The following is a 576716-nucleotide window of genomic DNA, read 5'->3' as shown; positions in this document are numbered from 1 at the left end:
GATTTTAACAAGGTGTTTCAAGTAGATTGTGATGCTAGTGGTGTTGCAATAGGAGTTTTTTTGAGCCAAGAAGGTAGACCTATTTCTTATTTCAGTGAGAAATTGAATGATGCGAAAAGAAAATATTTTGTTTATGATCAGGAATTTTATGCTATAGTTCAGGAATTGAAGAAGTGAAGACATTATCTTCTTCCTAAGGAGTTTATTTTGTATACTGATCATCAAGCTTCGCAATATTTGAATAGTCAAGGAAAATTAAACCAAAGGCATTTGAAGTGGGTTGAGTTTTTGCAGAGTTATACATTTGTTTTGAAATACAGGAGTGAGAAGTCTAATAGAGTTGTAGATGCTCTTAATAGAAGGCACCTTTTACTAAAATATCCCTTTCTCTGATTTTACATGATATTTCAAGCCTCTAATTAGATCTTTAAGATCAAACAACCAATCTTTCAAAGATCCACCAATTTCTCAATAAACCCCAAGTCGGGTATGCCGAAAATAGTGCCAAAAACTTCACAGCTTCACATATTATTAGTAAATATGAAAGTAGAAATTTTTATAGAAATTTCAGCAGCATAATAGCCTACAAAATGACATATTCATATCTGTATAATATTTACACAACAGATCCCAAACGGAGGATAAAAACAATGCTCATTAGGCTCCCGAAAACAACATAGAATAGCCCAAAAACACCACAAAACACTAATAATCTATCACATAAGCATAATCATGACCAAATACATATATTTAGCTCTATTTTAACATCTAAAAGTCTGAAATACAACATCAACCCAAACTGATATGAAATACTCAACCGGAAACACCAAACTTTTACAAAAAAACACACCCAAAAAACCACAAATCTGTACTGTTCAGCACAAAGGCAAACTCTGCATGAGCATGCACATGGAATGGCTTCAAACTCCCATACTTAGTCTTCCTATAAACCTGAAAACTCCTGTTCTTGGGTCTCCTTCTCTACAGGTTTGGCAGCCTCTGAAGAATAACAAAGAAATGAGCAAAAATCAAGTTCTGGAATCAGCCCAAAATGCCTCCAAACCCCTTAAAAGAGGGGATGACCCTAACTCACATCCAAGAGGGGTTAATAAAACATATTTTAATAATAATCTTCATTTATTAGTCCATTAGCTTCCAAAGATTATCCCCTTTTTCCAAAACTTCACCTTTTTGGGCCTACCTGCTTTAGCAAAGATTATTATTTTTAATTATTTGAAAAGGGGACATGACAAGTCCTCCCCTCCCAAATATTGCTTGTCCTCAAGAAATGGTTGAACAATAAACCAATCAATCCATCTGGATCCCAAATGTAGTCATGAACTATACTACTGCCAATTAACACAAGCTCCTGCAATATCCTCTGCAATATGACCAAGAGGAATCCATAATCAAACTGACAATTACAGCTCAACTCGAAACTCCAAAATCACCACTGCCACAGTTAGAACCCCACAAGACACAAACTCTTAGAACATCAAAACCCAAGTAAAGTGGACAAATCAAACTACCAACACAGTAAATACCATCAACGCATTCCACTGGCCTATACGGAATGTACAATCCAACTCTGCAACAATGGTGAATGCTCTCGAATGAAACTATACCAAGTATGGAGAATCCACACAGTATACAACTCCTACAGTCAACACAACTCTGTAGATCACCGACCACTATCTCATAACCATAACTCCCATGCACCCCTGATGGTGAAAAGCCATCACAAGATAAATAGTAAGAATTGGAACCCAAACCAAATTTGCTTGCCATCAACTCCTCAACATAAGGATCAAATGCTAACTAATGTACATACCTTGCAATATAATATTGATAAAAAAAACCAACATCAGTCAACAGCTCACCATGAACAAGTGATACAACCCACTGTGACTGATCACCAGCTAAGTCAGGAGATGTCATAGCCAAAGGAGTAGAATCAATAACAACACCCATTGAAGCATCACTCTGAAACTCCTACTCTAAGTCATGTATTATCAAGTTGTCAACTGTAGAACCTATTGCCATGTCGTGCCCATCACAACTCTCATCTCAAGGCGTTAAACTATCCCATAACTAATGATAAGCACTAGGAACCAAAGTACATCTCTGTATCATCATCTCATCAACATGGTCATCAAAGGTACATTGATGAGCATACCTCACAATGTAATGCTGATAGAATGCGTCAATCTCAGTCAGTGGCTCAGACTGCAATCCAGATGTAACTAATTGCAATTGATCACTAACCAAGTTGGAACTGACTACTACCTCTAAAGACATCGCCAAGGGAGTAGTATTACTAGCAGGAACCATGCCAACTATCGGCTCACCAACATCACACATGGTCTTTGATATAGCATCTCTAGTCTTCGTGCCATTAGTGCTAGAGGTCACCACCATGTCAGGCATACCACAACAATCTGCTACAGCACCCAACTCAACTGAACTTGACTCTAGTGGGGATGAACCCGATATGCCAATGTTAGTATCAAAGATGGATGCATCCCCATCTCCACTATCTTTGACAATCTCGACCATGGACATCCTCAGATCATCAGACACCACAGCTTGTGACTGTACAGAATCTAGTAAAGATTGTAGTTGCTCTAATTCCATGGTGACCTTAGCCAAATGAAATTGTGACTCCTTGAAAGCCAACTGTGTACTATCAAGAATCTCAGAAGTCACCTCAAGCTGCTCAGTAAGCTCACTCACCTCATCTTCCTTGGCCAACAATGCATCATATGCTGTACTGCCCCACTCCATAAGATAATCTATGTCGGCTACCAACTACATATAATCCTGTCTCAGAATTTGGATAGCCTCCCATAAAGAGTGGAACTCTGTCAAGGAAAGATAACTACCTCCCTGCTCATCACTAGTAGGAGAACCCCATCCATAAACTGCTAACAATTGACGAGCAGCATCAAAATGTTGGCAAGTAATAGCAATGTCTCGCTCACTAACTCTCAACTGATTAGACACATGATGGCACTGGCTTGACTGTCTCCTACAAACCTCCTCTGATGCACTATCTAAAGGAGTGTCCTCAAAGTTACTAGTCTCTAGATTATTACCATCCATATCTTGTGAATCAACTCTAAAGCTCATATCAACAAACTAAGTATCAAAAATTGTAGCACTACTATCCAACTCCTTTGTACCCAAGGAAACTAAGTCTTCAAAACTGCCCACTGCATCCTCCTGGATGTCATTAATGCCAATATGATCTTAGGACTCATCTGTACACACTGCCAAATATGAAAGATCATCAACACATTCCAGCAAGTATGGTCAATTGGATATATGAACAAAGCCCAACACCAGTGTATAAAAAAAACTAATACCAACATCGCACAAGCTGCTAGCACAAGAAAAGACAACACCGTGCAATTTGCTAATCAAATCCATGATAGCACCCAAACAAACATTGCTACCAAAAAGTGTTAAAGATCTCCAGTCAACTGAATCCCAAATGCCAATATAACAATCTCGAGTCCATATCCATAAACTATAATCAGCTAGTAACTCAAGCAAACTCCTCACCTGAGTAATATGACCAATACCAACTAATTCCACATACCTGTCTGACATTGTCCCTATATCCTGGATGTGAATGCAAGATGAACTCGCAACATCATCAATGTCCACATATGATCTATCGTTCGTAGAAAGCTGAGTATTAGGAGTGCAAGATGAAACTAAACTCAATTCCATGCCATGATTATCCCCATGTCTCTCCCAGTCTTGTAATGCCAATGGAGTATTCACCAAAGAAGCTTGAGTGTCCTCAAGCTCGTGAGAAAGCTTGTCAACTTCCTCCTCCTTCCTCCTCAAGGCATCTGAATAGTCTCTGACAAGGCTAAGAAGATGATCATGATCTAATAGAAGATGTAAATAACTCAACTTCATCGTTCTCATTCCTTCCCTAATCTCTTGTAAGTCAACACAAGGAGACTTTGCCTAAACTCCCTTATGTCTACCCTGTAATTGAATCATCTGAATGTAATCCTCTATCATATCTCGCATCCTGTCATGATGAGATAATGAAGTCATAATACTATCTTTTTTCACCTTCAACTGGCGGACAAATCATGTGAAGTACTACCTACCTCAACCTCATGTGATGAAGCATCTAACTGTGCCTGGTACTCTTTCTCAACAAAGTCATGAATGCTCAATGTATGCTCATCTCTACTAGGTATCTCACCATCATGCACAACAACATCCTCATAATCATCATCTAAACCCAGTACCTCCTGTGGCAGAGTAGAATCTAAGACCTCTGCTTGGCTATAAGCTAGTTTCTCAAACTCCTCATGTAAGTTCTTGGTAATTGTGTCATCTGCCTTGTGAGAAAATTTTCCAAATAGAAATCCAAACAACTTATCCACCTTAGCTAGGTTGGAAAAAATGTCATTCATCATACAGTGGTGCTCAACCAACTATTCAGACATGTCATAGCTTATTTTCATAAGTTTATCTCGAATGTCTAAATAACCATCCTTTCTACTATTCTGACTCTGGATATCAATTGTCCAAGATCGTGTCCTCTGAGACTCTGTACTATACCTGTCCATTCTAGATAAAGTAGAGTGTAACCCCAATAGGTTATAACTTCTTCAAATACCAAGAACTAACATGAAATTGATTAGAAGTAGCATGCAACCATAGATTTTGGCATGCAGCTGATTAGAAGCAACATGCAACCACCAAATTCACCAAGAACTAACATGCAAATGATTAGAAGTAGCATGCAATCATAGATTTTGACATGCATCTGATTAGAAGAAACATGAAACCACCAAATTCACCAAGAACTAACATGCAAATGATTAGAAGTAGCATGCAACCATAAATTTTGATATGTAAGATTTGGGTAGTTGTCAAAATTGACATGCAAACTTCTACAAACCCTCAGGCTGGCAAGATCATAGCTCTGATACCACTAAAATGTCCCTTCCTCTAATTTTACATGATATTTCAAGCCTCTAATTAGATCTTTAAGATCAAACAACCAATCTTTCAAAGATCCACCAATTTCTCAATAAACCCCAAATCGGGTATGCCGAAAATAGTGCCAAAAACTTCACAGCTTCACATATTATTAGTAAATCTGAAAGTGGACATTTTTATAGAAATTTCAGCAGCATAAAAAGCTACAAAAAATTTTAGATCTGTATAACATTTACACAACAGCTCCCAAACGGAGGATAAAAACAATGCTCATTGGGCTCCCGAAAACAACATAAAATAGCCCGAAAACACCACAAAACACTAATAATCTATCATAGAAGTATAATCATGACCAAATGCATATATTCAGCTCTATTTTAACATCTAAAATTCTGAAATACAGCAGCAACCCAAACTGATATGAAATACTCAACTAGAAACACCAAACTCTTACAAAAAACACACCCGAAAAACCACAAATCTACACTGTTCAGCACAAAGGCAAACTCTACATGAGCATGCACATGGAATGGCTTCAAAATCTTGTCCTTAGCCTTCTTAGAAACCTACAAACTCCCGTTCTTGGGTCTCCTTCTCCACAGGTTTGGTAGCCTCTGAAGAATAACAAAGAAATGAGCAAAAATCAAGTTCTGGAATCAGCCCAAAATGCCTCCAAATCCCTTAAAAGAGGGCATAACCCTAACTCACATCCAAGAGGGGTTAATAAAACATATTTTAATAATAATCTTCATTTATTATTCCATTAGCTTCCAAATATTATCCCCTTTTTCCAAAACTTCACCTTTTTGGGCCTGCCTGCCTTAGCAAAGATTATTATTTTTAATTATTTGAAAAGGGGACATGAAATTTACTGATAGAGATATAGATTGAAGTGGTTGGGTTCAAGGAACTCGGTAATTTGTATAGCCATAGGATCCTAATTTTGGGGAAGCTTGGAAGGCTTGTACATAACCTATTACACTTGATAGGATGAAGTGGTTGGATTTTATAATCCAAGATGGTATGTTGTTTAAAGGAAACCAATTGTGCATTCCAAGAAGTTCAATGAGAGAGAATTTTATTAAGAAGAAGCATAACAGAGGATTGGCTAGAAATTTTGGTAGAGATAAAACCATTGCTTTGGTTGATGAGAACTATTATTGGCCACAGTTGCAATAAGATGTCAAGATGTTTGTGTAGAGTTGTAGAGAATGTCAAATGGAGAAAGGAGTGAAGCAGAAAATGAGGTTGTATTAGCCATTACCTGTACTAGAGAATTTGTGGGAGGATGAAAAAATGGATTTCATTCTTCGATCACCAAGGAGTCAGTGAGCGCATGATTCTATTTTTGTGATGGTTGACAAGTTTTCAAAGATGGCACATTTCATTCCCTGCAAGAAGACAAATGATGTTGTTCATGTGGCAAAGTTATTTTTCAGAGAAGTGGTGAGATTACATGGTCTACCAAAGAGTATAGTTTCATACCAAGATACAAAGTTTGTTGGGTATTTCTAGCATACATTGTAGAAGAAATGAAAGATAGATTTGAAGTTTGGTTCATCACACCATCCACAAACTAATGGATAGATAGAAGTTGTGAATCACAATTTGGGAAACTTGTTGAGATCTTTGGTTTGAGATAAACCAAAAGGATAGGATCTAATTTTACCATAGGAAGAATTTTCTATAATAATTTTGTCAATAGGAGTACTGGTAAGTCACTGTTCCATATCATATATGGGAGTAGTCCCAGAAATGCTTCTAAATTGAGGCAATTTGATAAAGGAGAGATAAGTAGTGTTCAAGCATAATAATTTTCTTAACATTTGAAGAATATCCGTGAGGAGGTGAGGAAGCACATTACAAAGATGAATACACAGTACAAGGCTAAGGCAAATGTGAAAAGGAGGTATAAGGAATTTCAGATTGGAGATGAAGTCATGGTTCATTTGAGAAAGGAGCATTTTTTAGTGGGTGCATATAATAAGTTGAAAATGAAGAAGTTAGGACTATGCAAGGTAGTGAAAAGGCATGATTCAAGAAATGCCTATGAAGTGGAGTTGCCTATTGATTTGAATATTTCACCAGTATTTAGTATTTTAGATTTGACATAGTCCCATGAAGGAGGTGATGGGGATGAAGTTACAGAAGTCCAGTGGAGTGTTCCAGCAGCTAGTTTAGCTACAAAAGAGATTGAGGAGATATTGGATAGTCGTGTTGGAAAAAGTACAAGGAACATAACTTATTAAGAATACTTGGTCAAATGAAAAGGGAGGCCAGTAGAAGATTCATCATGGTTGGAAAAGGAGGAGGTTAACCATCTTGGTTTTCCTCTTAATATTTGAGATGTGATGGGGTCACTTCTCAAATTACCCTAGGTGTCTAATGCAGGAGCATCCTGGGTGTAAAAGCAATCTTGCATCACCCAAAAATATTTCCTTTCAATTTTTTCAAAAAGGGTTGTCTTAATGCAAAGTTATTGTTTGTGGACGCTTGCTACTTAGTAAGTTAGTCATACTATCTTGGAATGTTCTAATTTCAGAGGTGAAGGTTCATTTTAGATATATCAATTTGTCAGTGGAGTTTTGTGGCCAGATTATATGTATTTTTGAAGTTATTGCAGATTTTTGGTGTGTAATTTTGGTATAAAAACTTCAGGCTCAATTTTGAAGGCATTAGAGGCCCGGGATGAGGCCTAAAAACTTGACGAATGGGTGTTTGCATGGATCTGACTTGTAGATCAGGAGCCGAGGTTTCCAAAAAATGGTTATAATAGCTAATCAAAGCAACGGTTCGAGAGTTATGGCCTTCCGAAGTTGGGCTACCCAATATTTCTCAGATAAATGTCAAAGGTGTATTTGGCTGACTCTATATGTATTTTTAGGGATTTTCGGTCCTAGGTATTAAGTTTGAGTGTCTAGAACCTTCCCAGATGGCATAAAATTGCCTATTTAAGAAAGGCTTGAATATTGTCTAGGACACCTCTGGGTGATAGTTTGCAACTTTGTCTTGTAGATTATTGTAATGAAGGTGTCCATGGGGGTTAGCGTATTGTAATTCTTAATTTTGTAATCTCACATTTGCGGTGATAATAAGATTCCCATATTTTGTTCTCACAAATAGTTGTTGTTTCTTTGTTTCTGTTATGTGTTTATGATATTAAGGGGGCATCCTTCATCAAAATTATAGTCTTCTCTACTAGGTCAAGTTCTATTTTAGTGCAGGTTCTTCAAATCAGCAGTTACTTTTTGGCAGAGCTTTGCAACTTCTACATGCTTCGATGATGTCCTACATAATCATGTCTTTTGTTTCTATCTTCTGGGACATTCTCTAGTTTGGAGGCTTCTTTAGTCCTTCACTAGTTCTTTCAAAATTCTTTCCATCTCTTTTTGGAGTAGGGTTTTTCCCATGAGGTTTTCTCTATTTCTCCTCTTTACATAGATTTGGTTGTGCTTAGGTACTTCATTAGGCCTGTGTTGTCAAGACCCAAATCTACTTCTAGTAATAGTTTCTAAGTTTTTAGCTACTCCCTAATTTTATTCTTTTGGGGGGGGTGTTAGAGTAATAAAGTGTTTCTTTATTAATTAAATCATGTTGATTTAATTATTAAGTTGCTTATTATCTCCAGTTTACTTAAGCTAAACTTTGGGCATATGATAATTAATTCTTTTATTAATTACTATCATGCAACCTAGGTTAGTTACCTTTTAGGGTTTTGATCTCCTTTTATAAGGATTTATCTCTCTTCATAATATTCATTCACACAATATATTTTTGTTTGATTCAATTGCAGCATCTCCTCTAAAGATTTGGGAATTCCAACCTCTATATCTTTTGCACCTCTCTTTCTATGATAGATGTTTGCATGCAATTGATTCTTGGGAGCCATGGGGTTCATCTTTCATTAACTTCAACAAAAAACTTTAGCCAATAGACCTAGAAAAGTTGTCACGAAGCTCATCTCAAAGGAACATAAAGGTTTTGTTCCTAATAGGTCAATTTTTTATGGTATTATTATTATTATTCAAGAATTAATTGATTTGACACAAATTAAAAAGGAATCATGCATGTTAATGAAATTAGACATTCAAAAGCCTATGATAAATTAGATTGGAGATTCCAATGCAAAACCCTCAAAGCTTTTGGATTCTCATGACAATGGATCAACTTAATATATAATTGTATTTTGACTTCAAAAATTTCCCTTGTTATAAATGGTACACCTAAAGGTTTCTTCAACATATCTAGAGGGATCAAATAAGGAGATCCTATTTCACCTTTCTTCTTCATTATTATGGAAAAAGCCTTAGAGTTATAACAAAGGTTGAAGCTAAAAGGAAGATTAGTAGAATCATAGTTACTGAAGAGGTACCTAAAGTAACACATCAACAATTTGCAGATAATACTATTCTACAAAGAGAAAGTACTTTGGAAGAAGCTCAAAACTTTAAGAAAATAATAAATAATTACATGGAAGCATCATACCAAAAGGTGAATGCTAATAAATTGGAGATCTTCTTTATTAATACCAAAGTTGAAGTGGAGAGGGACATATGTAGGATAATGGGATATAGAAAAGGAACCTTCCCATGAAAATATCTTGGTATCCAACTTGAAAAAGGATTTAGAGAAGGCAAAGCTTGGGACACAATTTTAGAAAAAATATATTTAAAAATGGGAAGTTGGAAAGGAAAATGATTAACTAAAGTAGGAAGGATGACTATGATCAAAGCAGTACTTTTAGCCATTACCACATATCATATGTCATGTCTTCCATTAACCAAAGGTGTAAAAAGGAAATTAGACTCTAAACTTAAAAGCTTTTTTTGGCAAAGAACTAGAGATAAGAAAAAACAAGATTTGATAAAATGGGAAAATATTTGTAGACCTAAAAAGTTTGGCGGTATAGGAATACAAAACTGGAGCTAGCAAATGAGGCACTAGGGGCAAAGCTTATATGTAGAATATTTAAAGAACATAATAGAAAATGGACCATAATTTTATATTATAAATATTTAAACAATAATAACCCTTTATCTTTGTTTAGAATAATAAATCTTCCAAAATATTCAAGAATTTGGAACTTTACATTGAATTGTCATGCATTAATAGTTAAAAATTTAACTTGGGATATCGATTTAGGGCACGATATTTTATTTTGAGAAGATTCTTGGGATGATTTTTTTTCTCCAATAGTGCAAATCTACCAAGAAACATAAAAAATACACTCACTACTTTGTGGGGTAAGTTTGTGAGTGATTATAAAATTAAAATTAACATTAATCAATATGGAGGATGGTAATGAAAAACCCTAGATGAAACACCACTTGTAGAATTGGAGACGTAGATTTTTTAAAATTTTTTAACTAGAAGACAAGAAGTTCATAAATATAAGAAATTTAAACTAATTTGGGGAACTTCAAAGCACAAAAATTATAGAGTCGCATTAGGGTATGAAAAGATAATAAAATTTCAACAATGGGATAAGATTAACATCCCTCTAAATCTATGTTGGTATTCGACAAGTCTTCCAAAAGCAGGTACCTTTATATGGGCAGTTCTTCAAAGAGAATTTTGATAGGATATAGGTTTTCTAAAATGGGTTTTGAAGGACCATTAAGATGTGCACTTTGCAAATAAGAATTTGAAACAACTAAACAGTTGTTTTTTTATTGTCCATTCACTAAGAATTGTTGGTATTGGTTATGTGAGAAATTAAATTGGAATATTTCACTCCTTGACAATATATTAAAAATTTTAAGGAGTTCGACGAAACATGGTTTATCTAACGTCTAGTAATTTGTGGAAATTATCCCCTCTATTCTTCTATAGGAAATATGGAAAGAAAGGAATAAAAGATTTTCAATGAAAAGATGGATCTAACTATTAGCAGGAATGCTTATGGTATTCCTTTGGGGGATTATCCTAAGCATTGGTGAGCATGCGGCAGTATTGACATGTTGCATTCATGATTGTGTTTGTCATTGATGTCAACATAGCAGCAAGTTTGTGAAGACTAGCAGAGTAGCGGACAATGATCAAGGTTGTATGAAAAGAAGTTTAATGTTCTAGTGATGTGTGGCTAAGGATATTTTCCAAACTATGTCCTAATGGTAAGGTTCAATGTTCATTAAGTAAGTCAAAGATGTACGAAAGATATGCCTGATTTACAAAGAGTAGTACAAAGACAGAGCAACTATTAAGCAGTTTTTGATGATTGTATTATATCTTCTAACAAATATATGATTTGGTGATGTGCAATTAGATAGTGAAAAATAAGAGTCTGATGGTGACATCAGTGAGTGCACAAGCCCTAGTATTGCATGTGTGAGAAGTTGTATAGACAGTGAGCTAACAGTGCTATTGTAATTGTGAATTAATTAAATATCATATTATAATTAATTGGGAAAGCCTCAAGGCCAACTCAAGGAATTATTTTGAAGATATGGTACAAAAGAAAGATATTTTCCTTATTTGTAATGGAAGTGATTAATGATTTGAATGTGAAGTAGTCAAGGAAGTGTGAAAAAGAGTGAAGTGTTTTGTGAATGCAAGTAAGCAATCCAAGTAATTATTGGATATGAGGTTTGTGATCTAGTAACAAGATCAGAAGGAGTAGAGGTCTAGTTAATAGGACACAGAAAGAGGAAGCAATACTGTACAATTTTATTATTCTACAAGGAATAATATAGAGATCATTTGGATAGTGGGTTCATTGGTCCTTCCCCTAAAGCTATTTGGACAGTGAGTCCATCTACCTTCCACAACTCCTAACAGGGTTGGCACAACTCTTATCATGGTTGGATTCTCCTAACAAAGATTCAAAGTCTCCTAACAAGGACTGATATGTACTGAATGTTGTTGTAGACTCCTAATAGGGTCCATCCTCTAACAAGGAATATTTATATTAGTACATCATCTTGTGAGTATCATCCCCTCTAGGGTTTTCCCTTTGATCAAGGGTTTCCCTAGTTAACATATCTGGTATTATTGTGTATGAGTATCTTATTGTGGTTTATGTTCATATGGTTAAAGTATAATTATGTTGATAATTGTGATAATAGTTGGATAACTGATTCACACCCCTCCCCCCCTCTCAGTTATATTGGTGGACTATATATTCTAACACAAACATCCTTCTTTAATAAATTAGAAGCATCTATTATTGAGGCACCTAACAATAATCCCATAAATAATGTTACAGTGGGGTTGTCATTGCACCAAAAGACCAATCTATTAATGCCTAATGCAACCACTCAACTTACATTACATTGGAGAAGGTTAAGTCCTTGTCACGAATTCTGAGGGGAGCACTGAACAAATTTCTAACAATCTCCCCCTCAACATTACCTGAGGGTTTGAGGATTCAAATCTATGACCAAGCTCTAATACCACTTGGTAGAGTGGAGTTGACGTTGCACCAAAAGATAGATGTATCAATGCTCGATTCAACAACTCAACTTACAATACACAAGAGGTTGTTAAGCCCTTGTCAAAAATCTTGAGGGGAGTGTTGAACAAATTTCTAACAAATATATATAAGGAGGAAGGATCATTTTCATATAAAGATGTATAAATGCGTAAAAACTAGTTTACCCTAATTAATCCACCAACGATCTGCACTAAATCTAATAAGAGTGCTAGGAAAGAATGTAAATGGAAACCTCCTCCTAAAGGATGGTAAGAATTAAATTTTGATGGGGACTCTAGGGGTAATATAGGATCAGTAGGATTCGGTTGTATAACTTTTTCTTTTTAAAGAATTGTACCTAAATAAATGTGCCAAACCCTTATGAATAATGTCTAATAGTTTAGTTAAATTAGAGGCCCCAATAGAAGGCTTAATTCTAAGTTGAGAGATGCGAATTAACAAATTAGTTATAGAAGGAGACTTCCAAATTATCTTAAACGCATTAAGAAAAAGAGTAACCCTTAATTGGATCCTTTATTCTAAACTTGAATATGCTCTATCCATAGTTGATAAATTCAAAGAGATTATTATAAATCATATCTATAGGGAAGGTAATAGAGAAACAAATAATCTTCTAACATGGGAGTAGATGGAGAAGAGATTATAATAAGATAAATCAATATGGTAAGCATAAGTTAGATACTTGCTCTTGGAAACATTTTGGGTTTAAACTTTTATTAGTTTATTAAGGACAAATATTTTAACAATTAAAATATATCTACTTTGAATATCCTTACTAAATCTAAAATCAAATGTTTATTGTTGAAAATGATTGAAAAGATCATGAATGAAGGATAATGGAACTGGTAAAGAATGTTTTCAATCATTGTTTTGTCATTGATGTCAAACTTGCTACTTGTAGGAATGACAATTGCTTTAGTGATCCAAATATTATTAATTGGTTGATTGACAAGGAGGTGGCAATCAATAAGATGTAACTAGAGTACCTAAAGAAAGGTTGAAGTTATGGTGTTGTAATGAAGTATAAGGATCAGCTAAGCCATTGATGAAATAGTGTATTGATGACATACTCTAATGGGATGGACACACTGAGATACATCAAAGATGTAAGGATTAACTAAGTTCATTAGAAAGAGCCAAGTAAGCTAGTTAGAGCCGAACAAATTCTCAGTTGAAGCTGAGCAAGTTCAACTTCAGTATAAGCCGAGTGATTACTCATATGCCAAGTAACACAAAATCTTTCAAGTGTCGAGTAGCAGAAAAAGATAATGGTTGTCGAGTAAGTTTTCAAGTGCCGAGCAAAGCCAAAATGCTTCAGGTGTCGAGCGCCAGTAAATAACATTAAGAAGTCAAGTAACACAGAAGGTGTTGAGCATCAGTAAACCAATAATGCTGAGTTGTTGCATTATTTGTTAAAGACAAGATTCACCAAATCAGAAGCGATAAGGTTGTTACATAAAATTTGTGAAGTAGTTGGAAGTTATGAATGATGAGTAGATGTCACAGAATTTTATGTAATCCATGCAAACCAATCCAAGGCAAATGCTAATGGATTTATCATGAAGTTTCTAGATAGAAACAAGATAGGAGGCAGATACATTGTATCCTACCTAATCCATTGAAACCCTAAAGTTGGAGAGGGAGATTTGAGCGGGAAATCAAGAACAGAACTTCTTTATAAGGAGTTACAGGTCAGAGATCAAATGCACATGCATGAGAGGGAGTTGGTCATAAGTGTAATCATGTGAAGAAGCCTAGAGGAGTAAGAATAGAGCATCAAGACTCTGAGTTGATCAAGTGACCAGAGATTGCATTGGCATAATGAGTGGAAGAACTCAAGGAGACAGATCTTGAAGGGTGAACAAGTTGTCAACACTGCAAAGAAGAGAAGCCAAGTAAAGAAAGGAATTGAAGAGTGATTTGAAATCTGCACAGTTAGGGTTGCAATCTGTATCAAGTCAAAACCCTTCTAATACTTTCTTACCATTGTATTAGATGTTGAAAACCCTACATTGCTAGGTTAGCTTAACAGCTAGGTGGATAAGCCTCAGGAAAAGAATAGAAGATCCCTAGGAGAAGGATAAAGAGATCCTCAAGAGAAGGATAAAGAGATCCTTAGGAGAAGGGATAGGAAATCCTTAGAGAGGGATGAAAGATTCTTTTGAGAAGGTGACTAAAAATCCCATGGACTTGGGTGAGTCTAACAACTCTATGTAAATCCTTTAACAGGGTGACATTCCAAGTTGAATGTTCTTAAATCCTTTAACAAGGTCACATTTAACAATGTGATGTAGCCTTTAATAGGGCAGGCCTTTGATAGGGCAAACCATCAGAAGTGGTTGAAATCAATTGTGCAGTTATTTTGTGGGTATCATCCCACTCCAGTTTTACCTTCTTATTCTTGGAGGGTTTCTGGGTTATCAAATCCTTAGTGTTATGGTGTGATGCATGTTTACTTTTCATGGTTGTTTAATGTTTAATTGCATGCATGATAATTTCAGTTATGTGCCATTAAGGATTTGTAGAAAGAAGTTTTATTGGACATCATTGGACCTTGGATAACTGATTCACCCCCCCTCTCAGTTATTCTAAATAATTCTAACAATTGGTATCAGAGTTGTTTGCTGACTTGTTTCAAGGTACTAGCAGCAGGAAGATCAAGATGTCCAAGAGAGAAGTTCCCAAGCTAAACAAAGACAACTTTGTTGCATGGCAAAGTCTGATGAAGCTACATCTCAGATCAATAGGTGACTATGCATAGACCTCAATCACAGTTGATCATGTAGACCCTGCAGGACCCCTCACTGCAGATGATATGAGCAAGAAGAAGGAGCACGATCAAGCAATGTTAGATATTGCTTCAACACTAAGCTATGCCGAGTATGATGACATCAAAGGATGTGATACTTCACATTAGATGTGGAATACATTATCAAGAATCTATGGAGGAGATGAAAATGTCAAGAGAGCCAAAAGAGAAAGCCTAAGAGGAAAATTTGATGATATGAAAATGGAAGAAGGAGAGAATGTTGCCCAATACGGTGCAAGGATGAAGGAAGTAGTCAGTGCCATAAGAAGCCTAGGATGACAGTTAGCAGAAGAAACAGTATGCAACAAATACTTGAGAACTTTGCTTCTCATCTATGCTATAAGAGTATCAGCCATCCAAGAGCTAAGGTGTGTACCACGCAACACAGTGACATTTGAAGGAATAATTGGAAGACTTACTGCCTTTGAGCTATCCAACTTTGACAACTACAAGCCAGAAAATTTTGAATCTGCATTCAAAGCTAAGATGAAAATAAAAGACAATGAGGAGGTGCAAACAAAGAAAAAGAGTGGAAAAGAAAAGTATGTATCTAGTGATAGCAGAACTGATGAAGATGATGTAGACGAATTGGAGGCATTACTAGCAAGAAGATTTCACAGAGGAAGAGGAAAATTCAAAGGTCAGCTACCAATCATTTGTTTCAATTGTAATGAAGTTGGTCACATTGCAACCAAATGCACACAAAAGAAAAATTACAAGGATGGAGGCAACTTCAAGAACAAGAAAGAGGAAAACAAGGACTACAAAGGTAAAGGCAAAAGATGCTACATTTTTGAAGAAGACTCTGACGAAAATGATGATGAAGTAGTCTATGTGGCTATGAAGGATGAATCAGATGAATAAGAAGCAACTGCCCTGGTAACCTGCATGAACAAGAATGATAGATGGATCATAGATAGCAAATGCTCTCATCACATGACTGGAGATAAAAGTAAGTTCATTTCCTTTACTCAATATGAAGGAAATAGTGTTAGATTTGGTAACAATGCACCATGTCAGATCAAAGGGAAAGGTAGTATTAAGCTTACTAAAAAGATATCATGTGATAATGCATACTATGTTGAAGGAATGAATTATAACTTGTTAAGTGTCTCATAGTTAGGCACCATAGGATGTAAGGTTGAATTTGAAAAAGGAATTGCTAAGATTTATGATTCTCATGGAAGTCTAATAGGAAAAGGTGATCAGACTAGGAGTAATTTGTTTTACCTTGACATGGAAGATGCTTCTTGTCTTATTGTTCAAACTGATGATGTATGGTTATGGCACAAGAGGCTATGCCATATAAATTTTGACAATCTGATAAGCATCAGCAAAATGAAGAAAGTCAGAGGACTACCAAAGTTGAAGAAACCTGATAACATCATGTGCAAACAATGCCAACTAGGGAAGATGACCAAGTCAACTTTCAAAAGCAAGACTTATACTTCTAATGAAGTATTAGAGCTAGTTCTTGTGTGGTCCTATTGAAGTACAAAGCTAAAAAGGTGATAGATACATAATGCTATTTGTAGATGACTATTCAAGGATGATGACAGTCATGTTCCTAAAACAAAAATCAGATGCATTCCAAATGTTCAAATGGTACTTGACTAGAGTTGAGAAAGAAACTAGAAAGAGCCTAAAATGTCTCAGATCTAATAGAGGAGGTGAATTCACATCAAGAGAATTTGAAGAGTTCTGCAATGAAAGAGGAATCAAAAGGTAGACATCAGTACCTAGGACTCCACCTCATAATAGTATAGTAGAGACAACGAATAGATCAGTTATTGACTGTGCCCGGACCTTAATGATGGAGAAAAATGTTGCACTCAAGTACTAGAGAGAAGCTGTAAGTACTGCAGTCTACACACTCAATAGAGTTCAAGTCAAGAAAGGTACAAATGCAACACCTTTTGAATTATGGTATGAGCATTCACCTAATGTAAAACATTTCAAAATATTTGGATGTAAATGCTATATATATAAAGAGTCTAAGAATGGAAAGTTTGATGCAAAGAGTGAGGAAGGCACATTTCTTGGTTATTCTACTAGAAGCAAAGCTTATAAGTGCTTGAATGGTAACACTAACAAAGTAGTAGAAAACACAAATGTGAAATTTGATGAGCTTGCAGAAGTTCAAAGTGTTGAGAACACCAAGAAAACAGAGGAATACAAGACCTTTGTATACTTTTATGAAGGTATACCTAATGATGGTGAAGTTGCAAGTTAGAATGATCATCAGCAACAAAATCTAGTATCTGTTGAGTCACAGACAATGAATGTCGAACAGCAGATACATTCAGAAGCCGAGCTGTAGAATACAAAAAATGTTCATTCAGACTCTGAGAATAGCCAACAAGAAGAAAATGAACAAATACCTGATGAAAATATGCATGAGGATACAAATTCTGAAAGAGACAATATGTAAACGAGGAAAGAACCTATATTGGCAAAGTATGTGAAAAGACATCATCCTGCAGATCAAATTATTGGAAACAAAGAGGCAGGACCAATGACAAGGAATAGACTCAAAAATAAAACATGTCTGCTCAGCAAAATGGAACCAAAAACATTGAGTGAAGCCATAATAGATGATGACTGGTATAATGCTATGAAAGAAGAAATAGAACAAATTGATAAAGAACAAGACATGGACCTTAGTCTCAAGACCAGCTAACAAGAATGTGATTGGAACCAAGTGGGTGTTCAGAAACAAGTTAGATGAAAATGGTGAAATCACAAGGAATAAGGCAAGACTAGTTTGTAAAGGGTATGCACAAGAAGAAGGACTAGATTATGGAGAAACTTTTGCTCCAGTTGCCAGAATGGAAGGAGTAAGGACCTTACTGGCATATGCAGCCTTCAAAGGATTTAAAGTCTATCAGATGGATGTAAAGTCTGCATTTCTGAATGGTATACTTGAAGAGGAAGTCTACATAGAGCAACCAAAAAGTTTTGTTGATGAAAAGAACAAAAATAAGGTATGTAAACTGCATAAGGCTCTATATTGATTAAAGCAAGCTCCTAGAGCTTGGTATGAGAGACTTCACAAGTATTTGGTGCAAATAGGATTTGAAAGAACTGATGACAACAACAACACGTACATCAAATCAGAAGAAGGTAAGGATATTCTTGTATCTAAAATATTTGTGGATGATATATTTTTGGAGGAAAGGAAGTATTATGCAAAAGTTTTGCTGACAAGATGAAACATGATTTAAATGTCTATGTTTGGAGAAATCAAATTCTTTGTAGGATTGCAAGTGCTTCAACTAAAACATGGTATATTTGTGACACAATCAAAATACATCGAGATACTCAAGAAGTTTGGATTAGAAGACTCCAAACCTATCAACACACCAATGGCAACAGGACATAAGCTATCTAAAAATGATGAATCAACTGAAGTCAATCAAACAATGTATAGATCCATGATTGGAAAACTACAATATGTTGTACATAGCAGACCAGACATAACACTAGCAGTTGGAATAGTGGCTAGATTCTCTGCCAATCCTAGAGAAAATCATTTCATGGCAGTAAAGAGGATAGTGAGGTATCTCAAAGGAACTGATGATTTTGGCCTATATTACAAAAAGAATGAGAAGTTTGAGTTCAATGCATACACAGACGCAGATTGGGGAGGAAACATTGATGACAAAAAAAGCACAAGTGGAGCAGAATTATTCTTAGGTAAAAGGCTACTTACTTGGACTAGTAAGAAACAAACATGCACATCTCAATCCACTACAGAAGCAGAATATGTGGCAGTAGCAGTCAATTGCACAAACATTGTGTGGCTGAAACGTATATTAAAAGGAATGAAAGAAGAGGTAACCAAACCTGTGATACTATATTGTGATAATACAAGTGCTATAAACATGTCCAAGAATCCAATAATGCATGCAAAAACCAAGCATATTGCAATCAAGTATCACTATGTTAGAGAATTGGTGGAAGACAAACAAGTGAAGATGGAGTACATTCACACAAAGGAACAAACTGTAGATATCTTCACCAAACCATTGCCCAAGGATGCTTATGAATATCTTAGAGGCAAGTTGGGGGTAATGCCCCTAACTCAAGCAATCTAAAGCAACATCAAAGTTGCCCTGCATCAACAGGAGTAGATCATTGAAATATCAGAAGTGTGATGCAGAGGATGACAATAGGAGCAAAAACTCTAGATCAATCACAAGCATGGTGACAGAGGGAGAAAAACATGAAGATACAAAGTCTCTATTTAGCAAGTTAAAAATGCTACATCTTTGGCATTTATGTCAAAGAGGGAGATATATGAGAAACTGATCAATATAAAGTAAGAGGGAGATATATATGGATCAATACAAAGTAAGAGGGAGATATATATGGAGATATATATATATATGAAGGATTAGGAATACAAAGTAAGGATGCAGCAGCCCAGAAGGAGAAGCAAAATAAAGGATTTAGATTTTGGTGGTAACTACGTTGATCAGCTTAATCATTTGATCAGTTTGGTTTGCCATCAATGCCAAAGAGGGAGATTGTTGAAAATGATTGAAAAGATCATGAATGAAGGATAATGGAACTGGTAAAGAATGTTTTCAATCATTGTTTTGTCATTGATGTCAAACTTTCTACTTGTAGGAATGACAATTGCTTTAGTGATCCAAATACTATTAATTGGTTGATTGACAAGGAGGTGTCAATCAATAAGATGTAACTAGAGTACCTAGAGAAAGGTTGAAGTTATGATGTTGTAATGAAGTATAAGGATCAACTAAGCCATTGATGAAATAGTGTATTGATGATATAATCTAAGAGGATGGACACACTGAGATACATCAAAGATGTAAGGATTAACTAAGTTCATTAGAAAGAGCCGAGCAAGCTAGTTTGAGCCAAACAGATTCTCAGTTGAAGCTGAGCAAGTTCAACTTCAGTATAAGCCGAGTGATTACTTAGATGCTAAGTAACATAGAATCCTTCAGGTGCCGAGTAGCAGAAAAAGATAATGGATGCCGAGTAAGTTTTCAAGTGCTGAGCAAAGCCAAAATGCTTCAGGTGTCGAGTGCCAGTAAATAACATTAAGAAGCCGAGTAACACAGAAGGTGTTGAGTATCAGTAAACCAATAATGTCAAGTTGCTGCATTATTTGTTAAAGACAAGATTCGCCAGATCAGTAGTGATAAGGTTGTTACATCAAATTTTGTGAAGTAGTTGGAAGTTATGAATGATGAGTAGATGTCACAGAATTCTATGTAATCCATGCAAACCAATCCAAAGTGAATGCTAATGGATTTATCATGAATTTTTTGGATAGAAACAAGATAGGAGGCAGATACATTGTATCCTACCTAATCCATTGAAACCTTAAAGTTGGAGAGGGAGATTTGGGCAGGAAATCAAGAACAGAACTTCTTTATAAGGAGTTACAGGTCAGAGATCAAATGCGCATGCATGAGAGGGAGTTGGTCATAAGTGTAATCATGCGAAGAAGCCTAGAGGAGTAGGAATAGAGCATCAAGACTCTGAGTTGATCAAGTGACCAGAGATTGCATTGGCATAACGAGTGGAAGAACTCAAGGAGACAGAGCTTGAAGGGTGAACAAGCTGTCAGCACTGCAAGGAAGAGAAGCCAAGCAAAGAAAGGAATTGAAGAGTGATTTGAAATCTACACAGTTGAGGTTGCAATCTGTATCAGGTAAAAACCCTTCTAATACTTTCTTACCATTATATTAGATATTGAAAACCCTACATTGCTAGGTTAGCTTAACAACTATGTGGATAAGCCTCAGGAAAAGAATAGAAGATCCCCAGGAGAAGGATAAAGAGATCCTCAGGAGAAGGATAAAGAGATCCTTAGGAGGAGGATAGGAAATCCTTAGAGAGGGATGAAATATTCTTTTGAGAAGGTGACTAAAAATCCCATGGACTTGGGTGAGTCTAACAGCTCTATGTAAATCCTTTAATAGGGTGACATTCCAAGTTGAATGTTCTTAAATCCTTTAACAAGGTCACATTTAACAATGTGATATAGCCTTTAACAGGGCAGGCCTTTAACAGGGTAGACCATCATAAGTGGTTGAAATCAATTGCGCAGTTATTTTGTGGGTATCATCCCCACTCCAGTTTTACCTTCTTATTCTTGGAGGATTTCTGGGTTATCAAATCCTTAGTGTTATGGTGTGATGCGTGTTTACTTTTCATGGTTGTTTAATGTTTAATTGCATGCATGATAATTTCAGTTATGTGCCATTAAGGATTTGTAGAAAGAAGTTTTATTGGACATCATTGGACCTTGGATAACTGATTCACCCCCCCTCTCAATTATTCTAAATAATTCTAACATTTATATTAACTATTAATGACCTTACTTGAACAAGATATGTTCTAAAGGTTGTACAACATGGAAATATTAACTACTATCTCTAATTAACATTTCACAATAGGTATCTTTTATCATTTAAAAGTTTTCATACATAAATATATGTCTAACAAAAAAGTAACAATATTTATACTTCATACATGGTTTCTCTAAAAATATTATTTTATATAAAATGAAATTTGATATGGTAGACTTAGACTATTTATAAGTATCATAAGGTACATCCTCTCAATTTTAAAGTAATAAAGCTATATGTGGTTGGTATGGTGATTGTGATCAGATAGGCAGTAGTTTTAATGATAAAGCAATGAAGGATTTAATCCCAATCTTTTCGAGCAAAATATATTGATTGTACCGATATGATGATATATCTCATTTATAGTCTACTAAAATGTTAGTAATACTACTATCTTTGCAATTGTATAAGTCAATTTGTATGTTTGAAGATTGAATGACCCATTAAGGACAAATTATTATATTAATATTATCAATTATAGATTACTTTCTTTCAATATAATCAGATAACGTTTTAGGTTCCATTATTACTTTCACTCATTTCTTCCATGTTTCATCCTATACTTAAATTTTAATAATTTTAGCTCGAAAATTGACTACTACGCATGAGTCGTATCATCATCATTATACAACAATGTCTGTTTGATAATTGAGGATTTGTTTTAATATAGTTTCTTGGCTTTTTCCACTCTTGTCATTAATTTATATTTCATGTTTATTATAGCATCTCTAAAGTATACCCCTCATTTGTGGAGGATCAATACATTTGTCTTATTTAAATTTAGCATTAGAATTTTAAGCCACATCACACCTCTTGTATGGCATTATGAATGCATAGCATTTATTAAACTTTCTTTTCAACTCTCCCATTCAATCTACATTTTAGGTGATCTATTTAAACCCCTCCTCCTTCAACTTTGTCTGGTTGTATCAAATTGATTATTGGTGTATACAATTTTAAAATAAGGGTTTAAAATTTTAAACAAAACAACTAAGTAGATATGAAAACTATTAAAGAACATCATTAAAGAGCTAATATTTGCAGATACTATTCTTTCTTTAAGTTTCTTATTCATATAAAGAAAATCAAGTAGTTAACAATAATATACACTTTTTGCAAATGGTCTATCCATTAAATATAATTTTACATTATAAATAAGATACTTTAGATAGAGTATTATCATTTAGAAACACTTTTGAATAACTTATAATGTTTTCTAACCTATTAGACCATGCTAGGTATGAAATAGGATAGGCAATATAAATAGGTAAGTAATATAGGACCAAATACATCTATTAACAAACAAAAATGGGTGGATTAATTAAATGTTTTGCATTGATATGAATATAAATTATGACATGTCTATAGATTTACTAATAAATTATCAAATTTGTGAGCATTCAAAGCATATAAGAATGATATTTTCAGCCATAATTCAAAATGAGAGATTGGAAATATCAATAATAAAGATGAAGAAAGGACAATTAATATCAATTTATTCTATAACAATTTTTATTCCAGTAAAGCAGGGAAATATAATAGGCTCTATTCAAATCGCATTTGTTTCCCTTATTGATCATTATTAAGTTAATTTTAGAAAGCATGACTTTAATTTTTAAAGACTGACTATCTCACTTGACCTAGATTTATCATTACTAAGAAGAATTTGTTTGATTATTAAGATCACGATCAGGACCACTCAACATATATCATTACTCAATCTCTTATATGGATCCCTTCATAATTAAGTGTATCTTTCATCATGAATGAATAGTATCCTTGTCTTAATAATACGCATTGCTAGACTATTATGGTAGTTCTAGCATATTCCTTAGGCTTTATGAATACTCAACATTTATTAAACCTCCTTTATAGCTTCCCAATATTATCTTCTTTGTAGGAGATCTCTTGTTTTTTAGCTTTCCTCTTTTCTACTTGTCCAACTTATCTTGTTTTTGTCTAGTTTTTAAGTAGTATTACTACTAGTGGGTTTAATTCTTAGACAATATTCTTCAAAATTGAGCATGGATACCACAATAGGCTTGTTTCATCAACATGAGAATCAAACCATGGTCTTTTTGGGATCGATGAAACTAGAAAGATGGGGAAGAATTCTTCAAGTTTTAGAGGATATGGTTTGGTTTGTAGTAGGAAGAGTGTTAGAGGAAAAGTATTTCAATTATGATAATACATGGAGAATGAATAGTGAAATTATAGGATGCTTCATTGTTGTTCTTCTAAGGGCAACAATAACACAATGGGATATGGTAAAGCTATGTAAATTTATTTTTGATCCAACATTCATGAAAGGTCTCCATCAGGCAGTCTACGATATCAATCACATAATAGAAATCCAATATGTAGAGGATTAAATGGATTGGCCAATAGGTAGCCTAAAATGGGAAAAAGTTCCTAAATGACCAATTTTGACAATTAGTGATCAGAAAAAATTTGATAAGGTGTCGCCTGAAATGGAATCCAAAGTTTATTTTCCCATGTGTTGATGTAATATAGTTAACGAAAGAAATAATCAATAGTTTCTCTCACTTTTCAAAAAATCAAGGATGAATCCCTCTCCTATATCTAGCAATGAAGATCATAATAATTTAAAGTTCATTCTACCAAGTTTGAAAAAATCAAGCAACCCCAAGAAGGCTAAAGATTCTACAATGAATTATATTGGAACCATGACAGATGAAGAAGATAGAGATGAAGAACTTATTGTTTACCGTCGTACAAATATGTGAAGAGTTTTTACAGAAAAGTTAGATGACATTTAGCCTATAGGGTTTTGTTATTATCTTACTCATTATTTGTAACACCTATTTAAAGTTATGGTTTTAATTTAGGTTCGATAATAGTAGTGTTTAAATGTTTTGGTAAGCAAAGTTACAAATTTGTATATATTTGTCTAATGCTTTTTGGTCTATAATATGTAATAGTTGTTACAATCTGGATTTCAAACTCTATTCCTAATATGTTAATATAAAACATATTACCAGATAGATTAAGCTCAATCTCTTATATTGAGTAAAAAATCTAGTATTTTCTAAGTATTCTATCTAGAAATAAAGTTAATTTTAGATTTTATTTATGGTCTTTGTACATTTATGAGATGGAATGTATAATGGTAATCCAAACCTTTTGAAATTAGCTAAACAATCTAAAGACATATTGGAAACATGATGGATTCATTGTTTCTACATGCCTTAGGAAATTTGTTGAGATAGTTAATTATTCTTAGATTACCTTTTCTATTGAGCTCGATATAATGTCATATTTAAAGTCAATGATTATAAATATACAAGTCCTTTGAAGGAAGAAAGAATTATCTTTCTAAAATCCATAATATTTGCATAGTTAGTCTTTAAATGGGGATAGGAGGAAGATTAAGATTGGAACCGTCGTAATTATAAAGTTCAACAAAGTAGTTTTAGGCTTTTTTAGTTGCTATAAATTATCCTCATTGATATCAAGTCATTGTTAAATCAATAAAAATCAAATGAAGTTCATAAGAGATTCGTCTTCTCAAATTATCAAAATGGTTGAATGGATGATCACTGATTTGTTTTTGTCTCTTAACTCACTTTCATCTTTTATATTTGAATCCTTGTATTTAAAATTATAATTATAATAAAAGGAGTGGATCTCTTAAAGATTGATTTTAGAATGGGTAATTCTAATTAATTATGGTCTTAATGTTTAAAAGGGATAGAATCTTTACAAGTGCTTTGCATATTCTCACTTTTTTCATCATTAAATCTCGAATAGGATTAAGTTTAACAATTTTTAGTTTTTTATGATGATGTGTGAAGGGAGTACCCAATCTTAGGTCTTTTAAGCTTATAAAAAAAAAAAAAAAAAAAATTTGAATATTATCTAATTTAAGCTATGTAGGAATTCATTTGTTTCTAATTTGTATATGTAGAATCTTGTTTTTTTACAGATGGAGAACAGTGCAAATTGGATAGGAAATCATCAAATGACCTGTTTCTAGAGATCTCCCACTTTTATAAAGATTTTTTATTTGAATGATTCCCTAAATATAGAAATTGGTTAAATAATGATTAATTTCTATTTTAGATTAATTACCTATAACAAATTCTAAACAAGTGGCTTAGGTATTTGAGTTTTAGTTTGCTTGTACCCACTTTTAGATTGGTTAAAATTAAAACCCTATTAAGTAGAGTTAGGGGTAAGTGTTTCAAGAGACATCGTATGTTCAAGAATGTTACTCTTGAACATCATAGTGTCTCAAGAAATATTTTCCCTTTTGATACATAATGAATTATATTATTTGAAGGCTTCATAGTGAGGATTGATTTAAATTTGTTTTTAAAATCATGTTTGCTTTAGATTGCAATAGTTCCAGGTTTGGATTGTTTAGTTTCTTAGGAATGTTTTTATTGAGATCCAACCTAATAGCTTGATGCTAATTTCATGAAGAAGACTATCGTGTTGATGATTCAAGATCTGCTAAGATCGTAGATGAGTATTAATAGATTTGAATGAGTGTCTTCTAGTAACAAAAATTACCCCTGTCAATTGGTATATCCTGAAGGAGAAACCCCTAGTATTCACCAGAATGAGAATGTCTCTTCTTCCATATTTTTATTCTAGCTTATTGTAATGCCCACCAATAGTTTTCTTTTATGTTTTGATTGCCAAACTCTTTTAGGCAGATTTTATGCATTGATTAGTTTTAGAGATGCTAGATTTACATTTTTATGATATTATTTCATGACTTGGACTAGTGATATATCAGTGATGATTACTTGGTTGACTATATTTCACGTGTTGTTTAATGATTGTGATTACTAGAGCATTAATGATGCTTTAATGAATTGTAGTTAATAAGTGAGATTTCTTTCATAACAATGTGAGATGATGTTTTTAATGATGACTATTTCATATTCATAATGATGCATTGGTATACCTAAGCATTTGATGTTTGACTAGTGATTATTATGATACTTACCCCATACTTGCATGTGTATGGTACACGTTTCTATTTTATCTTTCTGTCTAACATGTTTGATGTGGTTAAAGGAGGGAGTCGTAGTCACCTGCTAGTCGGGGTCTACACGATGTATCACTCCCTACCATTGCATGTTTTGTTTAGATTCATTATGTACATGAACATGCTCGTCTTTTATGTAGGATGTAGGTATCGGGCATTAACTTTCCTAAATTGCTAGGATAAGCATGTCCTATTTTCAAATACTCAAATGGTGAGAATGGGAAGATAGTGATTAGGTCCAATCCCCTCCATAGCCTAAATACTTGTCCTACAAGTAGGACTTGTAATTGATTGTCTACCCTTCTTAAAACTCGTGAGCCTTTTATGCGTATATGGTTTGATTCTTGCTTTGGTTGTTTTTCCTTTTGCATTTCTTGAGATTTGAGTTGGTGATTTGCCTGATAGATTAGTTATTTATGATTCTTGGATCGATCGTTGATATTGAATTATCAAATGTTATTTAATTTTTAAAAAATGAAAAAAAAATAAAATAGGATGATTTTACATTTATTGGAATTATTGAAACTATATGGATTTTTAGTTAAATTAAAAGATTTAATTTAAAGTCTTAATTTAGAAAACTATAATAAAAGGATTTTAAATTTAATATTAAATATTAAACTTTAGAAATTGTGTAGCATTATTATTTAATTAATAAATATTTAAAATTTAGTGGCATATAAATAATGCACTTAAGTTATCTTTATTAATTAAATAATAAATAAATATATTTTAATGAATTTGCTTTAAATGCAATGTGGAGAAATAAATAAAAGAATATTTTAATAAATAGATTAATTGTGCATGAAAAGACTAATAAATAAAATAATTACAATTTTAGGACCGGTGGAGACATAAACCCTAAAAGGTAATTAGAGTTGTATATTAGAGGGTTTTCAGGTCATTATTACACATAGGCTTTGGAGAGCAACTCTAGGGTTTGGAACATAACAGATTTTTTGTGGCTTGAAGGATTTTTGCTACAATAAGAATTTCACTAGTTGTCAAATGTTAGCATCAACATGAGGTAGGGTTTGAAATCCTGTGAATGCATTTTCAATTGGAAAAGAATAGTTTGCTTCGTGCTTGAAATTTTGTCTATCATCTTGATTATTTTCCAATTTTGATGAAATGAAATTAGTTTCTCATTGTTTTACAGAAGAAAATTTAAAGAGAAAATAAAATTGTGAGCTAGGGTTTAGTTGAAATATGATTGAACTGAATTCATAAATTAATTTAGAATTCTTCTTGTTTGTTTAAAGAAAATTACATAGATTTGATCAATAATTAGGTTGTAATATTCTTTTTTATATATAACATATATATTTGTTTTGATTAAGTAAAAACTAGTTTTAAAAGACCCGAAACCTTTTACAAAGTAACCAAAAGTCTAAAGAAAAAAGAATGAAGATACCATCTAAGTCTAAAAGCATAGTTCACTAAAAAATAGGCCTCTAGAAAGAGCATAGAAAAGTAGGAAAGCAGGAGACCAACCAAAAACAAAGCTGAAAAGACAGCAAAGGAACAACAAAAAACTAGAACTCAAATAGCTACATAGTCTTCAGCATGTCAGTAGCCTGGTCTATCAAGATGTGCATATTCTTCAAAGTGGCCTTCACCCCTTCCATCTTGTTCTTCTCGTCATTATTCTTAGAGTGAGATTGAGTGCGTTTACTAGGTCCCTAGTTCTCAGCAACAGTAGGGGAATCTTGTCCTTTATCTTGCTTACGCTTATTGAGGAGACTGCTCACATTATTTGACATATTCTTTAAAGCATTACTATTATTATCAATCATTTTCTTTATCATATTTTCCATATTATTCACCTTGGCCTCTAGGCTTGTCACCTTCTTCAGATTATCACTATTAGCCTTCTCCAACACCCTATTTTTGGCTTCAATCTATGAAATCTTTTTCATAAGGTCTTTAACCTCTTCAACATTTCCAATAACCTCTGAAAGCTTGTCAATATGTTGACCTAAAGTTCACTCCCCCCTAGCCAATTTACTGACCTACTCCACTTCCTTAGCAATAATTTGTATTTGCTACTTTAGATTTCTAACATCCTTCAGAATGGTCCCAGGGCTTCCTAAGGGTCCTTTAGTAATGTCAATCTCACCCTCCTCCTTGTCAAAATCCAAAATTTTCCCTTGATCCCCAAAATCCTCTTTTTCCAGCACTACCTTCTTCATATGATTCTCAACCCCCTCCTACTTAGACCTCATCGATTTTCTCTTCCTCTCCATTCTATGAGCAATAATTTCATCATCTGATGGGGTCAAAACCCTATCATCCTTGTGACCCTTAATATCCAACTCCTTTCCACTACTCCCCTTCTTTTGGAAACCTCTCCTCTTTTCCTCACCCAAGTCACTACCATAGTTAGAGTCACTTACCTCAGCTTTCCTCTTCTTCCTCTAAGAGTTGAGCTCAATACCCCCTTTCAAACTCCTATTTCTCCCCTCTGCTTCATCTTCAGTGTCCTTATCATAGCTTTTCTCTGAGATGTTGCCCTCTGTTTCATACTCCACCCCCTTCAAACTACCCCTAGGTTTTTTAGCCTTTTTAGATTTTAAAGCATTCATGATAAGAACCATAAGTCCCTCATGGCACACATGTTCCCCATTTAGGTCATTTTGAATTGCCTGAATAGAGAAATCCAATGACTGCCTCAAATAAAAGGGGAAATTGAATCTTATGCCATGCCTAAATTGATTAGCTAACATAAAGAGGTAACCATAAAGCTTTGTGAACCAGCCATCCAAAGTAAGGTATTCCATGATAACAAATAACACGAATCTCCAAGGTCGAGAAATAGAGGCAGGGTTGAAATGAGAGTTACCAATTTTCACCATTTGATTTTGCTCTTTTGTTGAACCTGCAAATTCATCAATAGCCCTATTGGATAGCTTCCAATCCTGATAGAAGTTGATGCCTTCCATATCCAACCCTGTCACTTCTACAATCACCTCTTACATTACCTCCATTCTCTGATTTTTGACAAGGATAGAGTCGTCCCTCCATGTTTTAATAAATTATTGTGTAATGATAGGATTATTACCTTTGAGCCTTTCCATGTAGCCCGTGAAATTCCCACTCATCAATATGTCCCATACTTCCTCTTTCTTCTTCCACTCCTTATAGCTTGCGGTTTCCACTCTCTTCCTTTTCCCTCCCATCTTCTTCCCTTCAATGTCGTCAAAAAGCTTTCTCAGAAAAACCCTATGCAAACTGTAAGCAAAATGAATTCCACAGTCAAAGTACAGAATGATATTGCCAACCCACAATTTGTGTGTAATAAAGTTGGGAGTTCTAAAAATCATCACCCGTCATTTCTCAAGTATTATCAAATCATAATTGCAAATCTTTGACATCATCATCATCATTAAAACATCTCTTCCTACACCTCACTTTATCATAATCAATAACTTGGTAACCTTATGCAATAAAAGGATTATTATAATCCCAAGTAACTTATAGATCACTTAAATAGGCCACGTTGGCTGCCCAATCAGCAACACGGTTTGCTTCCCTAAAGTTATGGGTAACAACACATTTATCATAAGAATATATAATGTTAATAGCCTGAAAAATAATATTACTAATAGTCCATGAAGGCTTAGTAATTTTATTAAGACAATTGATGGTATTAAGTGAGTCTCCTTCCACCCAAACCTTCCTCAAATTCAAATTCTTAGCATAGATAAGACCATGAAGGGTGGCACAAGCTTCAGTGACATGATTAGTTTGAGTGCCAATAGGTATAGCCATACATCCCACTTTCTCACCAAAGGAATTCCTGATAACTATACCACAACTAGCAATACCTGGGTTCCCTTTAGAGGCCTCGTCAAAATTTATCTTGTACCAATTCTCTGGTGGGCTATCCCATCTAGCATTATCCCTTAGATTAGGGCCTTGCTGGTCTTTACACAAGCTTCTTAAGGTTCCAATTTTGGATCACCCTATTATCCTACTCATTTTGAGGTTGCTATCCAGAACCATTGACTTTAATATTTTCTATAATTAAAGCCTTAACTTTATAAAAGACTTGATTAGCAGTAGACTCCACATCTCTAAAGATCTTATCATTATGCTCCTTCCATATCCCCCAACAAAGGTAAGGAAGAATAAAATCCCACGGTCTTATGATCAAAACATTCTTGGAAGGGGGAATCCAACCAGTGAAAAACATTTGGATAGTGGTAGGAAAGACCCAGACCATATTCAATAGGTTACACACCTTATTCCAGAGTCTTTTGGTAAAAGAGCAATGTAAAGTAATATGGTTGGCCGATTCACAATCATTCTTGCACAAAACACACCTATTAGTAATAATGAATCCTTTCTTCACTAAATTGTCTATAGTCAAGATCTTATCCTGCAAAAGAATCCAAAATAAAATATTGATTTTAGGTGTCATACCTTTCACCCAAGCCTTAGCCCAACATGGTTCATGGTCCACAGCAAAATAATTAGTATAGGCTAAAGAAACAAAGAACATTCCATTGGAATCAAACTGCCATATTAGATCATCCTCTTTTTTATTCAAAAAGACAACATTCAGACACTTGTTAAGGTCAACCAAATTGTCATTCATCCTTTTGAGGTCCATACACATATCATTCTTCTAATAATCCACCACAAAAATACCAATAAGATCCTTACATTGCTCCATAAAGTTGTTCCATCTTGGATCCACACAAAGTGGGTGATCCAAGATCCAAGTGTCTTCCCAAAAAAGAACTATCCTTCCATTGCCCACCTTCTATCTAACCCCTTTCTTTATTATGTGTTTATATTTCTGAACATTTTTCCACATCATGGATCCCCCTTGCACCATATCATTATGAAGGAATTGATTAAAATTATTATTCTCCCTGTTATATTTGTCAACCCAAATGTTCCTCCATTCCCCTTCCTCCTTATGCCATCTCCATATAAATTAGCCATTAAGAATTCATTCATAATTGTAACTCTTCATTGTAACTCTTCTCAATCCAAGTCCTCCCTTATTAAGGGACATGCAGACTTTCTCCCAAGAAATTAGAGGTAACCTTTTTTTAATCTTCATTCCTATCCATAAGAAGAGCTTCTAAATTTTTTCAATAGCAAGAGCAAACTTTCGAGGAATTTTGAATACACTCAAAGCATAAAGTGGAACACTCTGAAGGATAGATTTCAAAACAATAATCTTTCCAGCCTAACTAAGAAGGGAACCTTTCCACCCAGCAAGCTTCATGTGAATTTTATCAATCAGCGAACTCCAAAAATTTTCTGGGGGATCCAGACACAGAGGTAGTCCCAAATAAGAGCCCGGAAGAGAACCAATTTCACAGCCAATAATCCTTTCAATTTTATTTTGCCTTACCCCATTAACATTAATGAAATAAATCACACTATTATTCCAGTTAATAACTTGTCCTGAGGCTCGCACATAATCCTCCAAGGCAAATTTAATATTCCTTGCATTTATAAAAGAGGCCTCTCCCATCACAATAGAGTCATCAACAAATTGTTGATGAGAACAAATCATAGCAGTAGAGGATGGATTTAGGCCCACAAAGTCCCCCTTCCTCACCATATTTTCCACCAATCTCTCCAAGTATTTAGCTAAGAGAATAAAGAGAATAGGAGAGATCGGGTCCCCCTGTCTAAGACCTCTAGATGCCTTGAAGAAAGGGGTAGGAGATCCATTAACAAGTACTAAAAAAGAGGCAAAAGAAACCAACATAAAGATCAGATCTCTAAATCTCTTATTTAACCCAAATGCTTCATGACCTCAAAGAAGGAAAGTCCAATCCACTCTATCATATGCTTTAGAAAGGTCCAACTTAAGAAGAAACCCTTCTTTCTTAGACACCGAAAGAGAATGAATATTTTCATGAATTGTAATGATGGAATCCAAAATTTGTTTGCCAGGAACAAAACCATTTTGCTATCTAAAAATAACAAAAGGAAGAAGAGGCAGAATTCTAAGGGTTAGCACTTTAGATATAACCTTATAAAAGGAATTACAAAGGCTAATAGGTTGGAATTGATCCAAACTATTTGCTCTCAGCTTCTTTAGGATAAGAGAAATGAAGGTACCATTCACTTCTTTGAGAATATTTATAGATCCAAAGAACTCCTTAACCCAATTACAGACATCAAAACCAATGATATTTTAGTACTTGTGAAAAAACAAGAAAGGGAAGCCATCAAAAGAGAAGACAGCCTTAGACATCTCTTCATAAGAAGGGATGGAGGTAAGAGATTTATTCTGATCTTTAGAGATGCAATCAAGAATGCAATCAAGAAACAAATTCTACTTGCCACATCCAAATTGGGGTTGCCTTGAAGTAAATTACTAAAAAACTCTACTGCCTCCCTTTTAATAGTCTCCTCATTCTCAGTGAGTCCCTTAGCCATATTGAGTTTAGAAATTCTATTAGCCATCCTATGCTTCAAATTAGTCAAATGAAAATACTTAGTATTCCAATCTCCTTGCTTCAAAAAAATTTTCTAGATCACTACCTCCAATACATTTCCTCCTTGGTAATGATGTCACGAATCTCCACCAGTTTAACACTTTCCTCCTCCCTAGAGACAGCCTCATATCCATCAACTTGAATTCTATCTTGTATTTCTTCTAGTTCCTCCATAATCTTCCTTTTATTTTCAAAAATATTGCCAAAGGTTTCTTTATTCCATTTTTTAATGTTTTTCTTGACATTTTCAATTTAGTTACAACTTTGAACATAGTTGTAACTTCCACCGTTATACCCCACCACTCCTTAATGAGATTCTCCAGGTTCGGGTGAAGAGTCCACATTTTTTCAAATCTAAATGGGAAGTTTCGCTTATAGTTAAGCATATCAGCCACTAAGAAAATAGGATAATGGTCTGATCCCAATCAGACTTGAGCACTAAGAGAACATTTGTATTTTAGGAGCCAGTCATTGCTAATAAGTGCTCGGTCAAATTTGACCTATATAAGATCCTTTCCAATTCTTATGTTAGTCCAGGTATACTCAACCCCATGCAAATCAAGATCATGAAGAAGATGATTATCAATAAAGTCCATTAAATCTAATCTATTATCCAAATTTGTCAAACTGCCTCCCCATTTCTTAACTTCTTTTAAAAGAGTATTGAAATCCCCCATAACTATCCAACTCTCATCAGCAAAAAGCTTTCTCTGATTGGTAATATCTTCCCAAAGAGCCTTTCTCCCCCATTTGGTATGGGGGCATAAACATTAGCAAGAACCTACGAAAAGTCATCCTTAGAGTTAGAAAATCTAACATTCATCATGTTTCTATTCTAAGAAATAAGATCTCCTTGAATCCACTTATTATTCCAAAAAATAGCCATATCTCCTGAGGCTCCCTCGGAATCATTTCCGATGATCTTCCCACCCCTAAAAATTGGAAGACCTTCCACTTTTTCCTTCAACATCTTTGTTTCTTGAATAACAAAAATATCTGCCCTATTATACCTAATCATATTTTTTCAAAATGTCATGTTTGTGAGGATTATTTTACCCTCAAATATTCCATGAGATAATCTTCATCTTTTATGATTTTTTTTTGATTCAAGGATAGTCCTCTGACTAACATCTGCAATACTTCTATTAGCCTCAACAATTCTTTTCTGCATGTTGGAAGGTCTCCCCACTGGGGAAAGGGAAGAACCAACATCCCCATTCTTGAGGATCTTCCCAGGAGTTGAAGAAGGACCACAGTCTCTATCCTTTTTATTTTTAGATTCCCCCTCTTTTGAGACTGTATAAAAAGAAGCTCCAGAGATGTATCCTTTCTTATTCTTGGTTTTGGTTGCAACAGTCTCCACTTCCTTTTTGTGATTGGCTCCTCCTTTTTTCTTAGCTTTAGATGTTTTACCAACTAGGAAGTCAGCATCTGATGTCTCCTCCTCCAAAAACTCTTCCAAATGTTGAAATAATTATAATATCCTCCACTTCACCACTTACAAAGTTGACACACTTCCCTACCTTGAACCTTGTCAAGAAAATCACTGTTAGGATTTACCAGATTTGCCTGTAATCCAGCCTTAATCTCCATTCCCTTCTCATTATCTATTCCCAAACTAAGATGAGAAGCATCCACACTTGAGGGATTTACCATATTTTCCTATACTCCAGCCTCCTTTCCCATGCCCTTCTCCTTATCTATACCAAAATTAGAATGAGAAGCATCTACACCTGAGGACAAAGAATTCACACCCAAAAACCCACTTCCACCCTGTGAGATCTCAGTGTGATTGTTTTGTACTGGTAGGGGAGCATCCTCAATGAAAGAAACACTTCCTCTATTTGTAATCTATGCACTATTGATCTGTGCCTTTCTCATCCACACTTTCTTGACCTTCTTAGGTTCTCCCTTCAAAAAAGGACATTTTTTGGCCCAATGTCTAGATTTTTTACAATGAAAATAGGCGAAGGGAATAGATTCATACTCAATGTGTTGATTCCATATACCCAACTTAGATTTAAGCAAAATAGAATCAAGCATATCAGTGCCTTGGTAGACCCCAACACAAAATCTAGTAAAATTCAATCTTCTCTAAGATACAGTCACAGGATCCCGAGAAAGAAGCTCTCTAAAGGTGTTTGCAATATCCTAAAATAAACTCAAGTGGGAGGCCAATCAACCTAACCCAGACTAGGGCTTGAATAGTAGATGCATCCAAAGAGTAGAAATTTGGAGTCCATCTCTATAAAATTAGAGTGTGCTTTCCCAAAACCCAAGGACTACTACAAAGGATATCCCACTTTTCTTCATCACAGGAAAAGCTAAAAGAAAGACACCCTTTGGCCATCGCCGTAATATCAACCTAGCCTTTCAACTTCCATTTCTTACTCACAAAAGCCCTAACAACTTCAATCTTGGGTCTGGCCCCTAAAAACCTTCCAACCAAAGTCAAGTCCATAGAAGAAATATTCTTGTCAATGATTTGATCAGGGATTTCAATGAAATACATACCTTTATCCTTCGAAGAGGTGTCCTTGACTGATGGGAAGACAGATTTGCCAATTGGATGGATCCCAAACAAGTTGGACCATTTTTTATTTTCCTTGCCCCCCCTTCCCCCCCCCCCCCCCCCCCCCTCGTCCTCCAAAGACCCACCATCATCAGGATCACTAGTCTCAATAGGGGAATCATCTCCTACCTCTGATCGCACTCTAGAACCAGATGGTTTAGTCATGTTCCCACTTAAGGAATTTAAACCCAAATTCTCGCCCACTCCCTTCTCTACACCCTTGCATGCCATTACATTTCCATCTATACATATATATTTGTTTATAGATATTTATAAATTTGATATAAACAAAAAAAAAAAATGAGGTTGTTTGAAAGTTTTTTTACCAAACCTTACCTACATAGAAAAAAAAAATAATAATATTAGAAAGTCTTTTATAAAATAAATTTTAATAAATAAAATATAAATTAAATCCCACCAAAAATATACAAGTGGAGACAATGTCAAAAAATGTACCCCATATAATGGATGATAAACTTATGAAAGGGGGGTACTAACATTTGTTGGCTTTACTTTAAAAAATCAAACCTTATGTACTTCCTATTCCACTTAGGGCTCGTCTGGTTGTTGGAATATGATTCGAGAATTGGCATTCAGAAACCTTGATTTGGGATTCTGGTACTTGAAATCCAGATTATTATTTTGAGGATTTGATTAGGGACTATTTGGTTCACCAAGAATTCGTTATGAGAATACACATTTCTACCTTTTCGTTGCACATTTTTGGAATTGGAATACCGACTAGAATAAGCAATTTTTTTTTAATTTCTAAATTTCAACATAAATGAAGTATTTTTTAATCCATCACATTCAACACTCCACGCGGCTCTAAAAATAAAAACTAGTAACCTTCATTTCCCTAACTTGTCTTTCATCCTGTGGTATTGGAGTTCCATGGTGAAGTTACAAGTTAGGGTCATGACCTCATAGCAAAGCTGATACAATGGGTTTGTGTTCAGTCTGATGCAGTGGCATGTAGTTTGGAAAAATCAAATACAATGAAAAAAGAATGGAAACTTTAACTAATTGATTTCATTACATTAGTCCATAATACATTTTCCCTCACTGTGGCTCTGTCAATTAGGAACAAGTTGAATCAAAGATTCTTGATACTGTGTGAGTGCATTAGAACCTATAATAATATTGTCGAAATGACAAATGAGACTGCTACAACATAAAAGGAATTTTGTGCTACAAACTTCACAGATTACTATGCCATAGTTGCATCAAATGAAAGATTCACAACAGTTTATAAACTATTGCTTATTTGCCTTGGTAGCACATGATAAAAAGAAGTAAAACAACACAAAACATACTTAGAATCAATGGTTTTGTTTATTCACAGTTTGTGAATAAGAACCGAGCTTTTGAAGGACATTGTTTGAGCTGGCGGATATTAAAAAAAGTTTCTTTTCGTTAATTTGGAATGCTTGTTTTTCCAAAATTGGAATTCAAATAAGTATTTGAGCAACACCAACTATTTGGAAGGAAGACCAAATCCTTGAATTGGGGGATAAATGAGTATACGAAATTCTAATTTTCTTGAATTCCAATTCTCATTTCATCAACCCAAATAATGGATTACAATTTTTTTAGAATTGCAAATTCTAATTCCTGTTGATATCCACGAACCAAACAAGCCCTTGAGGTGAAAGGAGAAGTGGGTCCTTCCTTATTTACTTTTTTTGAAAAAGAAAAGAAAAGTAAGAAGACACCTTTTATAGTTTTAGTATTATTTAGTTTATTTAATTAATTTATGATTTAATTAGATTAAATTGACTTTTATAAAATTGGTTTAAAGTTGATTTAATTGAAATTTAGTTTATGTTGTTTCTATATTTAATTATAGTTTATTTAATCTATAGTTAATTTATGGTTTTAAATAGGTCTTATTTATAAATTATTTTTTTATAATTTGATATAATTTAAACAATAATTTATCTTGACTAAAATGAATTAAAATTATAATTACAATTAATTATATTAAATGGTTATTTTATTTTTGTTTACACAATCTTATGGCCAAAATAATTTGGTGAAAAAAAAAACAAATGAATTAAATCATATGAATGAAACCTATGGTTTTCTATATTTTCATTTTGGGTTTTTTTTTTGTGGTAATTATTTCCAAGATGATTTAGTATTTTATTATGATGGTTTTTCTTTGAGTTGTTTAGATGGCCAACTAGGACGTACGTCAGAGGTCATCTTTGTGATTTCTTTTATGATGTATATCTATCTTAGATATTATGATGAGCTTGTGTTTTAAATTGGAAGTTGTGTTTATTATTTTTGCTATGTAGTGCATTTATGTCTACTTAGGTTGGGAGAACCAACTTGTTTTCAGGTTGTGTGTTAAGGAAATGAGATTGATCATTATGGGTGTTGTGGTATGGGACACAACTGTGTTTTATATGCTTAGGAGAGGTTGTCTAGGTACATGTCTTTGGAAGTGGCTTGCAGTAGGGGTCTGGGACCCAAAGTGGCTAGTGCTAGGGTAACGTATTGTAAGTTATGAATAAGTGATAATCTAGTGATTAATATTTTAGGGAAATGCACTAAAAAGATAAGTTAGATATATTTTCCCTGCTCATGCCTTGAGTGCTTGTATAGACTAAGGATGGGAACAGGATGATACCTAGTGAAAGGTATGGTTGGTTTGCCTCATCTTCTTAAGAGGGTATTCTAGCTCTGCATGTGTCACGTTGAGGGTCTGGGGTTCAGAGTAACTAGTCTAAGATAACTCAACGCTTGAGGGTTTGAGATCTAATGAGAGACCAGTCTATGGTAACTCAAGTAGTTTGACCATGTGATAACACTCCCTAGCATGTAGCTTGAGTCTCCTCTATAGATTCGGTTTATACCTTTGGTGGTGTACTTATTTTCAAATGATCTTAATGAGATTATTTACTTTCATTGATCGTGATTGGTGATTCATGGATGATGTACTTTTGTTATGTGGTTCTTGACTTGAGGTGGATATCTTTCATTGACTTTTTCTCATGATTTTGGTGATTTGATCTATTCTTAGTATATGCATGATGTTTCATTATGTAGTGTTGGTGTTCGATTGAGTGCTCTTTCTTTTTGGACTATATTATCTTCTTGAGTAGTGTGTGTTACCTTTGAGGTAGTTTTGGCTATTAGGAATTCATTTCCTAGGAATATTTCATGATTGATTAGCTGTATGTGGATCGTTCATTATCTTCCTTGCACGGTGGGAGTGGAAGCCTCACTAGGTAACCACATAGTCGGAAGGTAGTTTCTTCTTACCATTTGGGTCCCCCTCACATTGCCATTTATTGGATGTTTGGTGATGCAATCATACCTTTATCATTCTTATTCTTATCTTAGAGACTTCTATTCAATTGATGTATAGATGTTATCATGTATTCTGATGTATTGTGTCTATGTTCTCATACCTTGTGACATGTGTAGTGGATGTTAGTTATTGGATGTACTTTCATTGTTTCAGTTGTATTTATACATTTTCTTATGAGATGATGTATACGTTATTCCATATGATCTCATTATATTTGAAACTTAAATTAATTAATATAACTTCTTAAATGCAACTCAATGCAAAGGAACCCTTGAGCAATGAAAATTGTATTGTAATTACTCATGTGTATTTGATGTGAATGTATGCTTCTACATTGTTATCTTGTGTTGTATAAACTTTTTTTTTTTAAATTGTTCAGTAAACTTAGTTACATGTTAGGTTTATATCTCTTGGGTTCCCAAGCGAGGTGTTACACTTATAGTCCTTTTCCTCTCAGATAATTTCTAAAATTGAAGTTTTGGTGTTAGTTCAACTTCTTTGGTTTACCATTGAATAACTATAAGTTGAATCTAGCCTCTTATTGATAGTGTTTCAATAGTAATATCATGAGAATTTCTGGAGTTTGATTGTGTCGTAATTTTTAAGCATCAATGTTTCGGATCATACACAGTGATCCATCATCAGGATGAGGAGTGCAAGTGTTTCAATAGGTTTATACATTGCAAACTTTTTGTGTAACCTTTGACCCTTCAAATAATAGATAATTTTTTTAACATAAATTTAGCTGCTTTCATGTTCTCATTTACCTGTCCCTTCATATTCCATACATTTTGGAATAGATTTCTATATATTGAGCAATCTAGATAGTAGCTTATTATAGGCTTAATTTTCATTAAGATTAAATATGGAGACCATCATTGAACTCTGAGGGCCTGCAATCCAAACATCCTTTGATGGACCAATAACATGAATCATCATCAAAGATATGTTGTTATCAACACATTTTCTGGTAATAAGAGTAGTCTATTGAATAATGGGAAAAGATAACATTTTCACTTTAGATAGATATAGAGTTCCCTCTGACGTTACCTCAATGTTCATTGCTATGGTTCATATGGTAGAAGCAAAAAATCATGAATAAACTCCTATGCAGAAGACTTTTCAAGAATATGTACCTATGTGATCTTGAAAAGGTATTGATAAATATAAATGAAATTTGCATGATTCCTAGGCCATGCAACTGCGATATCAATATGATGAGAAGGAATAGTGTCCCTACTTTTTTCCATTGTATTCACTCAAGACTGAAAGAAGTTTAATAAATGGAAATATGTCATTAATAGGAATATGGACTCTATGATGTATTTTTCTTCATGTCAGTTACCCACCTGGGCATGATTGGATCGATCAGTTTATGAAGGAGGATCAATTTAGTTTATGGAAGGATGTCAAAAACATCAATCTCAAATATATTAAACCAAATAATCCTTATGATGAAATATTTGATTCTGATACTATTTCTCAATAATCTCGCGTACAACCTTTTCGTATGTAAAGATAAGAAGAATGAATAAAAAATAATATTTTATAATTTTATGTACAAATTAAAAGGTTGAAAAAATTATTGGATTTCATTCATATTTTGAAAATATTATTGTCAAGTAGCAGTTTAAAATTTAATATGTATGAATTTCCTAATGCAAATTTGATTTTGAATATCAACAGGTAAGAGTTTAACTTCTTTGTAGTTTATAATATATTTCTCTCATTTCTAACATGATCTTAGCTTAGTTTGAATGGCAGATACTCTAACAAGGATATCTACAAAAATAGAACTACAAATATAGAAGTTAAAAGCTAGCACTAAATGATTAAATTATTATATAGAATAATGTAAAGATTAAACCAAGAATAAAGTTCCATATATGATCTTTGGTGTCTAGTTGAGATGGACATTTAATTTATTTTTAGACTTGGACCTCTTGGCCTTTTACCTATAAAAAAAAAATTAGCTAGGCTATCTGAGACAAGTTCATTAAAACTTTCTTATATAATTTGAAGTTAACCCCATGGAAATTCTTAATACTTATACACTTCAAAACTTTATATTATAATATTGCTTTCACTATAGCTAGGTCCATGTATCTCCTTGCAAAAAGGACATTTCCTACATATTGTACTTCCTTTCAAAAATAGGCACATGTTAATAAATTTTTGTACAATTTATGGTTTGAAAAACATTGAAGTACTATCTTCAAGTGTTGATAGTGTTCTTCCTCATTCTTAGAATTACATATCAGTATATTTTATAAGTAAACCTAAACAAGATTATTAAAATAGTCCCTCAATATGAGATTTAATAGATTACTCAAATCAATTTTGGTAGGTCCAAAAGGTAACACCATGAATTATTAATACCCTTACTAAGTTCATAAAGACATTTTGTGTATGGATTCTTGTTGATATCTACATTGCAAATCCATTTTAGAAAATGTCACTACTCATCTCATTTGATTGAATAGATCACTAATTGCAGGAAAGGGGCATTTATTTCTAATAATAACTTTGTTTAACATTTGGTAGTTAATGTAAAGGCTTGAGGTGTCATCCTTCCTCTTTACAAATCTTATTGGCGCTACCCAACAAGAGACAATTAGTCTAATCAATCCTTTTCTAAGTAGTTTCTTAAGTTGTGCCTATAAATCCATCAGCTCACTAGTGGAAATATTGTAAGGGGCCTTGGATATTGGTTATATTTCTAGCACTAGATTGATGAGAAAAGAAAACATTCTCTTCAGAAGAATTCTAAACAACTCTAGAAACACATCCTAGTATTCCCAAATGTGATAATAGTTTCCATCCAAGGCCTATACCCTTTTGTTAACTTCTTTTTCCACCCTTTTATAGGGTGAGGAAATTTCATAAATAATCATATCATCAAAATATGCTACCTCATTTGGATCTCTCACTTCATCCATTTAACTACAAATATTTGACATATTTTTCTTTTGTTTTTTTTAATCTACATCGCTAAAATTTGCCTCAAATGAATTTATCATTGTACCCCTTGGATTTAGACCTCATCTTGGGAATTTTCCTCTAAACACTTCATAATCTTAGAGTAGCAAAGTACTTTTTCCCTATGCTTCCATAACCATTTCTTGCCTAAGATAATTTCATAAAAGCCTAGAGTCCCACATGAAAATTAACCTTTTGTAGTGAACCTTGGAATCTCAACCTTGGATTCAAATGGATACTACTTTACTCTATCACTTGGTTGATTTCAATATCATTATAACTAGGAATTGGTCATAAAACTAGTTCTCTTGGGAATATTTCTCAATATTTTGGGAGATATAAAATTCACTAACTCTAGAATGTATTAGCACAACTATAGGGTTTTCATAATGTGTACCTACAACCTTAATTGGAGTGATTTGATATGCTTCTTGTTGATTGTCATTGTTTCATGAATCCTTTGTTTAAGTGTTGTTTATGAATGTGGTAGTGGGATCCTTTGTTATTTTCCCTCTTGGCATCTTTGTGGAATTTTGGTTTCATAGTGGCCTTTTCCAAAAGTGAAGCATTCTCTTACCATTCTTTTCTTTTCAATACCTTTTCTTATGTTGTTTCCTTCCTTCTTGAAATGATTGCATCCTTATTTGTCCTTTCTTCAATCTTCACTTTTATTTATACCTCTTTGTTTGAAATTTTGGGGGATTGCTTTTAATAAAATTTTATTTTCCATTTTATTGAATATATTTGGTGTTTATAGGGGTGGGGATGTGAATCAACGCATTAAAAGTTCAACAATATTGCCCTACGTATAAAATAATGGGTTTAATTAAGATAAACTAAATATTAAAGATATGGACAAAGACATGAACATCCAATTTACATGGGAACCCTAAGATAGCAAAAACCACAGTGAGAAATACATTTTTTGTATCCAAAAATCTTATTATAATTCTTAAGGGTAGGAAATGAGGAACTCATTGTCACTGTTGATTTAGGCATGCTACCAAGGAGTGCAATAACCCTCAATGAATATAAAAATAAATGAACTTGTGTGTTTATGAATTTAACTATGTCAATTTCATTTGCATCATTGTTTCAGATCATACTCAATGATCCATGATCAAGATGAAAAAGAGTTGTATGAAATAATTGAAGATTACAAACCCAAATGGTTATAAAAGAAGGGGGAAGGGGTCGAGTGCATAGATTATGAAGAAAGAAAAGAGAAAATAAATAAATAAATAAATAAAAACTAAAGGTCTTTCATCATTATTTATTACCTTTCATAGTTTTTAACTTTGGTCTCTTTTCATAATTTTGTTTTGGGATCCCTCTTTATCTTTATGGTTGGTCTTTTAAGTTTCTTTCTTGCCTTTTTAACTTTATTTTTGTTTTCAATTACTTTTGATTTCAGTTGACCTTGGATTTTAAACCACTCCTTAAGGTTTTATTTTTATTTTTATATTTCCTTTATCTTTTATATCTTCATAATATGTGCACTTTGTCCCTCCCCCCCTTATTTTATAACCATTTAAGTCTACAGTCTTCTTCAATTCTTTCATACAATTCTCCTTCATCCTGATGATGGATCGTTGACTATGATTTGAAATGTCGATGCAAATAAAATTAACATAGGTAAATCCTAAAACACACAACATAATTTTTATGGAATGTAGAAAGTTAATATCTACTATAGAAATGAACTTATTCAATAAAGATATAGCTAAAACTTTTGATCAATAATAATGACTTTTAGTTTGGTTCTTCAAACAACTTCTTGGTTATGCCTTGGTTGCATAGTCTTTCCATTACACTTAAGTCACACATTTTTTCAGTTATTATCACTCACACTTTCTTATCATTCACCTTCATTTCCATAAAAATATATAGTGAATTACCCATGAAAAAAACTAACAAGGTCAACTACAAGAAATATGAATTATTGATACAAAATACTCAATGTGGTCCACTCCAAGAAGTAGAGAGGATACAATTACATCCTAAGATATTTTTCAAATAATATAATTAACCCATAAGTAAAAAAACTACTTCCAAAAAGCAACCCAAAGGTAGCATGCAATAACACATTAAAATAGGTTTAAGTTAGCCCCAAAACATTCTTTAATTCATGAAATTCAATCCCGAGAAAAAACACCATAGAAAAAGAATCTTGAGCCTCGATAATATTTGGGATAAACCAAAATGTCATCAAAAACATTTGTGTTAGAAAGACAATAAAGATGAAAACATAATGTAACTAATGAAAAATATACTCTTGTAGAGAAATCCAACAAAACATATCCAAACTAAAATTCCACACAAACTATTTGACCAAGTCTGATAATTGTGTACCCCAAAATTCATTTATAAAGAAATGTGATTCTTTTTCTAAGCATGACCAAACTATTTTGATAATTTTCCTTATTGTTAATCAAATAGGAGATCAAATAGTCAGTCTAGAAACCTATCCACATGATAGTGTTCTATTTATGATGATCAATAATTAAGTCCTAAGGGAAAAGCATTCATCATTTCAAGATCTTTAAATAGTCTTCCCTACATATTCCATTCTTCTAGAAATGAATTTTTTTCTTAACCAATTTCATATCTCCAATAACTTCCTCAATCTTATTTTGAATTCTTCTTATTCAATCATAACCTTAGCAAGAAAATCCTTTGTAGAAAAGCATAAATGCCATACTAGAGATGGTTGACATTATTGACAACTCAAGTCATTAATATAACACATTTGTCCCTAGATGCATAGTACTTATTTTTTCCTATTCTAGTTGTCAAACCTACCACTCATAGGCCTTATCAATTGTCCAAGGAGATAACACATATATTGTTCCTTCCTTATGGTTGTTTAGCCCCATAATGATTTTTTTATAAATGAAAATAGTTTGTCAAGTCCATATTGAGGATTATGCTCAAGAAGTAAGTGAGCTTCTCCTAATGCTCATGCATTGATATATCACCTTGTTGTGGATTTCGAAAATTGTATAAGCTTTTGATCATAAAAAGGTTTTAGTAGCCATCTTTATACATGGAAATGTTTACAAATTTCTCCCATGCAACCTTAATTATTTTCAACTTAACTTCTATTTTTTCCCCACCAAATATATACATCTCTAGACAATTGATAATATTCCAAGATGCCTTATGATTTTCCAAATAGTTACTAATTTTGAAGTATTTCTTCATCAACAAATTTCATTTGCTAAATGATTTTTTTTTTTTTCATTTTTTTATCTTACTTCTTAGACAACCCTCTTTGTTACAAATTTAGAAGTATTTCTCCATCAACAAATTTCATTTGCTAAATGATTTTTTTTTTCATTTTTTATCTTACTTTTTAGACAACCCTCTTTGTTATTCACTTTGGCGAGTGCTCAATAATATGGGGGTCATGTCTAGGTTATGACTCATGCTCCTTTTTCAATTTTCTTAATAGTTCTTCAAGCTATATTTCTCGATTCAATATTTGGTTTTGGTTGTCACTCATTATCTTAAGGAGTTTTCCATTTTAGCTAAGGGATTGTTGATGATATCACATCCTTTGATGTTTTTCATTGAGTTATATGTCTTCAAAATAAATTACTTGAATACAGTTTTAATAGTTTTAAAATTAAATTACTCTTCAAATTATTTATAGGAAAAGTAAAGAGATATATTTCTCAAAAAAGACACAAAATTTATTCTTTATACTCAATCCAAAATTTTAAAGCTCTATTTAATAGAGATTTAAAAAAAAATTGTAAGTGTTTGCTTTACATGTCACTTTCATTAGTGATGGTCTCTTCCTACCCATCAAAGTTAGAAAGTATAAGATAATATCTAGGAGTGGAAGCATGATAGTTTACTAGCTTGTAAGATAAAACACTTCCAACAAGAGGTTCTCCAATTCTGTCAAATTTCTCAATACTTGGAGGGGTTCTAGTTTTTTTTTTTATCACAAGTGGTTATCTATGCCTCTTCTTGAACAAAAATGGTAGATTTACTCAACTAATATTCATTCCCCAGTGGTGAGAAAAATAAATAGCATACATCATATGATTCATCCAAAGGTGAAGAGGGGCTAAGTTTTTCACCAATTCGATTTGAAATCTAGGTACCATTAAATTCCAATTGATCCAATAGATGTGTGGAAGACTACTTTCAAAACCAAGGAAGGATTATTTGAATGGTTGGTGATGCATTTTAATAGTGTATGCTCTAACTACTTTCATGAGGTTAATGAATGATGTACTTAGGTCATTCATTGATTCCTTTGTAGTTGTGTATTTGAATGATATATAGTTCATCTTTATCAAAACTCGAGTAAAGCATCTACAGCATATGGAACAAGTATTATGAACCTTGCAAGATGATGGAATGTATAAAAACAAATAAAAGTATTTTTTGGTAAGCAAAGTATTATCTAGGACATGTCATTGATAATAATGATGGTCATGTTGATCCTTAAAATTAAAATATATAAGTGATTAAGGACCGGCCTCATCCAAGAAACTTTATAGATCTATGTAACTTCCTAGGGGAGACAAAAATTTATTGCAAATTTTTGTTTGGGATTTTAAATTTTGATTGGCATGTAATTAGTCTTTGTGAGGATAAGTGCAATAAAAAAAAATTGATAGACATGATTCTTAGCAACAATAATTTAAGGAGTAAGAAGATGGAGGTTAAGAAGAGGAATAATCTTGCTCTCGGGAGCTCGTCTGCAAAGAAAAGGAAGACTAAGGACGTGGATTCTGAGATGGACATGGATTATGAAAAGGAGCTGGAGGAATTTATAGGGAAGAAAACCACTAGTAATTCAGGTATTGCTACCAGAAATAAGGGGAAGAAAACTGACAGGGTTTCAAACATTCCCTCTAATGATGAACCTTTGATCAAGAGGATAGAGTGGAAAGGTAAGAATCTACTTTCTCAAAGGAGGGCTAATGACAAAGGTTTTAAGGAGGTAGATTCTAAAAGAGATAATATGGAAAGGGATGAGGATTACCTGGCTCATAACAAGGACTATGAGGAACAGGGGTATTAGAAGGGTATGATTGGTAATCCAAGATTGATGAAAAGGGATATCAGTAGAATGCAAAAGCAGATGTAAGAAATTAGAAGAGAGTTTGATTAGTTAAGTAGGACCACCAGAGGTGAAAAAACTCTTGGTCAGCATCTTGATAGACTTTCTGAGGTGATTGGTAATGTAGAAGGGCTTAAAAATATGATGAAGAGAATTCCACCCTTGAAGCCAATAGTAGAGCTATGGAATAGAAGATGAAAGATTTACATAAAAGGCTGGATGGCATGAATAACATAGTGGTCAACACTAAGAAGGAAATTAAGAAACTTGTTGATTAGAGTTGCTCCATCTTGAAGACTCTGGTGGACAAAATTAACACTCTGCTAGACAAAATGGAAATAGGGGAGAATCCAAAGTTTAAAGGACTTGAAAGAGGAACATGGCAGCAACAAATGTACTAGGGCTAATTCTAAGAAGAATGAGCTTATGGAAGCCAAAGAAATGAATGATTTGAAGGCCTCTTTGGTTAACATGAATATCCATGTAGATCAGGTTGCTGATGCACTGAAGACCCTATAGCTATTTTTTTATTGGCTTTTTACTTTCTTTCTGTTGTCTTTTCCTGTTGTTTGTATTAAGATTTATGGTCTTAGTTTTATTTTTTGGTGTTGATGCATAGTACTTTTGGGCTTCTTTACTCTTGTTGTTAACTACTTTGTAAAAGGTTTCAAGTCCTTTAAAACCTGTCTTTACTTAATCAAAATGAGAATTTAAGGGTTAGTACTAGTTCTATCTCTAGTAGATTTACAATTTTTTTTTGGAAATACAATTTGATGCATCAGAATATGCCCTTGAAGCAACTCTCATGCAACACAAACATGTAGTTGCATACCATACTAAAACTTTTTATGATACACTACATAGTCATGCCACCTATTACAAGGACCTACTTATTATTAATTAAGTCAGTAAGGAATTTTTTTTAAAAACTATATTTTGGGGAAGGATGTTAGATAACTAACAAGGTGGGGGCTAAATCAGCTACGTCTAATTATCCTACAGTCCCTTAAAAAATTTAAGTACCAAACAAACCTCACAAACATAAAAATCAAACACTCAATGATCTCATTCAACTTCACGATTAATACTTATAATCATTTTCCATCAAACTATTCATTCATTGTTTATGTTATTGCGAACTGAAAGTAATATAACTTAGTTATTAACAAATTATAATAAAATAAAAATAACATGTAAAACAACTTGCAACATAACAACATTGACACATTTGACACCAAAAATTTTAATGTGGAAACCTTGTAAAGGGAAAACCACCTGGGACTGGCAACCCAAATTTTTCATTGTTTTGAAGTGAGTTCTGCTAGGAGCCAACCTTGTTAAAATTTGTGATCTTGTTAGAGGATTTACACCAAAAGATCATCTAGACCTTATCACTCCTTGATCATGTTCAAATAGTGGCATGCTTTAAAGGACTTACAAACATCACTAGTCGATGTTACCATATAGGATTTCATAGACTTGTTAAGTCCACTTGGTTAACAAGATTTTTCTTTGACAATGATTAGAAAGAAATAGTATAATTTGATCTATTAGGTTTAACACTATCTTGCTTATTCAAATCTCCTTTCTACTCTCTCTACCTTTGATCTCTTTACTTGGTTGATTTAAACCTTCACTCTTTCAATCTTTCTCTTTAACTTTGCTCTGACTTTCCTCTTTCTCTATTTGGTTCTCTACACTCTTCTTTCTTATTCAACTTTGCACTTTTGTCTCCTTCTTAGAATTTGATCAGCAACATCATCAGTGATATTAGCAACCAAAAAACTTGCTCAACTACTCCTTAAATAGTAGTCTCGGTGCTTCCAGATTCTTCCAATTATTGCCACTTATTCACAATCATCGATCTCAAATTAATTACATGCAACCATTTAGAAAATATAACTTTCATAAAACTTTGTGCTCATCCTTATCCTTCTTCAACATCCATCATTAAATCTTCTTTTCATTTTCCTACTTGTTGATCTTGTAATAAAATTTGACTCTCGCCTTTGAACTTCTCGAACATTCTTTATTTACACCAAAAGTCGGCCTCAAATTCCATTTTTACAAACTTGTTATTCTTGTTGTTACTCAATAAACATAAAATTACACATACTAAACTCACACATGTAACATTGAATTTTCTCCTGCTTAGCCAAGTACTAGGTCAACATTGTAGTCATTCCATGAATATTGTTTTCCTTCTTTAACCTTGTGACTCAGTATAGCCTGTATAACTCACATTATAATATTTCATGATTGTAAAACAATCAAACCAACATTACATTATCAATGTCCAACTTATTCAAGTGCCCATTAAATACCATACTTATCAACTCTATCTTTTCATCAAATCCTCTTCATTAATCAAATTGATACGACACTCTACTAAATTAGCATAATATCTAATCAACTAATTCTTGACATCAATGCCAACATAACAATTGATATGATTGTTTTACATACATTCAAAGCATTCTCAATTGCATCATCAGTTGGGGCTAACAAAGGAAACTCTCATCCATAAAAATCATGAGCCTCTTAAAAAAATTATTATACAAGGAAAATTGTAGAATGATAGACATTAAAGATGGTCACCCTTTTACAAAATTATACTTTAACATTTTCCATAAGAAATTAAGTGCTAACAAATTAGGATATCTTTGAGCCTCCAATTATTATTATTATTATGGTGTTAGAATAGTGGGCTTATTTTTAATGTAATTGTTGAAGTTGATTAAAGCTCAACCTACAGCTCCAAGAAACACTACATGTAAACACTTGCCATAGAAAGAGAGTAGCAAACCTATGTAGGATGAAATTCTCAGATCCATAGAGGAAACATTCTTGATGAGCAAAAAGAGAAATTGTTATTAATCAAAAAGTGAATGAAATATATTACAAATAGATATCATCCTTATGGAGGAGATCAAAACCCTAAAAGGTAAAACCTAGATTGCATGATAATGATTTATTAAAAAAATAATTATTATATGTCAAAAGTTTGGCTTAAGTGATGAAGGGTGCTCTCCTTAATATCACAACAAACAACAAAAACAGAGAACAACACAAATTAAGAGAACAAATATGGGCTTCTTATTATCATCGCAAATGTCGTACTACAAAATTACAATATGAAAACCCACATGAGCACCTTCCTTACAATAGTTTGCATGAAAAAGTTGTCATTATCACGCAGAACTACCCTAGATAACCTACAAGTCTTCCTTATATAGGTACTTTTTACCACCTGAGAAGGTTCTAGGCACTAAGCCCTAAGCCTTGAGGCTGACCAACCTCAAATTATATTATTCATTACACTTTATTACATAAGATTGACTCAAGATAATTTGCAAATTATATTTTTGGATGGGTCCACTTTTGGAGATCATAACTAGTGAACCATTGACCTGAACAAAAATGGTAGATTTAGTCAACTAATATTCAATCCTTAGTGGTGAGAAAAATAAATATCGTACATCATATGATTCATCCAAAGGTGAAGAGGGGCTAAGTTTTTCAGCAAATCGATTTGAAATATGGGTGCCATTAAATTCCAATTGATCCAATAGATGTGTAGAAGGCTACTTTCAAATCCAAGGAAGGATTATTTGAATGGTTGGTGATGTCTTTTAATAATGAATTCTCTAACTACTTTCATGAGGTTAATGAAGGATGTACTTAGATCATTCATTTATTCCTTTGTAGTTGTGTATTTGAATGATATATAGTTCATCTTTATCAAAACTCAAGCAAAGCATATGCAGCATGTGAAACAAGTATTATCAACCTTACAAGATGATGGAATGTATGAAAACAAAGAAAAGTATTTTTTTGGTAGACAAAGTATTATCTAGGACATACCATTGATAATAACGATGGTAATATTGATCCTTAAAATATATAAGTGATTAAGGACTGGTCTTATCCAAGAAACCTTAAAGATCTATGTAACTTCCTAGGGAATACAAAATTTTATTGTAAATTTTTGTTCGGGATTTTAAATTTTGATTGGCCTTTAATTAGTATTTATGAGGATAAGTGCAATAAAAAAATTCAATAGACATGGTTCTTAGTAACAAGAATTCAAGGAGTTAAGATAGAGGTTATGTTTAGTACTAGTTCTATCTCTAGTAGACTTACAAAACTTTTTTGAAATACAACTTGATGCATCATAATATGCCCTTGAATAAACTCTTATGCAACACAAACATGTAGTTGCATACCATACTGAGACTTTTTATGATACACTGCAAAGGTATGCCACCTATGGCAATGAATTATCTATTATTAATTAAGTCAATAACGAATTTTAAAAATTATATTTTGGGAAAGGATGTTAGATAACTAACACTGGGGGGGGGATGAATCTGTTATGTCCAATTATCCTACAGTCCCGTCAAACATTTCAATACCAAACAAACCTCACAAACGTCAAAATAAAACACTCAGTGATCTCATTCAACTTCACAATTAATACTTTTAATCATTTTCCATCAAACTGTTCATTCATTTTTTATGTTATTACTGACTGATAGTAATATAACTTAGTTATTACCGATTTATAATAAAATAAAAATAACATGTAAAACAACTTGCAACATAACAAAATTCACACAATTGACACTAATTTTTTTAACGTGGAAACCCTATAAAGGGAAAAACCGCCTGGGACTAGCAACCCAAAATTTTCACTATTCTAAAGTGAGCTCTACTAGGAGCCAACCTTGTTAAAGGTTTGCATACTAATTGTTAATATGACCTTGTTAGAGGATTTATGTTGAATTTGATGAAAGATCAATCCCACAGCTCCCAAGAATCACCTGCATGCAAACACCTGTCACAGAAGAGAGAAGCAAAAAGCTATGGAAGCAAAAAATTGCCAGATCCATAGACATTCTTGATGAGCAAAAAGATAAATTGCTATTATCAGCAATGAATTAATCACTTAATAATTACAAAGAGATATCATCCTTATCAAGGAGATCGAAACCCTAAAAAAGGTCTTAACCTAGGTTGCATCATAATAATTAATTATTAGATGCCTGAAGTTTAGCTTAAGCAAACTAGATTTAATTAGGAAATAACAAATTACTCAAACCCTCTCCCCCTCCCCCCCCCCCCCCCCCCCCAAGATAAACTTACAGAGTAGCTTAAAACCTAGAAACTACTACAGAAAGTAAATTTGGGTCTTGACAACAAGGCCTAATGAGGTACCTAAGCACAAACGAATCTCTGAAAAGAGGAGAAATAGAGAAAACCACATGGGAAAAATCCTACTCCAAAAAGAGATGGAAAACATGATGAAAGAAACTAGTGAAGGACTTTAAGAAGCCTCCAAACAAGGGAATGTCTTGGAAGATAGGAATAAAAGATGATCATGAAGAACACCACTAGTGCATGTAGAAGTTGCAAAGCTCAGTCAAAAAATAACTGTTGATCTGAAGAGCCTCCATTGAAATAGAACCTGACCAGGTAGAGAAGACTATAATCTACATTGAATCACAAGGCACACAAAGGCAAACAACATAACTTGAAGATACATATGGTATAAAACACCAAATCTTGAAGAGTTGATCAATCGAACATGGAAGGCTACATCCAAAGTAGGAATGAAAAGAAGAGTGCCTATATGGTAAATGATCCATCTCGTCGAAATGCATAGGTACCCAACCACTGCATCCACCTAGTATATAGGAATAAATACTAAACACATAGCTCACTCCATTGAACCAAGGAAGCATGAGAAATAGCAAAAGAAACCCCCGCCCCCCCCAATGTCAACAAGGGTGAGGTGGCAAATAACTAAAAAGGTGGGCCAAAAGAACTACATGCCAAGGAACCACAATCAAGATGCACAAAAGAGTACACATGTGTGTGCTGAGGTGATCAATCTCAGACACGTCATGAGGATAATGTCATAAAAGGGAAGCTCACTGGACAAAGGAAGATGGAAAACAAAGTCAAAAACATCAACCCCCATGGCACTGTAATCACAAGTAGTGCCTATACAATAAGGCACAAGATATGGTGAATCCCAAGAATATAATAATTTGTACGAGTGTCCTACGATGACACTGCTCGAATCAGAAGGCAAAACAAGGTAAAACTACTGAAATGAAAATACAGATGCAATATGGCACTTTATGTCAGTGTGTTTGCAAGAATGCATACAAATGATGTCTAAATAGACCATAAGAGACATAAGACTAATACTATAGATAGTACAAGTCATGACGAATCATCTAAAGCAACAAAATTAATCCACAAACCTAAAACAACCAACATATCCACCAAAATGAAAAAATGTAAAAGATTGAATAGAACGTTCCTAGAGCAAAATCTTAAAAATAACCAAAATCATTGGAAAGAGCTCGGAAAGACCTTTCCAATGATATAAAGAATTCCCAAATCAGAGATCAGATGCAAAATTGTACCCCTGACTTTGACAGTAGAAAAAGCCATCACAACTGAAAACTAACTATACCACTCTAAGAGGCTCATAACCATCTTTCTGATGATATCTCATTTTTGGAAAATGGAGTTTGTATGCTTGAGATATGAGCAACAACGCGAAGGTAGGTCTAAACAATACCCGAAGAGGTGACAGACATGTTGATGCAATGTTGACATTGCACTAACATCAGCAAGTGATAAGCCCAAATTTGATTGTCAAAAGGTTGTCGAGGCAAAAAAAGTCATAAAATGACCCCTATTAGAAAAATAAATCTAGCTATAGGAAACAAGTTGAAAAACCAAGGGACAAAGCCGGACTAAAAAATTGGTGGTCAATATTTAAACATGTGGAGAAAAAACATGTGCATGTGTTCGAAAAAAAGTCCACTATCAATCCAATAAACTACTGTCATTGCCCATGGATATCCAAATAATTTCAATAGAATAAAAAAACTAATTGTCATTGCCTAAGAATAAAACTTGTTCAAAAAAATGTGAGTAGGGCCCACAAAGACCACCATTAAAATAGTAAAAAAAAGCCCAAAATAAAGGGACTCAAACTAGCCATAGTCCCAAAAAATGTAGGAATCAAAGGTCTTTCAAGGGTTATCATCAAGGCCAATAATAGTGGCGTGCATTTTTAAAAAAAAAATCCTAACTTGTCTATGTCAAAAAAGGGACCCGCATGGAGAGGAGATCAACAAAAAAACAAAGTCACCTTCCTCTCAAACCTCCAAGGAAACACACGAAGATCAAAGCAAAGATGTCAGTGGTTAAAAATCCAAGTGGCACCAAAAGCAAGCAGCCCTCGAGCCTCCAAAAATGGTGGCCAAACTCGCTGATGTGCCTTCCCATGCAAAGGAGTAGTGAAGAAAGTAGCACCAAAAATAAGGAAGCACTTTCCAACACACCTTCCAAGAATGTCGCAAATCAATTTCGGCCAAAAACCTGCCCATAAACTTATTAAACCCACCAATCAAACCAAAACCACTTATAAGGTGGGAAAACATCACAAAAAGGGCCCAAATCGCCTAGAATGTCACACCTAATCTACCCAAACAAAGCAAACACCCACCATTAGTGGTTTGATTATGTTGAGATGTTTCATGCCTATTTTAGAGCAGTTGGGTAGGGTCCAATAAAAATGCATGGTGTTGCCTGAAGACCACCAACAAGATCAACCCCACAAAACTATGACTCAACAGTTGCATGGAAAAAAAATTGCCAACCCACCAATGATCTGGGAAAGGATGAAATCAGCAGCCCAAACACATGGTGAAATTGGAAACCAATGCCCAATCTTGGGTTAAAAACCAAATATTGTAGTTTCATTGTGTAATTAGTGCCAAGAAAAGGCATGACTTGATGTTGAACGTAGAGATGACAATGGTCTGTGCATATCCCATAACACAAATCATAAATGACCAACTAGAGTCTAAGAAACTGCCAAATTAGCCCATAAAAAACACCAAGGATGTATTATAGGTGGTGTGTGGAGTATCATCCCAAAAATATCAATGGATCATGAATCCTCTTGTGAGTGGTGGGGTCAGGAGTGGAGCTCGAAGTCATAGCCGGTGATATTGCTCCAATAAAACCTTTACCCGGTGAAATCTTGGAAGACTAGCTCACACCATTGAGCAAGTACAAATTAAACCATGCCTGAATTTGCATGACATCCAACAAAAGCTCCTCAAAAAACAAAGGCTCCTCCACAAAAATTATTCCCACAGAAAGTATGCAACCACCCAATCACGTGGGTCTGAGGCACACAACAAACAAGCTTAATATGGTTTGTGCTTTGTAATTAAGAATGGGCTAAGAGAGGGGGGTCACCCAATCAAATGCAAACTGAGGTTAGATGTGAGAGGACCTGCTCAGTCAGAAAAAAACAAAACCATATATTGAAATCCAAGACTAAAGTGTGGTATTGCATGTGCTTCCATAGGCTCTAAAAGCTAACATAGCTCCAAACCAAGTCAAACACAAAAATGCCTCCACCAAAGATGCAAGAGAGGGTTGTGCAAAAATCCCAACAATGTGGTACTAAGAATGGGCAGAGTGCAGCCAACTCTTCAAATTATTTTTTTGGAAAAAATAAAATAATTGTTGCCTCGATTTGCATGTCCAAGTCACAACGGCCTAGGTACAATTTCTTTTTTGCCTCAGATTTCAACAAAGTCCAAATCAAACATATTTTATATAGAAATGGGGTTTTTAAGTGCTCTAAGCTCAACGATGATGTCTTTTTTTACTCAAAGTGCCTTGAGAATTAGTGACCCCTACCCCCTAGATCCAATAAAAAATTGTTGAAAGCTTAGATTTGAAAACTGATGCCAAATCACTCAAGAATTGAATAAGGCCTTGAAGATTTGGAGCTCTAGTACCATGTTGAAATTGATGAAAGATAAACCCCACAACTCCCAAGAATCACTTGCATGTAAACACTTGTCACAAAAGAGAGAAGCAAAAAGCTATGGAGGTTGAAATTGCTAGATCCATAGATGAGACGTTCTTGATGAGAAAAAAGATAAATCGCTATTATCAACAATGAATGGTTAATAATTACAAAAAGAGATTGTCCTTATAAAGGAGATCAAAACCCTAAAAAGGTCTTAACCTAAGTTACATCATAATAATTATTAAAAGAATTAATTATTAGATGTCTAAAGTTTAGCTTAAGAAAACTAGATTTAATTAGTAAATATTAATTACTCTAACAATTTACACCAAAAGATCATCTAGACCTTACCACTCCTTAATCTTGTTTAAAGAGTGACATGCTCTAAAGGACTTACAAATATCATTGGTCGATGTTACCATATAGGATTTCACAGACTTGTTAGGTCTACTTGGTTAACAAGTTTTTTCTACTACAATGATTAGAAAGCTACAATATGATTTGATCTATTAGGTTTAGAACTACTTTTCTTATTTAAATCTCCTTCCGATCTCTCTAAATTTGATCTCTTTACTTGGTTGATTCGCACCTTCACTCTTTCAATCTTTCTCTTTAACTTTGCTCTGACCTTCCTCTTTCTCTGCTTGGTTCTCTAGGCTCTTCTTTCTTCTTCAACTTCACACTTTTGTCTCCTTCTTAGAATTTGATAAACAACATCATCAACAATATTAACAACCAAAAAACCTTCTCAATTACTCCTTAAGTAGTAGTTTCAGTGCTTCCAGATTCTTCCAATTATTGCCAGTTAATCACAATCATCAATCTCAAATTCATTACATGTAACCATTTAGAAAATATAACTTTCATAGAACTTTGTGGTTGTCCTTATCCTTCTTCAATATCCATCATCAGATCTTCTTTTCATTTTTGCACTTGTTGATCTTGTAACAAAATTTGATTCCCACCTTTAAACTTCTCAAACATTCTTTATTTGCACAAAAAGTTGACCTCAGATTCCATTTTTACAAACTTGTTCTTCTTGTTGTTACTCGATGAACATAACATTTCACTTGAGTAAAATTTCACTCGGTTAATACCAAACTCACTCATGTAACATTGAATTTTCTCCTGGTTAACCAAGTACTAGGTGAGCATTGTAGTCATTCTATGAATATTGTCCTCCTTTAACCTTGTGACTCAGTATAGTTTGTATAACTCACATTTTAATATTTCATGATTGTAAAATAATCAAATCAACATTACATTATCAATGTCCAACTATAATGTCCCCATCTTTTTAGCATCTCTGTGGAGTACTTAGCTGTTACATTCTCCAAAGGCTAAGTGGAGAAACAAGGAGAAATTAATTAAATTAATTTCTTATAAAGTCATTAAATAAATTAAAATTAAAAAGTGACTTTATATTTAATTAATTCAATTAAAAGTCACTAAAGTTAAATAAATTAATTAAAAGAATCTTCTAGAAGGAGGAATTTAATATAATTTTATTTCTTCTAGAAGGAGGTCCATCTATTGGAGGAAAAGAATAAATAGGGAGGGGCAACCTCATTGTTAAGCATTGAATGTGTTGTCATCTACTCTTCTGAATAACTCATGGAGCGAAGGGTTTCTATAGTTGATACATTGATCATTGGGAACTAACACTCCCATTAATTTTCATAACTGAGGTGGTGAAATATCTTCTGAAGGGTTGTGACTATTGGAGAAGACAAATCGGTCTTTTCATTGTGCCAAATTTGTGGCCTAGGGCCAGATTTGTGGAGTAAGGGATAAGTTGGATATTGCTATGTTAACTTTGATACAATATCATTGCTATAGCAACACTGCTATAGTAACTTGCTATAGTACCGCTGCTATGATACTACTAATATAGTGATTTGCTACAAGAAAATTCATATTTTGGAGCGAATATAGGTTTTTATCTACTACATTTTGCATTTTTTGAGAGTAGATATTTAGGGCATTGGTAGGGTTTGTAAAATCTATTGTAATCTAATTTATATCATAATTTGTTTCCCTAATGTCTTATTGATGTAGATGCATATTTTCCTATTTGTAATCAGTGTTATACAAAAAGCAATTGCATCTTCATTGTTAGATGTTTGGTGTGTTCTTTGCAACAATATTTATTAAAATTTGGCATTTAGAAAGCAATCTAAATTTAGATATGCAATATATCTCTTGCTTGCAAAGTGTTTGATGAAATGCCAAACAATTGAACTAGAGAAGACTTTGGTGTTTGACAAAGTTATAACTAGCTTACTTAAGCCACTTCCAATTCGTAATAAGAAGTGGGAGTGTTTATCCATGGACTTCATCACAGGACTATCGAGAGCCTAAGGTAGAGAATATATATATTGTTGTTGATCAGCTTACAAAGTTTGCCCACTTCTTCCCAATCAATACTACATACACTGCTACATAGGTGGCATATTTATTCTTCAAAGAGGTATTTAGGTTGCATGGTTTACCTTGAAGCATTATTAGCAATAGGGATAGCAGGTATATGAGTCACTTCTAGCAGGAGTTGTTCAGATTATGTGGGATAGAGCTCACTTCGAGTACTAGCTATCACCTCCAGACATATGGTCAGACAGAGATAGTGAACAAATGGGTGGAGGGATACCCCAAGAATTACATAGCAGGGCAAAAAAAGGCTTGAGTTAAGTGGATATATCTATGTGAATATTATTATAATTCCACTTATCACATGTCTATCTAGATGTCACCATTCATGGCATTATATGGATATGAGGCACCCAGTTTCATGGATTTGTTGATATCATATAGTAGAGTGCCTAGTACTGGAGACTTATTACAGGAGAGCCAGGACACTGTGAAGGCTCTTAAGGATAATATCACTAAGGAATAGAATCAACAGAAGTAATATACTAATCAAAAGAGGACTGAGCGAACTTTTGAGGTAAGTGATATAGTATATTTGATGTTGCAGCCTTAACACCAGTCCACTCTCAAGAAGAGTGGTGCCAAAAAACTTAAGCCACATTATTATCGACCTTTTAAGGTGATTAAGAGAGTTGGAGAGATGGCTTACGAGTTGGATTTGCTAGTAGATAGAAAAGTCCATAATGTTTTTCATGTGTCATGTCTCAAAAAGGTGTTAGGACACTTGATTGTTCCTTCTACAGTGCTTCCACCCTTGGATGATGAGGGGAAATTGGTTTTAGTACCAGAGGCTACCATTGAGTTCAGAGAGAGGAATTTGAGGAGATGTACTATTAGGGAGTACTTGGTGAAGTGGAAGGACCTGCCAGTATAGGATGCCACTTGGGAGTGTGAAGAAATTTTACAGCATCTAGAGTTGAAATTGCTTGGGGACAAGCAATTTCAAGAGGGGTGAACTGTAATGTCCCCATCTTTTTAGCATCTTAGTAGAGTTCTTAGCCTTTACATTTTTTGAAGGCTAAGTGGAGAAATAAGGAGAAATTGATTAAATTAATTTCTTATAAAGTCATTAAATAAATTAAAATTAAAAGGTGACCTTATATTTAATTAATTTAATTAAAAGTAATAAAAATTAAATTAATTAAAAGAATCTTCTAGAAGGAGGAATTTAATATAATTTTATTTCTTCTAGAAGGAGGTCCATCTATTGGAGGAAAAGAATAAATAGGGAGGAAAACTTCATTGTTGGGCATCAAATATGTTGTCATCTACTCTTCTAGATATCTTGTGGAGCCAAGGGTTTCTATAGTTGTTACAGTGATAATTGGGAATAAACACTCCCATTGATTTGCATAACTGAGGTGGTGAAATATCTTTCGAAGGGTTGTGACTATTGGAAAAGACAAATCAATCTTTACATTGTGCCAGATTTGTGGCCTAAGGCTAGATTTGTGGAAAAGAAATAAGTTGGATATTGTTACATGAACTCTACTATAGTATTGTTGCTACAGTAACTTTGCTACAATACCTCTACTACAGTAACTTACTATACTGAAGCTACTACAATGTCATCACTACAGTAATTCGCTACAGTGTTATTGCTGCTACAAGAACTTGCTACAGAAAAAATCTAGATTCCCTTGAGCAGTTTTCCAAGTTCATATCTATTTCATTTGTAATGCATGGAGGTTAGATTTGAATATTTTAGGGCATGTTGAGATAATTTATAATCTAATTTATATCAGAATTTTACATCAGTATTGTTTCCCTAATGTCTTATTGATGTAGATGCATATTTTCTCATTTATAGTCAATGCTCTATGTTTCAAAAAAAATACAAAAACATCTGTTGTCAGTTGTTGGAGTTTTGCAAGCATATTAATTAAAGTTCGGCATTTAGAAAGAAATCAGACTTTAGAACTTCAATATATATATATCCCTTGTGTGCAAAATGTTTGACAAAATTCTCAAGTTAGCGATTAGGAAATAAAATTTAGAATTGTATAGGATTTTACAGTGGTATAAGAGCTTGCTTGCAAAGTGTTTGAAAAAATGTCAAACAATTGAATTTGAGAAGGATTTGGTGTTTCACAAAGTTATAACCAGTTGGGGTTATTGCATTTGTAATAACCCCAACTGGATATAACTTCTTCAAACACAAAATTCTTTTATACTTCAGTTGTTTGACATTTCATCAAACACTTTACAAGCCAACTCTAATACTACTATAATAACCCCAACCGGTTATAACTTTGTCAAACACCAAATTATTCTCTAGTTTAGTTGTTTGACATTTCGTCAAACACTTTGCAAGCAAGTTCTGATACCAATGTAATAACCCCAACTATTTATAACTTTGTGAAACACCAAATCCTTCTCAAATTCAATTGTTTTACATTTTGTCAAACACTTTGCAAGTAAGCTCTGATACCAGTGTAATAACCCCAACCAGTTATAACTTTGTCAAACACCAAATTCTTCTCTAGTTCAGTTGTTTGACATTTCATCAAACACTTTGTAAGCAAGCTCAAATACCATTGTAATATCCCTTGTCAATTTGAACCTCAACTTGTTGATTTGTAGGTCAAGGAAAATTGTCAAAAACTTCCAATACAATCTCTATGTTTCTTGTTTCTGAGTTTCAGATAGATTATGCTTGCTTGAATGATATCAAAGAGAATCTAAAATCCTAATAATAGTGATGCCCAAGGATGGAGATGAAAGTTGAAATAAAATTCAAGCATAAATACTATAGTGCAGGTACTATAGCATGACATTGTTTACACATACTATAACAACAAGAAAAAAATGATTACTAATGGCTGCCAAAGATAAATCTTCAGGTCTGTACTCAATGGTCCTTCAATATTCTTCAAACCCTTCGGTCATTCCTTAACTTTAAGCACAAATAGAACTCCAGAATGAAGCTCTCCTAAATGCCAAATTCAATGGATATGTCACCACCTCAAATGGTTGCAACACTGAAGAATTGATGTTCTCCAATGGCTAACTGAAACCAAAAACCCTTATTTTCTTCTCCAAAGTTTATATCAAATGCAATTGACAATAATCAGATGCTTAACAATGAAGCTTTTTCCTCTATTTATTCTTTTCCTTCACCCCTTCCAGAAGGAAATAAAATATTATTTAATTTCACTCTGTAGAAGCTTCCCCCTTTCCAATGCAATAATTAGTTGTATTTCTAGAAAAATGCACTATCTAGAAGCTTTCCCCTTCCCAATACAATAATTAGTTGTGCTTTTAGGAAATTAAATTAATTACATATAAAGCCACCTTTAGATTTATTTATTTATTGACTTTAATTTAATATTTTTCTCCTTATTTCTCCATTTAGCCTTTGGAGAATGAAAAACTAAGAACTCCATTAAGGGCCCAAAAGATGGGGAACATTACTTAAGTCAATCCAATACTAGAGGTGATCGGTGTTTGTTAACACTGCATCCTATCCACTTATTCATTGTAAGTTTGTTACTTTTGAATCAAGCATACTTAGGGAGATTGCCCCACCAAATCTTATGGTCCATGTTATTTGTATTGCACATGTTATGTTTTGATTTTAACTTGCATCCAAAATGGGAGATCTCATATATGTACTTAAGGCTTCTGCATAAGCATATATTGGGACAAGTGTAGTCTAATATTCTTTTATGTGAGCTCAGCTTGCATAATTCTGCAAGATATCTCTTGCTTGTAAAGTGTTTGACAAAATGTCAAACAAGTGAATTAGAGAAGACTTTGTGTTTGATGAAGATATAACTTGTTGGGGTTATTACATTGGTATCAGAGCTGGCTTGCAAAGTGTTTGATGAAATGTCAAACAATTGAAGTATAAAAGAATTTGGTGTTTGAAGAAGTTATAACTAGTTCGGGTTACTAAAATGGTAGCAGAGTTTTCTTGCAAAGTGTTTGACAAAATGTCAAACAATTGAATTTGAGAAGGATTTGGTGTTTCATGAAGTTATAAGGTTATTACATTGGCATCAGAGCGGTTTCTTGCCATCCTATGGGGTAGGAAATTTATATTATTGTCAAATTTGTTGTTGCATTTGGAGTGACCAATACTCTAGCATTTTCTAACCATGGATAGACATAGGAGGATTGGCGGTACTAGAAGTCAGTGGAGTAATGACAAAGTTAGCGCGAAGATGAATGCTTTGTAGGAGAGTATGGAGAGACTTAAGCTTCATCAATAGAGATTGACAGAGAGCCTATTGGATCTATAAACAATTGAAAGGGCAATGAGGTATATGGTTTGTACCTCTAGAAGTCTAAGATCGAGGTTATAGGGAAGGAAGCTTGAGTTTACCCTTACATGTGTCTATGATGCAGATGTACCTATATTTAGTACGATACCAACTAGTCCATCCACAGTGTTGATGATAGACTTATTTCACGAGGGCATGTGGATGTGTTAGTGTCATTGGTGGATAGGAACACTGAGTTTCAGTAGGTTGAGGCTTCCAAAATAGTTGCTACGGTTAGTTCAGAGGTAGTTGATGATGAAGTTGTCACTAACTATTTAGACTCTCCTAAGGAGGGAGTTGTTATTGAAGACTTATATGTCAGCTATTGTAGAGTTGCTCCAATGTAGGAGGCAATTGATTCCTTAGGTGTGACCAATGCATGTATGGAGTCACCCAATTGTGATATCGTTAATTTGGGTGTTACAACAGAGTCAATAGAGGTGGGTTCATGCTCTAGTATTATTTATTCACATCCTGGTGTAGAGTCATGTGTGTAGAGTTAGGAGTCTAAAATTGAGGCTTTGTCAATAGATGTCGATGTAGATAGTATGGACACATCTGATGATCTATTTGATGATACTATGAGATGCACTAGATATGACATCCCTTGTCAGAGTTTGGGTGATGACTTTGAGGAGGTTAAGGATGAGTCCCAAGATCAATGCTTACATGATCTCAATATTGAGGTGGAAGTTGAGACATGCGAGGAGATTGATATAGCAAGGGCTTCCATTCAGATGAGAAGTTATTTGATGTACATAATAGTTGTATCTTGGATGCAAAATTGTGCAAGGATGATAGCACGTGTATGAGTGATCTTGTACTAGATAGTTCTAATTCAGTTTCCTATCTTAGTGCAGTTAGTGAGACAAAGAGCTTGCATAGGAGTCAGGGATTATAAAGGCATCATGTGACTTGTCGGTTGAAGGTGAGTGATAGTGACATTTCTTCATCTCTTGATCATTATGATGTTATTCGTCATATGCTAGCTACATCTAGTTGGGGTGCTCCAATGTCAGATGAACACGATGATAGTAGTCTTTCCCTAGCAAAGGTTCATGCACTTCAAGAGGCTATTAAGATCTTGAAGCATAGTTACTCTCAGTTAGTTGCTAACAAAGATTACCTTCTGGAGTGGGGTAGCACCTGCTATGAGATGTTGTGAGGGAAAGAGAAGGAGGTGGTTGAGCTCACCCAGGAGCTTGAGGTGACTGTGGACTCTCTTCAATATACTTAGTTGGCTCTTCAAGAGTCACAGTCACAGCTGGATGAGGATACTGTGGAGTTAGAGTAGGTACAATCAACACTAGCCCTAGATCTTGTTTAGTTACATACTGTGGTTGGTGGTGAGTTTGCTTCTATGGTTGAGGATCAGGGACGTGATGATGTGGCAAACACATTCATCCAAGATATGAGTGTAGTATGCACAGAGGAGGTGAGAGCATTAGTGGAGATGGGCTTTCATGGTGATTTGCTTCTTTCTACTAGAAGTGAATCTATTTCTTCTTTTCATATGACAGGTAGCATTAGACAATTGGCATTGTCACATTTTTAGAGGGATCAATTGTGGATTGCAAGGGGGTAGATTGATGCTTCCACATATAATTTCTACTGTACTAACTCATTCATGGAGTATTTTCTTAAGAGCTTGGATTTGCAGGAGGTTTCATACATTATATCTGAGGGTACTGTCATTCGGAGCTCTCGTGCTATACAACGATTAGTGAGGAAGATTGTAGAGACCTTGGCTACAATACTTCCCAAAAGGGATTTTGTGGTTGGGTTTGTTGAGAGGGTTGCCTAGGATCCTACCCAACCAATAGTTCAGAGTCAAAGATTGGAGCCATCTTTTGATTCCTAGTTTGATGATGATGAGCCCTTGACAAAGATTGAAGGTTTTATCGACATTACATTGTGAAGAGTGCTCATCAAATTTTATTTTGACCCATAGGTAGAGGACCTAGTTTTCAACATTATGGATGGTGACAGAAGGTTTGGTATTCATTATACCTATAGAGGGTGTACTCCTCTGCCAAGGGATAGAGATTATGAGATACAGGATATTGTGAAACAGTTGAATGTGCTAGTGAATGAGATGAATCAAAATCATAAATGGATGACCCAACTGACTTCAACTCTAAGATTTGAGCAGAGCATGATATCACTTTTTTGAAGAGCAAAATGTGATGATATAGTTGCAGCTTCAAATCTATGGCACATTTCTTATGAGAAATTGCATGAGTTGGACACAATTGAGGTGGAATGTGATGAGAATTCATGTCAAGTTAGATGGTGTGACTATTGGAGTGATTTCCCAAGACCATGTATTTGATGGCGATGTAGCAATAGTGGGAGTAGGAGCATGCAAGGATACTATCATATTAGTAGTCACTTCAGTGTTAGTTGATCCATCCAACGAGGAGTTTAGCATATGCATGTTGTTGTAGATGTGTGCTCTGATGATAGTACACTAGTTATTGTTGATGAGGTGGGTGATATAGTGAAAGAGTCATATTATACTATTGATCAACAAAGCGTTGATGTTCAATTCATGGACAATCCTATGTTCGACATGGATGCAACATTGTCTTATGATAATCCACTATTTGAGGTTGATGTTGATCACTCACCTGAGTGGAGTTGGGCTCAGTTTTCACCATTTGTAATGATTCAATTTTGTGTTGCCGCAGTTGGTAATGTTCCTGTGTCCACAGATTTTGACATGGCTACACCTATTGTTGATACAGTTGGCATGAGTGCATATGGTTCTCCTATAGCTATGTCTCTTTAAGGGATTGTTGATCAAGATTCCAGTCTAATATATATTATATGGGTGGGGACTAGGATGAAGATATTTCTTGTGGGGTTTTCTTTCGGTGATATTTTAACTCCTACATTATTACCACAGGTTTTGAGTGCTATACTATAGGTTATGTTGCTCGTCCTAATGATGTTAGTGGTATGCAATTGGTTCAATTGGGATCTAGGTGGAGGTTGGAGTTCATTGTGTTGCTAGATTGCTTAAGGACAATCAATTTCAGGGAGAGCGGATTGTAATGTCCCCATTTTTTTAGCATCTTAGTGGAGTACTTAGTCGTTACATTCTTCAAAGGCTAAGTGGAGAAATAAGGAGAAATTGATTAAATTAGTTTCTTATGAAGTCATTAAATAAATTAGAAATAAAATGTGACTTTATATTTTATTAATTTACTTAAAAGTCACTAAAGTTGAATAAATTAATTAAAAGAATCTTCTATAAGGAGGAATTTAATATTATTTTATTTCTTCTAGAAGGAGGTCTATCTATTAGAGGAAAAGAATAACTAGGGAGGGGCAGCTTCATTATTGAGCATCGAATGTGTTGTCATCTACTCTTCCAGATAACTTATGGAGCCAACGGTTTTTGTAGTTGGTACATTGATCATTGGGAATAAACACTCCCATTAATTTGAATAACTATGGTGGTGAAATATTTTTCTAAGGGTTGCGACTGTTAGAGAAGACAAATCAGTCTTTTCATTGTGCCAAATTTGGGGCCTAGGGCCAAATTTGTGGAGTAAGGAATAAGTTGGATATTGCTACATTACTGCTGCTACAACAAGTTACTATTGTACCGTTGCTATAGTAACTGTTAGAGTAATAAGATATTGCCTTATTAATTAAATCATTTTGTAATTATTAAGTCACTGATTATCTCTAGCTTACTTAAGCTAAACTTTAGGCATATAATAATTAATTATTTTATTAATTATTATCATACAACCTAGGTTTACCTATTAGGGTTTTGATCTCCTTTATAAGGACAATCTCTCTTTGTTAATTTTTTTATCCATTTTTGATAACAACAATCTATTTTTTTTGTTCATAAAAAATGTCTCATCTATGGATCGAGGATTTCCAGCCTCCATAGCTTTTGCCTCTCTCTTTCTATGATAGGTATTTGCATGCAGGTGATTCTTGGGAGCTATGGGGTTGATCTTCAACAACTTCAACATGGTATTAGAGCTCCTGATCTTCATGCCCCTATTATGTTTATGAGAAGTTTGTCTTAACTTACAAATCTATGCTTTTTATTCAGAGGGTTTTATTTGTTATTTTCTTTTTGTATTGAATCTAGGGGGTCACTATTTTTTAGTGCACTTTGAGCCCAAACAGACATCATTGTTGAGCTCAAAGTACCCTAATATAAATTTTGTCCAATTTGGACACAGTTGGAATTAGAGGCTAAAAATTTTTGCTCCAAGATTGGGCACATTTTTTGATGCAATGATTTTTAGATTTTTTACACATTTCCTTAGGCAACAATTTTCTAATTTTTGGGCACGCAAATTGATATTTTTAGCACATTTCCTAAGGCAATGATTTTGTAGTTTTTGTACAAAAAATGAGGTTTTTTCATGCAAATCGAGATTTTGGGCACTCAAATTGAGACAATTTTGGTATGAAATTAGCACACTTCCTAGGGCAATTTTTGGCACTATTGGGCCCACTTTTCAAAGCATTTTGGAATGGATCTTGAGGGGAAAAAAATTCCCTAATTTTTCAACACTTTTTTGACCTACATGTGGTTTTTTAGCCATAACTTGCTCATCTGGAGTCCATTTTTCGATCTGAAAGAAGCATTAGAAAGTTAATTCTGAGCCCATCATGATGGTGTAGTTTTTTTGGTGGCTTTTTTTGGCTATCAAAGTCATAATTTCTATTTTTGCACTCTAATAGACATCTCTTGAGAAATTATATTTTCCAAAGTCTACTCCAGGCACATCCCATTAAGTTTTCGCTTTTTTGCATGTTGATGGATATCTTGCTTGTTTCAGGTATGGGGATCGATTTTATTTTTTCAGATAATTTTTCATGGGTTATACTATCTATTGTATCAGCCTTATGTCTGTTTTGATCTTTGTTGACATCCTTTTGTAGTATTTTTGCAAACGCATTAAGATAAAGTGTCACACTATTGCATTTCGAGATCTTGGACATCTTTGTGTTTTTTGTACTCACACTACATTATAAAGTGCCCTGGTGGGTTTTATGTTGGCCATATTCACCATCTTCCTTTATCAAGTGAGTGTTCCTTCCATGACATTAGCCTCATGATGTGTCGATGACACGTGCCAACATAGGTTTTTGTACTTCTTTTGCACTCTCGATGTTCCTAGTTCTTCTTTCTGCATGAGATATTACATTCAATTTTAGTGTTCGGGCATATGCACCGAGTTGTGGTGCCAAAAAGGTGACAATGAAATTTTTTTTCCTTATTTTATACAGCGTGTACGCGCTATAGTGCACACGCACTATAGCGCGCACGCGCTATGGCTCAACCCAAGCCATAGCGCGTGCGCGCTATAGTGCATCCGCGCTATAGCGCGTACGCGCTTTAAAAAAAATAAAAAGTATGTATGATGGGCTGCAAACCCGCAGCCCATCATTTTCATTACCATTTTCTTTTACTCCTACAGCGAGCAGCGCGTACGCGAGTTGAAGACTCAACATTTGCACCACCATTTGCCAAAATGCCTCCTCATTGACGAAATCCAAGACCACAAGCGCACCTACGACGACGCCGTAAGTGATATAAACCTAACTTTGCATTGTTTGATATATTTTTCATATTGTTTTGTAAGTTTTTTATATTCTTTTGTAGGGTTTTTACAAATTTCATTTAGATTTGTTTATTTATTTGGATTTCAATTGATTTTTTATCAGGAAATGTTCATAATCAACCAAAAAATCCACAAGAACATCAAAACCCTCAAGAACCCCAAAACCAAAACCCTCCTCAAGAAGAAGAACAAATTCCACAACCCGAACCAATTGCAAGACCTCCACCAGGCACACAAGAAAATCTAAGAAATGAAATAGAGAGAGGCAAAACTGAATTAGAAGGAATCATTGCTCGGTTGAAAGAATCCGGACAAACCAATCCAATGAGGGCTCAATTGGCATCATCCCTTGAATCCATTAACACTTAGATAGCCTCAGTTAGTGGTCAATTAGATATTTGGCGGGCTAAGAGGGATGAACAAAAAAGATTTTATGCAAATAAATTGTCATATGAAGATGTTAAAAAAAAGGAAATACCAAAAGGTAGTATATGTGCATTATTTAGAAAACCCGGTGAGCAAAATACTGTTAGAGAGGGTACTAAACGATTCCCCATCCATTGGTGCATACATGATGCTATTAGAAATAATTTTTGGGATAGATGGTGGATGGTTTTTGATGCCCCTCCTTGCAACAATCACGAGGTCCCCATGTATTTTTTGAAGAAATTATATTGTGAGTTTGTCCTTTGGGAGATCCCCAATTATTTTGATATGTTAGACTCCCAGGGTAGAGGTGGAAGGTCATCATTTGAGAGGCCCGGAGCACGTCGTGACCCTAATGTAGTTAGGGCACCCGTGGTCCATCCACAGCGTGAGCATGTGATTATTCCTTCAGTTGTGAAGGAACATGTAGAGGCCAGCACTCTAGGGACCATTAATGCTTTGACACAGACCCTCATCCATTCCATGAGCCCATTAGTTGAGGGGGAGCCTTCTATACGTCGTGGTCACATGTGCACTTCATGTGGATCCCTATGCACATTTGGCACTCATGTCGGAGATGGTGCAGAGGATGGGCTTGTCACCGATCAGTTCCTGAATGAGACATTTGGCATTGACACACAGGTAAATTACTAATTTGATCACATTTGATACGTATAGTGAATTATTAATTAATTAGGATTTATTGACATTGTTCAAAATTTAGGGTCAAAGTGTTCCTGGGCCTAGCAGTGATCCTCCAGGCCCATTTTTTGTCCCTTTGACGAGTCCTGAGATATGCATCAATTTAATCATTTTAATTAATACATATATTTATTACGTAATCATATTAAGGATTGACCAAAAAAAAATGCATGTGCATCAGTTCTCCACAGGACCCTCAACCTTTACCACAGACGCAGAGCAGAGACATCATACGAGCTTCACACAGGTACAGTTGTTTCATGTTAATTTAATTCATTTGATTATATTTATTCCATGTTTCATGTTAGATATAACGTGTATTGTATGACGTGCAGCTCATGATGTCGGACACACCTCCTCATCTGCGACAGTCTGTTGATAGTGGAGTGCCGCAGTTGTGGCTAGCTCATAGCCACTGACGGAGGTATGAAAAAATTTTCTTCGTTTTAGTTGTTGTTTATAATAGTTAATCTCAAAATTTCTAATGTTATTTATAAGTGATTATATTTATTGAATTGTTGTAGGGTCTTGTCACGCCTGATCGTCCACGAGCATTTGAGGTGGACTTACAGAGTGACTATTTGTTGGCGGCAAGAAAATAATTGATTTTGTGAGTACATATATTTGATTTCAACGTATAATAAATATTGATTCATATCTACTTTCTTTGTATTAGTTGGACCTAGAGAAGAGCCTCAACAAGAGGTCAAGTGAGCGTGTCAGGAAGGCCCCGTCATCTCCATTGTCTCCCTCCATACGATGGTAGAGGACGTCGAGAGACTTGTTTCCTTCCCCTCATGGGAAGGAAAAGAGGTAGTTGAGATATTTGATACATATATAGAGAGACTTGTTTCCTTCCCCATGTATATATATAGGCATCTGAGAGACATATTCGATACACATTTGATGTACATATGACATTCTATATTTGATGTATGACATTATTGGTTAATATATGATATGTTTGTTCATATACGACATTATTGGTTATCATAATATATTATGTGTTTGTTAATGTATATGACATTATTGGTTATCATTTTATATTATATGTTTGTTCATGTATGACGTTAAATTAGATATGTTCATGTATGACATTAAATTAGATATGTGCATGTATGAAATTAAATTCAATTGCTAGAGAGTTGCCATTATGTCTACCAACTAGTAGATGTTTTTTTTGCTTTATTAGTATTTCTCAAAAACTGCAAAGAAGTCGTTTCTGGTAGTATCTACTATAGTCCTACTCAAATATGTTTTCAAAAATACTTAGTATGGCAAAGAAATATCTATGGAAAGCTTGTCAAATAGGATATTAAAGAACTAAATGTGGATAGTCATTAGTACCCATCAATAAGAACACAGACATCTTTCTCAAGCAAGCCATATGACATTAGCAAGTAATTTATAAATTTCCTTTGCAAATAACTAGAAGATGCTATGAATCTTAATACAGAGTTAATCACGAACTCATTATTCCATCCAAGAAGCATATATCACCCTAAGCCAATTAACCGACAGGATAAAAATTAATTCAATTTCAACAAAATTTTGAGTATAACAAGCATCTTAGGGATTCTTACAAGAATTAACACGATGTTCACAAGAGCATTACAAGTTCTTGTAATGCTATTTCACATATTGTAATCATATTCAATTTTGAATGGCCATTTGTGTTACAAGCATAAATGTTCTTTAAGGTCTTTTAATTCTAGACATGAATTTTATTATGAAGCTTTTTTATGACAACCCACTCAATGCATATATTGTTGTTCCACATTATGCTAATTTGACTTTCATTGGTTGATTTGGGTCTAGACATGACGTTATTCACTACCTTTTTTATATATTATTTTTTTGTAGTGAGGTTCTGGCCTGAATGAATGTATTAATCATCGAAGTTGTGAACCTTGGTCGAGATCCTTACAAATATATTTTCAAATTGGACCTCAAATAGTTTTCTCAGTCACCCCCTATACATAGATACTGAAATTGTAGTTAATTACAAAATTAATACTGAATTAACACAAGTTTAATTGAGAAGTATTATGTACCTCAATAGGCTAGATTATTATTGACTGGGAAGCTTTATCTTAGAGCAGTTGGTTTCCTAAATCTTTAGCGCAATGAAAGTCTTATGGAATGTGGAATTAGGTCTGCTAGCTAACGAACATTCTTTAAAAGGTAGAGGAAACTCAAGACTCACATGTTTCCAATCAATATAAATGTTTAAATCGCTTCTCTAATTTTTTCTATTTATGATCTTCTTCAAACTTAACTTTCTAAATGCATTGATGGGGAAATAAAGATCTTCTAAGAACTAAAGGCTAATCATGTTTAATACTTACAATTCTCTGTTTTTATCTAATAATTTAAAAAAGATTGTACAAGTGTTTTCAAAGAGCAACACTTGTCACTAACATCATAAGAAGGAATATCCAAGGAGTCTTACCACTGATCCCCCACCACCAAATTCAAGAGAAAACAAAATTCCACTACTAAAGAGATAGTAACAATGATCATCCCTAGTCTCTCCCTTATCACAAAATGATTACCATCAAAATTTTCATTTCCAATTGCGTCATGTGTGTTGAAGTGATAGTAACATTTTCACTCTCTTACCTAATGTCTCCCATTTCTGAAACTCCTGGGGAAGGGCAAGGCCATCTTCTCAGTACTTCAAAATACAACGAGTTCCATTTTTTCACATATTGATAATCGTTGACTTAAAGTATAGTTGAAGTATTGACAGCCCATAGATATGCCCCGTCAAAGATCGCAACCCTGTGGCATTTAGTGACCCTTAAGGACATTTTGGTTCAGTGTGCCTGAGAACGTTCGAGCACTGAAGGGGACAGGAAGAGGTTGGGGATAGGGTTTACCTGGCCACCCGAAGCTAATGGAGCAGACAGTTTGATCCCATGATGAAAGATGAGAGAGATTTGGCAGTTGGCAACTTTGTACTGGCCAACACTACAAGTTTCAGCATCACTCGAGATGGCATTGTAGAATGAAAATGGAATGTGATCTCCAAAAAGCGAGAGAGGTTATTGTAGGTCTCTGCAACACAGTCCTGTAGGAATTGGAATCTCATCCATATCTTGCACGAGCTCCGAGATATGCCCCGTCAAAGATTGCAGCCCTGTGGCATTTAGTGACCCTTAGGGACATTCTGGTTCGGCGTGCCTGAGAACATTCAAGCATTGAAGGGGACAAGACAAGGTTGGGGATAGGGTTTACCCAGCCACCCAGAGCTAATGGAGCAGATAGTTTGATCCCACGACGAAAGATGAGAGAGATTTGGCAGTTGGCAACTTTGTACTGGCCAACACTACAAGTTTCAGCATCACCCGAGATGGTGTTGTAAAATGAAAATAGAATGTGATCTCCAAAAAGTGAGAGAGGTTATTGTAGGTCTCTGCAACACGGTCCTTTAGGAACTTGAATCACATCCATACCTTGCACGAGCTCTGAGATATGCCCCATCAAAGATCACAGCCCTATGGCATTTAGTGACCCTTGGGGACATTCCGGATTGGCGTGCCTGAGAACGTTCGAGCACTAAAGGGGATAGGATGAGGTTGGGGATAGGGTTTACCCGGCCACTCGGAGCTAACGGAGTAGACAGTTCGATCCCACGACGAAAGGTGAGAGAGATTTGGCAGTTGGCAACTTTGTACTGGCCCACACGGTAAGTTTCAGCATCACCCGAGATGGAATTGTAAAACAAAAATGAAGTGTGATCTCCAAAAAGTGAGAGAGGTTATTGTAAGTCTCTGCAACACGGTCCTATAGGAACTGGAATCGCATCCATACCTCGCACGAGCTCTGAGATATGCCCTGTCAAAGATCGCAGCCTTGTGGCATTTAGTGACCCTTAGGGACATTTTGGTTCAGCGTGCCTGAGAATGTTCGAGCACTGAAGGGGACAGGAAGAGGTAGGGGATAAGGTTTACTCGGCCACCCGGAGCTAATGGAGTAGACAGTTTGATCCCACGACGAAAGATGAGAGAGATTTGGCAGTTGGCAACTTTGTACTGGTCAACACTACAAGTTTCAGCATCACCCGAGATGGCATTGTAGAATGAAAACGGAATGTGATCTCCAAAAAGTGAGAGAGGTTATTATAGGTCTCTGCAACAAAATCTTGTAGGAATTGGAATCTCATCCATAACTTGCACGAGCTTCGAGATATGCCCTGTCAAAGATCGCAGCCCTGTGGCATTTAGTGACCCTTAGGGACATTCTAGTTCAGCATGCCTGAGAAAATTCAAGCATTGAAGGGGAAAAGACAAGGTTTGGGATAGGTTTTACCCGGCCACCCAGAGCTAATGGAGCAGACAGTTTGATCCCATGACGAAAGATGAGAGAGATTTGGCAGTTGGCAACTTTGTACTGGCCAACACTACAAGTTTCAGCATCAGCCGAGATGGTGTTGTAAAATGAAAAAATAATGTGATCTCTAAAAAGAGAGAGAGGTTATTGTAGGTCTCCGCAACACGGTCCTATAGGAACTAGAATCGCATCCATACCTTGCACGAGCTCCGAGATATGCCCCGTCAAAGATCGCAGCCCTATGGCATTTAGTGACCCTTGGGGACATTCCGGATTGGCGTGCCTAAGAACGTTCGAGCACTAAAGGAAAAGATTGGGGATAGGGTTTACCCGGCCACTCAGAGCTAACGGAGCAGACAGTTCGATCCCACGACGAAAGGTGAGAGAGATTTGGCAGTTGGCAACTTTGTACTAGCCCACACTGCAAGTTTCAGCATCACCCGAGATGGCGTTGTAAAACAAAAATGGAGTGTGATCTCCAAAAAGTGAGAGAGGTTATTGTAGGTCTCTGCAACATGGTCCTGTAGGAATTGGAATTACATCCATACCTCGCACGAGCTTTGAGATATGCCTCGTCAAAGATCGCAACCCTGTGGCATTTAGTGACCCTTAGGGACATTCTGGTTCAGCGTGCCTGAGAACGTTCAAGCACTGAAGGGGACAGGAAGAGATTGGGGATAAGGTTTACCCGGCCACTCGGAGCTAATGGAGGAGACAATTTGATCCCACGACAAAAGATGAGAGAGATTTGGCAGTTGGCAACTTTGTACTGGCCAACACTACAAGTTTCAGCATCACCCGAGATGGCGTTGTAAAATGAAAACAAAATGTGATCTCCAAAAAGTGAGAGAGGTTATTGTAGGTCTTTGAAACACGGTCATGTAGGAACTAGAATCCCATCCATACCTTGCACGAGCTCCGAGATATGCCCCGTCAAAGATCGCAGCCCTATGGTATTTAGTGACCCTTGGGGACATTTCGGATTGGCGTGCCTGAGAACGTTCGAGCACTGAAGGGGATAGGACGAGATTGGGGATAGGGTTTACCCGGCCACCCGGAGCTAACGGAGTAGACAGTTCGATCCCACGACAAAAGGTGAGAGAGATTTGGCAGTTGGCAACTTTGTACTGGCCCACACTGCAAGTTTCAGCATCACCCGCGATGGTGTTGTAAAAAAAAAATGGAGTGTGATCTTCAAAAAGTGAGAGAATTTATTGTAGTTCTTCGCAACACGGTCTTGTAGGAATTAGAATCGCATCCATACCTCACACGAGCTCCGAGATATGCCCCGTCAAAGATCGCAGCCCTATGGCATTTAGTGACCCTTGGGGACATTCTGGATTGGCGTGCCTGAGAACGTTCGAGCACTGAAGGGGATAGGACGAGGTTGGGGATAGGGTTTACCCGACCACACGGAGCTAACAGAGTAGATAGTTCGATCCCACAAGGAAAGGTGAGAGAGATTTGGCAGTTGGCAACTTTGTACTAGCCGACATTGCAAGTTTCAACATCACCCGAGATGGCGTCGTAAAATGAAAATGGAGTGTGATCTCCAAAAAGTGAGAGAGGTTATTGTAGGTCTCCAAAAAGAGTGTTTAAAAATGCAAAAATAGCGGGGGGTCCTTTGTATGGTTTGGGAGTTTGCCCATTAAAACTAGAAATTGTCCTAGTAGTTGCTTTGTAAAGGGATTGTGAGTTGCTTTGTAAATGGCCTCAAACTAGGCCTAGTTGGCAGACTGAAATAGCTAGTTTTGAGTGATATTATAGGAGATAAAACCTTGAGCATACAACAAACATTGATATTAGATTAAGCTTGCTAATGCAAGATTCACAACTAGATTGGTTGTAGGAGGTTGTCACAAACCTTGGGTAACCAAATACTTGTGGGGATGAAAATGTTTCCCTTTTAATTCCATCCCCACCACATGTTGACCCCAAGGACGTCATCTAATGCTTTGCAAATGGTGGCAACCATGATGAAATAAATAGTTAACAATTTTTTGATACCCAGGCCCAAAATGACTATGATGGAGATGATGATTTTATACATTACATGCCACTAGACAGAAAACAACATAGTGGTTTACCCAGTAGATTCCTATAGCTACCAAAGAAAAGGATACAAAATTCTAAGGAACAAGAGAGACTAAGAAGTTATTTGAGGCTAATGCACTTTACATGAAGGAGAAGATCAGGGATAGGAAAGATGGGAGAGAGGAAAAGATTGCAAGAAATGAGATCTTATATGCTATAGAGAGGGGAAAATGAGTTGCGGAGAAGGTTGCACTAAAGGAATAGAAGAGGAAAGAAAGAGAGGATAATCTAAATGTTTGAAAGAGATATAGACCAAATATTGGAGGTGCACCTTCAACAACTATAGAAATTATATTTACAACACTAGTGGAAGGAGATGTAATTGCACTAGCCCTAGAATCGATTAGTATGCCCAACATACCTCTTCTCCCATAGCATGAATCACATTTTGATATGTTCAATGCTCTAATCCCTAGATTAGGAAATATTCTTACTTAATAAGTGTAACCCCAAGCATTGTCACCATAGTTGGCAACAAATGGTGAGAGTCCCAATCAACTAGTGAAAAAAATGACTAAGTTGATGGAGCTGAATCCTACATTACACACATCTCCTAGTAGTGGACAGGAGGATGTTGGGATTGGGAGCATAGCACCTATTCCCTTTCCCAGTTTTATGGACAATTGATGGGAACTCAAGTAGATGGGAGAAATTCAAAATTTTTTGAAGCGATAAAGTTTTGTGATGTATTTAGAATATCTAAGATAGACTGATTTTTTATGTGAACTAAACCATTCTTACATTACTATTTAAATGTATTTGTATTGTTATAATAGTTTGATTGTTGGTCATGGCGTAAAATATGTAAAGTTTAGAAATATAAATAGTTCATCATAGAGATATTATAGAATTAATTTATTTTAAATAATAGAAATAATCATAACAAATAGATAGAAATAAAAAATAATAATTTTATACAAAAAGTTTTAATTTATTTTAAATAATTAAATAATAGAAACATCGTAGAATTAATAATTCAGTATAATCATAACAAATAGACACTAAACAATCCCAAATTCAAACATACGAAGGTCCAACTAGAATAATGACTTTAAATAACCAAATACCAAAGCCAAACAAAGGAAATGGGACTTTTACCTTAAATGAATAAATTACATGAAGAAGGGTGGCTGGCTGTTTGGAAATCTACTTATTTTTCTTCTCTCCCTCCTGTCATCCAAGAGAACATGCAATGAAAGAAAAATATAGTCACAATAAGAAAATATGAAAAATATTGTTCTAGCTTTAAAAAAATTGGAGACATCAAAACATAAAATCTATGATTTAAACTAAATCTCATCACTTACGCATCATAACAATACGGTCCACCTTATTCATGTGGACAGTCCTGGGGAAGAGGTTGCAACAATGTATTTGGATCCAGTTGATCACTCTTTCTCTCTCTCCCTCTCTCTGTATTCAATCTAATGAGCCAACTGGATCTGCTCGACATTTTAATGTCTCAAGTATTGCCTCGTGGTCTAACTTGCGAACTCTCCAAAGATTCTTATTATGTGGTTTTCCACCATATTTTATCAAGTGGACATTTGATGCGACAACAAGATTTGAATAATGAAGAATCTTCCTCTCTGTTTGCCAATCCTCGAATAACCACAAGTTAGGGTTCTTCATAGAATATCGTCTAAGCCATGTGCCGGTTACAACCACCGCACCGACATGGTACTCTAAACCTTCACCATCTATAACCGAGTGATCTAATTTTTGTTTGGCTTGAACACAACGACACAAATAATAATCTGTCCCTTCTTCATTGTCTTCAGGTGCAATAACAGCAAAAACATGGCCTACAGTGACAAATGTACAAAATGCGGTCATTAATTCAAAAGATACTTGCGTAAAAGTTATAAAGTTACATATTGAAATTACAAAGATATATAAATATATATATTACCAGGTTGCACTAGATCAGACAAGTGGTCAAAGTCAATAGACGATTCCATCTGTACCATTTCCAGTGCTTTTGGGGGACGATAGGTGTCAATTGGGTCCAAAATCCGTATATCCCATTTGTCCACCCATTCAGTCGACTCACAGTCATCCCAATTTTCCTCTGCACATGATGGACAATAGCATGCCATTTTTCATGTGTGGATACTCCATGAACCTGCATCAGAGCTTCTAAAAGAGTGCAACTCACTGGATCCTGTTAGTGTGCAACAATCCTGATATGGTGCAATGTTAGTATTATCTATCAACCAAAAAAATCTACGAACCGTAGACTCACCTTCCTTACCTGGACCCATTGTAGCGTTACACCACTGGACGATGGATTTTGCATCTGTCAATATTGCTCCATCTTTGTACTTTAGTTCTTCACGAGCTAAGGCTCTTTTGATGCATGCGCCTGCACCATCGTGCTCTCCCTTTCCATGACCAGCCTCTTTGAAATTCCACATGTATTGAATTCTACACAACTTGTGCATCCTGCTCAACCAATAGAACATCTGTGCATTCTTGAATTGAGATGCACAATTGTCTGACCAAATAATGTGTTGACGATATGTGATGCCCCTGTTAGCCAAATCTCCATAAAATAGTTGAAAACAACCATGTACGAACTCCGTAGAATGTGATCGATCATCGCTAATGTAAAAATGGTACTCCCTCAAAATCTTCCTGTCATCCTTTGTACTTGTAGGTGAATGCATGAATGTTATGTGAACAAATATGGAAACCTGTTGAGAAGTATAATACTTTGCTTGCACCTCATTTTGTGGTTGTAGTGTGTAGTTCTCTGCGAAATCTACAACCGAAACAATGGTAACCAGTGGAAACGTATCCTTGCACAACTTGAATTGCAAATCCAGCCATCGAGCTCTATGGCTGTGCCTTGCATACTCGTAAATAATGTTTTCACGAAAAATCTTCATGAACTCATACACTGGAATCTTTTCAATGACTAAATCACATCTTTCACCATGTTTCCCATCTTTTAGAGCATATGTCACTGTCTTAAATTTTCCATAATCTACTATTTCATTTCCAATTGCATGTGTACTATCCATATGTTGACAAGTTGATAAAAGTTGCAAAGAACCACAAAATAAGCACGTACCATCCAAGCATGATGTCTTGTAAAATTGTTGGCCATCCCTTATTTCACATAAAATGTTGGATATGAATTCCCTTGAAGATCTTGGTGGCTCATTTATGTCACAATCCTACAAAACAAATTGAGAAAATTCAATATGTATCCTACAACAACAAGTTGTGCGTGTGTGATTTATCTTCACATAAAAAGGTTTACCCATCTCAAAAAAATTTTGACTTATTCGAATTTGAGGATACATACCAATAAATTTTGCAAAAAATTGTGTCAGAGTTGTGTCCAAAAAATGTTTTGCATGTGGCTCGCAATTTTGGCTACCAATCCTCCTTCTTACAACATCTCTTTGATTAGGGGAAACACGTGTGTTATTTTTCCAAAAATCTTTGATCAATGATTTCAAGGCTTCACTAATTTCTTTATCCTTTTGCGGTAGTCTACCGCTAAATGTCCATAACTCATTTTTTGTTGGATCTTCCAATCTCTCACGCCTTAGCATGGCTCTCCTTAGAGTACCTCTACCAATTTTTTAATGTTTTGCTTGTCTTTCTCATGAGTCGAGCTTTCTTCATTTGGCTACTTACTATTGTCGATGTAAGTACTCGTCTTGTGATATTACTATCTTTGGTGCGTGATTTAGAACCCACTTTGTCATAAGCATTCATTAGATTCTTTACAATGTTTTTTTCATTTGAATCATCCATCGTTCTTAGCCCAAGAATCTTCATGATAGGCCTAAATTTTAAATTTCTCATCATTTCAACAAATAATTGGCATTGACCTGTAATGTTTAATTCATCAAAAAATAATCTCCACATACGATTAACTTTTCTTTGACAAGTACGCTTGCTAATCTTGTCAGGCATTGATTTCAAAATGTTACTATCAATATCAATCAAATATTTTGGTCTTCTAAAACGAATTCTAGAAGGTGTTATAATCTTTTCAATTCTCTCAACATTTTGAACATCAACATAAGGTTGAGTGTATTGCGTACCTTGAACTGAAGATGATGTGCCTTGGCAATAAGATGCAAAAGATGGAATATCACCTACTTGATGTGTTGATGTTGTGCCTTCAACATGACATGATGGAGTGTGTATATCGTCGAATCTACAAATTGGTGTCTCTTCAACATGAGAGGACGATATGACTTCAACATTGGAAGATGGTGTAGCGGACGATATGACTCCAACATTAGAAGATGGTGTAGCTTCACAATTCAGTTGTCTTCTTGAGCGTAACAGTCTCATTCATTCTCTTTGTCTTTCCAATTCTTCCTCTTTGTTTCTTGGTACCGGTGGTTCTTGATCCTCTTCGAAAGTCAATTCTTCATTATTGCTTTGCAATTTTCTTTGCTCACGTAGTAATTTCATTTTATCTCTTTTAATTGCCAAATCTCTCTCCCTATCTTCATTTGTTTGATTTTTTGGTTTCTTCCTTGGCATGATGATGATTTCTACATGTCAAATTATTCAAACATTTGAATTACTTAAAATGTGTAAATTACAAATTATTCAAATACATATAAAAATTATAATTATTTGAATGAATACACAATATACATATAAAACGACTTATCAAATTTCTAACCATTTCGAAATAACATTTCATTGAAAATACAAATTTCAATGAATTCACTATATATTAAACAACATGTCAAATTATAATCAAATTTGTATCTATATATCAACAAACAATATTTAAAATAGATTGCACTAACCTTTTCTATACAAGGAATATTCAAAAAGTCTTCAAATCGTGTATCCAATGATTGAATTTGGTGTTTGTTAGCTTCCAAAAGTGTTTGCCACCTTGAAAGTGTTTGTTAGCTTGAAATAGTGTTTGCCACTTTGAAAGAGTGTTTGTTGTGTTGAAACCCGCAATTTCTATCGGGATAACAGAGTGCAGAACAGAACAAAAGCAGAGAATGAATGAAACGGGCCCCAAAGTTGCTTTTTGACCGTTTTTAGGTGATTTCACATAGTGCGTAAGCGCTATAGCGCGTACGCACTATATTAGAACACATCACTCTCCACCCTCCTTACTCTCTCTCTCTCCCTACTCTCTCTCTCTCTTCCTACTCTCTCTCCCCTCTCCCATCCCCTACACTCTCTCTCTCTCCCCTCTCCCATCCTTTACTCTTTAGATCTCTCACACACACTCCCATCCTCCCTCTCCCACTTCTTACTCTCTCTCTCTCTGCCACCTCCTACTCTCTCTCACACTCTCTCCCATCCCCTACTCTCTCTTACACACACTTCCATCCGCTACTCTCTCTCTCCCCTCTCACATCCCCTAAACTCTCTCTTTTGCAGATACACACTCCCATCCCCCTCTCTCTCTCCCCTCTCCCATCCCTTACTCTCTAGATCGCTCACACGCACTCCCATCCTTCTCTCTCCTCCTCTCCCACTCCCTCTCCCACCACCTACTATCTCTCTCTCTCTCTCTCAAGTTCTCTCTCTCCCTCTCCACTCTCTCTCTCTCTCTCCCATCCCCTACTCTTGCTCTCTCTCTCTCTCTCCAATCCCCAACTCTCTCTCACACTCTCTCCCATCCCCTACTCTCTCTGACACTCTCTCTCATCCTTTCACTCTGTCTCTCTCATCTCGTACTCTCTCTCTCTCTATCACCTCCTACTCTCTCTCACACTCTTTCCCATCCTTTCACTCTGTCTCTCCCATCTCGTACTCTCTCTTTGCCACCCCCTACTCTCTCTCACACTCTCACACTCTCTCCTATCCCCTACTCTCTCTCTCTTTCACAGACACACACACACACTCACACTCCCATCCCCCCTCTCTCTTCTCTCCCATCCCCTACTCTCTAGATTTGTCACACGCACTCCCATCCCTCTCTCTCCTCCTCTCCCTCTCCCAGGTCACCTACTATTTCTCTCTCTCAAGTTCTCTCTCTCTCTCTACTCTCTCTCTCCCATCCCCTGCTCTTACTCTCTCTCTCTCTCTCCCATTCCCAACTCTCTCTCACACTCTCTCCCATCCCCTACTCTCTCTCACACTCTCTCCCATCCTTTCACTCTGTCTCTCCCATCTCGTACTCTCTCTTTGCCACCCCCTACTCTCTCTCACACTCTCACACTCTCTCCTATCCCCTACTCTCTCTCTTTCACAGACACACACACACACTCACACTCCCATACCCCCTCTCTCTTCTCTCCCATCCCCTACTCTCTAGATTTGTCACACGCACTCCCATCCCTCTCTCTCCTCCTCTCCCACTCCCTCTCCCAGGTCACCTACTATTTCTCTCTCTCAAGTTCTCTCTCTCCCTCTCTACTCTCTCTCTCCCATCCCCTACTCTTACTCTCTCTCTCTCTCCCATTCCCAACTCTCTCTCACACTCTCTCCCATCCCCTACTCTCTCTCACACTCTCTCCCATCCTTTTACTCTATCTCTCCCATCTCGTACTCTCTCTTTGCCACCCCCTACTCTCTCTCACACTCTCACACTCTTTCATATCCCCTACTCTCTCTCTTTCACAGACACACACACACACACTCACACTCCCATCCCCCTCTCTCTTCTCTCCCATCCCCTACTCTCTAGATTTGTCACACACACTCCCATCCCTCTCTCTCCTCCTCTCCCACTCCCTCTCCCAGGTCACCTACTATTTCTCTCTCTCAAGTTCTCTCTCTCCCTCTCTACTCTCTCTCTCCCATCCCCTACTCTTACTCTCTCTCTCTCCCATTCCCAACTCTCTCTCACACTCTCTCCCATCCCCTACTCTCTCTCACACTCTCTCCCATCCTTTCACTCTGTCTCTCCCATCCCATACTCTCTCTCTCTCTCTGCCGCCCCCTACTCTCTCTCTCACTCTCTCCCATCCTTTCACTCTATCTCTCCCATCCTTTCACTCTGTCTCTCCCATCTCGTACTCTCTCTGCCACCCCCTACTCTCTCTCACACTCTCACACTCTCTCCCATCCCCTACTCTCTCTCTTTCACAGACACACACACTCTTATCCCCCCACTCTCTTCTCTCCCATCCCTTACTCTCTACATCTGTCACGCACACTCCCATCCCCCCTATCTCTCTCCCTCTCCCTCTCCTACCGCCTACTAGATCTCTCTCTCTCAAGTTCTCTCTCTCCCTCTCTACTCTCTCTCTCTCTCCCATCCCATCCCTTACTCTCTCACTCTCTCTCTCTCTCCCATCCCCTACTCTCTCTCTCACACTCCCATCCCCTAATCTCACTCTCTCTCTCCCATCCCATACAAGCTCTCTCTGCCACCACCTACTCTCTCTCACACTCTCACACTCTCACACTCTCTCCCATCCCCTACTCTGTCTCTCTTACACACATTCCCATTCCCCCTCTCTCTCTCCCTCTCCCACTCCCTCTCCCCCATCCCCTACTCTCTCTCTCCCCTCTCCCATCCCCTACTCTCTCTCTTTCATAGACACGCACTCCCATCCCCCCCTCTCTCTCTCCTCTCCCATCCCCTACTCTCTAGATTTGTCACACACACTCCCATCCCCCCTCTCTCTCCCTCTACCACTCCCTCTTGCACCACCTACTATCTCTCTCTCTCTCAAGTACTCTCTTTCCCTCTTTACTTTCTCTCTCCCATCCCCTACTCTCACTCTCTCTCTTCCATCCCCTACTCTCTCTCATACTCTCTCTCTCTCACCCCCATCCTGTACAAGCTCTCTCTACCACCCCCTACTCTCTCTCAAACTCTCACACTCTCTCCCATCCCCTACTCTATCTCTCTTATACACATTCCCATTCCCCCCCCTCTCTCTCTCTCACTCCCTCTCCCATTGCCTACTCTCTCCCATCCCCAACTCTATCTCTCTTACACACTTCCATTCCCCCTCTCCCTCTCCCTCCCACTCCCTCTCCCATCGCCTACTATCTCTCTCTCTCTCTCTCTCTCTCTCTCTCTCTCTCTCTCTCTCCCTCTCTCTCCCATCCCCTACTCTCACTCTCTCTCTTTGCCACCCCTACTCTCTCTCACACTCTCTCCCATCCCCTACTTTCTCTCTTACACACACTTCCATCCCCCCTCTCTCTCCCTCTCCCACTCCCTCTACCATTGCCTAATCTCTTTCTCTTCCATCCACCCTCTCTCTCCCTCTCCCACTCCCTTTGCCATTGCCTACTCTCTTTCTATCCCATCCCCTACTCTCTCTATCTCTCTCTCCCCTCTCTCATTCCCTACTCTCTCTCTTTCACACACACCCATCCCCCCTCTCTCCTCTCCCATCCTCTACTTTTTCTCTCACTCGCTCTCCCTCTCCCACTGCCTACTCTCACTCTCTCTCTCACTCTCTCTCACTCTCTCTCCCTCTCTACTCTCTCTCTGCTACCCCCTACCCTCTCTCACATTTTCACACTCTCTCTCTGTCTCTCTTACACACATTTCCATCCCCCCTCTCTCTCTCTCCCTCTCCCACTCCCTCTCCCATCGCCTACTCTCTCTTCCATCCCCTACTCTCTCTTCCATCCCCTACTCTCTCTCAAGCTACTCTATCTTCCCCCTCTCCCATTCCCTACTCTCTCTCTTTCACACACATGCACTCCCATCCTCCTCTCTCTCGCTCTTCCTCTCCCACTCCGTCTCCCACCACCTACTCTCTCTCTCCCCCATCCCCTACTCTCAATCTCTCTCTCCCAACTTGTACTCTCTCTCACACTTCCTCTCTCTCCCATCCCCTACTTTCAATCTCTCTCCCCCATCCCATACTCTCTCTTTGCCACCTCTACTCTCTCTCTCACACTTCCTCTCTCTTGCATCTTGTACTCTCTTTGCCACCCCTACTCTCTCACATTTCCTCTATCTCCTATCCTATACTCTCTCTGCCACCCCTACTCTTTCTCACTTCCTCTCTCCCCTCTCCCATCCCCTACTTTCTCTCTATCTCTCTCACACACACAAATAGCCATTCCCTCGCCCCACCCCCCCAGCTCTCTCTTGGTTTTGGTTTGCAATTTAGGTCTCAATAGTGCGTGCGCACTACCTCGAATTCAATAGCATTTTAATAGGGCATGTGCGCTATAGGGCACACGCGCTATTCAAAGCTTTGCATTAAAACCAAGCCTAAGGCTTGGTTTTGCCTTGGAGATCCAACCCAAAGGTTTGGAGTTTATAAACAGGTCTGAGACATGTTTTCCAGCAAACATACAAAAAATGATTAATTTTTCTTGTGTGCTCCCCTTCAAGATTCTTCGTGGTTGGGTATCGATAAAATCAGGTTACATAACATTATAGGTCTCTGTGTTAGCTATCTAACCATATAATTTATTTTTAATTTGAACTATTTTAAGTCTTTCATCTATAATTTCTTTTGAATGTATGTTCATTTTTTGTCAAAAACCACCATGTACTAATTGGGCTGTAGATTTTAGCTCATTCATCAATTTTTGTAACAACTTAGTTTTTTAGAAACTAGACTCCATTCTACACACTTTGAAAAAAAGAAGTTTTGGTTTTAGATTAGTTTTCAATCATTTCTAGGGGGAGCACATAGATATTTCACGTTTTTAGGATGGGTCTAATTTAAAAATTCATTAAAAAAAAATACACATTATAAAATTACCCGAAAAATCTGGGATAAACTACATAGTGTTAGGTAACTTTTGACCAGAGCGATTAAAGAATTTCAAAAAAAAAGTTAAAATTTTAGGGGGGCCACACTTTGTACTATGTTATGTTTTTTTGGAATAAACAGTACCACTTTCTGTGGCCCCCTTTTTTGAGGACCTAAAACTAAACCATTTTGAAAAAAAATAGTAGTTTAGAAACTAGATTCAAAGGACTACGACTTTTGTTTTTGTCATATCTTAAAATTTTGAGCGTAACTATCTTCAAATTCTTGTTGAAGTCCATAATTTGCTGATTTCAAGAAAAAGGTGTCCACTTATACCCCCCTTTTGGCACCACAACTTTGTGCACTTACCCGTTCATGTCTTACCTCTCAAAATTAGAGGGGGATTATGATCTGATGAACGGATCTAGACTAATTGCAGTATTGAATGCTTAAATAAAATAAAATTTTAGCGGAAGTCTTATTACATGCATACATAAATGAAATTATGTATCAAAACTTAAGAATTTAAGGTAAAATCAACAGAATTGAGAGAGAAGAAGATAGAGAGTGCAAACAAAGTTTGATTTTAGAGTTCGCCACAAATGTGACTACGTCTCCGGGTCAGCTCCAATAGAGTACGACCAATCCAATTATTCTCCAAAATCAATTACAAATGCACCAAGACTTATTTCCTTAAACACATCAGCATAACATGCCCTCGACGTGTAGAATAGTCTTCAAAAATCTCTTAAACATTCTCCTGTTCTCACCACCCGAATGCTTTTCCAAAGCCTACTACCCCCATTTTATACATCAAATTTAGCCAAAAATGGGCTAAAACAATTAACAACATAATCCCCTATTTTGATTACATATTTTCGAATTTGCCCCTTTTACCATTATTTTGTTATGATCTCATACCAAAATTAAGGGTTTGTTTTCAAAAAATACCCTTATTTAGATAAGATTGGGCGGATCTGTTATGCATAGATAACAACTCTTCCCCTAATATTGCATGTACCATAAATAGCCCATTGGTTGGCCTTAATTTTTGGAGGCCAATGGTTAGGAGTTCAACTCCCATTATCTCATTCTTTTAATTCGAATTAAATAACCATTTTAATTTTAATTTGAATGTTTTCCTCTCTTTATGATTTTGTGATGTCATGATGACATCATCAAAATCCATACTTTTACCTGAATTTGAAACCATCATAACTTTTACATCCAATCTCCGTTCTTGATGAAATGAACGCCATTGGAAAGCTTTTGATGAGCTCTTTCATTTTAAATCCATGGTCAAATACTTTTGGGATGATTACTTTTTCACCCTTTTACGGCCTCTAGTCTTGATTTGACCAAACTTTGACCAAACATAACTTGCACGAATAGAATCCTTTTCACTCCGTTCAAGTTGCATTGGAAACAGGATGCTGAGATCTTTCTGATGGTGCAAAAAATTGGAGATTTGAAGACACTTCAATTTTCACTGAAAATATCCACCGGATTAGCCCTCCCAACTGAAGACCTTTTGGACCTCCAAAAGTGACATTTACTCTGACATAAAGTGAGGACTTGGCCTCCCCACTTGTCCTATATCATCTGTACATCTAAATACCTGGCTCACAAGCACAATAAAGACTACAACAACATTGTTGATCATAAACATTATTCTATCATTTCCATAAGAATCTACATCAATTGTCGTAGCCACTAACCAACAAGCATCGACTAGTATCAAGTTGAACAATAATGCAAAAATGAAAGAGAATAAGTCAACAACATATCGATCCTTAACAACAGGAACATTTTTACCCAAGGAACCATCAATGCTTTCAATCATCATTCCCTCATGTTGTTCTGCGGGTGCATCCTGTAACATCTGACCCTGGTTAGCTACTCCAAGTTCAAGTATAGAACCACCTGTACTAACAGACATGAGAGTTAACTCTTTACTTGCATTAATTACCCTCTTTAACTGCCCTATGTTTGCAAAAGAATGATCAGTCTTAATCCTGTGAGAATGTACAATATACTGAATGCCATCTTTAAATAAGTGATAATGATTCTTTTCCCTGTAGAAAATTGCTTTTCTGTCATAAAGATAAGGGCTACCAAGCACTATCCCACAGATATCTAGTGGAACCACATCAAATTGTACTTCATCCACAAATTTACTAGTGATTGTGAATCTTAAGGTGCATTGTCTTGTTACTTGCAACTTATCATTTTCACAAATCCAGCCTAGTGGATAAGGTTTCTTATGTAATGTGGTTTTCAATCCCAAGTTTCTTACAATACTTTCAAAAATCAAGTTCACTTGAGAACCACTATCTATGAGTGCATCAATTTTAGTGTTCTTAGCAACAACCCTTAAATGAAATAGCTCATTCCTTTTCTTATCTTCAGGGAAATCATTTACTGTAGAAGTAGAAGCACAACTAGCAACAGAAACACCAGAAATAGGAGCTTTACCTTTCAAACCCATGGCTGTTATCTTAGTCTCGTCATCTGAATCCGAACCAAGATCCATATCAACATTCATGACTTTCTCCTTACCCTTTTGTTTCTGATTCTATCTTTGAGCCCACTTAGGCTTCAATTCAGGATGCAACTGCCAACAATGCTCTTCATCATGACCCTTCCTGTCACAATGAGTGCAAGAAAGCTTCTCATCCTTCTTAACTGTAGTTGTCTTCTTTCCTTTCTCTGTCTCTGCATTCTTAGAATATTTCTTTACATCATTATAAAACTTATCAATAAAAGATCCTTTACCCCTTGACTCTAAGTGTGTAGCTTGAACAGACACTTCATCCAAATTACAAGGGTTCAATACCAAAATAGAATGTCTAAGGTAGGAATGAAGACCTCCTATGTACTTCAACAAAGTATCCTGCGTGTACAAAGGAACATTCAAAGCAATAGCCCTTTTCCTAAATTCATGGATGTATTCTTGGACAATTTGATCTTTCCCTTGCCTAAACATTTGCTAGTCCATCATTAACTATTGCATATGTCCTAGGGGATAAAACTGCTTCTTAAGAGCATTAAAAAACCCTGCCCAAGTTAAACTAACTTTACCATGTTGTGAAACTTCTGCCTTAGTCTTACTCTCCCACCAAGTTAAAGCTATACCCCCTAACCTAAGAGTAGCTAATTGAATCCTATCAACATCATCTAATAGGTTCTGGACTCTACAGTAGACTTCTACTTGCTGAATCGAATCATCCAATTTTTTAGCATTAAGCTCACCACAATACTTAGGTAAGTCAAATTTTACATCCAGTTTGATCTTAGGCTTATATCCACCCTTAAACAGATTAGAAGAAGTAGAACGAGGAGAAGATGGAGAAGAAGGAGAAGAGGGAGGAGAAGAAGAAGAGGGTGGATCTGGTTTCTTGTCACCATCTCCATGATGTTTCCCTTTCTTGTCTTCACGTTCTTTTCGCTCTTGTCTCTCTTGAAAAAGAATGTCCACCTTAGCCTTCATCTCGAGGAATGCTCTTCGGAATTCCTGCTCACTGATCTCATCAGGAACCTCCATTCCATAAATAGACATCTTTGGAAAAGTTCTTCGCTTCTCGATCTCAGGATTAAATTCTTCAAGCTTGCCTTCACCCTTCTGAATCCTAGACCTTGTTAGCATTCAAAAAAAACAACTGCAATAATAGTCAACTGGGCTCTGATACCACTTGATCTGATGAACGGATCTAGACTAATTGTAGTATTGAATGCTTAAATAAAATAAAATTTTAGCGGAAGTCTTATTACATGCATACATAAATGAAATTATGCATCAAAACTTAAGAATTTAAGGTAAAATCAACAGAATTGAGAGAGAAGAAGATAGAGAGTGCAAACAAAGTTTGATTTCAGAGTTCGCCACAAATGTGACTACATCTCCGGGTCGGCTCCAATAGAGTACGACTGATCCAATTATTCTCCAAAATCAATTACAAATGCACCAAGACTTATTCCCTTAAACACATCAGCATAACATGCCCTCGACGTGTAGAATAGTCTTCAAAAATCTCTTAAACATTCTCCTGTTCTCACCACCCGAATGCTTTTCCAAAGCCTACTACCCCCATTTTATACATCAAATTTAGCCAAAAATGGGCTAAAACAATTAACAACATAATCCCCTATTTTGATTACATATTTTTGAATTTGCCCCTTTTACCATTATTTTGTTATGATCTCATACCAAAATTAAGGGTTTGTTTTCAACAAATACCCTTATTTAGATAAGATTGGGCGGATCTGTTATGCATAGATAACAACTCTTCCCCTAATATTGCATGTACCATAAATAGCCCATTGGTTGGCCTTAATTTTTGGAGGCCAATGGTTAGGAGTTCAACTCCCATTATCTCATTCTTTTAATTCGAATTAAATAACCATTTTAATTTTAATTTGAATGTTTTCCCTCTCTTTATGATTTTGTGATGTCATGATGACATCATCAAAATCCATACTTTTACCTGAATTTGAAACCATCATAACTTTTACATCCAATCTCCGTTCTTAATGAAATGAACGCCATTGGAAAGCTTTTGATGAGCTCTTTCATTTGAAATCCATGGTCAAATACTTTTGAGATGATTACTTTTTCACCCTTTTACGGCTTCTAGTCTCGATTTGACCAAACTTTGACCAAACATAACTTGCACGAATAGAATCCTTTTCACTCTGTTCAAGTTGCGTTGGAAACAGGATGCTGAGATCTTTCTGATGGTGCAAAAAATTGGAGATTTCAAGACACTTCAATTTTCACTGAAAATATCCACCGGATCAGATTATGTTGGTTTTATTGCTTTCTTGGTTCAATGGAGTGAGCTATGTGTTTTGTATTTGATCCTATGTACTAGGCGATTGTAATGGCTAGATATACCTATGCATTTTGATGAGATAGATCATTTACCATGTAAACATTCTTTCATTCCTATTTTTGAAGGCCATGAAGATACCTTCCATCTTTGATTGATCAGCTCTTTAGACTTAGTCTTCTCTACCTGGTCATGTTCTATACAGTGGAGGTTCTTCAAATTAGCAATTTAGTAGTATTTGCAGTTTCATACTTCAGTGGTGTTCTTCATCATCATCTTTTGTTCCTATCTTCTGGAACATTTCTTTCCATCTCTTTTTGGAGTAGGGTTTTTCCAATGTGGTTTTCTTTATTTCTTCTCTTTACAGAGCTTTGGTTGTGCTTGGGTACTTCATCAAGCCTTTGTTGTTGGGACCCAAATTTGCTTGTAGCAGTAGTTTCTAGGTTTTTAGCTACTCCCTAAGTTTATCTTAAGTGGGGGGGGGGGGGGGTGTGTTAGAGTAATAAGATATTGCGTTATTAATTAAATCATTTTGATTTAATTATTAAGTCACTTATTATCTCTAGTTTACTTAAGCTAAACTTTAGGCATATAATAATTAATTATTATCATGCAACATAGGTTTTACTTGTTAGGGTTTTGATCTCCTTGATAAGGACAATCTCTCTTTGTAATATTTTTTTTCCACTTTTGATAATAGAAATCTTTTTTTTTTGCTCATCAAGAATGTCTCATCTGTGGATCTGGGAATTCCAGCCTCCATAGCTTTTGCTTCTCTCTTCCTGTGACAAGTGTTTGCATGCTGGTGATTCTTGGGAGTTGTGGGGTTGATCTTTCATCAACTTCAACATGTTTTGGTGACTTCTACACCTCCACCTCCTATTCAGATTCCATCTCTTGCACTGGATCACTCTTCAACATTGCCTACTATTGCAACTCTAGTCATCGAGTCACATACTGCAGTTGTTGAGGATATATCGGAGGATACACATCTCCTCTTAGATGATAGATTCAATACACCTTTTATTCCACCTCCATTGGAGATGTCATTTTAGGATTCTCATGTTTTCTCCTTTGAGCATCAACTAGGACTTCTAGCTACACCTTACATGCATGGGTTTTATCATCCTTGTCTATTGCCTTTGTTTCCTTCAGATTAGAGCCACATTGGTATGTTCATCGACACAAGAATTTTTCCATTTTGGGGGGGGCTATGAAGTCTCAAGCTTCTATCATGGAGGCTTTCATTGTACGTATGGTCTTGAGAGATTCTCTCAAGATGTTTCAATTGTGCATTCTTTTTTATCTCTTTTTTTGAAGTAGGGTTTTTCCCACTTGGTTTTCTCTATTTCTCCATTTCCTAGAGATTTGATTGTGATTGGGTACCTCATTAGGCCTTGTTGTCGGGACGCAAGTTTGTTTTCAACATTACATTATAATTTCCTTGCTCTTTCTGCATTGTTTGTAGCTGCATTATTGCTCATCTTAAGGGGGGGTGTTAGAGAAAAAGGTTAATTTTATTTTATTTATTAAATTAACTTTCTCCCTTCTTAAGATTTCACTTTATACACCTTTTGCATTCTCATTTAATAATTATTAAAAAACATTTACCTTTTAGGTTCCCCTTTTACCTTTTAGGTTACCTTTTTCAAGTTTCAATCTCCTTCTATAATGATAGATCATTTGCAATTATCTTACATCTTTTTCATTTCTGATAATACAATCTGCATATTTTCAGAGCAAACCCTTGCCTCTTCTTGTCTTTTTCTTCTCTGTGATAGGTTTTTACATGCAAGTATTCTTCGGGCTTTATGGATTTGTATTATGTATTGCTCAAATCGTTCAATAACTTTGCTATAGTAACACTGCTACAGTGTTGTCGCTATAGTGATTTGCTATAGGAAAATTCATATTTGGAGCAATTCCAGTTTTTTACCTACTACATTTCACATTGTTCGAGAGTAGATATTTAGGGCATTGGTAGGGTCTGTAAAATCTGTTGCAATCTGATTTATATCAGAGTTTTATATCAGAATTTGTTGCCCTAATGTCTAATTGATGTAGATGCATATTTTCCTATTTGTAATTAGTGTTATATAAAAAAAATTTGCATCTTCATTGTTAGATGTTTGGTATGTTCTTTGCAAGCATATTTATTAAAGTTTGGCATTTAGAAAGCAATCAGAGTTTAGATATGCAATATATCTCTTTCTTGCAAAGTGTTTGACAAAATGTCAAACAAGTGAATTAGAGAAGACTTTGTGTTTGACGAAGATATAACCTGTTGGGATTATTACATTGGTATTAGAGTTGGCTTGCAAAGTGTTTGATGAAATGTCAAACAAATGAAGTATAAAAAAAAATTGATGTTTGAAGAAGTTACAACAGGTTGGGGTCACTACAATGGTACTAGAGTTTTCTTGCAAAGTGTTTGACAAAATGTCAACCAATTGAATTTGAGAAGGATTTGGTGTTTCACAAAGTTATAACTGATTGGGTTATTACACCAACTCATTCAAGTGCCCATTGAATACCATACTTATCAACTCTATCTTCAACGTACTTTCTTCAAATCCTCTTCATTAATAAAATTGATATGACACTCTACTAAATTAGCATAATATCTAATCAACTAATACTTGACATCAATGCCAACATAAGAATTGATATGACTCTTTTACATACATTCAAAGCATTCTCAATTGCATCATCAATTGGGGCTAACAAATGAAACTTTAATCCATAAAAATTGTGAGCCTCTCAAATTTTTTATTATACAAGGAAAATTGTTGAATGATAGACATAAAAGATGGTCACTCTTACAAAATTATACTCTAACATTTTCCATAAGAAACTAAGTGCTAACAAAGTGGGATATCTTTAAGCCTCCAATTATTATTATTATTATCACGGTGTTAGAATAATGGGCTCATTTTTAATGTAATTGTTGAAATTGATGAAAGCTCAACCTATAGCTCCAAGAAACACTGCATGTAAACACTTGTCATAGAAAGAGAGTAGCAAAGCTATGGAGGATGATTGTCTGAGATCCATAGAGGAGACATTCTTGATGAGCAAAAAGATAAATTGTTATTAATCAAAAAGTGAATGAAATATATTACAAAGAGAGATCATCCTTATGAAGGAGATCAAAACCCTAAAAGGTAAAACCTAGGTTGCATGATAATAATTAGTAAAAGAATTGATTATTATATGTCAAAAGTTTAGCTTAAGTGATGAAGGGCGCTCTCCTTAATACCACAACAAACAATGGAAATAGAGAACAATACAAATCAAGAGAACAAAATATGGGCTTTTTATTATCATTGTAAATGCAGTATTACAAAATTACAATATGAAAACCCACACGGGCACCTTTCTTGCAATAGTTTGCAAGACAAAACTACAACTATTGCCTAGAACTACCCCAGGTAACCTATGGGTCTTCCTTATATAGGCACTTTTTACTGCCTAGGAAGGTTCTATGCACTAAGCCCTAACCCTTGAGACTGACCAACCTCATATTATATTATTCCATTAGACTTTATTACATAAGATCGACTCAAGATAATTTGCAAATTATATTTTTGGATGGGTCCACTTCTGGAGATCATAACTAGTGAACCATTGACCTAAACAAAAATGGTAGATTTACTCAACTAATATTCATTCCCCAGTAGTGAGAAAAATAAATATCATACATCATACAATTCATCCAAAGGCGAAGAGGGGCTAAGTTTTTCACCAAATCGATTTGAAATCTGGGTACCATTGAATTTCAATTGATCCAATAGATTTGTGGAAGGCCACTTTCAAACCCAGGTAAGGATTATTTGAATGGTTGGTGATGCCTTTTAATAATAAATGTTCTAACCGCTTTCACGAGGTTAATGAATGATGAACTTAGGTCATTCATTGATTCCTTTGTATCTATGTATTTGGATGATATGTAGTTCATCTTTATCAAAACTCAGGGAAATAATCTGCAACATGTGGAGCACGTATTATCAACCTTGCGAGATGATGGAATGTATGAAAACAAAGAAAACGTATTTTTTTGGTATGCAAAGTATTATCTAGGATATGCCATTAATAATAACGATGGTCATGCTAATTCTTAAAATGTATAATTGATTAAGGACTAACCTTATCCAAGAAACCTTGGAGATCTATGTAACTTCCTAGGGAAGACAAACTTTTATTGCAAATTTTTGTTTGGGATTTTAAATATTGATTATCCTTTAATTAGTCTTTGTAAGGATAAGTGCAATAAAAAAAATTCAATAGACTTGGTTCTTAGCAACAAGAATTCAAGGAGTTAAAAATAGAGGCTATGCTTAGTACTAGTTCTATCTCTGGTCGATTTACAAAACTTTTTTGATATACAATTTGATGCATCATAATATGCCCTTGAAGCAACTCTTATGCAATACAAACATGTAGTTGCATGCTATATAGAGACATTTTATGATACACTACATAGGTATGCCACCTATGACAAGGACTTATCTATTATTAGTTAAGTCAATAAGGAATAAACAACTATATTTACAATTTAGAAAAATACTTTGGAGGAATAACACTACAAGAATCTTTTCCACTCCTATAATTCACAGATATGGTCAACTCCCCTCATATTTTAAAGTATTTTCCCTTTTAGCTTATAAACCTGGAAAAAAGACATGGACTATTAATAAGAGGTTCCACTCTAATTTTCTATGCTTGCCCATTTATCCTCTGGGTGTGGAAAATTTTCAAGTCTAATTAGAACTATTAGATTGTGCACTTGGAGAACTCTGGGTGACATTATAATACTTTTGAGGGAAGGTTTGATTTCAATGACTGTGAAATAACAATAGTAACTAGCATAAAACACAAATTATAAGGACCATATGGTAGACAAGAAGTTGCTTTATCAAACAACTTTTGGTGGACACCATAGAGTGTAAGCTAAGGGACATTGGTTGCCACATGGTTCCTAGAATAAGCCAAAAATAATGATCAAGTGGGTGGTGTTTTGACAATACAATGTGTTTTCCAATTATGCTTGTATATAGAACATCAAATTCCCATAACCCTCTAGTACAAACTTCCTCAAACATTAGAACATTACACTATAAAGTCCATGGTCATCAATGATGTAGCTATAGTAACTTGCTCAGAACAATGTGCAACAAAGATTGAGGATATATTTACAAATTTATGAACAATGTGTTGATTAGATCCCAAGTATTCTTCATATTCTATTTGACCATTTTGTGCCAAGTTCAACATAACATGACCAATTATAGGGCTCATGTAAAGGCTATTTGTTAAATTGTGAAGTTGTCTTGACTATATATTTTGGTCAACTCTACTAGTTCTCTTGTTACTAGTCAAAAGTATGATGTCAATCTAAACAATTGTGGTTGAAATCACTTGTTAAAATATTGTGAAAATTTTCATATTTTCTAAATGGAGGTATAGTCTATGTCACAAGATTTGAGTTCGAATATAGCATTGATAAAATTTGAATGACCAAATATCCATTTATTTGTCTATAAATTAAAGATTTTTATACATTATTTTGATTAAAAAAATTAAAATTAAATTGTGCAATATAAATATATTATAATGGATTAATATTTTTAAATATTACATTTTAATTTATTTGATGAAAAACAAAACATATAAATATAAAACTGTAAATTTTATTTGAAAAATAAATTACGAATGCCAGTTTTATTTGAAAAGAGGAAAAGATCGAAATAAAAACAAACTCGAATGTAAGTTTTATTTGAACAAGGAAAAAGATAAAAATTTAAAGCAAAACCAATAGATGGACCTTTGGATATCATTAAAATTGCTCGCGCTGCTTGATTTACGAAAACCTGAAAACCTGCTGTACGCGCAACTATTTGTCACGATTTGTTCTATTTGTCAGTAATCTTGCTGCTTGACCTACGAAAACCCCAGAAAATGTGCGCTGCTTGACATACGAAATCCCCCGACACCATATCTTTTGAAACATATTCTGTAAAAAATACCTACGGTCTTTACCTCTCCGAATATTGGGCGAAGTTTAACGATTTTTCGTTCATGTTCTGAAGTTTGCCGAATTTCGAACTTTGTGGCTATAGTTGTTTTAAGTTTTGTGGGTGAGTTCTATTTTGAGATAATGACTTGGCCTGGTATTTCATGTATTTCCTTACAAATAACATTGAGCAATAGTTTGCAGTTTGCATCTTTATAGAGGTCTAATTATTCAGTTGCTGCATATGTTTATTTATCAGGTGTAACGAAATACTTTGGCTTGTGGGAAATCAAGGATGAGGATGATAATGGTTGGGTGCAGGAATAGGACGATGGTGGCATTCCCTCTAATTCCCTATTATTTCATCCCTTGCACTTCCTGATTTGCAAGTGCTAGTTTTATGCTATTTCAAGTAACATGCATCTACTTTTCATGTCATAGGCAGATATAACTTCACGTTTATGGCAAATGATCCATGATCATCCTCTGTCTTCAAGCATTATGTGAATTTTAAAACCACAGAAGGTACAAACTTTTCCAATTTCTTTCTCCTTTCTGGGGCTGATCTGAGCATTCTGGGAGGTGGGAGTGTAGAGAAATTAAAAAGAAGTAAAATATTTTTTTAGACAACCTGATCTTTTTGTTTCGCCTTCTTTGTAGACTTTGTTTCCTATTAAAGCTCCTGTGTGATGCTGTTTTTGCAGTGGTTTTGTATGTTGAGAAAATAGAAAGGTAAAAAAAGCAGGAAGTTTGTTTATGATTTGTAGAGTTGAAGAAGTATCGAATATGGAGACACCCCTGGCAACAATGCGTGCCACATACAAGACTAAAGTGAAGGACCCAGGCACTCGTGGTGTTTTGATTTTGGTATCTAACAGTTCCGGCTACATAAAAACTTTTTCCTTTCTCTCAAATGCATTTCAGGTTAATTTTATTTAGGGTTTTTCCTAAGTGGGTGAACTACAAACGAGAACTTTGCTTTAAAGAGGCAGACTCACTTATGAACATTCTGCAGTCTAACGTTCTGCTTTATGCAATTCAAATTTTGTATGTCATACCGTTTAAGAAATTAAAATAAAATGTATATATTGTAATTGTACACTAATAAGATTCAGAACTATATCAAATGGTTTCCTCAAGAGATAGAGATGGGTATACAGTTAACAAAAACATATCACACAGAGTCAAGAATTTAAGTTTGCAAATGACTAAAGAAGTTGGGCTGGAAATCAACAGGGTAAGATAATTGACACACTATAATAGTAGACTTAAAGAAGACAAAACATGCGTTAGTTTTTTCAAAAATCTTTCAAGTAAACATACATTTAATTTTTCTAATTAATTATTATATGTTATTTTAAGTAACACATTTTTTCTTTTCGTCTGACAGACAGAGAATAGGTTCACATTCACTCCAAATGATCCAAGGTCGTCTTCTGCTCTCAAGCTTGATGTGAATTTTAAAACCATAAAAGGTACATATTATTCCAGTTTCCCTCTCTTAGCTTGATGAATTCTTCTGTTTTATATTGTTTCAGCTAATGATGATTCCCTAAATGCTGAGGCCCTGAATAAAACACCTACGATCAATACCTTCTTGATGATTGCCTAAATTCTGATGCCCTAGATCTGGATTTGGATGCATTTGGAGATGGATGCTGATTTTGGTGCACCCGGAAGCTCACAGGGAGTATTACAGCCCCCCATGGATAGATGCAGATGCACATCCAGTGCACCGATGTGCATTCTCAAGGAGCTATAATGCTCCCTGTGAGCATCACTGAGCATCTGGGCGCCGAGGAACGGAAAAAACACCAAAAAGCAACTGAGAAATTAAACAAATCACTTAAAACATGGGCCAATTTCAGTTTATTATCAATATAATTTTTTGATGTTGAACTACCTTGGGAATCCACTAAACATGTTCTGAATTCACTTAAAAAATGGTGCACTAGTGCAGGTGTAACTGCTTTGGGTTCAAATGATCTTGAACTTGCAGCAGCTGAGGATGAATTTTTTGATAATCCCTATGATTCTGATTATTGAATTTTGATTGATGAACATTGAATTATGAACTACATTTTGATTTTGCAATTGTAATGTTTTTCTGTTTATGATTGGAATAATGAACATAGACCTACATGATATGGCTTATTTGAATATTTGTGAACTATCAATTAACATTTAATATTTATCTTGATCAATGATGAAGTATCATACTATCAATGATTTAATTCAGTATATTCTTGCATATGTATGTATGTAAGTAAGTAATATTTGTGAACTATCAATTCACATTTAATATTTATCTTGATCAATGATGAAGTATCATACTATCAATGATGAAGTATCATACTATCAATGATTTAATTCAGTATATTCTTGCATATGTATGTATGTATGTATGTACGTAAGTAATATTTGTGAACTATCAATTGACATTTAATATTTATCTTGATCAATGATGAAGTATCATACTATCAATGATTTAATTCTGTATATTCTTGCATATGTATGTACGTACGTACGTACGTATGTATGTGTGTGCGCGCGCGTGCGTATATATATATATATATATATATATATATATATATATATATGTATATATATATGTATATGTATATATATATATATATGTATATATATATATATATATGTATATATATATATATATATGTATATATATATATATATATATATATATAAACACATCCATAACCCCAGTAAATTATTTTTATGCATCCGCGCACCAGATCTCCTACCCGCATCTGCATCCTCACCCAAATTGGTGTAAAAACCCCTATCGGTTATGGCTCAAACAATCATCAATTTCCACACTAATTAGTGGTTTGACATTTTGTCAAACAATTGGTGAGCAATTCAGCTATCACTCTGCATATGATTTTTTAACTTTCTAGCACAATACTAGGATATGTAATGAGCTACTCATAATTACTAGATAAATCAAACATTGAAGACTCTTATATAAATGAATATCAAACAACTGATTTACAACTTCTTCCTTATTTGTTTGCATGCAATTCTGAAAGTGTTCTATAACCACTAATACTGAATGGAGAATGCAATAACTAGAACAATGAGACCAAATAATAATCATGTCATTATTAAGTTTCTATTGCATTTGAGAAAAATCACAATAACTTCTGAAACTTGTATGTAGGAGCAGATTTATTAACCCCAATGGCCAAATCGCTGCCAAAGTGTGAACAGCTATTCTCAAAAACCAGATTGCAGCCTGTAGGGTGATATGTATTTGCAAACATGCAAAACGCGGCCTCTTGGAGAAATGAAAGACTCTCAGCAGTCCACAAATATGCAGATTGACCTTCAATGATAATGCAATTAGATTCCAAACAATGACGTCTCCCAATAACAGAATGTACAGTAGGAAGACTCTAATTTTCAGACTTACAATTCTCATAATTGAACTCACTGCAATTCTCAGCCAAACCTTCTTCCAAAGCAACAGTAGCACAGAAATAGAAGATGCAAATAAATTCTCTTCTCAACCACAATAGATACAATAGAGAAATAATGACAATTTTGCTACACTTCAGCAACAAACTTGCAAATACAGCACTCATAAATGAGACCCTTATACCTCAGCAAGTGTGTAAAAAATCAGATCCTCAGAATATCACAAAGACAACAAAAGCAAATAATTATTCAAGCGTTTTTTGCCAATGACATGAGCTCCTTTCTATAATGCTTTGTTGGACAAAGTTTTATTAAATAACTCCACTTCAGAAATTATGGAAGCTTCCCAAAAGAACTCAAAAGAACTCAACACTTTAAACTTTCCAACGCACTTTTAGAAATATCTCTTAATTGTCATTCTTATAATAACATAAATATTATTATAATAATGCAACTTTAATAATTAACTAATAAGTAAGAGCTCATGCAATTATTAACCTCATCCACTGCAGGTGACGACCAACTACTAGAGCCACCCACTGCACTGCCAAAAATAGTAACTGTAAAAAATAGACTTACTAAAAATAGTAAGTCCACAAGTGGGACTCCCAAATCGCCTTGTCAGCTCATGAGGGTTTCTATGATGAGCTAACTCCATCAATTGCATAGTCTCACAAAAAACGGGGACATTACAATTAGTAACTTAGCCCATAACTTATAACCACCACTAGCATATACCAACAAGCCCAAAATATCTGAACAAAAAGAACTCAGTGCAACTATCTTAAACCAGGGGAAGTGAATCACAGCCAAATTTGCAATTCTACTCACAGGAAGAGCCATCAATTTAGTGGCTATGCACCATATTATAAGCACCATTGCTTTACAGTGCTTTTAACTCAACAAGGGGCACAAAATCCACTGCCACCTTGAAGTGTTAGAATTTGAAACCTTGAAATACCTCCACCCACTACATAGCTCACATCAAATGATCATTCTCTTGAAGGGGCATAGTATACCCAGTCATTAGCTCCATGATGCCTTTATGCTCTGTACCACTACGTGCTTAGTCACCATATGAAGATCGTGACATAAGTTTTCAATTTTGTGTATGTATGCTATTAAATCTTGCACAGTAAAATTTACAACTCTAATATTTATCTTTGGTATCATCATAGGCTCATTATTCTTACGATTATCTATTGGCACAGAGGGACTTGCTAGAAAATCCACATTCGCATCATTTTAAATCCATTTTTATTAGGGATTTCACTAGAAGTTATCATAAACTCTTTAACACTTTTTACTAATATCTACAACTGCCACACTCGATTGAATAATAAATATTCCTTTAGAGCATACTTTGCCATGCCTTCAATACCATCTGAACATAAGGGGGCTTTTAATATTTAGCTTCCCAACACTAATTTTTATTTGCCAATGAATTGTGCTTGTGGGGGTGGCTTCCATTTCCATTGATGTCAAGTTTCAAAAACATAGAGTATATTTTTGCTTGCTGTTATTGTTATAGCTTCAGTCGGATTGATTTAACCATGAGATACATTGGTATGACTGATTATTATGATTAATAATCATTAGACAATTAATGCGTGTGTGTAATCTTATAATAACTATTGTCTAATTATTAATCTTAAATATTAAATTAATGAATAGACATGTCCTTTAAAGGGACATGTCTCTTCTTGTCTTAAACCAGGTATAAATGCAGGAGGTCGCTGCACTTGAAAAACACATACCATAGAGGCAGTGTTATGACATTTGCAGTGATCCCGAAAAACTAACATTTGCAACAACTGGGCAAGGGGACATGTCTCTTCTTGTCTTAAACCATGGATAAATGCAAGAGGTTGCTGCATTTGAAAAACACATACCATAGAGGCAGTGCTATTACATTTGCAGTGATCCCGAAAAACTAACATTTGCAACAACTGGGCAAGGGGACATGTCTCTTCTTGTCTTAAACCATGGATAAATGCAAGAGGTTGCTGCATTTGAAAAACACATACCATAGAGGCAGTGCTATTACATTTGCAGCGATCTCGAAAAACTAACACTTGCAACCACTGGGCAAGCCCTATCAATATAAACTCCAATGATGGAATGCATCTACTGCTACTTGTTTAATATTAATACAAAGGAATTATCTCGCCTTTGCAAGTAAGTTGGGTGGGATTTTGGGGCTTGACGATATATTTGTAAACGTTATTTAATGGTGCATAACATCTCCAAAAACCCCCTTTGTTGAGGGAATTCAAACAATAAAACCCCTAAAACTGTCGTTTCTTAAGGGATTACGGGATTTTGGGGTTTGTCAACACATTAACCAATTTTGTGTTAGTTTTTTTCTCTTGAAATTGTGTCTCCTTAAGGAAATTCTATGCTTTTGAGCTATGCTTGTATATTCCATGCAAATGTGTATTTAATAGCTCAAGCTTCAAATCTTTTAAAAACTCATCAAAACCTTTGGATATAAATGCAAGAAACATAATGTGCAAATATTTTAATTTTGTTTGTGCATGGCCTCGCTATTCATAAATTGTCAAACTTTTGTTAAAGAAATGTATTCAACTTGCAATTTCTACAAATGCACTGTCTGTCATTGCCTCTTAAATACATTCTAGAACTTAATTCATGGTAGGAAGTCAAAATAGCACCGTGAAAGTTTTGTTGTGATGTTGGGGGGAACATGCACTTTATATAAACTTGTAATTATGCATGAAAACCCCAAATTTCTGCAAATTTATCCTTGATAAGTAGGAGATATTAGCCACAACAAGTCAAATTGTGATATTGCTACGAGGATTCAACTGTGTAGTTTTTTGAGTCAAACTCATTGACCCGTGTTTCATGAGTAGTGGTTCACACGAGCCCATCTCTTATGAGAATGAATGGAACACTTAACATTCAATGAGTTGCAAGCAGAGTGGGTTTAACCATGGAAGAAACTCTATTAGCGTACTTGAGCTGGAGTAGTACTAGGAAGGTTGACCTTCTAGGAAGTTCCGGGAGCATCACCTAGATGGAATGAGTGCTAAGTGTTTCCTTCAATCTCATGAGAGATGGGTTCGTGTGAACCATTACTTATAAAACATGAGTTAATGAGGCTAAAAAATCTACACAGTTAATCTTGATAGCAATATCACAATCTGACTTGTGAAAATTATCTCATACTTATCAATTGATGAGCTTAAGGGGCTTTGTAATGAAAGGTTCATAAGGCACAACACTTGCCAAAGGTTTTGCAAATGGGGTTGCAAGCAGAGTGGGTTTAACCATGTAGGAAACTTTGTAGTTAATCACACTCGAGTTGGAGTAGTACTTAGACGGGTAACCTCCTGGGAAGTCCCGATGCTTCACCTTTGGGAGCATCACCTAGATGCAATGCATGCAAAGTGTTCCATTCATTTTCATGAGAGATGGGTTTGTTTGAATTACTGCTCATGAAACATGGGTCAATGAGTTTGATTCAAAAAACTACATAGTTGAATTATGATAGCAATATCACAATTTGACTTGCTATGGAAAATATCTCCTACTTATGATTGATGAGCATTAGGGACTTTCTGATGAATATTGCATAAGGCACAACACTTGGTGAAGGTTTTGCAAATGAGGTTGCAAGTAGAATGGGTTTAACCATGGAGGAAGCTTTGCAATTAAGCACGCTTGAGCTGGATTAGTATTGGCATGGATGATCTCTCAGGAAATCCTGGTGCTTTACCTCTGTGAGAATCAACTAGATGCAATGAGTGCTAAGTGTTCCATTCATTCTAATGAGAGATGAGTTCGTGTGAACCACCACTCATGAGGCACGGTTCAATGCGTTTGACTCAGAAAACTACATAGTTGAATCTTGATAGCAATAGCATAACTTGCAGATCAATTGCAAATGTATTAAGACATGGAGATGCTCTGATGTAAACATAAATGAATTTTGAAAGCTTCCCTTTTAATATCTTTCAGATTTGCTGAGTTTTCTTGCAGTTTTGTGAGATTGTGAATTGAGAAAATGTAAACAATGGATATATTACTGCAGAGTGTGCAAACTCATTAAAGTGCACTGAAGTTTCCCTCTCTAGTCGTGGTGATTTTATTGAACCTTTAAATATCTCTGGAAGGACGAGGTTGCACAGCCTTACGATTTGACTTGAGTACTTTAATGAGATTTTAAGACAACCAAATACAATTCCGAATCACCTATGGCCAACACTGACAATTAATGATTTTGAACTTGATAAACCTGTAGTGATGATGATTTGAGGCATTCGAATGATTCCAGTTGACTGACTTGAATTTAGGACAAATCTTAAAATGGGAATGTTGAAAATTTGAGCATGACAAACTGCAAGAAAGGCATAAAGATGTTTTGTTTCTTTTTTTTTTTTTTCGGTTTTCAGTATGTTTCTTTTTTAAATAAGACGGAAATGACTGCAAATCAGCAAGGGTCTTTGTTGGGCAACAGAAGTGAATTGTTTTTAAAGGGTTATATAATTCACCTCTGTACAAGAATTCAGCTCGACTTTGAAAGGTCCTTTTTAAATATGAGGCAAAAGGGTTATATTAGGTGCCACATGGGAGTTGAATTTGACAAAAAAGCAGCCACATTGTTTGAAGTAGCAAGTTTAGTGGTCAACTACCGAAACATATTTGCTTATACTCTTATCAGAGAAGTGTTGTACCAATCAGTATGGCATGTATGGTGTATATGTGCACTTTAATTACCAAGTTGTAGAATCACCTGACTATCTTCTGACTCAATAAATGCAAGTCCTTTAGTCACTTATTGCTCATCAGCACTTTTAGCAGCATTAAATTGCTTGGAGCTCCATTGGTGTGCCATGTTAGTCTTTTCGCTTCCCATTTTCTTTGAAGTTTCTAAATTCATTTTTGTAACTTTTTTTTTTAATTTGATCTGAATGATAAGTTCTTGAGTTTCTACAATGATACAGAAGAATGATAAGATGAGACTTACCAGGAAATATTCCCCGCTCCAGATGGGCAAACATTATGAAAACCCTTGGGACATGTCCCTGGGGTACACTTAATGCAAACCCCTTTTTTTAAATGTAAAACTTTAGTTGAAACTTAACAATACATTATTTGGTTGCCATGCTGAAATACTTGGGCATCTTACTGAAATTTTGAGGTGTTACTGTAATGCTCACCAGTATGAAATTTATCCACGTACACTTATCCTGATAAACTTCGTATCAATTTGCACTTTCTCCCAGACTGCCTGAGCTATCTCCAATAGCAATAATGGATGGAATGTGAATTATCAGGCTCTGCAATAACCATAGAAGCATAAGTCATTTTGGGAATAATTTGACAAACCAAAAGGAGTAGGACTTCTTGAAAAAAATCAGGAAAAAATTGGATTAAAAAAAAATGAAAAAAAATGAAAAAAATGAAAAAAAATGAAGAGAAATAGTCTAAAACTACTTTGAAAAAAAACATTAAATGGTATTTCTACAGCATAGATATATTATAGCAAATCAAATATAGAGTTCAACCCATTATTGTAGAAAATAGATTTTCATTGTTTATTTTCATATCACTGATTACATTGCACAAAACATACCGCAATATCATAGATGGAGACAAATGTCAAAATGTCATTTACATTATAGTTTCTAACTTCTTACAAAATTAACTATAAACTAAGCATAGAGTTACAAAAAATCAAATGTAGCCAATAACATCCTAGGGGACATAAGGCCCTGATGATGCATCTCCTTGTAAAGTGTGTGCTCTAAGTCTTGCAACATATGAGTTGGAACACTAATTTGTTCCATGAGTTCCAAATCATCAAGCTCAATAACATAATTACACTATCATCATCAAAAGACACAATAATCCACTTAGAGTTTGGATCCGTCTCGTTAAGGTCAATTGGGGAGTCTTCCACAATATTTCTTGTTTCTGTCCACATAGAAATTATTCTTTGCCTACAAGTGAAAAGCACAATGAATACAACTTCAGATGAGTGCAAGTTATTAGAACTCCTACTGTGATCTTTCTTTAGCTTCAAGCGGAGGCTGTGATGTTCAAACACCAAGTCATTCATCTGTTTTTGTATTAAATGGTTGCATTTTTTGGAATCTCCATGTTAAAAAGGACTCCAATTATGCTCACAACCGGTTGCCTATGTGTGAGATCAAATACTAGCCAAGTATAGGAAGTACCTGAGATCAAAATGAATAGTAGAACATGGATATTTTCATATTGATGATTACATAGGCATATATCCTCTCAACTTTTTAAGAGGGCAGTCACCAAATAGCTATCTATGAAGTAATTGAGATAAAAAAACTATCAGACTTTTAAAGAGGGCAGTCATCAAATGGCTGTCCAAGTCCGAGATTAAGTACTGGCTAAGTCTATAAAGTAGAAACCATTTTGAAGTGTTTTAAGAATTTCATGGTGATTGAGGCAACGAGTTTTGTAGGGGTATTTTAATATTTGAGAAATCGTTTTTAAATCATATTTCACAATTCTAATACTTTACATGCCATAATGGCAATTGGCAAGTCCTTTATATGGGGTAGTTTCTAGGAAAGATATTTGTTTAGTTGAAGTAAAAGATTTGCAAGTCATTGGTTCTAGCAACCACTATTTTAATTGAAGTCCAATGTTAATGGTGAAATTGAATATACAAATTATAATTTACAAAATCATACATGTGTAAAAATTTGAATATTAAAAAAAAAATATACATATTATAAAATTCACATTATCTATAATTTATACTTGATTATATAGCTAAATATCAAGCATAGAATGGTAGCAAAGCGAGATGGTGAAGAGGCATCTGTTGCGAAGCTTCATGCAACATGAAGGAATACAATACGGAGGAGTTGCAGGCTTCAGATGGCCACTCAATAGGCATTTCAAAAGAGGTCAATACAATTTTTGAAGGTATCAATGTGAATGGACAGGCAAGGCTTTGATGAACCCTAATCACTAGAAAATTAATGATGATTCTATAGATAGGCTTCTTAGGGCATGAACAGGAATGGGGTTTGAACAACTTGTGGATTTTAAGATGGTGCACGACAAGTTTTGACATACAAAATCCTTTTTTCGAGGTTGCCAGGTCTCAGAGGTAAGCCCAAATTCTAGTTACAGTAGGGTCATTTCCCTTTTGATAGAAAATGAGGAATGGAGTGAGTCAGTCTGTTTCTCAAGGATAAGACATTTTTCAAGGTGGGGGGTGCATGGTCTGCATGAGCAATGGGATGAGGGTGTCAAGATCAAAAGGTTAGCAGATGGTTTCTATTTGGTTATATGTTCCATGACTCATGATAGAGACAAAATACTCAATAGTGGGCCTTAGTTTATGGAAGGGAAGGGGCAATACTTCAATCTCATAAAAGAATCATTTTGAGCACAAAGAGAGGGAATTGAATCATTTTGCGACAGAGACACCCAAGACCACAACTATGATGAACATGGGTAAGATGGAAACTATTATCGCCTGATCTATGTTTTAGTGGCATTGAGAAAAGGGGCATACAAGTTACAGAGATAGAGGAACATATATGCAAGGATTTCCAAAGCTCTCCCATTAGAACCTTGAGATCTCTTTTAGAGTGAAAGACAACAGTGGTAACTCCACAAACTCAGAAACTTAGGATGAATTATAAGAGTTTTGGATTTGGAGAATGATTTGGGAAGTTTGTCTTGCTTAGGAGTGGTTTTAAAAAGGTCTTTGGATCAAGCATCCTCCCTTCAAAATAGAGAAAAGGTGGGGAAGAAGAAGTAGTGGGACCCAAATCCAATAGGGTTAAGTTGGAAATGACAGGAAATGCTGTTGGCCTAAGTAATTTAAGATCAGGAAAAGGCCTGCCTTTTTCTAGAGGCAACAAGGACCCTAGTGGAATGTCAGCGGCTGCAATGCCCGTAACAAGATTCACAAACATTGCTTTACTTCAAGAGACAAAAAATAAGGTAGAAGATTTTGACTTTTTCTCAAGATGCTTTCAACAGTGGAGTTGCAAGTTAGTTGAGGCTCAGGGAGCCTCGGGAGGACTTGCTAGCCTATGGTGGAATTTTGTTATTGAGGCGCAAGTGGTAAGACAAGCCAAATGGTGGCAACTATTGAAATTCATTTTAAAACAGCCACACTTGTTAGTTAATGAGGCTCGGGGAACCTCGGGAGAACTTGCTGCCCTATGGCGCAATTTTTGTTGTTGAGGTAGAAGTGAAAAGACGAGACAAATGGTGGCAACTATTGAAAGTCAATTTAAAACAACCACACACCATTTTTTTGTCCTAAACATGTATGGCCCTATCAACCCAAATCTCAGGAAAGTATAGCGGCAAGATTTATCTAATATTTTGAAATAGGACATGAAAACTTGTACATTTTTGGGGGTAATTTCAATGCCTTCTATGCTCCTTTGATAAATTGGGGGAGTTGGATGGAATGGTCAAAGCCACAAATACTTCTTTGTCTTTGTGCTGGATAATGGTCTAATTGAACTACCTTTCAGATTGGGAGACTTTACATGGACCAATAGGAGGAGTGGACATTTAAATATTGTTGAGAGACCTGACCGCTTCTTTATTGTTGGGGATTGGTCTGAAATTTGTTGGATGTGTGTGGCTGAGATCTTACTGATTATTGGGTCTGATCACTATCCAATCTGTCTCAGGATTCAAGATGACACCCCAAAAAGATGCTCTTTCAAGTTTGAGGCTATGTAGTTGAGGGACAACAATTATAGATCTTTAGTGAAAAGTTGGTGGAGACACTCCAAAATTTATTGGTAATAAAGCTTTTAATTATTTTCAAAAAATTGCAATATTTAAAGCAGATTACATTGGAACATAGAGTCTTACAAGAACATATTCAATGAGAAATTAGGGATAAAAGGAGAGTTAAAAGAGCTGCATGAACAATTCATTACTCAGGGCATAGATGAAGATTCTTATATGAGAGAAAAATATTTACGTAAACAGTATGCAAAGGCCCTTGTGTTGCAGGAGCACCCACATAAAAATTATACATGTTGCCACATTTCAGACTCTACCGAGTTGCAAAAGTTACCGAGCACTAGAAATTGTTTAGGATAAGATCTTTTCTTGGGATTTTTTCAGACCATTGTGGGGTCATTCTTCCCTATTCTATAGTGATCTAGAATAGTCTGTAAGCCGTTTTGACAGGAAGTCTCTTTGGGTCAGTTTTCCTATTTTGTAATAATCTAGAATGTTTCGTAGACCGTCCTAGCAAGTATAAATAGAGTTTTTAGGTTTAGGTTTAGTCAAGTTTTTGGAATACGAAGTTATGGGGAGAAGAAATCTGTAGGAGAGCAAAGTGTATATACTGTTCATCTAATGAATCGATTAGAAGAATATTATTATCTATCTCTTTCTGGTGCTGGTTCATTTTGTTTTTGCTTCTGTTGAGTTTATCTCTGCATCATTTTTGGTATTAGAGCTTGGGGAAAGCTCCTGAGGCAATTGGATTTTATGTCTGGATCAGAGTTAGAAGTTGAAACATCAAACATGGTCACCAATGCTGAATTGGCAAAGAAGATGCAAGAACATGAGAAAACCAATAAGTGGTTATTGGATGAATTTGAGAAGCTGAAGGGTCGGATGGAAAAGAGAGCAAAGGTTTCCTCAGAGCAAGAGGAAGAAGGGGAAGAAGAGGATACCCCTGAGCAGGAGGTGGTTAACTTACCTGTAAACCAGAGATACTTGATAGAAGCCTTTGAAAGAGTAGGCAAGAAGGATGCCAAAGGTGACCTACCCATCTTCTCGGGAAAGATGGATGCTGATGCTGTTGTGGATTGGATAGAAGCCTTGAACGACCATTTTGAATGGGAAAATATAGTAGAAAAGGACAACGTAAAAATTGCCAAGTCAAAGTTGAAGGGACCAGCTCTCACTTGGTGGAATTTCACCCAAGGAGAAAGGGTCAAAGAAGGTAAGAACATGATAACTTAATGGGAAAGGATGTGTGCCAAGATGAGAGAAACATACTTACCTGAGGATTATGAAATCCAACTTCATCAAAGGAGACAAAGTTTAAGATAAAAGGAGCTAGATGTCATAGCCTATGCTGAAGAATTCCAAAAATTAAGCCTAAGGGCAAAGTAGAGTGAATGTGAAAGTGTAAAAGTTGCTAGATATCTCAATGGATTGAGGTTGAACATTCAAGAAGAACTTAATTTATTGTGTCCTGATACAGTACAAAAATGTTATCAACTAGCATTGAAGGTGGAAGCCAAATTGAAAAGAAGGCAAGTACAAAATAGCAGAGGAAGAGGAAGAAATCAAAGGGGAAGAGGAAATTTCCAAGGAAGAGGACAAAACCATGAAGATCATAAGGAGATAAAGCAAGAAACTAGTCCAAGCAAAGGAAATTTCAGAGGTAGAAGAGGCAATTCAAGAGGTGGATTTGGTGGTAGAGGGGCAAGTTAGATCATTTGTTTCAATTGCAATAAGGAGGGACATTATGCATCTAGGTGTCTGGATAGAGCTAGTTCAAGTTCACAAGGTGAAAGAAGAACACATTTGGTACAAGATGATGAATACCAAGAGAAGGAGATGGCTGACACAGATAGTGTACCTGAAAGAGGAGAAAGTTCAATGATGAAAACAACACTTTTGAAAATGCCTACTACCATGGAACCACCACAAAGGAAAATTATCTTTAGGATTGCTTGCAAACCCGGAGGTAAGGTATGTAAAGTCATTATTGACTTAGGATCTACTGAGAATTTAGTTTCTCTTGAGATGCTTCAGAAGTTAAAACTTAGGAGAATACCTCATCCTTTTCCTTAGAAGGTTTCATGGCTAACAAAGGGTCAACAAACTCTTGTTAATGAGCAAGCATGGGTTGATTTTCAGATTGGAAAGTATAAGGACATAATTTTGTGTGATATAGTTGACATGGATGCATGCCACCTATTATTTGGTAGGCCCTGGCAGTATGATTTGCAGGCACAACATGATGGAAAACTCAATATATACACCATCAAGAAGGATGGAAAGGTGATTAGATTGATTCCATTTGCTGATCATAAGGAAGTGGAAGAAAATAAAGAGAGGGAAGCCAAAATTATGATGGTTGACAAAAAGGAATTCTTATGGGACATGAGGATGAACCTAAGCCTTGTTTTCTTTTGATGCCTAACCCACAACCACAAGAACCTGTTGGAAATGACAAAAAGGAGGCTGAAACTAAGAAGGCAATTCCTAATGGAGTGAAAGAACTTTTGGATAAGTATGAAGGTTTGATTTCAGAAGGTAAGCCAAAGTCTTTACCACCTATATGAGACATTAGTCATTGTATTGATTTCATTCCTGGAGCTATTTTACTCAATAAGGCTGCATACAAGATGACACCTCAACAAAGTGAGGAGATTGCTAGACAAGTAAAGGAGTTACTCGTTTCTGGCTTGATTGCGAAAACCTTAAGCCCATGTGCTGTACCTGCTGTTTTGGCACCCAAGAAGGAAGGAAGCTGGAGGTTGTGCGTTGATTCTAGAGCCATTAATAAGATTACAATCAGATATAGGTTTTCAATGCCAAAAATTGAAGATTTGTTTGATTGTTTGAGAGCTGCAAAGTCTTTCTTCAAGATTGACTTAAAAGGTGGTACCCTCGAATAAGGATAAGAGCTGGAGATACGTGGAAGACAACATTCAAAACCAATGATGGATTATATGAATGGAAGGTAATGCCATTTGGACTCTCTAATGCTCCGAGTACCTTCATGAGACTTATGAATGAAATACACAAAGACTTAATGGCAAATTCATTATAGTATATTTAGATGACATATTAATTTTCAGCAAGACAAAGGAAGAACACCTAGAGCACATTGACATGGTTTTGAGAAGACTTCATGAGGAAAAATTGGTAATAAAGTTAGAAAAGTGTTTGTTCATGCAAGAGGAGCTGACATATCTTAGTTTTGTGATCTCTCAAGGTACCTTGAAGATGGATAAAGATAAGGTAAGTGCTATACTATCCTAGCCACCCCCAAAAACAATTGGAGATGTTAGAAGCTTTCATGGTCTTGCTACATTTTATAAGAAATTCATAAGAAATTTTAGTCATATATGTGCTCCTATGTTAGAAACTATTAAAGGAGGAAGGAAGTGTAAGTTTGCATGGAATCAATCAGCAAATGAAGCTTTTGAATTGCTCAAGAAAAAGGTTAGTGAGCAGCCAATTCTTTCATTACTTGATTTTAACAAAGTTTTCCAAGTAGAATGTGATGCTAGCAAGGTTGCTATAGGGGCAGTTCTTAGTCAAGAAGGAAAACCAGTGACTTTCTCAAGTGAAAAGCTCAATGAAGCCAAGTAGAAATACTCTTCATATGACCTAGAAATGTATGCATTGGTTCAACCTCTCAAAAGGTGGAGACATTACTTTTTGGCAAAGGAGTTTGTTGTGTATATCGATAACCAAGCACTCAATTTTTTGAATAGCCAAGACAAATTAAGTGATAGGCACATGAGATGGGTGGAGTATTTACAGGTCTATACCTTCACCATCAAGCATAAAATGGGCATATCAAACAAGGTTGCTGATGCTCTTAGTAGAAGGAATCTGACTATCTCCTAGATACAGCTGGAAAGTGTAGGAATTGAAGCACTCAAGGACATCTACAAGGTATGTATGGAGTCTTGTGAAAGATACCATGCTGATTTTCCTGATATTTTGATACAAAACAGACTTCTTTTCAAAGGAGGACAACTATGTGTACCCAGGTGCTCTATGAGGACAAACATTAACAAAGAGAAGCATAGTGGAACAATGGGTGGACATTTTGGTTTGGATAAAACCTTAGAATTGGTTAGGAGGTACTGCTATTGGCCTAAACTTTAGACTGATATTAGAAACTTTGTGAAAACATGTATGATTTGTCAAAGGGCCAAAGGAAGGACTACAAATGAAGGACTATCAACCCTTGCCAATACCATCTAGACCCTGTGAAAGCATAACGATGGATTTTGTAATGGAGTTGCCACGGACACAAAAGGGGCATGATAGTGTATTTGTTGTAGTAGATAGGTTCAGCAAAATGGCTCACTTCTTACCATATAAGTCGACCAATGATGCTTCTCATATAGCAGATCTCTTTTTCAAGGAAGTCATAAGGATTCACGGGCTACCTCTCAACATAGTTTCAAACAGGGATGTGAAGTTTGTATGACACTTTTGGAGAACTTTATGGAGGAAACTTGGAACCAATTTATCATTCTCATCAGCCTACCATCCTTAAACTGATGGCCAAACAGAGGTAGTTAATAGAACATTGGGCAATTTGTTAAGAACACTCACAAGACAACATGCATCAAAATGGGATGTAATCCTTTCCTAAGCTGAATTTGCATATAATGACTCCATCAATAGAAGTATAGGAAAGTCACCATTTCAAGTGGTGTATGGAATTCATCCTAGAGGGATCTTCGAGTTAAGAGAGATGAGTTCACAGCAACAAGTTAGTGCCCAAAGAGAAGAATTTGCTATAGTCATAAAAGAAATCCATGATGAAGTCAAAGCAAAACTCCAACAAACCTCTGACAAGTATAAGAAGCATGCAGATCAGAAACAGAGACAGAATTTGAAGTAGGAGATTTAGTATGGGTAAATCTCAAAAAAAGAGAGGCTACCAAAAGGTAAATCTACCAAGCTTACGTTGAGAAAACTAGGTCCTTGTCAAATATTGAAGAAGTTTGGAACCGATGCTTATGAGATTCGATTACCACCTGAGATTGGCATCTCTTCCATCTTCAACATAGCAAACCTCACACCATTCAAAGCACCCAATGAAGAAATTGATACAAGACAAATTGCTGATACAAAAGACATTCAACATCTACCATTTCAGAAGACACCACAGTTAGAAAGGATACTTGACACCAAAGTCATAAAGCAGACAAGAGGAAAGGAGTCCAAGCAGTATTTGGTAAAACTCAGAGGTTATTCAGATGTAGATGCTGTGTGGATGACCGCACAAGATATCAAGAAGCCGGGTACTACTCTACAAGAGCTCATCTCAAGTGGGCTTGAGATACAATTTCCTGGGGAGTATGGTGTAGGAGCACCCACATAAAGATTGTACATGTTGCCGCATTTTAGACTCTACCGAGTTGCAAAAGTTACCGAGCACCAGAAATTGTTTAGGATAAGATCTTTTCTTCGGATTTGTTCGGATCATTGTGGGGTCATTTTTCCCTATTCTATATTGATCTAGAATAGTCTGTAAGCCGTTTTGACGAGAAGTCTCTTTGGGTCGGTTTTCCTATTTTGTAATAATCTAGAATGTTTCGTAGAAGGTCCTAGCAAGTATAAATAGAGTTTTTAGGTTTAGGTTTAGTCAAGTTTTTGGGATACGAAGTTACGGGGAGAAGAAATCTGGAGGAGAGCAAAGTGTATATATTGTTCATCAGATAAATCAATTAGAAGAATATTATTATCTATCTCTTTCTGGTGCTGGTTCCTTTTGTTTTTGCTTACGTTGAGTTTATCTCTACATCATTTTCAAAGTGTATATACTGTTCATTTGATGAATCAATTAGAAGAATATTATTATCTATCTCTTTTTGGTGTTGGTTCCTTTTGTTTTTGCTTTTGTTGAGTTTATCTCTGCATCACCTTGCTAGTGAGGAAACTTTTTGAATGCAAAAATCCCAGGAGAGATGGCTTAAGGAAGGTGACAAAAACACTAAATTTTCCCACACCTCAATTAATGTTAGGAGAACTCATAAAAGTTTTTCTCCACAGGAAATGAGAATGTTGATACACTTAATAGAGGCTGATCTCATCAAAAAGGAGGCGGTGAGTTTTTTTTGAACTATATTTAATGGAGATGGTGCCCCAAATAATGACTCTCATCCAATCAGCAATGTGATTCCCCCTTGTGTTATTGAAGAACAAAATAAAATGCTCATGGAACCAATCTCTCTGTGGGAGGTGAGAAAGTTTGTTTTTGGATTAGGTGTGGGTAAGCCTCTGGGGCTGGATCGGTTCTCAACCCCATTCTACCAAAAGTTTTGGAATTTTCAGCAGTTGACATTTTGGAGTTAGTAGAATAATCAAGAAGAATGGACTTTGCTCTAGAAGATTTGAACAACACTTTCATAGCTTTGATCCCCAAGAAGGCTATTGTCACATCTTTTGATGGGTTTAGACCGATCTCCCTTTGCAACACAATTTATAGGGTTATTTCCAAGTTATTGCTAAAGGACTCAAAGTGAATTTGGATTGAGTGATTTGTAGTGAATAGAGTGGGTTTGCCCCTAGAAGATCCATATATGAAGCACTATATTAGCACATGAGGCAATCCACTCCATTTGGCCGGCTAAAACTGAGAGGATGATGGTGAAGGTGGATATTAAGAAAGGTTATGATGGTGTTAATCAAGGGTTCCTTCTATAGATATTGACAAAATTTGGCTTCAATGTCAATTGGATTTCTTGGGTGAACAACTATACTAGCTCTCAAAGATTCTTAGTAATTGTTAATGGAAGTCTTTAGGGTTTTTTTGATTTAAACAAGGGGATTAGACAAGGGGTTCCTTTATCCCCCTTTCTTTTTATTATTATGGCTGAGGTGCTTGGAAGGCTGATTGCAAAGAAATGTTGTGGCAATGTAAGGGCATTAAGATAGCTGAAGGGGTTGAGCCATTCTCACATCTGCAATTTGCAGATGACACCTTCCTAGTTGGAGAAGTCTTTGTATGGGGAGCTCGGTTGTTTAAAAACACAATAGATGACTATGAACAAGCTTTGGGGCTACGAGTTATTTTACACAAATCATATATATTTATTAAAATACCGACCCCTCAAAATAAAGAGAGATATGTAGAGGTCTTGGAATGCTGGTGGGTAACCTCCCAAGCAAGTATTTGGGCATTCCACTTTTTGATGGAGCAAATAAATCATATAGGTAGAAGGGGATAGTGGACATTTGTTTGAACAAAATGGATGAATGGAAGAACAAAATGGATGAATGGAAGAATAGGTGGCTCACCTTTGCTATTAGGATTTTGATGCTAAGGCAGTTATCTCGGCTATCTTCTCTATGATGTGTTTGAAGATCCCTAGTAAGGTTATTAAGACAATTATCAACTTACCTTCTAGAACTGAGCTAGTGAACAAGACAAAGTCCCCCTATTGGCTTGTTAGAAAATATGTAAACCAAAAGGAAGGGGGGAGAGATTAAGGGATTAGTACAAAATGAATGAAGCCCTTGGAGCAAAAATTAGTTAGGAACCTCTACACTAACCCGAACTAGTTATGGGTAAGAATAATGAGAGCTAAATATTTGGACTAAATTGAAATTCACAAATATTAACAATTATAAACCCACCCAAAGGTTTAGGCACCTGGAACTTCATTGTTAGTTGTAGAAGATAATCATTGATCATGTTACATGACCAATTGGAAACGAGGCAAATGCAAAGTTTTGAGATGATTCATGGTTAGGGCTTCTAGAATGGATTTACTAGAGATTTGAGATAGATCAATGCCTCTTTGGGGAGACAGAGTTAGAGATTATCTGATGCTAAAACAAGGTATTTTGGGGGAAGATTGGGGTCGGAAGTACTTGTTTGAAACATGGCTGTAAGAGTAACAACAAAGACTATTGAATGAGGTTCTTGATCATTGGACGTAATTTTTACTAGAGATGAAGATTGAGTTATCTGGTGTGTGGCTCAAGATGGGAACTATTTAGTCGAATCAGGATATCAACTTTTGGAAGGCAGGGAGAATGAGACATCAAGGATATGTAATTTGTTTTGGATTATGAATTAGCTTCCAAAGGTGGGTGCTTTTGCATTGTTAGCTTTGAAAGGTAGGAATCTAATTGGGGAAAGAAGGAAACACCTTTTATTTGCTGGTCCCACAAAGTGTGCGATGTGTGGGAAAGTGGAGTTAGTAAATCATCTTCTCTTTCAATGTGAGATTGCCTCAGAGTGCTGGTCAAATCTAAAAGAGAAGCTGAATTGGCATGAACCAATGCAAAACTCTCTAAATGGGGTTTTTGAAAGTTGGCTACCACCTCAAAGGAAATCATCTCTATCAAGCATATGAATTTCAAGGCCATTATTGTTAGTTTGGGAAATTTGGAAGAAGAGAAACTATAGAAGCATTATGGATAAATTGGAAGATGAAAGAAGGATTCAAGGTAGAATTAATCAAGCCATTGAAGAAGTTGTTGGTGCAACAACCTCCCAATCCAGTTCAGTTTCTCTACCTTTCACAATAGAGGATGGAAGAATTCAAAATATGTGGCTTGACATAATGATTAGACATGGGGCATGGTCCAACAACCTTGGTAGCAAGAAGGATCAATTATGTGCAATTAGGGAACCCCTTTTTAACGGTTTGTAAAAACCCTTTTCCGGCTATAACATGAACAAAATCTGATTTCACTAATTTCTTATATCATTTGAATGGTTTGACACAATTCAACTCTATACTGATTATAACGATTTATAATTCCAGCCAGACTTTTGTTTGTCATTCTTCACAACCCACAGCTTGCAATACCAAAGACAGTAATACTGATAGGTGAAATATATATATATTTCTGTATTCTATTCTTTCTTTCCTCCAATTTTGGATGCAAGAAATTGAATTACCACTTATTTAATTTATTTGCTTACATTATCAGAAGAGCAAATTAAGAACATGATCAGAATTCTCAGAATTGCACATTGCTGAGTTTATTAAATTCCAAACTCAAAACATATAATTCAGAACTTGGCTTGAGAGGCAACTTGCAATGCTGAATAGAGTTCTCATGACCAGGATTAAATACCAATTCGAAATGCCACAAAGCAAATCACATTCCCTTAGGAAAACGGCAGGCTGCCAGCAATCTCAGTCTCATGTGCCCAAGCTGCTGGTCGATTTGCAGGACTAACTCGCCCACAAATAGTCCTCCTTCCATGCACGCACATTCGAAATGTAGACCCCAATAATGGCTTCTGCGGCAGGTGTTAGGTCTTCCACGTGGCCGGTAGCGATTTGTAGGTCCAGCTTGACTACCATCCAACACCAAATTAAAGACCACTGTTCAGAATTCTGCCAATATTTATAACGATGCCCTCAGATGGAATTCGACACTCCTTCTATGTCACATTTTGACTCCTCAGCCGACAGATATAAGAATGTAGAGCAATTCGAATTCTCTTCCAATTCTTTAGACTATCACCCGCAATTAATCTCCAAGATACAGTATAAACAGCTAGGAGATGTGCCTATTGTTATACCTCAACAACGATACAATTCACAAGACTCGGTAAAATTCCTCAATTATAACGCTAATCTCCTTGACACAGATAATGATAGTTAGGAGATTTGACCATTGAAGCAACTATACCTTAGCAGAGACTTCAAACATTAGAAACTCAAAGACCCTTATACTTCAGCAAGGGCTCACAATTCAGACTTAGGAAAAAACCACAAAGGCAACAAAAGTAATTATATTTTCAAGCGTGCTTTTCCCCATGAAATGAGCTCTCATTTATAATCTTTTGTTGGCCCAAAGTTTTCTAAAAAACTCCACTCCAGAAATTGTGGAAGTTTCCCAAAAGAACTCAACACTAGAAACTTTCCAACACACTTTTTTAGAAATATCACTTAATGTCATTATTATAATAATAATGCAACTTAATAATTAATGAATAAATAAGAGTTCATGCAATTATTAACTTAATTTACTGCAGGTAATGACCAATTGCCGAAGCCACTTACTGCACTCCCAAAAATAGCAACTGCCAAAAATAGACCTACTAAAAATAGTAAATCTATAGTTGGGACCCCCAAAACACCTTGTTAGCTCACGAGGGTCGCTATGATGAGCTAACTCCATCAACTGCGTAGACCTACCAAAAATGGGGAACATTACACGGTTGGCATAAGGTGAATTTCAATAGAGCTGCTCAATCAAACCAGAGACCTTTTGGAGTTGGAGTTATTATTAGGATGAGAAAAGTGATATTGTGAAATGTGGTGCAAAGAGATTTAAAGGCAAGCACAAACAGTGAAGCTGAAGCCTATGCAACATTACTTGCTGTTAGGTTGGTTCATAGTTCCAAAATAAAGAATTTACATTTGGAGGGAGTCTCAATTATTATTATATAAACAATAAAAATTGGTAAAGATAAATGCTTGGTATTTTTAGGGATTTATTTGTTTAATTGTTAGATAATCGAATACATTTGAGAACTTTATGGTCAGCCATTTTAGACAAGATGACAGTAAAGAAGTAGATAAATTATCAAAGCGGGCACTTAGTTTTGAACATGAAGGGGAAATGTGATTGGAAGATTTTCAAGGCTAAAATGAGTGATGGGATATGGCAGCGAAGATAAATGAGATCAATGAAAGGCTATTTGGGTCTATATTTGTAGTAGTTAACAATTAATGAAAATGCAAAATCAGTTTTAAAAGTGTGGTTTAATAACACAAAATTAGAAAAAAACAATTATTGGCATAGCTGAAGTTGGAAACTTGCAAAGCTTTGAAGTATTTATTTTTTCATAAAATGGTGGTTCGTTGCAAATTAAATTGGGTAATGATATTATAAGCTTAGTCACGACTTTTTTTTGTTGAGAAAGTTACAAGGACAATTTCATTTCATAAGTAACTTCAATAGTGTGAATTGGTAGTGTTATTAATGATTATTCTTTCATTAGAGGTGGTGAACGAGCACAACAAGCTGGTAAGGGTCTTATCCAGAGTTCCATGACTCGGGCTTGCCTATGTATCAACAAGATTGACTCGACCCATGACTCAAGAATGATTCAGCTATGACTTCGCAAAATGAAGAAAAACAACAATTTTTCATGATTTAAAACATGTTTCATGGACCCATTATTGAATAAAGCTTAAAAACATTATAGCATCATCAAATAGAAGCTAATTTGGTCACTTACATAAACATACATCCATCACATAAGTATAGGCAAGGAGAAAATATATAGGGCACGTAATAGTTACTAACTATTACATGCCATATATATATATTTTCCTTGCCTGTACATTTGTCTTCAACAAATACATGATCTTTGCTTAGGTGTAGAAAATCATGTGAAAATATTATTGAAATTATTATACAACATAACACTAAGACAATTTCTACTATATTGTAATTGATTGAACTTGTAATGCACTATTTGTTGGGCTATGCCTTGCATCTTGTGGTAGGTCAAGCTTAGTGATTGATGCAAATTTAGTGCATTAATCATATATTTTTGTATTTGGGGGCTCACAAACGAGCATTGTAGCTTCTTCCTTTGGCATATCAAAAGCATGTATAATACTCAACTATTATGACTTTAAGAAAAAGAAACCTCTTTGTGCAATATGTGCGGATCATGACCATCGGACCTAGTGAGTCATGCAATGACCGAGATGACTTGATTGAGTCATGTGGGTCATCATGGCCCATGACCTGTCAAGTCATGGCGACAGGTCATGAAAACTTGCTAGCCACTGCATGGCTCGCGACTCGCCTAAAATTGCATGTCTCGATTTGAGCTATGGAACACTGGTCTTATCAAAACTTAAAACACTTCACCAAGGAGATTTTGAGTCTGCGAGATGGATATCACAACAAATGTGACATGAAAAAGGTGCCAGTTTGTTATAAAACGAATGGTGATTTAGAACTGACAACAAGAAAGAGGTCTTTCGTGTTTGTGAGAAAGTTTTATCATAGATTAGAGAGTTGTGAGAACCTGTAAATGGAGGCAAATTTCACTGTGAGCACAAAAAAGAAGCATAGAGGCTTTGAAGGGTATATTAGAAAGTGGAGGCTGTAAAGTCTACATAGCTATAACCTACGTTACCATATTCTCCCTCTTCAGGCCAAAAATGGTAGTCAGTTCGGTCTAAGTCGAAGTCGATGTGAAATGGAATCATATTCACCTGTCCTTTGCCAAAATTGCTACAAAGTCAATGTGCAGGGCCTTGGTCGATTTGGCAACGAATATAGAATGTCATTTGTTTTTGCGTGCGAATTGGGAATGACCTGGCAACAAATTTGGTGCGACTAGCGAATATGTTGACTTTTTCAAATTTATTTTTAACGTTTTTTTGCCAAATGAAACGATAAACCTAAAAAGTAACAAGTGTATGTCTTAAGACAACTCTTTCTCTCATGATAGCAAACAGTGAACACCATTCCTCCCGCGACGACAAACACCACTCCATTGCGACGACCGAGTTTTGTTGCAGGGTTTTGTTCGTTGTTTTGTCTTCCTACAATGACGAGTTTGGTTGACAACTTGACAGTTGAAATTATTACCATTTAATTGGTAAGATACTTGCTTGTTATTAACAGAGACTGAGAGGTCATTATATACAAAAGAATGAAATGATGTTTCCTTAGGAAACAATCATAAAGAATAGAAACAATCTATTCTAGTTGAAAGAAAGCTAAAAAAGTTATAGCTAACTAAAACTAACTAAATATTAGAAACATTCTAATATTTACAATAGAATACAAAATAGATTACCACTAACTAATAATAGACAATTATCTATTATTGTAATACCCTCCTTTAATGGTTAATCTATCTACAACACCAAGTTGTCCTTTGAATTTAACAAACTTATCAGGACCAAGAGTCTTGGTGAGAATGTCTACAGTCGGATCTGTGTTAGGAACATACTGCAAATCTATCGCCTCGTCTTCAACCAACTGTCATATGTAGTGACAATGAACATCCACAAGGTTGGTTCGTTCATGGAAGATTGGATTGTGGTCTAACTTGATAATGCCTTCAACATAGTAATCGGCCTGTTAGTGACATCTACATATCCCCAAGCATCTGATGAAGACAAACAACTTCATATCCTGCCTTAATAGTCCCTCTGTTTTGGCCTTTGTAGAGGAGAGAGAAACTACTTGTAGCTTCTTACTGGTCCATGTGACTACAGTGGATCCCAAACTGAACACATATCCAAAAGTTGATATTTGTTAGTCAACAGAGTTTGCCCAATTTGAATCTATGAACCTACTAAGTCTAGGATTAGAGCTTTGAGAATAAAGTACATAATCTGAAGTGCCCTTCACATAATGAAGCACATACTTTGCTGCCATCCAATGATTAGCCTTAGGAGCTGTCATAAAGTGTGAGATGTAGCTGACTGTGAAGCTGATGTAAGGCCTAGTAGCAGAGGGGTAGATGAGGCTGCCTACTAGTTGTTTGTATGTAGTATCATCAACGGAAGGAGAATCGGACTTGGCTGATAACTTTAGACCTTTCTCCATGGGTGTAGATGCAGGTTTGCAATCTTGCATACATAATTTGTCTAACAGAGCTCTGGCATATTTGGACCGAGAAATAAATATACTAGAAGATCGCTATCATATCAAAAGACTGACATAAATTTTGTTTGATTCCCTGAATCAAAGAATGCCGAACTGCCAGTGATGCTGAAATCGTCCACATAAATAACCAGAAGGATGATGTCACTGTTAGTAGTCTTGATACACAAATTTGAGTCTGAAGAACTCTGGAAGCCTTGATCAATGAGGTACTTATCAATTTTTATGTACCATGCTCGAGGGGCCTACTTCAGCCATTGAGAGCTTTTACCAATCTGAGAACCTGATGGTCTTTATCAACAACCTTGAAACTAGGAGGCTATGTCATGTAGACCCCTTCATGGAGATCACCATTCAGGAAAACACTATTGACGTCCATCTAATGGACCTTCTAGCCAAACTGAGTTGCCATGGCTAGGGCTAATCTGATGGTGCTTATCTTTGTAGTAGGAGCAAAGGTTTCCTCATAATCAATGCCTTGACGCTGAGATGTTAGCCATTAGAGCAAAGTTGATAGACTCTGTAGGTTTGATCTTTTTTCGAGCAGTTCTCCCATTAATGAGCTCATCATCATGAAGATCAACAAGTGTCTTAGCCTACCACTAGGGCCGGAGAGGAGAACGAACAGCATTAGTATCAGGAGATGCTTAGTGATCAGGTTCCTCATCAAAAGAATCTGGAACAAATTCAGGTGAAGCATCTACAAATCGAGGTGATCTTGCAGGAGAAGCTGGAGGTGTCTGTACAGGAATCACTAGTATAACCTGAGTTGCAGGAGCTACTGGAGCCCTCCCATCAGGTGGGCCTAATGGAAGCCTAACTCCCAAATCATGAGCCTTCATAGGTTGGTTTGCTAGATCAGGAATAGGAGAAATAGGCATGAAAGGTCCTTACTGCTCATCAAAGACTACATCACGACGGTATATGAGACGAGATGTCTCAACATCGATCAAGCAGTAGGCTTTGTGAAGACTATTTTATCCAGCAAGCACGAGTTTTTGACTCTTGGCATCCAACTTGGTGCATGACGCATCAGGGACCCAACAAAAGCAAGGGAGCCAAAAGCCTTCAGGTGACTGATTCTTTTCTTGCGACCTGACTAGGCCCTTTCTGGAGTTTTACTTTTGACTGCCATTATGGGTGTCCAGTTCAATAGATAAACTATAGTGTTAATTGTTTCTCCCCAAAACTTCTTCGTGACATGTCAGTGTTCGAGCATGGATCGAGCCATCTCAGTGATTGTTCTTTTCCGTCGTTCAACAACATTGTCATGTTGTGGTCTGTAGGGTGTGGTTAACTAGTGTTTGATGCCATGAGTATACAAGAAGCTAGAGAAATCATTAGAACAAAATTCCCCCGATTGTCTAATCTAAGAGTAATAATAGATTTCTTAGACTCTTTTCCAACTAAATTGAAATACAAGAAATGCGTCTGATTTCTTTTTAAGGAAATACACCCACATTTTTCTACTAAAATCATCAACAAACAATAAAAAAAATACCTTGACCCAAGAACATAAGGAGTAGCCATAGGGCCACAGATATCGACATGAAGCTGAAGTACCTGAGAAGCTTGCCATGAATCACCACTTGTAAAAGGTGTATGATGTTGCTTTCCAACTTGGGATGCATCACAAAGTCCAAGCTGTTGAGTTTGAATCTCTGGCAATCCAAGAACAAGTGCATCTCGAGCAAGCTATGAGAGATAATGCAAATTTAAGTGCGCATATTGTTGATGCCAAAGTGTGGTAACAGAAGATTGCTGAGCAACCATATCTAATTCTCGAGAATGACCGGAATCAGAAAGTCAAAAAAGACCATGATCCTCAAGACGCACTGCAAGAATTGATCGAGTCTCCCAATCAGTGATTGTACACTGATGTGAACTGAAGGTGATATCCAATTGTGGAGAATGTCGTAGTTACTGACTGACTAAGAGTAGATTTAGTTCCATCCTTGGAACGTAGTACACGTTGAGGAAAATGAGATTCCTCTCATCAGACTGAATCTGAATGTTGCCTTTGACTGTTGGTAAACAGATTGTTCTTTCTAATGTAACTCTTAAATGCCCAAACCTATGAGAAACAATTTGATACCAATAGTTGGATAATCTATCATGAGGTTGATAGATTTCCTCTGAATTGAAAGGTACAACTCCTTTATCAATGATATTCAATGAATTTGTTTGTTCCTAAACTAATTGGGTACATTCTTAACTTGAGAACGGAAGAGGAAAACTAAGCCAGTCCTAGCCATAACTAACTTAGGCAGACTTTAGTTCTACACCTAGCCAATACCAAGAACCCACAATTTCCATGACTTCTTGACATTGGTAATGCAATGAATGTAGATTATGTGAATGCAATGAAGAAATGAAGATTTAATATTCAGATTTCTGCAATAGGAATACGTGCAAATGCTTTGATCTACAACACATTCATTATCTGACAAAAAATGCAAGATAATGTCCAAAACCAAATACAACAATGCTCTGATTGAATATATTCAGAAAATAATACCCAAATTCTCTGATTTGAAGCAAAACTCTTCTTTGTGTTGAACACAACAAATACAATGCTCTGATTTTTATTTCTGTGCAACTCTGGCCAAATCTATTACATAAATCAATGCATGAAATGAAATGCATAAAATAAACTACTATCTCCCCTCTACTCCAGCAATACCTACTCTTGCAGAAAAGAAGAACCCTTTCAAATGAAAAAAGTTTTACAATAAATACATTCTCCAGCAACCGTTTGGTTTCTTCCAGTGACTTTTCAGTTCTGTAACTGATCTTGTCTCTTTGACTTCTCATATTTTTCCTTTTGAAAACTGATATGCTTATTAACTTTTAAAGTTAATAATGATATATATTAACATATTTAAATTATATTTTTAACATTGACATTTAAATATGTTAAATCAATATCAAATTTTTTCCTTTGTTGAGTGGACAAAAAAATAAATACTGCTGCCAGGTAAAATTGGGTCATGTTTCGGGGGGCATATCTTTTGATTCCACTGTTGGATCGAGCTCATCTTTGGATATGTTTTTCCAAATCTGATTATCTTCATTTTGACCAAAGCGATCGGAAAAATAATCACCGAGTCAAAAGATATGAGCTACTGAATTCTGCTCTATATGACTGTTACAGAATCAGAATTGATAAAATAAAGATTCCAGCCATTCTTCTTTTACATGCTATGTAACCCAGATGTCTTCAATTTGCCACTATGTTATCTGCCATGCTTACCATGTTTATTCTTTGCTGAATTTTGGAAGTGATTCTCTGGAATGCTTGTGGCGGAAAATCCCAAATGAAGGTTGAAAAGCGTACCAAGTTCTCAGTTTTCCACTTCTCTGTTGTAGGTGAAATTCACACATTCTAGTAACAGCTGCACTTTGAAAATAATTAACAAGCAATACTTCTTCTTTGCTATCAGGTCACTAGCTATGGAACACTCTAATTCATTCTTCAGTGGAAATTTGACTTTTGTCTTCTCCCTTTGTGAAAAACTCCAAACTGATTGCGAAAGGCGTAGCAGAAAATTAATTTTCCACTTCATATTTAATGTCATGTTGATGTCCAAATCTTCAAGCAATAAATCATTATGAGATTACTATTCTTTGTTTAATCAATTAAGAGCTCTTTTCCATCCCTCTATTGTGGATTTGATGCTTGACGAAAATTTCATTTTTGAGTGCGAAAAGTGCACCCAATCTTCAATTTTCCACCTCCATGTAGTGGGCACAATTTTGGTGAAGATTGATTCATAAATTACTTTTCAGAAGTGATCTTGATACTAGACCCCATATATCTTCATTTTGGATTGAGATTTGCCTTTTCTCTCCTCATGTGGAAAATTGAACTTTGACTGCGAAAGGCGTAGGGGAAATTGAGTTTTCCACTACGCTTTTCCCTTTGGTGGGAAATGAAACATTTGCTTCTCCAATGGAAAATCTGAAAATGATTGCGAAAGACGTAGTGGAAAATGAGTTTTCCACTACGCTTTTTCTTTTGGTGGAAACTGAAACATTTGCTTCTCCAATGGAAAATCTAAAAATGATTGCGAAAGGCGCAGCGGAAAATGAGTTTTCCACTACGCTTTTCCCTTTGGTGGAAAATCCAAAGTTGACTACTCCATTATGAAAAATTCAAGAAGTGCTTCTCCATGGTGGAAAAATGAACTTTGACTTTCATTTGCTTTCACAGTTGTATATCTGGACTCAGTAAAAATTCAATCTTTCATAGAGATTTTGTTAAGCATACTGGGAACAATTTTGAGAAATTCTTTACGTTAGGCAACTTTAAAAGTTTTAAAAATGGTGAACTAAAAGTGCACCTACACTGACAACAGTGCACTCTTCTCCGCCGCCAAAAATAACAAAATCTGAATAAGGCTGGTAGTCGGAAAACTAGTCTCTATAGTGAGTGAAATGATGAGAGGCACTCGAATCAATGTACTAGGTAGATGACTTCACATGATCTGCATGTCTTAGCCATGAAGGCGTAAAAGATAGATTCTGTCTGTTCAGAACTTCAGTGTGCTCTGCACTGTTTGCTTTGGGCTGCGAACTTGATTGCTTAGATTGTGTAGCTAAGCGTTTCCTACATTCAACCTTCATGTGCCCAAACTTGTGGCAGTAGCTGCATTGAATGTTCTTCTTTTGGGAGCCATCTGATGTGGGAGCACAAGATTTCTACTGAAACTTGCCTTTATTTTTCTGAAAGGATTTAGCAGCAAAGACTTGCTTTGTGGAGGTAGAGCTGGAATTGCTACCGAATTGTTGTTTCCACTGATTTTGCTGAAGTAGAAATGTGCAGAGATCAATGAACTTCAAATCAACACCGGAAGACGTGATGTTGAGAGTCTCGATAAAATGCTCATAGGGCATTGGTAAACTCTGAAGAATGATAACCACCATATCCTCTTCCTCCATCTTGTGACCGATGGCAAGCAATAGATCACGGATTTCCTGAATCCTATTAAGGTGTGCATGGAGCGAGGTTTGCTCATTTATGATAATAGAAAACATAGTGTTCTTTAAAAAGAAAGCTCTGCTTTTGTCAGAAGTCTCATGAAAGCCTTCTAGATGTGTCCATATCTCAACAACTCTCTTGTGAGATAGAATCTGAGAGAGCCGATCATCAGTCAGGATAATTTGAGAAGTATCACTACCTCTCGATTATTCAGATCTCAAGTATCTTGATCAGTACCAAGAGCAGTTAGATGCTTCCTAACACCGAAAACAAGTTGATCGGTATTTTGATATTAAAAAATTGTGATGATCCGCTGCTTCCGAGTGCCATAATTTCGACCATTGAATTTGGTGTTGTGCTCGATCAAAAATGTTTGTTAGAGATACCATGGCACATTTTTCAATGAAAAAATGTGAAAATTAGAGAAGGCATGTTCTTTGAGGCAAAAAATTGGGATAGTGACCCAAAATAGAGCTCAAAAAATCCAGAAAAAATATGTTGTGGGTTTCTAAATCCGCTGGCTCAAAAATTGAGGTAGGAAAACCGAGGCAGCCAAAAAAACGGACGACAATCTAGTTAAGCTCTCGAAAAACCCACCAAGAATTTGTAATAATTTTGTTTTTGAAGTAAAAAATTATGGTTTTGAAGAGAACCCTAGTCGGTAGCCATGGAGCTCGAAATTTGTAGAAAAATGGCAGAATGGAGGCCAAAGGAATGCGATCCGTGGTTGCAAAATGGAGTTTTGGGGGCGTTAGCTGATTTGTAGACCACATAGTGCCACCAAGAAGGCACAAAATGGTAGTTTTGCCAAGAAAAAACATCAGATCCGAAGCCAAAATAAAAATGCAACCAAACTAGAACGATGACTTGATTTCAGATGCAATTTGTTGGGAAGTGGCGCATATTTTCCTCCACAGACTTGCGATTTACTGGCTCTTTTTTTTTTGTTGACTTTGGGTGCCACGTTTTGGAGGAAAAATGACTAGCTGCGATCTTTAGATGCGAGTTGTAGCTCGCAATTTCTAAATCTTAAAACCCTAGTCAAGAACTAGGTAAGAATCGAGGATTTATCATGAAAAATCGAAAACCCTATGCAATGGTAATTTAGAAAATCTGAAGTAGATAATTTCAAGAGAAATTATGAAATTTTCGAGAAAATTTGAAGTACTGGCTTTGATACCATATTACGAAGTAATTAGTAAAATACTTGCTGGTTATTAATAGAGACCGATAGGTCATTATATATAAAAGAATGGAAAGATGGTTCTGTAGGAAACGATCGTAAAGAATAGAAACAATCTATTCTAGCTAAAAGAAGGCTAAAAAAGCTACAACTAACTAAAGCTAACTAAATATTAGAAACATTCTAATATTTACAATAGATTACAAAATAGATTTCCATTAAATAAGAATGGACGATTATCTATTAGCGTAATAGAAACTTGGTAAGTATAGACAAATAATAAATATTTTGTTTGATTATTGATTAGTATGCTAGGTGTTCGGATTACTGATTACATATAGTTTTAGTTCTTTTCCCAACCCAAGGTGTTCGGATTGGTGTTTCCTTACTGTGTATAGAATCATAGACAAATAATTGTTTGATTACTAATTTTTATTTAGTATCAATTTATTTAATTTAATATTACTGTGTCTACACACCTATATTGTCTATACCTATTTTTTAATTTATAAACATACAATCTTATTGTGTCTTAAAGTTTTAACAGTAACAAAATCTTTATAGACTTTCCTAAACATTGAATAGAAGACTTTTGTTTTACTGTTACTCTTAATCTTTCAATGTTCATATTGATAAGTCTTACTCCAAATTAAAAATTTGATCACAGTCCCTCATGATTTTTCATTTTGTATTGCTTTGCTTTAAAATATGCTACCATATTTCTTATCTCTAAATAATGTTGAACTCTGTGGCTTCTTATTTCAGGCTTCAACACTTTGAGTTTGAATGGCTGCAAGTGGTTTTGGCACCGAAAGCCTCCACTTCAAAATCAATAGATGCTCCCTGTTATGGAAATATGTGGAGATACTTTGACCAATGCCGGGTGGAGGAGGTTGTGTATGGATTTGCAGCCATTGTAAATAGGAATCAAGTAGTTCCTATGGTAGAGTGAAAGCACATTTATGCTTTATTCCTTAGAAAGACATTAAATTTTGTACATGGAAGCCGAGAGTAAATAGAAAGCTACCTAAAACCCTTCTTCCAAACCACATTGTGAACAAATACATTCAAGAACAAAAGCAAGCAGATGAAATTGCTGGGAGGGCCAATGCTTCTCATCCGTTGCAAAGTGGTAGGCCTTTAAAGAAAGGGAAAATGTTATCTATGTCTTCAACTTCTGTTACCAATTAACCACCGGCTGAGGGTCATCCATTCTCACGTTCTCCTCAACAATAGGTTGTAAGTAAGAAAGCAATGGGACCATTGGGAGCATCATTTTTAAATGAAGCTAGAGACATTGCGGATCAAGCCATAGCGAGATGTGTATATGCAACTAGATTATCATTTAATGTTGTTCGTTCACCATATTGGCAATACATGATGAGAGCAGTTAATGAGGGTCCAAAGGGGTTCAAGGGCCCTAGTTATGAGAAGATATGCACCACTTTACTTGATGATGAGGTGGCCCGTGTAGAGGCTGCCATGCTGCCCATCAAGGATTCATAGATGGAAATTAGGTGTCACAATAATTGGATGGATGGAAAGATGCGAGGAATTGTCCTCTGGTGAATGTTATTGCAGTGTCTATAAGAGGTGCAATGTTTTTGAGAGTTGTGGATTGTGAAGGTCAAGTAAAGGACAATCCTTTCATTGCAAACATTTTCATCCAAGCCATTGAGCAAGTTGGTCCTCAGAATGTTGTTTAAGTAGTAATCGACAATGCAAAGAATTGTAGGGCTGCCAGCTTATTGGTTGAGTAGTGGTACGAGCACCTTTTTTGGATACTTTGTGTTGTGCACTCACTCAACCTAGTGCTGCAAAAACATTGGCACTAAGGTTGAGTGGATTAAAAAATTGTATGAAGAGGCACAAGGTATCCAAATGTTTGTCACAAACCACCATATGACACAAGTCATATGTAGACAACTCTCCAAATTGGAGCTCTTGAAGGTAAGTTCAATTGTTTAAAATTTAATTATGTTTAGAAATCTAGTCGCATTAGTTTAGTAAACTTTCTATGTTTTTAAATTTAAATAGATTACTTGATTTTCAATTTTTAATCTAATATTGTTTTAATTTTAAAATAGGTTGCTGAGACCCGCTTTGCCTCCAAAATTGTTGTTTTGAGACGCCTTATCAAAGTTAAAGAGGCATTGTCTAGAATGGTAACCAGTGCTAATTGGAGCGTACAGAGGCAATTTAATTTTGAAAGGGCAACTGTTATTAAGTAAAGGATATTACGAAACTCTTGGTGGGATTGTGTTGAGTACCTTCTGAAGTTCACAGAGCCTATATTGAGCATGATCCGATACACTAACATGGATAGGCCTTGCATGGGTGAGGTATATGATAGCATTGGCTACATGATTGAAAATATTAGAGCCAACATAAATGAGAAAAAGCAAGATCTTGATGAAAATTTCTTCAAGGAGCTAAAAGTAATCATAGTAGAGAGATGGAATAAAATTACTACCCCTTTGCATCTTCTTGCCTTTACATTGAACCCAAGGTTCTATAGCCAAGCTGTCCTCAAGGGGAGCACCAGTAGAGTTGGTTTTATATATAAAGATCCTAAAGTTTCTAAAGGGTACAAGGCTAGCCCTCTGAAGACTCTTTCCCGAGTACCTACGACCAGTAGTGAGCTTTGAATTTATGAGTTTTGCGAGCACCGATGATTGTGGTCTTGATGCTCTTGAAGACAAGAACAATGCTAACACTCATAAATGGTGGTACTGGCATGGACAAAAGTACCAACTCTTGCAGCCCATTGCCATCAAAATTTTATCACAAGTAAGTTCTTTAATCTTAAGATTCTAATTTGTAATTTCGTGTTCATAAATATTCAAAACTCTTCACTCTATAATTTAAAATTTGTAAATCTTGATAGGTTGCTTACTTCATCATCTGAGAGGAATTGGAGCACATACTCCTTTATCCACTCAATAAAATGCAACCGACTAAACTCCAAGAAGGCAGATGATAACTTGGTCTTTGTGCATTGCTCACAACTCACAAAGAGAATACCTACGAAAAAGGGGAGGCAAAACAATGGTATGTTGAACCAGAGTATACAGAGTTGGAAGCCCACTTTGATGCACTAGCAATTGATGATGGTGAACATAACGATGATATACATAGTGATGTTGAAGCTGATCCCGAGGCTACATCTGAGACTACTTATGCTAGTAACACTAATTGTGCTTCTAATCTACAACTTTCTAATGATGAGGAATTCTTTGATGATTTTTGATCACATGACTAATAGTGATTACTGATTAGTAATGTTGGCATTACTGTTTTTGAATTGAAACATTAATATAGTGGTGTATTTTGACATTTTGTCATGCTGTTCAAACTAAATCGTGAATATATATGGTGGTGTATGTTGTTAAATTGCTTTTGTATTAGCATAGTGGTGTATAAACTTATTTGCTGCAGCATATGTTTACATATATATAATTTTTTTTTTGAAAAATATCTTGTACGAATGAGAACCCAAAATGAACTGAACCTAACCCAAAAACATTTCGAGTGAATGTTGAACCTGAATGTCCAACTCGCATATGAATCAAAATTTGAACCATCAACTTAGGATATAAGGATGGGGATGTAGAAGTTGGTTTTGCTGCTTTAGGGAAAAAACTCATGGACAACAAGCTCCGTACTAGAATGAACTTGGATATGATTTCTATGATCATCGCACAGGGTTCAGAAATTGGTGATCACATTGCCACTGTAAAATGGGTAGTGACCTTGTTGTTTGAGGAAGAAATGCTTATTGGTCTCGATTCAATCCTAGAGTGGGCTGTACCAGGAGTAGGAACTATTATATTTGAAGGGATTGTTGATAAAGAGAAGGCCAAAGAATACAAAATAATCCCAATTGTCAGGTGGATGGGGAAAGTTGATAGGGGCTTACAAAACAGATATTGTAGAGGCATAAGGGAAACTCAAGGCGACAATCATGTGTCATGAAACGGAGGATACCACCTGACTTGAGCCTTTCAAAGAAGGGTCCCAAGAAGAAAGCGGATCAGGAGTGGAGGAAGAGCACGAGGGTGTTAAATCTGAAACATTTGATGCAATAAGGCAACTTGAATGAGGAGTCTTCAAGGACTTTAGAGTGCCACAAGAAAGTGCAGCTCAGAAGAGGTGTTTCTGAATCAATTAAAGCCTTTTGCATTTTGTTAGAGTTATGATCTATTGAATCTAGCAGTAGGTTATGTTGTTAAATAATGGAATGTTTGTGGTATATTTAGTTGATAGTTTCATATCTTCGTTTTGCATTGTAACGACTTTAGAAAGCGATGGATATGCCTAAAGTCAGGGTAAGGATAATGCCCTCTCTTTTAAGAAATGAAAAGCCTTTTGAATGTAAGAGTGACTAGGTTAGGTGTTGATGGTTTTAGTATTTCTTGTAGTAGTTTGTAGGGGGATGCTAACGACTTTGAGCTGGCTGTGGAGTTCTAATGCTATATGTACATATTTTATACATTGATAAAATAAAAGTGTCCTAGGGATTGCATAAAATGTTTCCTATTAAAATTTATTAAACTCAATAAAACTATTAAAAAAATGATTTTCCAAATTTCTAGTCATCTACGGGCCCAGACTTGTGGAAGTCAATTTTTTTAATAAAATGAATGATTAGGGGCAGTTGTCATAGTATCTGTGTTTTCATTTTGAGGCTTGGGATGATAGTGATAGTGACTTTGATATGGATGATTAGGGGCAGCTGCCATAGTATCTTTGTTTTCATTTTGACTTTGATGTTTCTGACTTTGGAGTGTTTTGTCTTGACATTATAGGATCATTGATAGTCGATACATTGATGGAATGATTATATATCAATATGATCTTTGATAGACTGTAGTTGATACTTTAAAAGTTTAAAACTTTAAAGTTTGAGTCTTTATCTTTTCAATGTTTCCATTTTATTGAGAGTTGATGTTTTTCATTCTCTTATTTGATTCATTTCATTATGTACTAATGGTATTTTAAGTACTTAGATGATGATTGAAAATGATGATTCGATTAATGCTGTTTGCTATGCTCTATGATCATTGATGAATCATTATTTGATGAATGGAATTGATAATTTTAAACTATGTTGCTGTGATGAATGTAGAATTGACGAATATATTTGAAAATTCAGATATATATATATATATATATATATATATATATATATATATATATATAAACTCAGCAATAAATAGCTGGACGAGAAAGCTCACCTTGATCATTTTTTCATGAATTCCAACATGGGCATATGAGCCGAAATACAAAGCATCATTTTCAGTACTACTACTACAAGAGGTTCCCTGCTGTTGAGCAGCCCAAGCAAGCTTGGCATCCCTTGAATTTCTACTACTTCTGCGGCTGCTGCAAGCACTATTAAAGCTCCCGCGTTTGTGACCGCTGAACATGGCTGCTGAATGTACAGTGTTTACATATACTCCCTTCAACTTCCAGCTTTCAAACAGTTAAACATGTGACTTGCAGAAGAAAGCAAATGGGGTTATATATATATATATATAGCCGTCCCCTGCTGTCCCCCGTTTTGGCAAAAAAAAAAAAAAACGGTCCTGGAAACCCGTTTCCCCATCCCCCCATCCCCCCGTCCCCTCATCCCCGAAACTTGGGGTAACATAGATTATAACTTAAATTTTAAGACCACTTTGTAATATTGATTATAGACTATAGAGGCTTTTTGCTACCCTGTTAAAGAACCATCTATAATTGTGCACATAAGTTATAATTTTAAAACAGTGTATTATAATATTTATATTTGATTGCATCAAAATCCATGGGGCAAGGTGTGTAGAGGGCTCTGGTTACATTGAAACTACAATTTAGAGCTATTTCATCAGTCGTCTTAACACTATATTGCATGCCACCCTACCATCTTAGGATTTTTGAAACCATCTTAGGATTTGGCTGATTGGCTGATTGCCATTGCTATTGCTCCTTTGTTTAGGATTTTTTAGAGGTCATAAAGAAAACCAAAGGGATAAATAAAAAACTGTTTCCACACCTATTCCACATTGACTTTGCTTGCCTCATGGATCAACCCTATTTTTGAGTGGTTCATCAATTTTGTGAGTTTTCCCTAGGGTTTCATAGGTTTATGCACTATTTTTTACATTTTTTTGCCATGTTAGGGAGGTTAACATGATTTTAATGCACTTTAAAAGCATAAAGGTCATTGAAAATCGGGTCAACCTTTTTTTTTCACGAATCAAAGTTTTTCAGGTAATAAATCGGCTGGCTCTAGGATTCACGATTAATTGGTTTGTTTTTGCATGTCTACTTCTATGATAATAACTATATCACTGATTAGGATAACTTTCTTTTCTTTCTTTTGTCCTTATAAATCTCTGCCCTTATGTTTGGAATATGTTTTTGGTCCCTAAATAGTTAAGGTTTGTTGTTATAGAATCCCATTAGGTTGACTTTGTTCTCTTAGACTGTTTTTACCTTTACTGTTGCAAATTACAGAAAAATCCATGTTAATTTTGACAAACCGCATTTTTTGAGGAAGAGAAACACTCGTCTGAATGGTGATGACATCAATAGTCGTCATAAATGGTTCTTCGAGTGTTTAAGTGAGTAGGTAGGCGTTTTAGTTTATAACAAGGGTAGTGTTTGACTTTGGGGGTTTGGGGTGACAAGGACGTTATAGCATTAAGGTAGAAAATGGAGCGAAGTTTAAGCAAGGGATCTTGATGAAGAAATGTAGTTGGAAACTTTGGGGATAAGGTTTCAGGACTACCTTGTGATTGCTCTCTATGGAGAGGGAAGTCTAATGGGCGAATGATTATAAAGAAAAAATAAAATGGAAGTGGAGAATGGGGTAATAGCATGTTGAATGGAGATGTTTGCTACCCTAATAAGGAACAAAGGAAGGGGGTGGCAGCAAGGCACACTTGGTGGGGAAATTACAACTTCTTTGACACTTTGCACAAAAATAGACATTTTACTTTTTAGCTTCCAACCCACACACTTAAACACCTTTTGGAAATTTGGGAATCACAACATTTTATGTGCAGATGGGGAATAACAGCGGATAACTTGCAAGTGATTTTGACCGAGGGAGATCCACTTAAGATATCTCAGATTGCTTATAATATGCAGGCTAATTAGGGTCAACAAATATAAAAGGTAAAGGACTAGAGCAAAATTTGACATTGTGGCATTGAGTTGCTGTTGATGTTTTGTAGCTTCACTCGGATAAATTGTAGCATATATATATATATATATATATATATATATATATATATATATATATATATATATATATATATATATATATATATATATGAGATAATATATATAAAATTAATTACAAGATTGTTATTATGTTAACGAATAGACATGTCCCTTCATGGGACATGATGTCTATTCTTTACTCACTTTCTTATATATATAAGAGGTCGCTGCCGTTTGGAAAACATATACCAAAAACATGGCAATGCGAATACATTTGTAACAGACCTCTAAAAAAACTAACATGGTATCAGAGAGGGTTACCTACCAGCCTGTGAGACTTAACTAATAAGATATAATACATAAAAGATAAATCATAAATCAGAAGCATATTCTGCAAAACTTATACAAATCGATCTGTATGGAGAAACCTGTTATTACTACTGGCACCAACGTACAATGAAAATCAAATCAGAGAGGACGGATGATAGAAAGATAAATCTGACACGGTGTCATTTGCATTGGACACTATGTCCGGAAAATAACAGTGCTACCATGAAGGTGAGGGACTGAGACTTATGCTCATTTTTGTGGGCTGTTAAAATTGCACTCTCTGCTTTGGCATACAGTTGTGCCTTCCAGATCAGATGAGTTTCTTAGACATTTAAATCACGAAATTCCTAAACCAGTGATTAAGTATATCAGACAGCCAATCGATATAGAATAGATTGAGTGGATAAAAGGAATAGTCGACTTCACCAAACTTATATCATCCGCATACAATGTATATTCAGAAGTGTGGTATGGAGGAAATGTCGGCAGTGTGCAATTAACATTGATAAACATTGATATACTGACATACATCTTGAAATGCTCAGAAATCGCATTAAAACAAAAGCACCGACTTCACATCATCGGTGAGTTGTCTAATTAAATCACAATATCCCACGTAGATGCTTTGTCAGCTTAATAAAAAGGAGTAATTAAAAAATAAATGGTTGACTACCAGTCCAAAAATAGTCCTCGTCATTTCCCTTTGGCTCCGTGGAGACTCCACAGTAACAGCAATTGGTGACGTGCTTCAAAGGTGACCTCATCACCATTCTCTCAATGGTGACTACCTCAATTTCCCCCTCCCATGGCTAATTGCAATAGTTAGAAAGCATACATGATATTTGTCTCATAAACTCTATACGACAATATGCAAGCATTAGCAGATTACAGATATGCAGATGTATATAATTCTTGTTGAAAGTAGATTACGGCCATGTGTAGGAAGTCCTAAGATGATAATACACCAATCCACTTGATCCCATAAAGAATGGAGATGAGTTTTGACATGATATCCTACGTGCTACTATGAGAAAAGGTAGAAGGTAAGTATGTTTTATTTAGTTGAATGATTATAAATCTAAATAACATGTTTATAAAATTCTACTAATATTCATGATAATATTATTATGAGAGAAATTTCTAATATTATTATCAGGAATATAAAAAGAAATAAAGTTTATAATAATACTGATTATTAAATTATATCTTGAATGATAAGGGATAGTAATATTGTTTTTGAGAATAGAGATGATAATATTTGTTAATACCTTATCATTATTAAAGCTAAATATTATTATTATTCTTGAGTATTATAATAGTATCTCTCTTATTTGTATTGTAAAAGTATTGTAAAAGCTACATGCCTTGATCTTTTCTTTTGAGAATGTTGTTGCAGGCAGAGGGAGATTGAGATTGAGAGGGAAACTGATATTTCAGGCAACCTTGAAAGAGAGGGTGCAAATAGATGATATGATTTAGTCAACCTTCGGTAATTTTGATCATATTGATTAAGAGGGAGTAAATCATGTTGTGATGATTCATCGTGATCAATAAATTCTAGCAGACAAGAGGACAATGATTCATGAATATGCCTCCTATGTGATTTTAATGGGCCTATCTCTTGTGTACATCATGAGGAAGTGACGATTTCCAAATGATGTCACTTGTATTTGCAGAAGTTATTGTAAGGTGATGATTTTACAATAACTTGTATTATGAGATCAAACAAATTGAGTATATGGTGAATGTCTTGCATCTTAACATTCTGGGAGGCCATTACTCAAAGGTATTTGGTGAATATCTTTGATATTCTGGGAGGCCAATACTCTTGATATCATATGTGATATCAAACCTTATTTTGAGTAATTGGTGAATATCTTATGATATTCTGGGAGACCAATACTCGTGATGTCAAATGTGATATCACACCTTATTTGAGTACTTGATGAATATCGGATGTCGATATTCTGGGAGGCCAATACTCTTGATATCAGATGTGGTATCAAAACCTTTTGAGTACTTGGTGAATATCTTTGATATTTTGGGAGGCCAATACTTGTAATATCAACTATGATATCAAAATGATAGATATCATATGATCAAAGTTTTTTTTTTTTGCCATAATATTACTAATGGTGTAATACATGTCATGTGTTTATTCTCCCTAGCTAAGAGGGAGTGTTGATGTTTTGTAGCTTCACTCAGATATATATATATATATATATATATATATATATATATATATAAAATTAATTATAAGATTGTGATTATGTTAACGAACAGACATGTCCCTTCATGGGACATGTCTATTCTTTACTCACTTTCTTATATATATAAGAGGTTGCTGCCATTTGGAAAACATATACCAAAAACATGGCAATGTGAATACATTTGTAGCAGACCTCTAAAAAACTAATAGTTCCAACAGTTCGATCAATAACATGAAATTAATCAATACGCCAATTTCGTTTACTTTGATTCTAATAGGTTCTGACATTTTGATTTTAATACCATTTTGGTTGATGGAAAGCACAACTTCAAAATTAGATGTCTATCTAGAAACAAATAAAAGTAAGATAATAAAAGTTGGCTCTTAGTAGTATTGATAAATGCTGGTTTTCCTTGATTCTAACGTGTACTTATGATGCTTTTCTTGCTAACAGGTATGTTTTTCTTTCCATTCATATACTGCTGTTTTGACTTTTTGGAGCATGTTTGATGAGCTGTCTTATGGAATCCTACTATTTTGTCTAGAGGAAGTTGCTTGTATTGTTTTGTTAATCATCTGACATTTTTCTCACTGGGGTAATTGTCCTGTTATAAATCTTTAATCACAAAGAATTGACAAAAGAGATTACTAAAATAAACTGGAGAATTTAATGTGTATATACTATTATTATAGATTTATCTCTGTATAATTGAATTCTCAACTAAGTGTCGCTGCACATACATGATAATTTAGGTGCACAGATAACATTGATCTTGACATCATTTGTAAAAGGATGTATTTAAATACTGTATGCGAGACCTCTAATATTTTAGTCAGTGTAAAATGGAAGTCAAAGTTGTTTGTCTGACTCAATTTGTTAACTAATTTGCAAACTTTTCAGGTCACAAGTTCAGCAAAGAAGGTTCAAACACAGCACTTTTGAACCTCATTCAGGATCTGGCACTAAAGGTTGAACCTTTGTGAAAGGCCTTGTTGATAACTCAATGTAGAAATTGATTGATATTATCTAAGTGGAGTTGTGTGGTTATGTTCTAGGCAAATATCTGAATGTCATATTTGTGTTATTTCTTAGGGAGGTGGTTTTATCTTTGAATTCGACAATTTCCAGGACCGAAATGTCTGCCGAGATCTTGTGGGTATGTTATAATTTTCTTATGCTTTTGTGTTACATTTGTGAGCTATTTTTCTATTTATTTGCTTTGCTTTATTTTCCCTGTGATATTCAATGATTCATGTATGTTATATGTGGTATATTCAAACATGCACTTACATAAGTTGGATTTGCATTATTGTCTAATTGGGTACAATATGCTTTAAAAGACACTAATATGACAAAAGTACAAATGACATATTTATGAATCTTTTCACCAGCATGGGTAATTAGAGAGGCGTGTTAAGTGTTGTGTCATCCTGCCCAAATGTTCTTCTAGACAATAGTGCTGAAGTTTGGGAGATTTATTTTTATGTTAGATTTTACATCTGTGTCAGCTGTCAGAAAATTAGTGCTGACTGGTACATGTCATTTTTAGTGGGCAGATAAATTATAAATCCACAGAGGAAGACTAAGAATCTAAGTTATAATTATTAAGAAGTTGGGGATCTAAATAAGATTCCAAAATCATGATTTACCCTAAGCTGCAGTCCTGCTTCTGTCTGTGGACTTGTATGGGGATCAGGTACAACAGTTCCTTGATATATTTTTACCCCAGGATTTATGTGCTGGGTGAAGCCATAAAAACATAAAATACAATAAAATTCCTCTGTCAATTAGACAGAATTAACTGCAGTATCTATGGATTATAGAGTATTAATGACAAAATACTGCTGATAATTCAATACCAAATGTCAAATGCTAAATGAAAATGTTATGCAGTACTATACCATATGTTCAAAATAGACTAGTAGTCAGTGTTTAAATAAAGTAACATGCATGCAAACTCAAAATACATCTTATTACTCTTCATTGAGAGCAATAACATTATGACTTGGTTCATTATAACTACAAGCATTTGTGATGCAGCTTGTGCTGGGATTTGTAAAACAAATCTGTTTGTTTGAGCACTGAGCGACACCACAGAGCTGCTCATTAATTGCCAGGAGCTTCCAGCAGCTTATTCTTTTTGGCATAATCTGTCAGCTGTTGTCAGCAGCTCTCCAGGAACCTCCAGCAGTTACCTGTTGCCGTCAGCAGCTCAACATTAAGAGCTGCTCAGTAAATCTTATTCTTTCCCTAACTTAGCAATCAAGTTATTGAAGCTGCTCTAATTGCTTGGAATTAAGTTTCGAAGCAGCAACAAGTAATAATAAGTAGGGGGTTGAATGAATGAATGAAAGGTAATGATGTCCACAAGACTGCTGGTCTAGCAGATCAAAAGGCCAGTTAAGAAGCCTGCTGTAATTTCTCAAGGTTGTTCCTTTTGTTGTGGACCATATTAGGAAGCTAGCTGTCTTGTGTAATCTTACCTCTTCAAAAAGTTCAGGCTGCTCCTTTGTAGGCTATTCTTGTACTTGATGCGAATATCTTCATATGCAACACTCTCTTTGATAAAGTGCCATTCTGTTTCCACCACTTCTTTGCTGCAGTAAGTACAGATTCTTTCTTCCCACCCTTCTTTAGGGACCTTCCATCTACTAGTTTCACATCGCAAATGATGAGAGCTGGTTCTTAATTGAGCAATTAAATTTTTGGCTTTTCCTTTAACTGCTGATTCCAAATATTCTTTATTCCCGTGTCCCCATGTATGATTAAATTCTTTCATGTAATAGGCCTTCTTCCTGCCTATCAGATTTGTCCACGTGACAGTTCTGAATTTCTCTAACACCCATTTCTTTATTTCTATATTTGTGTTTGGACACTCTTGAGGGTTAACGATCCATTTGTTCAACTACTTGCTATTTTGTTTTTTCCATTTTTTTTCCCCCCAAGTTCTAGCCCCTCCTCAGCAACGAAGTGTGAGAAAAAGACAACAGCAGTTGTGCTGTTCTGTACTCTGTATTTGCAGCCGCAAACAAAATGTTTTTTGTACTCTGTTTCAGCAGAGAAGTTACATCAGTAGTTTGTTAATTTGTATTGCTCTGTTGAGCAATGATTGCTCCAGGCAAAGTTAGTTTATATGCAGCCCTGTATTGCTGCAACTTTTGTTTGTAAACACCAGTAGTAGTTGTTAGTTGTTGAAGTTCATTTTTAGATTTCCTTCTGTAATAGTTTGTTTCAGTTTTGAATACAAAGCAAGATGATAACTTGCATACTCCAGCTTTATCTTGATATTATCTCCATTGAATTAGTTTTCCATTGCGTGGTTGAACAATAGATTTTGCAATCTCTGCGTGTTCACTCTCTGCCCTATTTTGGGGAATATATATTTCAGATTTAGGAGCATAACTTTGAGTTTTTCAGTTTGTTCTTATGCTTCTTTAATCTCAACAACTTGGACTAATTGTTTGCATAAGTAATTGCTTATCTTTTTGCCAATGCTCTCTGTGATCTGTAACCCAAATAATGATTTTAAATTTTTTTTTTTTATATTTACACATTCGCAGATTTCTTTCCCCAAATAGGATAAATATATTCAATCAAATGTTACACATGAAAGAAAAGGATAATTTGATTTAAGAAGAATTGCAATCTCAGTAGATATAAAATAAAAAGAGTTACCTATATATCAAATATCACTGCTCTTGAACAAGGTGTTAATTCATACCTCATTAGGGATTGTAGCAAATTAGGTCCTAATAAGGGACATTACATCATACTCAATCAGGCTGCTTTCTTTCCTTGTCATCAGTATCGTATACATCAATGAACTTGAACTTCAAATGAATATTGCAGGGACCTCTATCCACCTATCCTCTTCTTAACCTTTGTTTATTGTCCAATTGACTTTTTCAATGCTTTTCAAAACCTATCATATTCTTTTGTGTTCCAAACTGTTTATTTTGCATTCACCTTTGTAAGTCTTTCTCCATATGCTCGCCAATGTCTTTACATACTGAATTTGCTCTAATCATCATATTGATGTGAGTTTTGTTTGACTACAACATGCAAAATTAAATATTTAGTATTTCAATTGAAACACTGAATCTCAAACTCTCTTTTGAATAATGATACGAGTTTTGCTCGACTGCAACATATAGAATCAAAAATTGAGTATTACAATTGAAACACTAAATCTTCAACTCTCTCTTGAATAATGATGCTCATATGCTAAATAGTGTATCTGGATTTTGTGATCAAATGAGACAACCTCAAGGTTCCTTCTTATTGTGGATTTAGTGACATGATAATTATCACAAAGGCACATATCTTGTTCATTCAGTGAATATCAACTCCAACTTCCTCTAACCAACATAACTGTAAGAGAAAGTGTTTAGAAAGCTAATCGACTCCTAGAATGCAAGAAATGTGTGGATGTCTTTGTCACTCTACTAGATTTAGTTGTGCCATGAACATCAATTAAGTTAGTGCGCTCTTTAAAAGGTAAATGTAAGATGCTCAAATTACCACCATTCCATTAACACCATCCATTGATGCATATCAATGTGTAAACAATAATCAAAGTTGAGTTTATAATATGCCATTTGACTATGAGAGGCAAACCTATGATCAACAAGCAGCTAGTGGTTTGGTCTAAGCAAGTTCATCAAAGGTACATCCAAAATATCTACCATTCAACTAAACACATAGGAAATGTAGAAACCGTGCAATATTCCAAAGCATGCAATACTCTACTCTAAGTGAGGAAATGTAGAAACCATGCAATACTCCAAAGCAACACAAGTAATCCACCATGAAGACCAACAATGAATTAATAATTACTTTGATAGCATTATGACAACAATTTCTCTAAGTTTCCTCCTACTCTAGTTTACTTCTAAATCTAATCTTCTCTCTAATAAAACACAAATGAGTACACCTTGGCCTTTTATGGCTGTTCAATTATAATAAGGGCCAAGATCAATTCAAGATTAAGGACTGAGATTTAGCCAACAAAGCCCTAACATACCCAAGTTCTACAATCATTAAATGTTCATCCAAATTATCATGGTACTACTGTGTTGGCCAATAAGAAAATTACAATGCTTTTGAGAACCGATAACAAAGTGGATTAGGTAGAAGCATGATGTGGACTCCACATGTACAGTCTGACTGACTGTGCTTGGACATGCGTAACTGGAGCCTTTTGATTGGTTGAAAATGAGTGGGCACCACTTCAACATGCTTGCCTTATAGATTTGATAAATATTTCTTGATGGTGAGAAAATATATATTGATGCTCGAAATTTTCCAGTTTTAGCCTGATGGTGATGGCATGTAAAGTGTTTCATCTTCATGAACTTTTCATCCTTGTTTTTGGAAATTGTTTGAAGTTGTCTCATTGCCATGATTTTGAACTTGCTTTTACTCGCAAGCTTGAATATCTCTTTCAATGCCTTGTCCTTAATCTTCTTTTAGTGATCGAGTCTTTCACATAGTTGGATCTTTCTAAGTGAGCTTGGATTTCTGAATGAAATTCAAGTTCTGATAATTTTCTCTACTTGTGTAGACCTTGATTTTTCTTGTGCCAAATTTGTTCTTCAAATAACACTTTGATTATCTGACCTTGAGCCACCTTCTTGTTCGAAGTTTTGAGCCTGAGTTTCTTTGATGGAAGGTTGGTCATTTGTGAATTCTTGCTTAAAGTCCTTGAGCTTGACATTGCCAACATCTTTTGTTCTCTAAGCATCTCCTTTTAAAAGAAAATTACCTTGCAAAACAAAGGAGAAAAACAATCTTATGTTAAGTTTGCAAAAATGATTAAGAAATAGACTAAGGCACTCCTGTGACAAATTTGACTTGATTATTGAAGTTGTACCCATGTAAGCTTTATATGAAAAATTGAAAATCTATTAGCTCCACATTTCAACCTGATTTATATACTGTTTTTTCTTGTTTTCTGAGTTTTTTAGCCAATTTCAGATCCGACTTTCATGGGCAGTACCTTAGTTGCATTTCAAAATGGCCAAATTTGTAAAGAGAAGCATTGTGGAGTTCTAACCTGTCTAGGAACAAAGGGCTGAAATCAGGGGTCAGGATGGAGCATTTTCCTTGCCTCTTTATCATTGTGCAATCTGCATTCTGTTAGTTTTTATAGATCTCTGATAGACAAAACTATTACAGTAAATAACAATAGAGACTCTTAGTTGTATGACTGCGGAACCGATTTGATCTTCAAATGGAGACTGTTCTGTGATTGCTGAGATGACAATGATCTTCCAATGATGACTGCTAATAACCCGTACTGTAGAGTGAATATAATAATAGTCTTTCAGCAAAGAGTGCAGAGGAGAAGGTTGAGAATGATCCTGTGATGATAGTGCAGATCGCTGGGACTTATAATGCCTTGTATTGATTGTTATCCTCAGCGATCTGCCTATCCATTTATATAATGGTGAAGGGTCACGACCCCCATAGAGTCATGACTCTATGTGGCCTTTGGCCACGAAGAGTCATGCCTCTACAGTGGCATGACTAACAACTATTTTTTAGTGTAATATACACAAAGCCATCGGTAATATATTCCCACACTGCCGATATAAGGTTCGCTGATACAACATTGCCGATACAATAAAGATTGCAGATATAATACAGTCTGTCTATATTTCTATCTGCCGATAATGTCATTACATGTCTGTTAATCTAAACACACACACACACATATAAGTAACAATAATGAACATTTATCTGAGAAACTAAATGCAGATTTGTATATATCAGATGAGCATCATTACTTCTACTGATGCTCTACATTAACACTCCCTCTTAGCAAGGGAGAAGTAATACACGTTTAGATTTCAGAATAGAATATCTGAACACTTTATCTGATCTTAACACTTTGAAACAGTGACTGGTCAAATAATAAAAATCACCATGCTATGAACACTATCATAACGTACATTATGATCTCTAATTGTCTGAAACAATATCTAGAGTAATCATAATGAATATGTTATCTATGATCTCTAATTGTTCGAAACAATATCTAGAGATGTCCATAATAACAAAATAAATTCGTTGCTCATGATCTCTAATTGTCCAAGACAATATCTAGAGATGTCCATGGTAACATAATGGGTTTGTTATCTATGATCTCTAATTGTCCGAAACAATATCTAGAGATGTCCATGATAATAGGCCTATCATTTGCAAGATCGTCAACTTACAAACAATTACCTTCTGAATAAATATGTCCATGAAAGATTGTCACCTCTCATTACATATCTGATGCGACTAAACAACAATAGAAGCGTAAACTCACACGAATTGAAAATTTAAATTCAATATTCAATATTACAAATTAATCTACCAAGTTTTTCTCTGAAGTATTTAAACTTCACTTTAGCAAGAGGCTCAGTAAATATATCAGCTGTTTGCTCATTAGTACTAATGTACCCCAGTTGAATGATTTCTTGATTCACCATATCTCAAATGTAGTGGTAAGGAATTTCAATATGTTTGGATCGATTTTGGAAAACCGGACTCGTTGAAAGCTTGATGCAACTTTGACTATCACAATGAATCACAGTGGGCTTCAAAAGTCTTTTGAACAAATATGCTAACAACTTCCGTAGCCATACCGCTTCTCTAGCACCCAAGGAAGATGCAATGTATTCTCCTTTGGTAGAACTTAATGCAATTGAAGACTGTTTTCAGCTGAACCGAGAAACCATACCAGATCCTAGACTGAAGCAACATCTAGAAGTACTCATACGTTCAGTAGGCCTGCATGCCCAACCGGAATTAGAATATCCATGAAGTTTGATGTTGACTTTATCATATTTGATTTCCATGCCAATAGTACCCTTTAGATATCGCAAAATATATTTAGCTGCATGTAGATGTATCTTCTTTGGTGCACACATAAACTGACTCAAGGTGTTAGTAGCATAACATATGTCAGGACGAGTATTTACCAAATACATTAAAGATCCAATAATCTGCCTGTAGTAAGTAGAATTTGTAGGTTTTGATTTGATCATATCATCTTTCAATTTGTGTAGATTGACTTCCATAGGAGTGGAAGCTGGTTTACATTCCATCATTACAAATTTTGTTAAAATGTCGATTTCCTTGATTCAAAAGAATGTAGTTATCCTATTGTCAGACTTCTAATCCAAGAAAGTAGTGAAGTAGACCTAGGTTTTTCATTTCAAACTCTGTTGCAAGTTCTTGTTTGCATTTCTTTATGAGATGTTCTTCACCTGTTATTAACAAATTATCAACATATAACACAAGAATAATCATATCATCACCATATATTTTGAAGTATAAGTTAGGATCAACTTTATTTTTAGAATATCCTAACTTCATTAGATAGTTGTCTATCCTTTCATACCACGCTCTGGGAGCCTGTTTGAAACCACAAAGAGCTTTTTTTAATTTACAAATGCGAGTTTTGCTGTCATGAGTGTTGAATCCTTCTGGTTGCTCGATATAAACTTCTTCAATTTTGCCATTTAGGAATGTTGTTTTGACATCCATTTGATATACCTTCCATTCCTTGGATGCTGCAATATCCAAGATGGTTCTAATTGAAGTATATCTAGCGACTGGTGCAAATGTTTCTTCATAATCAATGCCTTCTTTCTGTGAGAAACCCCAGGCTACAAACTTGGCTTTGTACTTTTCAATGCTGCCATCAGAGGCATGCTTAATTTTAAACAACCATTTTGAAGAAACAACGGATTTGTTTTTAGGTCTTGGTACAATATCCCATACATCATTTTTTAGTATAGAGTTATTTTCTTCAATCATTGCTTCTTTCCAAGACTGATTTAAAAGTGCTTCTTTAACATTAGAAGGTTTAGTTTTTATAAGTTCAGTGAATAATGCAACATAACATAATTGATTTCTCGTTCGTTTACTTTCTTGAATCACTTCATTAGGTTCAACCTGATTTTCTTCTATCATTTTCCTAAGTGGCCTCTTTTTATTGTTGACATTTTCAAAATCTTCATGATTAGACATAGTGGAAGAGGATGGTTCAATATCATTCTCCCTCTCAATTTCTGCTTGGTGATTTTCATCTACTTTAGGAATAGATTCAGTAATGGATTCATCAATGTTTCTAGGAATATTAAAGGTGATATCTTCTTCAAATTTCACATCTCTGCTAATCTCAATTGTTCTTTGACTTGGAATGAAGACCCTGTATCCTTTTGTTGTTTCACTGTATCCAATAAGTATCCCCTTCTTTCCGGATGGTTCTAGTTTGTTATTTTCTCTTTAGGAATGTGGATATAAACAGGACTTCCACATATTCTTAGATGACTTAGATTAGGTTTAATGCCCGTAAGTACTTCTTTTAGAGTGGTGTTCTTTAATACTGAGTGTGGACATCTGTTTTGAATGTAGACTGCAGTGTTAGATGCTTCAGCTTAGAAGGAAGTATGAAGGTTTTGATCATGCATCATTGCTCTGGCTGATTCAACATTTGATCTATTTTTACGTTTAGCAACTTCATTCTGTTGAGGATTATAGGGTACAAAAAACTCCCTATTAATCCTAACAGCAATGCAAAAGTTCTTAAAAATATCAGAGATGTATTCACCTCCATTGTCTGACCTTAGAATTTTTATTTTCTGTCTTGATTGATTTTCAATTACGGCTTTGAACTCTTTGAATTTTGATAAAACTTCAGCTGATTCTTTCTGTTTCTGAAAGTGGATTCAATTTCTTCTAGAGTAATCATCAATAAAAATTACATAAGAGAGGCACCCATTAAGAGAAGGTACAGACATAGGACTGCAAAGAGCAGTGTGGATCAGTTCAAGAATGGATTTTGATTTGTGAACACTTTTAAGAAATGATTGCTTAGTATTTTTGCCTAAAGCACATCCTTTGCAAATACTTAAGTGATTAGTTTTGAGACTAGGTAAACCTTTTACAATTTTTCCTATGGATAATAATGCATGATAGTGAAGTTGACCTAGCCTCCTATGCCAAATTTCGGTTAAATTTGCAGTTTCATGACTAAGAGCTAGGTTTTGATTATTACAAAGATTATATAGACTTCCATCTCTAAATCCGATGGAAATGGCTTTCTTGATATTAGAGTTCTTTGGCTAAGAGAGAACTTTGTCCTATTTGAAAGTGATTATGAATCCTTGATCAGCAAGACCAGAAATAGAGACCAGGTTTCTTTTTATTCCTGGTACATATAAAACATTTTTGAGTTATAGAGTCCCGAATTTAGGTAAATTGAGCAAGAACCAATCCTTTTGATAGCATGAGTAGAGTTATCTCCAATGTTAACTTCTTCTGAGGATTGTTTTGAGTAAGTTTCAAAATTGTCTTTAAAACTGGTGATGTGCCGAGATGCTTCACTATCTATAATCCAAGTGTTGTGGTTTGAATTTAATTCACTTGAAAGGGCTAAGTAAAAAGCATAGTTTTCTCTTTCTTTCTCTACTTCCTCTCCTTTGATTTCTGCTAAGACTGCTTGAATTCTTTTCTTTTCAGGGCAGAAGTTATGGGAGTGACCAATTTTTTCACATTCGAAACATCTAACTTTGGACCAATCACGTTGCTTATATGATTTGTTAGATTCCCTTTTGTTATGTTTGAGTTTTCTTTTCTTGTTTGAATTTACATGGAGTGCTTGAATGTCTCCTTCTTAATTTGTACTTAGTCCTCTTGAGACTAATCTCGATTCTTCTTGTGTGCATTCATTCTTTAATAAATCAAATTTAGGGAGTTCGGGTCGAGAGCTTAAACCTCGAATAAATGTTTCCCACGATAGAGGAAGACCCCTTAGTGCTATCATGCTGAGTTCTTTGCCATCAACTTGATTTTCCATTGTTGCAAATTGATCTTTTAATTCAGAAATCCTTAGAAAGTAGGATGTAATAGATTCTCCATTTTTCATCTTTATATATAGTAGATCTTGTTTTAGGGTTAATAATCTACTAGTATTGTTGATTTCAAATGTATCTCTTATAGTGGAGAACATCTCAAATGCAGTCTTGAGACTGGATATGGATGGAAGAATATTATCTTTTTACAGAATATATTATAATTTTCATTGCTTTGTTATTGTGTCTTTTCCATTTTACTTTCTCTGGATCATTTTTAGGCATGGATATATTTGTTTCAATATACTCCTCTAATTCCATTTCTCTTAATATTATCATTACTCTAATTTTCCATGATGATAAATTTGTTGCACCCTCAAGCCTATCTTCTAGTCTTACATGATTCACCATTTTGATTTAATAATATAATTTAGCTTTTGTAAATCTGAGACTTTAGATTTTAATTCTAAGTAATAGCTTTTTTTATCATAATGGCTCTGATAACATGTTAGTTTTTATAGATCTCTGAAAGACAAAACTATTACACTAAATAACAATAGATACTCTTAGTTGTATGATTGCAGAACCGATTTGATCTTCAAATGGTGACTGTTCTGTGATTGCTGAGATGACAATGATCTTCTAATGATGACTGTTAATAACCCGTACTGTAGAGTGAATATAATAACAGTCTTTCAGCAAAGAGAGCAGAGGAGAAGGTTGAGGATGATCGTGTGATGATAGTGCAGATTGCTGGGACTTATAATGCCTTGTATTGATTGTTATCCTCAGCGATCTGCCTATCCATCTATATAATGGTGAAGGGTCATGATCCCTGTAGAGTCATGACTCTACGTGGCCTTCAGCCATGAAGAGTCATGCCTCTATGGTGGCATGACTAACAACTATTTGTTAGTGTAATATACACAAAGCCATCGGTAATATATTCCGGCACTGCCGATATAAGGTTCACTGATACAACATTGCCGATACAATAAAGATTGCAGATATAATACAGTCTGTCTATATTTCTATCTGCTGATAATGTCATTACATGTTTGACAATCTAAACACACACACACACACACACACACACACACACATATATAAATCAATAATGAACATTTATCTGAGAAACTAAATACAGATTTGTATATATCAGACGAGCATCATTACTTCTTCTGATGCTATACATTAACATAAGGGCGGCATTCTTGTGTTTGGAATCCGACCCTATGTTAGTATTGTTCCTGATTTTATTTTGACTTTTAAACTGCCTTCTAGCCTTGCCAATCCTCATTTCATGCTTCCATTTTTTGATTTGAGCGTTGATTTTTCGTACTGCAGCTGATCAAAGTTCTTTTTGATTTAATTTCAATCCATTTCTTGCTCTATGTCAAGATTATTCCTGATTTTATTTTGACTTTTAAACTGCCTTCTAGCCATGCCAATTCTCATTAATGCTTCCATTCATTGGTTTGAACGTTGATTTTCATAATTTGAGCTGATCAAAGTTCTTTTCCATTTAAACCATTTCAATCTATTTCTTGCTCAAAATTTCAATCTTCTTTCTTCAAAACATCATTGATTTTGTCTCTGGCTTTTATTTTTCATCATTTCAACCAACTTAAACTTGAAAATTTTCATTGAAATCTCCTTTATGTTTGGGTGGGATTTTCAAGTTGTCAAGATTTTGTTTCGAAAGAAAGGCAAAATTTCAAGGCCTCTCGAGAATATGAATCCTAAGAGGTGGTTGGGTTTTGACCTCCTCTCGTGATTATCTCTTAATACTTTGATCTTTTAAACCCTTAGACTTCATCGAGTCCATTTGATCTTCTAACTTTTGACCCTTGTATCCTCATTTATAATTCTGCTTTAGAATCTTGCCCTTTGGTCACTCAGTTTTGCTTAGACTAGGGTGGAAGTTTATGGGATGTCTGTATTTAGAATCTTGACAGGGGGTTACATTCTGATCAGTGCTAGGATTACCCCTTCTTGGCATGGTTTCCATTTTGTCAATTCATGTGTGAAGGCCACTTTCAAAGCTCATTTTTATGGTTTTTCATTCTGATTTGCATCATAAGTTGATCAAAACTCATCAACAGCTGATTTCGACCCTTATTCATCATCGCAATTTGATCACCTATCTCCAAGATTTGGATTGGTTTCCTTCTTTCATTTTCAGTTTTTATCATCCTTATCAATTTGGAGTCGAAATATTTGCTTGGATTGCCCTGAAACTTGTGTGGAATTATGGGGTTTCTCAAGATTTTGGCTTATTAGAAAGGTGGATTTTGAGGTCTGTCAGAATTTGAAATCTTGAGACCAAGTCGGAAATCCACCTGTTCTTAGGATTATCCCAAAGAGGAGGGATCTCAATTGAGCATGCTTCTTACTGACCTGGTCTCATGATTATCTTAAAGGAGAGGGATCTCAATTGACCATGGTTCTTATTGAGATGGTCTTAAAATTATCCCAAAGGGGAGGGATCTCAATTGAGCATGCTTCTAATCCCTTTCAGACAAAATCGAAGCTTGCTTAGTTATCTTATAGGAAATTACAACTTTGGTGATCATGCTTACCTCTCTTTTTAGATAGATTCATCTGTAAGCTGAATTCTGGAACTTTCTTTTTCCACTTCCCTACTCAAATTCTGTCCATTCTTATCTCAATTTTCATGCCTTCTTCACAATCATTTAATTTGACACTCACTTCTTTCGTTCATTTGCTCCTTCTTGATTCAATCATATTTTAACCCTTTGAAGATATGAACTCATCTCAATTTTCATTCTTCACTCTTAACATCAATGCCGTTTGGATTTGTTCCTCATCACAATTTTCATGGCTGTTACCTTTGATGGTGCTTTCGATTTTTCTTTCCTCTTTATCATTTCTCTACCATCTTGTCAAGGTGAGACCCTTGGATTCTAGGCTAGACTCTTAACTCTTAAATGGGAAAAGTTGCTTAAACTCATTTCTTAGATTTGGAGAATGGAAAATTGTTTCCAAGATCATCTAAGACCACTACTCTTACTACCAAAGCAAAAAAGAGGGCGTCCCCGTTGGCAATGGGGCAGTGGTGTGAAAATCTCACAACACCATCCATTATTAACTTTGGCTTGTAGAGCATTTTCAGCTCACTTACAATTAAAAAATTCTTATGACTGCAAAGTTTTGTCAACCATCATCTTAGTTTTACCATGCAAGCTGGCAGGATCAAAGCTTTGCTAGCAATTGTAGTGCCCTTTTTTGGAATTGTTCTAAATGTTGCCCAAGCACATTGTAAATATCAAGTCTGCTGCCTTCCTTTGTTTGAATGGTGATCATTGGTCTCTTTGATGAATGGTATTGCTCAATGGTTAGATCTTCCTTGATTGATTTTATGAGGTATGGGTGAGTAATGGTTGATAAGTCCCCTTCATTGCTTGGAATAAATCCATCACCACCTTCATAAGGATTGAGTCACCACTTTTGGTTGTTGCCTTTGAAAGTATTATCTTATTCCCCAAGTTAATCTCCCTTGGATCTTCCCTTCAAATGAAATCTTCTCCCCTTTATATCCTTTAATGTTAGGGAGACAACCTCTTCATAATAGTAATTATTTTTCACAGTTACCATGCTTTGAAATGGTCACAATTCTTCATCATTGCTTCCCTAGAGCCACTTCCTTATCTTTTTTCCATTCCTTTCTTCTTTATTGATGCTTCTTTAATTGCTTTTGCTCCTTTCTTCATTCCTCCTCCCGCTTTCAAATTAACTTCTGTCCCATTTATTCTTATGTTGAGGGAGTCACCATGCTTCATTGCATGCCATTTGGCCTTTTCATATAATTTATTTAGTTTGTAATTATATTAGATAATATTAGATGATATTTATTATTTATATATATTTTAATTTTTTTATTATCATTTTATAAGTTCTATTTCAAGAAGTGGGTATTACAAAAATAAAGTGAATCTTAGATTTTTACCTTGGAAATCTTAAATGAAGGAAAAATCAGCTTTGGCAGTGGCAACCGGTCTTTTACTATAAGGCATTAAGTTATTGGCAAGTACAATGACTATACTGTAAGGTATGGATGCAATTGTAATGTCCCCTCCCGGACTAAATTTGAATGTTGTAACTTGCAACCATTCGTCAGTAAATATAGAAAAATTATATGTGAAACACATTAAAAATATTGGATTAAGTAAATATTAATCTAAATACTACCCATACTACCCTTCCTAATCCTTCAGAAGAGATCCTTCTCAAACCAGCTAACCCTTTGGTGAGAATTTTATCTCGATTAGGTAATTATCATATAAAGAACGTCTTCCTTAGGCCTCTTTGGGATCTCTGGTAACACTACTTGGTAGAGATCCCACCTCTAACCAACTCTCTTATCTCTGACATATGCATATGTTTGACCACTACAATATATATTGCCTTTAAGAGATTCTCTAGAAATCTCTCTCTGGATCCCAATTTGGAATCCCGACATTCAATCAAGAATGTCCTCTAATCTCTAAGTTCTCTTTATAAGAAACTAAACATTGAAACATGAATGTCCTCTACTATAAGAAACCAAACCTGTATAGTAGTAGCAAATACCGATCGAACTCGAATTATGGTTAGATTGGTGACCATCGAAACATTGGTAATATGCTTTTAAACACAAACAACAGGATGTTCAATTACCTGAGTTACCTTCCATAAGGAACGTTCAACAATACTTAGAAATGTCTATATTGGTTTGTACCCATAGATTGGACGTTTTACATAAATGAATACACGGTTAAGTAACACTGGTATCTGGTTGCCTTCAATTGCCTACCTCTTCACGCAAATCATATCATTGGATAGAGTCCGTTGCTAAACCGCTTAGTTCAGACTTTTGAGGACTGTATTAAACTTTCCAATCCTCCCGATTGTTCTGGTGTCTTACGGACTCGTTACTCCTATTGTGCTAGCCCCAGTCTGTTTGTTGTTCCCCTACGTGAAGTCAGGCCTCTTATCTGCTCGCTTTCTGCAGTGAGAATGTGCAGCAGTGACACTCCCAAACCCCACGTTATGAGTCGGTCTGCCTGCGATTTTTAATACTACCTCATTGTTCTTTGATAACAGAAATGGCCACTAACACACACCTACTGGTTGACTCAGATACCTCTAGTTAAGCTCAGAAAATCTCTCTAAATACATTTGTGAAATGACTTACTTTTGAATGCCGTCCACAATTTTGAATGCCGTCCACAACTATGATGAAACACTGAGTAATGCTCCACGTTTGGTTATGAATGAAGCCTTCGATGAGTTGCTGGGGCTATGTCCAACTTCTCCACTGTCTCAAGGGGTTTCGTCCTCGAGAGTAATCCTGTCACATTTAAGCAATCTATTGTGTTTTGAACAATATCATATCTCATCGTGTCAATCCCAAGGAAACTAATTGCTTTTATAACCTCAATATGAGGGGAAGTACAAACAGCTAGGCAATATGGGATAAAAGCCATTTTTGTTTTTAGTCACTTAAGTTACTTTTGTTATAAAATGACTTTAAGTCATAAAGTAACTTTATAAATCCACTTTATAAAATAAAGTGACTTAACTATAGAAAAGCTCCTCCACTTAAATATTTTCCCAACGAAACCAAATAAACTCCTGTGACTGGTTGGCATCCTCAATATTAATACCGTTAGCCTATTTGGATGGAGAGATAGACCAACAAGGTGTCAGTAAGGCCTAGCGCGGAGAAGGGGACATTACATCTACCCATCTTGATGGGTCTCTATAAGAACTGAAGTATTGTCAACAAAGATTGATAAATTTTATCTACAATGTTATGTCTGAAACAAAAGCAATTAATAATTTATGCCTTTAGTTTGATCTCAAATAGTATTCTCTTCTCAGTAATATTTTCTTCTATTCTTACCAAAGTGATCTCTTTAGTACTTCGTATTTTTTCCAGGTTTGATATCTATGTTTATCACTGCTCTGTCTTTATTGTTATCTCTGTCTATCATTGCTTCGTCTTCTATTTTTCTGCTATTAATAATTAATATTCTTCCCTTATAATTCTTATATCTGCTCCTTAATTCTTATTGCTATAGTTTATTGATATTTAATGTTATTGTTATTAATCTCTCTATATTTTCTCTTTATCATTGTTTGTTTTTCTGAGTTCATTGTTTGTTTTTCTGAGTTCGCTATTTGTGGCAAATCTTTGACTTTCTTGGCCTATTCCTGACTTGTAATTATTGGTAGTTGTTTATTGTTTCTTATAATACTTCTGCCACGTAGCTTGTTCTCATTGATGACTGCTTTTTAGTAGTTGATTCAATGTCCTTTGTTCCCTATTCCTTATTGCTATCTTCCTTTCTTGTTACCAGCTTCAACGCTAAGTATTTTGTATTTCTTTCTTATTATCCTCTATATCCTCGATGCTACTTCTGATCTGTTGCGTATGCCATTGCACTCTTAGTTTGTCACTGTCAATTATAAACACTCGGTCCTCTCTTTTCTTTTTACTATTTCTTATTATATTTGTGAAGGTTGTAGCTTTTGTCGGATTGTTTTTATCGTGAGTTACCTTGTTGATGGTAAATCACCTTTAAGATAAATATCTTATATATATAATATATATTATATATGTAATATAATATATATTATATATGTAATATAATATATACAATATATATTATATATATTATACATTTTATATTATTATATTATAATATAATAATATATTACATATATGCTTAAAGATGAGTTATAGATATGGTTATTTATATTAACTAATGATGATTAACTATAGAGACATGTATCTTCATTAGACATGTCTCCTCTCATATTTATGAGTCTTCAAATCTGCATTTGGAAATCATCTATCACATTGGCAATGTTAGTACATTTGCAGATACGATCCATGTTACTCAACATGGTATCAAAGGCATGCTGCAAATGTAGAAAAGGAGATGAAAATGACAGATTATTTTTCTAGGAAGCTTTAAGAAAAATATTTAGGAAGAAAAACAATAATATTGGAATGGGATAAAACAGGAAGGATGATGCAATAGAAGTGGCAAGTGAAATAGTCAGCACAATAGCCGGGGAGTGGCAGGCTGTGTGTACAAACAGCAGATTGGCTCTAAAGAAATTTTCGATCCCTTATTTGGAATGCTCGAAACATTATTCTCTTAGCTGTGGAGGCAAATTTATTCTTAGGGGGCGATGCATTTTCCTAAGACAAGTATCTCTTATCCACGTGAATAAGAGCCCAATAAACATAAATAAGAGGCTTTCAATAATATATAAATATTACACAGCAATAGTTTGAAGTCAGTATATAGGAGAAGACAATGCATACCAAGAAAATCGTCAATATATTATCTTTAGAAATAGGATGAATATGCATGATGATGTGCGTACAAGCCAAGAACGATGGAATTGTTACAGCGAACAAAACAGACATTGAACTTGGGACTTCTTTCTTGTAAAGCAATTTCAAAACACTGTGTTTAACAATAGACTTGCCAAATAGAACCTGACAAGAAACCTTATCTACAAGTAGTGACTTAATTGAGGAAGCTTCCATGTACTGTTGGGATTTAGTTAAAAATCATCTTCTGATTAGAATCGCACAATGTTACATATACGCAAATGGGCAAGTATGGATAATAGCAGCCATACATAGTTACAATCAAACAATATACAATGAAGATGTTTTAATAGCTGCAGATAATAAAAATTTAAAACCGAGATGTTTGTACATGGTCAAGAGATACGAACAAAGAGTATTGACAACAATTTCACATGCCATGTTAGTACAGGGCACCCACCGCAAATCAAGTGGGAAGTAAACAAAGCTGATATAGTATAACCACGGAGGTACACGTGGACGGAGAAAGGTAAAATCAGGTATCATTATACTTGTTTGGTATTTATCATTATATATAATTTAATTTAGAAACATAGCATTAATGTTTTTATTTATGAATATATATGATGAAGAGTTATATATATGTAATTAGTTAAAAGGACATATACTTTTTATTAGAATAGTAACATTAATTTTGAGTATTATCATTACAATCATTCATTTTTAATTTTGTATTATTGTGAGATAATATAAACCTAAATTTGTGATCTCTAGTAATGGACATATATGTCTTTCAATTCCATATTCGTTTTAATAATGTGTTAAATCTGTAACTTGTTAAGCATACTGATCTGATATAGCATGATAAGTAGAGGACCAAGTCTTTGCATTATTCCTTCTTCAAGATCGGCATCTATCCTTAGGAGGTTATATTCGTATTAATCTAACAACATTTGTTTGTGTTTGTAATTAATATTTAATTACCCTTAGAAAGTTGCCAACTTCTAGAGGTTTGGCAAATGACTTTTGGAAGAGACATGTCCCTTGCCTCCTATACTTATAGAGGATAAGGATGAAGTCTAAGAGCACGCACGATCAAATAGAAGTCTGCTCTTTAGTCATTACTGCCCTCATTCGAATTGCAGAAATAGAAGACAGAATTCTGAGTTATATCTCTAATTCAATTAAAGGCTATAATCTGAAGTTATTCATAGCAAGCTATAAGGAAATAAAGAAGGTAGATTTCAGTCTATATTCAGTCCAAGGATATTTGCAGAAACTTTACATAATGAAATATGTATATATGGAAAAATTAAAAGTACTAAAGTGGATCGAGTATTGTCTCAAAGATATTATCCTTTGATTACAAGAGATAAGTATTTTTCGATTATTATATCTTGAGAAATATCTTTATTTACTTATTTGTATATGTACTATAAAAGCTATTTGCCTTGATCGTTTCCTTTGAGTACGTTCTTGCAAAAAGAGGATATTGATATTATATTGAGAGCGAGTGTGGCACTTCTTCTAAGGTTGAGAAAATGGAAGGACATGTTCGCTTCTACTGTTAAGCTAAGTGAATGTTTGGACCTTCAATGGACGAAAATAGAAAGTTGGAACTTAGAAAGGAGTTGTCATATTTGATACAAAATTGTTCAACAATATAAGAATGAGTGGAAATTTTACATTGTGGGGGGAATAATAGTCAATATTCCATTCCCACTTGAACCTTATTTAGAGGGGAGATGTTCCATTCTCAAATAATCTAAAAATACAATTCTGAATCTTCATGTTTAGATAAGTACTCTTATCTTTTACATTTGTTTACTCTTTGTAGTCTCTCTCTTATTTGTAATTCTATACATACTATAAGGGTTATTAACCTTGATCATTTCCTTTATGTTTGAGGATATTCTTATTGGAAAAGAAGGTTGGTACTTTACACATGTTACCAAATATTGTGCAGACTCAATCTAATGACAGTAGCTTTAAAGACCCTGATAATCAAGATGGATAAAGTGAGGCTCTTGAAGCAAATATCTTTGATGATTGAGAATATGAGTATCCTTTTACATTAAGAGGGAGTATGACACTTTTTCGAAGACAACAGAAGAGCTTAGAAGATTAATACTTAGAGGGAGTTTAGAAATACATATGTATGACTGCATGACCTTGAGGGACCTACTCTTGAGTGCATCATGAGGAAGTATTGACTTATCACTAGAAAGTCAAAAGTGAGTTCGATAGGCATCTTTGGGTGAAGAGACTTTTTGACGAAGTAACTATAGGACTTGACTTCCTAGGATCTTTGTTCAGAAGGAGAAATTTTGAGATGCAATCCCTTGTGGATTATATTTTCTCTGTGAGGAGAAGTTCTAAGTGAAATTCCTTGCAATGTGCTCTTCTCTATAAGAGCAAAGTTTGAGGTGTAAATCCTTGTTCCACCCTCTAGTAGCAGCTATGGTGGTTCATGGTTCTTTGGGTTGTATTTTTCCGGACACCATGATAACGGACATTCAGAAGGTTAACCATTGTAAAGTGGCGATCTTACAAATGGTAGACCTGTTATCATGGTTCTTTGGGCCGGATTTTGAGGGACACCATGATCACAAACATTCGAAAGGTAACCATTGTAAGGTGGCGATCTTACAAATGGTAGATGTAATGGGCACCCCTGAATGTCCCAAAAACTAAACCAAATTGCTGAAAGGAATTATGTCAAACAGTTTGCATTCAACTTCTTAAAACCCTTTATAACTCTGGAAATCAAACGTTTATTTGTTTGTTGTGTTTCGTGCATGGAATTGGTATCATACAACATAAACAAGAAAGAAACTACAACAATATGCAAAGTGGAAATGAACTGCTGCTAATAAAATGTTATTTCCAGAATTCATAAAACCAAATACATGGCAGATTTATCAACTCACTAATTACTTCAGCAATATTGTCATAATACTCCAGCCCATGCTTACGAACTTGTTGCTACAATACTTTGTCCTCCAATCAGTCCACTACCTTAATAATACCATTCCCTCCAAGCGGCATAAGCGTCGGACAAGTAGTGAAGAAGATATGAGCAAAATATCAAATCTGCCTGTAGCCGGAAATGCAACTAAACTGCCTGATAATGAAGCCAATAAGAAAGAATTCCAAAGGCCAAACCCCAAGGGAATGACGTCTAGAATGTTACAAGAGAGGATAGACGTCCTCAAATGCCAAGAACAAAGCTGCAACTCACACACCAATTTCTTCTCATATTCAACCTCTCTAATGAAGCTACAAATGCTTCCTTTTATTCTATTCCCACGGGTCCGCTCAACTCATATGGGCAATGTGGGATAAAGATGTGTAATATAAAACATATATTAAAATACCCCTTATGTCTCCCTTGGGTACACATCACCATAAAATAAATATTAAAGTAACACTTTAATATTTTACAATTAAATTAGACGTTACTTTAATAAAATTTCAGGCATTAAAATGTATTAGCAATCGGACTCCGAATAATGCGAGTGATAGCTCATCGGAAAGCTCTCACCGAGGAGTATCGAATCCAATCACCAAAATTGACCTGCACTGTGTCCTGCCGACTTACTAAAAATAGTAAGTATGCCTGAAACTGAGTAAATCAACTTCGTTTTGGCCCAAACTGGAAATGACTAGGCCAAAACACTCCAAGATCCCATTAAACCCTTCGTTAGCCCTCGGGACCATGTAGAACAAGGCTAACGCACACACACTTGGTCAACTGCTAAAATGGGGACATTACAGTAGACCTGTTGTAATAGTTCTTTGAGCCGGATTTTGGTGGACACCATGATAACCAACTTGTTATGGTTCTTTGGGCTAGATCTTGCCAGACACCATATGGACTATACTTAAGGTGGTGCTTTTTAAAGTTATGGAAATTGCTTCAATTGTGTGTTATGAAAGATGAGGAATTTAGCCTCATAGTGAATTGAATATCATACTGAGATGATATCTCTTCTTATTCTTGAGAGCATAATGTGTTCTATAAATCCTTCGTAGCTAAGAGGGAGCGTTAAGGTTGTAGTTTCTGTCAGATTGTTTTTATCATGAGTTACCTTGTTGATGGTAAATCATCTTTAAGATAAATATCTTATATATATATATATATATAATATATTATATATGTGATATAATATGTATTATATATATTATACATTATATATTATTATATAATAATATAATAATATATTACATATATGCTTAAAGATGAGTTATACATATGGTTATTTATATTAACTAATGATGATTAACTATAGAGACATGTATCTTCATAAGACATGTCTCCTCCTCTCATATTTATGAGTCTTCAAATCAGTAGTTGGAAATCATCTATCACATTGGCAATGTTAGTACATTTGCAGACACGATCCATGTTACTCAACAATATTTTGGTTTGTCTTTTCTTTGTCTTAGTTTTTGTTCATGACTGATGTAGTTAATGGGATTACCATCACCAAGTATAAATGTCTCTGCCAGAATCACATCTTCAATGCCTTCATTTGGTTCTATTCACTGCCCTTATTATCCTTCGGTGATATTGGTATTGTCACCATCGAATGAGATCATTTCTGCTTATATTGTTTAAACTTTAATATCCTTGTCTGATTTTTTATTTATTTTCACTTCCTATCCCCGTTTGTGGTTGGTGTCAAAATAATATTATATTCTTAGTCTCTGAATGGTCATGCCTATTCCCTCTTGGAAGAGTTGTGTTCTTTCTCTACCTAGTGGATTTGTTAGACTCAAATCTACGTTCCTCTAAAAATTATGGTTGTTTATTTCAAGGCCAAATGATGCCCTGTTGTAGTTGCCACGATGACATCAAGATTGCCTTCATTCTTCCTTGGAGACTATGAATCAGGTTCAATATAATAGATAGATGTTGGTCATAGTGATCGTTGCCATCTTAATGATTTGAAGTCCATACATTATCGGGACCTATCAACATTGTATGTTCTTGACTATTGTTGAATTTATAGGGTTGGACTTTAAGTCATCATTTTAGTATTAATTGATAGTGATATCTCAATCTCATTGAATGTAATGATCATATATACATTGGGGATACTATCTTTTCTACAAACTAATTATAATTAAAGTCACATGTTATTATCATTTATTTTGCTAGTTTTATATGTATTTTAATTATCATCTTCTAGTTATTACTTGTATGTATTATATTATAATATATTCTTTATTTATATATATTTTTTTGGTATTATTATATGTTTGTTAATATTTGTTTATATATATATCTAGACCACATAGGGTTATGACAGCAATTCCTCCCCACTTTATTCAATAAATTACTGATACTGCAGAATGTATTCTCCATCTTGCTTTCTTCAATAAAATACTCAAGCTGTGGAATGCAATCTGCACCGTTCTCCACTAGTTGCATATACAATTGTCAAGCCATTTCTTAGAGATATCAGATTTCCACAATCCATTGAAATTATTGGTCTGATTTCTGGATTAGATTGTGTTCAATTTTTACCATCAATTGAACACAATCTAATGCAGAAATCAGACCAATAATAAAGCCATTTCTTGTAAGCACAAAATTGGAATTCTAATTTCAATATCTACTACTTCTGTTCATTCAATTTTACCACATAAATCTCTCAATTTAATGTTGAAAACTCCTTCAATCTTGGATCAAAATCAACCACTCTAAATGCCACCTTCATCTTGAATTGGACTTCAACTTGACTTCGTCACTTTATCTTAAAATATAATGCTTCCCCCAAGGTTCGAATTTCCACAAGAGAGCTGGAAATGCCCCTCACAGAGGTCGATTTCAGCTTAGAGCTAGAAATGAGCAAACAGCTTTACATAAACCTTCCACATTCTACCTATAAAATCTTCACCTCTTTGTTGAAACATGAAAATTTCCTGTTTTCCTTTTTAAAACTTGAACTATAAACTCAAAATTTGTTGTTTTAACTTCAAATCTCTATACTTTTAAGTTTTCCTCTCATTCCTTAGGTAGATTTTACTGATGGAGCTGGAAATGGTTGAGGAGAAAGACCAGGATTTCATACACAAGCTCAAAATGCAATACTAAGGTCGGAAATTGGACAAGGAGCTGGAAGTGGGTTCTCAAGGAGGTTGAAATTTAGAAGGGGAGCTGGAAATGCTTCTTAGCTTGACCAAATTTCAGGAAATGAGCTAGAAATGTGGAAGGTTTTTGCCTAAGACATTCATTTGTCTGGAACTTAACTTGATTTTTCAATTGAATGTGCAAGAATCCTTAAGCATTCCCTTGTTCTATATAAGATTCTTAAACACTTTTGTCTTTAACATTTGCATCTTTCTATCCCACTTGACTTACAAACTGAAGGAATTTCCACCGTTACTCGTGCTTTCAGTTTGACTTGGTTCACAATTTCTACATTTCCATGACCCACTTTGATGACTCTCTTGTCAATGTCTCCACAACACTTTGTGGGCAACTTGTTAACAACTTCCTTGGTGATTTGCTTGATACTTTCTACCATTTTATTCCAATCCTTAATTGATGAATCTTAGATTGTGGATTAATGACTCGCTCACTTCCTAAGGAGAGGACCTAGAGGCCAAAGCAAGGCCAAAACAACTACCACAACTAAAACTAAGCCTAAAATGACCATACCACTAAGCAAGCGAGGGGGTCCCCATTTGCAATGGGGAAATATATGAAAATGTCACAACGCTACTATCTATACACACACCCATTTAGAGTGGTCTTTTTTTGTTTCTACCATTTTCTGGGTTCTTCCCTTACCTTTCTATTTATTGTTGTACTGGCTTAGCAATTAATCTTCTCAGGTTTACCCCATGCTTCAATTATGCCCACTTTTTTTCTGTTCTCTTTGTCCCATGGCTGTAGCTATTTTTCTCCATTCCCTAGCTATTGTACCCGCTATACATTCCATTTCTATTTATTTCTGCTAGACATTGGCATAATTTCTTTCTTTAGTTGGCATCAGCAATATTTGAGTTTTCTCATTTAACATGATGCAAATCAATGGTTCTGACTTCTTTTTGATTAAAGCAATTTCCTGAACCAATTATCATCTATATTGTTCTCGTGCATCTCAAGCAAGAGGATTTTATCACATGCTTAGCGTGAGGATGTCGATGTAGTAAGAATAAGATAAAGCACTCTATTTGGTAGTTAATGTCGAACATGGTGTTGATGTGTAAGGAAGTAATAAGGTACGAACATTGGGAGAGATATGCTAGATGATGTAGATTACATCAAGTGTTAATTCTTTACATCTGTATGCAATTTTCCTGTTTTCTTTAATGACATGTATGGTTGTAGCTTTCACTATATAAGTCCGGAGCTTAATTGTTTTTAACAGTACATAAGAGACAACACGTATGACAGTTGCTTGGGAAATAAACTTGTCTTTGGAATGAGTTTTACTGTTGTTTATTTCACACTGATGCACACCCAAATCATTTGCAATTTTGTAGTAACGAGCAATTTCATGTAGTTTGGTGATGGTTAAGCCTGTCAATTGATTAATTATTTTTCTTTTTTAATGTGCAGCTAACATTCTTGCAAAGTATCAGCCTCCAGTGACAGATGGACAAGGTACACATGGTTCCTCTCAGAGGTCTGAACAGGCCTCAACAGTTACCCACGGGGGGCAACTCAGTAAGGAAGAAATGGAACGCAGGATGAAGTTACTTAGTGAGGACAGGTGACTTGACATCCTCTAGAAATGCAAATCGTTCTCTGCACTTTTGTTTGACAGAGGCTTTTTGTGTAGTGCATTCCTGTTGACAGTCTTTGATATGCAAGAATTGATTTAAAATTTGGTAATAAAGATTCCAATTCTCTTACAATAATTTATCACATCATATTGAGGTGGGAGAAGAACTATATCTAATTTCATAAGTTTGTTCATTTGTGTATTCTCTTTTTTGCATTTATCTTTGTGGATGATATGAGCTAGTAATTCAAATTTGTCAAGAATACCAGTGCCTGCTTTCATAACAAAGTACTTAAGTGCATCTGTTTTGACCTTTTAGCCATGCAAGTTTTTATATTTTGAAGCCTAGCAATGATCCCTAGTTTGTGAGTACGTCATTATGAGAAGAGTTCTTTGCATTCCCATACTGAATTTTTGTTCTACAAATTAAGTGAGCCTACAGAAGTGTTCTAATATCATTTTTTTTAATATGTTAATTTGTTGGGTGTGAAAATATTTAGATTTGGGTGCTTAATTGGAGCTGACAGTTGTTATGAACTGTATGCATAATCCGTGGAGCTTCTGTGATTCAGAAAATGCTAATGAAGAATGATATTTATTTCGTTTCTGACAAGTTGAAACCATAAATTCTTATATCATTTTTTCATGAATTTAATTTTAGAAGGTAATAAAGATTCTTGTGATTTTTCCATTGTTCACTGACTCGTACAAGGGCTTTGTGATTTGCTATAATTGGGGCTTATTTTTCTTTTGACAGCGAGTTGCAGAAATTGCACAAAGAACTTGTTTTTGGTGGTGTTATCACGGAAGCTGAATTTTGGGCTACAAGAAAGGTTTGGAAAATTTAAGTTTGGCTATGAATATTTGCGTGTTTCTGTGATTTTTAATCTTTGTGTTGCAGTACATGAAATTGTCTTATATTATCATGTAGTAGCTTTTAGATTATCTTATTTTGAGTCATTTTTATTTCAGATTGATTGGCATTCCTTTCAATCATGTTTTATGAATGGGCCTGTTCCGACTGTAGAATGACAAAGGCATTTGTGTGCAGAGTATGCTAGAGGAAGGAGCATTCACAGGCGCAAAGCAGCGGACTGGATTAAAAAGTGCAATGCTTGCAGATGTCCAGCCAATGACTGACGGTCGTGTATAATCTTTGCTTTCAATATGCTTCTATGATCATTATATTCTTGCAATTTTTGCTCAATTGCATTTTTGTCAACCTCCTATAACATTTTTGGTAGAAAGCAATTGATGTGCATTGCTACTATTATGATTGTAAATGCGTCATGACTCATTTTAGATTTTTCTTAACATTTGTATAGGAAAAAAGACGAGTAAATTTTTCTAATGTCCTTGAAGAAAATGACTTACCATTGTTTCTCATTAAATCATAATTGGCATGTTTGCTTCTTGTAAATTTTACAATTATGTTATAAGAAGAGTCTCCTTGATGAACAATTTTGCAGAGTTCTAAGTGCAAATTTTACCTCTGAATTTTTTCTATCTTTATATTTGATTGCTTTTGCAGACAAACAGAGTGACGTTTAACCTCACACCAGAGATAATTCATCAGGTAATAAAGTTTCTGCTCTCTTCTGAATGTTTTGCAGTTAAAAATTCATCAATACGGCTGCCTTCGTTTCTGTTGTAAATGTTAATTTCCATTGTGTTGTTATGAAACTGATTTTCATGATTCCAGAAATGTGAAATATCCCAAACTAGGATATTACTTGAAATCTGATTTGGGTTCTCAATTTGTGCCGTATCTTGCTTCATTTCATTGCAAAATAACATTCAAAGGAAATATAGATCTCCAATGAAATAAGTGATTACAAACACAAATCTATTGCTAATGATTCTGATATAAATCATGCATCGCTGTTACATCAAATATAATGTTTTTAGTATGTTACAATGGTAGAACATGCATAAATTTTCCTTTGGAACCTATTTAAAATGATGAACCTTGAGTGAGTCCTCAGATATGGCTGCTACTGTCATACCAGCACCAATGAAGAAATTATCAATTATCAAATCAACATATCATAATACATGGAGAAGGAAGCAAATCCCTCTAAACTGCCTTTGGACCCAAAATCACAATATGTGATTCTAAGTACCAGGATCCATATGAACCTTAGGTGCACTGCTCCACGAAAATGCTGCGCTGTTCTGATATCAATGCCAATACACCACAAACCGTGAAGCAACACAATGGAATCCATGTGAAACAAAAACAATAAACCCACCTGGTCAATACCTGGATACCTTATATAGAATCTGCTGTTTGAGATGAAGCAGCAGTCTAGTACTAGGGAATCATCATCAGTCATCCAACCATACGTGTTGGACCAATCAAAGGATGTGATAAATAACTCTCACATATTCAAAAATCAACAGACTAGGCCACCACATATCATTCTTATATCTCAAACTGGAAACAAATAGGATGGCATTGGTGTCAACATACCAGGGAAAAATTATAAGACTCATCTCATGAGGTTTTCCAATCAAGTAATCCTTTGCCGACACATTCCAATGCATACCCATAGCCGATACAGAATTGAACAGTTCTGCGAAAGTAGCAAACAACTATATAGGAAAGTCACTTGTCACTAAACAACCCATTTCGTTTGGCTCAAGTGCCAATCAATGAGCAGTTGTACTATTACAAGAACTAGGTGCGATTATCAATTTTGGAATGTAGATTCCATCACCAAAACCTAAAATCAACTCATGGGTGGCTGGTCCACTAGTAGTAACTCTCATAGAATTACTATGTCCAACACTATTGGTTGTTTGTTTCAGGGAAAACTTGGGTTGTTGGTCTATCAAATCAGCTTTCTTTGCCTTCTCAATCCAATTCTAAACCATTACTTGGGACTCATCTAGTGTTGTTGTTCAAGGTTAACAAATGGAGGATGCATCCCACCACCAACTCATCTTCATCTTTCAAAACTTCAATGCAAGCATTAGGTGATTCAATGACATTATCTTCTCCATGATCATGGGTTGCATTTCCTTGAGAATGAAGAGATATAGCACTGTTATTATAACAATCAGCACAGTTGTCATGCATCTATGTTGTGCCTTTAACTTTTACAAGCACCTCTTTGTTGGAAACATTATTTTCTTGCACTTTGAATGCCATGTTCTCATTTTAATTTTTTGTTCACGTGTATGAATTGTGTCAACATACACACTAGGAAAAACCATTGTGGTCACCCAAATAATGCATACTATTGTTATCCATATCAAGCTCATGCTTAACATCAAGAGAAGTTGTGTTTATCTCTCTTCTAGAATCCTTTTTTCTTAAACCCTCATATGGCCAAAGCAAACTTCTGGCTTCTGCTTCAAATGAATTCTCAGCACTGGGATGATCTAAATGCTCATCATCATTGACATTAGTGTGTTCATCACTATTATGCCTCTTATTCATCCTTTTAGCTTCTCCCAAAAGCAATTTCTCTAACAATAATGACATCCAGTTGATATTTTTGAAATGCTTGGATAAGTTGATTCATATCATTCATAAGTTTTCCATATTTCGATCGTTCCTTTGTGGACTCACTAATTTTATATCCCTTTCATGGGCTGACGAGGCAGGAAATTAAGCAGGTGACAGTCTCCAATTTTTAGTTTTAGCCATTGATGTAACCTTTCACACCTTTGTCATAGATGTCTGAAATAAACAATGTTTTGTTTCCTCTGTTCCTAGCAATATACCTTTGATTTCATTCACTATCACGCATGAGTCAAACAACTAACATGCAAAGTAAACCCACCTTGTGGAAACGATCAGAACTACCATGCAATCAAATCAAAAAATATATACTGCTTGAAAATGACATGCAACCGTCTAGGTATCCACCAAGCTTTCATGCAATATGAATCCACCAACCAGATCTGCTTGAAAATAACATGCTACGATAACCTTTATTCATAAACTGCTCATAAATTATAATGCAATCGTCTTGGTATTCACCAAATTGCCATGCTAACAACCAACACACATGCAACTACAAAATCTGACATACAACTGAAAATTTGACCTGCAATTGAAAAAAATTTGTGGCGTGATACCACCAAAATATCTCGAACGAGGATTTTATTTGAAATCTTATTTGGGTTGTCAAGTTTTACCACATTTTGCTTCATTTGATTGCAAATTAACAGCATGCACAGGAAACAATATAGATTCCCAAGGAAATAAGTCATTACAAACACAACCTATTGATAATAATTCTGTCATAGGACATGCATGGTTGTTACATCAAATATAATGGTGTTACAATGCTAGAATAAGCATAACTTGCCTTTCCTCCAATGAGTTCATCCCATTTCTAGAAGGCTCAATAAATAAAATAAAGTCATTTTTATAATGTTGTCTTCATGATAAAGTCACTTTATTAGTCCCTACCTATATATAGGCAGGGAACTAACGTTTTCATTGACCCCTCCCTATTAATTTTCACAAACAAAATTGTGTAAAGTTTATTTTTAAATTAATTTTTAATCAATATTTTCTTATTTTTGATTGGATGATGACAATTTTCCTGAGGTTTTCATTATTTTCTTATTTTAAAAATATCTATAATAATATATGCCTGATTTCTAGAAATCTCAGATTGTTGCATTGATTCTTTGCCTGAACTAGAGCTGTCTGCTGCCATTAGAAACCTTCTCTCTCTTTTGAGCTCTCTGGCCTTTTCTTTCTCTTCTGAGCTCTTTGCTGCTACCGGCGACTGGTTCCTTATTAAGAGGACTCGACCCGGAAACCTCTCTATTTGGGTGTCTCTCAACCATTACAACCCCTATTTATCATTAGGCATCACATGACAGGCTTCTTGTGTGAGGGAGTTTAAGTGGAAAAAAATAAATTTAAATTAAATTTGGAATCACTGGCACTTACAATCACCTCCTCTTTTTTGTCCATTTGAATAATCTAGTAAAAAAACCCTATTCAGCGTAGTTTTTGTCAGAGAAAATGAGGGTTTCATTCAAACCCTAAGCGAATCAGCCAGAGAGAGAACAGTCGCTGCTGCAAATTGGTGCTCTCACTGAGCTTCTCATATCCCCCGAATAAAACTATGGTTGAAGTAGATTTACTAAAAATAATGAAAAAAAAAATTAACACTGGCTAAAAATAATGCCAAAAACTTTAACAAACAAAACAACACACAAAACAGATCAAAGAAACTCTGAAGACGGTGCACCACTACATTGCCTTGTGGCTTTTCACTCTATAGAACAACTCGATAAACTGGGGCAACGACAAATCATAAAACAACCCAGCTTTCAGCAAACAGCTTCGACGCTCTCATTCGAAATCGTTGAGTCGAGGAGGGACATGGCGGTGGAGCTTTCGGGCCACCCAGCATCAAACAAACCCCTGATTTCATCATCTATCGGCAAACCCTGCAACAATGGAAAAATGTCGAACCTTCCAGAATTATATTATAAAATATTTCAAAATAGATGTTTAATGACAAAGTTTATCTATTTAAAGTATTTATCTTTTATATTTGATCTTACATTTTTTATTGTTTAATTTATAGTCATTATATATATTAATTTTTTAAAATAAAAATATAAAATAATAAAGTGTAATATTTTTTCGATATATAATAAAAGTTTATATTATGAAATAGAAATTTATTAATTTAATTGTATTAGGAAAAAATATAATACAAATGAATTTTATTTAAATATCTAAAAAAATATTTGTATATTTAAATTATATATATTAGACATTTACATAAGATTATCTAGCACATTGTAAAATGTAATTACTAGAGAAAAATAAGATTTGACTACTTTTTAATATAATTTCAATTTTATTACCTAAAAATTGAATATAAATATTTGCAATATAACTATATAAATATCAAATTCTTAAAATAAAAATATCAACTACAACCAACTAGATTTTGAAATAAAAATAATAATGTAAATATATTCATGTATTTTTTCGAAAAGTGCCTTAATTTTACATTTCTAATAAAATATCAATATCAATAATCTTATTTTATTAATATCATTTCTTCCATTAAAATTTTGATTTAAACTTAAATCTTTCTAATTTGCCAAAAAAATATGATTCTCTTTTATTTTTGCATTTAATTATGATTCAACTATTGCAAAAAAATATCTTCCCTCTTTGACATGAGGCAGGGACTCAAGCTCCACCAGAGCTCTTGTATTTATTACCTTCTTAATATAGCCACTTTATGACTTTATTTTATAACTTAAGGCACTTTCTTTATAATAATTTAATATTATAACTCAAAGTAACTTTCCCTTGCAATATTGCTTCGTGGGCTCAAAATAATATAATTTATTTCTCCATCAATTTATAACTGACAATGCCATCCTTTCATCCCCAATAGCCTACCTGGATGACAACATAATATAGTAATCAACACTTGAATGATCACTGACGAGAAAGGACATTACAAAAGGCAACAATATTTTTGTCAAAAGCTATATATAAGCATACTGTAATGTCCCTTGTTGGTGATACTCTTTAATTGCTTTGAATTTATAATTTGGAAGGTTTGAATGAATGATTTTCAATATATTTTATACTTAACTATGTATAAAGTTTGTGTTCACTTCAAGGATTCATAGGCTCCCTTATTGGTATATGAAATGAACTTGGGGTGCTGTCGTATGATGAGTTTTATATGTACCAAATACAATTACTGCTGGTGCTTACGATTCCTTTTTGCTATCCCAAATCCCTGATTAATATGGATGTACAATTCTTGCTTCCCTACCTTGTTCCAACTAGACCCTTATGCTATGACTTGCGATTAAAGTTTGCTGACTGTTCTTATGTAAGTCAATTGTTCGACAATTGATATATGCTGCTGTGTATTTTGGTAGTCAGACTCCTGTATTCTTTCTTTTCTTTTTCTTAGTTCGATGATTGCTAACTGCTGCCTCTATATAAACTGTAAGAATCTGTCTCAAGCTCCGATACTATGTAAGAATTTGCCTAAAGTACAGAATGAAATTGCCAAGATCAAGAAGCTCAATTGATAGCAGAAGACAAACAAATGATATGATCAAATAAATGATTCAATATTGATCAAATGATAATGGATTTTAGATCAGATGAATACATCATAGAAGTGCCTTGTATATAAAGGCAATCAAGATGACTAGGAGTGATGCAAGTGATAAGCATCACAACTAAGCACATGTTCACCAAAGGTGGATTATCTTCCATTGTGCATGAAAGTATGTGAAACAATGAAAGGACAAGAATACAAAGGTATATCTCATTAAGAGATGTAGTAGACACGTGCTCAATTGGAGTGCAAATTACTTTGTTGTCTACATGACAACCCATATGAATATGCAAACTCCTAGGTGTCTATATGACAACCAATATGAAAATGCATTAACCTAAGTAAATTTAAGTAAAGTATAAATAGTAAATACTTATTTACACCAACATAAACTCGCTTAGGTGATTATATTTTCCAAGTCGTTGATGATAAAAAAAGATGTTATTACCCTTACTATACTTCCCTTTATCGAGAACTATCCCGATTGTATTCAAATGCCCATTCCTTTTTATATCATATCAGAAAGGTGAATAGATATGATGCCAAACGACATGCCAATTCCCCTTCATGATTGATCGACAAGTTATATTTGTAACCGGTGGCTTTTCAAAATTAATCACTATCAATTACTCTTAATGCCTTAGTTCATTATGGCAACAAAAAGCCCATATCTATTATTGGTCGATTTGCTAACATGGAGGTTGCTGTGTAAAACTTGAAACAAGCAAAGGATTTACAATCATATTTAAGTTTTGTTAAAAGTGAAAGTGATTCTGACGTAGATCCTCATTGTTGTGGTTTGACTATAATTTGTCAAAGTAGTTCGACATGGTTTTAAAACTAGTAATTTGTGTTTTCGAACTACTTTGAACCTTAGTTCAAAGTAGTTCGAAGTGGTCCAGCGGTTCAAATGATCCATCCTGCAGGTTCAACACAAGCAAAGTTCAGAAGCCCAAGGGTTTAGAGATCAAAGTTTCAAAGTTCAGGTCTTGAGTTACAAATTCAAGGTTCAATACAGTGCAGTGATTCAAAATATAGATTTAAAAGTCTAGAATTCATGATTCAGGTTCAGAATTCAAAGCTCATTTCAGGAACATTGATTGATTTTTCAGATATAGGCATATGGATCTCATATTCTTGTTTAGAAGTTCATATTGTGAAATTTCTAACGGTCTCAATCCAGTAGTTCAAAGTTCCTAAATCAGGGCTATATGGAATTCCCTGAATAATAGGAAAACACGGAAGGTTTAGTAAATCAGAGAACATATTGATGCATCTGACAGCACAAATATAAAGGACAAAGTAATATATAAAAGGGTCCTACTCAAGGGTTTGAGGGAATAGATTCCTGAAACAAAAAAAAATTTATAACTAAATATTCGCAGGGTTCATTCTTCCTTTTTAAATGGTGGAGGCAAACTATTCGATGTAATGTCTTGTTCATAGAAGCACCGTATTGACAAGTTTCGAGGCCCTCATTTCATGAGAATCCTGTGACAGCTGCGACATTCAAAGTTAAAAGCAAAATGTTTGTTGATAGAGATCACGCTCTCATGGATGCCCTGCGGTCTCAATTAAAGGATAGTCGCTCATGGTGAGCATGTAGGTCAATTTGGTAGAAACATGGAGGTCACAAAACTAATGGACTAGCATATGGTGAGGAGTTCTCTTCTTGCCAGTTGGGGGAGTCCTAATATCTCAACCCAAAGAATGTTGCCCAAACTTGAATTAATGCGTCCATTCTCAAAGTTGGAAGCTTGAATTGGAATATATGGGGGCCGAGCTTCATTGCGAATGTTGGCGGCATCGTATTCATTATCAAGCCATAATAAACAAAGCACAAGGCGTTCATTGAACCTGATATATAAAATATGCATGAGAATTATTAGTCAAACTGTTCTAACGCCGAGTCGACATGAAGATCAAAGCCGCGGCATTAGAATATAACAGTGGCTCGTTAAGGCACAGATATTAAAGGCCACAGACCAGCTTATCGGGAATGCAACAGAAAGACACATAGATGATGGGAAAAACGATCAGTGAGATAAAGAGAGTGTGCAAAAGGATAATGCCGGTGAAGGGTACGAATCTGATGATGCCGCAGGTGATCTTGATGAAAATCTTCATGGCCCTCTACTGTCTAGACAAGCTAATGCGAAATGGGACCATGCAGCCCTTTCTCATGCTGATTCAAAAAACAATATACAGAGCACCTATTCCTCATGGCAATACACTAAGTATGTGTCATCATAGTAGTCTTATGAGTGGACATCCTGGTAGTGTCGTTGAATCCTTTGGCAGTACGGGTATTGGAGATGGCTAGCAGTTAGCCTGGCGTTGGACTGGTGTTGAAGGAAGAGAAACCAAACTCTAAGAGGGACAATCTAAAAGAATTTATCTACACTAGGCAGGTGGAACCTAATCGAACCAAGCTTCTATGTTGTCATTACCAAGTGTTAGCTTTCAAGGTGAGATAGATTGCTTGCCCATGCCCGTTAAAAAAACATAGAGCTCAGGTAAAGTGCGAATTGAAGGGGGAAAGGGCGTGGAAATCAAATTACGAGTATGGTTGGCAACAATTATAGGAGTAAGTTGTGAGATGTATTCGCAAGCTTCATGTTGGCACTGGGTCAAGGATCTGAAGTTGACCATAGTGAAATACTCGGGCATCATATGGATGAGTTTCACGGAAGCTTTCAATGGGCTAAAGCAACATGTCCACAAAATGACCTTTGGCTTTTAATACATGTCCACTCCTCGCACAGCAGTGAAGTCATGCAATGGTAATGAAATCTTCTGCATTATCTTGACACAATGGGTTGAATCTTAGGGAGACATTAGAAAGACTTCATACATAATCCACCAATCAAACAACAGTACCATATAATGTTTATTTATTGACAATTTTCAATTGATTTTAAGCTTATAAGATGCATGCGGCTAAGTGTGGGAATTAAACATTAGAAGGGTCATAAATTCATTAGGATAATCTAATGTTTAATCTTCGAAATGTGGTATGGAAAAGAGCAAAGAAAGAATAGGGAATGACTATGCTTTTCAAGCATCATTTAACAGATACCTATCATTGGGAAAGAGTTTTTTTAAATAATCTATTTCAAGATTTAGTTAGGGAAATTGAAAAGCCATGGGAAGTGAAAAGATAAATAAGCCAGCAGCAGCAATACAAAGGGTTCCATCTTTTCTCTTCGAGATTGCAGACTGTGGGCTACAACAAGGGGAGAGGTTTTTAGAATTATCCAATTTTCTTGTGAAGGTTATAGGAAGCAGAGTGAGGGTTTTCTTTTCTTTTTTTTGAACTGTGTGTTAGAGAATAGGAGAGTTGTGATTTGTTTATGTAATACAGAGAAGGAGCTTCAGCTTTCTTTAATAGTGATTGTAATTGCAAATGTGTAATAAGGTCTTTGTATCTTTTATGCTTTAGGGAAGGGAGACTCGGAAGTTGATTGTATATCAAAACCTAGAGTTTGAGCGATCCTCTTTCCACTAATCGTGATCTTCTTGTCACTTTAGTTCTCTCTAAAATATGCTTTTATTGTCCCTGTTCCTTGTATACATTCTAATTGCAAGACATCTTCATAGCTTTGTTTCTGCACTTGCCCAAGAAGATGGAAAATGTGTTTCTTGATTTCGTCCTTTGTAACATGTTGGGGTGAATGGACTTTGTGTCATTTGCCATTTATTTTCTTGTAGTTGTTTAGTTTTTCCGCATCTACTTTGTGTTTATAGGTAGATGTTTGAAATCCTTTTGTGCTTTTTGGTTAAAAGCATCCATAATTAATTCATTGTATATCTTACACGGGGAGCTGTACTCGATAAAATTCAGAGGAAGGTTATCAATCCAATGATAACCTGTCCAACTGTTGGTGCTGATTAGTCCTCTCACTTGGGCATTCAGGGTTATATTTACACGTATTTTCTTGAAGGACAATCTGTTCACTAACAGATTTTTGATGACTCTATTGGGGAATGAAGCGAAGATTTAAATGCCTAACATTTGCTTCCTCAGTTTTATAATTATCTTTGTGTACAGAGGATTGGCGACTCTATACAAAGACCATGTTGGATATAGAAGTCATGAGAAGACCAAGGCTAGACCCTTCTCTCCTGGAGCTTTGTCAAATTGACGATAAAGTGTTACGTGACTTTGTGCATAGATTTAGAGAAAGTATTTCCAAGGGTATCTAGAAAAATATACACTTTGAAGATGATGCAAGATGTTGGCTACTATGGAAAGGCCTCTGCGGAAGATTTCACAAGCTGAAAGACTTGCAAAATCTTGAAGAGAAAGTGGCTCGGTTGAAGAAGCATTTGGAGGTAGATAATGATGAACCTCTTGTTATCTTAGTCTCACCCATGTATTTCAATCACCTTGTCATGAGTGACCAAGAAGGACAGAGAGAGTTACTCCAGCCTCATGTTGATCCAGCTTCAACGGATGAGAATATATATGCCAACAATGGAGAAAGGGTAAGCAATAAGGATGAAATCTTGTCTCAAGATCTTTCTTCATTTCATGTAGAAAGTTTTACAGCAGAGGATCATGGCGATTGTTCTTTGCTTGAAGATTCTATTGAAATGCTTTCTAGTGATGCTTTGTCTGAAAATGAATCTTTAAATGTCATGAGAGATTGTGAGGACATTGACTCTTTGAATGTGACTGCTGAAAAAGATCCTATTCTTGAATCTTTTCATTCTGAAGATATTGCAGCAGCAGACCTTATAGGTAATGCTGATTTTAATGGAGGTGCATCTAAATCTCTTTCTCCACGTCTTGAAAGTTTCAGTTTTGAGACTATTGATAGTCATCTCATTTTAGAAGTTCCTATTGGTGAGAAAGTAGACAACTTGCCGTTGGAATTTCAATCTTTCAGCTTTGATATTGATCATCTTTCTTTGAAAAGTCTTCTTGATGAAAGGATTCAGAATAACATGCAGACTAAAAATGAACTTCCCATTTTCATGAAAAATGAAGATGGTTCCTCGTGCCTGAAAACCAGTAATCAACCCATGCAAAGGTTTGTTCAGTTTGATGAAGAAATATGTAATTATGACAAGTTGAAAGTGCATGAAGAAAAACTTCTTTCTCATGATAAAGATGCTGAAATTAATACTCAGTTTGTAAACTATTCAGCTGAAGCATGGAGAGGAACATCACTTGATCAAGAAGAAGAAATCATTGATGAATTCTTGTTATATCTCCAGCAAGTCAGCCCATTTGATGATGATCCAATTTTTTCGTGAAAATAAGGTAAAGGTGCATTGGAATGAAAATCTTCATGCTGATTTTCTTCTTGAGGAAAGGTGGTGTGAAACTGACTTCCAATCTAGTGGTGATTCAGCTGAGATGTTGAAAGACACTCCTCTTAATGAGGAAGAAGAAATCATAGACACATTCTTGTCATCACTCGAGCCGGGTCATTTCTTTGATGATGTCTCATCTATTTGTTCAAATCAGACTGAGAATGAAGCATTCATTGATAATTTTTCTTTTTCATTCATCTATGCATAGCTTTGCTGATTTGGATTGTGGGAGAAATGCTGAAACATGTGATGTTATTTTGGAAAGAGAAAAGCATGGAATTTGTGGCATGTTTGATGGCAGCTGGTTCCTTGAAAGAAATGGAGAAAACATATATCCAAGGGTTGATCCCATGTTGAATGAGGTGTTTCTAGGGCTGCAAGTTGACCATGAGCATGTACAAGAATTGAATCTTCATGACAGCATTTCCGGGTATTGCACATCATCTTTTGGTGAGATTTCTACATTTTATGTTTTTCAGTTTGAAGTAGAATCTAAACTTGTGAATGTGAAAGATCAATTCTCAAGTGAAGGAGAGTACTATGATGAGTAATGGCTGTTCAGAAAAGAGTGTTGGATCAGCATATGTATGCACGCTGTCAGTTTGAAGTTTGGAATTGAAAGAGTCATCGGCAAGCAATGGTTTGGAGTTGTTCCATTGAGGTACAATTTGCTGATTCGGAAAGGCTCCTATTTCTCCCAACCGGTAAATGGATTTACATAATTTCTTCTTTCTTCTGGTTCTTATGGTAGGTTCTCTTCCTATCTTTGTAAATATTGTAAATATGTTTTGTTGTGCGTAGTGGTAGTTTGAATAATGTGCAACCTTCGTGCTTGCTGGTAGTTTTGGTGTTTTGGTTAGTTGGCTTTGCCCTGCTTCCCTCCGCCCTCTCTACAAGTAGCTCCCGGTTTTCTTGCTAACTCTATCGCCCAATGGATAGGGCACTTGTCTTTACAAGAGATTGCTGGAGTTCTCTGTTTTTGTAGTAAAAAACATTCCCACAGTTAGAGCCCCTGTTAGTACCCAATATGGACATGATTTTAAAACTTGTAATTTGTGTTTTCGAACTACTTTGACAAGCTAAGTTGCTTGTTGGACAGTTGTTATTTCATACTTGTATTATTAAGGAAGAATAGTACTGAGGCTATTTTGACAGTAGGTTTAGTTGTCCTACTATCAACTCCTTACAGGGTCGACACAACTCCTAACAGGGTTTGTATCTCCTAACAAGGATTTAAAGTCTCCTACTAGGGACTCATGTACTGATTGTATTTCATTGACTCCTAACAATGTCTATCCTTTCACAAGGAACTTTTATATTAGTACATCATCTTGTGGGCATCATTCGCACTGGGGTTTTCTCTCTGATCAAGGGTTTCCCTAGTTAACATATCTGGTGTTATTGTGTATGGTTATCTTTGTATAGTTGTTGCATCTATTGTTTACATGTTTCAGAACAAATATAGATATTGAGAGTTGTTTTAAATGCATTACTAATTCAACCTCTCACTCCCCCCTCTCAATTATCTTGGAGTTAACTTTCTAACACTTCCAACTACTATTGTGCCATATCTGCATTTTCATCCTAGATTATCATTCAATTCCTTAATTTTGCCACTTGCTATTGTGATTTGAATATGTTGGATAGATAATTATAGCCTTTGGATTAACAAAAGTTTTTTTAATATTCTAAAGTAATTTGAATCTTTCTATACTATATATGTATCCTGATGGTAAACAATATAATATATATTAAATATCAAAACAATTCAACATTTAATAATGACACTAAGAGGTGAGCGCGACTTTCTGTCGGTGGTTGTGTTCTATTGCAGCTATGGGAGGTGTGTAGGGTTTTCGGATTGGGGCATGAGCCCCATCTATTGTTGGCTTATCTGTTGATCTCTTTCAATCATGGAGTATAGAGGGATGTTTTCTACGTTGATGATCTCTGGAGATTTATAAATGGTGGATCTGACTTCATTAGTGTATGCTGATTTAAAGGTGCATGTAGATCAACCTCAATCGAGAAAAGGGGAATCTTCCTCAAAAGAGGCTTTTCGAGTGAAAAAAGTGAATGGTTGTTTGGAGAAGTCACAGGATTGGCCAGTCTTAATTATTTAACTTGAGCAAGTTTTAGAGGATGTTGAATACTGGTGTTTTTAGACTCTTATTTGCGTATGGGCCTTTGTCCTCTCTTTACTGTTATTAGAGTCGTAGGCATGCCAAGTCTGGAACAATGAAGGAGATCTTGAACTACTATTTGCAACCAGTAATTTTTTTCTTGCTGTTTCTTGAGCACATGTAATAGGAATAGGGCTTTTGAGGGCGGTCCTTACTTCTTTAATCAGGTTGGTCTTTTTATCAAACCTTGGCACAGTGCCTTTAACTCGGTGGAATATTTCCCGTCTTGCATACTTGTACAGGCTAGGTTGCTGAGGCTTTGGCTGGAATTTTGGAGGGAAGATATTCTTCACTCAATCTCGCTGCTTGTTAGTAAACCTGTGGGCTTAGATACACAAACTCAAGATCAAAAGGTAATCACTTATGCTTGCATTTGTGTTGAAGTTGATTTATGTAATCCCTTACCAACTTCTATGAAAAATTGTTTGGTAACATCTTCTTGGATCCAAGAACTTTACTCTAAGACCTTGCTATTTACTAATTTAGGTGTAGACTTTGTCATGAATATGGCCATTTACAACAAAGATGTCCCAGAAATATATCTCCTTTATTGGCAGCTTTTGTTCCTCCTTTTACTAGGCTCAGTAAAGATTAGGGAATAGCTCCTATAACAAATGATCATGCAAATAAGGAGGGGTTTATTCTTGTTAAATCTTGGAGTAAGGGTAGAGGAAGGAAGAGAACCTGGTTGGGTGGACAAATGAAGATACCCTAAATATGTTTGATATTCTTGATTCTTTGGCTCAAGAAGAAGGAACCCCAGTTAAATTGTCTTTAGGTGTCCCAATCTAGCCTTCATATCATGGGGAGACTTCAAGAAAAGTGGAGCCAATTTCTTCCTCTGGGGGCAACAGGAGGGACAAGGATCTTAGCGAGCTACATGTTCTTTAGGGTCCAATTGTGATGACTTTTTCTCATTTCTCTCAAAGGGCCTCAGATTCTGGGAGAGGTGTTAAACCCCTACTTGCTTTAGGCTTACAATATAAATCATTTGAAAAAGCATATTCAGACAAACCTCTACAAAGCGGAGAAAAAATTGATCAGGAAAAGGTAAAGCTTATTACTAATACGGTAGTTGAGTTGGGGTCTATGACGTTTTTTTTGAGGATCGCTGCAAACATAATAACACTGCCTCCTTGGTATGTGCTTTCCAAATGACAACGATCTCTTGATTATATTGAGAATAAGCCATGAAGAGACATGTCCTTCATGGGACATGTGTACAATAGAAATCATTTAAAAAAGGATATTTAGACAAACCTCTACGAAGCGGGCAAACAATTGATCAGGAAAAGGTAAAGCTTATTACTGATACTTTAGTTGAGTCAGGGTTTGTGATGTTTTTTCTAAGGATCACTGCAAACGTAATAGCACTGTCGTCTTGGTATGCATTTTCCAAATGACAACGATCTCTTGATTATATTGAGAATAAACTATGAAGAGACATGTTCTTCATGGGACATGTGTATTCATTAATCAGAGAATTAATATTATCTCAAAGATAATCATATATATATATATTATATTACTTTCTCCTATATAACAATAAACTTATATCTCAAATATAATGAATACATATATAAATTATATCTCATATATAATTATATAGAAGCTTATCTGATTAAAGTTCTCAAACATCATCACTTCCTCTTAGCTAGGGAGGATAATCACAAGACATATATTACACCATTGGTAATATTAGGAATGACAAATTTTAAGAATATCTTTGATCAGAAGATATCCACCATTTTGATATCACATTTGATATCATGATTATCGGCCTCTAGAATATCAACATATGATATTCACCAAATACTCTGATTAATGGCCTGCAAAATATCAACATATGATATTCAAAATGTACACAAATAAAGTTTGACATCACAACTGATATCATGAGTATTGGTCTTCTTGAATATCAACACATGATATTCACTAAGTACTTAATAAGGTAATGGTTCAGTTCTAGTGTCTTCTCTTTCTATGGTTGCTTCTAGTTTGAGATTGTAGAAAAGTGCCTATTTTCTTGTATATATGCTCTCACTGATCTTTTGGGGAAGTGACATGTTTGGCCACATATCAATTATGTTTGGTCCCTATATCCTTTTCCCCCTTGGATTTTTTGTCGGGTGAATTTAATATTGCTACTAGCTTGGATGAAAAATATGGTGGGCTAGAACTTCACATTTGTTAAGAGGCAGTATTGAGCCCTTGAATCCTATTCATGTGTAACTAGTGAATCGTGTCTTCACAAGAAATAATAGGAGTGGTGATGAGGCCATTTTAGAAAGGTTGAATGGATTCGTGGTCTCATGCTATTGGGTGAATAGCATGTGGTCTACAATTTAAAAAATTCTTGTCTAGAGGGTTTTTGATCATTGGCTTATAAAGCTTTCCCTCACCTCTTTCAAAATCTCTAGAAATCCTTCTTTCAAGTTCTAGTTGATGTGGTTGTATGACTAGTCTTTAAAGGATCTTATGGTTGACTAGTGTTTGAAATGTCCCTTTTCTGATTTTATATGATATTTCAAGCCTCTAATTAGATATTTAAGATCAAACAACCAATCTTTCAAAGATCCACCAATTTCTCAATAAACCCCAAATCGGGTATGCCGGAAATAGTACCAAAAACTTCATAGCTTCACATATTATTAGTAAATCTGAAAGTGGACATTTTTATAAAAATTTCAGCAGCATAACAGCCTACAAAATGACATTTTCAGATTTGTATAATATTTACACAACAACTCCCAAACGGAGGATAAAAACAATGCTCATCGGGCTCCCGAAAACAACATAGAATAGCCCGGAAACACCACAAAAACACTAATAATCTATCACAGAAGTATAATCACGACCAAATACATATATTCAGCTCTATTTTAACATCTAAAAGTCTGAAATACAACAGCAACCCAAACTGATATGAAATACTCAATTGGAAACACCAAACTCTTACAAAAAACACATTGAAAAACCACAAATCTGGACTGTTCAGCACAAAGGCAAACTCTGCATGAGCATGCACATGGAATTGCTTCAAACTCCCGTCCTTAGCCTTCGTGGAAACCTGCAAACTCCCGTTCTTGGGTCTCCTGCACAGGTTTGGCAGCCTTTGAAGAATAACAAAGAAATCAGCAAAAATCAAGTTCTGGAATGAGCCCAAAATGCCTGCAAACTCCTTAAAAGAGGGCATAACCTTAACTCACGTCGAAGAGGGGTTAATAAAACATATTTTAATAATAATTTTCCTTTATTAGTCCATTAGCTTCCAAAGATTATCCCCTTTTTCCGAAACTTCATCTATTTGGGACTGCCTGCCTTAGAAAAGATTATTATTTTTAATTATTTGAAAAGGGGACATGACAAGTCCTCCCCTTCCAAATATTGCTTGTCCTCAAGCAATGGCTGAACAATAAACCAATCAATCCACTTGGATCCCAAATGTAGTCATGAACTATACTATTGTCAATTAACACGGGCTCTCGCAATATCCTCTGCAATATAACCAAGAGGAATCCATAATCAAACTGACAATTACTGTTCAACCAAACTCCAAAGTCACAACTTCCACAGTCAGAAACCCACAGTTTTTGATTGTGTTGGTAGTTTGATTTGTCCACTTTACTTGGGTTTTGATGTTCTAAGAGTTTGTGTCTCGTGGGTTTCTGACTGTGGAAGTTGTGACTTTGTTGGTAGTTTGATTTGTCCACTTTACTTGGGTTTTGATGTTCTAACTGTACTGCCCCACTCCATAAGATTGATTTGTGACCGTGGAAGTTGTGACTTTGGAGTTTGGTTGAGCAGTAATTGTCAGTTTGATTATGGATTCCTCTTGGTTATATTGCAGAGGATATTGCAGGAGCCTGTGTTAATTGACAATAGTATAGTTCAAGACTACATTTGGGATCCAGGTGGATTGATTGGTTTATTGTTCAACCATTGCTTGAGGACAACCAATATTTGGAAGGGGAGGACTTGTCATGTCCCCTTTTCAAATAATTAAAAATAATAATCTTTTCTAAGGCAAGCAGGCCCAAAAAGGTGAAGTTTCGGAAAAAGGGGATAATCTTTGGAAGTTAATAGACTAATAAATGAAAATTATTATTAAAATATGTTTTAGTAACCCCTCTTGGACATGAGTTAGGGTTATGCCCTCTTTTAAGGAGTTTGGAGGCAATTTGGGCTCATTCCAGAACTTGATTTTTGCTTATTTCTTTGTTATTCTTCAGAGGCTGCCAAACCTGTGGAGAAGGAGACCCAAGAACGGGAGTTTGTAGGTTTCCAAGAAGGCTAAGGACGGGAGTTTGAAGCCATTCCATGTGCATGCTCATGAAGAGTTTGCCTTTGTGCTGAACAGTGCAGATTTGTGATTTTTCGGGTGTGTTTTTTGTAAGAGTTTGGTGTTTCCGGTTGAGTATTTCATATCAATTTGGGTTGCTGTTGTATTTCAGAATTTTAGATGTTAAAATAGAGTTGAATATATGTATTTGGTCGTGATTATACTTCTGTGATAGATTATTAGTGTGTTTGCGGTGTTTCCGAGCTATTCTATGTTGTTTTCGGGAGCCCGATGAGCATTGTTTTTATCCTCCGTTTGGGAGCTGTTGTGTAAATGTTATACAGATCTGAAAATGTCATTTTGTAGGCTGTTATGCTGCTGAAATTTCTATAAAAATGTCCACTTTCAGATTTACTAATAATATGTGAAGCTATGAAGTTTTTGGCACTATTTCCGGCATACCCGATTTGGGGTTTATTGAGAAATTGGTGGATTTTTGAAAGATTGGTTGTTTGATCTTAAAGATCTGATTAGAGGCTTGAAATATCATATAAAATCAGAAAAGAGACATTTCAGTGGTATCAGAGCTATGATCTTGCCAGCCTGAGGGTTTGTAGAAGTTTGCATGTCAGTTTTGACAACTACCCAAATCTTGCATGTCAAAATGTATGGTTGCATGCTACTTCTAATCAATTGCATGTTAGTTCTTGGTGAATTTGGTGGTTGCATGTTCCTTCTAATTAGTTGCATGTCAAAATCTATGGTTGCATGCTACTTTTAATCATTTGCATGTTAGTTCTTGGTGAATTTGGTGGTTGCATGTTGCTACTAATCAGTTGCATGTCAAAATCTATGGTTGCATGCTACTTCTAATCATTTGCATGTTAGTTCTTGGTGTTTGAAGACGTTATAACCTATTGGGGTTACACTCTACTTTATCCAGAATGGACAGGTATAGTACAGAGTCTCAGAGGACACAATCTTGGACAATTGATATCCAGAGTCAGAACAGTAAAAAGGATGGTTATTTAGACATTCGAGATAAACTTAGGAAAATAAGCCACGACATGTCTGAACAGTTGGTTGAGCACCATCGTACGATGAATGACATGTTGTCCGACCCAGCTAAGGTGGATAAGTTGACCAAATTTCTATTTGGCAGATTTTCTCACAGGGCAGGTGACACAATTACCAAGAACTTGCATTAGGAGTTTGAGAAACTAGCTTATAGCCAGGCAGAGGTCTCAGATTCTACTCCGCCACAAGAGGTAGTGAGAAAGGATATTATGCAAATTGATAGTAATGATCAACTTGATACTCAAATTGAGACAATTGTATACATGTCGTTAAAGGGTGATATCACAGGTATTCAGGATGGTATAGTTACAATAGGTAGTGACTACAGCGTAGTGGGTTCAGATGATGATTATGAGGATGTTGTGCATGATGGTGAGATACCTGGTAGAGATGAGTAGACATTGAGCATTCATGACTTTGCTGAGAAAGAGTACCAGGCACAGTTAGATGCTTCGTCACATGAGGTTGAGGCTGGTAGTACTTCACACGATTTGTCCAGCCAGCTGAAAGTGAACAAAGACAGTATTGTGACTTCATTATCTCATCATGACAGGTATGTGGAGTTAGTTGGTATTGGTCATATTACTCAAGTGAGGATTTTGCTTGAGTTACCAGCTGATTCTAGTTTACAGATATGGACTCAAGATTGTTATATTGGCATTTGGGATTCAGCTGATTGGAGATCTTTAACACTTTTTGGTAGCAGTGTTTGTTTGGGTGCTATCATGGATTTGATTAGCAGATTGCATGGTGTTGTCTTTTCTTGTGCTAGCAGCTTGTCCGATGTTGGTATTAGTTTTTTTACATCGGTGTTGGGCTTTGTTCATATATCCAGTCGACCATACTTGCTGGAATGTGTTGATGATATTTCATATTTGGCAGTGTGTACAGATGAGTACCAAGATCATATTGATATGGATGACATCCAAAAGGATGCAGTGGGTAGTTTTGAAGACTTAGTTTCCTTGCGTACAAAGGAGTTGGACAACAGTGCTACAGTTTTTGATACTCCGTATGTTGATATGAGCTTTAGAGTTGATTCACAGGATATGGATGGTAATACTCTAGAGACTAGTAACTTTGAGGATACTCCTTTAGACAGTGCATCAGAGGAGGTTTGTAGGAGACAGTCAAGCCAGTGCCATCATGTGTCTAATCAGTTGAGAGTTAGTGAGCGAGACATTGCTATCGCTTGCCAACATTTCGATGCTGCTCGTCAATTGTTAGCAGTTTATGGATGGGGTTCTCCTACTAGTGATGAGCAGGGAGGCAGTTATCTTTCCTTGGCAAAGTTCCACTCTTTATGGGAGGCTATCCAGATTTTTAGACAGGATTATATGCAGTTGGTAGCCGACAGAGATTATCTTATGGAGTGGGGCAGTACAGCATATGATGCATTGTTGGCCAAGGAAGATGAGGTGAGTGAGCTTACTGAGCAACTTGAGGTGACTTCTGAGATTCTTGAGAGTACACAGTTGGCTTTCAAGGAGTCACAGTTTCATTTGGCTAAGGTGACCATGGAGTTAGAGCAACTACAGTCTTTACTAGATTCTGTACAGTCACAAGCTGTGGTATCTGATGATCCGAGGATGTCCATGGTCGAGATTGTCAAAGATAGTGGAGATGGGGATGCATCCATCCTTGATACTAACATTGGCATATCGGGTTCATCCCCACTAGAGACAGGTTTAGTTGAGTTGGGTGCTGCAGCAGATTGTTGTGGTATGCCTGACATGGTGGTGACCTCTAGCACTAATGGCACGAAGACTAGAGATGCTGTATCAAAGACCATGTGTGATGTTGGTGAGCCGATAGTTGGCATGGTTCCTGCTAGTAATACTACTCCCTTGGTGATGTCTTTAGAGGTAGTAGTCAGTTCCAACTTGGTTAGTGATCGATTGGAGTTAGTTACATCTAGATTGCAGTCTGAGCCACTTACTGAGATTGGCGCATTCTATCAGCATTACATTGTGAGGTATGCTCATCAATTTACCTTTGATGACCATGTTGATGAGATGATGATACAGAGATGTACTATGGTTCCTAGTGCTTATCATCAGTTATGGGATAGTTTTATGCCTTGGGATGAGAGTTGTGATGGGCATGACATGGCGATAGGTTTTGCAGTTGACAACTTGATAATACGTGACTTAGAGCAGGAGTTTCAGAGTGATGCTTCAGCGGGTGTTGTTATTGATTCTACTCCTTTGGCTATGACATCTCCCGACTTAGCTGGTGATCAGTCACAGTGGGTTGTATCACTTGTTCATGGTGAGCTATTGATTGAGGTTGGTTTTTTTTATCAACATTATATTGCAAGGTATGTACATCAGTTAGCATTTGATCCTTGTGTTGAGGAGTTGATGGCAGGCAAATTTGGTTTGGGCTCCAATTCTTGTTGTTTATCTTGTGATGGCTTTTCACCATCAGGGGTGCATGGGAGTTATGGTTATGAGACAGTGGTCGGTGATCTACAAAGTTGTGTTGACTGCAGGAGTTGTACAGTGTGTGGTTTCTCCATACTTGGTACAGTTTCGTTCGGGAGCATTCACCATTGTTGCAGAGTTGGATTGTACATTTTGTATAGGCTAGTGGAATGCGTTGATGGTATTTACTGTGTTGGTAGTTTGATTTGTCCACTTTACTTGGGTTTTGATGTTCTAAGAGTTTGTGTCTCGTGGGTTTCTGACTGTGGAAGTTGTGACTTTGGAGTTTGGTTGAGCAGTAATTGTCAGTTTGATTATGGATTCCTCTTGGTTATATTGCAGAGGATATGCAGGAGCCTGTGTTAATTGACAATAGTATAGCTCATGACTACATTTGGGATCCAGGTGGATTGATTGGTTTATTGTTCAGCCATTGCTTGAGGACAAGCAATATTTGGAAGGGGAGGACTTGTCATGTCCCCTTTTCAAATAATTAAAAATAATAATCCTTTCTAAGGCAGGCAGGCCCAAAAAGGTGAAGTTTCGGAAAAAGGGGATAATCTTTGTAAGCTAATGGACTAATAAATGAAAATTATTATTAAAATATGTTTTATTAACCGCTCTTGGACGTGAGTTAGGGTTATGCCCTTTTTTAAGGAGTTTGGAGGCATTTTGTGCTCATTCCAGAACTTGATTTTTGCTCATTTCTTTGTTATTCTTCAGAGGCTGCCAAACTTGTGGAGAAGGAGACCCAAGAACGGGAGTTTGCAGGTTTCCAGGAAGGCTAAGGACGAGAGTTTGAAGCCATTCCATGTGCATGCTCATGCAGAGTTTGCCTTTGTGCTGAACAGTGCAGATTTGTGGTTTTTTGGGTGTGTTTTTTGTAAGAGTTTGGTGTTTCCGGTTGAGTATTTCATATCAGTTTGGGTTGCTGCTGTATTTCAGACTTTTAGATGTTAAAATAGAGTTGAATATATGTATTTGGTCGTGATTATACTTCTGTGATAGATTATTAGTGTTTTTGTGGTGTTTCCGGGCTATTCTATGTTGTTTTCGGGAGCCCGATGAGCATTGTTTTTATTCTCCGTTTGGGAGCTGTTGTGTAAATGTTATACAGATCTGAAAATGTCATTTTGTAGGCTGTTATGCTGTTGAAATTTCTATAAAAATGTCCACTTTCAGATTTACTTATAATATGTGAAGCTATCAAGTTTTTGGCACTATTTTCGGCATACCCGATTTGGGGTTTATTGAGAAATTGGTGGATCTTTTAAAGATTGGTTGTTTGATCTTAAAGATCTGATTAGAGGCTTGAAATATCATATAAAATCAGAAAAGGGACATTTCAGTGTTATGAAGGGGAGCATGCTCATGGATGGGCTATGTAAACTTTTGGGAAGAGATTACAACATGTGAGACATAGGCTCAGGAAATGGAATAAATAATGTTTTGGCAACTTACAAACACAAAAGTTGGCGACATAGTTGAAGTTGGATTGTATTAGATCTTGGAATTGTTGTGTCCCTTTCTCTCAAGGATTTTGAAGAATGGGGGCTTCTAGAAACAAAAGTCTCAGGTTGACTGGCTTCAGGAAGGTGGCTTGGAGATATGGAAACTCCATTACTTCTATCATATCTATTGATGGGACTCTTCTCTCCTCTAAGGAGGAGATCTCCAAGGAGGCTGCCAACTAATTTTCAAATCTATTACGAGAGACTATCTTGGAGATATGGAGGAAGAATTGGCTATTTTGAATTGTATTCCCCCTTTGGTCTCTATTGAAATGAACGAGGGTCTCCTACGCCCCATCTTGATGTTTCAACTAGAGGAGGCCGTGTTACATATGAAAAAAGGTAAGGCATCGAGCCTTGATGGATTTCCTATTGGGTTTTGAAGAGTTTTGTGAGATTGTAAAATATGATCATCAAGATGTTGTCGAGGAGTCTCATCAAAATAAATAAATGGTAAAGTCTATGAATTCTACTTTCTTGCCTTTCATTCCTAAGAAGTGGCTAATAGTTTGGACCAATTTAGGCCTATTGCATTATGTAATGTGGTGTATAAGATTGTCACGAAATTGATTGCTGAAAGTCTTAAACCCTTCCTTGGTACTCTAATTGCTAAGGCAAAAGGTGGTTTTGTTAATGGAACACAAATTTTGGATGGTATTGTGATAGCAATGGAGACTATCCACTAGATGGAAGCCCCCAAGGAGAAGGCTATGTTCACTAAACTTGACTTGGCCAAGGCTTATGATCTAGGGTGAATTGGGATTTATAGAAATTCTATTAGCCTCTGGTTTTGTAGAAGAATGAGTGAATTGGGCCTAGAGTTGTGTGACATACTTATTTCTCAAGGCTTATTTTGGGGAACCCTTGGAGTTGTTCTGTGCTTCTCAAGACTTTGGCACAAGGGCCCACTACTCTCATATTTATTCATTGTCATGGCGGGGGGGCTAGGCAGATTTATTACTACTCAGGTGCGACAAGGTCTGGTCTGGGGATGGGTTTGGAGTGATGCAATGCATCCTTATTGTCATCTCCAATTTTGGGATGACACAAGTTTGATGGGCAAGGCTAGAATCAATAAGGAAATGAATTTTAGAAGTGCCTTGGACACCTACTTGAAAGCTTTTGGGAAAAAGATTAATGAAGACAAGTCATTTGTATGCTTCTTTAATACTCCTCAGCTTATCAAAAATAGGATTGCCATAATCCTCATGTTTTGGATTGGTACTCTTACTTTGATGTAACTTGGGAATCCCTTGAGTTTGGGGCTTAGCATAGAGACCCGTGGTAGGAAATTTTGGATAAATTTAGATGCAGGGTTAGATATTGGACTCCCAAGATGTTATCCTCTGCTGGTAGAGTGATTCTTTCGAAGATGGTGGTGCAATTTTTTCCCATTTACAAATGTTTTGTGCAGGTTCCTCCCACAAGCTTTGTGAGAGATTTTGATGCTCTTGCTTTATAGTTTCTCTGGTTTGTAAATCTTTGTTTTCTAAGTGGAGCCTAGTTAAGTGGGAGTTTGTTTGTAGACTAAAGCATGTTGGAGGCCTTGGTATTCAATCCTTTGCTTTGGTTGGTCAGGCTTTGGTAACGAAGTTATATTGGAGATGGGGTGTTTGTCATGACTAGGGTTGGGCCAAGATTTTGACGCAAAGTATCTTCTTGGGGCTGAGTTGATGAGATGTCATGTTTTGACTTGTTTAGTAAGGGTTCTTGCATCTGTGATATACTTAAAGGGTTCTCAACTTGTTATGGTCTCTTTTGAATTTGTAATAGAGGTTGCGAAGCTCTATTCTAGTAGGATTCTTTGGATGGTCATCCTCCAATCTTTCTAGCTATCCATATTTGTACCCTCTTTGTAATACCTTCGTTGTTGTTGAATGGACTAAGGTGGAAAATTTTAAAATAGTTAGGCGTATTAGTCAGATGGAGATATCTTGCTAGAAGGATCCTCACGGGTGGCTCTTGGGTTGTTCTGAGGAGGACTGTGCTATGTTGGCTTCTATCTTCGAGGTTGGTTTATGTAGTTTTCTTAAAGAGGGACATTTTGGCTTGGGGTCCCAATCCAAAAGGTAAATTTGTTGTTGCAGAAGGTTATGTGAATTGGGATAGTCAAGTGCATGCTTTGACAAAAGTGTCTTGGTGGAAGAAGGTTTGAACTTTGGAATATCGTCTCATGGCCTAAATCTAACTTTTTTCTTGTGGTTGGTAGTACGGAGGAAATAGCTTACTTGGGAAAATCTCTACAAGAGATGTTTTCAAGGATACTCTATTTTCTCTCTTTGTATGCATAGTGGGCAATGCTCCCTCCCATTCTTTCTTTGCTTGTTCTCTAGAGAGATTGGCATAAGTGGTGCGAGGCTTGGCAACAAGCTTGTACTCAGGCTACCTCCTTAATTGAATTCTGGGAGAGCTTGGTTAGACCTCATGTGAAGACTTCTTTTCTCCTGATGGCCTAGTCAATTGGACCTTCCGTTATTATTTGGAACTTGTGGTTGGAAATGAACCATATGGTCTTGGAAGATTGTCAACAGGCTCTAAGAGACTATTCATGCAAAGTGTGACATGTTTGAAAATGTTGATCCTAGCGATGATTTCTTTGTGTGAATTTGCGGTTTGAGAGTAATAATGTGGGGGTGGTGCTAGCATTAGACCACGACAGGCCAAGCAATGGATCAGTAGGGACGGTTGGTGGATGCCTCCTCCTTTGGGGATATTAAAAATTAACACAAACAACTCTTCTTGTGGGAATCCTAGACATGCAGGCATTGGAGGTATAGGTAGGGTGGTGGTGGTTGTGTTGTTTTTTTCCTTCTACATTTATCAAGGCCAATACTTTAATAATTTGATGGAGGCTCTTGCTTTTAAGGTTTCCATTGAGTGTGGTTTTTCCTTAGAATGGAGGAGGAGTGATTTGGTAATCCGATTCTTAGATTGTTGTGGATATGTTAAACAATTAGAACTTGAGGGATGTTAGTTGGAAATTAGTCTCTATGGTGAGACGGATTCTCCATCCATAGATTAAAATATCACCGTTTTATCGCTGATAAGTAAACTTCTCGCAAGTTTCAGGTGGCGAGAAAACTCTAGTTTTTATCGCCAGATTAGGGTGTCGAGATTTTCAACTTATCGCTGCGAGAAGTTGGCGATATATCGCCAATTTCGTGCGATAACTTGGACTTTTCTTGCAGGCGGCATCTAGTATAAACCTACGGTTACAAAAAATAACATTTCATTGTTTCATGTGTTGTGTTTGGCGTCTTGGGTGGAGGAGAAGGGTTTTGGATCAGCACCAAGTGTTTGGCATTGAGTTGTAGCAATTTCCAGTGGATTAGGACCGGATTCGAAGCTCTTTCCAAGAAAATGACCCCCTCCCTCTCCCATAGTTTTTACTAGAACTACTGGTATGGGGAAGAGGAAGATGTAGAGTCAGAATAGTTTCATAATGAACTTGACATTTGTATTTGCTTTTATTTTGACAAAGACAATTCAGTATTTACTATTTGTAGCTTGTTTCAGAATTCAGAGTCTGTGACTACATCGACATTCCACATGAGGATGCGATTTTGTTACTTATTGCATTTATATATATATCTAGATCATCTTGTTTGGTTTGTTTACTCATTTACTGACTCAATACATGCATCTACATATTGAATTTTTTGAAAAAATGCATTTTTAATTAAATAAAAGTCATTTTTTATATTCCTGATATTTTCCTGAGAAGTTGCCGACTTCTCTCCGATATTTGCTGAGAAATTTTTTTTGGCCTCGCCGAGAAGTGGCAGAGAACGAGAAGTTGAACTATGCCTCCATTTGTGTAGTTCTTTGGAATCTGTTACATTCTGTCATATGGCTCTAAGAACGTGGAGGGTTGGTTTATTGTAGGGAGGGATGGCCTACCTCATGATCGCCTAGAAGTCTTCATTAGGTTTTTGTTGTTGTATAGGACTTTGTAACTGATTCTTTGATTTTTTTCCTGTTTGGGCCTAGGACCTGTGCTTTGTTTCTCTGCTTTTCTTGAATAAATTTTGACCCATTTTTTCAAATAAACAAAACGAAACAGTGATATTGAAAAATGTAATTATAGTGGCAGCAAAAGGTGGATTGCAATGACATGAATGTGTTAACAATAATCATTCATTTACATATCAATTAATTACACTTTGATAATAAGCATGCTATAAATGATGTTTTAGTTTAAAGACAATTTTTATGTGAAACAAAATTTGATGCTTCAAAATAAAATAAAATATTTCTTAAGTTAACAGTAGAATAAAGAGTTTTGTGTTTTTTCTTATCTCTACACTTGCCTACTAAATAAATATTAAAAATGATATTGCTTACATTATATACATTTATTTGTGTATGTGTAAGCAAACTATTTTTTACATAATTTATATTTATGTATGTATATTAGATACATATTGCTAAATAATATTCATATAAATATTTTAAAGAAAACTACTGGTTTAATAAATCTTTATTTTATTAAAGGAGTGCTTACAATTGTACAAATGTCAACATAGATTATTCATTACAGCCTCAAATAATGGAGCAACATCTAATAATATGTATGTTTTAAAGTTTAAACTAGCATAGCTATCTAAAGTGCATCTCATGAATAATACCAATGTATGCAAGTACAAACACCTCTAAATTGATATCCATCGGTGAATGAGTCTGGCTAGTACACTTAGAGGATGCATATGTAGAGGCAAAATGGAAGGTAGAAACAGAAAACTGCCCATGGTGCTTTCCATTTGTGGCAACATCATTGCTGGGTTCCCTATTGGTGATGGGGCCAGAAAGGCGTATTGGCATTTTGTTGGTCAATGACTGCTACATTCTGTTCTGTTTGCACAACACATAATGATGAGAAGAGTTTTGATTTAGGACAATGTGAAAAGCCTTCCCATTTCTGTGATGAGTGTTGGAGATAGAAGGGATTGATTGGCAGAGCGACTAAGTCTGCTATAAGCCTCATCAGGGTTGAGCATCAACTGATGCTGAGCCTTATTCTCTGTAAACGACCTGCATTTTCTTATAGGAAGGAGAATGAACATTTCCTAGTTTGGTGATCTGCTTTGACTACACAAACAATAAAACCTTTTGTCATTGTGGCATTGATTGAACTCCACATTTGGGAATGGTGATTCTGAACCGGTGTAGAAGTCCAATTTTTAGATAAGTTTATTAATGTCCAACAAAAGACCACAAGGGGTCTATGGGACTGAAAGCTTAGAAAATGGACAGGTATATTTTGATTCGAAAAAAGATATTATGTTTGGCATGGATAGCTCACGTATTGGGTTGGACTGGTTTCCTTAGTGATTGTTGCTTTGGGATGTATCTAACTACTTGCCTTTTAGGATGATTTAGGCACTCCCATGGGTTTATGTGAATGGGGAAATAAATGTTGTTAAAGTGGTATGAAGGGTTCTAGCTTAAAATTCAATTTTAGATTTAAAAGCAGCAACCCCAGATGGGTGTTCTAAGTTATTTGAGTTCCGTGAGCTATTTTTTGGGGTCACGTTTTTAACTTTAAAATCAAGGATATGTTATAGATGGTGGATGGGGAATGGGGAATGTGAGTGGCTTGTATCTTCAAGAGATAGAGAGAGTGGGGATTATAAGTGGGGTTTATGTGAATGGGGAAAAAAGTGTTGTTAAAGTCGGCGAGAGGGGAAAGTGATTTGGAGGGTTCAGGCTTTAAATTCAATCTTAGATTTGAAAGCAGATGGGTGTTCTAAGTTATGTCAGTTCCATGAGTTATTTTTTAAGGTCATGTTTCTAACTTCAAAATCAAGGATATGTTATAGATGGGGGAATTGGGAATGGGGAATGTGAGTGACGTGTATCTTCAAGATATAGGGAGAGTGGGGATTCTAAGTAGGGGCATTGACCATAGTGTGGATTTGCTTCTTTTTGACAATTTGTAACAAAAGGACATGAGAGTACTATGATGGAGTTGAATAATATTCACTATAGATAGGTTAGCTTTGTATAGGGTGTGCATCACTAGGGATGATGGTGATAATGGCATCCACTAAGTAGAGTATATGTCTTGATTTGAAATAAAATGAGTTACTACATGCTTGGCAAGGCGATTGGTTAGTTTTCTGGCAACCCTTCAGATATGATGAAATCTTATATAGGAGAAGCACTTTAAATTTTGGACAATCTTATGAATGATATTAGGGAGGCTCTAGGTGCTTGTTTTTAGTGAATCCATGGTTCTTCTCCGTTTGGTGTTTAAAAATTAAAGGGGATCATACCATATTGATTATTATTTGGCAATCCCTTTGAATATATAGGATTTGGCGTCTATGTAGGTTTTTAAACTAATGTTGTATGTATTATTTAATAATCATTTTTTCTGTTAGGTTTAGAATATTTCAGTTTGCTTCAGTTGACGATTGTTTTCTCTTATAGAAAGATCGTTCCTAAATTGTTATTAAAGGATCCTTCACTTCCTTTGTTATCCAATTAATACCTTAACAATTTCATGGTATCAGAGCCATACATTTTTTTTGACGAAGTTTACTTAACAAAAAATTGTGGGATACCCGGAACTTAATTCTAGAAGGTTTCTTTTGCAGATTATTGTGTTGTTTTTTTTCTAGAAGATTAGGTTGACTTCTTTGGGTTTCCTCCTTGCTCATGTTGCATTTTTCATTTACGTGCTAGGGTTTTACCCACGCAAAGTTCTTTTCTAGCCAGTATTGTGTTCGATGCTGCATTCGTTCTTAGAAACAATATTTTTATACCTCAATGCTGCATTCCTTCTTAGAAACAATATTTTTATACTTTTGACATGTGCACTGTTCCTCAGACCAAGGGATTTTGCCTTGAAACTCACATTCATTCAATGGTTTTTTTTACAACCATGATAACTAACTAAGATTTGCACATGGGTCTTTGTGGCATCTCCCTTCTTTCGCAATGTTTATGCAAACTTATGGAAGCTATCATGCATAGGGTTTCAACTTTTGCAGATTTTTTATTTTTGAAAAAAATTACACATCTTCCATGGGCACCTACTTGTCTAGGGTCTACATTTGTTTTAATAAATTTTTGGGTTCTTGTTTTTTTTGACTGATTTTTTTAAATATTAGGGTTATTTTAAGGAGATTGTTTTGGGATTTGTGCAAAAAGAGTTTTGACTGATTTGAGTTGTTTTTTTTTTTCAAAGTTTTTTGTAATAATCTATACGTAAATTTACTTTCTGTTTCCTGAATGTTTGATAACTGTAATTGGATGCACAAGCCGCTAGTCACTTCACTGCTCGTCCTGACTCAGAGCTTCCCTAACTTTTGAACCAACATGCGAACTGCCGTAGATGCGAAAGGATGGAATGTCTGTAAGTTTGCTAAGTATTTGCACCCGCTCACATTGCATTCCTGACCACGTAGACTGCCGCAGATAGAATGTGGAGCATTTGATTATTGGACTGCTGGCGGACTGTAGTAAACACGACTCCTCTAATGTTAGCTAATGAGTCGGGTTGTGAATGCATAGACGTGTGAACTTAATTGCATAGGCATCTGGATTCTTTTCACTATTTTCCAACCGGCCACTACAGGTTGAATAGCATTATCTGAGACACACATTATTTGGTATGCAACAAAGAGTCTATAAAAACACTGTCGAAGATTACACTGAAATGTCGACTTTCCTTACCGAAAATGTCTAGACAAACCCGACGTTATTAAAGAATTTTCCCTATGCTCAGATTGCTCTTAATATTATGTCGTAACCAGGTTTGGATCATAGTTATTTTACTAAACTCAAGCTTGCCCTTATGTGGAGTGTGGATCCCGTCTCAGTAAAGACTCAACCAATAAAATGATAGATAAATGTTGCCAGACGGTTATATCTCCAGCTGTATGTATATTGCCTTTTGTATATATTCTTCTTCCCAGACGTAGAAACTAGAAAATGATGTAATACACAATAAATCTCCTTGAATCTTGCTGCCGTATTTAATTCCCAGTCCATTAACTATGAATAAGCTACCAAATATCACTTGCTTGAAGAAGAAACATACGTATGCAAACTTCCCAATACAAAATGATCATAGAACTTACTTAATACCTGAACTGGAAATCCATTATTTGCTGAATTCTACCCACAACCATTCAACTGAAAATGAAGGAAGCATGGGGTAACGTCCAGCTCCTTAGAGTTACAAACTTGAGGGGTTTCATCCTCAAAGTCTCAGTCTAGTCACATTAAAGCAACCAAAACTCAGAATAATTTAGTTCATAAATTCTCGTGTGTTAATCCCAATGCAAACACGTGCATATATAGCCTCGGAATGAGGGAAGGTACCACGTACAAGGAATGTGGGATTTAAAGTCATTAAAGTGACTTAGCTCTGTACCTTTTAATAAAGTTCTGTAATAAATTAAATTATTTATCCCATTGTGACTAGAGAGCATCCTGCCTGAAGTCGATATTAATCTATCCGGATGTGGAGATAGATTAATTCTGTCGCCTAGAACTAAAATTGAGAAGGGGACATGACATTTTTTTTTCCAAGATTATTTAGGAAGTAATCAATGGTTGAACAACAAGAAATAGAGAACATGGAAACATACAACCTCACAATTTTTGAGTGTGTGTTTGGATCAAATTGTTCTTAGTAAAACTGTTCGTCCCATGAAAATAGGAAAACTCAAGAGAAGTTTGATGAGTGCAGAGAGGATCAAATTATTAGTTGTAACGACACGCGTAAATAGTGTTGTTTATGCATGACATTGCTGTGAAGATTAGAGACATTTGCAAACAATTGGAGGCCTTTGGTGGCGAGATGAAAGAAGAGGATATGGTGGTCATCATGTTGAACAGCCTTCCAAGATCCTTGGAACACTTCATCAAGACTTTGAACATTAATACATCAACATTAACCTAAAATTTGACGAACTATAACACAAGGTCTTGTAGCAGGATAGGTTGAAGCAACAATTCGGGAGTAGTAGCCAAACAATCATTGTGGATCAAGTGTTGAGCAAGTCCTCTTAACAAAAATAACAAGCCAAACCTTGGGAGGGTTACAAAAAGGCTATCACATGTCATTATTGTGATTTGCTTGGTCATATCAAGAAGCAATGCAAGAAATTGTGATTGATGTAAAACCCAACCAAGGAGGTTCTTAATAGAAGGCCCTTGTTGTAGAGTTTATGGAGCATAAGGAATTTGTCTTTCATGTGTTTATGGCCAACAAACAAATAGACCATGTCAAAACATCTCCCTCGTACATTGATTTTGGAGCTTCTTGACACTTTACACACATGAGATATTGGTTTATAGAGTACAAGGCTTGCTTCAATTCAATGATCTTTGGTGGAGGTGAAGAGTAAATAGTTGTTAGCAAGGGCAAAATTAAAATTACACCTTGTGGGAGAAATCTCATATTTCTCAATTTACTCTATTTTTTGGGCATAAAGTTCTATCAACTCTCTGTGAGTAAGATTATGCACCCTTGTTCAAAGTTGGATGTCATCTTCAATGCCCATGAATGCCGCATTGTTGATATCAAGTGCAAGAAGACAATTTCTGTTGGGCTTGAAGATCACAAATTCTTTTGATTGGTTGATACTGGAGATCCTCAGGAGCTTGCAATGGCTACAAAACATTTATCTACCATTTTCTTTCACGTCAGCACTATGTGATCTCAATCTATCATATCTCACTCTGTTGGCGTAGGAGAATCTAATAGATGGCTGGCTTGAGATTTAGTCATAGATATGTGGTGTATGTGGAGCTTGCCAGGTAGGGAAGCAACATCTGGCACCCTTCTCAAATGGAGATTTGTAGAGTATGCAATGTCTTGCAGCTGGTTCATGCTGATGCTTGTGTACCATTGAATAGCGCTGTGGTCTTTGGTGTTAGGTATTTGTAGAGCTTGCCAGGTAGGGAAGTAACATCGGACTCCCTTCTCAAATAGAGACTTGTAGGGTATACAAGGTCTTGCAGCTGGTTAATGCTGCTGGTTGTGGACCATTGAATAGTGCATTGGTCTTTGGTGTCAGGTATTTATTTCAGTTAGTAGACTATTTTAGTAGGAAAATGTGGATGTTTTTTTTTATAAAGGAAATATTTGACATGTTTAATAAATTCTTGAAGCTTAAAGCATTAGTTGAAAAGTGTTATGATTCCATATCATAACTTTAGATTAGACAATGAGGGCAATTTAATTCCATTGGAATTCAGTAACTGTTGTGCTATGGAGGGTATAGGCATTAACTTGCCACACCCTAGGCCCCTTAGTAGAAAATCATTGTTGAGTAGAGGAGATATAAATTAAGGAGATGGCTTGATCTATGTTGGAGCATAGACATGATCCTAAGAAGTTTTGGGGAAAGGTGTACTGCAATGCACGTTGTGAATCAGTTGGAGAGGACATGATCCCGTAGGAATTTCTCTTTGGGAGGAAACCAAATTAGTCACCTTAAGGTTTTTGGTTTGATAGCATATGCTTGGATTTGAGATGCAAAGGTGAGCAAATAGGATTCTAAAAGGTAGGATTTGATGCTTATAGGCTAATATAACAATCATAATGCCTACCAAATGATTGATGTGGACACTGCTTGTCTTACACTCAACGGGAATGTGGTTTTGGATGAAGAATTTACCCTCTTCTCTCATTTAGTGTCCTGAAGATCAGCCTCTGCACACAAAAAATGTAACAAGCCAAGGTTTCCTTCAGTTTGAGGATCTCTCTCATAGGATGATTGAGGAGAGGTGTGTATTGTTCTCAAATTTTACACTTTATGTATGTGGCACTACCATCCCACAGATGGGAGTCCGCCAAATAAATTTCTTTACTGCTATGCATGTGTATTTTATTCTTATTTGGATGGTGATAGATGCCTGGAAATGGCAATGGAAGTTGAAGCAACTTCATACAAATTTTCAGGTTTATTTCCACGTAAGAAGTTTCAGCTAGTAGTATGGTTGAATACCTGTTTGTATTTTCATTCTCTTTAATGTTAGATAACTGGTTGGGTTTTAAATTTTAATATTTTGAATGTTAATCGAATATTTCTGAATGCAGTGAGGAAAACCAAAGAAGAATAATAAACATGGTAGGAGAGGAGCCAATAGATTTCTAATCTGTATTATTTAGACATTCACCAACAGATTTCCAACCTCTCTTTTAGCTTTAGCTTGTTGAATATATGTATGATCGTATTCTTGGAGTTTTGGCAAATAAAAGCTGGCTTTGTAACCTGTTGAATGCTGTTTGGAAAACTCCCAACCATGGTTACCAAGTTGTACCTACAGTTTCTGTTGAGAAAAGTTGCATGAACTATACCCTGTTCCTTGTTTGTATATCTGATTGATGCACTGTTTCTCTATGGGTAGCTCTACCCCGTGTCTTCCAATAACTAGGCTGCAACCATATTGATATTCCTGTATTACTTGCATTATAGGATTTTGGTACACAAAGTTTTGTCTGCTAAAATATTGACGTTATGTTATTCTACAAGCTCCTCATTCAGTGCTCATTTCTATGCATCTCTCTCTCTTTCTCTCTCTCTCTCCCCCTATTTTTTTTCCTTTTCTATGTTTTATGTTGCTCTGGTTCAGGTTAACATTCTGTAATCTTATATCTGATATGGGTTTTGTCAATGTGCTCACTCTATGACAGCATGAAATTTTAAATTTTTTAGTTTTGGTTGAGTAAACTTATGAAGACACCAGGAGATCAATCTTTTATGTGATGAATTGGATGCTGCAGATTTTTGCTGAAAAACCAGCTGTGCATCGTGCTTTTCTAATGAATGTGCCCAAGAAGGTGAAAACCCTTCCTTTCTATTTATTTATTTATTATTAAAGTTCTCTAGCGGGCTTACAACAATAAATAGAGATAGATGGACTCACAATTTCAGAAAATAATTTCAAAGTAGTGTCAAGTAATGCTGATTCTAGTTTTTATAACAGATGAGTGAAATAGATTTTTGGAACAAATATTGTAAAGCAGAATACATTCATAGAACAAAAAGTGCTGCTGCTGCAAAAGCAGAAGCTGATGAAGATGAAGAACTTGCAGTTTTCTTAAAAGATGATGATATCTTGGCAAATGAGGCTCGCCGAAAGGTATTTTTCTGGCTTTGTAAGTTAATTTAGATTGCAGCATCTATTTAATGGTTAAAAATAGAATTTCTGCTTACGACTCTAATGCAAACTTATGCCCTTTTTTCCAGATTCCCATTTTTTCCCCTCTATGTTGGTGATATTCTTGGCACATGTAATGTTCTCAACTAAACACTAAAAACTAACTGCAAAACTAGTATTTATGATGTATGTGTGTATGTATATATAGTGTTACAGAATAATGCCAATTAAAAAACGTTTTGAAGTCTTTTTAACATTGGCTGGTTATTAGCTTAATAATTAAACGTTTCTTTGTTTGACCTAGACTGGTGAACCACTCCCTGGTCACACATATTTAAGTAGAATTTCCACCATGGCCTATGAATAGTCACCCAATCACATGACAATGAAAAGAACATCGCGTGGAGAACTTACTTTCACTAGAAAGTCATAATTTAACATTTAGTTGATTGTCCTGCAACATCTAGGGCATTCTTTCAACAACAAAATAATGAACTGAGAACATGTACAAAATAGTATTAAAAAAGTCCTCTTGTCATATTGCAATATTCTGCAGCTATTTAACAGTCATTTGCAAGGTCTGACACCTCCCTATGGCTGCTGAGGAAAGTCTCTTCCATCAGCATATTGCAGGGAAAAACGTGCAAAACTATGGAGGGAGACATTCACAACTATCACTAGGTACAATTCACCAAGTCTTTGGATTGAGACATACTTTGCCACCCCACAGCCACCAACCCTTGTGCTTCTCATGTAAAGCATCATCTTTGAGCAAGAAGCAAGCTGAAGTCTGATAAGCTGTTTGTTTTTTGCCATTTTTATTGTCTTCCATATCTGTTTCATGACTGTTTTGAAGCTTTCTCGTTTTATGTCATGCATGACAAATGAGCATCAATTATAATGTAGTCAAGAACACCGTGTTGACATCTAGTAGTCAAAGTTTAAAGGCTTTGGTTTTTTGAGGATTACACACAAAGAAGGATTTAAACTGTAAGCAGACAAAATCACGCCTTTTATGTTGTAGCTTTTTTGTGTACACAAAGTCTCCTTATGATTCTATTTAGAAAGTTCTAAAAATAAATTCCCTCTTAGATACACACTTTTGACATTAATAACTCCAAATGCTTCTTAATTGAATGCAACAAACTTGAATTCATCCGAATTGTTATCATAAGGTGAATTTAATATTTTAAATACAGGTGCGAGCAGTTTTGCCAATGAATGAACAATTTGAGTTGAGATCACATTATATACTGCGATAAAGTCAAATTACCACAAAATAAAACTGATACCTCGCTGCATTCTTTCTCTCTGAGTGTTGTTTTTCTTTGTTGATGTTGATTGACATAAAGGTTCAGGTTTTAATTTAAAGTATCAAAATCTAACAAAGCAATAATTTGTAACACCAGCCCTGCATAAGTGACAATGTTGACATAATTTTTCTTGATGAAGACTTCAGCTTAAAATTCTTGATCTGTATATTTGTTTGAATGATGTCTTTAAATAATATTTATATGATTCAAACTATGACACACTAAAACGAGGGAATATAACAATATTGTCATCAATAAATGATATTGATCATCCTTGACTAGAATGATTTTTTTAGGAATAATCAAATAAACCAGCAACAGATTTACATTGGGCAAGGAGAACAGTAGTTTATGTCACGATATTGTTGTTTTTGTGTTCTTTTAACCATAGACAATGATTTTCCATCCCAACCATAGACATTTATTGATTGTCTCCCCCAAGCGCTTTACTTAATAATGCAGATAGTATGCGTGTTTCGTTTCATTACCAAGAAAAGAAGATTTATCCCTCCTTTGTATCTATTGGACATGCCCTTTCACCAAGGGTCACTACTCTTCCAAGATATAAGTAATAATTAAAAATGTTATCACAATAAATATATCATAATTATATTATCTCAATAAATATTATAAAAAAATGTTAATATAATTATATTATGTCAATAAATATTATAAATTAATTAAAATATATTATATTATCAGTATAATTATTATATCACAATAATTATATTAGCACAACCTTTTTGCTATCTATGTTGACCTGAAGGAATCTAATCATAGCTGCACTAACATTAACACTCCTCTTAGCTAGGGTGGAATGCTTCTTGATATCTGAGTTATGTAGTAATGTCCAACATGGCTACTCCCATGAATAGAAATCCAAATGAACACGAGTGCTCATCACGGAATCACTCAACACGATGTTGTCATTTCATGATGACGTTCACCATGGCTACTCCCAGAGGGTGAATCAATAGAAGTGCTGAGTCATATGTTGCAAGGCTCCAACATTGCCATTTCAATATGATAACAAATGTTAAATGAGGTCCAAAATTGAATCCATGATAGTATATGTTGCATAAAAAGCTCTGCAAAATGTGTGCACCCAACACAAGGAAAAACTTCCGTACTTCTGAGTTTGAAAGCTCAACTTAAGAAAGTGCATATATCAGAAACTGATTTTGAGAAACTAAAAAGCTTTGATAAGTTACAAGGCTTTTGGAATTTGTATTGTGAATAATCTCCAAATCTCTATATTGATTTGTCCTTATAGTCTGAAATAACTTGTCTATTGTTGGGACTTAAGAAATGTCGATGCTTCAAACTTTTGAATACCGATCAATCACTGAAGGAAATAATTAACGAATTGATTCCATAGCTTGTGTCTTTGATAATATATATATACAATGTGTGCCTTCCAATGCTTGTTTTCCTGAATAAAATCTGCAAGTTTTGCCGCAAGTCTAATACATATATGTCGCACCTCTGATGCTGTAATTGACATCAAGAGCAGGTGAGTCAACCAAAACCAGAAATATATATGTATTGCAGAAACTTCAGAGAACACTTGTCTCTGTCTAGAGACCTCTTCAAACACCCTCTTTGAATTGTATTTGAGTAACGATTCTTGGCTTTTGATATTTGTCTTCCGTTGCATTGCTTAAACAACTAACTAAATGCCGGCTTAGTATACCACGGTCTTTATTTTTAAACATGTGTAGGCCAATATATAATCCCAATATTTAATCCGACCATAACTTTTCAAAGCATTTGGTGCGTGAGGCTCATGGATGACAACCTTAGCGATTTACCTTGTTGTAGGGAAACGACTGAAATATTTAAACTTCATACCACCCCAAAATTGCAGAAAAACAGCTATATGTTTTTATTCTTCTCCCTGCGATAAGTGAATAATAATGGTTGCTGTTCAAATAGATTAACAGTTACCTCTCAAAATCTCTCAGAATATATCTCTGATGGACACCAAAGTATTTGTCTTCTTTTTCTGTTAATTACAATTGTGAGTTGGTAGTTTTCAAATTCATGGCTGTTGATTTATGATGACTGATCAGGAAAGTACTGTACACTTTCCAAGCATTTTCGAGTTGACTACTCAACCATTTCCTAGGGTTGACTTGTCAAGTATGTTTGGGGTTAACTTGTTAAGCCAACACAAGTCATTAAATATTGGATTAGGGTTAGAGTTTTTTCTATTGTAAATTTATAGCTTCTTGCAGCGGTGATTGAGCTGTAAGGGAGATTGAAGATTGTAACAGGTTGAAGTTACTGGATAATAATATTGGACTCGCATTTGGTAGATGCAGCCCAGGGATTGGGTGAACCACGTTAAATTTTTGCATCTTTTGTTGATTTTTGTGTGCTTTATTCCTTGTGATTTTGGTTTGTGTCTCTGTCCTAACAATGGCCACTGTTTACTTACCTTGTTTGTACACCAAATATGGCACTCACTTCAAGTTCAAATGACAGATCACAAATTGCATGTGCTCTATTGAGATTATTCAGCTTGCAACGATAGCCTTAAATGCTACGGGATATCCCAATATTCTCTTTCATTGAAGATAACACAAACTCTTGCATATTGCAGAGTAAAGAAGCCATTTCAACTTATGGTTTTCCTGTCTCAACATTCCATCTACAGTGATTGCAAATTTCTTCAACACAATTTGTTTTTGGCCAAAGCCAGGATGGACACAATCTTAATATTGTGATGAATTTTGCTAGATAGACCAAATAGAGCTTTGAAAGGTTATGGAGAAGAGGCCACAAAATGAAATTCAAATACCAACTTAAAATTATAGTTCATCTCTTCTGTAATAATAAACTACTCTCTTTTATAAATCTGAAGAGTTTCATTTAACTAAAGCTCTTAGAATTAAAAGTGTATTACAAATTTGTTTACAATGGCATTCAAGATATATATTGTAAAGTCACCTTTATTTGGCCCCAAGAAATAATTTTATCTATGCCAGTCCTCAGTTTTAACATTTGGTGGCTAAAGCCACAGTCAGTAATGTTAATCCTGAAAAGTATACTAGTATATAGTTTGACGGAGACATTTTCAATTCATGGTTAGGCACAATCTAAATAAATGAGGCAATGTCAAATTACACTAGATTAGCACAAAATGACGATAAAGGATCAGATCTGCCTATGATCATGAAATCATGAACCCACTCGGATATGATGTTTTCCTATGCTCATTTAACCACCAAGCAATGATTTAACCGATTGTCTCCCCTGAGCACTCTCTACTGAATAATTTAGATAGTATGTGTGTTTCAACCTTCATTTCATTACCAAGAAAGGTGTGTGTTTAGATGCCCATACTGCTAATCATAGAGACTGCTGATGGAAGACCTTTTGGCTGCCATAGGATGCCCCTGAGAATCATCAGTGTCAACATGTTTTGTAAAGACTGATCCTCAATACCTACAACACTTGTATTGTGAGTCTCCTGATCAACAATGCTGCCTTTGTACAAACAGATACCACATCCAGCCAAAGGGAGCATCTCATAATCTAATTGTCAGAGAGAGGGTTGAGTTCCATGCTTGGAATGTAGTATACATTAAGGAAAATCAAATTCCTCCCACTAGATTTAGCTTGCATCTTGCCCTTGACAAAAATAGTGTACTATACCTCTCCACCAAAGATCATTCAATCAGTGAATGGCATGTACTCGGTGAACCAATCCTGCCGATGAGTGAAGTATTTAGCAGCATATATCAAGTAGAGGACTAAAAATGATATGGTGGTCTTTTAGCCATAAAGGGTTTAAAGGCAGATTTCTTCTGCTTAGAGTGCTTTGCATTATTCGGCTTTAGCTAAGACCCTCCTTGTTGTTTCTCTTCAGAAGTCAAGTGATGCCGACAGTGGAGCTATCTTGGGATTGAATTGGGCCTTTATACTGAGATGACTGAGTTTTCATGTTAATAGCAAAAGATCTTGCTGTAAAGGCCTCTTTTGTGGAGGACAAACTAGCACCTCTATTAAACTACTAACTCCTTTAATATTGCTGCAGAATCTTGGTGCAAAGATTTGGAAACTTCATGCAAAGATTTGGAAACTTCAAATCAATATTAGTTGAGATAATGTTGAGCATCTAAATAAAGTGCCCATAAGACTTTGGTAGACTCTTCTTCCTCCATCTTCTAACCGGAAAGTTTCTGCAAATTCTCAAGTGAATCAAACTTATACTGTACCTTTATAGTCTGCTGTAGATAATCTTCAATAAACAATCTTGTTTGAATGAAATAATATAATTCTGGAAATGCTTATAATTTCTGCAATTTGTCTTAGGGCAGAATTGATTTTAAGGAGCAGACTTCAATGTGTTCTGTGTCCTTAAACTTCAATCACACCCACCTCTTATACCATGACCAAAGGGCATGTCCCTTAAAGGGACATGACCCTCTCTAGGTCAGACCACACTTCACTTGTAGAAATCGGCACTCAATAGGAGATAACAAATGTATTAACTAACATAACTAAATAGTTATAGTTAGTGCATAACAAGGTTATTGCCAAGGATCGCCGCCCATCCTGTTTGAGAAGTGTAATGTATATAATGCCTTAGAATGGTATACAAGGAGAGAAGATTAATGTGTGGTCTGCACACAGACCAGTATGAATATCACTGTTAGAAATTTATCACTAACCAATCCTCTCCAATTGATCACGAATGTGTCGAATTTCCACGAGATGCTCTCGCAGAGTCATCCTCTCATCCAGCAACAGTGAAAAAGCATGCTCTCCAAAAAGAGCACACGTCTTTTGTTAGACGTTTCATGTAAGGCCTTCAAATGATCTCAAATCTCTGCAACTCTCTTGCCTGAGGGTATTTGAGGCAGTTAATTGTCAGTAGCTAGCAATTTAATGAGCATCATAGCTTCGTGATTCCTGTCATCAAATTTATTATCCATCTTAATATGGACTTGTGTAGGATGAGTAAAATTGACAGGAACATTCTGTTCAAGGTGCCAATATTAAAAAATGTCATCATTTGCTGCTTACAGGTGTTGTAGTTGAGGCTATTTAACTTCTGACTGCCTTCCAACATTATGTTGGTAAAAGATGCCATTCTATTGCACTTTTTGGGGCATAAAAAATGAGATAAACAAAAAGACAGAAGATAGACATTGATTGCACAAAACTTGAGGCACAAATTACACTACACAAAAAATAAAGGGCTATAAAGCCCTAGCCATTGGAATTAAAACACCAACACAGTTTTGATATAAAATCATGAAAAGAAAGCTACCGCCAAGATCCAAAACTTTAGGTTGTAGTTCTTCTTTTCACACATTGCAAGTTGTGAGAAGAAAATCATGACTGAAGAACCTCAAACCTCCACAAGCAGAAACAAATCCAGAAACAACAATTTTCTGTAGAAAATTGCAGAGAAAAGCAAACAAACAAAAGTCTCTTTCACCTGAGTTTGAAACCACAAATAGACGGTTCCACGCGATAAAAAAAGCTAGAAAAAACATAGGCCATAGAAAAAAAAGCGTCCAACTGGACGATGTTGCAATAGTCGTCAGCTGAAATTTCTCGTAAAATTGCAGTCTGTTGGAAAAACAATTGTATAAGAATGGTTGCAGGGGTTGCACCAGGAACACATCCAAAAGTGACGCGCTAAACTATTCATATTGCCCACTGGAAACAAAAACACTGTCACTTCCCATCATGTGAGCTCGAAATGGACAAACACAAACACAAGAATACATTTGTGGGTGAAGATGACACCCTAGACTAAAAGACAGGTCGTGAATCTGAAAAAGGATGCTTTTAATAGAAAGACACAACATCTCTCTTAGACACATTGCTTCATCAAACAACGTATAAGAAGGGAGTCAAACCCTCTCATCTGAAAAATAATTTGGAGGAAACTTGTTTATTTGTATCCTATAAGGATCACTTTGCAATAGAGTAGATTGCCTTTGGCACCCATTCAGTACAGGCATATGAAGTAACAGTTGGAGATGCCACCATTGTCAGAGAATATTGTTATTGTTATATCAGACACAACCTGTAAACATTATTCAGAGAATACATTGAATGATATAACCGATATGATCTGTATAATTTGCATATTCTTAATCATATTATCATATATGGCAAGCAATACAAGGTAATGAGAATTCCTAAGTCATTGCATATAATTTGTATATACCAGAAACAACATTTATATCATTATAATTTGATTGTTATGCAATCAATAGTCAATCGTAAATACACTAAACTATATTGCTTATGCATTTGGAATGAAGCCTCATTCAATTGTTATTTAAATGGTAGAATCTCTAAGACTTTGTCTTTATTTTCATTATATTGTGAGGAATCCAAGTAGTGTCTCATATTGGAAATTGGGAAATTACAATTGGTATCAGAGCTAATGAACCTGCCAGCCTGTGGAGATGATTGAGAGTCTGAAAAGCGGAATAGATTGTCTAAACAATACACACTCTTAAATAGAGTTAAGAAATGCTATGAAAAGTGTTGAGTCAAAAGAAAAGTTGTCTAAATAAAGACGACTAAAAATAAAACTGATTAAATGAAACTCTAAAGAAAGCTTAAATGACCACTAATTAAGGTTCTACAATAATAAGCTAAATATAGAGGATACTAAAATAGTTCTAATACCCTCCCTTAATGGTCATTCTATTAACTACCTTGAAGAAGAATGTACATGTCTTGTTATCACAAACCATTCAGAACATTCTACTACTGCTGAGACCCTCCCTGGATATGCTAAATGTCAATGACCAATAGTAGCAAAAATAAAAAAGGGTTGCCCCCTTCTTTGGAATGGTTTCCAACAAGAGATAAGATCTTGACACTGAGATAAGTTTCCCAAGACCCTCCCAAAATCTGCAAAACCTCCTAACATAAATCTGTTGCAAAACATCCAACTTGATGTTGGATAACAAATTGTTCTTCCCTATAGAGAAAGACACATATTGCGAACAATTGCCATGATTTTGAGGGAAAATCAACAAACCGTCCAAACTATTCCAGATGAGCAAGATGCCCCAAAACCAACTACAAGGTTCCATGATTTGAAATTTACGAAGTATCACTTTTTGGGAAAATAATGGTAAAAACCCTAAAGTAGAATCCTTGATAGAAAATACCATGCAAACTTTGTGAATTAGAGAAACTAGAAACGATTTTTGAGTAGAAAAATTGACCAGAACCAACTACTAATTTTCAAGTGAAAAAGTGATCAAAGCCAAATAACTTGGATCAAAGAATACTAAACAGATAATTTTTTGAGGAAAAAAATATTAAAACCCAATAAATAATTTTTGGGGATAAAATTATTAAAACCCAATAGATAATTTTTTAAGAAAAAATATCAAAACCCTCCCACAAGGTGATATGATTAGAATGCACAAGAGACAAACTCCTTATCTGAATGCAAAGTAGTTGGGGCCTTCTATTGAGATCCTTCTTGTAAAGATTTCGCGGTTGCTATTGGCAATCTTTCTTCATATAACCACTTGATCCTTTTTGCTGGAGAACTTAGGTGTACTTGTCTTCTTGTTTGAGGCTTGTGTTGGGAAGGCCACTTGTTCAGAAGAGGAGGAACTTGCATGACATCCAAATTGTTGCTTCCATCTATCTTGCTCTAGAAGCTTGCCATAGATGTTGGCTTGCCTATGACACCCAAATTTCACATAGAGAGATTTCCCCAATTTTCCAACATCTTATATTGGTTCTTGGTTAATAATGCTTTTGTGAAGGAGCATTGGAGAGAGTTGTTGAACTTGAACCTCAAACCGTAAAGTTCAAGGTTCAAAGTTTGAAGGCTCAGAATTCAAAATCAAGGGTTCGAGAATGTGAGTTCAAGTTTAAATCTGCTAGTGACCCAGGTTCCAACTGGTTCAGTTAGGTTTATACACATACATTTAGGTTCAATGGTGCAAATTTAGAGGTTCACATTTATTGATTCAAAGCCTAGGTTGAAAAACTCAAAGTTAAGATTGAGAGCTTGGTTTGAAGGGCCGACTCAGAAGTACAATTGAAAGTTTCAAAATTCACAGGTACAAAAAGTTCAGAAAATGTACCCGGGTTCAAAGAGCAAGTTAATCAATGCTCACTAAGTTTAAAGGGTCAATGAAGTGTTCAAATCTTGTAGTCTACCCAAATACAAGAAAATGTGATAGGGTTAGAGGAACATGTTTTGAAAATGGGGAACACATGTCCTATGTACCAATGGTTTGATGCTGATTGTAAAGGTTTCCATCGTTTTGTTTGCTCCAATTTTGAGACTCAGCCTCCTGCTTTTGCCCACGTGCGTTCCTCTTACCTCCATTTCCTTTGCCACAAGAAACATTCTTTTGCCTCTTTTGAGTGCAGATCCCTTTGCTCCACGCTTATTTAGAATCCCCAGATCTTTTGGCGTACCCTTTTACCTCGTTGTCCCCCCTCGCTCTCCATCCTTGACGTTCACTCTCTGACCTCCCACACCATTATGCTTTATGAAATTTCAAGGCAGCCACCTTTTCAGTCCATTCCACCTCCTTATTGCCATCTATTCACCCCCTCCAGTATTTATGAGGCCATTAGATCCATGAGATGTAGTAGAGCAACAGACGAGAGGTTTCCAGGTAGAACTTTTTAAACTTGGTGCTTCGGTCCTTGGAGCCTACCTTCCTACATTCTTTAATAGAGTGGTCTGTACTAGGTTTCTTGAATCTTGGTTGCGACATGTGATTTACCCTATTCATAAGTCTGGGTCTGCTTCCGACCTTGGTAACTATAGGACCTTCATGATCTAGCATACTTTTGCCAAACTTTATGCCACTGCTCCGAACACTATGCTATCTAGAGAGCTTGACAGGAGAGGTTGTAGAGCAAGAGGTCAGGTCGGTTTTCGGGCGAACTACTAGAGTATGGATCATGTCTTCACTTTGCGGGCTATTATTTAGGAGGCTAGGCACCGCTTTGAGAAAGTCTACTGCTATTTTGTGGACTTCTACAAGGCTTTTGATTATGTTCCTAGGATGGCCTTATTGCAAAGACTTAGCGAGGTTGGGATCTCAGATATGCTGTTGACTGCTATTATGTATGAGAAGGTGGTTGGTAGATTCAGGACTCCAGAGGTCTGTTCCGATTCAAAGCACCATTGGGGTGAAGTAGGGTTGCCCCCTTTCTCCCACCCTTTTCGGGCTGTATATTGAGGAGCTTGAGGGATTCCTTGTGAACTCCTTGCAACCTGGTGACTGGTGCTATTTGCATCAGGTTTTGATCTTCATTCTCCTTTTTGCAGCTGATGTTCACTTGGCCTCTTCTCCTGACAGTTTACAAAGACTCCTTGATGGTTTGGCTTCTTTTAGTGATCAACATCAACTAGTGGTCAATCTGACTATGACTTGGGTTATGATCTTTAACTGTTTAAAGATCTCTCATCTTCACTTCTTCTTTTAGGGGTAGGAGGTTGAGATTACTTCTTCTTACATGTATCCCAGGGTGAAGTTTTCGGGACCTTGCTTCAGCTTGAGATTGACTATTCAGTCCAGAGTCAGTAAGGGCATGGGTCCCCTAGCCATGCTTGAGAGACAGTGCTTTAGACATCATTTTCAGGACATTTCGTCCAAGTTGTCCCTCTTGGACTCCTTGGTTTGATTGACTGTTCTCTATGGCTTGGTAGTTTGGGGACCTTCTCTTCTTGCTTCAGATTGGGCCTCTATAGAATGTGTTCAAATGTTGCTTTTATGATGTATCATTAGATGTCACAGACTCACCCGCACAACATTGTTTTGGCAAAGTTTGGAGCTCATCCTTTCAAACTTGCGGCCATTTTTTACTTGATTTGGTTTCTCCATCAGCTTTGAGGCTTTACGGATTCGACTGTCGACTGACACAAATATTCTCATTTGGCATACTGTTCTTCACTTACGGTAATGGGATCTGACATTAGATTTAGATCCTGCTGTTGGTACCCCGAGGCCACCTCTCTGTTGAGTTTGATCGGGATAGAGATCGATCGTCTTCCTCCTTACTAGTTCTCGCTACATGCTCCTTCTCACCTCCTTCCCTCACGTCAGGAGTTGAATGAGCATGTCAGATAGGATATCTATAGACAATACATTATTACTACTTGGCGTGATCCTCTTGGTGGATTACGTTCGAAGATGGCCTTTTATGCTGAACATTTTCTTGAGATTCAGAATGGTATTATTGTCTGCCCTACTTATCTTTATCAGGCTCTAGAGTCACACTTTGAGATTCTCTTTGGGCTCCTTTAGAGTTGGCTTCCACCGTTTTCGGGTCCAGACTGATCACCATATGGATAGAAAGGATTAGATTGGTTGACTGTGTACTTTGGTGGAGGTGGAGACTGAGACTCACTTTATATTTCGCTGTCCTATCTACTATGAGATTAGAGGGAGATTTTATTGGCTATTTAGAGATTTCTTTTCTCTCTCAACGTTCTTTAGCTATATTGATCAGTGGTCCCTTGCACTTTATCTATGGGAGGCCACCCAACTCCGTGAACATACCCTACAGTCACTCATACATCAGGGATGTATCTCAAACCAGCTCATCACCGCTTTTTTGACCCCTATCTCCACTATAGGACGCAAAAAGGCCATCCAGTATTACTCACTCCAGATCGATTCAACACTGCACCAACCTTTCTCGACAGCGATACTCATCCAATGGTTCTTTGTGAGGATCTAAGAATTTGGATTGTTCACGGTTATACCCTTCTGTGATTGATTTCTTCTTTGTACCAAGGAAGGATCCTTATATTACTCACTCCAGATCGGTCCGACACTGTACCAAGCTTTCCAGGCAGCGATATTCATCCAATGGTTCTTGGTGAGGATCTAAGACTCTGGATTGTTCACGGTTATACTCTTCTGTAATTGATTTCTTCTTTGTACCAAGGAAGGATCCTTAGCCCTTGGTTTTTCTGGCATCGTGTCTTGTTTTGTTTCTTCTCTGACACTGTTTCGTGCTTCTGTTTGGTTGGCTCTTCTGTTTGTATGCTCAGTCCCATAAACCCTTGTGGTTTTTTGTTGGACATTAATATTATTATCTTATCTTATAGACAAATTAAGAGAGTCATTGATATGTTAGAGTTGCAATTATGTAATGTCCCCTTTTTTAGCATTCATAGCATGATGTTGTCGTAGCCTATTTCCCCATGGTCCCGTAGGCTAACTAGGACATTAAAGGGACTTAGAGGCCATTTGGCCTAGATAGTTTCAGTTGCAGGTCTTTCTGGGTTGTTTTGAGGCAATTTTGGGCATACTTACTATTTATAGTAAGTCATCTTGGATATGGTCGGACATCCAGTGGCAGCGGTATGTCGATGGTAATTGTTTAAAATCGACAAGAAGACTTGTTTATCATTGATAAGATTTGTTATGCATTGATAAAGCTATTTTATAAAGTTAAATTTAAATATTTAACTTTATTAATGTATAGACTATAGTTTGTGGGAAATATTTAAATTAAAAGAGTCCCTTTTATGTTATAACACATTGGATACATAAGTTACATAAAGGGAGTTATCTTTTATCCCACATTGAGAAAACGAAAGATGGAGCACTTGTGAGAACACTATAAAAGAAATGGAACAGCTTCTATTTTAGCATGCTTGGAAATATCAAAAAAATTGAGAATTTTTTTGGAGATTATGTCTCAATAGTTTGTAGGACGAAATCCCTTTAAGCTGGAAATCTTGACGCTATTGAAAGATATGGTCTTGAGATTCATCATGGTAGCAGTCCGAAAAAGCAGATACGAAAAAGCAGTCCGGAAAAGTGGAACCGAAAAAGCAGGCTGAAAAAGCAGTCCGTAAAAGCAGTTCAAAAAACAGATCCGAAAAAGCAGTTCAAAAAAGCAAATCAGAAAAGCAAAGCAGAAGGAGCAGCATTGAAGGAAATTATTACAACCATCTACAACCAGGTTCCTTTGTTAGTATTTTTTTTTTAGGTATTATAAGTTTTAGTTGTAAGTGTGCATTATACCAGCAATTATCATTTTGTAATCCATGTAAGAGCCAAAAGTCTTGGCCATATTTTATGAGCATTGTATTAGAAATTTCATTGCAATTAAGAAGATAATAGTTGCTGGTGTCATTTAAGCAATTCAATATCATTATTTATCAGCTAGTTAGTTTGCATACCAACTGTTTGTAAAAATGCCAGTTGGCTGTAGGTGTTCATTTCTCATGCTTAGAGCATATATATGCACTGAATATTGTCAAAATTAGTAGCACACTCATGTTAGGTCATTGTGTAGTCCATTTGGAGTCTTCTAGCACAAGATTCTCATTGATGCAAATTGAAGAAAGAGTCATTTAAAGCCAGCTGAAATACTATATCAGTCATACGTCCCTTGCATGTGAATTGTTTGATGAAATTCCTTGAGCTTTTAACAGCTTTTTTGAGAGCAGATTTGAGGAGGGTCATTACAGTGGTATTAGAGCTATAAGTCCTGCCATCCTGTGGAGGTCTTATAGGGAATTTGGAACAACCAGATAATTTCCGCAATACCAGAGCATGCGACAGGGGCCTTATAATTTCCGCAATACCAGAGCAAGACAAAATAGGATTTCAGACCTGTAGAGCGAATAGTCTAGTTCATCCGTGCAGGTGGACATAGAATCCAGTCATACAGACACAGAGGAGGTATTCTTTGATCAAGACGTCAATATGGGTGACCGAGATGACAGAAATACAGGATTAGGCAGAGGTGGGAATGCCAATCCAGATCAGGGAGAGGAAAGATTCTTACAGCTATTAGACACCTTGGCATAGGGACAGCGATTAGCAGAGCATAGAGCACAGGAATAGAGTCAGAGATTGGAGCTTATGATGCAGATGATGGCTCGTCAAATGGGGTTGAATGCTAATGTGGGTGGAGGAAATAATCAGAATGGTAATAATTAAAATGGTAATAATCAGGATGGGACACATAATGGAGGTGAACAAGTTGGGAACAATTTCGGTCATGCATCCCAGCAAACTAGGACAGTGAGTTCGCGGCCCATGATTCCTATATTTCCTCCTAGAGCTCCAGAGCAGCCCGTACCAGAGCCCCAGATCACTGATATACAGGACCAGTTGAGGAGAGATTGGGAAGCCGGAGGTCTAGATTTTATTGCTGCAATTACCTTTAGGGAGTATATGGATGTGCGGATGAAACATATGCCACTTGGACATGACAGGAACCAGAGTTATGAGCTACGGAAGAAAGTAGGGAAACTTCAGTTACAATATTATGATGGCTCGGAGAAGTCTATAGCAAGAGCTTGGGTTCAAAAGCTTAACACATACTTTCAATTGAACCCTAGGCCTGAGGAAGAAGCTATTAAGTATGCAACAATTCACCTAGATGGGTTAGCACACGAGTGGTGGCATCATGGTATGGTCACTATGGGTCATGCACACATTACCTCATATGTGGAGTTTACGGAGAGACTGATTGAACGCTTTGATAGGCCTAAGGATCATACCTTTCCTATGGCAGGTAGAAACTTGTATGAGGAGTTTAACAGACATGCTGATTCGATATAGGAAGACATTAGCACGTTTTCAGGTAATGGTTTATCTGCATCATCTTCACAGGTAGAAGGGGTTACAGATGTTGTGCAAGTTGAGCCAGTAGCATCAGAAGGTGATATCACAGGTACACCAAATTGTGTGATTGACACACATAGTGATGCTAGTACAGTTGGGTTGGATGAAGCTACAACAATTGAGGATATTGTCATGTTTGAGGATAGTACAGTTGATCAGAAAGTGAGCATTTAGGACTTTGCAGAAAATGAGTATCAAGCACAATTGGATGCTTCTTCACATGAGATAGAGGCTAGTAGCTCTTTACTTGGTTTGGCAAGCCAGCTGAAGACAAGGGACAAGAATATTGTCACAGCTTTATCTCATCATGACAGGATACATGGATTTATTGAGAATCACATTTGGATGATTCAACTGCAAGAGAGACAGAAAGGAGTCACAGCAGGTTCTTCTTGTGACAACTTACAACAGATCAAGGAAGGCATGGAGGCAATGAAGGTAAGTTACATACACCTACTTTCAGATCGCGATCATCTCCGTTATCTTGCAGGGATCTATCTAGATGCACTGAAGAATAAGGAGGAGGAGGTTAACCGGCTTTCTCATGAGCTAGAGGATACTCGAAATTCCTTGGTGTGTATTCAGTTGGCTCTCCAGGATTCTGAGAGAAATGTGGACGAGCTTTGTCTTGAGGAGAGCTCAGTTCGGGAGTTAGCGCGTATAGCAGGGACTCAGTTTTTTTTTACAATCAGGTCACATGTTGATGATTTCTCAGAGATGACAGAGTTTACAGCAGAGTCCCAAGATCTGAGTATTATAGATGATAGCTATTCTGAGGTTACTACTTTGGACAGTGTACCAGGGATAGAGTATAGGAGTTTGACCAGTCGGCACAATCATGTGTCTAGTCAGCTTAGAGTTGGTGAACGAGACATTTCTATCGCTTGCGAGCATTTCGATGCTGTTCGTCAGTTGTTAGCAGTTTATAGATGGGGTTCTCCTACTAGTGATGAGCAGGGAGACAATTATCTTTCCTTGATAGAGATCCACTCTTTATGGGAGGATATCCAGATTCTGAGACAGAATTATATGCATTTGGTAGCCGACAGAGATTATCTTATGGAGTGGGGCAGTACAGCATATGACGCATTATTGGTCAAGGAAGATGAGGTGAGTGAGCTTACTCAATAGCTCGAGGTGACTTCTGAGTTTCTTGAGAGTACACAGTTGGCTTTCAAGGAGTCACAGTTTCATTTAGCTAAGGTGACCATGGAGTTAGAATGACTTCAGTCTTTACCAGGTTCTGTACAATCACAGACCATGGTGTCTGGTGATCCGCAGATGTCCATGGTCGAGGTTGATAGAGGTAGTGGAGATGAGGATATATCTGTCCACGACACTAGTATTGGCATATTTGGTCCGTTTCCACTGGAGGCAGGTTCAACTGTGTTGGGCACTACAGCTGAGCATTGTGGTATGTTTGACTTTGAGGGCACAGAGACTAGTGATGTTGTTGATTCTGGACTCTTGGCTATATCATCCTCTGACTTAGTTGATGATCAGGCACATTTGGTTGTATCACGTCTGCAGGATGAGTCTTTGACTGGGATTGGTTCTTGTTACCGGCATTATACTGTAGGATATGTTCATCGGTTTGCTCTTGATCCATGTGTTGAGGAGTTGATGGCAGACAGGGTTGGTCTGGGCTCTTGTTTTTGCTATCTACCATGTAATGACTATTCACCATCAGCAGTGCATGGGTGTTATGGTTATGAGACAGTGGCTGGTGATCTGCAGAGTTGTGTTAAGTGCAGTAGGTGTGCAGTGTGTGGATTCTTTGTATTTGGTGTAGTTTCATGCGGGAGTATTCATCGTTGTTGCAGAGTTGTATTGTACATTCCACATAGGCTAGTGTGATGTGTTGATGGTATTTACTATGTTGGCAGTTTGGGTTATCTACTCTACTTGGGTTCTGATATTTCGAGAGCTTGTTTCTCATGGGTTCTTGACTTTGGAGTTTGGGTGAGTTGTATTCGCCAATTTGATTATGGATTCCTCTTGTTTAATTTGCAGAGGTTGTTGCAGGAGCCCATGTTGGCTGATAGCAGTATAGTTCATGACTACATTTGGGATCCAGGTGGATTGATTGGGTTGTTGTTCAACCATTGCTTGGGGACAAACAATTTTGGGAAGGGCGGACTGTAATGTCCCCTTTTTTAGCATTCATAGCATGATGTTGTCGTAGCCTATTTCCCCATGGTCCCGTAGGCTAACCAGGACATTAAAGGGACTTAGAGGCCATTTGGCCTAGATAGTTTCAGTTGCAGGTCTTTCTGAGGGGTTTTGAGGCAACTTTGGGCATACTTACTATTTATAGTAAGTCATCTTGGATATGGTTGGACATCCAGTGGCAGCGGTATGTCGATGGTAATTGTTTAAAATCGACAAGAAGACTTGTTTATCATTGATAAGATTTGTTATGCATTGATGAAGCTATTTTATAAAGTTAAATTTAAATATTTAACTTTATTAATGCATAGACTATAGGTTGTGGGAAATATTTAAATTAAAAGAGTCCCCTTTATTTTATAACACATTGGAGACATAAGTTACATAAAGGGAGTTATCTTTTATCCCACATTGAGAAAACGAAAGATGGAGCTCTTGTGAGAACACTATAAAAGAAATGGAACAGCTTCTATTTTAGCATGCTTGGAAATATCAAAGAAATTGGAAAATTTTCTGGAGATTATGTCTCAATAGTTTGAAGGACGAAATTCCTTGAAGTTGGAAATCTTGACGCCATTGAAAGATATGGTCTTGAGATTCATCATCGTAGCAGTCTGAAAAAGCAGATACGAAAAAGTAGTCCGAAAAAAGCAAATCGGAAAAGCAAAGCAGAAGGGGCAGCATTTAAGGAAATTATTACAGCCATCTACAATTAGGTTCCTTTGTTAGTATTGTTTTTTTAGGTATTATAAGTTTCAACTGTAAGTGTGCATTATACCAGCATTATCATTTTGTAATCCATGTAAATGCCAAAAGTCTTGGCCATATTTCATGAGCATTGTATTAGAAATTTCATTGCAATTAAGAAGATAATAGTTGCTGGTGTCAGTTAAGCAATTATGAGCTAGTTAGTTTGCATACCAACTGTTTGTAAAAATGCTAGTTGGCTGTAGGTGTTCATTTCTCATGCTTAGAGCATATATATGCACTGAATATTGTCAAAATTAGTAGCACACTCATGTTAGGTCATTGTGTAGTCCATTTGGAGTCTTCTAGCACAAGATTCTCATTGATGCAAATTGAAGAAAGAGTCATTTAAAGCCAGCTGAAATACTATATCAGTCATACGTCCCTTGGATGTGAATTGTTTGATGAAATTCCTTGAGCTTTCATCAGCTTTTTTGAGAGCAGATTTGAGGAGGGTCATTACAAATTAGGTTTCAAACTGAATTTTGATAAAACTTATAGGACATCTGTGAAGTCATTTTGTGGCCCTAGTCTAGAGGAAGGGTCGACGATGTTAGAAAGGGTCAAAACCACTTTTGACTTGCTAATTACAATAGATGTCCATGGAGCTCATTAGTGTGAACTGGTTGGGAGAACTGAAGATATCAGTCAAACAGATCTGGTATCTGCAGCAAAAACAGGGAAAATTGTAAACATCACACAAGCTTTATCAGTGAGAATAATGTAAGGGATTTCAAAACTTATAGTGGGGCATCCTTTTAAGAATTTAGTGAAGCACTCGGTTACTTTAAATGAACATTATGTCTTCGTCGCCTTTGAGTATGACACTATCACAATGGTTCCTAACCACCACTCCCCTTCCTAGCCATATATTGTGGCACATAAAATATTAGGCTGTTGATAACAAGACATCAATGGGGAGGAGCTATTCCTTAATTGAGTGAATGTTGCAAAAATGCTCGAGTGATTGGGTTAATGTAATAGTGGAGTGGAAGTAAGAAGGTTGGGCCAATAAAAGAGCCAATTATTAAATGTATGTCATCAAGGCTTCGATGGTGAGGACGGTTCTTGACACTCTTGGACCTAAAAAAGATTTGAGCACAAGGAGCCAAAATGGTCGATTTCACAATAGTGATTGATGGAAGGTACCATCCAACAAAGGTACTAATGAAGCGAGAGCCGCCTTCATGGATCGATGCCAGTGGAAAGATATGTAGGAGAACTTGTGTTGAATATTGAGGAAGATAATAAAGATACCAATCAGGCTCGATTGATTGGATATCGATCTCAAAAACACTTCCAAACATGGGCTCTCATGTGACTCTATAATGGGAAACCAAAAACTACAAAGAATTCCAAAGCCAACGACTCCATCTTGGAAAAGCATGAGAGATAATTGCAAAGTGTTTGGCAAATTGCCGATAAGAAAGGCATCGGGTTAAGTTGTGAAAGACAAGTATATCAGGCTTCATCAATTTGTAGATACAAAGTAATTAGTCACGATTCCACTGTTTTATCAACTGTTTCCTTTGATTGGGTATATCTTTGATATATACGCCTCTAAGGAAAACTGGAGATAAGTGTATTGCCCATAAAGGTAGTGAACCCTCAGAACATCTCAATAACGAATTAAGGAAAGCCTGCAGGCCTGTTGAGATCCTCTGATATGTTGAGAATAAACACAGGGGACTATGGCAAACAGTATTTACAGGGGATTTAAAGTGCGTGGTATGAGGGCCATGCTTTAAGCCTGTATATCCTTTCATAAGGGTAATATCGTAATTGTGTTCGATTTCGAATGTATTAAAGAATCATATAACCCCACTGTTATTAGATGACTGTGAATGCACAATAAATTAAGAAGTCATAGATAGATGAAATTGGGCCTGAGTTGAAATATCAGGAGCACGGGACACATTTTTATAAAGTTATGAAACGTGAGAATGAAAGGAATTGATAAAGCGTGAGTAGGCCACTGCATGGTATAAGGGCATATAGATACTTTGACAGACAGATGTGTATTGAAAGCCAACACTGATCAAAGGGTTGACACCTGTGATCATAATTTTAATGTAAATATTGATCATTATTCTTAAAGTGTCCTTAATTCTGGATATCATTGATCCATGTTTGCTTACATGTGGCTTTCCAATCGGTGGAACATTATTATTAGGAATTTTCAATCTTAATTCTTGTAATGTTCAAAGAAATAAAATCATCGGGGAATTGGAAAGATAGGGGAATTAATTAGCAACTCTATCGAAGAATCAGTTATAGAAACTTAAGGGCAATGTGGGCATAATTTTTATTGGAAAAATTTAATAAGTGGAGGGGTTCTTCTTTTCTTTCACAACGGTCTGTGGGCTACAGGAAAGGGAGAGTTATTTTCTGAGTGCTAAAATTGCTAGAGAAAAAAGGGGCAAGTAGATTCTACATTTTTGCGGCTTGATTTGAAAGGGCCAGGAATTAAGAATGACTTGTGAATCATTCTTAGCACGTATTCAGAAGGAAAGAAAAGTTTTGTATCTCAGACCTGTAGGTTTGGAATATTGTTTTTTCTAATTGAAGTTTATTAGTTGGTCAATTCATTCACATTTTTGGATATTATTCTGTCTCATCATGCTAAGCATATGTGTGCAACGTATATCTGTGGTATTGTGAGCACATGTTTAACAAATAGAAATCTTTAACTTCCCTTTGATTTCTCTGTAATTAGAGAAGATTGAGTAAGTGATCTGTCGGTCATTTGTTTGCTTTCCTCTAAACCTTTCACATTGTTATCAAATTCGTTTCATGTTGATGAGTGAACTTCTAGTTAAAATACCTACCTAAGGAACAAAGAAAGTGTAATGTCCCCGTTTTGGCTGACATCGTTTTGCGTCCCAGATCAGTCTATCATGGACTCTCGTAGACTGGTGGTTGTGATGAGAGAGTCATTCTGGCGTTTATTTGAGGATTGGATGGTTTATTATGCTCTTGGAGATATTATTTTATCATTACTTTTTATATGCGGCCTACATTTTATAATTTTAAGTTGAGATTGCACTTTTTATTTTATAAAGTTATTTAATTATAAAAGTGCATTAGAATGGGATTTTATAATGGATGCTTCTAGAAGTTCTTATGCTTCTAGAAGTTCTTAGTAACTTCTTAGAAAAGTGAATAAATAGAGGGCTTGGCCTCTCATTTTGAGGGATGGGATTTGATGTTTCTACTACTTTTTCTCTATGAGCATTTGTGGTACCATCTAGGTCTGCAAATTTTCAATTGGTCTTTGGGAATGATACCTCCCAGTAGATTGCATAACTGAGGAAGTGAAAGATTTTTTGAAGGGTTGCACTTTGGAGATAGTATTAAGCTCTCTCAAGCTGAGTATAACTGTGGCCAAGGGCCAACATCTAGAGGATTTGTTTGAAGGAATTTTAATTGCATATCTTGAGGAAGTTTCTACTTCAGTTCAAAAGGGTTTGATTTAAAAAAAAAAAAAAACAGTGCGAAAAAAGCAGACCGAAAAACAGAACCGGAAATGCAGGCCTAAAAAGCAGTCCGAAAAAGCAAGTTCGAAAAAGCAGCTCGAAAAAGCAAACCCGAAAAAAAAAGTCCGAAAAAGCAGTTCGAAAAAGCAAAGTGAAAAAACAGATCTGAAAAAAGCAAGTTAAAAAGCAGAACAGAAAAAGCAAAGCAGGAAGATAGCATTGGAGAAAATTATTACAGCCATCTACAACCAGGTTCCTTTGTTTGCATTGCATTTTAGGTGTTATAAGTTTCAACTGTAGGTGTGCATTATACCAGCATTATCATTTTTTGTAATCCATGTAAATGCCAAAAAAGTCTTGGCCATATTTCATGAGCATTGTATTAGAAATTTCATTGCAATTAAGGAGATAATAGTTGCTGGTGTCATTTGAGCAATTCAATATTATTATTTATCAGCTAGTTAGTTTGCATACCAACTATTTGTAAAAATACCAGTTGGCTGTAGGTGTTCATTTCATTCATGATCAGCTTATTAGTTTGCATGCCAATTGTTTGACAAAATGTCAATTGGCTGTAGGTTCTCTTTTTGGCATAAATAATGTTATAATTTTTGCATCCCAAGTGTTTGTAAAAATTACTAGTTGCTGTAGCTGCATATTGCAAGTAGTTTCAGTTACATATATGCATTGAATATTGTTAGAATAAGTTGCACATTCATGTTAGGTCATTGTTTAGTCAATTCAGAATCTTCTTGCAAGCATTCTTCTTGATGCTAAGTGAAGGAAAGAGCCATAAAAGAATACTGAATTTTATATTAGTCATATGACCCTTGTATGCAAAGTGTTTTCTTGAACCTTTATCAGCATTTTGGGATCAGATTTGAGTAGGGTCATTACAGTGGTATCAGAGCATAATTTACATTTTGATGTGTTGATTCTCAAGCAATAGAAGCCACCTATAGTTACTTTTAAGTACATATCAGACTGATAACATTAGACCAGCAAGTGGGAAGGTTGCACATGTAGCATTTGACAATATTCCTTGTGTCACTCAAAGCACATTTTAGACCTATAAGACCAAGGGACATTACAGAAAGCATCCCTCGAACCTAAGAAATGGAACCCTATAAGTGGTCAAAATGAGAGATGATCATCAAGCACCACAAGTATATTTTAAGAAGTCACTAGTGAACGAAAAGGAAAAAGAAGCGATTGACTCTTCATACATCATGGAAGAGTTAAGCACATTGATCCATGATTAGGATGAGGTTGATCTTACATTATCACAAGTATCATGCATGGGAGATGACATAGTAAAGGCTGAAACAAATTCAGCTTATGTGAAGGTTGCCAACCAGTCTTCTCTTGACCTTCCAGGATTAAAGTGATAGTGATCTGTATATTGTTAGGCATTACCGAATTGCAGGTGTTGTAGACGGTCTGTAAGTGGAAACAACAGTAGCACCAACTAATGATTATCATTAGCATTGATGTACATACTAATCAAATGATAATCCTCTCAGTACCATTCATGAACAAGCATCTTTCACCAGTGAATAGATCAATCAGTATCAGGCAAGATTAAGTTGGGAATGATTATCAACGATAAACTAATCAGGCACGATATTGATTATGTCTAATCAAAGACAAAACCACATGAATAGCAGCGAATCATTCGTAATCTTTGATTAGATAGTCTGGATATTGAAATTTATAAAATCAGCATCTAATCAATAATTATCATGAAAGTATACAATATAACTTATGATCAATGTGATCAGGAAGGCAAATCATAAGAGATGTGATTAGTAAAGGTGGTGATAAACGTAAGGATCAGAATGAAATTGTTTAGTGTTATGAAGGGTGTGATTGAAGAGAAATTTATTATGAAGAGACAAGGACATGTCCTTTAGATGCATCACATCATCAAACAACATTAGTGATTAATTGTCATGAAAGGATTCGATTAACTTAAGATCAGAGTGATCAGGAAGGCAAATCGTAAGAGATGCAATTAGTAAAGGTGGTGATTAACATAAGGACCAGAATGACATTGATTAGTGTTATGGAAGGGTGCGATTGAAGAGAAAGTTATTATGAAGAGGCAAGGGCTTGTCTCTTAGATGCATTACTTCAGCCATCAACATACAAGAAGAGAATCGATCCCTCTAATTGAAAAGATTATTTGGAGAAAGATTATTTATTTGTATCCCTCTCTAATAGAGCATATTGCCTTTGGCATCCATTCAGTACAAGCATATAAAGTTACAGTCAAAGAGAACACCATTATCAAAGATTGTTGGTATTTTTATTTCAGACATAACCTATAAACACTGTTCAGAGCATATGTTGAAGGATATATCAGATGCACCCTGTATAATTTGCATATTCCTAATCACATATCAGATATAGCAAGCAGTACAAGGCACCGAGAATTCCCTGAGTCATTGCATATAATTCCTGTATATCAGAAACAACATTTATATCATTATAATCTGATTGTTATGCAATCATAGTCAATTGCAAATACAATAAACTATATTGTGTATGCATTTGGAATTAAATAGCATATGCATTTTGAATTCATTGCCATGATATTAGTCCCCTATATTTTTCAAGATTCTAGGGTTTGAGTCAAGTCACATGAGATGTCATATCTGTGTTTTGTCTAGGTTGCCATTAGGGTTTCCTCTCTCATCTTTCCCTTTGAGTTGCCTAGGTGGAAATAAAAGAACAATGTAATGGATTCAATCAAGCTAGGCATCTAGGATTTGGGAGGGTAAGTTTCTAATGGTCATTTTGATAAAAACTCTAACTCTATGATCTAGTGTTCCATTGAAGACATATCTCAGGTGGAATGAAGGAGATCATACTCATATTCAGAACAAAAGACGACAGAGAACATCGAGGACGAGGTCAAAAGATGATATACAAATCATATGAACATCATGGAAACAAGATCAGTTGAATTCGCATGTAGGAGAACCAGATAAATACAAAAATGGCAAAGAAACAGGGTCAAAGGTGGCAAAGACCTTAGTGGAAATTGAATCGACAAATTAAAATGCGTCTAATTGTCCAGAGCACCAATTGACAAGTCAAACATAAGATTGTGTATGTTCCAATCCGTCAGATCTTGAAAGATCAATGCATGATGCTTTCCCACATTATGGAAGTGCTTGAGAAATAAACAATGTAGGGAAGCGACAATGAGACACGTGTCTGGTGGGCCATCAGTTTTCATGAAGCACAATCAGAATCTAGTCACAAGGTGTCACAGAGTAAAGAGGTTCAACGTCAGAGATTCTAAGCAATAAAGTAATGCCACATGTATGTCACGATGTACCTAGCTGGAACGAGGGACCCGCACTGCAAAAAGAGACTTAACAGTGATTTATTACTGACATTAGATCTTGGAAAATCTACGTTATGTGCTTTGCCGCTTTCCAAAGTTGCGCGAAGTTTAGATAATGTGGGGAAGCAACTGTTCAATGTGTGTACTTGGTGGACCCATGGAAGGAAATACAACGACGACAATAAAGGTTTAAAATAATTTAATCACAATGTTCAGATTGAGAAGATCGATGGCCAGGATTTGAAAAGGTAATGACTATTGGAATATGAAATATATGGGTTTGGTGCGAAACGTGGAGAAAACAATGATTTTCTATAGGATTTGTGGAATCACAGGAAGATCAAAGGTCGCTAGGTGTTCTCAGAGGCGCCAAGGGAGGATGATCATGTTAAAGATTAGATATTTTTCATGTCTTATTCATATTAGTTTTGAATGATTGTTGAGTTTCTGAGTGATTCAAATGTTCTATCAATGTAATTGATGAATCCGTAACTGGCGAAAACCCTAGGAGGGGGCCTATAAATGTAACTTCATTCGAAAATGAATAGGTCGACAAACTTGATGGTGAATGAGTCTGTAGTTCCACTTACTTTCTATTTACTGATCATGTTTTGTTGCTCATTTTTAGATTAGTTTTGCATAAAGAGTTGAAGAACAATTGTATGTGAACCTGTGATAATCAGGTGGATTCCATTTCATTTTGATGTTCGCAATGAAAGTGATACCATTTACTTCTTCATATATGATTCTGCTTCCTCTCTAGTTGATTTCATGTTTTGTTAGAATAGTTTCTATGGGATTGTAGGACAGATGTATTTGAAGCTGGTGATAGATTCCATTTTAGTGGAGAGTCATCAGTCAAGGTGGATTCCATATCATCTTTCATGTGCATCTCTGCTCTATCTCTAGATTTCATTTCAGTAAGACTAATATGCATTTAGAAGTAGGAGTAGATGTTAGAAGAATTTTAAGGTAGCTCATGATATCCATTCCATTGGGTGATATAAATTGCACAAATCTTTTTCTCCCTGGGGTGTTTTTAGAAATGAACATCTTGGTTTATCCTCTTCTGCTCTCAGGTTAAGAGCATACCCCATATCCCAATGATCTATTAAAAACACAATTCATTGCATATATTGCATATAAGGGAGCTGTACCTTACAATTCAGAGGGCAATGATATAACACATACACTGACCCATTTGTTGGTAACATCCTTTTGTTTCCTCACATTTTGGGCTTCTAGAGTCAAGGTAAAGCCATGTTAGCAAGAGGGACAAACTATTAACCAATAGAATTAACTTATTAAACCTCATTCAATTATTACCAAAATAGCAGAATCAGTGAGGAATTGCCTTTATTTTCATTATATTGTGAAGAATTAAGTGATGTCTCATACTTAGAAAAGGGCATATTACAATGTTAAAACCCATATAGCCTAGTTATCGGATTCGTGCCCTAGAGGCCAGATCCGGATTCGGGTCTGATCCGGATGCGGATTCGTGCAGATTTGGGCAGGATCCTTGTTTTACACAGTGGATGCCTTAATTGCAATTTGCAATCTCCAAATTTGAGTGCTTTGACTCCTCCATGTTGTTTCTTTGAATTACATTTGCATTTCTGATTTAGCCTTGGAGTTGGAGAGAATGGAGGAAGGAGACTTGGATAAACATTTTTTTAAAGAAAAACAGCTATACTGAAATCTGGACGGCGCCCACAAATCTTTGATAAATGACATTGCAAGGAAGTGCATAGCTTCATAATGAGGTCCGTGGGCAACAAAATCTGAAAAAGACATTTAAGCCTTCAAAGTTATTGTTTTCATGAAAACCATTCATATTTTCTGCCATATTACCCAATCTAAAACGTTCAAATCTCACAAATCATCAAATTGATGAATGCTTTTATTGAATAGGAAATAAGCCTGTTTTGAAATTGCAACAGAAAGGGGGTTAATTTGATATTGAATCATTCTATACCACCAGATGAATGATAAACCAAAACTGAAATTTGTAAATAACTTTTCTAGTTTAAACTTGTTAAAGAATGTAACATGGGCAGTATAAAAGGCTTTCAACTTCTTTAGTTTAATTCTTAAGGCCCTGTTTTTTGGTTGAGAACAAGCATGCCTTGTCAGTAAGCTCCATGCTGATCATGTTACATGTTACTGCAAAATCTAGGGAGCTGTTTTCCTGTCATCTAGAAGGAACCATTAACAGTAAACACAATGCCAACATTCTTTTTCTAAGCTCACACATTCTACATAAAATACATTTGCTGATGAATCTTTCAATGTTGACTTGTATATTTGGCCATTATGCACAGCTTTGTAAATCTGCCAATATCTTTATCATATCACTGTGATTAACAACAATTGAATTGTGAGGCTCCCTAATTTGCCGAACTCTTCAATTTTGAGGCGTCCAATACTTCCTCAACTTGTAGCATTAACCTCTACTGGATATAGTAATCTTCCTTGGAATAAAGAAATCTCTACTTTGAGCTCCATATAGATGTTAATGTGCTAGATGGTGATAATCATCCAATAATCAATGGCACATGAATCAATGAATTATCTCAATGCTTTTTTGATTAACCTCATGAAAGTAGTCGGAGCATTAATGATTTGCACGAGGAAGTAGAATTTACCTTTACAATGTTGGCTTTGTTTTGATTATCATTTTTCATGAATGTCATCCTTGAGTCACTCTTGATGATAATTGGATGCAAATCTACATTAAGGAGAGCTTAGTCACAATAGTTACTTATTGACATACGATTGTTTTCAATGGAAGTTAATAGCAAAAATAGACAGTTGCTTGTCTCCAACTTTTATGATATTGATACAAATAAAAATGGATGAAGTTATAATAGACATTTTTATCATATGTTTTAAGAGAAAGAGTTACCAGCATAATGTCCATGATGTCTTAGTAAATGGATTTGTCCTTCAAAAAGAGATACAAAGAAAGAGTCAAGATGTCTGAATAGAAGAACAAATGCCACTAATAGTTGCAGGGGTTAACATTAGATTGATAACCCTCGTCTGAATTGAGAGGTACAACTCCCTCTTAAGATTTTCAATGAATTAAATATTGATTATGTCTTTAACCAGAAGACACAAAGGCATGAGCATTCACCCATCAACATGGAATGAATGTGATTACAGATTTAAATAACTGAGAAAAGAATAACAAGACAACCTACAAACTACCTATGATCTATTTCCTTTATATAGAAACAAAAAGGATACTTTTAACAGTTTGCTTGCATATATAGGAATACATACAAAACCACAAGATTTTGGAATATTTCATATACTTGACAAGAAAAAGCAGGACAACAAAAGGATTGTGATTGGAATGACCACAAGATCATTTTCAATCAGAAAAATAAATCTCACACCACAAGATCTGAAGATATATTTATATTTATTCCAGATACATAATAAGAATAACCATAAGATCATGTTCTCCCTGCTCTAAAACCAAATTATATAGAAATCAAAATATATTATTTCCCCTCATCTCTGTTACAAACACTGCTCAGTAAAATGCGTTCTCTCCTTTCTGTAGTCACACGACTGCTGGGAAACAAGCACCCCTCTTTCTTCCGATTTCTGCAATAAATAACATGCTGTAACCTTTCGGTTTTGATAACTGATTCTTGATTTTCAAGAGGAAGCAATAACCATTCCACATTCCTGTGTAATTCTTGTCATCCAACTTTCTTGAGACATTATTCAAATGTTTTCGTTTGCTGCTCTCAAACTGATTTGAAATATCTAATAAATATTTTAAATTATTGTACATAAGAGAGTGAGAGATTTTTAATTTAACTTGCAGCCACTTTTTCATAATTTCACCACAGGTTAACCGGATCTTCTCGGGCGATGAAAATTGGTGAGGAGTTATGATATTTAAAACTATAGGTGGGTTTTTAACCATTTTCGAACAGCTCGCCAGATCATGGTACTCTCTTTGTAAACTGACCATGCCAACCACATTGCTGGACTGAGAAAATCTTAAAATAATCCATCATACTTGTATGGCCATAAAATTAAATATGGGGGTATTTGAGGCCAAAATATTAGGTGGGTTGTCCTCAGATTTAAAGTTCTATTTTTATTTTGAATGCATTTTTGGTTTGGCAAATATTTTTCAGGTTTGACTTTCACATTGAGCGTGACTGTCATTTTGACCCCGCCTGTCATTTTGAACCTTGAAGTTAGAACTTTGTAGTTTGAGGTTCAAGTTCAATGCTGCGAAATTTTCCCAAATATACTTTTTCACCATCACCTCCCTTTTATTGATCACTTTGGCTTTATGCTTTCACTCACAATAAACCTTGAACTTCAAACCAAAGTAAGTACAATTGTTCAAGTTCAACACATGCCAACTCGTGAACCTGAACTTTTGAACCATGATGATTGTGGATTGTCTGAACCATGAAAATTGAACTTTTGGGCTGCTTGCAACTTGGAACTTGAAGTTTTGAACTGTAACTCTAAGCTTCTGATTTTGAACTTTGAACTTTCAAAATTCAACCTTGAACTTTGAACTTTGAACTGTAACTCTGAACTTTGAACCTTGAACTGTGCAGTTCAAAATTCAAGTTCAACAAGTCCTTGCAACACTGCCCCTTCAAAAAGAGTACAACTTCTTAAAAGTATGATTAGCAAAACCGGTTCAAGGCATGAGTAAATTGAGGAAAACTCTTCATGGAACTTGGTTTTAATTTAAAAAAAAAAATTGGGTGCCAAAGGCAAGCCAACAATATGCATCAGGAAATGCTTTTGTTCGGGTTAGTACTGTAGTGCAAGAGAAAAAGGAGTAGCAGCAAGATATGTTGATAAAGGAAATGAGTTTGATGGGCTATGACAATATTTTTACGTTCATTGCCCATGTGTTTAGCATTTTCTGTCAGCAATAGAGTGTATAACTCTCATTTTAATGGCAACAATGATAAGAAATATGGTGTTTGCATGAATTTGTCTACCATTTGTAAAATTGTTAGTTGAACTGAAACGTTAGACCATACCTTTGATATAGTTATTAACTTATTATATCGATTTACGTGTCATTTCCTCATATGTTGGATATGTTTTAGTTTTCCTCCACACATGGGCCATATCTCTAATTTTATCTATTGTTCTTTTGCAGATTAGGAAGGTTGACCCAACTGTAGACATGGCCTCAGATTTTGCAGACGATTATACACACTTACCGGTAATCCAGTTTTCAAATATACCTAGTATTAGAATATGATTAAATTATTAAAAGATTAGAATCACAGTTGTAATAAAGCCAACTTAGTGGCAAGTGTTTTATTTTTCTTTTTTAAGTTATGTTTTTAGTGAGTCATTTAATGTTTATTTGCCTATGAGTATCTTGGAGTAAAATTTGTTGAAGGTACTTCATCACAGTAATCCTTGCGATCACTATCTCAACTGGCAAATGTCTATTGTTGATGATTCTCTTAGTTCCTTTCTATACATGTCAAATTACCATATTCACTTGTATATATTTTATAAATACTTGTATGCTATGATATTATATTGTTAATATTTATATAGTATTATGTAAATATTTTTTAAATTTATATTAATATTTCTATGATATTAAATAAATAGCTGTTTAAGTAATAATTAATTGTAATTGTGTATTATTATATAAATAATATATTTTAATGGATAAGTTGCTGAAAGATCCCAAAAAGGATCCTTTCACTGAACTTTTATAAATTTTAAATAAAATAATAGATTTTCCTGTGCTTTCCTTGTGGTCTTAGAGAATTAGACAGAAGTTGCGAAAATATTGTTTCTTCTTTTTTGTATTTTCCAAATATGAGTAAAACAATAATTAACAACAACAACAAATAATATAATATTCAGTCAACCAGAATAGCTACAAATCATACCAGGCAAGATATGTGATCAATATGCTAGCAAAGATGTTTACAAACAAGGAATGAAGACGCCAATTGCAAGAATGGACCAGCCACAGACCAACAAGGTAGAGATGGCTAATGTATGCCAACCAACATATCCCATGCCAGATGAAAGGCAGCCGTACGACTACTATAGTCATGCCAAGGCAGCAAGAAGATCCCAACGTGCCAAACAAGACCCTCAATGTGCAATGCACAAGCACCCCCAAATGCTGAACTTAACAATCTTTGTCAACTACTGAAACAATATTGTAGAATGCGGCTGAAACCATCTATTGGGGTTTGCATCCCAATAGCCAGTCTCTAGGTTTTGCGTCCGAGCCCTCTAGAATCACTCTTCAGAGAAAAATAGCAAATACCAAGAATGAAGATGTAAAAGATAATGAAAGAATGAGCCGACATCTCCTTTTATATCCCTCTCAAAGCCAGTCGAACCCTAATGGGAGAATATGCCTTTCCCTTTATTATAAAATGACATCTTCTCAATTAAAAGGCCTTTATGTTTAGGAAAAACACCCCTTTCCTCAAATAACATAGCTCTAGGTGCCTGAAAGTCTCTGAATGATGAAAATAAGTTATAATAATTCAAGACCTTTCCAACGAGCTATAACACATAGGCCTACTTGACCAGATGAAGCCAAAATCCCCTTATTACTCCAATTAGCTATATAAATAGCTTTATTTTAATTTATTTAAACACAAACTTTGTAAATATTAAAAATATTTCCTTTTATTCAACTGGAAAGCCAAACCAATCAAATAATTAGTGAATGGGTCCTGTCACCTATCGGTGACTGATGCCGGGCAATGTGGCCAACTCGCAGTCCCATCCCTAAAAACTAGGGATGCTCCTAGAAACTAGGGAATATACCCTATCACCTTGAAATTGAAATCGTATATTGGTCGTGAGGAGCGTCAGATCTGCTCACTGCCATAACCTCCTAAATTTTAGGGAAATCCCTAAAATTAAGGAACTGCTCCGACTGGCTCTCAAATTGATTGTAGAAGCAACTCTGGTCACTAAGTATCCAGTATGAGTCTCTATTCACCACTGCTAGCCTATGAGACTCCAATAATAGGCCAACTCTCATGACTCTGCTAGTCAGACTAGAGAGGGGAAATGACAATTCCAGGCATGGATCTTTCTTCCATTTATATTAGCATGAAAAATATTTCACATTGTTTTGGTTTGGCTTTCAACATTTTTGTCCTTATAGAGTTGAAATCTAGGGTTTATAGCTATCTAAATCTTGCTAATATATAGATATTTGTGGTTTAACAGAACAATATAGAGCCAACATTTTGATCTAGCTATTAAACCTTAAAATATTATGACAATTATATAACTATAGCACTGAACATGTTACTGCAGGCCATCCTCCACTATGAACACGAGCTAGTTGAACCCCTTCACAGCCACCATACTTAGAATCCTTTTGAGAAACAAAACACCTTTAGGTACGAGTGGGTTGATGGCAAGGCAGTGTAGAGTACATGTAAGTAAAGACTAGATGGAATTGTTCGGCATCCCTTATCATGTGCCTTGATTATGTAGAAGTTGGTAGGGAGGAGGATGTTGTGACTTTCATCCATCATAGCCACACATCATCCTAATCCCCCCAAAATTGCTTGTGAGTCAACCTCTTGCATAGCTTGTTCATAGAGTTCAAGTCTCCCTAACGTTGAGGAGGGAGACCAAAAAGATTGAACCAATAGCCATGAATGCATCCCCCAACACACTCTCAATGGAATGTACTATTAACTCATGGCGTGTATTGGAACACATTTGAGCCTCTTTTCTTTGATCTCTCGAACAAAGGACATTTGCTGACAAGAGTACGAAAGGTGGACTGTCGGGCTTATGCTTACATTATCTTTGGCTGCACAAATGTTAGGATGATTGCCAAGTATTATAGAGGCAACACCCACATGTGTCAATTAATCAGAACGTAAGCCACCAGATTTTTTTATATGTGGCCTTAAATATAGGTACTGTTGATTTCCGTGATGGTAAGCCCATTAGCAACTTTGTTGGCTCCTAATAAACATCATTAATTGTAAAGCTGTTCATTGCAGTTGTCAAGTTTATTATTTGATCGATGTGATGGCCCCATTTTAGGTGTCAGCGGCATGGTTGTGTTAGCTCATCATTTTGACCCTTGTGAGCTAGCAATTTTTTTTGAGGGTCTTTAGTGGTTGACTAACTACTTATAGTAAGTAAGTGCTGGCTAGTTTCCATTTTTGGCATGGCTATTGGGTGTTACATATGAACAGTGTTGCTTCTGCTTTTGGTGGATTATTTGATGATTTATGGGTTATTATGAGCTCTAGATATTATTGATGCTATTTAATTAAGTTAATTAAATAACATTATAAGCTTAAGTTGAGAGACATTAATTATAAAGTGCATTATGATGCCTATGACAATTCATTTTTTATTAATTATGTAAAGTTTAATACAGATTTCTCTGACAGTGCTGAAGAATGTATGTTTTTATTTCAGGTACAATGTGCTCCACAATATGTATGATTACAATGCAAAAATGAGATAAAAGTTCCTTCAATTTTGATATTTGTACTACCTCCGATCTGCCTGCATTAATCAATTTCGATGCTTGCAATATCTGGCAACATACAATATCTATACAAAGGTGGTTGGGTGTATGGGCATGTGTCCAAATGGAGACATGACCATTCATTGATACACCCGATTTGTGGTATGGTCACACCTGTTGATTAGTCTTAACAAAAATAATGATTACAAGACGTAACAAGGTCTAAAATAATTGATAACGATCATAATAAATACAATCAGTACTGAGATCATTCTTAGATATAAACATAATAATTATATGCACAGTTGGTTTTGAATGATGCGATCACCATGAATAATGTAGATTATATTCATGCATCCATACATATCGATATTCAAATCATATCGACATGTATATAAACATGAGTATATTCTCATACGATCAAAGCTATTGTCTGAACCAAAGCTACATGATTCAACACTCCCTCTTAGCTAGGGAAGACAAAGTGCATATGAATTCTTCTCATTATAAGAAGTAATATCCTCCAGATATTTTGAGAAATTAAGTCTTATGATATTCTTTCAATTTTGTGTGTACACAAATATCAAGTCTCATGATATCCTCCATAAAGGATCATGGCATATCCATAGATATTAAGTCGCATAATATCCACCTTGAGTTTAAACATGTTGATCTTCAATAGATATCAAGTCATGTGATATCCATCAACATGCTCTTTTAACTATTATGATTTTCAAGAATATCAAGTCACATGATATTCATCATAATAGTAATCTAATAATTTAAAGTCGTTACGTTATATTATTAGAGTCAACATTTCAATATAAAAGATTGTCTCCTTTTAATATTGAACATAGGGTAGGGACATGAGTCATAGAGTCACACATATGACAAAAGAGTTTACACTTTAGACATCTTTATTACATAAAACAAATTTACAAGGTTTGAGACGCAATCTCATTAATTTACATTTCAACCAAGCCAAGTTTCTTTCTGAAATGATCAACCTTCACTTTTGGAAGTGCCTTGGTAAGAATGTCAGTTGTTTGATCACCTATGTTGATATATTCCAACTGAATAGTCCTTCTTTCCACCATGTCTCTTACATGGTGGTAAGGAATTTCTATATATTTTGATCTATCATGAAATACCAGATTCACGGATAACTTGATACAACTTTGGTTATCATAGTGAATAGTGGTAGGTTTCATGGGCTCACCAAACAAGTTAGAAAGCAACTTCCGAAGTCACACTTCTTCTCTAGCTCCCATTGCTGCTGCTGCAATATACTCTGCTTCAGTAGAACTTTGAGCAACTGAAGCTTGCTTTCTACAGATCCAAGAAATCATAGCCCATCCTAAGCTGAAACAACATCCTTATGTGCTTTTCCAGTCTTTTAGACTTCCTGCCTGAGCAGAATCAGTTTATCCATGTAACTCAAAGTTGTTATTCTCATACTTAAGTTCATACCCAATAGTACCTTGGAGATACCTTAATATATGCTTCAAAGGAACAAGATGAATCTCACAAGGTTCACACATGAACATAATTAATGCATTCATAGCATAGCAGATGTCAGGTTGAGTATTTACAAGATACATTAGGGACCCAATTATTTGTCTATATAAAGAAGGATCAACTAGTTTGGATTCAACACTTGCTTCTTTTAGCTTGTGTAAGTTGGTTTCCATAGGTGTAGACATAGGTTGATAGTTCCACATTCCAAATCTTTCAAAATATCAATAATATGCTTCTTTTGGTGTAGCAAGATATTTGTAGACTTTTGACGTACTTCTAGTGCAAGAAAGTAATGAAGAATTTCTAAGTCCATTTCAAATTCAGAAGCTAAATCTTTCTTACACCGAATAATGAGATGTTCTTCCCCTGTAATGAAAAGGTCATCAACATAAAGAATTAGAATTAGCATATCACCTCTAGTTACCTTGGTGTAAAGATTTGGATCCACCACATTCTTGGTGAATCCAAGACTTAAAAGGTATTTATCAATCCTTTCATACTAGGCTTGGGTGCTTGTTTGAGTCCATATGGAGCCTTCTTCACTTAACATACATATAAGGCAGCATGATGTGTCACAAATCCTTTTGGTTGTTCTGGTATACTTCGTCCTCGATTTTTCCATTAAGAAAAACAATTTTCACATCCATTTGATGAAATTTCCAACCTTTGGCTACTGCAATGGCTATTACAGCTCTAACGGAGGTATACCTGGCAATTGGTGCAAAAGTTTTTTCAAAGTCGATTCCTTCCTTGTGAGAAAAACCTCTAGCCACAAAGCGAGCTATATGTTTTTCAATGATGCCATTTGCAACATACTTAACTTTGAAGAGCCATTTTGAAGATACAACAGATTTTCCCTTAGGTCTAGGAACTATGCCCCAAACATCATTTTTTAGTATAGATTGATATTCTTCCACCATGGCATCTTTCCAAGCTTGATGTTTAAGTGCTTCAGAAGTACTTGAAGGTTTAGGGTTTGGACTCTCACACATGAAAGCATTATATGTAAATTTTCTAGGTCTCTTGCTTTTTCGGAAAGTCCCTGAAGGTGCTTCAAATCCATCTCCTTCCTGTATAATTTTTCTTGTCCAAAGTGGTCTTTTAGAATGATCAAGACTCTCTTTTTGAGTCTCAGGATGGAGCTAAGTTTCATTTGAAGTCTCTTCAGGGTACTCCCTCTAAATCTTAGGAGCAAGAGCCTCTTCTTGAGATATAGAAAATGTATCTAGTTCATTAGAAGTTTTGGCTTTTCTGAAAGCAATGTCTTCCTAAAAAATGACATCTCTGCTTAGTTCTATTTGTTTCTATCCAGGTATGTAGACTTAGTATCCTTTTATTATTTCACTAAAACCAATAAGGATGCCCTTTCTTCCAGAAGGTTCTAACTTTGTCCTCTTCTCCTTAGGTACATGAACATACACAGGACATCCAAATATTCTTAAGTGACTGATGTTAGGTTTCTTTCTAGAAAATGCTTCTTTAGGGGTCTTATTGTCCAAATATGAGTGAGGACGTTTATTCTGAATATAGACTGCTGTGTTAGATGCTTCAGCCTAGAAACACATTCTCAAGTTTTGATCAAAAATCATAGCATTAGCAGCTTCTAGAATAGTTCTGTTCTTTCTTTCAGCAACTCCATTTTGTTGAGGATTCTAAGGGACTGTGAACTCCCTCTTAATCCCAACAAGTTTGCAGAACTCTTTAAATATTTCAAAAGTATACTCTTTCCCATTATTTGTTCTTAGAACTTTAATGTTCTTGTCAGAGGAGTTCTTAGTAAGTGTTTTGAATTCTTTAAACTTAGAGAGAATCTCTTTAGATTCTTTGCACTTAAGGAAATACATCATGCCTTCCTTGAAAAATCATCAACAAATATCACATGGTAGAAGAACCCTGCTATAGATGGTATAGACATGGGTCTACATAGAACAGAGTCTACTAGTTCCAACACATCTTTAGTTTTTCTCAAACTATGAGGAAATAGATTTTAAGTGTTTTTCCCTAAGGCACAACCTTTACATGATTCATTGTGAATATGGCTTAATTTAGGCATTCTAGTTACTAACTTCTCCATTGATGTTAGGGCACGAAAGTTGATATGACCTAATCTTCTATGCCATATTTCATTTGAATTTGAGGTCTCATGTACAAGTGAAAGGTTCGTCTTAGTGCATAGCTCACATAAAAGTCCTTGTCTTACTCCTATTGTTAGAGCCTTCTTTATAGTTGAATTCTTTTGCCATTCTAGTACTTTACCTCCCATGAATCCAATTCTATAACCATATCTTCAAGTGCAGATATAGATAATAAATTCCTCTTAATACCTGCTACATAAAGAACTCCAGAAAGTTGAATAGAACTTCCAGATTTCAATATTATAGTGTAGGTCCCAATTCCTTTTACGGAATATGTAGAATCATCACCAATTGTAACTTCTTCATCTGTTTCTATTTGCATGCTTTTGAGATTATCCAAATATCCAGTGATGTGTCGTGAAGATCCCGTGTCAACTATCTATGTATTAGATTTGGTTGAAATCTGGCCGGACAATGTTGAATAGAAGGCATATTTCTTAGATTCATGTCCTTCATTTGATTTCTCATATGTTGCAAAGGATGCTTGAGGTTTAGATTGATTGGGACAATTTATTGCATAATGTCCAACTAGATCACATCTAAAACATTGAATTTTGGACAAGCCTTTCTTCTGTTTAGATAGTCCTTTTCCATGAAAGTTTCTTTTCCTTTTGTTGTTGTTCTTCTTTCCCTTATTACGAGAGTTTGTGTTAAGAATTTGAACATCTTCATCTAAGGTTTTGTGTTTTCCCTTAATCATTAATCTCGATTCTTCTTGAAGATAACCCTATCTTAAATGATCTAGTTTTTGGATTTTAGACCTAGCACTTATACGTTGTACAAAAGATTCCTAGGAGTTTGGAAGTCCTCCTAATGCTATTAAGTATAATTCTTGATTGTCAATCTCATAACAAAGTGCAGATAATTGATCTCTCAAATCTGTGATTCTCATGAAGAAAGCAATTATAGTTTCTCCTTTATTCATGCTAAAATTATTTATTTGCCCTTTAAGAGCAAGTTTTTTGCCTGTATTATTGATTATGAATGCATTTTCAAGAGCTCGAAACATATGATATGCTGTTGTATGTTTTGCCACAATAGGTACTATGTGGTCTCGAACAATATCCACAATTATCTTCATGGCCTTTTCATTTTTTTCGATCCATTTTGATTTCTTAGGATCATATTTAGGTTCCTCTTTGCCCTTTCTTACAAAAGATTCCAATTTGTTTTCTTTTAGCAACATCATTATACGAAGGTTCCATGATTCGAAGTTATCAGCACTTGCAAATTGATGTTCAAATCTCAATACGTTTGTCATCTTTGTAGAGAGAATAGACTGTTATTTTAAAGTGAAATTTGATCCTTATAAATTTAATGCGATCTCTGCTTAGCCTCGCTCTGATACCATGTAAAGTTTAATACAGATTTCTCTGACTTAAGAATGCATGTTTTTATTTCAGGTACAATCTCTGCAAATGAAGGATTTGATGTGCTCCACAATATGTATAATTACAATGCAAATATGAGATAAAAGTTCCTTCAATTTTTATATCTGTACTATCTCCAATCTGCCCACATTAATCAATTTTGATGCTTGCAATATCGGGCGGCATACAATATCTATACAAAGGTGGTCGGGTGTATGGGTGAATTGGCATGTCTCCAAATGGAGACATGACCATTCACCGATACACCCGATTCGTGGTATGGTCACACCCGTTGACTAGTCATGACAAAACTAATGATTACAATACTTAACAAGGTCTAAAGTAATCGATAATGATCAGAACAAATACAATCATTACTAAGATCATTCTCAGATATAAACATAATAATTATATGCACAGTCGGTTCTGAATGCTGCGATCACCATGAATAATGCAGATTATATTCATGCATGCATACATATCGACATGTATATATACATGAGTATATTCTCATACGATCAGAGCTATTGTCTGAACTGAAGCTACATTATTCAACAAATTGAAATTCAGTTGCGCAACCAAAAGCAAAAGTTATGAATTAAGTGTAAAGTGTGAAGATGAAGCTACTAGCCATTGGTGATTGGTGGAGCTATTGGATCGATTTTATAACTGCAAGTCTGAAACCAAATACATTCATTCTATGGATGAGTTCTCCTGATATTATTGTGGTGGTGAGAAACTTATCAAGGGTTTGAGCAAGATTCATTTGCAGGTATTGGACAATTCTTGCATGATCCACATGATCCATAAATAATTAGAATTCAGTGTTGCATGGTTGTGAATTGTGTTACTCAATAGCTATTTCCTGTGTATGAGTGTGCATCCAAAGTGGAGGGTTTGAGTGTGATAATTCTCAGTGTTTAATACCAGTTATAATCGCAGGGGGAAAAGATCAGTTTGTACGCACCTAGTAGCATTTTCCTTGGTCTGTGATTCCATTCACAGGGCCAGGTACTGCAATTAGGAGGCTTGCAAGGTGCCCACATCGCAACCCTTAGCAACCACACCTATCTTTGCTGATTAATTTTGGTTGCTGCTACCAATACGTGTGAATATCAATGTCATTCCAATAGGCTCCAGGTTTATATATATATATAGAATAAATAAATTGGTGTCTCACTTATTACAGCTTTCATGCAGTGTGACCGTTTTTTGCTTATGTGCAATGAATAAGCTTGACGTGCATTGTTGAATTTCATTTTCAAGTTTCTTGCATTTGTAATCATTTCATTCTCGTGGAAATTGATAAAAACAAAAAAAACTATATATTCTGAAAATACAAAAAACATAGCAAAACTATATAAAAAACACAAAACATCATTTCTTCAGCATGGTTGTTGAAAGGGCTAGCAAGGATCTTTACAACCAGGCAAGGATTTAAGCTTCTAATTCTGTTATGAATTTGTTTTCATTGCTTTTATAATGATTGTAGAGACCCCTTCAGTTTCTGTTTGTTCTAATGTTTAATTTTACTATCAAGGTTAGCTTGAAACAAGCTTGCAACTGCTTTTCTATTGGTTATGATTTGTAGTGTTTTGCCCAATCACCCTTCATGTTTTCCTTCTTTGTCGCTCAGACGAGAAGATGTTTGCAATGGAATTTAACATATTTAGAGGCAAAACGTACATGTATCAATTGATTAGGAGGTAAGCCATTTAAAAATTCTTATGTGGCCAAGCTTGAATGCAAATGTGTATGCTTGAATCCTAATTATTTTGAAGTCGGAGGGTGAGCATCATCAAAGGTTGCATGTAATATAGGTACTGTTGATTTACATGTTGGCAAACCCATTAGCCACTTTGTTGGTGTGTTGATACACATCGTCATTTGTAAAGTTTTGTAATGTCGCTGCCTAGTTGATTATTTGACCAAGCAAAGATTTAAGCTTCTAATCCTGTTGCAAATTTGTTTTTACTGGTTTGACAATGATTATATAGTCCCCTTCAATTTCTGTATGTATAAGTTTAATTTACTACCAAGGTTAATTCAAAACAAGCTTGCAAGTCTGCTTTGCTATTAGTTACTATTTGTAGTGTTTCACCCAACCTACCATCAAGCTTTTTTTTCGGTCTTGGATGGCACAACCAGCCCAAAACACTCCCATATTCCCTTAAGATGCTTTGAGAAAATATATAACTAATTTAATTATAAAAATATATATTAAATTAATGATTGTATTGATATATTAAATTAATAACTGTATTGATATATATTTCTATTGTATAATATAATTGTATTGATATATTATAAGAGTTGGTGTAATTCATTAATTCTGGCACATTGTGTAGGAGAAATGCTATATTAGGTGGTGATAGTTGTTAACTCATTCCAATTTATGTGTGAAATCATCCACCTTTAGTGTTCTTAGCAGATTATTATCCTTTGATCGTTACACATGTTTGCACATACTTCATCGTATGATGGAGGATGATCCACCTTTTGTGGACATGTGATTCCACCTATAGGTTATCACTTGCTAACCTCCTAGCAATCATGCTTTGCCTATATATTAGGCACATCTACATTTTATTAATTGATGTATTGTTGATTATTATTGTAGAAGTTGATGAAAGCCAACTTCACAGCTCACCAAGATCACTTGCATGCAAATAACTTGCTGAAGAGAAACCAAAGAAAGAAAGGTAGGGCTTGGTGAATCTCAATGGAGTGAGAGAAATTTTATTGCAACAATGAAAAATGAAATTGCTGTACAATATGTTATGATATTACACTAGGAGAGCCTATTTATAAAGGCCTCTAGGAAGCTTGTAGAACAAGCTAGAAAGTGCTAAGGAGATAAGGTTGACAACTAAGCATACGTCCACAAAAGGTGGATTATCCTCCATGTAGATGAGAAGATAAGTATGACTAGGTGGGAACAAACTCCTATGTTGTCAACTACCCTTAGATGACAACTAATAACTAAATGCATTTATCCTAAGTAAACTTAAGTAAAGCGTAAATAATAATTATTTACTCTAACAATTATTGAATCCAGTCAATTAATTGATCATATCATTTCTTCTCTCTCTTGTGCTATTCATTGGGCTTCTAGATCTTGGCATATTCTTCTCTTGCCTTATGCAAATTCTTACATGGTATAAGTGCCATAAGAGTGTTGACAAATTAATTAGCTATCATTGGAGAATTCTTTTCGCTTGAAGGAGGGAAAATTTGCAGATTTGAGGACCAATGTCTTGCAGCTATATCCTATGCCAAATCCAACCTTGCTGTTGCTTCTGGGTGGTTGTTCTGGTAAATTTTGTCTATATTTGCCAAAAGTTGTTTTTGAGGCAAAAGTTTTTGTGGATCAGAACTGTACAACCTAATCAGCATAGTTGATATATTTTTCCAAATAAATTTAGGAAAATATATATTTCAGATCTGTATTTTTTAATTGTATTACTTGACAAAGTATTTGTTTTCTTGGTTTGGCCATGACTCCTACATCTTGTCAATTTTCACTGGCATTACATTACAGAGATAGATTGGTACCATTGGTCAACAATTCTGCTCCACCGCCCCTCCCCCTGGGCTCGGCTTGTTACTGATTGTTGTCTGTGGAGGCCGGATATATATATGTTGAAAGAATTAAACACCCTACACATGTGGGATTAATCTGTTGTTCTGCGCGAAAATGTGGTTATAGCTAACAATCATGCAACCTCTTCTAGACTGAAATTTCATAATTTTTGGCAACCATTCAAGATCAACGACATAATCCAACAACACACAAACATATACAATAATGTCTGTCCATAATTTATTGTGCAATTGGTGCATAGTTATATAGAAAGTAGTGTATTCCTTTCTGACACAAATGTGGGATTAATCTTTTATCCTTCGTTCTTCGGCACCCTGTTGCTCCCTACCTCCAGCTCCCTGTATTGTGGACAACCTGTGACTCCTAGATAACAAAATTGTCGTTTTATCGACTTGGATCTACCACGATGAGGATGTGCAAGGCCTGCCTCTCTCTACAAAGGTAGGGGCAAGGATCTGCCTCTTTATTTACTCGCCCTGCCTTTGTAAGGCTTGCAGCTCGCCCGCACTTAAACCTGATGCTACTTTTTATCCATGTTGGTAAACAGATTTGTTCTTTCAAATTATAACTCTTAAATACCCAACTTGGAACAATATCTGATCACAAACAGTTGAAAAGCCACTTGTGGATAAATTGGCTTCTCTCTGAATTGGTAGGTACAACTCCCTAAAATAGATTTGCAATGAATTATATTTTCTTCCTAAACTAATTCAAGGGTATGTTTTTGACTTGAGAACAGAAGAGGTATAACCAAGCTAGACCTAACTAGAATCTAACTCAGGCGAATATGAATTTTTGAATATCAAAACAAGTTTATGCATTCACACATCTTAAGATTTCATAAAGCTTAACCGAATAGTAGCTAATACTGAACTAAATTAATTTGAATCTGAACTGTGACTAATAAACTGAAAATGCTGAAGGGATTTCCCTTTGAATGAACAATAACAACACCTATCACATTCATTCGTTGCTTCAAAACAGGGGAAGTGAAACTCTGTTCTTTCCTCGTTTCAACTCAAACAAAAGAGAAAACATAATAGTAAATCTAACAGCAACTGGAACAGAAAATAATTGACATAAAATACCATTCAATTGTCTCTACAACAAAAAGTACTTCACACCAAAAATTTGCCGATCTTCCATTAATCTTTCAATCTCATACATCTACAATTTCGAGAGGACCGTTACAATGGAAGCTCAATTGGTTCATCTTCTCAAAAGTGACAAATGGCAAGGCACCAATTTGTCGTATTACAAAAATTACATAATAAAATAGAAAAAGGAGGCAGAATGTGAATCACTTCGACTTCTTCCCCTTTTCTGCTTTTGCTCTATAGGCTTTGGCGGCAACTATGATTGGAATAAGCTCTTCATGCCTAGGTACGTGGATATTGGTATACTGTAAGAGCCATTTAGAATGCTCTCTAGCCAATTCCTTAACAACATTGGATTTTCTTTGGTAGTTCCTCTTTGGCCACGTGTATGCATCCACTGAGTGCTTGCATGTCAGTGACCTTGTCTTGACTATGGAAGTTTATATCAGATAAACTATCCAGAAATTAAGAAAAGTTCTCCTTCATGACATTGTCTCCAATAAGTGCTTTTCCTTGGCCACGAGTTTGTGAGTTTGTGTGTAATCCCCTCAAAATTTCAAATCCTCTATCCTGTCTTCTTCACCTTATCCTCTGTTTCTCTGAGCCCTTTCTCTGCAGACTGGATCATCTCATTTTTAAACTACATGCTTTGTAACCACTCGAACAGAGGCTCATCTCCCTTTGGTAAGATTTTCGCTTCCACGGCTTCCTTGGCCTTCATTTGGATGATCATCTTCAAGAGAGAGATGCAATCATCGCATTTTGCCCTTTCTCTGGCCAGAGTATTGCTATTTGATATAATGTTATCTTTTTCTGTCTCCAACCTTAAGATAATGTTACCAAACTGCTCCACAATTGAGGCTCCTTTTGATTTGAGCTTCTCAACCCATTCTTTACCAATCTGGCCATAATGCCTATCTTCTTGGAGTTGAGAGATGAGGGCCTGAACTTCAACAGTAGTAGGACTTTTAGTCACTGATACTCCAGAGATGGTTGCTAGCGGAGTGACTAGCTATCTAATGAACTTATTTAATTCTTCTATTTCAGCTTTCATCGTAGTCTTCAACAACTTAAGACTCTCTAGCTGCCCTTCGATCACCTCATTGGTTGACTTCCATAAGCCAACTTTGGTGTCATGCCTTGCTTCACCAAGATTCACAGAGTGCAAAGTAAAATCCTCAGCTGTGATGTCCTCAATCCACCCTTCCTAGTTGGGCTTGGCAATCTCCATTGTTAGGTGACTTGTCTCTGGATCTTGCCCAATTATGGACAAGGTCTTTTGCTTCTTAACTCTTGTCAATGTGGACCCAGAGCAGATAGTGAGAGATATAGTATCTTTAGCAGAAGTGCTCTCATCTTTCCTTTTCATTTTCCTCTCTAGAGTATCCTCCAACTAGGAGTCAGTACCTATCACCTTGAAGGCTGTCCCAAGTGATTCTATGCTGAACATCTTCCTCTTAGCTGGGGTAACTATTGCAGTAACCGAAGAAAATGGATTCTTTGGATCTTGGGAGATGAGCTTAGAGGAGCTCTAACCTTTGTCCACTTTTGGAGTCTTCTTCACATCGTCATCTGACTTAGTAGACTTACTACTACTGCTTTTTCCATCTCCTAAGTCTACTATCTGTATTGAAGATCCACTTGGTTGCAAAAGTGTAGCACTTGCTAGCGGAATAGGGCTATGATGTGGAGAGGGAATTGGAGTAGTATGGGGAGAAGGAATTGGGAAACATGAGGTGATGGAACTGGTGTGACATGGGGGGATGGAATTGAGGCAGCTATGCTATCCTTAGGTTCCTCCATCCTCTTTTCCTCAGCACCAGTTTGGGTTCCTATGACTGGGAGGGAACCGTCATGACAAGTCTTAGCTATAGGGACATTCTTGTTTGGAGGTTGATCCCCTCCACCTGAAGGTTGAGCTGGCCCTTGAGTGGAAGCTATGGTCACGCTTGGTGTAGCACTTTGAGATGAAGTAGGCGTTGCAGCTGCTGGAGAAGCTTGAGTGGCTGCACCTTTACTCCGGCTCCTCTTGGTTGTCCACTCAACCCATTTCCCCTTTCTCTTTATGATCCTAGCCGTCATGATATCAAGATTCTCTTCCAGATCCACGTACGGCTCGGAACTGATAGGAATCCCCCTTAACTTAGTCAAATATGTATTGCGATACACATTTTGACCATCATCCTCCAAGCCTTCTACATCAAAGTCGATACTGTATGTTTTTATTTGCTCCACTGTGAGCCTAGCAAAAGCACGATTTCTACTTTCAAGCTCATCTCTACAGTTTGCGCAATAATCTTCGACAGTGGTAACGTGTTTTATCACACTACCAATCTGCAACACCTCTCTCGCATATCCATTTGGATCGAACATAGGTCTCACGACCTCATATTCCTCTAACTTGTACTTAGTCTCGAATGCTTTGAGCATATTTTTAGCATCAGAACGAGACTCACAACTGTAAGCTCCAACCTTTATAGGGAATTTATACCCTTTCTTCTTCAAGCTTGCGCTCAGCATGTTCACTTGGATCGCTTGCCTCACAATCTCTATTAGCACAATCAGATCACTTGGGTATCTGGGCAGCTTCAAAGGAAATCCGTCGAAAGCTGCAAGACACAAATATGAAAAGGATGAGAACTAAATAAAATAGCTACCAAACTGACTGATGGCCGCCATTGCCTCCGGGTTGAACCTCCTCTCCGAGCTTCCTTGGAGTTCCCTGCAAATTCTCATTGTAAATGAGTCATTAACTTTGACATATTCTGCATAGCTATTCTATAATTGCAAGCATGGATAAAATTCATAGCTTTTTACATCGTCAAGGAAGTTCTCTATTCTGGGAAAGCTTGGCCACAATTGTAGAGAAGCTAACATATAAATCAGGAAAGAAGACATGTAAAAGGTATTGTAAAACTTTGCGGCATTGAGGGCTCTAGACAAATGCTCACTTACCTGATAGGCCCAATCAACATAATGTGTATCTAAACAGATAATTTGTACCAAAAAGAAATACTGTTCAACAAAATTGAGTGCTTCTACCTCACCTTTCAATCTATGTAAGAGAGCCAGAATGTCTACGATCTTGGGCTCGAGATCAGTGCCGAATAGAGTCTTAGGAAACTTACTCTTAGCACCCTGCGACTTTTGGAACCAGGATCTCATAATCTCTTTTCTCCACACCATTATCTTCAAGGAAAACTTAGACATGGCTCCTTCTACTGTCAACTCAGAGAACTCTTCTCATTCTGGAACTCGGAGGCAATTTACCACAGTTTGCCTATCAATAGAGATTCAAACTATATGATCGGGCAGCAAAATTTGTTTGGTTGGGTTGTAATGATTAATACATTCGACAATCAACTTAGGAGCTTGAACCGCCACCGGAAATCTAGCTGCCTCCACTAGCCCACTTCCTCGGAGCTTCTCAGTTATAGGGTGAATTGGCTCCGACCTTAGCCTCCTTTGAAAATCTTGCATGTCAAAGAAATGGTGTGAGGTGTCTGTGACACTCTGCAATGTAGACTTGATTCCATTTAGCCCATCGAACCTAGCGAATCTAGTAGCCATTTTATCTAAGGTAGAAACGAATTGAAACCTTGAAATTGAAAGCAATGTAGAGAGTAGAATTTGCAAGTATAAGAGCTTTGAAAATGTTATACAATTGAACAGCATAATAATTCAATAAAAAGTGGTAATTTGAAAAACTGTTATGTTTCTCGCTATATAGAAATCCTAATTCACCCATTAATCTTCAAGATCCGCGCCACACGAGTGAATTAAAGGATAAATCCGTTGGATTAGTAAATGCGAGAGTTTCTAACGGACTTTTCCATGTCTTTTCACTGTTTACGTTGGCCCAACGGTAACTTTCCTTTATTACACACTTACCTTCCCATTTTTCACCTTGTTTCGGAGAATCAAGAACGGAGTACTCCGTAAAGAAATATCCGCTCAGCCAGCTTCTGCTCACTACACTTCTCCAACCCTGATTAGCTTGTTCCCACTGTCATCTTAAGTTGTCTGATGTGCGATTTGTGTACCCAATTTGCTTGCAATGTCGATTTCTTCATGAATGCGGAAAATCACCTTCACGAGTTGAAAACCCGCCAAGGAGAAGGTGATCTTTAGTTTTCCGCTAAGGCTTTGTTTACCTTTTAACTCTTGGGTTAGCGTTTTCTTTGAGTTCGGAAAACCACAAAAGGACCGCGGGGATCAAAGGAGGGCCCACTTCTTTATTTTTTTCCCTTTACAAATGCCTTTGGCGGAAAATTTACTTCATAGGTCGAAGGCCAGCCGTGGAGAAGTCGTTTTAGAGTTTTCCACCTAAAGTGATTCTGAGCACCATGATGAATTTTGGAAGTTGTCTAAGGCAGAATACTGTGATGAAAGTAAGGCTTATCCATAGAAAGACTCATTCTCTTCTTGTTTTAATCCGCAAACCACATTTACTAATCTCTACGGAAAATCGCCTTCACGGGTTGAAAACCCGCCGAGGAGGAGGCAATGTTTGATTCTCCACAAGCTTCATTTTTCTTTGTGTAAACCATGATAAGACGCAAACAAGTTCATCCTCGAAAATAACTTTGCGAAAATCATTATGAAACACAAGAGTCTCCATTGAATTAGGTTCTAGACTACCCACAAACTCACAACAACAAGGAACACCCACCCGGTTATGTAATGTGGGAGAAGGGAAAGGTGGAAAACCCGATGGAGAAAGTTTTCACCTGAGAACTAGACTTGGACATACCCAGATCAGACTAAGACACAAGATCTTTTCCACTTTGCAAAATGGGTACAGGATGAATAGTGGGGCAACAATCCAGTACACCCCGACTAACGGATCTCTTTGCGACACGAGCTCTATCACAAGAAACACCCACTCATCCCAACGTGGACACACAAAATTCCAAAATACTAATCTCCAATGGGCTCGATGGGAGTGCAGTTTAATAAAAGTTAATATTGATGTGCCCATGAATATATCAAACTTCTAACTTTAGGGAGCTCAATAATTGCATCCTTATGAGCGTCATGAGACTATTTGATGGAGCACTGTGGATGTAGCTCGAAGTGGGCTGGTTCTCTCATAATTTGAGAGGATTGTAATTTGGTAGTTTTGGGAGGTGAAATTTGGGAGCCTGGGAGTTCAGTTTAGGAAGTCCACTTTAATGTACAAGGCACTTGATAGAGTTGTACTCGATCCAAAAACTTGTTCCAAACAAAAGTTTCTAAGGAATATATGATTCTATATTTTAGTTTTTGTTAGTGCATTCAATAAGTATTTTTTTCACTTTCAATTTTGTTATTTGCAAGAGAAGATATTGGAATTTATGGTGTACTTCTCTAATAAATTCAGCTTGGCATCTTAGAAGTATGTGAGTGCAAATAAAAACAAACGATATTTTTTTTTGCTGTAGTTGTGTGGAGACATTTTGTATGGGTAACCATAGGTTTAATAAGTGATTGCATCAGAATGTAAAATTTATTCCGTTGAAGTTAATACAATGAATTAATTATGTTCTATGTGTTTAGAGATACAATCTATGAGTTACATTATTTGTATCCTCACCCTTTTTGCTATCTAGTATACTTGATTCCAACATGAAACTCAAAGAAATGCTCTTGTTTACAATAGATCCTAGTGTAATGCAAGCTACTAGCATTATTGACCCAACTAATAGAACTATTATTCAAGGTAATGCTCCAAGATAAAGGAAAAGAGGATTTTGTAACCATTGCATCTAAAAAACGGTAGTCTATATGTTGCTCACAATATACATTAATTGTAATTATTAAAATAAAATTGATGATACTGTTAATTAGATTACAATTATACTTGCACACACACACGCACACATCATGTACCCTCTTCCTTAAGGCCAACCTTAACTCTACTTTTGTTTTTTAACACTACTTTTTTATTTTGATCGGTAATGTTTGATTTTATTAACATAAAAAGTAAAGATTACATTCTAAGTGCTTGATAAATCAGCTTACAACACCTTCAACTAATGCAACATTTAAACATATTTGTCCCCTCAACACACAAACTTCGTACAGCTATACTATTCTCTTTTATATTTATATCAACCGTACATCAGGGGTTGAAAACCCATTACATGTTTATCCTCGACTAACCCAAAATAAGAACCCCTTATAGTTCATCTTCGCTTCTGCATTCGAAGTGTCTTTGCGAATTTTCACTTATCCTCATGTCCGTCGTTCTCTTTGATAGATAGGGTGTCTCCAACTTGATTTTCCTTTGCTTTGGGCCTTGAATCCTTGTCTTTTCCCCAACAACTTCAACTTCTTTCAAAAAGTCTTCTGTTGGCAACTCTTTTCTTCCTCTTGCCTTGCATTTTGGCATCTAGATTATTGTTGCTTTCTCGTCCAAATTTCAAAAACAAGGCTCCACTAACAGAAAAAAAAGGGCTCCACCAACTGAAAAAATGTTCCCTCATTCCATTTGAAATTCCCATTCTCTGTCATGGACAACGTTTGTGCTGGGACCTTGCTCCTTTCGGACTGACCAGTGGGAAGTTGTCCTTGCTACTTGAACCCCTTATAGTTCATCTTCGCTTCTGCATTTGAAGTGTCTTTGCGAATTTTCACTTATCCTCATGTCGGTTGTTCTCGACAGACAGGGTGTCTCCAACTTGATCTTCCTTTGCTTTGGGCCTTGAATCTGTCTTTTCTCGAACAGTTTCAACTTCTTTCAAAAAGTCTTCTGTAGGCAACTCTTTTCTTCCTCTTGCCTTGCATTTTGGCATTTGTATTATTGTTGCTTTCTCATCCAAATTTCAAAAATAGGGCTCCACTAACAGAAAAACAATAGGGCTCCACTAATTGAAAAACTGTTCCCTTGTTCCATTTGAAATTCCCATTATCTGTCGTGGACAGCGTTTGTACTGGGACCTTGCTCCTTTTGGAATGACTAGTGGGAAGTTGTCCTCGCTACTTGATTTGCTCGTGTAGCAATCCGGATTCAAGATGTCCTTATTCTTTCCACAATGGCTATATGTATATTATTAATAAAAAATACAACATAAATAGACTAAATTTCAAATTTCAAAATTTGGCAGTGGATTTTGAGCTCTTGCGGTCCTATCTTGTCAAATGTGTTCTCTGTTGTGGCTGTCTATGTGTTGTTTAGGGAAATGGGTATAATTTTGGAATAATTCTTAAGTGGTGATGGCTGGGACACAAACCCTATCTGCATGGAAGCGTTGCCTTGGCTGATTGCCATTGTTTGGTTGTTGAATTTCGCTAGTTAAGTACTCACGTCAACAACCTCATGAAGTTCATTGTTTACAGATTTCTATAGCATTGGGAAAATAATATAGGAGCTTAGATGTGTGATGGATTGTAAGAATGTTTAGGCTTGGACTAGTGCCCAACATGTCCAATGACATGTATGTTTTATCTTGTTTTGATGTGAGATGATATGTAAGACATAAATAGGTGGTTTCCTAAAGTTTCTATAACATTTTACATTGAATAAGACTTAATGAAAACCTAAAGAGTCCAAGATAGAAGGTGCTGGCCCATGTGATGAAGCTAGATTTCGATTGGTAGTGTGGTATTGTTTATAAATTATAAGCTTTCATGGGACCAAAGCCCCTATATTTATTGGATCCGTGATAAAAAAGTTAGTAGATAAAACATTTGGATACACTTGGATTAATGAAACATAAAATTATATTCTTTTGTGGTGTTAAAAAATAACTAAATTATCTACAATACCCTATAAAACATTATTTTGCATGTACATATTCTTTATGAGTTAGTCATGTTCTAATAACTAGATGTTTGATCCCTTTTGGCATGAATACCCAACAATTGAATCTCCCGAGCATTGTAATTGAGCACAGGCACAAGGCCTCCATGTACAAGCCTCAACAATGGTTGGAGCAGAGGTGTGAATGTGTACAGATATTTCGGCAAGAACACTAGTATTAACATCAATACTGAGGCTCAAACCTATAAGTGCATTGGATCAAAAAAGGCACAAGCGTACAATCACAATCATGCGTTGGGAGTTTTTGATCCTTGGTGGCAACGGCACCATGACCACCTCTTAACCGTTATACTATTAGATGAACTCCAACTTAAAACTTCTATGTTATTATTAACAGTAATATCTGTTAAAAAAAGAAAGCAAAAAGTCTGTTAGTCGACAAGACTAAAATAATGGTCAAACTATTATGTTGCTTAAGCGATTTGACTGGGAGAAGAGAGAAGATTCTTGTTAGATGGATCAGCCTAGCCAATTGGGAGGTCCTCAATAGGCTCCCACTTGTTGAAGGTTGTTTTATGACGGTACTAGTAATAGAATAAAATATTGAAGTATCCTATCAGACAATATATTTATAGACAATACATTACCACTACTTGGAGTAATCCCCCCGGAGGTCTGAGACCTAGGATGGCCTTTTATGCTGAGCATTTTCTTGAGATTCAGGATGGTATTATTGTTCACCTTGCTTGTCTCTATCGGCGCTGGAATCATGCCTTACGGTTTTCGTTAGGCTCATTCAGAGTTGGTTCTCACCGCCTCAGGGCTTGGACCGATCACCATACGGATCGGGATGATCGGATATGTTGGTTGTGTAGTTTGGTAGAGGTTGAGACTGAGATCCACTTCATTTTTCGATGCCCTCTTTACTATGAGATTAGAGGGAGGCCCTCTTTACTATGAGATTAGAGGGAGATTTTATTGCCTTTTCAGAAACTGTTCTTCTCTTTCGATGTTCTTCAGCTATATTGATCAACGGTGTCTTGCACTTTATCTTCAGGAGGTTACCCATCTTCGAGAGATTACCCTGCAGTCTTTTATACCTCAGGAGCGTGCTTCAAACCAGCTCATTACTGCCTTTTTCCTTCCCTTGTCTCCTCTACTGGGTTTGAAAAGGTTCTCCAATACTTCTCATTCCAGATCGGTTAGACACTGCACCAGTCTCTCTAGGCAGCAACAGTCCTACAACAGTTCTACACGACATTCTGAGGCTATGGATCATTCATGGGTTAACCCCTCTATTCCTGATTTCGTTGTGATAAGGAAGGACTCTTAGTCCTTACCGTGTCTTCTTTCTTGTTTTGTTTCTTCTTAGTCACCGTTTGGTGCTTCTGCTTTGGCCGACTCTTCTGTTTGTATGCTTAGTCCCATAAACCTTGTTGGTTTTTCGTGGACATTAATATAATTATCTTATCTTATCTTATCCTCTCTATCAAAATTCTGCAGATGCTAAGATTGCAAGTAAGATCACATGAGTAATTTGCAAGGTTCCTTCTAGGTTGAATAAGCTCAATGTTTAATGTGATATGTTGGTATTGCAAGGTGACTTACGCTATATTCCTCAAGTCGACTTCAAACAATGCTGGCTTATGGATTTGTTATATGATATATTAGTGAAAGTACTTTTTTTTTGGTTCTTAATAGTCTATGTTGAAAGTAATTTAGAGTAGGATTGAGGGATATATTATAATCCTATGAACTTATAAGATGAATATTGTTATGATGAAATCTACCAAACCTCACTTTGCCAAATTTTAACAACTACACAAAACTGATGCAAACTTCAAGGGTTGGAAAAAATTATTTCATATCACAATGAACACCATCATAGTGAACAATGTGCATTAATGATAGAAGTAAAGCATCTAGATAAGGACTTTAAACTAACTTTACACCATGCTTAGGAATAACCTAAGTGCAAAAGGTATGAGCAAGATGATTCCATCATAACACTATTGTCAATCACATTTATCGAAGTACTTGAAAACAAATCTATTCTTTGAGGGATCAAAGAGAACATGCAAGCACTAATATAGATCAAGAGAGAAACAAACTTCATGGCAGCTCTTAGCAGCAATCTTATCCTTTACAAATGAGAAGTGGGGCCTTTATATAGGTCTTAGATTACAAAGGGTGGCACAAAATGAAACAAAATTGATGGCCTAGATTTCGCTACCTTGGCTCTAATTGGGGTTATAACAAGGGAAGTGAATCTAAAATTAATGAGAGGGTCCACTTTGACCAATCAGAAGAAGGCCACTTGCTTAGAAGTAAAGTGGTCTAAGATGACTCATTGGTGAAGAAAGATTTTGACCAAGTCATTTATGCATTTTGCCCAAATAGTTTATGTTTGATTCTACTCCTTGAATGCATAGAATTCAGACAACACTATCTCCAATCCATCTACACTAATACTTGGTGCTGCTTCTCATTTCAGTTCTAAAATGCTTATTTCTTTTTGACATTTGTTGAAACTATTCTCCCAATCTATCATTGAGTCTTTAGTAGTATGCATGACATTTGAGAATATGGAAAAATTCTCAAAGTCATCCCTTTAAAAGGTATTCAATTGAAAGAACTGTTGCAATTTGCCTCTTTGACCATCTGTCGTTATATCATCCCCAGTCATTCTTTGTGTTAGTAAGGTTACAATAGTATTGAAGATTCCATTCTGAATGTTTTCAACTACCTTTCTCAATTGAGAAGATTTTTCATTGGAATTTTCAAGCATTTCTTTCACCATGACTATTGTACTGTACTAGCAAGTGAAATCATATGCTTATCCTTCAGTTATGACTCCACCATCACCTAATGTCTTCTTGAGAGTGTCCATCAAGGCTTGCAGTTGTGAGATTATTTTGTTTTGGTAAAAATGCTCATTATGTCACGACTCATCTATGCATTGCATCATGGAGAGGATAGCTAAAGCCCTTTTGTATATCTGCACCAAGTCATCAATAGACTTATACGTTTCTTTATGGAATGCCTTCCGCCCATATCTTTATACCTAGGGTGACTCTTTTCATCTCCTCATTGCCTTCTATTGATTCAATTGGAAGAGTTGTAGGAGGAACAAATGTTTGGCTTTCTTCCTTTAATGGTTGGGATAAGATAGATTTATTAATGTCCAATGAAAGACCAATAAGCATGTCCAACATACTACAAGAGGTAGGCCAAGGAAAAGCCAACAAAAGCACCAAAGAGTGTTCGAGGAAAGGACAAGAGCAACAAGTCAAACCAAAACAAGGAACTGAAAAGAAAGGGCAAACCACCACCCTAGATTCCCCTAACAATCGAGAAGACATCAACAATCGAAGGATAGGCCTTAGGGCAAGAAGATCCCAAGCTATCGTTTAGAACATTTTGGGGAGGGTGTGGATGTAGGCCACAATCACAAGGAGGATGTGCGAGGATGCACAACATGGGGGGTCCTCAAGGAAGGACCAAAATGCTGCTTGGTTCCTTGCATATAATAAGTTGTTCAAATATCTACACAAAGCATTGTTCTCATTTTCCACTTTTCGATACTTTTCTTCTTACTCCATCTTTTCTTCATTGCTTGGGCGAAGGCATCAAACTCCTCCATTACGTGCTTCCCACTGCCATGCCCCTCAATGAATGTTGTGACATTATAGTCATTTGGACTGATATGATCTTTAGCTTTATCAACGTTGGGTATTGTAATCTGTAGATTTTGTGACTCTGATTTATTTCTAATGAACTTTGAAAACTTCTTAGCTTTGTCCTTCTCTTCTGACTTGTTGCCTTAGTTCAAGATCTCTTGTAATTACAGTGTACAATCAACTTCTTTTTCATGACTCCTTCGTAACCTCGGCCTCAGCCATTTTGGACCAATTGTATGTTGGTCATAAACTAACAACCCTTCCTATCTGTTGACTATCCCTACATTGATTTCTTCCATTTCGATTGGATGTTCTTCCTTTATGACTTATATACAACAGAGAATGAATCTGTACGTTGTGTACTTTAGTAGAGGTTGAGACATAGAATCACTTTATTTTCTGTTGCCCTATCTTTTATGAGTTCAAAGGGTGTTTTTATTGTTTGTTGCGGGACTCTTTTTCTCTTTGAGCTTTCTTTGGTTATTGTGACCAACGGTGTCTCGCGCTCTATCTTTAGGAGGCCACCCTGCTCCGTGATAGTACTTTATAAGTTTATAGTCACTAGTTCCTCACTGGTATACCTTTGATCAGCTTATTACTGCCTTTTTCGCACCCTTATCTCCTTACTGGGTGTGTAAAGCTTGTCTAATTCTACCAGTTCTACTAGTCATTTCAGATTTGTTAGACCCCGCAGTGGTTTCTTACGTCAAAGACACTTGTCCATGAGCTTAGAGAGATAGATTAGGGCTCGTGTCCACTTGCAGTCTTATCCTTCTGTGACTGATTTCTTTTTGCCAAGGAAGGATTCCTAGTCTTTGCCTTGGCCTCTCTTTGTGCCTCTCTCTTCTTCTTCTTCTTGTTTATTGTTGTTCGCTTTTCTTGGACACCGTTTGGTGCTCTTGCTGTTGTCAGTTGTCTTGTTGTAAACTCTCAGTCCCATAGACCTTTTGTGGTCTTTTGTTGGATGTTAATAATATTATCTTATCTCTTTCTTAGGGACTTTTGCCAATATAATAGGGACTTCTATGTCTGTAGTGAGGACTTCCATGTCTGCCATTACTTCATGTAATAAGGTCGTAATGCTTTCCTTAGTAGTATCCCCTTACTATTGATGTCTCTGTTGGGCAGATTCGTTACAAGCTTAGTGCTTTTTGTATCTTAAATTGGTTGAGTGATTTGATAACCTTGTGATATCCCGCTCCCACTCATTCCAACCTCGTCTCATGTGGAAGGACGGATTTATTGTGATCTCGTGGTCATGGTTGAGGATGCTGATGTTATCACTAGTCTTTTCCTTTTCTACTAAGGTTCTTCATTTTGCACGTCAGACTTTTCCCTTGGTTGCGCCTCTTGGACAATGCTTTGTTCCCTTTCTTGTTTAACATTTGTTGATGGAATCTCCCCTTCCTTAATTTTGACTCTTCATGGATGGCTCGATCTATCATCCCACGACTCTTGATGTCCCCTGAAGTTATAAGTTAGATAGTCTTTATTCACCCTTTGCCTATTGACTTGATGTTTAATCCACCATATTGTAAATAGTATAACCGGTCCTTGTTTTGAACAATAAGGTCTGCTTCTCTCTAAAAGTATACTCTCTCCAGAATTTCTCCATCGCTATTCAAACTTTGTAAGCGTCATTATCAAAATCTCAAACTTCTTCACATATTCTTGAAATCCTTATCATTCTCTTCACTTTCTATTTCTTCAATGCGAGAATGAAATGAGAATTCAGCTCTTATATAGAAATGTGACCCTCAACCTGATAAATTGCAATGAGTTAAATTTAGGCAGCTGCATTCAATATTCTTCCAAGTTGGCATTGTGTGTGAGATTGCCTCATACCACTTACAAATTGCCATAAATTCCTTTAGTGTCATTTGACACGTCACATTCCATCCATTTTGTCAAAAGTTTCTATTTAGGGCACTTGTCTTCATCGACACATCTTTCGTCATGGGCCTGTAGTTGAAGGGGTTGTTGACATTTATATATTGAAGTGTTAAAATATTTCCAATGTGGACGTTGTCAAAATTTAAAATTCCAATATTAAATTAAACTCTAAATATCCAAATATTTTCCAAAATCAATCTTGACACCAACTTGGATATTTGCCATTTAACGAACTTTAAAATCCGTCATCACAATTTCAATACTCTAATTCCTTCATGGGCTTGAATTATTCATCATTATGGAATTTCACAACATCAAACCCTCTTAAATCCGTGAACCAGAAATATAAGATTGCAACAAAAAAATAAATTAAAAACAATAGATAGCACACAAATATATAACCCTCCCTATCGAGGGAAACAACCCAACACACATAAAGATAGATCCTTTGTTTTGTATTCCCAAAGCAATTACAAAAATAATCCTAATGAGGGGTTCAACATTCAATAATCACGCAGTGATCAATATTAAAATAGCCACCATATTGTTGCTGCTAAGAAGTCATGATACACAAATATGTAACTCCTAAAATATGACTCCTACTCATACACAGAACATAGAAAGAACTCGATATAGCTGTCCAAACACAAATCAAAGAATAGGCATGCTACAATGTTAATTCCATAATTGCCTACTCTTCACATACATCTCTATAACACTCAACATGAAAAGAATTAATACAATTGTTATTTACAAGAACTATGGTCGCTTTCCTCGATTGACAACCAACATTGCCATAAGGGAGATCCTTTTTTTTCATAAAGGTGGAACCAAAAAGGACATTTGGCAGAAGGTTAAAAGTCCCTTTGGAAAGTTTAAAAGCCAACAGTTATAGAACTGCTGAAATGTCCCTCAATGGAACCGAAACATCATCTCAAATGTTGATAATAAATGCCAAACATCAATGTCGGCTCTTCATAATTTGAATGTATAACAGGTGGCTCGCGGCAAGATCACGATGCCAAGTCATCGACCATTTTGTAAAATTGATGGTTGATACGATAATAAAAAGAAATGATGCCAGCCGGAAGACATCCCAATCGCCATAATTGAAGACTCCTCGTGATGCAAGCATTGACACCACATGATGCTAGGCTGCATTGTTGTTGTGATGAATAAGGTAATAGTGAAATGAGAAGGAGACGATATATCACGAAACCGATCAATCATAAGATAGGAAGACACGTTGTTGCAGTTGGACAGTGATGGCTATGAGGAGAAGCCTATACACCTATTACAATACACGGTGCTTGCGAGATTACGTCCAACAAGTTAATATGATCTGAAAAAATTTAGCTTATCACACAGGTGAGAATCTTATCTCTTGCAGATTCAAAACATTAACACACCCTCCGAGCAAGAGAGAGTTCATTTAAATGTCACAGTATGTGACAACTTGACAATACAATAGAGCTGCAACCAAAAACATCGGGAACCAAAATATCATCACATATTTTTTCAATATAAAATTGTTATCTGAGCATAATAACATTCGGCATAGCTACTCCCAAAATGTGAAACAAAAAAGCAAAAACTAAGTCATTTAGTTTCTCGCATGACTTCCACCATGGCTACTTCCAGAGGGTGGATCCACCATAGTTACTCTCTAAAGGTGGAACAAGGGCTTTCACCTCAAACTTCTCTTGTGGAGAAGAATTTAATTAGCAAGAGATTTCACCTCGAACTTCTTTCGTAGAGAAGAACTCATTAACAAGGGATTTCATCTTGAACTTCTTTGGTAGAGAAGAACCCATTAATAATGTAGTTCACCTCAAACTTCTTTCCCAGAGGATAACTCATGGACAATGGATTGCACCTCGAACTTCTCCCTCTTAGAGCATAACTCATTAGCAAGGGATTGTACCTTGAACCTCTCCCTCTTAGAGAAGAACTCATTAACAATATGTATAAGTTTCATTGAAGCTGAGAGTCTCTCTCAATAGAGAGTCCCTGCAGGGGCAACATTCTCACTGCTTTGATTATCACAATAATAAACTTATTGCAAGTTTGACCAAACAAGGGGCTTTTGCAGTCACTTTGCTACGTGAACTTGCAGATCCTCTACAAAGGACTCAACACTCAGTCCCATGGTTCCTTGAATTCCTTAAGTAATCTCTCACCATCCCGATGCTTCTTGGTCCGAACTGGAAGCATTTTGAAGATAATAGAAATAGTTCATAAAATCAAATTATCCTTAGTAACAATGCTAAAATCATATGCTTTTCCCAGTGTTATAATATGAACTAAACAAAAATTCATGATCAATATTCAAAGGTATAATCTTAACATACTTATATCTTTGTTTTCTTATCTTTCTCATGAAAGATCTCAACACACAAATATGGATCAACACACAACTATCTCTTATAGCAATATGATGGTCATATTAGTGCATGCATACTATCTCGCATAATGAATACCAACAAACATCTACTTAAAGAATACCTCTTGCAAAAATGAACAATCCTCAATCTTGAATGATCATAATTGAACCAAGAAGACTTGTCAATAACCTCAATCTTGAATGATCATAATTGAACCAAGAAGACCTGTCAATAACCTCAATCTTGAATGATCATAATTGAACCAAGAAGACCTCTCAATAACTTGTCATGGTCTAAATTTTTTCACCATAAATAAAATGTTAAGGCTTAGGAGTCCTAGTTCTAGATCTTTTCTATAGACCCATTCTGATTCCAATTTAAATATCTGAACTAGAAATATAAGATTGCAACAAAAGAAAAACAATAATCCAAAAGCAATAATAGAGGTCCAAGTACAATGCTTTCAACAGAACACAACTGTCATCATGAAAAGAAATCATATATATATTGATTGAGAAACTCTTCATATCGTAACTGAAAGTCTCTTCATTTTCAAAGTATGAGTCTCTTCATATTTTCAAATGCTTGTCTCTTTCCGTGTCATGTTTTTGTTCATATAATAAAATGTCAGATATATAGGATAAGACACCTAGCACTCCTTGAATGCCACATTGTGCTCACTTGTTATAGGAAAGCTACAAATGCATATGACGGAAATATCATTCTAAAACTTTTCTCTAGTAATATTAGAGGTAAAGATCTTTATCACAGCTATCATCTTTAACACTACCTCTTAGCAAGAGAGAGATCTTTAGTATGTTCGGAACACATAGCTGTAATCAAAGTGTTAATAACAAATTCTCATCACATATTTTCTCATTGTAACACTATTGATTATAGTTGCTTCGAGAGGGTGAACCATAAAAGCATAAGATTAAAGTCATGGTCACACGACTTTGACTATGCATACTCGTAAAGGGTGGATCCAACAGACCTAATCGCAAGCGTACTCACAAAGGGTGGATCCGACATACCTATTCGCAAAGGGTGGAATAAGGGCTTTGACCTCACACTTGTCGTAGAGAAGAATGCATTTCCACTATGCCAATTCGAAAAGGGTGTGTAATGTCCCTACTATTAGTATTAGCTTGGGACAAGTAATACCTATAAAATAGATTTCAGAATTCAACAATGATAAGTTTAAACATACTATTCTACCCTTTAACTTAATCCCAACTTTATAGACATCTCCAGATCAGGTTTTCTAACTCGTATTTATTCTACTGTCTTCTCTAGAGTTCACCCCTTATGGTTCTTCTTGGTTCCATGGTCAATCACATGCATATTTTGATATCATTAGAATATTTTGTCCATAATATCTTCCTCATCTATCCATTTATGCAAGAGTTACATTGACTTTTCACATTGACACAATTAGCCATTTATGGGAAGGTTGTACTAACCATTGCATTGACACTAATTTCACATCAAAAGAGGCTTCAGTTTTCCCATAAAACTCCACCAGCTTTTATTGAATCCCATCAACTTGCTTTGATACCATATTATGGTAAAATAATGAATGTGTTATTAAATAGAGATCATAAACGATTTATATAATCAGAGTTCATTAATGATCTATATATACAAGCATACACAAGAATATTTCTATAACGAACAAAGAGAGAAATAGAGAGAGAGAGAGAGAGAGAGAGAGAGAGAGAATATGGGAACATAGAAGAGGAGTGACCATTAGAAATAGAACTAAATTCACAAAAGAGAGAAACAAAAATAGAGAGATTTAACTGTAATACCCTGCGTTAATGGTAAATTTAACTTCAAAACAAAAAAAATTGCAAGGGAATCCGCTTTGTATGTTCTGCAATAGTGGTTTGTTGTAGCATTGACTCTAGTAGGATGAGTGTCAGTATCTAGAACAAGCGCCTCATGGCTAGGGACTCGAAGATCGTCATCATTCTTTGCTTCTAGGTGTTGTAGTCCTTTCCATTTAATCATTGATTGCCTTTGAAGAGAAGATTGTTGAGAGATGGCATGACACGTTTTTAATGCAAAAATGTGAATATCTGAAAAAGCATGAACTTCAAGGCAGATTGATAGAAGATCCAAGAAAAATGAAAAGACAATTAGAAGATATCTTAAAAAACCCAATAAGAATCTGAAATTTGATTTTGAATCTGCTGGCTCAAAAATTGAGGCACAAAAAACGATGCTCCCCCCAAAAAAAAAAATGTTCCAGTTGAGCTCTACAAAGACCCACCAAGAATTTACAACATAATTTGAGAGTTTCACAAGAAACCCTAGCCATTTCTAGAAAAAACAAGAAAGTGTAGTTTTGTATGTAAAAATGGTAGAAAAACAAACACTATAGGATGAACATTAAAGATTGAGGGTTTAAAACACCTTAGATGCCGCCCCCTGCAGAAGATGTGCTAAAAAAGAGAGGTCAAAAATGCCAAAAAAAGGCCATGAATTTGCAAAAAAATAGACACAAAAAAAATCAATTGGAAGACCAAAAATGCCAAAAAGCCAGTCACTTTTTAGAGGAAGTTGGTCGCGTGGGCAGGGGAAATGCAAATGTCGTATAATTTGTAGGAGAAAAGCTGTCCGTAGAGATAAAAATATATACAAAACCCCTAGATGGATTTTTGAAATATATTCATGCAAATAAATTTTTGAACACACATACACAAATGTAAAGTGGAATGTTATGGTAAATAGATATTGTTGTAGTTGAATTAAACAAATGAGATGAAAGTGTGATGACACCTTTCGAAGATACAATAAATAAGTAAACAATAACAAGATAGGTGTAAATGTGGAGTTCCTAAATAATGAAATTACAATATCATAATAACATTAAATTGATATAAATGAGTAACTATAATATATATTAAGTGACACGAAATCCCTTGTCATAGACTAGTTAAGAAATAAGAAGAGTTTGATATAATTTTTGACTATATGAAAAATACACATATAATTATAATATATATCATATCGAAGATCTAGAATCTCTTTTCTATATATTTATATAGTTATGATCTATACCTTAATAATATCCTAATTGATAATAATAACATATAAAATTATATTAATATAAGAAAATGGTTAATGAAAAGTGGCAACCAATAGACACAACTTATCCCTCCATAGCATATATAGTTTGAAAGACGATGGAGGACAGTGATATTTAAAAAAAATTATATTTTAGCAGTAGAAAGAATTCAAAAAAAGATATTGATGGAAATCTATCTAACACAGATGGAAGGTAAGAGAAGAGATTCACAAAAGAGAAGGTGACGTAGCAGAAGCAAATTCAAATCCATCTATAACGTCAAGACTACAATTGTATACTAGTCCATAAGCACATATTGCCCACGGAAGGACAAACAAATCAAGGAATGTCAACACAAGATCAAATGAAGATAATCCATTGAGCAAGAAGACAACATCGGCTCCTATCTCTATAGGTGCCTCACACATTTTCAGACCCGTCAGACTTCAAGGATTAAGCAAGACAAAATAGTAAAGTCGCTAACATATTTGACTTGGTCACCGGCCTATCAAATTATTACTAAACCATTCTTTGAACAATATTGTTTTGCTAACATGTGCCATATGAAGGACTAAAACACACAATAAACCAATTTGTGATTAGAACAAACAAAAATACAAGATGAAAATAGAAACTACCTAAGAAACTAAAGACTAAGATGACCATTAAAGAAACATTATAATATTCTAATAAATCCACCCTCCACAAGATCGCTTGTCCTCAGGTAATTGCAATCCAGATACTCAGAATTCTGACCTCCACTGAGATTCAATAAAAAAATGTGTGTAATGTCCCTCTGATTACCAAATAACCCTTGTAAATACAACACCATTTGTGTGATGAGTATAGTTTGCAAAACTAAACTCAGTGCTAGCATTGGCGATGCAGAAGCATGAACATCAAATGAAAGCAACTCAATAGGGAGTCTTGGTTTGCTTCCTTCTCTATGTCAACTAAGCTATCATACAAAACATCAGACTTAGGCACAAACAAACTCTGCACCCAATAAATATCGTGTGCATGATGATCAAATGTGAAGCTATATGCACTCCTCATTGTATACACCTTTGTGAACTCCTCAATAAGACTTGTTTGGAAACCTATAAGAACTGATTGATGTCGTGGTGCGTTGGTGGAATCCGAAACATCATCCTCACTCATCACTTGAGGGAGACAAACACCCCCCTTAAATAATGGATTGTCACATGACAAGGTAACATCCATATAGAACAAGGATTGTTCATAAAGTGAACTACACCCATATGCTGATCTAAATTGGGTAACCACAAACTATGACAGATATCACGTGTAACCTTCTTCTCCCGAATTGTATCATGCCTCTGAAAATTTCCATTATCCAATGCACAAAGAGACATATACGTAAACTCCCCTTAATGATACCGTACAACACATATTTCTTGCATTGACATTCAAACACAATCTCCATCATGCACAGGCTTTAGAAAAAGCTCCTTAATATTTTATATCCACTACATCCCTAGCACAACATCTATCCCTCCAAGTTGATCACATAAAAATGTGTCGGCAACTCCTAACCACGAATGAATAAAGAGAGATTTCACGTGCCTAGTACAGGTAAGGGTGTAGCCATCTGTTGCCCTTACTTGAAACCCAACAAACTCCTCCACTTGAAGATCACATCAACTATTAAATCCCTCATGTATGAAATTATAGGTGGCCTCAATGTCTAACAGGGAAATGCAATGATGTCCATCTACCAATCCTCAGATTTGGAAAGCAGAGGAAAGTGGTACAATAGTAGACAGCACTATAGGTGACATCCTGACATAAGGACCAAACTTGGAAGGGATTCTCTGAGCATCATCAACATTTGAATTAACTAGTTGTTGTGAAGTTTCAGCCTCAACCTCATCATGCTGCACCCATAGAGAATGGTTTGCCCTTCTCTTAGGTCTCAAAAGGCGGTAGTGTTCTATGTCATAGGGTCCATTGTACTAATAGCATAGTTGTTGCCTCCTCAAATCTTCACAAGTTGCCTCATCCTGTTCCACAACTGATTTTCTTTTTTCATCAGTAACTGGTTAGTGTACTTTATTTGCAGGTAAAGTGGTAGGTTTAGGCTACACTTGCCTTTTAAGAGTGAAAGGTAGATCAAATGCCTTAAGCCAGCTTTTGAATGGCTCTATCACATTAAGAACCATGAAAGAGAGTCTTAGAAACTCACTAATGAAAGATTTCTGGCTCCTTGTCCGCTTGAAGCTAAGAAATGTTCTGGAAATAAGTTGCTGGGTCCTTATCAAATTTCTCTACCAGTTTGCTCACAAACTCGTTGTAGGCAATAATCTGATAATGGTGTAAAGAAACTAACCCATGTTATCAACAATCTATTGTGATGTGGAGCCTAATCAAACTCAGAGGTTTATTCAACATGGTATCCCCCTATATTATTTCTATGGGGGTTTGGGGGCAATGCCCCCAAGATTGGGTCAAGGGGCAGAACACCTTGTGCGCTTCTTGTCGCAGTACAGGGTAGGGTCGAGGGGCAACACCCTCGCGGAGGTTTTCAGGGGCAGTGCCCCCAAAGGAAAAAATAACTCACTATTGTAAAAGGTAGTGGCTGCTATTTTTCTATTGGACGACTTATTCTAGCCCTAAGTTTGTAAGTGGCAAAAGCTTGTATAAAATGGCTTAGGGTTAGGGATTTCATAATATATGATGAGATTGTAGCTTCTTGCGGCAATCTTGAGCTGTAAGGGATTATGGATTGTAATCATTGGATAAGAATAATATTGGACTTGTTGTTGGTGGATGCAGCCCAAGGAATGGGTGAACCATGTTAAATCTTTGTGTCTTGTGTTCTCTTTTGTGCGATCTATTATTTTCTGATATTGGTTATGTTTGCATGTAATTGTTATTTCTATCTGTGGTTAATCTTAACAGAATCATGAGCTATGCCATCCAAATGCAACATACCACACGAGATAGCATCCTCCTCAGTCATAGGACACAATAAGAGATATGTATCAACTTGTGGAATCAAGTTCTAGCTATTACCTTACCACTTCCATCAAAATGAGTCAAAGTCAACTTGGTGGTTGCCTATTTTAGTTCATTGTTTCTATGTCTCTGTCTCCCATCAGGTCCACCTCTGAAATGTTCCCTCTTCTGGCTTATATCACCCCCTATGGTAACGCATTCCACTCTGTATATAGAGCCACTACATAATCAACAAAAGGTGTTGCTACTGTATTAGCACTAGCCTCATCCATCTTAAGCCTCAAGAAAGTAGGATGCAAAGGCCTGTCATGTGTATGTGTGGGTCGACTATATAATGAGATCTATAATCAGTTCTAGACTTGTGTGTACTCACTGAAACACTCCTATTACTCATGTCTTTCCTATGACTCTTGGATAAGGTAATGCATTGTAAGATGTCACAAAGTTGCTGTAGTACATTAGCTACTTGGTGCTGACCAGCTCTAAGGTTCTTGAATAACTCCTTAACCTCTCTATCATCATCATTACCTACATTACCTGCGCTATCTCCCATAGTGTGAAATTGAATTGCAGCTCTACGTCCGCGAGTATAATGAATCTTTGGAATAAATTTGTGGCTGCATGAATGAATCCAGTTCTCTGAAGGTTGGTAAGAAATTGCTATGGTACCACTGTAATAACCCCAGCAATGAAAAACATCAAAGTTCCATGAATAGCGAATACGACTTTGCTGCTGCTGCTGCTCTCATCTTTTCAAATCTTCTTCATCAATCATCTTTTCAAATCATCTTCATCAATCAAATCTTGCAGTCAATGCATCTCCCCCATTAACATAATTTTTTTCTCATCAATTCTGTATACATCATCTCCCCCATACTCGGTAGTTCACTCTCTCCCCCATTCACAAAAGATGGTTTTTCATGTATTCTCTCCCCCATTGACATCAATGACAAACACTCAATTTGCTTCAATTGTGGATATTTGACATTTTGTCAAACACTTTGCATGCAAGCTCTGATACCACTGTAAAGAGCTTTTCTTGTTCTATGTTTTTTATTTTTGTGTTTTCTGGGATGTGTGATTTTTTGAATTATTAAAGATAATGAGCAATTACAAATGCAAGAAATTAAAATTGAGTCTCAACTTTGTGTATGAAGATTTCATCAAATTATATGCAATATTTGCAAATGTAGGAAACCTTTATATATATATATATATATATATATGTATGTATGTATCAATCTTATTTCAAAAGCACTAGAACCTGGATAAGTAGTGACAACAACATGAAATCTCCCAGACCAGTCAGGCTGTTGCAATTGCCTGCTTGTTCTGGCAGTAATCACTACTGCTGCAAGCAGTGCCTTGGGGTGGGGACTGGGTCCCTCTGCCTCACGTGATACTTTTGGATATATATATATATATATATATATATATATATATATATATATTTTAAATACAATTTTTTGCTAGGGAACCTAGACTGGGTTTTATTTTTTGGCAAACACCTTTTAAAAAAAATTAAGGAAACATAAATAGATCTGATAAATATTTCTATAAAATATTGTAATGGATTTTATGAACATGGTTTTTTGTTTTGGTCTTTTGATAATTTTTTACACAACTTTCAAAAGCCAAATTAACCAAAATAATGATAAAACCAAGTAGTAACAAAATCAGAATTATAAACAACCATTTGAAACACAAGGTAGATAATCTTTCCCAAAGAAAATCAACATGGGTTTTATAAACCCTACTTGAATTTCACAAACTGATCTGAACAACAAACTAGACCAAATTGAAAGCACCAAAATCCAGCTTTGAAACTAGTCTTTACTTTTAGCACCCAAAGACCATTGTCCAAAATGTGGTATACGTAATGGAATTATAATAACCCAAAACCACTTAATATACAAAAATACACTAGGTTTCTAAAATCAAGGACTCAACATGCGTGCAAAATAATATTTTGATAAATAAATTCTTAAGTCACTTAATCTCTTAAATTAGAATTGACTATTATTATTTTTTAATTGGTGTGCATTCAAAATGCATAAATTATAACTCAATTATAATTAATATTTTTAGCACTACATAATATGCAAAATTATAATGAATTATAATTAATATGTTTAGGACAATATAATATGCAGCTTGATAATTAATATCAATTCATATTATTTTGCAATTAAGTTGGGTTTTGAATTAATACTTAACTGAATTTTTTAATTTTATAATTAGATTCTTTGATTAAGTCCTTTCATGAAACAAGGGTACTTAATTAGTTCATAATAATGAAAAATCTTAATATTTATTATTCTAATAATCAAAAGATGTAATCATTGTAATATTATAATTAATCTTAATGAATTCATTTCATCTATATCCGACCAACAAAATAAATAAATTCACTTCATCAAGTAATCACAGAACAAAAAATCCCATGAATACAACAATGAAAACAACTCAAAGACCATCATGTTCAAGGATAGGTTTACAAATTCACATCACCTTAATGAATTCGGATAGACAGGCAAAGTGAATGCTTGTACACTATTTCAGGATAAATGATGGATTAGGATGGGATTTGAGTTTGTATATTATCTCCCCTTTTACCATTGAGAAATTGCGATAGGGCACGCTCATCCTAGCAATTCAGGGAAGTCGATACCTTGCACATTCAATGTACATAAAAGACAATGCATGTACATGCATGTATATATGAAGTAGACAATGGCATGGATTAATACATCGTGTAGATCTTGCAAGCAACTATGACTCTATCTCAACCACATCAAGTACATGATATAGAAATGGTAAACATACACATCCAACATACACATGCAAGTATGGCATGAGTAAATCCATAAAGATAAATAACATTCTAACACACACACACACACACACATATAAAATAGACAATGGCGGGGATCAGTACATCGTGTAGATCTTGCAAGCAAGTACGACTTTGTCTCAGCCACATCAACTACATGATATAGATAAATAAACAATGACGGGGATCAATACATCATGTAGATCTTGCAAGCAAGTATGACTCTCAACCACATCAAGTACATGATATAGAAATGTTAAACATACACATCCAACATACATGCAAGTATGGTGTAAGTAAATCCATAAACATAAATAACATTCTAACATATAGCTCATTGTGATGAAATAATCGTAACATATTTATAACATCATCATAGGTAGTTAACCAACATGAAGATAACTATAATCATCTAATTGTAAGCACATGATATCACAATGTAATGTCATACGTCCATATCCATCAAGTATCATTGAAATAACCAACACACTTATGAAGGCTGGCCTAAAAGAGTTTGACAATATGAACTGAATGGCAAACAATGTTTGGGCACTACACCTAACTCGCAAAATACGACTCTGAGGCTCATGCACAAAACATAGAAAGAACTCAATATAGCTACTCATACATAGAGTAAAGAATTACCTACTCTCCACATACATCTTAACACCTAACATGAAAAATGGTTGCTTTCATAGACTTCGACAACCAACATTGTCATAACAGAGAGTTCCTTTTTTTCCTTTTTCCATAAAGTTTTAACCAAAATGACATCTTACGAAAACTCAAAAGGCCCTTGTAGAAGTTCAAAAGACAATAGTTATGCAACCATTGATGAGTCCCTCGCTGGAACCAAAATGACATCTCAAATGCTGATAATACATGCCAAACATCACTGTCGAATCTTCATAATTGGAGTGGACAAGAGGCAACTCGCGACAAGGACATGATACCAAGTCATCGACCATCCAACAAAAATGAGGGTAGACGAGATAATGAAAATAAATGATGATAGCAGGAAGACATCCCAATTGCCTTAACTAAAGACTCCTCTCTATACAAGCATGGACAACACACTACGCTATGTCTCTTTGTTGCTGTGATGAATAAGGTAATAGTGAAATGAGAAGTTGACGATACACCACTAAACCGATCAGCAAAGAGATAGAAAGGCACATGTTGTCTTAGCTAGACAAATGTTGGTTATGAGAAGTCTATACGCCTATTGCAATACACATTTTTTTCGAAGACTAAGTCCAGCAAGTGATTATACTTCGAGAAATGTTAACTGATCACACAGGTGAGAATGATATCTCTCGCAGCTACAAAACACTAACAAACCCATTTCCATTATTTTCAATTTATCATTAAAGTCTTGGACGCTAATTTAACTAACCCTCCAATTTTGCCAATGTTGAATTTGGATGCCGATGAAATAAAGCTTGACATACTTTGGCAATTTCATTCATCTCCTTCGATTTCCTCTACCTTGGTGTGAATGAGATGTAGTGGCAAATCTTTAAATATTTGACCACTTTCAAATGTTTTACTTTTAGTTGGCAATTTCTTTTATGAGTATACAAAAGATGTTGAAGAGGAAATTGTAATATCCCTTTCCGGATATTCTATCATAAAACCGGGATAAATAGTGCAGATTTAAAATCCGACAGTAAACCAATATTTGATACAATTTCCAGATTTATAACCAGCAGATATGCATATGAGAAAACTCAGAAAACTTTGTTTTATTCTTCCAATATTCAGAAAGTACATATAAAAACCAGGAATTAACACATAGTTTCCAATGAATGTTACTGTATTATACAACAGCAATACAATAACATGCAACAATTAAAGTAATCCAATCTTATACATAGGTATAACAGTCAGATCGGAAATATAAACAAAACCTGAAAGAAGGCTAGGTTTGCGTCCAACCTCCAAAGTTTCTTCAAGGGTTTGTGTCCTCAAAGAAATAACCAGCAACTGTTTCCAGCTCCCAGATTAATATTTGCTTGAATATTATAATCTTCATATGTATGCTTATGTGAAGCTTGTTGTACCTTATATCACTTTTCCCAATGTGATGCACACTCATGTAGGCAATGTGGGATTAAACACTTTCTTTTGTCCTTTAGTCACTTAAGTGACATAGTACCTTTTAAAAATAAAGTGACACATTAAATGAACTTTAATAGTCACTTAGTCAAAACCCACATAATCATCAGGTATTAAAATAACTGATCAAACGACCTTGGATAAGCACGTGCAATAGCTTGTTGGAAAGCTCTCGGGGAGACGCTTCCAAATTAACACTGGGATATCAAGAATACTGAGCTCTGTTTACTTACTAAAAATAATAAGCATCTGGACAACCTATCAAAACTGCTCTGATGGGTCTGGAACTGGATTTGTCTAGGCCAAATCTCGAATTGAACCCCGTGAAGAACCTTTTCACCCCCGAAACCTAGGCGAAGTGAGCTGGCCACACAGAAAAATAATGTCCTAGAAAAAAGGGACATTACAGAAATCCATATTACCAAAATAATTTAACTTGTGAGTGCATATGAAATTTTATCGTGGACTTAGACCTTAGCTCATTTCCTTGAGCTTAGTATAGTAGCATTCTCAAGTGCATATTAATGTTTGTGAAGGATTATTGAATTTAATGAAATTTTCTTGTGTTATAGCAAAAGAGCATTCTGAGTGCTCATTAGTGAGATTGAAGGATTATAAAACTTTGGGAAATCCTTGACTATGTGAGAAATGCGTTAATGAGTACATACTAGACCTTCTTACAAACTTTTTCTTGTGAGTGTCATTCCATTCCTTACATAGTTTATTACTTTGGAGCACAAAATAGTGTTATCGTGTATTTTGCATTTGGGCAGGCATAAGGGGCAATGATGGTGGCTCTTTCATACTTTGTTGCAATTGTTGTCATGGAAGACACAATGACCACATGGGCTCAATACGTTTGGTAGCTGATTATTTTTACCTTGAACATTCTTCATGTTGCCAATGGATTTGTGCACTTGATTGCATATGCATCACGGAAGAACATTTTGAAATCTGGAAGGATTTCCGGCCAATGTGTGCTCTTATGAGCGCATACTAACTTGTGAACTTATTCTTGTGCATAGAAACATTATAGAACAACTTCTTGGGAGATTAAAACTTCCTATTATACATTGTTGGTGAGACTTCCTAGAGCATTATAACACCTACAATAGTTTACATGACATTCATTCGCTAGTGTCTTTGAGCGCATATACCTCCTGATGGAGGATTCTACATTCTGCTATATCTTCCATAGTTACACTGTCGTAGGGGATGGGGGGATGGTGGAACAAGGGGACAAGTTTCCGAGATGGGGGAACAGAGGGGCCTTAATTTAGGTACGGTGGGGGGATGATGGCGGGGGAGAGGAGGGGGGGTATATATATACATATGGTACTTAAAATGCTAGTTATGAAAATACCATTGCATAAGATATAAAGATGTAAATGAATAAATACTTGAACATTGCATTGAATTGGAACATCGAACATAAAACATAAATAGTCAAATTGACAAATAGTCAACATCGGGATGTCCCCCATCCTCAGTGGAGGTGGCAGAATCTGGTGGCGCTTTTGGGGACGGGGGAACAGAGTCCCCAAGTCTCCGGTGCATTGAAGTCTTCGGGACGTGGGGCAAAATGGAGGGGACATGTCCTCATGGTACTATGATATTTTCCTTGATCGTCATGAAATTGCATTCCAGTGTGCAAACAAGACCTTGAAAGGAATTTTGACCTTCTGGATTTTTTTGTGTATACAAATAGTAGTGCAGTTGTGCACATAGTTGGCATGAGGGAAGATTTTCTATCTCAGGAGTAGATTCTATGCTAAAGATGGATTAGAGTTGTTAGGCTAACTTTGAGTTCTCAGGTTGATTTTAGCAATACTTAGAAATTACATGACCTTTGTAAAATTGTGCTCGGGGGTGCTTCTAGAGATGAGTGAAGGAGCTTTAATTTTATAACTTATTCATTTTCTTGCTTTCTTCTATGCTCCTTTGATTTTTTCTTAGTCAATCTCTGATGTTTGTTATTCCTCTCTTAATTGACATTTAACCAAGTTGACATGGAACTTATGAGGAGTTAGTCATTTCCATCATCTTCATGACCATTTTAATATTGGATCAATAGTTGATCAGTTTTCATGTTTACACTGATTTTCCCAAAAACTCGGACATTGACAATTTTGAATTCTTCATACTTAGTGAAACTCCACGTTTGCTTACATTTTCACTTTCAGATGCTTTTATGTAGATCGATTTCAAATTTAACCATTTTCGACCAAGTGCTTGACTTCTTAGCTTTTCCAAATTTAGAACCAAATAATTCTCGACCCTTACTTCTTTCTATGCCCATTTGACTTGTGAAAAATAGGCTTACTATAAATATTGAGTTTGTCCAAATGTGGAATTAGGGAAATCTGCAACATAATGAAAATAGACATCCCACAAAAATAGAAACCATTTTGAAACTCAAAATCAAGCCAATTTGAGTCTCACAAAAAATAGATATTGCTAAAGAAGGAAATGTCCCCCCAAATAGGAACTTCATCAAAAGACTTAAAAAATCATGGGTCCGTTTTTCGAAGGGTTTTCAACTTAGCTCATAATCTAAATTCATAGTTCTTAGTCTAAAACTCCTTCAAAACTGAGACTTTGATGGACAAGTAGTGACTCCATTCTAGATGTAGCCAAATTCACCACTTCTCATTTGGAGCACGAGGAACTTTAGGGTACTGATGCCAAAACTAATAGGAATCAACACCAAAAAGGGCCAAGTGGACCAAAAATGTAGGACGTCCTGATTTGAATTGTGGCAATGTGTGAAAACGTCACAGCACCAACCAGAATCTCTGTTTTTCCATATATGGATTCCTATTGAAAAAGTTGCACAATTAAAAAATGTAGCTTCTTATTTCAAATTTATTAATAGATGTTATGATGATTACAAGTTTTAGGGCTGTGGCCAAATTTCTCTTAGCAGTTTCGTTAGGCTCAAATCTGTTGCATTTAGGAGAAGTTGTTGTTGACAGGTTTCACCATAAAATAGACCAAACATATACCGTCTCTAAACAATAGAACTGATATTGTGGCATTGGTTATATAACTTCTTATGTGCTCTAAGGAACAAGAGTGCAGGTTACCATTAAATAAAATTGTCAGGATGCTTTGATGATTGCTTTAAGTTATAGGAGATCTTTTTAAACAGGCTAGTTATATATTACCTTATTATTAAATAATCTTCGTTTACAATAATGAATTTAATTTTCTAAACATAACATGGTTAGCATCAATTTTCCTTACACCCCTTTGCATTACTAAAATTGACAATTCAAATGGCTGTTTATCTAATTATATTCTCATGCTTGTATACCATTTTTCTCAGGATCATGGAATTGCTCGGGATGTTGGTAGAGAAGGAGCTGAATTAGGTAGCAGGCAGCCAAAACGGACCTTATTACAAGATCTCAATCGACATGCAGCTGTTGTTCTTGAAGGAAAGGCTTTTGGTAGGAATATTTGAATGCTATGGTTCAGAGTTTTTCTTCTTTTGTAGAATTGAATGAATACATATTATTGATTTATTGTTATTCCGAGTCCTTTGGGCTCTGGAATATACTCTTTCCTTACTGTTTGGAATATGCAAACATTTGTTGGCACGTAAGAGTTTAGGATTGCAGTAGCTGTAGTGCATTCAGTTTTATGGTTCAATAGAATGTGTGATCTTTCTAAGTTTGTAGCCATTAGTGCTGAGCATGATTTCCTCCTGTTTACTTTACCTAGGTATTCTTGATTCTTAAGTCTAAAATATTGAGCTACCTATACTTTATGGTATTCCTGGATGAGATAGGGGATTGTATTGTACCTTTTCATAATGATGTTGTCAGATGGTTTGGCAAAGAGAGATTTCATCACAAATATTAGTTTTAAAAGATCTTAGATTCTGATAGTGGCTAGTCATAAGTTACACGGGCATTTTCATGATTTCAGAGACTGTTCCTCTTTATATGTAGGCTTTCTGTTAGAATTTACAACTTTTGTCTTGAAAGTTATATGTCAACAGAGGTTTCTCTTGTCAGCAGTTTATCGCAGTGTTAGTGATCTTTTGAGCGACCCAGGACCATGACTTCTCCTTCGACCTGCAACCATGAATCATCCCACGATTTTTCCTCCCACGATATATGTGTTCATGGCTGTCACTAGTGTTCTCGCTACATTTTTGCTAGTGTCCAAGTGCTTCTTGCTTGCAGTCGTCTGCCGTCTTCTACTATGGGTGTTTGTTTTCCGCATACACTTGTGTTTCTTTTTGTTCCAACTACTGCGGAATTTGTAGGGTTTCCTTCCTTCCCGTGGCTCAATATTTGGTCGTTCTGCTTCCTGTGGCTATGTTTTGGATCATTTTGTGCGGGCTTCTTCATGCTTGTGGGTATCGGTTTGTGTGGCCCTCCATATCTATAGGTCTCTCGAGGACTCCTTCCTCCTCACAGGACAACTGTTGTTTGTTCACTTGGCTCTTCTTCTAATACAGTTTCCTCCGTTTGTGATCTGTGGCTTCCAGCTTCTCTTTGTGCAACTCCTCAAGGGCTCCTGGTTCTGGTCTCTGCATGTGATCTTATCAAACCTGTAGCTGTTTACTAGTGTTTCTCCTAGCTCTCAATAATGTCTAACATTGGTGATTCATGTTCATTGCAAGGTCAACAACCTCTGACCTATCAGTGGCTCTGCGATAGGATTTCCAAGTTGGAGATGGATAACCAACAACTAAAAGACCAAATTATCTCTTCAACGGATACTATCTAAGAAATCAAAGCTACGACAAGTGCCAACTCATCTCAGAACCAATATTTCTCTAATACTTTCACCTTCGAGACTGCAGGTTAACAAACACATATTCAGTCCATTATTTAGTAACTTGATGGGTTAGATACCATCAAAGAGCAACAATTGGAAATTGCAGCGAAGCATTCTTCTCTGATTTTTGAAACCGAATAGAAAGTGAAATTGTGGGCCTCTCTTTGCAATAACACAACTACGACTACGCCTTTAGCTAGTTTTGACAAGATGGTTTAGGGGAAAATTGAGGATCAGTTGGTGAGGCAGGCTTGTGAGCTCAATCTACGGGTCAACGGTCTCCCTCCCACTTCCGACCTTGTCTCTGCTGGATGCTCTTTCTTATGTGATCAGCTTGGTGCTCTTAGAGCTAAGAGGAAGTTGTCTCTCTCCCTTCTAAGATTTTCGTCGATGAAGATCTCACAAAGGCTTAGGTTGCAGAGTTGAAACATGCTTGTGGTATTGTGGAGGAGGCTAGACGGGCTGGTAAATGGGTAGTTATTAGGAATCTCAAAGTAGTTATTCAGGATTCCTCCCCAGTGGTTGGGAAGCGAGACAATCCCCCAAGACCAAATGATGGTTTCATCAGCAGTCCGACTAGAGGGGGACCCCCACTTGCTCTTTTCTTTTTAAATGTTAGAATGGTAATGGTTCTTTATGGTCATTACCTGGTCTTCTACATGATGCAATGGGGTCCGTTGATATACTTGTCATCACTTTGACCCACAAGAGTCCTGTGTGTCCTCTTCCAGGGTTTACAGGTTATCAGTGGTTATCTGTTTGCAGAGAGGAGGTTCGTGCTTCTGGTGGGGTCCATGGGTCTGGTGGTGTTGCCTGTTTGATTAGAGATTCTATTTTCAGCTATACTTCTATTGTCCACTTTGATATGTTTGCTAGGTTCATGTGGGTCCATATTGACTGTAAGAGTCACTGTCAGAGAGATTTGTTTATTGTTGTTTGTTATTTCCTATCGGCTTCGTCCCATTATGCTATCTATGGTATCGAGGATGAAGACCCTTTTGTTGACCTTAGCGAGAGTGTCTCTCAGTTTACTGCATTGGGAGACGTTATCATTCTCGGTGTCTTCAATGCTAGGACCAGAGAATTCAGGACTCTGCTTTATGATCGATGCTTTGATTCCATTTGCTCCACTAAGATTGATCTGACTACTTTGGGACTTCAGCGAATATATGTTGATGCTGTTGGACCGATTTCCTACTATGGTTGCCATCTTCTGCAACTTTGTGAGTCCTCTAGACTTGTTATCTTGAATGGTCTTTTCTTCTTTCCTCGATCTGAGCTCTTTACTTGCTGGCTTCATTGTGGGGGTGTTAGCGTGGTTGACTATGCCCTCACCTCTCCCTGCTTCATCTCCTTCATCCATAGCTTCACCATCTTAGGTCTTCCTCTTGCGGAACATGCTCTCCTTAGTATTCGTATTCGTTCTTCTCCTCATTCATTGCCTCCCCTTCTGTCGCCTCATCTATTTCCTTCCATTGCTCGTCCCCCTGCTTACTTCCGCTTGCTCGACGGCGACAGTGACCTCTTTTGCTCTCATCTTTCGAGACTCTTTAATCTTGCATGTTTTATTGATTCTTGTGAGGCCTCCTCCATATTTGATTTGCTTGCAACAACCATTTGGAAGTCCACCATCTTTTCCATACTTCATCGTCCTTCAATCTCTCTCCGCAACAAGCGCCGTAATACATGCCCTATAAATCAATGGTTCGATGTTGATTGCAAAGCTTTTCATCGCTCAGTGCGTTTCACTTTGGAAGCTCACTCCCCTGATTTTACTCACCTTCTGTTGTCTTACCTTCATTTTCTTTGCTACAAGAAACGATCCTTTATTGCTTCCTAGTTTAAATCCCTTTGCTCCACACTGATCCACAATCCTCGACTTTTTTGGTGCACCCTTTTTCCCCGTTGTGCCTCTCCATCTTCCATCCTTGACTTTTGCTCCCTAACTTGTCATACCACGACTCTTTATGACATTCATGGACAAGTTTCGATTCATCCCATCCTGCCTCCTTTCTATCACTTGTTCACCCCTTCTTACATCTACGAAGGCATCGGATCCATGAGATGCAACAGAGTGACAAATGGGGAAGGGTTCCAAGCTGAACTCTTCAAGTTTGGTGCCTCGGTTTTGGGCCCCTATCTCTCTATACTCTTTAATTGAGTGGTTTATTCCAGGTTTCTGGTTTCTTGGTTCAGGCATCTGATTTATCCAATCCATTAGACCGGTCCTGTCTCTGATCCTGGGAATTTTAGGACCATTATGATTGGGCACACATTTGCCAAACTATATGCTACAACCTTAATGTGATGTTATCTAGAGAGCTTGAAAGGAAAGGTTGTAGAGCTAAAGGGTATGCTGGTTTCTAGGCTGACTACCAAACCATGGATCACATTTTCACTTTACGAGCTATTATTGAGGAGGCTAGACACTGTTCGGCGAAAGTTTACTGCTGCTTTGTTGATTTTCGCAAGGCTTTCTATTTTTTTCTTAGGATGGCTCTATTTCAGAGGCTTTGGGTGGGATTTAGAAGATGTTGCTAGTTGCTATCATGAGATTATATGAAATTGTGGTGGGTAGATTTTGTTACAAATGTAAATGGTGGAATACTTGAATGAATTAATCAGAGATCAAACTTATCTATATATACAAAGAGGAGAGTCAAATAGAATAGAAACATTCTATTCTAGACTACACCTAAATATTAGAAACATTCTAATATTTACAGAGATATAATAAGATATAATAGTGAGCATTAAAAATAAATATGAAGGTTATTTTAATACCCCCCTTAATGCTCAATATATTTACTACACCAATAGATCCCCTCAATTTAACAAACTTGTCAGGACCAAGGGGTTTTGTGAAAATATCTGCTGATTGCTCTGAGGTAGGGACATAGTGTAACTGAATAGATCCATCTTCTACTAATTGTCGGATGTAATGGCAATGAAGCTCTATGTGCTTGGTTCATTCATGAAACATTGGGTTCTTGGCAAGTTTGAGTACGCCTTGATTGTTTGAAAACAAAGAAGTCGGACCTGCTTGAGGAATATGCATATTTGCAAGCATTTGCCGGAGCCAAACTGCTTCACAAGCTGCCTTGACGGCTCCTCTATATTCTGCTTCTGTAGAGGAGAGTGCATGTGCCTGTTGCTTCTTACTGGTCCAAGTAACTGTTGCAGATCCGATACTAAAAACATAGCCAGAAGTAGATTTCCTGTCATCAACTGAGCCGACCCAATCGGAGTCAGTGAATCCACTGAGCTGAGGAGTAGTACTCCTTGTGTAAAGAAGACCATAATCTGAAGTACCATGTACATAGCGTAACACACGTTTCACTGCAATCTAATGATCAGTCTTGGGGTTTGTCATAAACCGTGAGATGTAGTTGACTGCAAAACTGAGATCAGGTCTAGTAGTAGTAAGGTAGATGAGACTACCTACTAGCTGCCTGAAGAGTGTTTCATCTACAGGAGGAGAAACAGATTGTGCGGACAATTTCAGACTAGTCTCCATAGGAGTGGAGGCAGATTTGCAATCCTGCATTCGAAACCTATCAAGCAAACCTCTGACATACTTGGACTGAGACAAAAAAATACTGTTGTCAGTCTGCCAAACCTCAATACCTAAACAATAATGAAGCAATCCGAGATCTGTCATATCAAAAGTTCTGTACAGATCCTGTTTGATTTCTGAAATCAAATGTTCTGAATTTCCAGTAATGATCAAATCATCCACATAGACAACAGGAAAAAGAATATCATTACCAAAGTGTTTAATATACAGATTACTGTCAGACGGACTACGCTGAAATCCTTGAGCAACCAAGTAATGATCAATCTTTATGTACCAAGCCCTAGGGGCCTATTTAAGACCACAGAGGGCCTTTTGGAGTCTACATACTTTGTGTTCTGAACCGGCAACCTTAAAACCTGGGGGCTGCATCATGTAGACTTCTTCCTGTAATTCACCATTGAGAAAGGCGCTCTTCACATCCATCTGATGAACTTTCCAACCATACTGAGCTGCAATTGCAAGAAGAATGCGAATAGTGCTCATCTTGGCTGTCGGAGCAAATGTCTCGTCATAATCAATGCCTCGCGCTGGGTGAATCCTTGAGCAACAAATCTGGCTTTGTATTTGTCCAAGGTACCATCTGCATGGTAGTTGACCTTATAGACCCATTTATAGCTAATGGGTTTCTTCCCAGGAGGGAGATCTGAAAGAACCCAGGTGTGGTTCTTTTGAAGACTCTGACGCTCAGCATCCATTGCTTGTTCCCATTCTGGAATTCCTTTGGCCTCTGCATATATTTGGGGCTCAAGGATACTGTGGATGTTGGCCATAAGAGCTATATTAACTATGTTGTGCTGAAGGCTCTTATTTATGGAGGTTCTACCGTCAATGAGTTCATCAGGATGAAGTTCACTAATCGTTTGAGCTCACCATTTTGGCCGAAGAGTCAAGGAGCCAATATCAGATGTTGTTGGAATAGCTGGATGAGAAGCAGGAGCAGGAGTTGTATTATCTGGAAGTGACTGAGGTGGTGTATCAGTAGCATCAGATGACTCATATAAAATAGAAGAACCCAACTCAGAGATTGCTGAAGATTGAATCTCACAATGTGGTGGGGAGTTAGAGAGCGGAAATGGTCCGAGTTCCTCGTCAAACACAACATCACGATTGAAGATTAAACCATCAGTATTTACATCAATCAGTCTGTAGGCCTTATGTGTGTGACTGTATCTTGTAAACATAAGTTTTTGGCTTTAGAATCCAACTTAGTGTGTTTGGCATCAGGAATCCATACATATGCCAAAGAGCCAAAAACTTTCAAATGGTTGATCCTAGGTTTGCGACCAGACCAGGCTTCCTCAGGAGTCTTATGATTAATTGGGTGACTGGTTAAGAAGGTGACCATTTTGCCGAGGGGTGTGAGGTGTGGTGAACTGACGTCTAATGCCATGAGTAGTACAAAAGGCAGAGAAAGCAAAAGAATAGAATTCCCCCCCATTATCGGTCCGAAGAGTACGGATGGAGGAGCCAGACACTTTTTCTACTAGAGCTTTAAACTGCTGAAATACAAGAAAGGCATCTGATTTTTGTTTAAGAAAATACACCCACATTTTGTGACTGAAATCATCCACAAAGAGTAAAAAATACCTATTCCTAGTAATAGAATGAGTATTCATAGGACCACATACATTAGCATGGACCAGCTGGAGTACTCTGGATGCCCGCCATGATTCACCATTCTTAAATGGTGTCCTATGTTGCTTCCATGCTTGGCAAGCTCCACAAACGCGATGGTTCTGGGTCTGAATATTAGGTAGGCCATGGACTAAATTATCCCGAGCAAGTTGTGCTAGATATTGAATGTTCAGATGACCGTATTGTTGATGCCAGAGACTGCTGAGAGCGGATGATTCGGCGATGAAGGCATGCTCAAGGAAATCGCCTGAATCTACAAGCCTATAAATACCATGATCCTCAAGATCGAAAGCAAGGGTAGTGCGAGAAGCACGATCAATAATCGAACACTTATTTCCACTGAGAACGACATCCAACTAAGGAGAGTGCTTCATAATCTGACTAACAGACAGAAGATTATGTTTCATGCCAGGAACATAACATACATTGAGAAACATGAGTTTTCTTCCTCCAGACTGAATCTGAACATTGCCCTTGCTGACAATATTGTATTCTTCGTCGCCTCCAAAGATTACTGAGTTAGAATAGGGAGTGAATTCAACAAACCAATCACGCCTATGAGTGAAATGTCGGGAGACACCAGAATCGATGTACCAGGCAGAAGATTTCACATGATTTGCAGGTATGTTGGCCATAAAGGCATGGTAGATAGATTCTTTATGCTCTGAGTGTTGGGCAGCATTGGCTTGCTATTTAATTGAGTCTGACTTCTGATGCTGCTAATACAGATGCTTATAATATGTGAATATTTCAAATGGCACAAACTTCGAGGTGAGAAAATGAAAGACCCAAAAAAATTGGTGAAGTACCTAGAAAAGAGCTCGAAAAATGCAGAAATAAAATGTTGTCGAAATTCGGATCCGCTGGCTCAAAAATCGAGGCACAAAAAATGAGGCGCCCACAAAAATCTGATGAAGACCCATTTGAGATTTCAAAAAACCCAGCAAGAATGTGATTAAATTTTTTTTTCAAAGTAAAAAAACTAGGGTTTCGAGTAGAATAACAGTTGGTGGCCAAAGAGGTCAAAAAGGCAAAAAAAAGATGTTTGTAGGTAAAAAAAAAACAACAAAACCCAATAGCAGAAACACGAGTAGAATATCCAACAGGGATAGACAGACCCGTTTTTGAAAAACACAACCAAAAAATCCCACTTTTTGAGATCTGGGTGTGAATAGATTTGAAAAAACGACCTTCAAATTTGTGATTTACAGACAAAGCCACGGGTTTCCAAGAAAAAGAATTTGCAGAAAACAAATCCACGATTTTCCAAGAACACCAATAGCCGAAGACACAATTTTTCAGTCGATTTGCACAAAGGGTTTAAACCCTAGCTCTGATACCATGTTAGAAATGTAAATGGTGGAATACTTGAATGAATTAATCAGAGATCAAACTGATCTATATATACAAAGAGGAGAGTCGAATAGAATAGAAACATTCTATTCTAGACTACACCTAAATATTAGAAACATTCTAATATTTACAGAGATATAATAAGATACAATAGTGAGCATTAAAAAGAAATATGAAGGTTATTTTAATAGATTTAGGACTCCTGAGGGATTCTCAGTTCCGATCCATAGTACCATTGGGGTTAAACAAGGTTTCCCTCACTCCTCCACTTTGTTCGATTTTTATACTGATGAGCTTGAGTTTTGAAGTCCTCGCTCCCAAGTGATGGTTGCTACTTACACCAGGTTTTGATCTCCATTCTTCTTTTCGCAGATGATGTTGTTCTTCTTGCTTCTTCTCCAGAGAGTGTATAGAGACTTTTGGATGGTTTGGCTTCCTTTGGTGATCAGAGTCAGCTTGTGGTCAACCTGGGTAAGACTTGGGTTATGATCTTTAATTGCTTAAAGAATTCTCATCTTCACTTCTTTTTTCAGGGATAGGATATCAAAATCACTTCTTCTTATATGTATAGGGGAGTGTAGTTTTCTGGACCTTGCTTCACTATAGACCGGCAATACAGTCCAGAGTAAGGGTATGGGTTCTCTTGCTATGCCTGAGAAACAGTGTTTCAGATGCCATTTCCAGGATGCCTCGTCCATGTTATCCTTCTTGAACTCTCATGTTCGACTGATTGTTCTTTATGACTCAGTGGTTTGTGGGCCTTCTATCCATGGCTCTGATTGGGCCTCGATTGAATGGGTTCAGAGATTGCTTTTATGACACATCATTAGCTGTCACAAGTTTACTTCTCGTAGTATTATTCTTGCTGAGTTTGGTGCTCATCCCTTCAGTCTTGCGGCCATATTTGACCTAATTTGGTTCCTTCATTGCATGCGTGGTTTTGTGGATTTGGTTGGTGATTGTGCTAGATACTCCTAATTGGCGTATTGTTCTTCTATTGCTACTGTGAGTTCTGATAGTAGCTCTCGAGTTCGTTGCTGGTATGCACATGCATCTTCTTTGCTGAGCTCAATTGGGATCCATATTGACCGTCTCCCTCCTTATCAGTTTTCGTTGAATGCCCCTGCTCATCTCCTTACCTCTTGACAGGAGTTAAATGAGCATGTCAGACTAGATATCTACAAACAATACATTATCACTACCTGGACTAACCCTCCTGATGGCTTACGTTCGAGGATGGCCTTCTATGCAGAGCACTTTCTGAAAATCAGTGATGGGGTTATTGTTCGTCCTGGTTACCAATCTTGATGGTGGTGTCATGCCCTCTGTATCTCTCTAGTGTCTTTTAGAGTTGTTTCTTATTGTCTTTGGGCTCAGATTGACCATCATATTGACAGTGGAGATCAGCTCTGTAAGTTGTGTACTTTAGCTGAGGTCGAGATAAAGACTCACTTTATTTTCCGTTGCCCAATCTTTTATGAGATCGAAGGGTGATTTTATTGTCTGTTCCGGGATTGATTTCTCTTTTAGCTTTCTTCAGTTATTGTGATCAGTGGTGTCTCGCGCTCTATCTTTAGGAGGCAACCCTGCTCCGTGATAGTACTTTACTTCCCCACCGACATACCTCTGATCAGCTTATTACTACCTTTTTCACACCTTTATCTCCTTTACGGGGTGTGGAAAGGCCATCTAGCTCGACTAGTTCTACTGGTCATTCCAGATCTGTAAGACCCTGCAGCAGTTTCTTGTGTCAATAACACTCCTCCGTGAGCTCACAAGGACAGATCAGGGCTCTTGTTCACTCACAGTCTTATCCTCCTGTGACTGATTTCTTTTTGCCAAGGAAGGACTCCTAGTCTTGGCCTTGGCCTTTCTTTGTGCCTCTCTCTTCTTCTTGTTGTTTATTGTTGTTCGCTTTTTTCAGACACCGTTTGGTGCTCTTGCTAATGTTGGCTGTCTTGTTGTAAACTCTCAGTCCCGTAGACCTTTGTTGTTGTTTTGTTGGATATTAATATTATTATCTTATCTTATCTGGAAAATATAACTAGTATTGATTACTTTTGAGATGTTAAGTATTCTTATAGGCAATGTTAAGGAATCTGTGATGGAAATATTGTCATTGATGTCAAAAGGGTTTTCACAAAGCAAGACAAGATAGTTGGCATAACCTTTGTCTATGTCGAAAAAAAGAACTTAATGAGAAATGAGTAAGATGAAGAGTGATTACAGATGAACAATAAAACCAAGTTACTTGATGAATAAATGGAAACAATCATATGGATACATAACAAAATTAAATGAAAACAGTTGATATATTAAATGAAAACATATTAAAAGAAAAGTAGTGGTGATGAGAATGTAAATTGAGACACATAACAAAATTGAGGAACAAAATATTTCCTTATGGGAGCTGCCATACCTTTGGAACAATTGTTATAACGATGGACAACATATGCAAGTCAGAGTCAGTATCGAATTATTAGAGACAAAGAATAAACTACTGGACAAATCACAATATCAGAAGAAACATTCAGCAAATGGTGAGGTTTATTGAAAAGAAGCCATTGAGTATATTAGAAGATCAATAGCAATGAAATTGGGTGGTCATTAACTGACATCAAGTCTTGGCACGATGGTCGTATTCTCGATGAAAAATTAATTACAATAAGATTAGTAATGTTATACAGCAGTGATATAATGATACAAGATACAAACAGATTTGTCTGACTTGTACAACGATAATGGTATGAGAAGTTTTAGATAATAAGATTTGATGTGGAGGAAATCTGTAAGTTCGTCAGCAGCATACATATAGTCAAAGAATGAGAAATAGTGCAGTGTCACATTATTATTTCAAATGGAGAGTAACGTTGGTATGATTGGAACTCGATTATGAGAGAACAACATACAGACAAAACACATCAGATGTAAAACGGGTTATGCGTATGATGCTAGAATGAAGAGTTTTTCAATGCAATGTGTAGGCATGCTTTCAGCACCCAAGTTTCAAACTTGTGAAAATCAGTCCTGTAGGAGCGGTTCTCGAATTGTTTGAGCTTCTTATTGGTTGTTGTTACTAATGATGCCCTTTTAAAAGTTTGAGCTGTGCAGAAGCAGTGTTTTATGCCTGTGTCGAGCTTGAACTTGAACCTAAAAGTTCAAAGGTTCAAAGTTCAAAGTTTGAAGTGCAGATCTTTAGTTTAAGTTCAGGTCCAAGAGCATGAAGTCAGCTTTGAAGTTCAAAGTTCAAGGTTCACAAATTTGATTTACCAATAACAACAATGTATCTCAGATCGAATTTATCCAACTGAAGCTACAACTTTAACAGTTTCCAATCCTTTATAACAAAGTTCTTTATTACCCTATGAATACTTATCCATGATTCGAGTCTCTGTGCTTGGAATGCAATAATTCTGATTCATTTATTTCATTGGGACACTATTTATGAAACCTGAGATGTTGTGTGCTGTAGAATAGATATCAGAATATGTTCAGATTATCTAATTTCAATATGTTGAGAATCGAGATTCTCTAATTTCACATCCCAGGGTAGGATCGAATCTTCTCCCAGTGCATGTTATTTTTTGATACTTTGGACATAGGAGTTTTTCTTGCTGTCATTCAACTAGACATAATTCTCTTATGTTATTACTGGATAATATTTTTTATTTTCTTAAAACTCTTGATGAATATTTTACTGATTATCACAATTTCTTTTTACTTACAATTTTAGATTCTGAGTTAGGAGATACACGGACAGTAGCTGAGGCACTTAAAAGAGCAAAGCAAGGTGAGGATGAAATATGTTATATTTTGTATAAGTTTTTACTTGCCTTTTGTATTTTGAATATATTTTAGGAGTTTTCTTTGGATTCTCCTTTTCATGCCTTCTTGTATAGAACAATAAAAAATTAGTGTTATTTATTTTGACATTTTGCACAAGGCTTTCCTTTCTTACATTAGGCTGTACTGTCTCTCTGCAGCTGAAATAAGAGATGAAACAGTAGATGAAGGAACTGAGAAAAGACGTCTGGACCAGCTTAACAAAATGACTGAAATTGATGACTTACAGGGCCCTCGTGGACTTCCATTTGTTCCACTTTACATAAAGGTGAATGGATGTAATTAATCTTGCATTCTACGTGACTGTTTCAATATCACTGGTAGCTGCCTCATAAATTTATAACTGGACTGCTTATTTCAGGATCCCCGTCAATATTTTGATTCACAACAAGCCAATGCAGTTAGAGCTCTAGGAGAGGCAGGGTCTTCAGTAAACTTAAATAAGAATCAATTTCATCCTGAAGAAGTTTATACTTCCGTAGGACACCAAATCATGGAGATCAAAAAACATGGCATGAAAGATCCAGTAATCAGTCCTGATGTAGCACTTAAGGTATTTTGTAAATTCCCGATTCTAAAATGCTATAAATTTTTAAGTGGGAACTTTTAAATAGAGAAGCTTTCTGAAGGTGTTATTGTTACCCAGCAACTTTCAGTTGCTAAAATTATTTATTCTTACGATATTGTGGACTTCTTTTTTTGGCCATGTAAGGAATGAAGGTCACATGAAGAATTATTAAAGTGGGGTTCTATCTGGTTGCACAACGTTCTTTAAGGAATACGTTTTGATTTGTAAGGCATCTCTTGAAATGGACCAGGTTTTGGTTCAAGGTCTAGCAAATTGCTTATGACAAAGAACCTGAGAAGCTTCTTTCTAACTTTTTGGTCTATATTTCCTGCACCTTGATTAGGATATGTTCAGAATGATTTTGCATGGAAAGCTGAGTGTCAATTGAAACTCTGGGGATGGCATAATGTGTTTTAGTGGTGGACTGATGTTTACGAGTTCACTATAAATAATAGACATTTTTAATATGATATAAAAACTGGAAATGGATACTTGATATTTTAATACTTCCAACATAACATATAAGTGGCCCATATAGTTATTAAATAGATAATGAGTAACTAACTTTCACACGCTAAAAGTTGGTCTTGCCAGTTTCACACATCTTTAAAATGGGATACTGGCTTAGTTACCATTTTATTGGTTCCTGGATTTGATGAATTTATACTCTTGGTGAACTTGAACCTTATCTTGGGCCGTTCTGCTTTTCCAAATGGTTTTGTGCAGAGACATGATTGTAGAAGAAACATGATAGGTTGTTTTCTTGGCGATGCTTTCTACAGAGGTGTAAATTCCAGAACGGGGAGAATCACGTAGAATCAAACTCCTTCCCGAAGTAAAAGAAGCATATTTGAAGTGTGTGATGGTCGCTTATAAGAATGCAACTGTCAATAATCACCTGTAACAACCCTTTATAGGACCAGAAACTACAGCTATATTTTTTTAGTGTCATTCATATATACCATATGATATTTATTAATTTAATTTGATTCCATTGAGATGATCAGTAGTGGGCTAATTATACCTGAAGCGTAGAATGAGTGCTTGCCTGTTCAGGTGGTCTCTTTCGCTGTGATTCTCCATCTTCCATCTCGGTGTGTGATATTAACCCTCCAATCTGGACATAATCCCCATTGACACCTTCAAACAGATTCTGGGTTCTGTGGCGAGTGCAGATGTTTAGACCAACCTGTAATGCATAGGAAGAACTGCCTGAAGAGGAATTACACAAGGTGCTCCTACCACTGGTAAACTAAGATACCAATTCCATATTAAGATATCAAGATATCAATACTACAAAGTGGGTCTGATTTGTTGCCTCCTTGTGCTTCATTGGAATTTCTCTTCCTTATAGTTCATCAAACGGTTATGCAACCAAGAACATCAACAACTGGCATGCTGCTGGCCCCAAGGTTGATTTGTTTTCGGCAGAATCTGCTCTGCTATCTATGTGGTATGGCCAGTAGTCTGCTATATGCTCCTTGGCTATGTTATCTTTGAACAGATCATCAACTCATATGGAGTAGTTGAGAGTACATATCAGAGGTATACAAGCTCTATCTATGACCTCATATGGCCCAGACTCCATTTGTAGTGTAATAGTTAGTGCCTGTACTTCATAACTGAAAGAGAGGATCCTAATTTGGAGTAAGTGGTTCCCAAAACTAACCACCTATTTTGGTATTGTATGATATGAGGGGTTCAACGTATTCATTCTTGAGTTGCTATGGTTATTAATCAACTGATAGGATGTGACCATTCCAGTGAGATCTACGACTCTGTACATATACAAACAGACTCATAATCTCAGTCATAATTACTAGTTTTATTATGACAATGATATATTAATACTATCGATTGTTTCACATACCCATAGTTCAACTACATTTAATTAAGTTTCCTCCTCTTTGGGCTAATCTTCATAAGTTATACATAACAGATTGCAAATAAGTTATGTGAAATGAATGTAAATACATACAAATCAAATTGAGATATAGGCAATGTAACAATGCACGAAATAAAATATTTTTGTACTCTTTTTTAATTATAAAATTGCAATACAAGATTGAAATATTTGTCTAAATGCATATAAATCAGATCCAAATTAGAAATGAGATGCAAGATGTGGATTCACCAAACTGTAATGAAATAAATAATGGTCACTAGCTTGTATGAGAAAGCTAGGAATCATGGGCCTATCTCTTCTGACATTGGAAGGAATATGATTTACTAGGCTTGAGGAGGCTCAAGTGCTGAGTGAATGTGGTGATACTTTGCTTTTATGGAAGATGATTGTGGAAATGTGAATGAAGAATATGAGATCTAGATCTAGGAAGAGAGAGAAATGACTTTCTACAAAACAAAGAAAGCTAGGTTTAGGCGCAATTTAACTCAAATTTAATATTTATGCCCTAAGCTAAATGGATAAAGATATAATGACTCAGTTTGAGACATTCAAATTAAAGTGAAATTTTCATTTATCTTATTAGATTAAGTTATCTGTATATATTATTAATAATACTATCCAGACCAACCTTATTACCACTTTGTTGATGTTTGGTGGCTTCAGTTGGATAAACCTATGAATATATATAATATTTATGAGATATAATTTATATATGTGTGTGTGTTCATTACATGTGAGATATAATTAATTGTTATATGATAGAAGTTAATATATAAATATATAATTAGACTTTTTATTGTATTAGTTATCTAATTAGTGAAGATGGGACATGTCTCTTCATGGCTGATGCTCATTATACATACAAGAGGTTGCTGCTTTTGGAAAACACATACCAATCTTGGGAGTGCTTAGTACATTTGTAGTGATCCATGAAAATCAACATGGTATCAAAGCCTAGTGGCAAATGTAAGAAAATCAAAGACAATGGTAATGTGGAATGCACGTAATTATTTGTGGAGGAATCAATTAAATACATTATGATTTCTGACGGAACATTGCATCAACAATATAGAGATTTCAGTGCTGGGATGGATTTGAATGGAATGCTAGAGTGAGACCTTTATTGGTATCAACTGATAACATTTCCACTGGTAATGATAGCTCATTCCGAGTAATAACAGTGGTTTGAACTGCGAATGGAGAATATGAGGGCAGAAATGATAGAGTTTGAAGTAGAGCCATGACACGAGAGATCCTTTTCTAGAGAAAAAAAATCAAGAACCATGATTGTATTGCTCTCTTGTAAGTAACATTCTATAATCCAACAACGATATGTGAAGAATGCCTCGCAATTTGGGAAAATAAATGATAGTAACAATTACCCCTGAATATATCTGTTATCCAGTCTAAACGACGACATTGATTAATTACTTGATTTTGGATTTTCGCGCCTTATATGTAACCTTGGCTTCACTTCATCTGCAAGCACTAGATGCATTTCCATTTCATTTCAGCATAGGAAATGCAAATGCAAAGCTCCCTTCTCCTATATTACAGGTGGATAACCAAAATTTCAAAAGATACATTGAATTAGTTTGGTTCAATGAGCAAAAAGGGTAATGAGAGGATTTTGGAAACCATGCATATTGTTATGGGGGCAGAGACGTCGAACATCACTTTTATACAACAAGATAGGAAGTAGTAGAGCTCGCATAAATAAATAGCAAATAGAACCGCTAGGTGTGCGGGAAATATTAAATAGCAACATACGAAAGGGTGTTTACATGCAATCAAAGACATTGAAAAAAAAGAAAATTGGAAAGGAGTGCAAAGGAGCCATGCGGAAAATTAAGAACAAACCATACGTGATAGAGGCCATTGGATTAAATGAAACATATTTAAAGATGAGAATACAACGAGTGTAAATTAAGTTACCAAAGGGTATGACTATAAGGTGTTCCTGGTTAAGGCATCAGACATCGACCCATTAAGGTATCTATAAATATATGGTTTCTAGCATTTTATTATATATTTATTTCTATATCATATGGGATGTTATAGTTGAAAATATATATGTCCAATAATATATAAGGTGTTTTTTATAGAATATTGTGAAATATGATAGTTATATGTATATTTGCATATATGTATATATACATTCATAAAAAAATGATATTTGATAATTTGATATAATGTTTGTTAAACATAAAGAGATTCATTATGAGAATATAAAACGTAAAGATGAACTATAGTTATATTTTGACTTCTATACATTATTAAATATTATGTTATTGAAAATATAAAATAAAGAGTTATATTATAATCATTTATGTTGTTGTTAGTAATAGGCACGAGTAAAATTACTAACATTCTAATTAATATTAACATTCTAAATTTGTATTTCTATATGAACTATGAGAGCTATGTGCCTCGATGTTTTCCTCCGAGAATGTTCTTGTAGGTAAAGGAGGATTGATATTAGATTCAGAGGGAGTTTGACACTTCTTCAAAGCTCAACGAACTTAAAAGATCGATGTTCAGAGGGAGTCTGACACGTCCGTCTGAAGGAGCAGGTAGAGGATATGTTTCAGTTGATCTTTAAAGATCTTGATTATATTAGAATTGGAGGGAGTTTTGAGTACATTTAAACTTCTGGTATCATGCCTATGACTGCATGATTTAATTGGCATACACCTTGTGTACATCATGAGGAAGTGATGACTTCCAAATTATGATCACCTGTATTTGCTGAAGTTATTGGAAGGTGATGATCTTACAATAGCTTAAGTCTTGAGATACATTTTATGTATATGTTGAAATATATCATGATAGATTATATCTTGTAAATCAACAACTAAGTGTTAGATGCCATTCATTTGGCTATCTATGAGTTTTCTATAGATATATAATAGGTATTTGGTGAATATCATTCGTTCGTATTTTGGAGGCTATTACCTTATTGAGTAATTGGTGAATATCATATTTGATGTTTTGCAGGCCATTACTCAAGAGTATTTGGTGAATATCATACATTGATATTTTGGAGGCCAATACTCATGATATCAAAATGTTCTTCAGCGTATTTGGTGAATATCATATTTGATATCCTAGAGGCCAATACTCATGATATCAAATGTGATTACAAAATGGTGGATATCTTCTAATCAAAGATATCCTTAAAATTTGCTATTCCTAATATTACCAATGGTGTAATATCTGTCTTGTGTTTACCCTCCCTAGCTAAGAGGGAGTATTGATGTTTGGTAGCTTCAATTGGATAAACCTATGAATATATATAATTATATATGAGATATAATTTCTATAGATGTGTGCGTTCATTATATATGACTTTATTATTATATGAGAGAAATATAATTTCTATAGATGCGTGCGTTCATTATATACGAGTTTATTATTATATGAGAGAAATTAAATTAATATATATATTTGTTATTATATTAATTATCTAATTAACGAATAGACATGTCCTATGAAGGGACATGTCTCTTCATGACTTATGGTCATTATAAATATAAGAGGTTGCTGCTTTTGGAAAACACATACCAATGTTGCAGTGCTTAGTACATTTGTAGTGATCCATGAAAAACAATACACTTCAAGTCAATGAAGGACTAAGCATGTAACCAAGGTGCCTAGAGACCAATTACAATAGGCTTCCTCAAAGTGTACAGGTCCAAGCTTGTATGCTATCTTGGGACTTGCCCTTGAGGCTTCTGAGATTGTAAACCCTACCTTGCCTTGGGACTGTTACTATTGATTGGATTTAGACAAACACCTCCTTGGAAACAATATATAGCCCTTCTTATTACTGGAGTAGTAATAGGGTCTGAATAATCTGCACGCGCACACAATTTCCGAATCACACATTTATTTACTTCTTTTTTTATTTTTATTATATATTTATATACAGCATAAACTACTGAGATTATATAAACTTTACTGAATTTTTCACAGAATATATACAACACGTCTTTCTTTGAGATTGAGTGCTGTTTGCTGCTACTGTCAGCACTTAATGTAATAACCCTCACCTAACTATAACTTGTACAACTCCGATTTCACCAACTTTTCTCACAAATCAGATTTTTGGCATTTTGTCAAACACTTGACAAAGCAACTCTCCAGCAAATTAATTGGAAATGCAAGTATATTTAATGCTCTTTGATGTAGCTAAAATGTATGTATCTTCTCTATTGTTTGTGCTTGATACCCATTTTTCCTATGATAGATTTATATAAATTTCTGTGTCTTTTCCATATCATATAAAATACTGAAACAATGGTTAACTAGAGATGTGCAAACCAATTTTTTTCTCAATGAAACTTAACACCAGAATTTTACTTTAAATTTCACAACCAACGAACTTGGAAGAATAAAATCGGTCTATATTAACAGTAACATAATATCTATAGCAGATTCAGTTATCTGTGAAACCTGTTGCTTGATTCTGCAATCCACTTTGGCAGGCTGAATGCCGACTTTTCCAAGAAATTCTACAGTGGGCCTGTAAATTAAATCACAGACTTAAGGAATGAAATGCTGATCATCATAGGTAAATTGCAGGCCCAAATAGGAGATTGCAGGTCCAAGTAACTTGAACGCAGGCCTCCGAAAACACACCTGTGACTAATATTCAGGTCTCCATGCTGAGAATTATGAATCGCAGGTCCAAGACAAGATGCCATCCAACTTCTAAAGAGATGAATTGGCTTAGGGGTTTCCAATAATGCAAGTACCAAATGTTAATATTGTAGCTTCAGTCGAATTGAATTGACGTAGAGAAAATTCTTCTATGGTTATTGTTAAATCATCAATTAGCAAACTCACTTATGTGTACTTATATATATATATATATATTTAATTTATTAATATTGATGTTGTGTGATTAATGATTGATTGATTTATTACCAAAGAGACATGTCTCTTGTAAAGATATTTATATAACCTTCAAATGTACAAATGGTACACAGAAATAAAAGGTAGTGCTTAGTACATTTGCAGAGATCCATGAAAACTAACTTGCTATCAGAGCCACACTAGAAATGTAAGGAAAGAACAAACATAAGAAAATATAATATAAATTATCATAGCATCCTTCTGAGTATGCATAGCAGGAGGAGATTATAAAGTATCATTTATGCAGAGATAAGGAAACAACTGCTGCAAAGGTGGCACGAAAATATGGGAGATCAAACAAATTGATCGGCAAAGAAAAGACGGAAGGAAGGGAACGAACCGAGGACAAGCGAATTAGCAGAGGCACGAGAAGTCAGAACCATATTATAAGAGGACTATTCGTTGATACACAGTAATTTATATCCACGCAGGTAGAAATCATATACGAGCAAGGTAAATGAAAGGAAACAAACAACTCCTATAGTTATCATTCTCCCATATTAATGAGGAAATTCTTAGATAATTTAAAAGACGTTGAAACACACATTCAGAGATAGACTAGAACATATGCCAGCATACTCACATTGATGTTGGGAGTAATGTGACTACACATTGAGTGGTGGATCTATTCTTGACTGCTACCTCCTGTTATCTATCATTGAAAAAAAGGAGCAATGTTGGAGTATGCCACAGGCATATACAGAACGAAATATATGATTATATAATTCTTTATTTGCAGAACCGTTGAGGAGACCAACAAACGATTGATAGTGGAAGAAGAATCTTGAAAACACTATTGGGAGGTGTTTGGTGTGATCTGGTGCAGTTCCAAACCAATTTGGGTTATTAAATATTAACTAATAAGATAATTCTCTCGATTACATTGTGAAGTATTTATTCCACATAGAAAGATATATCCATCACTAGCAGAAGTATATAAACTAATGAATTGGCATAGGGATTGCCGATAATGCAAGTAACAACATAAACGCTGCCTTCCAGATGTAAATCAGTAACCAATAATGCCCAGTTCGAGCCCTCCAAATGCAACAGTAGGTTGATAATAATCCCTCAGTGAATTCACTCCACAGTTCCACAACATCTCTTTCAGCAAAACAATCTCCCTAGACATAGACAACACAATAGGAGAAGAAGGCAAATTGTTATACAACAGCAACAATTTGCTATAGAAAATCTCAGAATGACCCTTATACTTCAGCAAGGGCACACAAATTAGAAAACTCAGGGAAAGTCACAAAGGCAAGAAAAACAAATAAATAAGCAAGCATTCTTTTCCCAATAAAATGAGCTCCTATTTATAATCCTTTGTGGACAAAGTTACCTAAAGAAGCCCATTTCAGATATTGTGGAAGTTTCCCAAAAGAACGCAAAAGAACTCAACACTTGAAACTTCTCAATGCACATTTTAGAAATATCTCTTAATATCATTATTATAATAATGCAACTTAATAATTAATTAATAAATAAGAGCTCATGCAATTATTAACCTTATCCACTGCAGGTGACGACCAATTGCCAGAGGCTCTTGCTGTGCTGCCAAACATAGCAACTGCCAAAAATAGACTTACTAAAAATTGTCCACAATTAGGACCCTCGAATGACCTTGTAAGCTCACAAGGGTTGCTATGATGAGCTAACTCCATCAATTGCATAGACTTGCCAAAAATAAGGACATTACACTCAAAGTATATCTCATATTGCTTCATCGAGAAATCAATCGGAGAAAAGAAATTATGAATTTAAGAAAGACCTGAAGAATGAGATGAGCTCAAACATGCTATATTATATTATTAATAGCCAATGTCCGACATACAATACAATTAGTATTGGCTATGAGGAAGGTCAAAGTTTAAAAGCAACAATTTTAAAGAAGATAAATGAAGATGCTAATAGGCTAGGCTGATGCTTTCAAAAGTCCTATAAAAAATGAAGGTAGAAAAGAACACAAACACTCCAAGATTAACTAGGACAAATTTAGAGAGACATTTCCTGCAAGGAAGGTCGACATGATTGAGTTTCAAAAGGTGTTTATCATTGTTATTGCATATTCATGTAATCACTTTGGTTACAAGTCAAAGTGTAGAGCATATATTAGATACAGTTATGGCTGTAACAAGAAGAAAAAATCACATGAATTTCAAGAAGGAACTATAATGCATTTGCTCCTTTTATGGATCATGATATTATATGTTATACATGCAATGATTATGAACACACATGATGAGATTGCAGAAATGATAATGTGAAACCATCTAGATGAAATGAGAGATATCATTTAGGTGAATGATGGTAAGGTTTTGTTAAGAAAGGTATTTATAGTATCCTCCTTTTGCTCCTAAATAACCTCATAGAGGAGATACATTTAATGTGAAGGAGCAGACATCATTCCTCAAGATCTCATTCTTAGGAGGGAGATTCTTTGAAGAAGTGTTAATAATTTCTGATTGTGCCAATATGTTCTTATTGGTGGGACTAATTTGGGAGAGGATATATTATGTCTAGGGGTGAAATAAAGAACTAAATTGTCCTCATGTGCATTGAAGGGAACTTTTGGGGACTCTTGAAGGAAACATGAAATTGAACCAGCAGATGAAGCTAAAAACTTCATTCACAAATTGCAAACACATTATACAGATGTGAAAGGTATGTAAACATGTACAAATCAAATTGAGATTCATGAAACGTAACAATAGAAAAATAAATATTTTTGTAATTTTATTTTTTTTAATAAAAAAATGCAATACAAGATTGAACTATTTGTCTAAATGTATATAAATCAGATTTAAATTAGAAATGAGATGTAAGAGAGTGTTGAAGATTGTAGCTGCGATAGAGATCTTTATGTGTGATGTTGCCAAATGTTCACATTGGGACAATACCTCTATATTGCGTCAACAACTAGAAACAATATTTCTGATTGTATTTTCTGTCATATTAAGTGAGCAATGTGGCATTCAACGTGTGCTAGGTGTCTCATTATATGAAGAGACATGCAACATGCAAAGAGTCACACGTTTGGAAATATGAAGAGAACTTTAGTTGGGGTATGAAGAGTCTCTCAATTTTATTTATATATGTGATTGCTTTCTGTGTTAAGATACATTATTCAAGTGGGAGCATTGTCCTTGAACATTTATTGTTTTAATAGAAGAGATATTTTTCTGGTGTGTCTAGGTTTCTCTCTCAAGTTGTATGGTTTTCCTAGGGTAAACATGTTGTGCCTATTTTTTCTTATTTTCTTTATTGTTGTCTATCTTTATTTCTAGGCAAAACCTCAACATGGTATCAGAGCAAGTTAGATAACAACAATAAAGGTGTCTCTCTTGTTCTTTAATTCGTGTATCTGTTCAAATTGATTATTTTGTTGACAATTTGTAAGAATTGAAAATTAAGTGTAGCTGAGTGATAATTCTTGTTGTTTTGATGATTATTCCTATCTCATATTGAGTTCTATCATCTCTGATCTGTTTAGTTGCTCTTATTGTGCTCTGTTAGTATTTGGAGTATTCTTCTTAATACATCATGGTCTTCTATCTGTATACACTATTATTTTTGTCTCTTTTGTTATTTTGTTGTAGGGTTCATATATAAGTTCCGTGTTTAAGCGGTTCTTTTTTTAAAATCTTGTTTGTATTCTCCATTAGTTGTGCTCCAATTGATGTTATGGCATATAATTCTATTAGTCTTTGTGGATTGTGTGCTTCGTATTTATGAAGCATTTTTTTTGGGTCTATACTATTAGGAATTTTGCCATGAACCTTTAAGTTTGGACCATTAATAGTTTCTGGTATAGTTGGGTGAATGCAAGGTTTGTTAATGCACTAGTAGAGATTTGTCGAATACGGTGAAAATGGAGCTTTAAGAGCTATCAACTAAAGAGGTCATTACCCAATGTTTTTTATAAAGTTGAGGGATTATTACAGTTACAAGGAGTATGGGTCTTCTTACGACTCTAAGAATTTGTTGGGTTGGAGTTTAGTGAACTCGACATTAGGTGTGCACACCTTGAATGACTGTGAGGAATTCAAATGACACGATTGGAGCAACATACGATTTTTTAGAGAGTACACGACGATATATAGTCTCTATGAGCCATCTTAAAATTCACTCTCAAGTTGCATTTATGTGGGGGAAAAATTCAAAGAAGTAAATGTCTCTCACTAGCCTCCTGAAGCTAAATACTCCTCGATCTAAACTATTGGATGTATCGTGTGCTGCCAATGCGTTAAATTGTCCTTGTGAAGGCGTTGGACAAATGTTTCAATACTTATCGGTGGTTTATGATGACTCTTTTTATTTTGGTTATGTTCGTTTTTTATAATACTATGTGAATTCACCCCCTCCATTGTCAGGCTCCTCATTTCATTTATTCTTTCTTGTAACTGACAACAATTGGATTTGTGTCATTTTTCAATTGTTCGAATTTTTTGATTGCTTGGCAACGACTGCCAGTGTGTTGAATGTGGGTTTTTGTAATTTTTTACCGTATCTCTCTCTTAATTGAGATACCCTTTTTGATACATCGATTGCATAAATTTGAAACCCCCGTGCTTCAAATCTTTGAGTTTCTTTAATCTTGCCTTTTCCTTAAGATGCTGCAAAGTAAATCTTTTGGGGAAAGATGACTCTTTAACTTGAACATTTTGGTAGAACAAGAAATGATGGAAAAGAACATGGTAGAACCTGTGAAGAACACTAGGGTAAAATTGGTAATGAAAGCAATAGAATTAGGTTACAATGGGATAGCCTACAATAGGTTACATCGGACGTAGATTGCTGTACAATAGCTCCTTTGCCACTCTGTTCTCTAGTGGAAGCTTCTCTAGCACTGGTGAAGAGTGTGAAGTTTCCTAGGGAGGTTTTAGGTTTACTCGTGGGAGAAATAAATGAGGCAGTACAATAGAGTGAGAATGGGTGGGGAGAACATGTTGCAGGTGGCTGCAGTAAATCCTAAAAATCTTGTTTTGTGTACATTTGATTTGGTTATTGTTTATCCTGCGAATCTCAACATGTTTGAATCTGCCTGCCTCAATTTAGAGGCTGAGGAAAATTGGACTACAAAGTTATAAGTATTCTATGGTTATACCTTTGAGTGTAGATCATGAATTTATATCATATTAATGTGAATAATGTATGCTTTAAGTATTGATCTCTATATTACTTAATGATAGGTTGGTTTTAAGAGTCTTCATTAATATCTTTTGGTTGCTGGACGAATCAATGGGATGATGAGAGATTATGTGCAAAGTTATGCAAATCGTATAGGGACGCTACTTGTAGTCATGGAACTGAATTGATGATGCATTTTGTCATTAAAAGAGAAAGGTCATATACAAGAAATGATATTTAGAGAGAGATTATTCGGATCTAGAGGGAGGTTGCATCTAATTCTTTGCATGCTTATTGGAATTAGATATCCTATTGAGGTGATCAAAGGTGTCCTTGTTGAGAGGGAGTGTCTGTTGAAAGAGAATTCCAGCCATTCTAATATATGCTATTAATAAGTTCTTGTAAAGGAGAAGTTGGAGGTGAAATTCCTTGTTAATGAGTTCCTCTTTGTGAGACGAAGTTCGAGGTGAAATCCCTTCCTCCACCTCTGTGAGTAGGTATGGTGGATTCATCCTTTTGAGTAGGGATGGTGGAATTGCATTCTGCTCTTGGAGAAGTTTGAGATGAAAGTCCTTGTTACACCCTTCGCAAGTAGGCATGATGGATCACCCTCTGCGAGTAGGCATGGTGGAAATGCATTCTTGTTTGGGAGAAGTTTGAGGTGAAAGCCCTTGTTCCACCCTCTGTGAGTAGGTATGGTGGACTACCCTCAACGAGTTGGCATGGTGGAAGCCGTGTATGTGACTCCATGACTTTAATTTCACGCATTGATGAAGTCACTATGATAAATAATGTTATGTTGAGATAACAATGGGATGAGAATTTGTTATTGACATCTTTGGTTGCATCTATGTGTGCCTTCCATACTAAAGATCTCTATCTTGCGTACATAGTAATAAAATAAATAGTGTTCACTAGCTTGTATGAGAAAACTATGAACAATGAGCTTATCTCCTTTTACATTGGAGGAAAATGAAATGTTGGGCTGGAGGAGGCTCAATTTCTAAGTGAATGTAGTTTTTCTTCGTTGTTATGGAAGATGATTGTGGAACTATGTGACCTAGAGCTAAGAAGAAAGAGAAAGGAGCTTGATACAATGTAAAGAAAGGTAATTGACAAATAACTCAATTTCGGGACCAAATATGGAAAGCAAAAAGCAAAGATGCTCCTATTATCAAATTTCTGCCAAAATTGGGTGGGCAATGGAGTGTCCTATATGTAGGAGTCACCCTTAACATGCCAAATCTTGATGAAAAGGACCTAGAATTGAAGCTCTTTTCAGACCTATCCATAGCTCCTTCCAAAGTTGCACCATTTGTCACTTGTGTAGAGAAAGAAGGGAAAAATGTTGGGAGAAATGGGTTTGCTTCAGTCAACCTCTTGTTCAGGAATTAACCTTGAATTTGATTTGAAATTCCATAAGGGAAAGTAAGCTTGTTATATGTAGCAGAGGCTTGATTAGTATCTTATACTCTGATGATGCAAGTGTTCTTGAAATGAGATCTCAAGTGTTAATAGAATGCGACTCTAAGAAGATCTAATAGGACATCACAAAAGATGTGTTCATGATGATTATTAATGTTTGTTTTAATGAAGGATACAAGGAATGAAGTGTCTTCAGTGCTTGATATGCTTGAATAGTTGCTTGAAGATTTAATTCCTTGCTTGATTATGATCTTGATCACTTGCCAAAATGAGGGAGGTAGGCTTGCTTAGATACCTCACCTAGCCATTTTTGGGTTCAAGTAACGAAGTGGGTTGACTTTGAGTTTAGAAATCCACTTAAAATCACAATAGGAAGCTTCGATCCAAATTTGGGCCTTGCTACTATGATAAAGGCAACTTTTGATGAGTGCATCGTAAAATGTACATTTTGAAGGTCTTGTGTCACCCTTGTCGAGGCAAAATTGTCTCAAATTTTAATCAAGTGTCAATTTTAATATAATGATTCCAAAAATGTGTGCCAAATTGGGGTGTGACAAGTGCAAACATGTGAAATAGGCTACACATGGTAATAGGGCCAGTGCATGCATATGATAACTTAATGGATGAAATAATCAAAGGAGGACACCCATGTTTAAGGGGGCCGCATAGAGACTGATGACATTGAATCAATGAAGTGGTAAATATTTAAGTAATTATTAATTGAATGCTTAATAGAGCTTTATGATGCATGAAATAATGAGCACATACTAAAGTAAGTGCTAAAAAAGCAGAAATTGTACACCTTAGGAAGGTGCTGACAATTTACAACAGTACAAGAACATTCATTATTACTGCATTAGTTGTGGAAGAGACATTTGTTACACTTTATATGCGAATTTGTTAACATGTTATTATAAATCTGCGACATTGCTCTGATTTTTCTTTTTTCCTTTTCAACCCATTGTTTGGGACCTTCTATTACGGCTCCCAAGTTTATTGATATGTAGTTACATGTTCTTCGTTAATTCTTTCTGCACTTGATTTGAACCCTCATGGCACAAGCCTAAACTCTTGACATGTAAAGTTCATACATCTTGGGACATTATCTTAGGTATTTATAGCTATTCTAAGTTTGGGGTATGTTCAATTAACATGAACTTACTCTATTGAGCTGAATTACAATGAACCTAACAGTTGTTTAATTGTTTTCTTTTTTGCTTTCCAAAACATAGTCAAACCCCTTACTTTAAAGTGAAGACTGCTGGGTTTGGTCTCATGCTTGTTGCTATTCAACGTTGCAAAGTAATGATGACATTACTGTCTTTGCTATAATGATCATTTTGATTTATTAATATCTATGCGCATCAGACAATTATTTTTCAACAGCTACATTCAGGTAATGTGAAAAGAAAATGCCTCTTCATATATTGCTACTTTGCGCCTGTTTTGTTCACAATCCGGTTGTATAGTTTCTGGCCGAAGTTTCTATTTTTTTTAAAATTTAAAATTGCAGTCAACTATTTAAACTATTTACTTATTTATTAGTAGTAACATTTTATATAATTTATGATTATATTATATGTTATTTTAAAAAATATTGTGTATCATTTGTATATATTTCCATTCATAATAAATATTAGGAAATATAATGTTATCAACTGGCCTGCAAATATGTATATATTTATATTTATGTTTGGACAAATCTAAAACGATGCCAATTACATTGTTTTTTTGGACCAAATCTATAAACTGCAATGTTGAACCCAAACTTTGTGAAGATTTTTAATGTAGGTATTAAGGAAATTTATGGTTAAGTAAACTAAATGGCAGTTTCTTATCATAAGAACCACCTTATCTTTTGATATGGTCATTTGTAATGTCTTTAGTTTGTTATATTGTACAGTCATTACTGATAAGGTTGGTGCCAGCCATATTCACTTTTGATGTTATTGGTGTAATTTTTCACCATGGACTCAAATAGTTTGGTGTGTATAAATCCATAAAAAACCATGGAAACAATGGTGGAAAACAATAACATGAATATCCTAAGCCAAGGCCTAGTTGGCCAATTTTTATACTGTACTAGTCAATTATTGGTGACAGGGATTTGGCCAATCCATAAAACGGATGTAATATTTCCTTGTGGGGTTGCAATTTAATTCATGAGGCTATGCATGCTCTTCTTCATTGGATAACTTGCTTGGAAGCAACCTATGTTTTGGGTGAATCGAAAATATTTAAGGAACATAAAAATAGATGCAGTATCATGTGGCATATTCTTGATCATAGTACATTGGGAACGAAGTACAACTCCTAGCTTTGACCATTGAAAGCTAACCTGGCTGCTCCATTTTAAAACTAGAATGGACACATTTTGAAAAAAATGTAGACCCACCCTAGTTTGGTACTAAGCCTAATACACTGGTCATATTTTTCACTGTTTTGAAAGAAAACCTATATGGATGCTTCCTAACTAATTGATGAACTTTATAGGCGGTCATTTTGTTCTCTTAAGTGATATAAGATGAATGCTCTTGAACATAAAGAGTATTTACTATATTTTAACGAAAATAGTAGTCGATGTGTGATATGATCTTTGAAATGATTTCTACTTCTATAATTTGACTGCAATAAATTTAATTCTCAAGGCCACCCTTTCATGAGCCATACAAAGGCTCAGTATGATTAATAGATATATCACTTGACTTTTTTAAATGATATGTTTTGGAAGTATGTAGTAACCCTCCTCAAATCTGCCCTCAAAAATGCTGATGAAAGCTCAAGGAATTTCATCAAACAATTCACATGCAAGGGATGTATGACTGACATAGTATTTCAGCTAGCTTCAAATGACTTTTTTTACAATTTGCATCAATGAAAATCTTGTGCTAGAAGACTACAATGGACTACACAATGATCTAACATGAGTGTGCTACTAACTTTGACAATATTCAGTGCATATATATGATCTAAGCATGAGAAATGAACACCTACAGCCAACTGGCATTTTTACAAACAGTTGGTATGCAAACTAACTAGTTGATAAATAATGATATTAAATTGCTTAAATGACACCAGCAACTATTATCTTCTTAATTGCAATGAAAATTACAATGCTCTTGAAATATGGCCAAGACTTTGGCATTTACATGGATTACAAAATGATAATGCTGGTATAATGCACATTTACAGCTGAAAGCTTATAACACCCTAAAAAACAATACTAAGAAAAGAACCTGGTTGTAGATGGCTGTAATAATTTCCTTCTATGCTGCCCCTTCTGCTTTGCTTTTTTCGAACTGCTTTTCGGCCTGCTTTTTCCTACCCGCTTTTTCAGCCTGCTTTTTCGGACAGCTTTTTTCGGACAGCTTTTTTTGTACCTGCTTTTTTCAGCCTGCTTTTTCGGTTTCGCTTTTTCAGACTGCTACTATGTTGAATCTCAAGACCATATCTTTCAATGGCGTCAAGATTTCCAACTTGAAGGGATTTCGTCCTCCAAACTATTGAGACATAATCTCCAGAAAATTTTCCAATTTCTTTGATATTTCCAAGCATGCATAAAAGAAGCTCTTCCATTTCTTTTATAGTGTTCTCACAAGAGCTCCATCCTTTGTTTTCTCAATGTGGGACAAAACATAACTCCTTTTATGTAACTTATGTCTCCAATGTGTCATAAAATAAAGGGGACTCTTTTAATTTAAATATTTCTCACAAACTATAGTCTAAGCATTAATAAAGTTAAATATTTAAATTTAACTTTATAAAATAGCTTTATCAATGCATAACAAATCGTATTAATGATAAACAAGTCTTCTTGTCGATTTTAAACAATTACCATTGACATACCGCTGCCACTGGATGTCCGACCATGTCCAAGATGACTTACTATAAATAGTAAGTATGCCCAAAGTTGCCTCAGAACCCATCAGAAAGACCTGCAACTGAAACTATCTAGGCCAAATGGCCTCTAAGTCCCTTTAATGTCCTGGTTAGCCTACGGGACAGTGGGGAAATAGGCCAACGAGAACAACATGCTATGAATGCTAAAAAGGGAACATTACAGTCCGCCCTTCCCAAAATTGCTTGTCCCCAAGCAATGGTCGAACAACAACCCAATCAATCCACCTAGATCCCAAATGTAGTCATGAATTATACTGCTATCAGCCAACATAGGCTCCTGCAACAACCTCTGAAAATTAACTAAGAGGAATCCATAATCAAATTGACAATTACAGCTCAACGAAACTCCAAAATCACAACTGCCACAGTCAGAAACCCACGAGACACAAACTCTTAGAACATCAGAACCCAAGTAAAGTGGACAAATCAAGCTGCCAACACAGTAAATACCATCAACGCATCCCACTGGCCTATATGGAATGTATAATCCAACTCTGCAATAATGGTGAACGCTCCCGAATGAAACTGCACCAAGTATGGAGAATCCACACACTGCGCAACTCTTGTAGTCAACACAACTCTGCAGATCACCGGCCACTGTCTCATAACCATAACTCCCATGCACCGCTGATGGTGAAAAGATATCACAAGATAAACAGCAAGAAATGGAACCCAAACCAAATTTGCCTGCCATCAACTCCTCAACACAAGGATCAAATGCTAACTGATGTACATACCCTGCAGTATAATGCTGATAAAAAGAACCAACTTTAGTCAACAGCTCACCATGAACAAGTGATACAGCCCACTGTGACTGATCACCAGTTAAGTCAGGAGATGTTATAGCCAAAGGCGTAGAATCAATAACAACAACCGCTGAAGCATCACTCCCAAACTCCTGCTCTAAGTCATGTATTATCAAGCTGTCAATCGTAGAACCTATCGCCATGTCATGCCCATCACAACTCTCATCCCGAGGCGTCGAACTGTCCCATAACTGATGACAAGCACTAGGAACCAAAGTACATCTCTGTATCATCATCTCATCAACATGGTCATCAAAGGTAAATTGATGAGCATACCTCACAGTGTAATGCCGATAGAATGCACCAATCTTAGTCAGTGGCTCAGACTGCAATCGATCATTAACCATGTTGGAACTGACTACTACCTCTGAAGACATCACCAAGGGAGTAGTATTACTAGCAGGAACCATGCCAACTGCCGGCTCACCAATATCACACATGATCTTTGATACAACATCTCTAGTCTCCGTGCCATCAGTACTAGAGGCCACCACCATGCCAAGCATACCACAATCTCCTGCAACACCCAACTCAACTGATCCTGACTCTAGTGGGAACGAACCCGATATGTCAATGTTAGTATCAAGGATGGATGCATTCCTATTTCCACTGTCTTTCACAATCTTGACCATGGACATCCTCGGATCACCAGACACCACAACTTGTGACTGTACAGAATCTGGTAAAGACTGCAGTCGCTCTAACTCCACGGTCACCTTAGCCAAATGAAATTGTGACTCCTCGAAAGCCAACTGTGTACTCTCAAGAATTTCAGAAGTCACCTCGAGCTACTGAGTAAGCTCACTCACCTCATCTTCCTTGGCCAATAATGCTTCGTATGCTATACTACCCCACTCCATAAGATAATCTCTGTCGTCTACCAATTGCATATAATTCTGTCTCAGAATTTGAATAGCCTCCCATAAAGAGTGGATCTCTGTCAAAGAAAGATAACTGCCTCCTTGCTCATCACTAGTAGGAGAACCCCATCCATAAATTGCTAACAACTGACGAGCAGCATTGAAATGCTCGCAAGCGATAGAAATGTCTCGCTTGCCAACTCTCAGCTGACTAGACACATGATTGTGCTGACTGATCGAACTCCTATACTCTATCCTTGGTACACTGTCCAAAGGAGTAACCTCAGAATAGCTATCATTTGTAATACTCAGATCCTAGGACTCTCGTGTAAACTCTGTCATCTCTGAAAAATCATCAACATGTGATCTGATTGTAAAAGAAAACTGAGTCCCTGCTATATGTGCTAACTCTCGAACTGAGCTCACCTTAAGACAAAGCTCGTCCACATGTCTCTCAGAATCCTGGAGAGCCAATTGAATACACACCAAGGAATTTTGAGTATCCTCCAGCTCATGAGAAAGCCGGTCAGCCTCCTCCTCCTTCTTCAATGCATCTAAAATTTAAATAGATCCCTGCAAGATTAAGGAGATGATTGCAATCTGAAAGTAGGTGTATGTAACTTACCTTCATTGCCTCCATGCCTTCCTTGATCTGTTGTAAGTTGTCACAAGAAGAACCTGTTGTGACTCCTTTCTGTCTCTCTTGCAGTTGAATCATCCAAATGTGATTCTCAATCAATCCATGCATCCTGTCATGATGAGATAAAGCTGCGACAATATCCTTGTCCCCTGTCTTCAGCTGGCTTGCCAAACCAAGTGAAGAGCTACTAGCTTCTATCTCATGTGAAGAAGCATCCAACTGTGCTTGATACTCATTTTCTGCAAAGTTTTGAATGCTCACTTTCTGATCAACTGTACTATCCTCAAACATGACAATATCCTCAACTGCTGTAACTTCATCCAACCCAACTGTACTGGAATCACTATTTGTGTCAATCACGCAATTCGGTGTGCCTATGATATCACCTTCTGATGCAACTGGCTCAACCTGCACAACATCTGAAACCCCTTTTGCCTGTGAAGATGATGCAGATAAACCATTATCTGAAGATGTGCTAATATTTCCCTGTATTAAATCAACATGTTTGTTAAACTCCTCATACAAGTTTTTGCCTGTCATAGGGAAGGTACGATCCTTAGGCCTATCAAAACGTTCAATCAGTCTCTTTGTAAACTCCACATATGAGGTAATGTGTGCATGACCCATAGTGACCATACCATGATGCCACCACTTGTGTGCTAACCCATCCAGGTGAATTGCTGCATACTTAATAGCTTCTTCCTCAGGCATAGGGTTCATTTGAAAGTATGTGTCAAGCTTTTGAACCCAAGCTCTTGCTGTAAACTTCCCTGAGCCATCATAATATGGTAATTGAAGTTTCCCTACTTTCTTCTCTAGCTCATAGCTCTGGTTCCTGTCATGTCCATGTGGCATATGCTTCCTCCGCACATCTATATACTCCCTAAAGGTGATTGCAGCAATAAAATCTAGACCTCCGGCTTCCCAATCTCTCCTCAGCTTGTCCTGTATATCAGTGATATGGGGCTCTGGTACGGGCTGCTCTGGAGCTCTAGGAGGAAATATGGGAATCATGGGCCTCGAACTCACTGTCCTAGTTTGCTGGGGTGCATGACTGAAATTGTTCCCAACTTGTTCGCCTCCATTATGTGCCTCATCCTGATTATTACCATTTTGATTATTTCCTCCAGCCACATTAGCATTCAACCCCATTTGACAAGCCATCATCTGCATCATAAGCTCAAATCTCTGACTCTGTTCCTGTGCGCTTTGCTCTGCTGATCGCTGTCCCTGTGCTAAGGTGTCTAATAATTGTAAGAATCTTTCCTTTCCTTGATTTGGACCAACATTCATTTTGTCAAACATTTTTCTCTCTATCTGGCTATTCAAAATTCCCTATAAGACCTCCACAGGATGGTAGGACTTATAGCTCTGATATCACTGTAATAACCCTCCTCAAATTTGCCCTCAAAAATGCTGATCAAAGCTCAAGGAATTTCATCAAACAATTCACATGCAAGGGACGTATGACTGATATAGTATTTCAGCTAGCTTCAAATGACTTTTTTTACAATTTGCATCAATGAAAATTTTGTGATAGAAGACTACAATGGACTACACAATGACCTAACATGAGTGTGCTACTAACTTTGACAATATTCAGTGCATATATATGATCTAAGCATGAGAAATGAACACCTACAGCCAACTGACATTTTTACAAACAGTTGGTATGCAAACTAACTAGCTGATAAATAATGATATTGAATTGCTTAAATGACAGCAGCAACTATTATCTTCTTAATTGCAATGAAAATTACAATGCTCATGAAATATGGCCAAGACTTTGGCATTTACATGGATTACAAAATGATAATGCTGGTATAATGCACACTTACATCTGAAAGCTTATGACACCCTAAAAAACAATACTAACAAAAGAACTTGGTTGTAGATGGCTGTAATAATTTTTTTCTATGCTGCCCCTTCTGCTTTGCTTTTTTCGAACTGCTTTTTCGGCATGTTTTTTTGTACTCGCTTTTTCAGCCTGCTTTTTCGGTTCTGCTTTTTTCGGACAGCTTTTTTCGTACCCGCTTTTTTCAGCCTGCTTTTTCGGTTCCACTTTTTCGGACTGCTACTATGTTGAATCTCAAGACCATATCTTTCAATGACGTTAAGATTTTCAACTTGAAGGGATTTCGTCCTCCAAACTATTGAGACATAATCTCCAGAAAATTTTCCAATTTCTTTGATATTTCCAAGCATGCATAAAAGAAGCTCTTCCATTTCTTTTATAGTGTTCTCACAAGAGCTCCATCCTTCGTTTTCTCAATGTGGGATAAAACATAACTCCCTTTATGTAACTTATGTCTCCAATGTGTTATAAAATAAAGGGGACTCTTTTAATTTAAATATTTTTCACAAACTATAGTCTATGCATTAATAAAGTTAAATATTTAAATTTAACTTTATAAAATAGCTTTATCAATGCATAACAAATCTTATTAATGATAAATAAGTCTTCTTGTCGATTTTAAACAATTACCATCGACATACTGCTGCCACTAGATGTCCGACCATGTCCAAGATGGCTTACTATAAATAGTAAGTATGCCCAAAGTTGTCTCAGAACCCATCAGAAAGACCTGCGACTGAAACTATCTAGGCCAAATGGCCTCTAAGTCCCTTTAATGTCCTGGTTAGCCTACGGGACAATGGGGAAATAGGCCAACGACAACAACATGCTATGAATGCTAAAAAGGGAACATTACAAAGTAGAAGATTCAGCATATAGTTGGAGAAGATCGTCTTGCTCTTTTATTTTTATTTTTATAAAATCAATATTGAGATTGAAATCAAATGGAAAGTATTTCATAATAAATAAAGAGGGTCTTGCATTGTTTTCTTTCCTTATCAACTATATTCTTTCCAGGTTTTCAATAGCTTAACTCAGTATATCTCAAGTACAAAGTATCAACTTGGCAAGAATCATGAAAAGGACATTCTGGATAAACTTCCCACGAAAACAAAGGATGAGTTGTTGGAGGTAAGAATCCTCAGGCTTTGCTTTCTGGGTCAAGAAGTAATACTGTATGTGAATATTAACTCCTCAAATTGATTTATATTTAATTGCTCTGTTGTGATACTTTGCTTTTATATTTAACGATATTGTTTTACCTGCAGCAATGGACAACAATTCAGGAACTACTCCGACATTTTTGGGCTTCATATCCACTTACTACTACATTCCTTACCAACAAGGTAACCTTATCTCTGGTCATTTGTGCATATTGATTTATTCACATATTGCATTTGATACAATTGGTTTCATACATACATATGTTTCACCTTTTCCCTCTAAATTAGAAGTTGAATATGTTTAGTCTTCTTCCAAAAGAAGTTACATGCAATATATGATCTTAGTCTTCACTGCTTTTTATATCCATGGATCATAAAACCCATGTTTGTTTGATGATATATGTGTTAAAGATTTGACTGAGCAATAAAGATAAACAGCAATAACAAAGCATAAACATTATACAAAGGACACAAAACATTTATCATGTAAAACCCTTTCACTTGAAGGGAAAAACGCAGCCGCACCAACAAAATATCTATTTTATTGATGGTAAAAGATTGAGTACAAGCCTTTCCACTTGATATATTTATAATATATCAAGCAATCATATGAATAGATTGCATAAGACTCTTCATCTTCCACATGAAGGTCTTTTGAGTCCCAAAAATAAGACCCTTCATATTTCCACATATACAACACTTCGTTTCCATATGCATGGCACTTCGCATGATATGTGACACGTCTTTTACATAATGTTAAATATAATCACAAATATCTCTTTCAGCTGAAGATGACCATAACAGTCATAAGAAACAAATTTCTCCCTCATAAAATCAGAGATAGAGATCTCTATTGAAATGTCCCCGAAATCTGCTTCAAGAATAAGTGCTGGCACCTGCAACAAGATATTAGCATAACACAATATATATATATATATATATATATATGAGTTAGGAAGAAGTACAATAATGGACACACAGTATCTATATACTACCCTTATCTAACCCCTCCTGGACTTTAAGGAAGAATTTCCCTCTGATTTCCTAACCCTCTAGTTGAGATTAAAGATCTCACGTGGGAAACCATCATGGCACATACTTAACTCCTCTGGGATCTCTGAATTTTACTTGGTAGATCCCACCTCTTACCAAGTCTCTTCTCTAACATATGCATATGTTTAACCACTACAATATATATTGTCTCTAAGGGATTCTCTCTAAATCCCTCTTTGGAACCAATTTGGGATTCCGACATTCAGTTATGAATGCTCTAATTTCTGAATTTCTCCTCGAGAAATCCTGACACTTATATTGAATGTCCTCTAACAAGGCCTACTCGGTCTCTAAGAATCATAAGCTCCCACTATAAATTCTACCTCGTACCTCTTATTTGGAAATACTTATTTGATCTCACGAGACTGGTCTGGAGTATTCATTCTGCTATGGAATTGTTATGTGATCTCCTCTTATACGTCGTGTACTCTCTATCTATTGGCTTCCTTGCCAGGTAACAGCTGCTTTGGTGTCTCCTCTTCTCTCACCGAATTTACTTACTGCTTTCAATCACTGTTTTTCTCTGTCCCTATGCATTGCTGGGTATGTCAAGTGTTTAACGTTAAGCTGGGAATTATTTTATTGGCACTTGCAGTGACCAAGGATGCCAAATAATGGATGAACGGCCCCTACACAATACTCCTTTCCTGTTCATAAGGGAATATTGAGCACCCCGACCTTTGCCACATTTGTTTGTTTTACTATTCTCGTCCACACTGGAAGTGTTAGGCCCAAGTTTTGCTTTGACTGCATGATCTGCATAGGAAGAATTGATAATTCTGTCACGTTCACACCTGATTATACTTGTTTCTTATACCTTGGTTTGATTGTAATTTTCTGCTTATATGTCGATGATGCCTTGTCTTACTCGCATCTGTGATCCTAAATAGGTAGTGAGAAAGGTGAATGGCTGTTTTGACCAGACGTGCCTTCTAGCTAGCTCGTTTAATATCATTCTTCTTTACTTCTATTTGATTCCTCCAAGGGTTTGACTATAATCGATTTTGCTTATAAATATGCTTTGTTTCATTTATTATTTGTTCACTTATTATTCTATATTGATTGATTTATTTTAAATATTATTATTAGTAATAATATACTTTATTTATATTATTATTGAGTAATAATAATATTATTTAATTTTAATTTTTGCGCAACAAGAAAAGAGAGTGTTTCTTTTTATTTAAAAGATTATATTTTGGGTTTATCACATCTATCGCAGCTAGCAAGAGAGAGATCTCTAGTCAGGCATGCTCACATGGCTGCTTGCAGAGGACAGACAAAGATTTTTATCTCAAAACATCTCCCAGAGAAGGATACATTTTCACCATGACTGCTCGTAGAGGGTTGTCCACTGTACCTGCTTGTAGAGGGTGGAACAAGGGTATTCACCTCAACTTCCCCCAGAGAAGAATGCATTTCCATCATGCCTACTCAAAGAGGGTGGTCCACCGTACCTACTCATAGAGGGTGGAAGGTTAATAGCTGAGATTTTATCTTAACAAAGACTCCCTCTCTACAAGGACAACTTTAACCACAAAGCTTCCCTCTCAGTAGGGACAACTTTAATCAAAGAGCCTCGCTCTTAGCAGGGACAACTTTAATCACATAGACTCCCTCTAAGTAGAAACAACTTTAGTCACCACAAAAGATGGTTAACCGTTAATCACATAAACTTGCACAGGATTGGACATCTCCCTTTGTGACGCAATGTAATAACCCTCAACTGGCTATAGCTAATCAAACATCAATTTCTTTTGCTAATCAACAGTTTGGCATTTTATCAAACACTTGGCAATCATACTCGGATAAACCTCAAGCTGTAATTATGCTGAAAGAATGTTTGGTTTTTGTTTTGTTTCTCAGTTTTGCCAATTTTGGATTTTTCTATTAAATTATAAATACTAAAACAAATATATCACCAATATAATCCATAGCAATGCCAAGTATTGAATTTCAACTTTGGTTTACAATTCTGAAATTTGAATAGAATTGTCAATTATGGAATTACAATTAAAATGAGAAACCTGGTAATAATTGCAATGATATTCAATTTGCAGCAGCTCAACATGAAATGCCAACTTCACCACTAGAATTCCCACGCCAAATAGCTAACACAGGGTCTGTTGTAGGAAATGCAGCCTTTTAATGTGTAATCACAGGTCTCAAATTAAAGCATGCAGGCCTCTAACTTATACACACAGGACTTCAACACTTAAATGCAGCTCGATCAGGTTCAAATGCTGCCTTTCTAGAGACAACAACCTCCTATAAATGCAAGCGAATCCTCAATCAATAATGCTGGTGCAATCACAGCCTCTTCCCAAATTTGTGTAAACCCTCTAGAGAATAAATTCCTCAACAAACTCCAGATTTGCCACCAAGTAATTGACTTGTCAGGTACAGTAAGAACAATAGGAGAAGCCATAATGAATTTCTCAAAACTCACGACTTCCAAACTCCACTGTACTTGAGCAATGGAGTAATACTTCAGCCTTCAAACCCTAAGTTCAGCAAGGGCACAAACTCGGAAACTCAGAATGTCACAAAGACAACAAAATCAACTAAGATAATCAGCTGATTGGATGCTTTTCGCATCAAATGAGCTCATATCTATAATCTCCAAATGGCACAAGTTTCCCAAATAAACTCCAAAATATTAAAATATAATAAAGTGCTATTATAATATAATTAATTGCTTTTGGTTCCCAAAAATGACCTTTTCTACCATAACATAATAATTTGACACACAAGGCCACTGTTTCTTGTGCCCATGATTTAAAACTTTTCGACCTGACTCAAACGAGCTATGGTATTGAGGTGACCAACATACAACACCAGCAAAAATAACAACCTCAACATATTTAGATGAATAATAATAATAATTCACCCGTCTTGTGAAAACAACTGAAGAAGTATCAAAATCGAAATCTAACAACACTAGAGTGATTCTGATGAAGAATGACGAAGAATGAAATTGACGAGGTGACTAACTATAAATAGATTCTCCTTCCAATATTCTTGGAGCCTAAACTAGAAGTTCGAAATAAAAACTGAGAGCATCATTGAACTCCTCTAACACCATTGAGCTCATTGGAACCAGTAGTTTGACTTACTATAAATAGTAAGTCCCTCAAACAGAGCCAAAACACACTATAGGCTGTTGGAAAGCCTATAACCCCACACTAAGATCCTCAAATCTCACTGTTAGCTTACGAGGGTTGCGATAGTGAATTGACCAAGGCGAGTGTAGGAAACTGCTTAAAATGGAGACATTACACGTAATCTCCTTCTGAAGTTGAATAGTCTTTCTCTCTAAATATGATCTTCCGCTTTCAACAAAGTGTTACTAGTTTAGTATCAAGACTGCAAGCAACGTTGCATCCTCCCATTGAATCTCCATATAGCTTTTGAAGGAACATCACAAGCCTCCAATGATGTGGTTAAACTTTGAGCGGATGTATCAGGATTTGATGTATCCAAAAGATGTTACCAGAAAATGAAGATTGACATCTTCCCAAATAACTTGTAAATCCTTAAGAAAAGAATTAGACTATCATTAAGGATTACTGCATGTTTGGAGGACTTTGAACAACAATCAAAATCATTCGAGTTTAATCTAGTCTTCTGTGTTTGGGCATGAACCCGTATCCCAAATATCAACATGCTCTAGGAACGTACTCCTAGTAAAAATGAAAATACTTAAGCAAAAAATGAAACTGACACATAAGTCATTTTCAATAATGAAAGGCAGAGATACATACCTCTTGATATTGTATACATCTTGTCCTCACTCTAATGCGAACACCATAACCAGAAAACTTATGAACATACCTTCCACATAATGACTCCTGTAATGATCGTATGTGGAGAGTAATACATAGCTCATTGCTATGTGTTCTCAAACCACTATTTTCCATAATTGATGATCCAATCCTCAATATGGTGTAATGTCCCCATTTTTGTCAGCATCGGAGTTTGAAAGATTAGCCTATTATTGTGATCCTTATAGGCTAATTATTTGAATAGAGGGATTTCTGAGGCAGTGGCTTGGCTTGAGAGCGTTTTGTCTTCTCCACAATTCAGTAAGCTACAGGTTGGTCTTCGTTTGGCTCATCCTCGACTTCTTTTGGGCTTAGTTTTGCGTACTTACTATTTGTGGTAAGTGGGGTGTTGATTGAGCTAGACCCTTTCTATTTTTAGAAAGTGCATTTGGTTATATGGAGAAATAATAGGTATGACTCCTATTTCAAATGACATATTTAAATGATGAGTATTTTGGAGTTATTACATTTTTAGTGGCCAAATTATTATTGAATTATTAAATGACTTATTATAACTTTATAATTGTAAATAGGAGATAATTTCCACAGCAAGTCAAATTGTGATATTGCTCTCAGGGATTTAACTGTGTATTTTGAGTCAAACTCATTGACCCATGAGTCAAATTCATGTTTCCCATGTTTCACAGGATTTAAATCATGGATAGAAAACTATGTGAAACATGGGTCAATGAGTTCGACTCAAAATCACACAGTTAAATCTTGATAGCAATATCACAATTTGACTTGCTATGGAAATTATCTACTACTTATTAATTGATGAGCTCAAGGGGCTTTCCAATGAATCGTTCATAATGCACAACACTTGGTGAAGGTCTTGCAAATGGGGTTGTGAGCTTTGGGTTTAACGACGAAGGAAACTTTGTAGTTAAGCATGCTCAGGCTGGAGGAGTAGTATTGGGATGGGTGATCTCTCGGAAAGCCCTGGTGCTTCACCCCTATGAGCATCACCTAGATCCAATGAGTGCTAAGTGTTTCATTTATTCTCATGAGAGATGGATTCATGTTGAATCACTCCTCATGAAACATGGGTCAATTAGTTTGACTCAAAATCACAAAGTTAAATTCTGATAGCAATATTACAATTTGACTTGCTGTGGAAATTATCTCCTACTTATCAATTGATGAGCTTAAGGGGCTTTCTAATGAATGGTTCATAAGGCACAACACTTGGTGAAGGTTTTGCAAATGGGGTTGCAAGCTTTGGGTTTAACCACGGAGAAAACTCCGTAATTAAGAGCGCTCAGGCTAGAGTAGTATTGGGATGGGTGACCTCTCGGGTTGTTTCGGTGCTTCACCCTTGTGAACATTGCCTAGATCCAATGAGTACTAAGTGTTCCATTTATTCTCATGAGAGATGGATTCATGTTGAATCACTACTCATGAAACACGGGTCAATGAGTTTGACTCAAAATCACACAGTTAAATCCTGATGGCAATATCACAATTTATAATTGTAGTTAAGTTGAGGGTTGAGTTATCATTGGAAAGAGCCATTTATTAATTAGTTAAGCCAAGTCAAGTGAAAGAATCTAATGGAAGCTTCTAATTATTGTCGTGTGGTGAAGCTTCTTGAGTGAAATTACATTTTGGCAACAAAAAGGGAATCTGGAGGTTATAAATACAAAACCTTTTGTTGAGAAAAGTACCCTTGAATATTTATTTGCTTTTGTTGCCTTTGTGCCTTTTTCTAAGTTTTCTGAATTGTGTGCCCTTGCTGAAGTATAAGGGTTATTCTAAGAATTACTCTTGCAAATTGTGTGGAAGTATACAATTTTCCATTCTTCTACTGTTCAACTGTCTAAGGAGAATTTACTACTGTGATTTATCTTGTGATTATCTCTTGTGAGTGTTTCTGAGTTGTGAGTTTCCATCCATTGCTGATGTATAATGGATTGGATCTGAGATTGTGACATCTTCTTACTGTGTTCATTTGTGGCTGGGAGAAGCATATGTTAGCTAAGAATTTTGGGATTAATTTTGAGAAATCTGGGATTAGCATTTCTATATTACTGACCTATGTATAATGGTTAGGGTTAGTTGTGTTTTGTTGAAGGCTGCCATATTCTCCTGTAGCTGCAACTGGTGTTATTTTTCATGCTTGCGATCACTTTTGACAGTTCAACAAACACTAATTAGGGCTTGCGTTTATCTTCAGACAGGCTGCAATTGTATTGGGAGAACTTGCATTGACTTCTGTGACTTGCGTTGCAAGTTGGGAGCCCATGTTGTGCTGAAGTGGGGCTTCTTTCAACATCTGAATGTTTGTAATTTGATTTTGGAACTCCACTAGCCTATGTGAGGCTCACGTAGCAGACATTAGAGGCCGCAATTTGGTTCAGAATATAATTGGATGCTCTATAACAGGTTCCATGTTTTCAATTGATATAAATGAATGAATCAGCAGTTTACTACTCTGCAAAGACAGTGAATGAGGAAATTGTTCTTGGTTCATTACTAAATTAGTATATCATAATTCAGCCAATAGATCTTTCACAAATGAGTTGGAACTTGGAACTAAATTAATAAGAGTGGTACTTGGGAACATGTAGTCTGTTGATTAGTTTAGCCCATAGCAATTTAAGTCATATTTAGTAAAGCTAGTTGGTATTGGAGAATGCTTGCCAAGTGTTTGACGATATGTCAAATCACAGAATTGTGAAAGGATTTGATGTTTGTTTAAGCTATAACTGGCTAAGGGGTTATTAGATATGGGTCATGAATTGATTGGCACGGTAATGTACTCAGTTTAGATAAATGAATTGAAATAGGCAGCCGATTTCTCAATTATATAACTTGTTTGAATAGAGCATGAACTTCTAAGAATTCAAGTCTTTGACACCAGAGATCTATAACAATATGCTCTTCTTTCTCTTATGAATATACAAATGCACGATAATGGAGAAGTGAACCACAAAATGAATTAACCCACTTGCCAACATATTCTTTGCCATTCAAGTTTCTTGACAGCAGGAAGGCAAAAGACGATGTTGTTACTCGACATACTAACTATGATATTATTTGACAACCATGTCAGATATAAACTAACATCCAAGCAAGAACTAATGACAATACCAACAACAATATATAGTTATATTCTCATCTTGCAGATCCAAATTTGGAGACAACGACTATCAAAGACAACATCTGCCGATGCTGCTTCAAGTGATTTCTTTGATAACCGTTGAGAGTATCGTTCAAATCTGCTTGATATCAGGTGAACTCGAAGGCATAAACTTCATACTAACATGCTCTACACTTGCAAATAACCCCATAGACAAGAACCTCTAATTTTGTGTTTGATTGTAGGCTTATGACCAATATATACTGATGGCAACAATAGTCTCCAACAAAACTCTTGTAACCAGTTCAATAGTAGTAATAAGTCTGTAGACAGGAATGGGCACCCATTTCCTTCTTGAATCTTCACAACAACAACTACAATTCTCCGGAGCAAGGACTAACATGTAAGTCAAGAGTCTTCTTACCTTCTACGCCTGAACGTTGACTCATATATAAATGATATTGTGATAGAAGCACATAGTGTAATATCCCCTTTTTAGCATTCATAGCATGATGTTGTCGTTAGCCTATTTCTCCACGGTCCCGTAGGCTAACCAGGACATCAAAAGGGCTTAGAGGCCATTTGGCCTAGATAGTTTCAGTTGCAGGTCTTTCTGAGGGGTTTTGAGGCAACTTTGGGCATACTTACTATTTATAGTAAGTCATCTTGGGCATGGGTGGACATCCAGTGGCAGGGGTATGTCGATGGTAATTGTTTAAAATCGGCAAGAAGACTTGTTTATCATTGATAAGATTTGTTTTGCATTGATAAAGCTATTTTATAAAGTTAAATTTAAATATTTAACTTTATTAATACATAGACTATAGTTTGTGGGAAATATTTAAATTAAAAGAGTCCTTTTTATTTTATAACACATTGGAGACATAAGTTACATAAAGGGAGTTATGTTTTATCCCACATTGAGAAAACGAAGGATGGAGCTCTTGTGAGAACACTATAAAAGAAATGGAAGAGCTTCTTTTAAGGATGGTTGGAAATATCAAAGAAATTGGAGAATTTTCTGGAGGTTATGTCTCAATAGTTTGAAGGACGAAATCCCTTCAAGCAGAAAATCTTGACGCCATTGAAAGATATGGTCTTGAGATTCAACAGGGTAGCAATCCGAAAAAGCGGAACCGAAAAAGCAGGCGGAAAAAGCGGAACTGAAAAAAGCAGGTGGAAAAAGCAGAATCGAAAAAGCAAGCGGAAAAAGCGGAACCGAAAAAGCAGGCCGAAAAAGCTGTTCGAAAAAGTAAAGCAGAAGGGGCAGCATTGAAGGAAAATTATTACAGCCATCTACAACCAGGTTCCCTTGTTAGTATTGTTTTTTTAAGGGTATTATAAGTTTCAGCTGTAAGTGTGCATTATACCAGCATTCTCATTTTGGTAATCCACGTAAATGCCAAAGTCTTGGCCATATTTCATGAGCATTGTATTAGAAATTTGATTGCAATCAAAAAAATAATAGTTGCTGGTGTCATTTAAGCAATTCAATCTCATTATTTATCAGCTAGATAGTTTGCATACCAACTGTTTGCAAAAATTTCAGTTGGCTGTAGGTGTTCTTTTCTCATGCTTAGTCATAATATATGCACTGAATATTGTCAAAATTAGGAGCACACTCATGTTAGGTCATTGTGTAGTTCATTGTAATCTTCTATCACTAGATTCTCATTGATGCAAATTGGAAAAAAGTCATTTAAAGCAAGCTGAAATACAATATCAGTCATATGTCTCTTGCATGTGAATTGTTTGACAAAATTCTTTGAGCCTTCAATCAACATCTTTGAGAGCAGATTTGAGGAGGGTTATTAGTTATTATAGTGGTATCAGAGCTTGCTTGCAAAGTGTTTGACGAAATGTCAAACAACTGAAGTATAAAGATTTTTGGTGTTTGAAGAAGTTATAACCTATTGGAGTTATTACAGTGGTATCAGAGTTTGCTTGCAAAGTGTTTGATGAAATGTCAAACAATTGAAATATAAAGATTTTTGGTGTTTGAAGAAGTTATAACCTATTGAGGTTATTACACATAGCTAACCCTATGTCATAGAAATATAAACAAATGAAAACTAAAAGAAATTCTAAATGACTTAAAAAAAAAATAGGAGATAGAGGAAGGACATGATATGAATGAATAAAAACATTGGCTTCTATGTTAAAAGATGTATATCCTCGAGTCTTTTACAATATTAAAATATTGAAAATGAAAAACTTATTTGACATCATTGAGGCAGGACTTGCACAAGATGGAGAAACCCAAATGTTCCCAACCTTCTAGCTTTGAGCCATATACACAAAATGATTTTTGATATGGAGATAGCATGATTTGAAAAGAGGAGATCTTGAAAGCACAGTGAAGGATGACAATTGGATCTTGTGGTATGATCTGAGGAATAACAGAGGATACATTGTGTTTCTTCTTCTTCAACCTCCTGCCTTTCTCGCCCACCACTGTTGTGGTTTTTCTCTTTTTGGAGACTAAAGGCTCATGTGCAGCCTCTTCTTGAGCTTCCTGCTCAGGTGCTTGTTCTTGCTCTTGGGATTCCTCACTTGTCACAACCTTCCTTTTCCTTTTCTTTGTCTTTTCCTCCATGTGGTAATATGCGCCATCTCTATCATGTCTGTATATTGTCTCTAGAGGCACTGGGGAGGCAGATCCCCATGTAGGAGCTCTTACCTTTAGTCCTTTTCCCTTCCTGGGTGGTGCAGGAACCTTCAAAGATGGCCTTTCAAGCAAGGGATCCAAGGGGAAAGGTTTGGTAACCCAATCTTAGGCAACTTAATGATATGCCTAGCACGATGCATTAGATCATTCTCTTCGCAATGCACCTCGACATTCATAATAGGCTTGTCAATGACTATCTTTATTATATAGTGGATCTAGGATCTTCACAAAATCCTTGTTCCGAACCTTATGTGAGATTCATAGCCCCAGGACCTTTTTTTGCCAAGTCGAGATTCATCTTGCAGTAATCCCTGATTCGGACCTGATAGTCATCTATGGAGTTAATCCAATGGTCCTCTTTGGAGGAATCAGGTACAAATGCCTTTCCTGCAATATGTTGGAACATTTCGATGTCAAAATTAGGGCAAGCGACAAGGAAATCATTTAGTGACCACTTCTCCCACTCAACATCGTAAGTGCGGACATCCTGTTTCTGCTTCACCTCGTAAGGTTTGATGGAGATATACCACACACATGTTTTCCGATGTTTGGTATAGATTTTGTCATACACAAAACTAAGCTAGTTGGCTATCTCCAACAGTATGATCTTATCCGAAGGATATTGAGGGAGCTTCTTTAGATGCAATGCTAAACCCACCACCCAGATATTAATGAATGTGTGGAATTGTATAAAAAAAAGCCACTATTTCAGCCACCCTTACTGCTGCTTCCACTAACATCCTCTTGGCATAGTCCTCCTTTAGGAATTTGATAACAACAAAGATGAAGGCATCATTTATGATCCCATATTTGGGGCTCCCATCCCTTAGCTTCTTCTTGACTAACTAAGGATATACAATGTACGACCATTCACCGCTGTCTAATAGGCTCTCCTTGTCAAACCATGAAATTTCGCCTTAGAGGCGAGTAAGTATATGACATAGGAGGTCATGTAGAATCTGGGATTTGTCTTCACAAGTCGCAACTACTAATTTAGGGAGTCACTGAGGATAGTGCCCCAATCAATCATGTTGGTCCTTGTCCTTATTATCTCAATGAAGTGGACCATCCATGTCTCCAGGGGTCTAGCTGATGAGAATACCATTACTTTGCTAAGAAGTACAATACAATACCCGATGTCGGAAATCATCCATCTTCGAGTCATATCAATCTTGCTTACCTTCTTCCCATGAGGAGTTCTCTTTATCAGATACTTGTCCTGCACTATCTTATCAACTTCTTGTTTATGTTGTTTGTATCAGTTTAGTGTTGTGTAGAAGGAGATGCCATAGTATTGATTTGCAACAGGGAGGTGGAAGACCCTTTCAATGTTATTCGGTCTAATATCCAAAACAATGTCTCCCATAGCATTCTTCACCACCTTCTCATCTGGGACATATTTATGAGCCAAGGCTTCGATGAGCTTAGAGAATTTCGCTGATATAGGGTGGGACACTACATTCACTAGCCCATTCTGGATCATCGCAGACATGAACTCGGACCTCATAAATCTTGTTGCATAGTACGAGGAACTCATGAAATTCAGATGTCCGAGTTTTTTTTATCTTTTATCTCCGAATGAAGGTTCACAGTTCAAGATTTGCATTTGACCCCTTTGTATGTGAAAGTCACTAGTTTAGGTGGAATCTTTGCTACAATTGCTGATGTTGAGGATGCCGTGGTAATCTATACAAAACTAAGAGATGTTAGTAACCTTAGTGCTTAAAACATGAAAAGACTCTTGACAACTCAAAAAAGAAGGTGAAAACCCTAAAACCCTAGATGGACTGGTTAATAAAAAAGGAAGACTAGATTTTGCACATCTGCGCAACTACACAGGGTGGACTTGGTGGACTTGGGGGAATTGGGATTGGGGAGTTGTGCATCTTCAGAGGTGTGCAACGTATGCAGGGTGTGATGAGCTAAAGTGAGGCTATGGAGGTGCGAAAGATGTGTAGTTGCAGGGGTCCGCAAGTGTACAAGGTACGCAGGGGAGTTCTCATCGGGTAGCTAGTGCGAATGCGGGTGAAGAAGCAAATTGTAGAACTTTGGATGTGCGTAGGTCTGCAATTGTAGAGGCTGTCAAATAGATTGATTGCCTCAGGGCCCCCCTCCGATAATTTATAAGCGCGAGTTGCACACTTGCGCAAGGTTTGCAAGTGCGCACTTTCGTACTTGGGACATGTGGAGGTAATGTAATTTTGCATACCTTATGCATATGTGCAAGTGCACAAGGGGCACACGTTTTGAGTATTAACTAAGAAAACTCATCTTGGCCACCGAAACTAGACGACATTGCTTTTCCCGACTACCAGACCTAGACCATGGTACTTTTGTTCCTAGAGGCATCTTGGAAGATGCCTTGTCCTGAAGAGCTGATTCCCATGGCCTAAAAAGGGGGGTGCCTATTCTCAAAGTCGAAAATGGGGCATGTGTTGTGCAACCACAACAAGAGTAACAAAATCAATTTTTTAAATCTCTTTATTTCTGGGGGACATCCTTGGACCAACAACTTCAAAAGTCTGTGTTCACATGAACAAGAAATGATTAGGCTACATTTAGATCTTAATCACTCAAAGGAAAATGTAATGTTGGTTTTCTCAATCACATATGAAAAATTTTGAACTCTTGAATTTACATCATCGCATGAAAAAACCAGTTCTATTTGTAGAACATTGGTCTTGGGTCTTGCAAAATCTTAGTCTGGGCAAGGCTACCTATACTTCCAAGTGAATAGGAAGCAAAATACTGTAAAGAGGATTTACAATTTCATTGAGAATATATGGCAGCTTCAACATTCTCTAGAAATGGCCTACTCAACTATGCACACATTTGGATCAATTTCTATCTAGGGTAACCTTTTCCAAATGTGATAACTCAGGAAACAGGAAGGAATTGAATGAATCAAGCAGTGGAGATGAGATCAACTCCCTTATTTGTCAGTCCTGTTATGACTGCAGCTTTTGGGAAGGGGATAGCGGGACAGGTACGTATTGTATGGAGTCTATTTTTAGGGATGGCAAAGAACAGCAATTAAAAAATAGGAGAACTTACAAATTATAGGGGTATTTCAAATTTTAATATAATAAACTTAATGATGAACTCATCATATATATTACAGAACCCTAATGCATAACATTTACAACAAAATAGCCAAAGGCTGCAAGTTCCAACTGCAAAATCATAAAAACATATGAGGATACTCCTGCTAACCTTGGACTTGCAAATAACTTGCGAAACCAATGAGCCTATCTCCAATGCCTCATTAAAATTGGTTTACAAATGAGAGAACAAGTTCCTGGCTTTGCAGTGAGATTGGAAAGGGAGCTGGTGCATTTATACTAAAATCTTTGCTATTAGAGGTTGCAAACCTGCTATTCTGTGACTACAAAAACAGCAAAACACTGTCGTTTTCAGTGCTATAAAATCAATATCTTGGGATTTAAACACCACCTTTAGAGATACAAATGGAGCTTGAAATGCTAGGTGTTGTTTTCCTTGATTTTATAGTGAAATCCTGCTATATAACCAACTGAAATGGTTGAAAACTGCTTACAAATATTTCAAAGTCAAACTTGGCAATGTATGACTAGGAGCGTGGAAATTTGTATATTTCCAAGAGCAGAGCTCTAATTTTTTTTTTTTATAAGAGTGGTGTGTGGGCCACAAAAGAACATGAAGATATTTTTAAATATATGTAGGGCCTTTTTTAATAAAAACTTGAGTGTCATGAAAAGGTGATTACTGGCTGTTCTTTGGGCGGTTAGGGGATATCATTGATGTCCCCAAATATTCTGGGGATATCTAGTCCTTGTGAAAGAGCCCTTGCATTTTCAAGATCAAGAGCCAACCATTTGGTCAGGGATAGTAGAGGCATAGTTAGTAGATTCAGACTCTGAGAGTACTTGACAAGCCCAAATTTTCAACTCGGCAAAAACTAGGTATCCTGGCGATAATAATAAGTAAAATCTGTTTAAAAACATATGTTTTTGCTAAGTTACCGGTTTGGGTTCGGTTTTGAAGTTTGAAGTTCGAGAATTGGTTCACAAGTTTGTCAAAATCTTGGAAAGGGGTTTGGGTTAGTTAGTACAAAACATATAAAAATATAAAAAATATATGTATATATACATATTATGAAGTATGGGTTAGAATTAAAATGTAGCATAGTAGCATTAACACATTTAAATAACATAAACACCATAAATTTCTAATCATAGTAATCTTACCATCATATAGTCATAGTGCTCATACCATCATATAGTTCAACATCAAAGATTCAAAACATTAAAAATAAATTGTAGCATCAAGTTCAAGTATCATTGTTTCACATTCATTGTTCAACTAAGGGAATAAAAATCTATTAATATTCTAAGTTCTTCACTCTTTATCTTCTTCTTTATATTCATCTTCTTATCCTTCTTCATTTTCTTCTTCTCTGGCATTAGTTGACTCAGCAATAGAGCTAAGACCAATGGGATCAGCAGCAGCAACAATGCTATTGGCATCAAATTCTTCAAAAAATGACAATGAGAGGCCACAAAATATGACAATCAGAGGCCACCAAAAGCATTTCGTAACAACCTTTTAGGGTTATGGATGCCAAAAAGTTAATAAATTTTGTAAAAAAACACTTTTATGTTTAGCGAGGCTTAGAAAGCATGTGGTTCTATTTGGGTTCGAACTTTGTTCAATTTTTTGGCCTGGTTCACCAAGTTTGAACCAGCAGGCAAAAATTGGAACCTTGTTTAAATCAAGTTCGAATTGGACCCGAACTTTGAACTGGTTTGAACTTTTGCAAGATCGAGGGGTGGGGTGGGTACCCATGTAACTTACATTTTTTGTAAAGTTAATTACAAAATGTATTAAATTAAAAGTTGGCATCTTGAAAGATAAAGTGCGTGGTTTGTAGCAAAACAATAAGTGAATGATGCATTGCATTTTAAGTAGGAAACCAACATTTTAGTTGTGTTTTTTCTTGTATCTTGAGACAACTCATCTTACAGAAAATTAGAGTACTCACAAATTTTGGAAATTGAGTAGATGGATGTTTTACCTAACTAGTTTACACGTAGATCTTATTTAAATCCTAAATTTAGGTCCTAGTTATATTTCTAGCTGTTGTAATTGGCAATAAGATCTTATTTATTTTCTTCTCGCATCCTACACCATTCAATATATGTTCTAGTTAGTTGTCTTATAAGAATAAGGCACTTGTCAATATCATGTTTAATCTTATCACTCACCTTGCTTATATAAGAAAGGCTATGTACACTTTGTAACAGATCTCATAGATCTTAATATCATGAATGCTCATTTCTTATTAAGCCGCTAGGCTTCTCCTTTGGAGGGAACCTCCTACCATAAATGCAATTTAGTGTCTCACATCGTATTTGTCCAAATTGGTGGTATTTTTTAATCTCACGTGGTTTTTTCTTGGCAAAATTGCCGGTTCTTTTGACTTGTTTTGTTTGACAAAATTGTTGGTTCTATCCTTGGTGTTCCACCTCCACTAGAAACAAACATCAACCAATATAAGACACGTCTATCCTACCATATCCTACCATGTGACATGGCAGATATTATTCTCTTAGTTTCATTTGAGTTATTCTATTTTCATTCATGTCCTCCAAATAATTCTTCCTTTGTCTTTGCCTTCACGTGCTCCTTTGATCTTTATATTCTTTACACTTCAGATTTGGCCAATTTTTTATGTGAAAGATTAAGATTCACAAAATGGAACTTAAGTGGAATATTTTTGGAACTTTGTTGAAAATTTGGGTAGAACATTTCAAGATGGTTTATGATGATTGATTAAATTAATTTAAAAAAAATTAAAATCTTAACTTTAAAATAAAAAAAAAATTATAGTAAAAATAATGACTTAGTTAAGAAAAATGTTCAACATTTTCTAATATTTTAAAAAATAATTTTTTTTATAATTTAATTTAATTATTAACATGAGCAATTCAAATATTTTCAATAATTTAACTTAAACTAGAGAATTACTCTTATTCTAATAAAAATTTAAATAATATTTACATAACTTAATATATTCATTATTTAAAATTTATTCCAAACAAAAATATCTTCTTTCCAACCTACTTAATATTATTAGATTTAGATTTGAACTGGTATTTTTTTTCAATTTATAAAATTATCATACCAAATAACTTTTTTAAATTTCAATAACTTCATCAATATTCTAGAATAAATATGTTTATTTAAAATTTAATTGAATCAAAATGTTTTTATAAAAATTAAAATATTTCTAATTTTATATATATATATATATACTGTTGAAAGTTTTTAACCAAAAAATTAAACCTCAAGCAACTTTTTTTTTTAGATGATTATTAGTAGAAATATTCTCAAGCATTTAAAAATAAATCTTACATTTTACAAATGAAAAATAATATATATTATTAACTTATAAAAGATTATATAATTAGTTTATTAAAATTAATTTATTTGAAATTAATAACAATCTCCCATAAAGTTTTAAATACAAATTTAAATTAATTTAATCTATCAATGATTTAAGGTGACTTATTTAGAAAAGCATTTGAAGTATTTCATTGCATAAGTCTATGTTTGGACAAATACAAAACAAATTTATTATAAAAGTTCATAATAAATACTATTAACCAAAATAAAAGTTTACTCTTAATACTTTATAAGAAAGAATAAATATTATATAATAAGAATATTTTTCGAGAATTGGAAAATTAATTTTAACTAAAAAATTTATAAAGCTAAAAAGATAAAAGGAATTGAAAACAATATAGCTTCATTCATAATGATCGAATAAATAAATGTGTCCTTTCAAAACATGTTCTATTGGAAAAATATTGAACAATATAGTTACAAGATTTACCAAACTCAATGGTGGCTCTAACTTTCTACTCAGTGGAGGGTAGGTAGCATCCCTTGTAGGATTTTTGGTGTTGCCCCATCATGAGCCTATCTCAACATGCCAACAAGCTTATTTGAAGGCCTTTGAGGCCAGAGAGACAAACATTATGCAAGTCATTAGTACCATTTACTTGTTTATATTTTGTTGTTTTTATTATAATCAATGATTTGGAATCACACTTTCTAATTCATCATAAGATGAAAAAGTTAAAAAAGTAACCCTAAACTTTAAAAGTTTTCATATCCATAAGTTAATCAATATTATTAAAATGGAAAATATCGCTAATAAATTCATTTTACACAATCACATCCACAACTTAATCAAGAAAATTATAATGGGCTTTACACCACTTCAAAAACATGTCAAAAATGCAGAAGTTCATCAAATCAACAATACACAGTTTGTGAAAATGATAAGTTGCGAAGTTGAAAATATGAGTGTTGTGAAAATCTCATAGGTAGAGATAACTTGAGGAGTTGAAAAATACCTTTGTTGTGAAGCACTTTTAGACCACCCTGGCCATTATTGTTTCCTGACCAAAAACCTCATAAATCATAAGAAAAATATGTTGAACCCTTTAGTGATCTATGCAATTTCAGACAATGATAATATTCATAAAATACTCCATCGGATTATCCCTTGAACCTCTTACAGGTACAAGTGCTAGTATACTCTCTTGTGGAAGGTTTTCATTGTTTTTGCAAATTATTCTGGTGCCCAGCTAATCTTCAACTCCTACATGGTATAAAAGATATACTGTTGTGGACTCTCCAGATCTAAGGGAGATCATCAGGCTTGAAGAGCATGTTGGGTATATTTTTGGATTTCAAGGACCTTACAGTTGAATCGAGAGCATTCAAGAAAGTTAGAATTGCTTTTGGTTTTGTTGAAATTTGAAAAATTGAGCTTGACCTAGGGTTTCAAGTGGGGTAAAGCTTGCTAGATGCATGAAGTACCTAAACTTTTGGAGTATTTTGGGCCAAACAAACCCTTCTAATGTGTCCGGAAGGTCCTGAAACCCGATGAATGTCTATCACATTTTTGAAAGTGGACATTGTGATCCTGGGGATCAGAAGTATTTTGGTATTTTGGGTGTTTTTTGTATGATAGTATGGCTCTGTACATAGCCGTACTATCATTGTGTCGTTTATACCAGTTCGAAAAAAAGGGCATATTTGGTGGCATCAAATCATAATATTCTCATTTGTGTAAGCTTGTGCTTGGTCTGCATCATACTCTGTTGTATATTGTTATCTGCATCATGCACTCTAATCATTGGTACAAAACCATTTTTAAAATTGTTTTTAATTTGAAATTTCCAATAAAATATTTATAGGCTGTTGGTCCTGGTGTCTTGATAACCTGGTCACATGTAATTCCATAGAATCACCTGCTTAATGGGGAGCCTAAGGCTACAAGGATTGATTAAGTTTATGGATTGTTTAAAGAACAAAACCTTTCCCTTAAAAGAAAGAAATGACAAAATCATTTGGTCTGGATCAAATGATGGGAATTATAAGGATAAAAAAGGGTATAAACAAACTATCTCTTCTCTAAACCATCAAAATTCAGATACTTGCAGCTATGTTGGCATAAAGTATGCTTGTCAAAAGTGGGTACCTTTTTGTAGGGAGCTATGTAGAAATGTATTTTAACAGCAGATGTTTCTGAAAGATGGGCTTTGAGGGACCTTCAAGATGTGTTCTCTGTAAACGGATTCAGAATTTGTGGATTACATTCTCTTAAATTTCTCTCATGCTACCACTTGCTGGAAACAAATTTTTACATAAGCTGAATTGGGCAACAACTTTGCCTATCGTTTTAAAATTTTTTCTGCAACTTTGGCTGTCAAGGATGTCTAATATTTTATATAAGGCAATTGTGTGCAATGCAAATTGTGTTTCAACAATCTATGATGGCATTAGAATACATGCCATATCAAGTTCATCTATAAAATTTAGAACTAAAAAATAAGATGCAAAAACAAATTAAAGTACCTTAAACAACTCTAATGAAGAGAGGATCCTGAATATGGCTTGTGTCGTGTGATGATTAGTCACAAACATTTGTATCTCATCAGCTTCTGTGTAAATTTTATTGACCCATTCAATTTGAGTGCCTATCAAGTGGATGATTAGATTGAGTGAATCGATTGTACATGGTGTCCACAAAATGTGATTATTATATGTGGCCTCTACTATAGCCCCAATTGCCTTACAATTTTTAGCGTTGTCCATTATGACAGACAACATTTCGAGCCTCAACCATCTCAATTGATTCTATGAGGATATTGGCAATGGAACTTACATTTTTCACTTGCCCCTCACAATCCACTGCTTTCAAGAACATTGCCCCTTTAGGTGACATTGCTATAACATTGAGCAAAGGCCTATTCTTGCAATCTGCCCATGTATCCTTGACTACTTTCAATTGTGTGTCTACCAAGGCTTTCTCCCTTGACAATAAGGTGGTTCACACCTTTTCATGCCCAACACAACTAGTAGGTTCCTCGCAAAGGGTACTCACCATATGTCACCAATAAGGTGATCTAAGAAGGTTGAATGGAAGCCCATTTAGATATAAGCAATGACTGATTCTTTCATCATGCAAATCTCTCATTTCAGTTTTGAAGGCCACATACAATGAGCATCTTTTTTGTGAAGCATTATCTGGTTTATAAGGTGGTGGTGTTGGTAGAAAAAGGATGTTGGCCAATAGATTTTACCAAGCTAGTAGGTGGTTTCATCAAACCTGTTTGTGCATGGGATGAAGTACTCATTGGCTTTCCTCTGTTGGTTCTCCTATCACTTTCTTCTTGTTCTCTAGCATGTTGCAAGATTAAATGAGTTGGCAACCCATTCCAATCTGTCCCCTTTCCTCTGTTGGTTCTCCTATCACTTTCTTCTTGTTCTCTAGCATGTTGCAAGATTAAATGAGTTGGCAACCCATTCCGATCTGTCCCCTTTTAAGGTTTAATATCTATTCCAGGTCTAGGAATGAATTGATGTTTCTCTTTAGAGTATGAGCTAGAATACTCTACCTTGCGATGGTTACACCACCAGACACTGGTCTAATCATTGTTGTGTAATGCCAAAGCAGTGAACCACATCAATTTTAAAAGGGTTTGCCCCTATAACTGAATTGGAGCTTCTGTTTCCAGACATTTTGTCTAACTTTAAATAATGAACCTAAATGGAAGAAAAAAAACACAACACATTACTGCAAAAAAATGAATTGAAAAAAAAATCAGCATTATAACCCCTTAATATGCATGCAATGTATACAAAAAAGTATTTAAGATTTCTTAAAAAACTTTTAAAAGCTTTAAAACTTGAAATTAAAAAAATCTTGAAAAACTCATTAAAAACTGAACAAAATGAAGATTCGCTTACCTTTGCCCACTAAATCTTCCTTTCCCAACGATTCCTAAGTTTTGGATGCCGGTCTTAGTCCTCCCAAGCGTTCACTTTCAAAGAAAAATGCTATAGCTGTAGAATAAAACCAAAATGGTGAAAATTGTTTGAGAGATGAATGGATGAACAACAAATGACTTTAGGCAACCTTTATTGGTGTCATTCGAGTTTAGATGTTTCTTTTAAGGATGAGTTTGACTTTATTTGAAAAAAGTAAATAAAAAAACTTGATGTGGGCCCATTTTTTGCTGATCGACTGTCTGGACCCCTGTGGATCCTCCCAGATTCCTCTTGGACTCGGGCAAGATTGCAGATTCTCTGTGGATCCTTTCCGGAATCCTGCCTGGATCCAAGAGGAATCCGGTGTTGAAGTTAGGTTTAGGAGGATCACGATAGCGATTCAAGTAATGCTTTGAAATATTAATCATATTAATGTATTATCAATTTATCAATATACACATTCCTATCGTTTTGCATTTAACGAAATTTAAATTTATTATGTAATCAACAACCTTATAATTAGTCAAGTTATGACTATTCAGACAAGTAGATAATTATAACTAGTGAGGTGTCGATCATTATTATATCAATGGTTGTATTTAATATTCGACTCAGCAAATTCAATTGAGAAATCATGTTGTCTGATGCCCATCATTATGTAATAACTATCAACAATTAATGGTTAACGTGTTAATTATATGAAGACATAAATAAACATGAGTATCCGAATAGGTGTGATTTAGGAAAACCTGTCTATTGAACTGCTGCCTGTACAACTATATATCAATGTCCCCTATCTCATTGCATATGCATGGTGAAATATTAAATCATAGACTGATTGAAGCACATAAGATAATTTATTAGTGTCCATTCAGAGACCACCAAATAAGAGATAAATAGAAACCAATAAGTTTGATTGACACTTGCAATCTAAATATTGTGCAAACGTCCACAAACACAGATTGATCTATAGAGACTCATCAAGGTAAATCTGTGAAATTTAAATTGCTGTTAGTCTGATTATATTCTTAACATCCAGGAGGGATCTGGATTTGGATTGGTTCACTGTCAGGATCTGGACCTTTTGAGAGGGATCCGTTATCTCAGTATAAAGTTGATTTAAGAAATAAAAACAATAAATCCATGAGATTAAATCAATATTATTTTTTAATTGGAATAAATTTATTTTTTGATTGGTAAATGGCCGAAGCCTAGATTCATTATTGTTATTTGTTGTAATTAATTATTTTATGTGTTAAGCAATTTTGAACCCAAGACCTCCCACGTGAGAGGCTCACAAGTTACCATTGTGTTGTAGGCTCTTGCCTTTGATTGGAATAAAATTGTAATATAAATATGGGTAGAAATTTAATTTGAATATTACTATATAATTAATAAAGTTATTAAATTTAGTTAATTAAATAAAAAATAAAATGAAAAATAGAACTTAAAAATCAAAATCTAGTGATTAAATTATTTTTAAATTAGTGATAATTGCTTTTGACTGGAGCTTTGGAGCAATGGGATCCCCGTGGGGACCCCATCTCCAAGAACACACTCTGGCAGTAGCACCTTCTTGACTACAATGGGGAAACCCTCTCCCACCACTTGTCTCTTTAATCATTGCTCCACTCCTTTTTGTCCACCAAGAGAGCCTAGTCATGAGATGAACACCATGTGAGCCATGCAGGGAATTGAACCTTGGTTGTTATTAATGCAACCACTTAATTATTTCACTGTGATGAAGCCCAATCTAGATATTAAATGTTAAACAAACGCCTACTTGCATATTATAAATAATGTGGGGATATTGCAAGGTTATTTAATAAGAAGTGTGCAGGTTTCATTAGCTGGTAAGGATTTATCCACTTCATTTATCTTGTTTTATGCAATAGCATTGATTGAATTATTCTTCTGCCCATCCTCTTATCTGCAGATAGTTTTTCAAAGGGAGTTGCCGTGTCTCCTGTTGTTGCAGCTTATAGCATTTCAAATGATTTGGAATCCATATCTCGATAATGTATATGTTAAAGGTGGTAGCATGAGTCAAATTGAATCATCCACAGATCATATTGTGTGTGTGTGTGTGTATATATATATATAAACTTCTGTATAAGTTAATTATATAAGGATTATATATATTTATATATATAATGCGAAGACATACACACACACATGTATATATATATTACATATCCAAAGTATTAAATTAAATATGATCTGATCAGGCTTCTTTGTAACACCCGATAAACTCAAACAGGATGATCGGGATTCTTAACTATACACCTTTTGAATGGTTGTAAAGACAATTAGTAATTAAAGGTTGGTCATGTCACGTAGGGACATGACCCTACGTGGCAATAGCCAAGTAGAGTCATGTCTCTATGTGACATGACTATTGAACATCATATATGTGTGACTTGCTGCCGATGAGAAATGCAATCAATAACAACGGTATTCAGAGTACCTTCAGCAGCGATTGTCTGGAGTTCCATATTTAATAATCAGCAGTCATCAATTCACATACAGAATTACTGTTACGCAGGACTGCATATTACAGGCTTAGTTAATAATTAAGTTGTTCACTGTATATATATATATATATATATATATAGATCTGTTCTATTCAATATCAGACCTACAGTGAATTATCATCAGAACTTGTAACTTTTCTCTATCAGAGATCCTGTACACTTTTACATGATATCAGAGCCAAATTGATAGAGCATTTACACTCAGTTATCATCAAAACTTCAGATTTAAGTCATGGTGAACCACATAAGACTGGAAGACAAACTTGAAGGTGCTTGAAATTTTGTTTCATGGAAACTTCAAATTATGATTATTTTACGAAAACTTGAATTAGAAGGGTATGTGGAAGAAGATAAGAAAATGCCTGAAAATGATCCATATAAATCAACTTGCAAAATGCACAATACTAAAGCTATGAAGATCATCATAGATTCTGTTAAAGATAACATACTTCCATCCATTTCAAATTTCAAAACTGCCTATGAAATGTTCATGACTATTAAAAACACATTTAAAATCAATAATACCAGCAGATTGCTCACCTTGAAACAACTGCTATATATCAAAATGAACAATGGAGAGATTATTACGTCTTATTTCCTGAGAATTTCAGAATTAAAAGACGAACTTGCAACCATCAGAAATCAGGTAGGTGACAAAGAACTATCTCTAATAGCCCTTAAAGGGTTAGCCATGTCCTGGAAACTTTTATCCGTGGAATGAGATCTTGACCTGAACTGCCAAAATTCGACCGACTTAAGAATGACTGCACACAAGAAGAGTCAAGATTGATTTCAAGAGGAATTAGTTCAAATCAAGAGGGAAAGATTCAAGCCCTTCAAACAAATACAAATAATAAAGGGAAGAAGGGTCAATTCAAAAGGAAAAGAGGAAAAGGAAATCAAACATACAAGAAAAGAGATTGGTCCAAAGTACAGTGCTACAAATGTGACAAATTTGGTCACACTCACAGTCTGCCCGGAAAGGAAGAAAATTCAAGCTGCTCCAGCAGAAGTAAGGGATGAAAATCTAGCATTCTATTTAGCCCTATCAAGTGAACTAAATATCAACAAAAATATATAGATAATAGGTAGTGGAGCATCAAAGAAAAATTTGAAACTTTTGAAGGTTACTCCACCAAAGAAGTAACAATAGGAGATACCTCTACATATCCAGTAAAGGGAATGGGAACATGTTCAATACAACTGAAAATCAAAGTCATTCTTCAACTTAAGGACGTATTATTTGTACCTGGCATCAAAAGAAATTTGGTTTCAATCTCAGGCCTTGCAGATCAAGGGTATCGTATCACATTTCAAGAAGATAAATTTTTGTCATGGCCCAAGAACTCCAATATTAAGAACACAATCACCATTGGTTTCAAAGATGGAAGCTTTTACAAACTTTGTAACCATCAAAACCTAGCTCTAAACCATGAAGTGTCAAACTCAAATGAAATTTGGTATAGAAGACTTGGCCATCTTCATTTTCGTGCTCTACCATCTGTAGAAAAGATTGTAATAGGTTTACCTAGTCTAAAATCTGATCATATTGGAACATGCAAGGGATGTGCCTTGGGAAAAAATATAAAAGAATCATTTCCAAAAAATGAACATAAATCTAAAACCGTACTTGAACTTATTCACACTGACCTGTGTGATACTATGTTAGTCCCTTCTCTAAGTGGGTGCCTGTACTATGTAATTTTATAGATGATTTCTCTAAGAAAACCTGGATTTACTTCCTAGAGCTTAAGTAATCAAATGAAGTGTTATCCAAATGCAAAGAGTTTAAGGCTTTAGTCAAAAATTAAACAGGGAAGAAAATCAAAACCCTAAGATCTGACAATGGGGGTGAATACATTTCTGAATTTTTTAAAAAGAATTTTGCACCTCCATTGGGATTACGAGGGACTTTATGATACTTTATAATTGTCAATAGAATGGAGTGGTAGAAAGGAAAAATAGATCTCTCACCGAATCTGCTAAAGCCATGATGCATGACCAAAACCTCCACATCTCATTTTGGGCTAGAGCTTTGAATAGTGCAGTATACATCCATAATAGATGTCCTCATTCAATTTTAGAAAACATTACCCCTGAAGAAGCTTTTACAGGAAACAAACCAGACTTAAGTCACTGGAGAATCTTTGGATTTCCAATGTATATTCATACTCCGAAAGAGAAATGAACTAAGCTTTGAACCCTTTGGAAAGAGAGGCATATTTATATGGTATAGTGAATCATCCAAAGGTTACAGGGTTTAGATTCTAGGACAGATTACTATTGAGATCATAAGAGATGTAAAGTTTGAAGAAGACACTGCTTATAATCTTTCCAGAAACATTAAAGAATCAACTATGGAATTAAATGAGAACCCCATAGTTGAAAATGAGAGGGAGAGTAATTCAAAAGGCTTTGTACTCCCTTCTTCAAACACAAAAAACACCGAAAACCCTAACGATAAGAAAAGGCCACTATGGGTAAGAAGGATGATTGAAGAAAACCATGTAGAACCTAAGGAGATGTTTGGGATATCGTACTCAAACCTAAGGACACGTCAATTGGCTCCTCTAAATGGTTATTCAAAATTAGAATGCACTAGATGGTAGCATTGAAAAAAACAAAGCCAAATTTGTTGCTCGCAGATTTTCCTAGAAGGCTGGGATCGATTATGAAGAGATATTTGCTCCAATTTCTCAATACACCTTTGTCAAAACCATATAGCCATTGCAACATCTAGAGGATGGAAGATACATCAGATGGATGTTAAGACTGCCTTTCTAAAAGGAGTTATCAAAGAAGAAGTATATATGGAACAACCTGAAGGATTTGTAACTCAACAAAAATTCATGTGTTATGTTACTCGAATTTTAATCTTAGCCTTGTAGACATCTTTGAGTTTCTTGAAAATCAAGTTTGAGTATGAACCTTTGTATTTGGTTTCATAACACATCTTCCTGAAGTTTGAACCTTGAACTTGAACTCTTCAACCTGTTGGTTCAAGGTTCAAGGTTCAATAGTTCAGTTCACGTCGGTATAAGTAAATTCCAATGTTGCTCATGGTACTAAGTGGATTTTAGTGCTCTATTTGAATTGGAACAATTAAGGTTTGAGTTCAAAGTTCAATTTTAAGATGAAGATCTTTTAGTCGTGTCAAGTTGGTACATAAGCATCATATCCCAACATTTTAAGATTGGTGAACTTGAACCTTGAACAATTTCCATAGTTCAAGAGTTCGAGCTTCTTGAGTCTAGAAGCTTCCTGAACAGATGATACGTGGTAGTACAGAGATCACTAAATCTTTCCCAAAATGGCAGAAAGGACACGCATTGAATGCTAACTAGTGCAATAGGTGGTGAAGTTAAATTTAGTATGTGTGAAGCTCAATGACACTTAGTAATGATTAAATTTTGTGTCAAATCAGTACCTTCCCTACTTGTTCGCGATTATTCTTTGCTTATGAACTATCCAAAGTTTCCTTTCTGGTTATCTTGCTATAATTATATGTGATAAGCATTTTGGCTTCTTGGAGATTCAAAGGTTTGCAATTATCTTTTTTAGCAAGAGATTTTTAATGCATCCCTTATGGTGAGTTTTATCTTTTTCTTCTTGCTTTTGTTTTATTCCTGCATTACAGTTAAATTGCTCTGTTAGTTCTATTTTATTTTTGTCTTCTCTTTGGGTGAATTCACAACCTATAGCATTGCCATGGCCGCTTACTATCCTAAACTGCCCAAAGAAAAAGAGGTCTCGACCCTAACCTGCTTATTGCTCGAGCTTAAAAAAGACACATTCCTTGCCAATGAAGACATTAAGAAACTGGTCTCAAGATTCTTTAAACCCAAATCCAGGTCCATTGCATAGAAGGTGTCCCTAAGCGGATGGGTAAAAGCCGCAAGCTTCCCGTAACCAATTTCTTGTCCAGAATTGGTCATAGAATGTAGGAATAGGTATAATGCTGCCGAAAGATGCATCAGAACCCATACAGTTGAAGTGCTTGTATATGTAAATAGAGTAACAGTTATGGGTGCCCAGAGAATTCCACCCTATGAGGAGTATGAAGACTGGACATTTGGTCTAGCTGATTCTCAGTTGGCTAAAGATACCAGTAAGTTCAATAATGCCATTCCTAAGAATTGATTAGTTAAGCCTGAGAAGGGAGGTTTGCGTATCACTCATCCTTTGACGTGGGATCATACGATTCCTGAAAGTCAAAGATATGATAACCCTGCTGAATAGAGATAAAGGCAACAAGAATTCTTTTGGGTAAACTAGATGTATTTCTTTGTCTAGACCATCTTGATTGAGAATAAGTACATTGATTGGGTGGAGATTATAGTAGACAGATTACATGAAGAGTTATCACAAGCATCCGAGATTTTTGGCTTCTACATGTCTTCTTACTTGTTTTACATTCTAGCATGCTGTTAGGCATGGGAAGGATTGCCACATGAAGTTTGGGTAAATAGTATGCCTCTGAAGTTACCCTAGTATTTCCTAGACCGTTGCATTTCGATTGAAATTTGTAGACATATAGCAGAAGTAGATAAAAAGTGTAAAGCCAAGAAGGGCTTTGGTTATGTCTTCCCAATTGAGCTTGGTCATTACAGGTGCAGAAACATTTAAGACGCCTTAGGCCTGTAAGCAGAATTGAAGACAATGAACTTGCCCACTTACTCTGCTCACTTAAGATTTGATTGTAAGGGCTTAACGTAGTCTCAGTTTGAACTACACTCCGCTTTCATTCATGAACCACAAATAGAGGATTTTTGGGCTGATTGGGAAGAAGATTATGAAGTGAGGAAAAGATGGTGGTCTAGGTTCACTCTGATACAAGTAAAAGAGTTCAAGTTGTGTATTGACATCTTTGATGTTGAAGAACATGAGAATGAAGAGGTGGTAGACCCTTTCTATGCTCAACAAGTGGAAGCTTTTCCTATACCTACGTTGGATTGGGATTCACCAGAAGTAGATGATCTTTAGGTTAGAACTCTTCTTGTTATTGAAAGAACAAAAAAATGGTTGATGGATAAAAGAAGAATGAAGTTGGGGCAAGTTAGTTCAAGCTCCTTGAGAGGTCCCACTAGTTCTAAGACAAAGCTTCCTGTCCATCGTGTTGGTTCCCTAAACCACAGATTGGAGATCCTAGAGCTTGCCACTTCTCCAATAGGATCTCTCAGTCAGTTTTGGCCAACGACAAGAATCACCTTGATTCATTTACACTTAAAGCTCTGGTACACCTAGGTGGGTAGACCTTCTCCTCGAACCTGATCACTTGGTTCAAAGCTTTTCTAAAGAAAATGTAATCTTTGGAGTTGTCCGCCTGGCAAGGTCTTGCCAGGTCCTCAAACTCAAACAATATGAAATTGAATGCTGAATATTTTGTATGAGATTTAAACAATAGATTTGAGGTTTGTAAGAAGGAAGTTATAGATTTTTTGATTTCAATAATAAAAAGACCAGTGCCTTTGCTCACTCAAGCAATAGAGTCAACTTCAGCGAAGATTTTCACGTACAACTTTATAAAATTCTACGCACTTATGCTGTCAACAATGAAATAGTTAAGACGCGATAGATCAAATATATATGCAATCTTAAATTAGTCTAGATTGAATTTTAATTGCTTTGGTAGGGAGACAAACTGGACATGATACGAAAACAATTATATATTTTACTAGATCTATGATGATTATATTCAAGATGCTAAATGACATGATTATAAAGGATGAATCATTTGCAATTTAATTCTCCATGCCTTCAATAATAAACAAACGACTTTTTATTTTATTATAAAAATAAAATATTGGAATTCATACAATGTCATGTTAAAATTCACTTTCCTTTGTACAAATGAATATATCTTTCTTACTTCTCCATTCCTTTAATGAATTCATATTACAAAGTCATGTTAAAATTCACTTTCCTTTTGTACAAATGAATATAGCTTCCTCACTTATTTGGAATGCCCCTTTTGAATATGTCTTCTTATTTGTTTTCTGTATCTCCCTTATTTATATCTTTTTTACTGTAGAGACATGACTTTTAAATGAATATTCTCACCTCCTCCAACATGATTGTAGCTTTAAACAAGATTTTTAAAAGACTTTAATCATTTTATTATCTTAAAACATATTGTGCCTTTCATATATTAATTATTCCTGTAGGCGTTCAATGCAAATATTCAGCCTTCAAAACTCCGGATAGCATTTAACATAACCCCATCACATGTATTATTCATGACAACAAGGCATTTGAAGGGAACTCGATGCATATGTATATTTCCATTGCCTGATCGCTCTTACTCATGCTCAAACATCTCTCCTTGGTCAGGCACGATATGCACTGGTTGCCCAATCTTCCTTGAATATCACCATAATTCTCTTAAAAATTTACACACTGGTCTCCGATAATGACTATGTTCAGAATTATATAACTCACATTTAATTCACTTCTGTTCGACAACTTTAACGAGTATTTCCCCAAACACGATAACACCTGTTAATTCTTTGCCGATGTATTAGTGTAGATGCTGGCTCCTTCTATATTGTAAGTTAATCAATATGCTGAACAAAGTTTCTGCCGTGGTTTGATTCTTTCTATTTTCGTCCCTGTTCCATTCGACTCCCTATGATTCTCTTTTTTAAGACATGATGTCATATCTTTCATTCAACAATCGCTCAGTTGGTTCTTAAAATGCTCATAGAAATAGAGGGAGGTGCCTTGAATCAATCACACCCTTACACAATCAAATTTTGAGATATTGAGGCTTCTGGTTATGAGCATCACTGTACTGAGAAATCCTGGGAATATGCCATGGTTCTGCCGCATACATATTCACCACTTAAAATGAAATTCATGCCTAAAGGATGAATCAATTGGAGTGTTTCTTCTGCAATTATTTTCACATGATAACAAAATTTCCCATGTCCAAATAACCATACTGGGCAACTACAGATGTTTATTCATAGTTGAAACCATTGCAAATCCATTTGCCTTAATCCAAAGGAAAAGTGTGATACTCAAGATTGTCAGCTCAGACCAGTAATCATCTCATAGTTTCCAGACACTGTCAGACACACTCATTCCAACCTGCTCACTTGGATCTCTGTTCAATGTCTTCTTTGTTCTTTATAACAATCTTCATGTGATTAGCTGCTTCCCTCTGATGACTGTTCTCTGATGGGATTGCATGTTCGTTGCCACTGTTTCTATTTATACTTTCAAGGATTCAGGAATACAATAGGCAGACTTTTAGTTTCGAATCCAGAGATGGATAGGTTCATTCATTCAACTTCAGCAAAGTTGCAGGTGTAGCTAGATACATCAAAGAGTTAGCCTGTCAAAATTTGACTAAAGGTGGAGGATAGAATATGGAAGCAAGTGCTGAATAATGAGAATATTTCATGTTATTGCAGAAGATGTTCTAGAGTGGGTCATATTGTATTAGAATTTAGAATGCAAATCTGGAAACCCTCATTTAACAAGCAACAGGGTGGAAACGAATTCAGAGTCTAATACAACAATAATAATTGCTTCAATACTGTATCCTGACAACAGTAATTTTCAGTGGATGATAAGCATTGCCTTTTAACATTTTATTGCTCACTTGTGTTGAATTTTGGTGTTCCAATCTGAAGGCACTGTTTTTATTTCTGTTCATTAACTGCTTGATATTCCTCATCTTTATTTATCAATAACAAAACTTCATCAAGTCTCGAACTTTATTCTTCAAGTGGAGGCACTAATTTCTGCAAAAAATTAGGGCTCCATCACGTCGTAATGACAACTGTCACATGTACTTCTGCCAGTGCACCCATCCCAGAACCTGAAGCTGAACCTTTGGTTCAAGGTACAGTTCAAGAGGCGTCTACAGCAAGGTGCACCTGCTCGCGTACTCGAAAGAAAAAGGTTCAAAAAGTTGCTATAATGGGTGTTAGATATTGAAGCCGTGGCCGATTCTGCTGTTGAAAACTAGATTGAAGTTATGGATCAAAACACCCAACAAGCCCTTGGACAGAGCCAACACTCTGGGTTAAATGTCTGCTACAACCTCCCCTGTTTTTCAAATACCCTTATCCAAAAGTAATCCTTCCACACCAAACTAGTTTAATATGTTTGTCAGCAAGAAAAGGAGCATAATTCCTGTGAATGTCTCAGTCGAAGATATGGTGGAGAAATGTCTGGGCAAAAACCCTAAGAGCAAGAAGCCCAAAATAGAGACCTTGCTTGAGATTGATGAGAAAACGGGGAATTGGGTGGTTGATGTGTATAAACCTGCCGCCAATAAGAGCCTAGATGATATCATGCCTCAGGATTAGACCTTAGAACATACTGTCCTTGGACTTGCAAGCAGAGTCACAGAGATGAAAATCTTGGATGTAGGGCACGTGAGAGTCACTAGTAGTATCAGGAAAGATTGAAAGGAGAAAAAGGAGCTGAAGCAGTCCATCCAATTGATGGCAGAATATATTCAAGCAATTCAAAACAACGAGACTGATTCTCAACCTAATGCACTCTCCGTAATTGATGTTACTTCCCCAAGGAACCAACACTTCCTTGATCAGGTAAAAAGAGATAGGTCAGTTGCTGAAGCATTTGATGAATGGATTAAGTTTGTTGTTTCTTGCGAGTCCAATTATATCACTCGTCTCTCTGAGACAAAGGCCAGAACTGATCAGATGGTGGCACCTGGAGTCTAAGTTAAGCATCTGGGAAGAAGAGAAGGAAAAATGGGATGAAATCATTATCTATATCACTGAGGTTCAAGACTACGAGGTTGACAAGGTTTTGTTAGAGAAGCCAAACACCAACATAAGTGCTGATTTTCTATATGTCTCCAGGACCAATCTAGAATGGAGAAACATGGTGATCGAGCAATGCCTAGATGAATGTTCAGAACTGGTAAAGGAATTAGAATGCCTGAAACAGATCCTTGATAACAACATCACCTGTATCAATGTCGAGATTATGGGCAACGAGGACCTACCTATCGAAGACTTAAAAGATATTGGGGAGGCTTGCCAAAACAAATTAAAGGCTATGAAAGAGATAATGGAAGTCTCATTTGCAAATTTCGCTGTCACAGCCTGCGATGATCACTTGATGGTGCAGGACAAAAAGCTGGAACAGGCTCATAAGGTAGTCACTATTTAGCAACTAAGGACTGAACAACTGGGTGTTCCTCAACATAAGGAGATCATCGAGTTTTAGGTGGCACACTAGGAATGGAAAGAGGCTGGAGGAAATGGTTCCATGAACCAAGAACGTCAAGCTGATCCAGCTAGTACATCTGGCAATTAGATTAGCTATAGAGGTGCTTGGCCAATAGTTTTATTAAGATAATTCTGTTCTTGGCCCGTTTAGTTTTAAACTATTTTAGTTGGTCTTTCTAGGTACTCCGTGAGGAGTTAGTTTTAAAATCTACTTTCAGCCCTGCGTGGTTATATATGCTACTTTAATCGACTTTTTGAGGGTTGACTCTTTGAACATATTCGCAAGATAGTTATTTTGTTACTTCTTTGAATGTGACATTTTTGCATATGGTTAATAGAAACGATGATGGATCTGTTGGTTCTTCATACTGTGCTATTATATGCTTGAAATCTTATGGTTTCTTTTGTAATCTTGGATGATTTCATATGGAATTGGATCTTGATTGTAGTAGCTGATTTACTTTAGCCTGCAAATAACATTTGAATCATTATGTTTTTGAATCAACCAATCTTACTAGGAGATGCTTTAGCATGTTTATGGGAAAGTATTCTAAATGCCTTTAGTTCTTTCGCGTTAAAAGATCACATTTCATTTTATTCCTAAATAATAAAGGAATTATTGTCTATTATTTTGGGAGGGAGCTATGCCTTGGAACACAAAGAGTTATTCATGGAGAACTCATTTGTTACGTGATGTTTTTTCTCATTGATAAAATGTGTCATACGTAAAAGGGAAAAACTGTTACCTAATATGCCCTTGAACAAGCCCCCAGGGCATGGTACGAAAGGATAGATAGTTATCTCTCTAAATTAGGATACTCCAAAAAATGAAGCCGATGCTAATATCTTTTTCAAAGTATCAGATGGTGATATGATTAGTCTTGTATCATATGTTGATGACTTACTAATAACATGTGAAGACCATCTTATAGTAAAATGCAAACGAGATCTGGTAGCTGAATTTGACATGAAAGATCTTGGACTTCTACACTACTTCTTGGGTCTAGAAGTACGGCAAAAGGAAAACTACATTTTCTTAAACCAAGGAAAATACACAGTTGACATCTTGACCAAATTTGGAATGATGGACTGTAAGCCTTCGACTACACCAATGGAAACAAATCTTGACAAGGTTAAAAATGACGAAGTCAAATTTGAACCTACTGATCCTACTTACTATAGACAAACAATCGGATCACTAATGTACCTATTGAATACTCGTCTTGATATTTGTTACGCAACAATACATTAAGTTAATTTACGTGCAAACCTAAGAAGATCCACCTCATGGCAGTGAAGCACATCCTATGATACTTGCGTGGTATGATTGGACTTGGTCTTAAATATGATCAAGTTGAGATTCAACTTCATGGGTACTCAGATTTTGATTGGACTAACAACTCCGTTGACCGCAAAAGCACTACTGGATGTTATTTTAGTCTTGGTTGAGCAATGATTTCTTGGTTTAGTAGGAAGCAGTCATCAATAGCCCTAAGTTTTACTGAAATAAAGGTAGCTAGAAGAGGTGGTGTGACATAAGTACGGTGGATGAAGGCAGAGAGAGCTAGCGTACAACCATCCATTCAAAAAACCGAACAGAGGTAAGGCCGATTGTATGGACCATTTGGCAATCGAAGAAGCCAAAGCTAGGGTGTATGAAATGTATGCTATGCACTATACAAGAAAGCATAAAGGTATAAGGGAGAGACTGTAACAAGATTTTAAGTTGCACGCTAGCAGATGTAGGTGCTGTACAGACAAGCGCAGATTAGAGGAGTGGTTTTTAACCTAACTAATTTTTTTTCAAACAGAAGGACAAGAGAAGACTGTTATGCAATCAACAGGGAAGAGAGCCTAGAAGAAAAAATTGGAAGAAGACTCAGGCACCAACATGAAGATGAATCAAGATGTGAAGACATTGCCTTTAGGTGTTCGTGTTGCAAGAGGCACAAGCACAAGCACGAGCAAAAAGAAAGGCAAATAGGCAACACAGACAACGACTACATTAATGTAGCTCTCATCACAAAACATTTCTTTTGATGGCCTGAATGGAGTCGTCTGCAGGAAATGGTGGCAGGATATTCCTGTGCACCATTTGGTGAAGAATAACATCAAAAAGGTGCAGGTAGAGTGGGTGATACGAATGCCAATTTTTTGCATTCATGATTACGAGATTTTTTTGCGCACGATGGTAGAGACCTATGACTGCTTCTCTAGAATTAGTTTGTTTTCCTATCTCAGGCGAGACCTAGTCATCTCCTTCAGTGCACCAGACTTCACTAGGGTATTTGGCATAACTGGCCATGCACAAGGAGGTAGGAAAATTAATAACAAACCAAAGAAGTTAAGTCGAGAGGTGAAGGCGCAGCTGATAGACCTTGTATGTGGTGAACTATCCTAAGCAGAAAATGAAGCCTTGATGGACACTTAAAAGGGAAGAGGGCTAAAGAAGTCTAACATCCAGGAAGGACATTGGCGTTGCCTCGTGGACTTGGTTAAGAGTAGGATCACAGGATCGAGCCATGCCTCTGATATCTCCTTTCTGCAGGTAGCAATGATGAATGGGATCATGAACAGGAGTGTGCGATTGGGCTGCATTATTGGCATAACAAATGTAAGAGTTCATGACGTTTGAACATAGGACATTCTACATGCCCCACTACGCTATTGGATTATTCTTGGATGTGACAACATGGATGATTCCTCTTGACAGGTTGGAAGGCAAGCCTGGCCTACTCGCGCCAGGTGAACCCCCCATCTTGTAGTGGAGACATATAGACTCTAGGCAGGCAGAAGGCCACAGTCGGGCAGAAGTACCCAAACATGAGTTTGACGCAGGTTCGGAGCATAGGAATACAGATAGCGGCCGACTGGAGACATAATTTGACGATAGTGAGACTAATAGAGATGAAGAGAATAAAGAGGATGATGAAAAGGTTGAACTCATTTTTGCCACATCGTTGCTATTCCCACAGCCTACACTCTCGACAACAACACATTTAGCCCCTATGGGTGCACATAGTGTACACATTCCAGGATTTGGACAGCTCAAACAACCAATAGTACTGACCCCTATCACAATCGTGACTCAACCAATACCTGCAAGGACCTCGACCATTGCGCAGGCCATAGCTATAGTTTAGACATAGTTCCACCCATCATTACCTACAACCTTGCTAGGTGAGGTGATGGAGATACCAACATAGAAGGTTCTTGAGAGTTCGGAGCCACCTTAGGTTGTATTGGAGGTAGTTGGATCCGATGCGGTGGTCACTATAGATAATGCATTTTTGGCTACTAGTGAGGGTACGTGAGCACAAGACTTAAGTGAGCGGGACTTCAATGCGTACTTGAGTAGGAGATTCAGCATTAGACTAGTAACACCAATATCTAGCACTCTCTCAGCTATGAGAGAAGTATCTCAGGTGATGGATCCTCTAGCCCCACCAGAGGAGAGTAATCGTATCATTGTAGTTGAGCTACAAGGATAACTTTAGTGGCTAATATTCGCCAATTGGCTTATCTAAATCATCAAGGACCCCAAATTTGGCTATTTGATTTACACTTTTGGGATGTCCATGTCACTTATGCTTTACCAAATTTGGGTCCCATGCTTAGGCCAATCGCTAATAATATTACCTAAGTATTTTTATTTTAGTAATGACTTTGCAAATAGAATCTAGTTTTTCTATGCGATAAATTAAATATTTTAGCCTACAATTTCCACTGATTGTCTTAATCAATGGTTATATTCACCAATATTTGGTTAAAATTTACGTTAGGTTAAAGATAAAGTCTATAGATTTAACATGTGTCTCTATTTTGAAGACTTTTTATGAAACTTTTTTATCGTTTATCACTTTAGTCGAAAATAGATTTGATTAGGGATACAAATCTTTATTTTGGATACTTTCTTTAAAATTTGGTATTCTTTTAAAAGTCTAGCTTGAAATAGGATATAAGCCATTAATTTAGGGTCATTTAATGGTTATAAATAATAGGGTTGTTATCCTCGAATAACCATTCAATAATTTGGAGGGAAACTGTAACAATAAAAGTGGGCTAAATTTAACTTTAAATTTTCATAATTAATTAGGATTGATATAATAATAATAATAAAATAATGGTTTCTAAGTATGCGTACTTATATTTTTTATTTTCATCAATAATGAAAGGTTTGTCGGTATTTTATGAATTTTCATACAATTGAAAAAAAATCGCCAATAAAATTAATTATTTTCCTACTTAAAAATAAAAAAATCACCACTAGAAATTACTTTTTTACCTTGGACTAATGCTCAATTTGCCAAAATTTTATCCCCTTTTCCAAAGGGGGGTTTCTTAAAGTTATCCTTGTTGAGCTACCACTCCCACCTCTGATCAGAAGTACTACAAAGAGGATGTTAGAATCAGTAGAGTCAGTGATGGCCACGGAGCACCCCACATCATCAGGCCCCTCGACAACTATAGGGGAAGACTTTGAGGTGTACTTTGTGGACATGGTGACTTGAGGTCGCAAAGTAGCGATATCAGCACAAACATGTGCTTTGGATGCAGTGGTGCTGGAGTTGGAGCAGGTATTGTCATTCATGTGGGTTGGTTGTCCAATAGCCTTCTTAGTATGTTTCAAGGCACGAGGATGGCCAAACACAGAGACCCCAGAGATGCGATAGGAGTGGACTGCTAAGAAGTTTGTAGAAGAGAGTAGAGTTGAGAACTTGACACAAGAGATAGTACAAGTGTATCGAGATGTGTACTATGCTCTACGAAGGAGTGAGGCAGATCAAGTAGTAGCAGTGAGGACTCGGGAGGAGACAACTACTAGATTAGTCATAGTAGAAGCCAGTTTGGCAGCACAACGGTCAGCTTGGGAGATAGAGCGGGCAATACTCATTCCTGAGAGGGAATCAGAGAAGGCAACATTCGTATCTCAAGTTGGAGGACGTGAAGATGGAGTCGGATGCAAAAGAGGTGGAGCTCCAAAACATAGTTGAGATGATGAAGAGAGCATTAGAGCTTTAGATGTAGGCTAAGGTGGATTTTATAGGATATTGTTGATAAAACTATACTACAGTCGACATAATTAGTTAGTGTCCGAAAGGTTGCATGACGGTCGAGTCTCCCCATTGGGAGATATACGTACATTGTCTGAATTGAACTATGAAGGATCATTATGCTCGTGATTGTATACTCTGCATATATGAATAAAGTACTATCTTGTTCTATGTTACATTGTAGTCTCTTAATGCAATAACTATCCATTTACCTTGTACGGAAAACAAACTTTTAGCCCCTTTACATGATTATTGTTGGCAAACAGTTTTTCCTTTGACAAATATGAATTTATTGCTTTCACACTAAAGGGAAAAATGTTACTTAAGATGCCAACTGTTGAGTTTCTATGAAGAACACTGCTAATTCTTCTTTTTTCCCTGTAGCTACCTTTCTGAGAGATATTCATCAATTTCTCATTACGAGAGAGAATGTCTCCCACAAGTATTTTGCTAGAAAATACAAAAGGTTCAAAACACTCAATTCATCAAAATGAAAAGAATGTGCAATATGAAAAACCATTCAAATTTTATAACAATAATCAACCACATGATCGTTATTATTATCAAATTAAGACTTCAACTTCAATTCTTCTTCCCTTTGTTTCTTCAGATTAAAATAAGAGTTTATCTATAATAAAATATGAGCATCTTCATATATGATCCATCTCCACAAGAAAATAACTCACACACAAGAATGGACAATAGTATCCAACATTCTAAAATTCAGATTATAAAATTAATAGAATTTTAAAACTTTTACTATAGAGTTCTTACTTTAATTAAAGCGTAGATATCAAACAAAAGTAGTCTTCTTTGTATCTACTCAGAGTCGACCTTAAATCAGTATCAAGTGTTCACATATATAGCCACGCGAGACTGAAATTAACCATGATCAAAATTACTCCACTAGGAGTTAATAGTTTTTAGTTACCTAACTACTCAAACTGCTAAATTATAACAAAAGAGTAAAACTAAACTATGACGATCATCCGCTGTTAGGCAACTCCAGGTGTTTAGAAATCCTAGGAATTCTTTGCTGAAGTGGAAGTTAGTCGAGCAGTTTTCCAGTTTTCACAAGCAAAAGTAAAAGTAGAGATGATCTATTGATGTGGCAAGCCAAGATGCATGATCCTCTGTTTCCACACTTCTTTTTCTTTGTGAATTTGCCTGACCTTCGTCTCGTGCATTTCCAAATGCTACTAATTGATTATCAACATGGTTTCCACGTGAGCAACTTTCAAAAAGTCTTGTATTGTTGGTGCTTTCATCTCTTTCATTTGTTGGAACTTCTTCTGTGTGTTTGGTAATTTCTTCACCGGATCTAGCCGAATTTTCTTGCACATTAGTGCATTGCTTGTCCATCCACTTTAGGTCTCCTTGAATAATATCATTGATCACCTCAAGTCCATTGAGAAATTCCTTGATCTCAGAGACACCTTGCGTGATAGCTTTGTTTCTCCATCCAATGCAATCTTTAATTACATAGAGAGTTTTGCCATCAAGTCCTCGTACTTGTCTTTTTGCAAGAAATTTTTGTAAGTCGTATTCCTGCACTTTATCCATCCATGATACTTCTTTGACCCAATTGCTCTTTTCTTTTTCATGAGACTTGATGTTTGATTATATTTTCTTTATCACATTGGTAGTTTCTTTTCAAGCTTCACTCAGAAAACCAACCTATTTGATTGCTTCTGCCTGCACAAATTCAACCCACCCCTCAAATGATTTAGTGACTACCTTGCTTTTTTGCAGATGATCTAAATTATTTTTATTGATTGGGGACTAGATATCTATTGTAGCAGGCATTTCATTTATTAGTACCGGTTTAGGGCATTGAATAACATTAATATATTGAGCCGGGCTTTTCATTGTTTCATTCATGTCCTGCTTATCCTTGTTTATTGTACAGGACGTAACATTGAACAAATACTTTATTCATATACGCAATATGCCTACAATGATAATGATTATGATGCTTCAATAGTCTCTACGGACGATGTACATATACTTTCCCGAAGGGGTGAGTCAACTGTCACACACCCTTTCGGATACAATTCTACCTATCAACTACATTATAGATTTTATCGACAACAATCCTTGGTGTCTTTCCAGACCCATTCAACAATCTTCTTGTTGGATACTTAAAAAATATTCACATCAGCTGCTCTACTTTCGTTTCCAAGGTCCACCTTTGATACTTGATAGTCTTGAGTAGTCATTTCACTATCTTCTTTATCCTGGATTGGTTTGGCAATCTCTGCCATCCAATGCCCTGTATTCTTATCCAACTTGAGCTTGGATTCAATCTTTGGCTTTTTGCTCTTAGATGCCTTGCTCAGGCATTTACTCTCTAAGTCATCGATAGGCAAGGATATAGGCATTATACTCCACTTTTTCGTAATAGAAGTTTCCAGCCATTTGGATGCTATGGGAGTCTTCTCCCATGTCATGAAACTGTTGATGAAGGCGAGGGAATCCATAAGAATGCTGCCTTCTCCATTCAGGACTTGTTGCTTTTCAGCCATATTTGAAATGTCACAATCATGAACCTATTTTGTTTCTAGTTCCACTTCTGGAGGATACAAGTCTACTAGTGTCTCACAATCCTTCTTAGAATTAATCTCCGTTTGTTTCTTCTTAGTGCTTGAGCGAGTTATCCTTTTGATAGGCTCTATTTTAAGTTTGTTCAGCCCGTGGCGAACAGGAAAGAAAACAGATACTCAATGCAAATTACTATTCATTATCAAATTGTTTCCGTACATCGCAATAGTATTCCATACAATGACAATGACGCTGATAATGATGCCAAATACAAAAGTGTTCGCAACATTTATAATGTATGAAACGGTGCAATGAAATGACACAACCGTCGCCACATCGGTAATTGTCTAAACACCCTTTTTTCGAACAACATCATCACCCTCCCCCCCCTCGAAAAAAAAAGTTGTCTCTTGGCGACTTCAAAAACTAACAAAATAGGAGACACCAACATACAACATAGAAATAATATGGACTAGGGGGGAGGTTGCGTCCCTGAAGAGTTCTGCTGTCGACACAACTCGTACACCTGATTCATTTGGATGCGTAAATCCTTTTGAGTCCGTGTATTAACCTCCACTGCTTCCTTTAGAAGAAGGGCTGCGTCCATAGCCTGGGCCTTAGCTGTCTGCAATTCCTGCTCAGCTGTCTGTAGTCTTTGTTCGGCCATCTCCTTGTCTCGCAAAACCGCTGCACGCTCAGGTGCCCACACTGCTTGCTGGCTAACAAAGTTAGCCGCTAGCTTTTCTCTAGTCTCCCTCTCAACCGTCATAGATCTCTTAGTTCCTGATTACCTACAATAGAATCATTAACAACACGGCTAGTAAGAGTAATCAATTTTTTGAAGATTCCTTTTTCTTTGATTGTACATGTTGTTTAGATGACTGGGTGACAGTTTCATGGATTCTCTCTTTTATAAGCCATTCCTCTGTTCTCCTAATCACATCAACAATTCTAGATTGCTCGATCGAGGCCCAATCGGAACCAAGAAGAGAAGGCCCCCAAACCATAGAACCATAAAGAACAGTCTGCCAAACCAGGGAATCCAAGAGGGATAGCTTGGATGAGATGTCCTGAAAATGGTGTCTGAAACACTGTTTCTCAAGCATAGCAAGAGAACCCATACCCTTACTAACTCTAAACTGAATAGTCGGCCTCAAACTTGAAGCAGGGCCCAGAAAACTTCCCTCCAAGATACATGTAAGACGAAGTCATCTCAATCTCCTGCCCTGAAAATAGAATTGAAGATGAGAGGGCTTAAGGAAATTAAAGACCATAACGTGAGTCTTACCCAGGTTAATTGCAAAATGCAAGCTATCTCTGAACACAAAAAGAAGCTAAACCATCTAGGAGTCTCTGTAAACTCTTCAGAGAAGAAGCAAGGAGAATCACATCATGTGCAAATAGAAGAATGGAGATCAAGACCTGGTGTAAGTAGCAACCGTCTCCCGAGAGCAAAATTTTTAAAAGGAAATCCTCAAGCTCATCAATGCTATGTTATCTAGAGAGCTTGACAGGAAAGGTTGCAGAGCTAGAGGGCAGGCTGGTTTTTGAGCTGATTATCAGAGTGTAGATCATATTTTCACTTTACAGGCTATTATTGAGGAGGCTAGACACAGATCAGAGAAAGTTTACTGCTGCTTTGTTGATTTTCACAAAGCTTTTGACTCCATTCCTAGGATGGCTTTATTTCAGAAGCTTTGGAAGATTGGGATTTTTGAGATGTTATTTACTGCTATCATGAGATTATACGAGATTGTGGTGGGTAGATTCAAGATTCTTGATGGTTTCTTAGTTCCGACCCATAGCACCATTGGTGTTAAGCAGGGATGTCTTCTCTCCCCCACTCTATTTGGTTTGTACATTGATGAGCTTGAGGATTTCCTTTTAAAATCTTTGCTCACGGGAGATGGTTGCTACTTACACCAAGTCTTGATCTCCATTCTTCTTTTTGCAAATGATGTGATTCTTCTTACTTCTTCTCCAGAGAGTTTACAAAGACTCCTAGAGGGTTTGGCTTCTTTTTGTGTTCAGAGACAGCTTGCAGTTAGCCTGGGTAAGACTCATGTTATGGTCTTTAATTGCCTTAAGACCACTCATCTTCACTTCTATTTTCAAGGATAGGAGATTGAGATTACTTCGTCTTACATGTATCTTGGAGTGAAGTTTTCCAGGCCCTGCTTCAGTTTGAGGTGGGCTATTTAGTCTAGAGTTAATAAGGGTATGGGTTCTCTTGCTATGCTTTAGAAATAGTGTTTCAGACACCATTTTCAAGACACCTCAGCCAAGCTATCCCTCTTGAATTCCTTGGTCCGACCGATTGTTCTTTATGGTTTTGTGGTTTGGGAACCTTATCTTCTTGGTTCCAATTGGGCCTCAATCGAGAGGGTTTAGACTTTACTTCTCCGACGCATCATCAGATGTCACAAGTTCACTCCTCATAGTATTATTTTTGCCAAGTTTGGTGTTCATCCTTTCAGTCTTGTGGCAATTTTTTATTTGATTTGGTTCCTTCATCGCCTACATGGTTTTGCGGATTTTGTTGGTGAGTATGATAGATACTCCTATTTGGCCTATTGCTCTTTTGTTGCTATTGCGAGTTTTGATACAAGCTCTTAGACTCGTTGCTGGTATGCTCAGGCATCTTCTCTGCTTAGCTCGATTGGTATTGATATTGATTGTCTTCCTCCTTATCAGTTCTCATTTGCTCTTGTTCATCTCCTCCCATCTCGGCAAGATTTGAATGAGCATGTCAGATTTGATATTTACAGACAGTACATTGCTGCTACTTGGCCCAACCCTCATGGTGGTTTACGTCGAAGGATGGCCTTCTATGCAGAGCATTTTTTGGATATTAGGGATGGGATTATTGTTCGTCCTAGTTATCTTTCTCGACAGTGGTGTCATGCCCTACATATCTCTCTAGGGTCATTCAAAGTTGGTTGTCATCTTCTTCATGCTCAGATAGATCATCATATTGACAGAGAGGAACGTATTTGTAAGTTGCATACTCTTAATGAGATTGAGACGGAGACTCACTTTATCTTTCGATGCCCTATCTTTTATGAGATTAGAGGGAGATTCCATTGTTTGTTCCACGACTGCTGTTCTCTCTCAGCCTTCTTCTGTTATTGTGACCAGCGATGTCTTGCTCTTTATCTTCAGAAGGATACTTTGCTCCGTCCTAGTACTTTACAGTCTCTACTTCCTCACCAACATACCTCTGATCCCCTTTTCACACCCTTATCTCCTTTGCGGGGTGTGAAAAGTTCGTCTAGTTCTTCCAGCTCTACTAGCCACTCTAGATCTGTCAAGCCCCGCATCGGTTATCTATGTCAACGACATTCTTCCACGAATTCATTGAGACAGTCCAGGGCTCCTATCTATTCACAGTCTTGTCCTTATGTGGCTGCTTTCTTTTTGCCAAGGAAAGACTCCTAGTCTTCACCTTGGCCTCTCTCTCTCTCTTCTATTGTTTCTTGTTTTGCTTTTCTCAGACACCATTTGGTGCTCTTGATGTTGTTAGACTCTTGGTTGTAGCTCTCAGTCCCATTGACCCTTTGTGGTCTTTTGTTGGACATTAATAATATTATCTTATCTTCTATTTTATTCCAATCCATTTCAAGGATTGGGAAACATTCAATCTGCCTATAAGTACCATGGGTCTGATATATCTTCCTTCTCATCATCTTCAATCCCGTTTGTGTCGTGTCAAGGCCAATTTCGAAGGCTTCCACCTATTCCAGAGTCATCCTTGACCACAACCTCGTTTTGACTTCAAATTCTTTTGAACAGTTGGCCCAATAATCTTCCATCTGAGGAATGTGCTTGAATTTGGGCATGACATCCAAATTTTATCTGGCAAACCCTACATAGTCAAAATCTTCCCTTGGGACATAGGGTTTCAGACAAAGTTTTGGAGTTCATTTTTTGCTGCAATGGTGTCTTTGAGGCTTTTACACTTGTAATGATCCAATTCTGTAGGAAAGAGGACCCCTGATGCTTTTTTAGTGCTTTTCAATAGCGTTTCAACAACAATCAGTTGCCTGCATACCTCCAATAGTGCAATGTTGTCGAGGTAATATCGAGGTAACTTAAGGGGTTCACCATCAAAAGCTCCAACACTGATATAGGTAGATTTTGGGAATTGGATGAAATGACAACCATAGGTATCAATGACCTGCATGGCTTCCTCAGAGAGCCTACAATTTTCTTTCCCTTTTAGTTTAAAGACTAACCTCCCCAAAAATACATCAATGACTGTTTTGAATTTCTGAGATGGTTTTCTGCCTGGCAAATGTTTATACTTTATAATTCTGGTAGATTTTCACGTCTTCAATCTATGGCTCGTGGGGAAGAGCTTCCCAATCCTTTGAAACAACTAAAATATAGACAAGGTAAGATGACATTAAGAAAGGTAAAATTGGCTAACCCAAGCAACTCTTTGTCTAATCTTTTAGCTATTAGCTTTGCCCAATCAATGAACTTTTCACCTCCCACAATTTTTTGTATAAAGAAATACTTAGAGTCCTCCCAATAAAAGGCATGGTCATTTCCTTTTACCCCATTCAAGAGGAACACTATATCTGCAATCTCCTTTATGAAATGTTCAATAGTTAGAGGCTTAGGCAATCATGACCCTCCCTTTGTCAGTTTCAAAAGCTAGCTCTGTGCGACAAGGGAATTATAGTCCTTTTTCCCTTCATATATCCGCATCGCTTCATCAAAACTCCAAGGCTCGTAGGGTTCTTTATGGGGAATCTTTAGGGTCGCTATAATAGTAAACCTATCAATTCTTGCCAAGATTCTACTGTTATCTTTCTTATGCACCTATTCTTGGGATCATAGCGATTTGCACATTCTATCACTAATTCAGGGCATGCTAGTGTAGGAGGAAAAGTTGCAGCCTCTAGTAATCCACTATTGGTTAGCTTTTCAGCAATGGTTCCACTTTGGGCATTTTTGGTTCTCTCTATTAATGGTGTCAGGTTTACATTTAGCAAGGATGTGTCATGGATTTTAGGAAGGCAGCTCAACAAACAAGTCTCTTTTTCGAGTTTGGGGAGTTTTGGTCGAAAAAGAGACATGCTAATTTAAAGATGAAATTAATCCACAGCATACAATAGCCTGAATTTCCTAAAGAGAAACCAGAAATGGGAAAGCACAGAGGGGAGTACTTGAACCTTGCCGATTTCTTGTGTCAAAATACTCCTGCAAATCCTTACTAGCTTCGTCGCTCCTTTAATCTCCATAATAGCTAATTAGGGAACAAATAGCATAGAGACCGATATTTATGGTGGACTCAAGAAAGATTACACATAGATACAGGAGTATGGAATAATCAATACATTCGTGCTAAGATTTATTTGACAAGACATCTCGGCCTTTTGAATTAACTCCCCTTGTCAAATTGGCACACATTCCCAGTTTTTGATGACCTCGTTGTACTATCACACTTTGTCTAATGATGACCTGTACTTTGCCATGTAATCGCCAACTGTCTTATTATCATATTTCTATATTCAGCATTTCCATCATGTACAGTATTTGAGATTCGGGAGATACTCATGGTAATTCGAGGTTGATGACTTTTCAAAGAAGAAACGCCTGCACAAGAAAATTATCAAGCCACAACCGATTAGCAAAAATCACGATGTTGAACTTGAAACCTGAAGATTCAAGGTTCAAGCTCAACTCCTTAAGTTGTTGGATCACCAACCAAGGATTAAACAAAAGGTTTTCAACTTTCTGTCAGACAACTTGAACTTGAACTTAGGATAAAATGAAGGTTCAAGTTCTTGAGGATGAATAAAACTCAAAGGTGAATCGAAAGAGTGGGAATTGTTATAAGTGCAACAATTATGTCAACATGATCCTCTACCCTCATATCTCCTCTTGACATAATTTGGGACCAAATGTATAATAATAGTTGAAGCGAAATCAAATGGAAGCATATATAGGTTCCAGTTATTAGAGGTCCCAAAAATTTGGACACATGAAAATAATTTCATACCATAGATATTAGATCAAGAGCCAGATGTAAATTTAAGATTCACTGGACTAACTTTACATTACAAATCTTGAGCTGATATAGCCATCTTGTTTCAATTACTTGGATAGCAATCAAACACTACAATATATGTAACTAAAAACTACCAAACCAAATTGAAAGAATAAGGAACACTTAACATTAGTACATGATAAAATATAGGGAACTTTGGATCATATAAATCAAACAAGAGGTATAGATGCTGCTGGTAGCATAGCTAAATTGTTTGTCTCCTTTGTTGTTTTTGGATGCTATGGTCTTATGTAATTGTTAAGATTCAGCTATTTTTTCAACTTCAAGTCTAAATAGCAGTCATAGATCTCCATGTTCACAGTTTATTTTATTATTAGCTGGTTGGTTGTATGTAAAAAGATATGCTTTTAAATATAATACCTTGATCTTTTCAAGAGAGAATGGTGGTTGGTATTACCCGATGTAAATTTAACGGGCAGTGGGTTTTTGGTTTTGTTTGTTAACATTGTCTAACATTCAATTTATCTGTGATTATATAGGTTGGTCGACTAAAAGATGCTATGGCACAGATATATCAAAAACTACAGGTATTTTGTTTTGAATTTATAATTCAAATTTTGATGAATTGATATAGTTTTTCTTTTTGAGTTAATTGAAGGTCTTGAGGACTTTTAGCCATATGTACACTATATTATCAGGGTATTTATTCATAGAACATTTGGTTTAAAAATCAGAGGCAGTAACTGCAAAAATGCCATATTGATTGGTAGAACTTGCTAAAACATCATCAACCTGCTATAAACAGTTTGATATACTATTATACTATTCACTTATATTAATTCTATTTTGGTAATCAAGATTTATGAAATTGGAATAGGCCAACTTGTGTGGCTGTTTAACCAGACTTGTCCAATGGATGAGAAACTTGACTCCTTTCACCTCTTTCTTCATGTTGAAATGTTCTTCTGTAGCAAAGACTTTGTATGGTAAACTCAATTGCCTAGATCCATTTTTTGAGATCATTTAGCCTCCTTGCTCCTCAAGTGGCTTTGAATATTTGTCACTGAATGCTTTAGCTGCTTTCAGACACAACTCTACCTCCATAGCAGTGCCCATAAATCCTACACTGAAGGGGAGATGTAAGCTGGCACCATTGATTAACATGATTTGGTGTAATTCATGAAAGAGACAAGTAACAATCATTCCAAAAACATTCTGGTCCTTGCCAAGAGTTCATAAGAATTAATAATAATTTAAGTTGGGTCCAGTCACTTTATTTTGAGATGGGCTACAAATATGATTTTGGGTTCTCTGAAATGCTGAATAAATGTCTTTAACTCGTTATTCAATACATACTCAAAAGGGCCTTTGGATCCAATATATGTTTTGTTGTTCGATGTTTTGGATCACACTCAACAGTTCATCATCAGGAAGAGGAAAGTGAATAATAGAATTGCAGAACTAGCTTTAAAGGAGAGGAATGAGATGAGGGGAGAGAAATCTTAGAAAACAAAAAAAGGTGGAGGAAAGAAAGAAGCATATGTGTGTGTGTGTATGTATGTATGTATATAAAAAAAAGTTCTTTTTATCCTTTAATTAATATGAATTAGTGTAAACAAAATTATAGAAACTTTCACTAATATTTCTGTAGTATATAACATGCAATGGAAATGACAATGTAGCAACAAAGTAAATCAAACGTCTGCACCTGAAACACTTTAACAAAAGTATTTTTTGCCTTTGCTTGGATGGAAAAACCACAATGGGAATTAGTACCTATAATATTTCACTACCACAACAATAAGTTGCCCTGTTAGGAGCCTCACATCCACCAGTTAAGGGTATTTAGCCTTGTTAGGAGCTTTACAATATGATCTGTTAGGATCTACCCAGCTAAGATGTTTTAGAACCTTCTGAGAGTCACCTTGTTAGAGTATTTTTATCTTTATACTTGTCAAGATCCTGGACAACTGGTTAAGAGTGACCTTGTTAGAGAATTTCTCTTGTCAACCTGTTAAAATCAACAAGTAATGGCTGATGTGCAAGTTGCACTCAATGCATGGCAGATTCAATAAGCTCTTGACCAATGCTTTGTTCTAGATTTCTTTTGACACACTGAATCGCATTCACAATATCAGAGGTTACAACGATTCTTAATTCATATCTATTGCACATCAATATTTCAATCACTTGTATACTGCTCTTAAGGTATTGGCATAACCGTAAATGTGTTACCCCTAGTCGGCTTCAAAAGTAATTTGAATTTCATGAGCGAGTGCTAACTCCTTGAATCATGCGCGTTGAGGTTGACCCAATCATACCTAACCATTTTGAATTTTCAACAAACATCATACTCCTTACCAGTTTACCAAATCTATTCAAGTATACTCTTCGGTCAATTGTTCTTCGCACTGTGACTTGTAAACCTCATCTATTCTTTTGATGTCGGCCTAAGCATAGCTAGCCACTTTGACTTTTCAACAAAATTTAAACTCCTCACTGGTTTACCAGCTTTCTACACCACTTTCACTTTTGAACAAGCATCATACACCTTACCGGTTTTCTGGATCTATACAACCGGTTAACTATCCTTCACACACTGTCTTGTAAACCTCATCAAATCTTCACTTCCTCTGGATTTCCAATTATTATGCACAAATCTCTTCACTTGTCTCTGATAGACATATCCTATAAGCCGCTTAGCATAATTCATCAAACATTACTATAATTGGTTCTGTTTACCTAGTACACACTAAACCAATCTGTCTATCTGATCTATTTGTTCACTAATATGATTGATCTATGACCTGAATATCATCTAGTTGCCAACAATGACAACATATGAAGGATGATCCAATCAATCTGACTCATCCAATCAAGTCACACATCATCATCATGCCAACAGTCTTCCCCTTTGGCATTGATGGCAACAGTCGGAGAAAATCTAAGTATCCAAAAACAAAAGTTGACATTTCATGGAAATACTTGTCATCTTATACATGCTGCTTCCCATTATATCTACGACTTAGAGTACAATTTTTTTCTCTCATACTGCTCCTCCTTTGACAACAATGACAAAGGTGTACAAAACATAAAAAATGCAAAAATGTATTACCGGTATAGGCTTAAAGCCACTTGAACACTTCCTCAAAATTTGTCTTTAGAGTACAATTTTTTTCTCTCATACTGCTCCCCCTTTGACAACAATGACAAAGGTGTACAAAACATAAAAAATGCAAAAATGTATTACTGGTATAGGCTTAAAGCCACTTGAACACTTCCTCAAAATTTGTCTTTAGTACCTGCAAGTCAGTCTCCCATGCCCGCCTTAGATTTTAAACTACTACACTCTGATTGCACAACTGATATACCAATTCTTCTAATGCATCCTTAGGCTCATGTCTGGTAGGGAAAAGACACCATCTGCATCCTTAATTCCCTTTTGCAAAATATCCAATTTTGGAATCAATTGACGCTGCAGGCTAATCAAATTACTGACCATCTTCTCATTTTCACTACTATAAGTTTTGAGCTTATGATTAACTATATTAACTGCTGCCCAAAACTTGCAACTGACTGATTGATAGCGTCAAAATTGGCTATTAATAACCTAAGCTCTTGTTGAGCTTCAAACCTCTTCCTATTGCATGATCAGAAATACAAAAGTATTTTACCACCTACTGTAATGTCCCCTTTTATGGAACATTAGAGAATTAACAGACCAACCCAAATATATATTAAAATTGATTTATGGAGGACTTAATGTAGAATCATTGAAGACAATTTAATATTATTGATATAGGGAAATAAGAGAATCCAATAAAGAGATGCTATGAGTCAAATGGTTGAAACTTGGTGCTAACAAATTGGTTATAAGAGACAGTGACCTGTTTCATAACTGGGTATTCTCATTTTAAATTCTGGATAAATATGAGAGTAACGTCCTCTAATCTCCCCATTTAAGTTACATATAGGATGCCAAATCTAGGCTGAGCATGGTGAACCATCATATGCACACGGAATGTATAGTTATTTTTGATGCATATCGAATGGTTGAGCAAATTAAACATATACATATATAAATGGGATTTGAAGACTGTGAGTAGTTTGTAGCTGACTACCTTTCATAACTTCGACGTAGTCTCCTAGTACTACTGTGAATATCTTTTCCCTTAAAGCTTTGTTTAGATTCTACAATGAGACAAGCTTATATTTTCGACCTTGGCACAAACAAGTTTCAGTTTCTGCATAAGCAAGAAATTGTGAAAAATATTAATGTAAATTTCAACAACTCACAACCCTAAACCTAAAATTTATACTCGGCACTTAAAAATCTGCTCGGCACATGAAGGTGCCGAGTGCCAGTTTTGGTTGGCACCTGAAGGTGCCGAGTGCCAGGATAGGTGCCGAGTGACAGGAAGAATATAGGTGTCGAGTTAGCTCGGCACAAGGAAGCCGAGTAAGCTCGGCACACAAAGGCAATGCTCGGCCACAATGAAATGCTCGGCACCAATGGATGCCGAGTGAGCTCGGCTCCAACTAAAGTTTATAACTTAGAAAATTTCAACGTGAATGCATTCACCATTAAAACCAGAGAGCCAAAGCTTTAAGCTTTCAAACAAATTTCTCAAATGCATACAAGGGAAGATCAATAGATTCAAGTATGCTTGCTTGCTTTCTATTCAACTGAGATTTAAACTATTACAAAATCTGGGAGCATTCGGCTTCAACCAAAAAACCCTAAAATGTTAAAACTTCAAACTTTCAATAAACTTTTAAAAACTTTAAACCTGCAACTCTAATGGTTGCATACAAAGGTGCCTGGAGCAATCACTGCTTCAACAGGACAAAACCAAACAACAATAAACTCACAGAGTGAACAAGGGAAACACGTGCAACTGCAGGCACAAACTTCTTTCCTTTTTCCTTCTCTGCTTAGCTCTGCAACTTCTCTCTGATCTGCTTGATCTGCAAAAATCTCTGCAATGAATGAATAAAACATTCCTTTTGTCACATTCCAGTTTGCCCCCTCAACGTTCAAATTTTAAACTCACCTACCAAAAATAAGTGCCTGCCGTTCATGGATGCCTGTGGTGACCTAACAGGGTAGATGGGTGTGGGGCTCGAGGACAACCAGCAGGCGTTTGACGTTTAATTTCCAACAGAAATACAATATGGGCAAGCGAGAAAGTTAGTATGGGTAACCTCTCAGCAGCATGAATCATCTATATATGATGAAAATTCTCTCCATCTGCATTAGCAAGGCAAGAAACTCTTTGTTCTATTCCTTTTGTAATTAGTTAGTGGCAAAATTAAAACTTGTGTTCCAAACTTTCCAAGAACAATGTGGGCTAAGAAATTTCTATATAACAAGGAGAATATTGAATCATTATTGTAAATCACTACTGTACTAGAGTCCCAAAGAACCAAAACTCGGAGTCGGATCTGAATTGGCAAGGCCTACTTGAATTGTGAATCGCCTATGAATCAGCTACAAATTGGCAAAGTGAAAAAACCCTTGAAATTCAAAGATTTTAACGATTTAAAACTTATTTCATGCACCCTTTATTGAATATAACTTAAACACACTATAACATCATAAAATAGAAGTTAACATACAAAAGCAAGAAACATTAATGATAAATCCATCACATGCGTAAAATGTAAATTGTAGCTTAAGTAAATAGAAATTGACAATACGATATATCATATATTTGATCTAATGAAAGTTTGTAAGTGTTGCATATGATTGAAAGAGGTTAAGGAGGATCTAATTAATCTTCTAAGGATGTTGGAGTTCATGGTATGTTCAATTAAGGAAGGTATTCTCAAAGTTATTTGTAACTGTATATCTGATGTGTTTCCAAAACACCAATATCTGCTGATCGAACAATAAATTTTTTTTATACTCATAACTCATTATTGAGATGCAATCAAATAAAAGAAACTGACAAATTTTTTTTGACATATTTATTTATTTATTTTTACCAAGTCATGAAGCACATAGTTTGGCGATTTAAATCGCCTAAACCGGCGATTCAAGCAATTTATGCCTCAAACATCGCTGAGGCATTTCAATGAGTTAGGAAAAATTGGAAGGGTGATAACCAGAAAGGAAACTACAGTAAGAAAATTATATTTTCAAAGCACAAAACCCAAAGGGAATCAAGATAGTGAGTTGCATAAAATGCTGGCTACGTAAAAGGAAAACCAATTCAGAACAGGGAAACAAAGATTTCCATTAATTACAAAGATATATCATCAACAAGCTAAAGGGGGATTAACAATTCTTAATTGGGTTTTAAAGAAGGGTAGCATTCACAGTGAACTGTGCATTAGATTTGGGTCGAAATCAGGACAATGGAAAATCTGAAGAACAAAGTGTTCTCAAAAAAGTTTAATAACACATTAAATGGGAAACAACTCAGAGATTTGCAGAAAGAGAAAGTGATAGGAAATGGATGTACATCATTGGTTTGCAATTGGAATCTATAAATGTTAGGGATGGTCTTCTTACTATACTGGAGGAATTGGATACATGTTTAACAAAAATATACTAGTCTGATTTGAGGTTGTTGAATTGGCCTTTACAATTCTCAATGGTTGCTTTAGTTTAGGTTAATGGAGCATCCATGTGAAGATGTGCGACCAACTGTTGCTTTTTGTCTCAGTGAAATCATCAAGAATAAGAACTCAGTTGCTTCTTGTCTTGGTGAAATCATCAAGAATAAGAACTCCTGTTGCACCCTATGATGATAGCATCTTGAGAAGTGTCTGCAACTAATTGTGGACAGCTTATGTGGATTTCATGATGTCACAAGCCCTACCTTTAGTAAGCAGGCTAAGACCATGGAACTCATGGCAGAAGCCAGGATTTTTATTCTCATATAGGATCTTGGTTGTGAGAAAATGATCCCTGAGTTGTTACAATGTTTCCTAAGGGAATTTTGGAAACAATATTCTGAAAATGGGAGAGCTTGCATAGAAACTATCATGTCATGATCATAGATGAGCGTGACAATGTATACAAATGTAATGAGCCATGCTGAATTACTCTGAATCTATGCTGAAGAAGTCTCTTTTTTGTTTTGAAGTTTTATTAAAAAAAATTGGCATTTGAGAGTATATGCTTTTTATGGATTTTCAAATATTGAATTGGCAAACTAGAATGCAAGAAATAACTTACTTTTGAAAGCAACTTTATTTTCTATTGACCAAAATACTAGTGCTCACAAATTCACATACAAACATGCAATAATTTTATTTAATTCACAAACCTGGTATTGCAGATTAACCACGCGGAATTCCAATGATGCAAGATGATGAGCATTTATTGGTCCCAATAGTGTTATGAACCCCTCAGTAGCAAAAAATGGAAGGCTGGAAATGAAATGCCGGCCTTTGTTTGTACCCATGCTGCCTCTAGTAAATACTGCAAAACCTTGAATTCTCAGACACTGCTCCACTGTAGATAACTGCAGCCATTTTTATGATGCCTGTGTGTAAGCTTGTAACCAATATCCATGTACATTCACCCTTGTGTCTCAAAAATTCCACTTATTCCTCTTCTCAGCAGACACAACACCTTTCAAGCACGGACTAATTCAGAATTTGAAACTCAAATTACAACAGTAGCTTGCACAATTCATTGACATTGAATTCCAATTCAAAGTGCAGAAAATAGTGAGGAGAATTCTCAATTCTCTTACAGCTTCAAGCCCTCGACAAAAACTTCATCAAAATAACAAATGCATAGAGGTAATAGAATGAATGAATTCATCTCAAGAGCCTTACTTTAATAACATTTCAATCCAAAAATCTTCTCCTTAATACCATTCACTTAAAAAGGCTTAATGCTCACACTTAAAAGGTTTCATGCTCACAGTTTCACTTAAATTACGATTTGCATTTGGAAGCATATTCAACTTTTAAATATAATAACTTCTTTGCAACTCAATGGCAAAGAGTCTTCTTGTGCACACTTATCATTAAAGAGGCTTCTTGGTCACACCATTCAATTAGAACATACAACTTATTAAGTTATTTAGTAATGCCAAACCTAATCAATAAACTCCATTATGCTCTTATTGTCAAAGCTCTATGAACAAACTGAGATATCCTGATCCAAGGTATCACCATTGTGCACTACTATAAATAGTAACCAACTCTCCTTGCTATAAATATAGTCACACAAACATACACCCTCAAATCCAAGTGTTAGCTCATGAGGGTTGCACAGATGAATTGACACACCCATGCTCCTAGGCCTTGCTAAATTGGGGACATTATAGTATGCAATTACAATAAGACTTGTGGGCTATATGGAGAAGGTAGAATAGAGTCTCACCCATGGCTTACAAGATTTTGTAGGAATTGATTGAACATAAGCTTGATGGCTTACAAGCTTGTGTGGGAATTGATTGAACATAAGCTTGACAGGTTCAAGGAATATATGACTGAAATTGAGCTAATATCAATAGGCTTATGTAGGATCTCAAAAAATGAGGAAAAAACAAATGAGAAAAGAGCAGCTATGTTTCACATGCCAACACACTTGGTCACTTAATCACACATGTGGAGACACCTAGGAAGAAGAGTGAGCCCAAAAGGTTCAGATCAACATTGAACAAGATAAAAAGCCAACAAGGTGGCTCTAGCATAAGGATATCCAAACTTCCTAAGAGTTGGAATCGGCTATGCATAATGGTAAGGAATACTCTAGCCTCTTAGTTGGTGACTTGGAAGTTGTTACAAAGAAGCATTTCGATGTTCCTAATGAAGAAAATGAATCTCTCTATCATTATGAACCATTTAAGAATAATGACACAATAGAAGATGAGGTTTTGTGTTTTGAGGTGGAGCAGAATATTTTAATAAATCTGAAAATAGTGCGGCAAATGATGAAATTACTTGCAGTGAAGGAACTGTTCAAGCTTGTACACATGGGCAAAACCATGACGATGACACTATAGGGGCTGATTTGAAAGATCAATATGGAATTATGCCTAGATGCGAAATTTGGAGTATGTAGTTTGGAGGACAATCTAAAGCTCTCGAATGAGAGGATTGTTGCAGCCCTAGCACATTTTGATTATACCCATAAAACCCTTGAAAAACCATTGTGGGAGATGCAAAATGAGGAAAGGAAAAAGGGGATGATGAATAGAATTAATAGTGCACACCTACACACTCTAAAAAGGACATTGGAAAGAATGAAATCAGATTTCTTGAAGTTACTCAAAGATAGAGATATGTTCATCAAACATGTGGAAGATAAAGAGAAGGTAGATGAGCTTTGCCTTCAATTAAGTATGACACTATTCATTACAGTAGACTGATAATCTGATCTCTATGACATCCACTCACAAAGGCGATGATTATGTTCCAAAAGCCAAGGAGATCATACAACTTGTTGAAGGAATCAACACTATTGGTGAAGATAAGATAAGATAAAATTATTAATGTCCAACAAAAGACCAAAAGAGGTCTATGGGACTGAGAGTTTACAAACAGACAACTGACAGCAGCAAGATCACCAAACAGTGAACGGGAAGAGCGAAACAACAAAAAACACAAGAAACAAGAAGAGAAAGGACAAGAAAAAGACTAAGAGTCCTTCCTTGGCAAATGAAATTAGTCACAAAAGGATAAGGTTGTGAGTGAATAGGAACTCTGAACTGTCTCTAAGAACTCGTGGAGGAGCATCGTTGGCGCAGAAAACCCCTGTGAAGTCTCACAGATCTGGAATGACCGACTGAACTAGTAGAACAAGCCAACCTTTTCACACCCCGCAAAGGAGATAAGGGTGCAAAAAAGGCGGTGATAGGCTGATTGGAACTATGCCAGTGAGGAAGTAGTGATTGCGGAGTGCTATCATGAAGTAGAGTGGCCTCCTGAAGATAGAGCGCTAGACACCGCTGGTCACAATAACTGAAGAAAGCAGAGAGAGAATAGCAGTCCCAACTTATACTTCAAAATAGATGGTGATGATATGATTATTCTTGTGTTATATGTTGATGATTTGTTGATAACAGTTGATGAACATCTCATAAAGAAATGCAAACAAGAATTCGCAGCAGAGTTTGAAATGAAAGACTTAGGTCTACTTCACTACTTTCTTGGATTTGAAGTCTGGCAATAGGATAATTGCATTATTCTAAATCAAGGAAAATATACAGTTGACATCTTAACAAAATTTGGAATGATGGAATGTAAACCTGTGGCTACTCCTATGGAAGTAAATCTGCACAAGTTGAAAGATGACATGATCAAATCAGAACCTACAGATTCTACTTACTACAGGCAAATTATTGGATCTTTAATGTATTTGGTTAGTACTCGTCCTGACATACGCTATGATACTCACACTTTGAGTCAGTTTATGTGTGCACCAAAGAAGATACATTTAAATGCAGCTAAATGCATTTTGAGATATTTAAAGGGTACTATTGGAATGGGAATCAAATATGATAAAGTCAACATTAAACTTCATGGATATTCAGATTTCGATTAGGCAGGCAGTCCTATTGAATGTAAGAGTACTTTTGGATATTGCTTCACTCTAGGTTCAGACATGGTTTCCTAGTCCAGCAGAAAAAAAACTTCAGTTGCATTAAGTTCCATTGAAGCAGAATACATTGCATCTTCCTTGGGTGCTAGACAGGCGGTATGGCTATGGAAGTTGTTAGCAGATTTGTTCAAGAGACCTTTGAAGCCCACTGTGATTCATTGTGACAATCAAAGTTGCATCAAGCTTTCAACAAATCTAGTTTTCCACAATTTCTACAAACATATTGAAATTCCTTACCACTACATTCGAGATATGGTGAATTGAGGAATCATTCAACTGGAGTACATCTGTACTAATGAGCAAACAACTAATATCTTTACCAAACCTTTTGCTAAAGTGAAGTTGAAATACTGTAGAGAAAAACTTGGTATGATTGATTTGGAATATTAAATACTGAATTAAATAAATTCATGTGTGTTTATGCTTCTATTGCTGTTTAGTCGCATCCGATATGTTTCATGGACATATGTATTCAGAAGGTAATTATTTACAAGGTGACGATCTTGTAAATGATAGGCCTGTTATCATGGACATCTATAGACATTTCCTTGAGCAATTAGAGATCATAGATAACGAACCCATGTTATTGTCATGGGCATCTCTAGACATTGCTTCAAGCAATTAGAGATCACAAGTAACAAACTTTCATGTTATTACTATGGACATCTCTAGACATTGCTTCGAGTAATTAGAGATCATAGATAACATTTTTATTATTACTCTAGATATTGTTTCCAACAATTAGAGATCATTACATACTTTATGATAGTATTTATAACTTGAAAATCTTTATCTGACTAGTCACTGTTTTTGAGTGTTAAGGTCAGAAAAATGTGATCAGATTTTTCATTTGTGTATTACTTCTACCTTGCTAAGAGGGAGTGTTAATGTATAGCATCAGTAGAAGTAATGATGCTCATCTGATTCATATATAAATCTGTGATTTTGATCTCTCAGATAAATTGTTGTTAATGTTTATCACATATACATGTGTGTGTGTGTGTGTGTGTGTGTGTGTGTTTGTTTGAATTAACATAGTCACATGGAATTATCGGAGACTTCATGACTATTGGCAGTCCTTATTGTAATCAGCATGTTATTACTGCATTGGTATCGGCATGTTCTTACTGCCTTGGAATCGGCATTGCTTGTGTTATGGTTATCTTAACTAAACAATTGTTGAGTCATGCCACCGTAGAGGCATGACTCTACGTGGCCTTTGGCTCTACGGGAGTCATGACCCTCCCCAATATACTCAAGGGAGAGCAGATCGCTGGGGTAAGACATCTATCTACGGCATCTCAGACCCAGCGATCTGCAAGTACAGTTTTATCAATAATTGTTTAGGATATATTTCATAGAGTCTAACCTGCAGGAGCATCAGAACATCTGGCATAGAATTCATATCTTCAGCAATCTGCAAGAAAAGAATACTGCTCTCAAGCAATATACAAATCACCATTAATTGAAGGAATACTCAGCACTACTACAATACAAGTAAGAGTATCTATTGTTCTCATATTATGGTAATTGTTTTATCTATCAGAGATCCATAAAACTTAACATGGGATCCTGGTATTTGATTGCTTGAGGGCAAGAAATCTTGAGGAAGTACTGTTATGCGCCCTTTTCTGGGACATTAGGGAATTAGTAGGCTACCCAAATATATATTAAAATTGACTTATGGACTTAACGCAAAATTATTAAAATCAATTTAATATTATTTAATAGGGTCAATAAGAGTCAAATTGACAAGCAAACAAGGAGACATGAAAGGGAAGCTGAAGTGGCGCTGCTTGGGCATTAAAAAATGATCATTCATTTCAATCATGCTTGGATATTGATTTTTGAATTGAGTTTCTCGTGGAGAAATCTCTGTAGTGTTCAACTTAATATTCAGAACTTGAGGATGGAAACCTTCAAGCTCTGCTTGGCCAATCATATGCAAACCCGGTTCAACATTGGAGGGGAATGCATGGTGGAGTTCATAGTGACATTTTTAGTTTCATTTTCTAGTTACCCAATCTGACTGTCATCACTGTTTTTACGATTGGATTATTATTGTCTTGCTGATTATTATGATGCAATAACATTTTGAGTATTTCATATGAGCATTTTTTGGTATATTTGTTAGGATTTTATTGCATAAATTCTCTGTTTGAATTCTGAAAATTATTGTGAGAAAAAATGGGGAAAATATCCAGTGGGATATTACACCCACAATCACAATCAATGATCCCTACTCTAGTACTATCTCTCCCCACACTTTGAATTGCGGCATCTTCCTAAGCAACCATATGTAAGGGATTGTGAAGCTTATCCCATCTACAATGAATGATTGGCTAAATATGCTTGTCGTAGAATTGCAATGTAGGGTCCTCTTGAACAACCTTCATTTGACAAAACATACAATCAATGCACTCATACAACTCTCCAAGGGAAGGTGCATTGAAATCCCCAAATCTAATAACTGCGAATATTGGAGTGATGATGGAGACAATATATTTGACATAAGCCTTAAAGAGTTCATTCTCCACCACCTCCACCCTCAGCACTTGTTCTGTCGATGACTTAGGTCACCTGTTCCATGTCACTGTCATAACCATTTGTTGTGATTCCTTTTGCTTCTTAAGCATCTTCTCCAAGAGAATAATGTGATGCACATTGAGTCTCTACAGGTTTCACAAATTCCTTTCCAGAGAATGCTCTATAGTGTGTATGTGAAGTTTGATGGCTGTAAATAGACATCTGCACATCATTAGCATCACTAACAACTGTTTTGATCCAGCTCATTTTTCCCATGTCCTTGAATGGCCACCACTATAGGCTACCTCAATCATCTTCCTTGTTGCTCGACACACATTGGCCACATCTAGTACTACATGTACTGCATTTTGTGGCCCAACTACCTTTATTGTATACTTTAGGATCTGAAACTGAAAATGAGCATCATTGCTATGCTCTGAACAATCAATAACCCTAATGAAGTAAAGGCCTGATGTAAACATAATATTGATGAGGGGATGATGCCTACTATCTGTCTACCCTTCCATGACTATGCTGCAAACACTAGTGACCCAGGTTTTCTTCATCTTCTTTGTCAAAATATTAATCCTGAGATAGTTCGATTGAAGATTGTTGTCCTCAATTTAGTCTCACTAGAGGGCACATATGATGGTCCCTCCCTTTCTTTTCCACAATTTCCTTATAATGAGGAGAGCAGGACACATGGAATGGAGTGCCATTGGCAAAGAAGAATTTGCCATTGGCATCATCTGTGTCATCCTTTGGTTGCACATTAAATAATTCTGCAAATGGTTGTGAAGGAGGAGCCTTATTACATTTTTCCCTGATCTGGATGGATTTGGTGGCCTCTGAGTTTGCCAAGGAAAAGCAATTGGAGAAATCTGATCAACCCTATTCCTTTGTGGTAAAGTACATGATATAGGTTCTTTGTCTTTGTTGCAACCTTGTAATTTTAATATATCAGCTTTGTACTTAAAAGTTTTGTATACCTTTTTGCACACTACTCCACCCGTTCCTCAAATGAGGAAGGAAGTGAACATTGGTTCTGGTACTACTCTCAAACCATTCAAGATTATGCATGTGGCACTTCCACTTTCTAGTATCCCCAGCTCTTACACCTTGCTAGTATCTTAGATGCAAATTGTTGTAAGAATTTGGATCGAATGGGCCCTCAGCCTTTATTTTTTGAGAATTTCAGAAGAGCAGCTGAAATTTCCACTCCCAATAGAACTTGTTTCAGTTTGATTTGCCTCACCCCCCACTCGTTCTGTGTTATGTTCATCAGATGACTCATTTTCACTATGAAATTCAACCTCTTTATCCTTGCTCGTGCTGTTAGAGCTTATTGTGAGTCGTGACAGTGATAATGATGCTGCAACAAACAATCTTGAAAAAAAAAACTTTGGAATTTTTTAATCAAGCAATTATTTTCTCAAAGTTTCTTAGTATCTAATAGTCTAATAGTCGCAAGGATGATGATTATTTAAGAAAGCAGCAAGTTTTTAGGTTTTAGTTTCTAACTATTTTCTCATAGCTGCAAATACTTTTTAAATATATGTAAGTGCTTACCTTAAGAACAACTATCTTCAGAAATATTGGGCACATCTGTAATTTTGGAAGAACTAAACTACTATACAAAGCTCAATACTACTTTGGAATATTATTTAGATTAATTCATATATATTCAATCCCTGTTTGAAGCCTTAGGCCAGATACGGTCGAATACTCTGCAATGATAACTCTAAACTCCATTCAATAAACTTACTTTGTGGCAATAATATACTCCACTGCCCACCACTTATTCACTGCAATAATCCAGTCGTGGGCTGTAGCTACACACAACTATATCAGAAAGGCTTTTCCTGCTTCAGGCAGCCTTTTAGGAGACTTAGGGTTACACTTTTATTCTTCCATTTTTTGTTTTTTAAAACATGACATTTTATAGAAGTCTGGGTTACACTTTTGTCCCCTGTCAAGGGACATTCAAAAGTCTCTATGACATCCAAGCCTTCCCCCCCCCCCCCAACATCTGCCATGAAAGAAACATCACTTCCAGTGTGGAAAACATCTCTGGGTCAGTTGAGAAATGTGGCAGAGGTGGATGTGTGGTGGAGAAATATTTTGGAGGCATCATGTCCCGGAAATGTCCAGGTCTCAGAAACTTCTTGTTTTTTTGATTTTGGAAGGATTTTTGAAGAACATATTGAAGCATCTTTATTCCAAGCTTTTTGAGAAATTGGAGCAGAATTGAGTGAGTTATTATAGAATTAAGGATTCTCCCTAAATTTTTGTGAAGCATATATCTCAGAGACGATAACACTCAATATGTGCAGTGAAATGACCAATTAATTTTTTTTTTCCCTTATAGGCAAGTTATAGTAGAATAAGAGTTTTCCCCTGTATTTACGAGTTCCTAAGTACTCATTTTTTTCTTCCACAAGTTTTTACAAGGAAAACATGGATGAGAATGCGAACACAGGTAAAAGGCTGGTGAAAGTGCATTTTTGACATCTTTTTTGAGCTATAAAACCATGCATTTTCTCTTATGAGGTATCACTCTTTAATTTAATACATTTTGTAATTGAATTTTGCCAAAAAAATTGTTTCTTTAAGAAATTTCAATTTTCAGTACTCAGTTGCAAACCTTTAGTCATTTTTATGCTGAGTACTCTCTAAGTTCGATTCTGCAAACTACAGTTTAATGGGCAGATATGATGATGTATTTCAGTGATTGACCCCTATGAAATATATACAATAAGTGGGAGAATACTAAGGAAAGGGCAGTGTGCACGTTGCACAAAAAGAATAACTTTTTTCAAGAGTGTAAAATGAATATTTATTTGTGGTGCATGTTTGCACACGTCTTGCTACATTAAATATTTATTTTCGTCCACTTCTAAAGCTGCATGTGACATTGGTTAGATATTTTATATGAGGGTTTCTCACTGGAAAAATGTTTAATATTGGGAAAACCTAAAAAGGAAAAAGAAATTGGGTCAATGGTTTTGTGCGTTCTTGATTAGAGGTACATGGTTTACCTCACCATTTGGTTGTATTTGTGTGAATTTGAATTTATAAAAGAAAACACAACCATTAGTTGGTTTGGCTAAGTTCAGTTGGTTGTATTTGTTTTTAACTTCCTACAATGTGTATATGTGAAGCATGGTATGAGATGCGTGGTCATTTTTTTTGATACATGGAAGATTTATTGAAGAAGCTTGATTTTTCAGAATTGCTCTTGGAGGCTCATTGTATTGTAATGTTTTTATTGTTGAATAGATATTTTCCTGTTTAAGGGTTTCCCCAGATTAGAGTAATGAGACTCAGTGTAACCCGTGACCCTGATTGGCGGATCAATTGGGCTGATTCGGTGACTCACCTAGCTGACTTGGCTGATTTTTAATTTTTGTTTTCCAAATTTTCTTAATACATCTAAAATTTACCTTTGTACTTATGTATTCAATGTATGTGATGTATATGATCAAATTACCTTCTATTTCATGATGTTATTGTGTCTTTAAGCTTTATTCAATAATGGGTGCATGGAATTTCTTTAACTCCTAAAAAATCTTTAAATTTCAAGGGATTTGTCACTGTACCGAGTCACAGGTGAGTTCTAGCTGGGTCACAAGTCGAGTTACCCTTGCTGAATTTGGGCTGGGTCCTTGTTACTTTGCCCCAGATTATTTCTTTTTGCAAATATTGTTGTCATTGATGTCAAAGGAAAGAAGGAGTTCATATTTTTGCATTGATGTCAATACATGAATATACAAAGATACGGCCTGGGTACATCTTTTCTTATTCAGATTCAGGCTGCATAACTGCAAGCATCCAAGTATAGCGTGAATATTTTGTAAACAAACATGTTATATGCAAATGTGAATATATTATGTGCAACCTGTATCATCTACTAGCTTTTAGAAGTCACATATTCTGTTCTTTGATGAACATAGTACATTATTTTTTCTATAATACTAAATAATATCTCTAATGCAGTCAACCAAGGAATCGGTAGAATCAGAATTTCGTCATCAAGTTTCATTGCTTATCCAACCAATGCTTCAGGTATGTTCAAGTCCATCTGAACACTGACTTCTATACCAACGTTTTTGGATTGTTTGTTGACATAAATTCTTATTTTAGGTGTATTTATAGTCATTATCATTAATTGCAGGCAATAGATGCAGCTTTGGCACACCATGACGCAGAAATACAAAGGAAATCAGCCAAAAGTGCCCCAAAGGTCAATGGAGTAATTTAGTATTATACTGCTCTGGATCAGAGAAATTTGTCCTCTCACATTTGTTGTGATTTTATTTATTAACATTCAATCACCCCCACCCCACTTCTCTCTTTCTCTCTACCTAGCCCCACACCCGCTTGTTCTCTAATGTTGATTCATTTCTTTCGCAACCATTAGCTTTTCTTCTGGTTGACATCTGTACTTGTTATATTGGAATGATATTTAAAATGGTCATTCTTGTAGAAAGATGAACTTCTCAGAAGGAACTCCTGCAGCTTGTCGCTAAAATTTTGGGCTGTCCATATTGTGATGCCTTTATAATTGTAGAGATCAATCCTTTCGTTGCCTGCCTCCAAACTATTGTAGTGGGGAAAAATTTCTCTTTGGTGATTAAATACCAAATGCAGTGGGGAAATTAATGCCATTGCGATTTTGCGGGATATAAATTATTCAGTGTTATTCTTATTTATTTCCAATTGTCATTTTGTCATTTAATTTTCTAGGGTTCTCAATATATATTTTTGCCTAGTTTCATTAAAAAAACCGGGCAAAATAAGCTCATTATGTAAATGAGAACACAATTTAAGCATTGTTGTCTAGATCCCAGTTATGGATCATATAAAACAATAGTAATCTTTGTATGGGATTAACGACTGGTTGAAAGAAATAATCCTCTGATACATATCATAAAAATGCTATATTCAAAAATTAAGTTTATATGACACTTTTTTTTTGGGAAATAAAGACAATATTGAGAGCATCGTTATCGCACGTGTCTGGCATTAGTACCATTTTCATTGAAGAGCTTATTTTGATCACCAATTTGTGCCAAGGCTCGAGTCGTAGATAATATATTGGATCAAAGTTGTAATTTGAACAGCATTTGCCTAATTAAAATTTTCGAGTGTTCCTTGCAGACATGAGCATGTGAATTTTATTGAAAATTCTCAAATGACATTCAGTCAACTTTAATGTCAGTGCGTTTGTTGACTATCGCAATTAGACATCCGAGAGAGCATCCAGTACATTCTCACGTCTTTATATATGTCATTATGGACATTCTTCAGTTTTTTGATACATCATCTGGCATTGTAGATAACATACTGTATCGACGATTGTCGGTAATTTTAACAGCGGTTGCATAATCAATATGTGGGAGTGGTTCTCTCAGATACACAAATTCGTAAAGAACTGTTGAAGGGCGTTCGATCAAATTTATTAAGTTCATTACGTATCGCGACTTTCAGAATTAGATCTTCATGGTAGCACATATTACATTTTCAAGTTCTTAATTAAGGTACGTTATCATAGACATTCTTTTGTTTATTTTGGCTATGTCTGGTTGTTAGAAATAACATACTAGTAATCACATTGAAGAAGATCAAGTGAAGAGAGCAGCGGATTGGATTACCAAACTTCAGAGAAGGAGAGACAAGTTAACCGAAATTTTACAACTGACTAGTTCCGCTCCTGACTTGGGAGGGTGATTGCATGGGTCCCATAGACTACTTTAGTCTCGTGGACGTCATTAAAATCTATCATATCATATCATATCATATCATTGATGTTGGTTTTATGAGTTCGGTCCAATCCTTCGCTACATTCAGAAAGAAATCTGAGTTTTTCATTAGATTTTCGTGGGTAATAAGCAATATCTGCGCAATTAATGGCAAATCGTCAAACTCAGCGACTTCTTCCCTGTAGCATCGCGAATTGGGGTCGCTACTTAATCGCGACTAAACTTGTTTAAAAATCTGTTAACATCCAGAGAAAACCGCGCCTAGAAATCGCTAAAAAATATGGGGAAACCCTTTTAATAACCCGTGAAAGTACCCTCGTAATATGAAAACAATGATAAAAAGAAGGTGCCGCGATACTGTCAGTTGGAACCCTGCGTAAGGAGGAAGTGAGATATCGTAAAATCGTCTGGATGAAATCGTGGAACAATTTCCTGCAAGGATTTTCATGGCATCTACAATAGTTTAGTTGATTATGAAGAGAAAATATTTGTCCATTTTGAGCACGCCTTTCATCGGATCTATCTTTTGGAGTATAAAAGATATTAGCTTCTGTGTTTCGACATCTTTGTCAATTTCTATTCTTGAGCTGAATATAAACTGATTACTAGTTGTCTGCATCGATTTTCACAATACATGTCTTTTATTTGATAGACTAGTAGTTATCTATTATCTTTTATTTCAAAATGATTAGTTCTATTGTTTTTATAAAATTATATTTTGATATGTGAACACTTGTGTTTATTAAAAAAATTGATGTGTAAAATCAAAATTGTTTATATATAGTTGAGACTGATTTTATTTGAAAAGATATTGTTCATTTAAAAAAATAATAAATATTGATGCTTTTTGAAAGTAACATTGAAAATGATTTAGTATTACAATTTTTTGGCCCCTTAGATGGTTGTCTTGTGGATGTCATTATAATCTTTTATTTCATTGAGTTTTTTCAACATTGTTTGGCATTGGTTGAGAATAGGCAATGTTTTCTTTCTAATAAACGTTAGTCAACTAGGGTTAGAGAATCCATGTTGGATTTGATTCATTTAGAGTTCAAACAACATAATTGAGTGATTTAGGAGGTAATATGACATTTTTTTATGATATTGCAAAAAGGTTTTTAAATTTGTTGAAATTCAATGATCATATTTGATATATATTATTTTCTGTATAAGGTTGATGTGTTTTTGTCAATCTTAAATATAATGCTTTTAATTATAAAATTGATTGCAAAGTATCATAACAATATATTTTTAAGTTTGAATTCAAAATGTAGTAATTGATAAAGATATTTCACACTAATGATGTGCATTGTGATAGACTAAATAATATATTAAATTTTGAAGCAGAGCATGTGCCTTTGAAGACTATTTCAATGTATGTCTTCAAAAGCCACATAAATATGTGGGTTTGGAGTCAACCACAACGAGAAGTCTCTATTGTGGAGTCATGAACCATCATGCTCGACTTCCATGACACTAATATATCCATTAATATGGATGAAGCAGTTAGTGAAACTACACTAACATTAACACTCCCTCTTAGTTAGGGAGGATAAATACATGACTAGATATTACCTCAATGTAATGTTAGGGATAACGAGTTTTAAGGGTGTCTTTGATCAGAAGATATCCACCATTTAGATATCATCTCATGATATCAAGAGTAATGGCCTCACAATATCAAGTTGTAGGATATTAACCAAGTACTAAAAGTGTTCATAAGGTATGTAGATATCATCTCATTATATTAGGAGTAATGACCTCAAAATATCAAGTTCACCAAGTACTTTGAGTAATTTGACCTTAGAATATCAAGTCACATGATGTCCACCAAATACTCAAAATGTCCATAAGGTATGTGCACGTATTCTTAGTTATAGTCACTATAGCAACATTATATACTTGGTTTGTTTAAGGATGTTAATCCACCATGATATATCTATACAATACAACTCAGATATTTATGTGGTGATATCTATCTCTTAGTTGACTAATTCACAAGATATACTCTATCATGCACTGCTTAATCATCATATAATGTCCATTATAATAGGAAAATAAGTTGTTGTAAGCTCATCACCTTTTAATAACTTTTGCAAATACAAGTGATAATCATTTGGAAATCCTCACTTCCTCTTGATGTAGATAAACCCAAATAGTCATGAAATAGTGCTCATTAATAAAGTAATTAATTAGTACAATAATAAAATATCCTAAGACTTTTCTCAATAAATACAACATACCAAGTTTACCTTTGATGTGTTCCACTTTTATTTCGCAAAAGGTTTGGTGAGGATGGTAAAGAACAATGAACTCCCTCTTAGTCTAGTATTTCACAAATTTTGAGATATTTTGAAGTTCTTTAGAATACAAGTTTCTCTGAGTCCAAGTTTAACTTTAGCAAAGGAAGCTTGATGTTTGAGTCTATCGAGACATTTTGTTGCAGTGTGACCATGGTTGTTGCATCTATAACATTGTATTTTATAGTAGTCTCTCTATTTCTTGAATGGTTATTTACTATTTGAGTTCTTGCCCTTTTTCCTTTTCAAAATAGTGGCGAGAATTTGGATGTCTTCATTTGTGGATTCCTCACCGATTCCTCTAGATATTGGTTTCCAATCTTCTTGAATATAGCCATCTTTTACTCAATCAAATTTGGGGAGTTTGGAACAAGCACTTATTCCTTGTCTAAAGTTTTCTCATGAGATAGGGAGCCCATTTGAAGTCATCATGGTTTAACTCTTTACTATCATAAATGTGACCAACTATTAGAGAGTTGGTTTCTTAATTCTATTATCCTCATAAAGTATGGGTTACAGTCTCTCCTTTATTCATTTTAATATTAGAGAGTTGATTTTTAAGTGTGAGAATCATGCTAGTGTTGTTGATCTCAAAAATGTTTTTTAGGGCTTTGAGTTTGAACATATCATATAAAGAGTCTAACTTTGTGATAATAGGTTGTAGATGATCTTTGACTCCATCTATTAATAATTTCATTGTTTTGTACTCAAAGAGAAATAACATTGCTATTAAGTACCATTATTGAGAGAATAGGTGAAGGAGAAGGTGGTGAGGCTGGAGTACGTTCCAACTAATTAGAAAATTGGGAAGATCTTTACGAAACCACTTCGTAAGAATACTTTTTAGTACCTTATAAGTAAGTTGGGGGTCATGCCCCTACTTAAGAACTAAGATGCACATTTTTCATTATTCTAGTGAATATTAATGTCTTATCTCTCCATGGATTGATGTAAAGGGGAATACTCATTTGGGGGAGCATTTAGAGAATTATAATCTTGAGCATTATGGTGTCTTTGACATTCTTGTCAAAGGGGGAGAAGAGCAAAATAAGAGAAGAATAGAAGAAATGAGATGATCTCATAGTCTCTAGAGGTGTGAGCATTGAGATTATGTGTGTTGCACACATTGCATAAGATTGTTTATATTGTATTATTTTATTTTATTATGTTGCACCTAAGAGCGCCTAGATGGGCGTGCAACATGTAGAGATTCACATGGAATATCCTTAATGATTGTATTGCAACATTGTAATAATATTTGATGTAATTATTTAATAATGGGAAAAATATTAAATGTGCAAATATTTAATACAACTTGGTGGTTTTGTGGGAGCTTGCTACTATAAAAGCAACCACAACGGTAGTTGTTTAGGTAAGACAAGCAATATAGAGAAAGACAAGGATATATGAATTAGCCAAGGGATAGTATTTGTGAAGGTTGGAAACATGGCAAGGGATGTGTGGATTCATGCTTGTTCATAGAGATTGCTTGGTTGTGGCTATGACTTTGAAGGCTTCCATGATTGTGTTGCAATGATATTTTTGCTTAATAATACATGGTAATGGATGTTTTTGGAGGGTAGATTTTTTTCCCTCGATGAGGATTTCCCAAGTTATCTCATGTGTCACATTTTGTGGGTATGTTGTCTGTTATATTGCATGTGGATTTTAAGTGCTTATTTGTTTCAAATCTATTTTGAGTTTATGTGGAAACAATAATATTTTTGTTTGTGATTTATCTTACAATGAGTCACGCTATATATATGATTGCATATGTTTATGATAAATTTGGTGCAAGATACTATCAATTTGGCGATGACAAGATATTGGTTCAACAATGCACAAACATAGAAGAAAGATTCTATTGGCATGTTCTATAGGAATGAAATTAGGTGTTTTGATTGGAGGTGTCTAATCTTGATGATGTTATTAGGGTGTTATAATCAAAACAAGATTAGTGATCTATGGGCAGAGTTATAGGGTTTAGATGTTCTAACAATGAAGAACGGAAGCTTAGATTCTTGATTGATGAAGGCAAATCAACTAGTGAGCCCAATTGAGGATTGTAGGATATGTGATGTCATGTCCATAATAAAATGGAATATTAGGTATGATTCTTATTGGTCAGTATGATTGGTAATTCATGAACCTAGGCAAGTGTAATATATTTTTGACTTTCTTGTCAAGTCAAAATACAATTAGATCTTGATATCAATGAGATGAAGTGCAAGGAAAGTGTATCCCGAAAGGAGATGACCTAGCCCCCAGCAAATAACCACACAATGGAAGAATAACAAATAACTCAGAGATTTAGATCAATTGTAACACACATCCTTGTAATAGAATCAACAGCTTAACATCCAACATGCCTGGTTAAAAGGCCTTTCAGGTTAAGACCAAATACATAAGTACTTATAGTAACAATTCTACAACACCTTGTACGATCCAAACCTTAGGTAGCCCAGTGCTATTATCTGGTAGAAACCCCAAGAAGAATCTAGACTTGTGCTTGCAAGCCAACAAATAACCTTCTTATTTTCCAAACACACACTTAGCTACTAGCTCTAGTAATCTTTGCTCCTCTTTGCTACTCCATGCTTCTCCATGCTCTAGCTGAATGACTTTAGACATCACATGATCCTCTACTTGCATTAAACCAAGCCACATGTCAGCCTAGCAATTTACATTAAATAAACACTCAAACCAGAAGTTGAATTGATAGAGTAAGCTAAATATATACTTAGGACAAGCCCCAAGTTTCGAATGCTTAACTAAATCATAAGGTTAAATAACATAATGCGGCACATAGGACCACATGTCATCAAATGATCCACATCTAAGATTGCACAAGCCAACACTCACAAATTGAAGCTGGCAAAAACAATATCCAAAGTCCACCTAGGAAATAAGAGCACCTTACCAATAGCCACCAAAAGGGATTTAACTCATCTAATAAAAACACTCCAATCCTTATGCACACATAGGATAATGTCCACCAATATGTCTCAAACATAACCCTAACCACATGAAACATAAGTCCACAAAATCGAGTTTGATGCTCCTTCATACATGATTACTACTACCCTAGGATGCTCCCACATCAGATATCTCAGGTGCAAAAAGATGTTCTCAATAGTTGGAAGAACATTTTCTAGGGTTCAACACAGAAATCCCTAACTAGGTTTGCACATACAAGTCCTCTAGGTTATTAACTTGGACACTCTTTCCTTTGTTCCACTCCTACGACTCCTTTCTTGCAACTGTGATCTTCACATATTTCTTTGGTGTGCCATAGGTTTATTTTCCATGCTAATCTCTAACCCTTCTAGAATCCTTCCACTCAACTCACCTACCAAAACTTAGGTTCTGCCAATCAAGTTTTACACTCTGCAAATGAATCAGTGAAAATTTCTTGCCACCCTTCTCAATAGCAAACACATTCTTGACACAATCATGCACTGTCATGCAATCATATTGCCAAGGACTACCAAGAAATATGTGACAACTACTTATGTCCACAATATCACAGAACATTTGATCACAATATTGTCCAATGTGAAAATCAACAAGAGATTGTTCCCTCACTTCCAAAGCATGTTCATCTTACAACCAATTGATCCTATAAGGACAAGAATGTCTCACTCCCTTCAAACCATCTCCTCAACAACTAGGTTATTGGTACTACCACCATCCACAATCACATTCCAACAATTACCTCTAGACTTACAAAAAGTCATGAACAAATTTCTCCTTTGATAAGGTTCCAACACCTTTTTGCCAAACAATAGTCATTGAATCAACAAGATTTCCTCCCTTTGCACAGGCTCATTCACCGAGTGGTCAACCTCATTTACCATAGTAGTTCTTTGATCACTAGCCTTCTGAGAACATTCGAAAGATCTATGTCCTTCTTCACCACATCTGAAACAAGTACCCTTAAGCACACCTCTACCTATTCAACAGATTTAAGTTCATAGTCAACAATTTGTTTGTTCTTCACTAAGTATTTCTTCTTCTCCTTCCCTTGAGAATTACCTTGATGTCTTATCTTCAACATATCTTCTTCCCTCAAAGAATATTGATAAGAATCCTCAACATAATCAATCTTTAGTATACCAATCTCATCTTGAATATTGAATCTCGAGCCATCAATAGATATTCACCTTTTTCTTTGGAAAGTTCTCTATGTCCAAAATGAATTGTTAACTTATAAAAATCCTATGTACAATCCTTCATAGACATACCCTCCTGCTTCAAATTTTACAATCTCTTAAATAACTCACGTTTATAATCAACATGAATGAACATAGCCTTCAATTTTGTATTGTATAGAGAAACACAAGCGAGAAATTCTATATTTTACGAAAAGGGAAATGTATATAGTTACTGCGCTAAGGTATGAAGTACACCCTAAGGGGGAGTTACAATTTTGAAGTTTTGTTATGTATGCATTGTTGATAATGATAATTTTTTTTGCCACTAATGCCAAAGGGGAAGATTGTTGACCCTAAAGGCAATTGTCTGTTAGTGCAACACACTTTCGTTTACTAGGCAATGTTGGTTGGCTATCACTATGACCTAGCCACCATACAGGTTGAGTTACAAAGTAAATAAGTGAAAAAGTTAAGCATGTGCTGAGGCAATTATAGTTTCCAAGCACACATAAGTGTTGATGAGAAATCCACAGTTGTTGAACATTTTAGTGGTTGTTGAGTGATTCAAAAGGAAACATGTGCCAAGTGATTTAGAAGGTAAGTTCAGCTTTGGCCGAGTCAAGTTCATGTTGAGGGATAACATGAAGGATCAAGCATAGCTGAGCACCAGGAGCTATATGTGTCTAGTAACACAATTTTTATATTTGAGTTTGGAATGACACAAAATTATATGTAAACCATTTTTGTCAAGCTAGAAATGTGTTTCTATGTTCAAGGTGTGAATCAAGGAGGTAATTATTCCTGTAATTAGGGATCATTGATCCCTATGTTGTGCGATCAACCAATCATAAAAATGAAATGTGCAAGTGGAAAAAAGGATGAATCATAATCATTGATCAAGATCTAGATGTTTCTTTAGATGGCTATAAAACAAGGGTTTAAGACAAAATTTTGTCTTTTTGAAGTTGTTAGCAGGAGAATTGCATAGTTGAAGGTGAATAAGAGGTTGAAGGACTAGTGCAAAAAAGAAATGTTAAGAGGAGATATCATATATGTCACATTGAGGTGATTATAGTTTGGAAAGAGAAGATATGTCATCAACAATCAAGTACAAACAGAAGGATCATGGTGCTGATTACATTCTAGCTAGTGTATTAGGTGAATCTCTTAACAAAGTGGTCCTAATAGGCCTATTGTGAATATCCTAATATAGTGTTCACTTTATTGTGATGTATAAATCCTTCCATCAAGGTAGAATTAATAGTCTTGTAAGATTTTAACAGAGAAAACCCTTCATAGGGTGGATAATTAAAAGTGATCAAAATTGTATTATGTGTAGGGATGTTCTTGCAGGAAAAGAAGATTGGTACCTTTCACATGCTACAAATATTGTGTAGACTCAATCTAATGAAAGTAGCTTCAAAAGAAGCTTTGATCTAGAATACATTAATCATCTGATGATCTAGTTGGATAAAAAAAGGTTCCCGAAGCAAATATCTTTGATGATTGAAATTATGAGTATCCTTTTATATCAAGAGGGAGTTTGTTACTTCATTAGAGACAACCTTATATGAGGATCTCAAATGATTTATATTTAGAGGGAGTTTATAAATGCATGTGTACAACTGCATGATTTTGATGGGCCTACACCATCATGAGGAAGCAAATACTTGTCACTAGAAAGCCAGAAGATTGATATCAAATTTAAAGGGAGTCTAATAGGTTATTAAACACACCTTTGAATGAAGAGAGCTTTTGAGGGAGTAACTAGAGGATCTGAATTCATAGAATTTTTTTTCAAAGGGATAATTTTGAGGTACAATTTCTTGTAAATGAATTCTTCTGCACAAAAAGTTTTAGGTGAAATTCCTTGTATTGCATTCTTCTTTGTAAGAGATAATTTTGAGGGTAAAATACTTGTTGCACTCTAGGAGAAGCTATAGTGGATCCACCCTCTGACATGGTTCATGGTGGATATCATGTGAGTTACTATTTTGTAAATCTGGATTATGTCGTGAAAGGTGATTATCTTTCATTGAAGTATGTGTGAGGTCGCTATTGTAATGTGACAATCTCACCAATAGGTTGACTTGTTATCATGATAGATTGCATTAAGTTGTTGTCCCAAAGTGTTGGAAATATGATAATGAATGTATCATGAAAAACTACATTAAGTTGTTGTCTCAAACTGTGATAGAAATCATGATACTTATCACAATAGTGATCATGACACTTTGGTTACTTGTTATCTAATAGACTACATTAAGTTGTTGTCCCGGAGAGCCAAAAATTAGATAACTCATATCCTACTAGGATATAAAATATTTACTTGGTAGGAATCACAAATTTGATGCTAGTGCACATACCAAAAGAATATGAGATTGATAAATTTCATATGGTTGATATTCCTTGTTGAATCATACTTCAGATTATATTGAAAGATATCATCTATTTTGATGAATATATGTTGATATCCTTAAATATGTCATTCTAGAATATCACATTGAGATGATATCTCTATATGCTTGAGAGCATAATGTGTTCTATAGAAATCCTCCCTAGCTAAGAGCGAGTTTTAATGTTGTAGCTTCAATCAAATTGAATGGACCTAGAGATAATTCTCCTATGGTCATTGGTTAATCATCAATTAGTCAAACTCTCCTATATCTTCTGATATATATAATGTATGTATATATATGTTACATATAATTATGTTTATATATATTATTATTAAATATTGTCTATATATGATTAACTTATAATTTACCATATAGAGACATGTCTCTTCATGAAACATGTCTCCATTTCTCATACTTATATGACATTCAGATCTCCATTTGGAATACACAAAAAATAATGGTAGTATCATTGCATTTGTAGTGATCCTTTCCCTTAACAATATAGAATACATCTTAGAGAATTCCAACAAGGAAAGAGAAGATCTAGATATCTTCTAGATGTACATTGTAGATCGATCAGGTAAGATGTGACATATAGCTTAGATAAATATTTGATTTCTTTCTAATCACTATATTCATTTTGTAAGATCTTAATTGGGCTGCTTCAATAGTAAGCATATTGTAAACCCTTTAAAAAGGTGCCTCTCAAAAGGAGTGCTCAAACCCTTTAACAAGGTAGTCTCAACAAGCTAGTGTACTCCTAATAGATTGCAAAGATTCTTAACCAAATGTGTTCTCAGAAGGAACAAGTTGTTTCTCTTAATCAGGAAACATTTTATCTACAATAAAAGGTGAGTGGGCATATTGTCCCCACCATGGTTTTCATCCTCTCATCAAGGGTTTCCACATACAAATCTATGTGTCACTTTATGTATTCTCTTATTTGTGAGATTATTTGGTTTTAATTTAGTACATTTATCTTTTCTTTGTTAGTTGAGTAATTATTATCTAATCTTCTTAGAACAGTTTGTTGTTTAACTAGTAGAATTGTGTGTATTGATTCACCCCCCTCCTCAATGTCGATTGAGACCAGAAATTAGTATAAGAGCACAAACCCTAGTGATAACAAGCCCGAGTGCTTAAGGTAATGTCAAATAACATCCATGAAATACAAGAAGAAACTTGAGGAAACTCTTGACACTATTGAAGAGATGAAATAAAAGTTAAGGGATTCATTATCGAAAGAAAGAAAATCATGAAGAAAATTAGGGGAGAGCCATGAAATCATAAATAAATTGGAAGAGAATAGTGAAACAAACGGATTTGAAGAAATGACTAGTGACCTCATGATTAAAAATAAGAAGCTGAGAAAATCTGTCTCATGACTAAAGAAAGAACTAGAAGATACATCATAAAAGCTAAGTCAAAAGTGGAATGAGAAAGAAATATTATACAAGCATTGTAGGAATATGCAAATACACTAAAGGAAGCATTGGAAGCAAAGATAACCAATGAAGAGGATGCTAGAAAAAAGGATGAGTAGATCCACAAATTGAGTGAGGATCTAAAGAGCACAAATGAAAGAAATGAGAACTTGGAAAAGTTCAACGACAACTCAAAAAAGATAGATGAGTAACTCAAGGCTCATAGAAAGACCAAGAGCATAATCGGTCATGGCTATGAAGGTGATAACAAGACTACAATAGGCGAGTTATCTAGAAGCACAGACAATAACTAACAAAGGTATAGGAAAATATTGTCTAAAGGTAAGAAGCATAAGAAACCAACATTTCATTTTTGAGGTAAAGTAGGTCATGCTTCAAATGTATGTTGGCATAAAAGGTTATACCCATAACTTTGAATATCTTCAATGGGTGTTGTAATGCATGTCCCCAATATGGTCACTCTCCATGAGAGTGCATGTCTCATTCGAATGAGATAAGATTCAATAGTTATTGTTACTTTTGTAACAAGTATGGACACAAGGCTAGGGTTTGTAGATCCAATGAAAGGTCAATCTAGAAGTCCCAGGGAATATTAGCTCTTGGTTAGAAGAACAAGTTGAAAAAACCCATATGCTCAACCTATGACAATATGGGATATATTACAAAATACCACAAACTAGAAATAGGTCAAAGAAATCATTCAGGACCTTAGAGGGGTACACACATGACTTGTTACTACCATGTAAAGATAAGTCACCTTGCTAGAGAATGCAAATCTAGAAGAGGATACCAGAAGTAAAACTCAGATAACAAGGGAAAAAATACGATAGTGGACAAAGTGGAAGTCATAAAGTACTTCAACAAGGTATGAGAAAAGATCAACAAAGCTATAGTGGAAAATCCTAAAGAAGCCAGAAGCTCACTAGTTGAAGATGACGCTTCAAAAGTGAATTAAGCTAAACCAAGATTAAAGGGGTTACCTGAAAAGATATTTGATCACATACCAGTCCCCTAGTCAAAATCAGTAGATGATGCACCATCAAGTAGTAAGAAAGAGTGGAGTAGCATAGAGTACCTATGGCAAGACAAGAGTGCATAAGGATTATGACCATTATAACATAGGTAATTGGAATTAATTGCAAGTTAAGAGGTAGGTAAGCATTTTATTTACCATTGCATATTATTGTTAATCTAATGATTATTTATTGGAGGTTATAAATAGGTTAACAAAGAGACATTTACCACTTTACAAAATCAAACTCTTGAGCTATGCCAAATTGTGAAAATCCTAGTTTATCATTTGCGCACTATTTTACCTATGAAGAAAGTTCTAACCTAAAGGTGCAGAGGCAAAAGTGAGGAAAGGTGATCAATGATAGATAATATAGGATAATCCATAACTCAATAGTCAAAAAATTATTATGAAATAGGGAATCCATAAAATTGAATTGGTCGGCACTGAGGAATTTGATGAGCCAAATTATGTGGTCACTTTACTAAAGGGATACATAGAAAACAAGACTAGAGCACCATGCTCACCACCTAGAAATGTACTACTCACTAAGGATGTGAGTGTGTATTTGAAGGTAAAAATTATGGAAGTGGGATTTGATAAAATTTATGAGGTATTTGCTACATTCCATGATAATGAGAGATTGAAAAAGGAATGGAGACATCTGATAAACATCACACTACATCCTGCAATAGACATACCTAATTAATTCTAGGATGATTGGGTAAGAATTGTACAAAGAAGAGTACATAGTGAATATATGTGGTTGGATCAGCCTTACAAGCTCACCAAGGAAGTCATCCAGAGGGTAACTAGATTCAACAACTCTAGAATAAAGATAACAATAGAGAAGGTTTTGCACAAAAAATATATGAAATCCACCACAACAAAGAAGGATGGATGATCTATCGCCATTTATGACATTCTAGACCTTGAAATGAAGTTTGTAGAAATGATGATAGCCTACCAAGTGTATTACTATTAGTGTACCCAATCGAGCAACATACGATGCATACCAAATCATCCTCAATCATGCCTCATTTGACCTAAAGTGGATGGCTACAAAAATAGTTAGAAATTAACCTTAAAAATACCAAAGAATACTATAAGATACATCCACTCAAGTATGAATTTATTCTAGTATATGTATATTTATATTTGAAAAGATAATTTTTGGGACAATCATCAGTCAACTTGTTGAAGGATTTACCAATCTCTAAACAATTTTGCAAGATGTATATGCTACTAGGAGATAATAGAGAGGATATTTTAAGGTCATATTTCAATAAATTTCAAATGGTTAGGTAGAGAAGGGAAAGGACACCCTTTACCCTAGTGGAAGAAGACAAAAATGAATTGTGTTTTCTAGCATGTGCGTACTTTTACATGATACAAGATGTAGAGTCTAGGACACATTGACTTGTGACATTTTAATATGAGATGATAGAGAAAGAAGAAAGGCCCACTATTAATTTATTGTTGTCAATGCATGTGGATCCAAATTTTCCAACAAAACAAGAATGATAAGGCAAAGTACAATTATTAGACTTAAGAAGTACAAATATCAAGCAAAGAAGGACATGGCAAAGAAAGTAAGACGAAAGGAATAAGGACATGAAATTCACAAATACAAAAAAATATTAATGTTAACATTGAATTGAGAAGGGAGACCTCACCTAAACCTAAAATGATCACAACAAATACTGGAAGACTAGCAGCCTGGACTGCAGAACAAGAAGAGTTAATACGAGCAAGAAGAAGACTAGAGCAGAAGCAAAGAAGAAACCCTCTCCAACTCACAAGAGAAAAAATTAGTCTACTAGAGAATCATCATCAAGGACATCCAAATTGGTAAAGAAAGGTAACAATTTAACTCCACTTTTATTTGATGACATAGTAAATGATATAGTGTAGAATGGAAACTATAACACAATAAAATATAGATATCCACTCATGAGTGAGAAAGATCAAAGTAGTGTTATTAGTGATGTTCTACTTAGCATGAGAGCTAATAGTAGAACCCCAATCATGGTAAAGGATTACATACCAAAGGAATTAGTGACTATTATTTGGAAAAGATGAAAAGCTAGAGTTGCAAAAGTTAAAGAGATTCTAGATGATGCACTAACCAAGGTTAGGCTAGATTATGCCCCATCTAAAAGAAAAACATATGTGGAAGCCTAATTGAATAATTTCAAACCTAGGAGAACATTGCATTGATCACTACTGGTAGAGTGAAAGAGGTATATGAACATGCAATAAGGTGCTAGAAAGATATAGCAAACCAAATGGAGATAATATGTGCACAAAAGAAAAGAGATGAAGAAAAAGATCAAATCTAGTTAGACCCAAAAGGTAAGGGCATTTAGCTCAAAGAAAAGTAAAAGAAAAGTAAACCCATTGAATCTAGTAGAGCAACTGAAGAAGAGGGATACATTGAAGAACTTCTAGAGATACTGTTGAATTTAATCCTCTTACATAACCAAGGAGAGTGACATACACCACTTCTTGTAGTAAAGCTACACCAAACAAGAATAAATCCCCTAAACTAATAAATCCATAAATTTCTTCAGCAACAACTAAACAAACTAAAGTTACAAAGAAAATTGAGCTACCATAGGTAGCTAGCCCTAATAAACAACCATGGCACATCAAGAAGTTGGAATGGATGAAAATTCTACACAACTAGGTGCAATAGTATAAAATCAACAAGTTTAGACAAGCCCAATACCAAATAAAATAGATTGGATGAGTTTAAAAATGGACATGACCCAAATGGCATATCACACACCTAAAGAGGAAAAGACACAATAAGAAGTTGACAATGACTCACCGATCATACACACCTCAAAAGAGAAGTAAAGAATGACATTGGGCACAACTCATGACCCACTGATTGTGTGCGTTAGATATAAGATGCAAAAGATATAAGTTCAAAGCCAAACATCTAACAAACTAATTCAATTAACAAACATATATGATAAACAAATAAGGAAACCAAATAACAAAACATTCAAACTTGTATCTTTGTGTAGCCTCCTTGCTGTGTCAATGTGATCATGATTATGGATGTGTTCTCAATTGTATGCTCGATGCTTCAACAATGGATGGATTTGATAGATGCATGAAACTATGAGTATTTCCAAATAGTGCTTTGAAAGTAATTAGCTCTCAAAATGGTATAATAATTCTACTCAAAAGGTCGATGATTTGTAAGGAGCAGAGGGTTCAATTTATAGGAAATTGGGTGAGGAGGAGATAAGAATTCTTGATGGATAGTTAACTTAGTGAGGTTTGAGATAGGCTTCAATTGACTATGATAAGTAGAGGAGATGGACTTCTATGTTTAGAGATGGATGAGGGAGATCTGGCATGAGAGTGGACTTGCGCTTGAGTTAGAGGGAATAAATCATGCCTTAATTTATGTAAGTGATTTGGAGAGGGATTTTAGACATGGAAGAGGAGGGGATGTGTTTCAATTAAAGTAGGTGAGGTGGCTTAGTTGACTAGATGATGTGGGAGGATTATGGATTTGTTAAAGAAAAGGGTTGGTGGGTGAGCTTTAATTAAATGGGATATTATCGGTTCATGAGATTTAATTAATTAAATAAATTAGTTAATTTTAAAAGAGGAATTATTGGTGCATGATATTTAATTAAATAAATGAACTATTTAACTAAAAGAAAAATTATTGGTGCATGAGTTGAGTTTGGGTAACTCCTGGATTGAAGGGTTTAGCTTGTGGGTGGAAGGATTTAATTAATTAAATTAATTAAATAGAGAGGGGTTTTGGAGATTGAAATTAAATGTGTCTTGCATTTATTTAATTTAATAGAGGAAGGGGGATTTTATTAATAAATTAGACTATTGGTTGTTTGCTAAGTTATTAATTAGGCTTTAATTAATTAATTAGGGGATAGCGCTAAACTAATTTAATATTTAATATTTAATTAAAATATTTTTTAGAAGATGACTGAATTTGATTATGAATTTATGTGATTAGATTTAGGTATCTACATAGACCACGATATAGTACAAATCCACAAAGAGGAAACTCTAGTTGGACAATGTTGGTAAGTAAAAAAAAGTGAGGAGAAAATGAGGAAAAAGCGAAAATTGTCATCCACATCTTCATGATCCTCAAGCTCAAAATATGAAGGAACATTATTTGAGAGAGATGCTCAAGCACCATAAGATATTATCAAGGTCCAAGAAGAACTAAACATGAATTCTAGAAGATTAAAAGAAATGAGCAACAAAGACTTTGACCATCATTGCAAGCTAGTTGAAAAATTCAAAGTGTTGAGAAAATCCAACAAGAAGAAAAAATGAGCTCAAATATTGATAAAATCACAAGAAGTAATCAAAGGGCTAGTTTCCAACACTTAATATGATAAAGATGCAGATAATATATGTCAACTTGAGTAGCTACTTGAGACTACAGACGTTGATAAAGAAACTAGAGAAATAGGGACAAGAAAATTAAAGGAGAAGCTCACACAACTAATTGTGAAACACATAAAGGAGCTTGCAAAAAAAAGGACACAATGATAGAATTACTAAAAGATATTACACCTATTCTATGAAAGTGTCAGATTCCAAAAGATACATGGTAGATTTGTAGAACACCTTGTAGAAAGCCAATGAGAAGCTATATGTTACACATAACTTATTTGACATCCTAATCAGTTCTACAACTATGGATACTGGTTAGATATAGAAAAAGTGACATATGATCAATAGGATCATGATAGAGTAACACAAACAAACCTCTACACTCTCTGAGATGTATTGTTTCCTATCCTCACTAGTAAGCATTATGTAAGAGCATGTTAAAGAAGAGGCAGTACTTACCACTAGGCCTATGAACATTTTAGATGAAATAGAGACCAAACTTGCAAAGGTAATGGGCATCACGCCAAATCTCAAAAACTTTAGGTATCATGAAAAGCCTAACTAGATGTTGCAATGATCTAGTTTCTAAACATACTATAACCTTTTTCATTGATGTAAACACTAGTACATTTGGGTGTCACTTTCACCAAAAAATTTGACAATAGGCCAATTTGGCTTGTCAAATTCATATTTTTTAAAAATATGATCCTAATAATGTCAAATTTTCAACGATAGTTAAGTTTAGCATCGAAATTTTGACATTGTTAGGGACATAAACAAAAAAAAGAAAAGTGAAACTTCATTTATTCACACAACAAAGTGTGGGTAGGAGGGAGGCTTCACAAAGATTTTTATAGTTTCATTGAAGGTAAGGGTTTTCAAAAAACAATTTGCAAGGCTTATTATTTCTCCACATCTTTGATGTCTTTATAGACTGGTTGTTAGAGATACCCTTGAAAGAGATACCATTGTCTTTATAGACTGGCCGTTAGAGGAACTTGATTTATTCATATAGAAACAGTCTTTATAGACTAGACATTAGAGATACCCTTAAACAAGATTGAATCTCTTCAGCATGTAAATATTGCTAGAATACATTAAAAGCCCTATAGTGATCGATTAGGGTTTTGAGATTAATAATAAAACTAATGATGGCTCACCAGACTCTAGGGATTGGTTATAAACTTGCACAATATTAAAATGAATGGAAAAATCTAATAAGCCTGTAGTTGGAAAAATATGTTAGACCATGAAATTTAAAGGAGACAGTGAAATTTGTTAGACTGTGAAATTTGTTAGACCCAAGACTAGAAAAGACATAAATTTCCTTAAGCAAATTGACCTTGAGGCTTGAAATGTACACTTACCTTAAAACTTGAAAATTGATTCAACAAATGGAACAAGACAAAATTGTACCCTTAATGTGGATTAAAATGTTCTTCCAAGGCTGTTGAACAGAGCATCCCAAGCAATGAGAAGACATAGAAAACTCATCAAAAGGATTCATGAATTTCAGTAAGGCAAAAATAAGTAACATTTTTCCACATAGGGCCATTTGGGCTAAAGAATAGCAGTCCAATCATATTTGAGTAAAAAAATGATGAAATCATATATATGTTCCATGATTGATTAGGAAGAGTAAAACATTTCTTGCATAAATTGTTAGTAGTCAATACCTTATTTTGAAAGAACTAGTAGTAAAAAATATTTATTTTAGTAATTAGAGAGTTAATCCAAGCTTTAGACCAAAATGAACTCTCAAAGTCTTTAAAATTTATAGATAAAATAGAGGAAACAGAGAACCTTCCATCAAAATTGTGATTTCAAAACACATTATCAGTAAGACTTGGTCTAGTAAAATAGGAATTTGGATTTTAGTTAATAGGAGGAAGAGAAGGATTTGTGTCCTTAAGTTAATTCATTCATTGTTTCTCTAGTAGTTTCTAACTTCAACCCCTAGAAAATTCTTTCATTTTTATGCATGCTGGAAGAAGATAAGATCTCCAAAAATAGGATTATCCATATCCAACTATCATCCCTAAACTTGATCCTTCTTCCATTACCAAGATTCCATCTTTTTCCTTTCTTAACATGTTCTTATCTTTATGGATACTATTTTAGATTTGGTAACCATTAATCCAAACATCTAAATAGAGGTAATCCTTAAGGTTAGGAGCTGAAGACATACTTTTTCTTAATTAGAGAGTTCCATTCTTTTTCCTCTTAAAATATTCTCTAAATTTGTTCAAAGAGAAGAAATTTGTTAATCATTCTAATAGTGTTGATGCCAATACATCCCCTCTTAAGTGGTTTGCAAGCATTTTTCTAAGACACCAACAAAAATGAGCCTTCTCCTCCGTGTCCATCCAAAGAAAATTCCCCTAGATTTTTTAGTTATATTGGCATACTTATCAAGAATAGAGAAAATTCTTAATGCATACACATGCATATTTTGGTGAATAGACTTCAAAAGTTGAATTTTCTCAGCTTGACTTAAAAGGGCTCCTTTCTAGCCAGTTAACTTGCTATTAATTTTGTCAGTAATGGAATTCTAAAAAGAATTAAAAGGCTTGATCCCTAATGGTAGACCAAGACAGGAAAAAGAAAAAAAAATCAATCTTACAATAGTAGATGAAGTAGAAAAAATAATTTAATGAATTTCTTCATGAAACCAAAAATCTTTAACCATAAATTTGTCAATCTTTTCGTTCAAAATATTTACTCTTTAGATGTTATATTGTAGTACTTGATGAGAATTTCATTCTCAGAATTTATTAGATGTTCAGTGTAGCCCTCTTCTTAAATTTGATCCTATATAATTTAAAGATCATCTTGGGTTTCCACTTCCATTTAGAATATGTCTCCAAAGACTTCCTTATTCCAATTTTTAATCCTTTCTTTTACATGTCCATGTTTCTTTTCCTATGCCTTCAACTTTAATGCCTCACCATTCATGTATGCATTTTTCAAGATTTAGATGAGCCAAAGGTTTTTCTATAAAGGTTAGAGGAGAGTGATCTAAACCAATACAAGAACAAAAAATAAATAAGTTATAATATCTCTATGCACATGATACACTAAGCCTTCAAGATAAATAATTTTTGCAAGTACATAGGACATTGTTAAAAAGTTTTCCCTTGGATGACTCCAACAAAAGAGAATACCGACATACATCAACCATTAAACCAATCTAGTATCTTGTTTGTAAGCAATGCACATATGTAAGAGACCTTTATATAACTTAAAGAGCTTTAAATGGAAGAAACAAAATAGTGTTATCAACTCCTTGAAATGTAAAGTTACACACTATAAAAATATTGTATTGAAATGTGGCCTATTTAGGAACAAAATCTAGAGAGACAAAGGCTATAGTTATTTACAATATGAGATGACATAGGAAATATGGAACCTGCCTCTTGGTAATTGGGTTTCCAATGGTGAAGAGAACATAACATTCTACAAAATAGTTTCCTAAGATTACAAAATAGCCTTATTTGTGACATTTATTCTAAACACAAACACTAGTGTCTCATTTCTTAGCCAACCAGTAAGTCATTGTTCTATTTCATGAATATTCAAACCTCCTTTAGATGTATTACTGGAATCACAATCATTTCTTCCACCCCTGTTATGACTTTGTCTTTTGGATTATCAGGCTTTTTATTAAAATTTTAATTGTCTTCCTAACATGAGGTTGTTAGAAATAGGGACTATTGAGAAGGGGGGAAGGGGTGAATCAATAATCTACAAAGTTTAGTCACCAACTAGATATTATTTCTTACTTTAAACCATACATAACATAATAATAAAGTAATGTTGAACAGTAACAGTAACCATGCACAAAGATAACTCATAACACCATATTTTGTTAACTAGGGAAACCCTGGCTAAGGGAAAACCCCAGTGGGGATGATACCCACTAAATAATATACTAATATATAAGTTCCTTGTTAGAGGATGGACCCTGTTAGGAGATTCCAACCTTGTTAGGAGTTGTAGTACAATAGATACAAGATGAGCCCATTTCCCAAACATGCATTTCCAATTACAAGAAGAGCTCACTGCCCAAACAAGTAATCAAACTTCTGGAATGTAGGTATTGTAACTTATTTTTTGACTAATCTCTAATCTTTAGCTTGATCTCAAATCAAAAAATAGCTTCACAAAACTTCACATTTATCACTTTCATAGTAAGTTCGCATATCACAATATTCACATAACTTGCATTACAATTCCTGTTCTCATCGCAAGATGTCCTTTGCATAAATACCATGCCTTCACACAAATTTTTAGTAGGTAAGCTAAGCCTACAATAAAATTTTTCAACTTAGAGTAAACATCTAGGATGTCGGCCCTAATTGGACAAGTAATTATTTTGCAAACAAAATAATTTGTTTCCTTTAATTCCACTGTCATGTTTCATTTCAAACATGAATATCTCTTTTTTCTACAATTTGTACTAACTTTCGAGGTTATACACATCCTCATCAACATGTATATTGTCTCAATCTAACTTTCCTAGTCATAGTATGACATCAACAATGAGTTACAAATGAAACAATACACTGTTGTATACCAAATTCATACTTAGATAATTTTCTAATACCAAAAGTTAAGTATCTTTATATCTGAGATTTCCTATGAGCATGTACATCATGTGTTGCCATAGATGACAACAATTACATATCTTCATTAGCCAATTGTCAACAATCTCCCCCTTTAGCATTGTTGGCAACAAAATAGGGAAAATTTGCTAAGTGACAAAAACTTAACAAACATAATACAGTAACATTACATCTGTTCATTTTACATATGCTCCCCCTTACAATATGATTTCATACATTACAATACTATCTTTTCTTTACCTAAAATACAAATTTCTCATGCATTTTCTTCCACTTTGACATTAATGAAAAAAGGTTAAGATTTTAAAAACTGTCAAAAACTGATGTCAAAAATGTTGTTCTTCTGCCTTAAGCTAATTGAATTAAGGTTTGAATACAAAAAATTTAGAATAAGTATACTTGGCCTTGACACAGTCCTCCAAATGTTTCTCAACAAAAGATATTTTTAGAGCAATGTAATACTCTTTTCAAAATTTGTTGCTTCAAAAGTTCCTGTTTCCTGATATCAATGTGAATACTAGCCACTTGTCCTTCAAAATCTGAAATGTCCCTTTACTGGTTTTGTATGATATTTCAAGCCTCAAATCAGATTTTAAAAACCAAACAACCAATATTACAAAGATCCACCAATTTCTCAAATAAACCCAAATCGGGTATGTCCGAAATAGTGCCAAAAACTTCACAACTTCACAAATTATTAATAAATCTGAAAATAGACATTTTTACAGAAATTTTAGCAGCATAACAGCCTACAAAATGACATTTTCAAATTTGTATAGCCTTTACACAACAACTCACAAATGTAGGACAAAACTATGCTCAATCGGGCTCCCGAAATTAACACAAAAATGCCCGAAAACATCACAAAAACACTCATAAACTATCTTAGAAGTTTAATCACGTCCCAATACATATATTCAGCTCTATTTTAACATCTTAAAGTCTGAAATACAACATCAACCCAAACTGATATGAAACACTCAACTGAAAACACCAAACTCAAACCAAAAACAACCCCGAAAACCCACAAATCGGCACTATTCAGCACAAAGGCAATCTCTGTATGAGCATGCACATGGAATGGCTTCAAACTCCCATCCTTAGCCTTCCTGGAAACTTTCAAACTCCCGTTCTTGGGTCTCCTCCACAGGTTTGGCAGCCTCTGAAGAACAATAAGAAAATCAGCAAAAATCAAGTTCTAGAATGAGCCCAAAATGCCTCCAAACCCCTTAAAAGAGGGCATAACCCTAACTCACGTCTAAGAGGGGTTAATAAAATATAATTTAATAATATTTTTTATTTATTAGTCCATTGGTTTCCAAAGATTAGCCCCTTTTGCCGAAACTTCACCTTTTTAGAGCCTGCCTGCCTTAGCAAAGTTTATTATTTTTAATTATTTTGAAAAGGGGACATGACAAGTCCTCCCCTCCCAAATATTGCTTGTCCTCAAGCAATGAAGGTTGGAATTCTCAAGAATATGTGCTCCTTCCCAAGTTGCATCCTCTAGTGGTAATCCTTTCCATTTGACCAAATGCTCTATGACGCTCCTGTTTCTCAATCTTTTCTCTCTTGTATCCAAAATCTCTTCTGGTATCAAAACTAATTTCCTTTCATCATCAAGAGGTGGTAATTTTGTATATACCATGGTTTTCTAGCCTAGAACCTTCTTTAGGCAAGATACATGGAAAATATTATGTATTTTGCTATTTGGTGGGAGCTCCAATTCATAAACTACTTCTCCTACCTTCTTGATGATCTTATAAGGCCCATAGAACCTTGGTTTGAGTTTCTCTACCCCATTCCTCTTCAAGGTGCTTTGCTTATATGGCTGCAACCTAACAAATACCAAATCTCCCACCTCAAAAGATCTTTCAATCCTTTTCCTATCAGCATATAACTTTTGTTGGTTCTGTGCATGTTGTAGATTATCCTTGAGGGACCTTATTATGTCTTGGCTTTGCTTGAAAAAATCACTTGCTACAGGTACTCTGCTATCAGAAAGTATTAGATCAACAAAGGAAAGGGCATCATAACCATAAAGAACATGAAAAGGAGGCATACCAATAGACATGTGATGAGATGTATTGTAACAATACTCCCCTAGGTGTAACCATTTCACCCAAGCATATTGTTGATTTGAAACATAGTTTCTCAAATATCCCTCTATCCATTTATTAACTATCTCCGTTTGTCCATCTATTTGAGGGTGATAGCTAGTACTGGGAGTGAGTTCAGTTCCTGCCAAATGAAAGAGCTCCTTCCAAAAAGAGCTGAAGAATCTACTATCCCGGTCACTAACAATGTTTCTAGGCAAGCCATGTAATCTAAAAATTTCCTTGAAGAACAATTTGGCCACTTGTGATGCCTTGAAATTAGATGTGATAGGAAAGAAATGTGCATACTTAGTCTATCTACCACCACATATATGCAATCCTTACCTTGAACCTTGGGCAACCCAGTGATGAAGTCCATGGAAATACTTTCCCATTTTTGTTCAGGAATAGGAAGTGGCTGCAACAACCCTGCAGGAAAATTTTGCTCACTCTTGCTTTGCTGGCATACCATACATTCTTTAATGTGTTTAGGGACATCCTCTTTCATACCCTTCCATGAAAACCGCTCTTGAATTTTCCTATATGTCTTGAAGTATCCCTGATGACCAGCCAAAGGTGTGTCATGAAAGGCCCTCAATATCCTCTCCTTAGTTTTTGATCCTGGCACTAAGAAGATCCTATTCTTGTAATAAATCAATTCATCAACAACCTTGTACCTATTATCATCCACTAACTTATCCAAAATCTTGGTGGCAAAGGAATCTTTAGCATACTCTAAAATTATGGAGGTTTTCCAATTAGTAGAGATAGATGATAAGGAACACAAAGTGGGCTTTCTTGAGAGAGCATCAACAACCACATTATTCTTTCCTTTCATGTATTCAATATCAAAATCATAAGCTTGCAATTTTCTTACCCATTTTTGTTGACGATCATTCAAATCCCTTTGGTTCAAGAAGAACCTGAGGCTATTATGGTCTGTCTTTAGAATGAATCTCCCACATACCAAATATTGTCTAAACTTATGAAGTGCATGCATGATTGCCAACATTTCCTTATCATAGATGGAGTAACCTTTCTCTGATTGATTTAATTTTCTACTCTCAAATGCTATTGGATGTCCCCTTTGAGTTAGGACAGCTCCTATACCTTCTCTAGAAGCATCACATTCAACAACAAAAGGTAAAGAGAAATCTAGAATTGCAAGCACAAGGCATGAGCTCATTACCTCCTTAAGCTTATCAAATATTTTTTGTGCCTCTTCTGTCCAAACAAAAGATCCTTTCTTTGTCAAATCAGTCAAGGGGGCAACAAGCTGAGAAAATCCCTTGGCAAATCTCCTATAGTAGCTACACAACCCGAAGAAACCTCTCAACTGTGTAAGATTAGTGGGTGGAGGCCAATCCAAAATTTCCTGAATTTTTTGTTGATCAACCTGTACTCCTTTAGAACTTATTATATGTCCTAAATATAGGATCTCTGTCAAACCAAACTCACATTTAGATAGCTTAGCATAGAAGGATTGCTACTCCAAGATTCCCAAAACAGTGTCTATGTGCTTTAGATGCTCTTCCCATGTTTTACTATAAATCAAGATATCATCAAAAAATACCAAAACAAATTTTCGAAGATGCTAGCTGAATACCTTATTCATACAAGATTGGAATGTTGCAGGTGCATTAGTGAGGCCAAATGGCAAAACAAGAAATTCAAAGTGCCCAAAGTGACATCTGAAAGCAGTCTTTTCCACATCTTCACTCCTCATTCGGATTTGATGGTACCCTGATCTTAAGTCAATTTTTGAGAAGTATACAGCACCATGTAACTCATCAATGAGTTCATCTATGCATGGTATGGGATACCTATTTTTTATGGTCTTCTTGTTTAGAGCCCTGTAGTCTATACACATTCTCATTGTACCATCCTTTTTCTTGACAAGTACCACAGATGATGCAAATGGACTAGAGCTAGGCCTTATGAATCCCATGTCCAGGAGTTCTTGAATAGTTTTTTCAATTTTTTCCTTATAACCTCTTGGATGGCGGTATGGGGTCGTTATAACTGGTTTGGCACCCTGTTCTAACTCTATAACATGCTCGAAACCTCTATCTGGTGGTAATCCTGGAGGCAAGTCATTGAAAACTATACTATGCTTATCTAGAATACTTTGAATTTCAAAATGGAAATTACCTTGATTCTTTGGAGAGTTTGTTGGATGGATCATGACTCCTGCTGGCCATGCTACTTGTCCTCTTCGAAAAGTCCTCTCCATCCTCTTTGCAGAGATCGCCCTAGGTGCTCCATTCGATAAACCTCTCAATATGAGTTCTTTCGCATTGGAATGAAATTTAAACTCCATAGTTTGATGGTTCATGTAATAGCCTCCAATAGAGTGCAACCATTGGACACCCAATACAAGATTTGTCTCCCCAATACCAACCACATAGAAGTCATCACATAACTCATAATCTCCTAAGGTCATCTTGAGTTGTTTCACCACCTGTGTGCAAGGCATAGTGAATCCATCAGCTACAGTAACATTGAATCCCTCAAAATCTTCTACTTTAAGCCCTCTTTTCACGACAAATCCCTCATCAATAAAATTGTGAGTTGCCCCACTATCAAGAAGAGCTGTCAACCTTTGCCCTGCTAGTACCCCTCAAATTTGGAAGGGATGGTATCTTGGGACTCCTGATAATGGTGCTAAAGTGCCATCCTTGCTGATTTCTTTTTCTTTCTCTTCTTCTACCTCCTCCTTAGTATCATGAAATTCCTCATGCTCATCTGTATCAGATTCTGAAGCAACTTCAATATAGTGCACTTGACCTTTCCCCAAACATCTGTGTCCTGGAACCCATGGTTCTCTACAAGTAAAACAAAGCTTTTTCCTTCGTAATTCACTCCTAGTCTCTTCATCTACCTTCTTTTTTGCCACATTCTTTACATCTTTTGGTGGTAGTGTTGGAAAAGTCTTTTTTTGAAAATTTCCCTTATGTTGCCAAAGATTTGGGGGTTTTTGATTAGTGACTGATTTTATAGGCACGCAAGTTTCAAGTTGCAAGCTTCTTTTGATAGCTTTCTGTAAGGTTGAGGGTGAGAAAGCCTTAACCAAACCCTTAATAGAATCTTCTAAACCATCAAGAAAAAGATAAACAATCCTCTTTTCACTCATATTAGGTACCATAACAACCACTTTTTGAAATTCTTCTATATATTCATTAACTGATTTGGTTTGCTTCAACTTTGACAATTTTTTAAAGTACTCTTCATCATCCTTGAGGTCAAATCTATCTATCACTCTTTGACTGAAATCATCAAATGTAGTTACCTAATCATGACCTTGAGTAGTCATTCCATGATACCACCAATCATAGGCTGCATCTTCCAAGTGTAGACTTGCAAATTGAACAACATCACTCTCTTTCATGGGGTTAAGTGTGAAGAAAGTTTGTAATTTTTGTAGCCATGCTCTAGCTGAAATTTTATTTGTTCCATCAAAAGTAGGTGCTGTAAACTTGCTTATTTTATTTTTGAGCTCTCTTCCACTTGTGTCATGCTCCCTCCTGTTCTCTTTCTTGGGCATCAAAGTGTTCATCATATCCACTATTCTCTAAAAGGAACTGAACTACGAAAGTCATCATCTAAGCCATTGTAAGTAGCTCTTAATGTAATCAAGTTACCTGTAACCTCTTCCACAGGATTAATGGCTAGATTTGGTACTGGTGGCTCATCTGCAGGAAAGAAAATAGTTTTGGTTGATTTAGATGGTGTGGATCTCCCATTTCTTGGCTCCTCTGAAGTGCTCCCTTTCTCATTAATAGACACAACTCCTTGTAGTTTTTCTATCAATATTCACAAAGCCTCTCTAGTTTTCGCCAAACCATCCACTATTTGCTTCTGAGTATTTTGGATGTCTTGGAATAATTTATTTTCCATCTCATCTGGATCAGCCATACTTTTCTCTTCCTTGGATTTTGTACTTTTACTTTCAACTGGAGGTTTGATCAAAATTTCTTTATTCTTTTCTCGCTGCAAATATCTTTTTTCTCTTTCACTTAGTTGCATGCGACCATAAATTTTGACATGCAACTAATTAGAAGCAACATGCAACCATAAATTATGACATGCAAGATCTGGGTAGTTGTCGAAACTGACATGCAAGATCTAGGTAGTTGTTAAAATTGACATGCAAGATCTAGGTAGTTGTCAAAACTAACATGAAAACTTCTACAAACCCTCAGGCTGGCAAGATCATGGCTCTGATACCACTGAAATGTCCCTTTACTGGTTTTGTATGATATTTCAAGCCTCAAATCAGATTTTAAAAACCAAACAACCAATATTACAAAGATCCACCAATTTCTCAAATAAACCCAAATCGGGTATGTCCGAAATAGTGCCAAAAACTTCACAACTTCACAAATTATTAATAAATCTGAAAATGGAAATTTTTACAAAAATTTTAGCAGCATAATAGCCTACAAAATGACATTTCTAGATTTTTATAGCCTTTACACAACATCTCACAAATGTAGGACAAAACTATGCTCAATCGGGCTCCCGAAATTAACACAAAAATGCCCGAAAACACCACAAAAACACTCATAAACTATCTCATAAGTTTAATCATGTCCCAATACATATATTCAGCTCTATTTTAACATCTTAAAATCTGAAATACAGCAGCAACCCAAACTGATATGAAACACTCAACTGAAAACACCAAACTCAAACCAAAAACAACCCCAAAAACTCACAAATCGGCACTATTCAGCACAAAGGCAAACTCTGTATGAGCATGCACATGGAATGGCTTCAAAATCCCATCCTTAGCCTTCCTAGAAACCTACAAACTCCCATTCTTGGGTCTCCTTCTCCACAGGTTTGGCAGCCTCTGAAGAACAACAAGAAAATCAGCAAAAATCAAGTTCTAGAATGAGCCCAAAATGCCTCCAAACCCCTTAAAAGAGGGCATAACCCTAACTCACGTCCAAGAGGGGTTAATAAAATATAATTTAATAATATTTTTTATTTATTAGTCCATTGGTTTCCAAAGATTAGCCCCTTTTGCCGAAACTTCACCTTTTTGGAGCTTGCCTGCCTTAGCAAAGTTTATTAGTTTTTAATTATTTTGAAAAGGGGACATGACAAAATCATCAACCTTACAAGATGGATGTTGTATCTGGCTAGATAGAGCCTCTAGCTCACTCATCTTTCCTCCAATATGACTGTCAATATCCTTAGTTAGTTTGTAGGACAAGGTACACTTAATGTACAATATCTTCCCATCCTATTAATACTTCTAAAGTTCCCTGATACAAGTATCAAAACATAGCATCATGTGAGATTTGTGCCTTAGATTCTACAACATTCAAATTTTTTTTGAATTTCTCATCAAATGACTTTAGCATTTCCTGTGCCCTCTATTCTAGATTTGCCTTTGTGTGTTGCACTACAAGAGTACTATGTAGTTTGTCAATAACCTCCATCAAGGTTTTCTACAGGTTCTTCACTATTTTGTTCTTTTGAATGAGTTTCGATAAGGATGAGATCAAGTCAATTTGATCATCATCATCAATTGTCAAGCTAGAAAGTGAAAGGGGAGTAGATGAAATAGAAGGTTTAGTGTCATCTTCCCTTTTCTTCTTGGTGGCCTCTTTGACTCTTGTCTCTTCTTCCTTCCTTTCTTCTTCTTCTAATATCTTCTCCTTGTCTTCCTCTATTTTCCTTTTCATTTCTTCTTCAATCAATCTTTTCTTTTATGAATCCTTTATTTTTCTTTTCTTCTCATCTTCAAGCAATTTTTGCTTGGCCTCTTCTACTTTCCTCTTTTCTTCCTCTAATAACCTCTTCTCTTCTTCAAATTTCCTCAGTTTGTCTTCAATATCTTCAGTATGTGGTTCATTTTGTTCGTAGCCTTCAAATGGATTTGTATCATCAATGTTAATGGTAACATTGGTATGATCTATCTGCATTATGTCACTGCTTACTATCACTTTTGAGGTTCTAGGTGTTGGTGAGGATGTTGCCTTAGACTTTGTCAACACTTGACTTATTGTTGCCATAATCTCACTTATTAACTTGTCTTTCTCACCCACCATAAACAAAAATGGTCTCACTTTATTCCTCAAGTATGGTGCAAGATTATTCAACAATCTCTTAATTTCTTCTTTGTCATCAGTCTTGCATATTGTTCTTACCATAGACTTTTGAAGATCTAAATCTTCTTCTCTAGCTGGTGCCACCTTCTTAATAATTCTATCATAGAACTTTTGGTTCACCATGCCTTCAGTATCCTTTAACTTCATTTTATTGGCTATAATATATCTCACAGTAGAGATATTAATCTAATTTTTCTCAAAGTTATTATACAAATCATAGAATTTGTTCATCTGAGAAAAGTTGCCTTCATTAGCAATAGCTGAGTTTATCTTCTCTATCTTTGGCTTCCAGGGTTGTCAAGCTTTTCCTCTTGACTTCTTTGAATTTGTTACCTTTTATTTTTGTTTGGCTTGTTGTTGTTGTTGTTCTTCTTCTCTGCTAGACTCAACAATTGTTAATAATGTCTTTTGTCTCTTGCTTGGTCCAGTGGTTTTTTGCTTGTCCCTTTTAGTCTTTGTGGTCACAACTTCCACTAATCTCTCAAATTTTCTCTTCATCTCAATTTGTTGCACATCTAACACTGCTGTGTATGGAATGCTCTATTCCAAAGATGTCTCAGCAATAGATACTGATAAAGGTTTCACATTTAGTGTACCTTGCTTCATGGTTTTCCTGACTGCTTGTGATTCGCTCTTAGTCATACTTGCCTCTAATAAAGTGTTCTTCATTATAGTTTCAATCTTCTTGTGAGACGCCTTCTCTAAGGATGCCTGATGAGATGACTGGGTAATCTCATCATTAGTTCCAAATCTATATTCAGTTTTACCCTTCTTTGATTTCAACAGTAAATCAATATATCCAAGTGTTGTATCATCACTTAATTCATAACCTAAGGGATCAATAAATGTTTCCCTAGTTTCTACTACTTGTAAATAAGTAAAATCTGTATCAACCATAATACAAACATCTTCCTTCAATATGTCTACAATTATAGGTGCAATTCTGAATCAAAATGTTTTCATTATCAGGTTCCCACTATCCAATATCTTATCTGCTAGATGTCTTCTGCATACTTCTGTGATCTTCTCCATTGTACATCTATCACTACTCATAATCTCTATGAATGATAAATATGAAAATCTTTTGAGCACATGAAAGAATATGTGATTAATCAGTGACTGAAATCTAAGCACACAATTCTTAGTTCTTTTGATCTTTTCTAGGTTCTCAAGTAGTTGCATTCTCAGAATTTCACTTAGATTAACTTGTTCCTTCTCAATACATATCTTGTAAGCTGCATAGATGAATTTGGCTGACAATTCATAAATATTTGAACTTGTACATATAGATAGGCAATGATTCTACTTAGGAATCTTACATCATCTTGCTTAATGGTGCTAATAACCATGGCCTTTCCATTATAAATTACCTTGGTATAACTCTCAACTTTCTTCTTAACCATTTTCTTACCTATAGGTACACTTCCTTGTTTACAAAGACCAATTACCTCATGAATAAAGTCTGTTGAGATATAAATTACACTATCTTGCATCCATATTTTTCCATTATGTATTCTACTTAGTATGATTTGTGTCCATTCATTTATGTCCAATTCACAATAGAAATGATATTTGAATAGGTCTAGTTCCTTCAAGTGTTCAAATCTGGGTTTCATAGTCATATTGTGATTGAAAAACCAATTCCACATCCTTGTTCATATACTCAGTTCCAATAGATTAAAACTTTTTGTTAAGATAGCTTCCTATTTCTTCCATATACACTACATTATTTGAAGTAATGGATAATTTTGAGTTAGGGTTTCCTTCTATAGGTTTCATGGAAACAACCTTCAATTTCATTCTCTCCTCATTCTCAACATTGTGAACTCTTTCAAAAAATAAGGGTTTCTTCAAAATTGCCTTAATAAGTCACTTCTGAGTGCTCTCTACTTTGGATGTATTCTCAAAAAAGTGGAAATCAAGTCTATACTCCATTTATTCCATCAAGTTTAACTTGTATTTATTGCGTACTTTGAGAACACAAAAAGCTATTAATCATGTTTTAACATCAAATAACTGCTCAGGATCATCTATCTAATCTTTAGATGCCATCTGAAGTTTTCCATACCTTTCTTCCATCATGGCAAAACTTCTCAAATCTTTGCCTCATGAAATTCTTTGATATTTTTTTTTTTTCATCTTTTTCTAGAGAATTAACTTTCTATGTAATAACAATAACTCTTAATTTCTTCACAACTAGTTTAGATAAGCTCCAAATTACAAGCAAGCTTAGGTATTGTCTAAAATTATCTTGATACAACTTTTCCCAAGTTTGCTACCCACAATTCTATCTCTAAATGAAGTTTTCAAATTCTAGTGCTATGATCAAGCTTAATTCAACTTAATTGAATCAAGCTCGATAATTGACTTTGATCTTCCTATCTCACCATCATCCAACTTATCTTTTGAGATGTCTAATCCTTTTACAAATTCCTCATTGAGTTCTTCTCAAAGTTCACTGACTACATTTCTTTGTTCCTCATTGTCTTTGTTAGTTCAAGAGTTCCTCTCATGGTTCCTTCTATCATTTTTGATATTCCTTCCATTATTCCTTCTATTTCTGAAGTTTCTTCCATTGTTCCTACTATCTCTGAAGTTTCTGTCCATTCTAAAATACTTTTTTGTATGTCCAAATTTTTTGCATAACTAACATACTAGTGTCCTCGTTCTAGGATTCTATTGGTCATCAGGTGCATGATAGTTCTGAGCTATGTGTCCAAAGTTGTTACACTTATAACACACGATCTATCTTCTTTCCTCATAAGGTCTTCCTTCTCTCGATGTCCTTTCATTAGATCTTCTTTTATCTACAGGGTTAGTATTTCTAGACATTCTACTATTCCTTCTATTATTATCATATTTAGGTTTCCTATAATCAATTGCTTTATGACCCATACCATGACAATTATGACAATAATAACCTTTATCATGATAAATGACTTATTTGTACAATCTCTTTTCATATGACCTATTTCATTACATAAAAAACAAAAAATTCTAAATTCATACCTGGTTTCCTTAGGAGATTCCACTTGCTTTGGTTCATCCAAAATTTCAACTTCCTTGTCTTGTCCAATTTCTTTATATTTATCAGAAGATTGACTAGATTCAATCTTATCATCAGATTTATCTTTTTCTTTTAGATCTGATCTAATCTCAAGATTCTTTGTAGATATGTTAATTAGATAACCAAGACCAGTCTTATTATAAGTAGGTCTTGTATTAACATTGAATCATCAATCTTTTCTCTAATAGAATAAAGCTTCTCAAGTTGTTTCTTGCTCAGAGTTAATTCACCTTTCACAATAGTATTGTATTTTTGAAGTTCTTCATGATCTTATTTCAATGTTTCAAGTTTAGATATCTTCTTTGCCAGACTTGTTCTAAGATCTACATTCTCAATCTTCAAATTAGTTTCAAATTTTCTAGGATCACTCCTCAAAGTTAACTTCAAATTCTTAATCTTCAATTCATGCTTCAAGATCTTGTACTCTGTCTTCAACTTTGAATAATCATAATCACTAGTTTTAGATTCAGTAGATTTAGGATTGGATTTGAGATGTTAAATCTTTTCCTATGTATACTTTAGAGTCTTCATATATATCCTTCAACTTATCTCTTTCTTTAGTAAGGAGATCAATTTGTTCAAGTACCTCTTCAAGGTTCTTCATCAACTATTCTATATCCATAGGGATCTTACTCAAGTTGTTAAGACTCTTCTAATAACTATGCTTTGATACCAATTGTTAGAAATAGAGATTATTAAGAGGAGTGGGGTTGAATTAGTAATCTACAAACTTTAGTCACCGATTAGATATTATTTCTTACTTTAAACCATACATAACAAAGTAATAAAGTAATGTTGAACAATAATAGTAACCATGCACAAAGATAACTCATAACACCATATTTTGTTAACTAGGGAAACCCTGGACAAGGGAAAACCTAGGTGGGGATGATACCCACTAGATAATATACTAATATATAAGTTCCTTGTTAGAGGATGGACCCTATTAGGAGTCAATGAGAAAATTCAGTATAAGGAGTCCCTATTAGGAGATTCCAACCCTATTAAGAGTTGTATTATAGTAGATGCAAGATAAGCCCATTGCCCCAACATGCATTTCCAATTACAAGAAGAGCTCACTACCAAAACAAGTAATCAAACTTCTGAAATGTAGGTACTGTAACTTATTTCTCGACTAATATCTAAATTTCAGCTTGATCTTGGATCACAAAATAGCTTCACAAAACTTCTCATATATCACTTTCACAGTAAGTTTCTATATCACAATATTTGCATAACTTGCATTACAATTCCTTTTCTCATCACAAGATGTCCTTTGCATAAATACCATGCCTTTACACAGATTGTTGCTAGGTTAGCGAAGACTGCAATAAACTTTTCCAACTTAGAGTACAAACATCTAGGATGTTAGCCCTAATTGGACAAGTAATTATTAAGGAAACAAAATAATTCCTTTCCTTTAATTCTGCTGTCCTATTTCATTTCAAACATGAATATCTCTTTTCTGTATAGTTTGTACTGACTTTTGAGGTTATACATGTCATCATCAACATGTATACTATCTCCATCTAACTTCATTAGTCATAGTATGATGTCAGCAACAAGTTACAAAAAAAACAATACACTATTGTATACCAAATTTATACTTAAACAATTTTTTGATACCAAAAGCTAAGTATCTTTATTTTCGAGCAATGATTTTTTTAATGGAAAATCTTCGCCAATTGGCTATTCTGTCTCTTTGGGAAATCACAATTTGGAAAATAAAACCTACATATGGGGTCAACCATGTCACTAAGATATTAAATAATTTAGGTCAAAATCCAAGGCTAATCACTTATTAGTTTAAACATAATTGGTCCCAAATCCCAGTCCAATCACCAATGTAATGTACATTTAGAATACAATTATTTTAAAATTTTTGCGAGCATTTCCCTAATGTTTTCTTATTGGACAATGTTATTTCGCCCTTAAAATAGAATAATATTTTCCCTCAAGTTGAGCATTGCCTACCATTTTGCTAACATGTGTCTCTAATTATCCTCATTTAACCAACTATTTTATTTTTTGGTCTTTGGGACACATGTCCTAATTCTAGGGAGATTTAGACTTTATGGTATGTTGTTTAAAATTAGGCCTAAAATAGAGCTAAAGCCATTCATCTATATTACATCAATGGTCCAAATTAATTCCTTTCAACATAAAATGACAACGTTAAAAGTGATGACGACCAAGTTGGCAACAAAAAAGGGCACATTATTGGCATACTACAAGAATACTATATAGTGTACACTTGGCATGTGGGCCATGGACCACTTGTGACTCTATAAATTCACCAAAAAATTAAATAATCTCTCTTTGGAAATTGACATATTATCTAACTATATTAATATTTTGTGTTATATGAAATAATTAATTTGCCTCTTACATTATGAAAATCTTTATGACCAACAAAAGAATTTGTTTACATTTATTTACGTACCAAAAAAATAAACTTAATCCACCATGGTTATTATTAAATTTTGATATGGAAAGGAAAATTTTGCTAATAGAAAATAATTTCCTCCCTTGCCTCGAATGAAAAAATCGCCCTCAATTAGAAATTTTTCTTGCATATTTAATGTTGAATTCACCAGCATTTTACATATTTTTCTTGGGAGCAGTTTCTTAAAGTTATCCCTATTTCCAAAGTTTTCTTTAAACATGTACATCATGTGTTTCCATAAATGACAACAATTACATATCTTCATTAGCCAATTTTCAACAAATGTGGCAACATTATTCCATTTTCTTATATTATATATGAATTGTTCATTCAAAACATTGTCTTTATCTTTATATTACTATCTTGGAGCATTGACAACATTATTGAATATAACTGTCCTAGTCTTGACTATAAATGTTTACTCTTTTAATCATTTTCAACACCACCATGGATATCCATGTATTGGATGATGATTGAGAGGTTATTCAAACTATGTACTTATGTCATACATATGGGTATTGTTTTAATTGCCACTCCCAAATAGTCAACTGTATATGTTATTTAGCATTGTTATCACTTTAGCTTCATGTCCATTACCTGATATATTTATTGTAATACTTGTTTTATTTAGGTTTGAAGATTTATATAGCAACATTCATGTCCTTTACACAAAGTGACATCTTCTTCAGAATAGAGGGAAAAGATTCATTTAAAATCTATATGTTGACTATTTTACTTCTTAAATATTGTTTCCTTGATTAAATAAATCTTTACTTTATGATAATCATTCATAAATTGTGAACTACATCTCATCAAAATCAATGTAAAAATCAATCATCATGTGGTATCCCTAAAGAAGAGGAAAAACCTTGGATCAAGAGGAGGCACATAGTACACCATTGAGACTTCACGTTGATCACAAAATGGACCAAATTACAGTCATGGCTTGGCCCATTACAGATGTTGAAAACATGTAACCAATGTATGAAATTTATTCTATTTTTTGTAAAAATAGTTTTGATCATGATGTAGCATCTATTTCTTAGGAACTTAATAACATGGTTGAGTCTTCCTATGTTTGTACTCAAGTTGATAGTGGTGCACATGAGATATCTATACATATCAACTCCATCCCTTTCCTAGGTTGAAGAACATTCATTTATAGGCTATATCTCTTGACCTTGCATATTCATTCCTACTTGTTCGATCAAAACAAGACTTTGACTGTTGACCTACCAAATTTGCCAAAAAAGTTTCCCAACAACAATATTTGTTGCATGAAATTTTTTTGTCAATCTTTGCAACTTTTCCATATTTCTAATCAAATGCTTTCCAATGCCTTTCAAGGTGATAAAATTTCATATGTAGGTGTATGTATGTATGTATGTGTATATATATGTATGTATGTATATATGTATGTATGCATATATGTATGTATGTATATTTATGCATGTATGTATATGTATGTACATATATAGAGGGATCTTGTGGACTGTGGAGATCATTGGAGATCTAAGATTTTGTTGACATGCCCTTGTGGTTGCTAGGGTATTGTAAGATCGTAATTATTAAAAATTGCTTGATTTTCCCGAGTGGGTGTATGATGGTGAAGAGCTGTATTAGGTGAGTAAATCTCACTAGTGGTTATAGAAATACAACTACATCAAAATAATTAGAAACTAGAACTACATATTTGTTAGAGTGAGTAATTCAAGGGTCTTGATCTCATGTATATGGGTATGTAGGTAGCTTGGCAGGCGGAGTATTCCTCTAGTGTGTAGATACCTTGGACATAGTCAGGTAGCCTTGGACATGGTTAGGTAGCACTTAAGCATGTATGTATGAATGTATGTAACTATTCTCTACTTAATAGTATATAATAATTCATTTCCATTATTTGCACACTCTAAATCAAGGTATATAACTTTTTCACTTGTAACTATAATTTTCAAATAGTACAAACTACAATAGTTTCTTATAATTCTATGGTTCTCTTTGTAAGTTTATAAAATTGAAGTTTAAAAATAAATTGCATTTATGTACATCTTTTTCAAGTTTGATATTTCTATTTTTTCCTAACTCATAGTCCAAGAATAATTTTTCAAAACACATACTAACCAGTTGAAGATTGAGCCAAAAAATTGTAAGAATGATTGTGCCAAAGACCTAAAAAAATGATTGCGGATGATAATAATCTTTTTACGTTCTTTTTGGCATAGTTGTTCTTACATTTTATGATTTTTGGTGAGAACAAAATTCCAAACTGATTAGGTAGGTGATCCAAATTAAATCATAATTGGTTGAGGCATGTTTAAATACCTTATTTCACATGTTACTGAATTTTTCTTGAATGTTTCTTGAATGTTCAGGGTAGTAACTCCTTACACTCAACTCTTCACTAAAGTTATTCTCATTGCCACAATGACATTACCTCTAAACCATGCAAAGGATGTTGAAGTGGGTCTCAACCTTGAAACACTCTTATAACTTAAGAAATGGCAAAGCAAATGCAGATGCAATACATGACAAAATGCACAACTTGTAGTCTTTATATATACATAGAGATCATTTTTAAGTTGCTTATTACATCTTAGCACAACAGAAAATTGTTCTAGCTACATATATATTCCAGAATCCAAATTTTTAAAAAAACTCACTCAACCCATGCTAAGTGACAAGCCATAACCTAGTTCAATTGGTTTAGTTGTTGATTACCTAGTTTGATTACAAATTCATGTAGAACTATCATCAAATTAGGTAGAATAAAATGAACAATCAGTTGTTCCCAGCTAGCATTAACTTGACTGATCTATTTAGACCCATTGATTATTGTCACAAGCTTTTAAACATAACTATATAAGGTGTGAGTTAGGACATTTATAGGTTAAGCTTACGTTAACTATTAACTACAACACAAAGGTTGCACTAGGGTATTACAAGAATGTAATTATAGAAAATAACCTAACTCACCTGAGTGGGTGTATGACAATGAAGAGTTGTATTAGGTGAGTAAAGCTCTCCATTGGTTATAGGAATATAACTACATCAAAACAATTAGAAACTAGAACTACATATTCATTAGAGTGAGTAGTTCAAGGGTCTTGATCCCATGTATACAGGTATGTAGGCAGCCTAGTAGGCAGAGTATGTGTGCAGATGCCTTGGACATAGTTAGGTAGCACTTAAGCATGTATGTATTAAGTAGGCGATCCAAACTTAAATTATAATTGGTTGATGCATGTTTAAATACCTTATTTCATATGTTATTGAATGTTATGTATTTATGTGATACTGTTAATGAATGTTAAAGGATGAATGTTCTAGGATGTTGTACCAGTTCTTAAGCCCAAAATAGATAAATCATGATTTGAAATGCAAAGTTGGGTGCTTAATGAATTAGCACACCAAGCGAAAGACATCCATTTTTAGCCTCATGGCTCAAATTGTACTATCTAAGTAACAGGTATGAAATAAGTTTAGCAAAACAAACACTAATAGTGTTGTATATGTAGAAGTTGATGAAAGCCAACTTCACAGCTCATGAAGATCACCTGCATGCAAATAACCTGTTGAAGGGAAACCAAAGAAGGAAGAGGTGGAGCTTGGAAAAACTAAACAAACTGAGAGAGAAGATATTGCAAACAAAGAAAAATGTATTGCTACACAATATGCCTTGAAAATGAGTTTAGAAATACAATGAGAGAGCCTGAATATAAAGGCCTCAAGGAAGCTTGTAGAACAAACTAGAAAGTGCTATAAGATAAGTTGACAACTAAGCATACGTCCACAAAAGGTGGAATATCCTCGATCAAGGTGAGGAGCTAAGTATGACTTAGATAGGAACAAACTCCTACGTTATCAAAAATTCCTAGACTACAACTAATAAATAAATGCATTAACCTAAGTAAACTTAAGTAAAAACGTAAATAATAATTATTTACTCTAACACCCTCCCTTAAGTGCAACTTAAGGGAATGCACTTAAGCTTACAAAAGTTAAGATGAAATGCAAAATGGGTCTTGTCAATAAGGCCATGTTAGGTACCCATGTACAGTGCCAAGAAATGCAACCTTTGAAAATGGGGAAAGAGAGAAAACCTCATGGGAAAAACCCTCCCCCAAAAAAGAGGAAAGAAAATTTAGTTAAGGACTAAAGAAGCCTCCAACTAGAGGAATGTCCTAGAAAATAGGAACAAAGAGAAGATCATGAAGAGTATCATTGAAGCATGAAGAAGCTACAAACTCTATAAAAAAGAAACTGCTGATCTGTAGAACCTCCATGAAAAATAGAAGGTATGAACTAAGCGTGTCTATATGGTAGATGATCCATCTCACCAAAATGAATAGGTAGCCAGCCATTGCAATTGCCTAGTATATAGGATCAAATGTTGAATACATAGCTCATACTATCAAACCATCGAACCAAGAAGCAATAGAACAATAGAATAACCCCCCCTTAATGTAGATGAGGTGAGATGATAGACAATCAAGAAAGTGGGCCAAAAATCCTCTGTAGAAAGAACCAAGAACAATGAGAGAGAGGAAGAGGTACAATCACCTATAAAGGCACATGTCACTAGCATATTCATTAGGCTAATGTCATGGAAGGGACACTCACTTGACAAAGGAAGAGGGCACAAAAATGGCAACAACTAACCCCCCCATGGTGCTTTATAAAATAGTGCAAGTACAATTGTCTTAAAACAATGTTCATGAACCCAAAATGCAAGAGTGACACTTTATCTCAATGCATTTGCATAAAGATGCTTACAAATGATATCAGCAATGATTAAAAAGGGAAAAAGCTAATACAAAAGATAGTACAAACCAAAATAAAAGAACCCATGCCATGAAAATGATCCTCGAACTTGGAACACCCAAGATATCCACCAACAAAAACACCAAAAAAATGATAGAAAGAGAATAGGGTAGAATCTAAAGGAAATCACAACATTTCTAAAAAGTAGACAGAACCAACTTTCCAAAGATATAATGTTTTCAAAAAATGGTGATGGGATGTAAAAGAAAATCTTGCTAAAGTGAAAAATAGAACTTCAAACTTTGACTACAAAAATGAGCTATAAAATTGCATCAAAATCTGAAAAATACCTACACTAATGTCTTTGTCTTGGAACTAGCTTTCTGGCACTTCTTTCAAATCATAAAAATACCTCCATATGCTCAAGTTATGGCAAAAAAAATTTGAGTAGGTCAAAAAGGGACCTGAAGGAGAGGTAGGAAGGTGCTATGTGGTGTTGATTTTAGAATTTCATGTGCTTAAATTTGATGACTTGACAACCATCATGGCAAAAAAAGACTGCCACATGGCAGTAATGTTGACTTGGTAGTGCTGACATGGCAGGGGCCACGTGGCACCCAAAGAACCTGCCAATTGTGCAAGTAGTATCAGAGGTGGGTAGAGGTCACAGAGTGGAGTGTTGGTGGAGAAACCTTGGTAGAGGCGGCACCATAGGCTGTGGTGGCCAGTGGGAGGCCCCTTCATGGCAGCCGAGCTCTAGCGTCACTACGATGGCTTTGCTGGCTATGGCAATGTGTGGGCTACATGCTAGCAGGGTCGTAGTGGCTACTAGGTAATGTCATGATGGTGTGGTTTTGTGTGATTTTTTTTTTTTTTTGTAAAAATCATGTGCGTATGGTCCATATGGCTTGTCAGACAAATTTTTTTTGCCTCTCGGATCAACTGTGTCCAAAATGGAAATTTTTTATATGGATCTTGACTATAATGAGCCTTCTGAACTCAATGGCAGTGTCTATTTAGGCTCAAAGTGCTCCAAAAAAATGCTCTTCCCTCATATTGAAGAAAAAAATCACAAACAAACTAAGGTTTGTGTCTCCAAATTGTGGCTTCAAAAATCCTTCAGCCAAGAAGCAACAGGGTGGCTCTGATACCATGTAGAAGTTGATGAAAGCCAACTTCACAGCTTGCCAAGATCACCTGCATGCAAATAACCTGTTGAAGGGAAACCAAAGAAGAAAGAGGTGGAGTTTGGAAAAACTAAATGGACTGAGAGAGAGAAGATATTGCAAATAAAGAAAAATGTATTGCTATACAAGATGCCTTGAAAATGAGTTTAAAAATATAATGAGATAGCTTGAATATAAAGGCCTCAAGGAAGCTTGTAGAACAAGCTAGAAAGTGCTAGAAGATAAGGTTGAAAGCTAAGCATACGTCCAAAAAAGGTGGAATATCTTCGATCAAGGTGAGGAGATAAGTATGACTTAGATAGGAACAAACTCTCGTGTTGTCAACAACTCTAGAATACAACTAATAAATAAATGCATTAACCTCAGTAAACTTAAGTAAAAGTGTAAATAATAATTATTTACTCTAACAGTATACATGTTAGTCCTAGAAACATCTCTTGCAATCACAACTGATGTCAAATATTTTTAGAGTTGGTAGCAACTTCTGCAAACCAACGTCTTCTAAAAGAAAGTTTTACATGTACCAATAAAAGTAAAATTGGAACCTCAATTATAGGTCCAATAGTTGTAGCTAGGGCTTCCTTAGAATCTATACCAAAACTTGCAATGGCAACAACTATTGCTAGTTCAAAGTTTTTACTTGACGTAGTGAAAGATTGTGTGACAGACTAGAGATATGAGATTTTCTAAAAATTGCATATAAGTTTCAAACAATCTAGTTCATGTCAATGTCATTGGTCAAAACCTCTTCAACCAAATCAACATGCCCCAACTTCTTTTCCCTGAAGTGTTCAATATTAGCAATGGGTAAACAATTCAACATCTTGGTAATGAACTCAATTTCATCCATTTCCACATCCTTAACCACCAAAATATTTGCCTTGGACAGATAATGCAACAAAAGATTAGTCATGACATCTCATAGAATATTCCTCTAGATCAATAGCATGTTGCATCTAATGGCTTTGATCATCTTTATCATACACAAAATATAATTCCTCTCCTCCTTCAAAATCCTATCCATCATTGTATAATCAGAGACAACAATGTTTTGTTCAATGTCTATCTTGGGAGGCAAAATATGGAACTGTATTATTCCAATCTTTGCATTCTCAATCCTAGTGGGACCTCCAGTCCTATGCCTTTCCTTCTTATCAAACACCAAACCCTTAACTATCTATGTATCATCAATAGTCCTGCCCAATTTTTGCATAACTTTGATGTCCCTCAAATCCACAATGTCAAGCTTCACAAGGTTGATGACATTCAGGATGATGCCAACAACAACCGAGGCCAATAAGGTAGAATATTGGCTAACAACCTTACTATTGAAAGAAGTGATCACACTTTTTTCCAAATAGTCACGGTCCATCAATTCGATAGGAATAGCCATGATAGTTAAAACCTTGACGACCTTCTTAGAGGCCCTTTGAAAGGCCTCCAACATAATGGTAGGATGAACACCCTTAGACAAAAAAATTCACGCATTATTTAAGAATTTCTTTGATGATGACAACAACTATTGTCATGCCATCACCAGCAACAATATCTTGAGATTTTGAAATCTCTACAAGTTTTTTAGCAGCTGGCTAAGTTAGCTCCATTTTGTTAAGAATGGTGGCATTGTCATTGGTGATGATCACATCACTCGAGGAGGTGTAGAACATCTTGTGCATGCTCTTGGGACCTAGTGAGGTTTGAACCGAGTCTGCAATGACCTTTACTACAATGATGTTGGCATGCCAAATGATGTCCCTGCGCTTGGTGTCAATGTATTTTCTGTCTTGGTAGTTGGTGCTACGTACAGGTGTTGCACTATGGTCTCCATTTTCAACTTCTTCCAAAACTTCTCTATGATGTCTTCTTTTCCTCTCAAAACCATAGCAACAAATCAATAAATTGAATACCCTCTAATGAAACTTTGAGTGTTAGATAAAATCCCTCTCATTCGAACAAGTTCATTTTTACTTCTCATTGTAGTCACTAGAAAATCGAAAGACTATACGATGAGATCAAGTAAAGATGATGAATCTAATATAGAGCCCATCCATGAGAAAGAAAATGGAAATACATTTATTCTTTTAAAACTCTAGGTATTGTCAAAATTTTGATGTAGTTTGTTGTTGATGGTATACCATACATGTTGAATCATCTCTAGCTGGCATCAATAGTTTGACATTTTGAATTAGTTTTCTGGTACCAGGATGTGGCATAGATGGGGATTATTTTTGAGGGATCTTCCTCTCGATACATCACCCTCTATGAGATGCATCAAAATTTTGTCATAATTCTAGTGATGTTGACTTTCGACGTTTAACTGTCAAAATTTCAACAAGAACCGCATTGAAAAATAGGTCAAAATTTACTAGTGAAAAAGGGGGAGAAGATAGAGAAAGGGCGAGAAGAAATGAAAAAGGGGAACATGACATAATTAATAAAGAGTTACAAGGAGAAGATATCAAGAGAATAAGGGGAGAACAAAATTCCAAGAAGGAAATACACTTTACATGATGAAATTATGAAAGCTAAGACAAAGTGAAAGGGAGAGAAGACATGAAGGGAGATCAATTGGAGATCCTAAAAAGAAGTAAAATGAAAAGGAGCACAAGTCCATACACCAGTGAATATTCTATCAGTATCATCGCAAAGAACTCCAAATAAAGAAGGGGAACAAATTGTTACAGGAGTAGACCAGACATATTATGCTACAGGAACTAACATGGTTAAATATGCTACAAGAACAAACAAGGATGAAACTATACTTTTGAATTGTGCAATAGGAAGCCATAAAAAGAAAATGCTATAGGAAGTGCAGAAGCTATGAAGGAAGTTGATGTCATGTTCTAAGTGTGTTTTAAATTTTGATGCTTGTAATAAAGTCCTATAATATTGTGGCATAAGAGGAGTAGTGATTCTATAAGCTCTCTAATTATAGCCACTTAGGAGAAAGTAAATTTCATTTTAGCTTAAGTCAATTTTCTTTTTGTGTGTTTGTGTGTGTTTGAAATAATTAAGCCGACTAGGAAATCAATGGCTACATGAAAATTCAAACAACTAGAAAAAGTTCGTGGAAAATTCTAATGCTTGACCGATCCTTCATGATTCAAAAATGATTTTTTGTTCTCTTGTATTTTATTGATGTTTCATCTTCCCAATCAAAGAGATGAGAAAGTATTGAAAAGGAAAATTATGTAACTAAATGGGAATCATCTACAACAAGAGAGGAATAGAAAGAGTTTTGAGTTTTTTTGGATTTTGTGGGTCTTCAATTTGAATCAATATTTTTCCTTATTTTCTTTCCTAAATCAAAAACTAAGTTCTAAGAGTAAGTCAATGACATAGTCATAGGTTAATGAAGTATTTGTCTAGTTTTGACTCCAAATTAAAAGTTTTTTGGTTTGGAATTTTTCACAGGAAATTTGATTTTCTGAGTCGTTCAATGTAAACAAATCTTGTTTTGAGGGTTGTGACAGCAGATGGGAGTCTTTTAGACTCTCTACAATCTATTTTCTATGATTGTGGAGGAGTTATGTATTATGTGGTTTTGTTTTCATTTATTTTTGTTGTATCAGATTTTTTTTCTTATATTGCGGAATGCAACTTGTGAGTACAATGAATATCTTCATGTATTCATTGATGTGTTGAAATCACATAGTTGATATTTGATAGAGAGAGATTTTGGTTTGTATATGGGATTTACAGATGTTGTAAGAGAATGAGAATTTCATGATCGATGGTCAGCTTGTGATCGAGTTCTAAATCCATGCATGCAAAAAGGTGGTGTAGTTGGGTAGTCAATTTGTATTTGGTTTGATATTTAGTTTTTACATTCAAAGGTGATCAAGTTGTCTATGTATTTCAATTTCAATAAAGAAGTGGTCAGTTTAAGCTAAGATTGTGCAGGAAAGTCAATGTTTCTATAGGAACTTGAATGGGCTTCTGTCACATATGTACACATTAGTGGTATTAAGAAAGTAAGATATATGTCAATTTGATTTAAGTAGAATTATTCCCAAAGGTGTACGAACCCCTTGATGCAAACTTAGTCGAGTGATTTATTTCCTCCTAAGTTTTTCAAGGTGAGGCTCTGAATCATTTTTGGTATCAAAGCAAAAGTCCTCAGATTGTGTGAAGTTACATGTTGTATATACCTAATTAAGAGTCCTTTGTGGGATCAAGCAAGATGGTGACCAATGCAGAACTAGCTAAAAAGGTTAAGGAGCAAGAAGAGCTCTATCAGAATGAGAATAAAGAAGTGAAGGGGATATTGTTAGAATTAGAAAATAAGTTGGAACACATGAAAAATATGGTTGAGAAGAAAGAAATGAAAGAAGAAAAAGATATGGGATTTACAGATGTTGTAAGAGATCGAGAATTTCATGATTGACGGTCGGCTTGTGATCAAGTTCTAAATCCATACATATAGAAAGATGGTGTGGTTTGGAACATAGATTAATCTCATTGGGTAGTTAGTTTGTATTTGGTTTGATATTCAATTTTTACATTCAAAGGTGATCAAGTTGTCTATGTATTTAAATTTCAATAAAGAAGTGGTCGGTTTAAGATAAGATTGTGCAAGAAAGTCAATGTTGCTATAGGAAGTTGAATGGGTTTCTGTCACATATCTACACATTAGTGGTATTAAGAGAGTAAGATAGATGTCAATTTTATTTAAGTAGAATTATCGATCCTGAAGGTGCACGAACCCCTTGATGTAGACTTATTCGAGTGATTTATTTCCTCCTAAGTTTTCTAAGGCAGGGCTCTACATCATTTTTGGTATCACAACAAGAGTCCTTAGATTGTGGAAGATACATGTCATCTATACTTGATTAAGAGTCCTTTGTAGGGTCAAGCAAGAACTGACTAAAAAGGCCGAGGAGCAAGAAGAGCTCTATCAAAAAGAGAATAGAGAAGTGAAGGGGATATTGGCAGAATTAGAAAATAAGTTGGAACACATAAAAAATATGGTTGAGAAGAAAGAAATGAAAGAAGAAGAAGAAGAGGAAGAAGAAATCGAAGATGAGTACGAGGATGAGGTATCTGAAGTTGAGAAACTATTCATTAAAGCTTTGAAGGCTTTGGGAGGAAAATCCATTGAGTCACCTATATTTACAAGAAAGATGGATACAAAGCAGTTTTGGAATGGATTGAAGCTTTAGCAAATTACTTTGAATGTGAGAAGATTTCATAATCACAACAAGTCAAGTTGGCTAAGTCTAGGATGAAGGGAGCAACCCTTACATGGTAGAATTTTCTACAAGAAGAAAGGGTAAAGGAAGACAAGAACAAAAAATGTTCATGGAAGAAGATGTTGTCTATGGTGAAAGAGACTTATCTCCCTGAAGATTATGAAGTACAGTTACACGAAAAGAGGTAGAATCTCAAACAAAGAGATATGGATATCTACACTTATACAGAGGAATTCCAAAAATTGAGTCTAAGATCAAAATTGGTAGAACTTGAGAGTGTCAAGGTAGAAAGATACCTAAATGGTCTAAGAATGAACATACAAGAGGAGTTGCAATTGTTAAGTCCCAACATGGTAGGTAAGTGTTATCAACTAGCTTTGAAAGTGAAGGAGAAAATCATGAGGAGACAAGAGAATAGAAACTGAAGTAGAGGAAGACAATCATTCAGAGGAAGAGGCACATTTAGAGGAAGAAGCCCAAATTTTCGGCCACAACCAAAAACACATAATAAAATGACCAGGTTTGATAATTTTAGAGGTAGAAGACCAAATTTTAGAGGAAGATCACTAGGAAGAATGAATGGAACAATAAGATGTTATATTTTAACCAAGAAGGTCACATGACACACAAATGACCAGCAAAGGCAGCCTCTAGTACTCACGAAGAAAGGAGAATACACCTTGCAGAAGAAGCTAATTCACAAAATGATTTAGACACTTATGGTTATCCAGAGAGAGGAGAAGCCCTTATGATGAGAAGAACACTTGTGAAGATGCCTATAAAAATAGAACCATCACAGAGGAAATCTATTTTCAAAACTACTTGTAAGTCTAGAGGAAAAGTTTGCAAGGTATTGGTAGACTCTAGTTCCACAAAAAAAGTCATAGCCCTTGAAATGGTGGAGAAGTTAAAATTACCAAGAACACCTCATCATCCTTAGAAAGTGTCTTGGCTGAATAAAGGACAAAAAACTATAGTGGAAGAACAAGCTTGGGTGGAATTTCATATTGAAGCATACAAAGACAGATTGTTGTTTGACATTGTTAATATGGATGCATGCCAGTTACTTTTTGGTAGGCCATGACAATATGATCTCAAGGCACAACATGATGGAGTAAAGAACACATACACTATTACAAATAATGGAAAGGTGATTGAACTAATACCTCTAACCAAACCAAGCCAAAAAGAAATAAAAGCTATAGAAGCTAAGATCATGGTAATGGGTAAGAAATAATTCCTAAAGAAAGTTAAAGGAAAGTGGTGTCCACTTTTTGCATTGATTCCTGTACTAAAAGATAAATTACAAGAGGATGCTGAAAATAAAATTGAAGAAGAAATATTAGAATTGGAAAATTCAAACTTGAAGGTGGCAGTGGTAGAAAAGAAGACACAAAAGGTAGTGAAAGAATTTAAATCAATTCAAGAAAAGTACAATGAAATCATAGCTAATGGAATGTCGAGAAGTCTCCCACCTATGCAAAAAATTAGTCATTGTAGTGATCTCATATTAGGTTCAACATTACCCAACAAGGCTACTTACAAGCTAATAACACAACAGAATGAAGAAATAGCTAGGCAAATTGAAGAATTATTTGAAACTAGTTTGATTGGAAAGAGTTCAAGTCCATGTGTAGTACCTACAGTCCTAGCACCTAAGAAAGAGGGAACATGGAGGCTTTGCACAGATTTGAGAGCACTAAATAAAATCACCAATAAGGTACAAATTTTCAATGCCTAGGATAGAATATTTTCTTGATTGTTTGGGTAAAGAAAGATACTTTCAAATTTTGATTTAAAATTTGGATACCATCAAATAAGAATTAGGCCAAGAGATGAATGGAAAACAACATTCAAAACAAATGAGGGATTATATGAATGGAAGGTAATGCCATTTGGATTATCTAATGCTCCTATTCCATTTATGAGACTCATGAATGAAGTTCTCAAAGATTTTGTAGGAAAGTTTGTGATAGCATATCTAGATGACATTTCAATTTTCAACAACACAAAAGAGGAGCATTTGAAACATCTAGACTTGGTGTTAAGGTGGCTACAAGAAGAAAAAGTTGATGATTAATTTGGAGAAATGCAATTACATGCAAGAAGAGCTTGTGTACCTTGGATTTTTAATCTCAAAAGGAACACTCAAGATTGATCAATATAAGGTAAGTGCAATTTTTTCATGGTCTATTTTTAAGACTATTGTAGTAGTCAGAAGCTTTCATGGTTTAGCCACTTTCTATAGAAAATTCATTAGGAATCTCAGCTTGATTTGTGCAGCTATTCTGAATACAATAAAAGGAGAAAATAAATGTAAATTTTTTTAGACAACAAAAGCTAGTGAAGCCTTTGAACTTCTTAAGAAGAAAGTAGGTCAATAAGAAATCCTCACATTTACTAATTTTAGTAAATTCTTTCAAATAGAAAGTGATGCAAGCAACATAGAAATATGAGGTGTACTTAGTCAAGAAGGTAGACCTATAGCCTTTTTAGTGATAAACACAATGAAGCTAACCAAAAATATTATCCATATGATTCAAAAATGTATGCCCTTGTCCAATCCCTTAAGAAATGGAGACACAATTTTCTACCCAAAGATTTCATTGTATACATAAATAACTAGGCTCTTAGTTTCATAAATAGTCAAGAGAAACTAAATCATAGACATATGAAATGGGTAGAGTCATTACAAGCTTTTACTTTTTCTATAAACCATTAAAAGGGAGTTGCAAATAAAGTTGTTGATGCTTTAAGTAGAAGAACTTTGACTACATCACAAATTTAGTTGGAAACTATAGGAGTTTCAAATTTGAGAGATATGTATGCTAATGATGTTGATTTCAAAGAGATTTATCAAGCATGCACTAATCTAGATGATAGGTACAATCATGGGTATGCAGATTTTTTGATTCAAGAAGGGTTACTATTCAAAGGAGGGCAACTTTGCATACCAAAATGCTCAATAAGAGATAACATCATATAAGAGAAACATCATGGAGCATTACCTAGTCAATTTGCACTAGATAAGACCTTAGAGCTGGTTCGTAGTCATTATTTTTGGCCAAAGTTATAGAAAGATGGGAGAAAATTTGTGGAAGAATGCACCATTTGTCTTAAAAGAAAAGAAAAAAGTACTAATGTTGGATTATATCAGCCCCTACCAATTCCTTCAAGACCATGGGAAAGTATTAGTATGGATTTTGTTATTGGATTACCAAAAACTCAAAAGGGGTATGATAGTGTTTTTGTTGTTGTACATAGATTTCGTAAAATGGCACATTTCCCACCATGAAAATCTACTAAAGATGCTTCATACATAGCAGATCTCTTCTTCAAAGAGATAGATCAGATCCATGGATTACCGTTGAATATTGTATTAGATAGAGATGACAGATTTGTAGGTCATTTTTGGAGGACTCTTTGGAAGAAACTTGGTGCAAACTTATCTTTCTCATGTGCATAAATTTTTCAATAGATCTTTCGGCAACTTGTTAAGATGCCTTACAAAACAACATGGAGAAAAATGAGATTCTATACTTGCTCAAGCTAAATTCTCATACACTGACATAATGAATAGAAGTACATGAAAATCTCCATTTCAGATTGTGTCTCATACACACCCAAGAGGAATTCTTGAGTTTAGAGAACTTCCAAATGCTTTTCCTAGTAGTTCACATGGTGAAGAATTTGTTGAAGCTATTAAGGAGGTCCAAGATCAAGTCAAGTTGTAGCTACAAAATTCAAATCATAAATACAAAGAATTTTCTTATCAGAAAAGAAGAGAAGTACAATTCAATGTTGGTGATTTAGTGTGGGCATATCCAAAGAAAGAGAGACTACCTAAAACCAAGCACACTAAATTATTACCTAAGAAGGTTGGTCCTTGTTACAATTTTGACAAAATATGGACACAATGCATACAAGATTTAGTTACCTCTAGAAATTGGCATTTCAGTTATATTTAATTTTTGTGATCTCACACCATACAAAGTTTTATAAACACAACTAGCACATGAAGATTTAGTAACAAAAGATTTGTAGCAAATACCAAAACTAACAACACCTCAACTAGAATAGATACTTGATACAAAGATAAAGAAGACCTGAAGGAGACAATATACTTAGTATTTAGTCAAATGGAAGAACAAACCTGCAACAAAAGCTATTTGGATGGATGAGAAACAAATCAATAATCATAGTTCATCACTACAAAGCCTCATCTCAAGTGGACTTAAGATTCATTCCATAGGGGAGTATGCTGCAGGAGCAAACAAAATAGATTATGCTACAAGAATGAACATGGTTACATATGCTATAGGAATAAACAAGGATAAAACTATACTTTTGAATTATGTGAAAGGAAGGCATAACAAGATGATGCTATAGGAAGTGCATAAACTATGAAGGAAGTTGATGTCATGTTGTAAGTGTGTTTTAAATTTTGATGCTTGTAATAAAGTCCTGCGAGGCATAAATGGAGTAGTTATTCTATAAGCTCTCTAATTATAGCCACTTAGGAAAAAGTTAATTTCATTTTAGTTTAAGTCAATTTTCTTTTAGTGTGTTTGTGTATGTTTGAAATAATTATGCCAACTAGGAAATCGATGGATATAGGAAACATCAAACAACTGGAAAAATTTGGCGGTAGATTCTGATGCTTGACTGATCCTTCATGACTCGAAAATGGTTTTTTGCCTTCTTGTCTTTTGTTGGAATTTCATATTCCCAATTGAAGAGATGGGAAAGTATTGAAAAGGCAGATTATGTAACTATATGGGAATCACATACAATAGGAGAGGAATAGAAAGAGTTTTGAGTATTTTTTGATTTTGTGGGTCTGTGATTTTGAGTGTAGATACTTGATACAAAGATAAAGAAGACTTGAAGGAGACAATATACTTAGTATTTAGTCAAATGGAAGAACAAACCTACAAAAAAAGCTATTTGGATGGATGAGAAACAAATCAATAATCATAGTTCATCACTACAAAATCTCATCTCAAGTGGACTTAAGATTCATTCCATAGGGGAGTATGATGTAGGAGCAAACCAAACAGATTATGCTACAAGAATGAACATGGTTACATATGCTACAGGAATAAACAAGGATGAAACTATACTTTTTAATTGCATGAAAGGAAGGCATAACAAGATGATGCTATAAGAAGTGCACAAACTATGAAGGAAGTTGATGTCATGTTGTAAGTGTGTTTTAAATTTTGATGCTTGTAATAAAGTCCTACGAGGCATAAATGGAGTAGTTATTCTATAAGGTCTCTAATTATAGTCACCTAGGAAAAATTTAATTTCATTTTAGTTTAAGTCAATTTTATTTCAGTGTGTTTGTGTCTGTTTGAAATAATTATGCCAACTAGGAAATCGATGGATATAGGAAACATCAAACAATTGGAAAAATTTGGCAGTAGATTCTGATGCTTGACTGATCCCTCATGACTCGAAAATGGTTTTTTGTCTTCTTGTCTTTTGTTGGAATTTCATATTCGCAATGGAAGAGATGGGGAAGTATTGAAAAGGCAGATTATGTAACTAAATGGGAATCACATACAATAGGAGAGGAATAGAAAGAGTTTTGAGTATTTTTTGATTTTGTGGGTCTGTGATTTTGAGTATAGATACTTGATACAAAGATAAAGAAGACTTGAAGGAGACAATATACTTAGTATTTAGTCAAATGGAAGAACAAACCTACAACAAAAACTATTTGGATAGATGAGAAACAAATCAATAATCATAGTTCATCAGTACAAACCTCATCTCAAGTGGACTTAAGATTCATTCCATAGGGGATTATGTTGCAGGACCAAACCAAATAGATTATGCTACAAGAATGAACATGGTTACATATGCTATAGGAATAAAAAAGGATGAAACTATACTTTTGAATTGCGTGAAAGGAAGGCATAACAAGATTATGCTATAGGAAGTGCATAAACTATGAAGGAAGTTGATGTCATGTTGTAAGTGTGTTTTAAATTTTGATGCTTGTAATAAAGTCCTATGAGGCATAAATGGACTAGTTATTCTATAAGCTCTCTAATTATAGACACTTAGGAAAAATTCAATTTCATTTTAGTTTAAGTCAATTTTCTTTTAGTGTGTTTGTGTGTGTTTGAAATAATTATGCCAACTAGGAAATTGATGGATATGGGAAACATCAAACAACTGGAAAAATTTGGTGGTAGATACTGATGCTTGACTGATCCTTCATGACTTGAAAATGGTTTTTTGTCTTCTTGTCTTTTGTTGGAATTTCATATTCCCAATTGAAGAGATGGGAAAGTATTGAAAAGGCAGATTATGTAACTAAATGGGAATCGCATACAATAGAAGAGGAATAGAAATAGTTTTGAGTATTTTTTGATTTTGTGGGTCTATTATTTGAATGTATGTTTTCCCTTATTTTCTTTCCTAAATCAAAACACTAAATTCTAAGAATACATCAATGATGTATTCATAGGTTAATGAAGCATTTGTTTGGTTTTGAATCCAAATTAAAAAAATTTACGGTTTGGAATTTGTCATAGGAAATTCAATTTTTTGAGTCATCAAATGTAAAGACTTGTTGTTTTGAGGGTTGCAACAACAGATGGGAGTCTTTTTGACTCTCTATGATCTATTTTCTATGATCATGGAGGAGTTATGTATTATGTGGTTTTGTTTCAATTTATTTTTGTTGTTTTAGTTATTTTGTCTTATATTTGTGCAGAATGCAACTTGTGAGTATGATGAATATCTTCATGTATTCACCGATGTGTTGAAATCACATAGTTGATATGTGATAGAGAGAGAAGTTGGTTTGTATATGGGATTTACAGATGTTGTAAGCGATTAAGAATTTTATGATTGATGGTCGTCTTGTGATTGAGTTCTAAATCCATGCATGCAAAATGTGGTGTAGTTTTGAACATAGATTAATGTTGGTGGGTAGTCAGTTTGTGTTTGGTTTGATATTCAATTTTTACATTCAAAGGTGATTAAGTTGTCTATGTATTTCAATTTCAATAAAAAAGTGGTCAGTTTAAGCTAATCTTGTGCAGGAAAGTCAAAGTTTCTACAGGGAGTTGAATTGGTTTCTATCGCATATTTGCACATTACTGGTATTAAGAGAGTAACATAGATGTCAATCTAAGTTAATTATAATTATTGATATTGAAGGTGCATGAAACCCTTGATGCAGACTTAGTCAAGTGATTTATTTCCTCTTAAGTTTTCCAAAGTGACACTCTACATCACAAATCAAGAAGGATCATAAGTTTTTCCATCAATGACAAAGGGAGAGATTATTAACCCCGCAAGTCTCAAAGGCATGAAGAAAGGTAATTGGTATTACTAATATCTTGCACACCTAAGTGTTGTCTTTGATTAGGAACCAGTCAAGCATGGAGTATATCATTTCATAATCATCAATAGGTATTTGCACTAGTTGAGTTGTGTATTGGGATGAAGACTTAGCAAGGTAGTAAGTCATGATCAACATAATGAGTCACCATCATAGTGATGCAATAGAAGGAGACATGGATTGAATAATGAAATAGTTGAAGCTCTAATGAGATGAAAAAAAGAGGAAAGAATGGATGGGCCATGGATAGACCTAACATAGACTAGCAGGGCTACCAGTCTAGACCCTATGAAGTAGGTATTACAAGTTCTTCATGAACTAATCAAGTTTCTATTCAAATTTTGAGGTGTTTTTTTTTAGTGGGATGTCTTTAGGGTTCAACACCAAGAAAATAGAGAATGCATATATTATCAAAATGATTCAGTATTGAATGTGAAGCATAAGAGAGAGTGTGTGGATGAAAAATGATACAAGATATAGAAGAGAAAGAGAATGAAAAAAAGGAATAAATATTGTGAAGGTATGGAATAGCCACCCAATGCAGACTGGTGCACTACAAACAAGGGAAAACCATACAAATAATGTGGTGTTGTAGAAGAAATCATAGAGAACACCATCAAGGTAAGAGAATATAAGGATATATTCTAGATATACACTAGAGATCTATCAAGTAAGATGTGCTACATAAATTAGATCAATACTTGATTTCTTTCTAATTGTTGCAATTATTTTGTAAGCTCTTAAGTGGGCATGCCTCAGTAGCAAGCATATTGTAAACCCTTTAAAAAGATGCCTCTCAGAAGAAGTGCTCAAACCCTTTGACAAGGTGGCCTTAATGAGTTGTTGTAATCCTAACAAGTTGCAAACATTCTTAATTGGATGTGTTCTTAGAAGGAACAACCTATAGCTCTTAAAACGTGCAACCTTTTGTTTGAAGTAAAAGGCTAGTGGACATATTATCCCAACTGTGGTTTTAATCATCTCATCGAGGGTTTCCATGTACAAAGTTGTGGATCACTTGATGCATTCTCTTATTTGTGAGAGTTTTTGGTTTTACTTTATTGCAAATATGATTGCTTTGTTAGTTGAGTGGTTATTATCTAGACTTGTTAGAATGGTTGTTTTAACTAGTAGAATTAAGCGTACAAATTCACCCCCCTTTCTTAGTATTGGTTGGGACCAAAAATCAATATATTCTTATTGGCTAACTCATGAGCCATTTTTCTACCTTCTCTAAATATGTGTTTATTCTCTATTTCTCATAAAAATGTAAAAAGATCTGTGCTATGCTCTAAAAATAGATATGTAATTTCTAGTTAGGGGTACTTCCATTCTTAGGGAATTGATAATAAATTGAGTCACCTTCTATATCTAGTGACTTATTACCAAAATATTTGCACAAATTTAATCCTTATGTCAATGCTATAGTTTTTTCTTTGTTATTTTGAACATGTAATGATTTTGCTAATTTTCTTTTTTTCATAGAAAGGTAACATAAATACCTTTGAAATGCATATATTTCATTTTTTCCCCTCTAATTCTCTATTTTTCTGAAGCATCAAGCATAGAGTTTTTGAAATTACCATACAACCTATATTAATAAAATTAAAATTAGAATTTTGATAAGCATAATATATACTAAAACAATAGTCATTGGAAAGTTTGTTCAGAGTACAAAAATATTCTATTTTTTATTTTACAATATAGTCCTATTTAGCCATTGTTTGAACCCTTGGAAGGGAGGAATTTCTTAGAATTTTTATGTATTTTTATTTTAATACTTTTTACTGCTTCACATCCTTCCCGCGAAGGGGTTTATACCCCTCGATTTGAAGGAGGGTTTGAGTGATTTTTTCCATGAGGTGTTGACATGAACACCTAGTTAACCCTTTGATTTATTTATGTTTGTTTAATTTAAATAAATATTTTTTGTTTAATAATTCAAATTCACTTTTATAGAGAAATTTCTAAACAACAATTTTCGAAGGGACGCAAGTGTACATCATATTTGATATTGCTTCAAACGAGTTTTTTTAAAGAATGAAAATGGGACATCAAAAAGGAAGACACACTAAATATGCAAGAAAAATGTCCCCTGGGAGAGAAAAAAATAAAATCCTAAAGCATCATTAGCATAAATTATTACCACAAAAAGGAAGGTATACATATTTAAATTCATATGCCTCCATTTTTAATTTTCTTTATTTTTTCCTAATTTGATTGAATTTTCGTGCATGTAGCTCACAACCAACAATCACAAGATGAAGAGAAGCTTAGTCAACAGGGTCAAATAGAGTTGAACAAATGGATAGTGGAAAAGGTTCAAGATCTGACAATATAGAAGCTCAAGTAATGGAAGTAAGAGAAAGGTTAGGATCAGTTACTCCTATTGGTATGGATGAACTCATAAAATTATGACAAACATATAGAAATATAGATCATTTACCTACAATGGATGCGGAGAATTTGATATCACTTGTTGATATTAAAGCCTCAAGTCTTTCTAAGAAGACAACTTTGTAAGATAGTAAGAGAAATAATGACTAAATTTGATAATCTTGTAATACTTGAACAAGCCCAATGACTTTATCTTGTTCTTATAGGAAAAAAAATTTAAGAGCAATTATATTATTGGTTGTATACATAATATCATAAAAGAGAAAAACTTCTAACATGCAAAGTGATATTATTGAAAATGTTAGAAAATATTTAAGCTTTGTAATGGACCAATCTTTAACTAAAGATAATACCATCTCAAGAAGAGTTATGTTGACATCCATTGTTGGTAACACTATACACCAAAGTAGACAAATATCTTCAGTTTCATCTCAGATTGATTTTAGTAGGAAAATAATATCAAAATATTTGAAGAAGAGAATGTTTTTGGATGATAGCACTTTGGACAAAAATTAGGAAATTATGTGTAGAGCTCAGATTGAGGATGAAATCAATAATTTGGTAATATCATTTTGGAACTATAATACTCATTCTTCATCAAATACTAGAGAACTTATTAGATATGGGGTTAGAGCTAATAAATGTGAATATCATACAAAATATTGGATGGACACAACACAATATGAAATATATGTCTTATTTTGTAGTTCAAATCTGAATATATAGATTGGGAAAACATTGTTTGAAAGATTGAATCCATATTATATGAGGAGAAACAAAGTATTTGAAACTTTCTTTTGTCATCACATTGAATTTGATCTCCAATATCAATTTTTTCTAGAATTTTGTAGTAGATACTTTTGGTTTTCAAAATGCTCCTCCTAGTAGATGAAGTGAGTTCATCTCATCCATTTTATGTGGCAAAATAAATGATGCAAATGGTCAAATAAATTATTTAAAAGGGATATGTGAAATAAAAAGGAATATGTGAAATATGTGATGATTTGACTCTTTTCCATTTGAAAAATGAAGATATTTATGTGACAAAAATAAAAATTGCAAGAGCTTAAAATATGCAAGAAACAAAATTTTGGAAAGAATCCAAAAGGTTAGAATATGTTGAAGAGGAGATAACTATTAGAGTATTTATGGAAAAATTTAAAGTGTGATTCAATTGTACATTCATCATTTTTTTTCGCATAGTGTCAAGCACAACAATTTCAAACAGTTAAGAGATAATTTTCCACTTGCAACTATTCTATCATTTTCTTATTTTACATAAAAATATTATTTTGTTCATCAAAAGGTCATTCAATTATAATACTATTTTTAGAGAGAGTTACTAGTATGGTACACGCATGTTATTTTCATCCATGGTTAGAATTGGAGAGTATTAAAAGCATATTTGAAACATGGGTTATCAAGAAAAAAAAAACATGTTTACATAAGTGATGATAAATAACATGATATTTTTTATGTAGAATGTTGTTTCAAATTTTTTTTTTTACAAATTTGAAAGAAAGGGGAATGAATATTGATGAAATTCATGGTTGATCAAATGGGTGTGTTGTATAGTTCAAATCATTCAGACTATTTTATGCACTTTGTAGATATCATCATAATGGAAATATATTACATGCATGGAGTTTCTTTGAGAGTGGACATTGAAAAGGCGAACATGATCATGATGGAGCTTGGATGAAATGTGTGCTTTGAGGTATTTGAATCATCTAAGGGTTTTGCTAAGATATATCTTATTTTGATAGAAAGTAACACAAATACCTCCAAAATGCATATTAAAAAATTTTTAAAAAACCTAATTTTCTATTTTTTTTGAAGCATCAAACATAGAGTTTGTGAAATGATCAGACAACCTATATTAATAAAATTAAAATTCAAAAGTTGTGATATATACTAAAACTATAATAGTTGAAAAGTTTTTTCAGAGTCCAACAATCTTCTAATTTTTTTATTTTAGAGTATATCACATTTTAAAATTAACCCTTATAAGTTGTTGAGACTTCCCAATAAAGAGGAATAATAGTGAAGATGAAAATAAGGAAGTGGAAGAGTTATTTCCTAATCTTGAACAAGGTGATTAAGATTCATTATATATTTGAAAAGGGTGAATACTAAGCCATATTTTGATCCTGTTGATTATGATGGTAAACATGGTGTAGATGAATTTTTAGATAGGATCTATAAGATTGATAAATACTTTGAGTATGATGGTACACCTATTGATAATAGGGTGAATATTGCAAGCACAAATTTGAAAGGGTGTGCATCTTGATAGTGAGACATTTGTAGACTAATAGACATCAAAGAAGAAAATAAAAGATTAGGACGGAGTTTAAGATGTTTAGCAAGTTGAAAGGTAAGCTATTACTGAGCAATTATCAAGTTATCTTGTTAAAGAGATTGCAAAACTTGAATAAAAAAACATAAATGTAAAGGACTACACTGGGTAATTTTATAGGTTAGATATTAGATCTGAACATATTGATGATAATGTAGAAATGATTTCTACGTACTTAAATGGATTAATTACTTCCATACATGATGAAATAAATTTGGAAAAGGTGGATGACATTGAAAAAGCGTATCAATTTGCATTGAAAGAAGAAGAAAAGTTGATCGAGAGGCATGCACTAAGGAAAAGAGGTAAATGTGGTATGTTCCCTAGAGGAAGATGTAGTTCTTAGGGTGCAAGTAACATATCTTACTTAGATTGAGATAAGACTAATCAAAAGAAAGGTAAATCATAATAGAAATAAACAATTTCATACTATTGAAATGATAAAACCCTAAGAAAATTGAGAGGTGAGGTGAGTGAGTAATCTACTATAAATAAACAATCAGATATGATAAAACTTTTCCTTTAAACAATTATCACATGAATACAATAAAGAATCTTACTTGTAATGAAGCATGCAACAATAAATAACCATCCACTCAAATTCTGTCAAGAGGGAAATTGTTTTAAACAAATTGATACAAGTATGATAAATGTGTTTCAATCATTGTTTTGTCATTGATGTCAAACTTAATATTTTGCTAGTAAGACTACTGCTTATATGCTTTAAGTACTATCACTTATTTGATTGATGAAGAGGATTTGATCAAATGATATAACAATAGCACCTAGAGGAAAGGTTGAGTTATGATATGAAAAAGAAGTACAAGAATCAACTAAGATATGGATATCATAGTTCATTGATAATCTACTTAAGGTTGCAAAGGTTGGTTATACTAAGCAAGTTCAGAAGAACAAGTTAAGCAATATTTGTCTGCTAAGCTTGACTGAATGGACAATAGGTGCTAAGAAAAGTTAGTGCAAGCCAAGTAGAAAATTAGTTGGAGTCAAGTAAAAGTTTATTTTAGTGTATGCCAAACATAATAGTTGATGCCAAGTAAAGTTTAGTTGATGTCAAGCACTGGTAAAATTTAGTTTGTGCTGAGTGATTTTTCAAAGGATGTTGAGCAATGCAGTTTGTGCCAAACATCAAAAGCAAGTTAATGTTGAGTGTCAGAAATATCAGAAAGATTGTAAATTTGATAGATTTGAGCTGACTAGTTTGTTTTCTTGGATTGTGTGAACTAGGTGGAAGAAAAGATTGATGAGCTAGTGGCACAGAATTCATGGTAAACCATTTTAAGGTGAATACAAAGAGGATCAAATGAGAAGTTTCTAAAATGAAATTTAATGAGGGGTAGATTCATTGAATCCTATCTAATTTTTCCTAACCCTAAATTAGACGATGGAGAATGAATGACAAAATATCTTAATTTTCTATTTATAGGGATGGTTGGTCAGAAGCAATAGTTTTCATGTGTGAGAACCTAAGGAAGACAAGGAGTCTAGGGTATTGCTTCATCAAGTGACCTAAATGAAGAGTCTACATGGGTAAGTTAAGCAAGAAGGCTTAAGGGTATGAATGCTTGAAGGGTGAACAAGCTATCAGAGCTGAAATGTGTGAAAGCCAAGCAGAATGGAGGATTGAAATAGAGATTGCAAAGACAAAGGCAAGAAGTATTGCTACATTGCTCAAGAGGAAACAAGAGATGAATTTGATGAACATGATGATGAAGTGGTGTATGTTGCAATGAATGATGAGTTTGATGAAGATGAGGCAACTAGACTTGTATCTTGTATAAACAAGAATGACAGATGGATCGTTGACAATGGATGTTCACATTACACGACTAGAGATAAAACTAAGTTCATTACCTTAAATTGTTATGATGGAAATAGTATAAGATTTGGTAATGAGGAATCATGTTTGATTAAAAAAAAAAGTTCTATCAAACTCATAGAAAATATTTTATGTGACAATGCTTACTATGTTGAATGACTTTACTACAATCTATTGAGTGTGTCACAACTGGATAATTCAAGATGTAAGGTTGAGTTTGAAAACATGATTGCTAAAATATATGATATTGAAGGAAAATTGATTAGAAAGGGTGATCAAACTAGGAGTAAACTATTCTACCTTGATATAGAGGATGCTACTTGTTTAGATGTAAAATTTGATGATGTGTGGTATGGTACAAGAGGTTATGTCATGTTAATTTTGATAACTTGGTTAGTATCAGTAACATGAGAAAAGTTAGAGGTTTTCCAAAGTTGAAGAAGCCTGATAATATAATGTGCAAACAATGTCAGTTAGGTAAAATGACAAAGTCAAGTTTTAAGAGTAAAATTCATACCTCTAAAAGAATACTAAAGATTGTTTATACTGACTTATGTGGACTAGATGAAGTGCAAAGCTACAAAGGAGATAGGTACATTATGCTACTTGTTGATGATTATTTTAGAATGATGATAGTTATGTATCTAAAACAAAAATCTAATGCTTTCCAAATAACTAAGTGGAACTTAGTAAGAGTTGAGAAGAAAACATGTAGAAGTCTAAAATGTTTAAAATCTGACAGAGGAAGAGAATTTACATCAAATGAGTTTGAGATGTTCTGTAATGACATAGGAATCAAAAGATAGACATCTACTCCTAGAACCCCTCCAAAAAATGGAATATCTGAAAGGAGGAACATGTCTATAATGGACTATGCTAGGACACTCATGAGGGAGAAAAAATGTTGCTTTAAAATACTAGAGAGAAGCTATAAGTAGATTTGTTTATACCTTGAACTGTGTAAAAATCAAGAAAGGTACTCGTTCAACACCTTTTGAACTATGATATGGATACTCACCCAATGTAAAATATTTTAAGGCATTTGGAAGAAAATTCTTTATTCTCAAATATTTCAGGAATGGTAAACTAGATGCAAAAAGTGAAGAAGGTATATTCTTAGGTTATTCTACATGAAGCAAATCTTATAAGTGTTTAAATACTAACACTAACAAAGTTGGGGAAAGTCCAAATGTGAAATTTGACGAATATACAAAATTATATGAGGTTGAACAAATCATTGGAGATAAATATGCTAGACCAATGACAAGGAACAAATTGAGAAATGATACATGTTTGTTGGGCATGAAAGAACCCAAAATAGTGAAAGATACCTTAGAAGAAGTGGACTAGAGTAAAGCCATGGAAGAAGATATTGAACAAATTGAGAAAAACAAAACATGGAGTCTAGTTCCTAGACTAGAAGACAAAAATGTGATTGGCACTAAGTGGGTATATAGAAACAAACTATATGAAAATGGTGAAGTCATAAGGAATAAGGAAAGATTAGTCTACAAATAATATGCACAAGAAGAAAGAATTGACTATGGAGAAATATTTGCTCTTGTTGCTAGATTGGAAGGAGTAAGAACTCTACTTGCTTATTCTGCATACAAAGGTTTCAAAATTTATCAAATGGATGTTAAATCTACATTTTTGAATAGTATATTAGAGGAAGAAGTTTATATAGAACAACCAGAAGGATTTTTTGATGTTAATAATAAAAACATAGTATGTAGATTACACAAAGCTTTATATGGTTTGAAGCAAGCACCCAGAGCATGGTATAAGAGACTTCATAATTATCTTGTGAAGACTGGATTTGAAATAAGTGATGACAACAACAATCTCTACTTGAAGATAGAGAAAGGAAAAGGTATTTTGTTATCTAAATTTTTTGTTGATGATATCATATTCGGAGGTCAAGATGCTTTATGTAAAACTTTTACAAACGAAATGAAGCAAGAATATGAGATGTCTATGTTTGGAGAGATCAAGTTCTTTGTGGGTTTTCAAGTACACCAGATGAAATATGGTATAAACATCACTTAGTCAAAATATGTCAAGGAGATACTAAAAACTTTTGGATTGGAGGATTCCAAACTAGTAAGTACAACTATGGTGACAAGACAAATTGTCAAAGAATGATGATTTTGTTGAGGTAAATCAAACATTATACAAGTTTATGATTGAAAAATTATAGTATGTAGTACATAGAAAACCTGATATTGCATTATCTGTAGGGATAGTTGCAAGATTCTCTACTTATCCTAGGGAGAATCATTTGATGGTTGTAAAGAGAATAATGAAATATCTAAAAGGAATAGAGGAATATGATCTATACTACAAGAAAAATGAAAAATTTGAATAAGAGCCTATACTGATGTTGATTGGGCTAGAAATATTGATGACAGAAAGAGCACCAGTGGAGAAGCATTTTTCTTAGGTGAGAGACTAGTTACATGGACTAGCAAGAAACAAAATTGAACTTCACAATCTACTATTGAAGCTTAATATGTTGTTGTTGTTATAAATTGTACAAATATTGTATGGATGAAACAACTACGCAAAGGTATAAAGGAAGAGATCACTGAACCAGTAATACTTTTTTTTGATAATACAAGTGTTATAAATATATCAAAGATTCTTGTGATGCACACAAAGACTAAGCACATTGCAATCAAGTATCATTACTTGAGAGAATTAGTTCAAGATAAAAAGGTGAAGATGGACTATGTTAACACAAAAGAGAAAATTCCTAATATCTTCACAAAAGCATTACCTAAGCATGCTCATGAGTATCTAAGAGGTAAACTAGGGGTGATACCCCTATCAATGGTTATCTAAGACACAAGAGGAGTTCCTTGCATCAAACAAGTTAATTGACATATGCTACATATCGATGTAGTGGATCTTACTTTAGGGGCTATCTAAACTAATCAAAGAGTTGAAACTAAAAATCAGTCACAAGCAAGGTGACTAAAAGAGAAATTGAAGAAGTTCATATTTGCATATTAAGATGACAAATCTTTGGCATTGTTTTCAAAGAGGGAGATAGTAAATGATTAGAAGATGTATATATATAGGATAAGAGAAATTAGAACTGATCAAAATCGACATTGAAGATAGACATAAAGGAACTGAACATAGAGGGAGAAATCCTAACACACAGTATGAGGGAGAAATTTTGACTGCTAAGAAAGTAAGTGTATCTGCTAATTACATCTACCTAGTAAGAGGAAGTAAGAGGAAGATAATGTAGAGGAAGATATAAGAAGTAATTCGAAGGGAGTTATAAGGATGACACAATAGAGTTTTGTAACCTATTCAGAAGATGAAAGTTACTAATAGAGGGAGAGATTTCAATACAAGGAACTATTTTCTTTTTGGTATTGTGTTGGTCTTACAATTTTAATTGAGTCAGTTTGGTTGATTAGTTTGGTTTTCCATCAATGCCAAAGAGGGAGATTGTTGAAAATGGATTGATACAAATATGATAAATGTGTTTCAATCATTATTTTTTCATTGATGTCAAACCTGCTATTTTTCTTGTAAGACAACTACTTATATGATTTAAGTACTGTCACTTATTTTCTTGATGAAGAGGATTTGATCAAATGATGTAACAATAGCACCTAGAAGAAAAGTTGAGTTATGATATGAAAAAGAAATACAAGAATCAACTAAGATAGTGATATCATAGTGCATTGATAATCTACTTAAGGTTGCAAAGTTTTGTTATACTAAGCAAGTTCAAAAGAACAAGTTAAATAATATTTTTTTGCCAAGCTTGATTAAATGGACAGTTGGTGCAGAGCAAAGTTAATGCAAGCTGAGCAGAAAATTAGTTGGAGCTGAGTAAAAGTATATTTTAGTGTATGCCAAGTAAAACAGTTGATGCCAAGTAAAGTTTAGTTGATGCCAAGCACCAGTAAACTTTAGTTCATGAAAAGTGATTTTCAAAGGATGTTGAGCAACACAATTTATGTCAAGCATCAAAAGCAAGTTAATGCCAAGTGTCAACATTATTAGAAAGATTATGAATTCAATGTATTTGAGCTAACAATTTTGTTTTCTTGGATTGTGTGAACTAGGTGGAAGATAAGATTGATGAGTTGGTGGCACAAAATTCATAGTAAACCATTTTAAGGTGAATTCAAAGAAAATTGAAGGAGAAGTTTCTAGAAATGAAATGGAATGAGGGGTAGATTCATTGAATCCTACCTAATCTATCCTAACTCCAAATTGGATGATGGAGAATAAAAGACCAAGTATCTTAGTTCTCTATTTATAGGGATGGTTGGTTAGAAGCAAGGGTTGTCATGTGCGAGAACCTAAGGAAGACAAAGAGTCTAGGGTATTGCTTCATCAAGTAACCTAGGTGAAGAGTATGCATTGTAAAGGCTTAAAGGTATGAATGCTTGAAGGGTGAACAGACTATCAAAGCTGAAATGTGTGAAAGCCAAATAGAATGGAGGACTGAAACAAAGATCTGTAATCTAAAAATGGAGTTCTAAGTTGTTATTAGATCAAGCCTTTCTGTTACTCTACAATAATTATATCAGTCTAGGGTAAATCTTTTGGATTAAAGTTGATCTATCAATAATTTGTAAATCCTTTAATAGGGTGACATTCAAAGTAAATGGTCTATAGTCTTCTAACAAGGTGATTGAAATCTTTTAATAGGGTCACATTTAACAGTGTCCATTGTAACCTTTAATAAGGTTGGCCTTTCATGGGGCATCACTTTAGAAGTGTGAGAAAGAGTAGCATGTTACTGGTCATTTTTCTCAAGTTGGGTTTTCACATAAAGCACTGTATCAAGTGTGTTGTTGAATCTATTATGTTTCATGTTTACATTACTGTAAATTGATTTGATAGTAACCTACAAGTTTTAAGTAATTGCATAATCTTATGGATGCATGCATGATGATAAATGTTTTATGGGTTCACTAAGCTATGAAAAGTTTTATTTATACATTTGACCTTAGATAACTAATTCACCCCCCTCTTAGATATTCTAAATAATTCGAATAAATTCAACACACGACACAAGGATTTTACTCATGAAAACCCAATTTGGGTGAAAACTATGGTGGGAATGATGCCCACGAATATAAATGGACTGTTCTAAAGTATCATCAGTTAAAGCTTATCCCTATAAAGAGATTATAGTAAGTCATGTTAAGAAGTGGCCATGTTAGCCCTATTAAGATATTTACCATGTTAGGAGTATCCTTTTAAAAGGACTTCAAATACTAGATAAAATCTCACCCTATTAAAGTATTTATAATCAATGTGTGTTAGGATCTACCCAAATAAGGTATTTACCTTACTATAGCTATTAATAAACATAGAGTATGTTGGTCTAATAAATAGCACCAATTCCTTTCTCGTATAGGTCCAATTAAGCTCACATTTTTTCCTCGCATGCTTATTAACTTCTCATCTGAATCACAATCATTGATTCGTGATCTATCAGCGTTGCATACATGATCTCAACATTTTTTTTTCTTACCCATACATAAAGTGATATTAATACATTTCAATAATTAACGAATTCCACCACCTCAACACTTCATTTGAAATTCATCTTTCCTTTCTTAGGAGTCTCTTAGACAAGTTGAAATCATTTTCTATTTCACACCCTGATGAAGGAGCATCCTAGGGTAGTGACAATCTTGTATGCAGAAGCATCAAGCTTAGTTTCATGGATTTATGTTTCATGTGGCTAGGGTTATGTCCAAGGCATATTGGTGGACCTTATTGTATGTGTTCATAAGCATTGGAGTGATTGTATTGGAGTTAGAGCCCTTTTTGGTGACTATTGCTAATGTGTTCTTATTTCCTAGGCAGACTTTGGAGATTGTTTCCACAAGATCTAGTTTATGTGAGTTGGCTTGTGTGATCTTACGTGGATCATTGGATGGTGTGTAGTCATATTCCTAAGTTCATATAATTTTGTTTTACCTTATGAGCTAGTTAAACATTGTAAACTTGGGGCTTGTCCTAAGTATGTATTTAATTTAGTCTATCCGGTTGACTTGTGGCTTGATTTTTTTTAATGTAACTTGCTAGGCTGAACTGTGGCTTGGTTTAGTATAAGTAGATGATCTTGTGATATCTAGAGTCATTCAATTGGAGTATGGAGAAGCATGGAGTAAGAAAGAGGAGTGAAGTTTAGCATAGCTAGTTGCTAAGTGTGGGCATGTCAAATAAGAAGGTTTCTTGGTAGCTTGTGAGAACAAGTATAAAATATTCTTGGGGTTTCTACTAGATTATAGAACTAGGATAGCTAGGGTTTGGATAGTGGGAGCTCTTGAAAAAATGTTACTATAATTTCTTATTATTTGGTCGCAACCTAGAAGACTTTACAATAGGGCAAGTTGGATGTTAATCTATTGATTCTATTATGAGTATATGCCATGCAATTGATATAAATTTGTAAGTTATTTATTGCTCTTCTAGTGTGTGGTTATTTCTAGGGGCTAGGTCATATCCTTTGGGGATACACTTGTGTTGCATTGCACCAAGTGGTATTAGAGCCTAGTTTCAATTTGGTTGGTTGATTTTATCAAAGTGAAGGTTTGATCTAGTTGGTGACTATTAGGGATTTGTTGCAAAGGGTTTACAAAGATCTTAGAAGATGCCTCCAAGAAGATTGGACCCTAAGATGATAGTGGATCTTTGTAATGATATAGAGATTATGGTTTTAGAGAAGGTTAGAACATATTTTAGGTCTAGAATGGAGTTAATGAAGAATGATATGGTCACTGAGATCATGAGAGCTATAGTTGGTGTATCAAGGAATGTAGATATTAAAGATGGTTATGAAGAAGTTGTTGAAGACTTTGAGGTTTTTGGATCTGGTGGAGAAGATATAATTGATTGCATGGAGTGATCTATGGAGGATACAATCAGCTAATTGAATAGATCTAAAGCTTAGTTGAAGTTGAAGCATAACATGGAGGTTTCTAATTTATTAGGTACATTGAATACCAAGTTCCTGATTGATTAGATTGGCGAGTTGGAAGACTACTTCATGTTAGAAGATATTGGAGATCAACTTAGAGTGAGGTTGGAAAAAACTAACTTGATGATAGGACTAAACCACACATTGAAATAACTATACATGCACATACAATCAATATCAAGAAATATTGAATCACATAGAAAAGAACACAAGAGAGATTTAACATGGTTCACCCAATCCCTAGACTACATCCACCAAACAACAAGTTCAATATTATTATGATCCAATGATTACAACCTAATTACAATTTTTAATCCCTTACAACTCAATACCATCACAAGAAGCAATTTTTGCATTGCATATTATGAAAAGATACCTAACCTTAAGCCCTTTTATACAAGTATTTTTCCACTTTAGGGTTACAACATGTTAGTCACAATGTCAGCCATGACCCAAAGAAATTTTTTGGGTTGATGCCCCAAACTCCAAAGAATTATGAAGTATGTACAGTACTTCCCTAATTAGTCACCACAAACTAACAATCCCCTACTTGGAGATTGATCAGGCTCTAGACTAAACAACAATCTCCCACTTGGAGACTGATCTTGTATGAATATCACTACCACATGGGGCTCCCATTGGATCAAACCATGTTGGACTCTATTGTTCTTTTATTTTGTTTAATCTAGAAGACAAACTGAAGTTGATGAAGAGTTCTGCTTCTCTCTTGTCTACCTTTGTAAACATATCTACTAGATTGTTATCAATATGTATCTTGTCCAACTTTAACTTTCCATCATTTAAAACTGGCCAAATGAAATGGTACCACAACTACATGTGTTTTGTCTTTGAATGCAGAGCTAAATTCTTTGCAAGATGAATGTCATTTTGACTATCTATAAAAAATAATTATCCTTCTAAGGGTGTCCCAATTCTTCTAGGAAGAACTAAAGCCATATCATCTCCTTAGTTACCTCTGTAGTAGCAACATACTCTGCCAGCCTGGTATCAATATCACTTGCCAAATTTGAGTTAACATATCCCTGTAAATCAATAGTAGAGCCCCCAAAATGTAGACACTTACTAGATCTTCCTCTCAAATATTTGAGAATCCATTTAACTACATTCCAATGCTCAAGCCCTGAATGATTTATATATTTGCTAATGACTCCCACTACATGTGCAATATTTGGCCTTGTACATACCATAACATACATCAAGCTTCCTACAACTAAAGCATAAGGTGCCTTGGACTTCTTATCCTCCTATTCTTGTGTTTTTGATACATCTCCTTAGTCAACTTCAAATGACTAGGTAAAGGTGTACTAACAACTTTACTATTCTCCATAGAGAAATGTTGCAACACCTTTGCAATATAATCAGCCTGAGATAATGTCAATTTCTTATTCTTCCTTTCTCTACAAATCTTCATATCAAGGATTTGTTTTGCTACCCCTAGATCCTTTATAAAAATGCATGTGCTAATTGAGTTTTCAGCCCCTTAATTTGATCCATGTTAGACCTAGCTACAAGCATATCATCAACATATAAACATAAAATAATGTGGCTATCATCATCCAACATCTTAAAATGAACACAATGATCTGAATGACAACTAGTATATCGATACTCATGCATAAAATTGTCAAATTTTAGATACCATTATCGAGATGCTTGCTTCAAGCCATATAGACTTTTCTTCAATCTACACACTAAGTTCTCCTTACCTCTGACCTTAAATCCCTATGGTTGTACCATATATATCTCTTCATCCAAATCACCATGAAGGAAGGTTTTTTGAACATCAAGCTGCTCCAAATGCAAATCTTCAGTTGCCACAATAGTTAAAACAGTATGGATAGAAGTCATTAATCAAAACTAATGCCCTTTTTCTATGTAAATCCTTTTACAACTAACTTGGCTTTAAATATTTTCTTACCTTCGTCCTCTTCTTTCAACCTTTAAACCCATTTATTCTATAAATTTTGTTTACTTGTAGGTAACTTGCATAAATCCCAAGTCTTATTTTTCAGTAAGGAGTCAATTTCATCTTCCATAGTAGACTCCCAATGAATCTTAGTATCCACCTACACAACTTCATCATAACATTTAGGTTCACCACTATCTATTAGTAGAATAGAGTATAAAGAAGGAGAAAATCTTTTTGGAGGTATAATTAGCCTTGTTGATGCTCTAAAATTCACTAGGGTTTGTGGTATTTTTTATTGAAGTTGTTGTAGATCATGAGAAATTATTGGAACATCATCTTTTGGAGTATCATTTAGCACTACATAATTATCTTCTTTCTCCTCATGTTGCTATAACAAATCTTTGTGCAACACTTTTTCATTGAATATGACATCCCTACTTCTTACAATTTTATGATTTTAAAAATCCCAAAGCCTATAACCAAATTCATCAATGCTATTTTCAACAAATACACATTTCTTTGACTTAGCTTCTACCTTGGTTCTATTTTTAGAATCTATATGAGAAAATGCTTCACAATTCAAGGTTTTGAGAAAAGAATAACTCATCTTCTTACCAGTCCATGCTTCCTTTGGAATACCATAGCCCAAAGGAGTAGAGGGACCTTTATTAATCAAATATAAAATAGTATTAACAACCTCTCCCCACATGTTTAAGGTAAACCCTACATGAAACCTCATGCTCCTTGCACACTCCATTATAGTCATATTCATGCATTCAGCCACTCCATTTTTCTGTGGAGTCTTTGGAACAATTTTATGTCTACGAATATCATTAGTGGAGAAATAATCTTCAAATTTATGATTGCAATACTCACCACCATTATCAAATCTAAGACATTTTAATTTCTTACCAGTTTCATTTTCAACTAACCATTTCTATCTCTTAAAAGTTTGAAATACATTAGATTTCTATCTAAGGAAATAAATCCATACTTTTGTAGTTGCATCATCAATAAATGTACCATAATAATGAGAGCCACCAAGGGAAGATACCTAAGCTGGTCTTCATACATCTGTATGCACGAGCTCTTATCTCTCACTTTTCTTTTCCTTCCCACTCTTCACAAAACTCACTCTCTTTTATTTTCCATGCACACAACTTTCACAAAGATCCAAATTAACACATTTAAGACTTGGTAAAACTTTCTTTGAATGAAGTACTTTTATACCTTTCTCACACATATGCCCGAGTCTGTTGTTACATAGTGTTGTATTAGAATCTACAACAATTATTTGTTCTCCCTGCTCAATTGCAACAACTATTCTTGAACATTCATTTTTCCCTAAAAAAATCAAAGTAGAAGGAACAATATAACCTACACAAATATAGAAGGTTCCTAGTTTCACACCTTTTACTACTACAAGGGAACCTTTTAAAACCTTCCAACTTTTATCATTAAAAGTAACTACACAACCTCATCACCGAGTTGCCATGTTGAAATTAAATTCTAACTCAGCCTTGGAACATGTCTTACTTCATGTAGTAGCCAATAATTTCCATTCTACAACCTAATCTTAACTTTTCCCTTTCTAATAATCTGTTATGGTTCATTATCCCCCAAATAAAAAAGTCCAAAATCCCCCTGAAATAATCAATAAAATAACCTCTATGATGTGTAGCATGAAATGAAGCAGCAAAATCTAAAACCCATGAATCGTTAACACTTTCTAAAGAAATAAGCAAAGCATCCTCTTTAGATTCGTTACTTACCACATTTGCCTCCTTGTTCCCTTCTAGTTTATCTTCTTCATTGTTCTTTCAAGTCCAATAATCTTTCTTCTTATGCCTTGGTTTACCACAATACCAACAATCTCTTGGTCCTTTGGATTGAGACATCTTTCCCTTTGACTTCTGTCTTGATTTCCCATGATTTTTAGAATTGTTTCCTCTCTAAATCATTCTGCCTCTACTTTGTGTGTTTAAAGAACTTCCTAATGTAGATCCACCTGAGGTTTTCCTACGAGTTTTCTCACTCAAAATAACACCAATCACATCATCATTTTTATGGTATTAGACGTAGAAATAGAATTACTCACAACCATTACTAAGCCATTCCAACTTTCAAGCAAAGGACATAAAATCAAAAGAGCCCTAATTTCTTCATCAAAATTAATATCCATAGAAGATAACTAAATAGTACTAGTATTAAACCCATTTAAATGATCTGCAATAGATCATTCTTCTGTCATCTTCATATTAAATAAATGCTTCATGAGAAATACTTTATTTGAAGTGGAAGGTTTTTCATACAATTTTGCTAGGGTTTCCATCAAATATTTTATTGTCTTCTCTTTTGTAATGTTAAATGTCACTGATGGTGCCAAGCATAATCAAATGCTTCCAAGTGCCTTTCTATCTAAAATCTCCAAGTTCTCATTTGACATAGTACATTGTTTCTTTGATTTTCCTTCCAATGGCTTCCATAAGTCCTTCTGATAAACATAGTCCTCCATTTGCATTTTCCATAACTGAAAGTTCTTTCCATTAAACTTGTCAACCTTTAGCTTACCCTCATCTTCTATTACTTCCACTCAACCATGAGACTCCCACTCAACTATGAGACTTTCCTACATAGAATAATAGAAAAAAAACCTGGCTTTGATACCACTTGTTAGGATTAAGCCACACAAATAAATAACAATTACATGCAAATATAAACAATATCATAAAATATTGAATCCCACAGAAAAGAACACAAGGCACCAAGATCTAACATGGTTCACTCAATCCCTAGACTCTGTCCACCAAACAACAAGTCCAATATTATTATGATCTAGTGATTACAACCTAATTACAATATGTAATCCCTTATAGCTCAATACCACCACAAGAAGCAATTCCTTTTAAGAGAATGGACTTTGTTAGGATGCAATGAAATACATTCAATATATATTAGTCCCTATTAGGAGACTTTGAATACGTGTGAGGAGATTCCAAACCTATTATTAAGAGTTGTTCCAATCCTATCAAGGGTTGTAGAAGGTAGATGGACCCACTCTCCAAACAAATTTTGAGGCAAGACCACTAAACTCATTGTCCAATTAGTTTTTTTTAGTAATCTATTTAGAATAACAAAAATGCAAGTGATCTCAGTAACTCAAACTCTTGCTTTGTCCTCTTACTATACCAATACCACACCACATGACTTCAAGATCTCAATACCAGATCTCCAACTTCACATCACAATGATAACTTTGATCACTTAATCGCATTTACCAAATTCACATAAATTTCTTCTTTGACACATTTCATCACAAGGAAAATAACTTTCTTTTATACTATTTCCTCAAAATAATTCATTTATTCAACCTTGAGGCTTTCCCAATTAATTATAATAAGACCTCATTAAGATAATCCTTTTTTCATAATTACGCAACACTTTCGGTTCACAACCTTCACAAATTTTCACACATGCAACCTCAAATCTCATGTACTTGGTGTCATCACCATCAAATTTTCTTATGTCATTGTCTAACTTTTCTCATCACAACTCTATCCCTGTTAGGAGATACAATCCAAATACCAAAAACTACTTCTCAGAAAGTCTATCTGCAAACTGTCATAACTAGATCTTGCATATATGTTACCAATATTCTAACTTTTGTACATGAACTAAACCTCATGACCAGGACACATTGTAGAACATGTCCATAACCACACATATTCTCATCTTTACCATAGAACTATATTTAATTGTTCTTTATCTATTACTCTCATATTTTGTATAGAAACAATACTATATTGATTGTTATCCATTTTGCCTCCCGCCAAGATTCAAATTTTGAATGCTTTCCGCGCCCAACGGTCACCTCCCATCTTCTATATTATTTTAGTGCCTGGGAAATATCCAAAAAATAAATGATAAAGCCTTATGTCTTATTCTATCAACATGCAACTTTCTGCGTCGTCAGAACTAGTTCAAATCTACGGTGGGTGCTTTCCCACAATAACAAGGTGCGAGGACTTTAAGCAATTGTGAGGAAGCCCATTCATGACATGTGGAGGGAATGACATCACAAGCCTGCCCTTCTCTTAGGGAGATACATGTTGAGTTCTGACCATCCGATGCGAACAGATCCATTATCCAAATGCGAAGACTTTAAGTAATGCGGGAAAGTGCCTCACTACCACATGTCTCTGTGGGACCTATTTCTTGTATGGGTCACCAAGGTGCTGCCAAGGTGGTTGTTGAGTTGGATGATAGGTGTATGATAAGTGTCTTGTGGGCCCAAGAATTTCGAGGGGCCAAACACAGTATATGGGGTCTTTCATGATCGTTAATCTCGCAAAAGATCAATGATCAGGGCTTTCCCGCATTATGGAGTTGCATGAAGATTAAACATTATGGAAAAGACCCTTTGTGACACATATCCCAATGAGCCTGGCCAGGGTATTAATAGTTAGCATGGATAGTTGGGCTAGCGGTCATGTGACTATCATGGTCAGGGTCCATGTGGCCCATTCTCGTCGCAATGTCCAGTTGACCTACTGACTCTGCTGATTCATGAGTTAGAAATGAAGGAATTTGAGGTTTTTTTGCACAATCTAATCCCTGTGATCAATGCCAACCACTCCAAGATGATTGCTAAGCTCAAAAAAAAAATGTAGGAGAACACTCTACCACCCTTGATGTGATCCATCTACCTGGTTAGGACTGTTTAATGGCACTGTTTCTATCTTCTTAGGGCCCTATTTCCACAGAGATTAGATATGATTGCATCTGGATCTGCACCTAGATCAAATTTTCTTCAACTCTCCATGATTATTCTCTGAAGGGCTTAATGGCAGTGGTTGTAGAGTAACATCAGTTGGAAAATGTCCTAGTTATGCCTAAGCTATAAAGGTAATTTTGAAGAATTTTGTAAGGGTTGAACCTTCTCTGATTTCTCTGATATTGCTCTACAAATCTTCAATGTAAAATTCTCTTTGCCTCTGAACTGAATGACATCCTACTTATCTCCTTCAACCATTGATGTGAAAGTGCAAGAATCTTTTGCCTCTCATTGATGTTTTGTAGAAATCTATGATCTACATGACTGCATCTCTTTGACCTATGAATTATATATAAGTGAATCTCTCTTTCCTTGTGTCATTCATTCTAGTTTTCTGATCTACATGTGGTTGTTAGATTAAAACAAGTCTGAATGTGTATATCTTTTGGTGTCATAATGCTTCAATAGTGCATGTATAGGCAGATATTGGTTTGAACACTCTATTTTGGTGCATCACCTCTTTAGATTAGAATAGGTAGATTTGCTTCCATGCTCTCTTTCTCCCTTTTCCTCTCCAAGAATAGTTAGATGTGCCCTGATAGTAAGAGGAAGCCGGCCTTCTTCAGAGATTCAACCTCACAGTTCAAGTCCCATAGCCTGGAGGTTGTTTCCATGTTTCACAAGGTTGTCCTTAGGTAAGACTTTGGACAAGGGTGCAAACCTCTATGACAACAGTTTTTGGCATGCCTGGTGGGATTGTATCAAAAGATTTCAAATCTACTGGTGTCAAAAAGGAAGATTTCAAGATTAATACTGAGGAGATAGTACTGGCTTCAGTGTTCAAGCCTTCAAGAGGTTCATTCTTCAAGTACTTGGTGACTCTAAGCTTCAAACACATCTAGTTCCAAACCAAAGTTGCAGTAATTCATGCCCAAAGCTGAAACAAGGGCATCTTCTAGAGGTAAATTTCAGTACCAAGAGCTTTTATTTTCAAATCCTAGAAGAAGGAGGACTAGAGTATCTTTATCACCAATTAGGAGTGCAATAGTAACAAATACACTTGCAAGATATATTTCTACCCCTCCCACTGTTAGATCTCAGCCTAGGTTGCCATCAACATATATCAATAGATCACTTGTCTATATGGCACAGCCCAGACCTCATGCTTTTGCCACCTTTAATGGTGGCAGTCCTCTTTTATTGGCCCAAAGACATGACATACCAATAGCTGCACTAGAGAGTATACCAAAGTTTACTAGTGAAACTTCTATCTCTCCCTCAGAACACATTCAAGAGGTTGCAAATGTCTGCAATATCCATGGTATTACAGAAGATGATGTTGCAGTTAGGCTTCTAGCCTCATCCTTGAAAGGAAAAGCATTGCAATGGTATAAAGGTTTGGCTCATGGTTCTATAACAGATTGGGATGGATTAGGAGCAGGACTATGTAAACACTTTGAGGACAAAAGTGACCATTTATCACTTTTAGAGCAGTTGACTACTATAAAAAGAACCCCCCATGAATGTATGACTAATTTCAACTATAGATTTCAAAAGATATGGGATAGAATACCTACTTCAGTAAAACCTACCCTTGATAATGCCTTCTTGCATTATCTTAGAGCTTTCAATAGTGAAATTGCCACTACGATCCAAACTATGGGAGGGGATACCTTACCTAATGCTTATGACACAACAATAAGGGCAAAAAATATATTGATACAAGGAGGGAAGTTAGCTCCAAGGCTTCCTATGCCCTTCTTCCCTATTGTCCCAAACCACCAACTAGAAATAGCTCCTCTTCTCAAAACTTCCACATCACAATCCCTTACCCTAGCCCCTCAAGCTTCTACATCTTCAAATAGAATAGATGAGATCAAGGAGATGATGCAATCTATGATGCTGAACATAGATAAGAGATTGCAGGGCCAAGAAAAGAAACTGGAAGATAGTTTCTTTGTGATGCAAAAAATGAGCAACAAGGTGGTGACTTTAGAAAGACAGTAGGCTCAAGGTAGTAAAGTTCATCAATTACACCACCAAACTATGAATAGTGGTAGGCCTCCAAATCAAAATTATGGGAACAATTCTTTTGATTAGAATAGATAGAGTAGCCATGCTTCAACCTCAAATGTGAACCAAAGTAGGGCCATAGTCCCTCAAAACAACATGGCCCAAGATCAAGATTTTTGTCCCTCCTGTAACTACTCCTATGCTCGTTGCATGTGTTAGAAGGCTGAATCTTATTTGGCTTTGACCATCCAAGAGCTTGCAATAGGACAATCATACAAGGAGGACCAATTTAAGGAGGCCTCATATAAGTAGGAACAAGGTGATTGCTCCTTTATGAATCATCAGGTGGATGAACATTGTAATGCAAACCAAGATTCCATTGCTCACAATATTAGGAGCAAAAGAAGAGCTACTAAAGATGCTGCCCCTCCTCCTCGTAATCAGGCCTTAACTTCAAATGCAACACCTCATGAGAAATCAGTAGTAGATGATCAATAAAAAAATTTTCAGCAACAAAGGCAAAGTAATGTCAAAAAGGATGTAAGTGATCCTCTGATTGTTCCATCTCAACCTCCTGCAAGGATAGCTCCCAAGATTTCTACCAAAGTGCCCTCTACTCCATTCAGTGTGGTAGAATAGATGAAGAACACAAATGTGAATATTTCCATGTGGGATGTTGTTGCTACTATACCCATGCAAAAGAGGTTGTTGTAGCAAGAATTAGAAAGTATTAAACCAAAGGATCAGACGCCTAGTATGGAAAGTGCCACAAGCCTAATACAACCATCAAAGGAGATAGAAATAAGTAAAAAGGTTAGACCTCCTCCATTCTATATTTCTTTAATTATAGGGGATAAACTAGTCCACAATTACATGATTGATTTAGGGGCTAGTAGTTTAGTGATGCCTAGGTGTGTTGTTGATGCTTTGGACATGAAATATAAGCCCATTGTTAAGGATGCATTACAGTTAGATGGTAGTACTGTCAAGACTGTAGGGATCCTTAGGATTGTGGAGATGGCCCTACATGCATGCCCTAGTTGTATTGTCACTCAAGATATATCAATCACGAAGGTCAAGCTACATTTTTCCATTTGCCTGTCAAGAGACTTCACTGCCCAAAAAGGGGGTTACATATCTTCTGATTGGTCATATATGTTTTTTAGAACAAGATATGGAGCCAAAGCTTCAATCAAAGCAAAGCCTCTAGCCCTTCATCATACTGAACCCTACACCCCTAATCTCATCAACATGAATTACACTATCCTAGAAGTGGATGAGAATGACATAGTGAATGAGCCTACCACTTCCCTAGCACTGATACCTAATTTCCTTTTGGATGAGTGGGCTAATGCATATCAGTTTGATCCTATGTCAGAAACCCTTGAGACAGGCCTCAGTACATATTTTATATTAGAGAAGGATGCTTTGGTTCCCAATCTTGTGGAGACTAAAGGAGATATGAATAAGCCATTGAGCATGTACTTTGATGGATCAAGAAATAAAAATGAATTAGGGGCTAGTGTGATGTTGATTTCTCCTGCACAAGTAAGGTACTACTTCTCATTTAGGCTCCAATTTAGTTGTACTAATAATGTATCCAAGTACGAATCCTTGATTCAAGGTCTCCTACTTGTTCAAAGAAAAGGAATCTAAATCTTAAGTGTATATGGAGATAGTGAGTTGGTGGTTAATCAAGTGAGAAATTAGAATGTCACCAAGAATGGTTTGCTCAAGTCTTATTAACATAGGGTATGGGATTTGCTTGAAGGTTTCAATGCATTCAATATTCAAAGCATCCCTAAAAAAGAAAATAGATATGCTAATAGACTTGTAGCAATAGGTGCATCTTATGATGTGCTAGGGAATCTTGAGGAGAAAAAAGAGTGACAAATTAGAGTGGTAGTAAGGCCTGTCATCCCTGACAATAACATACATTGGCAAGTGTTTAAATTTGATGAACAAATTGTGAGCTTCTTGTAGAATGAAGAAGAGCTTTTCGAGAGAAATCAATCAAGACTGTAGGATCAGTATGGTGATCAAATCATTAACTTAAGTTCCAACAGTTTATCTAAGGGTCTCATTACTTTACAGAGTGTTTTTAATCCTGATGATCAAGCAAGAGGCAGAATCATGAACTTAGTTGTAGATGAAGATGATCACACCCCAGTCATGGTTGCTGATGGAAAATCCTTAAACATGGGGAAGGTATGTTCTAAGATTGAGCAAGAAAATTTTATTCATCTATGTCAAGAATTTAAGGATGTATTTGCTTGGACGTATGATGATTTAAAGGGTTTTGACCCAAGGTTGTTTCAACATACCATAGATTTAATTGATGATGTCAAACCAATAAGACAAAAATAGAGGCCAGTGAATCCTAAAATTGAACCCTTAATGAGGAAAAAGCTATCCAAATTGATTGAGGCCAACATAATTTTCCCTATCAAGCACTCATCATGGGTAGCAAACCTTGTCCCCGTTAGGAAGAAGAATGGAGAAATTAGATTGTGTGTGGACTTTAGGGACCTTAACCAAGCTTCCCTTAAAGATCACCATCCTCTTCCTTCCATGGAGCAGATTTTGTCCAAGGTCAGTGGTTCAAAAAGTTTTTCATTTCTTGACAGATTTTCTGGCTACAATCAAGTACTGGTCAAAGAGTCTGATAGGTATAAGACTGCATTTACCACCAAATGGGGTACCTATTCTTATTGTAAGATGCCATTTGGGCTAACCAACATAGGTGCTACATTTCAGAAGGAAATGGAAATGGCTTTCAAGAATATGATTGAAAGGTTTGTGTTAATTTACCTTGATGATATCACAGTATGTTCAAAGAATATTGAGGATTATTTTGATAATCTTAGACATGTATTCTTAAGGTGTAGAGAGTTTGGGGTATCCCTTAACCCAAGAAAATGTGTCTTTGCTACCGATCAAGGAAAATTATTAGGACACATTGTATCTAAGTATGGCTTAACTATTGATCTAGAGAGAACAAAAGCAATACTTGCTCTTCCTCTTCCTAAACACAAGAAAGGGCTGCAAAGTTTCCTTGGTAGGATAAATTTTGTGAGAAGATTCATGCCTAATCTTGCTACCATGGTGAAACCCCTTACAACTATGCTCAAGAAAAGTATGGCCTTTGCATGGACCAAGGAAGGGAGAGAAATTTTTGAAGAGATCAAGACAGCCATAGCCTCGGCCCCTACCCTCATTAATCCAAACTTTGAGAAGGATTTCATTCTCTATACCCTAGGTGGTGAGTCAGTTATTTCTGTTGTCTTGACTCAAACAAATGATAAAAATGAGGAGTAGCCCATAGCCTTCTTTAGTGAAGGGCTTAAAGAGTATGAAGGCAAGTACAATTTTGTAGAGAAGCAAGCCCTTGCAATCATCAAAACTTTGAAGAAATTCAAAGACTTCCTGTCTCACAATAAGATTCATTTATTAGTGCCTCATGCTAGCGTGAAGGATTTCTTTTTGAGCAAAGATATTAGTGAGAAAAGAGTTGGTTGGATTAAAAAAGTGATGGAATATGATGTTGACATCCAGATTACCAAGCTGGTAAGAGGGAAAGGATTTGTAAACAGATGTTATCATCTCAAAAATCAGATGAGGAGATTGTTATGATACTAATAGAGCAACAAGAGGAAAGAAATGATGACCCAAGTAATTGGATGGATGATATGAAGAACTTCTTATTAAGCAATGGGTACCCTCAAGGATTAGATAGAGTTAAAAGAAGACAATATAGATTGTAGGCAATTCCTTATGTCTTAGTTGAGGGTATTCTTTTTAGGAAAGATTTAAATGGAGCCCTATTAAGATGCATTGACATAGACCAAGTTGAAAGAATGAGCAGAGAGCTTCATGATGGTCCTCATGGTGGTCACTTCTCAGCCAAAACAACTACAATGAAGATCATGAGAGCTAGTTATTACTGGTCATCCCTATTTCATGAATGTCATAAATATGTGAGGAAGTGTGAGAAATGTGCCTTCTTCTCTAGTAAAAAAAAGCTTGCAGCCCTTCCTCTTCATCCCATCTAGGTGGACTAGCCCTTTTCTAAGTGGGGATTGGATTTCATAGGCCCTATCAATCCTCCTTCTAGTTTTGGTCACAAGTGGATCTTAGCTACTACAGATTACTTCACCAGATGGACAGAGGTAGTTGCACTAAAGGATGCCACAAAATCTTCAGTTGTTGAGTTCCTTGATGGAATTGTGACCAAGTTCGGTGCTCCTTCAACCATTTTTTTAGATAATGCAAAGTCTTTTGTAGGAGCTTAGATTTGTGCATGGGTAGTTGACCATAATATCTATTTGAGCACATCTTCAAACTACTACCCTCAAGGTAATGGCCTGGCTAAGTCATCCAACAAGAATTTAATTAGGATCATAAATAGGACAATAGAAGATAATCAGAGGTGTTGGCATAAAAAATTGAGAACAGCTCTATGGGCTAACAGGATAACACCTAAGAGGTTGTTAGGGAATTCACCATTCATGTTAGTATATGGTAGAGAAGAAAGGCTTTCAATTTCATTGGAGTTCCCATCCCTAGAACTAGCTCATCAACTAGAGCTAATTGACAATGATGCCATGATAGTGAGAATGGCAGAATTGATGGAGCTAGAAGAAAGAAGAAATAGGGTCATGTAGACCTTGGAGACACATCAACAGTAGGTGAAAAAGAGCTTTGATAGAAAGGCTAAGGTCAAAACCTCTAGAGAGGGTGACTTGGTCTTGAAATGGGATGCAGACAGGGCAAAACTAGGGAGGCACTCAAAATTTGATGCACTGTGGAGTGGTCCCTATCTGATTGTCAGTTGCAAGTAGGTCAATGATTTTCAATTGAGTAGGCCTGGTGGTGAAATCTTGCCTATCCTAGTCAATGGGATCTATCTCAAACCATGTTTCTAATAGGGCTTGAATTTTCCTGTACATAGCTAGTGTAGTTTCCTTTTTGTAGTTTCTTGCTTTCCAAGAAGTACACGAGCATAGGTTTCCCTTTGTGAGATAGCCAATTTCCAAGTTTTGAAGGTTGCAGAAAGTTGTGTCTCTATTTTGGCCCATTCTCATCACAGTGTCCATTTGACCTGCTGACCCTACTAATTCATGAGTTAGAAATGAAGGAATTCAAGGTTTTCTTGCACAATCTGATCCCTATGTCAATGCCAACCACTTTGAGATGATTGCTAAGCTCAAAAAAAAAATGTAGGAGAACACTCTACCACCCCTGATTTGATCCATCTACCTGGTCAGGACTATTTAATGGCGCCATTTCTATCTTCTCAGGGCCATGTTTCCGCAAAGATTAGATATCATTGCATCTAGATCTACACCTAGATCAAATTTTCTTCAGATCTCCATGATTATTCTGTGAAGGGCTTAATGGTAGTAGTTGTAGAGGAATGTTAGTTGGAAAATGTCCTAGTTATGCCTGAGCTATAAAGGAAATTTTGAAGAATTTTGTAAGGGTTGAACCTTGTTTGATTTCTCTGATATTGCTCTACAAATCTTCAGTGTAAAATTCTCTTTGCCTCTGAACTGAATGGAATCCTACTTATCTCCTTCATCGATCGGTGTGAAAGTGCAAGAATCCTTTGCCTCTCATTGATGTTTTATAGAAATCTATGATCTGCATGACTGTATCTCTTTGACCTATGAATGATATATAAGTGAATCTCTCTTTGCTTGTGTCATTCATTCTAGTTTTCTGATCTACATGTGGTTGTTAGATTAAAACAAGTCTAAATGTGTATATCTTTTGGTGTCATAATGCTTCAATAGTGCATGTATGGGCAGAGATTAGTTTGAACACTTTATTTTGGTGCATCACCTCTTTAGATTAGAATAGGTAGATTTTCTTCCATGCTCTCTTTCTCCCTTTTCCTCTCCAAGAATAGTTAGGTGTGCCCTGATAGTAAGAGGAAGTCAACCTTCTTTGAAGATTCAACCTCACATTTCAAGTCCCACAGCTTGGAGGTTGTTTCCATGTTTCACAAGGTTGTCCTTAGGTAAGACTTTGGACAAGGGTGCAAACCTATGTGACAACATTGACATCAAGGACAAACACAACCATGAATGCAACATGTTACTCTTCCAAATGTTCAAACAATACTTTGGATACTCCCCCAAAGGAATACCATCAATATTCATGCTAACAATCCCCCCTATTGGTAATGATGGCAGCATAGATGAAAAACATCTAAGTTTGAAGAATATCAAATTCAACTCTACTATTGTTATTGCTCTCATCTTTTAAAATCCTCTGCATCAATCAAATCTAAATCTTTTAGGAATAACTTTTCGTCAGTGCTTCCTCTTGCTTACATGGATGGGCATCAAATGTTCACACTTCTCCCCCATTGATATAACGCAATGTGCTTCTCCATTCTATATGCTCATCTTCCTTTAGTACATCTTTTCCCCATAATATCATAAGATGTTTTTCATATGATCATCTCTCTCATTGAGATCAATGAAAAAGTTATTATCATGCCAATCTACAACTTATGTCTTCAACTAGCTCAAGTGTCCAAAGACATTGTTTCATATTAGCTACCAAGAGTCCTAAATGATTCTGTTCAATTATAGAGATTCCCCCATACAGGAACCATCAACATTTAGTCCAGGTAAATAATAGTGCATAACCCCATGCATACCTCTCAAATACTCAAATATATCCTTTGGCAAAGGCTTCATAAAAATATCTACAATCTGTTCCTTTTTATTAACATACTCTAATCTAATCTCTTTCTCTGCAAATTTCTCTATCAAAACATGATATTATATAGATATATTCTTTATCTTATAATTTAACACATGATTTTTAGACATACTTACTGTACTTTTGTTATCACAATGTATCATAATAGGTTTTAAAAACTCTATCCCAATATCCTTCAACATATGTTTCATCCACATGATCTAATTGCAATTGTTTGTTGTTGTTGCATACTGTACTTCTATTGTACTCTGTGAAATACAATCTTCTTTCTCTCTTAGTCAAGTGACCAATCTTCCTCCATGGAAAAATGCTCTGCCTCTTGTACTCTTTCTATCATTCATACTTCTTGCCCAGTCTACATCAATATATATACATAAGTAAATTTATTTGATCTATCATACCACAACCCAAAATCAGGTGTACCCTTCAAATATTTGAATATTCTTTTTATTGTTGCATAACGTGATTCCTTAGGGTTTGCTTGAAATCATACTACTATACCAACTACATTTTCTATATCTAATCTTGTTTGAGTCAGATATTGAAAATCTCCAATCATGGACATGTACTTCTACTCAATAGTAGGTATCTCATCTTTGCTAGATAACCTGTAACTAATTATCTTAGGTGTAGCAACATGCTTACAACTTTCCAAGCCAAATATCTTCAACAAGTCTTTCAAATACTTAGTTTTTGATAAGAAAATACCATCATTGTTATGCACAATCTATAAAGCTAAGAAATATTTCATTTGACCAAGCATGCTCATCTAAAATTCATTCTTCATTTCATCAGTAAATTTGTCACTTTTTTCATCATTATCTCCAAATATTATGTCATCCACAAATATCACAATAATCAATAATCCATTCTCAATTTCTTTGAGATATAAGTTACTATCTATAGTATCTAAAGAAAATTCCAATTATGCCAAATATTTGTCCAAGCTTTCATACTAGGTTCTAGGTGTTTTATTTAGTCCATACAAAAATTTCTTCAACTTGCATACCATATCTCCTTCTTCAATCAAAGGAAATCCTCATGATACTTAATGCAGACTTCTTCTTCAAGTTCTCCATTCAAAAATGTTGACTTCACATCCATCTGATACACTTTCAACTTCTTATTCACTGCATAAGCCAAGAAAATCCTTACTAATTCAATAAAAGCAACAAGTGTAAATATATCTTCATAGTATATACCTTCTTGCAATGAATATTCTTTAGATAACAATCTTTCTTTGTTTCTCACAACCTCACCTTGTTCATTCATCTTAGTTTTGAAAACCCACTTAGTTCCTATAACATTCTTATATTTAGGTCTAGGGACCCATTCCCATTTTTTATTCTTCATAGTCTGATCTAGTTCTTCTTTCATTGAATCTAGTGATCATCATTGCATTCTTTATCTGTACTCTTTGGTTCAACTTGAGAAATCAAACATAACTCTTCATGAACTTTATTTCTTATCATAACTCCTTTGTCTTTGCTTCCAATAATCTGATCAATAGGGTGGTTCTTTGTCAAATTCTTGTTTGGTGTTAGTGTCACTAACTCAATTCTCACTTATTCTCTAGATTCATATCATTTTTCTTTTCTCTATGTCACAAATTGAATAGGCTTAGGATTAGGTTCTTCACTGTTAGAATTATAATCAGGCATTCTTTCTTTAACTCCAAACTTCTCATCCACTTTTACATTTTTGCTCTCAACAATAGTCTTAGTTCTTTAACTAAAACATCTATAATCTTTTCTTTTTAATGAATAGCCAAGGAACATACCTTCATCATTTCTTGCATCAAACTTACTAATGTCATCATCTGTCTTGATATATTATTTTCTTCAAAAAAATTTAAAATATTTTAGTAATGGTGCCTATCCAAACCATGGTTCCTAAGGTGTCTTGTTTGTACCTTTTCTGATCTACACTCTGTTCATTGTATATGTTGCTTCTCTCCAAAATGTATTTGATAAATTATTCTCAAACATCATATCTCTTGTTGCTTATGTTACAAACCTATTTCTTATATCAGCAATTCCATTTTTCTCACAAGTCTTATACGCTAATAGTTGCCTCTTAATGCCATTCACTTCACAAAAAGTGTTAAACTTATTTAAGGTAAATTCTCCACCTCTATTAGATCTTAGAAATTTAATCTTAGATCCAAACTCATTCTCAACTCTATTCTTAAACAATTTAAACTTCTCAAGTGCTTCATACTTTTCTCTAAGGAAAGATACCCACATCATCCTACTAAACTCATCAACAATAATCATGAAGTACCTTTCATCATAGAATCCTTTTGTCATAGTGGGACCACTTAGATTTGTTTTAAAAATCTCCAATTTTTTTGTTGTAGTGAACTTCTTGCTAGGAAAAGAGATTATTTTCTACTTAGCCATAACAAATTCCTTGCACACATTATTAGTAGGCTCTACGATTTGTGGTAAATCTCTAACAACAAATATACTACTTGCCTTCACAATATTATCAAAATTTATATGACAAAACCTTCCATGCCATAACCAACTGTTATCAACTTTGGCATGCAAACATGTCATTTTTGTAGGGTTTAGCTAAAAAACATTACCTTTAGATCTTTTACTGATGCCAATCAACTTACCATCCTTTTCCTTAGTTATGCATGTATTTTTTTTGTGAATTTTCACTGATATCCCTTATCAACCAACTGTCCAACACTCAATAGATTATGTTTTAATCCATCAATAAAGTAAATGTCATCTGTGTTAGTTTTCTCATTAAGAGTAATCTATCTCATTCCCTTGTTATGACAAGCCACATTATTACCAACTCTTAACAGTTCCTCCATCATGGCTATTGAACTTAACAAATTTATTCATATCACTAGTCATATGATATGAACAACCATTGTATATGACCTAATCAACTTTGTTCTCAACCTGTGATACTAAGGATTTCTCTTCTCTGACTTCTTTTTCAAGATTTTTTCCTTTTATAGCTACAAATCCTAACTCATCATCATTCTCACTCATTTATTAAGATTCATCATCATCATTTTCATACGAACATTATCTAGGCCTTCTAGACTTGAATATTTCTATACTTCTTTACTCTCTTAGGAAATTTAGAAGCAAAATGACCAAATTCATTGCAAGTTCAACATTTAAAGATTTTCATAGCATTAGGTTCTCTCTTCACAAGCAAGGAAATTCCTTCTTCAATGTTTTCATCTTCTACAAATCTAGATATGTTACTACTACTATAACTTCTGCTGGTGCTTGCACTTCTTGACAAGGAAGGGTGAACACTTAATGCACTAAGAGTAGTTTCCACTCTAGGAAAATCTCTAGACTATTTCAAACTTACATCTACCTCTTCCAATCTTCCAAGAAGAGTCTCTCTAGAACATTTCCCAGTACAAGGTATCAGTTTCTCAATAATCTAAGATATCTACTTAAATGGTGGTGTCAAGGTTTTCAAGATTTCCATATGATCTCATCTTCATCTTTTGTTCCATTACAAGACTTGATTCTTGAAATAATTTATGATAATCTTCCAATATAACTTCTTACATATTCATCTTCCATCATTTTGGCCACTTGAAATAAATATATCCAATTTTGTAATTTGATTCTCTTAGCATGCTTATCACCTTCAAAAGTAGATTTTGTTGATAAACATGGATCGATATTTGCAAATGTAATTACACTACCATTGTTATAGGTGTGCTCTAAATGTAAATCTCAAACTCTTATAAATATAAGATTAGGAGACTTTTCATGAAGAGACATCTCTCTATGATTAATCATTATTAGTTAATATATTAATAAAATAAATCATAATATAACATATGTATTAATATAGTATATATATATATATATATATATATATATATATAATCAATATTGTATGTTAAAATTAAATCAATTAAACTATAGTTATAATCTTAACACTCCCTCGTAGGGACGATTGATATAGAACATATTATGCTCTTAAATATATGAAGAGATATAATCTTAGTATGATATTTCTAAAATGGTATAATTAAGGATATCAACATAAATCCATCAACACAAACATATGTTACATATAGAATTTTCTTCATAGTGATTTGCTTCAATTTACTATGAGGCTAAATTTCTCAACACTCCCTCTTTAGCAAAGAGAGAATTGAATTGATTTCTATAACTTTAATATAAGTCTAAACACCACTTTAAGTGTGGTCTATATTACTAACTATGTTATGGGATCCGACAAGATCTAGCCCAAATAACCATAACAAGTTGGTTATCATGGTGTCTAGAAAAATCTAGCCTAAAGAACCATGATGAGTTGGTTATCATGGTGTCTGAAAAACTCTAGCTCAAAGAACCATTATAACACTTTCTCCTAGATATCCTAACACATTTACATACTACAAATCAATGTAGTATATCTAGGAGACAGGTCAAACTATTGATAAGGACATCACCTTACAATAGTAACCCTACACACATGAAATATCATCACCTTTCATTACATATCATATATAAAATAGTAACCACCATGAACCAAGTTAGAGGGTGGTACAAAGGCTTTCGCCTCAATTCTCTCTCACAAAGGAGAATGCATTACAAGGAATTTCACTTAGAACTTCTCCTCATAGAGAAGATATCATTTACAAAGGATTGCACCTCAAAAATTATCCCTCTAAAAAATTATCCTGGGAATTCAGGTCCAGTAGTTACTTCCTTAGAGGCTCTCTTCCTCCAAGGATTCTAATCAAACTCACTCTAAATCTTATATCAATTTTCTAATTTCGTAGTGATAAGTCAGCACTTCCTCATGATATACATAGGAGTGGGCCCATCAAAATCATATAGTTGCACACATGTATTTAAAGACTCCCTCTAAGTATCAATCTTCTAAGCTCCCACATTGCTTTAGAAGAAGTGTCATACTCCCTCTTAATGTAGAAGGATCTCATAATCTCAATCATCAAAGATGTTTGTTTTAAGAGCCTCACTTTATCCATCTTGTTCATAGGGGTCTTTGGAGATACTATCATTAGATTTAGTTTGCACAATATTTGATAGCATATGTAAAGTGTTAGAGTAATAAAGTAATTTCTTATTAAGTAAATCATATTAATTTAATTATTAAGTCACTTATTATCTCTAGTTTACTTAAGCTATTCTTTAGGTATATAATAATTAATTCTTTTATTAATTATTGTCATGCAACCTAGGTTAGTTACATGTTAGAGTTTTGATCTCATTTTATAAGGATTGATCTCTTTGTAATTTATTAATTCACTTTTGATAATAACAATGTCTCTTTTTTCTCATCAAGAATGTCTCATCTATGGATCTAGGAATTTTAATCTACATAGCTTTTGCTTCTCTCTTTCTATGATAGGTGTTTATGTCTAGGTGATTCTTGGGAGTTGTGGGGTTGATCTTTCATCAACTTCAACATGGTATTGGAGCTCTAGATCTTCATGCCTCTATTATGTTAATGAGAGTTTTGGCTTGGCTTTTAGACATGTGTCTTTTTTTCAAAGGGTTTAATTTTTTAGATTTTTTTAAATTGGATCCAGGGGGTCACTAATTTTTTGTGCACTATGTGCCCAAAAGGACATCACTGTTGAGCTTAGAGCACCCAAAAACTTCTATTTTCATATATTAAATTTGTCTAATTTGGACACAGTTGGAATCTAAGGAAAAAATATATTGCCCTAAGATTAGGTACATTTCCCTAGGCCATAATTTTACATTTTTTGGCATGAAAATAGAGTTTTTTCATCAAAAATTAAGATTTTTTGGTATGCAAATCAAGATTTATTAGTATGTAAATCAAGATTTTTGGTATGTGAATCAATTTTTTTGGTATGCAAATCGAGACAAATTTAGTACAAAATTGGCATGCTTCTTGAGGTAATTTATGGTACTCTTGGAAATGCTTTTTGAGGCTTTTTGATACAGATCCCAAGGTGGTAAATTTTCTTTTTACTTTTTTGACTTTTTTGACCTACCTATGATTTTTTGGTCATAACCTGCTCATGCAGACTCTGTTTTTCACAACCAAGATATTGTGCCAAAGATGATTCTGAGCCCATCATGATGATATAATTTATTTTGACTTTTGATGCTATTCGGTTGCTATTTTATGCAGTCAAAGTTAGATGTTCTATTTTACACTCTGAGAGACATATTGAGACATTCTATTTTTGAGATTCTACTTCAGGCACATCCCACTCATTTTTTTTTTTTTTTTTGCATTCTGGTGGATTTCTTGGTTGTTTTGGGTCTAGAGATCAATTTTATTGCTTTAGAAGATTTTTCATGGGTTGTACTATCTCTTGTATCAGCCTTATGTCTCTTTTGATCTTTGTTGACAACCTTTTGTAGTATTTTTGCAAACACACTGAGATAAAGTGCCACTTTATTGCATTTCAAGATCTTGCACATCTTTGTGTTTTTTTGTACTCACACTACATTATAAAGTGCCTTGGGGGGTTTCATATTGGCCATAGTCACTATATTTCTCTGTTAAGTGAGTGTTCCTTCCATGACATTAGTATCATGATGTGTCAATGACATGTGCCATTATAGGTGTTTCTACTTCTTTTGCACTCTTGATGTTCCTAGTTCTTCTTTTTGCATAAGATATTGCATTCAGTTTTAGTGTTCATGTACCTCTTAGAATTATAGGGGGTTATGTTAGCTCTATTGCTCTCTTGGTTCAATGGAGTGAGCTATGTATTTAGTATTTGATCCTATGTACTAGGTGATTACAATGGCTAGATACTTATATATTTCGGTGAGATGCATCATTTACCATATAGACATTATTTCATTCCTTTTTTTGGAGGCAATGAAGATACTTTCAATATTTGATTGATCATCTCTTCAGACCCAGTCTTCTCTACCTGGTCATGTTCTATAGAGTGGAGGTTCTTCAAATCAACAATTTGGTAGTGTTTGCAGCTTCATGCTTTAGTGTTGTTCTTCATGATCATTCTTTTGTTCCTATCTTCTGGAATATTTTTTCCTTTTCTTTCTGGAGTAGGGTCTTTTCCATGATATTTTCTCTATTTCTTCTCGTTTTAGAGATTTGGTTGTGCTTGGCTACCTCATCAAGCCTTGTTGTCAGGACCCAAATTTACTTTCAATAGTAGTTTCTAGGTTTTTAGCTACTCCCTAAGTTTATCTTAAGGGGGGTGTTAGAGTAATAAAGTATTTTCTTATTAATTTAATCATATTAATTTTATTATTCACTTATTATCTCTACTTTACTTAAGCTAAATTTTGGGCATATAATAATTAATTCATTTATAAATTATTATCATGCAACCTAGGTTAGTTACCTGTTAGGGTTTTGATCTTCTTGTATAAGGATTGATCTCTTTGTAATTTATTCATTCACTTTGATAATAGAAATTTCTTTTTTCTCTCATCAAGAATATCTCATCTATGAATTTGGAAATTCCAGCCTCCATAGCTTTTGCTTATCTCTTTCTATGATAGGTGTTTGCATGCAAGTGATTCTTGGGAGTTGTGGGGTTGATCTTTCATCAACTTCAACATAAAGTACCAACCTTCTTTTCCTGTAATAATATCCTCAAACACAAAGGAAAAGATCAAGGAAAATAACCCTTATAGTATGTATAGAATTACAAATAAAAGAGAGACTACAATGAGTATATTAATGTAAAAGATAAGAATACTTATCTATACATGAAGATTCAAAAATTGTCTACTTAGATTATTTGAGAATGGAACATTGACTATTATTCCCCTCACAATGTAAAATTCTCACTCATTCTTATATTATGGAATAATTTTGTATCAAATATGACAACTCCTTTCTAAGTTCCATTTTCCCCTTTTCATCCATTGAAAGTCCAAACATTCATTTATCTTAACAATAGTAGCAAACATGTCCTTCCATTTTCTCAAACTCATCCACAATATTTCAATATCTTAATCGAGTATGATTGTGCAACATGAATGAATCTGCAACTTGTATATTGAGTTCCATTCATCAAAGAGATACTCATAGACAATTCAAACGAATTCTTAAAAGCTTCATTAACATCTCACAACAACTCAAAAAAAATTGTTCATGCAAAGATATTTGTTTGATCTTTTGATAACCTATATTACACACATCTTGCAATATGTGTAATTCAAATTTATATCATTAGTGAATCCATCACAACATGGTTTACTCTCTCTTAATTAATATGATCAAGATCATCAAAGGTTGACTAGATCATATCCGCTATATGCTCCTTCTCTTTTAAGGTTGCCTCAAATGTTAGCCTCCTTATAAATCTCAATATCTATCTTTTTCTAAAAAGAACATACTTGAAGGAAAAGAAAAGATCAAGGAAAATATATATAAAAACATAAATAGTGAATAGGCAAATGTTGTACTCAATAATAATAACTACTTATCTCATATGTATAATTTCAAAAACTACCTCCATATGAATTGAATAATACTTATCTAGACATATCAAATTTATCTCAAGTTTCTAATGATACATTATACTATTAATGTTGCTTATATCATTTGATTCATAGCATCAATTATTAAATAGCTTCTCTAGATTAATATAAATTTTCCTTTAACATACTTATAAACTATATATATATATATATATATATATATGCAAATTTTCTCCAACATATAAACATATTATATGAAAGTAAAAATAATAATGTCCATACCTCATTGGGTCCATTACCTTAGACTTCACCTTTTAAATATGATTTTACCTTTCTAAATGGGACTAGGTGAGTTGTGGTCATTGGTTGCAATTTGAAAAGTTCTATGACTTTACTTTGTTCACACAAGAAACTTTCATGTTAGTTGGTGATGTGGTGGGTAAATGGTGACTGAATCACTATGCACATTAATTCCTCATCCCTATTTCATACACTCCTCTTCTTACTTCATCTTATCGGTGTTGACTTCAATGCTGACTAGGATTTTTTTTCCTTTTCTATTGTGGCATATTTTCCTTGTGTTTGGCCGTCAGTTGTACTCTTTCATCCGATCACCATATTTTTTCTTTAACAAATATCCGCTAATTGTTATAAATGAAACTTTAAAATAACAACATTGTTAACCTTTCTAGTAGTGATTAAATAAGGAAAATAATTCCCAGATTACACATATCAAACCAAATCTCTTTTCAAATCTCTTCATCTAGAGATTATTGTTGTCAACAAGGAGACCTCTATGGTTTCTTGCTACCCTGATAAAATAAAATAAAATACCATCACAATCTTATGAATTTTATTCCATCAATAATGGGCTTAATTACATCATCTACTATGGCTTTGATGTTAGCAACCCATGTCTATAGCTTAACAAGTGCCAACAAAATGATTGATTTCTTCTTTTTGATCAAGGAGTTCAGACACACATGAGAAAGGCTTCATATAAAGAAGGAACTTGTCTATGAGTAGCACCAGAGAGTTAAATAGTGATCACATCTATAATAGTGCTAAACTTGGATTTAAAACACAAATCTCAATCAAACTCTCCAAATACAGATCAAAAGATAACTGATAAAATTTTATATCATTTTCATGTTATATTATGACATTAAAAATGTTTTGTGCAACCTGATAGAGTTATTATTTAGGTTTGTAAGTATTTTTTTTAATGTCAAATTTGACAATATGTGAAAGCATGATATTTGTCCATAATGTAGTGGTTCAACCCCGCTCACACCATAAAACCTTCACACTGAAATGAGTGGCTTGTAAAATAATTGTGTGATGTACTAACATCACTTTATGAACTCCTAGATGATCATTTTATGATATTTTCTATTCAATTTGTCAAATTATTTACTTAGCATAGAAAACATGTTATCCATATAAACATTGGATCTGACAACCAAGACATCTAACTCAAGAACCCATTTGGACAAGTTAGAACCATACTTACTGAAGATATGTCATCCCCCAATGCTTTAAAAAACCAAGATGGTTATATTCACCTCCTCTCCAAGCCTTAGCATGCTCATGCATGACTATAAATTTTAAAATCCTTAAGAAATTCATCGCTATATATGCTCAAGAGTATCCCACTATTTCCACCCTCCTCTCCTTGTACAAAATCATTTAAAACATATATGCTTTCTTTGGTTTGGATATTGTCCAAGACCAACAACCTTTGGCCTTGCAATGTCTTTGTCAATAATTAAAACTTTTGAAGAGTCTTCAGAAGTGAGTCATAGATGGTATACTTTTCCATTAAAATTTTGGAAACTAAGATTGCAAAAAGCCTTAAAGAGAGTGGTTTTACCGAGGCTTGACATTTCATATAATCCTGCAATGTGGATTCCCTTTCCATTAGGATGAAATCAGTATTGAATAAATTTTCAACTTCCTAGCACGTGTGTGCTTCTCCTTCCATAGAAAGGATATGATATTTTTGTGGAAGTACACAAGAGATGGCTCTTGCAATTTCATTCCTAAACTTTGCTTCACCTCCAAGTGAAATGCCTAAGCTTGATATTCACATTGTTCTTCATTGGCTATTATTTATGGTTGTTCTCTAATCTAATTTAATTTGTGTACATCATTTTTTGTTCCTTCATCCTTTATTTCTTATCTTACATTTGTAGTCTGGCTCTAATACCATATTGATAAACATGGATCAATTTTTACGAATGCAATTGCACTGCCATTTTTATAGGTGTATTCCAAATGCAAATCCCAATCTCTTATAAATATAAGAGTAGGATGCATGTCTCATGAAGAGACATGTCTCTATAATTAGTCATTACTATTTAATATACTAATAATATAAAACATAATATAACGTATGCATTTTATATAGAATATTTGTATAATATAATATATATACACACATATATATAATATTATATATTATATCAAAATTGTATGTTAAGATTAAATCAATCTAATTGTAGCTATAATATTAATGCTCCCTCTTAGTTAGTGAGGATTAATATAGAACACATTATGCTCTTAAGTATATGAAGAGATATCATCTTAGTATGATATTCCTGGAGTGGTATATTTAAGGATATCTATCAAAACACACACAAACACAGACACAGACACATATTAACATATATTACATATGGAATTTTCTTCAATTCATTATGAGGCTAAATTTCTCAATAGATTCAAAAGCCAAGAAATTTTATGAGACATTGTTAAGGATTTTACCTGACTGTATTCATTTCAGGAAGAGTTGACAAAAGTGCTTCTCTGGCATCCGTGTAATACATGAATAGATCTTTTTCATCTTCACTAAATTCTTCAAATTTTATTTCTTCCATAATGTTCTTCTCATTCTTTGCCATCAACCAATATCTTGGTCCCATGCATGGAAGATATGTCTTCATCTTCTCTTTCCAATCATCATAGTTAACTTCGTCAAACTTAGGACTTTCTATTATGAAATAACCCTCCATTGATCTCCTTAAGCTATTAAGATTTTCCTTCAAGGACCTTAAGCTCTAACATTAATTGTTAGAAAGTAAAGTCCACCAAGATAACTAAGGGGGGGAGGGGGTGAATTGGTTATCAGATCAATATCACTTTTATCAACCTTATTAAACCTTAAAGATGTGATAAATATAAACAAAAACCATAAGAAGATATGCCTACACAATAACACCAGATATGTTAACTAGGGAAACCATTTATTAGAGGGAAAAACCTAGTGGGGATGGTTCCTACAAAATGATGTACTAATATATAAGTTCCTTGTAAGAAGATGAACTCTATTAGAATCCAATGAAATCCATTCAGTACATATTAGTTCTTGTTATGAGACTTTGAATCCTTGTAAAGAGATTCCAACCTTGTTAGGAGTTGTGCCAACCCTATTAAGAGTTGTAGAAGGAAGATGGATCCACTGTGCAAATAGCTTCAAGGAAAAGATCATTTCACTCATTGTCCAACTGGTCTCTTATTATTCCTTTTAGAATAATAGAAATGAAACTGATCTTGACAAATCAAACTCTTGCTCTATCCTCTTACTATACTAATACTGTACCAAATACATTTCAAATCTCAATACTGGACCTCTAACTTTACATCACAATGATCCATTTGATCACTTCCTCACATTTACAAAATTCACATAACTTTATTCTTTCACACACTTCATCACAAGGAAGATAACTTTCCTTTATACTGTGTCCTCAAAATAATTCACTGAGACGACCTTGAGACTTTCCCAATTAATTATAATAAGACCTCATTAAGATAATCCCTTATTATTACACAACACTAATAATAGTCTTCACAAATTTTTACACATGCAACCTCGGACCTTGCACACTCATTGATATCATCATTAAATTTTCTTTTTAACCTCTCTAACTTTTCTCATCACAATTATATCCATGTTAGGAAATACAATCTAAACACCATAAATCGCTTCTTAGTAAGTTTGTCTACAAGTTATTTTCACTAGATCTCACACATATGTTACCAATCTTCTATTTTCTATATGCGCACTCAACCTCATGAAAATGATACACTATAGAAAATATCCACAAAAATGCATACCCTCATCTTTAATCACATAACTACGTTGCCTTGTCATTTGTATGCTACTCTCACAATCTATACTAAAACAATACTATGTTGACATCAATGAAAAACACAGTCATGAATGCAAAATTTTAATCTCTCAAATGTTCTAGCAATGCTTAGGATACTCCCCCAAACGAATACCATCAACATTCATGCTAACACATATTTCTACTCATTGACAAGAATTAATAAAAAAAAATTCTTTCAAATTACTTTGCTTTCCTCAACAACATTTTGTACTTTACGCTTTTAAATTAGAAAAGATCTTCTCTTAGGAATAAATATAGCATTGTATTCTTTCATGGCTTTGGAAATTTTTTGATTATTCAATTTTGGCATCATTTGGGAAAGTGTGCTTTCCCTTATTTTCCTTTTAGCCATTAACGTAAACTTCCTTTTCGTATCTAATCTACCATATAGCTCATTGGATATCATATACCATAGCTCTAATGTATTATATTTGAAGTTTTCCATCATATCAATTAATACTTCTTCTACTCTATTCTTATCCTCCTTACCAAATTTGTCAAACTTTATAAAATTAAATCCAGATAATCCTGCACTCTCCCTAATGTTTTCACATACCTCATCAATTTTATGTGGTTTCTTGTGCACAAAAACCCTAAACTAAATTGTGTCCTCATTTTCTATTTTTTCTTTATCATCTTCATCCTTTGAAATAACTATTGGAAATATTATAGGGAAGTAAGATGTTAAGAGGGAGGATGAATCAGGATCTACAAAATGTTTGAGCTCCACGAAACAAATAATAGAATAACTACATTCACCATTAACCCATGTCACATCTGAATCACGTACCATACAACCATAAACTATAAAAATTGAAATATATCTAACAATGTTCACATCCATAAGCATAAATGTAAAACACATAACACAAAGATTTGGTTACCCATAAACTCTCCAAGGTGAAGGTAAAATTGGGGTAGGGATGACACCCACAAATCTTTAGTACTCCAGCAATAAAGTGTGCTTGTTAAGGCTATAATGTTTGATCACTTATGATGATATAACCTATGAGGGGTAATGCCCTATTAGGAGCTTACAAGACTTATTTACTCTACCTTGATTAAAAGATTTAAACTTAGAACTAAGTAAGCATTATGTTAAGAGATTTGAATAGCTCTATTAAAACCATTTTGTTAAGAGATTTACCCTGATCCACTTTTTGGAATTACTTAGTACCCTATCCTTCTATTAGCACTATGTTGGTAGATTATGGATCTTCTCTTTCTTTATAAATTTGGTCTCTTAATCTGATATACTTTGTTATGCCCTTCACTGTCAGGTTTCTTTATCTGATCTCTTCTTCTGATCATCAAACTTAGCATTCCTTGCTCTATCCTTAATCTTCTCATGTATACATGATCAGACATGTGATTTAAGGTTTGATCCCTTATTAAATAGACAAAAGGAGAAGGTTCTAGATCATGATCAATGATCTAGGGTTCTCCCTTTTTATGCTTAGTCCTTCTACTTTTCTGATTGGTTACTCTACCTTCCTGGGGATTGATGTCCTATGAAAAATGTGTAATTACCTCCTTAGCTATCTTTACAATCCAAAAATATTTCATAAAATTTGGTCAAAATTATTTACATAAGTGTTTGTGTCATCACAGACACATATGTCAAAATTGGTTTACTCAGTACTTGTATATCTTGATGCTCGGTCATAATTGATATTCATTTTGTCCGTCAACTTCTATATGCTTAGTAGTAACTAACTAACTTGGCATATACTATCCCTTATTTGTTATTCTTTGGTGTCTTTTCTCTACATATATTGTGACTTGGTTTATACTAGGGTGCTAAAAAAATTTAGACTTTCATGGCTTGTAATGAAATATAAACAAGTTCATGAATACTTGACCTTCATTAGTTGTCTCAGTCATAGTGATGACCAACCAACTCTACCTAGAAAATGACTAAGTGTTGGACACTAATATGTAACAAGGATTAGAGATCAACAATCTCCCCCTTTGACATTAGTGGCAAAAACACTTTTTCATGACTTAGTATTCCATTCAAAATTACAAAAAAAAATAGCACTCCCCCTTGGATTGTGATTCAGTCTCCAAAAAGACTTCAATATATATAGTCTATGTATATGTCTCTCCAAAAATGAATATTCTTACCTATGATCTATGATATCTAATATTTCCTCTACATAGCTCATATTTTACTTTTTGTGGTATGAATCTCCCCTTTATATTATTGTCATGAGTATTATGTTCCCATTTTTTGACACTTATGGCTTGAGGTTTGTAAGGGTCAAATTGTACTTGTCAAAAAATAATTTTTGATTATGTAAAATCACCTCTAATCCATAATTCCAACTTGATTTGACAAATTCCATAACTTTAATATGGATTTCTAGCTATGCTAGATCAACTAAATTATCTACAATAGAGAGATGCAGATCTCTCTCGACTAAATCCTTTGTAGTTGACAATGAGTTCTTCATAACCTTCGAATAAGGTAGCAACATGGTTGTAATAGAAATCAATTTTGTTCAAAGAATGTGAACATGCCTTCACATCTTCTTGAAACTGATCAATTGAGTGTTGATTCTTTGTGGTGAAGAACTCAACATCACAAAGCTTTATATACAAAGAATGAATGTTCTACTGAATTCCTTCTAAAATATTTACAATGTTTGAAAGTTCAATCCATTATATTGCAATTTTATATCCTCATTATTAGCCTTATCAATAGTATGAGCTAATTGTTCTAAAATCGGTGCCTGCTCATTTACAATGTGAATCTCAAATGCATCTAGAAAAAATTACTTCATCTCCTAAAATACCTATTTTTTCTTGAATTTTTTTCATAGCTACTCTTGCTTTGTCTTCCTGCTCAGTAATGCTCAGAAAACTTGCATCTACTCAAGTGTCATAGTATCAAGGTCATACTTGGGAATTGTAATGACCACATCTAAAGTCACTAGAGTCTCAGTTGATTCAATCTTCTTTTCAACTAAATGTGATCTTGGTATGCTAACACTCGACAATGTTATCCGTAATTATTTCCCTTCAACACTCAGTAGTGGTATTTGTTGTCTTGTAGAAGTTCTCTCCTTCTAAGTAGGTATAACCTATTGAACAAGTGTAACAATTGAATCTTTAGTAGATACATGAAAAACACTCATCAACTGTATGAGGGCTCAGATAGCTTCTAATTATTTTGGCTTCTCAATCTTTGCAAGTTTGGATTGTTCAACCTCCTTTGTTCCCTCAATATGAGGTCTTGAGGCAGAAGTTGTAGATTGATTTTCTTGTTCTTGTTTATCTCCTTCATCATTGTAAATAGCAAGATTAGCTACATGAGGGGGATATTTGATCAATATTAAAGTTTTTCCCTTCTCCTTGACACTTACATCTTGTTGTCCCTTACTATCAACTATGACTGATGTAATTTGAAAATTATTAGTTGGGGTGTTCATAGTTGGTACACTATCAATTTGTGGATAGTCCTGAATTTGTAATAATACTAGATTAGTGCATGGAAGAGGAGTGTTTGAGGTTTGAAGTGATATACTTTTTAGCTCTTTCTCAATCAAAACTTTTAGATTTTTTTTTTTTCTTTAGGGATATCCTCTATAGTGATAACATCTTGTTGTTCATTCGCTTCTTCCTTTATACTAATTGTCTTTACCAAATTGTTTGGTGCATCATAATCATCCTAATTATCTAACTCAATTGCATCTCTTCCTTCTTCTTCTTCTTTCTCTTCTTCTATTGTTGGAGTTAACAACCCAAATTCCTTCTTCCATATCAAAACACTTTTTTGTACAACATCCTCTACTTTATTCTTCAAAATTTTATAATCCCTAGTCTTGGGCACAAATTTCTTAGCAAAATTTATTAGGGAAATAGACATATGGGTCTTCCCTAAGTTTGACATTGTTTGGGCTGATGTAGGCTCTCTTATTTTCATTTTTGTGGATAATTTCCACTTCCATTTTGTATCTAATTTATTGTACAAATATTTTGGAATGCCTTTTCCTATCTCTATAGGCATGTATTTAATTTTTTGAATATATCTATCATAGATTTTTCAAATTTCTCTTGATTTTCCTTATCTAAAGAATCATAATGAATATGTTTGAAGCCTATTAGTCCTATTGAATTTCTTATGTTCTCACATACTTGGTCAATGTCCATGGGAGGTTGCCTAGGAATAATTTGAAGTTTACTCAAATCACCAGAATTGGTTCTCTCTCCCTCATCCTCCTCATCATCAAGCATGATGACTAGCTTTTGTCTCGGCTTCTTTTGTGGACTCTACTCATTCCCTTTTACAATTTTCTTCCTTTTTGGTGTTTCCTTTCCTTTACTTGGCTTGAATGATTTTACTATGTTTTTCTTTGTTTCAATAGCTACAGGTAGTGTTTCTTTTGATCCTTTCCTTGTTACTATCCTTCTTTTAGGTTCAGGGGTAGGAAGGGTAACAATTTTCTTCACATTCTTCTTCAACTCCCTCTTCACCTTGGAATCTACTATCACAATTTTCTTTTATTTTGTTCCCGGGGCTCGACAACCACTACTTATTTTCCTTTAGACTCTTTGTCTTCTTCTTGTAATTCCTCATCTTCTCTATTGCCTTCTATTATCTGTATGGGTCCTTCACCAAGTTTTCCCTCAAGATCATAAATCTTATTTTTCCTCTTTCGGTCCATCTTGGGCACTTTAGTTAGAATCATCATTTTAATTTCTTCAGATAATAGGGGACTAATAGCTATAATGATTTCATCTACATTTACTTCATCTTGCATCAACCTCATCCATGCAACCCTTGGGTAGTACAACTTGTGCATATGTAAAATTAGTGTCAACCATGAAACACATATCTTCATAATAGTGGTCTACAATTGATTATAGAATCCTAAATCTATTTTTCATATTCCCTTTAAATTCTTCAAAATAACCATCCATAATCATTTCAAAATTTTCACCCAATTGTTCAATAAAAATATTTATTTGCTCAATCATGAGTCTAGTTTTATCTCGCACTACAATTCAAACAGTTGGGAATGAATTTTGCACATAGAAAAATATACAAAATAGCAGTGACCCAAACTTACATGATGTTTTCTTGGCCTTCCTTATTGCTCCAAGATTCTCTCTTAGTTGTGTCAATTGAAACTCGGCAAGATCATACCTATGATCTCACAATCTTATAAGCTAGGTCCACTACAATACATGGAACATTCTACAATTGACTTGACTGATAGAGCTTGTGTGCTATTACACATACATCAAATTCAAAAAAAAGGTCATCAATACTATCTATTGAGATTCCTTGTCCATTCCACTTGGCCTTTGTTTGATCATCAATGACATTTGTTTTCGTGCACCTCATTGTCTTTACTTGATCTAGGGTTGGATACCCCATCACTCGGTGAATTATTGCCTTATTAACCTTTATTGGTTCACTTTTAAGCCATAACTATATGTCATACATTCTACTTAAGATTATCTTAATCCATTACACTTTAAAAACCTTCAAAAAGGCTAGGGCACGAGTAAGCCCTTTCTCAAAAATTACCTTGTTTTCATCCTTCAATATGTTGTTTGCACACAATTTATCATAAGCATTTCACTATTTACATTCTCCAATCTCTCCAACTATACACATGTAACATGAATGAATGTCATGTATGATAATCACTCTAGGAGTAATTTATGAGAAAGCACCTAATGCATCTCCAATCATTGAGATATCAGGGTATGCCTTGAACTTCGGTAAAGGACATTGATTATTCCTCACAATCTGCTCATTGCTTTCCTTCGACATTTATTTTCTAGAGTCGAATTAGATAAAGCCATTTTGAAATAGAATGTTTGAAAATAACAACAACAACTTCTCAAACAACTAAACTTGGGTTCCAAAGTCATACTTATTTTGTTCGGCAATTTGTTGACGACACATTGTAGATCCGAAAAAACTTTCATTGAAATTTCTCTTTAATTTCCTTTGAATCACTATGAAGGTTTGGTATTTCTTGGTAAATGAAAATATTATTCAAAAATTTGATATAAACCTTCAATCTATCAAACTAGGCACTCAATAAATGCTTCATACTGTGTTAGGTGCATTATAGTTATCTTAGGCTTATGATGAAATTTTGTTCACAAAAACTTCTCTTCATCACTCAGTTGTCATTCCTACTCATATGTTTAGCTTGATCAACATATCAACTTAGCTTTGTATGGTAGCTTGGATCATGTAGCAATACTTAGATTGCTATATACATAAATACTGATACAAGGCATCTAATATGCATATGGTTTCTTTTTCTTAATTCTTTCCTCAGATCTTTCCTAATGCATCTTGATTCATGTAGATATGGAATTTTAACATATCTTATGTTAGGAACTGGTATGTAATTTATTAGTCAAGTGTACAGTTCCTTACATACCTTCTTTTCTTAGCTAGAAGTGGTGTGATCACCTAATCCAATGGATTAGGTGATTTCGACTTCACTTGATCCATTACTTCGTGCTTCTACCTTATTTTTTCAAGTTTGATTTAACTCATTCCTTGTTTACTCCACATCAATGTTTCTTTTTCCCTTGATGTGTTCATTGCTTGGTGTTGGTGCTCAGCTCTTGCAATTCTTTCTGACATGTCCAACCTTGTGATAACTAAAGAAAATTAAGCTTCTATTAAACCATTTCTTGTAATTCCCTCTTAAATGTTTCCTAATACAGTTTTCTAGAATGTGACCATATTCTCCACAATAATGACAACTATACCATGTGTTATAATCCCAAATATGAGAATGGCCTTGCTCAGGTGCATGCCCTTGCTTCTTAGATGCCCAGATAGGTTTTACCTTAGATCTTCATTCTTGAGCCTTATGTCCATACTTCTAACAGTTGTAGAAATGTTATTCAAATCTAGGTGTAATAGGTGTGTCACTTGCCTTTGTCCTACATTGATGTGCTTGGTGTCCTTATTTCTTATAGTTAAAACAATGTACATTGAATTTTGATTTTGAATTTTTCTTACCAATCTTTCTTTTGCAAATGTTTGTTGTGTGTCCCAATTTTTCACAATGATAGCATCTAGGTTTGCCTCTTGATTTTGTGTTTATTTTCTCTCAACTCTTGGATGAAGAATTCTTGGTATATCCTAGTCTAGAGGTGTCACTAGGTGTTCTTGTTGATCTCATCAGTTCTTCAAAGTATCTTATGGATTTATTAGGTTTTTTTCATCCTCTCTATCAGTTCCTTCTCATAGCTTAACTCATTACTCCGTTGATCAATTTTTGATCTCATATTTGCAATCTCTATATGCTTCCTATTTAGTTCTCAATTTGCAATTAGTAGTTGATTCATCATATCTAGCTGGTTGTTTGTGAGATTTTGCACATCAAATGTCCTTTCATCAAGTCTGGTAGTCATTTGTCTCTTGTCTTCTCCTGCCATGAATTTTTATTCTTCAACTTTTTTTCTTTGTTCAATCACTTCACATATCCTTACTAGTTGCATTTCATGTTCTTTCTTCAATCTTCTAGTTTCTTCATTCAGAATGTTGTTCTTCTCCAATAGGTCTTCTATTGTTGCGTCACTTTCACTAGAATTTCCATCTTCAAACATTCCTTTGGTGTTTACCTCTTGATAGAATGTATCATTTTTTCGAATAGCCATCTCTTTTCTTATCTTCAAGGATTTCTTCAACTCCTTTCTAGCTACTGCAAGATGATCTGGATATCAAGCATCTGAGTTTCAATGATTTTTTCCAATTTGTAAGCCTCCATCTACAAGATATTCACTCTCAAGTTGTTAGACTTCTTCCAATAGAATATTGAAAGTCTTATTGGGAAGTAAGATACTAAGGGGGGTGAACCAGGATCTACAAAAACTTTGAACTCCTTGAAACAAATAATAGATTAACTACATTCACCATTAACCCATCTCATGTCTAAATCATGTACCATACAATCATAAACTGTAAATGCTGAAATAGATCTAACTATGTAGCAAATCCATAAGAATAAATGTAAAACACATAACACAAAGATTTGATTACCCAAAAACCCTTCAAGGTGAAGGTAAAACTGGGGTTGTGATGACACCCACAAATCTTCACTACTACAACAATAAAGTGTGCATGTTAAGGCTACAATGTTAGATCACTTCTGATGATCTACCCTATGAGGGATCTTCCCTATTGGGAGCTTACAAGACTTATTCAGTCTACCTTGGTTAAAGGATTTAAACTTACAACTAAGTAAAAACTATGTCAGGAGATTTGACTAGGTTTGTTAAAACTACTTTGTTAAGAGATTTACCTTGATCCACTTGTTAGAATGACTTAAAACCTAATCCTTTGGTTAGCGCTTTTCTACTAGATTATGGATCTTCTCTTTCCTAATAGATTTGATCCCTTAATTTGATATACTTTGTTCTTCCTTTCACTACTAGGTTTCTCTGTCTGATATCTACTTCTGATCATCAAACATAGCCTTGCCCACTCCATCCTTGACCTTCTCATGCATACACGATCATCCATGTTATTTAGAGTTTGATCCATTCTTAAATAGACAAATGGAGAAGGTTCTAGATGATGATCAACAATCCAAATTTCTCCCTTATTTTGTTTAGTCCTTCTAATTTTATGATTGGTTACTCTACCTTCCTAGGGATTGATGTCCTCTGAAAAGATGTGTAATTACCTCCTTAGTTGTCTCTACAATCCAAAAATCTCACATAGAAGTTGGCCAAAACGATTTACATAAGTGTGTGTACCATCAAAAAAACACATGTCAAAACTGGTCTACTCAACACTTGAATATCCCGATGCTTGGTCATAGCTGATTTTCATGTTTTCCCTTAGCTTCTCTATGCTCGATAATAACTAACTCACTAATCATATATTATCTCTTCTTTTCTCAACTTCACTATCTTTACTTAGCATATGCTACGACTTAGTTTATAATGTGGTGCTCGACAACCTTATACTTTCTTGGCTTGTAATGAAATATAAACAAGTGCATGAATACTTAGCTTTCATTAGGTGGCTCAGTATTAGTGATGACCAACCAACTCTTCCTTGAAAATGACTAAGTATTGGACACTAATAGGAAAAAAGGCTTAGAGATCAATAATTACAAGCCTTCTCCTTAGCTTTTTTACTTTTTTTCTCAACTTGGCCTTATCAAGGCTATTCTTTCTCTTGGTTAAACAATTTCCTTGTACTAGTTTTGTGACTTTGACCACTCCCTTCTTCTATGGCTTGGAAACTGTAGTAGTAGTTGCTTACTATTCTCTGCCTGGTTTTTCTTTGTGTGTGAGGTGTAGACTTTGAATCTTTCTTCTTCCCTTTGCTATTATGTGGCTCGACCAATACTATCTCTTTTCCTTCAACTTCCTCTTCTTCATTGTCTCCTCCTTCTTCACTTTCTTTTTCTTCTTCACCATTACTTGATAGATCTTCACCTTTTCCTTTAGTTATTTGTAGTGGTACCTCTTGTTTGACACCTTCTCCTTGAACTCTCTCCAAATTCTTTATCATTCCTTTTTCTTTTCATTTGTGACTTATGGACTTTAGTCTGCATCATAATCTTCACTTTAGTAGTTTCATATATTTCGAATGGCTTGGTATCCTTGTCTATGGGTTCATCCAACAATGTTGTGATTTTTGCAAAAAATTAATCAATATTATTTCATATCCTAATGGCTTTAGCCATGTAATTCTAGGGTTGGTTGCTTGAATACAAGTCCCTTCTATATCCACTAGAAAACAAATATTCTCATAGTAATTATCAACCAATTATTTAGGTATCCTTGACCTATTCTCCATCTTTTGTTTAAACTCTTCAAAATATCCATCCATTATTGTTTCAAATTTCTCTCCCAATTGACTAATAAACTCATTAATCTATTGGGCAACTAACTTCTTCTTGCTCCATGTAATATCACCTTTGGTAGGAAAATATTTTTACACATAAAATAATATTCAAACTAGCAAAGATCCAAACTTACACATTGTGTTCTTCACTTTTGAAATGCTTCTCAAATTCTCATCCAATTATTCTACTATTAGGTTGGCAAGGTCATAGGTATGACCCTCCTTCACAATTTTTCAAGCGACATCAAATGAAACATAAGGGAAACTATCTAGTTCGCTTGAGTGAGACAACTTGTGAGTAATAAGCCTTACTACAAAGTTTTTATTGGCATACTTAATGGTGGACATTTTCATTCCATGCTTTCTCCACATTTCTATAGTGTTCAATTTGATCATATCCTTTCTTTGATAGAAAATTATATGTACTTTATCTAGCATAGGATATCAAGTAACTGAGTGAATGATCTATTTAGTGATCTCAACTAGTCCACCTAGCCACAACTTTATCTCATGTACTAAGTTCAAAACATTTTTTATCCATTCAACTTTGAAAACCTTAGGAAGATCTAGGGCACATGTGAGTCCAGCCTCAACAATATCTTTATGCTCCTCCTTTAGTTTCCCATCAATGCACAGCCTCTCATATGCATTCCTCAATTGAAATCACTGACTTTGCCAACCTTACATTTATAACATGATCTCACATCATGGATCATGATTACCCTTGGCAAGATAGAAGATAGAGTACCAAACACATCTCCTTTCATTGCAATCTCTAGATATGCCTTAAACTTTTGTGGTTTAATAGATTCATTATGAATCAGTTGCACATTAATAACCTTTGATGCTTCACCCTTCTCAAGAGTCGAACTTGATGCCATATTCTTGAACTAGGATTTGATCTTCAAAGCTTTTCTTTTCTTGATGTTAATACAACTGCTCCAAATCACTCTTAATGTCGATGCCATACACCTAGATCTTCTCAAATTTTCTTAACTATACTCAAGAATCACACAAACTCGGTTAGCTCTTGGAAACTCGAATGCAAGGTGCTCAAAATGTATAGTGAAATTCACTATTTAGTTCAAAAATTCAATTTCAGGACCTCATAAATGTTTTATACACATAGTAGGTGCATTACAGTTGTCTCGACCAATTTTGCAGATCTCAGTAATAAAACTTTAGACTCCTTCAATTCAACTAGTACCACAACACGATCAATACTAACAATCTTTTCTTGGTCATTTGACACTTTCATCCTCTAATACTGACACTCAACCATCTCTAGCTTAGAAACTTGACATCCATACACATTACTTGATCCAAACTTCAAAACTATCCTTATGCATCTAATAATATGTTAATTTGGACTTGCATGCTTTCAATATTAGGAACTGATGTATAATTTAGAAATTTTAAATACAATTCCTTACATACCTCTTTATTTAGTTTGAGGTGGGGGAATCACTTGATCCATTGGATTGGGTGATCATAACTTCATCATTTGAACTATTGTCCTCATCAAATATCTTTTTCTAGATTTGATTCATATGGCTTCTCACCTCTTCAACATTAACCTTTTATTTTCCATTACTTTCTTCATTATTGGATGTTGGTGCTCAGTTCATACAATATCTACTTAGGTGATTGACCTTCTGATAGTTAAAGCATATTGGACCAAAATTTCTCCAATATCCTAATTTTTCTCTAAGATGTATCCTTGCACAATTTGCTGCAATATGTCCTCATAATTTTATAATTGACTCAAGTATTGTAAGCCCTATTGGCCTAATTTTCAGTCTATCAAATTTTTTTCAAAATATTGTGAAAATTAGGAAGCATTTGTCTAGAATTGCCTTGGGTTTCAAGAAAAACTATCATTCATCCTCAAACCCTAAGTTGTGATTATACGAAACACTCCCAAGCATAGCTTCGATACTTTTCCACTACTAACAGTTTGTGAAGGTGCGATGCTACAAGACAATTTCATTTCATGTCAGCACAATTTCATAGTAGTTATGGATAATTGCATGGTCTAAGGTGTAGAGATGTGATTCAATGGATCACATGATCATGACAATTTCCTAGTGGTTAAACTTTGTTGTGCAATTGAGCAATCGAAAGTTATGATGGTTGTTGCGACTTCACAAGGAAATTCATGCGGTTACATTTTATGTCGTGACTGGGTGACATGGTTAGCCTGATGGTCTAATGCATAATGTTTGCTTCATCATAGGACTTTAATGGTTACCTGAGGTTAATTTGTGACATGATGATGGCTTGGTTCATGGATTTGTAGAGTTCACATTGAGTTAAGAATTCTAAGTTGTGGTGGTGCAATTAGGGTTAAGGTGTCTCTTCAATCGTAGGATCACATTAGGTTAATGTTAACCCTGGTTTTGGGTCATGAAATAGAGAAATGCACTGGATCGCAGGTTTGTTGGTGTTAAAGGGTAACCTTGCATTATAGTTTTGGAGTTGTGACTTGTTTCCATGTGAATTGAACTCGATGATGTGGTGTACAGACATCTCCTAATTGGTTGTAAGTTCAGACAAGGGTCACAAGTTTGTAGTTTTACCTACTCCATAGATCAAATGAAGGATCAATGGATGTCACTATGTCAGTATGTAAAATTGATTGATCTTTGTCTATAATGACATAAAAAAAGCTTGACATGTGGCAAGTGGGGCCATTTTAATAGGGACTATTTGTCTCATGGTTGCACAGTTTGGTTAAGTATTTGGTTGTTCGAATGCAACTTGGTGAGAACGATTAATATACTTGATCGCATGGTCATGCAACTGAAAGAAGAAAATGATGTAGTCAACTTGGTTTTGACCCTAGGATGGAAAATAAAATATTGAAATATATTGCAAAAACAGAGCACAACATAGGTCGCCACTGAATAGATAAATGGGTTGGTGTCTTGAGTGGAGCATTCATGATCAAGATTAGATTTTTAGTTGAGAAAAGCTATGGTGAAGATCAAATAGAATCAGACCTTTTGAAATGACTACCAAGGGAAGTAAATATTTTTGGAGGTAGTTGTAGATATTAAAGCTATGTCAGTAGAGTTAGTTGAAGAATGTCATCATTAAAGGTAGTAGAGGATGAACTAATTGATGTTGAGGATTCCTGCAATAAGTGTTTGTTGCTAGCTTTGCAACTACTTCCCCAAGTTCTGTCTATATATAGAGAATGTTTGTAATGTAACAATGTAAAAATATCTTTGTAGTTTTGTTTCCAATCAGTTTTTTGACATGTGTCCTCCTCTCATATGTAGCTTGTTGCAATCCTTCTCTATATAAGGATTTCTAGGATGAGGAGGAAAGGGGGGGTTCCGATTTTACCACCATGATACACACAGGTTGGTTTTGATTTTCATTTCTACAACTATGATACCACAAGTATGGTTCCAGTTCAGCCTTGTTATTGTGATACCACACACTTTTTCAGTATTTCTCTGTTATGAACACTAGTGTTGTAGTTTCCTTAAAACAAATAGTTTATATAGTCTTCTATTGTGTCTTATCTAAGTTTTGTATATACTTAATGTATTAGTTTTAATGAAATAAATATGAAGAACAACCAATTTCTTAGTTCATTCTAATTCTTGTCTCCTCTCTCTGTAATTTGCAATGTTTTGTGGTTAGGGACGAAGAACTTAAGCCCTTTTGCATCCCCTTAAAGTTGTATTTCTTGTATGTTTTGTTGTTGGAACAAAGAGACAAGTAAATGCTTGATATATTTGATAGGGTCACTGGTTATTTGAGAAGGATATTTCATAAGTATGAGGTATTTATGAATACTGATGTCTATTTGCAAGGTAGATAGATAGATCAGATATTTGAGTATCTGAGTATATTTGGGTATTCAAGTACATGTTATCACTTAGTTATTTCCCAATGGATAAGGGATTGATCATCTTGGGGAATGCATGTTTGTGTTGTTCATACCATAGTCTTGTTGATTCTCAACATCATAAATCAAATCTTTTCCCTTTCATGTTGAAAGAGCTAAAAGAATTACCCTTACTTGTTTTATCAGATTCATGTGTCTTGTTATTAGCTATTTCATGTCCATAAATGTTTGTATAAACATAGAAGACTCAGGGGTTTCATTTTTTATATAGATTTAGTTATATGCCTTTACACTGGTACCATATAAAGAATTTGACGTCCACCTACCTAGGTCTTGTAGAACCTAAAGAAGAAGGAGGAGATTAAATAACCTAATATAGTTGGCCCTGATGTCTGAATAGATGCATTGAACATGGGAACTAGCTTCCCCTAGGTGTATGTGTTCTTATCACTAGGTTGTTAAAAATTTGTTGATTTAGGAGCCAACAATCCCAATATATAATATTTCCTTGTCTAGTTACATTGCCTTGTTCTTTAGGTATCCAATTGTGTTTTGCATTAGATCTACAATCTTGTGCCTTATGACCATACTTTTGACAAGTGTAACAATAACCTTCAAATCTAGATGTAGCTCATTTCTTAGTGGTCTTTGATCTGCCTTCACGTGCTTGATGTCCATGCTTGTTGCAATTAAAATAATTACCATTGAATTTAGGCTTAGGATTTGACTTACTAGTTTTTCTCTTGCAAAATTTTGTTGTATGAACTAGTTTCACATAGTGATAGCATGTAGGCTTCTTGTTCTTTGGTTTTGTAGTTCTTTGTTCTCCATGCTTTGATGACTCTCCTTTCTCAATAGATGTTATGAATTCAATGTATCCTAATCTAGTAGTATCATGAGGTCTTCTATGTTCTTTTAGTTTCTCATAAAGTTCTCTCATGGCCTCTCCAAATCTGTCCATTATTTCAATTATTTCCTTTTCAACTCTCAACTCATTTTTCAATTTATTGTTCTCAGATCTCATATTTGTAATCTCTTCTACCTTCCTAGCAATATCATGATTGGTACTTTATAACTGATTGACCATATCAAATTGATTGTGAGTTAGCCTTTGTACTTCATTGATCCTCTCATCAAGACTTGCAACCATTTGTGTTTTATCTTCATCAACCATTACCTTTCCTTCTTCAACCTTTTCCTCTTGTTCAGTAACTTCACATAGTCTTTCATGTATTTCATGTTCTATTTTCAGTGCTCTTACTTCTTCACTTAGGATTTTATTCTTCTCCAATAGATCTTCTGTTGTTGCATCAGTTTCACTCAATCTACCTTCATCACACAAGTCCTCAATTCTTTCTTCCTTCTATTATGTGTTATTTTACTGGATCACCATCTCCTTCTGTTTCTTCAAGGATTTCTTTAGTTCCTCCTTTACAACCTTGACTTGCACAAATAATGCTTTCGATTCTCAATCACCTTCTCAGTTTATAGGCTTCCATCTCCAAAATCTTTGACTCTCAAGTGGTTAGACTTCTTACTTAGAGAACAATTATCTAATACCAATTGTTAGAATTATAATGGGAAAGTAAGGTATTGAGAAGGGGCAATTAATAAGGATCTTCCAACTTTTACCAATTCAAACATGAATCACATTCAAACTTAATTCACCACACATCTCAACCTTAACCTTAACCATGCATCATCATATATCAACATGTAATATCATATCTAAAATTTAATAAAATGAATAAAAAACATAAACAATATATCAACACATAACACAAGATATGATAAAAATGAAACCCTCCAAGGTGAAGGTATAATTGCAGTGGGGAAGACACCCACACAATCTTCACTACCACAACAATAAATTATGTTTGTCAGGGCTATAATTTTGATCACTTCTAATGATCTACCTTGTGAGGGGTTTTCTCTATTTAAATCTTACAAGATTGTTAAGTCTACCTTATTTAAAGGATTTATACATCAAATAAAGTGAGAACTCTATTACGATATATATATATATATATATATATATATATATATATATATATATATATATATATATATATATATATATATATATATATATATAGGTCTATTAGGAATACTTTGTTAAGAGATTCACCTGATACACCAGTTAGAATGTAATTAGTATCATGATCCTTTGGTTTGCACTTGGTTTTTGATGACAAATCTTCTCTTTCCAAATTATAATCACCATAATGTGACAAATATACAATATCTCCTCTCTGCACTACTTAGTCACCTTAGTCCTTCAACCTCTAATTCACCTTGAACTGTACTATCATCTTGCTAACAACTTCAACAACACAAAATTCTATCTTAAACACTTCTTTAATAGCCATCTAAAGAAACTTCTAGATTTTGATCAATGATTAGGATTCATAATTTTCACTGCTTACTCATTCTTTGATTGGTTGATCACACAACATAGAGATTAATGATCTACAATTACTCATTTAATTACCTCCTTGATTCACACCTCAAACATAGAACATGTTTCCAACTCGGAAAAAATAGTTTACATATGATTTTGTGCCAGTCCAAACTTAGATACAAAAATAGTTACTCAACACATTTAGCTCCTAGCACTTAGCTATGCTTGATGCTTCATGTTGTCCCTCAGCATGAACTTGACTTGGCCAAAACTGAACTTACCTTTTGAATTGCTTGGCACATGTTTCCTTCTAAATCACTCAACAACCATTGAAATGTTCGACAATTATGGTTTCTTAGTGATGTGTATGTGCACTCAGCAATTATAACTACTTTGTCACATACTCAACTTATTCACTTCTATAATTTGTATCTCAGCTTGTATGGTGGCTCGGTTATAGTGATGACTAACCAACATTACCTAGTAAATGACTAATTATTTTGCACTAATATACAATTTCCTTTAGGGCCAACAATGCTTACTCTTAATGTGTTGGTATCATTTCCAAATTTAGATCTAAACCTATACCTCATCCTTCACCCCTTTCATCCATTTTAATTGCATATGTTCCTCGATCCACTAGTTCACAATCCACTTACCCTTTTCCATGTGCAAGTAAGCAAAGGCACACATCTTGAAAAACCTTGTGCCCATACAAAAGTCCACATTATTCTTATCTATCCATGAATTTGGATGTCAAGCATAAGATCTATAAGTCAAGCAATCCATGTGCAATCAAGGATCAACATGTCCAATCTAATCAACATGTGAATACAAAGCAAGCAATGATCCAAGAAGAAAAAGAAATGTTAAAAAGGCCACAAAGTCCCACCAATAAAAAAGAAAAATCAAAAGCAATATGGGTTCCTAAATTTATTTTTTATCCATGCATTCAAAGGACCCATGAAAGAATGAAAAGTCAAAATACATATGGATTCCCAAGAAGCTTCTTGAAGAATTAAAAGTCAAAATTGTACTTGAACAAAATCAAGCTTTGATGAAACATAAATAAACCATTTGAAGCAACAATCAATTTGATTTCGCACTCTAATGACAACACCTACAACTATCAATGTGTCAAACATCAATTAGACATAGTCAATGATACGAACAACACTTAAGAAAGAAAGTAATAACATATCAAAATGGTTGTTGGCTCATGTTGTTTAGTGAGCATTTTATTTTTTCTTTGTTTCCTTTTATCATGTTCCTCTACTACTTGATGATATAAACTAATTTATGAGAGCGGTCAAGATGGTTCATGGTTGTTTTTGTCTACTCCTTTTGAATGTCCTGTTGATAGTCTAAGGCATGACTCTATGCCTTAAGGGTGGATAAGGTCATTCTTTGCCTACATTGTATTTTTTATACATAAAAAAGGATTTCATTTTCGCTCTGTCTCTCTATGCCATGATGTTTTACATTCCATTTTCCATATCAAAACAAAGCTCTTATGGCATATAGTGTACCTATGAAATAAATATTCATTATTACTATCTCTTCTTAGTCTCATTCCTCTTTCTACTAACATTTCTTTCATCAATATTTCTTATCATTTTTTTCTTTTCAAAAAAATTTCCTCAAGTTAATTTCTTGCCCAATATTTTGAAAGGGCATCCTACCTCCTTTTAGTTTCATTGCAACATTTTTATTTTTCTTTGACATAACGCTTAGTTTTGCATTGTATCAAAGGGGCAAAATGTAGATGCTCAAAAATGGTTTGCATCTACTCTTTCATCACCTTTACATCCTAACTTGTCCCATTTTCTCATTCCATTAACTTCCATCTTTTGGCCAACTTGATCATCATTTAGACTTGTTTCACAATGTTCTTTGAGTATTTTTTAATATATTTTTCATCATTTGTAACCATTTTCAATTAGATGCAAATCATCTCAGAATCAATTCAAAACCATTTGAATATCATCATCTTATTATCATCATTTGTCTTTTTAGGCATTGTTACATCCTTCGGTATCTCATCAACATTCATCAGTTCATATCATGTTTCCTTGTCATGTCATCAATATGATCCTTGACATTGTTGAGTCCTTTAGTGTCTGACCATGTCCTTATTCAATCAATTTAATAACATTGATTGTGTATGTTGATGTTATTATGTTCAACCTTATCAATCAATCTTGGTCAACCTATGGAAATTGCAGAGTCCGTCAAATGTCATATTTTGTCATTCCTTGTCATGTGTCTTTGACAAGTCATAAATTTATGTCATTCTTCTGGCATCATCTATTTTGTCAATTCAATCATGTCCTTGATCTTGTCTAATATCATCACATTCAATCTACTTTTTCATCATGATCCTTCAGTAAGATTATTCCTTGTATTTATGTTATCATTTGGACAATCATTTTCATTAATTTTCCCTATAGGAGTGAATACCCATGCTTTATTTGGCCTATGTCTTTATCATTAATTTCATCTCATGTTATTAATTCACCCTTTTTAATTAATTATTCCCAATTAATTAATTATTATTAATCAATCATTTCTTTTTTCATGAATTTGGATGCTATTTTAATTTCAAAATTCTAATTTCTAATTTGTGAGGGATTTATGAGTTTTTGAGTTCAAAATTTCTAACTCTTACAATTTCCCCCTGATTGTGCTTCCACTTCCTATTTTCTAGTCCTTTTCCTACACCTTCCCTTTCATTTTCCACTTCTACCAAATGTTTTCACATCTTTCTATGCACATCTCTTACAATTTGTCATAATGTGCCATTTTACGACACATTTTCTTATTTAAATAATTTAATCATGGTAATTTTTCAAATTGTGCAATTTAACTATGGTAGTTTCCAATTGCACATATTTCCTTGGCCAATTTTGCATTTTGGCTCTCAAATCCTATAAATTGATCATATTTTCACTTGTTTTGCTAACCACATTCTCCTAGTATTCTCTCTATGTTGTCATTTTGATATTATCCTATCATTATCATCTTCCTATCATTTTGTAGGTGCATCTTGTCAAGATCAAGAGTTGCATCAACTTCAACATTATTGAGAAGAAAGGAGAACATGGGAGCATCATTTGAAGGGGGTGTTTTAAGTGTTTAAATTTTTATTTGTTTATGCACCTTTATTTCAATGGCTTTCATGGTAGACTAGAAATGTTTGCATATTCTTTTATGATATTTGTGGTTCTCCCTTATTACACATTCTCACTATTTTTCTAGTCCTACAAGTACTAGTATTAGTGTTCAAAGACAAATAACTAACAATTAAATACATATTCAATCAATAAAATAGAAGAATAAAAACACAATAAAAATGAGACAAGAAGACATGTAGCTCACCCAAACTCAGGCCATGTCCACCAAATAAAGAGTCCAGTATAATTATCCAACAACATTGAACAAATTATAATTAGAAATCCCTTGCAACTCAATATTATTGTAAGATGTAAAATTCTCATACAAAAACCGTAGCCATAAACCATTTTGTCAAGACTTATGTCGGTTACAAAAAAATAGGGTTAGAATGTATTAGCCATTTTATCGTATGAAAACCCTAACCATGGCTTGGGGGCACTACCCCCAAACCCACATTGAATAATTTAGGGGGGAATTATATTGATAAAAGTGATAAAGAAAACCTCCAAGTGTGATTAGACTCTGTATAACAACAATATAATTATGAACATGTTCCCAAATTATATTAGATGTTACTTTGGTGTCTAAGTCAGAGTCTACATGACCGCTCTCTTTGATATCTCATGTTACAGTCCATCAATGTGATTTAATGAACTTTCATATTTTAGTGATTGGATATATGAGTTACATTATTGATAGTATGTACATAACCTATTGATTATAGTAAAAGACTTAGACATGGATTACATTTATACATTATGTTCCATTCATTGTTATTGTAAATTTTGTTATTTGACCTTGTTTATTGTTTCCATTAATATACTGGAATGTTTCTTTTGAGATGAGTGGATATATGATATTTATGATACCTAGATGGTGTTGGGACTTGTAACATCTGGGTTTCTCATGATGTTTTGGTAGCTTGGTTTTTTCAAAATGGCACTTTTCAATGGGATCTTTTAATAATGATGAGTTGGTGATGTAGGATTGATTTGTAATAGGCATTTGTTGCTTCTTAATTTGGAAATCTTGATTTTACTTTTCATTACTAGTATTTCACTTTTTGTTACTAGTATTTTAATTATGTGCATAAACCTAGATGATCTTCATTTAGGAGATGGCTATTACAGTTCACTGTGTGACTCAATGCCATTATTCAATTGGAGTTATCAACATTGATGTGAATTCAATATTAGATGGAGGATGATCTTCTTTAATGTATAAAATATTTAGAGGATGCCTTAGATCTTGTTGTTTCAAAATAAATTTGTTCACATTTGTTCGTGCAATATTAGGAGACCGATATATTCATGTGATTAGAGATGTTGACATCTTGGAGGACTCATAGATCCTTTGGTTGAGTCTTGTTTTTATTCTTACAATTGATATGTTATCATGCTTTATATTATGTCATGATTTTCTCTTGATATGTGTTTACAAGTTTGGCATGGTATAGTTGTTTGATATGTTCTTATAGGACATGTTTTTTCTTGGAGGAGAGAATTAGATCATGATGCCATGTTTATGTTCTTGTTTTCATGGTTAGCAATTTCACATTGATATTTATTGGTTCTCTTTCTATGATGTATGTGATCATTTATTTGGTTATTTTTACCATTGTTATGTTGCATTTAGAATTCAACATGATTTGAATAATTGTAGGTAGTCATGGATACATGGAGACATGTGTGAGATTGTAGCTCTCCTATGTTTAGAGATATGTGTTGAGACAATTGATGGTTTTAGAAAGAAAACCAAGGAACTTTTACCTAGTATGAAATTGAAAGGAGTGCATTCTTGGATAAATCATGGTGAATTGGATATCTTGATGGACATTTACTTTCCCAACTCTTGGTCTCTTACTACTTCAGGTATATTTTGTATTATTCCTTTTAGGTGCACTATATGTGTGCTTATATTTCATAAGATATGGATCATCATCTATGGAGACTGCTACTTCTTGAGGATTTGGTTTGAGAGATGTTAGACATTTGTCATCTCCTTGTGAATATGTTGTTATTATGTTATCATTATGAGGATATTAGGAGATGATTTATTGGTCCAATTTATTTCATTGAAAATAAAATCTATATTCTTGGTTCTAAGAGGCTTGCATCCATATTAGAATTACATGATATATATGTTTCTTCCATCTAAGAGGTTGGACATGCTTGGGCATTTTTATGGATTTTCAACCTAGGCTCGTTAGTTTTTTTCTACATATTTCCTTAAATTATGGCTTACATGGTTTCCTCTTTGAGATTTTTGTAGAAGAATAAGTTATGGTTTACATGGTTTCTCTCTTCATTATCTTGATTCTTCCATGTGGATCATGTTCATATGATTGGGAGGATGGTGACATTGTGTGAAGGAGTATCCAATTTATTTTTTGTCGGTAATAAGTATGTATTTTATTAGTATACATATTTTTACATTAGTATAAGGGTTGCATTATAACTTCTCTAAAGGACTCTTTCATCTTCTATTAACATATAACTCATATAACTAACCATTACATAGGAGCCTCTTATAAGGCTTATAGTCATTATCATCATCATCATATGAATTTATAAACCAAATCTTCCCGCCTTCAGATTGGATCTGTTGACATCACCACACACGCTTGTATCATTCTTCACCATTGCGTGAAACCTCTCGACTATTGCATTCCTTGTTAAACTAGGCTTTCAAAACCACCAAAAAACAACCTTCATCTACCTTCTTTTGATAGCTTCTGTAATTTTTGGTTGGTCCCCCAACACCACCAAAACCAAGACATCCATTTTCTAGTTTTCCTTTAAATTCATAGCCAAAAACCACCATTCCACTTACCAACTAACAATTACTAACTTTTCATTCGATAAAACAAAACATTTTCATCAACAAAAGGTGGGCTCATCAATAATGTACTTTATTATAATTATAGGTGATAAGATCATCTCTGATATTTTCTACATTTTCTTTTTAGAAACTTGCTTATTTTGTAAATACTGTAAACTTAGTTATTAAGCATCTTTTCTCATTGTTAATACAAAAAATAATTTACCAATTATTTTTAGTATGGTATTAGAGCAATCTTAAAATCTCCTTTAAACCCGACTAGGTTTTTTTTTTACCAAATCGCATGTCTCTAGACAAGGTTTTCATGTGATTATTTTCATAGATTTTGCAACTCGCACACAATTCTTGCATGCACAATTTTCTCTGTTTGGGTCTAGTTCTTTCAATGTCATTTTCGACATGATTTTCTCAAGTGGTCACATTTTATTGGGTCTTTATTTTATCTACAAAAACCATTTATTTTGGATGCCATTTTTTGCTCTAGTTTGGACGTATTTTTGCAGGTGCGATTGGTTTTTTTTACATGGCCCATTTTTTCCTATAAATCATGGCTTATTTTTGCTACTTGAGTGTCGTCTAGGGTTTTCAAGACCCTCTATCAATGATTTATGGCCACAAGTGTTAGATTTCCACCATTATTTACAGTTAAATCTATAGTTATTTTGTTTTCTCAAAAATGGCTAGGGTTTTCTAGGAATCCTTCACATTATTTATTGTCTTGAAAATTGATTACCAGTTCTTGATAGGGTTTTCGAGACCTCATTTAGATCATTGTCAAAAAAAATTTGGGTACTTGCATTATACTTCTTGGGTTGCATGTCTTGATCATTGCTCCTTTCTTTTTTATTGATGATCATCGTGATTGTTCTTAGTACTACATGATTTGATTTTATTGTTATTGTTACACTTTGATATGAGCCTTAATTAGTAGACTTAATATGCTTTGAGCATTATTTTCAGATTTGGTAGTACCCATGTAATGGGAGGTCTTGTATATTTATGTACTTCATTGATACTCTTTTTTTAAAGGGAATTTGATTGTGATAAGTTAGTTGATTGTTAAGAAGAAAAGTCCATACTTCACAACTAAGGGGGATTATGTGGGAAAATTAGTTGTGAATAAATATAATTAATTCCAAACTTATTAAATTGATCACCAACAATAAGAAGAATAATCCACAATAATAAGAAACCATACACCATAACACACTAATTTTTGTTCTCAAGGAAAATGCCTTGATTAGAGGGAAAACCTTAGTGGATATGATACTCATGATAATATTGTACTAATATACAATTTTCCTATAAAAATTTGTGACCATGTTAGGTATCAAATACAATGTATTTAGTATAATAGTCCCAATTAAAGGACAAATCCATTTTAGAATACCTTAAACCCTTGTTAGAAGGTTCCAACCCTATTAGGATTTGATGATAACAAAAGGCTCATTAATTGAGCTTATTGCTCAAAGGATGAAAGGATAAACCACCTCCACCTTTGATTTAGGATAATAAATTTAAGAAATGTGAGATTACTAATCTACAACTTACTTGCCAAAAACGTTCCTTTGAAGTTCACTAATAATGATATATTTCAATCATACCTCTTCTCAAAGCATTTGACAATATCTCAATTCTCCTATGAAAATCCAACATATAGGCTCATATTTATACTCATCATTCCATACTTTACAAACGAGGAAAATGACTTTCCTTTATACCAATTATAAATAATCAATTAGGTTGGCCTGTTAGGACTTTCCCAATGCATAATTAAATTCATAGGACCATGTTAAAGCATGCATGTCTTCTAAAGAAATTATACACCCATTACATAAAGTGTTCCCTAGGCGTAGCCAACCCCAGTCCACCCCTAACCTTCATTTCCTTGCTTCCCATATCTCCACGTTGTATGACATCCCAGGTCAGCTCGCCCCCATTCCCAGCCTTCGCCCCCATTGTCAATTATTCTCCACCTCCAGCATTTACAAGGCCATCAAACTTATGAGATGCAACAGGGCAGCTAATGAGGAGGGTTTTCAAGTAGAGCTCTTCAAACTCGGTACCACGATCTTGGGCCCTTATCTCTCTACGCTCTTTAATAGAGTGGTTTGTTTTGGTTTTTCGGACTCTTGGTCGAGACACATTATTCACCCAATCCATAAGTCTGGGTTGAACCTAATCCCAGAAACTATAGGACCATCATGATTGGGCATACATTTGCCAAACTTTATGCTACAACTTTGAATACTATTTTATCTAGTGAGCTTGATAGGAGGAATTGCAGGGCTAAGGGTCAAGTAGGATTTAGGATAGACTACGAGACCATAGATCATATCTTTACACTACGAGCTATTATCGCGGAGGCTCGACATTACTCGAAGAAAGTCTACTATTTTTTTGTGGATTTTCGTAAGGCTTTTGATTCCATCCCCAGAGCAGCCCTTTTTCAGAGACTAAGAGATATTGGTATTTCTGAGATCTTATTGATGGCTATTATGAGGTTATATGAGACTGTGATTGGTAGACTCAAGACAACAGAGGACCTCTCTAATCCTATCCAGAGCACCATTGGGGTGAAGCAGGGTTGCCCTCTCTCGCCCACCTTGTTCGGGATCTACATTGATGAACTTGAGGCTTTCCTTAGTGACTCCTCACTTCCAAGTGATGGTTTTCATCTACACCAGGTATTGATCTCAGGATCCTTCTCTTTGCTGATGGTGTTGTTCTTCTTGCTTCCTCTCCCGAGGGTCTTCAAAGGCTTTTAGATAGACTTGCATCTTTTTGTGATATGAGACAGCTGGTTGTGAACCTTGAGAAGACTCGGGTTATGGTCTTCAACGGTCTGAAGACTTCACATCTCCATTTTCACTTCCAAGGTCGAGAAGTTGAGATTACATCATCTTACACATACCTTGGGGTTAGGTTTTCTGGATCTCGTTTCAGCTTGAGATCAACTATTCAGCCTCGAATCAATAAAGGGTTGGGTTCCCTTGCCATGCTCGAGAGATAGTGCTTCAGACACCACTTTCAGGATACATCATCTAAGCTATCCCTCCTAGATTCCTTAGTAAGACCCACAGTGCTCTGTGGTTCAGTGGTTTGGGGTCCTTCTCTTTTAGACTCGAATTGGGCCATGATCGATCGTACCCAGATTATGCCCCTCTGTTGGATTATCAGATGTCACGGTTCTACCCCCCACAGTATTATTTTGGCCGAGTTCAGTGCTCACCCATTCAGACTTGCAGCCATTTTTGACTTGATCTAGTTTCTCCACCGTCTTCGTGTCTTTGCTGACTCAGAGGAAGGCCAACACAGATACCCTTATTTAGCCTACTGCTCCTTAGTTGCTATTGCTGACATCGATCCTGCCACTAGAGCTTGTGGTTGGTATGCTTAGGCTACTATCCTACTGAGTTCAGTGGGGATCGACATTGATCATCTTCCTCCGTACTAGTTCTCATTGCATGCCCATGCTCATCTACTCCCTTCTTGGCAGGAGTTGAACGGGCATGTCAGACTTGACATTTACAGGAAGTATATCACACGGACCTAGGTGGATCCTCCAGGGAGACTATGTCCAAGGATGGATTTCTACGCTGAGCACTTCTTAGTTATCCGAGATGGGATTATTGTTCACCCTGAGTACTTACATAGATAATGGACTCATGCCCTGCGTATCTCCCTTGGCTCCTTTAGGGTGGGCTCGCACAAACTTTGGATTCAGGTCGATCACCATATTGCTAGAGAGGATCAGGTGTGTACACTTTGTACCTTAGCAGAGGCAGAATCTGAGATTCATTTTCTTTTTAGAGGCCCCATATACTACGAGATTAGAGGGAGATTTTACTATCTGTTTAGAGATTGTAGATCCCTCTCAAATTTTTTTCAGGTACACTGATCAACGTTGCATTGCACTCTATCTTCGCGAGTCCTTACAGCTTCGTGACCATACTTTACAGCTTTCATTTCCTAGGAGTCAGACCTAGGCACAACTTATTATGACCTTCTTCTCGCGCTTAACTCCAACTCGGGGTGTGAAGTGACTATACATTTTCCCTAACACAGGCTGTTCCAGATTGGTGAGATCCTGTAGGGGACCTTTTTGCTAGTGACACTCCTCTCATGGCACTCAGCTTCATCACAGGGCTTCTGGTAGCTGCACAAATCAGTCACTGTTGGACTTTTTCCCTGTGAAGACAGATACCTAATCTTTTCTGTGATGTTTCCTACTTTCTTCTTCTTTTGTTGTGCTTGTTCTTTTTTGGACACCATTTGTCTACTTTTTTCTTATTGTAAGCTTCCAGTCCCATAGACCCATGTTGTGGTCTTTTGTTAGACATTAATAAATTTATCTTATCTTATCTTATCCATCCACATGCTAAATTATATAATTAATAAGTTTTCCAATAATAATCAACATGCTATAATGACATAGTCACCAATGAAATACATCACAGGTTACACATCAAAGACCTTTTAATAATTAACCAAATGATCCACAAATCCAAACATATGTGCACCAAATAGTCTTGCAACAACCTTTATGCTTGCCAACATTAATTCCTTCTCACCATCAAGGTACAACCAAAATACTACAATTACCTCTAGCATATTTTCTTGCTCCATGGTCTACTACCAGTCTTCACTGAATGATTTGCAACTCTACCAAAATATTACATAAAGTACAATGAACATAGACATGATGTCAACACTTCCTTAACATAAATATAAGCTCACATATTTAGAACTATCAATCGTCATCTGCATTGAATTGGTCAATGACCTATAATATATAAAATTTGAGTTTGTCTACAACTAAAGAACATATGTTGACATCAATAACAAAACCTAACATCAATACAACATGTCTGCTACTTGAATCAACCATTCTAAGCACCAACAATCTCTCCTAATCCCAACATTATGTTAGCACAAGTTTATTGATGTTCTTTATAGATCTATGAGGAATGGATGGTTGGGTGTATTGACATGTGTTGTGGATGTTATTTCTAATCGTGTGAGATTTTTTCCTTAAGAAAATGGCTTGGAGCCTATGATATCATAAAGGATTTAGTGTTTGTGTTCATGGATTGGTGCATCTTCATGTTTTCTTATACCTTTCCTTCCATGGGTACCATATTGGAGAAAAAGAGGCCTTCTTGCTTGAGATGACACTAGTCACTTGATAAGTAGGAGATATTTTCCATAGCAAGTCAAATTGTGATATTGCTATCAAGATTTAACTATGTAGTTTTTTAGTCAAACTCCTTGACCCATATATCATGGGTAGTGATTCACACATGAATCCATCTCTCATGAGAATAAATGGAACACTTATCACTCACTGGATCTAGGTGACACTCACAGAGGTGAAGCACAACTCAATTGACAAGTTTAAGGGGTTTTCTAATGAATGGTTCATAAGGCACAACACTTGGTGAAGGCTTTGCAAATGGGGTTGCAAGTAGAGTGGGTTTAACCATGGAGGGAACTCTGTAGTTAAGCACGCTCAAGTTGGAGTAGGTATGATGGGTGACTTCCCGAGAAGTCTCAGTGCTTCACCTTTGTGAGCATCACCTAGATCCAATGAGTGTTTAAGTGTTCCATTTATTCTCATGAGACATGGATTCATGTGTGAATCACTACTCATGATATATGGGTCAGTGACTTTGACTCAAAAACTACACAGTTAAATTTTGATAGCAATATCACAACTAGTCACTTGGTTTTATTACAAGTATATAAATGGATCATAAGAGCTAGTGGTTACATGTATGGTTATGATTCATTGTATTCATGACTGGTCATTATGCAACAAATACAACAAGTGGGAGAGTGAAGGAAAAAGGTGTTGTACACCTTGCATAATATTTACATTCTGTATATTGTATTATCACCTTATTAGACTTGGGAACACCTACATGTATGTGCATCATGTAGATTTTTTTTCTAGTTCTATTCTTTGGGCCACTTGACAAGTCATATTGTAACATTGGAATAATTATTTAATGTGATAATGAGATTAGTATATAATAGTGTATTTTATTTAATGGTGTGGAAAGTTATGTAAAAATGATAAATTTAGTATCTAATGTTAAATGAGGGTGCTTAACATAGTTTTGTGGCACATGGTTTTACTTTACCACTAATTGTATTTTGTGTGATCCTATGTCAATATAAGAAAAAATATGTTAATGATTTTCTTTGATAGACAGTTTGAGCTATAGTTAGAGTCTTTCTAAGGGTTGCATTTGTGAAGTATGTCATGGGATTTATGGATACGTGTAACCCTATAAATACTTTGTATTGCTTTATGGCTAAATAATGTACAATGGAGTACAAATACTCTGGAGGTTGGATGTTTCCCTCATGGAGCTTTTTTAGGGGTATATCTTGTATAGTTTTGTGGGTTGCCTATTCGATTTTTGTATAATGGTAATCTATAAGCTTGTATATATGCACATCTCTTGTGTAGTATATAGAAAATAGATTAGATGTAATTAAGTATTGAACATTATTTCCTAAAAGATATCCACCTAAGCATGATTGTAAATATATATATGGTAAGCGTATCCAAATACGAATGAAAATATATTAGACATTTATTGTAGGTGAAATTTATGGAACTAACTATGTAGAATTTTTGTTTTCATCAATTTTTTTTCAACTTTATAATCCAATGTCAAGATGAAAAAGTGTATTTTATATAGGAGGTTTCATATATTTCTCCTTCAACAACATTTTTTCAACATAATGATAGAGTTTGGAGTGTGATCCAAAACATTGCTACAAACAAAAAAATCTACATAATTGAATTTGGACATCACTTAAAATAAATGAGTTTAATATAAGATATTATTTCATATAAAAAAAATAGAAATAGAAAGGATAATAGATCAAGAAAATGAATCCACCTACACAGAAATATATCATTTATATATCATTTATCAGTATATAATTATATTAACATATCCTCTCAAAATAAACCTAAAATTAAATAAAACTTTAAATGATTGAGTATTACACTAATAAATAGCAACTATTTATCTAAGATAGCGATTCCATTTGACATGACATATAAGAAGACTTTAAAAGACTCATATATGCCTATGTAACCTTTGTTGATGTTATAGGTGGTCATTTTTAACTCTAATGTTGTACATTACAAGGATATCTTTGATAGAAGAATCTCTTAAATAGTTTTGAAAGCTATTGTGTTAGTTAGTAGTTCTCATCATATATGTCAGTTTTGCACTTTTCTATTTTGATTTGATGGTGTATATTTATCAATTTTTTTTAATAAAATAACATTAATTGGCTATGATTTAATTAGTAAAGATGACGTTTTAAAACTTTTTTAAATAAGTAAGACTTTAATCGTTAGAAAACACGTTGAAGTCGATCAGCCAGGAACTTTAACATGCTTGAAATAAATATAAAATAAACTGCAAATAAATAAATAGTTAATAAATCAGTGGGGTTGTATCGAAATGTTCACGGAACACGTTCAAATTAATCACATGGACATGATCTCAGATTTTTAAACTAGGCAGAGAAAATCTCGTTAAGAATTGGAGGAGTTAAGTTTCCTAACCTGTAAAACCCAAGTCAAAGTTATTGTTTCAAACTAAATCAGAGGTGTAGACTATAGGATATTAATATCTATATAAAATTAAGAGTGGAAAAAATCTTGCCAGATAATCAAACCAAATTGAATTTGTTTCCTTTTGAAATGACAAAATACAAATGCAATGTACAAAGTAAGCTTTACGTGATCTTTACATTGTACAGAGCATTTTGCTTCAAAAACACCAAAGAGATGATCCAAAGTTCATGGAAGGATAGAAAAATCCATGTTTCACATAATATATTTATAATTAACATGTCCCACCTGTTACGCTTGACCATGCAGGTGATTCTAAAAAGGATCCAGAGAACTAAAGATTGCCCATGCTTCCTGCTTCACAAAAATTGAGCATTAGCTACTAACACACATTTTTCTTCACATTATAAATATATAATTGTGCACATTGTATGGACATGGCATCATTAAATCTCATAATTCTACAAATGATATAGAATGATGGACAAAGTCTATCTATCCCCACGCTTGTTCATTAGGTCAAAATGTAAGCGACACAATATTTTAATAAAGTATTAGATGTTACTATTACTCCAAGTCGTAACCCACCCTTCTAGGGATTCTATCATGTTATTTATGAAAATATAACATTAAAACTAGTGGGGAGATGAGTATTTCTATTTAGCAAGTTTCAAAATCTTTATAAAAAATTATATCAATTTTCTTATTTTAGAATAGTTTATTTGTTAAATTTCATGTTTGTAATTAAGATTACAAGATCATATTATTAAATATGATGTCACATTGTATATTTTTAATCAAGTTATTCAAATTTATATTATAGGGAAAAAAGTAAAGAAAACTTATGCACTAAATAATAGTTCATTAGTACATTAATGTAGCATCACATAACTCATTACTTTTTAGAATGAAAAAATACATTTCACTTATAAATAGTCATTATCAACACTAACAATTTATATATAATCATCATTAACACTAATTATTTTAAAATATCAACTACTAACACAATGTTGTTATAGATGTTATATATTAAGTCATCAACTACTAAACACCTAATAAAAATAAAATAATAGTTTAGCTTTTCTATTTCTCCGTCCATGCGTTTGTCGCACTTATTCTAGCATGTGGAACACACAAACTCGGATCCCATACAGGGTAGGATTAATTATAATCCTTGTTTTAGATGTAGAGCATATATTTCAAACTGAAAGTCCAATGTGATTATCTGGGTGGTAAATCTAAGGCTTTTAATTATTCGAGGATTACTTGTGCATTCAAATCGAAAATGTCTTGTAAACATAAAATACTAAATCGTTTTCAAAAAGCACATTAGTCTTTATACTGACGAGACACTTGACAGGTCGATACACACTGCCGTATATATACGCTTGCATACAATTATTGTATGAACTGGCTAGAGTGAACAACGACAGGATGTCAATGCTTTTTGTTTTTCAAAAAAATTGGAGTGGCACTCGGATAACAGTTAACAACGGGAATATGAGTGAAAATGAAGCTGCTCAATGGAGATTGTCAGAAAATGCTAATTTAAATTCTTCGTTCCCAAAATTTGGGAATTCAAGAAACCTCTTCAGTAGAAATTTGTATTGGGAAAAATGTCAGAAGTTGTTCAGGCTAATTTTAAGCATGATTTCTTAAATTGTAAGTTGAATTATGTCAATTTTTTTGGTGTACCTATTTAGATAACTGAAGAGCTTAAAGTTAAGGATTTCAACATTTGAACATTTATGGAACTCATCACTGTAGAAGTTGTGGAGTGCCAATTGGTCCAAAAGTAGCATTTTAAAACACTCACCTCATACCCATTTTTTCAGCCCCAATAGTCACCCACCAAAAAACCACCAGTACTTGTGGTTACATGTCTCAGTATTCATTATTAAATGTCTCAATAATGGTATACATATTGGTATACATATTGGTCAATCACCAATTAAGGAAGATAAAAAAATGATCAACTATTAGTACAAACGTAATCCACTATTAAAAATATCTATGACAAAACACTATCATGACTATTGATTCATTGAAACCTATGAATTACGAGATCTCTTCCCTATAACAGTGTTTGATAACACATTTCCACCAATTGATTAGGGAGATGAAATGAAATACACTTGATCACGTTACAAGAAAAGAACTTAGTAGAAAAGTAATTGGGACACAGTTTGATGCTGGTGTTAAGAGAACAACCTGAGTAAAAGAGAGGACGTGACATCGCACTGTGTTTTTCAAAAGATCGAAAATCAATGGTCTTGTAAAGAAATGCCAAATAATACAGACCTTGTCCTAACATATGAACTGAACGCTTTGAAGAGGCAATTCGCAGCCAATGTCAACTATTTGATCTGACAACATAGGCTGCTCTCAGTACTAAGCGGATGAAAATACATTACCCAGTTGGTTTTCAGTTGTCTATGTCAATGTGAAGGATGCCATACTGAGGTGTGTCCAAAAATGATGTCTATTAGATATCTGATAGTCCTGGGAGATCCTTATACTGTGTACTATTGCCACAGATAAAAGATATGGAAGAGTTGTTTATGAGTTAAAATATGTAGTAGTTTCTGATTAATGCTTTCGATTAAGATTCTACCATAAATCAAAAATAGTTCTACATTTTTTTAATTTTGATTTTAGAAAACTTGATGTCTTTAGTAGATATGATAGTCAAATTGTTAGTTATGTATCGGGTTCTTAAATCTTTCAATGGTGGGCTTCGCTGGTTAGTAGCTCGCAGGCCTCATGCCTAGCTGGGTTGCCTCCAGGTCTGAACCCTCCATCAAAAAAATTAAATTGAAAAGAAAAATTAAAAAATGTTGGACGCATTTTTCCTTGCACCAAAAGACTGAACTATTAATGGCTGATATAAAATACCAGATTTACTTGAATCTACAGCATTAATCTCAAAGGAGGTGCTGACCACCAAGTCAGCATTCTCCCTCTCGGCACTAATTGAGCCTTCAATGCTCACTGAAGGAAGACTCAAACCCCTGACCCAAGGCTCTAATGCCACTTGTTGGAAACATTTGTCATTGCACAAAAAACTCAAACTGTTAATACCTGATACAAACATCAAATTTACCAGAATCCACAATACGAATCTCAAAGAAAATACTGACCACTATATCAACAATCTCACAAACAATAGGTACATTTCAATCTTGCGAAAAAAATAAAAGCATATTTCAACTATATAAATGTTTCTTAGAATAGGCTAAATAGAGTCTAGATTTGGAAATAGAAACATCTAGGTGGCCTCGATGATCACCATTAAATGTCTTTCTGGACCGCTCGTTCAATCCCTCTTTAAAAGAAGAATGCAAAGTTTCTGGGTATCCATTGACAATAAAAAATATTACACACAATTTTATCCACTAGTTTAACAAATCTATCACATATACTTGTTTTCCCTTTGTCTAGAAAATTTGGATATGGCATTTAGGCTAATGCAGATCTAATTTATGTCCATGCTTTCTTGGAAAAAAAAAATCAAATAAATTAGAACCAAAATTCCTAAACTATAGTACCAAACACTTAATTTTGTAACACTTCCAAGTTTTATGTGTCCCATGAATCTGGTCAATTTATCAGAGATCGCTCAAAAATCTCATTTGCATTTTAAGCATTTTATACACTAGGATCTAAAGCCCGCGAAAGGTAGGCATGAATCACAATAAATTTTAAAAGTTCAATTAAAGGGCACTGATCTAATAGGGTTAAGTTATTGCCTCCTCATTTTAAGAGGAAACTATATCTCATAAAAAGATTGGCTCTTATAGTTTAAGATTGGTGGATCACATTTAAAATGTTGATGGAAAACTTTAAATACGATTTAGAAATAATATCAATTTAAAATATAGATTGTAGAAATATCTTTAATTTCAAGAATGCTGAAGCATACAGATGTATAGTCTTATTTATGTTCTATTTTGTTTTCAAATGAATGATTTTAATGACGTTAGACTGAACAGTGTGAACATTTTGAATCCAATTAATAGAATTAACTAATTATATTGGACCACTAAACATAGACATTATAAATTGCAATGCTATCTAAATACGATAAACTAATTTATATTGGACCACTAAGCAAAGATATTATAAAATGCAGTACATGCATTGTGAACTTAGGGATTAAAGAGGTTGAGATTATTGTATTGAATTTTTCTTTATCAAGAGAATGTGTTACCAAAAATAAAGTTGAACGTTAACTAAGAAGTTTATGATGGAATTCCACCCCTATTTTGAAGTGTCTGCCGATGCAAACTGAAAGAATCAGCCTCGTAGAAGCGAACAGTGTAAATGATAGCCTGACTTGTACCTATACGTGTTCAAAGTTCCCAAATACTTGTCTTTAAGTAGAAAAACTTCCAAATAAAAGCATGGGAAAATTCAATTACTATTGAATTATTCATGTTTGTTAAATCAGCCCATGTTCATTTTAAAATGTCATCTTTACTGGCATATGTTTTATATGTACTAAACTTTCCATTTTTTATTCTAAAATCAAAGAACTGTTGGACAAAAGAATTTGTAGATTAGGAATTTGAAGAATTTTCGTCAATAGAAAACTAAAGAGTACGACTCAATCTTGTTATTGTTAGTTTCATTCTCTAAGATAAAAGTTTTAAATGATAAAGACTTGAAAGTCTAGGCTTAGAACAAAGTTTAGAATGTGTAACTGGCAATATTAAATAAATTCTACTATCTTATGTTTCTACTTAAACACACTAATTTACATGAAATAACGATGGATATTATTTTTCTCTCCCTTTACACATTCTTCAAAAAATTGAGTTTGACAATCTTTCCCTGTTTAATGTTCGAGTACTTGATATCCTATACTCTCAGTTTCTAACACCATCCATGTAAATGCAATGTACCATGATCAGCCTCATCTATGAGAGTTATGATATCAATGCCATGTAAACGGAAAGCTATTGTAATCAGCCTCGTCGATGTACCCTAATCAGCCTCATCTATGAGAGTTATTGATATCAATACAATATAAATGGAATGCTATTATACTCGGCCTCGTCTTTGAGAGTAATTGATTATAGCGGACAACAACATGTTAGAATGAAGCAGTTTGAGGATGAGATTCAATAAAGACATCTCTTCGGATATATTTGGTCTTCATTAATTGACCGAGTGACTTCATTGTGATTTGAGAATATTTCCTTTCAAGAGATGGCAGTTTAGAAAGCATATATAAAGAAATGGGGATATATAGAGAGAGTGGAGTGGGGAGGACAATTAAAAATAAATAAAAATATTAACCAAATCACAAGCTACCCATGTGAGGGAGGTGGATATGAATATAACTTAGAGGTGGTTAACACCCATGTTAATTTTTTCAACCATAGACAGCTTTGCATGAAAAGAATAAATGAATTACCATTTGAAGCTAAAGATAGACAATAGACCAAGAATTGATTTAGATATCATCCCTGAAGATGAATGTTACCTAAGGTTGACCATAAGAAAAAACTCGTCATTTCAATATGCAAGGTTTCCTAGAGTCCACACTAAGAGTGGATGATGTTTTGGGTCTACAAGAGTTAGAAATTGTTTATATTCATCCATTTATTTTTCTTACATTGGACAAAGGCTTCTTACAAACCCTTTATGGCATTGCATAGGATAGGCATCTCAGATTTGGATAAGCTTGGTCTTGTGAAACCAATCTTGGAAGCGAGTGGGCTCTGCAATTTTAGTGTGCAGAGTCCCAGAGCCTTAGTCACTGAGGACTTTTTGACAAATATATTGCCCACTTTTCAAACTCTTGGGAATTATACTCTTAGCAGAATCTTTTGCAAAGGGGTTGCTTTCAATCAGAAAGATCAAAGGAAGGTTGCAAGATGTAGAGCAAGCGGCTGTCCATCTGCTGCAAGAAGAGGAACTGGCAAGTTTTAAAATGTCGTCTCCCTCTTGAGGACTCGACTTTATTCAATCATGATTTAGCTTTTTGTTGATAACTTCATGGTAATCCTTGACATTTTTGGGGAAAGTCATAGCCTCTTTATTCTCTCGCTTATTTCTAAGTGTAGCAATACCAAATTCATTAGACAAGATTGTTGTACTTGTTGTCATTGTTCTTCTTGAGATTTGTAACATGGTTTTAGCGCCTTCTGTGTTTTATAAGTCTAATAGTTGTATCTAGTATTGACAGATCGATCTTTTTATGCAACAACAACCCTAAGTTGTAACAATGATTTTTTAAGCTTTAGGTAAAGCTAGAGTCTATCTTATAGTTAAGGGGTTGGGCCATGTCAGTGGGCTTTACTTTGTTGGTGAAGTTATACAGTTCAGAATGAGCCTACCAGAAATAAGTTTTATTGAATGTAAAGCTACAACATCATTAAGGGACCAGGTTGGGATAACCAAACCTCTTAGACAATAGATACCCCTCATTCCTCCATTCTCAATCAAAAACGTTTCAGCCTATCTGAATTGATATAAAAACCCTCCACTAAATAGTTATTAAAACTAGTCATCAAAACTCTTTAAAACTAGTCATCAAAGTTCTTTCAGCTTTCATGACTATTCATTAAGCTTATTAAATATGGTATGCTCGTTATAAAACTCACAATTAACCTATGAAAAAACAATAATTTTATTTGCATGACAATCAGTAACAAGCTTACAGAATTGTAGTCTAATTACCTGTAGAATGTTGAAGACCTTTTCGGCAATGTATTTTTGTTGTAAACTTGCACCTTTCTGTTGCAATTTATCGGGATGGACACACAACCTTGCCTTCTGATACGCTTTCCTGACAGCAGCTCCCTCAATAATCTCAATAAGGGGAACTGGCCTCCATCCACATTCTGGCCAAAGTACCTATAGTAACAATGCAATTTAGAAGACAAAGCATTAACGTTATATCTAACGAAAGAATTCATAGGAACCGATTTCATCAACCTTCTATATTGTGACAATACAAAGGTTGGGTGTAACTTTGAGTTTGGAGGAGAATCTGATTCTGTAATTGACAGTGGGAGTTTTATTTGTGTGAATTGTTCATCGATCAGAGGTAAGTCAAGAAGTGAATATTAAGAGCTCTCCAGCAGTAAAAGGAAGGTTTCAGGTTAAATGAATAGCAGCTCTAACAAATGGCGTCAGACTCAGGATAAGAGCTCCAAGCACTTGACATGTGGCTTAAGAGCTACAAGCACTTGACATGTGGCTTAAGGGGAAATGTTGGAAATGAATATTAAGAGCTCTCCAGCAGTAAATGGAAGGTTTCAGGTTAAATGAATGGCAGCTCTAACAAATGGCGTCAGACTCAGGATAAGAGCTCCAAGCACTTGATATGTGGCTTAAGGGGAAATGTTGGAAATAAGCCATACATGGACCTAAGAAGGACTGGTCATGAAGACCAGTAGCTCAGCGCAGTTGGTAGACCACTCCAGGAACAAATGGAAGGTTCTAGGTTTGAGTCTTAGCTGGTCCAAATATGCCACACATGGACCTAAGATGGACTGGCCATGAGAACCAGTAGTTCAGTTGGTAGACCACTCCAGGAACAAATGGAAAGTTCTAGGTTTGAGTCTTACCTGGTTCAAATATGCAGCAGCTCTAACAATGGCAAATACATTCGTGGAAAACAAAAAGTTCAAACTCGGACCAAAATCCTCGAACTCAACATATGAATATTTGCATTTTGGTGAGAGTACTTGTGTAGCCTTTCATAAAAGAGAGAATTTATTTCTATTTTACCTCATACTACAAAATGTAGATACAAATATATGCTTGTCATGTCATGAAATAACACAAATTTGCAGTGTCCAAAGATGAGAAATTTACGTATTGTAGTGTTGAAAGTAAGGCACGAATGTTGCCTTCCTTGCCCGCTGACCAACGTTTTATCTCAATATCCAACTTTTCCGAAGTTTTCTGCAAGGCAAGATTACATTTCAATAAAGAATTACCATATTGAATGTTTTCAATCGAAAGGCAGAATGCCATTCTATGAATAGGAGAAAACAAACAAAGCATGAAGAAACAAAGACGGAAAAAGAAAAGCCCATTACGTACAGTCTTCTCTTCTTGTTCTTCTTCAATTTCCAATTCTTTGTGCTTCTTCTCAACCAATATTTTGGACTACAATTATAAAAGTACAAAACAAAGGTTACAAAATATCGTATTACAGAACTCTACCGTTAATCGCAGGCTTTCCTATGTATATCAGTTAGCAATCAAACAACTTGGGAGAAGATTTAATGCAGAATGGGCGGTGAGATAACCAATCATGGTGCCAATTAAAAGCAATAAAGTATTATGGCACTGATGTGCTTGTCACTACGATAGTTACAAAAAGTACAAGTACAGAGTTCGGATGAAAATTTGAACGGAACAAAGATCAGAGTCACATTCTCATCTCCTGTGGCTATCTAATCTTCATACCACCCATATCTTTAGTTGGACGGACAAAGTTATATTGATTGTTTCTAGATATACTGAATATTGTTCAAGTAAAGCAAAGAGGCAAAATGCAAACCCAATATCGCCTCTTTCAAAAAGGCAAAACGCAAACCAAATATATCTAATGAACTACATTGTTCACCTACACACTTGTATAAGCATTGTCGATTCCCTTTCTTTCATTGTCTATTGTCTTTACATCAAATGATTTGTTGGAAAATTACCACAATAGAGAAACAAATTTAGCAGCTCAGTTAAGGAAAACTTAAATTTGCCAATAAGGCCATCATTCAAAAGATATATAAGAATGAAAATAAATGTTCTGCTTGAATTTTGCATAGATTATAACTTTTTCCTCGTCTGCTATTTTCTATAGAAAATAACTGCTATCAAGAAGATAAATATGTATACATGAATCAGAAAAGGCTATGTCTTTCAGGAGATATTCATTTGTAACTTTGGACTTACTAGCTGCATAACATACCACACGCTCTTTAGTTCGAAGATGGCGCTCCTTCTCAAATCTTTTCCTCCGGCTTTCTGTAGTTTCCTTCTCAGTTACTGCATCCAAAAAGAGCCCAAATTGTGACAGTCAACTCAAAATAGTAAATACCATACATCTCCTATCTGCATTTTAGCAACTCGTATATCCCCTAAAGTTAAAACATTGCTTTAGGGAGGAAACTTAGTTAAAGCTCTGGTTTGAGGCATTGAAAATTCTCTCCTGTAATGTGAATGGAAGGCAAATTCTATGGAGGAAACTTAGTTAATGCTCTGGTTTGAGACATAACCGAAATTATTACCGAATTTATTAAGTGTTACCTAGTTAAAATTTTAGACTGCTGTCCTCAACAAAAGAAAGAAGTTGTAACCAAATATGCACCTGCATTGTCGTCTGATGCTAGTGGCATTTCTCGGAAAATCACTGGTTGTTCATGGTGCCATTTCTCTATCCTATTAGAAACCTCCTTCACCTTCATATTTGGTGGAGATGTGCAACAAAGTAATGTGTTAATCAAACTTTAGCCAGACTAATATTTTTTTATGGGGAGGATAGATAAGAAAAAAGACTCACAGTTAATGGTATAAATTCATTTCAAAACATACCATAGTCGAAGGATCAATAGCATAAGGATCCCATGGCGCTGCCGTCTTGATTTCTTTGATTAAATCTTCTTTAGCATCTTGATTCACTGCTGGAGTTGGAGTTGGCCATGCAGATGTTTCGGTTATATGTTGTTTAACTGGCATTCTGCTGGACTCCCTGCCCCTTCCCTTTCCTTTGTTGGTTTGCAATGCTTGCATTTTAACTTCTGCTTCGCTGAGAGGATCAAAATTATACGTCTTCTGTAATAAACTCTGCAGTCTCAATTTATTGCCTTTAGCTTCGTGATTCACATGTTTCATCGGCCTATTTGGAAGAGATTCGTTTTTTGCACTTTCCATTGTTTCTTCCATTGAAGAAATCAACAGATTATGAGCGTTGCTAGCATCTATTTCAATCTCCCTTTCAGGAAGAAAAGCTACAGTCTCCCCTCTCTTGGTGTCAATCTCGATAACGTATGATCCAAGTTCATCTGATTCTTCACCACTGTCAGTGCCATTCGTGCTAAGTCGTTCGGTTCCAATCTCTTGGCTTCCTTCTTGTGCGCTAGAGAGCCCAATGTTTGAATTAATTTCTCTGGTCGAGGAAAACCCCAATGAGTCCACTGAAACGAATCCCCTGTCTTTATTTGAATGCAACCCTTTGGACTCCTGAAACCAATCTCTACAGCTCCTTAACTTGTGTTGTAACTGAAGATCCTCAAACGGGGAAATCGCCAATCGTTGAAAAGGCCCACTGCTGGCTGATAATCGTGACTTTTGAAAACCATTGTCCTCCTCTCCTGAATTAGATCCTTTATGCTTTTCTACACCCAGCTTAGAAACTCCCCCACTTATATGCTTATCTAATCCTTGGATATTTCCCACCAATTCATCGTCAGATGTATTGCTGCACGATGTAGTTTGAGCAGTTGAATAGAGCTTCTCATTGCTTAACCTAGCTGGGCTCCCTGGTATAGATTCGCCCGGCTCCAGAAAAGTTCGAAAGCGTGAATTAGAACTTCGTGGAGGAAACACACCAAGTTCTTGCTTCTTTTTCGGCCCCTGTTTGCCCTCAGATAATAATTTGGAGGGTTTTGTGCAATGTGCAAAAGGAATTTCCAGAAGATCAGAGGAAGGATCTGGTGGAGAAGACTGAGCACTAGACACAATGGAACTATCATTGTACAACTTGTAAGGACCACGATGCGAAGATATGCCAAAAGATGGATACTCTGCTTGCTTCGTGGAGTTGTTTACAGGCTGCCTGAACAAAACAGGGCAACAATTTGTCTATTTTTAGTTAAAGGAAAGCAAGAAAACTAACGCCGATATGGAGAAACAGAGTTTTTTTTGTGGAGAAACTCAACAGAATGTGCTGACATGCAAAAACGGTCAGGTGATTTTTCTAATTCGTCTCAACATTATACGACGAAATACAGAATTTTACGATCGTTTTCCCTAAATCCTGTGTTTAATCTGTTTTGTCATAATTAACATTGTTCCAAAAAGTTTGTGGATGTGTATTTGAGTTTACCCATTCGACTATAGGTTATGAAGATTTAGGACCGAAATATACTCGAATTCAAGCATAACTTCTTTGAAAATCAACTGCCGAAAATCGAAAAACTAAATGACAATTGTCAAACATGGTTAAATAATAAGATCAAAATACCTGAGCTTTGGGGCCAACGGCGATTTATTGTCCAAGGCCTTATACTCAATCCTGGGAAGAGGAGAATGGGCAGGGCTGGGATTCCTGGATGTTGATCTCGAAGCTACCGAACACTTATCAGACATTTCTCCACCATTAGAAACAGTATCTCCACTAAATATATCATTGTAGAATTCGTCACTAACATATCTTTTCCTTGTTTCTCCGAACACAGGAACCTCAGACTGGCCTAGGCCTGAAAACCCGCCTGAAGGCTGCAACAGTGAATGAGCTTTTCGAGGGTCTTTGAATTGCTTCAGTGCAATATACTTGGGAGGGCCCCCAAATACATCACTGAAATCATCGGCCGAATCAGAGGACCCTGTATATGAATTTCTTGCTGAAAGCTTGGGTGATACATTTGCACTAAAACTTGTCATATTCAATGTCCCGATGCCTTTTAGAAAGCTGTAGTTCATTGCTCTGTTATACTCGTATTCTTCCATTTTAAAAATAATCCGGACAAATTCCAAAGCCAAAGTGTTTCCTTATCGGTTGGCCTAAATTCTTGACCTCGATTATTCAGCTAATAATTTTCAGAAGTAATAGTGAAAATTGTTGGATAATACTAAGTTGACAGAGCAACCAAGCTAAGAAAGCAGACAAAATAAATTGCAGGGCCCAACGGAATCTTTCCAATGGGTTTTAGATGTTGACCATACAAATAATATGCTTCCTGAAGCACACCTTAAACGTAGTTATCACCCATTTTGCACCATTCAATCTTCCTACCATACTCATCCCCTTCAGAACTGATGGAGGATCCAAACTTCAATCCAACCAAACTTTCGGACAGTCTGTAAAGCATGAAGGTTTATATTCAAGAATCTTTAAGATTTGGGCACAATTCTCATTTCAGAGTGTCTGTTTTTCCCCTGGAACCTGTCAGTGACAACGGATGAAATGAAATTATTATTAATAGGAAATCTGTATTGTTCGATTTTCTGCGCATATCTACAGCAAGAAAACGCCAAAAGGAACAATTTTTTTGCAGAGTATGAAGCAGTTGAATAACAATGTCTCTTTTGAATAGGGTAAAACAATTCCTGACTAAATGCCAGCCAATAGCGGATTATTTGCAACTTTTTGAACCTATTCTGACATGCAAACATACATGACCAGGAAATGTGAACAAATGCTGCTTATTTAATTCTTCTGACAAAATTCAATGCCGGGGAATTCCCCGGCAACATAGTCAATCAATAATAATTTTAATATGGTGGACATCTTGATGCTATTCGAAGTTTTTCTAAATGCTTGAACAGTAAGAGCTTCACAAGTTTCCGATAAATTTAGGTTTCACAGATTAAAACCACAACTAAGGATGTCGAATATTGAAATTATTTAATGCATTTAATAAAACTTTATTTAATGAACATTAAATTTAAGAACAGCAGTCAAAACACATTCTCAGACGAACATGATGTGTGATTTGAGCGCACTATTTACAGGAAGTATCTAGCATATTTAAGCGCACAGTTGTTGCCATATCAGCTCAAAGTTGTTGCCATATCAGATCAGTGCACAGTATTTAGTAATAGGAGCTCAAAATTTTAGATCGCCATTATTTTTCTTCATACTAGCTGGCTATTTTTGTCGTTACTAATCAGAGCGCAAATTTTTGTGGAAGTAAGTTTTAATTTTTCAATTTAAAAAAAATTCACTTAATTTATTGTATAACACAAATGTTTTAAAGATAGGCCCAGAATTTTGTTGTCGATCATCGTTTTATTGTAGCCGATTAGAACTTAATTTTCCAGAAAATGAGCTTGAAAAGCTTTCTCATCATAGATCAGAGCACAAATATTTGTGAAAGTCGGCTTTGAGAAAAAATTGTCATCGCAATTTAGAGAATACTTTTTCAGAAAATTACTGAAACAAATTGTGTGGCGATTAGAACAAAATGAAGTAAAATCAGATAATGTACTTAATCCATTATAAAGCTCAAATATCCTTAAAAATTTATCTTTCTGAGCTAGAGCACATAATGAGACCTTAATTTTCGTCTAAACAATTAAAACACAATTTTTTTTTTAAAGTGATCTCAAAATCGTCGTTGTCCATTAGAGCACAAAATTCCCAAAGCTAACCTGGAGAAATTTGTCACTTCCAATCAGACCATTTCATTTTCAGCATTCAGCACAATATTATTAGTTAAAGGCAATATTATTAGGACATAAGCCCAAAATGTCTACACAACCATTATTTTGAACCTTCAATTCAGAAATAAACCCTGATCTCGGCTCCAGAACAGCACTGATTTTCAAAATCTTGGTAGAATCCGAAAAACTATAGGAAGAGTTTTACATACCAAATTTTAAGTCATATGCCAACCGATTAGCATCAAATTTGATACTGAAATGAAGCTCATATCCTGAGGAATCCGCCTGTGATCTTTCCTTCACGATCGACATTTCAGAAAGCTCGCATTTCCCTGTTTTGTATAGGGACTATTCAAGGCATACGCGAAGATTGTTACTTTCATGCGCAGCTTTGGGAATTTCCCTTACAACGATAAGTTAATGTAATCGACGATTAGTTTTTACAGATCTGACGGCTCAGAGCGAGCTCCGGAAATGCGGGGTAGAATCCAGACGTTCTTTATGCTGACTTGCGTGATGTTTAGTGAAGGAGTCAAAATCTTTTTCGTTTTAGTGTATAATGTAGTCATTATAATAAAGTTTTAGCTTTCCCACCTCCAATGGTGTTATGATTAGATGAACATGCCTGCTCTTTTTTATTTAATCTATGGCCTCCATGGAGACATCATTATTAGAGCACGGGCATTATTCCTTTTGGCCCATTTTATTTGCCCTAATCTTCACTACGCTAATAAGGGTGGGGTCCTCTACGGAATGTCATTCCAAATTTTCATTTTATTATTAGGAATCAAGATTTGTGATAGGTGTGGTAATTTAATTAAAAGAAGTTACATTTGATATAAAAAAGAGGCATATTAGAGATCTAGAATGCAAGATGATGTTTGGACACATTTTGCAAAATGTTTTTTCAGGTCTTGGTATTTTATAGAAGAGGTTTAGAATGTCTATGTGGTGGTCTAGTAACTAGCTCAGTTGCCTCGCTGATCTGAACCTTCCATAATTTTTTTAAAAAAGTTAAAACAATTTTATGAATGAAAAATCCTTTATCAAAAAAATAAGTTATATTTTTACATAATTTTAGTAGAATAATATTAGTATGTTAGATACTATTTTATGAATAAATCTTTTATTGAAAAAATTAATTTCCTTACAATTATTAAAATTTAGAAAGAAAATCTGATCACATTTTCATAAATATATATATTGTAATAAGATTATTATAAGAATAATTATAACAAATTTTTTTAATATAAAAATATATATTATTTTTAATTGATATTTTGATTCTTCCAACTTTTGTATATTTAAATATTCCATTTAACTCATTTAAGTATTCATATATATTTTACATGAATCAAATATTTAATATAATAAAAAGTTATGTCCTTCGTGAGCTAAATATTTAAAATAATTAAACATTGTTTGCTACATAATTCATTAAGAATAATAATATAAAAATATTTTACCTAATACATTTAAGTCTTCCTATGGACTTTAGAAAAGCCAAATATTTAATATAATTAAACAACTACAAATGATAGTGTCTTTTGAAGGAATGGACAAGCTAGCAAATATACGAAAAAAAAATCTTCCTCGTCTAAAGAGTTGGTACATGGTATCAACATTATATGGAGAGATAAATAGACATGTCTACGAAAGTGCTCCCTCATCCAAAATAAAGATGTGGATGACTACTAATGTCCTTGAATTAAAAAAATATTCTTAGATTGGATATTTTAATGATTGGTCACCTTGCGAGTTGTTTTAACATGTTTTTAAATATGCAGCAATTTTTAAAAAAATATATGATTACTTTTCATTTCAAATATATTCTTTGTATATAATATTTTTATCAATATAATTATATTGATGTTTAATCAATTTTAATTGTTAGAATTATTATATGAATGATTAAATTTAAAAAAAATTTGAACAAATGATTTTTTAGTATGTTGATATTAATCATAATTAAGTAGTAGTAAAGTATTTAATATTTTAATTTAAAAAATGTGATTCAAAGTAGAGTAGGTTTGAAAAATTTAAAGCATTCAAATAGTAAAATGGGATAAACTAATAAGTAAATTTTAAAAGAAGTAAAGAAGGTAAATAAGTCAATTTTGACAATACAAGAAGTTAAAAGTCCATTGATTACAATGCAGCGCTTTTTAGGTGTGGGGCAACAAAAAAAAAACTTTGAAAGTATGAGATAGTTTGAAGATGAGAAGGATCTTTGAAGAAGTAGAGCTTAAAGATAAAAAGAAAGTAGAAAGCTATAGGTAAGCTTGTAAGCTCTTTGTCTTCAATGATTTACAAATGACTATTCAAGACAATGTGTTAAAAGCTTCAGTCGAGATGCTTAAAAAGAAATTGAACATCATGATGTCCATATGTATATTGCTTATAATAAAAAGGATAAAATTTTGGATGGTCTAACAATAGTCTATTCATCTATTAGAGATGCTAGATTTCTAGAGTTTTATTATAATATTTGGCCTTTTTCCTTAATCCTTATGTCATCTTTTATCATGGAAATCACTTTATTTCCTTTTTAATTAATGATTTAGTAAATTCCAAATCATTTAAGTTATTTTCGCAAGTCTTCTATAACATTTTTTGTTGGCCAAATCACTATGTTGTTGTTATAATGATTTTAGAATAATTTGGGGGGGGGGGGGTGGTGAATTAGTTATCCTCAAGTCTAGATGTAACAGTTCAACTTTTACTACATTTAAACAACTTAATCAATATCATAAAACAACAATGTCTATATAGCATATCATCAACAATTTATCTTTTCATGTAATTTCTTAACTCTCTGTTTCCTATATGTGTCGAGTGTCAGTAAGTAAACTACTGTAAAAATATAGCATGCATAACAATAACATCCACACATGAAAATAACACTTCGACACCAGGATTTAATGTAGAAACCCAAATTGAGAAAAATCACCAAGTAACATGCTACCAATTGTTCACTATATTGAAGTGAGCTTAGTTAAGAGCCAAACTATTAAAGGTTATACAACACACTATTAAATGTGACCATATTAAACAATTTACTCACCCTATTAGGAGTGGTCTTGTTAGAGGACTTTGGATCCTTCCATTAGAATGTCACCTTGACTAAAGGATTTTGACTACCACAATGGTTAGAATGTAATAGTAGGTTTGATATGTAAAATACAACTCACTTTTGGAAATTTGGATCTCCATTCACTCATCTGTTGGTTCATTGATTGGACTCCATTGTCATCTCCATCATTGATATGTTTGGCATCTCCTCAAGCAGTTACATTTTACCAAACTCTTCACACTTCACCTCTATTGTTCTGTTCTTCACAACTTCTCCTTAAGATCGCCAATGAACAATAAACCAACCTTAGAATATATTTTCTTGGCCTATGTTGTTCACTCAATCAATACTACCACATCTTAGATTCAACTATAAGTTCCTTAATCTTCTTCTTCAAACCTCAGTTTAGCCTATGTATTTGGTCCTTCATTGATCATATCTTCTAGGCTTTAACTCAACTAACTTCTTCACTTATTGTTATGATTAGAGAACACATTATCTTGTCAAAGTCCAACTGATCAAGTGCCCATTGTAATTCTACATAACTCAAACATTTCCACTAGTTCATCTTGTTATCTCTTCTTTTTAAATCTTCTTCATCAATCATCTTGACATGACACTCTACTCAGGTAGCAATTGTCTCACCAATAAGATTTGACATCAATGACAATATAACAATTATTCCAAGTTTCCAACAATCTTCCTCTTTGGCATTCATGACAACACCTCTAGTTATCATGCAATCCAAAAAGTCATTTGAGTATCCACTTGATTTTCTTTTTTCAACTCCCTCTATGTTTAGTAACTACTCTTTATTAATATCCTTAGTTTAATTCAGATTCTCATCTTAGTGTCCAACAGTCTCTTTGATCTCATCTTTTTTGTTTCATTCTGATTCTCTTCTCATACAACTTTGATAATCAACACCTCTAGACATTACTTCTTCATATCAAAACATAATATCCATCTTTGATATATATCTTTTGAATTGCTTCACAATCTCTTGATGAAAAAACCTCACTATTGTTAATAATATCTACATAGGTAACTTCTATACTCTCTCTTTAAATGTTTAAACAATCTCTTCCTCTTTACTCATGTAGATGGTAACCTCTTAACTTCTCCCTTTTGCATGTATGACTTTTTTCATCTACAATATATCCCTTTTTCACCATTGATGGTAACTTCTAAACTTCTTGTTGGAAATATAAGAGGGGTAATTGAGAGGCAAGGGGTGAATCACTTACCACTAAAATAAATCTCAGATCCCTTAGATGTCATCACAGAACATAAACACTACTAAAAAATATTATTTTTTGGCAAACACATAGGCACTTGGTTAATACTGATAATATGATGTAACTCGATAACCACTAAAATAACAACTGTAACTCAGAATATGCTTAGCATGCAATCTTTAAGATATTATCTATGATTAACTTTAATTAACTTAGTTTCATACACATGAAAGAAATAACATGAACACAAGTGACACCAAGATTTAACGTGGAAACCCAATGTGGGGAAAACTACCAATTGCAAGTAGTTACTGATTTTCACTCTTTTGAATTATCCCTGTTAGGAGCCAACCCTGTTAAAGGTTACAAAAAAAACTGTTAGGTGTGACTCTATTAAAGGATTTAATCACCCTATCAAGAGTGGCCTTGTTAGAGGTCTTTAGATAGTTCAACATAGAAATGCCACCTTGTTAGAGGATTTACAAATAACTATTAAGCCAACTTTGTTAAGAGATTTAGATCACTGCTACAATGGTTAGAAAGTAATAATGAGATGACCTGATTTCTGATGCAATTGAATTGTTGATTGCAGATCTTAATTCTGGCTCGAATACTTGATCCTTCTTGATTGAATGTATCTTTGCAGCTCCTTAGGGATATTATGCTTATCCTTCTAAATTGCTTCCTCTTAGCATCTTCTATTCTTCCATTCACTTTCTCACATTTAATCCTCAACTTGACCTTATATCATATCCATTGTCAAGTCAGCTTGAATACAACTTAGAATAATTAATGTTCATATCCTTATTCAGCTAGAACCAACAAACAAATCCATTGAACTCAATATGCCAAAACAAAAAAATCTTTTGTTAGCCAACCCTGCTCGGTAGACACTAACTTAGAAATGATTTTCCTATATTAACCAAGTGAACTTGGTTAACATTAACATTACATCTTCACAAAGTTCCTTTGGTAACCGAGTGAGCTTGGTTAACACTAGTTCCATCCAACTTTCTTTTGATACACAAGCGAGCTCAGTTAACACTCAACTTCTGTGAACTTTTCTTCGATGCTCAAGTGAACTCGGTAGTCACTACCTTCTAAACTTGGTAAACACTAGAATGCTCAGTAGACATAGGAAACTATCTTCATTTTCCAAGTGAGCTCAACATACACTATCTATTAAAGATATGACATTTTGTGTAACATCAAAAATAGTACACAATTAAACAATTATTTTCAACAATCTCCCTCTTTGGCATTAATGGCAACACAACATGTCACAATACAATGAAATTTTTAGAGAAAAATTATACTAAGGAAAATATCCTTATTTTCATTCAAATTCTCATCCATGAGAGCTCCCTCTATCAGTGTGAACTCCCTCTGCCTTTAGTTTCTCCCTTTGTCAGCAAGCTCTATCTTCAACATCTCTTTCTAATAGCAAAAACTCCCTCTTTAATATTAATTTCAAACCAAGTTCTTCCTTTTTGCAAACTCTCCCTCTTTATAAAATTTTAGTGAATATGACATCAAACTCTCCCTCTTTGACATCTTATGCACAAGACAATATTCATTGAATATTAATGTACCTCATGTATTGATTCATATGCAATCTATCTTTTTCAATACTGTATCAACTTGACTAATTTTCAACATGCACTGGTTGATGCATCACTAAACTTCATTTAGTGAGCTTTAGATAGGGAAATGACCCCTAACTTACCTCTTAGATACAAAAATGCATCCTTAGGTAATGGCTTTGTGAATATGTTTTCAATTTGTTATTTAGTATTTACATATTCCAATCTTTCCTCTTTATCTTGCACCAATTCTCTCAGAAAATAATATTTTATTGTAATGTGCTTGGAGTTGGTATGCATCATAGGATTCTTTGATATATTAATTGCACTAGTGTTATCACAAAAGGTAACCACTGGATCCTTGATCTCTACCTTCATACCTACCAACAATTATTTTAACCAAACAACATTGGAATAATTAACTATTGTTACAACATACTCTTCTTCTATTGTAGAATGAGAAATACAATTTTACTTCTTTCTTGTCCAAGACACTAGTCTTTTACAAAGAAAAAATACTCCACCATTGGTGCTCTTCCTGATATCAACACTTCCTACCCAATCAACATCTATGAAGGCTTTCAAATCTAAAGTGCCTCCTTTCTTGTACCATAAACCATAATCTTCAGTACCCTTCAGATACCTCATGATTCTCTTGATTGCCATCATGTGATTTTCTTTCATATTTGCTGAGAATCTTGCCACCATACCAACTACTAATGCAATATCAAGCCTTGAATACACTACATATTGCAGTTTACCAAGCATTGATTTGTATGTGGATTGATCAACTTCCTTGGAATCATCATTCTTGGAAAGCTTATGTCTAGTAGACATAGGTGTTCCTACTAGTCTTGAATCTTCCATTCTAGATTTCTTTAGTATATCCTTGATATATTTGAATTGAGTAATGTAGATACCATCTTTCTTGTGTTGAATCTTCAAGCCAACAAAGAATTTTATTTCTCCAAACATGGACATCTCAAATTCCTTACTCATTTCCTCTGAAAAATCTTTGCACAAGTCATCATTTCCAGTGAAGGCAATGTGTCATCCACAGATTTTTGCCAACACAATCTTCTTGTCTGGTCCTTCTTTGATATATAGGCTATGGCTGCTATTTGTCCTTTGAAATCCAATCTTCATCAAATAGTTATAAAGTCTTTCATACCAAGCTTTGGGAGCTTTCTTGAGACCATACAATGCTTTGTGCAATTTACAAATCATATCCCTTTTGCTAGGATCTACAAAACCTTTAGGTTTTTCTACGTAAACTTCCTCTTCAAGAATTCCATTCAAGAATATAGTCACATTCATTTGATAAAATTAAAATCCTTTATGTGTAGCATAAGCAAGTAAAGTCCTAACACCTTCTAATCTTACAATAGGAGCAAACATTTCACCATAATCAATACCTTCTTCTTGAGAATAACCTTTGCATACTAACCTTTTTTTTTTTGGAAACTTCTTCATCTTCATTCAACTTATTTCTAAAAACCCATGTTGTACCAATTACATTATTATCCTTAGGTTTAGGAACAAGAGTCCAAGTCTTATTCCTTTCTATTTGTTATATCTCTTCATTCATTGCTTCAATCCATCTTTCATTATCCAAAGAATCTTTAACTGGTCTAGGTTCAAATTTAGTAAGAGAATGTGTACCTTTCAATTTGTTTCTTGTCATTATACAATTTGATTTTTTTCCAATGATCTAATTAGGTGCATGGTGCCTTCTGACGTATCTTTCTAACAAAGGTACTTTAGATCTAGAACTTGTTCCACTAGCCTCACCATGATCTTTTGTATCAAGATTGAGTCCCACTATCTGTGACTCAGGTCCTTCAAACTTGGTTTTCTCTAGCTATAGCTCAGTAGCTTTTGACTATGACTCAGGTCCTTTAGACTATGACTCAGGTTGCATTGGATGCAACTTGGGTGCTTCTAGAGATTTTGGGGACTCGAGAGGTGAAGTCTGCTGACCTCCAATTGGATTTTGCAATGTATCAGGTTCATAGTAAACAAACTTTTTTTAATCTTCAAGTCCTTTGGTACTCTCTTCTTCACTCTTTTATGCAAACTCATTAATCCTTACATGTACACTTTCTATGATTTTATGAGTGGACAAATTCAAATATTTATATGCTTTACTTCTGTTGGAGTATCCTAGGAATGTCTTCTTCACCTTTGACATCAAATTTACCTTTCCTAGTCTATTTTAGAATATAATAATACTTTCAAGTAACTTACATTAGGTTTGTACCCATACCATATTTCATAAGGAGTTTTATTTGAGTCTTTCTTCAGTTGTACTCTATTCAAGGTATGTACTACAATACCAATTTCTTCCTTCCAGTATTTGATTGTAACATTATTTTCTATCATCAAGGTTCTTGCACAATACATGATGGATCGGTTTCTTCTTTCAACTATATCGTTCTGTTGTTGTTAGAATCTGCAAAGATTAATAACCCAGAAAACTAGTGCAAAGAGTAAATATCTAAACTATGAATGCAAATGATACAAAATCAAAATAGCAACACAGAGTTAGTCTCCAAGAGAGTAATGCAAATGCTGAAAGCAAAATAGCATTAAGAGGATGCAAAAACCAGAGATCCAAATACAAGCCAGGTAGCATGCTTATATAGGCTAGGAAGAGGGAGGAGGTGGCAACACCAACCAATGAGGAGCAACCATCTATCAGACTAAAGATAGAAAAGTATCTTCCCAAGATAGCTAATGGATGCTCACATGTACGAAGGTGACACCTCAAAACCATTCACCTAATAAGACATGCTTTATTAACCTAGGTGAGATTACTAAAAGTGTAGGAAAAACCTAGCAAAATAGGAAAAATAAAAAACTACACTAACACCCCCCATAAGCGAAGCTTAGGTGGATGTAGAAATGGGTCCTAGCAAGTCAAGCCTGATGAGGTACCCATGTACATAAAATTCCCCCAAAAGAGAGAGAAAAGAGACTCCACAAAGAAAATTAGGACTCCAAGTGAGAGGTAGAGGCTCCCCCAAAAGATGAAGCATCCCGCACCTCCAACAAAGCTTGCAAATTTTTTTCGGTAGATCCACTTACATCGAACAAGTTTTCTTCCCTTAGGAAAAGGGACAAGATCCCAAGTGTGGTTCCTCATCAAGGAACTATACTCTTCCTGCATACCTATATCCCACTCAGAAATACCAGAAGCCTCATGAAAGGACTGTGGATTTGAGGTAGTAGCAATGAAGATATGTAGAGCATCCTGGAATTGTGAACGAGTCTGCTTGGTGTCTGATGGATCCCCAACCCAATCACCTGCAAACTGCAAGGTCTGTCTAGCCCAAAGTGCACTAGAAGATGGAGAATCTAGAGGAGAATCATCAACCTGTAAATGATGACTAGGAGAGGAAGGAGGTGAGTCCTCTGAATCACTCTCTGCATCAGAAGTGGAGGTAGAAGACTGCTCAAGTGAATCTGACCCATTAGAAGATCTATCATGTATTCCAAGTGACTCCAATGTCAAAGTAGAAGGCAACCCTGTGACCATGCTCTTTTGGTTAAGTTGATGCAAGTAGTGGAAGTTAAGATGGCCAAACCATTCATGCCATAATCTGCTCACATCATTAGAGTGAGTGAGTGAAATAGTCAAAGGAGGATCATGAACAAAGTGAGAAAACATATAGAGTCATGACTGATGATCTGCTCTCCCAACTGCAACTGTAGAATCATTGTGCAACTTACGTATCTCCACTAAATCAGGAGTGAACTCAACCCGCTCGCCTAAACCTGAGTGAGTGATCTGGTGTACCGATAGGAGATTAGTTGACAATGAGGGTACACAAGGAACATCATGGAATGTGCCATCCCCCACATCAACAGATCTTCTCCCACACACCTCAATAAGAGTGTTATTACCCATCAAAATAGAAGGCATAGTACATGGCTCCAAGGATGCAAGTTCTTCCTTAGATGAAGCCATGTGGTGTGAAGCACCGGAATCAAGAACCCAAGTGGATGGTGAGGAAGCAACTGTAAAAAGGGCCTTGCCCTTTCCTTTCCCCTTGCTATTTTATTTTTCCTTGTTAGACCCTTCATTAGAACTTTTTTTGACAGACTCAGGAACACTGATATTATTTTTCTCAAGAATGTATGTCAAGTGATCAAGTTGTTTCTGCAAACATTTATGTTCATCATGACCAGGTCTTTCACAATAGGCACATTTGACCTTTTCTTTCTTAGGCTTATTGCCCTTGGAAGATGGTGTATCAATAGTTGCTTTTGAAGAAATTAATATCTGATCCTTCTTCTCCTGGCTATTCTTTTGTTTCTTTTCCTTACTATTGTTGTTACTACTTTGTCCTTGTTGTTCTTTTGTGTCTTGGTTGGCAGCCAAGGCATGTGACTTAGAGGACTTAAGAGTGCCCATCTGGATTAGCTTGTCCTATTCTTGAGTGAGATTGACAGCAAAATCATCTAAAGATGGCATGGTGAATTGAGTACCAAGTGCACCCTTAGTAGCATAGAAGGTAGAGACAAACACAGAATATTCTGAACTCAGCTTAGAGAGAATACTAAGAATCAGTTGTTCATCTTTCTTTTCAATTCCACATTGTTTTAACTGCAGCCTTAGTGATTTTAATTTGGTGAAGAAATCTTGGATTGTGTTGAAATTTCCTGGACTTAAACTAATTAATTCATTTTCCAACATATGACCTCTCATTGAATCTTGTGTGCCAAATAGTGTTTCTAGCTTTGTCCATACTTCATTTGGTGTATCCAAAGACTCAATGTGAAATAGCAAGTCAGGAGAAATAGAAAAACACAATGTTCCATATGCTTCATCACATTTGTTAAACCACTTAGGCTTGTCTTCATCTTTAGCAAGTTCAGTTTCAAGTCCCATAGTTATCCTATTTAATCCAGCTTTCTTTAAGTGAATTGTCATGTGTGATTTCCACTCAAAGTAATTGTATGGAGTTACGATGGGTATATTTGTTTGATCCATGATGAAGAAATGCTAAAAAGAAGAGAACCCAGCCACAATAATGCCCCCCCCCCCCTTTTTACTCAATCAAAGAACCCCCCCCAAAGAAATATGATTTGGCACTTTATTTTAGTGTATTTACAACTACCACTAGAAAGAAATACTTAGTGGTCTTGATTTCAATGCATTACAAACCCTCATGAAGAGCATATGTTTAAAGTAAAATTTAGGCACAATAATCAAGGAAAAAAATAGCACCACTATGATCTACTCAAAAAATCATTTACTTTCAAAAAAAGAATCGCCTCGATACAAGGTCGTATGAGAAAGTTATGATCCTCCGAAGTTTCCAAAATGAGAACTGTGCATAGTTACAGCCAAGAATCTGCAATTTATGAAAATTTTATGCTTGAAAATCAAAAGTCAACTCCACTAGTGGATAGAGCACAAAAAAATAGCCAAGGTCATAACAAGAATCATCAAAATTGGAGTCCGTATGAGCAAGAACGAGACATTTGAAAACTGCGTTCAAATTTGCGACTACCAACGGAGAGGGGTATGACTGTAGCTTTCTGCGCTAGATCCTGCAAAATATATAGATTCCATGCAAAATCTAAAAGATACCCAAGTGGTTTTTTGGGGCTGCGAACAAAACTCAAAAAGCATTTTTCTTGCTAATGTACAGAAGATGTTGTAGTGTAAATCAGACGCCTTTAACAGTAAAAAATGACTCCAAAAATTAAGAAACAACCCCAGCAATCAAAATATGACATGCAAATGCTGGATCAACTTCCTAAGTCCATCAATGGTATGTTGGAACCTGCAATACTGATTGAAAACTCCAAATACACAAGTTGGTTGTCAGATTTGAGATTGAAACCCTAGAGAAAAATCATTTTTGTCAAAACTTTTCTGATTCTCAAGATCATCCAAAGATGCAAGAGAAGAGCATACTTCATTTTTCAAAAAACTACAATAAAGTTTATTAGCCCCCTTCGAATCTCTCAAATAAGGAAACTAAAATCTACTCTTGCACATAGAAAAACTCTGATACCATGTTAGAATTTGAAAAGATTAATAACCCAGAAAACTAGTGCAAAGAGTAAATATCTAAACTATGAATGCAAATGATACAAAATCAAAATAGCAACACAGAGTTAGTCTCCAAGAGAGTAATGCAAATGCTAGAAGCAAAATAGCATTAAGAGGATGCAAAAACCAGAGATTCAAATACAAGCCAGGTAGCATGCTTATATAAGCTAAGAAGAAGGAGGAGGTGGCAACACCAACCAATGAGGAGCAACCATCTATCGGACTAAAGATAGAAAAGTATCTTCCCAAGATAGCTAATAGATGCTCACATGTAGGAAGGTGACACCTCACAACCATTCACCTAATAAGACATGCTTTATTAACCTAAGCGAGATTACTAAAAGTGTAGGAAAAACCTAGCAAAATAGGAAAAATAAAAAACTACACTAATAGTTGTGTTGTATTAGGGGTTGATACTTGTCTTTTGATTCCTCTTTCAGTGCAAAATTCATTGGAAATGAATTCACCACCTCTATATGATCTCAAACACTTCCACTTCTTTCCTATTTCCTTTTCTACTCTTGCTAGATACCACTAAAACTTTTGAAAAGCTTCAAAGTTATCTTTTAGATACATTATAGTCATCATTCTAGAATAATCATCAAAAAGAAAAACTTAGCTCTACTATAGCTTTCAATTCCAATAGGTCCACATAAGTCAGTATGAACCAGCTCCAAGACTTCTTTAGAATGATAGTTTTTACTTTTGAAACTTGTCTTGCCCATCTTACCTATTTAACAATTTTTGCACAGGCCCATTTCAAGTTTCCACAAACTAGGAATACCTCCCACTCTTTTGTTTTTTCTTATCTTGATTAGATTATCAAAGTTCACATGACACAACCTTTTATGCCATAACCAACTTTCTTCTACTTGAGCAATGAAACATGACCTTTCACTAAGATCTCGGTAGAATAAGTTATCTTTTGTTTGGTTACCAAACTCAACTAGATTTCTTTTTCCATCTAGCAACTTTGTCTTCCCATTCATGAATTTTACCTTGAATCCAATGTTATTTAACTATTCCACACTCAGTAGATTATGCTTTAGTCCTTCAACCAAATAAGCATTATCACATCTAAGTTCATTAGTTAGTGAGATACAACCTTTTCACTTTATGCAACATGGTTTATTGTTTCCAACTCTTACACTTCCACCATCATAATGTTTCAAATGTTCAAACTTGTTCTTATCACCAATCATATGATGTGAGCAACCACTATCAATGATCCATGTATCATTTTTTTTAACATGAGAGATAAGTGCCATTTTATCTTCTTCATCATCAGATTCATCTTTTACAACAATATAGGCCATTTCATTATCATCACTACTATCTGAATCTTTAGCCATAAAACAAGACTTCTTACCTTTGTCTTTGTAGTCCTTGAAGTTCTTGAAATCCTTCTTGCCTTTGTACTTTATGTGCTTCTTTTCATCTTTGTCTTCTCTGTTTGGACACCTTGTAGCAATGTGACCAACCTCTTCACAAGAAAAACAAATTAAAGGAATTTTATTTTTATACTTTCCCTTGTCTTTAGGATACCTTCTTGCAAGCAATGCTTCAATGGCTTCAAGATCACTGTTAGAACTATCTTCCTCTTCACTTTTAGATTGTTTTCCTTTAGACTTTTTAGCTTTCTTCTTGAGTGACAAATTGGTTTCAAATGCAGACTTAAGATTGCTAGAACTAGGAGTATATTATATCATAGTTATCTAGCTCAAATGAAGTCAATCTTCCAACTAGAGAATCCAAATTTATCTTTCGATTTGGATCACATCTTATCTCTTGAATAGTAGACACTCTAATTGTATAGATAGGAAGAAGGATTTTGAGTACGTTTTTCTTACCACTATTACATCTTCAATTGTCCCTCTAGAGGATTTATTGCACTGACACTAGCTTTGATTCTCTCAACATATTTTGTAATGTTTTCATCCTCTCTCATCTTCATTTGATCAAATTGACCTCTCAAGCTTTTTTCTTTGGCTTTGTTCACATTATCATCACCTCCATAGATATCCTTTAGTTTGGTCGACATGTCATGAGCAGTAGCACATCCTTTGACATCATCAAATTGAACATAATTAAGAGATGATGCAATGTCAATTGTCATAATGTTATGATTGTTCTTTTCAACAATCTCCTCCATAGTCAATGTTCCAGTAGGATCCTTGTAAGAATTCTCCAAATATTTCAAACTTAAATCACTAATGGTTTCCACATGAAACTTCATAAGTTCCTGCCATGCCTCAAAGTTATATCTATTTAGCTTGGGCATCTCTCTTTTGTAAGACATCCTGATCTTTAGCTTAGGTCCTTAAAACCTTTTCTGCAAGCACCAAAAGCTTTGTTACCAATTGTTAGAAATATAAGAGGAGTAACTAAGAGGGGAGGGGTGAATAGTTACCACTAAAATCTCAGATCCCTTAGATGTTAGCAAAAAACATAAACACAACTGAAAAACAATATTTCTCGACAAACACATAAGTACTCAGTTAATACTGATAATATGTTGTAACTCAGTAACCACTAAAATAACAACTATAACTCGAAAAATGATTAACATGTAATCTTTAAGATATTGTCTATGATTAACCTTAATTAATTTAGTTTCATACACATGAAAGAAATAGCATGAACACAAGTGACGCCAATATTTAACGTGGAAACCCAATTTGGGAAAAAACACCAATTATAACTAGTTACTAATTTTTGTTCTGCTGAAGTGAGCTATATTCAGAGCCAATCTTGTTAAAGGTTACAAAACACACTATTAGGTGCGACCATGTTATAGGATTTAATCACCCTATTAGGAGTGGCCTTATTAGAGGTCTTTATACACTTCAATCTATAAATACCACCTTGTTAGAGGATTTACAAATAATTGCTAAGCCAACTCTATTAAGAGATTTAGATCACTGCTATAATAGTTAGAAAGTAATAATGAGATGACCTAATTTATGATGCAACTGAATTGTTGATTACATATCTTAATTCTGGCTTGAATACTTGATCCTTCCTGATCGATGTGTCTTTGCAACTCCTCAAGGATATTATGTTTATTCTTCTAATTCACTTCCTCTTAGCATCTTCTATTCTTCCATACACTTGCTCACATTCAATCCTCAATTTGGCCTTATAATTATACCATATCCATTGTCAAGTCAACTTGAATACAACTTAGAATAATTAATATTCACCTCCTCAGTTGGCTAGAACCAACAAACAAATCCATTGAACTCAATATGCCAAAATAAGAAAATCCTTCGTTAGTCGACCTTGCTCGGTAGACACTAACTCAGAAATGATTTTCCTATGTTAACCAAGTGAACTTGGTTAACATTATATCTTCACAAAGTTCCTTTGGTAAATCAATGAACTCGATTAACACTAGTTCCATCCAACTTTCCTTTATTACCCGAGTGATCTTGGTTAAAACTCAATTTCTACAAACTTTTCTTCGACACACGAGTAAACTCAGTAGTCGCTACCTTCTAAACTAGGAAAATATTGGAATGCTCGATAGACACAGGAAAATATCTTCATTTCCCGAGTGAGATTGACATACATTGTCTAGTAGAGATATGACATTTTGTGTAACATCAAAGACAACAAAAAATTAACCAATTGTTTTCAACAGTTCTCCCTCTTTGACAACAATGCCAAAAATACATCAACATATTCAGTTGACTTTGTCTCATACATCTTCAACATGTAGATATATCTTGGTTAGTTCTCTAAACTAAGTTCATCTTCTGTCATCTTTCTTACAATGAATTCAACATTTTTTGATTCTCTCTTCACAACTTTAGATAGGTCCTAAAGTGTAACCTTTTGCATCAATTTATAAGATATCCTGATCAAAATATTTGATGCAGATCTCCATCTTAGCTCAAGTAGCTTTAGTTAGGCAAATCACCTCTAGTTTACCTTTTAGATATTCATGTGCATCATTAGGTAGGGCTTTTGTGAATATATCAGCTATCTATTCCTTTATATTCACATACTCTAATCTCATCTCTTTGTCTTGTACCAACTCTCTCAATTAATGTTACTTGATAGCAATATGCTTGGTCTTGGTGTGCATCACAAGATTTTTAGATATGTGTATAACACTTGTGTTGTCAAAAAATATAACAATAGTTTCAGTGATCTCTTCCTTCATTCCTTTCAACAAATTTTTGTTACATACTATGTTAGAATAATTAATTGCTACTGCTAATGTATATTTAGCTTCAGTTGTAGATTGAGAGATGCAATTTTTCTTCATGCTTGTCCAAGAAACTAGTCTCTTTCCTAGAAATAAAGCTCCATAGCTTGTACTCTTTATGTCATCAAAATTTTAGCCCAATCTACTTCAGTATACACTTTCAATTCAAACTTGTCATCTCTCCAAACATAGACATCTCAAACTCTTGTCTCTTTTGATCTGTAAATGATTTACACAATGAATCTTTTCCTCCAAATATGATATCCTTACCAAATATCTCTACTAACAATATCCCTTTTTTAGATTCAGTCTTCAAATATAGATTTCCATTATCCTTTTTCCCTCCAAAACCAATCTTCACCAACTATATGTGCAACCTTTCATACCATGCTCTAGGATCTTTTTCAATGCATAAAAAGCTCGGTGCAACTTACATACCATGTCACTTTTGTTTGCATCAACAAATCCTTCAGGTTGTTCAATATAGACTTTCTCTTCCATAATTCCATTCAAAAATGCAAAATTGGCATCCATTTGGTACACTTTGAACCCTTTATAAGAAGAATATGCAAGAAAGGTTCTCATTCCTTCTAATCTTGCAATAGGGGAAAATGTCTCTCATAGTCAAGCCCTTCTTGTGCATATCTCTTACAAAATAGTCTTGCTTTATTTCTTATGACTTCACCTTTCTCATTTACATTATTTTTGAATATCCACTTTGTACTAGTAACATTCTTGTCCTTTGGTCTAGGTACTAGTGATCAGGCTTTGTTCTTCTCTATATGTTCAATCTCTTCATTCATTCCTTGAATCTAGTGTTCAATATCTAAAGCATCCTTCATTGGTTTAGGCTAAAATTCACATAGTAAGGATGTATCACTCCTCAGTCTTTTCCTTGTCATAACTATAGAGTTTTTGTCTCCAATGATTTGATTAGGTACATGATGTCTTCTCACATATTTTTATAATGTAGGCTCAAGTCTTCTCACTTCTTCAAGTTCATCTTGTAGATTAGCTTCAAGTAGCACTTCTTATATTTTAATTCATTCTTCTAATTGTTCAACATTCACTTGTTGATGCTCAACATGCTCTTCATGACGCTTGACATGCTTTGTCTGACACTAGACATGCTCTGCCTGACACTCAACACCAATTATCTAATGCTATGCATTCTATTTCTATAACTCAGTATGAACTCTCTTGAACTCAGTGGAGGTAGGGTGGCATAGTTTGGAAGGGAAAGGGGCATGAATGATTTTAGAATCCAATGGCAGATTGGCCCTATGATGTTGGATTTCAAAATCCTTATTCCAAATAAAAAAGAATCATAATGTGGGCCAAGCTCAATTTGATATGCATTAGTATAAGTGAATAAAATTTTGCCTTAGTCATTAATCCATTCGAGCATAAATAAACCTAACCCTAAGATGGACGATTATGATTAAGTGGCAAAAGATGAAAATTCTCTTTATAAGGGGATACAAGGCTAGAAGTAATTAGTGTTGTTGAAATTTGGAGGTTTTACTTCATATGGTGATTGAAGGAAAGAGCTTGTTATTGGCATACTGAGAAAGAAGGCTTACGGAGTTAAAGGCTTGAAGGGTGAACAAATAATTAGAGAGAAAGAGTATGAATGGCAAGCATAATGGAGGACTGAACTGGAGATCTCTGATCTGCAAGTAAGTTGTTTTAGTTATTAGATCTAGTCCTATTGTTACTTTCTAACCATTGTATTAGTTTGGATAAATCCTTTGGATTAAGGTTGATCTAATCTTCATTTGTAAATATTTTAAGTGGGTGACATTCTAATGGAATATTCTAAATTCCTCTAACAAGGCTCACTCCTAACAAGGTGATTGAAATCCTTTAATAAATGAAAGGACATTCAATAGTATGCATTGTAACCTTTAACAGGGTTAGCTCCTCACATGGCTCACTTCAGAAGAGTGAAAATTGGTAGCATTTTACTAGTGGTTTTTCCCAAATTGGGTTTCCACATTAAATCCTTGTGTAAAATTGAATGAGTTTGTGGTGTTTAATGTTTACATTTTTGCAAAGTTATTTTGACCTAGGACAGTAACCTACTAAGTTATGGAGTTATTGGATGATGTAATCAATGCTTGCACTTATATGTTTAGTGAGTATTGAAAAGTTTTATTTTTACATTTGGACCTTGGATAATTGATTCACCCACCCCCATCTCCCCCCCCATCCCTTCTAAATATTCCAATAGAAAAGAAGATATAAGGATGATATAAATTTTGAGAAATATTGTGACAAACTCTAGTACACTGAGAAGTACAAGTTTAGGGGGAGCAATTTATCTTTTTATTAAGTACAATTTTGAGCACATGAACATGTTTTTGCCACCAATACCAAAGGGGGAGAATGTTACTTTGAAATTATTCTAAGTGTTATGATTAGTTTGAAATAATGGTGAAAAGGAAAGTTATTGAATATAAGATAGAGAGGTCACTAAAACCTTGGTACCAAATAGAAAAGTTTTACCCAATAGGCATTCAGGCACCGATTAGATATGATTACTAAAGTAAAGTATAAGTCACCATGTAGAATATTAACCAAGCATATTGATAATCAAGAAAATTGTGGAAATTGGTCATAGAGATTACCAAACATGGATACTACCAAAGGACAAAAAGTTTACTGAGAAGTTTAGTCAATGTTTACTGAGAAACACTATATGTATGTAAATGCTTGTAAATGCACAAAATCTCATGTAGTTGAATCCTACCGATCTATAAAGTAGTTTACATGGATCAAGATGAAGATTAGGTAATATTCATTGGAAATGAAACATGACTATATGGATCCCAATGTAGAGGTTTGAACCAATGAAATAAAGACATAATGTTCTTCATGATAAGGATGAACAAGAATCATTGATTTATTTGATTTTCCATTCTAGAGGATTCCAAACCCTAATTAGGCCATGTATGATGGAAGCCATAGGATTTCTATATATCAAAAAATAGACTAAAGAGGTTAGAGGAATGATGGTTTGAAGACTTCACTAAGTAATGGAGAACAGAGCTACCAAATAGTAAACAAGGACAGATTGGTTGAAATCAGTCATAGGAAGGTGATATCAGTACATAATAGATTGGATTTGAATCAAAAAAAGTAAGTTGCATATTATCTATCACTTTACCATTAGTTTCTTTCCATTGTAGTATAAAATCTCCTAAAAGAGTGGATAAAATAGACTTTTTAAAAAATCCCCTAATCAAGTGCATACTTGAAGAGTGTTTCTAAATACTTTAATGAGGTGGACTTTAACGGGTCCTATTATATTACTCCTAAGAGAGTAATTCACCACAAGTGGCATCTTTGTGTGTCGTAAGAGGCAACCTTATTAGTGCAGTAGTGAAGAATTTGTGGTGTCATCACCACATCAGTTTTTCCTCTAACCAAGGGTTTTTGTGTGACCAAGTTATTGTGACAAATGTGCTAAATGTGTTGATGAATTCTTGTGATATTATTATTGTTCTAGTTCTTAGATTTTTTTTAATTTTATTCAAAAAATGCTATTATGAACATGTATGCAAACCAAGTTTAGTAATAAAGAGGGTAAAAGTTATTAAGGAATAAAAATTTCAAGAGATATTGATTTACCCCCCTCCCTCCACCATCTGACCTTCCCTAAACATTCCAATAGAAGATGCATTTTTTCTCTAAAAACCATGGATCTTAAAATTGATTATAATTTTTCCTATGCATCTACGACCAAGATAGAAAATACTAAAAAACTCTATTTTTCCCATAACTTTGGGAACACAACAACATGGAGGAAAAGTACTCAGACATCTTACAAGATGATGGACATATTCTTAGGGAACCATAGAAAAGTTAACCTAGGTTCTTTCAAAATCTCTAGATGAATTACTTTCAAATCTATAATCATAATTTTGATATCACGCTCCTACACACAAGAAAAAATTATTTTATTTATTAGAGAAGGGCTTGCCTTGTTCAATCCCTAGATCAAAGAATCAACCTTTAAAATAAATGGAATCAAAAGTATTATAGGAAGCAAGAAAATATATATATTCACCTTGCTTGATGAAAACCTTGTCAATAAGGATTTTGCAATGCTTAAATGCATTATAGATGTTGAATGTGTGATAAAGGATGCAAAAAAATGATAGAATGATTAAAATAAATAAGAGGGGGGTGAATAAGTTATCCTTGGGTCCAGATATACCAATTTAAATTTTAATAACTTGAAAAAACTTAATCAAACTCATAAATTCACTTGGCCAATATAGCAATTCATTAGTAATCCAACTTATCATTTCACACTTAGCTCTTTGTTTAGTATATGTAGAATAAAAAAAATATAAAAGTAAATAGCATGAAACATGAAAATAACATTCACACAATTATGACACCATGATTTAACATTGAAACTCAATTTGGGAAAAACCACCAAGTAACATGCTACCACTTTTTCACTCTTTTGAGGTGAGCTCAATTAAAAGATAACCCTGTTAAAGGTTACAAAACACATGATTAGTTGTGACCATGTTAAAGGATTTAATCACCCTATTAGGAGTGGCCTTGTTAGAGGACTTTAGAACATTCCATTAGAATGTCACCTTGATTAAAGGATTTATAATATGACTATTAGGTAAACCTTGATTAAAGGATTTTACTGCCACAATGGTTAGAAAGTAACAACTAGTGATCTGATAAAACACAACTCACTTTTCAAATTAAATCTCCTTTTGACTCATTCGTAGTTCATTGACTTGACTTCATCACATTCTCCATCTCTTATCTACATGGAAACTCTTCAAGCAATCTCACATTCATTAATTGTTGACTCCTCCTCTACAACTCTATTTTTTACTTGTTCACAAATTATCTAGCCAGCCATCACTATAAATTGTCTCATATATCTCCTTAAATAGATAGGTTAATCTTTTTCTACTTAACATAGACAATCTATAAATTCAACTATGTTAGCCTCAAATCTTGATTCTTTCACAAACTGTTAATTTTCTAACACCCAGTCATCACTATGTTGTTCAACTCAGTCATCACTAGGTAGCTTAGTCTCTATCATTTTGTCTTCTCTTAGCTTACACTGGCTTTCTTAGCTATCTATGCATTGGGTTGCTACTACAGTTTCCATCTTCATCTTTCTCAACCATTACCATCATTTGCCTAATACTATTTTACTCAGCTATTACTTAAGTTCCTTATCTTTTGCTTCAACTTCTTCATTGATCTTATAAACTATTACTCGCTCAAGCTTACTGTTTTACTATCCTTCTTGACTTCTAAAATTAATCTCTTCCAAACTTCAACTCAACTATCTTCTCCACTTAATACAATGATAAAAAAACATAGTTTCTTGTCAAATACTAACTGATCAAGTGCCCATTTTAGTTTCATCATACTTACTCCTCTTTTCTCAACAATTTTACTAGTTCACCTTGCTATCTCTTCTTTTCAAATCCTCTCCATCAATCAACTAATATAGCTCTCTATATTGTTATTAAATGTCATACCAATAAGGTTTGACATCACTAAAAACATAATAATTGTTCCAATTAAGTTTCCAACAATCTCCCTCTTTGTCATTGATGGAAACACCTTTAATTACTATACAATGGCAAAATATTTTTCATGATTTTCATTGTCAGCTCCCGTTGTTATCTGTATTAGATCTTTGGTAATATCCTTAGTTTCATTCTAATTCTCATGCATTGAAACTTTGATATTCTCTCTCTTTTCTTCCTTTAAATTTTTCCCTCTATCATAACAATTGTGATCACTCCCTCTTTCATATATCTCCATGTATCTTGATATAATTCTCTCTTCTTATAATTGGATGGTAACATAGCACGTCTCCCTCACACATCTTTAGATATTGGATGGTAACTTGATAATATTCTCCCTCTTTGAAAACAATGCCAAATATATCATCCACTTATACACATCATGTACACATCTATTTCTTTATCACTTTATGTACTAACTAATCTTTGAAATATTTTTGCCTTTTTCATCTTCTACTTGTAGCTTCGTAAACTCATACTTTAGTTCTTCCTTTCAAGTCTCTAGATAGCTCCTAAAATGTGACCTCCTACATCAATCTATAAGATATTTTGATCACAACAATTGATGCAATGTTGTATCTCTTCTTAGTTTTATATAGATAGGGGAATACCCCTAAATTACCTCTTAGATACTCAAATGCATCCTTAGGTGGTGCCTTAGTGAATATATCAAATATCTACACCGTTACATTCACATATTCCAATCTTACTTGTTTATCTTGCATCAATTCCCTCGAGTGATGATACTTAGTTTAAATATGTGTGGTCTTTGTATGCATCACAGGATTCTTAGATATGTTTATAGCACTTGTGTTATCACAATATATCACCATAGGTTCAATTATCTCTTCCTTATTACCTTCTAATAAATTCTTGATGGACACAATGTTTGAACAATTAATTGCTACTATTGTAGATTGTGAAATACAATTTTTCTTCTTACTTTTTCGTGAAATCAATATGTTCCTAGAAAGAAAGCTCCTCTACTTGTACTTTTTCTATCATCAATTTTCCAGCCCAATCAATATCTATTTAAACTTTTAGTTTAAACTTGTGATTCTTCATGTACCATAAACTATAGTCTTCTATTCCTTTCAGATTTCTCAGTATCTTTTTCACAACCATCAAGTGATTCTCCTTAGGATAAGTAAAAAGTCATGCAATAATTCCAATAGCTAGTACAATGCCAGTTATGTTATGAACAACATATTTCTATTTACTAAATATTGACCTATTCAATGTTTTATTTACTTTAGAAGAATCATCATTCTTTGAAAGTTTATTTCCAGTAGCCATAGGTGTTCCCACTAGTCTTGAATCTTCCATTCCAAAGGTTTCTAGTATCTTATTGACATACTTTGATTGTGTAATGTATATTCCTCCTTTCATTTGATAAACTTGAAAACCAACAAAGAATTTTATCTCTCCAAACATTGACATATCAAACTCTTTCTTCATCTCATTAGAAAATGATTTTCACAATAAATCATGTCCTCCAAATATGATAGCATCATCAAAAAATTCAGCTAACAATATCATGTTCTCAAATTCACTTTTCAATTAAAGATTGATGTTATGATTAGTTCTTGCAAAACTAACTTTCACCAAATATGTATGTAACCTTTCATACCATTCTTTAGGGGCATTTTTCAAACTATATACTTCTTTATGCAACTTACATACCATGTTCTTCTTTCTAGGTTCAACAGATCCTTTAGGTTTCTCAATGTAGACTTCTTCCAATAATTCATTCAAAAAAGAATATTTTACATTCATTTGATATACCTTGAAACCTTTGCAAGAAGCATATGTAAGTAATGTTCTCACTCCTTCCAATCTTGCAACTGGGGAAAATGTCTCTACATAGTCAATTCCTTCCTCTTGTCCATATCATTTACAAACCATTCTTTCTTTGTTCCTTTTGACTTCACCTTTCTCATTCAAATTTGTTAGAATATTTAGATTAATTGAGAGGTGGGGACATGGATTGAATTAGTTAACCTCAGGTACAGATGTACCAATTTAACATTTAACAACTTCAAACAACGTATTCTCACTCTTAAATCAACTTGGTCAATATAGAAACTAGTCAATAACTTAACTTATTCTTTCACCACTAACTTTATATTATGTATATGCCAACTAACAAAAATAAAACAATACTAAATAGAATGAAACATGAAAATAACATTCACACAATCGTGATACTAGGATTTAACGTGGGAACCTAATTTGGGAAAAATCATCAAGTAACATGCTTACATTGTTTCACTCTTAGATGTGACCCTATTGAAGGATTTAAATCACCCTATTAGGAGTGGCCTTGTTAGAGGACTTTGGTTCATTCCATTAGAATATCACCTTTATTAAAGGATTTACAAATTAAATGATTTTGACTACCACAATGGTTAGAAAGTAACAACTAGGTTTGATCTATTAAGATACAACGTCTAAATTTAAAAATTCAAATCTCCATTTAGCTCATTTGTTTTTTCATTGACTAGAATTTTTTTGGAAATATAAGGTAGGCAAGGTTATTGAGAGGGGAGGGGTGAATCAAGAACTAATAAAACTTAATATTACTTCACCAATTAATCCTTCATATAATATTCTGATATAATTGCATGCATAAAAGAATGAAAGCAATAGAACATTCATAACACTTTAACACAAGACATGGTGACCCATAAACCTTCCAATTAGAAAGTAAAACTGGAGTGGGGATGATACCCACAAGATTTAGTATTACAATATAAAGCTAACCTGTTAAGGCTTACAATTGACCACTTCTGGTGATCTTCCTTGTTAGGATGAACTAGTGGCTAATCTATGATCTACAACTCTGATTTGCTGGTTGAGATTCCTTAAATTATAATGATCACCTTATTGTGATAGATAAATCTTTACTGTTCCTTATACTACTTGTAGCCTTCTTTAATTTACACCCTTTCTCTTCATATAATTCTTCACATACATATTTGGATATGATACAATGCATTACACATATACCAATCCAAATCATAACTCACTGGAGTCAGCTATAATAGAAATTTCATCATAATTCACAAAGTCAACCCAAGTGTTGTAACTCAAGTTTTGAAGACAAACTCAGTCGTGTTCTAATACATGACAAAAATTGTCAAGGATCGAAAAACTCTGGCACTCAATTGAACTTGGATCTTGGTCCATTATAATCACTTTCAAGTAGCTCAAACTTGGTCAACACTATGTGACTCGTTGAACACTAAGAAAATTGGTAGCAACTGGATCACTTGGTTAAAACTACATGACTCAGTCAACACTAGATCCACTTCATTAACCCTATAAGCTTGGTAGACACTATAGGACTTGGTTAACACTATAGAGCTTAGTTAACATTATGATCTTCTTCACTTCCACTGAATAGCTCAGTAGCTTCTGCTATAATTAGTTTGCACTATACATTGACTATGAAGCTCAATAAGAACTATAGAGCTTGACAAACACTACAAACTAACTTAGATGCTCATTAGAAATTGCATTTTGATTGCTTGGCTCACAAACAATTAAATCACTTGGTTAACATTGTAAATTGAATGATAAGCTTGAAAAAAACTGTAGACCTTGGTAGCAATGTAACCATTTGACCAAGTGTTGAGTCACTGATAGACAAATTGACCTTAATGTCAACAATCTCCCCCTTTGGTATTAGTGACAAAAACACTTATCAAAACAAAAATATGATCACTCAAAACTATGTGTCAAAATTTCCTTTATCATCATTCTATTTCTTCAACTCAGTTTTACTTCCAACAGTTGTAGCTCGGTAACATACTCTATTTTTCTAATTTTTCAAAATTGCTTTTGTAAAAGATATTTTCTTCTTGTCTGTACAAGTATCTGTATACTACTATACTACTCCCCCATAGATATATCTTCCTTATATACATAAAAATGGAGTATAGTGTATTTCTCCTCCTTTACATATTACTTCTCTCCCTTTTTCATATAATACTACATATTCATTTCTCCCCCTTTTTGACATAAATACCAAAGGTGTATAGTATTTATATGTTAATACCAAAATGTGACAAGAATTTAGAATGTGCCTTTAAAATTAGTACCATTGTCTTGTCCCAATTCTCCTGTAACACCTTACTTGCATGCAATGCAGTATGAACTTCTACTAATAATTCCATCATTTGATTAGCTATGGAGAAGTTGTTATCATGGATGAGTGTTTTTGCATGTTCAATGTGTTTCTAAAATGCATCCATGTTTGGAAGAATCATCCTAAATTTTTGCAAGTGTGGCCTGGATTCTAGCTTCTTCCTTCAATTACCCTACCTATAGATTTGTTAGATATCAGATCTTTGAGTAATGTGCAAAACTATGACTTGGGTCAAGTGATAGCTGGTGTACACTTGCCTTCATATCTTCATCTATCTTGGAATAATTATTTTTGATCTCCTTTGTGCAGATAGATGTGTCACGCAGTTTGACAAATAATGAAACAACATTATTAATAGATGTTTCTAGTGAGCCAAGAAAAGTAGCTAACTCTACTTGATCTATGACAATTCTTTTAGCAAATTATTCTAACACTCTATTCTCAAACTTTCTTTCATCTCTTTGTAGAAGTTTGTCCTGTCCATTCAAGTCTTCATTATATTTGTGGAAAATTTCTGCTAATTGGTACAAAATGGGTTGTTTTTCGTCAACCTCAATATATAGAGCATCAATAAATATGCTCTTTATGTCTTCAAGAATTTGATTTTCTTTCTTTTTTTCTTCTATAAGCTTATGTTTCTTAGCTCTCTTCTTTAGTAGTTCACCCATGGTATCCATTTGATCAGGAGTGAGGGTAGATATATCCCAAATTGGAAAAACTATATCCTCATCTATATCATCTACTTTTGCTTCTTCTTTACCCTTTTCTTTTAGAATGGTAGAAATAATTTGTTTACCATTCTCTACGACTTCAGTACTTGGTTGAGACTACTTGTCAACTATCATTGTACTAGATATGGATATACTTGGAATAGAAGCAATTGTAGAAATTTATGGAATAGCAACACATGTAGAAATAACACTAACAACAGGAATACCTTTTTGTTTCCCAGTCAAGCTTGATGATGGAGGAACTTATTGCTTAGTAGATGAAGTGTTGGGAACTTTATTCATTGTAACACTTAGTAGAACATATTCATAGATTGGTTGGGTGCTTGGTATAACAGTGGTATCCACAACCAACTCGGCAGGAGCTTTCTCTAAGCCATATTACACTAAGGCTTTTCTTAGAGAATGAGGAAATGAGGCCATGACTACTACTGCAACCTTCTCTACATTAATTTCCTCAATGCTTTGAATCTCTGGAAGGCTTCCTCTAGTAGATTCATGTTCTTCCTCCTCATCATCTATATTGACATCATCTATTCCATCATCTTTAATTTCTACATCTTCTTCCTCATCTTTACCTTCCTTGTCATCAACATGAACAACAAAGTCACTAGGTTGATGCAACTGATAGATGTTCTTCTATGTAGTTGTATTTGTCTTCACCATAGATTCAATATCCTTAAGTAATATCATGCAAGTGTTTAACTTGAGAGTGAACTTCTTATCATTTCTCTTCAAGGATTCTTTCACTTCCTTCTCACTGAGACTCAGTAGAGTTGCCTCAAAGTCTGTTCAAGGATTTCCTTGGTAGTCTTCTTTGCACTTTCCCATCTAGATATTATTGTCTTCATAGGTTCATTAGGGATTTTCTATGCAAGCTCATTTGGGGAATACTTCCATTTTCCCAACTTAGTCATGATAATATCCTCAATCTACCTTTTCTTTTTTGGATTCCTTGTCTCATATTTGAGAATTTTGAAACATGCCATGCCAGTTCCTTCTTCCATTTTCTTCAATTTTTCCTAAGTGTAGGTGCAGTTCTTTTGAAAATAATCTACTCAGATTCATCTTCACTTAACTTCAACTTCTTATATTTGGCTGCCCTTCTGGTAAATATAATGAGGGAGGATTTGGCAAGTTTGGTTATGATGACCTTCCCTTTCTTCTTTTGAGGTACTTCCTTCTTAGATTTAGATTCCTCTACCTCATCCTCTTCATCATCATCTTCTATATCATCACCTTTGCCTTCTATTAGCATGAGAATAGAATTGGTTTTCTTTGTGCTTTTCATTAACTTTTCTATCCTCTTTCTTCCTTTGCTTACTACTTGAGGTAGCTTGATCTCAATCTCAATTCTTTCCTTTGCTTTATCATAAGTTTTGAAAAAGGTGGCTTTAGGATCTATAGGCTCATTCAATAGACCTTCTATAATATCCTTGGTGTCATCAATGTTAACCTCATAGTCTAAAGGTTTAACCTGTGCTACTCTAGGTCTTACTACCTGAATGTATACTTTGTCATAGTTAACCATGAAACATAAATCTTGTACATAATTTTCCACAAGACTCCTGGGTATCCTAAACTTATTTTGCATCTTCTCTTTGAATGATTCAAAATAATTATCCATTATGTTATCAAAATTCTCACACATTTCTGCTATATATTCATTGATCTAATATAAAACAGGAACATCCTTCCTCCATACTATTGTATCTTTGGAAGGGAAAAAATTTTGAGCAAAGAAGAATAAACATTTCAAAAGGGAACTAAAATTACATGGTTTATTCTTTGACACTCTGTTGCTCTCCATGTTCTTGTTGAATTGATTGAACAACTCGACAAGGTCTAAGAATAGATTGTTCTTCACTACCTTGTATGCAAGATCAACAACTTTGCATGATACGCTATTTAACTGACTAGAACTATATATTTTGTGTGCAATTACATGTATGCCAAAATTCAACTCCATGTTTGTTACTCCACTAAGCTTCATGTCCCTTCTGTCCCACACAAAAAGAGTTTGTTTAGCTAGTTCGACTCGACCTAGGGTTTTGGTTGTCTTGGCTTTGTTTAGCATTGGAAGCCTAGTAATTCCATGAATCATATTCTTCATAATTTGAATGGGTTGGTCCAACCATAACTTCCCATTGTGAACATGTCTTAGAATAAACCTAATCCATTTGACTTGGAAGTCTTTTGACATATGTGAGATATACGTTAAGCCCTTGGTTTCCAAATGTTGATTTTTAGGCTTCAATGCACCATCCACACACAATTCCTTGAATGCTTCATTCATCTCTAGGGATTCAAGTTCTTGAATAGAATAGTTGTAAATTGAAGGGATGTCATGCATAGTAATACCTTGGGTAGAATTTGAGACTGTGCACCAGCTAGATCGAGTGCCTCTATAGTTGTTTGACTCAACTTGAAATTTAGTGCCTCACAGTTGACTCCACAAAACAACATTTCATAACCTTTCTTAACTTTGTTTCTCGATAGGGTTTATGAAAAAATGAGAAATATTCAACAAAAAATAATCAAATCTCTTGGGGGCTCTAAATTTTCTCTTCACAAATAGCTCTGGAAATCTGTAGTGAAATAATGCAATTGATTTCTTTCCTTTTAATGAATTTCCTCCTTTTTTATCACCATTAATTCTTTTTACTTCATACTCACTCAGTGACATCTTGTCCTCCACTTGGTTTAGTCTTTAATGCTTGGGGGATATCTACAGCTTGGTAGAGTTACCAATACTCAGTAGGAACTACCAACTCTATGTCTGCAACTTAAAACAATATGCAACCTGACCTTGCTTAGTAAGGTCTTGTGACCCAACCTTTCTTGGTAAGGTCTCTTTCTTCTCATCATGCTTAGTGATCCTTGTGCATCTTGAATTTTGATATGGATCTTTCTTCTTACTAGTTGGAACTGATGTTAGATGACTTCTTTTGAATCATAGTTCCATTGATCTCCATAGGAAACTCATTTGAAATAATTGAGAATACCCAACTCATTAACTTGGATGTCATTCACTTCATGACCTTGGTTTGCATTATTTGGAGATTTTGGTATGCATTGCTACCTCATCGGTTTTTTGATATTGTCAGATTTGGCTTTCTTTTCATCTTCAATTCTACCTGTGTTGATACAATTCTTGGCAAGATGTCCAAGTTTTGTACAAATAAGACATCATTTTGTAGTATCTCTTTTCCTCATGTGATGTTTTACATAGCTTGATCCAATATTCGCAAATTCACCAAAGTAGTGATATCTGCACCATGTATTGTAATCCCATCCAAATATTGCTTTCACAATTTGTTATGTAGGGTTCCACTTCTTGGTTTTGCACTCTAAAGATTTGTGTCTTTGTTTCTTACAGTTGTGACATTTACCTTCAAACTTAGGTTTCTCTATGCATTCACTTGCTCTATGACCTTGATTATTGCAACTGTGACACTTCCCATTGAATTTTTCTTTTCCATTACTCCAGAATTTGTTTGATGTATGACCTATCTTACCATAATGATTACAAGTAGGTATTTTATTTTTTTGAGCCCCTTGCTGAGATGATTCACCTTCTTTTGTGTATCCTAGTCCAACTTTTCCTTTGTGTCTATAATGACTTTTATCATTCAATTGATTCATTCTTTCCTAAGATTTCATCATTCTTTCACAGGTTTACTTTTTAATGCTGACATCATTCTGTAGTCTTTCATTCTTTGATCTTAGATTTATAAGCTCTTCATTTGCATTAGTGAGTTGATCAATGAAGTTCACTTGTTGAAGGGATAGTTACTAAATTTCTTGGATTTCTTGTTCTCTTTTTAGCTTTCTGACTTCTTCTTGGAGATTGGAATTCTTTTCTAATAGGTCTTTGATTTCTTCATTAGCTTCATCTGAATTTCTTTCTAGAAATATGTCTTCAATTTTTTCTTTAGTGTAGAGATTGTCATTCATTTGTACTGCAAGATTATTCCTTTCAATTATTGAGAGAGTTTTTCCTTTGCTTTCTTTAGTTTCCCAATGGAAAATTTTAGATCCAAATTTTCATTGTCAATAGCCTTATCTAGCCTATATGCCTCCATTCCCTTTGATCTTTTCTCAAGCAATTAAACTTCTGAATTGAGAACCAAAAGCTTTGATACCAATTTTTGGAAATATAAGGTAGGCAAGGTTACTAAGAGGGGAGGGATGAATCATGAACCAATAAAAATTAATCTTACTTCACCAATTAATCTTCATATAATATTCTTATCTAATTGCATGCATGAAATAATGAAAGCAATAAAACATTCATAACACTTTGACACAAGATATGGTGACCTAGAAACCTTCCAATTAGAAAGTAAAATTGAGGTGGGGATGATACCCACAAGCTTTAGTACTACAGTATAAAGTTAACTTGTTAAGGCTTACATTTGACCACTTCTGGTAGTTTGCCTTGTTAGGAGCAATAAGGACTGTGAGGTCCACCTTGTTAAAGGATTTATAAACATACAATGAAGTATGCACTTAGTTAAGAGATTTAGCAAAAGACTATTAAGTCTACCTTGTTAAAGGATTTGATTGATGCACCTATTAGGATGAACTAGTAGCTGATCTTTGATTTGCAACTCTGAATTTCTAGTTGAGATTCCTTGAATTACAATGATCACCTTATTTTGATAGATAAATCATTGATGTTCCTTATACTACTTGTAGCCTTCTTTAATTTGCACTCTTGATCTTCATATACTTCTTCACATACATATTTGGATATGATACAATGCATTACATATATACCAATCCAAATCACAACTTACTAGAGTTGGCTACAATAGAAATTTCATCATTATTCATAAAGTTAGCCCAACTATTGTAACTCAAGTTTTGAAGACAAACTCAGTGATGTATTGATACACAAAAAACACTGTCAACACTCGACAAAATTTGGCACTCGATTGAACTTGAAGCTCAATCCATAATCACTTCTAAGTAGCTCAAAATTAGTCAGTAGTATGACTTGGTGAACATTGAGAAACTTGGTAGCAACTGGATCACTTGGTTGACATTGCATGACTTAGTCAACACTAGATCCAATTCATTAACACTGTGAGCTTAGTAGATACTGTAGGACTTGGTTCCCACTATAGAGCTTAGTTAACACTATGATCTTCTTCACTTCCACTGAATAGCTTGGTAGCCTCTGCTACACTTGGTTTGTACTGTACATTGACTATGAAGCTCAGTAAGCATTGTAGAGCTCAAAAAACACTACAAACTGACTTAGATGCTCGGTAGACAATGTATTCTGACTACTTGGCCCAAGAACAACTAAATCACTTGGTTAACACTATAAACTGAATGATAAGCTTGGTAGCTATTGTAGAGCTTGGTAGCAATGTAACCATTTGAATAAGTGTTGAGTCACTGATAGAGAAATTGACCTTAATGTCAACAATTTTATCATGTTCTCCATCTTTGATCTTCTTGGCAACCCTTCAAGCAATCACACTTCATCAACTTTCTCCATTTTCCTCTGCTACTCTATTCTTCATAGGCTCTTCATAAGTTTTCTAATCAACAAGGTCATAAAACATCTCTTGTCCCTCCTTAAATAGGTAGATTTGATCTTTTGTCACTTAAACTTCATTGTAGATCTTAGGGTTTGATCATGCTTATTGAATTTTCCCACCATTTTTTCCTTCTACTCCTTTCTTGAGGGTAAAAGCACAAACATGTGTCACCTTTTATAAAGAAACATGATATCATAATGTGACAGTTCAACACTAATGACAAAAATAATGGTATTTGTGTTTAAAATATGAAGATGATGTAAACTGATGAAATGTACAGAAATTGATGAATTTTATGCCTACAATTTTTATAATTTTTATGGGCAAGAATTTATTCATTTTATTTTATTTTGAAGTCCCTTTCATAACTGTAAAAAATATAGGGTGTAGTTCCCATCAAAAAAGTATATGCAAATCATCTTTTTTTGTTCTGATTTGAAAATATCTTATAGATGACATGTATAGCTAGTGAACAAAAAAAGAAATAATTATTTTTGATGTATATTTTCTTTGTTATAAGTACTCAAGTTTGACCTTATTAGAATCCAACAGTTCTTTCCTCCCATCAAAACTTCCCTATCAAATCTATGCCTTCTTGAAAAAAAAAACTTACATATTCATGAAGAGGATTCTCTCATCTAGAGATAAATATAAATTTTTTTTGGATATAATTTACTATTTTTTTCCCTTTTTTGAGGGAGGATCTTCTAAAATGTTGAAATATCAACTTATAATATTTTGAGATTGTAACACATTATAACTAATCAAAACACTCACAAATTTATATAATGATGATATTGAATCTGAGATCTATAAAAGGGTATTTTTAGTTTTTGAAAAAAATTGAGTTTTGATAGAAAAATGAGATTTGACCAAAATAGGTTTTTGTATCATAAACAGTGACACATATTTGTGCTTCTACCGTTGAAACTTCTATAATTCTTTATTTAAATCCTTGTCTTTGATCACTTAACAAACTCAATTCTTTCATTAGATATGCTAGCTCATCAATCTCTATCTTTCATGCATTTTAACCAATCAAAGAATTCAACTATATCGGCCTCAAATCTTGATTCTTCCACAAACTATTATTTTGTTGACACCTAGCCATCACTATATCAATCGATCTCTATTGTTCTATCCATCTCTTAGATTAAACTATCTTTCTTAGTTATTCACTATGCTTAGTTGCTATTATCATTTTTCCCTTTGCTCACTCAGTCATCACTATGAATGGGCTAATACTATTTTCTCAAGTATCTTTTTAGTTCCTTAATCTTTTGCCTCAAATTCTTCATTGACCTTGTAAATTGGTACTTGGTCAAGCTTAGTGTTTTACTCAATAACTCCATTACACTTCAACTCAACTTTCTTCTTCAATTCATAAGATGATTAAACAACACATTATCCTATAAAAAACTAATTGATCAAGTGCCCATTGAAATTCCATCATACTTGCTACTCTTTACTCAACAACTTCACTACTACATCTAGTTATGTCTCTTTCCAAATCCTCTTCCTCAATCAACTGATATGAAACTCTATACTATTATTAAATGTCTTACCAGTGAGGTTTGACATCAATGGCAATATAATGATTGTTCCAATTATAGTTTTCTAACAATCTCCCGTGTAACATCCTGATCGTAAACCCATGAGAAAGTAACATGACTAAACATAAAGTTTATACAATATTTTTTTAAAACAATTAAACAAATTTAGTATAACATTAAAGAACAAGAGAAGTAAATTATAAGTTTCTTAACTCATGATTAAACATTAATTAGATTTAATTAGTTCATTTAAATTCTCAAAGGTTCACAAGATAATGATACATGAACAATGCTAATTATACTACTAAGTTGTCAACCAAAATCAACTCCTTAAGATTACATTTTCTTTATATCATTTAAGATGAGAGAGTAAGAGATTATACAACTTAAGATACCCAACAATTAATAATCATTTCATACTTGAGTATCGCTTCCTTTGTATTTTGACTGCTACATCCAACACCTAAAAACTATACACAAATCTCAATAATTAGGTACAAACTTTAGATATGAGAATAAAAATAAATAATTTTTTAATATCTTAGCTATATGAATCATTATTTAAAATATGTAAGGAAAGTACATACAAATAAAGGAAAAACCCTAAGGGATTAGACCTAAGCCTTGGGGGCTAATCATTGATGGCCTTGCCTATGTTCACACTCATTGACTCAATAGTTTAACTCTTTAAAGTTTTAAACACATTACAGGATCACTATAATAAGTGTAGAAAAAACATCACATGAAGTAGACGGGTCAGAAATATAAATGGGAAAGTAAGTTCTTTGTGGGGGAGGGGAGGGGGGGTGAGTGAATCAACACTTAAAACTTTTACTATACAAACATTTCATCATCCATCCATCTCATAACTTATCAAATAAACTAAAATATATCTAACCATGTGTCACATCCATAAAATAATGTAAATCAACACATAACATAAAATCTTTTGGTTACCCTGAAACCCTCCAAGGTGAAGGTAAAACTGGGGTGGGCATGACATTCATAAATCTTCACTACTGTAGTAATAAAGTGTGGCCAATTATGACTACAAAGTTTTGATCATAATCTATGATCTACCTTGTGAAAGGTCTACCTTGTTTAAGGCTTACAAAACTATTAGGTCTTACCTTGATGAAAGGATTTAAAACTTACAACTAATTAAGCACTCTATTAGGAGATTTACAAAAGTTTGTTAGGACTACTCTATTAAGAGATTTACCTTGTATCACCTATCAAAATGATTCTGTACCTGATCCTTTAGTTAGCACCTTCTGATAGATAAAAAATCTTCTCTTTATTGGTTGTATCTTGATCCTTCTGATCTAATTTCTCTTCTCTGAACCTTCACTACTTGTCTTATCAACCGACTTAATTCTAATCAACTAATTATACATTTTTTATCCTTCACTTAAGCATCCTCTCCATCATGAATGCCTTCTCTCCTTCACATATGATACTTCTCTTCACTTCATTATTACTCCCCTTAGGGTTTACCTTCTTAAATAGGCATTTGGAGACAATTTTAGGTCATAATTAATGAATCTAGTTGATTATTATTTTTGCCTTAAGCTTCCTTTTTTCTTATTGGTTACTTAGGTAGTCTAGGGATGTGTGATATGATTGGATCCTTATCTCTTAATATCATAAATTAAAGATTGTGTCATCCAAAAATGGTTTACATACAATTTTGTGCGATTACAAACTTGCATGTCCAAAACTGGTTGCTCAACATTAATAGGCTTCTGATGCTCAACCTTAACTATGCGCTCTATTGTCACTTGGCCTTTGAATAGCTTGACATATACTATTGCATAGATCTTAAATGTCTTGACACTAACTGATTACTCGATGCCTAAATGACTCGACATTCACTATTACTCGACATTAACTATACTCGATGCATACTAAATTATCATATCAACTCAACATGGTTTTTTTGGACGCTTGTGCTCAACTTGCTCTATTTTCTCATCCTAAGTAGTAGCTCGGTTGCAGTGATGTTTGACTAACTCTTCTAGATAATGACTAAATGTTTTGTCACTAACTTGTCAAAACCACAATGAGATCAACAATATCCCCCTTTGACATGAGTAGCAAAAATAATTTGTCATGGTATATATATTATGTAGCAAAATTCAGACAATGTCTAATATTTGCTCGATCTATATACAAAATTTCAAAATTTGTAGAAAAATGTTCTCATGACCTTTGTTACTCCCCTTGAGTCAATATTGCATTTTGGTTCTAAAACTCCCCTTGATTTGATATTATTAAAATATATTACATTCCCCTATTTACATAAAATCTCCCTTTTTTGACACTTATTTCATTTTGGGTGGTACATTTATAATGTATTTATCCAAAAATGTTTTATGGACTTGCATGATAATTCCCAATGTGGAATCCCAATTATCTCTGGCTAATTCCAAATATTGGATTTGAAATTCCAAATTTTCTGCCATGTCCACTAAGCCTTCTTTAGTTAAAATATGTGAATCTTTCTTCAACAATGTCTCAGAAAATGTGAGCTCTCTTTGTAAAACTTCCATGTGTGGGGTCAATATGGACTAAATAATAATCAAAGTTGATCTTATGTTGGCATCCTTTGCTTGCAATCCAACAAGTATTTCCTATGTAACTAGAAATCTTTGAAAATGTAATTGATTGGTGCTAGGAGATTTTTGCAATGAAGATCTAGTACACTTCATTTCTCCTTGTAACTGATTAATAGTTTTTTGAGGCTCTTGAGTAAAGAAATCAACATTACAAAGTTTAGTATACAGAGAATATATGCTTTCCAAAGTCAACCTCCACCTTTGTTAACAAGTCAAACTATCTGAGTGCAATAGAACTAGATATTTTATCTAGAACCTCAGTGTGAAACTTCTTCTTAGACTATTCCAATAATTTGACATTAGTATCCAAGTCCTCATCCTTTATCCTATTAACTATATGTACAAGTTGTTCAATGATAGGCTTATTGGGTAATGAATCTGAAATATCAAAACCATCTATAAACATATCTTTAATATCACACAAAACATGTTTTTGCTTATGCTCCCTCCTGAGATTCTCTTACTTTGATTTCATTTGTAGATCTTCTTGAAGAACTTCCATCTCTTCAATTGTGATTGTTGTAGGATTGAAATGTGGCAACACAATCACTTCATCCAAATTGACATCCTCAAATGATGTAGTACCAAAACTTTTACGTGTACCGACAATCGGTATTGATATTTGTAGTAGAGTTACTTGAGTATTCGATCTATGAAGAGTTTGACTGCTGGGAGATGATGTTGTAACTGGTAAGGTAACCCATGTCTATATGAATTCCTACTACTTGACTTCATCATTTTTCTTATCTTCTTCTCCTTGTTCATCCTCATTTTCTACAATAGGTTTAAGTGAGGTGGGTGTAGGACTATCTTCTTTACCCTTATTATCTTCTACACAACCTTCTTTATCAATCACCACTATTGTTGGTAAACTCAAGCTTTGTAGATTAGGTAGTGATGTGGCTAGTGTATCTACCTCTTTCTCTTTCATCTCAATGACATAGTTTGGCATTAAATATGGCTCATTGTTATCCTTATTCTTCTCATCTTTCTTCTCCAAATCTTCATTTTGACATGTTGATTGTTTATGCAACTCATTCTCTTTAACTTCTTCAACATACGGGGACATAGTAGGTGTATCTTTCTCTGGCTTCTCAAAGGGTGAAATATTAGCCTTAGGAGATTCATCAACCCTGATCAAGATAGGATTAGCACATGGGATAAGATCATTATTAGAATCTTTTGCTAGTTTCTTGATATCATAGTCACTAACTAGATTGACATTTTGTGTACTATTGTCAGGGATGTCCTCAATAGTTATAGAGTCCTAACCATTCTCCTTCTACTCCTATGGAAGAATGGTGTTTAGCACATTAGTATTTGAGTCCTCTTGAGTGATTTCATTTGATGTTTCTTCCTTCTCTTGTACTACTTTTGTGATCAACCCATAAATTGATTTCTAAAGTAATATACTTTGGGATACCACATCTTCCACTTGGTTCTTTAAAATATGAAAAGCTCTGTATTTTTGAGAAAATCTCCCTTTATACTTCTCCATGGATTTTTCAATCATCTTCTTATCTAGTTCAAGCATAAATTCTTCTAAGGTAACCTCCCTTATCCACTTTTCAATTGCCATGCTAAATTTCCACTTCTATTCCACTCGCTCATATAAAAACTCTTAGGTATTGAATTTGAAATTTCTAATGGATTAGTCTTGAATGTTGCCATCATATCATATATAGCTTCTTCAACATTATTTTTATATCCATTGTCTAACTTATCAAAATCAATATGTTGAAATCTTGATAGATATGCATTATTCTTTACATTTTCACAAAAAATATCTATATCATCTGAAGGATTGTGGATTACCACTTTGAATTAACTCATGTCATTTGATTGAATCTTGTCATCATCTGATTCATCTTGTAGTTTAAGACTCCTCTTTAGTCTCTTTTTAGGCTTGCTTGGCTCTGTAGTATCATTCTTCTTCCTTCTTCCTTTTAATTGTGGTTCTTTTGCTAATGCAGTGGTTGCTCGAGTGCTTGACCTTATTAAAGGTACATTAGACTTATGTTCATCATTCTTTGTGATTTTCTTGTTGGGCTTCTAAATTTTCTTATGTCCTTTTCTTTTCTTTCCCAATTCTTCATCCTCCTCATCAGTATCCAGGTCTTCACTTGTATCTTGGGTTATCTGTAGAGGTCCTTGACCTTCTTCTTCTTCTTCTTCTTCACCAAATTGCTCTTTAATTTTCTTCACCATTTTGTTTTTCTTTCTAAAAATGGTAGTAGTCTACAAGTTAAATCCTTGACTTTACTTCTTCATAGTTTCCAAATGATGTAGCATCCTTGTTAATGTTCATTACTAGCAAAGAAGTGATGACCTTAGATGCTTCATCCGCATTCACCTCATAAGGTTGAGGTCTCAACCATCTCACTCTAGGAATAATTGCCTTTACATGAGTGTAGTCAACACCTACTAGGAAAAAAACATTATTGTAATTTTTTTCCACTAGAGATACTGGTATCCTTGATCATTGCATTGACTTCTTAAAGTCTTCAAAATAACTAGTTACTAATGAGTCAAAGTTATCTCCTAGTTGTTCAATGTAATCCCCTATTTGTTGGGTAATGAACTAGTTGGTTTTCCATACTACTTTACCAAATATAGGAAATGTGTTTTGCACATAGAAATATATACAAATAATGAGTAAGCCAAACTTGCATAAGGAATTTTTTGCTTTCCTGATTGCTCCAAGGTTTTCTAATAGCTATTGTAGTTGTAACTTGGCTAGGTCATAGTTATGATCCCTTTTGACAATCTTATAACTGAGGTCTACTAAAATACACAACACATTGTTGAGTCATCTAGACTGGTAGAATTTGTGTGCAATTACACTTACTACAAATTCCATAATAGGGTCTATGATAGTATCAATGGATACTCCCCTCTTGTTTCATGTAGCTCCTATAACTTTTTCAATTTCTTTTTTAGTGTTGCTCATCAAGGTCTTGGCTCTATATAGGTTAGGATACCCTATTAACTTATGTATAATTCTCTTTGAGATTTTGATAGGGTTTTCCAACCATAGCTATTTGTCATGTATTTGACTCAAGATTACCTTACTATATTTTGTCTTGAATACCTATGGAAAATCTAGGGAATGGGTTAACCCTTTTTGCTCAACAATTTTGTATTCCTCCTTTAGAATTCCATATTTGCATAGCTTTTGGTATGCCTCTTTGATTTTAAGTTTATAAATCTCTCCAACCTTGCGCATGTAATAACATCTCACATTGTGTGTCATTAAGACTTTTGCTAGAATCAACAACAATACACCTGATGGATCTCCTTTGTGAGATATCTCAGGTATAGCATGAAGCTTAGGTGGTTTTTGTACATTTTTACTAATCAATTGATCATTAGTAACATGTTTTCCTTCCTTCCTCTCTTCCACTAAAGAAATTACCACCATTTTATCTTTCTAGGGTTTGAAGTTCTTGAAAACAATGTAACTTGACACAAGTGAAATACCTTAAGATCGATGGAAGTATTGAGATATGTAGTTGAATCACCTAGTAGTTCCTCAAATATCTTTGTACAATTTTTTTGGTTGCTCTCAATAGTATGGTAAGTAAAAATGACTTGAAAATTGACTATATAGTCTTGAAAACCTTGTATTTAATGCTTCATGCTTACACAACTATCAACTCAATCTCTATAGGTCTTACATTGTTGTCAACCAATATAGATTACTTAGGTGTCATAACAATTACATTTGGTACTCGAAATTAACTTAGAATATCTCACATTGATAGAATGTCTCATCCTTCTAACCATTAAATTGCATCTTGATTTATGCTGATAAAACCTTTTCATACTGAAAATGCTTGGAACTAATGCAAAATATATCATTTCAAATGTCATTTTCATACATACCTCTGATTGCTTTGTTGGGGGTGATGTGATCACCTGATCCATTAGATAAAGTGACATCATCATGGCTTGATGTGTTGCAATCTTCTTTCTTTCTCCATGTTTTATTCATCTGGATCCTTACCTTTTCAGCATCTACCTTACCTTTTGTTTGGTTGAATTCACTATTTAGTGCAAGTGACCAAGTTGTGCAATTTCTTCTTACATGATTGACCTTAAGACAACTAAATCACATAATCTCTCCATTGAACCAATTTTGTAATCGTCTCTAAAGTGAGTCCTTATGCAATTTACAACAACATGACCATATTCTCTACAATAATGACAAATGTACCTTGTATTGTAATCCCAATTATAAGAATTTCCATGATGATGTACCTTTGTTTGTTTGTTTGATGTCCACTTAGGTTTGGATCTGTATTCATATGCCTTGTGTCAATACTTCTAACAGTTGTAACAATATCCTTCAAATCTCTAAGTGTTGATGGACTTTGTCCTACATTTATTTACCTAATGTCCTTATTTTTTGCACTTAGGGCAGTGTCCTTTGTATTTTTACTTAGGGTTTTGATTTCCAGTGTTGCTTCTATAGACATTTGTTGTGTGACCTATTTTCAACAATGATGAAAAGTAGGTTTGATATTCTTTCCTTCATCACTTCTTTGTTCACCACTTTTAGATGATTCTCCTTTCTCAGTAGTGGAATATCCCAATCTAGTAGTATCACCATTTTGTCTTTGGTATTTTCATTAGTTTTTCAAAGTACTTTATGGATTCATTAGGCTTGTGAAACCTTTCAATGAATTCCTTCTTGGTTTTCAATTCATTCTACAATAGGTCATTCTGTGATTTCAAAGTTGCAATCTCAATGTGTTTTTTGTTCAATTCTTGATTTGCAAGCATCAACTAATTCATTCAATCCAATTGATTGTTTATCAATTTTTGCTCATCTGATGACTTCTCCTCAAGTCTATTCATGAATAAAATTTTTTCTTCTTCAATCATTCCTTTATCTTCCTTAGCTTTCTTTTTTAGTTTAGATATCTCACATAACATTATTGATTGAGTTTCTTATTCCCTTTTCTAATGCAAAAACATTTTGCATGGGAAAATAATAATTTTAAAAAAAATTGTGGAGGAGAGAGAAGTGATGAAAATTAGAGGCAAAATAATAATAAAAATAAAAAAGGAAAAAAAAAAGGAGAAAAAGAGGAATTTCTATTTTCGAGGTGCATAGGTGGCGTAAATAGAAAAATAAATTAAAATGGTTGTCATTCCATTTATTGAGGTGTGTAGGTTGAATTTTAGAAGTTTGTGGACATTTTATTAAATCATGCATTTAATATTTGTTGGGCCACGTGGTGGTGCTTAGTTGTATTTGGGTGGGAATTAAATATTTGTTGAAAGGTAGTTGCATTTAACTTTTATCCCACATTGGTTGTGTTGGTAACATCTTGGGTGGTAAGTGCCTATTTAAGCAAGGCATATGAGCATTTATAATCAAGCTTCAAGGTGTGAAAGCTTCAAGGTGTGATCTCTTCTTAATAGAAGCTTGGAGAGAAGGAGGAAGCAAGGAGTGAGTTTTCTTGAGTCTGTGGATAGAGCATTGAACGTGAGGTAGTTTATAGTAGGACTGTGGTGGAGTTGCGAGTTTGTGAGAAGAGCTAGTGGCTACAGCTTAGAAACAAGGAGGATACTTGGTGGCTTACGAGCACAAGTTGAGATCTTGGAGGTTTCTACCAGAGTGTAGATCTAGACTAGCTAGTGTTTGGGTTGGATCTTGAGGGATATTGTAGAACTATTATTGTAATTGCTATTGTATTTGGCCATAACTAGGAAGGCCTGACAACTTGACACATTGCATGTAACAATTATTTTATGAATAAGGAGTTATGATTTGATATTAGATCTTGCATTGTTATTGTGTTTCTACTATGTGGTTATTTGTTGAGGGCTAAGACATCTCCTTTGGGGATTCTCCAACCTTGAATTGCACCAAGTGGTATCAAAGCAAAGGTTGTTCCTGAGTGTGTAGACAGATCACCAAAGTTGTGATAGTTTACACCAAGACTTAAGTTGGGCAAGTAGGTATGAGTTTATCTTGATCTAGTGGTGGATTTTTTTTCTGGAGTCCTAAATATCTTGGTTGTGTGGTGGTAGATTGTGGTTCTAACTTGCAATTGTAGAGGGCTTGTAGATGGATCGCTGGATGCAAAGATGGAAGACTAATCTTGTTGAGGCATGATCATAGAGAGTTTTTGGATTAAAGATCTGTGTTCCTAGACTTTTGATGTGATTCTTGATTATTCATGCAAGGTGGTAGGTTGCAATCTAACTTGCAAACAATTTGAGGTTGTCATAAGAAGTGTGGGAAGGATTTTTTGCAGAGGGTTTATGAAGATCTTGTAAGATGGCTCCAAGAGGATTAGACCTTGAGATGATTGTGAATCTCTGTGATGTAATGGAGAGGAGGTTTTTTGAGATGTCTACTCAGTTTGAAACTAGTTCAACTAATCAAGATAAGGATAAGATAAGGAAGGAATTTTGTAGATGTTTGTGGAGCTGGAGTCTACTAATTTGGAAGAGAGTTGTTTGGCTAGTTAAGTGACTTGTTTGAGAAAGAAGATGGCATAACAAGGTCAAGGTAGAAGAGGTCAATTTTGTTGATCAATTTTTGGAGCCTGATACAGAACCTATAGAGCAACTCGAGGTTGTTGCTAAAGATATTCCTAACCTTGTTGATGTTAGGATGGAGATTGGTTTCCATGATCAGTTGGTTGAGTCTAACATGGAGATTTTGGAGCACTTAGTCATAGATGATCTAGTTGCTATTGGTGATGATTTATATGTTGCAAAGCATCTTGTTGTGAGCAATGAGACCACTAGTGTTGTGAGTTTGGCATATGTTGTTGAGGAGTTACATATTGTTGGTGATATGGAGTTTGTTGCTGCTGGTGTGGATTCACTAGTTGCTGATGTGGATGAGGGTTTGTTGATGAAGTCTTATGTTTAGTTTGTTCTTGGGAGTGAGTATGCTGATTGGATGGTTAAGATTCTAGTGTATGACATATGGAAGCAGATATGGATGATGTGTAGATTGGTTTTCTTGTCCCTATTGAGGTGGAAACCTTTGGTGAAGATGAAGATGGTTGTAGATCTTTCTTTGGCATCAAAGTGTAGGACACAAATTTTTTCTACCTAGGGAGTTCGATGCAGGAGCATCTTGCATGGGAACATAATAATTTAAAAAAAAAATTGGAGAGAGAAAATAATTAAAATTAGAGGCAAAATAATAATAAAAACAAAAAAAGAAAAAAAAGGAGAAAAGGAGAAAAAGAGGAATTTCTATTTTTGAGGTGCATAGGTGGCATAAATAGAAAAATAAATTGAAATGGTTGTCATTCCATTTATCGAGGTGTGTAGGTGGAATTCTAGAAGATTGTGGACATTTTATTAAATCATGCATTTAATATTTGTTGGGCCATGTGGTGGTGCTTAGTTGTATTGGGTGGGAATTAAATATTTGTTGAAAGGTAGTTGCATTTACCTTTTAAACCACATTGGTTGTGTTGGTAACATCTTGGGTGGTAAGTGCCTATTTAAGCAAGACATATGAGAATTTCTAATCAAGCTTAAAGGGGTGAAAGATTTAAGGTGTGATCTCTTCTTAGTAGAAGCTTAGAGAGAAGGAGGAAGAAAGGAGCAAGTTTTCTTGAGTCTGTGGATAGAGCACCAAATGTGAGGCAGTTTACAACAGAATTGTGGTGGAGTTGCAAGTTTGTGAGAAGAGCTAGTGGCTACAGTTTAGAAACAAGGAGGTTTCTTGGTGGATTGTGAGTAAAAGTTGAGACCTTGGAGGTTTCTACTAGAGTGTGGATATGGACTAGCTAGTTTTCGGATTGGATCTTGAGGGATCTTGCAGAACTGTTATTTTAATTGCTATTGTATTTGGCCATAATTAAGAAGGCTTTACAACTCGGAACATTGCATGTAACATTTATTTTATGAATAAAGAGTTTTGATTTGATATCAAATCTTGCATTGTAGTTGTGTTTCCATTGTGTGATTATTTTTTGGGGGCTAGGACATCTCCTTTGGGGATTCTCCTGCCTTGCACTACATCATTTTTAGATTCCAGACTTCTTCATTTAGGGCTTTATTCTTTTCCATCATATCTGCAATTGCTACATCAAATTCATTTGATTTCTTGTCCTCAAACAATCCTAAAATGTCTTCTTCTTTATATTGAGTGTCATTTTGTTGAATGGCTAGATCTTTTCTCCTCTTCAATGATTACTACAATTCATCTCTTGCCTCCTTATGTTGATGTAGGGAAATTTTTATTTAAATCTTCTAGTTCTCAATAGTCTTTCCCAATTTGTAGACTTCCATCTTCAAGATCTTCACTATCAAGTTGTGAAACTTTTCTTTCTAGAGAACAAGGATCTAACACAAATTAGTAGAAATATAAATGGGAAAGTAAGTTTCGAGAGGGGGGGTGAATCAAAATTGAAAACTTTTACCATAAAAAGATTCCACCATTCATCCATATCACAACTTATCAAATAAATTTAAATATATCTAACCATGCATCACATCCATAGCATAATGTAAATCAACACTTAAACTCAAAATATTTTGGTTACCTAGAAACCCTCCAAGGTGAAGGTAAAACTGGGGTGGGGATGATACCCACAAATCTTCACTACTACAACAATATAGTGTGGCCAATTATGGATACAAAGTTTTGATCATAATCTATGATCTACCCTATTAAAGGTCTACCTTGTTAAAGGCTTACAAGATTGTTAGGTCTTACCTTGATGAAATGATTTAAAACTCACAACTAAGTAAGCACTTTGTTAGGAGATTTACAAAATTCTTTTAGGACTACTCTGTTCACCTGTCAAAATGATTCAATACTTAATCCTTTGGTTAGCACATTTTTCTAGATAACAAATCTCCTCTTTACTAGTCATATCTTGATCCATCTAATCTAATTTTTCTTCTCTAACCCTTCACTACTTTATCTTCTTAGCTGAATTTATTCTAACCAACTCATTTTTCATTTTTGATCCTTCACTTACATATCCTCTCCATCATGATTTTCTTCTCTCCTTCACATATGATACTCCTCGTCACTTCATTATTACTCCCCTTATGGTTTACCTTCTTAAATATGCATTTAGCGATGATCTTAGATCATAATCAACGGCTCTAGTTGATTGTTATTGCTGACTTAAGCTTCCCTTTCTCTTATTGGTTACTTAGGTCATCTAGGGATACTATTGAAATATCAATCAAGTTTTTTATTAGTCACACACACTTATTTAGATTTTTTATGGTTACCAAGCTCATTGAATGGTCTACAATGTTTGCCATATGATTTAGTAGCCACTGAACAATATAGTTGCTATTGAGTCTTCTAGACTAATCCCAAAGGTTATAAAGCAAATTCAGTTAGTGTGAAGTCCAATTGTTCAAATTGAGCATTTCAATGGTTATCAAGCATTATAGTTTCTACCAAGTTCACAGTTCATACAATGCAAAGCTAGTGTAAATTGAGCTTATGATGATAGTGTTTACTGTGTTCAGTCATGGTAAACAAGTGATCCAGTTTATGCTAAGTTGCATAGTATCTATCGAGTCACTAGTGCAGACCGAGTTCAAGACTACTCTAAAGTGATTAGTATGGACCAAGACTCTATGTCTATTGAGTGCATGATGATGCCAAGTAATGACAGTGGGTGCCATGTATCAGAATGTCATCGAGTCAGTCTTTAGAACCTGAGTGTCTTCATATGGGCCTCTTTGTAATATGTGTGTTAACTTGTATGATGAATGAATTTATAATTATGTAATTTGAATTGGTATATATATGTAATGTGTTATATCATTTGAAAGATGATGAAAAAAGGATTAGGAGTGCGAATGAAACTGTGCAAAGATTACAGTAGAAGAAGAGAAAATTGTAAAGGCCATATCAGTATAAGGAGTAGCAGAGACTTATCCATTACAGAAAGGTGATTAACACTCAAAGGAATCTCACTCAGAAAATTTAGTTGTAGATCAAAGATCTATTGCTTCATCCTAATAGGTGAACTAGTCAAAATCCTTTAATAAGGTAGACTTAATAGTCTTTTATAAATCTCTTAATAGAGTGCATACTCATTGTGTGTTTGTAAAACCTCTAAAAAGGTGGATCATCAAAAGTGATCAATGTAAGCCTCAATTGACCAACTTTATGCTACAGTATTGAAGTTTTTGGGTATCATCCCCACCCCAGTTTTACTTTCTATTTGGAAGGTTTCTGGGTCACCAAATCTTTGTGTTCAAGTGTTATGGATACTTTCATGTTTTTAGTTTCTCATGCATGCAATTTGATTAGTTGTGATGAAATAAGTGCTAATTGATTTATTGAAATTGGTAAAGTTTTAGAGGTTACTTATTCACCCCTCCCCTCTTAGTAAACTAGCATAGTTTTGAATATTTCCAACAATTGGTATCAGAGCTTTATGGTTCTTAGGAGAAATCTTGACAACTTGAGCAAAGATAAAGGATTATGGAGACATTTAGACTTGACAAAGCCATTGACAATGAAAAGTTGGATCTAGATATGGCCATTGCTCAACTCAAGAAAGCAAAGGAGCAACTTTCCCAATCTTTGAAAAGAAGAAAGGAACTTGCAAATTAGATGAATGATTATCAATACATTGAAGAAAGAATTGAAGAATTTTCCCCTTCAAGTAGTTCAATTGAAGTAAATGATGCAATCAAAGAACTCCTAGAGAAAAATGGTTCCCTGCAAGAAGAACTAAGAAAGCTAAAAAGAGAACAAGAAATTCAGTCAGTTAGGCTATGTGAAATCTTGGAATAGAGAAACAAGATAAAGGAAGAAATGAATTAAAGGAACAATGAAATCTAGAACCAATCTCTCTAGCAAGAAGACCTTATTGATCAGCTCTCCAATGCAAATGAGAAAATCATGAGTCTAAGATCTAAAAATGAAAGAATAAGGAGTGATCTAAATTTTGAAAGAAGAATCAATGAAAGAATAAAAAGCAATTTGAGATCTAAAAGACAAATCAATGAAAGATTGAGAAAAATGACCTAAAAATTGAGAAGAAAATTAATGAAAGAATGATGAAATCCCAAGAAGCCATGAATCATCTGAATGAGAAAAATCTCCATAGGCAAAAAGGAAAAGCAAGAATTGGATACAAAGAAGAAGGAGAATCCTCCAAACAAGGTTCTCAAAAGAATCAAGGACCTACTTGCAATCATTGTGGTAAGATAGGTCATACATCAAAAAAATGTTAGAGTGATGGGAAAGAAAAATCCAATGGAAAGTGCTACAATTGTAGTCAACATGATCATAGGGTTGATGAATGCAAAGAGAAACCAAAATTTGAGGGCAAGTATCATAAATGCAAGAAACAAGGAAACAAGGCATTGGAATGCAAAACAAAGATATTGAATCCCATAGAATAGATTGTGAAAATAATATTTGGTTGAGACTACAATACCTAGTGTAGATGTCATTCCTATGGAGAATTTGGACACATTGGTATGAATTGTGTTAAACATCATATGAGAAAAAGAGATACCACCAAAATATGTTTCATTTTTATAGAACTTGGTCATCTTGCTAAGAATTTCATGAATATAGGTAGAATTGAAGATGAAAAGAAAGCAAAAGCTGACAACATCCAAAAGTAGATGAGACAACAATGGATTCCTAAGTCTATCAAGGATACTAATTCAAGTAATGATGGTCAAATCACTCAAAATTTGGGTGACTACACCCCTTCAAATTAAGTTCTCAAAGGAGAATTGGAACTAGGCTATCAAGATCACATCCAAAATAGTCGAAAGATATAAAAGATCCAAATCTATATTCAAGATACATAGGGATCACTGAGGAAGATTAGTATTAGTTATCATCAAGTTACCTTCTCTATTAAGTAAGGTTAGGTCATAGACTCTACCAAAAAAGGTTAGGAGTAAAAAGGATACCTTTGGTTACCGAGTTTAGAAGATGTCACCAAGTGATCAAAACAGAGTAGTGGATGACAGACTATCAACCTTCTATCAAGCATGATGTCAACTCATCGACCTTCATACTGAGCATTAATAGTGAAATTTTAACAAAAGGCATGAAATCAAACTCATTTTTCACCGTGAAATTTTGAAGCTATTGCAAAAAAAAAGTGATTTTCTATGCGATCAAGCTACTTGAGCGAATTTCTAGCAAAGTTTTTTGAAGTTCTCTCAAGCTATTGAGTAAAATGGTATCTAGTAGCAACAAGGTGAAGAAAGGATTTGACATGTTGGTCCAAGGTGTTGAATGGAAAGTGTCAGATTTCAAGCTCATGCCCGCAGTTGCAGAAACCCTAGACCCAAGCGGTGCTTAATCACAAATCCCTCCTAAGGTACTTCTCGTTAATGAAATTCACACTCATTTTAAATGTGCTATTCATGAAATTGGTATTTTGGAGATGGATGATTCCCTAGGTCAATTGTGTGTTAATGGGGTATTGAAGCCTGAGCATAAACATTTGGAAACCAAGGGATTGACACATATCCCTCATATGCCCTAAGATTTTCAAATTAAATGGATTAGGTATATCCTCAACTGGGTGCATAATGGACAATTGTGGCTTGAGAAGCCAATTCTAATAATGAAGAAGATGATTCATTAAATCATTGGCCTCTCCATGCTTGCCAAAGCCAAAGCAACAAAAACCCTAGGTCATGTAGAGTTGGAAAAAAAACCCTAGCTGAACGGGATGGAAAGGGAATGAAAATTAGTAGTATTACTACTACAGAGTTGAAATTTGGCATTCATGTTATTACCCACAGGATATATAGTTCAAGCTAACTAAATAGTGTGTCATGTGAAGCTGTGGACCTGGCATATAAGGTAGTTAAGAATAACTTATCATTCGACCTCACTGAGTTGTTGTTGAATTAGTTCAACAAAAATATGGAAAGTATTAGAACATCCAAGAACAACCTATGCAAGTTTGGTTCATTGTTAACTTGTTTATTCTTTTATGTTCAAAAGTTTTTCCCATCCGAAGGCACTATTGTATGGAGAAAAGACGTGCCTGTACTTTACCAGATAAATGAGTACATTGCAAAAATGGGAGAAAACTATGCCAACATCATGGACAACTACTTTGATGTGTTCAAATAGAAAATGAAAAATAGGTTTAGAATTCCTATCAAGTTAGTTGAAGATTATAAGGATGATGTGTGTTTCATGGTTAATAGTGACAAGGTATACATTCAAGCAGTTATGCCTAGAATTGTGTGGGTGAAACCTCTTCCTTATGAGGTGAATATTGATAATAAAAAAGGGACATCATTGAAGCCCTTATCAATGAACCTATTCATCCCAAGGCCCCCTATTTTGGAACCTATGATGAATCCAAGGCAAGAATTGAGCTAGAAATAAAGCCCCCTTAGGTGGTTAACAAAGGGAAGATGAGGATAGCTAAACTGAAATCAAGTGCACCTCTCATGATAAACAAAGGAAAAAGGCGAGGATGTGGAAGAGGTAGAGGATGAGGAAGAGTCTGAGAAAGAAGAAGAACCCTTGAAGAAGAAAGGCAAAGTGATCATCACCAAGCCACCTAAGCCTTCCACTACAGTCTTCACAAGGAGGTCATGCAAGAAAGGAAGTGACATTGTATTCACTAGACCTCCACTCACCTTCCAGGAAAGATAGAAGGAATTAAATGATGGAGCTAATATAACCAACTTCAAAGATTTAAAATATGAAACTAGGACTGAAGTTCAACAGAAGTAGATTGAAGATCTGATCATGGACAAAATGGGTCAATGGAAGTATTCTCCTGACCAGCTAGCTTCACAAATTCCCAATGTCTTAATGGATAAAATCAAACCAAGGTGGGAATTTTCCCAATAGATAGTTAAATATATTTATGCTCAAACCTTAAGGTAGCTATTATCGAGCATCTTTGATGTAGAGGTAAAAGAATCATTAAAAAAGAATGAGCAAAAATGACTCTAAAGTTTAACACCTGCCTAATTTTGATGAAAGACATACATCATGTTGTGAAGAATGCTACAAATACATGGAAAAATGTCTATAATCTTCACAAACCTAGTGAATTCCCTATTGAAGTAAAGGATGATGATGATGATGAAGATAAAGATGAAGAAGAAACTTATACTGAGCCTACACATTTTAGCAATGAGGAAGATGAAGAAGACAAGGGGGAAGAAGCTACTGAGGAAGCAAAATAAGATGATGAGGAGACTGAACCAGTTAAGATAACTACAACTATCATTGCCTCACTTCCTCACTCTCTAGGAAAACCATTGACTACATCAAGCATGGAGACAGCTTCAACAAGTTTGGTTGTGACTACTATAGATACTTCAAATATCCAATCAGTCTTCACCCCTACTTAGCTCAGCATATCAATGATAGAAGTATCTTCCACTTCATCTACCAAGCCACAAACTCTTTCTTCAGCTACTGAGTTGAGTTCTTCAATCATCACTCCTCCAATTTTGACTTCTTCAGTTATGAGCACATCCTCAAAGTACTTCAGTTTTGGATACTTTAGTTTTGACATCATCAATTTTGAATTTATCAAGCATTCCTATAAGTATCCCATCAGTTAGTACTATATCAATTTTCACTGCAAGTCCATGTATATCTACTATTGTATCCATTCCAGATACAAAGGCATTAAGTACAAGGACAATTGAGAGCAAGGCTCAACTGAGTACAAAATTTATGGGAAAGGTAAGGAAATAGAAGATGCCATAGATTTGGATGAGGAGATAATAATCCCAAACTGGGATATTTACAAGCTTAACCCAAACCAAATGCACATATTTGGTGAACTCCTCTAGAAAAGGGAAAAATAACAAAGATTAAGAGAGGAAAGAGACAGAGAGTATAAGATTATAGATGTTGCCAAGAACATTTTGTCAGAGGCAATAGGAATTGAGGTTGATTCTTCTCAACCTATTTTGAACCAACTTGAAGAAGTAGTCCAAAAATTCAATGAGGACACAAATGGACAAGACAAGCTAATTGAGAAGTCTAAATAGAAACTTGATAATAAAGTGCTAGAGCACATTGCTTCAGCAAATTTCCATTCATCAAGCCGAGCTTTCAACAATTTTGGTCAATCTTGAGACATCCTATACCAATGTGTCATCACTTTTTGGAAAGTTGTGTGATGTCACTGAGCTCACAAAGGAAATAAATGATAAATTTTTCAAAATTGAAATTTATCTGAAAGAAAGTGGTCAATAGTTGCAACTTGACCCCAGGTCAAGCTCGACACACTTCAAAAAGATCAAATTTTTGTTATACATGCAAGTAGAATTGCTAAGAGAAGAAGCAAGGATCCGCTCAATATTGATTGATATTTAGAAAATGATCCTTCTAATCATGGATGCTATGCAAAAACATATTGTACATTCAAAAACTTTGATCCATGACAATAAATTCTCAGTTGTAGACCACATGATTAAACTATCAGCAAAAGTGCAAATTGCAATTCATACATGCAAGGTCTTGGAAGAAAATTGGGATAAAACCTTGGCAAGCACCCTTAAGGTACATTCTAAATTTTTATCTCATTTTAGTGTCTCTATGTAAATAAGTTTTGAATAAATCTTTGGCATTACTATCAAAAAGGGGGAGAGACACGTATTATGCTATATATGGAGACATTTAGTATATTGTATATTGTTTTGAGAGAGACATAGAGTATGGAGGAGAAACATGCTATGGAAGAAAATGTATATAGCAGAGGAGAATTTGTAGATATGTCATATAGTATACTGTATATACTTACAAAGATCAATATTGAATCATCTCAAAAACAATATACCCTACTAAGCTAGTATCACATGGTGATGAATACAAGGTATTCAATTTTGGGCTAATAAGTGTTTTTGTCACTAATGTCAAAGGGGGGGATTGTTGACATATTAGTCAAGTTTGTTATTAGTGATACACACTTATTTAGATTTTGTATGGTTACCAAGCTCATTGAATGGTCTATAGTGTTTACCATATAATTCAGTAGCCACCGAGCATTATAGTTGCTACTGAGTCTTCTGGACTAATACTAGTGGTTATCAAGCAAATTCAATTAGTGTGAAGTCCAACAGTTCAAACTAAGCATTTTAATGGTTACCAAGCATTGTAGTTTCTATTGAGTTCATAGTTCATATAATGTGAAGCTAGTGTAAACTAAGCTTATGATGATAGTGTTTACCAAGTTTAGTCATGGTAAACAAGTGATTCAATTTATGCCGAGTTGCACAGTATCTACCGAGTCACCAGTGCAGACCAAGTTCAAGACTACAATGAAGTGATTAGTATGGACCGAGCCTCTACATCTATCGAGTGCATGATGATGCTGAGTAATGATAGTCGATGCCATGTATCAGAATATCACCAAGTTAGTCTTCAAAACCTGAGTGTCTTCATATGGGCCAACTTTGTAATATGTGTGTTAACTTGTATGATGGCCAACTTTGTAATTATGTAATTTGAATTGGTATATATATGTAATGTGTTGTATCGTTTGAAAGATGATGAAAAAAGGATTGGGAGTGTGAATGCAATTGTGCAAAGAATAAAATAGAAGAAGATTGAATTGTAAAGGCCATATCGGTATAAGGAGTAGCAAAGACTTATCCATCACAGAAAGGTGATCAGCACTCAAAGAATCTCACTCAACAAATTTAGTTGCAGATCAAAGATCTGCTGCTTCATCCTAATAGGTGAACTAGTCAAAATCCTTTAACAAGGTGGACTTAACAGTCTTTCATAAATCTCATAATAGAGTACATACTTCATTGTGTGTTTGTAAAACTTCTAACAAGGTGGACCTAGTAGTCCTAATTGCTCCTAACAGGGTAGATCATCAGAAGTGATCAATGTAAGCCTTAATTGGCCAAGTTTATGCTAGAGTATTGAAGTTTGTGGGTATCACCCCCACCCTAGTTTTACTTCCTATTTAGAAGGTTTCTAGGTCACCAAATCTTTGTGTTCAAGTATTATGGATGCTTTCATGTTTCTAGTATCTCATGCATGCAATTTGATCAGTTGTGATGAAATAAGTGCTAATTAATTTATTGAAATTGGTAAAGTTTTAGGAGTTATTGATTGACCCCTCCCCTCTTAGTAACCTAGCATAGTATTCAATATTTACAACAAATACATGATACAGCTGGATTCTTATATCTTAATATTGTAAATTAAAGATTTTGTCTGTCAAAAGTGGTTTACATACAAGTTTGTGCCATTACAAACTTGCATATCCAAAATTGGTTGCTCGATGTCAATAGGATTCTGATGCTTAGCCTTATCTATGCTCTTTATTATCACTTGACCTCTAAATAGATCAACATATATTATTGCTAGGCTCCTGAATGACTAGGCACTAACTAATTGCATGGTGCTTGAATGACTTGGAATTCACTATTTCTTAGCATAAACTATGAATTGACGCATACTAACTTGTCATATCAACTCAACATGTATTGTCTGGACACTTGTGCAAACCTTTCTCTATTTTCTTAGCCTAAGTAGTAGCTCAGTTGCAATGATGATCGGCTAACTCTACCAGATAATGATTAAGTGTTTTTTCACTAACTTGTCAAAACCACAATGAGATCAATAAACCTCTACTAGGGTATAGTCCCAAAATAGTCTCACGACCAAAAACATATAAAATATTACTCAATGGAATTTTTGAGAAGGTAGAGGAGTAATAAAACCCTCTCACTAAATATATTCCCTTAAAGGTCCCACATTAATCAAACCATTAAATAGATCATCTTTAAAAAAATAACACTAAGGATCCATCCCTATTCTAGTCTTGAATTAATTCTATCCACAACATACACTTAAGCTTAATTATAGTATATTGACTATAAATTACATTATTATTTTATTTATGAATTATTCCCCACCTAAGTATTACCTAAATATTCTTTCAAATCCATTAAAGCATTCTAATTAGAATAATAAATAACCATATCTCAAGATTTATTTTAAAGTTAAGGAAAAACATAAGTAAAAAAATACTAAGACAAAGTTAAATAAATATTAAAATTCTAACAAGATTCCATTTTATATTCAAAATAAACAACTTAGTATTTAATATTTAATAGATGTGATATGTATGTAAAGGAGATAAAAGTTATCTTTAAGAGGAAAATAATAATAATGAAAATATGTTGTTGCTTTCCAAAGTGAATTGTAAATATTGAATCCTATTTAACATAAGGTACTAATACTTCAGCAATCTAAACAGAGTATATTTCTGATTTAAGATTACATTAAATTTCCAACTAACTCATTAAATAGTTATACAAAAGTATTTTCTAAATTATGGAACATTCATCTTATAAGATAAGACAAGTGTGGATTAGGAAATTTGTTTATTTTTTGTTCATGATGTGTGGCTAAAATGTAGAGTCAAAATTTTGGCAGCAACAAAGAATGGTTTGTTGGAATTTACAAGTAGGAAGTATACTTCTAGGGGGGGGTTAGGGGGTGAATTAGAAGTTCTAAACTTTAACCAGTAAAACTTTTAACTAGAATCAATACATGCATAAAACATATTAAAATAACACAAAAAGTAAAGGCATGCATGTAATCACTTGACACCAAATTTGATCACCCAAAAAACCTACAAAATGAGAAGGTAAAACTGGGGCAGGGATAACACCCACAACTTACTACTGCAACAATATTGTAACTTGTCAAGGTTACAAAGTTTCACCATGAACCATGGTTTGCCTTGTGAAAGGTCTGCCTTGTTAAAGGCTACAAGAAACTGTTAAGTCCTGCCCTATTAAAGGATTTTACACCCTGCTAGAAGTGTACCTATTTAAAGGAATTACAAAACATTCACTTGGAATGTTGCCCTATTAAAGGATTTCTCAATGGCTATTAAACTAGCCTAAGTCCATAGGATTTCATCCTATTGATACAATTGTTAGAGAGTACAATAGAATGTTTGATCTAATGACTTACAATTTGATATTACTGAATTCAGATCCTTGCTCTATGTAATCTAATCCTCACTAATCTAATATTGAGCTATTATAATGTTGATCCTCTGTTCTTTTAACTAGTTCTACAATTCTATCCTTCTTCTAAGTCACCTTGTTTGTTCTCTGATCACTTCACCCCTTTGCCACTTCTATTCTTTGCTCATAATCAATTTCTTTCTCATAGTTAGTTATGTGGCTTTGATCTTCTTATAAATATTTCATGACTTAGTGTTAGGTATGAATCTATGGTTGAGATTCATCCTTTTTGCCTCTTTACCATTCCATTTGTCTAATTGGTTGCATATTGATTACATAGGAAATCAAATATATTCGACCTTATCCCTAAGCTTTGAGATCTATCCATGAGATAGCATGCAAATGGTTTATATCTTTGTTTGTGCCTTCAAAAACTTTTATGCCAATTCTATGTTGCTTGGCACTTGCTGATACTAATGTTCAACACTTACTGAAATTCTATTTGGCTCGACACTTGAACTTTTCTTAGCATCATCTATTCACTTGGCACTTATACTTGCTTGGCACTATTTGTTTTCTCAGCACTTGAGTCACTCAACACTTACTATATTTCTAGCTTGGCACTTATTGCAACTTGACACTTGTACATATTATACTTAGCATATGTTACTAGCTCAACATGAACTTACAAAATCAATCAACAATCTCCCCCTTTGACATGAGTGTCAAAAAAACTTAATTGTACATGATGAATTTAATCTCCTTGAGTATAATGTAATTATATTTTGGCATACATACAAAACTTTAAAATTATTCAAACTTTTGTGAAGGACTATATACCTCAAAATCTTTGCATTTCCCCTTGAGTTGATGTGCCTTTTCCTATATCCAAAAATTTTCTAAGTGGATTTGCCTCATGCTGATACTCTTTGTTTTCAATCTAATACTTTTTACTTATTTGATGTATTGTTTGTGTTTCTACTCTTTTTCTATTTTCTATCCCATTGTTTGCTCGTCTCTCTGTTTGTTTTATCTCCCCTTTTTACATGTCTCCCCCTTGATTGTTTGTCTCACCCTGGATTTTGTCTCTTTGTTTATACATGTCTCCCCCTTTTTCAATTTCTCCCCCATTTTAACACTTATGTCAAAGGGTCTATAGTTTGACTAAGTATTTAGCCAAGAAGGTCTTGTTTACTTTCATCACAATTTTTAGAGCAGCATCCCAATTTTGTATGACAACTTTTAGGGATTTCATTTGAATTTCTATCTCTGCTACAATGTGAACTAAGCCATCTAGAGTTGAAAGATTAAGATCTTTCTTCAGGACATTTTCGGCATAGGCTAGTTCTATTTGGAGAATTTCCATGTGGGGGGTTAGGGAGGTTTGAATTTGGACTAATTTGGCTCTTGTATTAGCCTCTTTTTCTATCTGTACAACTAGTTCCTTTTGAGTGTGAGGTGTTGAACGAAAGTGCTTCTCACTTTGAGCTGGATTCTATGGAAATTGCATGCCAGATATTTTCAAATTTCTCTGCAAACTCAATATCCTCTTGCTTGTTTATTGCATGAAGATTGAAGGATCACACAATTTTGTGTACAATGAGAATATATTTCAAGTACCTTTTTCACTTTTTCAATTTTATTTGTCATCTCTACTTGAGATAGTGCTATTTCACTAGATATTTTCTCATTTACCTTAGCTTGAAATTTCTTCTCTAACCATTCCATGAGTTTTACATTTGCATCCTGGTGTTCACTTGTCACCTGGTCCACTATTTCTAAGAGTTGCTCCAATATGGGCTTTATTTCATTAGGTGCCTACAAGCTGAATGCATCTAGGAAGATGTCCTTAATCTCATGAAATGCTTTCTTTTGTTTATACTCATTTCTGAGTATCTCTTATTTTTTCTTCCTTTCCAATGCCTCCTGCATTAGATTGATCTATTCAAGTGTAATAGTTTCATAGTCATATTTTGGAATGACTATATCTTCATCTAATGTAGGGTCTCCATAGACTATTGCAACCTTAGTGGAGCTCGAGCCTGGTGCTGAAATTTGGAGTAGCATAACATCAATGCTCAGCTTCTAAAGGACTTTTGTAGGAGTTTTAGTAAATTCACCAATGTCTAAATAGCTTCTTCCTTTTCTTTTGGAATGTCCTTTTCTTCATCTATCCTTCCTTGATCAATCACAATTATTTGGTGTGCACCTTGTGTTTGTGTAGTAGGTACAGAAGCATCTGTCTATCCTATTTGGTCATTTGTGGGCTCTTGTTCCTCGGCAGTCTGAGTTTTTTGTTCAATCATAACAACTTTAACTATGGAATCAACCTTTGTAGATGTATCAATTGATATGTTCTCTTGAGTTTGTCCACTTGTAGTTGTTGGGATGGTAGAAGGTGGTTCTTGTGTATTCACCTTGTCCCTAGTTATATTAGCTACTACTTTTTGCAACTCATCTACACTGACCAATACTAAATTATTACACAATTGTGCTTGTAATGTTGATTGGTCAAGGATCTTCTTTAGATCCTCTACAGTCAATGGATTGATGTTTTGACTAGAATTTTCAAGAACATCCTTTACTATTATGTTCACTATAGGTGTAGTTGTTTCATGTGGAGGACTCAATGATGGCAATTATGTGTCTTGCACATTCTGTTCATTTTGTTGCTCCTCAACTATTACCTTTTCATCTTACTTTTGTGCCTCCTCCTTTGTATTATTTTCCTTTCCTTTCTCTATTTCCTTTTCTTTTTCATTCTCTTCCTCTTCTCCATCATTTCTTCCCTCAAATGGATCCTCTTCTCCTTTCTTGATAGTAGTCAAGCCATAAATCAACTTTCACATTTTGGTGGATTTATTGACAACATCTTCAATGTTGTTTTGGAGAATACTGAATGCCTTGTATTTGGGAGAAAATTTGCTCCCATGCTTCTTATTGGCCTTGGTAATCTGTCCCCTTGTCAACTCTAGCATTACTTGAGCTAAGGTAGATTCCCTTATTTCCTTTTCCATATTTAGGCAGTAATGCCATTTGTTCTCAACAACTAAATATAGATCTTTGGGCATTGTATTGTCAAGTTCAAGAGGGGTATTGTTGAATTTTTCCATCATGGCATATAATGACTCTTCAACCTTATTTTTCTCTTCTCTACTTAACTTACCTAAATCAATATCTCTCAAGCTAGTTAAGTTTGCATTTTCCTTAACATTATCACAAATGTTTTCTAAATCAGATTTAGATGCATGACTTACCACAATAAATTGGCTTGTATCTTTTGACTTAGTCCTTTCATCATTAGAGTCAGGTTGTGCAAAATATTTTCTCTTTAATTTCTTCTTCACTGGACCTTGTTGTTCTATGGCCTTCTTCTTCTCTTTTGTTTTCTCCTTAGCCTTTTGAGTTGTGGTCCTTGTAGTGGCTCTTGTGACTGGAAAAGTAGGCTTTGTAGGGCTTGGTTTCACAACTTTCTTACCCTTTGGTTGAGCAGTAGGCTGAGTCTTAGCCTTTCTTTTCTTAGGCTCAAGTTTGGCTAGTGCTTCCTTAGCTTGTTCTTCCTCGGCACCTTCTTCTTCAACATCTTCTCCCATGCCTTGTGTTAAGGCAAGTGGTTCCTAGCCTTATTCTACTTCTTCTTCTTCTTCATCATCATGATCTTCCTCATCTTTAGCAGTTCCCTCTCCAAATTTGGCCTTGAGTTTTCTCACCAACTTATCTTTCTTCTTTAGAGTTGATTTTTTCTTCAACTCCATTTCCATCTTTGATTTCACAAAATCATATGTACCAATTTTTTTTTGCTGCTTTGTCAACTTCTTCTGCATGTAGTGTAGTAATTGCTCCAAATGCTTCATCAATGTTTATTTCATAACCTAATGGCCTTAGCCCTCTGACTCTGGGTACTACAGCTTGAATGTATGTATAATCTGTAGGAGTTGATGAAATCCAACTCCACAGTTTCCAAGATCACCTACATGCAAATAGCTTGCTAAAGAGAAACTGAAGGAACAAGAGCTTGAAGAAAATAAAGCAAGAGAAAATATTTCACAATAGGAAAAATGAAATTGCTATGTGAATTGATGAATTTACAATGAGAGAGAGACCACTTATAAAGGCCTCAAGGAAGCTTGTAGAATAAGTTGGAAGGAGGTAGAAGATAATGTTGACAACTAAGCACTCTTCCACAAAAAAGTGGAACATGCTAGAAGGGAACAAACTCCCACGTTGTCAACAACTAACCACTATAACTATTAAATACTAAATATTAAATAAATGCATTAACTTAAGTAAGCTTAAGTAAATAGAATAAATAATTAATAAATTAATTATTTACTCTAACACCCCCCCTTAAGTGCAACTTAGGGAAATGCCTTAAGCTCACAAAACTAAGATGAATGCAGAATGGGTCCCGGCAACGAGGCCATGTTAGGTACCCATGTACAATGCAACAAAATGTAACCTCTAAAAATGGGGAAAGAGAGAAAACCACATGGGAAAAAGCCTCCCCCAAAAAGAGGTAAAAACAACATGCTGAAAAATAAAGGAAAGAAGGAAGGAAGGAAGGCCTCAACAAGACCCCCCAAGGACAACTTCCAGCAGAAATGTTTCAAGAGACTCTCTCAAAACCATAAGTACAACCAGCACGCCCATGAGAATAGACACCAAGGCCCCCACATAATGATGGAGCTCCTATAGAAATGATCAAACCAATGAAACTCCAATGCGGAAGGAACAAAGGCACGTAACAAGGAAACCCCTGAGTGAGAGGGGCAACTAGAAAGCCTAGCTGATGCCTAGAAGAGAATGTATGAGGAACTGGAAAGGGAATCCCCAAGGCAGGTGAGATGACACTGTCATGAATGTCCACTGTAGTATCCACAACAAGTGTACCTGGAGTCTCAATAAATGAAGCTAGAGGATCAGGTAGAGTGGAAGAAGAATCATGCAGGGGAAAAAAGCCCTCAACTGGATGTGGTGTAGTAGCCAAAATAGGGATCTCAGGAACAATACAAAGGTTCAAGTATCCAGACTGCACCACATGATGCTCCTGTGAAAGAGAAGAGCCATGCTCCAACAATGGAGATGGTGGACCAAAGTGTGAGAAGGTGTAGAGATGAGTGGAAGGATCAATTTCCCCTATCGCAATAAGATCTCCTGTAGCACAATCTCAAATGAAGACTAAATCAGTAGTGAACTCAACTATCTTCCCTGATCCACTGCGTGTAATCTGAGAAATCGAGAGAAGATTGGCAGACAAAGATGGAACATACAATACATCATTGAATATACCATATTGGATGTGAACTAAACCTTTCTCGCAGACTGGTAATGTAGTGTTATTCCCTATGAGAATGTGAGGAATAGGAGAAGGCTTAAGAGTGGAGAAGACACCTTGAGAAGATGTCATATGGTGAGAAGCACCTGAATCCAGTATCCAAGGAACCTATGAAGGAGATGCAATGGAAGCCTGTAATGCATGACCCTTTCCAAGATATGATGTAGATGTTGAAGAGGTGGAAGAAGAGGCTCTTGAAAAGAAGACCCCTGTGAGGTAGAAGAGGATGGAGAGGAAATAGTGCTCTTCTGAAGGAGAGCTTGCAAATCAACAATCTATTTCTCATAGCCATCACATCTCTTCTGAAAACAACGTGCCTCATCATGAGATTGTTTCCCACAATAGGAACAGATAGGAGTCTCAGTCTTCTTTTTCTCCTTCTTCTTAGAAGATGATGAACTAGTAGAAGAGGAGTTTGATATCTGCTTCATCTTCTGCTCCTGTGTAAGCAATGCCTGTGACTGTGAACCTGAAATTGTATCCATCTGAGTAATCTTGGACTGTTCACGGGTTAACTGATCACAAAATGTCTTAAAAGAAGGCATCCTATCACCCAAGGCATCCATAGTGGAGTAGAAAGTGGAAGAGAAAATCTGATACTGTCCCCTCAACTTTGAGAGTATCAAAAAGATACACTCATCATCTGTCTTAGTTTTCTCACATCCCTGTAAAAGTGTACGCAGAGATTTGAACTTCATCAAGAAGTCCTCAATGGTGGGAAAGCTATTAGGTGTCAAAGAAGTCAACTCTGCATCTAGCTGAAGTGCTCAAAACTCATTCACTTGGCCAAACAAAGTCTAAAATTTGAGCCAATAAGCTCGTGGAGTAGTCAAACCATCCAAGTGAAATAGTAGATTGTCTGAAATGTTTAGTGCAATCAATCCCATGGCTTCATCCATTTTGTTCCTATGCTGAAGAACCTCAAAAGCTCATGTAAGAATAGGTTGATACTCATCCAAACATGACCATAAACCCCTTGACATGAGAAGCTGTGTCATTTGTGCCTTCTAGGTGTGATAGTTGTGTGGTGTGAGACAGGTCACAGATGGATCTGCCATTGAGAGAAAGAAGAAGATAGAAGTAGAAGGGTCTTATTTTGAATTAAATTACAGAAAAGAAAATGCTCCCCCCCACAATGTATAAATTGGGCACTCTTTACTTAGTGCAATTATAATAGCCAATTTAGGGCCTATTTCTAAAAGTAATATTTCTATCCATAGAACCTATAATCTAATTGCAGATCTGAAAAGTAGACAAAAAAATATACACTTTCAAAAAAAAAAGAACCTGATTATGTGTCCAGATGATCCCGTACTAAGCATTTGAAGTGGCAAAAATTGAGAATTGCAAGTTGTAGAAAAAAATAGGAATAGAGATCTCAAACCACCTGCACCAATGTGTAGATCACGAAATCCTACCCCAAAACAAAAAAAATTGCTCAAAAAAATGAGTCCGTATGAGGGAGATATCGCTGTTTGAAAATCACCGTTGTAGTTATTTTTTTTGAATCGCCACCATCGCACCTCCAAAAAATAAAGAAAAAAGCCCAAAAAATATAAGATCTGTTATGCCAAACCCTCTTTCTCTTTTTTTCAAAATACTAAAAAAAATGCTCTTCCTCTTGATTGAAGAAAAAATCACAAACAAACTAGAGTTTGTGTCTCCGAATCGTGGCTTCAAAAAAATCCTTCAAACAAGAAGCAGTAGGGAGGCTTTGATACCATGTAGGAGTTGATGAAATCCAACTCCACAGTTGCCAAGATCACCTACATGCAAATAGCTTGCTGAAGAGAAACCAAAGGAACAAGAGCTTGAAGAAAATAAAGCAAGAGAAAATATTTCACAAAAGGAAAAATAAAATTGCTATGTGAATTGATGAATTTACAATGAGAGAGAGACCACTTATAAAGGCCTCAAGGAAGCTTGTAGAATAAGTTGGAAGGAGGTCGAAGATAAGGTTGACAACTAAGCACTCTTCCATAAAAAAGTGGAACATGCTAGAAGGGAACAAACTCCCATGTTGTCAACAACTAACCACTACAACTATTAAATACTAAATATTAAATAAATGCATTAACCTAAGTAAGCTTAAGTAAATGGAATAAATGATTAATAAATTAATTATTTACTCTAACATAATCAATGTCTACTAGAAAGTAGATGTCATTGATGTGTTGCTCTACTAAGGAAATTGGAATTCTTAGCCTTTATTTCATTGACTTCATGAAATATTCAAAGTAGCTAGTCATAACTGACTCAAAATTGTCTCACATTTGTTCTATTTACTCATTTATTTGCACAGCTACAGACCTATTGGTCTTCCATCCTACCTTACCAAAAGATGAGAATTCATTCTGAACATAAAAGAATATACATATCAGTATGGAACCAAACTTACATCAAGAGCACTCTTGGATCTCCTTATTGCTCCTAAGTTTTCCATAATTTTTTGTAATTGTAGCTCTGCTAGATCATAAGTATGATCTTTCTTTACAATCTTGTACCCAACATCAACAATAATACATGGTACACTATTCAGTTGGCTTCACTGATAGAACTTGTGAGATATAACCCTTACTGTAAACTCAATGAGTGGATCCTTGATCATTTCAATTATCATTCCTCCTTTGTTCTGTTGTGCCCCTATATTTTTCTCAATAACTTCCTTTGAGTCACTTCTTAGGGTTTTAGGCTGATCTAGGGTTGGAAATCCTATAACCCTATGTATGATTCTCTTTGATAACTTGATAGGCCCTCCTTCCAGCCATAATCATCCATCATGAATCCTGCTTAAAATGATTATAATTCATTCAATTTTAAAGACAATAGGGAAATCTAGTGCATGCATTAGTCCCTTTCTTTCTAAAATGTTTAATTCCTCTTTCAACACTCCATTCTTACATAGTTTTTCATAATCCTGGTGAATCTCCATGTCTCCTATTCCTCCAACTTTGCAATTTTAACATTTTCTTATGTCTTGAACCATTACACCTTGGGTGGAATAATGGATTATGCCCCTACTGGATCATTTTTATATGCAACCTCTGGAATAGCTCCAAAGTCTAGTTGCTTTACGTCATTACTAACTAGCTAAACTTCAAAAGGTTCCTTGTCCTTAGGATTCTTAGAGCTAGAGGCCATTATGTAGTCTAGGGTTTTAACAAACTTAAAAAAGTGTAGCTCAACACTTGTAAAATACCTTAGATCGATGAAATGTTTCTAAATCATTGCTAGAATCTATGCAAATGCTTTGTTCTTTCTTGAAATTTGCTTCTTTTCTCTGCTCAATCTTGCTTTATGTTCGTAATGATAAGAAATTGGGAAAAATTGGCCTTATACCTTTCAATACATCACATTTAATGCTTAGTGCATATACAGCTATAAACTCAACTTCTATGCATTTTCTTCTTTATTTGGCATTCATTGATTTTCTATCACTCAGTAGCTATTAGGAATTTCATGGTTACTTGGTAGCTACTAATATTACTTTTGCTTGGCAGCTACTACTCACTCGGCTCCAATAGGCTTTTGGTAACAATTCAACACATACTAGAATTTTACTCGGCATCTAAAGAGGATTTCTCACACTCAGCAGTAATGTGAAAACTTCAAGATTTAACCTTGCATCTTTATTCATGCTGATCTATCCTTTTCAGTACTAACTTATCTTGGAAATGATGTATAATAAAGCATTTAAATATCAGTCCAGCATACCTTCTTTTTCTTAGTTGGATGAAGTGTGACCACTTGACCTATTAGATGAAGTGATCCCTCCATTAGATGTGATCCTTCCATCTCTCCTCTTCCATGTCTTATTCATCACTCCTCTAATGTGTTCAACATCTACTTTCCCTTTTCCTTTGTTGAACTCAAAATTGGGTGCCTTTGACCTTGTTGGACAATGCTTGCTGATATGGCTAGTCTTTAAATAGCTTAATCATGTGGTTTGACTTAACCATCTATTGTCTTTCCACTAAAATGTGTTCTTATGTGTTATAACTCTTTAGAATAACTGAGGCGGGGGGGGGGGTGAATTAGTTATTCAAGGTCCAATGCCATTTTTTTATTCAATCCTTAATAGCACATAACTGAAACTATCATGCATGCAATTTGAACATTTAAACAACTAAGAAAAGTAGACATGCATCACACCATAACACTAAGAATTTGATAACCTAGAAACCCTCTAGGAATAAGAAGGTAAAACTGGGGTGGGGATGATACCCACAAAATAACTGTGCAATTGATTTCAACCACCTCAGATGGTCTGCCCTATTAAAGGCCTGCCTTGTTAAAGGCTACAACACATTGTTAAATGTGACCTTGTTAGAGGATTTCACCATACTGTTAGGAATGGGCCTGGTTAAAGGACTTTGGAACATTCACTTGGAATGTCACCCTGTTAAAAGATATACAACATGGCTATTAAACCAACCTAAGTCCATAGGGTTTACCTTAACTGTTACAATTATTACAGATTAACAATAATGATTTTTGATCTGATACAACTTACAACATATCTTGTAGATTACAGATCACACTTCAGTTCAATCCTTTGCTTGGCTTTAATCGCTGCAGCTTTGAAAGCTTGTCATCTTGAGCTTCATCATCTTGAGTCTTCTTACTCATTACACCAATGCAATCATATCTATGGTCACCTATTGAAGCAAAGTATTTGTGCTCTCTTCCACCTTATTACTTTCTTTAGCATTTCATAATTTCATGCTTGACCACCACACCACACTTTTCTTCATGACCTTATGACTCCTTAAATAGAAATCTAGAATACCTTTCCTACTCGATTCAACTTTAGGGTTCCAATAGATTAGGTAAGATACAATGTATCTATCCCATATTTTGCTCTTATCTAGAGACTTTTTCTAGAATCCAATTTTATTTGCCAAAAATAGTTTACATAGTGTTCTGTGCCACCAGCTCATCATTCTTATCTTCTATCTAGTTCACAAAATTCTAGATAATTACCATGTCAGCTCATATCTGAAAAATCTTCAATTTTCAAAACAATGCAGCACCTCGCCACTATTGGTTTACTGATGCTTGACACCCTTTGTATTACTCAACTCTTGTATTCTGCTCAGCATCTAATTTTGCTCAGCACTTGATATTTTCTCGGCACTTGAAGATCACTCAGCACTTGATATTTACTCGACACTTGATATTTACTCGACACTTGAAGATCACTCGGCACACTCTAAAGGTGAACTTACTTGGCTTCAACTAAGAGTCTGTTTGGCACTAACTAGCTTGCTCGACACTCTCTTATGAACTTAGTTAGGCTATACAAATGACTTAGCTAAACCTTACATCTTTGATATATCTTGGTGTGTCTATCCTCTGTGTCTTAGAGTATGTCATCAATACACTATTTCATCAATGGCTTAGCTGATCCTTATACTTCATTACAAAATCATAAATTTAACCTTTGTCTAGGTACTCTAGTTACATCTTATTGATTGCCACCTCCTTGTCAATCAACCAACTTATAGCATTTGGATCACTAAAGCAATTTTCATTCCTGCAAGTAGCAAGTTTGACATCAATGAAAAAAAAATGAGTGAAAACATTCTTTACCAATTCCATTACTCTTCATTCATGAGCTTTTCAATCATTTCCAACACTTATGTAGTTCTTGGGGATGTGTCCATACTCTTGATAGTAGTAACAACTATGCCTAGTATTGTAATCCCAATTGTAGTGATGTCCATGACTTCTTGTCTTTACAAGTTTGTTTGGTGACCACATAGGCTTAAATCTACATTCAAAGGCTCTATGTCCATACTTCTTGTAGTTGTAG

General features: G+C 35.1%; 2 protein-coding genes and 1 pseudogene across 7 annotated transcripts; 1 reads left to right on the top strand and 2 right to left on the bottom strand.

Annotated features, from left to right (window-relative positions):
* Positions 1-96049: 96049 nt before the first annotated feature.
* On the top strand, positions 96050-371977 carry LOC149564957 (general transcription and DNA repair factor IIH subunit TFB1-3-like). 4 transcript variants are annotated; one of them, XM_089818484.1, is made up of 23 exons: positions 96050-96354; positions 96490-96564; positions 96672-96755; positions 96935-97097; positions 97621-97705; positions 138820-138887; positions 139012-139075; positions 163700-163853; positions 164623-164698; positions 164917-165012; positions 165397-165441; positions 199495-199551; positions 199698-199853; positions 229715-229780; positions 272813-272936; positions 284577-284633; positions 284827-284954; positions 285048-285239; positions 307711-307824; positions 307962-308039; positions 354709-354756; positions 371262-371330; positions 371440-371977. In XM_089818484.1, exons 4-23 carry the CDS (start codon positions 96987-96989, stop codon positions 371524-371526), a joined length of 1875 nt encoding a protein of 624 aa, XP_089674610.1. In that variant the 5' UTR covers positions 96050-96354; positions 96490-96564; positions 96672-96755; positions 96935-96986; the 3' UTR covers positions 371527-371977. The 4 variants fall into 4 exon arrangements, with proteins under 4 accessions (XP_089674610.1, XP_089674612.1, XP_089674609.1 ...); XM_089818486.1 differs by having other exon boundaries at positions 96086-96354; positions 96676-96755; XM_089818483.1 differs by having other exon boundaries at positions 96120-96354; positions 96998-97097.
* A 41768-nt stretch (positions 371978-413745) lies between these two features.
* Positions 413746-414858, bottom strand: LOC149564956 (T-complex protein 1 subunit delta pseudogene; annotated as a pseudogene).
* An 81875-nt stretch (positions 414859-496733) lies between these two features.
* LOC149564955 (uncharacterized) lies at positions 496734-510656 on the bottom strand. Of its 3 annotated transcripts, XM_089818481.1 has the most exons (10): positions 510486-510656; positions 508136-509056; positions 506485-507727; positions 506261-506351; positions 505862-505938; positions 504991-505056; positions 504760-504849; positions 503617-503793; positions 497215-497280; positions 496734-496917 (listed from the first exon to the last, which is right to left on the bottom strand). In XM_089818481.1, exons 2-9 carry the CDS (start codon positions 508618-508620, stop codon positions 497242-497244), a joined length of 2268 nt encoding a protein of 755 aa, XP_089674607.1. In that variant the 5' UTR covers positions 508621-509056; positions 510486-510656; the 3' UTR covers positions 496734-496917; positions 497215-497241. The 3 variants fall into 3 exon arrangements, with proteins under 3 accessions (XP_089674607.1, XP_089674606.1, XP_089674608.1); XM_089818480.1 differs by lacking the exon at positions 496734-496917 and having other exon boundaries at positions 497014-497280; XM_089818482.1 differs by lacking the exons at positions 496734-496917; positions 497215-497280; positions 503617-503793; positions 504760-504849 and having other exon boundaries at positions 505017-505056; positions 505846-505938; positions 510486-510651.
* Between the last annotated feature and the right edge of the window lie 66060 nt (positions 510657-576716).

The sequence above is a fragment of the Cupressus sempervirens genome, chromosome 3 (genome assembly GCF_028749045.1).
Source record: "Cupressus sempervirens isolate cs-2001-9-10 chromosome 3, ASM2874904v1, whole genome shotgun sequence".
Lineage (NCBI taxonomy): Eukaryota > Viridiplantae > Streptophyta > Pinopsida > Cupressales > Cupressaceae > Cupressus > Cupressus sempervirens.
Note: the sequence above shows the minus strand (reverse complement) of the source record. Positions and strands in the feature narration are given on the sequence as shown.

Bases quoted from the DNA above. Each gene is read 5' to 3' on its own strand.
- LOC149564957 (XM_089818484.1), top strand. From the start codon at position 96,987: ATGATTTGTAGAGTTGAAGAAGTATCGAATATGGAGACACCCCTGGCA. The intron at 284,634-284,826 runs GTGAGGATGAAA...GTCTCTCTGCAG, and splicing joins ACTTAAAAGAGCAAAGCAAG to CTGAAATAAGAGATGAAACA. The intron at 285,240-307,710 runs GTATTTTGTAAA...TATTCTTTCCAG, and splicing joins GTCCTGATGTAGCACTTAAG to GTTTTCAATAGCTTAACTCA.
- LOC149564955 (XM_089818481.1), bottom strand. From the start codon at position 508,620: ATGGAAGAATACGAGTATAACAGAGCAATGAACTACAGCTTTCTAAAA. The intron at 507,728-508,135 runs GTATTTTGATCT...TGTTTTGTTCAG, and splicing joins CCGTTGGCCCCAAAGCTCAG to GCAGCCTGTAAACAACTCCA. The intron at 505,057-505,861 runs GTATGTTATGCA...TTATAATTGTAG, and splicing joins TTCGAACTAAAGAGCGTGTG to TCCAAAATATTGGTTGAGAA.